The 487,659-nt window shown below is 39.4% G+C and overlaps 17 protein-coding genes, 2 long non-coding RNA genes, 2 other non-coding genes and 1 pseudogene across 25 annotated transcripts; 10 read left to right on the top strand and 12 right to left on the bottom strand.

The window, feature by feature from the left end:
• Positions 1-1,520: 1,520 nt before the first annotated feature.
• Positions 1,521-11,306, bottom strand: LOC148365631 (arrestin domain-containing protein 3-like). Its single transcript, XM_088334980.1, has 6 exons — positions 10,973-11,306; positions 10,824-10,884; positions 9,508-9,655; positions 9,319-9,415; positions 5,413-5,669; positions 1,521-1,754 (listed from the first exon to the last, which is right to left on the bottom strand). Exons 1-6 carry the CDS (start codon positions 11,214-11,216, stop codon positions 1,521-1,523), a joined length of 1,041 nt encoding a protein of 346 aa, XP_088191106.1. The 5' UTR covers positions 11,217-11,306.
• On the bottom strand, positions 6,221-6,302 carry trnas-uga (transfer RNA serine (anticodon UGA)). Its single transcript has one exon. It is a non-coding gene; the product is annotated as a tRNA-Ser (tRNA).
• A 9,644-nt stretch (positions 11,307-20,950) lies between the features above and the next one.
• LOC148365630 (galactose-specific lectin nattectin-like) lies at positions 20,951-29,994 on the top strand. Its single transcript, XM_088335065.1, has 7 exons — positions 20,951-21,059; positions 21,967-22,029; positions 22,105-22,129; positions 26,352-26,440; positions 26,514-26,651; positions 28,979-29,075; positions 29,196-29,994. Exons 2-7 carry the CDS (start codon positions 21,967-21,969, stop codon positions 29,291-29,293), a joined length of 510 nt encoding a protein of 169 aa, XP_088191191.1. The 5' UTR covers positions 20,951-21,059; the 3' UTR covers positions 29,294-29,994.
• A 2,979-nt stretch (positions 29,995-32,973) lies between these two features.
• LOC148365629 (arrestin domain-containing protein 3-like) lies at positions 32,974-42,699 on the bottom strand. The gene is made up of 6 exons (XM_088335064.1): positions 42,379-42,699; positions 41,478-41,553; positions 41,248-41,395; positions 41,078-41,174; positions 36,366-36,622; positions 32,974-33,480 (listed from the first exon to the last, which is right to left on the bottom strand). The coding sequence occupies exons 1-6, from the start codon at positions 42,620-42,622 to the stop codon at positions 33,265-33,267; spliced, it is 1,038 nt and encodes a 345-aa protein (XP_088191190.1). The 5' UTR covers positions 42,623-42,699; the 3' UTR covers positions 32,974-33,264.
• Positions 42,700-46,049: 3,350 nt separating this feature from the next.
• On the bottom strand, positions 46,050-58,789 carry LOC148365628 (arrestin domain-containing protein 3). Its single transcript, XM_088336020.1, has 7 exons — positions 58,429-58,789; positions 52,521-52,562; positions 52,381-52,441; positions 51,718-51,868; positions 48,745-48,841; positions 48,421-48,677; positions 46,050-47,416 (listed from the first exon to the last, which is right to left on the bottom strand). The coding sequence occupies exons 1-7, from the start codon at positions 58,688-58,690 to the stop codon at positions 47,168-47,170; spliced, it is 1,119 nt and encodes a 372-aa protein (XP_088192146.1). The 5' UTR covers positions 58,691-58,789; the 3' UTR covers positions 46,050-47,167.
• Positions 58,790-63,847: 5,058 nt separating this feature from the next.
• Positions 63,848-74,800, bottom strand: LOC148365626 (arrestin domain-containing protein 3-like). Its single transcript, XM_088336019.1, has 6 exons — positions 74,425-74,800; positions 74,204-74,270; positions 71,186-71,333; positions 68,530-68,632; positions 67,590-67,855; positions 63,848-67,510 (listed from the first exon to the last, which is right to left on the bottom strand). Exons 1-6 carry the CDS (start codon positions 74,678-74,680, stop codon positions 67,418-67,420), a joined length of 933 nt encoding a protein of 310 aa, XP_088192145.1. The 5' UTR covers positions 74,681-74,800; the 3' UTR covers positions 63,848-67,417.
• On the top strand, positions 73,493-74,719 carry LOC148365627 (uncharacterized). Its single transcript, XR_015850498.1, has 2 exons — positions 73,493-73,898; positions 74,500-74,719. It is a non-coding gene; the product is annotated as an uncharacterized LOC148365627 (long non-coding RNA).
• Positions 74,801-115,542: 40,742 nt separating the features above from the next.
• On the top strand, positions 115,543-224,845 carry LOC148365625 (single-stranded DNA-binding protein 2). Its single transcript, XM_088336018.1, has 17 exons — positions 115,543-115,686; positions 178,488-178,560; positions 182,831-182,892; positions 184,969-185,053; positions 214,788-214,877; positions 218,057-218,116; positions 218,221-218,287; positions 218,349-218,419; positions 219,264-219,331; positions 219,611-219,659; positions 219,787-219,822; positions 219,925-219,979; positions 220,045-220,115; positions 220,760-220,838; positions 220,919-220,947; positions 221,026-221,124; positions 222,706-224,845. Exons 1-17 carry the CDS (start codon positions 115,631-115,633, stop codon positions 222,733-222,735), a joined length of 1,080 nt encoding a protein of 359 aa, XP_088192144.1. The 5' UTR covers positions 115,543-115,630; the 3' UTR covers positions 222,736-224,845.
• Positions 224,846-228,550: 3,705 nt separating this feature from the next.
• Positions 228,551-234,525, bottom strand: LOC148365624 (uncharacterized). The gene is made up of 6 exons (XM_088336017.1): positions 234,318-234,525; positions 234,109-234,251; positions 233,974-234,038; positions 229,000-229,137; positions 228,829-228,927; positions 228,551-228,757 (listed from the first exon to the last, which is right to left on the bottom strand). The coding sequence occupies exons 1-6, from the start codon at positions 234,420-234,422 to the stop codon at positions 228,732-228,734; spliced, it is 576 nt and encodes a 191-aa protein (XP_088192143.1). The 5' UTR covers positions 234,423-234,525; the 3' UTR covers positions 228,551-228,731.
• Positions 234,526-240,343: 5,818 nt separating this feature from the next.
• Positions 240,344-248,255, top strand: LOC148365623 (uncharacterized). The gene is made up of 6 exons (XM_088336016.1): positions 240,344-240,530; positions 243,557-243,699; positions 243,771-243,838; positions 245,673-245,801; positions 247,564-247,659; positions 247,740-248,255. The coding sequence occupies exons 1-6, from the start codon at positions 240,420-240,422 to the stop codon at positions 247,805-247,807; spliced, it is 615 nt and encodes a 204-aa protein (XP_088192142.1). The 5' UTR covers positions 240,344-240,419; the 3' UTR covers positions 247,808-248,255.
• A 2,833-nt stretch (positions 248,256-251,088) lies between these two features.
• LOC148365622 (uncharacterized) lies at positions 251,089-257,006 on the top strand. Its single transcript, XM_088336015.1, has 6 exons — positions 251,089-251,339; positions 252,872-253,017; positions 253,092-253,153; positions 254,716-254,826; positions 254,909-255,010; positions 255,488-257,006. The coding sequence occupies exons 1-6, from the start codon at positions 251,229-251,231 to the stop codon at positions 255,508-255,510; spliced, it is 555 nt and encodes a 184-aa protein (XP_088192141.1). The 5' UTR covers positions 251,089-251,228; the 3' UTR covers positions 255,511-257,006.
• f2r (coagulation factor II (thrombin) receptor) lies at positions 255,529-259,690 on the bottom strand. The gene is made up of 2 exons (XM_088334979.1): positions 259,684-259,690; positions 255,529-258,605 (listed from the first exon to the last, which is right to left on the bottom strand). The coding sequence occupies exons 1-2, from the start codon at positions 259,688-259,690 to the stop codon at positions 257,476-257,478; spliced, it is 1,137 nt and encodes a 378-aa protein (XP_088191105.1). The 3' UTR covers positions 255,529-257,475.
• A 2,129-nt stretch (positions 259,691-261,819) lies between these two features.
• On the bottom strand, positions 261,820-298,489 carry iqgap2 (IQ motif containing GTPase activating protein 2). Of its 2 annotated transcripts, none has more exons than XM_088336009.1 (38): positions 298,177-298,489; positions 294,199-294,298; positions 286,100-286,256; positions 285,936-286,013; positions 285,355-285,431; positions 283,308-283,375; positions 283,073-283,186; positions 282,811-282,989; positions 281,966-282,053; positions 281,614-281,777; positions 280,347-280,434; positions 280,071-280,234; positions 279,808-279,968; positions 279,517-279,641; positions 279,266-279,429; positions 276,185-276,275; positions 275,208-275,375; positions 274,963-275,105; positions 274,708-274,878; positions 274,543-274,626; positions 274,389-274,460; positions 274,225-274,294; positions 273,914-274,122; positions 273,689-273,835; positions 273,454-273,617; positions 273,153-273,377; positions 271,406-271,546; positions 269,791-269,875; positions 269,441-269,673; positions 268,627-268,759; positions 268,413-268,515; positions 268,194-268,335; positions 265,290-265,377; positions 264,993-265,205; positions 264,742-264,902; positions 263,283-263,423; positions 262,408-262,516; positions 261,820-262,335 (listed from the first exon to the last, which is right to left on the bottom strand). In XM_088336009.1, the coding sequence occupies exons 1-38, from the start codon at positions 298,220-298,222 to the stop codon at positions 262,222-262,224; spliced, it is 4,980 nt and encodes a 1,659-aa protein (XP_088192135.1). In that variant the 5' UTR covers positions 298,223-298,489; the 3' UTR covers positions 261,820-262,221. The 2 variants fall into 2 exon arrangements, with proteins under 2 accessions (XP_088192135.1, XP_088192136.1); XM_088336010.1 differs by having other exon boundaries at positions 279,266-279,420.
• On the top strand, positions 277,091-280,935 carry f2rl2 (coagulation factor II (thrombin) receptor-like 2). 2 transcript variants are annotated; one of them, XM_088336013.1, is made up of 2 exons: positions 277,091-277,310; positions 277,594-280,935. In XM_088336013.1, exons 1-2 carry the CDS (start codon positions 277,308-277,310, stop codon positions 278,605-278,607), a joined length of 1,017 nt encoding a protein of 338 aa, XP_088192139.1. In that variant the 5' UTR covers positions 277,091-277,307; the 3' UTR covers positions 278,608-280,935. The 2 variants fall into 2 exon arrangements, with proteins under 2 accessions (XP_088192139.1, XP_088192137.1); XM_088336011.1 differs by having other exon boundaries at positions 277,535-280,935.
• Positions 298,490-302,145: 3,656 nt separating the features above from the next.
• sv2ca (synaptic vesicle glycoprotein 2Ca) lies at positions 302,146-362,263 on the bottom strand. The gene is made up of 13 exons (XM_088336008.1): positions 362,097-362,263; positions 341,734-342,412; positions 324,021-324,201; positions 322,416-322,567; positions 315,021-315,154; positions 313,174-313,263; positions 310,323-310,433; positions 310,137-310,225; positions 309,784-309,948; positions 309,568-309,701; positions 309,279-309,485; positions 307,330-307,489; positions 302,146-306,238 (listed from the first exon to the last, which is right to left on the bottom strand). The coding sequence occupies exons 2-13, from the start codon at positions 342,332-342,334 to the stop codon at positions 306,055-306,057; spliced, it is 2,208 nt and encodes a 735-aa protein (XP_088192134.1). The 5' UTR covers positions 342,335-342,412; positions 362,097-362,263; the 3' UTR covers positions 302,146-306,054.
• On the top strand, positions 347,142-347,223 carry trnal-aag (transfer RNA leucine (anticodon AAG)). Its single transcript has one exon. It is a non-coding gene; the product is annotated as a tRNA-Leu (tRNA).
• A 90-nt stretch (positions 362,264-362,353) lies between the features above and the next one.
• On the top strand, positions 362,354-364,438 carry LOC148365616 (uncharacterized). Its single transcript, XR_015850418.1, has 3 exons — positions 362,354-362,588; positions 362,824-362,959; positions 363,047-364,438. It is a non-coding gene; the product is annotated as an uncharacterized LOC148365616 (long non-coding RNA).
• Positions 364,439-381,132: 16,694 nt separating this feature from the next.
• On the bottom strand, positions 381,133-381,246 carry LOC148365615 (U2 spliceosomal RNA; annotated as a pseudogene).
• A 10,260-nt stretch (positions 381,247-391,506) lies between these two features.
• poc5 (POC5 centriolar protein homolog (Chlamydomonas)) lies at positions 391,507-412,289 on the top strand. Its single transcript, XM_088336007.1, has 14 exons — positions 391,507-391,586; positions 392,045-392,148; positions 392,210-392,665; positions 393,933-394,109; positions 394,219-394,323; positions 395,930-396,109; positions 399,366-399,552; positions 399,664-399,761; positions 400,983-401,168; positions 405,854-405,950; positions 407,590-407,693; positions 409,331-409,420; positions 410,715-410,885; positions 410,955-412,289. The coding sequence occupies exons 2-14, from the start codon at positions 392,065-392,067 to the stop codon at positions 411,063-411,065; spliced, it is 2,046 nt and encodes a 681-aa protein (XP_088192133.1). The 5' UTR covers positions 391,507-391,586; positions 392,045-392,064; the 3' UTR covers positions 411,066-412,289.
• Positions 412,290-412,707: 418 nt separating this feature from the next.
• On the bottom strand, positions 412,708-432,628 carry ankdd1b (ankyrin repeat and death domain containing 1B). Its single transcript, XM_088336014.1, has 15 exons — positions 432,451-432,628; positions 432,282-432,382; positions 429,032-429,130; positions 428,857-428,955; positions 428,687-428,791; positions 426,148-426,252; positions 425,947-426,045; positions 423,922-424,020; positions 423,691-423,789; positions 423,526-423,624; positions 422,029-422,127; positions 419,489-419,584; positions 417,986-418,187; positions 413,552-413,683; positions 412,708-413,482 (listed from the first exon to the last, which is right to left on the bottom strand). Exons 1-15 carry the CDS (start codon positions 432,623-432,625, stop codon positions 413,427-413,429), a joined length of 1,665 nt encoding a protein of 554 aa, XP_088192140.1. The 5' UTR covers positions 432,626-432,628; the 3' UTR covers positions 412,708-413,426.
• A 185-nt stretch (positions 432,629-432,813) lies between these two features.
• Positions 432,814-449,715, bottom strand: polk (polymerase (DNA directed) kappa). The gene is made up of 14 exons (XM_088336006.1): positions 449,176-449,715; positions 447,332-447,451; positions 447,109-447,261; positions 443,985-444,116; positions 443,748-443,898; positions 443,481-443,669; positions 442,761-442,885; positions 442,485-442,651; positions 442,369-442,401; positions 442,184-442,280; positions 440,336-440,507; positions 437,559-438,473; positions 436,318-436,366; positions 432,814-434,313 (listed from the first exon to the last, which is right to left on the bottom strand). Exons 1-14 carry the CDS (start codon positions 449,302-449,304, stop codon positions 434,232-434,234), a joined length of 2,514 nt encoding a protein of 837 aa, XP_088192132.1. The 5' UTR covers positions 449,305-449,715; the 3' UTR covers positions 432,814-434,231.
• Positions 449,716-452,111: 2,396 nt separating this feature from the next.
• Positions 452,112-485,240, top strand: LOC148365611 (ceramide transfer protein-like). 3 transcript variants are annotated; one of them, XM_088336004.1, is made up of 19 exons: positions 452,112-452,496; positions 452,560-452,765; positions 452,840-452,974; positions 457,830-457,946; positions 461,188-461,295; positions 461,374-461,512; positions 461,723-461,806; positions 461,890-462,047; positions 466,344-466,436; positions 466,555-466,641; positions 468,242-468,334; positions 468,518-468,595; positions 471,719-471,814; positions 476,020-476,152; positions 477,885-477,955; positions 478,030-478,158; positions 481,511-481,640; positions 481,725-481,855; positions 483,227-485,240. In XM_088336004.1, the coding sequence occupies exons 2-18, from the start codon at positions 452,676-452,678 to the stop codon at positions 481,850-481,852; spliced, it is 1,869 nt and encodes a 622-aa protein (XP_088192130.1). In that variant the 5' UTR covers positions 452,112-452,496; positions 452,560-452,675; the 3' UTR covers positions 481,853-481,855; positions 483,227-485,240. The 3 variants fall into 3 exon arrangements, with proteins under 3 accessions (XP_088192130.1, XP_088192129.1, XP_088192131.1); XM_088336003.1 differs by having other exon boundaries at positions 452,112-452,765; XM_088336005.1 differs by lacking the exon at positions 468,518-468,595 and having other exon boundaries at positions 452,112-452,765.
• Positions 485,241-487,659: the final 2,419 nt, after the last annotated feature.

The following is a 487,659-nucleotide window of genomic DNA, read 5'->3' as shown; positions in this document are numbered from 1 at the left end:
TCGTTATCCTCATTAGGGTCGGGGGGCTGCTGGCAGGGGACACCCTGAACTGGTTGCCATTTCAGAACCAGAGCAGACAGTAGACCTAAACCCGTAACGTTTCACACCAAGTTTTATTTCCCTCATTCTTTCTCTGTCAATGGCGCTTAAAGGACAATGATGTACAAACTAACGCAAGCTGCAGTTAATCGTGAGGGAAGAAGAAATGCAATGGCAAAGCAAGACACCAGAGAGCTGAGTCTTTGTCAATTTTTTAAGCAGACTTGTTCAAGCATTTACATGGACTTGACAATTAAAACACAGCGTTCTTTATTTTTTTGCTTGATTGTTTAGTTTCTTCTCTGCGTGCTTGCTATCCGTTCTTCTTTGTTTTTCTTTTTACCTTATTTTTGTGGATTATCACTGATTTTTTCCCCGATTTTTTCTTCATGTATAACTTATTTTCTGTATTTTATGATTTTATATGTCATGTTTTCAGTGCTTTTTATGCTTATAAAGATCTGTCGTATTGTATGTAAGTAACCCTTGTTAAAAAGCCAGTTAGAAATATATAAAAGACATCATAGACATCATGGTGAGGGCCCATGCAGCCAGCGTAGACGACCGAAGAATGTGCGATTATCATAACAATCGTTAGCAAGACATTGCTTCAAACCGGAAAATCAACTCTCTCTTTTTATTCATTTTGGGTCCACCCAGTGACAGTGGGAATCACATATGACGAAATGACAAAAAAACCTGGTCTAGACGACTTTTTATGAGTTTTGTATATTATCTTGTCCATTGTTCATTAACGGTTCATCAAATTGTTCAAATTAATTTTGACTCGGGTGTGTCCTCTAATAATTTTACCATTCATCAAACCTAGAACTAGTTCAGTAGCTTTTCTTCCCTCGGCCTGACGCCAGAGATGCTACATGTAGCCATAATGACTTGTTAAATCGGGACTCCATTCATTATTGAACCGGAAAATCCGTGTTTTGACGTCTCAGGGTGACGCACATCAGAAGGCATGGTTCGATTTTGTGCTCGTTGAACCTCATTTGCAAAATGGGCCCCTGGAGAGTGTGCTCTGGCAGGAATCTCAGACGTCAGGGAGAATGACTATTGGGAGTGTGACCTCTGGGTTTCTTTCACGTTTGTTATCCAGACAGACCTGTGAGAAGTGCACAATGTTAGAATAAAACTAGGTAGCCCCCTTAAGAACACCCGCATAGTTGAAACAACCGTTACGAATTACAACCTGATCATAACATAGTAATGACACAAATTGTTATTTTTAGAACTGTCTATCAAAATGGTAGTAACACGACATATGACTTAGCTTCAGAAAGGTTGGTGACACTGGGTGTTATTCACAGGGTATATTTTGAACAACTAACAAATAAACTAAGAATGCTTTATTGCCATCTAGTGGTCTCTTGCAATACATTGCCTTGGTGCTCTGTGCAGTAGAATGTTGTGCCTTGTTTAACATGTTTCCCGGTGTGACAATACTCACCTTTGGTCCTCCATTGAATTTAGCAGAAGGTCATTTTATGATCTAGTCCATTGCACGCTTCATACGGCGGAGGGAGGTCCGAATGTTGGCCCTGGTCGATGCTCCAACTCTGTTGGTTTGATTTTCCAAATTCCTCAAAGCGATGAGCTGCAAGACCTGGAGCTTGCTTTACGGTAGAACTCTCAAATGAGGGTAGGATTATTATTGGTAGTTTAATTTCTGGGTCTGTTGCATATTTTACATCCAGATAGATCTGTAAAAAAACGACATGGTTAGTTACAGGATCTATAGGGCTGGAGAAAATAAAATGATGTTTTGTTTTTTTTTGGTCTTGAATACTGAATGATTTTATACATTTGACCATAAAGGATTTTACGCATTTGACTATTAAGAATTTTATACGATTGACTCATAATGCAATGAAGATTTATTTTCCTTAACAATTTAACTAAGTATACTCCATTGAAAACGGTTGAATTTGTGACGTTGGAATCTCTGGGAAGCCTTTTTCTTAAGTCCTTTAGCTTTCTCCTATTGGCCATCTTTTCCCTGCATGAGGACGTGCCGACTCCTTCCTTGGGCTTCACCATCTTGTTGAAGAGCGTCCCGATGTCTGTGGTACTCAAAACAACGCCGAGCGGTTCTATAAACAACGCCTGGCGTCCTCCGTCAGAGTCCTGTTCAATCAACAGAACTAGACAAAATATTCTGCATAAGGAACAGCCTGACCTGCCATTGAACTAAAATCTTCATTGCATTATGAGTCAATCCTATAAAATCCTTTATGGTCAAATGTATAAAATCATTTATAGTCAAATGTATAAAATCCTTCAATACTATTTTCCAGCAATACATCAGGAAAATAGATAAGATGGGGTCAGAAACGGTCCAAGCCTTCATGGGGCCCTCAGCAAAATTAGACTTGGGGCCGCCTATTACTTGATCATTTGCATACCTACTAGAACTCATTCCATGGTCTACTCCAGGGGTGGGCAACTATTTGGAGTCAGGGGTCGCATGTGACATGTTAGATTTGTGTTTGAATAGATGAGTTTCATCAAATTGGTTTTGAAACAAACACAATTAGAGCAAAATAGTATATTGGGTCCCTGTTTTAAGCACTTCATTTGTTATTAAGCTTTGAAGTATTACTGTAGTTTTTTCATTTGTTTTTTCATCAATATTTCTGAATTCTAATTTTAATTGAAGTACTGTAGTTTTTTGTTGTTACTGTAATTTTATTGTTGTACTATTTTTGTAGTATTTCCGAACTAATTTTTGTAGGATTCCCATCGTAGTATATTTTTGGGTATTTCTGTAGTACTTTTTTTGCATTTCAAAAGTAGATTTTTTTGTGGTATATCTGTAGTATTTTTGTAGTATTTTTGTATTATTGCAGTACTTTTATGATCATAGTATTATGTTGCATATCCTTAGTGAGGTAATTTTGGTAGTATCGCTATAGGTGTAATTTTAAGTATTTCTGTTGTAAACGTATTGAAGTAGTATTGTTATAGGAATATTTCTCTTGTAGTTTTTTATATTATAGTGTTATCTATTGGCATTTTTTGTATTTCAAGTAGAAGTATAATTGATGTATTTCCAAAGCAGCATTTTAATAGTATTTTGGTAGAATTGTTGTAGTGTTTCCATAGCGGTATTTTTGGGGTAAATAATTCTGTAATATTTTGTAATATATTACTCTGTTGGTATTTTTGTAGTAATTCCACACTATTTATTTATTTTCAGAAAGAAAGCAAAATAACATATGAGGGCCCTGTTCAAGCATTATATTTGATATTTAGTTCTGTCGTTATTTCTGTAGCAGTATTTTTTGAGGGACACAAAAAGTGACATTGTTGGCGCCCAAAAAAGATAACAACTCTTGGGGGGCACCTAGTGGTTGCAGGGTCCGAAGCAGCCGCTCATCGCTTATGCCAGGGGTCGGGAACCTTTTTGACTCAGAGAGCCATAAAAGCAAAAAATATTAATTTTATTTTGGGAAAGAGCCACACCATATATTATGAGACAAATTTACTAAATTGCTAAACCCGCGCCCCAGACAAAAGCTTAGTCTTCAGCACATTTATTTTTGATGATTTGATAAAAATTATGAAAAGAGAATAATGCCAGAGCCCCTGTCCCAAAATCAACAAACATACCACTTTAAACTTGTCTCTTTCTTGCAATGACTCAAGATCGGTTAAACTCCTTTTGACCCTTTTTTATCATACATATTGGTTTCAAAACCAGATGCAAGCATTTATTTTGTAAAAACGTCACAACATTCTGAGAATAGTGAGCCTTATGTGCTTACCTTTGGCCAGAGATGGGAAGGAGTGCTTGTACTTTTTGCATAGCTCCACACATCCCTCCCACTCACCCAATCAAATGACTAAGTTTTCTTCCGGTGTTTTGGCGTATTTACAGTTCTGTGGATTCATCATAAGGTATCTGAACACTGAACACAGATTACATAGTGAACTTTTATATAAAGGATTCTTTAGCGTTGTACAGCTAAAGCGAGTTTTTTTTCCCCCATTTTTTTGTGTGACATCTTGACTGTAAATTGTAGTGAAAAACGTGCCATATATATACTGCGAAGTAATCATCTGTCAGTAAATTTCGGTTTAGCTTTACGTGTAACTTAATAGGATAGACGAAATAACTTTTGGACAAGATGGAGAAATTTTGCATGCAATCAAATCTGTCTCTGAGCCACAGATACTCGTAGAAAGAGCCATATATGGCTCGCGAGCCATAGGTTCCCGACCCCTGGCTTATGCCTTGGGCCGGCTCTGGGTAGGGAATCTAGTTTTTCTTGTTTGTATTTACCTTCACAAGTTGTGTTTCATTGTCTGTTTGTTTAAAAAGGTACCATCTCATCCAATTGGTTTTGAAATAACTCAAACTTTAACTCAGAGTACCATCAATGTCCTTGGGTAAGACACTGAACCCCTAATACCCCCAATAAGCAGGTTAGCGCCTTACATGGCTGCAAGGCCGCTATTGGGAAATGTGGAGCACATTGTAAAGCGCTTTGGGAAGTCATTGACTTGAAAAGCGCTATATAAATGCAGATCATTTCATTTCATTTCATTTTAAACACTACATTTGAATGTGATAGTGCTACTTCAGATGTATTTTATTGCATTTAATTGAATGTCTTGTTGAATGAAATAGATCTCAACAAAAAAGGATTTACAGAACAATGTAGTCGGCTTTTTGAATGTTGGCCATAAGCACAATGAAAGATATAGTTTTTTCAAAGGGACACAGGTGAATAATCCCAGGTAAGCGCAGTCTTATTGTCTTAAACCAGGGGTCCTCAACCTGGTGCCCCCTAATGACAGCTAAGCTGCCCATTGACCTGAAAATACAGTAGCTCACAAGTGCTGGGTCATTATGATTTTTGGTAAGAATATTTTTAGTGGTTGACTGAGTGGATTAAACGCTACTTTCAACAATATGCCTGGCATCACATAGTATCAACATAATAATAACAAGCTGTTATTTTAAAAATGCATATCAAACTGAGTGCCCTTTGTGCTAACTCGTTAACAAAATGTAGCTCTCAGCTTGAAAAAAGATTGCAAAACCCAACTGTAAACAAAGACTTCTATTTTGAATAAAATAACATCGGGGTGGGAAATGTTCTCTGTTTGATAAATGGCTTGTTTGGAGTGGCACGGGGCTTGGGTGAAATCCAGTGGCCATATAAGAAACTGCAGGTAATTGTTTACAAGCAGCTGTTAAATGTGTATCTTATGCTTCTCTCAGCATCCTGGGCCAGGTTAAATCAGTTGGCGGGTCTGAAATGGCCCACGTGACGTAGTTTGGCTACCACTGATTTTTTTTTTTTTTTTTTTCATTTCTTGGCAAAAAAAAGTATGATGAAAACAAACAAGTACCTTTAGCCTGTATTCCAGCTTGATGATGTTGGAGTTGAGAATAGAAGGAGCTAAATGTTTGGGAATTCTGATCACCTTCTCCATTATCTCTTTGCCATAAGCATGAACATTTTCCAGCTTGTCCTTAAGAATTTCCTGTGTGTGAAGCTTTCTTCGGCCTTGGGCAAAGAAACTCTGCTTTTCGTACAATTCGAATTTGGGCTTCAAGTCGCGGGATGATTGATTGTAAATTTCAACTTTGACGCGGAGATCTTCACCTGCAAGCAAAAACGACTTTATTTGTGGTGTTGCGCCACTTTATGCAAGGCAACCGTCAGCCGAGATCACATATGTCAAAGTGAAGGCCCACAGGCCACATCTGGCCCCTGAGTTCCTTGATTTATTATTGAACTACACTGAGAGTCGTGTATTTTTTTCGCTGAAAATCACTTCTCCTTAAAGGATCATATCATGAAGGACTCATCTCAACCTGTCCACCATCTATTTGACCTCTTGCTTTCTGCTACAGGTCTCTGAAAACAACTAGCAAGTTCAGGGACCGTTTATTTCCTAGGGCCATCACTACCCTAAACAAGCACGCAAGACTGTGAAAAATAAACAACTTGCCAGTTGTATTGGCAAGTGGGTTTGGAGTGCATTTATATAGCGCTTTTCAGGTCAATGAAGACCTCCCAAAGCGCTTTACAATATGCTTCACACTTTCCCTTTTACACAGACTAACTAACCAATAGCAGTGTCAGCCATGTAAGGCAACTATTTGCTAATCAGGGGCATTAGGAATTTAGTGTCTTAAACAAGAGAAAATCTTCGTTGTTGGCAGGATTCGAACCTGCGAGGGGAGACCCCAATGGATTTCAAGTCCATTGCTTTAACCACTCAGCCACAACAACACGTTGCACTATTATTACGATGCACTATTATTCCTTGCGCTATGATCACAAAGGGAAATTGAACTTACAACATCAGCCAGTCTCCAAGCACGACCTTGTAATATTTTTTGTCTATCTCCATTTTCTCCTTTTATCTAGTTCATTCTGTGGTGACGCGTCTAATCTCGTTGCAAACGATGTTCACTATTGTTTTCAATGAAAATGAAGACTCTTCCTGGGTGTCATGAGCTCAGGAGGTAGAGCGTTCTTCTTGGGATCAAGAGGTCGCAGATTCGATTCCATTGTGTTATATGTCAAAGTGTCCTTGGGCAAGACACTGAATCCCTAATGCCCCCAATAAGCAGCTCGCAACTTGCATGGCTGCATGGCTGCTATTGGTGTGTGAGTGTGTGTGTGAATGGGTAAGTGTGAAGCACATTGTAAAGCACTTTGGGAGGTCTTCATTGACTTGAAAAGCACTATATAAATGCAGACCATTTACCATTTCTATTCGATGCTAAAAGTCTTATTTTTGGTTATTATATACAGTGGGACCTTGCTACTTTGCGGTTCCACGTTCGCAGGTTCAGAGCTTCGCGGGTCTAAAGAATAATAATAATAAAATAAAATATGTATATATATATATATATATATATATATATATATATATATATATATATATAAATATATATATATATGTATATATGTATAGATATTTTTAAGCATTTTTGAAGGGGCGTCGCTACTTCGTGGCTCTACGTTCACGGGTTTCGCAGGTCTAAAAAATAATAATAAAATTAAAAAAAATAATAAAAGAATATATATATATATATATATATATATATATATATATATATATATATATATTATTATTATTATTATTTATTTTTTTTTAAGCATTTTTGAAGGGGCGTCGCTACTTCGCGGATTTTCACTTTTCGCGGGTGGTTTTGGTCCCCATTAATGATAATAATAATAATAATAATTTCCTTTGTATTGTCATTCTTTTTTTTTGTAAGAACGAAATGTCGATACACCTGACCCGTTGTAGCGAGCCGATGCAGCCGCAGCCAACAGAGGGCGCCGCCATTTTACCAATGTTATAAGTCTTAGGTATGACTCGGCCGAGGCGCGAACCAGCGACCTCCCAGTCTCAAAGCGGGCGCCCTACCATCTAGGCTACTGAGCTGGTACCGCGATAATTGAGGGATTACTGTATTTGCACTTTAATTTATTGTATGTAATCCATATTTTAGGACATATTTTGGTTGAATGAATGATAAAAATGTTTTTTTAAATTTGGCCCACTTTTTGAAAAAATTGAAACTAAAGGCTTCTTATGGTCCCTGAATAACAGTGGCTTTTAATTTAAATAAAATTTGTCTTTTGTGCTAATTTAAATTTCAAGACTACAGTATTGCCAGAGCCATAAGAAAATATTGTGTTATTTATATAATCAAATTGGAATATATTGGTTAGTTTTTCAGTAGGCTTAATTAAGTTCAATAGTGTGAGGCCCGCAGCATGGCGGCACAGTGGTTAGCGCTTGTGCGGCACAGTTCATGTCATGGGAACCTCCTGCGTGGGTTCAAATCCAGCTCCAGACTTCCTGTGCAGAGTTTGTATGTTCTCCCCGTGCTTGCGTGGGTTTCCTCCCGGCATTCCGGTTTCCTCCCACATTCCAAAAACATGCATTTCAGGTGAATTGGCCGGTCCAAATTGTCCCTAGGTGTGAATGAGCGTGTGAGTTGTTTGTCCCCGAGTGCCCTGCGATTGGCTGGCAACCAGTTCAGGGTGCCCACTGCCCGGAGATGGCTGGGATGGGCTCCAGCCCCCCCGCAACCCTACTGAGGATAAGCGGTACGGCTGATGAGATGAGATGAGTGTGAGGCCCCCAGTGTGCCAACCCCTGCCAGAAGACGCCAGAGGACTGATTACCTGATTAGGCACACTTGATGCTCATCAAAACTCCAGCATTTAAGGACCGCATGGAGAGATCTTCAGCGTCTGATCGTGGACATTCCTGCCTGACCGCACAACTCCCTATAAACTCTTCTGGCAGCCTTTTAAGGACCTTTTGTTACCTTCCTTGTCCCTATAAAACCTGTTAACCTGACATGTCTGTTGTTTGGATCCTTTCAGCCCATTATAATAACGACACTGTATGCGTCATTCTGAAAATTTTCAACATTTGATCAGTCCGGCTCTCGACTTGTCGTCCATTTTTTTTAATTAGGCCCTCAGTCTATTTGACTTTGATACTCCTGTGCTTGACTGATGTATTTGTGTTCTCTTGTGTGCCTACTGGCCACTCGGTTACAAGCAAGCTTTTGGCACGGCACACAGGTGAAAAGGGAAATCTCGACATCTTAGTCGACAACCTTTTCACAACCCTAAAGTGTTTAGCAAAAGTATATGCCCCCCATGAACTTTTTGACATATTGCCATATTTCAGGTTTCAAAATTATACATAAATACTGTATCCATGGCCTCTACAATATGATTTTTCAATGATAATTATAATATTATGGGTAATGGGTGATAGTACGACAACTTTTTCTGCAAACCTGTCAACACTGAGCCCAGAAAAAAATCAGATTTTCCTTGTGTAAAATGATTTTGTTTTACATTTTGGTACATTTATTAAATCCGTGTAACATTAAAGAACAAACACTAAAAGACCAAATTCAGATTCCTGATTTTCCAAATGTAGAAATAAACACCCAGTCATTTAAAGTGTACAAATTGTCTTTGCCGTTTAGCTGCTTGTTCTGCCTTCTTTTCTCTCACCGATTTCCATCGCAGAGTCTGAACCGGCACCAACATAAATCACAGAAAGTAACGAATGGGCAAATTCAATCTTGCTTTGGCTGAGCACTGAATCTCATGCCGTGGGAATTGTTAAAACAAGGTTGGTTTTGATTTGAATTCTAAAGACATATGAACACAAAAGCATTTTAATCTTTCAGCAAGAAAATGAAACTGGCATGATTTTGCGTGACACCGACGGAACATTTAACACAATATGAAGGACTACCTGGTTGATATCCCATTTTGGGGGTGAAAACATCCATAGCGATTGTCCCTGAAGCAAAGACTTTGAGTTCTTTATCTGTGCAACCATGTTGAGGATCCTGAAAAAAAAAACACCACATGCAGCTCTGAGATTTTTACGCACAATAACAACTGTTTTAAATTGTGATTCCAATTGTTAGAAATGTTTCACCGAAAGCCCATGAGCATCCATGTCTGCTTTGGAGACGAATATGAAAGGCGCTTTCACTGTTTTGGTCAACTTCATTGACTGTTTAAGCTCTGCTTTAACCCTATGAACAATTTGCCCTGTAGAGGCCTTGAACGTTGATGGCATACTCCTGCAAAGGATGACCACAGCTGACTTTGTTGCTCTGAAAGCAAATACAGTAATCCCTCGTTTTTCACGGGTGTTGCGAAGTAGAAACTTTTATTTAATTATTAGATATGGGTAACATATAATCAATTGGGCGACATGGCGGCTGGGTGGTTAGCGCGCAGCCCCATAGTGCAGAGGTTCAGTGTTCAAGTTCAGCTACCGCAGCCTCCTTGTGTGGAGTTTCTCCCCGTGCCTGCGTGGGCTTCCTGCGGGCACTCCGGTTTCCTACCTCATTTAGAAAACATGCACGTCAGGTTAATTGGCAGGTTCAAATTGTCCCTAGGTGCGAATGAGCGAGTGAGTGGTTGTCTCTGTGTGCCATGCGACCAGCTGGCAACCAGTTCTTTGTGTCCCCTGCCCACGGCCTGAAGATAGCTGGGATGAGCCCCAGCACCCCCTCGACCGTACTGAGGATAAGCGGCGCAGATAACGGAGTAAAGGAACACATGGAGCGGTGAGGATACAATTTTAATTGTATTCCGTTGCAATCACATAATTAAAGACGCAATTAAATTACAGTTCTATTTTGTAAAATAAGAATTACTGTGCAAAATTACAATTTTATTTGAAAGTATTTTTGTGTTTGAACACTACAGCGGATTATTTTGAATATTGCAACATTCGTTAAATGAGAAATGGATCTGGATTTGGTGAGAGGTACAGGCTTGGGAGGGGTGGCTTGTGAGAGTTGTTATGTAGCTGTAGCAGTAGGCAGGACCCGCGGCAGCGCTTTTGTCTCTGGATGCTGCCTCGGTCTCTTCCCGGACCTGATAAAAATCTAGGAAGCACTTGTTGGTGTTCGTTGGTGTTACGCTCTTCTGACTTAAAAAAATATTTTTAGTGTAACATGCTGCTAAAATACTAGCTGTTGCCGTGTCTCGCAGTTTGTTTTGGATGGACTGGTTCCCCCCCCTGGCCGTTTGACTGACCGCAGCCTATCAAGCCGCGTTCACAGAAAGTCATATCCACCCAACACACGCAAACACAACACTACCGACCTGCCCCCGTGATTGCATTCGCTGTGTGTTGTCTGCTGCGGAACACAATGCACGTTAAAAAGTAAACCGTGATACAGCGAGGGATTACTGTACTCTTAAACTTAACAACTATAGTAAATCAGAGTATTTCACCTGTTAGGGACACTGAAGGAAAAGGGGAATACATGTCTTCCTTTGGCAATAAATTCACTACCTATATTAGTAAAACAAATGTATTATTAGTGCTATAGTCCATCCAACTTGATTTCTCTGATTAAATAACGAGTGGAGCAATACCTTACCAGATTTCAAGATGTGTTGTTTTACCTCATAGTACTTCTCCTTTGACCAGAACAACCGAGTACGTCTTCTGTAACGTTGAACCCAGCGAACCCTTGCCGATCCTTTCCCAATAAAAGTTAATGAATTGATTGATGTCTCTTTGGAGACTTCTAAGATGATCCTCCCGTTGATTGTGTCTCCACTTGTGAAGATGTCTTGAGTATTCTTGGAGTCATACTCAATAGAGAAATTGGTGATAGTCATTTCTTGGAAAGAAACAAAATCAACAGAAAAAACCCATAGAAGTATGGATTAAAATAAAGCCTCTGATTATTCCATGCAGAAAAAGACAGTGGAGTTGTCCTGATAGAGTTGCACAGAGGAGGTGGCGGCAAAGGACAAAGATGTTAGAAAACCTGTTTTTCTTGCCTGCGGCAGAGACAAAAAGAAAAAAGCAAATTCACTCAAGAAAATTCAAAACCTAAAACTGCTGTTTAATTGTTTTAAAGCCTCAGTTGAGACATTTTCTGCTTTATAACTACATGTAAACACTGATATTTTATAGGGGTTGGCGGTAATAAGCAAGTATTTGTATTGGATCAATACTACAGGTCCTTCTCCAAGAAAGAGCATATAGTGATGAAATTCATTATGTTCCAAAGTGTAATGATAAAAATGAAACTTTCATATATTTTAGATTAATGACACACCAACTGAAATACGTCAGGTCTTTTCTTGTTTTGATATTAATGATTTTGGCAAACAGCTCATGAAAACCCCAAATTCATATTTAAAAAAATTGCATATCATGAAAAGCTGATCCAAACCAGCTACTGCCCTAATCATCTGAGTCGACGAGTTAGCTCTCCACAACTCCAAATGATTCCTGAGGCTGTTAAAAACTCTCAGCCTTGTACATTACTAAAAAACACAATCCTGGGTAAGACTGCTTACCTGAAGGCAACCATTGACACCCTCAAGCAAGAGTGTAAGGCACAAAAAGAGTTCTTTATATTAATGGGCTGTTCCCAGGGCGCTGTATCAAGGCATCTCAGTGGGAAGTCTGTGGGAAGAAAAAGCGTGTCAGAAAACGCTGCACAACCAGAAGAGGTGACCGGATCCTGAGGAAAATTGTGGAGAACGGCCAATTCCAGACTATAGGGGACCTAAGAAAGCAGTGGGCTGAGCCTTTAGTAGAAGCATCCAGAGCCACAGTGCACAAGCATGTGCAGGAAATGGGCTACAGTTGCCGTATTCCCCAGGTCAAGCCACTTTTGAACCAGAAATAGCGGCAGAAACGGCTGACCTGGGCGACAGAAAAGCAACACTAGACTGTTGCTTGGGTGAATGTACATTTTGCATGCACTCCAGAAATCAAAGTGCCAGAGTCTGGAGGAAGACTGGGGAGAAAGAAATGCCAAAATGCATGAAGTCTAGTGTCAAGTACCCACAGTCAGTGATTGTCTGGGGCACCATGTCAGCTTCTGGTGTTGGTGCACTGGGTTTTATCAAGGGCAGGGTCAATGCAGCTTGTTTTGAGAAGATTTTGGAGCAATTCATGCTTCCATCTGCTAAGAATCTTCATGGAGATGAATATTTTTTTTCAGCACGACCTGGAACCTTCTCAAAGTGCCAAAACCACTGGTAAATGGTTTACTGACCATGGTGTTACTGTGCTCAATTGTCCTGTGAACACTCCTGACCTGAACCCCATGGAGAATCTGTTGGACAATGTGAAGAGGAAGTTAAGAGACACCAGACCCAACACTGTGGATTCGCTTATGGCTTCTATAGAAGCACCCTGGGCCTCCGTAACACCTCAGTAGTGCCACAGGCTGACCATGCCACGCTGCAAAGAAGCAGTCATTTCTGCAAAATGATTCCTGATCAAGTATTAGGCGCAGAATCCATCCATCCATCCATTATCTGCACCGCTTATCCTCAGTAGGGTCATGGGGGTGCAGGAGCCCATCCCAGCTATCTTCGGGCAGTGTGCAGGGGACACCCTGAACTGGTTGCCAGTCAGTCTCAGGGCACACAGGGACAGACAATTCGCTCGTTCATTCACACCTAGGGACAATTCAGACCGGCCAATTAACCAATTAACTTTTTGGGATGTGCGAGGAAACCGGAGTGCTGTTTTTTTAATTTGTCTCTTTTGAAATGATAATCAAATGAAAATCCGTTATAGGCAGCGGAGCTGCAAAAACCTAACTGCAATGTAGCGATGGACCCCAATTTAACACCTTTTCCTCAGAACACGCTTCCCACGATAACAAAACAGCCCTTTGAGACTCTTTGTGATTAAGGGCTATACAAATAAAAATGACTTGACTTGACACTCTTAAAATATGTTATTCGTGGGAGTGGTTGCATTCTTTTTGAATGGTATTTTAAATGCCCTCGCTGATGTCAGCAACTTTGGCAGTGACTAGCTAGCTACTTTGAGGACAAATTAATTATATAAAGTGGATTAGGTTACTTCAGGCAGGACGGCGGCGCAGTGGTTAGCGCATGTGCGGCACAGTTCATATCTTGGGAACGTCCTGCATGGGTTCAAATCCAGCTCCCGACTTCCTGTGCGGAGTTTGTATGTTCTCCCCGTGCTTGCGTGGGTTTCCTCCGGGCACTCTGGTTTCCTCCCACATTCCAAAATCATGCATTTCAGGTGAATTGGCCGGTCCAAATTGTCCCTAGGTGTGAATGAGCAAGTGAGTCGTCTGTCCCCGTGTGCCCTGCGATTGGCTGGCAACCAGTTCAGGGTGTCCCCTGCCCACTGCCCGATGATTGCTGGGATGGGCTCCAGCACCCCCGCGACCCTACTGAGGATAAGCGGTGTAGCTAATGAGATGAGATGAGATGAGGTTACTTCCTTCAGTTCTAACTGTTTCGGGTGTTAGTGGGTCTTGTTTAGGCCAACTGCTAAGGGTGGGCCTGATGCACCCAATATCTATATCAATACTGGTCAAATAGTTAGGTCGGATCAATACCATTCTTTTAAGATTGATACTTTCTTCCTATTTTGACAATAGCTATAACAAGTCAAGGCAAGTCACGTCATGTTTATTTGTATGGCCCTTAATCACAAGAAGTATCAAAGGCCTGTACAGACTGCTGACTATTACAGACTATAGACTATTATCAAACCAGATTGAAGGCCATAAACAAGAAGAAAAAAAACAATAATAAAAAAGGGGCCAAAAAACTACAAAAGACTTAAAGAAATTGACCAAAAGTTGACTTATTAAAAGCTAAAATGACAAAAAACAATCAAAAAAGAACACTTACAAATCTCTGGCAAATTTGAAGTCTATGTGTGTGTGTTTTTTTCTGGAAATTACAGTATTTTATTTGTCTTGTTCAATCAATCAACCAATAAAAACACGATATTTGTCCCCAAGGGGCAATTAAAAGGCACACAGAGTAGCATACAACACCCACCCACATACATACAATAATTCAACCGTGAAGTGCTAAAGTGCTGAAGTCTATACAATAAATAAGACTGGATCAAATGTTCAAAAGTAAAAAAATGTATAAAAGTACCAATATAAATGAGTTAGTGCACTGTCATGAATGATGCAGGGGCAGAACCCTACCAAACACAAGGGGGCGGGGGGCAGCGAGTTCAGGTGCTGAGCAGCCATGGGGATGAAGCCAGTCTCCCTCCTTTGAGTCCTGCTGCCGGGGCAGCGAAGTCCAAGGACAGGATGTGTGTAGGGTCCTGAGGGATTCTGCGGGCTGATTTGGTTGTTTGTTGCTCACACAGGGTTAGTATTGCCCACCCCCACCAACAGCATTTTCACTTGTTCCCAACTTAACCTTATTTATTCATCACTTTAGGATAAAAATCCTTGCATGTAAAGTGCTGTTGACATTGTAATACAGTATTTGTATTTTGTTAGAGTGCTGTGCTTTTGTTTTGAAAAAGTTGTTGTTGTTCTAGTATTTCCATTTTTATACCATTAAAGGTTTTTACATCATCGAATTATACTGTTTGCACTCTGAATTAGTATTCGAAATATTGTGCCATGTAAGGTTGTTGTAGTTATATATTGTTATTTTTTTCTATTTAGTCGTGTTGCAACAAACATTACATCATAGAATGAATAAATAACCTGAAAAGAGCAGTGGTTAGCGCGTGTGCGGCACAATTCTAAAGTCTTGGGAACCTCCTGTGTGGGTTCAAATCCAGCTACTGGACTGTGTGGAGTTTGTATGTTTCCTCCGGGTACTCCGGTTTCCTCCCACATTCCAGAGACATGCATTTCAGTTGGATTGGCCAGTCCAAATTGTCCCTAGGTGTGAATGAGCGAGCGAGTTGTCTGTCCCTGTGTGCCCTGCGATTGGCTGGCAACCAGTTCAGGGTGTCCCCTGCCCACTGCCCAATGATTGCTGGGATGGGCTCCAGCACCCCTGCGACCCTACTGAGGATAAGCGGTGCAGCTAATGAGATGAGATATATATATATACAATACTATACAGTTTTTGAGAAATTATTCTTTTCACATCATCCATCCACACATCCTCAGTAGGGTCGCGGGGGTGCTGGAGCCCATCTCAGCTATCTTCGGGCAGTGGGCAGGGGACACCCTGAACTGGTTGCCAGCCACTTGCAGGGCACACACGGAGACTGGCAACTCACTCACTCATTCACACTTCGGGACTGGCCAATTTACCTGACACGCATGTTTATGGAATGTGGGATGAAACCGGAGTGCCCGGAGGAAACCCACGCAGGCACGGGGAGATCATGCGAACTCTGCACGGAGAGGCTGCAGCAGCGGGACATGAACCCGGAACCGCGCGCACTTTTGGCACGATCTATTGATGCTTTTCTGTAAAAGGAGCAGAGCAAAGACTTCATTAGTTAAGACAATACCATTTTTTTTTCTATGCTACAATTTATAAATGACTCTACAGGGAGTGCAGAATTATTAGGCAAATGAGTATTATGACCACATCATCCTCTTTATGCATGTTGTCTTACTCCAAGCTGTATAGGCTCGAAAGCCTACTACCAATTAAGCATATCAGGTGATGTGCATCTCTGTAATGAGAAGGGGTGTGGTCTAATGACATCAACACCCTATATCAGGTGTGCATAATTATTAGGCAACTTCCTTTCCTTTGGCAAAATGGGTCAGAAGAGGGACTTGACAGGCTCTGAAAAGTCAAAAATAGTGAGATATCTTGCAGAGGGATGCAGCACTCTTAAAATTGCCAAGCTTCTGAAGCGTGATCATCGAACAATCAAGCGTTACATTCAAAATAGTCAACAGGGTCGCAAGAAGCGTGTAGAAAAACCAAGGCGCAAAATAACTGCCCGTGAACTGAGAAAAGTCAAGCGTACAGCTGCCAAGATGCCACTTGCCACCAGTTTTGCCATATTTCAGAGCTGCAACATCACTGGAGTGCCCAAAAGCACAAGGTGTGCAATACTCAGAGACATGGCCAAGGTAAGAAAGGCTGAAAAACGACCACCACTGAACAAGACACACAAGCTGAAACGTCAAGACTGGGCCAAGAAAAATCTCAAGACGGATTTTTCTAAGGTTTTATGGACTGATGAAATGAGAGTGAGTCTTGATGGGCCAGATGGATGGGCCCCTGGCTAGATCGGTAAAGGGCAGAGAGCTCCAGTCCGCCTCAGACGCCAGCAAGGTGGAGGTGGGGTACTGGTATGGGCTGGTATCATCAAAGATGAGCTTGTGGGGCCTTTTCAGGTTGAGGATGGACTCAAGCTCAACTCCCAGTCCTACTGCCAGTTTCTGGAAGACACCTTCCTCAAGCAGTGGTACAGGAAGAAGTCCGCATCCTTCAAGAAAAACATGATTTTCATGCAGGACAACGCTCCATCACACGCATCCAAGTACTCCACAGCGTGGCTGGCAAGAAAGGGTCTAAAAGAAGAAAAACTAATGACATGGCCTCCTTGTTCACCTGATCTGAACCCCATAGAGAACCTGTGGTCCCTCATCAAATGTGAGATTTACAAGGAGGGAAAACAGTACACCTCTCTGAACAGTGTCTGGGAGGCTGTGGTTGCTGCTGCACGCAATGTTGATCGTGAACAGATCAAAGCACTGACAGAATCCATGGATGGCAGGCTTTTGAGTGTCCTTGCAAAGAAAGGTGGCTATATTGGTCACTGATTTGTTTTTGTTTTGTTTTTGAATGTCAGAAATGTATATTTGTGAATGTTGAGCTGTTATATTGGTTTCCCTGATGAAAATAAATAATTGAAATGGGTATACATTTGTTTTTTGTTAAGTTGCCTAATAACTATGCACAGTAATAGTCACCTGCACACACATATATCCTCCTAAAATAGCTAAAACTAAAAAAGCCCCACTCCAACTTCCAAAATATTCAGCTTTGATATTAATGAGACTTTTGGGTTCATTAAGAACATGGTTGTTGTTCAATAATAAAATTAATTCTCAAAAATACAACTTGCCTAAAAATTCTGCACTCCCTGTATTCTTCTGCAAATCCAATTACAAATAAGCTCTGGGTCCATTCATTTGAAAATCTGACTGTGCCTCACCAGATACACACCTTACCGCACGTCACTGAATCCCTGCCAGATACATAAAAATTCCCATCAATTATTGAGTCTTAGCTTAATTGCTCTAATTTTAAGTCACATGTCTCGGAAATATACAGCATACAAAACAAAGCGCTAATACGTAAGAGGGACTGATATACGGTTTTCAAAAGTGACTCTGTCACTGCTTTTGTCATATGCTAAAATCAGATGTTTGCAAATGTCTTTAGTTAATCAAGTAGCTTTGATGAAAGACAATATAATTTGAACAGCTTTGATTTTAAGAGGCTGACATCAGAGGATCCAAACTCGGGGTGAGATCTTAAATCCGAACCCTAACCCAACTCCAAATTTCGGGTCGGCCTGAATTGTCAATCATTAGTTTGGGTTTCAGGTCCGGCCAGGCTTCTTTTCCGCTACAGCTACGCCTTTATATATATTTATTTTTTTAAATCTACCCCTGAGATTCGATCTGCAACCTCAGTGAAACTGTTTAAATCTAGACTTAAAACACTCTTCTATTCTACAGCTTGTGAAAGACCTACATTTCATGTTGACAATATCTGTGTATTTTATTTTATATTACACTTCAATTATTTTACATTTTATTTTTAATTGTATTGTTTGCTAATGCAACATTTATTTGGATCTGGTCATCCTGTAATGGGATTACCTCATGTGCGGTCACTTCTTAAGGTTTCTTCATTTTCCTCATGCTGAGGTTTTTGAGTGTTTCGTTGCCCTCATGTAGGTTTCAGATTAGGGGATGGTATAATAATGATGAGTAGTTTGCAATAGCCTGTGCAGCCCTTTGAGACTCCTTGAGATTAAGGGAAACACAACTAAACATAACCTTACTTCTTGATACATTTTAACTATTGTCTGAGGCTTTAATTATGTCCTTTGTTTTACTGGAATAAAGACCAGGTAACGAGGCCCCAATTAGCAAACCATCAGCAAGGCCAAGCAGCAGAGTTCCTATTTACAGACGCTCCCCTACTTACGACCATTCGACTTAAGTAAAATGGTAGATACGGACATTTTTTTCGGGATGTCGAAAAATATCCAAACATTAAATTTTGTATTGTGTGCACTTTTTCGGAGTACAGGACAGTACTGTAATGCTATTTACAGTGGTGGCGCTGTGAGAGGTCACCAGCATCCACCTGGAAGTAAAAAAATCTGCGTCCTCTTTCGATTCCGTATGTAAACATACAGTGCTGAATCTCCAGCGCGCTAAGAACTTTGACATTTTTACTGTTTAATATCTCTTGTATCCATTCGATATTGGTGGTGTAAAGTGTGAAGAAGAGGCGAGCCGTTTCGTTTGAAATGAAAGTGGAATAAGAAAGCTTGATGCGGTTGAGAAATTGGCCGGATCGCTTTTTTTTTGGGCCACTTTCTACTACGGAGGAGAATGTCGCCTAACTGTTGAAGCTCATCTTCCAAAAGCAAGTTAAGCTTAATTTTATTTATCTTTATATAGCATATTATTTTCTGAAATGTTTATTTTTTAGTACAAAATAATACAGGTTACTTATACAAGCATTAAACATACTTATATAAATATATTACAAAATATAGCACTGAAGCAACAAATTCAATTTACGAACGATCGTCCGGAATCTGGTTCGTAAGAAGGGCAGCGTCTATATTTCGTTTCATTGTGTGTGTTTTATTGCAAATAGGTTATTCTTTATTTATTGTGTGGTTTGCAGTATTGGGCACTTTACTTAAAAAAGTAATTAGTTACTATATAGTTACTCACAACCTCTTTCGAAGAGTAACTGAGTTAGTAACAGAGTTACTCAATAGTAAAAGTCACTAGTCACCAGGAAAGTATCTATTTCCGTTACTTTAAAAATAAATTGTTTGTCAAATTATTTGAAATTTTCTGAGCAGTATTTGAGTGAATAGAGAAAAACAGACAGGTAGTTGTGTTAAAGAACCTTTGAATATTTATTGCACCTTGCCAGCAACACATTTGTCCTATACTTGAAGTGCCACAAAATAAAGAGTAAACAATAGAATAAAACAACTACAGCAGTAAACAATATAACGTGAGTTGAATAAATTAAATGCACCTGTAATAGTCAACCAAGTTAGTTAGTCGGGTTCGGGTCAGATCGAGTTTCAATACTTGCTGGCTGGGTCGATAGACCCGATATTACCTCTCATCCAAACATAAAAAGGGCTCCAAATTGATCTTATTTTTCAAAAAAGTGACTATTCATTTGATCATTTTTTTTATGGTAAACTATTTCATTTTGACACTTTTTTCCATGTTTTAAACTTAAATCAGTTTGCATTAAAATGATCATTAATCAATGATAAAACAAGGTGTGGGAACTAATGATAGGAGTGTATTTAAATTCATAATGGCCAAGTCATTAAAATACTAAGGAATGTGCCAACAGGTGTTTGTTTAGTCAAGGCCCAGCCCAACGAACTGGCACAGAAACCAGAAAAAGAAAGAAAGAAAGAAAGAAAGAAAGAGAGAAAGAAAGAAAGAAAGAAAGAAAGAAAGAAAGAAAGACAGACAGACAGAAAATTAGATACTGAGAAAAAGAAAGGAGGAATGAGAACAAGTAAAAAAAGAAAGAGACAGAAAAATAAATAGCGAGAGGAAGAAATAGTGAGAGAGAGAGACAGAAAGAAAGCAGGAGACGGAGAAAGAGGGAGAGAAAATGAGAGACAGAGGGAGAGAGAGAGAGAGAGAGAGGGGGGGGGGAGAGGGGGGAGAGAGAGAAAGAAAAAAATTCGAGAGATGGAGAAAGGGGGAAGACCAAAGGAGACAGAAAAAGAGAGAAAAAGAGAAATAAAGGGAAAAAGAAAGAAGGAGCAAAACAGAAAGAAATAAATTAAAAATGAGAAAGAGAATAGGTAAAAATATAAAAGAATCAAAAAGAAAGAAAGAAACGAACCAATGACGTAAGAACTAAACAGAGAAACAGAAACGAATGAAGGAAAGTTAGTGAAAGAGAGAGAGCGAGAGAAAGAGAGGGAGAAACAAAGATAGAGAAAGAGAGAGAGAGAGAGAGAGAGAGAAGGAAAGAAGGAAAGAGAAAAAAACCCAAGATAAATTGACAAAAAGAAAGACTATTTTAACTAACACAGATATTTTCCAAAAATGTTCACCATTACTCTTTAGTATTCAAGAACCCTTTGCATCATTGCTCATCCGTCACAATTTTGGCCATTGTCGAGCGTCACTACCTAAAATATCATAGCCTGTAAACACTCAATGTTGACAAATGAGTGCTTGAAAAAGAAAACAAAAATGTTACTTGCGTCTCAATGCCACAGAGCTCCAACAAAAAACAAAGAAGTTATTCAATGACGGCCAAGCCCATAACTCAATTATAGCGTTACGTCCAGCATGATAATGTGTTGGGTGTGTGAGGGAGTTGCTAAAAGAAAAACCTCAAAGTGTAAGATGGAATGAGAACAATTTTTGTAGCACCTCCTGACTTGGTTTAATTGTTTAATGTTTCCTTTTGACAATAAAAGGACTGCTTGCCCTTTGCGTGCCAGCATCGCGCACCAAGACTGCAAAGGTAACCACTGCACACGATTTTGACTTGCTTCTTGTACCCACGCAAGATTTATCAAGAATTAGGACTCATCAAGAATTTTCCTTCAATATGACTGAAATCTGAAAATGAATCTCCAGCTATTCGGTGTTTCCTGCTTGGCATTGCATCTTCAGCAAATGTCAACGTTTTTCTCTTTTAATCGTCTCCTGGTGGTGGAGCAGTGGCAGGGACCCTGCCACCCTCTGCAACTGATAGACGTTCCCCCTTTTGCGTCTGTTTTCTGGGTTTTGGTGATCTTCCCTCAGCTCCTGTCTTTCCTCCACAGCTAGAGCCAAAAGCTGCTCTTCTTGGTCTCCTCTGCCAGGTCTGGTTCTGTCACTCCTGTGTCCTTCAGGAGGAATGTGGCTGACAGCCCCATGTAGCCTCGGCAGTCGACCTCCACCCGGTAGTTTGTCGCTTTCCGACCAGCTTCCGGGTACTCAGCAGCCAGGTCTGAGTACTTTGCTTTTTTGCGCTCTGAGGCGGCCTCGGGTTCCCCTACTGATGGCACTGTGAATTCCATGAGGTGCACTGCTCTTGTTTTGGTGGACCGCACCACAATGACAAGCAGAGAGATGTTTTTGTGATCTCCATGAGGAACCGAGGCTGCCTTTTGAGATTGACTCTCATGTCCCACTCCTGGTCGGGGAAAAAGGGTCTTGGTTTTCTCCTCCCCCTTGACAAAGCTGGTGTGGCTCCCTGCTGGTAATTTCTTGATGCCCTGTGGGTGCTCTTCCAGCACCTCAGCTAGTTTCTCCAGGACCTGATCTTGTTGCCATGTTTAGCGGCCCTCTTGGGGAGTGCTGTCTTGAAAGATATCCATTCGTTTTTCCCAAACCACTGATGAGGACAATGCCAATTGACACAGGATCTTTCTTTCACCGCGCAGATGGCAATTGCATTTCGCACGTGTATCCTACTTTGCATGGTCGTCGCACTGGTGACAGCAAGTGTAAGTCAAAAGAAATCATATTTTGAATTTTTCTTTTAATGCTGTAAGATTGAGATTACATGTTCTTCTTTACAGAGCCCAAGAAGCGGTAAAGATAAAGGTCAGTAGCTATTTCTCATAGATACTTAAAGATGGGGTGCGGAATTTAAATGTGTTACTCTTTGACGCCATCTCCTGGCTTAAAGTCATGATTGCAGCCTGTTCATGGTGCGTGTGCAAGTACAGGGATTTATTCGATGCGCTTGAATAAACTCCTCTCTTGTCATCTGTTTGAGAGTTTGGATTAGGGTTTGGACATAACTATAAGCTGGCCTTCTCTTACTTTCAACATTATGGCTGCACGATTTTTTGAGGGGGAAAAAATAACCTATTTCGCCATTTTTCAGACAAATTTGCAGTTTCAATGCGATTTTTTATGTTAAAAGAAAAGTGCATTTTCTGTGCTAGTTTTGTTATTGTGAGTACGTAACCCTCCGGTTGTCCTTGGGTCAAAATGATTTGCCACTCTGTTGTAAAAAACCCATACAAATCCCTTTAAATTCTTTAAATTTTCTCTCCTTTAGATTGTCCCAACAGTAGACAAAATACATTTTGTTTTTGATAAATTTCTATCTAAAAAAGTACAAAAAATAGTCCTGAAAATGAAGACAACACAAGGGTAAATCATACATACGTGCTTTATTGGGAAAATGTAAATGTTTTGCATTTAAATAGCCCTTTTTAAGTCAATGAAGACCTCCCAAAGCGCTTTACAATGTGCTTCACACTTACCCTTTTTACACACACTAACTAATCGATAGCAGTGTCAGCCATGCAAGGCAACTATCTGCTCATCAAGGTTTTAAGGTTTTGTAGTGAGTGATGGAGTTTTGCCCAACCACAATTGTTAATGCTCAAAATCTAAAAGCACCGAACAATCAGAGGCAAGTTTTTATAATGGCACAAGCCAATAAAGGCAATTCAAAGTTTGCAAGCACCACACTATGCCACACCCACCGTGTGAGCTCATTGAGTGTCATGACAAACTCCGTAAACACAGTCCCAGAGTCAACAAACGAGAAGGAAACGAAGCTTGCACCGAACATCTCCCTTCTCTGGGGAGCCTTGTCAGGGTTGCTGTCTGCTGACACAAGGCTCAAACCGCAGTGTCTCGCGATTACACAATGTCGATTTCGGTTAATCGTGCAGCCCTATTCACTATTTTTAGGCTCCATTGACAAATGGAAATAAAAACAAGCATGCTCTCTTTCTCCGGCACTTACCAGATCCCCCATTCCGCTAACCCAATGTGTTCCGCTCTGAACAGCTCATATAAAAGTAGGATGGAAACTGATCGGCACAATGGAAAACAAAGCATACGGGCATCAGTTGGGTATGGTTAACACATAAGTAATCGACGAAATATTTAACTTTCAACTTTTTAAGGACACCTAAAACGACGCCTTTAAAAACAATAAAATCACTGCATTAAGAACTGGGAACTTTCGTATTGATCCGATACCAAGTAAACAAAGGCCGGTGTCTGCCGATATTTACACACTACCGATATTATCTGCTTGAAAAGCTCATGATCGATGAATAAATGAATAGCCCGTTGCATAGTTTAACAGTATGAAGAAATGTTTCTACTACGAACAAAAAAGTGTCTGGGGCTGCAACAACACGTCAAAAAATATCAATTAAACTTGCTTATTTCATCATAGATTTGTTGTGTTGCACAGTTTATGCGGCACTCGGGACCCTTATTCATTGAATTTCCTTTTGATCCTGGGACAAACGTGTAGTAGCATGTTGGTCCAGCAGAGGGCACTTCAAGACCTTGAGGTTATCTTGACCCAAATCCAAATGTATTTATATGGAACTTCTAAGACACCTACAGTAAATGAAACTTAAAGTGCTTTAAAAACCTTCAATGTACAATAAGGTGACATCCGAGAAAGTACTTACTCCAATGTTGCCTCTTTTTTTTTTTTTTTTTTTTGCACATTATGTAAAAAAAAAATCTTACATCTTTGCAAGTGTTTAACATACATTTGTGTGTATTTGTCTATTGTTAGGCTATTGAAAAATACTTTATTTATATAATGGAATATTCTGGAGTTCCGTGGAGTTATTTTCTATCTGTCCCAAACATTAATATTTGAATAGAGGTAATTAAAAATGTGTTTTAAAAAAACCTGATTATTCTACTCATCGAAAAAATAATCGACCGACTCATTGATGATTAAAATAATCTTTAGTTGCCGCCTTAAAAAGAGTCCTACCAAAAAGCAGCAATGGAACTAAAATTCCAACACAACAAGGTCAACATGACAATTATCGTACCTTCCATTGCATAATAAAGTCAGAAAGTCCAAGCAATACATTGTTCAAAACCTTTAAGGCTTTAAAAAATAAAAACCTTTTACCAAATTACGGATTTAGGACAGAAGTAAAGAGAATCAAACCAAAAATAGGCAGCAATGTAATGAAAATGCAAATTCTGTATAAGAATGTCAGAAAGGCACACAATAGTTTGAAATGGAGACAGTAATGCAAGTAAAGTGTAGAAACAAATTTGAAAGAAATATCTCAAACCATAATGAATTTGTATAGTACTTTTAAAGCAACAAATCTTGACTCCAAGTGCTGTATAAAAGTTTTTAATGTACAGTAACAAAATTAAAAATCTCTATGTATGTCTGTATGTGTGTATCATCTAATGGCCCACTAACACAGGCATGTCAAAAGTACGTGTCAGAACCAGAACAGGAGGAGGACCCAGATGCGTAAAGTTTTCACACAAGCTTTATTTTACGGGAATGGGGCAATCATGCGCGTGAACACAAACGCCAGTGATACGTCGATCGCTGGGCGGAAGAAGTAAGACAGAAGTCCGGTGTGGAAAAACAGGAAGCCAGAGGCCGACGAGATCGATACCAGATACTCAAGCAGATACCAAACAGATGGGGTCGATACCGGACAGGACGGGACAAACAGGATCGATACCAGATACACGAGCAGATACCGGACAGATGGGGTCGATACCGGACAGGATGGGACAGACAAGATCGATACCAGATACTGGAGCCAGGAGTCAGATATCAGACAGGATGAGACAGGCGGAATCGATACCGGATACCTGAGACTGTAACAAGATATCAAACAGGACGAGACAGACGGGATAGCTACCAGACACTGGAGACTGGAGAGATATTTAACAGGACGAGATAGACGGGATCGATACCCGATACTGGAGATTGGAGTCAGATATCAGACAGGACGAGACAGACGGAATGGATACCAAACACTGGAGACTGGAGTCAGATATCAAACAGGACAAGATAGACGGGATCGATACCTGACAGAGTCAAAACACACGTTTTGCGGGTACAGAGGTTCGTTGACGGACTGATAAGGGGTGAGTGAGAGCGCTTGGCTTAAATAGGAGCGAAGCCAATCAGGCAACGAGCGGCAGCTGGCGCCAAACGGGCGGGGCCAAGTGAGGGCAATGGGCAACCGTGACAGTACGGGCCGTGATCAATTTTTTACTAGTCTCACGGTCTCTGTCATAAAATTTATATGTGGCCTGCGAGTAATGTTGACTGCAGTATAAATCAATTTGCATAAAAAGAAATATAAAGCACAATTTGACCAGATGATGGCAGTAGCCCTTTTGGCCACCTTTCCCTTCGAGAATTTTAAACAACCCCATGTCTGACATGGCGTCTGTAAAAAAAAAAAAATAGAATGTTGATTGTTAGGACTGCCCATTCCAGGACAGGTGGAAATTGACGTATTTTTCACCGAAATCCAAAACAACTGTTTCCAAAAGGCTGTTGCCGTTTTCAAAGAATATAATATCTCGAGGCACTGCCAGATGAAACAGAGTGACGACAAAACGCTAACTGGAAACAAATGCTTTGTAAAGTTGAAGCAACTGGAAGCTGTTTTAACGGCACAGCAATGCTTTTTTACGAAACCTTGCGAGTCAAATGAAAGCGTTACAAAGGTGAGCTAAGAGGTCCCGAGGCTGATCGCCAACGCTGCAAATTTTTCAGGATGAATTTATTGAAGACTGTTCAAAGAATGAATAGTTGGCCCTTGAATTTTCACCTTAAACAATTGTTACACCCCTGAACTCACAACTTTGTAATAGTGATAGTTAAAACGAAAAGACAGTATAGATCCCGAGACAATATTATTGATCCAATACAAGTACTTGTTCCGTATAAAAAATAATGACATTTGGATCGATCCGCCCACCCTTTTATCATTGCTTTTTTATTTTGGCATTTTCTACCAGATTGAGTCAATCTATTTTTTTTCAACAACAATTGCAGACAACAAGTGCTGTCCTAAAGGCTGGACTCAATTAGGATGCAAATGTTTCATCTTCCAAAATAATCAAAGAGATTTTGCCGATGCGGAGGTAAGGAAGATCTCGATACGGTCGTTTTGCTATCCCAAAGCAGAATTGACTTTTTTCTCATGTCTATTTGTAGAGCGTCTGCAATGTTCTTGGTGGAAATCTGGCTTCGTTCAGTAGCGCCTTGGAATACGCAGTCATTCGCGAATTGATGCTAGAGGAAACTTCGGACCCTGGGGCAGATGTCTGGATTGGACTCCACGAGGCAATTGAGGTGCGCGCTTTGAATTTCTTCTAACAATTGTCTGTGTCAAATCGATCACAATACAGGATAAAATGCACTATGCAAATCCGGGTTTCTGGCGCACTGTGAGTAAAAATAGTGTGATAATGATATTTATATATATATATATATATATATATATATATATCTATGTGTGTGAGGATACAGCTATATAAAAAAAACCTTCCTAGCCTTGCTCACAAGTGCCACGTGGTGTATTTTTGGGTCACTGGTAAAATCTAAATAAAATAAACGAGGTCTCTGACAAAATAAATAAACGAGCCTTAGCAATGTCAGGGACAGGCTGACGCATACTTACGTGGAGGGGACTTAAGTAACGAGTTCAGTGTAGCCCTAATGTAGCAGAGTAGGAGTACAGTTTTTCTTAAAAAAATCTACTCAAGTAAATGTAAAAAGTACTGTATAGTGATATAAAAATACTATTGGAAGTACAAAAAGTCCCAAAACTGACTTGAGTAAATGTAACTCGTAACTATCCCCCTCTGTTCATCGCTGCTATAAGGGTTCCAATCCCAATGGATACAATGTTATGCAACTTTAGCAAGCAATGAGTATTATTTATCAATTGTTGCACGAATACGGTTTCTATGCTAAAACCTCATGTAGTAACGCACACCTATGATTACTGTGTGCATTCACAATTTTACCCAACTTATTCTGCGATATATACTTTCAAATTTCTGGTCAGTTTGGGGATTTCAGATGCGCCTTATAGTGCAAAAATTACGGTACTTGACTTTTCTCTATGCCAGGGGTGTCCAAATTTTTCCCCCAAAAATGTGTGAGGCTCGACTCTTAAGCCTGGCATTCATTGAACAGACTTTCATAAACTCACCCTCTGTGAAAGGTTCTCAGTGCTTGGCGATCAGTGTCACGACCTCGTAGCTCACCATTGTCAGATTAAGATTCAGATTCAGATTTACTTTATTGTCATTCGTGTACACGTGTATACAGAACGAAATGTCGATACATCTGACCCGCACAGGTTCTTTGAACGTCAGCCGGGATAGATAAGATTTAACCATGTCTTCGTCAGAATTTTAGCGCAGCAGTTCGTCATTTCGCGGTTCGATGCCACTTCCAGTTGTTAACTGGTCCAGTTTATTGTCCAGAGAGCAAACGTTGGAGAGCAAAATGGATGTTAGAGGGGTTAGCCTTTAGCCTAGCTGTTAGCCCGGCCCGCTTCCTCGTCACGCCGCTGTCTTGCCACTCTGCTTCGCTGCTTTGTAGGCCGCTGGGTCTTGTTGACATAGCAGTCCGTGGCTAATAAACACTCCCGAGTGGTCGTAGCACCGAGCGCTTGATGTCGAGTGGTCGTAGCACCGAGCGCTTGATGTCCTCGTTCGGCGGTCACGCCGCTGTCTTGCCACTCTGCTTCGCTGTTTTGTAGGCCGCTGGGTCTTGTTGACATAGCAGTCCGTGGCTAATAAACACCGAGCGCTTGATGTCTGGATGATCGCATATCCAGCAAAAAAAACTGCGATCGTATCTTAATCTGCAGTTCGAGCCGACTTTGTGCGCCATCAAAACTGAGTCGAAGACTGGATTTTATGGCCGACGTGTAAAAAAAACGTTGCAAGCCGATGCAGCCGCAGCCGAACAGGGCGCCGCCATGATTTCCATTTGACATGGAGGGTCTCATGAAAAAGCGTTGCCGTGCAGTTAAAACAGCTTCAAGTAGCTTCACCTTTTCAGAGCATTCTTTTCCAGTTAGCTTTTTGTAGCATGTTTTCTCTGGGAGTGCGTCTTGATATTATATTCAAATAAACATGACTTGACTTGAGCCAAATACAACCACAGTCTCATAGAAATTTAGGCAGATGCAGTTGTTTTGGATTTCAGGAAAAAATACTTCAGTTTTCACTTGTCTTGGATGCGGCGGCCCTCACAGTCAACTTTCCTTTTTTTATTTACAGTTTCTAGGTCAGAAATGGGGTAGGCTAACATTTTCACAGAAAGCCAAGAGCAAGGTGGCCAAACGGCTACTGACATCATCTGAGCAATGTTGATTTTTTTTTGTTGTTGTCCAAATTCATTTTCTAGGTCAACATTATTGGCTGGGCACCTATGATTAATTTTATGACAGAGGCCGCGGGCCAGTAAAAATGTGATCGCGGGCCGTAACTTGCCCCCACGCTGGACTTTGGACATGCCTTCTCTATGCCAATTCATTACAAGATGTATGGATTTCAGGCGTGTTTTTTTGGGGCAACTGAAATTCGCGACTGCCGTTATATGCAGGTACTTTTCAAAGATGGTGAGGACAATTCATAGAAACCAGTTTTGTTGTGTTTCAGCCTGAAAATTTCTTCTGGACGGATGGCTCCAAAGTCGGTTTCACTGCTTTCAATGCCAACGACAATCCTGGGAATTGCGTGGAAATCGAGGACGATGGTATTGCGTTCTATTCATCAATATATACATTTGATTTAACTATGATTCGGATTCTTAAAAGGACTGAATACTAGTTGAGGATTGATTTTGAATGTCACACCGTTTTGTGTTTACTTGTAGATCTACTCTGGGATACTGACCTTTGCGGCATAGCAAACAAATTTATTTGTTCCACCAACGCTGACAAATGCGACAAGAGCAAATGCGACAAGCACTGACCCGGCCTACAACCGTCAAATGATCTCCAAAGATGTATTTTGGGCTTTTTGTGAATTTTCACTTCTTCGACCCCAATGAGCTTATTCCTCTGTCGTAATTGCCACCCGTCAAATTCTTTCGGAAGAGTGGGATATTAAATCTTAAGTTTTTCAAGCATTTTGGTGTTCTATCGAAGGGAATATACTGCAGTTCAACGAGAGTGTTTTGCCCCAGCCTTTTGTTTGTTTGTATTACGATTGCAACAGAGTTAAAAGATCAGTGTGTATTATGTAGCACCTAATAGTGGTTAAAAATATTGTCAATTAAAACATCAATATTGTTTTAAGTATTAAACGAAAAACCTGAACCATCGACAGGGTTCGTACGGGTGCCTAAATTCCGTTAAAATGCATGAATTTTAATGTATTTTGAAGGATAGAAAGTGCTTGAATTTTAGGGGAAGTGCTAGTAAATGCTTGATTTTGTTGCCATAATCCTCAACAAGACCGCACTGACCCTGCCCTCTGGCGTCTTCACTTTGCCATTGCATTTCTTCTTCAGCCATGATTAACTGCAGCCTACATTAGTTTGTAGGGCATGGTCCTACGAAGCATCATCGCCCCTTACAGGTCTTGCCCAAGAGAACAGGTGTTTGCTACACCTAAACAGTGAAATGCGTATTAGTGCCTCAGCATGAGGAAAATAAACCTTCACAAGTGGTATTCCCCCTTTCAGGATGAGCAGGGTCCAATGGATTCAGCAGTGGGTAACAGTATACAGAACATAGTGAAACGTGAATTGTGGACTGAGCAATTCGGAAAAACGCTGGACTGTGTAATGTAAGATCAAACATTCGGTTGTGTCCGGCAACTCTGTTTGACCCTCATAAAAGTTATGCCACTAAGGGAGTGACATCTTCAAGAAAAACCTTTGTTAAAACTGGATTTTGTAGGTGGTATGATGAGATTAATGCAGACTTATCAAAACACCACTTAGAATCATTGCTGGTAAAGTACTGAATGAAAGGATACATCAAAACACCAAATGAATAAAGCGAGTAAATACTTCATTCAATTACAAGGATGAGCATAAAGTGCATTTACAACAACTAAATGAATACTGTGATTATCAAAGTAATAATGTGATGAATAATTAATAAATCTAATATTACTGAAAAACTCATGCAAGCATGACTACATATTCAGTGACACATTTTAATAATGTCAAGTTCATTGGGCTTGGGGTCGGTCAGATGTCTCTAGGCTTGATCTTAAACCTCAGTGTGTTTTTACAAATCTCATCCGATGAAGCATTTTTTGAAGCAGTTGGCCCTCACAAGTAAGATGCTAAAAATTGCAGAGAACCACTCAGACTACAAAAAAACAAATGCCTCACATTCCCAGACTGATCACTGAAATGGTAAGCAGTTTACATCTTTACACTGAATGCATTTCGGTATTTTGAAGAAAGGATATTACACACATTCTGTAGGTTTAGGGGAATGAAGACAATGCAACTTCTTTGTAACTGTTCAAACAAAATAACTGAAATAACAATTCAAGGTCTCAAACAAATGTTGTCTCGGTACCTTATGTATCTTGCCACTCTTATTGTCATGATGACTGATTATTTTCACCTCATTTGGCGCCAGCCGCTGCTGGCTTTCTGATTGGTTCCCCGTCCTACTTAAGCTCCGTCCTTTCACTCGCCTGTGGCCATTCCGTCAGCGATCATCTGTTTCTACAAGGCAAGCATTCTGACTCTGACTCCCGTCGGTCCCGCTTTGTTCACCCGTTTTCCACCCGTCCGTTCCTGATTTCCCCGTGGACAAGAAAAGCCGACATTTTCACATGAAACATGGTGTACTTCATCAAAATAGAGAAGAAGAATAGAATAGAATTTACTTTTATTGTCATTCTTGTGCCATGCACACAGAACGAAATGTCGATACATCTGACCCGCACAGTTAAACCGTAACGAGCTGATGTAGCCGCAGCCGAACAGGGCGCCGCCATTTTAGACCCAACTGCTATGTTGGGAGTCATTAGGTGACCAAACCCCCCAATTCCAACCCTTAATGCCGAGCACCAAGCAGGGAGGAAATGAGTACCAATGTTGTAAGTCTTAGGTATGACTCGACCGAGGCTTGAACCAGCGACCTCCCAGTCTCAGAGCGGGCGCCCTACCCACAAGGCCACCGAGCTGGTTTAAAAGGTTTAAAAAATTCGGTTTAAAATGCCTGAGTTAGTCGAATTAGTGTCGTCGGAGTTTCTGCCGAGCCTTTTTTGAAGTCCTCTCGCTTTCCTCTCATTGGCCACCCTCTCCCCGCACAACGGCGCGCCGACTCCTCCCATGGGCGTGCCAGTTAAGCCCCCCAGGCTCCACCACCTTGGAGAAGAGCGCTGCGAGGTCTGGAATTAACCAAAACAACATCGAGCGTTTCTACGTCATCAGGGCCTTGTTCTCAAAACATCGTCTGCCGTCCTCCATCAGAGTCCTGTTATCAACAGAACTAGACAAAATATTCTGCATTCTGAACGACACGACCTGTCATTGAACTATAGCCTACTCGGTGAAAATCTTCACTGCACTCAATAAATGTAACTTGTGTTCAACCGTATAAAATCCTTTATAGTCAAATGTATAAAATCCTTTACCACGAAGGATGTGAAATTGAAACGTTAAGTCCTTCTCCGGATAGTAAAAAATGCAAAAGTACAATACAATGCGTTGAGGCCTTATGCCAATAATTTTACGAAGGTAGAGTGCATAAACTTTACATCTTTCTGATCTATTACAAGGTATAGTTGTGTATATATCATATAAAAACTTATGGAATTGCCTTGTTAATCCTTCAACATCGATGAGGATGGATTGGACATGCAACAGTCCTATCAGTCATTGAAGTCTCTGTTTATGTTGAGCTGGTGGAACCGGAAGTGACGTAAAACCCGGGAGTAGTATTATGTCGCTACCCCTTTCATCTTAAAGCTCAAATAAACACAAACTAGTGATGTAGATCACTTCCTAATGAACTAAGACACGTTTTTGGCCTCGTATTGCACTTTACACAGTATCTTTTCTTTTTTAAAGAAAAACAGTTGCCGTAAGGACAACTCAACTCTTAACGCTACACTTTTAACACGTCTTTTGAAAAAAAGTTATCCAAGAAAATTTGTTTTTGCCCTTCAAAATTTTACAGAAATGCAAAAGACAACCGGCATTTAAAAAAAATCTGTCGAACGACTCGTTGCAATTTTTTCTTGATGTCTTTGCTTTTCAAAGAAAGCGGCAACTTCTTGCCCCTTAGCTAGCTTGTCTCTAATCTGCTTTGTGGTCGCCAACTCCTCTGGTTTGTCCTCTTTGCAACAGAAATATATCCCTCATTCGGAAATGATGGCAGCGCAGCGCTGTGAAAAATTCTCTGGCGGCTTTGTGATCAGCACTCGCTCCTTCCTGATTGTATTTGGCATAGTCAGTCACTCGAACAATGCACTTGAGTTTCTTTTATTACTGAAAAACTCATGCAAGCACGACTACATATTCAGAGAGACATTTTAATAATCTCATAATGTCAAGTTCATTGGGTTCATTATTTTATTGAGTTATTTCAATTTTAAGAATTCTCCTTTTTTTCTCAGACACCTTATGGTTTTTTGTACTGGAACTCATGGTCAAAGTCACAAAAAGTCACAAAAAGGAGATGCTATTAAATGTAATTAAAGAGATGCGATTAAATGGACTTTGCTGCAGAATACAGGTACTGTACAGGTAAAACCAACGGAATTAGGTGCCTGACGGCGGGAGGCACATGTGCAAACTGAACCAAACTGATGGCAACGAGCAGTCACGAGCGATGAGAGGTCTCTAGTGGTAGCAACTGGGACTGCTCGTGAACTGGATTTTCCTTCATAAAGCGAGGTTGATTTTTGTTAAAAAAAAAGTGCATAGGTGCTCGTACAAAGAGGTACCACTGCATGTCCCAACCCCACTAGGAAGGAAACAAGGTTTGATAGGAAGGAGGGGAGTCCAAAGGTTGGGAGCGTGTTGCGTTTTCTTGGGGTGTGATGCTCAAATTTGGGTTGCGGGTGCTCCCGGACACCCGCAAGTCAAACGCCGCCGGACTTGGCTGTGGTCGCACATCGGGAAGGACAACAATCGGGATCGTGATCCCTTTGTCCGCTGCGTATTTGATGTTCAGTTGGGCCTGTGGAAATTGTGCTTGTTTATATTCAGACAATAAACACGACCTTTTTACACAGGAAGTTAATTATATTAAATCAAGAACTTGGTAGTAAGATTGATCTACTTTGAGTATTGATAGTCATTAGGGCTGCCACTAACGCCCTTTTTTAATAGTCGACGAGTCACCAACTCTTAATACTTGATCAGAGCAAATAACGGGATAATTATGAGTTTTTTTCTCAAATTTAGCATTACTTTGTGGCAAAGGATAATACACAAGTGTTCAATACAATGAAGAATCCATCATTTATTGAATATACTGAGGCGCAGTGCTTTGCCAGGATATACCTAAACTCATGATAATCTCATCTCTCATCTCTCATCTCATTAGCCACACCGCTTATCCTCAGTAGGGTCGCGGGGGTGCTGGAGCCCATCCCAGCAATCATCGGGCAGTGGGCAGGGGACACCCTGAATTGGTTGCCAGCCAATCGCAGGGCACACGGGGACAGACAACTCGCTTGCTCATTCACACCTAGGGACAATTTGGACCGGCCAATTCACCTGAAATCCATGTTTTTGGAATGTGGGAGGAAACCGGAGTGCCCGGAGGAAACCCACGCAAGCACGGGGAGAACATACAAACTCCGCACAGGAAGTCTGGAGCTGGATTTGAACCCACGCAGGAGGTTCCCAAGACATGAACTGTGCCGCACATGCGCTAACCACTGCGCCGCCGTGCTGCCCCCCCCCCATGATAATACCTTTGTCCATTTTTAAGGGACAGGAACATAGATAATAAATTAAAATCAAGTAAATATATTTTTTTAACCCTGTAAACCAAGAACCAACCGTCTCACTAGCAGCAGGAGAACAGTAAATAAAACAAATGTTATGTGAATTTTTTTAATTTTGTCAACTGCAACGAATGTTTGTTGTTTTAAAAGTTTTAACAAGTGACATTTGTTTTTTGAACTATACGCATTTAATATAAAATATGTCCGCTAGGCACAGTTTGGAATAATGCTCAAGCTGTCTTTTAAAGTGAAATATACGTGCATAAAATGTATAATGCATGTAATCCAAACAATTGGCGAGAATATTATTTGAATCATAGTGAGGCGAGTCAGACTCCCTCTTGTTGAAATATCTGACGTGCTCTTGAAATGTGCGTGCGTAACCGAGCTACTGCCATGCCACTGCTACGCAAGTAGTCTTTTTATTGGACGTATCCAGGCTAAAATGCTTCCAAACTTTAGAAGTTTTGGTCCATGTGTACTTGATGTTGACGCCGCCATTTATATATGTTTATGTTACGGCTCGAGACAGAGATGCAATTGCACATGAACAAATCAAGTCATGTCATGTTATTTGTATAGCACTTAATCACAAGGGTTGCACAGAACACAGACTATTACAGACTACGGACTATTATTACACTATACCCTAAACTAAAACCTATTCTATTCTATATTCATGGAATCACTACTGTACTGCTTTACTTCCTTACTTGTACCTATTGTTTATCAATACTGAATCTAAAGAATCGTACGGCGCTGGTGCTGCAGCATCCAAACCTTAAACCCGATTAGGCTGTGAGCATAAAAGCACTCGTTTTCCCTCATGCAGTCATCATGCACTCCATGTCGACACAGGTCACTGTCATCAAAGATTATATTCATGTAGAGATGCCTCACTTGCCATGATTACTGATATAGATAGATAGATAGATAGAATATACCTTTATTGTCATTGTTACAAATGGGCTAACATATTGTGACAACGAAATTGGGCATGACACTCCAGTTTTACACATAGTGAGGGTATGAGCAAGAAGATAAAGGAACAGAGAAGATAATGTTATAAAACAAGGGGAATAAGGCTATAGTTATAATTTACATGGTATTTACACAACAATGTCAGCATGTGGGATGTTACATACAGGGTTGTCGTGATAACGTTGTATCGTAACGGTTGTGCAATATTGCATTTGGTGCAAAGTCATCATGGTGCAAAAATAGTCCGCATATACATTGGTGCAAGCATAGACATCATAGTGCAAAAAAAGGAAATGGTCAGACATTGTGCAATTTGAGCATTAAACGTAGTGCAGTCGACATGTGCAAGAACAAGACTTGAGTAACATTATTTTCGTATGAGGTAGTGTTGGCACGAGTTTTCAGTTTTTGTGCGGTGTCTGTTGAGCAGTGAACAAACATAGTGCAGACAGCATGTACGTGAGTACCATTTTACATGCTGTGCCCGCTGCTTGGGGGCAACTTCCTCGGACGCTGATTGTCTCTCTGTCCCAATTAAAACCCACTCCTATCTGTCCCCTTTTATCAGTCTGTCTGTAAACCTCAGTTAACACTAGGCAAGCCTTTTTTGACCATGACTCACACCTGTTTTTTGCTCCTGTCTGTTCCCCGGCTTTGACCTGTTTTTGATGCTGACCACGTCTACTCTCCCGTACCGGCTTTCGACCTCTTTTGTCCCCGACCATGTCTACTCTCCTCTCCTGGCTTACGACTTGTTTCAAACCCCGACCACGTTTTTGCTCTTCTGTCCCGGCTACTGACCCGTTTTCCCGTTCCCGACACCGCCATCGCTTGCCACGGAAGTCCCACTTCCGCGTTCAGAGCAACCTGCTTCCCGCGTCCAGCAACCACTGGATCGTGGACGCTACCCTTTCTCTTTCTTCCAATAAAGCTTGTGAGGAACGCAACGCAAGTGGGTCCTGTCTCCGTTCTGGTATTAACCTCACTCTGTTGGTAAAAAGCCACTGGTGACAATAGAATTCATTGTCGACTATTTGTTTTGTCTATTTTTGTTGACAACATCGACTAATCATTCCAGCCTGAATGGTCACATCGAAAAATATATATATGTGTGTGTGTGTGTTTCTACCTTCAACTCGTATTCCAGACGGAAAATGGAGCAGTTTAAGATGGAAGGCGTCAGTCCTTTTGGGATGGTGATGGCCTTCACCACCGTGCCTTTGCCACTTGACGCAACGGCATTGGTCTCCAGTTGGAAGATCTTTTTTACAAGAATACTTTGCAAACCATTTCCATGGGAATTCTGCTTCACGTAGAACTTTAAAATTGGCGTGACGGAACGAGATGAGTTGTTTACAATTTCAACTCGTACTCTGAGTGTTTCACCTGCAATGAAAAAGAGAAATTGTTCATAAGATATGAAAAGAAAAATATTACTTAACAGGGATGGACCCAGTTGATACCTGAACAACGGCTGGACTTCAAAATGGTATTACTGTATTTTCCGGAGTATGTGGCACATCTAGAAACCCCAACTTGGCCAGCAATTTAAAAAGTGCGGCAATATAATTTGGTATGTAAAATATAAAACTTGGGTGGATATAATTGGAAATGCATATTTACAATCACATGCTAGCTGTTCTGCCTTTGAAAAACAGAGTCGTCTTTAATTGCCCTTTTGTTGCTAACATGTTAGATTTTTCTTGCTAAAAGGAAACAATAGAGAAGTGCAGAACTTCAGATCAGGCTCTAACTTTCAAACGCTCATTGTGAATCCTCTTTCGTTGTTGCTTTAAACAAGAATTGTCTGAAAGTGTGAGACCTATTGACATTACTTGAGTGAAGATTTTCGTCTATGGTCACATTTTGTACAAAATTACATACTATTCTTTGAATCGTACTGAATATTGAATACAGTGACTGTTAAGTCTTTGGGAAACTAAGTGGTCTTTGAGTGCCCTCTTGTGGTAAACCTGTTAATTGTTTGTTGCTAAAGTTCATTGTCGGGGTGTTGTCAATTGTTCAATGATCATGACATTTCTGAGCAAAATGTCTATATATTAATTAATACTAGGGTGGCACGGCGGCTGGGTGGTTAGCGCGCAGCCCCACGGTGCAGGTGTTCAGGGTTCAAGGCAAGCTACCACTGCCTCCCCGTGTGGAGTTTGCATGTTTTCCCCCGGTTTCCTCCCACATTCTAAGAAAATGCATGTCAGGGTAATAGGCAGGTTCAAATTGTCCCTAGGTGTGAATGAGCGAGTGAACTGTCTGGCAACCAATTCAGGGTGTCCCCTTGCCCACTGACTGAAGACAGCCGAGATGGGCACCAGCACCCTGTGGCCCTACGGAGGAGAAGCGGTGCAGATAATGGATGGATAATTGATACTAGATACCAGCATTCCCATTATTCCCCATCTCTATTGAAGATGTCATTGTGTAAGCTTGGATTAATTGTGAAAAAAGTAAAGATTCTGAGCTCATTTAATTTTCAAGCATACGGTGTCTAGCAAAGACTATTGTAAAAGCAGACACTGGAGAATAGACAGCATTATGAAGACCAAAGAACATGCCAGGCAGGTCAGCGATAAAGTTATGGTAGGTTTAAGGCAGGAGTAGGATACAAGAAGATTTTGCAACATTTACACATCCTCTAGAGCACTCTGTGAGCAATAATATCAAAATAGAAATTTAAAAAAAAACACTGCAAACCAACCAAGACCTGGCTGTCCCGCTAAACATTTGGACCAATCAAGAAGAAAACAAAATAGAGAAGAAAGCAAGAAGTCCATGATAACATAGCCGTCATGGACTTTCTGGACTAGTTTACAGGCTGGGGGCGTCGTTGCTGTCATGCACTCTCCGGACAAATTTCAATAATGTTACCTAGTGTTCTCTTTTATTTATGTTTACTATGTTTGTGTACTGTAACTCAATGCTAAATATATTCCACCCTGGTCATCCTGGAAGGGGGATTACCACTTGTGAGGCCCCTTCTCAAGGTTTCGTTTTTCCTCACGCTGAGGTTTTGGGTTTTTCCTTGCCCACATGTTGGTTTAAGATCAGGTAATGGTGCAATTGTAATCCTGTGCAGTCCTTTGAGACATTTTTGTGATTAAGGGCTATATAATTAAATGTGACTTGACTTGACTTGATGACCTGCAGGCATATACAGCTGTGATGGGATAATCTCTGCATAAAACAACTATTAGTCATTCTCTGCATAAATATGTCTTTATGTTTGGCATAAGATTAACACTGCACATCACCCTGAAAACACCATCCCAACTGTCAAACATGGTGGTAGCAGGATTGTGCCCTGGGGTTACTTTTCTCCAGCAGTCGCTCATTAGAGTGGATGGGAAGATGGATGGAACCAAATACAGGACGATTTTGGCAAAATCTGTAGGAGTCTGCAAGAGAGCCCGGTCACACAGCCTTTTGCGTCTGTATCGTGGGGAAATTTTTGCGATTTTTTTTTTGCCCGTGATTGCCCGCGGTAGAAAATGCGCAAAATTGGCCAACTCGCTGTCCATCCGTGGTATGCCCGCAAAACAGACGCCGGCGACTGTTCCGCTTCCTCATCGCGTCAGATGACGTGTCATTTCCGCGTGTGGACCACGGGTATAAAACCTGCCGAGCCGGGCTGTAGAAATCATAACCGCTCAAGACACAGTCCCGTGAAGATCAAGCTATGGCACCGAAGAAGAAGCCAATATGTTATTATTGTAATAGTTTTTCATTTTGATTTTATTATCTTGTTATGAAATGAATAGAAATGTCAAGAAATAAAAATGGATTAAGACGAGGTCACTACGGTGACGGGGATCCATGTTCACCCCTTGACGTCTCGAGCACAACTGACGTGTGCTCAGCAAATCGCGCTGTATATACGCGGAGAAAGGCGTTTGACCGTCACACGCGTAACACGCTAATTTCACGTAATAACACCGCGATACAGGCGCAGAACAAACGTGCTATGACCGTGCTCCACCCACGATTACCCGCTAAAATTTCCCGTCCTACCCATGTGTAACCACGCCCTGGCCGCGGCCAGAGTACGTCGTTCTGCGTCATTTCCGCGTCATTACCTCGTGTGCCGCCCGCGGTTACCCGTGGTCTAAAGTTTTGAGCAGCGCAAAACTTTTTCGCACGGCCAACCACGTGTGAATTTCTTGCCGCGTGTAAAGCACGGCTGTATCTCCTCTGTATCGCGATCTCAAAGCGTCCAACAGCGTCTGCTTCACGGGCAGAAATTTTCTGGCCGTGATTCAGCCTCGATACGCCCGTGAAAGGCTGGATACACAGCCGTTTGCGTTTGCGGCTGAATCACGGCCAGACATTTCTGCCTGTGAGGCGGACGCTTTTGGACGCTTTGAGGTCGCCATACAAACTAGGTACAGCAGTGCTTAACACGCGGTCGGAAATTCACACGCGGTTGGGCGCGCGAAAAAGTTTTGAGCTGCTCAAAACTTTGAGCACGTGTTAACCGCGGGCGGCACACGAGGTAATGACGCGGAAATGACGCAGAACGACGTGCTCTGGCCGCGGCCAGGGCGTGGTTACACATGGGTAGGACGGGAAATTTCAGCGGGTAATCGTGGGTGGAGCATGGTAATAGCATGTTCTGCGCCTGTATCGCGGTGTTATTACGTCAAATTAGCGTGTTAGCGTGGGGGTGCGTAGGAGTCGGATTTGGGCACAACACCGGCTCGGGAGCTTTTATACCTGTGGTCCACACGAGAAAATGACGCGGAAATTACGCGATGAGGAAGCAGAACAGTCGCCGGCGTCTGTTTTGCGGGCATACCATCGATGAACAGCGGGTTGGCCAATTTTGCGCATTTTCCATCGCGGGCAACCACGGGAAAAAAAAAACGCAAAATTTTACCCGCGATACAGACGCAAACGGCTGTGTGACCGGGCCCTAAGATTGAGTCGAAGGTTTACATTCCACCAGGACAACGACTCTAAACATAAGATGAAAATCTGCTATAGAATGTTTTAAAACTAAAAATTTAAAGGTGGGGCAGCACGGCGGCGCAGTGGTCAGCGCGTGTGCGGCACAGTTCTAAGGTCTTGGGAACCTCCTGTGTGGGTTCAAATCCACCTACCGGACTTACTGTGCGGAGTTTGTATGTTCTCCCCGTGCTTGCGTGGGTTTCCTCCGGGCACTCCGGTTTCCTCCCACATTCCAAAGACATGCATTTCAGGTGGATTGGCCGGTCCAAATTGTCCCTAGGTGTGAATGAGCGAGTGAGTTGTCTGTCCCTGTGTGCCCTGCGATTGGCTGGCAACCAGTTCAGGGTGTCCCCTGCCCACTGCCCGATGATTGCTGGGATGGGCTCCAGCACCACCGCGACCCTACTGAGGATAAGTGAGGCAGCTAATGAGATGAGATGAGAATTTAAAGGTGCTAGAATGGCCAAGCCAAAGTCCGAAACGTCAATCCGTATAGAGCATTTGTGGTAAGATCTGAAAAATGCTGTGCACAAACAATAACCATCAATCCTTTAGGAACTTGAGATGCCTTCTAAGTAAATAGATGTGCAACTTATAAAGACATACTTAAAACACTTGTGGCTGCGATCACAGAAAAAGGAGGTTGTACAAAGTATTAACTTAAAGGGGGCCAATATTTTTGCATAGCTGGCTTTTCAATGTTTTTTTCAGCACAATATAAGATAAATACATTTATTTTATTTAACTTTGTCTCAAATGTTGTTACTTATTCGAAAATATCCTAAGTTTTGTATCTATAGGTTTGAAGCCCGAAATGTGGCGAAATGTCGAAAGGTTATTGCCCAATCCTTTTGCAGGATACTGGACATACAGCATGGTTACCTTGCTTGTACCCTGTTTTGTCCGTGTAAACATCCATTGTAACTGTTCCAGAACCAAAGAATTTAAGACTTGTTGTGTTGTAATCACGCCAAGGAACCTAAAAGAGGTAACTTCCTGTTAATTCATTTGTATATTTCATTTCATTACACAAACAAATAAGCATGTCTTACAATGAGCCTAGAAATGCCCGTGGTTGGTTTGGATACAAATTTGAAGTAGATTTCGGCTTTTTTCCGCAACTTCATCGGTTGTTTGAGCTCCGCCTTCAGTTTGTGAGCAATTCTACACAAAGCACATGTGAACGATGATGGCATTTCGCTAAAGTCAATAAAAAAAATACGCAGAAATTAGAGAAAAACAGTGAAGTCATGACAAAACAAAACAGGAAAAAATCAAATACCTGTCGGGAATTTTGAAAGAAAAAGGAAATACGTGTCTTCCTTGTGCAATAACTTTCAATTCTGCCAAAGGTTCACCTGTAAATCATCCAGTTGAATTCATTTATGAAGGTTAACATTTTCCGTATACTCTTGTGCCGTAAACACACCAGGAATATGTACTAAAAATATATATATATGTATGTATGTATATGTATGTGCATATATATATATATATATATATATATATATATATATATATATATATATATATATATATATATATATACAGTGAAGAAAATAAGTATTTGAACACCCTGCTATTTTGCTATTTCTCCTGCTTAGAAATCATGAAGGGGTCTGAAATTTTTATCATAGGTGCATGTTCACTGTGAGAGAGATAAACTAAAAAGAAAAATCCAGAAATCACTATGCATGATTTACATCTTTCAATATCTATATATATATATATATATATATATATATATATATATTTTTTTTTTTTTTTTTTTTTTTTTAAAATATATACACTACTACTGTAATACTGCAAAGATACGATTACATGAACCAGAAAAAAATATTACAGATCCTACAAAGATTGTACTGGGTAAAAACTACAATTATACTACAAAAATACTGCGGCATAAATACTACAAAATAAAACTATATTTATACTACAAAATACTACGGAAATACTACAAAAATACTGAAAAATATTGCTTCAGTCGAACCCATGTATTAGATTTAGTGCTTAAAACAAAATATAAATATATAACACGTAGATGTCCGCATAAAAACGAAAGCATTGATTAGGTCTCCAGGATCAGCCCTTTAGCCAAATATTTTAACACGATACAGCCCAAAAATTTAAAAGGTTGTTCACAGCTGCCTCAGCAGGAAAAAACAAAGATATTCCTACATTACCGTCTTGCCTTGCTTCTTCCAAAATGGTATCCCTGACAGAGTAATATTTCTGACAAACACTAAAAGTGTTGTCTTCCTCCGACGAATGAGCTTCTCCTTTCCCCTTGGCTATCAAGATCAGCCATTTGATACGGGTTTCCTTCGATGCCTCCACCGTGATTCTTCCTCTGATTGTATCTCCGTTTGTGAAGGTATTTTGTTGATTGATCGCATCATATTCAATAGTGAAATTGGTGATCGTCATTTTTGTTTTGGAAAAGGTTGAAAACAAGTTGGAGTCACAACTGATGTTCCCACTACACGACCTATTTATGTGTTCTGTGTTTTTCTTATCAGTTCATCTGTGTAATGCTGTGGTTCGTCAGGTTTTTTTCACCTTTTAAACGGAATGTATTGGGTTGGGTCAAAGTTTCGGTATTAATGCAAGGAAAGTACAAGTCAAGCCATGTTTATATGGATAGCCTTTAATAACAAGGAGTCTCAAAGGGCTGCACAGACCACACATTACAAAAACTAGAATGGCTGTGCGCATTGAGACCCAAAAACAGTTTTTCCTTTTTGGCAGGGTCATTCACCTCCAGAGGGACCTACTAAACTTTTTGTGGCTTGAGCGAGGAGGATGTCTTCCTGGAAATGCTGCTGAATCCGTAAAACCAAAAATGCAAAATCCGCTTTTTGGGGCAGTTTTCACTTCTGGGGTAACCTACCTTCTTGCCTGTAAAAGATGGTCTTGATATTCAATGTTGATCGGTGCTAGGACAGTGTAATGTCTTTCTGGGGAAAAAATGCTAAGCCAGCACAACCAACTGTGCCAAGTCAGCTTTTCGATAGGCATTTTTCACATCTAAGGTAACGTGCATGAAAACGATGGTGCTGATATTCAATGTCGTTCTGACTGGGAGAGTTGAATGTCTTTCTGGGAAAGCTGCTGAGTCAGCAAAAGCAAAGTGCTGAGTCCCTGCTTTTTGGAGCGTTTTCACCTTCAAAATGACATGGATGATTGATAAGGGGTCAGCAAGACCAAACATGCAGAATCAGCTTTTTGGGACAGTTTTCAGTCTTTCCTGTAAAAGATGGTGTTGATATTTAATTTCAATTGTTGCGAGAAGAGTGTAATGTCTTTCTGAGACTAAAATGCTAAACCACCACAACCAAACATGCTGATTCAGATTTTTGGTAGGCATTTTTCACACCAAGGGTAAGCTGTCTGACTGCCTGAAAACGACCGTGTGTATATACAATGTTGTTCTGGCCTTGGAGAGTTGTATGTCATTTTGGGAACGCTGCTGCATCAGCAAAAACAATAGTGCTAAGTCATTGTTCAGGGGGCATTTTCACCTTCAAAAAGACATGCATGATTGATGAAAGTCAACAAAACCAAAAACGCAGAATCAGCTTTTTGGGGCAGTTTTCACTTTTGATGTAACCTATCATCTTGCCTGTAAAAGGTGGTGTTGATATTCAATGTTGATCGGTGTTTTGAGAGTGGAATGTCTTTCTCGGAAAAAATGCTAAGCCAACACAACCAAACGTGCCAAGTCAGCTTTTTGATTAAATTTTTCACATCTAAGGTAACAAGCCTGAAACAATGGTGTTGATATTCAATGTCGTTCTCTCCCAGGAGTTGAATGTCTTTCTGGGAAAGCTGCTGAGTTGAAAGTGCTGAGTCCTTTTTATGGGGGCATCTTCACTTTTAAAATGACATACATGATTGATGAAAGTCAGCAAAACCAGAAATGCAGAATCAGCTCTTTGAGGCAGTTTTAAGTTTTGGGATAATCTACATTTTTGTTTCTAAAAGATGGTGTTGATATTCAATGTTGATAAATTCTAGGACAGTTGAATGTCTTTCTGGGGAAAATATGCTAAGCTAACACAACCAAATGTGTCAAGACAGCTTTATGATAGTCATTTTTCACATCTAAGGTAATGTGCCTGAAAACAATGGTGTTGAAATTCAATGTCGTTCTGGACTGGGAGCGTTGAATGTCTTTCTGGTAAATAATGCTGTGTCCATAAAACAAAAAGCTTTTTTTGGGTCCCAATTTAAAATCTGGGGTAACTTATGTGTCTGCCTTTGAAAGATGGTGGTCATATAAACTCCTTCCACTGCTTCTTGGGTGGACAGACACACTCACACAAACAAATACATATACTTAGATCCCATACAAAAACATTATCAATACCCTCGCTTTGCTCGCAGGTAATAAAAATAGTAGTAATAGTGTAGTTACTTTATACTTGGAGAAAGAAATACTTAAGAGTACAATTGTATTGCTGAAGAATTTTACTTAGGGCCAATATCAATTTACAAATAACACAAACATGAAAACCATCAAACTACTGTTATTCAGTAGGAGGCTTTAGAGCACATGTGTCAAACTCATGGCCCGAGGGCAAAATGTGGCCAAATGACCTGCAGTTTTAAATATGTTCACTGGATTTTGCCAAAAGCCAGGCACCACTTAAAAAACACACACTATAGCTGAATTTGCTGATGACCATTAATCAACCAGGGAACATTGAGGAAACCCATCTTTGTGTTATTTTATTAAAGGCAATACAAAAAATACAAAATTAAAAAGAACCGCTAGGTGTCAGCAGAGGTTTCAAGAAGCTTTAGCTCCTTTCTGAAATAGGTATGAAATCTATGAGCGAAGTTCCTATATTCAGGTAAACATTTTCATAAAGAAATGAAATGATCTGCATTTATATAGCGCTTTTCAAGTAAAGACTTCCCAAAGCGCTTAAAGAATAAAAAGGATTTTGAAATCATTATGTTGTTTTGCTTTTTTGACAAATACACAGTTGGTAAACACTACAAGAGATTACATCTTCATGAAAGCAAGAAATATTGAGGAGGAAAACCCTCAATAGTCGCTTTATAATCAAATCTTACATCATAATTTATTTGTGAGTCTCCGAAAAGACCCTCAGCCCTCCAGCTAAGGCTTTATACCATTAATGTACTAGACTGGTCCTTGTGGCTTTTCTCACATGTGGCCGCCAATCTAAAATGTGTTAATGTGCTTTAAAGGGAGAGTGTGTAGTACTTTAAGCTTCCTAGTGGTACACAAAAACGTATATTTAGTAAAAAAAAAAAAAATAAAAAAAAAAATTAAAAAAAAATAAAAAAAAAACTGAGCTATCATGATGAACTATCATCCCCCAAAAAATCATAAGTCGAGAAATTTGTATTTGTAGAATCCCTCCCTGTCTAGGATCGCGAAGCTTCACTGCGCTCTGTGGCAATGCTTTTATTTTGCATTAGACAACAGCGCTAACTTGTGGTCAAATATTATACACTGGGGTTCGAAGGGGAAATTGTGTATTATCTGACCACTAGATATGCAGTTTTACTAAAAGCAAAAGGAAGAGTCCAAACCACAGAAAATGACCAAAAAGTTCTTTTTTTCCTTTAATTCAAAATTAAAGCTCATGTAATGTGAAATGAAGAAAAATGTCTTGACCTGAGAGTATTTTTTTTAAATGCATATTTGCATGATACTTTGCGTATTTTTGCTTATTTACTAAATCAAGTTTTTTTTTTAAAGACTACGAAGCGCTCCAAAATACACAGTGTCCGTTTAAAGCTTGAACGTTTTTGAACTCAAGTTAAAGCAGGTGTGATATTTTTACTTTTGACAGCACAAATAATCAGAGAAAGTCAGTTTGATGACAAAACAAATTCATTAAATGACAATATAAGCTCTATAATAGCTTGTCCAGAGTACGATACATGTTAACATATTTACACTGAATACATTACAGTACTATGAAAGTACGAAATTACATGTACTCTGTAGTAACAGGGGAATAAAATAAATACAACTTCCAATTGCTCACCAAATAACTGGAATAAACTAGAACAATACATTGTTGCCCTACTGTCTAGAAAAAAATTGTTTTAAAATAGGATTGGAACTCATGCTAATCGTCATACATCAGTTATTGCAATGAAAACCAACACTCGCAGTATAACACACTGTCATACTGTAGCTGTTTTACTGTTAGTAATTATAGTACATCCACAGTCTCTTAAAAATGTATTATAGATCTATTTTTTGTCATGCAGTTTTAGGGAAAAGGCTACATTGGTGGACCCTTCACATGATCATGTCATTTTTTTACAAATGAAAAGGTCCTAGTGGTATCAGTACTTGCTATATGTGATAGAGACTACTCAACAGAAGAGTACTTGTACTGGTATCCGTGTGAAAAAAAAATGTTACCGCATATGCCTTATTTTATCCATCAGTGGAAAACTGAATAAAACAAACATGCTTGAATTAATATGCAAAATGATTTGGGTTAACAATAAAAACATGATATTTATAATCAGCTGTAATATTGTAGGTGTTTTACTAAAAGTAATTACAAGAGACCCAAACGTGCCACGCCTCCTTCCCCAATTATAGTCATGCATTTTAAGGGAAAACGCTACATAGGTGGACCTTTAAAACGATCAGTCATTGTTTTCTGAGGAAGCTTTCTAATAGAAAGGTACTAGTGGTATCAGTTTTTGTCATCTGTGATAGATGATACTCAAGAGATGAGTACTTTCACTTTTATCTGTCTGTAAAAAGGGTTATCACACATCCCTCATTTAGTCCATTACTGGTAACCTGACAAAAACATGTTTTAATTTATATCCATTATTTCAAAACTCTGACGGTTTAAAATGCACACACGTGAAATGTTAAACGAATACAGGAATAAAAAAATAAAAAAAACGATGAGCATAACTGAGGTTCAGTTTACACCCATGTTTTGAGATTTACATTCCCCATCATTGTTTACTACCATTATTCAAAGTAGGGTACATTCCATAAGATTCATAAGGAGGTGGAGCATTTGGAGGTTGTAGGGGTGGTGGTGTAAACGGGTTCCAGGCTAGCTGGTTTTGGTATCCAAATGATTCAAAGCCAAAAGAAGCAGAAGGCGCACTTGCTGTCATGGCAGGTGCATGAGCGGCTGCAAGGATAATGATGGGAAATTTGATCTCCGGGTCTGAAGCGTACTTCACGTCCAAATAAACCTGTAGAGAACAAAGCTGCGGTGAAAAGGGGCATAGGCAACAAGCTAGTCTTCAAAAGAGGGGGCATTTTAATTTGTGTTAGGATGTATAAGATCTTTTGTGTTTAAAAAAAAAAAAAAAAAAATCCAGCCGAACTTGACCTGGGCCTGCAGGTTTTAAAGCCAGACCCAAGCCAAATTCCCCCAAATTTAACTCGATTTGCAAAACCGAATTTCCTTATTTCATGTGTGACAACTTGAGAGAGGTGATTTATGATAACAAATGAAAGTCCTTCTTTTCAGAATCAGCTTTTTTTATCATTGTGGTGCCACAACAAAACTAGGGTTGCACTCGAGTTGACAAGGTATACAGTAAAAAAAAAAAAAGACATATATAAAGTATTCACGTTTAAAATAAAGATAATAAACAACCGGGATATTGCACTTTAAAACGGGATATTGAACCTAAAACTGGAATATTGCACTTAGAGCTGGAATATTACACAACTTTGTTCCAAAACTGTGGTTCAGTATGGTAATAGCTTTGGGGGAAGAGGGAGGGGTCGGACATGTAGAGAGTAAGGAGAAAAGGGACTCAATACACATGTAGAGGTAAAATCTTGGGCCAGGGCCTGAACCTAAAGCAAGCCTTCTCTATCAGCATTTCATGGCCTTGCAATTTTTAGTATCAATTTATCCCATAGCGTTTTTGGCAGAAACAACCCACAATATTTATTACGGTTAAAATAATCTGCATATTTTAGTAGCATGATGAATGCATTTGCACTACAAACAAACAGCCGGACAAATATTGCAAAAGAGAGATCTTAAGTCAGTGAGAGAGAAGTTTGACCCAAACCAAATGTAGTGATTGAGAGATTTTAGGCCCTAGCTGGGCTGAAATTTTGGTCGAGCTTAAGATCTTACCTCTGGTTGTTGATAGTTCTATCTCCACAATTGGCGCATAACTGGACAACATCAGAAAAAGAACAGTATCCGAGTTTAACTAACTGCTAAAAGGCTTACCCTGAGTCTGTACTCCACTTTAAGAATTTTGCAGTTGAGGATGGATGGTTCCATATCATTGGGGATTGTGATAACCCTTGTGACATTTTGGTTGGATGATGGAGGAATAGGCTCTCCCACTTCTTTAAGGAGGTCTTTCGTATCAAGTTTTCTCTTTCCCTCTGCAAAGAAGCTGTGTTTTCTATAGATGCAGTACTTGGGTTTGATTTCACGGTTGGAGTTGTTCTGGATGGAGGCTAGAACCTTTAAGCCCTCTCCTAAAACAGAGCAGGATGGATTTATCTGTTCCAGATGTTAGGTGAAAGTCACTGTAAGAGCTCCTACCTTGAAAGAAACCAGATTTCTCAATCTTAACATCCATAGCAACAGTTCCTGAGTTGAACACGTGCATTTTTTTATCCTTTGTTTCGTGTTGCGGTGTCTGAGGGGAAAAACGTACACTCAACTCAAGGATAATGGGTGAGATGATACTGGCATTAAATTGCTACAATACGCCTGGTGTCGTGTTGCCAATTTTAAAAGCAGCAGCTCTTTAAAATTGCTAGACTGATTTCATCTTGTGCAGTTTAATAGAATAATATTGCGAATATTATTGCATAATTGAGCTCCTATTGTGAGTATTAAATGCTGACATTTAGATATTCTTAAATACCTAATGTTGACAAAAATGTTGCACTTGGTCAAAAACGTTTTTATTTGGATGTATTTTGAGATCTTGCGCCGGCCTCACGTCTTAATAATACCCTATCAAAGATAGCAGCTGATTCGAAATAAATCCTACTGGTTGGCTTTGTTTGTTTTGTAAGAAGGCAATTAGTTCATCGAAACTTTGCTAATACCCCAGAATGCACAGAGTAATTAGTGTTTCCAAGGTTGGTTGGTTTTAGAACCAAAGAATGACAAGGTGTCACAATATTTTTTAAAATAGTACCTATTCTATTTCAACTGCACGTTGTATGGGTGGGATGAGGGTAAGTTACAGAACATTACACATGCAGCGTTCTTAAAAACGGTATAGCTTAGAGTAGGAAACATTCTCGAATTGGTTCTTCTAACACTTTAATCCAAAGGAACAAGGGAGATACTTCTTAGATACTTAAAGATTCCCACTTTTAAATCAATTCTTGCCCTGAAGTCTGATATCCCACTAAGCAAAGTAGACATATTCCAAGCCTGAAATGAAACGTATGGTATGTGAAAATGATGGAAACGCTATAGTCCCATGTTTGCAATGGGCTTGCAGTTTTGCGAGCTCTTCATGAAAATACCCAACTGAAAAACTATCATCCTCAAGAATTCCCATAGTGTAAAAATGTTAATTTTGCTGAATATAAAATATAAATGAAAATTTGCATGTGTTTGTAACTTTTCAGCATTTTTTGGGGTAAATTACGTAACGATATACTCCAACTACTTATTCTAATAATCATCATCAAAAGTAAGATATACATAATAAGAGTAAGAAAAAAGATAGAGGGACTTCATCTTAGGGCCCGGTCACACAGCAGTTTGCGGCTGAATCACGGCCAGAAATTCCTGCCTGTGAGGCGGACGCTATTGGACGCTTTGAGATCGCCATACAGACGAGATACAGCAGTGCTTAACACGCGGTCGGAAATTCGCGCGCGGGTGGCAGCGCGAAGAAGTTTTGCGCTGCTCATTTCTTTAGAGCGCGGGTGCACAGCCTTTCACGGGCGTATCGAGGCTGAATCACGGCCAGAAATTTTTGGCCGTGAAGCAGACGCTGTTGGGCGCTGTTGGACGCTTTGAGACCGCCATATAGACGAGATACAGCAGTGCTTTACTCGCGGTCAGAAATTCACACGCGGTTGGCCGCGCGAAAAAGTTTTGAGCTGCTCAAAACTTTGAGCACGTGTTAACCGCGGGCGGCACACGAGGTAATGACGCGGAAATGACGCGGAAATGACGCGGAACGACGTGCTCTGGCCGCGGCCAGGGCTTGTTACACATGGGTAGGACAGGAAATTTCAGCGGGTAATCGTGGGTGGAGCATGGTAATAGCATGTTCTGCGCCTGTATCGCGGTGTTATTACGTGAAATTAGCGTGTTACGCGTGTGACGGTCAAACACCTTTTTCCGCGTATATACAGCGCGATTTGCCGAGCACACGTCAGTTGTGCTCGAGACGTCAAGGGGGTGAAGATGGATCCCTGTCAGCGTAGTGACCTCGTCTTAATCCATTTTTATTTCTTGACATTTCTTTTCATTTCATAACAAGATAATAAAATCAAAATGAAAACTATTACAATAATAACATATTGGCTTCTTCGGTGCCATAGCTTGAAATCTTGATCTTCAAGGGACTGTGTCTTGAGCGGTTATGATTTCTACAGCCCGGTGTTATGCCGAGAAATACATCCCTGCAGAGATTTGCATCCCCTCGCTACTACAACCACTTTTACCTCGTTTTATCTCACTTTTATATCACTTTTAGGGAATGTAATGGCGAACATATAACCAAAACCACTTCGTCTTGCATTTGTTGGGAATGTAATACAACTTAAACCATTCCGTCTTTGTTTTTGTTGTGAACGTAATCGAACGGTAATGCACACCGTATATAAAATCTTCCCCCCCTCGCGTGAACGCGCATTCTGCTGCGCTTCCAACAAAAGCGATCGTATTCTATATAAAACGCTTATTAAAACAATAAAGCGAGCTAATTATAACAATTGGGAGATCCTAGTCTATATAACGCGTTTATTTAAACAATAAAGTGCGATCGTATTCTACAAAATGCGTTTGTTAACGCGGATGAAAAAGTCACCAACGTCAATGCAAGCTTCCAACAAAAGCTATCGCAGCAGAATGCGCGTTAACGCGAGGGGGGGGGGGGGGGGTGTTTGCGTAGGAGTCGGATTTGGGCACAACACCGGCTCGGGAGCTTTTATACCCGTGGTCCACACGAGAAAATGACGCAGAAATGACGCGATGAGGAAGCGGAACAGTCGCCGGCGTCTGTTTTGCGGGCATACCACCGATGAACAGCGGCTTGGCCAATTTTGCGCATTTTCCATCGCGGGCAACCACGGGCAAAAAAAAAAAAACGCAAAATTTTAGCCGTGATTCAGCCGCAAACGGCTGTGTGACCGGCCCCTTAGAGTTGGGAAACTGTATATTTGCAAGTTCTAGTAAATGTCAGCCACAGAGATGATGAAATGTATGAAATTGGCGACCACGAAGTAAGTGGCAACTCTCACGTTAATAGATGTGGGTGTGTATGTGAGTGTGAATTATCAGCGTTGGCGCGGATCTGTAATGCATCGACATGCTTACCATGATTTCTTGCAACATAGCGGGGATTGGTTGTGGCACAAAGGGGATCTTGATGGTATCTTTTGAGCGTAACCTCATTGATCTACTTAGCCTGGTTTCCAGAAGGTACACAACTTTGCCAACGGAACCCTTGAAGGAGGAAGGCATATCCCTGGTGCAGATAATCAGACCACAACAACTTTTATATAGATAATCTGTTGACTGATAAAGTATTTTATCAATATGTCAGCATACTTATTCATTTATTTAGTTTAGAGGGACGCAGTGTAATATTTGACCACTAGATGCCGCTGTATTGTGTTGTGCAACTGGAAATGGGTGCTACAAAGCACAGGGAAAAAAACCTACTGACTCATAGTGACCAAAACACCCCATTTTTGGACCCAGCTTTTTACAAATTGTTGTTTTTCTGGGGGTTCCCCTTTGCATCAAAATGGCGGACCAACATGCCAGCTCACACTAAGTTAGATGTTATGTCAAATGAAAAACAATTTTTTAAACTACAAGTATAAAATAAAATACACATTACATGACAGTTCATGTTTTTTGATTAGCGTTCAAATCAATAGTTTTTGTTTAAATGAATGCTTTTCTTTACCACAGGGAAGTGCTAAATAGTACACAATGTCCCTTAAATAGCAATAGAGTTGAAATTTGACCTACTGCATTGGAAACTGAAAGGTGAAGGGGAATACATGAGATCCTGGGGCAAGTAAATTACTGCCTGAAAAACAACAGATTCACTTATAATAAATGAAGCTGCTATTGATTTATATGAGTTGGAAAAAAGTGTTGATACGTACATTTCTCTCCATTGTTACTGGTCAGGAGTGTTTGATGGTCTTCTAAAAAAAAAGATGAACACAAAATGGAACTTTTTAACCGATAGAAATGCTTTCAGAATACAAGCTGTTTGGCCTAAAAACCAGATGCATTGCTGTAAATTGTATCTGTGAGGTGGGCAAGCCACGTCTAACAGACAAAAAGTTTTTTTGTGTCCGTGTGCATGAGTGTGTGTGCATGCACACACATCCTTCATTGTAAGGATCTGTGTAGTTGCTGTAATTGGCAAATGACTATAGTGTACATTTTGTGCATGAGACCTTCAGATTATAAACCGGTAATTGTATTGCATGCTATTGTGTGTTTTACATTGTAAATTGGGCCACTTTCCACATTCATAACCAGCATACAGTAAAATTGTGATTCATACACCAGCATCATCTCATCTCCCATTTCATTAGCTGCACCGCTTAACCTCAGTAGGGTCGCGGGGTGCTGGACCCCATCCCAGCAATCATCGGGCAGTGGGCAGGGGACACCCTCAACTGGTTGCCAGCCAATCGCAGGGCACACAGGGACAGACAACTCGCTCATTCACACCTAGGGACAATTTTGGACCGGCCAATCCACCTGAAATGCATGTCTTTGGAATGTGGGAGGAAACCGGAGTGCCCGGAGGAAACCCACACAAGCACGGGGAGAACATACAAACTCCGCACAGGAAGTCCGGTAGCCGGACTTGAACCCACACATGAGGTTCCCAAGACCTTAGAACTGTGCCGCACACTCGCTAAACACTGCGCCGCCGTGCTCACCAGCATCATAATTGTGCATTTTGCAAAAGTGACATTTCTCAAGAGCAATATGAAGTGAACGGATGAAATAAATATGTATTTTTTGCATGTCATTTCATAAATGGGTTTCCAATAATGTAATCAAAGCCATATGATTTCCTTGTTTTACATATTGTAAGAGAAAAGAATGAATAAGAAGCCTCTATAGTCATTAAACAAGTATAATGAAATTGGAGGGCTTCTCCTTACAGTGTATGTAAAACTAATCAAAAAGGTCAAAAGTTTGAGGTTGTAGTAACTGCTACACACTTGACAAACACAAACAAAGTCTTTTCTATATTTTACAGGTCATTGTAAAACAGATGTGAAATTGAGCTAAGGGAAACACTGAACGTGATGTTGTCGAGGATCAACCATGATGGATTTACTCCTGATCCAACAAAGCAACACTACAAAGATTGCTGTGATCATTTTGTAGCAGGTAGTGTGATTTGAATCATGTATTTTGTACGTCTAGTTGTAGGGCTGCTGCAGTGTGTTGGCTACATGAACCCATGTCTTCAATGGCCGCTAGCCCAGGGGTCAGCAACCCAACATTTTGAAAGAGCCACAACAGACCCTAAAACAAAAAAATATATATTTCTGGAGCCACATAGAAAATAAAAGCCTTCTAAATCAAAATTTTTAATTAAAAGAAAAAAAGATACATGCATAAAAGTAAAGCCATTCCACATTTTTACTTATTGTAAAGAAAACTATCACACACAAAAATACATTTCACTCCCCAATCTTCCTCCATTTTCAAATTCTGAAAAAAATGCAACGGGCCTCATGATACAGCAACCCAGGAACATCTGTGGGAAAGGGGAAAACAGATGCAACGCATGGTGGAGACAATCAGTAAGGCGTAGGTGGACTCCAGTCAAGAAGCACTCCACAGTACAGGAGACCTCTTAGCATCTGCCGCACCCTTTGACCATAGGGTCCTACTCACACTACCCCAATGGGCGCTGTAAAAGGAGGAAGGAGGTTAGCTGGGTACTAGGAGAAGATGGGCAGTGACTGGCCATGACTGCCGGCCCGCCTGTAAAACTGTATGATTGCTCACACATGCTTACAGCCACAGAAATAGACGCCACACAAGACTTAACTACACAGGAAGTTGTGTACATATGTACGTGTGTCATGCCAACTGACTGGACAGGGAAAAAAAGAACATCCACATCTTCATTCACATTCACACCTGTGTCTTCATCCAGACCTGCAAGGGTCAGAACAACAATAAATAAAAAAAGGTTCACAACTTCCCATCAGGTAATGGCAACTTCATGAAGACAGCCATATTGGCTTCAAACTAAAATGTTCACCAAAGACAAAGCAAAAAAAAAGTTTGTTTATAAAACCAAGCAAAGCTCAAAAAAATGCTGGGAATATAAAGACCCTCAGTTTGAGGGTCAAATGCAACTTGTAGTAGAATGACTGTACTAAAATAATTACCTTATTGATGAATGAGCAAAGGAAGAGCTTTTTATATCTGATGTGGAAGATGTGTGTTTAGTCAGCAATTGGTTACTCAGGTTAAATATTCCACTTACTTTCATTTGTAGTTTTGATGACATATTCAGTTTGAAGAGATAATACTGTTTTGACTAATGGCTCAGATTATTTGATATTTTCAGGGGTTCATTTTTTTTTACTTGAACCAATGTGTACTCTTTGTTTTTGCTTTTTTGTTTAAGGTTTTCAACCTGTTAACTACTATCCGTTATCTGTTACCCAACTGTATACGATCAATTACCACTACTACTGTCACAAGCAACCTTCATCACCACCTCGAATTTCTAAAGAAAACAAAAAGAAGAGAAACAGACCGAGTAGTTCCTTGAGTGACCAAAACTCTCGAAGGTTTGAGTGTAAACTGAGGACAAAAATCAAATCAAAACCAAACAACTGGTCAACGTGCAATGATTATACCGAGCGACCATAAATAAATAAATAAATAAATATGCAACTGTTTTGTTGAGTACGCATTCTATAGCGTTGCTCAACAGACCTCCCAAAATATCAATCTATAATAAAGTCTTATTTTAGCGTGTGTGAGAGGTATATTTTGGAGGCAACTGGGCCCAGGCACGGAGTAATGCGAGTGGCAGCCTAAGGGGGACTTGGGGAAGGGGGAAATTCAGGCTTAAGCATGGTATGTATAAAATTGCCCGAGTGTGAGTCCACACTCTCCAGTTTCACTCTCCGATCTAATAAAAGCTAAAATTCCCCACATATAAACGCTGCCGTACATCCTGAACTTTTTTTGCCTGACTGGATGATTCCAAGTACTTAAAGGACACTTATGACTGAATGAATGAATGAATTTTTCTCCTAGGTCGGAATTTCTGTAGAATTGTTTGTTGATTCATTATCTAAATTGTCCCTCAATGGTTTATTAAATGACTAAAATTAAATTTTGATTTTTGGCAATGACACCGGCAATATCATGACAAAGAATATATATACTACGTAGTATATATATATATATATATATATATATATACAGCTATTGTCTTCTGCTTATCCGGGGGTTGGGTCGCGGGGTCAGCAGCCTTAAAAGGGAAGCCCAGACGTACCTATCCCCAGTCACTTCCTACAGCTCATCCGACGGGATCGCGAGGCGTTCCCAGGCCAGCCTAGAGACATAGTCTCTCCAGCATGTCATGGGTCGCCCCCGAGGCCTTCTGCCGGTGGGACATGCCCGGAACACCTTCCGGGGGAGGCGTCCAGGAGGCATCCTTAACAGATGCCCGAGCAACCTCAACTGGCTCCCCTCAATGCGGAGGAGCAATGGCTCTACACGGAGTCTCTCCAGGATGACTGGGCTTCTCACCTTATCTCTAAGGGAGAACCCAAACACCCTGGGGAGGACATTAATTTCAGCCACTTGTATCCGGGATAGTGTTTTTTCGGTCATAACCATAGGTGAGGGTAGGAACGTCGATCGAGCGGTAGATCGAGAGCTTTGCCTTTCGGCTCAGCTCGCTCTTCACCATGACAGACCGATACAGGGTCCGAATGACGGCAGACGCTGCACCGACCAGTCTGTCGATCTCCCGTTTATCCTACCCTCACTTGTGAACAAGACCCCAAGATACTTTAACTCTTTCACTCGGGGCAAGATCTCATCCCCAAACCGGAGGGAGCAAGCCACCCTTTTCCGGCTGAGTATCATGGTCTCGGACTATATATATCCATCCATTATCTTGCGCTTATCCGGGGTCGGGTCACGGGGGCAGCAGCTTTAAAAGGGAAGCCCAGACATCCCTATCCCCAGCCACCTCCTCCAGCTCATCAGACGGGATCCCGAGGCGTTCCCAAGCCAGCCAAGAGACATAGTCTCTCTAGCGTGTCCTGGGTCGCCCCTGGGGCTTCCTGCTGGTGGGACATGCCCAAAATGACCTCCCGAAAGACTCGTCCAGGAAGCATCCTCATCAGATGCCTGAGCCACCTCAACTGGCTCCTCTCAATGCAGAGGAGCAGTGGCTCTACACAGACTTGTGTATATATATATATATATATATATATATATATATATATATATATATAATCATGACAGGCAGAACAGAGGTGCAGTGGCTAGCACGTGTGCGGCACAGTTCTGAGGTCATGAGATCTAACCTGCTGTGTGGAGTTTGCATGTTCTCCCCATGTTTGTGTGGGTTTCCTCTGGGCACTCGGTTTCCTCGTATATTTCAAAAACATGCATGTTGGGTTGATTGGCTGGTCCAAATTGTCCCGAGGTGTGACTGAGCGAGGAAATTGTCTGTCCCTGTGTGCCCTGCGATTGGCTGGCAACCAGTTCAAGGTTTCCCATGCCCACTGCCCGAAGACGGCTGGGATGGGCTCAAGCAACCCTATCTCCCGCGCACCCCCGACCCCCCGCGACCTTACTGAGGATAAGCAGTGCAGATAATAGATGGATGGATGATTATGACACTGCCTTTGCACTGAATAGTTTTCCTTCTGCACAAATAAGAGCTTGCTCTGTCCACTCCACGCATCGGCCCGGTATTGCAGTACCTCCGGGAACTGTACATTCGCACTGATCGCAGCAAGGCTTTGAGGCTAGGACCTTGACTCGGCCTTTTGGCTGAGAGTAAGTGTCCCGGCTCCTTGGCTTTGTAGCGTATTATGAACTGACCGATAACGGATAATGGATAATTAATAAAGAATATAGAACAATAACCCCCCCCCCATTCATAAGAAAATATGTATTATTTATTTCTGTATAGGGACTTCGTTTATATGTGTTGCCAGTCTTAAATTACTGCTAACTAAGCCGAATTACTCTGTACATAGAGTAATTAATAAAGAAATAAAGGAAGAAAGAGAGACTGTGACTACAACAAACCTTTACAAACAGATATAATCCCTACAGGCGACAATTATGTTCCCGTAAATGAATAGAACAATACTGACAAATGAATTGAAAACTTGGGCGTCAACGCTGAATGTTTTATGTAATCCATGAACACATGCGTAGAAAGCTGCAACAGTTACAGTTCTGACCAGGGTTGGGTAGGGTTACTTTAACTGGATTACTTTTGGATTACTCCAATACGAAATATGCAAATAAAAGACAAAATAAACTAAATATGAATACAATTACTGAATTTTGTGCAGGCTTGGGGAGTAACAGAATTCGTGGAACTGCAAAAATGATGTTGGCAAGCTGTTTGGATTTATTTTCATTTTGTTTCTGTCGCATTTTATGTTAGTTTTGCCAGAGATCAAAAGAGATCAAAGCCAGGAGAGAAAGCTTACCACGTGTTATGAGTCATAATTTTATTCATATTTAGTTTTTTTTGTCTTTTGTTAACATATTTGGTATTGGAGTAATCCAAAAGTAATTGAAAGTAATCCAGTTAAAGTAACCCTACCCAACCCTGGTTCTGACATCTTGTTTTGTTTCCTGATAACCAAAAATGGCTTAATAACGGTGACTCCGAGGAATTGCTCCAGGCAACCACGAAACTTTCCGTTAAGCGCAATTAGGCTACAAACTGTTCCTTTGTGCGTCTCAAGGAGAATACACGATTTGACTTGTACAATATTGCAACGTCGACGAAACAACAACAAAACTTACCATTTTTCTCTCCGTGCCCAATAAAGTAATGTCTGACGCTGAAATACTTGTCTTTGGAGTGGTAAGTATGAGTAGTTTGTCCATGTCTCTCGCTCCACGACACTTCAGCTTTGCCTTTAAATTTCACGTAAAGCGCCTCGGCTTTGCATTCGCTGGTAACCTCCAGAACAACTTGTCCGGTGACAATGTCGCCATTAGTAAACGTTATTTTTTCGCTGTCGTTGTTGTAAGTAACTTTTAGGCTCTTCACTGTGGACGGCATGATTTCGAAAAATACAATTTAAAAAGTCTATTTTTTCCCTAACCACAACGGAGGGAAAGAAAACTTCCGCAATGGGCGCGCCTCCCGGTTACCTTTCGCCTTTTCTCTCCCCACAACGCCCATACTCTTACTTACCCCCCTCCCCTTCGATCTGTGAACTCAATGTTCCTTCTAGGTTTAGCACAGGGGTCTCATATTCAGTTGTCATGGGGGCCACTGGAGCTAGGGTCCGGGTTTAAGCTCGGGCCGAGTCGGTTTTTCCACAAGAAACCTCTGATTAAAAAACAAACTCTTTGTTTTTACATATCTTTTTAAATGCCCCACACAATAAGATATAAAAAAAAAACATCAAGTATCAATACTATAATGAATCAATCAGGAACAACTGAATCCATAATTTGTGTGGGCTGAACTTACTGTACATTAAAGCAGTGTCTGAAACCCTTGACAAAAAGTTACCGGACACCAGGGCAGACAACTCTGAAAAGTCATAAAGTTGCCTGCCCCATTTTCCCAACTTGAAAACACAATTAAAAAAAAAAGTGGCTCTGGGGGGTAGAGCGCTCGTCTTGGGATCAAGAGATCGCAGTTCGAATCCCGGCTCCGAGACGCAGAGACGTTTTGTAAGTTGTAAACCCAACATAAAAGATCCACGCCCTGGCGTCCGGGCAGACGTTATTTCAGACACTGATTAAAACATAGGTGTCAAACTCACAGCCCGCAAGCACCACGTTGGAGACCCCTGGTGTATCGCTACAAGAAACAAGTGCTAAAAAGGTATAATACAAACATTTGAGATTCTAAGTGACCATAAGGCTTGTTTTTTATTCTATTTTTTGTGAGGTTTTTACCCGTAGCAGCAAGAAAGCGGATATTTATGTCAGCTCCAGGTGAGGCTAATGTCATGTAAAATGAATGCACATTTCTCAAACTGAAATCATTTCAAAACATGCAGTTTCATTTCATAATTCTTGTATTATTGTTTATTTTTTAAATCAATATTTCTTTTACCACCGAGACAAATCTTGCTGCTACCAGTGCGCAAAAAAATCCAACAAAAAACTGGCGAATGGCCGTTCAAGAAAATAAGAATAGAAGAAAAATGGTGTGGTATGGTCGTTTTGAGTGTCTGTAGTTTGTATCCTTTCTTGTAATCTTTGGCCCTCATTTTCAGTTGCACATCAGAATACAGTTGGTCAAACAATACACACTGTCCCTTTAAAGCTCACTCACAAACTGATTTCATAAGATGCATTGTTAGAATATAATGCCTTTAAAAATAAAACATTGTATGAGTGCACCTTATCTGTTATCATGGGACAAACAAGTTGAGTTTGATTTCAGGGTGTGGCAGAGTGTACAGAGTGCTTTATAAACACATGATTTTAAAGCATCATACATTTTCCACTCCTCCTGAATTCTTATTAATAGGCTGCTTGTGAGATAGTCACTAGCTGTTAGGTCCTTTTCTACATGAAAATAGGCTTAGGTCCTTTTCTACATGAAAATAGGCTTTAAGCTAATGGCTATGAACAGTCAAGCTTTTGTAATTAAAAATATTGACTCAGATGAAATATTCCGAATTATTTTGGAGCCTGACTGCCTCATGTGGGGGGAGGGGGGGGGGTTGGACCCAAATGCAGGGAAACCGGAACGGAGGCAGGTGTGCTCAACAAAGGATGGCATTTATTTAAAAAAACAACAGAACTAGAACAACAGACAGACAGAAGTCTCAAAACAACTACCGAAGCTTCTAAAGCAGAAGCAAAAAAAACAATATAAAGGGTCAGTAAAATCACAACCAGGTGTTGAGAGGATGGGCTGAGAGACGTGTCCAGTTCCATACAGTGATTCACAGCGTGTCATGTTTGCACGCATAGCACATTGTACAATTTCATTTCTTTGTGAAAAAAAGACCATTTTATGCTCAAATAGCCTACAATTGTGAAAAATACCTGTGTTCTCTTCCACTAATCATTAGTGTATATGTCATAGTCTTCAATGTCAGTAGGTGTCAGAATACTCTACACTCTTTTTAATAATAACAGATAGCGTATTTTTTTGTAATTATGATCTCTTCAGGAAGCAGTCTGGGCAAATCCTTTAAGAATACCTTGCTTTAAAAAAATCTGATCATTTAAGGTTTAATAAATCCATTCATCCATTATCTGCACCGCTTATCCTCAGCAGGGTCGCGGGAGTGCTGGAGCCCATCCCAGTCATCCTCGGGCAGTGGGCAGGGGACTCCCTGAACCGGTTGCCAGCCAGTCACACGGCACACAGAGACAGACAACTCACTCGCTCATTCACACCTCGGGACAATTTGGACCGGCCAATTAACCAAACTTGCATGTTTTTGGAACGTGGGAGGAAACCCGGAGAAAACCCACACAAGCACGGGGAGAACATGCAAACTCCACACTGGAAGATTTGATCCCATGACCACAGAACTGTGCCACACACACATGCTAACCACTGCGCTGCCGTGCTGCCCAGTTCAAAGAGTCCTTATGCTCTATCTATCTGCTTTTATCTTATTTTTAGAGCTGTTTGTGGCAGGTTTGAGGAATTAAGGCTAGGGGGAGTGCTGGAGAGTGACATGAGCTCATCCCCACATGTTTTTTTGTCAGTGGATCATGAAAATGGTGAAAGAGAGAAAAGGCCCTGTATAAGTACAGTCCAAATGCCAACACAAATCCCCCAAAAATGAAAAAATAAGAGTATTTGAGCTTGGCTAAGACAAGCTCGTTCTTGCCTGCGCATCATGAATGAGCTGACAGGCTGTGATCATGACTTCAAGCCAATGAATGTGGGCAGAGAGTAACAAAGTTCTAAATTCGTACAACTTCTCTAAATACATACTAAAATTCAAGATTGCTGTTCGTTTCCATTGAACTGCTTTTGTTTGCCTCGGGGGTGTACTTGATTTTTCTAAACAGGCCTTTAAAGGAAAAATACAAGATACTGCTAGATAAGAAACCTTAGTTGGGTAAAAATGACCACATTGCTCAGACTCATTGATATAAAATTACCAAATTTATACTTCTGTGCTTAATTTCATTCTGAATATGAATTAAGCTCATAGTTGGGGAATTTGAAAGGAGAATGCATTTGTGTGGTAACCCTCAGGGACAGTATTACCCTGTGGAATGTACCGTAAACAGAAAATCATACATTTTATTGTGCATGCCTACTGTGTTCTGACAAGTATGGTACTAGCTAGACCACAAATTCTTAAACTTGACCTCTTTTTTTGTTGTAGCCCCACTACTACATTATGGAACCTAGTGTTTATTAAAAAAAAATACATTTTCTTAATATTTCTTAAGTGTAATTTTATAAATGATGTTTCCTATTTCTACATTAAACTCTAATTTGTATTTTCAGATGCATGTCCAGGCTAAAATGTTCTTTATATCTTTTCCACTAGTCTCAATATGGCATTGTGTGGGGTACGAATTAGGTAGCTCAGGGGCAGCCATTTTGTCACTTCTTATAGTCATCAGTAGGCATACAGGCTGTGGTCAAGGTTCAGGTAATGATCAATGATGGGACTCTTGTTCTCTGGAATGAATATTACTATCAATAATAATAACTTTCTAAAATGTAGTTTTATCTCGTGACGAAGTGGCAACACATGTACTGTGAAAACAGAGGTGCCAAAATACATGGACGCATCTATTACTTGAGTTAATTTGACCTTATTTCCTGTTTTGTTTTTATTTTTGTTTTTTGATATGTACAGAACACATTTTTTTTAATTATTCATACACCACAAACTTAAATAGTTAGAATAAACAAATAAAAAATTTCACATTCCCTATATGTAACTTTTAAACTAACTCTGCCAGATTTGTTGTCAAGAGAGGCTTTGATGCATTTTCTTTTTGATTGAAATTGAAATTCTTTTTAGGTTTTGCCAGCTATTATTGGGGCTCTGTTTAGGGTTTTGCACAATTGGCTGGTCCATTGCACAAACTATAGTGGCTGAGATCACCAGTAAGAGGTTCAAGAAGGGTACTGCACGCAACTTTGCAGGATCCTGGATTTATATTTGCTACACTAAGGTACATTTTTAGGACCAGCCGCTGCTGCTGTTATGGCTCTGCCCATATCATTGGGCTTCTCTTGCCTTTGGCGTGTTTGCCCGAGTGGCTGGCGGCTGAACCGAAATGCACTTTTTTTAAAAGGAGTGCAGATTTAGTTTAAATTCATTTCTGTTCAAGTTGGTTTACATCTGTTGTGACTACTTTAGTGACAGGAGGCAGCATTAATGTGCCTTTAATCGTTTTCTTGTGTTAACATGTGCTGAGGGCTTTGGAGCAGCACTGGTTTACCTGGTTCTATTCTTTTCCGCTTGTGGTGTCACGAGGTTTGTAGTGGGGTCATATTTCACTTTTAAGTTCTTGTCCATATTTGAAACAAGAAAAAAGACTCGAGTCTGGTGTAATAGCAAGCTCTTTTGTTTCAAGTGCAATATATGAGGAGCAAGGTTTAGCTTGTTCTGATATGAAGTGTTGTTTGTATAATAATTAAGCCTTAATTTTACGAGCTTCAACCTACCTGATAGGTGCTAAATAACATGTCTTCACAATACAATAATTATTGCCCAATACATTTTTGCATGCCTGCAAGTTTTTGTTTTATTAGTTAAGTGAGACAATAAAATTATTAAAAAATACACTTCACGGTTCACGGATCCCTTAACTACCTGGATTGCAGGGACACTACTTCTGGTTTTGTGTCTTGGGCAAATACAGACTGGCGGTGCCCATCCCTCTCCAGGCAGTTTTTTGGTAAGGATTTGCTCCCCCACATGAAACATAGTGCTGGTCTCCATGTATACCTTTGGCGGAAGCCTCCCGATCTGACTCACATGCAGCCCTTTCATAATGCGGCCGCTGCTGTTTTCAGTGCAAAGCTTCATGCTATGAGCCGGGCCTCCGCATTGACGGGCAGCGACATGTGACAATACTTGTACTCGATCCTAAATCACTGGGGTAATAATTTTGAGTATGTTTTCTCCAAATATGTATAATGCTTTCAATTAATTTTGTTGGATTGGTGAATTGGATCATCATTAGAGAACTATACCTCTGTAGATTAGCGATTTGTATTAAAATGTCAATTTGGTAAAATAAACAGAAATGGAAAATATGAAGTTCACAAAATATGTTTAATATTGTAAGTTACTGAATTAGTATGCAGTTATAGGCATGAGCAGTACTTAAAGTAAAAACAGTAACCATCAATTTAAGTACAAAATAAATAGTTGCAATAATATAAAACAGGGAACAGGGTGATCAACCAATTTCAAATACATGTAAAAAAAACATTTGGGCTGAAAAAATAATTTATATCAAAGCTTTAAGCATTCGGCGCGTCTACAATATATCAAATGTTAGGCAAAAAAGAAAAATCAAACAGAACAATTGTATTACTCAGAAAGCCAAAGCTAAACAGTTTGATGCAATACATTTGAAAGTAATAAGAGTTTACCCCGGGGCAGCACGGCGGTGCAGTGGTTAACGCGTGTGCGGCACAGTTCTAAGCTCTTGGGAACCTCCTGTGTGGGTTCAAATCCAGCTACCGGACTTACTGTGCGGAGTTTGTATGTTCTCTACGTGCTTGCGTATGTTTCCTTCCACATTCCAAAGACATGCATTTCAGGTGGATTGGCCGGTCCAAATTGTCCCTAGGTGTGAATGAGCAAGCGAGTTGTCTGTCCCTGTGTGCCCTGCAATTGGCTGGCAACCAGTTCAGGGTGTCCCCTGCCCGATGATTGCTGGGATGGGCTCCAGCACCCCCGCAACCCTACTGAGGATAAGCGGTGCAGCTAATGAGATGAGATGAGAGTTTATCTCAGTTTCATCCACAACAACAAGATAAGGCATAGAAATGTTTCTCCTCTTAGTAAAAAAACAAAAACCAGTTTCCAGTTTGCAAACAATAATGGCATCACGAGAAAGGTACTCAATGATGAGGTAAGGCACCTGTGGACATGCTTAAACACTATTCCTAAAAAAACAGGATTCCACGTACGACTCCGCACTAAAAGTCTAGTTTAACAATGGAGATTCTAAAGCTTTTTACTGAACATGAATATCTGACCTCACAGCAAAGAGTGAGGAAGGCATTTTTCTCACCAGAAAAGAAAAAGGGGGGAAAGCTATCTCACCGGGTACAAGAGATGTGTAACAGTTTGTATGATTAAATAGACGGTTCAATTTTAATACAAGACATCGAACATTGTAAACACCAAAATGACGTAAAAAGTATTGGAACTGTCTAAAAAGAAGTGCATAATAAGAGCTGTTCCCAATACTGTATTTACGTTACCTTATTCGACATTTAATAAAACAGTAAAACATTGTAATGTCTCGTTACTTCATGGCCTCGGCGCAATACGGGTTGAGAAATTATCTGCAATCTATTATCCCTTGTCACATATTGCTGCGCGTTTTTGCCTGATCTGGCGGCTCCATTTTTTCTATGTCCCCCCAAAAAATTGAACCGCGCTCATGCTGCTGCATAACATTATTCCTGGTTGGCTATTGTTGCCAACAGAGACAGACAGAACTCAGGAGGTAGAGCGCTCGTCTTGGAATCGAGGGATCCCATTTCGAATCCCGGCTCGTCCGTGTTACATGTCGAAGTGTCCTTGGGTAAGACACTGAACCCCTTATACCCCCAATAAGCAGGTTAGCGCCTTACATGGCTGCAAGGCCGCTATTGGGAAATGTGGAGCACATTGTAAAGCGCTTTGGGAAGTCATTGACTTGAAAAGCGCTATATAAATGCAGATCATTTCATTTCAATGCACTTGTGTCCGTTCTGCCCACCTTTTGCAGTAACTGTAAAAATGAACTGCACTTGATCGCATATTGCTGCAAGCGGGGAGCGGTTAGAATGAACTTTAGTTGCTCTGTTTTTGCTGTCATCATTGAGTATGTCATTTGTGTATGAACTTCTGTGGTCAATATTTCTAAGTTATGTAACGGGTCACGAAATGATTGCGAAACCGTAGGGGTCACGGCGTCTCTATTGTCCATAAAAGGTGGAGCCCAGAGATCGGTATTTCCTGTTGATGATATATACGCCTTCTCTCCGTAATCCCAAAATAAACAGCTATCGTGTGGTCACAATCCATTATCTGGCAATTCATAGTGCTGTGAGCAGGTACCAGCAGAGCGCACTTTTGTTGGGCCTACCGTCTTTTTTCCCATGGTCGAATTTTGCAAGGGGTGGCAAAACACGGGTTAAAAAAATGGTAGGGGGGACTACTTTGCTGAGTTTCCAGTCCCCAATAACTGCAAAAAACAAGGGGTTCACAGTATTACAGAGAGAGTCTTTTGAGAACGTTTAATTCCAATTTTTTCTTTGAATCACCAATTTTTGTTTGTTGTCGAGGTTGCGAATTATGAACCAAGCAACAAAATCTGTCATCCATCTCGCGTGGTGATTTTTCCACATACTGTCAAATAAAAAATACATTAAAAGGAAGTCAAAAATAATTGCAATAGCAATAATAATATTTTGGAAAAAGTAAAGGACCAGTTACGTTACCTCATGTGCTACCCATTTTATAAGTTTCTTACAGACACAGTGTGTTATATTTAGTACCTCTTTAGTGGTACAAAATCAATAACACTCATTTGAATAATGGGCAAAAATGCATGAATGATAATACCAATGTTAAGTTTTATAAATATTCTTAGGTTGAGAAATATTTCTTTTACAAAGCAAAATCCATACCTAGTAGCCGCCGCCATGTTTTTCTGGCATTTTGCTGCTACACTGTGCTCATTTGGCACTAGTTTTTGTTCGGATTAAACAATAAAGTGCCATCAATTGGTCAAATATTACACAATGTACCTTTAAATTTCCTCATGCTGTTTTTTTTTTTGTTTTTCCTTGCCCTTGTGTATGTTTCAGGAAGGAGGGTGTTGTATTGTTGGACTGTGCAGTCCTTTGGGACTTTTTGTGACTGAGGGCTATACAAAAAAATGTCAGAAAGCAGTTGAAATGTTGACTAAACACGGCTCAACTGACAACAATTGGAAAGACACCTACCCACAGAGATGGAGAATTTTTTTCCCTGCTTTTAACTCTCTCAAGTGCAACATAATCCATTAATACTGTTTCTAGACCTTGTTCGGGGCTGCAAAAACATAAAATTGCAACAAAAAAATGAAGTTTTTTTTTGTTAAATATATATTAAGGCAGGGAGCGGCACAGCAGATGAGTGGTTAGCGCATTCGTGGCACAGTTCTGAGGTCATGGGATCAAATCCAGCTACCAACCTTCCTGTGCGGAGTTTGCATGTTCTCCCCGTGCTTGTGTGGGTTCCTCCCACATTCCCAAAACATGCATGCCAGGTTAATTGGCCGGTCCAAATTGTCCCTAGGTGTGAGTGAGCAAGTGAGTTTCTGCCTCTGTGCCCTACGACTGGCTGGCAACCAGCTCAGGGTGTTCCCTGCCCACTGCCCAAAGATAGCTGGGATGGGCTCCAGCACCACTGCCACCCTACTGAGGATAAGCGGTGCAGATAAGGAATGGGTGGATATTAAGGCAGTGCCAAAGTAGCATTTGCTCCAGGACAAACTCGATATTGTATGACATTAAATTGGACTATATTCTCATGAGGTAGAGAAGACGGCGAGAAGACGTCTTGCAAACTCAAAAACACTACATACAAGTCTCCTAAAAAAGTCCTTTCAATAACGGTTAGTCTAAATGATGTGCATGTAAAGGAATGTCACAAACAACAATAGGGAACAGCAGGGTGAGGTCGCCGGAAGCTCTCAGACAAAGGCTCAACTGCAAAAGACGCAGAACAGGAAATAATCAATAAATGTTTTCAACAGGACTTGACCTTGTGCATGTTTATATTTCTCACCTCAACCTCATATTGAAGCTGCAAAATGGCACAGTTGGAAATAGTGAGTGAGGTTTGAATGGGAATGGTGACAGACATTTCAGTTTGCACTTCTGAGGTGTGAGCGCTGATGGGCAGCCCGATCGCAGAGTCCAAGTTCTTGACAATGGTTCTCCTGTGGATCCCATTTGCCGTGCAATACAGCTGCTTCTGCTTCAGTTTGGCCTTAGGAATCACCGTACGGGAAGAATCGTTGCTGAATTCGCAGATCATCCGAACCGTTTCACCTGCATTATTTGTGGAAACAAACATTTTGGAAAAAATCTCAGACAAAAGGAAAATGGCAGGGAGGGTTTAGCAGGGTTCCTACATCTTAAGGCAAGTTTAATTAAAGACTTTTCTAAGACGTTTTAAATACCTTTTGAAACCCAATTTGACACCAAGTCGACAAAAAACCAACAACACACAATTAAAACAAACAAAACCAATAAAAAAACACAAATATTTCTTGCACACATTACATCGTGCTTTGTACACATTACCTGCCGCAGCTTTTGGCTACGATGAAAAATATTCGTCGGACAGCCATTTCTCTTTAAATTTACAGTTCCTCATGGTCCAAAACAAACGTCTCTGTTCAAAGTTACGATTTGTATTGTGGATAGTCCTAAAACATGCATCTGCCCTGAAAGGCCCGACTGAAACCACATCACCGTTTTAATAGTTACGCGATGTTGCCACGAAATCAGTGAATTATTGAAAGAAACAATTGATACATGTTACATTATCTTTTGAGTTTAAACAAATATAAATCTTATTAGTGTGTTCACATTTTTTAAAAATATCAAAAATGGGATTGAAGACATGTTAATTCCAATGAAGGTCCTTTTCTTCTAAATAATAAATTCAATTCCTTTTAAGACTTTTCAACGATCTGCAGAAACTGAGGTTCAAACATTACCACGTGCGAAGCCTTTTTTCTCCATGCTGGCTGTCATGGTGATTAAACTTGAGGCACAAGTGAGGGAGCACACGCTCATGCTGTTGGTGCCAGAGAGCGGCATCTGCACACAAACAACAAATAAGTAAAAGGCTCACACTTGAGTAAAAAGTGTACCGTTAAATCCCGAGAAACAAACTAATTTGGAAAATCAAATATAATTTAAGATGTACCTCAAAGTACCGTATTTTCCGCACTAAGGCGCACCTAAAAGCTTTTTTTTTTAAAAGCTGACCATGCGCCTTTTAATACTTTTAATAAATATATATATATACACATCAATATTGAGTCGCAAGGTCTGGCAACTAAGGCAAGCAGCCGCCTACTAGATTTTCCCCCGTAGGAGAAGTAGTCCGCGGTGTATGCTGGGATATATATATATATATACACCGGCCTTTCATTTCCTAACCAATGTGTCAATCATCATTTGAATCGGTCACTATTCGGAGGTAAAGGAGGCAGGTTCTTTTTAGCATTTACAGGCTCGTGCTAAAACGGCGTAAAACAAAGCCTGCAATTGGTCGAAAACAATGCGGATCTCAAGTTAGGTTGCTCTACGGTCTGGAGAAAACATTTTTTACTAGTCTGTATTTGTAAACAGGAATTATGGGGCTAAACAGACAGTTAGCAACAAGCAATGTCCATCGATGCAGAGATGCTTCTCGGCAGATTTTTTTCTTTTATTTGTCGGCATTATTGCGTGTTTTGGAGTGTGTACATATTTTACATGGTTGGATTTATTACACTCACGGATGTAAGAGGACCATGGTTGCGTATTATTATTGAATGTGATGGCTAAAAGACGACTTTGGTGAGCTAACCTGGCTTTATATTTTTCCACTATCTTGTTTCAGACTGATTTTGATGTTTCTGTGATGAGTCTATTCTTAAGTTCAGTTCAATTCAATTCAAGTGTTTGTTGTCATATGCAGAGTAAAGAACCACGTTTCCCAGCACAATAAAATTCTTACTCTGCTGTCCACACAGTTGCCAGCGAAAATGAAATAGAAGAAATGGTTGGCATTTCTTGAATCCCAAGAGTTTAACCTCCCCAATGGTATGTGGAATGATGCATTTGAGTGATTGGTAACATCGTACAGACTCTGTGTCCGTACGTGTCTGAGACACGTATTTGCCTCTTTGCTAGCCGACGGAATGTTAAGGTGTTAAAAAATTTGATTGAACTATCTGACTGTTTTGTTGACGTTCCCACTGTAGTGCCTTATAGTAAGATGCGCCTTATTTATGGGAAATACAGTGGAACCTCGATTTTCGAACGCCTCTCAGTTTGAACAAATCGGAGTCCGACCAAAAATTTCGAGAAATTCTTGCTTCGCTGTTCGGTCAAAAAAATCATAGTTCGAACGTCGGTAATGCGCGAGTGGGTACGCTAGGGTGCGATGCTGAGCGGCGTACGGGTGTAGATCGCTCTTTTCTTGACCAACTGTTATCGCGTGCGGATGTGCTTTGTTTTGCTTTCGCTTTCAATAAAGGTGTACGAAGTGTTTTAGCCCCTAATTATGCCTCTGAAGAAAGTCAGTGAAAGCAGCAAAGTTGCTACTGGTGAAAAAGGAAAAGTAGTGCGTACAACTATTGCATTGCGCCTTCTGCTGACCATCACAAAGGTAAGAAATCCTATTCATAATTATTTTCTTTATGAAATGAAATGAAATGATCTGCATTTCTATAGCGCTTTTCAAGTCAATGACTTCCCAAAGCGCTTTACAATGTGCTTCACATTTCCCAATAGCGGCCGTGCAGCCATGTAAGGCGCTAACCTGCTTATTGGGGGTCTTAGGGGTTCAGTGTCTTACCCAAGGACACTTCGGCATGTAACACGGACAAGCCGGGATTCGAACTGGGATCCCTTGATCCCAAGACGAGAGCTCTACCTCCTGAGCTACTGCCGCCCCTTTTTTTTTATTTTCACACGTTCATGTTAGCGTAATCTTTCGTACGGAAGATTACGATAATGCGAACGTACGATTAGCCTGGGTTAAAAACTGGGTTTTGGAACGGAGCCCAACATTCTGGGTGTTGGGACAGAGCCCCCTTTCCAATGAACCGCTCACCACTTGTTGTGGAGACCCGGGTGCTTAATGACTTGTAAACGACCTGATTTTTTTTTATTTTTACACGTTCATGTTAGCGTGCGATAACGCGGACGTACGGTTATCCTGGGTTAGCTTTATGTTTACGTTAAACATTCAAGGTAAACATTCAGGGTGTTGGAACGGATTAAAACGATTTACATTATTTTTAATGGGAAAAATGATTTCGGTGATCGAACAAATCGGTTTTCGAACAGGGTTCTGGAACGGATTATGGTCGAGAACCGAGGTTCCACTGTATATGAAAAAAAACTATTTTGGGGGGGTTTGCGCCTTATAGTGCAGAAAATACAGTAAAACAGATTCAGAAATTTGATCGATAGCTAGCCCTAGTAGAAGCCCCTAAATTGGAAAATTTTATTCCAAAACTATGTGATCAAAGATCGCGGCATACCCTAATGGATAATCAATGTTTTACAACATGGAAGCAAAACACTTAAATTCTCAAAGAATCCAAATTGGGAATATGCAAGCAACTAATAATGACCATTTAAATAATAACTTACCGTGAGCTGTGGCTGGTTGGAATCAACTGAGTGCAAAAAGTTTAATCGTGTCACAAAATCCTTGGACAAGTGCCATGGCCTGTGGATGCCAACAGTCAGCTGATAGACAATTTGTCCGTGAGGACCTTGGAAGCTGGATGGAAAGTCTCTGCAATGAAAAAAAATCATGTTACATTATAAAAGACATTATTCCCTTAAATACAACTTCAGGTCCTTTCGTTAGCCTTTCATAAGGCATGCTACACTAGCCATTAGCACCAACACTACTGGTTTGTGCGTTAGACCCCATAAAACTACCCCTTTAAAAAAATGAAAAAAAGCTAACCTTTTGTTTTTAAACAATAAAGAAAATCTTGACCCTAGACCAGGGGTGTCAAACAGGCGGCCCACGGGCCAGATCAGGCCCGCTAAGGGATTGAATCCGGCCCGCTAGACAATGCTTAGGGAAGCGCAAGAGAAAAACGAGCTTCAGGTTGGAATATGTCCATTTGATCTTGTCAAAGCCAGGTGCTTCTCACAAAGACGCTGTACTTGTATTTATCTCTCTCTCTCTCCTTCCCCTTTTCTCTCACTCTCTATCTTTCACTCTCTCCGTCTCTGTTTTCTTTGTTTCTTTTTTCTCTTTCTCTGTGTGTCTTTTTACCTCATTTTTCCTCTCTTCCTTTTTTTCCTCTTCCCTCTTTTCTCTTTCTCTCTTGTTTTCATCTTGTCTATTTCTCTCCTTCTCTTTTCTCTCCTATTTCTTTATAGATTTCTTTTTTTCTATCTCTTTCTTGCCCCCACTCTCACTAGTTCTCTTTTTTTTTCTGATGTTCTGCCTCTGTCTTTTTTTCTCACTCTCTTTCTCCCTTTCTCTCTTTCTTTGTCCCACACTCTATTTTTCCTCTCCCTCTCTTTTTCTTATTTCTTTCTCTCTTTTTTTCTTTATCCTCAATCGACTAGAACGGCCCCCGAGAGAATGTTTGTTCGATCGTGTGGCCGGCGAGTTAAAATGAGTTTGACACCCTTGCCCTAGACTATTTTTATAGTCCAAAGCTGCTTTATTTTTAAAGCGAGACTGCCTTTGTGCATGCATAATTTGCTCCAACAATCGCTTTAGATTCAAGTTTGAGCAAATTGACTGCTACTCTCGGTTATAAACAAGCACACAATGGTGTTGTTTTTTATGTTCTGGAGAAAAAATTGTGTCTTGCGTGATCAAATCAACCACTTTGAAATTTCGGCTGAATCTTCAACGTTTAAACAGGGGGGCCCATATTTGCAGGGCTCGTTTAGTCGAACATTTAGATTCATGTGACATAAGGATATGTTTTAGATGACTTTAACATGATGAATGTTAGTAAAGATTATATTTATTTGTTTTGGAGTGGGAACAAAAAATTCCTCCCGGCCAGATATAATATATACTTGTTTTCAATGATATATGTGTAGTACCCATTAAAAACATTTCCTAAATAGTATTTGTATATGCTTCTTTGAACAAAACGCATATACACTTCCATACAAAAATGTCGCTGCAAGTTGCGTTAACAATGGAACCAAATCGTACAAACAATCCAAATGACGATAAAATATAAATAAACAAACATTCAAGCGGGAAACAGACAGAAAAATACAAAATGTTTACAGTTGGTTTTATTTTTTTTACTAACAAGCGTAAAGCACAAAAAGCAAGGTGCGGAAGTGAAGCGCCGAAGTGTGTTAACCCAAGTAAAAGTACCGTTACTATTACTTGAGTAAAAGTAGGTGCAGTTATGAATAAAATTATGACTCACAACACGTGGTAAGCTTTCTCTCCTGGCTTTGATCTCCGGCAAAACTAACATAAAATGCGACAGAAACAAAATGAAAATAAATCCAAACAGCTTGCCAACATCATTTTTGCCGTTCCATGTATTCCAAACCTGCACAAAATTTAGTAATTTTATTCATATTTAGTTTCTTTTGTCTTTTATTAGCATATTTGGTATTGGAGTAATCCAAAAGTAATTGAAAGTAATCCAGTTAAAGTAACCCCACCCAACCCTGTCTAAAACACTCATCACACGTTTCAGGAATTCAAGGCGAGGAGCACGTCCCTAGAATCATCCTATGGTATGGAGGGGTCCTAAAGGGAATGTCATGAGATTTTTGCAAACCACATCCCGACTTTAAAGAATTTAGCGCATAGTTTTGATGTGGAACACCATGGATAAACAGTTTCAAATTACGATTACAGCGGTACCTCTGATGACAAATGTCTGTTCATACGAAAGTTTCAGGTTACAAATTACCTGAATGAGAAAATGTTGCCTCTTGTTACAAAGGCGTTTTAGGATACAAAGTCAAAAACACAGTACAATACTCGCTGATATTAGCTGAGTTTCCCAAACCTTAACAAACTGGCTATTGCTTAAAACCTGCCGGACAACCCAGTGTGCAAGCGTTCTTCCAGCATGTTCATCGTGTCACCGCCACAGATTAGAGACGAGGAGGTGGAGGGGTTCTGTCAAGATGGAGGGGAGTGGAACGCAGCTATCGATCAATGACCTAAAATTAAAGATATTTTGGCAAAATTCAGTGAGCTCTCTGAATTTTTGGAAAGGAATCTGGAAAAAGTGTAGACGGGTCGGGCAATCCGCAGCATCTGCGTCACGCACTTCCGACGTATCGTCAAAAGCCGGCCAAAGCAGACGTCATTGGATCCGTTTTTCAAGAGACGCGAGGCAAAAAGGTAAATACATATTTTTATTATTTCCTTTTTACATTGGGCCTATGTGCCTCTCTTTATATGTTTAGGTGTTTTTAAATCCAATTTTAAAGACATTTGTTTCAAGTTCTGATGATCTTATGGTTTATTAAAAAATATACTGTACTTTTGCAGGGCTTGAGGGATTAGCGTATTCACATTCAAAAAGTTTTCAGATTACGAAGCTACTCCCAGAACGAAATAAATTTGTAAGGAAAGGTACCACTGTAGAATGTTTTCACACGCCTTGTTCTGATCATTTCCGAGGATGCGAGTGTTAAAAGCCTTACCCGTGAGGGATCTGACATGTAAATGGATAAACATGCGTGCCAGGAGGAAGAGTGGCAGGGCCAACAGCTGCAAAAAGAAAGGGACTGTCATTCCACAATACTTACTCACCATTATTTTATGGCCACTGAAGACACTATCACTACATATTGACAATGCTTGGATTTTTAATGTCATTTGTTTTCAACTACTGTGATGCAAATGGGGAAAGGAGGGCGCCTACCCCCTTCTTGCAAAATCGCGCTTTTCATATTGAAGAAGTCAATCTTTGAACGATACGTTCTTTTGCGTTTCTTAGTTCCGGAACTCCAGTGGACGTCTGCTTTTCCTGCCAAGCACATTGTAATTGAGCTAATCTTCGTCTCCTTGGAGAGAACGAAGGAGATTTGTCCAGTCAGCACGTCTCCGCTGGAAACACTGTTGCTCTCGTTAAGAGCGTTAAAATGAATGTTAAAGTCCTTCACGGTTTTCTCAAACATTGTTCAAACAAAAGGTTTGAATAAAAGATACTGAAGCAATCAACTGTTTCTTTGTTGATGAAAAGAAAAACATTTACAAGAAAATAACAACAGAAAGATGCGTGACAAGCTCAAACCCCGCCCAAGATGTCGCCTCTACTGCGCAGACGCATAAAATAGTGGGCGGGCCTGAGTAAATCCTTGACTGCATTCCATAGGGTGACCACGCCCCCTCGGGCATCGCCCATTTTAAACAATCAACAACAAAAAAAGCACAAAACGTCTTTTTTTATTGAAAAGTGCATCAATCCAAACAAGATCGGCGTGAAACAGCCAAGCAACGATAAAAACCCAACAGGTCTCAAGGGAATAGAAAGTGCTGTGGAAATACAAAGAAGAAAATAAATAAAGTAAAAAAGAAGAACGATAATTATGACATGATTATTTCAAGGGGGAGATTGTTAAAGGAACAGTGTGTAATATTCAATGCCTCTTAGTGGTACCAAAAAAAAATATTTGGTACACAAACAACAACATTGATTTGAATATTAGGCAAATATACACTATCATATCCACCCATCCATTTTCTGCACCGTTTATCCTCAGTAGGGTTGCTGGGATGCTGGAGCCCATTTCAGTCATCTTTGGGCAGTGAAAAGGGGACACCATGAACCAGTCGCAAGGCACACAGAGACAGACCACTCACTTGCTCACTCATACCTAGGGACAATTTAAACAGGCCAATCAACCTGACGTCCATGTTTTTGGAACGTGGGAGGAAACCTGAGTGCCCGGAGGAAACCCACGCAAGCACGGGGAGAACATGCAAACTCTGCATGGGAAGGCTGGTAGCTGGAATGATCCAAAGACCTCAGAACTGTGCTGCGGACGCGTAAACCACTCAGCCGCCGTGCTGCCCAGTATCATATCGATGTTAAATTTATATTCATTTTACAAAATGGAATCCCTACCGAGAGATGACCGCCATGTTTGTCTGACAACTTGCATCTAGGCTGTGCTCTGTGACACTGGTTTCCATTTGCAATAGACCACAAGTGTCAAACAGGCAGCCCGCGGGCCAGAACAGGCCCGCTAAGGGATTGAATCCGGCCCGCGAGACAACACTCAGAGAAGTACAATAGAAAAACAAGCTGCAGGTTGAAATATGTCAACTTGATGTTGCCAAAGCCAGGTGCCTCTCACAAAGACACTGTACTTGTATTTATTTATTTCTCTCTGTCTCTCTGTCTCTCTCTCTCTTCCTCACTTTTTCTCCCATTCTCTGTCTCTGTCTCTTTCACTCTCTGTGTCTCTCTTTCTCTCTTCCTTTCTTTCTCTTTCTCTCTTTCTCTCTCTGTGTCTTTTTAACTTCTTTTGCTCTAACTTCATTTTTTCATTTTCTCTCTTTTCTCTTTCTCTCTTCCTACCCTTCACACTTTCTTTTCTCTTTTCTTTCCTTCTGTCTTTCTATTTCTCTTTGGATTTCTTTCTTCCTCTCCCTTACTTTCCCCCTCTCTCACAACTTATCTTTTTATCTCTTTTGTTTCTCACGCTCTCTCCCTCTCTCTCTTTCTTTGTCTCACCCTCTCTCTTATTTTCCCTCCCTCTTTCTCTTATTTCTTTATCTCTCTTTTTCTTTCTCTTTAATCCACTAGTCCGGCCCCAGACAGAATGTTTGTTCTATCGTGTGGCCCCCGAGTTAAAATGAGTTTGACACCCCTGCATTAGACAATACAGCACCATCTGGTGGTCAAGTATCACACACTGCGGTGCATCGTTTGATGTGTCTTAAAAAGTTGAAAGTTAAATATTTTCTTTTTTAGGTATGTGTTAAGAATGGCCAGTGGAGTTCAAAGAGCCCTTATCCTATATTTTCCATTGCACCTATCCACTTTATTGTGACTTTTATCAGGGCTGAATACTTTAGGTTCTAGGGAAAGGGGGAGAGTGACGTCATGCAAGTCCCTACAGGTTTTTATTTACATTTATTTATGTCAGTGGAGTATTGAAAATGGTGAAAGTAAGAAAAGCATGCAAGACTTAAGACCCAAATGAGCTGAAAAACGAAGAGATTTTTTGAAAGTGTCTCAGAATTGCATGTATTATTATTATGTATTATGAACAGGCTGCCTAAGGTTGCAATTGTGAGTTAAAGCCAAGAGACCGCAGCACAGTGTAACAAAATTCTTAAATCCCGCACCCTTACTTTCAAGTCAGGACCGTCCCAAGCCTTCATTGGGCCCTAAGCAAAATTAGATTTGGGCCCCCCTATTACTAGTTCATTTGAATACCTACTAGAACTCATTCTATGTTCTACTCCAGGGGTGGGCAACTATTTGGAGTCGGGGGCCACATGTGACATGTTATACTTCTTTTTAACTGTATAAGTTTCATCAGATTGGTTTTGAAACGACCACAAGGAGAGCAAAGCAGTATATTAGGTCCCTGTTTTAAGCACTTTATTTGTTATCTAGTTTTGAAGTATTACTGTAGTTTTTTTTAGTTTTTTTTAGTATTTCAAAAGTCAGATTTTTATTGAAGTTCTGTAGTTTTTTGTTGTGTTACTGTAGCTTTTTTGTACTATTTCTGAAGTATTTTTAAGCAATTTTTCAATAATAAAATTATTTTAATATTTCTATAGTACTTTTGTTGGATTTCAAAAGTAGGTTTTTGTTGTATATCTGTAGTGTCTTCATAGTATTTTTGTATTATCACAGTAGTTTTATGATTATATTATTTTTGTAGTATTATCTTTTTTAGTATTTTTGCACTATCTCTGTTGGAGTTTGTCATTTTTCCATATAAGAAATGTATGTTGTATATCTGTCGTATTTCTGTAGTATTTTTGTAGTACAGTGTTACTGTAGTTTTATTTTGTTGTATTTTTGTGATATTTTCATAGGAGAATTTTTGTAGTATTGCTATAGGTGTAATTTGCAGTGCTTCTGTTGTAAACTTCTTGTAGTAGTATTTTGGCAGTAATACTTATCTAGTAGTTTTTTATGTTATAGTATTATGTATTTATGTATTTTTTAGTATTTCAGTAGAACTACAATTGATGTATTTCCAAAGCAGTATTTTTGTAGAATTTTTGTCGTAGTATTTTTGTCATATTTCTTAAGTATTTTTGTAATTTTACTGTAGTTGTCTTTTTTGTAGTCTTTCTGGAGTAAATAATTTTGTAGTAGTATTTTGTAATATAGTATTATTGTAGTAGTACTTTTGTCGTAATACTATACTATTTTTTTTTTATTTTCAGAAATCTCAAACCTTGAGGTGTCTGTGACGAGCCCACTTAATCCTAAGCTATTGGATGTTAAGCTACTAGGCCCTAGTATAAGCGCAATTCTAGTAACTAGGGCATTGAATTTCATTTGTGATTAATTGTAATTACTGTAATAAGTCATGTATTTTTTTAAACTTGAATAAACGTGTACTCTTTGTTTAACACTGTGAGTTTCTGCTCTTGTGTACATTTTTTTTTTCAACCCGATTACTACTGTTAACTACTGATAACTACAATAGTATCTTTTATCTGTTAGCCAACTGTACACAATCCATCCGCACTACTTCTACTACTGTCACAAGGGGTTCATCACCACCTCAAAATTCAATAAATAAAAAGGAAGGAAACGGACTGAGTTGTGCCTTGCGTGACCAAAACTCTTGCAAGTTAGAATGAATGTTATGCACATAAAGTCATTTCCAGAACAGCAAATTTGTTGTGTCCAATTGATTGTGTCCAATCCACACTTGTGTTTCTTTCTTTATTTTTTTTTAACTTTTTAATTCTCACACACAATTTAACAGAGGGTTGGGTCACACAGCAACACAAACAAAAAATATATACAACTAACATTCCTATAAATAACAGAAGAAACAACAACAAAAATGATCATAAAATACATAAAATAAAAGGTGAGGTGTTCAGACATCAAGTAAAAATTGTGTGATAAGCTTCCATCTTTTCTCGAACTAATCTAGTTCCGGTTGAAGTCTTGCAGTGATTTTTTTTCCACAATGTAGATGTGCTTTAATTTGTCTCTCCATTGTTTTATGTCAGGAGGTTGGGGTTTCAGCCAGAAAACTGTGATCATTTTCTTTGCTACCAGAAGCATAACCCTTAGTTCTGTGATGATTGCGCATTACACTCACCTGTGCCCGCTCGTTTGGCGCCAGCTGTTGCTGGATTGGTTCCCCGTCTTACTTTAGCTCAGTCCTTTCACTCACCTGTTGTCAGTCCGTCAGTGAACCTCTGTTTTCACAAGGCAAGCATTTTTGACTGTGACTCCCATCTGTCCCGTTTTGTTACCCGTTTTCCGCTCGTCCGTTCCTGATTTCCCCGTTTGTCTCCTGCTACGACCCGTTTTTGATCCCAACCACATTTTGATCTCCTGTCCCGACTAACGACCTGTTTTTCCTCTAACTACGCTACGATCGCCCGCTCCGGAAGATCCACTTCCGCATTCGGAACACGTTCTGATCCTGTGAACAGCCTGCTTTTGCGTCCAGAGAAGATCGGATCGCTGGCGCTGCCTTTCCTCCATATTTCAATAAACCTGTGAGTAACGTTACGCATCTGGGTCCTACTTCTGTTCTCGTCGTGACAAGTACATATTTATGTTGACCAGTCAATTCTTCTGGCAAAATTCCTAATACATAGGTCACTGGGACCAAACACAACTCCCAACCAATTATGATTTTAATCTCTGTCTGAATACCCCTCCAGAAATTTAATATCACAGCGCAATTCCAGAAAATATGTGTGAAATCTCCGACCCTCCCACAGTTACGCCAACATAAATTGGATGTATTTTTATATTTTGAAGTGAAAGAGGGTGTATATAATTAATACATTTTTTCTTTCCATTTGAACTCCCTTCATGTCGGACTGCTGGTTATTTTGTGTCCCTCTTTCAAAGTTTTCTACCAGTCGTCGTCTTTTATCTCTAAATTAGCTTCTTGTTCCCATTTTTCCTTAACCGCCATCTCATCATTACTGAGATCCATTCACAGAGCTTCGTACAATTTTGAGATAACCCCCATATTAATTGTCCTTTGGAGTATGATATCAATAATTCCTCAACTTTAGTTGGCTCCTTACATATTTTCCCCCATTCATCATGTTTCTGGAGGTAATGCCTGAGTTGCAAATATTTGTAAAAATAATTTCTAGGTAGGTAAAACTCTTGTTGGAGTTGAAGATTTCAATACCTTGTCCTTCTAACACTTGGGTGATCAACATTAATCCTTTTTGGGCCCATTTTTCTAATCCTACATCCATAACCCCAGGTTTAAAATCGGGGGTTTTTTGCTATTTTTGTAGCCCTATTCACGGAATTTGATATTTTTATTTTTTTGTATTGTTGACCATGTCTTAATAGTTTCCTTAATTCATGAATTCTGGATTTTTAACTTCTTCCACATCACTTCTGATATGAATGGTAAGGATTCCACTGGCACATTCGGACAATACCGCTGCTCCATGTCTACTCATATTGTGTATTTGTCTCTAGTAATCCACAGAATAAGAGCTCTAATTTAAGATGCCCAATAATAAATTCTAATATTGGGTAGGTCCAGGCCCCCTTTTTCTTTGGAAGCTAAAAGGGTGTAATTAATTCTAGGTTTGTTATTTTGCCAAAGGAATTGAAATGAAATGAAATGATCTGCATTTTATATAGCGCTTTTCAAGTCAATGACTTCCTAAAGCGCTTTACAATGTGCTCCACATTTCCCAATAGCGGCCTTGCAGCCATGTAAGGCGCTCACCATCTTATTGGGGGTGTCAGGGGTTCAGTGTCTTACCCAAGGACACTTCGACATGTAACACGGACGAGTCGGGATTCGAGCTGGGATCCTTTTATCCCGAGACGAGTGCTCTACCTCCTGAGCTACTGCCGCCCATTAATTTTGATATCAATTAATTTAACACTTTAAATGTGGATTCCGGAATCAGAATAGGAAGATAATGAAAAAGAAATAATAATCTTGGTAATATGTTACACTTGTGTTTCTTTATTACGCTGTTGGTTTTCTATTTACCCACTCAATTCGAACAGATTTATTTTTCAATGCACGATTTTTGTCCCAAGATGGTGCTGTTTTCTTAAAAAAGAGAGTCCCATAAGTCATTTCGGTGCAAATGCCTCAGTGGTTTCCTGCACCACCAAAGAATACATTTGAAATAATTTAAATACTGAAGAAAAAAAAACATAAATTGTCCTACTGATTTCAAACTATATGGCAGTTTTATTAAGCACTTGCCGAAAGGTAGCATACGTGGAGGAGGTTGAGACTTTGGTGTTCGAAAAATGATCTCACGCCTAACACCATGGGCATAACAAGCCCGTTTTGGGGGCAGCTTCACCCTGTTTAGTCCTGGCTCTGAGCACCAGCAGCAGGTCCACTTCCTGAGAGTGCCCAGTAAAAAACACCTTAACCGAAAGTTGAAAGTGCTGTTCCACAGAGTCACATTGGAGAGCATTATGTCTCTAGGTTTAATATGCTGGGAGCTCAGCTGCAGCCAAAAACCCCAACAGAGAGTCATTAACACAGCCCAGTAAATCACTGGCTGCTCTCTTCCCAGTCTTGAGGATATTTCTGGCTCACAATACCGCAGCAGAGCCAACAAGAAGAAAAATGACTAATTTCACCTTGGCCACCACCTTTTTTACCTCTTTTTGGCGGGTTCAACAGATCTCTTAAAGCGAGGGCTAACATGCTCAAAGACAATATAAAAAACAAAAACCCCCAAAGCCATCAATACCCAAAACATGCACACAAGATTGTGGAAGAAAGGATCTTACCTATTCTTATTTTATTTCTTAACTTGTAAAATGTTGCTGCTGCTGCCGTTGCACTATTGTTCTGATGCGCTTACTTACCATATAGGCCAGTTTATAAGCACTATCGTGCATATATTGCCCATCCCAAGATTTGTTTTTATCTTATGTATTCATTGTTGTTGTTGTTACATGTTTAACCTTGGGTGTCAAGTCTAATCTCGTTGTTTAACCGTTCAATACACTGCAATTAATGGCAATCGAGGTAATTTAAATTATAGTAATGTATGTGTGGGACATGTGGAACCCTCTGCTCCATAGAATAATTTATTAGTATACAAGTTTATGTTTGAATGTGGTTTATTTACTTTGAACATCTGACGAGGCAGGCAACCTCCCTAAGCCATTGTTAGATCTTTGGTCACTAGATAGCGCTATCTACTTAATTATAAGCTTGTCTTTGACTTGGTCTGAATTCGACCTTATGGAATACAAATCAATGGGCAATTTCTACATTAATTTTGCATACTGCTTTTATAACAAAACCTTGAATAAATGGTGCTTTTTAATCCATCCCACGTCTGTCCGCATGTATGCATGTATGGATGTACAGTATGTATGTACAATATGTACAGTATGTACAGTATGTATGTATGTATGTATGTATGTATGTATGTATGTATGTATGTATGTATGTATGTATGTATGTATGTATGTATGTATGTATGTATGTATGTATGTATGTATGTATGTAGTGTGTGTGTGTGTGTGTGTGTATTTATTTACGTATTTATTCAATTTGAGCTTGGGTTTTATGACAATGGGTTTAAGTTTGCGAATGGTTCTTGTTCTTTGTTTCTATCTCATCAAGTAACAAGTTTGCGTCAGCTCCTGATTCAAAGACGTTTGTAAAAAGCAATGCAGTAATCATATCTGACCTTGAAAATTAGATAAATTGGATAAATTTAGGGAGCACAGTGAAGAGTTTTATTAGAGAGAAATGCAGTGCTATTTTTTTTCTATTGTTTGAAGAAGGCAATTCCGGAAAGGCAGACGTAAATCCAAAGTGAGGTAAAATAACCATGCGAATAAGCTCTTTTATTGATCTGTAGTTTCTACACACCGTCTCTCACCTCCAGTTAATCCACAGGGTCAGTTCTAATGACATTGAAAGGCGGCTGCGCCGCTTGACGTTGCTGCCATTTGCAATTTAGATTCCGGCATTGGGAGAGCATGTAGCCTATGAAGGAGAAAATGTGGAGGGAAAGCCAAGTAGGAGGAAATAAGAAACGTGGTTTGTGTTAAACAGATCCAAAGCCAGAGGTTGCAGTGATTTGATTGGAAGTTTGCTTAAATACCGTATTTTACGCACACAGGATTAAAAGGCGTACCCCCAAAATAGTCTTTTGAGATATCTTTTTCATCTATAAGGCGCACTGCACTATAAGGTGCATGGAATTAAAACCACAGTAAGGGCTAAGGTGGCACAAACAATAAGTATGGCATTTGTGCATTGAGTAGTGGTAATATATCACTGATCAAAGTTGCAAAACATTGGATAAAACAGGAAATAAACCCGGATCGCAGGGCACACACTAGGTTTAATCCACCAGACCACAAGGGATACAGAAGACACACAACAAGGTATTCGGTGTTATCTCATCATTACACTATTTTAAATCACGGTATCAAATTGCTGATGTTATTATTGGGCCTGGCCGTGTGACTATTGTTATTAATATATAGTGTGTCGTCTTTCTGAAGGGCACAAAATTCTGACTGAATTGGAGAGAAAGGCCCTGTGCAAAAGTAATTCTGTCATTCTTAACTAAATAAGTATAGAGGCATTGTGGGAAGTAATTTGGTCATCCTGAAAGACATAAATAAACGCATGGTTGCTGGTACACCTACAATGCTTAGTGTGAGCTGAGAAAAAGTGAAACGAAATTCGAAACTGAGTTTCAATCATTATGTGTTGTCTCATAGTCTAACATATCTGGCACTGTGATTATGAAATAAAGACCTGCTTCCTTTTCATGTGTTGTCTGTAGTGTTGTAGTGATAGAATTTGGTGCTCTCCCTGCTGCACTCAGAGTTGTATTCTTGTTCCAACCAATAATATGCAACTTTGAACATCCTTACATGTCTCTAGAGCAGCCTGGTGGTTAGGTGGCTCTCAGCTTTTCTATCCGTTTTGATCCCTGTTCCCACAATTGTAATGAATTTGTGGTTTGCGATAACATTTTTCCATTGATCAATAAGTGCCCAAATATGCTAAAATATTTTCAAATATAAGGCGCACTGGATTATAAGGCAAACATTTAATCCATTCTGGCCGATTTTGGGTATGCGCCTTGTATCCCGGAAACAATGATAATCTTCAAGCTTGGCAGACCTGAGAAGTACAAAACGGATTGGAAAGAGTAAATGTTTCCATTTGTGCTGTTTTGTTGATTTTTATTTGCACCCACCAAAAGAATTCCTTTGGCAAAACAGGAAGCCAAGAAGGGAGCAGTTGCCTGCCCTAATCTTGAGCAGATCTTCTGATAGCTCTCTCTGCCGCAAACAACGCGCGACAGCAAATGCTGCTGAAAGACATGGCGACTGGCCACAAATTTGTTCTCTGGTAAGTCAGGACTGATTAAGTCTTAGTTTGTGGTCATGGGATACAAGCAAAGAATAAAGTATGGCAATTTTTCTAACCTTAGGCAGTTACATGCTCAGATCTCTTGTGGGGAAAAAGAGGTGCTTTGGCATCTCAGTTTATAAGTTTATACAGTATGTCACAAAATTGAGTTGAACACTCACATCATAATATTTAATTGAACAACAATGAAGAAACATAGCTTTGACACAATAAAAGGCAGTCTGTGTCAAGCTTATGTAGCAATGTAAATTAATTTCCCCCCCTCAAAAAATTTAGACATTAGTAGATAAACCCCTGTTAACATAAGTGAGTACACCCTTAAGTAAAAGTTCCTGAAGTTAAACATTTTGGGTGGCCAATAAGATTTTGCAGAACCACTTTAATCCTCCTTGCCGTGGATTTCACCAGAGTCTCACAAACTGCCTTGGAATGCTCTTCCACTCTATTACAACATGACTGAGCTGGGGAGTATTCAAGATCTTGCACTTTTTCAACTTTTGCTCAGGGATACCCCAAATATGTTTTTTTGTACAGTGGGACCTCGGTACTTCGCGGTTCCACGTTCGCGGGTTCAGAGCTTCCCGGGACGAAAAAACAATAATAATAAAATAAAATAACAAAACAAAAATATTAAAGCATTTTTGGAGGGGCGTCGCTACTTCGTGGTTCCACGTTTGCAGGTTCCGAGCTTCACAGGTCAAAAAAATTAAATAAAATTTTAAAAAAGCATTTTTGAAGGGGGCGGCGCTACTTCGCGTATTTTCACTTTTCGCGGGTGGTTTTGGTCCCCATTAACCGCGATAACCGAGGGATTACTGTATTTACATCTGGAGACATGCTTGGCTGGTTCATCCCCTTTTACCCTTAGCCCCATTAGAAAAGACTTGGTCATCTTAGAGGTGTATTCAGGGTCATTGTCAGGTTGGAACATTTCCCTGTGACCCAGTCTCTGGATGGAGGGGATCCTTCTCTGCTCCAGTATTTCACAGTACAATTTTGAGTTTGTGAAATGCAACTCCCCAATTACAGCCCCAAACCATGACATTCCATACACCATACTTAACTTAAGGCACGACACAATCATATTTCTACTAATCACCTGGATGCCGCCACACATGCCATCACCATCCGAACAAAATGAATTATTGTTTGTCTCATCAGACCATGGAATATCTTTCCAGCCATTGCCTTCGTTTACACATGACCTTTCATTGTGTCAAAGCGATAGTTCTTCTGCGATTTTCTATATATTATACAGATGTTCCACTACTTACGACCATTCCATTTACGAAAAACGGTAGATACAAACATTTTTTTCGGGATGTGAAAAAATATCCGGACATTGCTGTAAGTAATATTTTGTATTGTGTGCACCTTTTTTCTGAGAAGAGGACAGTACTTTAGTGCTCCTTTCTGCCGCTACCAGCGCGTCGCGCTGTGAGAGCTCACCCAGCATCCACCCCGAAGAAGAAATCCGACTTCCTCTTCCTAATTCGTGTGTAAACATACTGTACTGTATATCCAGCGTGCTAATAACTTTGACATTTTTATTCTTTAATACCTCGCGGATCCATTCAATATGGTTGGTGTAAAGTGTAAAGAAGAGGCGAGCCGTTTCTTTTGAAATGAAAGTGGAATAAGAAAGCTTGATGCGGTTGAGAAAATGGTCAAAACGTTTTATTTCCGCCAATTTTTACCACGTAGGAGGACCTCTTTAAGCGCATCTCCCAAGAGTAAGTTAAACCTAACTTTTTCTTCATTGAGCATATTATTTTATGAAATGTTTATATTTTAGTACAAAATAATACAGGTTACTTATACAAGGATTTACATACAAAATATAGCTCTGAAGCACCTCAAGAACAAATTAAACATAAGAACGATCGTCCGGAACGTATCTCGTTCGTAAGTAGGGCAGCGTCTGTAATGGAATCTCTGCAGAAATGGGAGGAGTGTACTAGCTTTTGTGAAATACTGTATATGAAAATATAATAAAAAATGTATGTATTTGTTCAATAAGCAGACCTGTTAATAGATAGACTTTGATTGATTTAAATTGTCATTTTTTACAACTGATTGTCAGATACAAGGTTACAATAAATTCAAAATCAATAACTTTAATAAACAATTGACAAAACATAAGGAAAAAAGGGCTAACAGGAAAAAGTCGGAGCTTATCCTGGTCCCATCCCCTTGACAGTCCTTACACTTTTTACATTAATAAAATCACGCAATCTGATTTTTATCAAGGTATGTGTTATATGAATCATATCTCATCATCACACAAGAGAAATAATCATTAACACTTGATTTAAAAAGTGTGAAAATAAAGTTAGAATTACAATTCTTTTATCAAACTTTTTGTTTGAATGTATTCGCACACAAAATTAAATGAAAGCATTTAAATAAATGGATATACATGTGTTTTTATTGTTAGGTTTTTCTCTTTTTTTCAATGTCTTTTCATCAACCTTTTTCTCCCCCCTCGCCTTGCCACATCCTCCTCATTTTAATTGTCATTTGGGTTTTGATTTTTATTTTCTCCAAACAAGTATTTGAACACATCAGGTTTTCAATAGGTTTACGATAGTGAGAACAGAGGCGTGTTCAGGAGAGTGAGCGATTGCTATCGCTAGCTATCGCTAGCTTCTGAACGGCCAATGATTATTGAGCGCTCGCGTGCCCGAGTAATCACGGGAGAAAGACCGCTTACTTTGATTTCCAACATGGCGTCGACAGTGCTGAACATGGAGGATCTCACCCTGACGAGTGCTGTTGGCGATGTAATATATCGTCTTACATTGCCTGGTAATGTTTGTGAACAATGCAAGACAGGTATGACCCTTCCACTGCGTTTAGGATAACCTTAACTGTGTCAATATGCGAACTGTCGCTCATATCAGCCAACTCGCTCAAAGCAAGCTGTAGAACGAAATCCATTGTACTGTCGTCGGCCATTTTGGATCAGTAAGGCAATCACAGTGAGCGATTACAAAACGTTCAGCAGTGCGCGGCAAGCGATTAACAAGCGACTACATGTCTGATTACTCTCCTGAACACGCCTCAGGCTTCAAATTTTGTAGGTTCTCCATGTTGCGTCGTAAGAAACTTTGCACCCAGCTGCAATTGTTTAGAAAAGGACAGCATGTTGCCATTTTGAACATCAGCACTTTTTTAACAACCTTGGAAAATTTTAGATCCCTAGTGTTGTTTCCAGGGTTTTTGTTTCATGTCAACAACCGAAACATGTAGAAATTCTTCACAAGAGTTTTTTTCTATACCTGTCAACTCAGCCAATTGCTCCCCTTATCAATGATTGCAATCCCCCTAATTAAGCAATAATGAACCTTGCACCCACAACTCAGCACCTATTTCCAGCTAGACGGACTATGTAGAATGAAAATAGATAATTTGTGGAAACTACTTTATTTCCTTTACCAAATCTACAACACAAACGTTTTTTTTTCTCATTTAGTTTTTCACCCCCACTTAAAGTAAACTTTGTGTTGCTGATTATTGAAATATTAGCAATCTACGGTGACGTTGTCATCTGTTACCAGTGACAGAGACGACAAAGTGACAAAACTTGTTATACAGCATTCACAATTTAAATTGATCAAAAAATGTATGAAATACAAAGCAAACGCATAAGTTGACAGATATATTTCTGTCACAATCTTGCACTCAGGTTCCCATTTCTATGTAGGTTTCCTCTTTTTCAATCAAGCTCTCTCTCCATTCTCTCTTTCTTCTCTCCTATCTCTTTCAACCTTAACTTATTTGATCACTCGCTTTCAAGTTCAATTTACCACCTCGTAGCTACGGTCACTTGTCTTGATTTCGTTGCTACGATGACTCTCCCTTGTTATTATTTAAACGATCTGTCTCCTTGGCTCTGTGCTACTTCGCCATCTTCTATGTCTTGTCCCAAACACTCTTGCCTCTGCCTTTTGATATTCAAGTGTACCTAACCCTTGCCTGCCCTTATGGATCACAAGTACTGCCTGATGAACAATTGGACTGTTGTTTTTGATGTTTTGGTTTACTGGAACACTGCCCCCTTTGCCTGCGGTTTGGACCACGGTTGATGTCTTGCTAACTGACTTCCTGTCTACCAAACCCTGCCCTGATAAAAGACTATCGGTTCTAATCAATTTGTATGCACTTTATTTCTGCACCACCCTGATTAGGTTCTTGACAATTTCTCATAGTCTTGTTTTGTCCTTTTTATTTTGAATTTTTTATTATTTGTGTATATATATATATATATATATATTTGTGTGTGTGTGTGTGTGTGTGTGTGTGCGTGCGTGCGTGTGTATGTGCGTGTGTGCCCTCACAAGTGGTAATCCCCCTCCCAGGATGACCAGGGTGCAATAGATTTAGCAGTGGGTAAGAATATGACAGCATACAAAACATTGATTAAAATAATATAGCTCGAGCCTGTAAAATGGGCATTGTGCATTATTCTCCCAGTGGTTAAGAAAAAAATAAACCCCGAAAAAAAAACTCATTCAATTTAAAAAAAACAAAAAACATTATTGATTTAAAAAACAAGAACATACATAAACAATCATATACATGTGCACTTTTTTTAAACTTGCTGCAGCAAAGCTTTTAACTAAGACAAAACATTTTAATCACATTACCCCGATTTTAGCTAACCTGCATTGGCTCCCTGTTATCTTAGGATGTGATTTTAAGGTTCTGTTGGTAGTATACAAATTCATGCATGGACTTGCTCCCTCATAACTTTCAGATTTAAATTCCCCCTATGTTTTGGTCTGGTGCCTTCGCTCTGAAAATGCTGGTCTACTAATGATCCCAAGAGCCAAGAAGAGATCCGCAGGTTCGAGAGAGTTCTCCATTCGGGCCCTGGTTTTGTGGAATGCTCTGCCACCTGAGAATTGATCTGCAACCTCAGTGGAACTGTTTAAATCTAGGCTTAAAACACACTTCTATTCTGTAGCTTATGAATAACCTATATTTTATGTTGACAATATCTGTGTATTTTTTGTTGTTGCAACATCCGTTGTAGCCTGGTCATCCTGGAAGGGGAATTACCTCATGTGCCTTCCTTTTAGTCATCATCCTTCCGATCTCCTCTTTCTTCCACTCAGTCGCTTTACTTCCACATCCTCTCACATTTACCTTCTCAAGGTTTCTTCATTTCCGTCATGTTGACGTTTTGAGTTTTTCCTTGCTCTCATTTAGGTTTTAGAGCAGGGGGTGGTTGCAATCATCTGTGGTCTGTGCATTCCTTTGAGACTCCATGTGATTACGGGCTATATAAATAAACATGACTTGACTTGATTATAGTGTAAAAAATGTATCATTAATTTACATAACATGAGGCTCTTGCCAATGGAGCTGACATGGTTGTCCACCATCTTGGTGTTAAGGGTACCCCCAAAAAGCTAGGCCAAAAAATTGAAAAGCACAACCGTGTGGTTTGGTCACTCTGAGTCCCCCTAGTTTGTATTCTTCTTGTGCTTTTTACCACTGCTTTTCGTTGCACAACACAAATATTGAACCGTGTAGCTTAAAGCAACTATTTTTTTTTTTTTTTTTTTTTTTTACAGAGTTCATTGATTGCGACATGGCATCTAGTATAGCTGAGAACATTATTTGAGGAACATCTCCTCCATCACAAATCAGCTGTCTCTTTTCTTTGAGGTTCATAAAAACACATGAATACAGAACAGATGATACATTTACTTTGTCGGGTAATTTTTACGTCACGGTCCTCAAAGAATGAAACGGTGTCTCATTAAATCAGAAGAGTTGCTTTGTTCTAACGTCAGACTAAATCCTCCCTCAGCAATTATGTTTCACCTTCCAAAGACCTCAGCTAGGAGCACGGCAACTCGGCTTCTTTTAAAGCGAGCGCTGAAGCGTAAAAAACGCGGCCCCGCATAGCGCCAACAGAGAATCCGGAAAGAACAGTCATTCAGATGCTTCAAAGATTAGAGAATATAGTTGTGAGTTTCTACCCTGTTAGATAGTATGTAAACAGATAAATTTGGTTTTGCTGTGGCATCCAAAAGAATGTTTATGTCTCTGTTATACCTGGGTTGCTTTTGGGTTATTAAGCAGGAGGATTAGGGGTGCTGAGCCCCCAGAATGTCTGTCTGTTTATCTTAGTTTTATTTTGTATTTAATTTTACCTTTTTGAGAAGTATACAGGCAGCCTGGAATTTTTGGCCAGGAAAGAGTCAGAATTCATTTTATGAGTAATTACTTTTTTTCAACAACAACACAAACTTTTAATATCTGACATTATCTACCATAAGTATGTGTTAAGACAATGTAATAAGAGTTTTAAAAGACAATTTGGCTCAATCCGCCCTCCCTTACTATTAGGTACAAACCTCAAATTCTCTGAAGTGGGGACAGTGTACAAAAACCCCACAACAATTTCTAAGTAAATTAATGCACAAGGGAGACAAGATATATTGAAATTAAGAATGTTCAATACTATATTTTTTCCACACTGACACCATAACTACTGGTATTTCTTGACATGTCAAGGAGCTGATACCAAATACCGATACCATTAATACATACAACTCCCTTGCTTCGGTAAAAAAATGACTAATATTATGATAGCACTATATTTGAATCCCATCATTATGTTTTTTCTAGTAATGCATTTACTTAATGACAATTAACTAGTCCCCTTATTTCAAGTTTTTGATTATTAAATGACCATTTTAAAGCAGCCAACACTGGTGTCGGCTATCATTGTGATTAACAATAGCTTTAAAAAAGTCTGGTATCAACACATATACCGATATTGGGTATAGGTACTCAGCGGTATTTAATTAAAATACTCCTTTGACGTCTATGGCAGTCAACGGTAGTGATTGATTTACTTGCTGTATTAAAAACTGTAAAAAAGATTTAATATTCGCCTTATTTTAAGTCTTGATTTTGAAATGCTGCGATTGGCTGGCAACCAGTTCAGGGTGTCCCCTGCCCACTGCCCGATGATTGCTGGGATGGGCTCCAGCACCCCCCGCGACCCTACTGAGGATAAGCGGTGCAGCTAATGAGATGAGATGAGATGAGATTTTGAAATGACCACTAAAAACAGCCATACCAGTATCAGCTACCATTGGGAGAACAAACAGCTTAAAATGTTTGGTATCACCACCTATGCCGATACCAGGTACAGATACACTACTCACCAATTAAATATCTATGGTCTTCAACATTGGTGACTGATTTAATTTTCTGTGTCTGAGATGATAAAAAAAATGAGTCAGCCACTCAAATTATCATCAAGTCATATTATCCAAGACTTTGAATAGGACTTGTTTTTGTGCAAATTGGGTCAATTCTCTCATGTTTATTCAGAGCATAGTTTGTCTTGTATTTTTAAAAAAAATTGAATTATATTGTTTTGTACGTATAGTAAATGATCACCTTCTTAAAACAAAGCACATATTTTCTCATTGTTGAGGTTCATACACTCACCCTCATGCACAACTTAAACTTTGAGCAGCAAGGAATCCCTGCATAAATCCTGAGGTTATGTTAACAAAACATTTATTTGGCAAAAAAATGAAGCCTGAAATTACACCGCGGCTGCGGCTTTAAGATGTCTGTCAAAGTTAGGCCAACTCTCTGCTATGAGCTGTTTCGAAACAAATCTGCGGGTTCTTCAAAATCAAATCCACTTAGAGGTAAAAAAGGTACCCAATGGTAAAGTATAAAAGGGTAGAACAACCCTTTTATCAAATATTCTAAATGTCATTTTAGTTTTTTAAGTAAAGGCAGCATTTTTGTATTCGAAGGACAGTTCTATCTAGTAGTATATTTAATTGGTCTTATGTCTCTTTTGCGAACTAATTTACTGTTGCTTTATTAGCGACTAACCTTTTTTTTAACACTTGTGTGATATTTAAGAATTTTGGCATACAAGACCCACATATACTTTCACCCAAGGTAAAACATGCGCCCAGAAAGCCCCATAAAGGAAACTGCTTTAAGTTGACATTTTCTCCATTGTCTACCTCACTTTCCAGACTAAGACCTATCTGGAGAGACAAAAACGTTGCAGTGACAAAAAAAAATCTGACTCATGTAAGCGTTGGTTATTTCCATCTTCTATGCTGCGGAGTAATGGACTCTCGCAGGAAATATGAAGAGGAAAATCCAGGCCATGTAGATGCAATGCTACAGAAAACTGTTAGAAATCATCTACAAAGCCATGTGACAAATGAAACGCAACACCATCGAAGAACACATCGGACCCTACGAAGAACTGTTGACAACTGTTCGCAGACAAAAACTTCAGTGATGGAGTCACGACACAAGATCATCAGGACTGGCCAAAATCATTCTCCAGGGCACAGTCCAAGGGGGTAGAAAAAGAAGTTTGAAAAAGAAATGGGCCGCCAACATCAAGAAATGGACTGGAGCCAACTTTTCCATGACCCAGACTCAGGCGAGGAACCGTCATCAGTGGCGAGAGCTGTCCTGAGGTGCGTACTCAGCGATACCCCGACGACCCAGGTGGTTAAGGGATCTGTGAACTGTGATCCTCAATGTATCAGCAATTGAGGAAACTTGAGTATGTGGCTCCTCATTCCAAATAGGATAGTAGAGAGGCGGTCATAGCTGTCAACCCTGAGTGGGTAAAATGGCCAAAAGTCAAGGTTGAAGGTCAGATGTTTGAAATTCCATTTGCTAGAAAAACTGTGCACTACACAATAAATGTATACTTTGTCTCATGGGTCTGTTATAATTGATGTTCACTACTGTACTGAGCTGCAGCCCTTTTACCTAACTTCAGTTTACTGTGTTGGTTGCATCTTGCTGCAGCAGTCTTTGTTGATCTTGCACTTGAATCCAGAAGATATACTTGAACCCTCTTAGTGTCAGAGACCAGAAACGGACACAGGACCCAATAGCGCTCATTTTCTCAGTTTTGATTGAAAAAGAGGGAGAGTAGGGCTTGCTTCCACGATCTGATGGCTGACGGACAAAAGGAGCGAGCAGTGCAGAAGTGGCACTTCCGTGTCTGGCGAGGAGGATCGGAGACAGGCAGGAATAGCAAGTTGTTGGCCGGTCCTGGAGATCAAAGGCGATGTTGAGTTCGTAAGCAAGGTCAGTAGCAGGAGGCAGGCAGGTTACGGGGCAAAACAGGTCAGGTAACAGGCAGGCAGAACGGGGCATAATCAGGTCCGGAAAAAGGTTGGCAACAGAGATCAGGCAGGAAAAAGCAGGGCAAAAACGGAGTCAGACGAAAAGCCTAACTGTGCTGAAGGCAGCAGTTCGCATAACGATCTAACGGCTTCCTCTTCCTCTTGGGGGTTTAAAAAGAGAGTGACAGCCAATCAGCTGTCCGGGCTGTAGGCGCCAGTCAAGCCGCCGCAGCTGCGCTCAATCGGCAATCATGACACTTAGTCCATAATTTGTTTGGTGTGTTATATGGGTGTTTATCTTTGGTTTTGTATGTTTGTGTGTGTTGTTTTCTATGAGAAAACAAAAATACAAAAATGATAATACAAATTAAGCATAAATCTCAAAAAGAATACAAGATATTTTAAGTGGACGGTAGTAGCTCAGGAGGTAAAGCGCTCGACTTGGGATCAAGAGGTCACAGATACAATTCTCAGCCTTTCCGTGTTATTTGTCGAAGTGTCCTTGAGCAAGACACTGAATCCTTAATGCCCCCGATAAGCAGGTAGTTGCCTTCCATGGCTGCCATCGGTGTGTGAGTGTGTGTGTGAAAGGGTAAGGTCTTCATTCACTTGAAAAGCGCTATATAAATGCAGAACATTTACACTGCAGATGCAGAGATGGTAAGATGTATAGATATGAAATGGATTGATAATAATTTATTACCAAATAAGGGCTTTATCGAATATTGAATCAAGTGTTTCAATTTGTATTATATGGTCACTGACATTGTCCCTTATTCGGTAATGAAAAAAAACACAAATTTTACGAAACAAAGCTTTGAGTCACATCATTCTTCCTCGTTTAGGCTCAATCACACAGACAGGGTCGCTTGCTTCCAAAGCCCTATGAATGTTGTTTTCTGTTGTATTGACTATTAGGAGGAAACTAAATACTGAAATGAAAGTTATATATAGTCATTTTTTAACTTTACTTTAGATTTTATTGTCCCCGAAGAGATATTATTTCAATGAACACAGGATGTTTGAAAAAAAACAAAACACAAAAAAACTACATCAAACAAATACAATAGAATGGGTATACTAAGTGTGCCCTGCTATTTACATGCAATATGACAGAGGGGATCAGGCTTCCTCCCAAGTGGCCCTTTTTGCACCTGAGCGCCCTGTACCTTTGCATTAAAGGAAGGGGGTGAGGTGTTCATGAAGTGCATTTTTGGGGTCCAGCTCAATGGAAAGTAGTGCAATGTCCAATGGCTCTGATGAGTTCAGTGGAGAGTCCTACGGGTTTTCCTGCAGTGTTGGTTACCTTTATGAGTGTAGTCCAGTTTTTAGCATTCAAAAGATTTAAAAAACAAGATAAACGTGTAAATAGCAGTACAAATATGGCACTTTTCCACTACATGGTTCCAGCTTGCCTCACAGCGGGTACCAGGTACTTTTCAGAGTCTCCTTTTCCATTACAAAGTAGTACCCATGGTATTGTTGCTTGACGTCATCACAATGTACAGGCGACACACTCCCTGTTGTGGTCAAATTCGCGACCTGCACTACATCAAATTGGCTTGTTTTTCATACAAACACAAAAAATAATACATTCAAAAGTGGTGACCATAAATATCTTTGGGTCTTACATATATGGCTTACACAATTTGAAATGATAAAAAATCGTATGAAATATGGAGGGGACAGGGGGTTGTAGGTGTGTAATGTAAGTACTAATGTGTCTCTGGGGAAATTCAATCAAATTAAGTTGTTATGAATGCATATAATGTTTGTTAGGATGTTGTATTTCCTCAGTCTTGTCTAGGCAAGCGGAACTGGGCTCAGCAGCACCTGAAGATCTTGGTGCAGTCTTCTGATGGCCCTCAGTGCCACTAATAAATTATTGCCATTTCAATAAACATTTTGTTTTGTGACTTAAAGGACACATTTTCATTATGGTCTCATATATCAGTGGCTTTAGCATTTCAATTACCAGAACCGAAAAAAAACAGTTTGATAACAACGAAGGAAAGGAATTAAATGCAGAAAGATTTATTCATGTTATCTTCACGCAAAATTAGAATAATAAAATTATATTTGTGTACAGGAGATTCTTCGGCTGCCTGCTATATTGTCAAGGTTAATGAACACACATGCAAATGTTGGCTATCACAGAATCATCTTTATTATCATTGTATTGGTACAATGAAATTACAGTTGCACATACAATATAAAGACTAATAAAGACAAAATTTGAAGGTATTCACCTCTAATATAAAGTGTTCAGGTCTAAACTATACACAACCGCGGATATTGCGCTAAGAAGGATATTGAACAAAGAACTCTTACAGGGTACCATGACAACGAAATACCTTCCATTGCACAATATTATAGACATTAAGCAAAAGCGTAAATAAAATAGAACAGTACAATCCAAACACATTCAGCCTTACAAGAGTAAAATAAAATAAAATATACTTATTTTGCAACAACTGTTAAAACCAAAAGTCAAGAATATCTAAAAATAAAAAATAATTTCGCTATTCTGTACAATGCTGTTTGTAGCAATCCATAATTACATTCTGTCAATTTCGTGAGTAAAGAACCTGACGTTTCAGAGGAATATGTTCGGTAATGCCGGCTTGTGTTGATGTAGCCTATCTTTTATGTTGATCCGGGCGGTCTCATTATGTCGATTGAGATGTTGAATTTTGGGAGAAAATCTTCTGTGATCGGCAAAGTGAGCCGTAGTCCAATGTCGATTAGTATATGATGTGTTGGCATTGCGGTACACAAACGAAAGACAAACAAAAATCAACAATCAACGCCCGCCTAGAGAGCTGAGAGCCTCTGCACCCATGCACACTGCCATCCTTCCGCATTAGCGTACCCTATAGCTTACTATCCAGCTGTTCAAACCACTTCCACTTTGTTCTGTCAAGCTCCAGCTGGATTTGTTCATCGAGTGCACCACGCCAACTGACCACGAGGCAGAATTACGAGTACCCATAACTTGAAAAAAATCGTTGTTTTTTTCCTGTTGATCCGCGGACACAAAATGTCCGCTTTGTTTTAGCTGAAGCTCAACGCAGACCATCCTCTCCGACCAATCAGTGGTTCGTAGTGACTGACGTCACATTATAGTCCCGGCCGGTCTCTCTTGGAATCTCGACAGCGGTAGTCCCAAAAACGGTGGTGCTACGTTCCTAGAACCTGGAACCTTTTCATTATGGGAAACCAAAAAAGGAGAGTCGAGGCGAGCTTTAACCATGTAGTGGAAAATTGCCTATAGTGGACTGATAAGAGCAAAGGTGGAGAAACATGTAATACTTTCAATTTTCGAATCATTAATCGTAGTTTGCAGCTCGGCTTGAATGTCCTTGTTATGCCTTGCACGATTTCAGCCATTTGGTCATCGATGACAACAAGTTGGTGCGATTAAGTAGAGTTAATTATTGCTTTCTTTTGTTTCATGAAGATCAAGGTGCATATGGTTGTGTGGGCACCATCTGGTGAAGTGTGTGACAGTTTGGTTTTAGTCCAAGACCATGAAGTAGTTATTGTCTTTAAGTAGAGCAAGAATGGCGCTGTTTTTTTTCATTTTTTATTTTTTTTCCATCCTTTTCTGTGTCCTGACATTATTTACAGGATGATTTACTGTCATCAGGTGACAGGTTGAGTCAATTGTACACTGTGTTTTCTGTATTCAATATATTCCTCAACGTTAGATAATCCAGTCAGTGTGTTGTATGTACACTTGACATTGGCTTGGAGTGCGACTCTTTCCTTTTCATTTGCCACAAGCAAATAGTCAGTCTGTCGGAGTTCAGGTTTGGCTCCTTGGGGGCTGAGCAGACGCGAGAGTTTATCAGGGCAGTTGATATTGGCAGTCGACCTCTGTCCTGACCTCGATGCGGGATCATCTATCATTTAGGCTGATAGATGGCATCGGGGTGAAAGGTGTTTCCGAAGGAATGATGATTGAGCCAGCCTTGGGAACCCTTGTGTCCAAGTCAAGCATGAAAAGACAACAATGAGGCCAACAATAAATATCTTTTGTTTTTTTTGTCTTAATTTAAAATCTATAAGTCAACTGTAAGGAAACAGCTCAAAGACGCCCACTATGGTTATTTTTCTTGTATATCAGGCATGTCTAACTCTGTTTAGCTCAGGGGCCTGATTTAGACTTGTGGGCTGGTTTAGTAAAGAAATGTCAACGCCGAATAATTAGCTTTGTTTTTCAGCACCATGCATTTTTATCTAGCAAATGTGTAGCTTCCATTGAAAATTATTATCACGGGTGATAATGGATCTTTTCTAAACACAAAATAAAATGAGGCACAAAATAATTGTTTTCACGTTTGGCATTGAATGTATTAACGATTTGTTTAATTTACGGGTTGAGTAAATGCAGCTTTACATCTGAACCAACTCACCACAAACTCGAGTCGGAGCAATGAATACAAATATGCTAGCCTCAATTTGAATACTACTTTGAAATAAAAAAACAAACAAACAAAAAAACGCAAAAATAGTATTAGTACTGACCGTGCAATAACATCAGGTAAAACTACAAGGCTGGGTTCACTGAAGCAAAATACTGCACATTGTTATCTTCAACATGAAACCACTAGTCATCAGCTTTTTTACACCTTCACACACACACTCACACACCGATAGCATTTATTTAAAAAAATCATAACTTTTGATGGAAATTAGCTAGCTTCCTTTTTTTTTTTGGTTTGACATACTGAGAAATTTACAGATCGGGCTTCAGGCTGTATGTTTGACATGCCTGCTGTATGTCTATTGCTTCCTTTTTATACAGTCAAAGTCAAGTCAAAGTCTTTTTAATATAGTTTTAACATATTCTTCAAGTGTGTGGCACAGTTCTGAGGTCGTGAGATCAAACCTTCCTGTGTGGAGTTTGAATGCCCCCCCGTGCTTGCGTGGGTTTCTTCCGGGCACTCCGGTTTCCTCCCACATTCCAAAAAACATGAATGTCAGGTTAATTGTCTGGTCCAAATTGTCCCTAAGTGTGAATGAGCGAGTGACTTGTCTGTCCCTGTGTGCCCTGCGACTGGCTGGCAACCGGTTCAGGGTGTGCCCTGCCCGCTGCCGGAGGATGGGTGGGATGGGCTCCAGCACCTCCGCGACCTTACTGAGGATAGGCGGTGCAGGGTTTCCTCCAGGCACTCCAAAAACATTCCAAAAACATGGATGTTAGGTTAATTGTCCAGTCCAAATTGTCCCTAGGTGTGAATGAGCAAGTGAGTTGTCCATCTCTGCGTGTCCTGCGACTGGCTGGAAACAAATTCAGGGTGTCCCCTGCCCACTGCCCAAAGATGGCTGAGATGGGCTCCGCCACCCCCGCGACCCTACTGAGGATAAGCGATGCAGATAATGGATGGATGGGTATAAGAAAAAACAAGTGTGTGTGGGCTGGTACCAAACGTCCTACGACCTTGTACCGGTCTGAAGCTCGATAGTTGCCAACCACTGGTCTACACCGTGACATTGGGAATCCTCCCATGAGCTTTAAGTAAAATCACTTTTGATTTACATAGAAATCTGGATCATAAACATGATCTGTATATCACTTTAAAGATACAATAAAATGATCTCACCTTCGTGATTATCTGACATCTGTCGAGGACAAATGCAAGAGGCGCCTGCCATAGCAAATCACATTGCAACCGCCTAATTACTATGGAAATCAAACATCATCCTCTATTTATACAAACAAATGTTCTAAGATAATTCAAATGTACCGGAAGAGTTTTGTCTGAACCTTACAAAATGAATCTGTAAAACGTATTATTTATGGCACCACTGAAAAGAAACACAAGAAGATGAGTGCCCTCCTAAAGGTATACAATTAAATAATCATAATAAACATTTTACAATGTTGGGAAGGATATTAACTACTATTTATTACGGAATAAATTAAAATGAGCAATCGGATGTGCTTGTTCGTACTTCAGGGCTAGAGGGATGTATTATGTTGGGTGTTTTTTCTTTACCAAATGCAAAAATGCATTTGTGTGATATGCTGTAAGTTGTTCTTTTGTTTTTGATGAGCAGGACAAAAGTAGGTTTCAATGAGTTACTCCTACCGTGTGAGTTTTTTTTAGTAAATGGTAAATGGTCTGCATTTATGTAGCGCTTTTCAAGTCAATGAAGACCTCCCAAAGCGCTTTACAATGTGCTTCACACTTACCCATTCACACACACACTCACACACCAATAGGGAGTCAGCCATGCAAGGCGTCTACCTGCTTATTGGGGGCATTAGGGATTTAGTGTCTCGCCCTATTCAAAAGGCAGGATTCGGGTTGAGATCAGAATTTGAGTCTATCGATTTGGGATTTAGTACGCTGGATGGTTGGTTGGTCGGTTGATTAGTTGGTACAGTTGGTTGGTTAGTACAGTTGGTTGGTACAGTTGGTTGGTATGGTTAGTTAGTCGGTCGGTTGGTTGGTTGGCTTGTTGGTCAGTTGGTCGGTCTGTTGGTTTGTTAGTACAGTTGGTTGGTACATTTGGTCTGTACAGTTGGTTGGTACGGTTGATTAGTCAGTCGGTCGGTTGGTTGGCTTGTTAGTCAGTTGGTCAGTCAGTCAGTTGGTCAGTCGGTCAGTTGGTTGGTTAGTACAGTTGGTTGGTACATTTGGTCTGTACAGTTGGTTGGTACGGTTGGTAAGTCGGTTGGTCGGTTGGTTAAATTGTTGGTTGGTTGGATGGATGGTACAGATGGTTGGTACGGTTTGTTGGCTGGTTGGTTGGTCTGTTGGTGTGATTGTTATTGTAATTGTAAAAATAAATTAATTTGATTATGAGTGTTTTTTTTTATTGTTGTATTGGTATTGGCGTCGTCATCCGTCTCTGACAGAAGGATTTTATTTGTTATATCATCGGTATGAACAAACAGTACATCCCAAAATGCAATGCTGTCAGTGTTAAAACATTAAAGCTAGCTACATCGACTAAGTCAAAGCTATGAACCTTAACTGTTAATTAAAAGTACTCTCAAATTTGTCACTTAGTATTAAAGTTGTAAATATACTTTAATTCATGAGGTAACGCTGCTGAAACTCTAGAGCAGGGGTATCAAACTCATTTTAACTCGGGGGCCACATGATAGAACAAACATTCTCTCGGGGGCCGGACTAGTAGATTAGAAAGAAAGAAAACGAGAGAGAAATAAATAAGAGAAAGAGAGAAAGGGAGAAAAAGACAGAGAGAGAGAGAAAAAGAGAAAAAGACAGAGAGAGAGAGAGATAGATAGAGAGAGAGAGAGAGAGAGAGAGAGAGACGGATTCTTAGAAACAAAAGAGATACAAAGAGAAATAGTGAGAGAGGGGGAAAGAAAGAGAAAACAAAACAAATCCAAAGAGAAATAGAAAGAGAGCAGAGAAAAAAGAAAGACAAAATGGAAGAAATAAAGAAGGGGAAAGCAAGAGAGAGAGAGAGAGAGAAGAGAGAAAAGGAAAAAAGGAACAGGGAGCAAAAGAAGGTAAAAAGACACAGAGAGAGAAAGAGACAAAGAGGAACAAATAAAGAGAAAAAGAGAGACGGAGAGAGAGAGAGAGAAAGAGAGAGAGAGAGAGAGAGAGAGAAATACAAGTACAGTGTTTGTGAAAGGCATCTCGCTTTGACAATATCAAGTGGACATATTTGAACCTGCAGCTTGTTTTTCTCTTGCGCTTCCCTCAGCGTTGTCTCGCAGGCCGGATTCAACCTCTTGCGGGCCTGACCCCTGTTTGACACCCTTGCTCTGGAGTCAAAGCAGCTTTAATCCTTTAACTCACAGTTAAAACTTTGGTGCTTTAACTTATGACAGCACTATTATCTTATATACGTACGGCCTAAAAGCAAATGAGAGCTATTCACATACAGATTTCCATACAAATGGAATCAACGCAACCTTATTTACTTGGCGATAGATTGATGATGCACCGTCTCCCTGAAGCAAGTGGCCAGGATGCTTCCTCATTACTTCCAGATTTCTTTTATTTTGTTTTTTTGCCAGTCATCTTGCTAACTTTTTCCACCATTAAAAAAATCTATGGTTAGGACACGTTCTTCATCAGCAGAAAGCAAGGGAAAGGAAGTGCTTAATGGTGCAGGCAGTTTCAAGACGCCCCTGCCCCTGGACTGGAGGAGTCTCGTGTGTTTCACTTTGCTCTGGTATCGCCTTGCGTACGTGTTTGTTAGCTTCACGTACACACCGGCAAGAAGACGCAATCCTTGCTCGAGTGTTTTGCTCGCTATGCTTAGCCTTTTCTTGCTGAGGAGCATCTCCCATGACCTGATCCGTGAGATGTTCTAAAACAGAAAGAAGCCCTCGCAAATTAATCCCACTCTCCTGCTCACATTAAAAAATCAAAAAACCAACAAATGATCTGAAAATGAAAAACTTTTAACTGTTAAAATGCTATAACAGGGGTGTCAAACTCATTTTTACCATGAGCCACATCAGAGTAATGGCTCAAAAGACCTGATGTAACATAGAATTGTAAATTATGTGATTGGTGTGTAAAATAAATGTAACTACTCCATGTAAAGTAAATCTGAATCTATTAATTATTCAAGACATAAACATGACTTGCATTAAAAAAAGTTCACCACAAATACAAACGTTATAGATAAAATACAGTGATACCCCATGTTGGTTCCAGATAAGGGGATGGTGTAATGATAGTCTGAAAAAATAGTCTGTGTTATAACCTGTGAATCCCTTTGAGACTCTTTGTGATTAAGGGCTATACCAATAAAAATGACTTGACTTGACTTATGTTCAATCAAATCAAATGTATTTGTAAAGCATTTTGCAGGCAATACATTGCCACTCAAAGTGCTGTATAAAACATTCAGTGTACAATAAGACAATAAAATCTCCTCCATTATCCTCACCCAACAACCCGAAAATACCCGAATACTCAAACCCGCATCATTTCACAATTACTATTTGAATTTGTTTTTAGTGATCATAAAGATGTGTTTATGGCTATTTAGGGTTAACTAGGATACTTTTGAGAGGCCTGGAATGAATGAATTGGGTTATATTTATTTAGAATGGGGAACATTCACTCAAGATATGAGCAGTTCTAGATAGAAGCATGATCCAGGAAGAAATGAATCTCAAATGTGCAGATATCACTGATTAGGTTGATGCTTCAAATGGTAAGCCCTGCAAATTGAGACAATTCTGTGCAATGACTCCGGTAATCAATCGATGTGTCTTGACTCAGTCGAGGTGACAAGAAAACTGCTCAAAATAAAACTTGGATCTTTGTGACTTAGACGTGACCTTCATATTTTCTATGTGGACTTGACTTGACATCAGAGAATTGATTAGGTTTCAGTCCTTAATGACTGGGACTTAATTTGGACTCTAACCAGTGTAACTTCAATTTAACCTTGACTCTGATCTTTAGGACTCCGAAGTGAATGGGATGTTTGTTACTCAGACTTGAAAATGCTCCAACTTTTGTCACACATACTTTAGGACTCGAAACGTTACTCCTCAGCCTCGACTAGGACTCTGACCATTCCAACTCAAACTTACCTTGGACTATGACCTTTATGATTCGGACCTGAATCAGACTCTGACCTTTGGGACTCAGATCTGTGCCTCTCTAACTAGAATAAACTCTGACTTGGTGGCATATACTTAGGATACTTACTAGGGCACTGAATTTGTAACACATACTTTAGGACTCGAAACATTATTCCTGAGCCTCGACTTGGACTCTGACCATTCCAACTCAAACTTACCTTTGACTATGTCCTTTGTGATTTGAACTTGAATCAAACTCTGACCTTTGGGACTCTAACTGGACTAGAACTTGGACCTGTGCATCTCCAACGACAATAAACTCTGACTTGGTGGCATAAACTTTAGGATTCTGAATTTTGTAGTACAGACTTGACTAGGCCTCAAGTCCTTTGTTACTGAGACTTGACTTGGACTAGCACTTGGACCTGAGTGTCTCTGACTAGAATGAACATTTTGGTGACACATGCTTTAGGATTCTGAATTTTGTAACTCCAAATTACAGACGCTCTGCTTTTTACGAATATTCGAGTCACGGACAACGGTAAATACAAACATTTTTTCGGGATGTCAAGAAATATCCGGACATTGCTGTAAGTTTGATTTTGTATTGTGTACCTTTTTACGAGTACAGGACAGTACTGTAGTGCTTCTTTCTGAAGCTGCCGGCGTGTGGCGCTGTAAGAGCTCACCCAGCATTTACCCCGAAGAAAAAGTCTGGCTTCTACTTCCTAGTTTGTGTGTAAACATTGTATACTGTATCTCCAGCGCGCCAAGAACTTTGACATTTTTATGTTTTAATATCTCGTGCCTCCATTTAATATGGTAGGTGTAAAGTGTAAAGAAGAGGCGAGACATTGAATTCAAAATGAAAGTGGAATAAGAAAGCTTGATGCGGTTGAGAAAATGGTTGGATCGCTTTTTTTCAGCCACGGAGGAGGAAATAGCCTAACTTTTAAAGCCCATCTTCCAAAGTGGGTTAAAATTCACTTTGTTTATCTTTGTAGAGCATACTGTTTTATGAAATGTTATTATTTTAGTACAAAACAATACAGGTTACTTATACAAGCCTTAAACATACTTATATAAACCATAAACATACAAAATATAGCACTGGAGCAAATTACGATCAAATTCAACTTATGAACGATCGTCTGGAAAATAGGGGAGTGTCTGTATATGCTACCATTTTAACTCTAACCTAATTTGGACTCTCATCTACATGAATCTGACTTGATTAGGACTCTGTTCCTTCTTCCTCCGCCTCGACTTGGACTCTGACTATTGTAACTCAAACTTACTTTGGACTCTATCCTTTGTGACTTGGACTTGACTCAGGTTTGTCTGGGACTTAGACCTTTGTGACCTGAATTTGACCTGAACCTAGGACTTTCTAACTCAGCATTGACATGGACTCTGACATTGAGGGTTTGGATGTTTGCGAAAGCTTTATTATCTATCACTCATCATCACTCATTGAGAATCTGTGATCCAGTTAGAATGATTTAATTTTCTTTGTTGTGGTTATTACGGTTAATGATATTCGATTAGAGCATTTAATAACAGCGTTTGAGGATGTAGATTTGATTTTTGATTGAAATGTCAAACATTAATGTATTTTGAGTGTAATAAAATAATCTAATGAATATTCTAGCTTGAATCAATGAATTTGAATAGTTAAAACTGCATAATTGTTAGAAATGTAATGCATGAGATTCCTTTTCTCTAGTGCTAATTCAATACACATATGAATGATACTCTAGTTTACCTATGCATTGTATATACATTATATGTGAAGAGGGAAAGAGTTCATTTCCAAGCAAAGTAATCTAGCTAATTAACTCCTGAGTTCAAAGTTCACTGGGTTGTTAATAGAAGTAGGCTCTGTATTGATGAAGTCTCTGTTCTATTAAAAGTCTTTTTGTGTAGGGATATATATTGCCTGTGCTTGTTGGACTTTTTGTTCATTCATTTTCATTTTGCATCTAGGTCAGAAGTCGAGAACCCTTTTGAGCCACGAAAGAAATATATATTGATGTTTTTTTTACATTAAGAGCCACACCATTTATTTAGGAATAATTAAACAAAGCCGACAAGCCTGGACAAAAGCTAAATCTTCAGTGCATTTCACTGTGTGACTTTGATGATTCATGAATTATATGCCGTGTCTAGTATGGCCAATAAAATTTGTCTCCCTAACGCAGTTAGTTCAGATTCTTGAAGTTCATTTTGACCCTCATTTCACATCTATTTATTTAGTTATTTGTTTATTTAGATATGTATTTTGTCACGAGACGTGGTGGCGTGGAAGGTGACCGGACCAGAACGGAGGCAGGAGGCATGAAGGGAGAACTCAAATGGGTTGACGATCCATAGGTTTTATTTAATAAAATAAAAGTCGCCCAATACTCCGGGGCAAAACAGAACAATACAGAGTTCCTCCGGCACGAACTTAACGGGACATGGCATAACAGACTAAAACAGGACAAGGCATAACAGACTAAACAGGACAAGGCATAACAGACCGGGACTGTGAATAATGAGTAGTAATGAACCAGCACCCGCCAAACCCAAAATCCAGCCTTAAATAGCAGAACAGCAATCAGCTGATCTGCTTCAGCTTGAGTTCGGGGGCGTGGCATACTGGTCGTCATGGCGACCGTGACAGTATTTATTTATGCATGTTTAATGAAACAATTTGATCGATTATCTCTCTTTTGACTTATTGAATCTATGTATCTATGTAAGTTATTTCAAAACATTTATTTATTTTTGAAGGAACCAATTTAATTTTTTATCCATCGAGTTGTTAATTAATTTAAAGCCATACATAATTTGAAAATATGTCCAAAAATATACAAAGTGCAAAGTAATTTAAGAGACAAAGAGCCGTTTATATGTCAAAAAAAAAACAAAGGACGTAACGCCAACCCCACAAAGTTTTTTTTTTCAAAACAAATACAAAAGTCAGAAGTGATGCAATGCGTAATGTTCGATGTGATACTCATTATTTCAGAACAAAATAGTTTTTCCCCGATATTGGTATTAATACAAGCCACTGCCTGTCAATGCCTAGGTCCGGCTCATCTTTTAAGTGCCGGATGACGCTTTACACCCAAAAAAATAACGGCAACCAAATGATGAAGGTGCTGTATCTGAGTCAGATCAGGGGGGTATCCATGGAAACCAATACTATCGGTTTCAGGTTGAGGAGCACACCCTTAACCAAAAACAATGGCCTGGAGAGGGATGGGCCCTGCCAGGCTATACTTGCCATAGACACACCACAGGTAGTGGTGCACCTACAATCTAGGTGTTCAAGGGATCTGTGAACTGTGAACCGGAAATGATTTTATAACAGGTTCCAGCAGAGTTCTCTCACAAAATACTACAAATGAGAACAATATGGATGGATTCACTTTCAGCTATGTGACTTTATCCCAGTTCTAATCCTGGATATAGAGTGGTCATTCATCCATTTCCATTCTGTTTTATAGATGTGAATCTTTGACACTTTTGAAATCTACAGACATTGTCTTAAAAGTCCTCAAGCGCATCACTGATCACTTGTGATTTTTTTCGTAATTTGCGCAAACTATCCATCCATCCGTTATCTGTACCACTTATCCTCAGTAAGGTTGTGGGGGTCCAGCTATCTTTGGGCAGTGGGCAGGAGACACCGTGAACTGGTTGCCGGCCAGTCGCAGGGCACACATGGACAGACAACTCACACGCTCATTCACCCCTAGGGACAATCTGGACCGGACAGATAACCTGACATGCATTTTTTTGGAATGTGGGAGGAAACCGGAGTGCCCTGAGGAACCCCACTTAGGCACGGGGAGAACATGCAAACTCCACACAGGAAGGCCACGCTTTTAAAAATATCCAAGAAATGGTCCAACGTGGACGTCACACTCGCGGGTGTATTCTGATGCATCTCATTGGGTCAATAACCAGAAAAAATCCTAATGACATTTCTTCTTACCAGCCATCAAGGTAGAAAATTGCTACAGCTTTCCTGCCTATAGTGGTAGAAACATGGTGTTGTTCTCCTGGCCAAAATGCGTGAAAAGAGTGAATTTTATCTCCGCTCCAGATGTACTCATAAAAAGAGCAACACCTGGCCCGTGAGCTATACACTCCTAACATCTGATTTAGGTTGTTTTGGGGAAACCAGTAAGAATTTGATCGTTCATTTGGACACGCTTGAAAAATAATGTTTCATTATCTCATGTAACACTCTCCCCCCTGTCACATTTTCACCTCTCTTTGCCCATGTTATCCTTTTCTTGTCCCCCCCTTCCTCCTTTGTCTTCTTCCCATTCCCCTTGAACACGAGGCTGTTGCATGTGAGTGGTTGTCATGGTGATGAACCCAGAGGGACTCATCCCAAAACCAAAAGTTCTGATTGTCAGAAATAGAACTGTCTCCGGGGGATAAGGGTTAATTTGGCACCGGGAGGCGGTGTGACGGTTTGGTGGTGATAGAGATGAGGGAAAATGTAGGAGGGGTGGCGCTGGTGGTTGGGGGTTTATGAGATAACAGAAGAGAACAAGGCTGCATCCACTCCAAGTGGGTCACATCGCTGGAGCATTGCATAAGCGTAAACACTGCTGTCCCTGTGCTGCATCCTTACGCACACACCTGCACATGCACGCACGCGTGCATGTAAACAGGCACGCATGCGAATAGCTTTCCTTTAGGTGAATCAGCCCTTTTCAAACAGCCCTTTTCGTGTTTGTTTCGCACATTGAATGGTGCCACGCTGCCGTCCACCTTGTTCCTTTCGTGTCCCATTCTCTCTGCGGACTTGTTATTTTGTGACAACCTGTGGAGTGCATCCTCTCTATGCCGATGACTGCGTAGATGGATGGCAGCATGACATCAAGTGGCTCACAGTCTCTGCTGCAAACCTCAAAAAGACATAACAGCCCCTCAGGGATAGGCAGAGACCCCTTGCTAGTTCCCGCTTCAATTACGCTGGTTCACTCCTTCGCGGGTTTTTAATTGAATTGAATGGTCTTTTTTGTTATTTGTATCAATGTGTCGCATATTGTGTTTGAAATCCACAGCAAGAACAGATTAGGGAGGGCATTCTGTGTTGGGTGGGTGCGACTGTCAATGGGCACGACTGTGATAGGCTGATGTATGCTGTCAGTCAAACAGTAGGAGGGCGCTACCTCCCAAAACACACTGGGAAACAATCGCTAGCTGTTATATTGAAAAGAAATTCGTCAATTAAATCGGGCTTTGCGGAAAGTCGGAATTGCAAAAATAAAGGGTGATCAACACAGGGTGCTCTGTGGATTGTTATCGGGTTCGACTGAGATGGCTTAGGAGGAGAAGCCGCTCCCTGCTACGGTTATGCTACCTAGCAACCCCCACAACTTATCCTTGCGGAGTCAGCGACGCCAGATCCATTACTTATGAAGTGGATGACCGGGAGCTACAACTGATGGGAAACCACTACATTCAGGACCCTTGCATTTTAATCATCGCTGAGACTCAGCTCAATTCAACCACACGCGATGCGAGCGCGCAACTAGCTGCTTGGTGCCGTAACCACACAGGAGGAGAAGCTTCATCTAAGAATTTCACATACTTGTCCGCCCAACATAAAGGGGCTGCAATGATGATTTCAGCCAGAGGAGGGCGTTAGCAAGTAGAATATTTTGAAGTTACATACACCACCTTTTAAAGTAAGCTTAATAACGATAAAAAATGTACTCTGTAAATATTGTGAGGTTGTATCATATTGTCATTAAAGGCCAATAATGTTGCTGTTCTTTGATTACCACACCCTTTAGGGTGGATCTGCTTTTTGTCACTGAGGAAATCTAGTAAAGGGACAGGGATCAGGGAGGGATTTTAAAACAGTTTGGAATTTCTTATTGAAGGTTTAGGTCCTCTCCTATGCTGTTTGCAATTTTAAAGTCATTTAATGTCTTCCGTCCTTATTTTGAATGACGACTAAACAATAGACTTATCCCCAAAAAATTCCACAGTTTTTGGATCTCTTCAGTGCAAAATGTCCGCGGGTCTTTACAGTCCTCACTAAGATGCAATAAATGAAATTTTTGGGAGAAAAAAATGTAAATCCCTGTGATCTGATTATATCTTATATTACTGTTTGTATGTGTAGTTCTGCAATAATCTGTGGTCTGTGAAGCCCTTTGCTATACAAATAAACATGAATTGACATCAGCCTTTCGTTTTCAAATATATTGATGACTTCATCTGTACTAAAAACAATATATTGCAGTTATTTGGTTGAAAAACCATCAAGATGTAAAATATAGAAAAGTATTACGAATAAATATTTATGACTTTGGGACTTAAATACAGTATTTAATTGAATATTTAACATTATTGAAACTAAATCATGGAAGTGGTCAAACAATGGCTCTGATCTTACAAAGAAATCAATATAGGGTCAACTTACAATCAGTATTAGGAGTATTTTCGTGTTTTTTTTCGTTCTCCTTCTACTTTGGATCACCAATACTTTTTGTGTGACGCTCAGGCCTTCTTGCAAAACACTAGATCTGTGAAAATGCATAGTTGGATTACAATTGTTCACCTTCAAAATTAGCTCAGGAAGTAGAGTGTTTGTCTTGGGACCAAAAGGTTGCAGGTTTGATTTCCGGCTCCTATGTCCAAGTGTCCTTAGGCAAGACACTAAATCCCTGATGCCCCCGATAGCAGGTGGTTGCCTTGCATGGCTGACGCTGCTATAGGTTGGTGAGTGTGTAAAAGGTAAAAGTGTGAAGCACATTGTAAAGTGCTATGGGAGGTCTTCATTGACTTGATAAGCCCTAAATAAGTGCAGACCATTTACATTTAAAGGCTATTGAAACATAACTGGACTATAATAATTTTTTGTTTTCCTTTATCAAATCATGTTTAGTCTTTGAGACGGCAGATTTGTCCATACTCAAACGGACATAAGCTTATACATTTGTGAAAAAATAAAACAAATCCAGAGCCAATTCATGAGGTGGGCCCATCCCTGAACAGTTATCTATTTATTTATGTATAAGTTCGTGCACATCAGACTAAAACCAGTTGGTTAAAGGGTCAGTGTGTATTGTTTGACCACTAAATGTTATTGTGTAGTGAAACTGGAACCAAGTGCTTTAAAGCTCAAGGAAGAATACAAACTACTGAGTCCTAAGGGACCAAACCCCACAATTTTAGACATATTTTTAGCCCAGCCTTTGGAGAAATTCTGTAGCAGCAAGATGGTGAAAAATTATTTCAGGTGAGGCTTATGCTATATATAAAAAAAAGCAAATTTCTTGACCTACAGGTATATTTAAAAAAAATAATGCACATTTATATGATAGTTCATGTATTATTGCTTATTATTTGAATATATATTGTTTTTTTTAAATAAATAAAGTGTTTTAACACAAAATCATACACACTGTCCATTTAAGGCAAGCACAACAGAAGGCGCCTTTAATCATGATGCATGGCTTTTTGGTTGGCTATTTTCAATACCATATTAATTTAGACCGATCCTGACACACAAATCTTCAATAGTCATAGATACTAATACCACATACACGTTCAAGTAGTGTGTACAAGTCCCTTATATTAAAACAAATACCTTTAAATCCTAAAACTGTATATTTCCTTAATATTTCTTACAGTTTATGGTAATTTACTAGTCCTCTAAATCCAGGTTCCCGATTGTTAAATCCCAATTTAAAGGCACATACTGGTATCAGCACCATTGTGACTAGATTGGCACTAATACCAATACTGGGTGTAGGTACTTTCACATCCTTACTTTTTGACTCACTTTGTCGAGTGATGTTGTGGTTTTGTAATTCAATATATTATAGATTCTGAAACCTCAGAGTAAACAACAGCTTTTCTTATTTATCTTAGAATAAATGTGGTTTTTGCTTACTTTCTGTTCTCATACACTTTTTAGTTGCACTGCTTGACAGTAGTTCAGACGCTACCCTACTGACGAACATCCGGGTTACGAACAACAGTATATACGAACACTTTTTCGGGACGTCGAAAAATATCCGGACATCGTTAAAAATTTGATTTTGCATTGTGCACCTTTTTCCAAGTACAGGACAGTACTGTAGTGCTTCTTCCCGCTGCTACCCGCGTGAAGTGGCGCTGTGAGAGGTCACCCAAGATCCACCCAGAAGAAGAAATCCTGCTTCTACTTCCTAGTTCATGTGTACGCATACTGTGCTGTATGTCCAGCACGCTAAGAGTTTTGACGTTTTTATTGTTTAATATCGCGTGCATCCATTCAATATGGTTGGTGTAAGGTGTAAAGAAGAGGAATAAAAAAGGTTGATGCGGTGGAGAAAATGGTTGGATCGCTTTTTTTCGGACACTTTTTACCACGGAGGAGGAAGTCGCCTAACCTTCAAAGCTCATCTTCCAAAAGTAAGTTAAACTTAACTTTATAATTCTTCATAAGGCATATTATTTTATGAAATGTTTATTTTTTAGTACAAAATGAGTCAGGTTACTTATACAAGCCTTAAAGATACTTATATAAACCTTGAACATACAAAATATAGCACTGAAGCAACTTACGAACAAACTCAACTTACGAACGATTGTCCGGAACTCGTTCGTAAGTAGGGCAGCGTCTGTAATCCTGTCAGGACCAGAACGGAGATAGGACCCACTTGCGTGCGTTTCTCTTAGTTTTATTGGGAAGAAGGGAAAGGATAGTACACACGAAGCCAGGATGGGGGAGCAAAAATCTTGGTCGAGGTCAGAAAAGGGGTCGGAGCCGGGAAACAGACGGGAATCAGAACATGAGAGAGTCAGGGTCGAGAAGCTTGCCTAGCGTAAGCTGAGGTTCGCAGACGGACTGACAACCGGTGAGAGGAAGACGGGGGTATAAAAAGTGACAGGTACCCAATTAGCGTCTGGGGCAGTTGGCGCCAAAGGAGCAGGCTCAGGTGCCTCGCATCAGTAATCATGACAAATCCTCAAAGCTGGGGTGTCAAAGTCAAACGATGGAAAGGCCATATAAAAGTTAAACTACCAGCAGAGGGCCAGACTCATCGAACATTGAAACTTTTTAAAATGATGCAGTAACACTGGTGAATATAAATGAACTTACAGAAAACTAACAAATATATCCCAATATGACTAGGAAAATAAAGTAATATTATCTTCAGGCTATGTCAGTATTCTTGAATAATCCACTGACACAAAAGACACATTTCACGATATAAAAATCCTCATTGAGCAAACATTAAATGAAAGAAGTCGGTATTATTCAGGAACCATTAGTAGCCTATATTTTATGTTCTAGCAAAAGTTGGGTAAAATCACAGATAAAGCAAATTTCTATCATTCACTTAACCAAAAGAAGAAGTAGCACACAGTCAAAACAAACGCACCACGATTCCTAGTGTATGATACCGTAATGAATCAAGATCATCTCAGGGGCCAAAAAATGATGTATGCTTTCTTCAAGTCAAGTCTCAGAGGATGCACAGGTTACAATTACACCATCCCCTGATCTGAATCCAACATGCAGGCAAGGAAAAACTCAAAAATCTCAGCACGAGGAACATAAGAAACCTTGAGAAGGGGCCTCCCAAGTGGTAGTCCCCCCTCTGGGGTGACGAAGAAGCAAAAGATTTTGCGTTGGGTAACAATACACAAAACATAGTCAACATCAATAAAAGAAAACAATAGGTAATTAATGAAATTTGTCCAGAAAGTCCATGACAGCAACAACACAGCTTCCCATCTCTGCCGACTCTTATTGAATTGTTTAAACTGGCTCATAATAATGGTTCAGGCCATTTCTTTTACGTTCCTGGTTTGGTTTTTGTTTCTGGTTTGGATATTGTCAGGGTTTTTTGTTTTTGTTTGGACAAGGTTTTGTGATATTTTCTTACTTTGCTGCTGGTTTGTTATTGAATACCATCATCTTTTGAGCACCATCGCCTCTGTTTCTGCCTCCCTGCACTTGGGTCCACCCTCAAACCGGCCCTGAACTAGCATGTACTTTATTGAAAAGCAATGACACAAAGGTTCTAATATTTCAATTATTAGAAAATCATTAAGATCCCTGTAACAAGAAAACGTGGTTAATGAGGGGAAACGAGCTGAATACGGGCAAAAACAAGCAATTAAACAAGAAGAGGACGGAAAATTATTTAGAGACATTTCAAAATAAGAGGTCTTACTCAAAAAATTATTTTCATTTTCGAGATAAAAAATAGCAAATCTAAGGATGCTCAATTTCATTTATGGGGGAAAGTCAAAGGTTAAAAAGACTAACTATTGCAAAAGATAATAAAAGACATCACCTGGTGGAGGTTGTGTTGGAAGCACACAGAAAGCAATGCCAACGTTTGAGTAGTTCACAGAACTCTTCTTCACTGCCTGGATATGTAATTGTAATTTTCTGGGAAGTGGCATCAACAGGTGGTTGTTTTGCTCATTTTGTTTACAAAACTCCCAACAGAGAAACACTTTGTGCATAGTATAACTTACCAATGATATAAGTTTCCAAAGGCATTACCTCTCACGCGTGTTAGTATTAACACGTATGTGCATAAGCACATGTATGTGCAGAAGTTTCCTACGCTCACCTTTGCGCGTGTATGGATGCGCGCGCATGTATAAGCGCAGAGTGTGATTGTAAAAAAGGAGCAGCCAAAGCCAGTTGGTGGACGGTTTCAAATCCCCCTTTGCACTGACAGAGATGGGAGGATGTGTGTGCGCGCGCTTGCGTGCGCGCTTGCGTACGTGCGCGAGCGTGTTTGTGTGTGCGTTAGGAGAGCCTTTCGAGCCTTTCCAATCAGGGAAGAAATGACAGACACACACAGACCTCAGAAATGGAAAGGAGAGAGACAGTAGTGATGTGTTGTTCAAAAACGAATTGGCTTTATAAGCCGACTCTTGGATGTGATAGCGATATTAATTAGGAGCCGCTTCTCTTTCTCTTATCCCCCCACCTACCTCCATCTCACACTCTTTCTTTCTTTCTTTCTTTCTTTTTCTCTCTTATTCTCCCATCTCCCCCCTCTCCCTCTCTCTTTCTTTCACTCAATTTCCCTCTTATGCTCCTCTCTCTTTCTTTTTCTCTCTCCCTCCCTTCCCCTCTCTCCTTCTCAATCTCTCTCTCCCTCTCTCTTTCTCTCATGTTCTCTTTCCTTCTCTCTGTAAGTATCTCGTTCTCTCTCTCACTCTTTCTCTCACAAGCTCTCTCTCTCTCCTCTCAATCTCTTTCTCTCTCTCGCTCTTGCTTTCTTTCTCTCACAACCTTTCTTATTCTCTCTGTAATCCTCTTTTGTTCTCACTTTCTATTTCTCTCTTTCTTTCTCTTTTTCTCTCACGTGTTCTCTCTCATTCTCTTTCACATTCCCTCTCATTCTCGCTTTCTAATCCTCTTCTTCCCTTTCTCATTCTCTCTCACATTCTCTCTCGTTCTTTTTCTCATTCTCTCTCGTTCTCTCCCACATGCTCACTCACTCTCCCACTCTCACTTTTTCACTGTTCCTTACTCTTGTTCTTTGTCCTTCTTTATCTTTAGCCTTCTTTTTCTTTCTCTCTCTTCCACCCTCTCTCTCTGTCTCTTTCTCTCTCTTTTTTTCGCTCTACATCATTTCCCTTCCTCTTTCTAGGACAGTACACGTCCTTAAAGTGACTATAACGAAAATTATCTGTACTAATATAAATACGTTATATTATTTACTGATAAAGTATTGAATGTTTAATCTTTGGTCTGTGCTGCCCTTTGAGACTCCTTGTGATTAAGGGCGTCACAAATAGACATAACTTGACTTTCTCTCTCTCTTTTTATCACTGTGTTCCTCTTTCTCTCCCCTCTCCCTCTCTCCCTGAATATATTTTTTGTCTTGTTCTGTCCTCGATATCTTCCTTCCACTCTCTTTCTCCTTTTCTCCCTCTTTCTCTATTGTTTCTTACTCACCCTCTCTCCTTATCCCTTTCTTTATCCCTCACAGTCCCTCTTTCCCTTATTCTCTATTTTCTCTCCCTCTGTCTTTTTCCTTTACTTTCTTAATCTATTTTTTTCTCTCTCATTTTCTCTCTTTATCACTTTTTCCCTTCCCCCCTCTCTTTTTTATCTGTATATGTTTTATTTTCCCCTCTCTCTCTCTCTTTCTCCCTGCCTTCCTGCCTCTCTTACTCTTTGTGTATCGCTCTTCTCTCTCTGTATTTAATTCTCTCTCTCTCTTTTTCTCTCACTTTCTTTATTTCCTTTTCTCTCTCTTTATCACTCTTTCCCTTCTTCTTGATCTCTTGTTCTCCCTCCCTCTGTTTTCTCTTGCGTTCTGTCTCTTTCTTATTGCCTTCCTCTCTCTTATTCTTTGTCTTTCTCTCCCCTTCCTTCTCCCCTCACTCTGTATCTCTTTCAATCCCCTTCTGTTTATCTATTTCTCTCCCTTCCTTGATCCTCCCTCACTTTCTCTCTCTCACAAAAACCGAGAGTTTAAATGAAGTAAAAGTTGACTGTATATTGGGACAATACAGGCGATTATATTAACTAATGAATCTGAAGAACCGCTTGGAAGCCGAAACAACCGTTTCATTATCGTGAGCCGAGCCAAAAAAGCCGCTTCCCTCAAAAGAGATGGAATCCCCATCACCCAGAGACAGACAGAACAGGAAGAGCAGAGTGGGCGGGGCTGGCTTGGCAGGGCGTGGCTTTCACGCTGTCACTCACCCGCTGTTGGCCTAGCGAGGGGCGGTCCCTTAAGAAGCGTCGTCCAATAGGAACGGACGCTGCTCTTGTCGCCATAGCGACGGGGCTGTGCCCAAGAAGGTTGTGATGGCTTGACAGGTGCGTGACAATCGAAGCTCTCTGCAAGCATGTACGCCAAAGGCAAGAGTAGCAACGTGCCGTCCGACAGCCAAGCCAGAGAAAAGTAAGTTTTATTCATGGAGGGGGAGGCAAAAGAAGAAGGGCAGGAGGCGGGGACGATCCTGCATGAGCAACTGCGCGCACGGAGCGTTGAGCGTGCACACGGAAAGCAGCCGCGACGCGCAGTTTCCTTCTCGATTTGCAAAGTTGACCGCTTCGCTTTTTATTGCAATAATAATGCACACGTTTAGGGAACCCTAGAGAAGAATTTGGTGTGTTAGTTTGGTATATACTGTGCGTAATTGTAAACTTGTGCATGCGAATATTTCGAATGGCAGCGAATTGCAAGCCGCATGCGAGATAAAGTACCGGTCGACTACATGGATGCAAAGCGCGCGTTCTTCCGCGGTTGCATGCATGCATGGGAGGGATTTCCTTTTCTAAAAAGTCTTGGAACTTAAATATATATTCTTGGCTAAATATGAGTGCTTTCACCAAGTTTTTTAATGTATTTTTGTTTGCTGGTTTGTTCGTGGCTTTTAATAGGTTTAGCACAAAAAACACCAATCATGAATTAACTAAAGGAAACAATCAACTATTTGCACCAAAAACAGCCCCAAAATACAATAAAACACTATTTAAACATGTGCTCAAGGGCTGAAGCTTTTAAGTCAGGGGTCTCCGGCTTGGTGGCCCCTTAGTTTTGGTCCCCGCGGTTCTGTTCTGAAAATAACTCACCAGTGCTCGGTCTTAAGGATTTTCTAGTAAAAAAAAATTTTAATCGGTTGATTGAGGTTATTCAATTGATTGAGGGTATTAACACAGTAACAACATAGTAAAAACATTAAAAAGTTGTTATTTTAGAAATTCAAATAAATTCCAGTCCATGGGCTTCACGGACAAAGGAAATCTACTCAAGGATTGATAATAGTTTTTAAGCAATTAAAAGAATAAAATGAGACTCTATTCATGTATTAAACAAATGTATATATTCCCTTTTTATCGATTTATTTTACAGGAAATACATCAAACTAAATTCCAATGTATAGCTTTTATATAGGGAATAAACAAAACCTGTGCATTTTTTTTAATCTGGCTACCTTTCTACCTTTGTAACCCACTATAATCCTACCTCTTTAACTATTTAGCTAGCTAGCTATCTAGCAAACTAAATTTGGCATATTTTGCCTGCTATCTAGCTAACATTTGATCTTTTTCGCTCGTTGTCAAGACAAATTTTGTCCTCCTTTCTAGCTATCTATCTAATTTTTAGCTTTCTATCTGGCTATTTAATTGACTATTCACTCCTTTAGTTAGCTATCTAGCTCCCTTTTATTTTTTTTACTGGTTTACCTATCTTGCTAACTATATTTTAAGCTATATAGCAAGCAATCTAGCTGAGTTGCTATTTTAGAAAATCATCTCAAACTGGGTGCCCATTGCGCTGATTAGCAACACAATGTAGCTCAAAGCTTGAAATAGGTTGGAAACTTCTGTTTTAAGTGCGTATGCTACCCAGGGACAATAATATTCAAAACAACAAGAAAACAACGTTACCCCACAAAGGAAAACTAGAAAACAAAGTACTTTTCAAACTGATAATAGTATTGCCATTGCCACTGACTCATATTACATGAAATACATCTTGACCTATTCATTTTCTTTAATATATTTATCTAAAATACGTATAGTATATGATTTTTTAAGGTCATGTAAATAAGGGACATTTTTAAGGTCGTCATTTAAATCATTCGAGTGCAATGGCTTTTCAAAGTGCGAGAATATTGGATCTTGAACTTATGGATTGAATTGAATGCCTTTATTGTCATTATACAAGTACAATGAAATTTGAGCTCCAACACAAGTACACGTTGTAATAGGAATATAGAAAATATAATAGAAAATGTGTGCAATAAAACCAGTATTGAGCTACTTTCGGCTATAGATAAAGTGTCTGGAGAGGTGCAAATATACTGTCATATGGCAGTGCAAAGTGATGATTAATTCCGGTTCAGATGGTGATAGCTCTTGGGAAGAAGCTGTCTTTGAGTCTATTCGTTTTGGCTGGTATGGCCCTGTAGCGCTTACCAGAGGGCAGCAGGTTGAACAAATGGAAGCTGAGATGTGTGTAGTTTCTGATGTGTTTGCCCTTCCCAGGTACCGGGAGTTATAGATGGTAGACAGGATTGGTAGGAGGCGTCCGATGATCCTCTGTGCTGTGTTGGTCACCCTCTGCAGTCTCTTTCTGTCCGCTTCTGTAGAGCTTGAGTGCTACACAGACACAGCGTAAGTCAGCAGGCTCTCAATAGCTGACCGATACAAAGTCACGAGTGGGTTGATGTTGAGTTGCTCCTTCCTGAGCACTCTCAGGAAGTGCAGCCTCTGTTGAGAAAATACTGTTGAATATTTGTTGTGGGTCTTACTTGCTTTTTATACTAAATAGGGGATTTATATTTCACTATATCTTCAAATTTTAATGTGTTTGATTTTTATAAACAGTTTGTTTGTATCACCTTTATAGCCTGTGTTATGCAAAATCCTTATAGCTTTTTTACTAGTTTATGTTATCAAGAAATATTAAGAAGAGCTTGATTGTAGTCCAGTTACACTTTTGGTATGGAAAGCAAACTGTGCAACTAAGTGGGTACTGCTGTCCACATTTATTTTCATGTTAATACTTCCTTATTACCCCACCTTCAAATTTGAACACCGCCATTCAGCCAACACCAGCATGGCGGCTTTGTTTACATACCTGATTTGTTTGCTGCCTTGCAACTAAAACCGGCTTCTCCTCAACCTCCAGCCCCAATTCATTCAACTAAGTACTAGGTTCACTGTTATGTCAGTGTCAGGTATTGATGTTTGCCGGGTTTGCACTTGCTTCTTCTTCATGGTGTGCAAAATTTTCAGTTATAGGGTAAATCAATAGTCAGATACAACTAACAATGCAGGAGTTTTACCATATGTCAAACATTGTGTATGCAGTTCGTCTTCTGTGTGTTTTCTTTTTTTATGTGCCAAGTCTTTTTTTCCTTCATCGAGATTGCATTCTCATCTACAGTCATTGTGCTGCTGTCATTAGTCAAGTCAAGTCATGTTTATTTGTATAGCCCTTAATCACAAGGAGCCTCAAAGCGCTGCACACACTATTGCAAACTACAGACTATTATTACACCATCCCCTGATCTAAAACCGACAAGAGGGCAAGGAAAAACTCAAAAACCCCAACATTAGGAAAATAAGGAAACCTTGAGAAGAGACTGCACACAAGGAAATCCCCCTTCCAGGATGACCAGGCTGCAATGGATGCTGCATTAATAAACACTAAAATAAAAAAAATAAAAAAAGAATGTATATAAAATAATGAAAATTAAATCAAAAGGATGACCAGGTTGCAATAGATGTAGCGTTCACAAACAATTCATAGTTATTGTCAACATTAGTGGTTACATTTGTATAGAAAATCAGTTAACACTAATGTCGATATCTTACATTATTATGCTGTCTTCAACTTTATACTTTTAATCCAATTGTTATTAAAAACTGACTTAAAAGCTTTAATAGGGCAACCAATTTCTCAATTGTAAGAAGTCAGGGTGGATATTAAAGTAAAAATTACTAAAGCATATTCAGCTTTAAAGCTGAATCAACCCAAGGAATTTCACAAACAGAATGTTTCATGTGCCCCCATAACTCTAAACACAACATTTTGAATAGTAGCATGCTGTGAATTTTATACACGGGCCTTTACTCCAGTCTGAGTTAGTTGTTCACGAACCACACATTTTTTTCCCCAGGTTAAAATTGTTCTGTATTTTTTTTTTCTTTAAATATTTTCATGTTTGTGTCCTGTGTTTTCATTCGATATGTTTTACACAACAAATGTAAAGTTTGTTCATGTATTGCAGAGTTTATTTGTTGTTGCACCGAATAGCCAATATTTCAAATCAACATTCTGTTGTGTTTTTTAGAGATTCTGACTTACTTTTTCCCTACAGTTGTTTAGTATAAGAATACAAAAGTCTATATGAGTTACTCAACACAGCGACACTTTGTGGTAGAGTGAACAAAATAAATGCTACTGTATTGTAGGAGAATAATAGATTTTTTCTTGATTATTAATTCGTTTTGTGCATAATGTTACTCGATTATTTGTAATATACTAATTAAGGGCAGCACGGCAGCGCAGTGGTTAGCCTGTCTGTGGCACAGTTCTGAGGTCATCAGATCAAACCTCCTGTGTGGAGTTTGCATGTTATCCCAGTGCTTGCATGGGTTTCCTCCGGGCACTCCGGTTTCCTCCGACATCCCAAAAACATGCTTGTCAGGTTAATTGGCCGGTCCAAATTGTCCCTGGGTGTGAATGATAAAGTCAGTTGACTGTCTCTGTGTGCCTTGCGACTGGCTGGCAACCAGTTCAAGGTGTCCCCTGCCCACTGCTGGGATGGGCTCCAGCACCCCAGTGACCCTACTGAGGATAAGCGGTGCAGATAATGGATGGATGGATGGATGGATATACTGATTTAAGGGATCCCCCAAATTATCCTTCTTCTTTTTTGTCTTTTTTCCCATTTTGTATTTTTCTTCTTTTGTTTATTTTTTCCTTTGTTTCCCCCTTTTTTAAGGCCTTTCTTGAACAATTTACGCAACAATTGGTAATGTATGGAACAAAGCAGCAAACACCACGCGAAGAGTCGGTTGGGAGACAAAAGAGCCAGCTCTTTTTAGTGAGCCGAGACGAAAGAACCGGAATTCCCATTAATAGTCGGAATCAATCCAACCCTCAATATTCACACAATTTACTACATTTCCTTGTAGTGGGCTCATTGCGGGCAGTTGGCAATATCAGTTTGGTGAATTACCTCCCCCTAGTTTGTTGAAGCGGTAATGTTTCTCCAGGCCTCTCAGCAAACAGTAGCCGTTATGCCACTTTGTGACATCACAGTCAAGACCCAAGTGATGAACCATCACAGCTCACTTGTTTACTGTACAGTAGCCATGGTTGTTTGTTTTTAAACCCTTAAAGGTTTAATGGAAAGGAGAACATTTTTATTCAAGTTCCATGAATGAAATATCAATCAAAACAGCAAGAGTATAGACATCACAATAATAAAATTTTAAAAAATGTCGCGTTGACTTCTCTTAAGGGATATGTTGATGTTTTTTAATAGTGCAACCGAAAACTATTGCTAAAATGCACATGGAAGAATACAAACCATTGAGACTAGAAGTGACCAAATTGCACCATTTTTGTCCTTATCTTTTTGCCCAGTTTTTTTTTTTTCTTATATAGTTTTGGGTAAGCGTAGCAGCAAGATTGTGGACAATCATGTCAGCTCCCTTTGGGTGCGAATACAAAGTTCTCAACTGACTAGTACTACAAAAATGCATGTTACTGTATATGGTAGTTAGTGTATTTTTTCTCATTATTTAAATCATCTTTGTCTTGGTTTGTTTAATGAATGACAGTTTTTCTTTACCGCCGGGAGGTGCTAAACATTACACAATGTCCCTTTGACACAAAAATTGAGAATAGCTCAGAAGGTAAAGCGCTCGTCTTGAAATCAAGAGGTTGCAGGTTCGATTCCCAGCTCCTCCGAGTTACATATCGAAATGTCCTTGGGCAAGACACTGAATCCCTAATGCCCCCTTGCATGGCTGATGCTGCTAGTGGTTAGTTGGTGTATAAAAAGCAAAGTGTGAAGCACATTGTAAAGCGCTTTGGGAGGTCTTCAGGCAAAGTGTGAAGCACATTGTAAAGCGCTTTGGGAGATCTTCATTGACTTGAAAAGCGCTATAGTAATGCAGACCGTAAACCAAAGCTGCAATTTAAAGTTAAAGGGAATATCATAAAGTCATATAAGTCACATGTGTCTGTGTTGAATAAGAGTGAAAGACAATATTGACCTGTTTTTATCCATTTCTGGGAGCAGACATACTACAACTAGAACAACAAAGAGAAGATAAGTGTTGTCCTCATGTAAAACCAGGTTGAGACCAGATGAGTTTTTATCACTAAATGAGGCTTCTCCCCCTGTTTATGTGAGCTCTCATGTAGCACGCTGTTTGAAGAAGGGTGGTGGTGTTGCGCTTACTCCTGAAAATATACTCAAATTTACTCCCCGTGCCACTAATAATTATAAGGCGTTTGAGGCTATTGTCTTGTGGTCCACCTTAATGTCGATTTTTGTAGTAACTATTTATCGCGCCCCAGGACCATAATAGGTTTTCTTAGCTAAATTTTTGGAATTGTTTTCTGACCTAGTAACCTATGCAGACACCAATAATTATGGGAAACTTAAACATTCACATGAATTCCCCACCTAGTTTGCTGATTGTTGAGTTTCAGTCTCTAATTGATATATTTTGTTTGATCAATTATTTGACATGGTGACTCAAGATCAAAACACACTGGACTAATTTCTGAATTGAGGAGTTTTAACCTCAAGTGTGACGGTGTTACCGTGTACTACTGTTATTTCTGATCAATATTTAGTTACATTTCAGGTACTGGCAAAAGGTTGTATTAAAGAAACTTTAGCGGTCGCAATATTCTGCCCTCTTGGATCTTTTACCGGGGGTAATTGCATCATTTAAACCTTTATTTAAAGGTTCTGTTGACTCATTTATGAATGATTTTAATGCTGCTCTGGTTAGTGTCCTGGAATCTGTGGCGTCATTATGGCATTAAGAGACGCACGCCTTGGTTTAATGAAAAAATCAGAACACTGACACCATTTTCCTTGCCCTCATGTAGCTTTTAGATCATGGGAAGGTGTAATAATAGTCTGTAGTCTGTAATAGTCTTTAATCTGTACAGCCCTTTGAGACTTCTTGTGATTAAGGGCTATACACAAATAAACACGACTTGACTCATTTTATCTCCAAGCCAGATGTACTCATAAAAAGAGCCGTACCTGGCTCATGAGCCATACGTTCCTGACCCCTCTAGTAAAAGATGGGCGTCATTCTTTAAAGCACATTTCTTGGATTCCCAAATAGTTTTGTATTCTGTCCCGCACTTGCAAACTCCCCCTGTTAATTTTACATCCTACAGTTAATACACAATTTGCAGTTATCTTTGCACAAAAGGGAAGGTTTATCTTGTGCGCCAGTGCCCTGGCAGTGACAAAATACGGGACCGTGTGACGAGATGGAAAAGCGGGAAAAGGCAGGCATGGGCGAGATTAATTTCGTTCTTAACAAGCTTCCTTGTTTATCAGCGGCGTGTATCGCAGAGGCAGAGTGGGGCCGACTGCCGTTGTTTCTCATTTCTGCAGCACAGCGGGCCATCAGTGAGTGAGGCAGGGCGACAACAGATTAGAGAGAGAGGTAGCGAAAAGGGGGGAGAAACGAGCAGGGGGTGATGGAATTTGCTGGATCATTAGTTCATTGGTTGTAGCGTTGACCTCAGGATGGACCTGCGCTGGCTCACATACTTGCATTCGGAATCTAAATGCATTTGACCTCCGAGCGGCTGCTCATCTGATGTGTCCTGCGTGTCCTTGCTTCACATACACATAAAATGCGCCTTTTAAAGAACTTGCAGTCTGCACAACGGCCATGCTATTTGGAAAGGAGACCCGACTGCCTTTTCCCTTTCCCTGCAAATGTACCCACAACGGACTCCAAGGCGCACCCAAAATTTGAACGTGCGCCTTATAAACTAATGTGCCTTATATGTGGACAAAATAGGAAATGCATGACTAGTATTATTAATCAGCCCATACATTTTATAACTGACAACAATTGTATAACAACGTTGGCAACAATTGAACTGGAAAGCCATAGTAAGAGCACCGAATCCTAACCACCAGGCCGCGTAAGACATGGATGGTTGTTCATATTGCATAACACTGAACGCAATGGGAATCAAACCCGAATCGCAACAGTGAGAGTGACGGACCACTAAACCACTAGAGGAACAGACAACACATGAAAAGGCATACAGTCTTATATCATTATATCATTATTACTCAATTTGAGTCATGGTACCAGATAGGCCTGCACAATTTTGCAAAAAAACCTGATTGCGATTTTTCAGACCTTAATTACAATTGCGATGCTTATTTTTGATTTTACAAGAAAAGTGCATATCTGTGTTTGTTATGTTCTTGGGGAGAACTGACATGAAAACTTACCTTGAGATGATGTCTTCAGAGACTGAGAGTATACGACTGTAACAACATGATTATAGATCTACATATAAAAAACAGAATTGCAGTTGAATAAGTACTCTTTATTGTCATTATACAAAAGAACAACAAAATTGGAAGGCTATTGCTTTCAGTGTAAGAGAACGATTTAGAGAGAGGCTGGCTAGCTACACGCTAGGGTCGGGTAACCGTGACTTCTGCAAGGTCTTATGATTAAAGTACAAGAGACACAAATCTAGCGGTTTTCCAGGAGTAGTATTTCCAAGTCGCCCGTTTCATGGGTAATAGACCTGGCATTCGTGACTAGCCATGTTCGGCAGTGGTGGCTTAAGACTTCTTAGGCTAGCTCTTAGCTTTCCCTTCCGATGCAGCCTAAGTCAATTCCCGGACGTGATAAACATCCAGGCAGCAGCCGCTGTGGATCGGCTTTTCTTTGCACTTTTCTGACTTTCCTTAGAGTCAGATTTAATTAATATATATTTTTTCAATGTAACGACCCGCTGAAACAACAAGCTATGGTGTTTGTTTTGATAGCCATTTGTGCAAGAGCTGTTTGACTAGCAGCTAACACCAGCCTTTCAAAGTTGTGCAAACACGTCTCGCAAACTTGCCCCGCCACTATTGGTTAGTGCCATTAAAAGCTACTTCTGGTTGACCGGGGCTGTTAAATCACAAAATGTGACAGTTCGTGTTGGCCAAACAATCCATCACTCAAATGAAAAACTGGAACTGGAAGAATCCTTGGAAAAAAAATGCAGATATTGATCAGATTTCGGTTAATCGTGGAGCCCGAGTACCAGATATGTCCATTTTGTTTAGAACAACAGAATTACTTACCACAATGCCTTTCTCTTCGGTTCAGAATCTGGACTTTGCAAGTCTACGAAATAATACTGTATTTCAGTGGTCCCCAAACTTTGTTGTACCACCGACCAGTTTAATGTCTCTTGCAGCCCGGCCCAACAATAACATCAACAATTTGGTACGTGACTAAAAATCTTGTGATGATGAGATAAACATAATACCTGGTCATGTGTTGTCTGTGGTATAGTAGTGGTATAGTGGATGGAGTCTGGCACACTTTATGCTGCGATCTGGGCATTGATCATTAGTGATATGATTCGAATGATCCATCAATGCATACATATGGTACTTCTTTATTTCTCGTTTGATTCAAACATTATTGTAGTTTTAAATCCATGCGCCTTATAGTCTGGTGCGCCTTGTATATGAAGAAATATCACAAAAGACTATTTTTTTTTAGGTGCGCCTTATAGTGCGGAAAATACGGTACTCCACATTTGCCTTTTCAATAGCGACAAACAGTTTTGAATGTCAGCAAGGGATTTTGTTCTGGAGAAAAAAAACAAAGACTTCACAGTGGGAAAATATTATCCGACGCTACTATGAAGACAATAGGTCGTAATTGCCCCAGAATGACCTTTATTGGAGTGATGTGTGCTCGTTAGTCAAGCAAATGATTCCAGCCACAACAAAGGCGGTAACAGGGTGACACGCGCTTCACTCTGATCAGCTCTGCTATTAAAATTGGCCATAAATCCTCCGTTTATGAGGATCATAATGTTCAGGTTTTATTGGAGAGAGCTGTTGATTTATGATAGTGCTCTTTTAGGAGGTTGCAATTTGCAGCAAAAGTCGACACGCCGCACGGCGATACTGAAAGGTGTAACTAATATTTGTAAGCCCAATAAATTAGTGATCAGAATTAAGCCATGCATCAAACCGTTTCATACTATTTCGCTCAATAGTTTTGGCCTGATTGACAGCTGTCAAGTCCTCATTGGCTGCCATTCCAACCATCGGCTATGAATTCAGCTTCTCTAATGATCCTTTTCTCAAACAAATTACAAACTCAATTTACCACAAAGATATCTTACGCAAAATAATAAGATCCGAAAACAAGACCAAAGAATTAAAGAGAAAATGTATCTGTAATGAATAAAGAAAATAGTATAACAATTGATAAAGATGTCAGAACCAGAATAGACGGAGGACACAGACGCGTAAAGTTTTCACACAAACTTTATTTTACGGGAATGGGGCAGTCATGTGCGTGAACACAAACGCCAGTGATTCAGCGATCGCTGGGCGGCAGAAGTGAGACAGAAGTCCGGCGCAGAAAAACAGGAAGCCAGAAGCAGACCAGATTGAGACCAGATACCAGACAGGACGAGACAGACGGGGTCGATACCGGATACTGGCGCAAGATATCGGCAAGATGAGACAGGCGGGATCGATACCGGATACTGGGGACTGGAGCAAGATTTTAGACAGGCTGAGATAGATGGGATCAATACCAGATACTGGAGACTGGAGTCAGATATCAGACAGGACGAGACGGACGGATTGATACCGGATGCTGGCGCAAGATATCGGACATGACGAGATAGACGGGATCAATACCAGATACTGGAGACTGGAGTCAGATATAAGACAGGACAAGACAGACGGGATCCATACCAGATACACAAGCCGATGCTGGACAGACGGGATCGATATCGGACAGGACGGGACAGACAGGATCGATACCGGACAGTCAAAATACACTTCTTGCGGGTGCAGAGGTTCGTTGACGGACTGACAAGATGTGAATGAGAGCACTGAGTTTAAATAGGAGGGAAACCAATAGAGCAACGAGCCGCAGCTGACGCCAAACGGGCGGGGCCAAGTGAGGGCAATGGCAACCGTGACAAAAGACTTAAAAGTGGGGTGTGTCTTTTGAGGTGTCTTTAAAAAGTTTTAAGTTGAATGAGGGCAAACAGCCTTTATATATATTTTTTCCACTACGTGTCAAGTCATGTTTATTTGTATAGCCCTAAATCACAGAAGTCTCAAAGGTCTGCACTGACTTCAGACTATTAAGTCAACACAGTAGGTTTGATCAGCAATGGTGTTTGTGCCACAAGTAAAGTCATGTCAAGTCATGTTTATCGATCTGTGCATACTCAAAGGTCTGCACAGATCGAAGACTATTGCAAACTACAGACTATTATGACACCATCCCCTTATATTGTCAACATAAAATATAGGTTAATCATATGCTATAGAATAGAAGTGTGTTTTAAGCTTGGATTTAAACAGACTTGTAACGTGACAAATTATCTACTCAAGTGCTGGATCCTTTATTTACTAGAAAAATTGCCACGCTTTAGCGGGCTTTCTGACACCATATTCCACAAAACGCCTTTTACATAATTTGTGTATTACAAGAGGATAGACCAATGAGGAAAACCTTCTAGTGTTTCGGTGACTCAGACACAACATTTAACTGATTTGCCCCAAATTACGAATATGTTTGGGTGTCTGAAACATAATAACTAAAATATGATCTAAAATTTAATGGAATAATTGGTTCCCACCATCCTAAAAGGTGGTAAACGCTGCACTTTATTCCATCAATTTTGACAATGTCCTCACATTGCCCTCCAAAGAGTCTGTTCTGGGCACGCTTCTGATCGTGAGAAATGTGCAAATGTCCATCTGTTGACCACATTTAAAACACCAAGTGTGGAATGGTTTTGCTGAAAGAAGTCAATTTCACATCCTCAGAGCTTGAGGAGTCATCTATATTCTTTTATTTTACTTATAGCACCGCAACACAATAGGAAGCAGGAGTGGAGGGGAGTGATTTCATGCTTGTTCTCCGTTTGTAGTTTTTGTTAGTGTAGCCTGAAAATGGTAAAAGTAAGACAAGGCCTGTTTCAAATAGAGTCCAAAAGCCAACATTACCCCCCAAAAAGATGAAAAAAGTAGAGTTTATTTGTACTTAAGGAATGAGTGACTGAGGTTGGGATAATGACTTTAAGCCAGAAGATGGCGGCTGAGGTTAGCACATTTTAAAGTTGAGAAAAGTTAAGAAACTAGTTATGTCAGTGGAAAAAAACATATTAACAAATGTGACTGAAATGCAAAAAGTTACCCACACTTATTGTCAGGACCAGAACGGAAACAGGACCCACTTGCGTGACGTTTACCACAAGTTTTCTTGAGAGAGGAAGGGCTGCGCCCACGATGTGGTGTTCGCTGGGCGCGGAAAACAAGTCAGTCTCGTACTCGGACTGTGATCCGAACACAGAAGTGGATCTTCCGTAGGGAGCGATGGGGCGGAAAACTGGTCGGTAGCCGGGACTGAGAGAGCAAGACGCGGTCACGGTTGGAAACGAGTCGTAAGCCAGAACATTCCCTTAAATTACCCCATGTGCGGTCCCTTCTCAAGTTTCTTCATTTTCCTCATGTTAAGGTTTTGGAGTTTTTCCTTGCCCTCATGTAGGTTTTAGATTAGGGGATGGTGTAATAATAGTCTGTGGTTTTGCAATAATTGGTGGTCTGTGCAGCCCTTTGAGACTCTTTGTGATTAAGGGCTACACAAATAAACATGACTTGACTTGACACATGGAAAAAAAAGCATCAAAGTAAAAGTTCTGGTTGAAATGCATCCTTTCACAAAAAGCCATTTTTCTCTGAAGTTTTCTTAGAAACAAATATTTTTAAAAAACTTACTGTTCAACTGTTGTAAAATACTCTTTTTTTCTAATGAAAGATGAGGTTTCAAGACTTCTTTCGATTTGTCCTACGCCTATGTAGCTACAAAACTAGATTTTCTGTTGTCCCTCAAAAATGAGTCAAAATGGCCAACATTGGCCAGCACTGGCTCTTCCAATTTGAGGGATAAGTCTGGCATTGAATGAGTTAAATAGGCGTATGTCCTTCCTTTTGAAACACCCTCCAAATATTCGTCTTAATCCCCCCCAAATATTTTTGATATAACCTCATATTTGCTTCATTGTTTAAGAATTCGTATTTTTGGCAATTAAAGTCTGATGCTTAATTTTATAAGGTACATTGCAGATTGTACCTTGTGGGATTTTAATAACCGACTCCTATGTAAGTCCATGTCACACAAAATGAAATGTGTGTTTACATCATGTGTGGATGTTTGCTATTCAGAACAAACGTTCAGCAAGTGGAGCAATATGTGTGAACATTTCCTTTTATTGCTCTGGGCAGGCAATACAAGCGAGTCCGTCAGTTGGGTTGTACCTGTGTCGAGGCCTACCCTCGACTGTGATTAGAAGTGACAGTAGATGGCCGCATGTCATGCACTGCAGTCGTTTAACATGAGTAACAACATGTGTCACTGACAAACTTTGACTGACAAAGTCTTTAGTCTTGTCGGTTTGGCTTGCTTTACACCAGGAGTGGGAAAACCTTTTGAGTCACGGGTCGCATAGGGTTGAACAGTTTGGCAGAGGGGCTGGGCCAGGAGGAAAAAAAACGATTGATTTGGTATTTTGTATCGTTCTATACGGTCTTATTTTTCATACTTCAGCAATGAATTGGGGGGGTTATCAAAATCGATCCTCTTTCTCTCATTTGCAATTATGAATAGATATACATGAATATATCTATGCAATCTACATATACATATTTTGTTTCATGTTTTATTTGTTTAGAAATAGATTCCATCCATCCATTATCTGCATGGCTTATCCTCAGTAGGGTAGCGGGGGTGCTAGAGCCCATCCCAGCTATCTTTGGGCAGTGGGCAGGGGACACCCTGACCTGGTTGCCAGCCAGTTTTAGGGTACACAGAGAACAACAATTCACTCGTTCATTTACACCTAGGGACAATTTGGACCGGCCAATTAACCTGACATGCATGTTTTTAGAATGTGGGAGGAAACCGGGTGCCCGGGGCAAACCCACGCAGGCACGGGGAGAACATGCAAACTCCTCACTGGAAGGTTTGATCTCATGACCTCAGAACTGTGCCGCGGACGCACTAACCACTCAGACGCCCCATAGAAATAGATTCATTTTGTGAAATTGTTTTTTAACACTCGGAATTAAAGCAAAATCTAATCTAATGTGAACTACTTTATGAATCCTGGTGTGTGTGTGCGTGTGTGTATAGCCTTAGAAACATCTGAACAGATTTTCATAAAAATGTTATACTCTAAGCCTCCTATATTTTAACTATATCAAGGTCAGTCTATTTTTTTTCCATTTTGAGTATTTTCTAAAGGCCTACAGAAAAAAGGTTTTGTAGTTACAGTATATAGGACACATCAAAAAGAAAGCTTCAACACTCGTCTTCTAGCTTTTACCATTGTTTAGTAAACACGGCAAAGTTTCTTGTTCTAAGAAAAACGACTTTTTGGGTAAACATGCATTTCAAGCAGAACTTTCACTTCTGTGATTTTTTCTCTTTTTGTATTTGTGATACTGACAATATCCAAACAATCCTCCCTACAAACAAAAGGTCATTTTGTTGGAAAAATAACATTTTATTGGAAGAACACTGAACTTATGCATGACCTTTGCAACTTTTCAGCGTATAATCTTTCCTGTGACATGATCACACGATTTCGGTCATCATGGCCATTGCAATTCTTAAAACGTGCACAAAATGTCATCCCTCTCTGCCCCGATGATAACAAAGCGACTTTGTCATCTCTTTTTGGAAAAATCGAATTGTTTTTGAAGCGTTAACTGTCTGTACTTATCCATATCTTCGCTACTCCCACCGCACTGCTTTTCTACGCCTACTGCCCTCGTTGGACACAGGAAGCCCCACTTCCATTTGTGGACAAATATCTGATCAAAGCTTCTCCTGTCATCTATTGGTAATTTTTCATACTGAAATCATTCCCAGAGGCTTGATCCCTACTGATGAGCTGCACCAAACTCTTTACGATATTTCTAAAGACGAAACAGACAAAAAACATATTTTTACCTGTCACTTCTGAACAGTTTTAAATTTCACTGCAGCATAAGGCGGGCTCAGGCGTTCACATTCGAGGAGTCTCTGTCCTATAGAAAAATATTATGGCCGAGAGTCAGGCTAGGTAAACGATTCAAGAGCATCAAGTCAAGAACTAATAGATTGAAAAACGGCTTCCAACCAAAGGCATTAACGCTGAAAAATAAAACACTGGTTAATCACTCTTTAGATGGGGATCGTGCAATAATGACAAGGGATGATTCAATTCTTTATTCAACATAACTTATTTTTATACGATTACCCTTAACTTATTGTTTTAAACTGCGGTATTTTATCTGGGTGTAAATTCTTTTGCATCATCAGGATGTCACTTTTTAATTTGTTTTGCTTTTCACATGTTACAATGACAGTAAATTATATTCTAGAATAGGGGTGGGCAATATAGGAATTTTTAGTATCAATCTGATCCCAGTAAATACAGGGATGTATCTATTAAAACCAATCCAACACCAATACGTTTGCTCAAAAATCTCATGATAATTCAATACATTCCCCTCGTGTTGGTTTATAATTAGGATAAAAATCCCTACAAAGTCTATTTTTATTAAATAACTACAATTCAAACATTAACAGTACAACAGAATACAGTACATACAATATTTCCTTTACAACTGTTGCGAACCAAAAAAGCTGCAATTTAATTAAAATACAAATATAACAAAGTCAACATGACAAATACAAATACCTTCCATTGCACAATATTTTGAAAATGGAGTTAAAGTAAAAATGAAACTACTTAAACTACTCCAACTGTTTCAGAAGACAGAGTCAAACTAAAAAAGCAGCAATGTGATTAAAATACAAATACTGTATAACAATGTCAGAGGACTACTAAAATACCCTAAAAAAGTATCGTTCTGGTTTAAGAACTCACTCAGAATCGATAATATTGATATTTGGATTGATTCAAGCTCCCTTATTCTTGTACAGGGGTCTCAAATTCAATTCAGTTAGGGGCCACTGAAGCTAGGATTCAGGTGAGGTCAGGGCAAATGGGTTTTTACACAAAAACAGCGCTGATAAAACATTCTGCTTTTTTTTAAAGGCACAGTGTTTTATATTTGTCCACAAAATGTTGCAGTAATGTGTAGTGCAACCAAAAATGAGTCCAGGGAAAACTACAAACTACGGAGACTGAGAGTGAGCAAAAAGAACCCTTTTTAAAAAAAAAAATACCCAGCCTTTCTAAAAGTAAAACAAAAGGAAAAATATTTTTTTAAAAAGGAATAAAAAATAGAGAAGAAGAAATAAGAAAAAGGGGCAAAAAAGGGGAAGACGGGAATAGATAGGTAGGGGAAAAGAAAGAGAGAAGGAAAATGAAGAAAAAGAAAGGAAAAAGGAAGAAAGAAAAGATGGAAATTAAAGAGAAAAAAAATAAAAATGAAAACAATACCTAATCATTTTGTCAGGACCAGAACGGAGACAGGACCCACTTGCGTTGCGTTTTTCTCAGTTTTATTGGAAGAAAGGGAAAGGGATGCACCCACGATCCGGTGATCGCTGGGTGCAGGAAGAAGGTCGCTCTGAACGCGGAAGTGGGACTTCCGTGACGAGCGATGGCGGTCTCGGGAACGGAAAAACGGGTCAGTAGCCGGAACAGGAGAGCAAAAACATGGTCGGGGTCGGAAATGAGTCGTAAGCCAGGAGAGGAGATAGGACGTGGTTAGGATCAAAAACGGGTCGAAGCCGGGGGACAGACGGGAGCAAAAAACAGGTGGGAGTCAGGGTCGAAAAAGGCTAACCTAGTGTTAACTGAGGTTCGCAGATGGACTGACAAAATGAAACAGATATGAGTGGGTTTAAATAGGGACAGAGAGCCAATCAGAGTCCGAGGCAGTTGGCTCCAAAGGAGCGGGCACAGGTGATGCATATCGGTAATCATGACACGTTTTATTTTTCAAGAAATTATTTAAAAACAGAGTATAAAATAAGTATTTTATACTTATTTAAAACAAGATACATCATCTCCAAACGAAACGTTTTTACCCTGGAGGGTAATTATTGTGCCTATCTTACTACACTTTCAAAACTAGAGTTCTTGCTGTGTGGTTGTCTTGGTAACAAAAGTGAATATTTACCTTCAAATATTAGTTAAAACATCTTTTACAGACATGTTGGGCCCTATTTACAAAGATGAGCCATGTGATTGGCTTAAAAACTGGTGCGCCTATATTTCTCCACTAGTCCACTCGGTCATTTTATGGGAATTTGGTAGATTGCATAACGCTTGCCTCCCTTTACTAATACACACTGCCAGCACACATTAGAATTTAGTGGGGTTGGTGGTTGAACCGGTGGAACCAGGTCTAAATGGTGGTGCAACAGACTTTGGGCTTTGCTGATCTGTTATTTGTCCTTTCATACATACGAATGAAATGAAATCACAATAGTTAAATGGTAGTTTTAATTCAATATCATGATTGTAAACAAGTTGTCGGCAACCTTTTCTGTACCCTGCACCGGTTGCATGTCATATTCTCACTGCCCAGCCAATAATGAAATTAGAAATAATGAAAGTAACAACAACAACAATAATATTAATAATAATCATCATCATTATCATCCCAAATCTATTGTGTAAACTCTAAACCACTGGGGAACTAGATCAAATAGGAAAAGGCATTAGATTTTATCTCATGAAAATCTACTTTTACTCACGGTACCACGTTGTCCAACATTGTTTTGGTGGAACTTTTTCCCATAATTTTCTGTTACAACATTATACAACATTGCACCATAATTTTCAAATAGTGTGATGATTAAATAACATCTAATGCCTTTTCCTTTGTCATCTACAATCCAAATGGCCGAGTGGTTGAGATACGGCTACCCATTGCCGCGTTTCGGGTTCAATACCCCTTGCATCCAACGTTGTACAATTATGGTCAGCGACATTTGTTGACTGATCAATCATTGCTCAAAATAGGTCGTGTATTACCATAGAATCTTGGTGTAACGCGTACCCAAACATTGTGGGGCTAAAAAAGATAAATAGTGTGCTCAAAAAAAAAGGACTACGCAAAAAAATAAGGCAATTATTTTCTTTCTGTGTGGATGACTACCAAACGACCCACAACCAGGTTAAGGTCTGCAGTATAGGTGGTTTCCAACTACTTTTATGAACACGTGGACCTGTCATTGTCTTATGTGTGTGGGGATAAACCAATAAACAATTTGAGCTGGAGTGGAGGAGATATCATCACAACCGCATGAAAATCCTGCACTTCATTTAAAGTGAAATTTTAATTTAAAAGTTTGTCAGTTTTCATTTAAAAAGGGACATTGTGTATTATTTAGCGCACCTAGAGGTAAAAAAAAAAGCCCAAAACACTCATTTAAAAAACACTATTGATCGAATAATAGGCAAACTTACATAACTATCATATAAAAGTGATTTTTTTTTAAAATGACATGTAGCCCAATGCAGTTTCACATATTGTACATAAAATGAGATGCCCCTTTGAGGGAGTTGCCACGGTTGTCCGCCATCTTGCTGCTTACGGGGTACCCCAAAAAAGCAAAAATCGTTGTGAAAGGCTGGACAAAAATTACAAAGAAATTGGTGCGGTTAGGGCACTTTGAGTATCCATGGTTTGGAATCTTCCTTGTGCTTTGTAGCACTTGTTTTTGGTTACATTTTACAGTGTGGTAAAAATATAACACAATGTTCCTTTAAGTCAGGTGTCTGTAACTCTGTTTTGCTTTGGGGCTGTATCCAGAATTTCTGTTCTGGGGGGGGGGATCATTAAAAGAATGTCCACTCCAAATGTATGTCTTCGTTTCACAGTACTATGCTTTCTCATTCACTTTACGTAACCTAACCTACATATTATCATCAGGGACGACAAGAGATCTTTTAGAACACATTTTTTCACAAACATAGGGAGTTTTTATGTTTATTCTCACCATCGAATGGGTTAACTGGTTTATTTTAGGAGTTGAGCGAACGCAGTTTTACACCTGAACCAACTCAAGTCAAGTCAAGTCACATTTATTTAGCCCTTAATCACAAAAATGTCTCAAAGGACTGCACAGGATTACAATTACAGAATTACCTGATCTTAAACCAACATGCGGACACCATGCTTAAGCATTAAACCACCGTGTTATGCAAACTCAACACTGCCCTCTAGCGGCCGGAGAGAGCATTTTGTTTGCATTTAATTTAAAAATTCATCATAACTTTTGATAGAAATGACCTAGAAACTTGCTTCTCAAAAATGTATGCCAGCCAGATTATCGAACAAGCTAGATCTGATCCGCAGGCCGTATGTTTGACATGGCCGCTTTAATGACTGGTGACGAGAGCAGATGAAAGTGTCTGTCGGCAGTGTGAGTGACACTTGTGACGACGATGAAGGCAGAGACTGCGCAGTTTTCTTCACCCGTCTGCCTAAAAAGCAGCAGGCCTCGTGATGTGTGCGTTAGATAACAGCAGTGAGCACACAGTGTTTGCAACTCCATAAGCCTGCTCAGCTGTCTGCTTACAGCACTTTCCGCATATGTCGTATCCCTCATCATCAATCTCCATCTGTCCCCGTCCTCCCTCGATGAATGGGAATGACAATCGTCCGTCATTATTACTCGGCTCTATCCACTGACAGTCCCCAATAATAACAATGACAACAAGTCATCTCTGTAATGGTTCAAAGCGTCACTTCAAATGTTGGCTACTGAGTATTTGTGTATTCAATGACTAATGGAGGTAGAGGTACAAGCTACATCAACGTCCAACATTATGTATAAAATTCAGCATCATTTGGCTTACTTTGGTCAGTTAAGCATTCACTTGTCATTTGATTGTGGCTATAGCTCAGGGGTCGGGAACCTTTTTGACTCAAAGAGCCATAGAAGCAAAATATTTTCATTTGATTTTGGGAAAGAGCCACACTATATATTTTGAGACAAAATTCAACAAAACCACTAAACCCGCTCTTCAGACAAAAGCTTATTGTTTAGCACATTTTATTTCACTGTGTGACAGTTGATGATTTGATAACATTTATAAAATAAGAAGAATGTCAGAGCCTCTGTGCCAAATATCAACAAATACCACATTAAACTTGTCTCCCCCCACATTACCTAATATCCTTGAGGCTCATTTTGACCTTCATTGTTTTCATAAAGAATAGTTTTAAAAGAAGATACAAGCTGTTATTTTGTAAAAACGACACCAATTCTGCAATTGAGGACCCCGACGTATTTACTTTCGGCGCAGACGTCGCAGGGCAAGAGACAGGACGCAAGGCCTCTTTGCATAGCCCCATCCCTCACTACCGCTCATCCAATCAAATAGCTCTGGATGCTCTTCTGGTGTTTTGGCGTATTTACAGTTTGTTATGTGGGTTTTCATTACTAGGTGTCTCAACAGTGAACACAGATTCTTTAATGAGCTTCCGCATAATGGATTCCTCAGTGATGTACAGTGGAACCTCGGTTCTCGACCATAGTCCGTTCCAGAACCCTGTTCGAAAACCGATTTGTTCAATCACCAAAATCGTTTTTTCCCATTAAAAGTAATGTAAATCATTTTTAATCCGTTCCAACACCCTGAATGTTTACCATGAACGTAAACATGAAGCTAACCCAGGCTAATCGTACGTTCGCGTAAGCGTAATCTTCCGTACGAAAGATTACGCTAACATGAACGTGTAAAAATTAAAAAATCTGGTCGTTTACACGTCATTTAGCATCCGGGTCTCCACAACAAGTGGCTGGCGCTTCATTGGAAATGGGGCTCCGTTACAACACCCTGAATGTTTTACGTAACCAAAGCTAACCCAGGCTAATCGTACAAAGGATAAAGAAAAGAATTATGAATAGGATTTCTTACCTTGGAGTGCTCAGCAGAAGCCATCCTGTATGTATAGCAAGATCGAAAACACGCACACGTTCTTCATATTATGCTATTATTTCTTTCTTTAATGCAATAGTTGTACGCACTACTCTTCTTTTTTCACCTGTAGCAACTTTGCTGCTTGCACCGACCTTCTTCGGAGGCATAATTAGGGGCTAAAACACTTGGTACACCTATATTAAAAGCGAAAGCAAAACGAAACACGTCCGCACGTGATAACAGTTCTTCACGAGGGGAGGGGGCAATCTACACGATCTACACTCGTACGCCGCTAAGCATCGCACCTTAGCGTACCGGCGTTCTAACTCCGATTATTTGACCGAACAGCGAAGCAAGAATTTCTCAGAATTTTTGGTCGAGAACCGATTTGTTCGAACTGAGAGGCGTTCGAAAACCGAGGTTCCACTGTACTTCAAAAACGTTTTTTTTTGTGTTACTCTAAACAGAAGTATAATGCGCCTTATATATACTGTACAGTACTGTACTGATATTCAACGTTGATTTGGATTCGCGTGCACTATATTAAGCTTTCGCTCACGCCATGGACAATATTTCCATGAAAACAATTTTGCTCCGACCCATACGTACTCATGAAAAGAGCCCTGTATGATTCGCGAGCCATAGGTTCCTGACCCCTGTTGTAGCTGGTAATCTGATATACTGCACTCCACACTCATTTTTCCAAGAGGGCTGTTTCTTTCCACGGCACTGAAAACTACAAGCAGCATTATTAAGAAATATACTATATTCCTTTTAGTGATGTTTTGTAAATTAAACCTTAAAATCGATAACTTTAAATGTAGATGTCAGAACCCGAACAGACGGTGGACCCAGACGCGTAACGCTTTCACACAATTTTACGAAATGGAGCAGTCATGCGCGTGAACACAAACGCCAGTGATTTGGCGATCGCTGGGCGGAAGAAGTGAGACAGAGAAGTCAGACCCTGGAAAACAGGAAGCCAGAAGCAGACGAGATCAAAACCAGACAGGACAGACGGGATCGATACCAGATACAGGATACACGAGCAGATACCGGACTGGACGGAACAGACGGCATCGATACCTGATACTGCATACACGAGCAAGATACTGGACGGGACGGGACAGACGGGATCAATACCAGATACTGGGTACTGGAACAAGCTATCGGACAGGACGGGACTGACGGGATCGATACATGATACTGGTTACACGAGCAAGATACCGGACAGGACGGGACAGATGGGATCAATATCGGATACTGGATACACGAGCAGGATACCGGACAGGACAGACGGGATCGATATCGATTACCGTATATACGAGCAAGATACCGGACGGAGTCAAATTACACGTCTTGGAAGTGCAGAGGTTCGTTGACGGACTGACAAGGAGTGAATGAGAGCACTGAGTTTATATAGGAGGATATAAGTGCCATGCCTATCAGTGTGGTTAAGCCTCCTTCAGGTCCCTTTCCTTACACGGCTAGCCTGTGCCTTGCCATCATCATATTTTATCTCTATCTCAATTCATTTTGTTCTTGTTGTATTTTAACCATTGTGTGTGCATGTGTATGTGTTTGTTTTGGTTGTTGGGGGGTTTAATGGGGATTTTACTGTCTTGTTATATGCTAAATGTTTTATACAGCACTTTGAGTGGCAAGTTTTTGCCTGAAAAGTGCTTTATAAATAAATTGGATTTGATTGAACTATTACATGGGCAGCACGGCGACAGAGTAGTCATGAGATCCAACCTCCTCTGTGGAGTTTGCATGTTCTCCCAGTGCTGCGTAGGTTTTCTCCGGGCACTCCGCTTTCCTCCCACATTCCAAAAACATGCATGTCAGGTTAATTGGCCGGTCCAAATTGTCCCTAGGTGTGAATGAGCAAGTGAATTGTCTGTCCCTGTGTGCCCTGCGACTGGCTGGGAACCAGTTCAGGGTGCCCCCTGCCCACTGCCCGAAGATAGCTGGGATGGGCTCTAGCACACCCGCGACCCTACTGAGGATAAGCGGTGCAGATGAGGGATGGATGAACTTTTACATACTGTTACATCTGTCTCAATGTAAAGAATGTTTAGATTGGTTCATTTTGAATTTGCAGATATATGTTGGTCTTCCCAAAAAAAACAAATAAAAAAATTCAATATTAGATAATAAATAAATTTCTTAAAGATCTTGTAAAGAAAAATATCATGTTTGGAATGCAATTGTTAGTACAGTATAGAAAACAAGGATTTAAAATAGTGAAGAACCAAGTTTTTATCTCCGGTCTTAAATACTTTGGGCGTGTCAATAACGGTGTTGAAGCCACATCTTGCTTATCTGATAGCTGCCAAATACAACTATTGCAAAGTAGTGCATACATGAACTCCAAAAATGAGGCTACCTTATTTGACCTTTAGCGTTGAACGTTACTCTAGGCTAGAGTTCAAGCAAAACCAATTTTTAAAATTGTCTCTCTTAAGTCAAAAGTCAACCAGTTGTTTTTTTATTTGAATTCAACTACCCCCCAGATTATTGCCACCAAAAAGAAGTAACACTAAAGGTAACTATCTAGTTAAAAATTACCATACTATATATACTGTATTCACCCCTACACTGCTTTAAAATAGCCACAGGGAAAACCTGTGGAAGCTGTGAACCCTTCACATTTTTTGGCTTGTGCCTATTTTAGCTTACAAACAAACACTTAGCAGAGAAATTCCATATCCATTTTGTCTCTGGGCTGCCAACCACTCGAAGATTTTCTTTTTTATTTCTGGGTACAGAATCTCCCCTACTTTTGACCATTCGACTTTCGATAAACAATAGATACGAACATTTTTTTCGGGATGTCGAAAAATATCCGGACATTGCTGTAAGTTAGATTTTGTATTGTGTGCACCTTTTTCTGAGTACAGGACATTACTGCAGTGCCTATTTCCGCCGCTACCGGCGTGTGGCGCTGTGAGAGGTCACCCAGCATCCACCCGGAAGTAAAAAATACGCTTCCTCCTTCTAGTTCGTAAATAAACATTCTATACTGTCTATGTCTATACTCCAGCACGTTAAGAACTTTGACAAATTTATTGTTTAATATCTAGTGCATCCATTCAATATGGTTGGTGTAAAGTGTTAAGAAGAGGCGAGCTGTTTCTTTCGAAACGAAAGTAGAATAAGAAGGCTTGATGCGGTTGAGAAAATGGTTGGATTGCTTTTTTTGGCCACTCTACCACGGAGGAGGGCCTCTTGAAGCTTATCTTCCAAAAGTAAGTTACACTTAACTTTATTAATCTTTATAGAGCATATTATTTTATTATTTTTTTAGTACAATACAGGTTACTTATTCAAGCCTTAAACATACTTCTATAAACCTTAAACCTACATTCCATACAAAATGTAGCACTGAAGCAACTTACGAACAAATTCAACTACGAACGATCGTCCGGAATTATGGAAGCTTTTGTACTGTCCGCATTTTCTTTTTTTCTAACGCCATGGTGGGTTGCAAAAATAATTAGAAAAATAGAAATACCAAAATTCAGAACAATTTGACAGTAAAAATCTGTGCTCACTCTCACATTGGCCCCATTGACTTTGTTGCTCCTGTATAAGCTACACACTCTACACATGCACTGCCCACCATTAGCTACTGGTGCCATAAAACCAAATATGCACAAATAAACTCTTATTTTAGTATTTTATTTTATAGTTATACACACAGCTTCTATGCACATATATACAGTAGGGAGAATATCTCTGTAATGAAAAATTTGTGTCGTCATATTCTGTGCTTGAGACGGTGGAACTGTAAGTGTATTTAGTTGTAGTACCCTTACTCTTCTTAACCCATGCTGTTGGGGTTAATAGCCTCAGTTACATCGAGAATGAAGAAATTACAAGTAGTGATCAGTGATATTTGAAACTATTTGCTTCAAATAACATGGGAGTAACCCACTGAGTTGTAACAACAGTTGAGATACAAAACTGTTTTCATAACTAGGGCGGCAACGATTAATCAAAGTTATTTTTTTTCAAATGGTATATTAAATCCCAAGAGTTTAGGCTTTCCAATGATATGTGGCATGACATATTTCTGATGACATCGTACGACCACGTATTTCTTCATCAAAAGCCTGGTGACCCGCCATGGGACCGTTAAGGCGTTAATAACCCTTTACAGCGCTCGTTACAGAAAAAAGTAGTTGCGTTCCAGGAATGCGTTCCCATTCTAATGCGTCAATCCCAACTCTAGTCACGTTTGACGTAAAAATGTCAGATTTTTAATATTGTCGCAGAAGCCTCATTTGAACCCGCTAATCTTTTTGACGCCGCATGTTAAGAGTTGCCTTTTATCCGACGACATCCCCAGAGTGGAAAAGTAACACAAAGCTATCAAAGGCAGTCGCAACATCCCGCTAAGGGTGACTGTTGTGTTGGTGTGTTCGTTTGATGAACACAAGCAGGATGAGGGAGACGTGTCAATCAACAGATGGGGCCCTGAAGACGGGTACTGTAAGCCTCGGGGTCCTTGGGAACGGATAAAGGCGACAAAAGACTTCGGCATCAGCTAGCTCGTGAGGGGGCAGTGACGGGGAGCGCTCGGTATCCTCTGAGTCTTTTGTCACACCTTTGAAAAGAAGGCTGAGTGAATTTATCAATGTCTGTGACACGAGAGCTTGTGGGTGTGTGCTTGCTCTCAAGTGTTTGCGTTTTAATTAGAAACCCACTATTATACTTCTTGCAACCCTCTACTTTACTACTTTCTGTATACAAACGCTGCCCTACTTACGAACAAGATAGGTTCCGAACGATTGTTCGTAAGTTGAATTTGTTCGTAAGTTGCTCCAGTGCTTTATTTTGTATGGAATGTATGTTTAAAGTTTAGAGTATGTAAGTATGTTTAAGGCTTGGAAAAGTAACCTGTATTGTTTTGAAACTGACAAATAAATGTTTAGTAAAATGATATGCTCTATAACGTTACAAAGCAGGCTAAATGTTAAGCATAGCACTGAAAAACAAAGCTACACATTAGGCGTTGACATTCTGTAGTCTGTGAAGCCCTTTGAGACTCTTCGTGATTAAGAGCTATACAAGTAAGCTTGGCTTAACTTGACTATAAAGATACAGATAAATAAAGTTAAGTTTAACATACTTTTGGAAGACTTGGGTGACTTCCTCTTCCGTAGTAAAAAGTGGACGGGAAAAAAAAGCGATCCTCATCAAGATTTCTTATTCTACTTTCATTTCAAAAGAAACTGCTTGCCTCTTCTTTACACTTTACACCAACCATATTGAATGGATGTACAAGATATTACACAATAAAAAAGTTCTTAGCGTGCTAGAGATACAGTGCAGTGTGTATACACACAAACCAGGAAGTAGAAGCCGGATTTCTTCTTCTGGGTGGATGCTGGGTGACCTCTCACAGTGCCACGTGGCGGAAAGAAGCACTACAGCACTGTCCTCTACTCGAATAAAGGTGCACACAATACAAAATCTAACTTACAGTTATGTCCGGATATTTTTCTACATCCCGTTTTTTTTTTTTTTCTGTATGTACCGTTGTTCGTAATTCGAACGTTCGTAAGTAGGGGAGCGTCTGTACAGCAATGTTTCGTTTTTCACTAAGGTTGCGTTCCGATAGTTAAGACCTGCAAAGTACTATTACGTTTATAAATTATACATTGAAACTCAACACTATTTACAGACACAAGCATTTGGTTAACAAGTAAAAGTACTGTACAATAATCTCCTGCTGTATCGTGGTTTCGCTATATTGCGGATTTTCATTGTGGATTGTGTTCTGAATTCTCATCGGCTAAACTTGGGGTCAGCAACATGCGGCTCATCTATCTATCTATCTATCTATCTATCTATCTATCTATCTATCTATCTATCTATCTATCTATCTATCTATCTATCTATCTATCTATCTATCTATCTATCTATCTATCTATCTATCTATCTATCTATCTATCTATCTATCTATCTATCTATCTATCTATCTATCTATCTATCTATCTACCCGGGTCATATCCCTCAAGAGGGGTCACTCGGGTCAGGGTGACACAACACACTCTTCTGTTCAACAGCAGGGCCCGACACCTTCTTACTGGTTTACCCCTGCCATATTATACAGGTGCCCTGCCTATACCTTAAGAAGGAATGATTTATCAAATGACAAAAAGAGTAAGATGGAAAGAACTTTCCAGGGAAAGCTTGCTACAGTATCCAGTTGGAAGTGAGAGAAAAAAACTCACTTCTGGAGAAATTAGATGAGCGCAAAAATAGATTTAAAGCCACAGTGTGTAATATTTGACCACTAGATGGTGCTGTTTTGCCAGGTGGGAGCGAGGGGCCAGTGCCACAATGCCACAGTGCCACAGTGTGGTGACTTGGGGGAGGACAAACATGTCGGAGACTTAAATGGGGATTCCATTCTGAAAAAGAAATCTAAATTTCTCGAGGAAAATGAACATTAGTATGACAGTTCATTTATTTTTGCCTAGTATTCAAATCAATGTTTTTTTGTCGAGTGAAAGTTTTTGAGACCACGAGGAGGCACTAAATATTGCACAACATCCCTTTAAAGAAGTGGATCTCCAAACTACAGTACACTACTGCTGCTTGTTTTTCGCTTCCTACCTTATATAGCTTATATAGGTCTTTAAATTTTTTGTGACTGCTAGATATTTTTGGGTTCTTTTTTTGGGGTCCAAAATTGCTCTTTCAACATTTTGCATTGGCGACTGAAAAGTAAATGCTGCTTTTTATAATGTCCACATGATGATGACAACGTTTCATGTGAAGTAAAGTGGATTGTGTCTTTAATAAAGTTGTGCAATCAAATGACAAGATTATTTTTAAAATTATAATTTGCAACCAGTTCAGGGTGTCCCCTGCCCAGTGCCCGATGATTGCTGGGATGGGCTCCAGCACCCCCGCGACCCTACTGAGGATAAGCGGTGCAGCTAATGAGATAAGATGAGATGAGAATACAGTTAATTGTAAAAAAAAAACATTTATAAGGTACAGTACGTTGGGAAGCAAATTTTTGAGCCTGTAACTTGGGTTTCTTCTTTGCTTTTAATGTATTCAATAAAACAATTTATAAAAAGTTTCTATTTGGCGGATTTTGATTATTGCCAAACCTTTTTAGAACGCAACCCCAGCGAAAAACGAAAGATTACTGTCCTTTGTAAACAATGTTTTTTTTTTTACAAATAACTTATGTACTATCACATTATAATCTTAAAAATATTCTTGTTGCTATATTTCACTACTGTATTAATTCATAAAATGATCCACTTTACCTCAGATGATGTTGGGTCGCCATCATGTGGATACCAACAAATAAAAGTATTGTACTCTGTACATATTTTGTTTTTAGTAATAACTTCTGGCAGCACGGCGGCGCAATGGTTAGCGCCTGTGCGGCACAGTTCTGAGGTCATGAGATCGAACCTTCCTGCGTGGAGTTTGCATGTTCTCCCCGTGCTTGTGTGGGTTTCCTCCGGGCACTCCGGTTTGCTCCCACATTCCAAAAAACATGCATGTCAGGTTAATTGACCTGTCCAAATGTTCCCTAGGTGTGAATAAGTGAGTGATTTGTCTTTCCCCTCGTGCCCTGCCACTGGCTGCCAACCAGTTCAGGGTGTCCCCTGCCAGCTGCCCGTGCATAGCTGGAATTGGCTCCATAACCCAGAAATTTGGTCCAAAATGGAGCAACAGGAGGTTTTTGTGGAAAATAACACCCCTAAAAATGTATTCATTTTATAGAAAACACAACCCAGGCTCATTATGTTGAGAAAAACACAACAAAATGACCAACACTTGCGTCAGACGTCAGAGAAACCCAATACTTGGGTCAATTTGACACATTTTTCTGGGTTATTTTACACAAAATTACCAAATTACCGAAAAGAAAAAAGGGTTGCTTTATGGAAACATTGTCTGGAAAATCCAAACCTGTGTGGATGGGTTTTCTGTATATGAGAAAAACCCAATTTTTGGGACGTTTTGTAAAACAACCCAGAAAAACGAGTCAATTTGACCCCATGTATTGGCTTGCTACCACTTGTGACCAACGTGTTGATCATTTTGTTAAGAACGCTCGAAAAACACTTGAATTAAAAAATAACCCAAACTGGGGTCAAACTGATATTAAAATTTTTTAAAATATTAATATAACAAAGGGGCAGCACAGCGGCTGAGTGGTTAGCGTGTCCGCAGCACAGTTCGGAGGTCATGGGATCAAATTCAGCTACCAGCCTTCCTGTGCGAAGTTTGCATGTTCTCCCGGTGCTTGCGTAGGTTACCTGCGGTCACTCCGGTTTCCTCCAACATAACAAAAACATGCATGTCAGGTTAATTGGCCGGTCCGTATTGTCCCTAGGTGTGAATGAGTAAGTGAGTTGTCAGTCTCTGTGTGCCCCGCGATGATACCCATGAAGATAAAGCAGCTTTCTATTGGAACCTGATTTTTGCAAAAATCTCGATTTAGCCCAAAATAGTGAATTATGCAATCATCTTATCAATGTGACTCTGTATTAGCATTAGATTTTTGGCAGTTTTGTTTGACCAGCCGTATTTAAAATAACTTAACGATTAATTATAAATGTTTCAAAACTACCCACTTTACTTCAGATGATATTTTCTCGCCATCATGCAGACGTTCTTGGGAAAACAGGAAAGTAAAAATGCTCTTTCTTTCCTTTAGAATGTGGAGAACTCCCAACTTTGTGGGGGATAGAAAGTATCTTCCTTTGCCTTTTGGTGCTTTGGTGTATCTAGAGCGATTTATTAACATGATGGCTAGAGAAAATTCTTAATGTAGGTTGGCCAAGCTTTTTTACGAATGTATATAATACAATGGGGAAAACTGTTTAGCCAATCAGAATTTGGAAAACAACGCACATTGAAGATCTGGAAGGTGTCAAAACCCACATAAGTATAAGGTGCGATACAGCCAGGGATGAATGTATATTTAATGGTCATTTGGCTCCAAGAACGTCTGCACTCTTCTTCTGAGGAAAGAAGTGTTATGGACCTTTCCGTCACTGCCAATGTTTTTGGCATTCTCTGGAAGTTTTGTGTTGCATTTTGGAGATGCCCCATGTGCACGTCTGTGCTGTTAACCACAGCGACACGTCGAGGATACGCACACTTCCTGTAACTTGAACTACCGTTGCTAAAAGAACACTCACAAACAGTGAGGGCGTATACAGCCAAGAACAACATTTGGTTGGATCAAAACAGGAATTTGCTCCAGGATTTTGGCTTTGATCGCAGATTACGGTCATGGATTGTCACAAATTTTCTACACTAGTTGATAGCTGTCCATTTCTTAGAAGTGTGGCTGTAATGTTAAGGTTTGCTAAAGAAAATCATTTTGCAATAGTGCTGCTAATTTGGTGTTTATGGAGTATATTGCCCACAGAGCACTGCAACAAAACATGGTTTTCCCTTTAAAAGTGTACTGTAAATTCGTATTATTTTAAGTATTGTTTTTAATGATTTTATGATCAAAATAAAATAAGCAATCCTGTTTTCGATGACATGTGGCAGATCATTTTGGATATTTTAAGTATAGTTTTTGATATTTTATAAAAATAAAAAGATTACCGGTATTATTCGTATATTTATATTTTCTATTTCTAGTGAAATAAGAAAATTAGTAAATAAATAAGTAGCTTAAAGCATACCATTTTTCTAATTTAAAGTATTTTATTTTATTAAGAGCAGGTGACAGCTCCATTTGCAGATATTAAGGATTTTTAAAATTTTATAAAATTACATCTTAAAATGAAAATCATTCAGTTGTATTTCAGCTTATTTTTCCGGTAAAACAAAAAAATACTTAAAATAAGGAGACTGTCTGAACCGGCAGCTAATTTAGTTTTTCTTTTTCTTTTTTTTTTTAAATTTCTTTTAGATAAAATGTAGAGATGTAGGAAATCGTCTTTAGACTGTCGCATTATATTGTTATTTATGAACAAAAGAAAAAACTTCAAAGTTTAGAAAATAAGAAAATTTAATTATAATAGTATCTCTCAACTGAGATTTTTTATTTTATTTTTTGCAGCGCAAGCGTTCTTTCTTGTGGTTTTTGAAACCTAAAATTTACCAATTTTTTTCTATGTAAGCTAGAGATTTAAAAATATTATTTGTTTAAGTTATATCAGGGGTCACCAATGAGGTGCCTGCGCACACCAAGTAGCCCCCCAAGGACATCCGAGTAGCCCACAGACAGGTTCTGAAAATAGCTCACCAATGATGGGTCATTGGTATCTTCCAGGAAATATGATTTTTGACTGGGATGATTTTTTTAGTGGTTGACTGAGTTTATTTTAACCCAACTTGGAAAATATACAACCGAGTCATAACATAGTAATAACATATGTATTCACATTTTGCCAATCAGTGACAAAAAGGAGCTCTCAGCTGAGCCCTAGCTTATATGAAGCTGACTAATCACTATTACAGACAAATGTTTAACTTTTTTGCTGAGGAGATTGAAATCTCAATTTTGATGTCTGTTTTGTGTTCCCAGAGGGTTTTAAAGCTGCAGAAGGACATGAAGTGGGTTTCAGTGGCCCTCAAAAAGGCCAGTTTACGTAAATTCTTAGAATGTAGGACATGAGGTTAAAGTTTGGTTGAAATAACCCCTCCACATTAATGAATGAGACGAATGAGATGAATGCAGTACTACACATCCCCAGTAGAAGATGAATTCCCTTGCAATTGTTTTCTCAAAGCCATCCCATGATGACACATCATGAGCTGCTTCAAAGTTTTTCTCAGACAATCTTGCCATTTTGACTCATTTTGGAAGGCTTACAGAAAATGTATTTCTGCAGCTATATAATGCATAGGAAAATTCCAATGAAAGCTTGAACCCTTATCTTTCATAAAAAGGTAGCTTTTACCATTCTTTAGTAAACAGCAGTTTCTTGAAATACTCACTTCTGAGAAAAGGTATTTTTGTGAAAGGAGGCATTTCATGCAAAGATTTTACTTCTGCGATTATCTTTTTTTTTGCATTCTGATACCTCCAATATCGGAAAAATGCTTTCCATAAACACAAGGGCGCTTCTCTTGCAAAATAACATTTTATTGCAAAAACTTAGACATGAACGATGCATACATTTTGCAAGAATTTTGGAGTGCACAAGTTTTCCAGTGACGTGATCACACAATTCAGGTCACCATGTTGTTTGCGTTCTGCGGACGTGCACGAAACGTCATCCCTTTCTGCCCTCTGTCTGTACTTACACATATATTAGCTACTCTGACCACACTGCTTCACTACGCCTATACTCACTGTACAGGACTGCCTACACACTTCAATTAGACTAGGAAGTAAGATCTGCCCAAAGTCACTGAAATCATACTAAAATATTTCCCAGAGGCTTGATACTTACTGATGACCTGCATCAAACCCTTTTATAATAGTTTTTAAAACAAGTAAACAAACAAAAAAAAACATTTTCATTTTTGGAATCAGGGAGAATCCTTCTGAAACCGTATTTACAAGTTATGGCACTGAATTAGTTAGTGCTGCTATGAATACGGTTAAACTAAACATGCTTGGAATTTGTGTGGGTGGAGATAAACTCAAATGTCCAAACCCATGCTCAGGGCTGACTCGCAGTTTTGACCATTGATAAATGAAAAAAAGTTCGATCAGCTCAATTTAGAACATTGGTATTACAAATAATTTGATTGATTTTAATGGATCCATTATAACTGATAAAACTCATCGTGGGTAGGAAATCCAACAAAAGTACTGTACTGCACTGTACTAGCCCCAGTGTAGGTTTTCCGACACAAATACCGTTCTTTCAGTAACGAGCGGTGCTGATATTCCACCGTCATTGATATGCAAGCAGCATAGCACCAACACTAGTGCAAGGTTACGCATGCATGACGGCCAGGTTAAGGAACCGCTTAAGACGTAAACACTCTTTTCTTTTTCCCGCATATCACCCCATTTGTATTTCTACACCCCTCTTCTCCTTTTGTGTTTGGTTGAGCGGCTGAGTTCTCCAGCTTTACCATCCTCACTTGACTGCACAGAAATGTCTGTCCTTCGGTACCGAATAAATCCTTGATGACGTTCGGGAAGAAAGCAAAACACATCACCCTGCTTTAGAATTTTCAAGGTCCAGTTCATCTTTTATTCCTCAGGTATGTTAAAATAGTGGTAAAACATTATTAGGAAATTTCATTTTTACAAAAGAATATATGTTGAAGCACACAAAAAGAAGATATGTATAGGGTGCATACGTAAATCGCCGTCAATGTAAAATTATGGAGTTGATATTCTTTTAAACAGTCAATTTACAAACCCTTCACACCGGCTGGTGTACACCAGCGGTCATGGATGCTGTCAAACTGAAATAGGAGTTTTGATCGAGCTTTCCTGCCCTGTGGGAATCCGGGAGTAGCTGGCAGGGGTCGGCTTAGGTTGGCGCTCAGCAACATGCGACTCTGGACCCGCATGCTGCTCTTGGGCGCTTCCTAGTGGTTCCCTGGCGCTATAAAAAGTTTGATCATGGAAAATTATAGTGTTTCTGTAGGAGGACAAATATGACACCAACATTCTTAGCATTTTACAATGAACATAGATAAATATAGTATATAATACAGGATCTGTGCGGACCCTGTATGCACGGTGCCAGAGTCTGGTCCTCATTGCCGGTAGGAGTTGGACTGTGCCAGGGCTGCCCTTTGTCACCGATTATGTTCATAACTTTTATGGACAGAACTTCTAGGCGCAGCCTTGGTGGGGAAGAGTCCGGTTTGGGGGGCTCAGCATTGCATCACTGCTTTTTGCAAATGATTAGGTGCTATTCGCTTCCTCAGGCAGTGATCTTCAGCTCTCACTGGAGCGATTCGCAGCCGAGTGTAAAGCGGCCGGGATGGTGATCAGCACCTCTAAGTCCGAGACCAAGGTACTCAGCCGGAAAAGAGTGGCATGCTCCCTCCGGGTTGGGGATGAGATCTTGGCCCAAGTGGAGGAGATCAAGTAACTTGGGGTCTTGTTTACGAGTGACGGTAGGATGGAACGAGAGATCGACAGACGGGTCGGTTCAGCGACTGCCGTCATTTGGACCCTGTACCGGTCCGTCTTGGTGAAAAGGGAGCTGAGCCGAAAGGCAAAGCTCTTGATCTACCGGTCGATCTACGTTCCTACCCTCACCTATGGTCATGAACTGTGGTTTATGACAGAAAGAACACAATCCCTGATACAAGTGGTCGAAATGAGTTTCCTCCGCAGGGTAGCTGGGCTCTCCCTTAGAGATAAAGTAACAAGCTCAGTAATCCGGAAGGGACTCTGAATAGAGCCACTGAGGTGGCTCCGGCATCCAATAAGGATTCCTCCTGAACGCCTCCCTCAGGAGGTGTTCCGGGCGTGTCCCACCGGCAGGAGGCCCCAGGGGCAACCCAGGACACGCTGGAGAGATTATGTCTCTAGGCTGGCCCCGAAACACTTCAGGATCCCATCGGATAAACTGGAGAAAGTGGCTGGGGCTGGAGACGTCTGGGCTTTCCTGTTAAGGTTGCTGCCCCCGTGAACCGACCCCGGATAAGCGGAATGGCTAAATGGATGGATGGATATAATACTATATAATATATAATTAAGGTTTATATAAAGCTTGTAGTATTTTGCGGCTTCAAACATATGGTTTATTATTCTTTTCGATCCAATGAGTTGCCAAACCCTGGCTTAGTGGTCACAGAAGCAAAAACTCATGCGAGGAGTCTGGTGAAAAATAACATGACGGAAATATTTTTTTCTACCTTTCATTGTTTTATGTTTGACTGTGTTTTGTTTAAATCAGCTATTAATATTTATATCCGTAAATGTGCTAAACTGAGGGCTATGATGCCATCCTCTAGAAGTTTTATATTATCTTTGACTGATTTTCAACAACAGACACATCTGCTGTATCAATTACAGTATTTCAGTGTACTTCGATTACTGTAAACACTAAAAGTGTACATGTATTATTCCTGTTGTGGATGTGTTTTTCTAAGATTGCTAAATCATTTAAGCTTGCCATTGTGTTCAAAAAAATAGTGTTAGGATTGGTTCTACATTTTACATCTTTTACTTGACAAATGTTCGCTTTTAAAGTTTGATTAGAACTCGGATTGTAAAAATGTTAAAATGTGACTCAAAATATGCCTCATTTTAAGATATTGATGACAAAATAGGGCATACAGTGTAAAGCTGGAGTCAACACCCTTTTTGAAGATGAGGGCTACTTTTTGGCACAATTGGCTAGTTATTCCCAGGTTGTAATTATTTGAAGTAGGGTTAAAATAGGCTAGGCCAACCATTAAAAGTTCATGGCAGTACCTGTCCGCAGGTTACTCGGGTGTTTTCAGGGGCCTAAGTTGTAAAATGTGAGTTTTCCCAGAGCCTACAGTTTCTACTCCCACTATGAAAAATTAATTAGCACTCCTTTGTGAAATTCGTGCCGCAGACTGAACAAAGGGTAAATCTTTGAATAGGTCAAATATTCCATTGACTTGATCCCTTCAGCTATCTCCAACCTTCCCCTTTAGTTGGATTTAAGATTTACTGGCGATATAGTTGAACAAGGAAATCACTCCCAAAATTCATCTGTGTTCTTCCATGTGTGAAATTAAACAAATTTCCAGAGAGAGGTGGCTCAATCTAAACAAATCAAACCCAATGAAATATAACTAAAGTCAAGGACAGGATGCATTTGCTTCCGCTAGTATACAGTAGGGGTAGGTGTTTTGATCCGAATATTGATATTATGGATACTAAGCAAGTAACTGGATCAGATTGATACTATTGTCCCAGAATTAATACTTTAACCCGGCACCAATTTCCTCAAAAGGCAGTGTTTCTATGTAGAAACCACAGTCCTTCTCGCTCTCTCACCCAGCACCCTCGGCCACTCTGAGTGTGACTGTTAGCGTTGTGTGGAGTTTTTCTGGAATAGGACAATGCCCGGTGTCATTTCTGTGTTAGAGTGACCCTGTGTTACTGTTCCTGAACAAAAACCAGTACATCCGTTGTCACTAAACTACATTTGGTTTGACTTCCTTGACTTTTGCTCTGTAACAGTTGTTGTTGTAGAAGTATTCTACTTTTTAAACTTTACACGATTTGCCCTTTTTGACTTTATTTTCAAAATAATTTGTAAGCTATACAGTAATTGGCATATTGACATTGTTATTTTTGTATTTTCGTTACATTGCTACTTTTATATTTGACTGTTTTGGCTTTTGTTCTGAAACAGATGTAACAAAAATATGTCTATTCATTATTTATACCGTTAAAGTTTCAATTGTAGTAATTTGATATATATAATGAAACATTGTCGGTGCCTAAAATATTTTTACTCAAGGGTGTCTTTAATCATTTAATGATCATAACATTTCCAGGCAAAAAGTATCTGTATCTGATCAATGTATTTATTTGGATTGGATCGACATCGCCGACCCGTGGTATACAACTCGAACCTTTTTATTCCCCTCCCTGTTGTTCTTTTTTGTTTCTTTTTGTACGTCATAAAGCCCTGCTTTGTTTTAAATATCATTTCGTTAGTGTGTCGGTTGCTCACCAAGTGCGTGCGGGATAAGCTGGCATTTCCTGTTATCTTGCCAGTTCGCATTGTTGTCTGCGCTGCCAGACAGTCGGGTCTCGCCGCCGCTGACAGAACAACAACTATTTGACTGAGTTTCATTGTGCTCTGGCGATTGCTCGGAGGTGTCTGTCCTCATTGTGTTGTCTGCTCAAGTCCTAATTCCTGCCAAACTGATTTTCCGCATCCGGCTACTACTGCGCTAAAGCCCGGCAGCCTATCAAGCGGCAGTCTTTCAGCAGTCACAGATATACTGGTGCAGTTTCGGCCTCCGTTGAAGATAAATGGGAGTCTTTACCGAGAGTACTTGTTGCGATTGATCTTGTCATTCACGGTGTTTTGTACCGTAGCTAGCAAGTGGTGTGGCTATTTACAGATTGGCAACAAGTACGGCTGATTTACATTGTGCTTTTTTACCGGAGACAGCAAATCATTGATTCCTCTGTCAAAATGTTGGCTTTATTTACCATTTGTGTGCAGAATACAGTTATCCCTCCATTATCGCAGTAATTGGAGACCATAGCCTCCCCCCCCCCCCCCCCCCCCTCCCTGCGCTCTTCTTCTGATTTAATTGACAAATGTTTTTTTTTAAATAACGAGCCACTAAAGCTACTAGCTAGTGCAGTGCTTGGCACTTTGTTTTGGGTGTTGGACACATTGACTTATGTGCCTGCCCCGCCGTTTGACCTACAAAATAGACCAGCCTATTACAGTTATGCACATAGACAGTCATGCCCACCCAACACACAAAGCCCTCCCTAACCTGCCCTCTTTATAGCATTGGCAGTGTGCTTTAGAACAAAATGCACGGTACGTTAATATAAATTCCATTAAATTAAAAATCCGCTAAGCGGTGCACCAGCAATAACAAAAGTGCAAAGTAGTTTTGGTGACGGAATCTTATAAGTACAAAGTTCAAATTATTGACACCGAAGCGTTATTGATAGGACGTGAGTTAAACAATCAAGGAAGGACCGAAACCACAGGGGACATGTTATTGAGGCTTTAATTTTCTTCTCCGGATGGTGAAAACTGCAACTATACAATGCAATGCATTGAGAGCATGCCAAAATGGTAACGAAAAAAATTAGCATAAACTTTACATCCGTCGAATACAATACAAAATATAGTTGCTTTAACATCGGCTAAACCCTTTTAGCAGCTTATGGCAATGACTTGTTAATCTTTCAACGTGGCTGGAGACTGTGGTCTGTGCAGCCATTTGAGACTCCTCATGATTAAGGGCTATACAAATAAACATGACTTGACTTGACTTGACTTGATTGGATATCGTGTCAACCATAGCTTTTGACGATACAATACAGTTGTAGTATTTTGTGATAAAAGTTGCTGTAAACCACAGGTGTCAAACATGCGGCCCGCGGGCCAGATCAGGCCCGCTAAGGGATTGTATCCGGCCCGCGAGACAACACACCGAGAAGCGCAAGAGGAAAACAAGCTGCAGGTTGAAATATGTCAACTTGATGTTGCCAAAGCCAGGTGCCTCGAACAAAGACACTGTACTTGTATTTATTTCTCTCTCTCTCTTTTCTTTCTTTCTTTCTATTTCTTTCTCTTTCGTTCTTACTTTCTTTCTTAATTTCTTTCTTTTTTGTTTCTGTCTTTCTGTCTTTCTTTGTTTCTGTCTTTCTTTCTTTTTTCTCTTTTCCACCCCTTTTCTCCCACTCTGTCTCTGTCTCTTTCTGTGTCTTTTAACCTCTTTTGCTCTTACTTCCTTTTTTCCTTTTCTCTCTTTTCTCTTTCTCTCTTCCTACCCTTTGCGCTTTCTTTTCTCTTTTCTCTCCTTCTGTTTTTCTATTTCTCTTTGGATTTCTTTCTTCCTCTCCCTTTCTTTTCCCCCTCTCTCATGATTTTTTATCTTTTGTTTCTCACGCTCTCTCCCTCTCTCTTTTTCTTTCTTTGTCCCGCCCTCTCTCCTTTTCCCTCCCTCTTTCTCTTATTTTTTTTATCCCTTTTTCTTTCTCTTTAATCTACTCGTCCGGCCCCCGAGAGAATGTTTGTTCTATCGTGCGGCCCCCGAGTTCAAATGAGTTTGACACCCCTGCTGTAAACCGTTTTTATGAGCTGACAACTGTTTTTATCCTTGAACCATATTTTAAACACATTACATTATCTTTTAAAGATAAACAATTGCCATACGGGCAACACAGATACATAGATACAGTATATATCTATTTCTAAAAATAGTATTGCATCTATAGTCTATTTCTAAAGAAATCAATATAATTAGTTCCCCCATGCTCGCTTTTACATATTTCATAAAGACATATTTCACAAAGATGGCTGCGCGCACAGCTTCATCTACCGGGTCTCCAGTTAGTTTTTCATTTCATACGGTTTTCTTATCTGTCTTACTTTCTCTGGTGGATATACTGTATGCGTGGCAAATAGTGCCAGTTTTCGCTATCCTGGAGTGCCACGTCTGATCTCGTAAATAATGTTAACTACGTTGCTATCAATAACAATAAAGGCTACCATATTTATTTGTGTATCCAGTGCACCCCTCATTTTGTATTAATAATGGGTGTAAAATATTGGTTCACTTTGTCTTACCTTAAACTAAGCATGTACCGTAAATTCCGTACTATAGAGCGCACCTGATTATAAGCCGCACCCACCTGTATATAAGCTGCATGCGCCCACATTAAAAAAAATGTAACACAAAATTAACCCAGTACCGCAATTGTAACAGAATATCGTTCATTAAAGTTCTCTACCAACATGTGCCAGATCCATCACAACTCTTACAGTTGCCGTGGGAATTGTCTAGTATTATTACTATTGTTGTTATTATCATTGGTGTATTTAATAGGGAAGATGAAGGGGTAGGGAAAATAAGCATCTGCTTCTTACTACCCCTTTTCGAACATGTTATGTAACATTATTTGGTTGTTGAGATAGTTTTTGTTCTGTTTTTATTTTAATGTTCGAAATAAAGTTTTCATTCATTCATTCAAAAAAAAAAAGTACACAATCCAAAAATCACAGCCGGCAAAATGAACGGAAAATGATACCAATACTTTAGGTTTGATGCAGACCGCCAGAATCCGGGTCGCGTTGAAAGAAATCCAACGAAAAAAGGATATATTTCCAAAGGTACGGGTGGGAAAAATATATATCCACTATTGTCCGCTGTGTCCACAAACACTCAAAATTTACCCGTCCCCACTTCCCGTCAGCCCGCGTTTGTTACGCCCCCTCTTTTTAATTTGCCCGTCCAAAACATATCAGAATAAGTGTCCAATATAAATACAAATAAATACATTACAAAAATATACAGTTGCAAATACATATTATACATGGTTACACATATTTACAAAGAAAGACGGTACACCAGGAGAGTTTTCAAAGCTTTAATAATAATAATATAACTTTTATCCGGGCAGTTAATGGTAGCAACACGCTAGCAACACGCTCGCAACACAGTAAACGGGTCTGTTAAAAAAACATACCGTTCTTGTAAAAATTACGGTAAACCGTCCTCATCTTCCTCCTTAGAACTGAAGCCATCAAAGTCATCTTCCTCAGTGTCGGAAAGAAACAGTGTCATATAAACGTTGTCCCACGCTCCCATCCACTCCTGATTCTGTGCCCTCCTCTCAGTCACGCAGCAGGAACCCGTTGGTGATGGTGAATTTTTTGTTGCTGCCCCACGCTGTCAGGATCCACTCGCAGACTTGCAAAAAAGTTGCCTTTTGCATGCAGCCAGTTTTAGTGAAAGATTTCTCGCCGCTAGTCAAGCCAAGAAGTTGCAGTCTTCCTCGGCGCACATATTCCACCGGTCTAAATCTTACCTTTTGTACTCGAGCGCCGCTGGCGGCCGTTAGAAAAATTACATAAATTGGCCGCATCACTGAATAAGCCGCAGGGTTGAAAGTTTGGGGGAAAAGTAGCGGCTTATAGTCTGGAATTTTCTGTATGTGATAAACATGTTGAATACATGCGGCTATGATCAAAAAATATTTCCCTTAAAATTTGAACTATAAGGCGCACCTGATTATAAGCCGTACCAGTACATTTTTAGAGTAAAATATTTTGTACTTACATAAGTCCCCACATTGAAGCATGATATATCTACAAAGAAGGAAATCCACAGAAAGAGTTTTAATAATATACAGTGCCTTAACCCCTTAACGTTCCGACAGCCGCCCAGTACTTAATACATGAGGGTTTGTTTTAAGCTTGTTTTATTCATGCACAAAGCGCAAAGTTACATTAAACTTGCGCCCTCCTCGACACATATATTCCACCTGTCTCACTCTTATATTTACTGCTTGGGTGCCCCTGGCGGCCATTAAAAAAATGCATGAATTAGCCGCATCATTGCAAAAGCCGCAGGGTTGAAAGAATTTGACAAAAGTCGTGGCTTATAGTCTGAAATTTACCATATTGACAACATAAACTATGAACACAATACCCAAATAAAATTTACAATATTTGTTTGATTTCCTTCAAAGTCTGATGCATCGCCAGATACACCAAAGAGTTGTTTCCTTCGTCATGCTTTTTGGTTTAGTTTATCTTTGAGAATGACTTTCTGTTCTCTTCAATCCCTAACATCATTATCTGGCACGGTTACTTTTTGGCTAGCTGCTCGATTTCTGTGAATTTTAGCGTCATCAGTTACTTTGAGCTTAAAACAACACTTCCTCTTCACAGCCTGAGTTGTTATCTCACAATAACTTTAGACAGGGGTCATTTAAGGATCAGAGATTTGGGGGTGATGAGCACCTAGAGCAGGGGTGGCGAACAAGTTTGACACAAAGAGCCGAAATTTTTAACTGTGACAGTAAAAGAGCCACACCATGCATTGACCTGCCATGACAGACAGACACACACAAACACACACAATTCAAAAATTATTTCCCATAACACACTCCTCTCCTTACAATGCAACAAGTATTGTTCTTGTGTTGATTTCAAGGAAAGTGTCCATCATCAATACACACAAAAAAACTAAACATGAAACGAGGCAGAGACCACAGTATATAGAAAATATGATGAGGCAAAGAGCCGCATTCTTATTGGCCACGTGTTCGCCACCCCTGACCTCGAGTGTCTGGCTGGTTAAAAAATTGTTTTCATTTTACTTTGTGACTTACGCTCATTCAACAATGTTCAGGAGTGTCACTTCCCATTTGTAAACATTACATTACACTTTTTGGTTAACAGAAATTGTATTACTACGATTTATTGGAGCTGAAATGAGAACTAATATATGTTGATGATAACAAAATCATAGTATTGGATATTAAAATATTTGTTCAACATAACCACTGTATAAAATAATCTCACTGTAATAAACTGCAGCCTTAACAGAACACTAGCCGAGCGAAGAAGGAGCGGGGCAAGAGTGGTGCTAGGGATCAAATGGACTGAACCATTTCAAGGCAGTGGAGTGTTTCGGACGATGCGTTGTTCACATTTTTGTTTTACCTCCCTTTTAATCTAGTGTTTTTCATCATATTAAGGAAAAGAGTGATATAAAAATCCTATAATTTTGGGGGGCCCTTGGAAGAATTTGGGGTGATTGAGCACCCCCAAAAATGGGAATGTTGCGCCCATAACTGTAGATATTGGTAATTGCTCAAAACAGCTATCCTTAAAATATGCTCCAGTGTGACCAATGTCCACATGAGCGTTCGAGAATTGCTATGTTTATCATAAAATCGTACACGTAAGTGATTTGGATATTGTTACTAAACCGTAAGTGTGTTGTTGATCTTGGGATGTGGTTGTGTTGAATGTTTTGCGATTGTAGTCAGTGATATTTTTGACTGATCCATCCCTGTACAAATATAATATACTACTCAGATACTACTCATGTACAGTATAGCACACACCAAAACGTTGAATTCTCTTTAAAAAAAAAAAAAAAAAAAGAGGGAAGGCAGGTTTATTTGCTAGTTGTGTTGATGTTGTGTCTGGGATTGATGACTCCTTAAGAGTTGAGCATTGGCATCTCCCTGTATTTGTCCTTTTTGACAAAACTCAAATACCTGGCCTTGTGTTGTTGACATTTCTGGCCAATTGATTATAAGGTTCATGTTTTTTTATTTTTTTCTCTACTCTTATACAGTAGCTCGGGAGGTAGAGCGCTCGTCTTGGGATCAAGGGATCCCAGTTCGAATCCCGGCTCGTCCGTGTTACATGTCGAAGTGTCCTTGGGTAAGACACTGAACCTTAATACCCCCAATAAGCAGGTTAGCGCCTTACATGGCTGCAAGGCCGCTATTGGGAAATGTGGAGCACATTGTAAAGCGCTTTGGGAAGTCATTGACTTGAAAAGCGCTATATAAATGCAGATCATTTCATCATTTCATTTCATTTCATTATTTATATGAAGGTTTCTATTATCAAGGATAAAGCTGTGTTTATATTGTTGTTGTTTTTTCATAGATTTATCTCACTGTCATCTTTATTTTATGTATCTAAATTACTAGTGGTGTCTGTGCTGGTGATTACTCAAGGCTGGTATTGGTCAGAGAGAAATGATAGCTCTTCTTTACTCTAGCTTGGGTTCATTGTTTTAATCACATACTAATTCATAATATTATGACTAAATACTGTTTTCAATTTAAGGGAATAATAACTTTAATTTTCCTCAGCAGCAATTTTCAGCGCATCTTTAATAAGGCCAATTAGACAGTATTTTGCATACCCTTTTTTTCATCTTCAAAGTAATACACCAGCCAGGCTTTGAAATTGAATAGAAAATAATTTACATCTTCTAAAGAAAGAAAAAAGGGGTATTTGCCATAGCGTATTTGATACGTTGGCCTGTCCCAAAGGTTAGTGCTTGGGGCAAATTCAGGGATACTAAGTTAATGAAACATAAACAAAAGGTGAGCCAAACAATACAAGACTTCATGACTGTCCCTCCACATCCGGATATGAAATTCATTCCTTGGATTTAGGCTCTCTGGTCTGACCTCTGCACTTGAAATTTCTTCAATTTCCAGGGGGTAACAGGAAAACTTTCAAGTCGAGCTGCTGCTGATTATAATCATGTTCTCTTTAACATCCTTAGGCAGCAGTGTTGGGCGCATTACTGAAAAAAGTAAATAGTTACGGTTGCTAGTTGATTCATTTAAAAGGTAATTGTATTACCTCATAGATTACTGACACCGAAAAGTGGCACGTTACTCTAAAAGTAACTATCTAGTTGTAAATTTCCGTACATACTCACAACTGCTTGAAAATAGCAACATAGTAAAATAAATAAAAGAAAACATGCACACCAACCTGTGGGAGCGGTGAAGCCTTCATATTTCTCATCTTTTGGAATCTTGATATTGTGCAAACCAAGGCTAGGATCTCACTGGAGAGCTTAATCCTAAATTACGATTTTTTTGTGGAATACAAATTTTTTTGTGAGAGCGTTCACATTTCCATCTTACATTATATGCGATCTCCTGTGATTTTTCTGTATCTTCTGTGTGAATGCCACAAGTCTCGCTTGCGTACATGACGTCACACGCAATACGCCCAGTGTTTACGGAAGTACACATGGATGCTAATGGGGGGTATCCAGCAATTTTAAAGTTATTGTGCTACAGAAGGCTTAAAAGAGTTGTCCATCCCAAATATTAATTAAATACGAACCTCATTTTTCCTCGATTGAATACTTTATGTGCTTTCATTCGCCATGGTTGTTGAATTCTACCCTACCTTCCGCCTCTTGATCATGTGCAGGTTTGCATGAATGCGCCTTTACCGTTCGCACAGAAGTTTCATTCCAAAAGATCAGATATGTATTAGAGTTAGGACCTCATATGAAAGTGGCCGGGACACACCCAATCCATTTTGTCTTACTTCCAATGGAATATTTCCGTATCCATTTCTCGGTATCGTCCAAGACGTGGAGTATTGCAAAAATACATTTACAAATAAAAAGACAAGTCAAAGAACAGAAGACATAGTAATAAAATATCTGCCTTTAAAAGTAGTGGAGTAACGCACCAGTTAAGTTACAAAATGTTATTAATAACGCATTCCAGTACTTAATACAGAGAACAGTAATCGCTTTCCAGGAACGCATTACAATATAATCCATTACTTCCAACATTGTCCGTCAGTGACTAGCAGGTAATGGAATACATGTAACAAACGGTGTTATGTAAAAAGGAAAAAAAAAAAAGAATTGTATTCCGTCACAGTTACCGAAAAAAGACTAAATCAAATCACAGGTATATTAAATTAAAATAAGTATTACTTTGCAAAGTTCAGATTTTATTTAAAAGTCTAATAACATATACATAATGCGCCAATAGACTATTCAAATCAATGAGACTAGAAAGACAAAGAGAAATGTGTCTTACACGTTATGTACAAGCACACCGTAGTAACGTCCAGATCTTTTGATTGTGCGGATTGCATGTTTGGAAGCACTTTACTATTTGTATTTCATTTATCGTTCGATGTAGCACTCATAGTGTTGAATTGACATGAGCTTACAGTTTTGTGAGGTTGCTAACATGTGTGCATATTGGGCAGCGGGGTTGCACGCTAGTGAAGCGTTGAGGGACATTTAGTATATTTGATTGCTTGTCTCCTTTTTATATTTTGCAGTTAATTCTTGTTCAAAATTATTTATAAGGTCACTGTATTATTGTGATCTTAATGTGAACAATAAACGCATAGCTAGTCTACCACGTGAAAGAGAAAGTTTTATTTTTGCTTAATAAATGTGGTTAAAATTTGAGCACTTTTTTCTTTTTCAATTCTTTTTAAGGTTCCATTGTTTATTTATCTTATACAAATATTTGTAATTGTATGTATACTATGTTTATTTTGTCGTTTTTTGGCATATTTGGTATTGGAGTTACCCAAAAGTAAACCAGTTACACTACTGAGAAATAATGGTACTTGGATTACGTTACTGATTACATTTTTCAAGAGGTAATGAGCAACTGTATTACAGTTTTAAAGTAACCCTCCCAAGCCTGGCGACCGCTAACTGGAACTTGAGCAATAACCCTCCTGCCAAATCACCACAAAAGACTGCAAAGAGCTCGACGATGTGCCGTGGAATTGAGAATCAGGGTGGAAGATGGGGGGTTGGGGGATTATGTCTACGACAAACATTTGCTCAGCAAAGCTGCGTCTTAAAACAATTTCAGCGCAGACAAAACATGGAAGAGCAGCAGATGAAACGGAGTTTATTTGAGTACAAATGTCTTCCCCTCAGACGCTTTCCACGCGGGATTATGACGTGTCTCGCTAATCTTCAAAGCCAGAGTGAACTTTTCGCCGCTCCTGCCGACATTCGGCTCCATCCCAGGCCCGTTGCAAACATCTTTGCAGGAATGTCAGAGAGAAAACACTTTATAGGGAGAGGGTTGCATTTAGCGGAAGCCATTAGCGAGACCTCGAGGGGATTCCTTGGAAGCATAATGGAGAATAGAGATTCAATTTATGATCATCAGCAAAAATGCCAATTAGAGATGCATCCGCCAAAAGCAAGCGACACAGCGCAAAACCGCTCAGATATTAATCAAAAGCGTCAATTTGGTGAAGATTGGAGCGGATTGAATGAAGGCAATATGCTCTACGTTTTATTTTTTTCAATCATAGGTGTGGGTGTATTAAATACATTGTGTTTTTTATTTTAAAGTTTAGTAAAGAAAGCATCTAAGGCACAAATTTAAAGGACAAGGTCCAATGGCCACATTTGGCCCTTGAAATTATTTTGAGTCACTATTGTATCATACACCAGGAATTGTTGTCTGTTTTCACTGTCCATTATTTCTTCTTGCACTTTATTTTGTTGTAGTTCATTGAATATTGTATAAAGAACAGGCTACTGATGGTGCCTCAATAATATACAAAAAAAACATTTAATGATAAGGAAGTAGAGATTCAAGTCAAGTCATGTTTATTTGTATTGCCCTTAATCACAAGGAGTCTCAGAGGGCTGCAAAGACCACAGATTATTACAAACCACAGACCATTATGACACCATCCCCTGATCTTAAACCTACATGAGGGCATGGAAAAACTCAAAACCTCAACATGAGGAAAATGAAGAAACCTTGAGAAGCGACCGCACATGAGGTAATCCTCCTTCCAGGATGACCAGGCTGCAATGGATGTTGCAATAACACATAATACACAGATATTGTCAACAAGAAATATAGGACATTCATAAGCTAGAGAATATCAAGAAAATTTGTCTTTTGTGCCTTTTGTGTGATTACATACAGAGCAATAAAAACATATTTCTTTATCCATCTTATCACATCGGAATATATTTTTTAGCTTTTCCGACTATAGATTAATTTTTTCAGAAGATTTTCAGCATACGGTCAGTGCGCTGTTCTGAAATTCTTTCCTACCCATGGAAACGTCCCACCAGTGCCCAGTGTTCACGATCAAGCGCTGATAGTGATTTCTTGGGAAATGTGCACATTTTTGTCCTTCCTATTATTTGTGTTTTAGAAAGCGATGATACATTCTGTTGAAAGCCTAGAGTACTTACAATTTTGTTTTTGTTTTTTTTTTTTAGTCTTATGTGACTCTCTCACTTTTGACATAGCATGGTGTTTGCTGACTACAGTAATCACGCAGTGCGTGTATGCATGCCAATCCTGGTGTTTTACATCAGTAACAGTTCTGTTTAAGTTTCAGTCTTGCTGGTTTTACTTAAACATAAATAAAACAAAATTGTTATCAGATCAGCCTACTGTAGGATGTCTCGACACAGTATGATGTTTCGGCAATACACCGGCCATCGGATTTTAGCCAAATTTTTTATTTGCCCCTCGGTGCATTTGATTTTGACACTCCTGATTTAAGCTAGTTTTAGTTTAGTTTTTTGGTATGTGTGTTTATTTACCTTTCATAGTACACGTCTGTCTAATTTAATGCAACATTTTAAGTGTCTTTATACAAAAAGTAATTATTTTGATTAAAAATCGTATTTAAAACAGAATTTTCAGCTGAGACATTGTAATCCTCTCATGATAAAATGTATTTACGGTATATATTTGTTTGCTTGTTTGTTGTTTATTTATTGCTTTGAATTTGTTAATTCTTTATCCGTTACAAAAATGCTGAAACCCCTGGAAACGGATTAAAGGTTTTATATCATGCCATCTTTTATATCCCAACTGGTTAAAAAGAAAACAGTACAATAAAGTAAAACGAGTGCCTTTTGTTCGTGTATCGTGATCAAAAATCACAGATGCCCTTTTGGCCATACCATTTTGATAAGAAAACATACTTCAGCTGCTTTTCTTTTCTCTTTGCCCAAGACCTGAACAAATGATCATTCCTCCTACTAGACCTGTTGCCCTAAGCTCTCCACAGAGTTTTGCGTAATGGCCATTACAGGGTTTCTCTTTGTACTCATTGATTTGCTTTCGTATAGGTGCAGGTGTATCATTTCTACAGATATTTTTGCAAATAAAACAGAAACATGTAATACCCTGTAAAAAATCTTATCCAAACCTAATTAGTGTGATCATACAGTACATATACTTCAAAAAGTATGCGTAACATTAAAGTTAGTATTCATTAATGTACTACACTTGCTAAAAAACACTTTTCATTGAGGTAGTTACCTGCTAATGAAAGCAATTGGAATGTTTTATGAATTTATGTAATTTGTACACATCTGCTGTCAAAACATGCATGATTAAAATTAAATGGCACTATCGAGTGCTCAGACTAAACAAATGGAAAAGATCCAGATTTTTTTTTTCTTTTTACAATTTTCTAGTTTTCTAACCGATAAGGATTACAGTACATTTTGAACGTATGTAATGTAGGTTTATTAAGTTGGCTAACGAATGTATACAACTTAGACAACATAGTTGCACAGGCATCATGGCAGAAAAGGAGACGGACGACTAGCCAATCCGAATACAGAACACAATGCATTATTAAAATCCACAAAGTAGCGAAAACTAAACCGTGATACAGCGAGGGATGACTGTATAATGTTGCTTTTTTTTTTTTTTTGATATTGTGAATTTGTCGTTTTCGTTTCATGTAGTTTTTATTATGTTTACAAAAAATAATCTTATAGTGTTGAATGTCAAATTTGAAAAAAACAAAGATGGGTCAAATGGGTGAATTACATTTAAAATTGGTACACATGTACAGACGCTGCCCTACTTTCGAACGTGATACGGTTTATATAAGTATGTTTAAGGCTTGTTTAAGTAACCTGTATTGTTTTGTACTAAAAAATAAACATTTCATAAATTAACGTGCTCTATAAAGATAAATAAAGTTAAGTTTAACTTACTTTTGGAAATTGAGCTTCAAAAGTTAGGCGACTTCGTCCTCAATGGTAAAAAGTGGCCAAAAATAAGCGATCCAACCATTTTCTCAACAGCATCAAGCTTTCTTATTCCACTTTCATTTCAAATGAAACTGCTTCTTTAAATTTTACGCCAACCATATTAAATGGATGTATGAGATATTAAACAATAAAAATGTCATAGTTCTTAGCGCGCTGAAGATACAGTATAGAATGTTTACACACAAACTAGGAAGAGGAAGCAGATTTCTTCTACGGTTGGATGCTGGGTGACCTCTCACAGCGCCACACGCCATTAGTGGCTGAAAGAAGCACTACAGTAATAATTAAGTTTCATTCCCACATCTTTTTGCATAAAAAAGTAAACTGCGCTTGCCACTTTTAAATTTTTATGCTAGAAATGTAGTTTTCACCCCAATTTGTTTTTTCTCATTCATTACAGCAAAGTGGGATATTCTTGAAATATTGCTACCTGAAGAGTTTTAAGTAAATTGCGATTAGACCCGAATGAGTCATTACAGCCTTGTTTCTTGATATCTTAAAGGGCCTTCTTCCGGATACACTATTACATTAATTCACCTGAAACTACCATATTGTCGTTCAAAGTATTAGCTTGTTTACGATACTGCAGTTTTGAGTTTTCAGCCCAGATAGAAGCATCGCTCCTCTCGTGACACTCTTTGACCTCTTCGTGCTAAGCTCCATTAATCATTTACTCTCCCCTTCTCTTTCTTTCCTTTTTTATATTTAGGTTTTGTCTCACTTGCTCACATTGCCGCTCCAAGAGATTTAGCTCTCATAGCAGTTTTCTAGGAATCTGCGATGTTGTGATTTTGTCCCACTCGTCAGAAATGAGCCGGACCGTAGCATTGACGGACAGCGGCCCAACAAGTTGGTCTGCTGTGTCCTCATAAGATTTATGGCATGCTTGTGACGGTACTGATGTCAGACAAAAAGCTTGATTTTGTTCCAAAATTTTAAGTAGGCTTGTTTTGTTCTAAATTGCAAACAAAATCTAATCAGGATCTGGCATACCACCTTCCCTTTGAGGGCGCCAACCAGGTGTGGAACTCTCCCCACACCCGTTCCTAATGATCCCAAGACTTTATATTGACTGCTCAGACAGTACACTGCGTCGGGGTATTGCCATTGTTATACTGGTTGTCATTGCCAAGCCACTACCATCCGTCAGGTTTGTTTTTGGTTTATGGTTTGCACGTTTTGCTAATTGTTTTAGGACCCGGTTTGTTTTTGTTTGTTTCTGTTTTTTGTTTGGAAAAAAAACGTCCTTTCTTGATCACACCTTCCTGGATTCTGGCTTCGTTGTAATTGGGTCCACCTGTGCAAACGTGACCCACTTTGGTTGGTGCAAAAGCAGGGGTCATTTATTTGAGCGGTGTTCAGTACACAGGCATTCAAGTAACCAGGTGATAATCGTGGTAGAGAATACAGACTAGGGGTCAGTGTTCCAGTGAGTCCAAATAGCGAGAGCAACAGTCCAGGAGTTTGTTAGGCAGTACTCATGATCCAGAATGGCAGGTAAGGGTTTCCACTGGAATGCTCGGGAAGTGTTATCAAGGCAACTAACTAGCATCCAGCAAACGATACAGAGTGTTCAAATAGTGAGAAGGGAGAGGTGTGATTGGAGAGTAATCAGGACATGTGACCTCAGGTATAGGGTGGAAATTAGAGCTAGGAAGTGAGTGATCAAAGGGAAGGGCAAGAGAGAGGGGAGGGGGAGAGAAAACCAAACCTGAGTGCAGGATTGTGACAAACATAAACCCCAACTATAATTCGATCATTCTCAAATATCTTTTGCACAGGCGCTTACTATCATAGCAATCTCAAAGGCCCGTGAAATCATCGGGGACTGCTTTACAAGGGGGCCCCAGACTCGTTTTAATTCCCATCAGACTCTGTAAAGGTTGTGTGTGTGATTGCTTCAGACAACAAAGCCAGCAGCGACTTTAAATGCTTGCGCTTAGTCGTCCCTTGCACAGATTCAATTATACTTTAGTGGAACGATAATGCCAGAAGGATTAATCAGCTGATTTCCCTCATCAAGTGTACATGTGTAGAATTCCTCGACTGTTTGTCCACAAATACTTTGCAGATACTGTTCACGCCAAAAGAAAAATATGGTTGTACTGTTTTATTCTCCCCACTTCCTCCGATGTTTTCTCACAGAACTGCATTTCAAATGAATTATTCAGCATCGTAATGGTTCTATATTTGTTGTTGCTCATCTTGCTTCAGTGCCTCCCGTTCTTGCCCCGACGCCCTCTCATGTCCGTCCGCCATCCTGCAGAGCGGCGCCGACCCGCGGAGGATGCTCCGCTCTAATGAATGAAGTGGAGTCATTTAGCGCCGCTCTTAATGGTGCATAAAGCCGTGCCACGAGCCTTGATTAATCAGGGAAAGTGTTTGGCCTTCACTGGCAGGGTTATCCTCAGCGGGGGCAGCTTCTTGATCACCGTTCACACTTTTTGCCCAAGTCCTGTTTTGTTTGGTCTAAATTTGTTCAGCACGCGGGTGCACAGCAGCCAGGTCTCACCTTATCCACAAGTGGCTTGTCTTTGACACCAAAGCTGGGGCACACATGTGGGGAAGTCAACTACTTTTGAGGTTATTCTTGGTTTAATTCGATATTCTATAATACATGACATACAAAATACTTTCCGATGAATTACACCATGGATTTTTCGTTGGGTTCTTCATTTTAAAAAAAATATTTCCATGCTGATTAAAACTAAAATGTTATACTTTAAAAAGATGTTCTGTTTGCCGTTAAATTTACTTATTCATAAAATTAATCTGGCAGTGCAACAGTAATTATTTTTTTCATGTTTATTTGAAACTTGATTGAGAGTAACTTGTGCAAGGAATATAAACCTGCATCCGTTTTTTAGTCACGTTACTCATGTCAGGAACTCTCTCAGGATGTTGTGGAAGCACAATGCAGAAGTGCAGATTAATACAATCAAATGGTTGTCCTTTATCAGGGCAGGTAGGCAGTGAGATGACAGTGCCCAGATCATCAGAGTCAAAAAGGCGTTCCAAATAGACAGACGAACGGTTTGGAGATCAGTAGGTCCAAACAGAGAAGTTGGCAGTCCAAACTTATCAGTTGGTATTTGTAGTCTGGGAGGTAAGGCAGGGGTTAAACAAGAGGGCTGTGGCAGGGGTGCTTGAAACTTGTCAAGAAAGGCAATGAACTAGCAAGGAACCATGAAGGCAGAGTACTGACAAAGGGAAGTGGACAGGTTGTGAGAGGAAAAATATCAGGTGAGTCATGATAAGTGATAAGAGCTGTGAGAGGTAAAATGGAACCCTGAAGTATAGGTAAGATCTGGCCTAAGCTCAACCCAGCCAGAGTCCAAAGAAAACCCCTAAATTTTATTTGTGAGGACTAGGGAGAAGGGGAGGGTGATTTATGACAACAAATGAAAGGCTGTCTTTTCTAATGAAATCTAAGTTAAACAAGAATGTCTAACATCTATATATGTTATATTTCTGTGTCTGCAGAGGTTACCCTTACAGCCAATTTTCCGATTTTTACAATTTTTTTAATAGTTGACGAGAACATTTTAAGGCCCCTAAAATTTTACCTCTACCCGGACATGAGTGACCAGATAAGGTAAGGTCGAGAGAGAGAGAGAGAGAGAGAGAGAGAGAGATAGGGAGAGAGAGAGGGTAAAGCCTTTGATTGCTTCCTCCTCTACTTTTCTTGCAATGAAGTCATCTGCCTTTGTTGCCTACCGCGGCGTCAACAGCACAAGTATTGGATCCAAATGTGATTTTGATTGGATGTGAGTCAGAGGGTATGCAAACACTTCAATATGGAGGAGAAAAAAGGTCAGGCATGAAGCTTAAGGCTGGTTTACCTCCTTCGCTCACATTGTCACCTCACACTTGTGAAGACAAGGGAAATCCTTGACCATTGCCAATGTTCCCATTAATAATAAGTGGTCAGACACAAATCACCAAATTAGACAATTGTGCAATACAAAAGTATTATTTATGACCAATCAGAAGATTCTCTTTGTATTGCACCACCCTCCTTACAGTAATTACTGTAGTTTCCGGACTTGAAGAAACACCTAAAAACCCCAAACTCAAAATTTGAAAGTGCGCCTTATAAACCTTATATATCGCAAAATGTGGTGCATAAGATTAGAAATGCATACATTATTTATACGTGTGCATTACCACATTAGGTTTTACGTAATACTGTACTTCTGTATTTGTAATGATTGATCAAGCGAAAAACATTTCTGAACAAAATTTCAAAACATTGTACGGGCCGTTTATGGCTCTTTTCATGAGTACAGTATACATGGCTCGGAGATAAAATTACACTCTTGCAAATCTCATCTATAGCATTTTAAATTCTGCTAAGTGGGATTCGAGTCTGGTGAGTGCATAACTGACCTATTGCTAATAACAAGAATAGTTCGATCCACTGTGTAAAGTGCATACTTCCCAATACAGTTTACAGTCAAGGTGTCACTCCTGTTCGTCACAAAGGAATCATTAGTATGGAAGCTCATTAAGCAATATAGGTTCACTGTTGAGCCATTTTATGAAGAAAATCCACAAAAAAACTGTACTGAGCCAGTTACGCCAACCAAGAACACAGAGCAATTTTATTGGTTGCGCAATAGGGGTGGACCGAGCTATGCGCTTTTCTCTGCCCATCGCCTTTTGCTCCGAAGGTAAAAACATCTTGCCCGAGATCCTCGTTTGCAGTATTATGTGAAAGAACTTTGCTCAAACTTTCTTTTGAAACCATTATTCAGGTCAAAAACTACGGACAAAATGAGCCTCAACACTAAGTACCTGAAGTAAAGAGAAACATTTTAAATGGTATATTTACATTGATATTTGACACATGCTCTGGCATCATTATTATTTCATAAATTTTATCAAATCATCTAACAACAGACAGTGAAAAATAAATGTGCTGAAAAATTCATTTGGAGAGTGGGTTTGGCTGTTTTGCTGAAATTTGACTTAAAATTATGGTATGCTCTGCCAAAGAAAATAATATTTTGCAGACCCCTGATCTACACTATTAGTGATACAAATGACATACAAAAAGGCATTATATTTGATTTCATTATCATACTATTTTCATTATATTTATTGCCAGAAGTTTAGAAGAGATAAATAAATGCAAAATCTGATTCATCATCTGATAAAATATATGTATATATGTTCATATATACTGCACCTATCGTAAGTGCATTATGCGCAATGGTTATATATAATAGTTTTACACAATAGTTATACACAAATACGTTCTGTATTTATACTGAATTAATACGGTAGCTCTTACTGTAGTCAAAATACATGTGCCTTATAGTACAGCCTTATATAGTAATCCCCTGTTTTTGGCAGGGGTTGCATTCCAAAGAATTCTACAATAGTCTAAACTCGCGGCGTGGAAACATATAATTATTAGATATCAGTAATATATAATATATGTAACAAAATAAAAACATTTAAATCTACAGAGATAAAAACAACACAGAATTGCAGTTGAATGAATGAATGAATGAATTATCTTTTTTGTCATTGTACAATAGTACAACAATATTAAAGGGATTTTCCTTTCAATGTAAGAAAGCAATGAAGTGAGCAGCCGGCTATCCGCACGCTAGCATTGTGGACCCTTGAGTCGAGCCAGGTATCCATGATTATTAAAAAACAAAAGTCACAAAAATTGCGGTTTCCCATGAATTTTAGCTCCAGATCTTTTTTATGAGTAATAGATCTGATGTTGGTAAGATACAGGATTGGAAGGTGTGGCTTGTGAGAGTTGTTGCGTAGCTTGGCGGTAGGCCGGATCTGCAGCACTGTAATTGCTTTCTCGTTCGACACCGCCTCAGTCTCTTCCCGGACAAGATAACAATATAGAGATCACCCGCTTATGATTAGCATTTTTTTGCACTCTTCTGATTTTCTCAGAGTCTGACTTAAATTAATTTATTTTCAACGTAACCAGCCGCTAAAATAGTAGCTATCACCGTATTTCGCAATTTGTTTTTTTGTTGGTGGACTCATTGACTTGTTTGGCAGCATACACCAGCTTATCACAGTCGAGCACACAGACTGTATCGCCCACACACACAGCCATCCGCCTCCTTGATAGCATTTGCTGTGTGTTGTCTGCTGCAGAACACAAAGCACGATGAAAATTATCGAAAACGTGAAAAGTAAACCACTATACAGTGAGGGATTACTGTATATGAAAAAATAGATCACAAAAGACTATTTTGGGGGGTGCCCTATAATCTGGTCTGCGTAAAATGTGCAAAATAGGGTACTCAAGTCTTTATTATCCATTCAGACATTTTGTTCATAAGCGACAAAGACATCATTTTCTCACTTGATTATGTCAACCATGGAGGATTCTTAACCTTGAAGATTCTCCCCCTCCTCAAATCCTTCAAGTTTATCTGCCTCCCTATTTTGACTGCCTGTCAGTCCACTTGCACATAGCTGAGGGCTTTTTATCAAGTCAACAAGTATAAAATTAACAACCAGGGAGCACCGTAAGAGAAGCAAGTGTTTTCAGGGACTTTTTCATGTCTTTTAGGAAAATGCGCATTAAATTCTAACAAAGTGCCTTAGTGTCTTGCTTTGCTTCCGCTTATCAGTCCTGCTCCAGCTTTGCCCAACGTTGCTTTGTGTTTAATAAAGAAGAGATAGGAGTCAGACAGAGTGAGGGGAGGTTGATGCTTGATTTATGTCTGTGGAGTTACCATGCATTTAAATCAGGTTTGGAGACAGCGACGGGATTGAATTCTTTTTGGTTATTTGGGAAATGTTCTCTTTCCCTCTGAGTGTTTGTTTCTTCTCTTACCTTTCTTCTATGAAGTATGGCACCTTACTACAGTGGTACCTCTACTCACAAATTGCCTTGGTATTGGGAGTAGCTTTGTAACCTGAAACATTTGTATGTTTGGTAATTAGAAGCAAATATTTTCCCGTTCAGGTACTTCGTGACCTGAAACTTCCCACATTATTTATGAAAGGGACATTTTGTGTTATTTAGTGCCACTTATGTCACGATTGCCCATTGCCCTCACCTGTGCCCGCTCGTTTGGCGCCAGCTGCTGCTTGTTGCCTGATTGGCTCCCCTGCTATTTAAACTCAGTACTCCATTCACTCCTTGTCAGTCCACCAACGAATCTTTGCACTAGCAAGGCATGCATTTTGACTCAGTCCGGTATCTAGCTTGTGTATCCAGTATCCAGTATCGATCCCGTCTGTCCCGCCCTGTTCGGTATCTTGCTCGTGTATCCGGTACCAATCCCATCTGTCCTGTCCTGTCCGGTATCCTGCTTGTGTATCCAGTATCCGATATCGCCCCTTATCTGTCCCGTCCTGTCCGGTATCTTGCTCGTGTATCCTGTATCCGGTATCGATCCTGTCACTCCCGTCCTGTTCGGTATCCTGCTCGTGTATCCAGTATCAGGTTTTGATCCCGTCTGTCCCGTCCTGTCCGGTATTTTGCTCGTGCATCCTGTAAACGGTATTGATCCTGTGTGTCCCGTCCTGTCCGGTATCTTGCTCGTGCATCCTGTATCCGGTATCAATCCTGTCTGTCCCGTCCTGTCCAGTATCTTACTCGTGCATCCAGTTTCAGGTATTGATCCTATCTGTCCCGTCCTCTCCGTTATCTGCTCTTGTATCCTGTATCTGGTATCGATCCGGTCCGTCCTGTCCGGTTTCAATCTCGTCTGCCTCTGGCTTCCTGTTTTCCCGTGCCTGACTTCTCTGTCTCAATTCTTCTGCCCAGCGATCGCCGAATTGCTGCCGTTTGTGTTCCTGCGCATGACTGCCCCGTTTCCGTAAAATAAAGCTTGGTGTGAAAACGTTACGCGTTTGGGTCCACCGTCTGTTCGGGCTCTAATATCTTAAATGTCTTTTAAAATTTTGTTCATTAAGAAAAATAACATAAATACTTGAATAAATAAAGAAAAAAAATATCATATAAACGGGCATTTTTTTCAAGTATTCATAGGTAGAGAATTTTGTATTACATAACATTAGGCTCTCTAGGAAAGTGGACATAGCTGTCTCTGATCTTGCTGCTACAGATAGCCCCGAAAAACCAAAACCTTGTAAAGGAATGGCCAAAAAAAAAAAGATCAAGAAAAATGATACAGTTTGGTCACTTTTTATTTTGTATTCTTCCTTGTGCTGTGTAGCATTCATTTTTGGTTGCACTAAACAATATAGTAATATTTACTGCTCAAGTAGTATACAGTGTCCCTTCAAATTGAATATTCAAATTCCATAAAATCAGTGAAAATTCTAGTCATTTAAACTCTTTTGTAAGTTTCTCGTTTAAATTTACTATAGGTTTTGTTAAATTATTTATGTTTTTAATAACATGTTGCTGTTCTTTGATAAACACACTTTTTAGGTCTGATCTGTTTTTCATTACCATGAAAATTTAATAAAAAGATGGGGCCCAGAAAGGGCTTTAGGATAGGAAGGTATTCTCTTATCTGAAAGAGCCTTTTCTGGTTGTCCAAGCAAGTTCAAAAATCCATGATGTCTTCTCGCATTATTTTGAGTGTCTACTAAAGTTAAAACTTGACATGTTTTGCTGGAAAATTACAGATTATATTATAAAGAATTTTATAAGTATTGCACACATGTATTATATATTAAATTTGAGAAGGAGGATATTTATCATTAAGAAAAATATCTGCAAGAAGTAGGACATTTCTTTTAATTTGAGAGACATTCTATGCATTTAAAAAGTATTCTTAGAATATTTTTAACTGCATTTTTTTCATATAACAGCAAAATGAACGTTGTACTGTATTTTTCAATGAATTATTTTATACATTAGGATTAAGTATATGCTGGTTGTTAGCTTGTAAGTAATGCTTCTTATCTGTCCAAGCACTACTTAATGTGTCAACGTAAGACTTTATTGTACTAGTATTTTGTAGCTCAAGGGTAGACGTATGGTACCTTAAAACAGAAGTGTCTGAATGTAACTATTATGTATTGGATATAGTTTTATTATATTCTGTTGAAAAATATATATGTCACTGCCTGTATTATTTCCATCCATCCATCAATTATATGCACCGCTTATTCTCAGTAGGGCAGCGGGGGTCCTGGAGCCCAACCCAGCCGTCTTTGGGCAGTGGGCAGGAGACACCCTAAACCCGTTGCTAGCCAGCAGGGCGCACAGAGACATACTAGTTACATGCATGTTTTTGGAATGTGGGAGGAAACCGGAGTGCCCGGAAAACATGCAAACTCCACATGGGGAGGTTGCGATAGTTGGACTTGAACCCTGAACCTCCGCACCGCGGCGCTGTGCGCTAACCACCCAACTGCCGTGCCGCCCCATATTATTTCCTTACTGTTGAATTGATTTGGTTATAACTTCTTCATTCATTTAGTCGTTGTTATGTAACTTCTATTGATCTTCATTTTATTTCATTTACTGGCCTTAAGTGTCATTGTTAGGTTAACAAGTTACATTTTTTGTGTGGAATGGTGGGTGCGTGGGTATACCACTAAACCACTAGGGTTGTAGGGGCGCCATTTCCTGTAGTGTGTCTTGGGCAAGTACAGCCCAATGGGTCTCCAGGCCAACACATGTTTCTACCCGGTCTCAAACCGGAGACCTTTCGCATAATCGGAGAATGTGGTAACCACTGAATACACAATGAAAAACAGAAAACATATTTTTTCAGCTAATAAGGAGAAGTGTAAATAAGCACATACCTGAGTGGCATCCCTGTTAAACAAAGTTCCCTCAGGTGAATTTTGAGCGGATTGAGCAAGATTTCCCCATGGATGACATTGCTATCGTTGGTAGATCAGTGCTCTATTTAATCAAGACAATTTAATGATTAAGGTTTAAGTCAAGTCAAGTCATGTCAAGTCAGGTTTATTTGAGACGCCCTTAATCACATAGAGTATCAAAGGGCTGCACAGACCACAGATTATTGCAAACCACACACTATTATGACACCATTCCCTGATCTAAAACCTACATAAGGGCAAATAAGACACAGATATTGTCAACATAAAATATAGGTTATTCATATGCTATAGGATAGAGGTGTGTTTTAAGCTTAGATTTGAATATTTTCTACTGAGGTTGCAGATCGCATCTCAGGGGGAAGAGCATTCCACAGCACCGGGGCCCGAATCGAGAATGCTCTCCAACCTGCGGATCTCTTCTTGGCTCTTGGGATCACTAGTAGACCAGCGTTTTCAGAGCGAAGGCTCCGGACCGGAACATAGGGCGAAATTAAATCCAAAAGATATGAGGGAGCAAGTCCATGCATGATTTTGTATACTCCCAACAGAACCTTAAAATCCCATCTTAAGCTAACAGTGAGCCAATGCAGGTTAGCTAAACTCGGGGTAATGTGATCAAACTTTCTTGTCTGAGTTAAAAGCCTCGCTGCAGCATTTTGTACCAGCTGAAGGCTCTTAATTTTGGACTTCGGGAGACCGGAGAGTGGTGCATTACAGTTATCGAGACAGAAGGTAACAAACGCATAAATTATAATCTCCGCATCCGACTGAGACAGCATAGGGCGAATTTTAGCAATGTTGCGAAGATGGAAAAAACCTGTTGTAGTAATATTCTTAAAGTGTGTTTGAAAGGACAGATCGCGGTCAAATATGACACCTAAATTTTTGACTGAGTCACTCTGGGTGATATTATATTTGTCAATGTTATGGAGTGTCCGTTTAGTAAAGAAATAATGGTTAACCACATCAGCCTTTGCATTTAAAGTGGTATGGTCATTTATTTTATTTTATTCATGTTCTATTTTAGGGGTGGCGAACACGTGGCTCTAGAGCCGCATGCGGATCTTGGCCAATTAGAATGTGGGTCTTTGCCTCATCATATTTTCTATACACTGTGGCTCTTTGCCTTGTTTCATGTTAGGTTTTAGGGTTTTTTGTGTATTGAGGGTGGACAATTTCCTTGAAATCAACACACGAACAATACTTGTTGTATTGTAAGGAGATGAGTGTGTTATGGGAAATAACATGTTTTTAATTGTGTGTGTTTGTGTGTGACTGTCATGGAAGGTCCGTGCGTGGTGTGGCTCATTGTGTCAAACTTGTACGCCACTCTTGTTCTATTGGAAAAGCATTGGACGTTTTGTCGAGCTTTTTTCACCTTTGTTCCATTTACATATTCCCCATCCACATTTTTGTCTTTTTGCCGAAACATCTGTAAAATCACGAGAAACAACAGAAAGTCAAAGACAACATAACACCACAAAATGGAGTGCAGGGTGAAAGTTGGAATCTGAAAACAAATTGACAACAGAGTTGGATGGAATTGCAGGAGAGGGACATAGGAGGAGAGACACTTGTGTGCATAGCTCAAAGTGGCATAGTCCATCATCAAGACAGGGAGACTGCCAGGGGAATTTATTTTTACCTCCATTTAAGAGCCAATTGAAACTACATTTAGCACTTCTCTACCACCTATTAAAGAAGTCCATGTATAGATAAAGGAAATACACAGTCATGAAGTAACTTTTAGTGTGAAAACATTTATATTTAAAATCTGTGTACAGACGCTCCCCAACCTACGAACAAGTTAGGTTCGGACAATCGTTCGTAAGTTGAACTTGTAAGTTGCTTCGGTGCTATATTTTGAATGTTTATGGTTTATATAAGTATGTTTAAGGCTTGTATAAGTAACCTTTTTATACTCAAAAATAAACATTTAATAAAATAATATGCTCTATATAGATAAGTAAAGTGAGGTTTTACTTACTTTTGTAAGATGCGCTTCAAGAGGTCCTCCCCCGTGGTAAAAAGTGGCAGAAAAAAAGCGTTTGGACCATATTCTCAACCGCATCAAGTTTTCTTATTCCACTTTAGTTTCAAAAGAAACAGCTCGCCTCTTCCTTACACTTTACACCAACCATATTGAATCGATGCACGAGATATTAAACAATAAAAACATCAAAGTTCTTGGCGTGCTACCGATACAGTACACGTTTTTATGATTACACACGAACCAGGAAGTAGAAGCCGGATTTCTTCTTCGGTGTGGATGTTGGGTGACCTCTCACAGCGCCACACGGTTGAAAGAAGTACTACAGTACTGTCCTCTACTCGGAAAAGGTGCACACAATACAAAATCTAACTTAAAGTAATGTCTGTATATTTTTTGACATCCTGGAAAAGAAACATCACATCTGCCAGAATCCGTCAGTCGAATGTTCATAAATCGGGGAGCATCTGTATTAGAAATTATGTGTATAACCTTAAGGGATTGTACAGGTAAAGCACATGTTTATTGTCACTGCCATACTGTACTTTTAATTTTTTCATTATCTCAATCAGAAATCTCATCTCATCTCATCAGCTGCACCGCTTATCCTCAGTAGGGTCGCGGGGGGACTGGAGCCCATCCCAGCTATCATCGGGCAGTGGGCAGGGGACACCCTGAACTGGTTGCCAGCCAATCGCAGGGCACACAGGGACAGACAACTCATTCGCTCATTCACACCTAGGGACAATTCGGACCAGCCAATCCACCTGAAATGCATGTTTTTGGAACGTGGGAGGAAACCGGAGTGCCCGGAGGAAACCCACGCAAGCACGGGGAGAACATACAAACTCCGCACAGGAAGTCCGGAGCTGGATTTGAACCCACGACAGGTTCCCATGACATGAACTGTGCCGCACAAGCTCTAACCACTGCGCCGCCGTGCTGCCCTCAATCAGAAATATCAAACTCAAATTTCTTTGGAGATAAGGTTTACCAATTTAAACTGCTGAACTGAAGGTGACTAGCTTTGTGGTGTTGGCATATAAACATCTAAAGTTCGGCTAGTAGTTACCAAAGCAAAGGGACGGATGTTTGAGAATATGTTGTTGGTAAAAGCTTGGCATCTCCTTTCTTCTTGTGTGCGAAATGAAGAATAAGGAGCCACGTTGTGCGCAAATTCTCCCCCGAGTGAAAGCCAGCTTTGCACAGCTCACCTCACTTTTGACGTGACCTCATCATAAAACCGCTCTTTTGTACTTTTCGGTTATTTTGGGCCAAAACATGTTCTGTGCTGAAAATTTGGTGTATTCTCAAAAAATGGAAAGCCAAAGTTGTTGTTTTTCCAAGATTATTCAGGCGCTGTAGATGGGTTAGTCTGCTTTATAAAAAGTCTACAACAATATGATTTTGTGCACACAGGAAAAAAATAATTCTAACAGTGAAACAAACCCACGCATTTGTGGAACATTGTCACATACCTAATTTTAGAAGTGAATCCCAGTATAATGTTTACATTCCAGTATGCATAGAGCCTTGTACATCACTTATAATCCCATTCAATGTGGAATGGGACTGAGTAAAGTGCCAAATTCCAAAATTTTACCTAAATACGGTAGCCATTTTGTTGCTTGGTACCAACTGAAATTACATCACAGCTGTTTTGATTGGTTGTTACACATCTATCGTGTAATTTTCTGTGGACATCAAAATTCTGCAACAGATAATATAGGGTTGCTTTTGTCAGTTAATATCAAGAACCGGAACAGGATCAGGACCCAAATGCGTGACATTTCTCACACAAGCCTTTTAATTTACGGGAAATGGGGAGTCATGCACATTAAGCAGCAGTCTGGCGTGCAATGATAGGAAGCAAAAGGCCGACGAGATCGATACCAATTGCCTGAGCAGATATCGAACCGATGGGGTGGATACCGGACAGGACGGGACAGACAGGATTGATATAAAAACAGGATAGCGAAATTAAACAGGACAAACTAGACGGGAACGAAACTGGAAACCGATATTAAACAGGACATAATAAATGGGAACAATACCGGACGGGAAATAACAACAGGACACAGGACCAAGTCAAAACCCATGTCTTGCAGGGCAGAGGTTCATTGACGGACTGACAAAGGAAGAGTGAGAGCACTGATCTTAAATAGACGGAAAGCCAATCTGTCAACGAGCCGCAGCTGGCGCCACACAGGCGGGGTGAATTGGGCGCCATAGCAACCGTAACACTTAACATATCCTCACACACAATGTTAACAAGACATGTCGAAGCATTTCCAAATATTGCAATGAATAAATAGATTTAAGTATCCTTCTAATTTACTCACGTGGTCGCGCTTGTGTTTTTGTGCAGGTTAGCGTTGTATGTGTACGAATACCTGCTACATGTAGGAGCCCAGAAGTCAGCACAGACTTTCCTGTCAGAGGTAAGTCATTAAGATTGCATACCTGTCAATGTATATTTGTTTCCCTGTGAGTTTGTCAATTGTGTCAAATTGTGTATCAACATTTTTGTACAGGAATAAGAATTATAAATATATAAATACATAGACCAATCTCGTCTTGCTCATTTCAGTCACTGATACAACATCTTTCTAGATTGCTAATATTTTCATAGTATTAATCAAGAGTTTTTAGGCCACATATATTCAAAGTAAAAGGGTATTTGGGGATAGGATTGAGTTCCATTGATGAAAGAGATCTACACAGTTCTGCTCTGCGTTCCTCGCTCTGAAAGTGAGAGTTTTGAGATATGTCAGGGAAGTACATACAGTATAGGAAGACGATAGGATCTTTGTTGCAAATTAAACTAAATTGTGACAGTTTCCATTAGAGTAAAACGATCTGTTGAAAAGCTAAAGTCTGTGTAATCCGACTCTGCTTTGTATGATAAGCGACACTAAAATGACTGCAAGTGGAGAAAGAAGTAAGAAAGATGCTGAAATAATAGTTTGCGGTATTTTCTAAATGAAACAAATTATCCTTTTTTTCTATTATACATAGTCTATCTGCTGTGAGTAAATGGGTGCTGTGTTGTGATTCTTTATTTGCTGAATTGGAGCAAGGCAGAAAAAAAACTATTTCGGAACTGCCTTTTTTCCCATGGCATGATATCCATATCTATAAAACTCATTCCCTCCTTTTATACTTGCGTCCTTATCACAACCTCTATTACTCTTCCCCGGATGCAAGCGCGTCCTTGCTGTAATGCAGCTGAGGTAAATAGGTGATGAGGTGAAAAGGAGGTCAGTAGATTTCGGTAGCTCAGGCTAAATAATGGTATTTTTTCATCTAGGACAGGTGTGTCAAACTCGTTTTAGCTGGGGGCCACAAATGCTATAAAAAAAATCTCACGGGGGCCGGACTAGTAAGTTTAAGAGAAAGATAGAGGGAGAAAAAGACAGAGAAAGAGAGGGAGGGAAAGAGAGAGCGATAAACAGATAGGGAGGACAAGGGAGACAGAGTAACAGTGAGAGAAAAAGAGAGAGCAGAATAGAGATATGAATGGAGAAGAAGGGGGAAATGAATATAGAGAGAAAAAGAAAGTGAAAAAAGAGAAAGACAAAAAGAGTAAGAGAAAGAAAAAGAGTCAGCAGGAGAAAAAGAGACAAAGTGAGATGAGAGAGAGAGAGAGAAAGATAGGTCGAAAAAGGGAAAGAAAGAGGGTGAGAAAGAGAGAATTAAAGAGTAAATTAGAGAGAGAAAATAGAAAGAGATCAAGACAGATAAAAAGAAAGAGTTAGAGAGTGAGAGAGAAATATAGAAAAGAGAAAAAGAGAGAGTGAACACGAGAAAGAAAAAGGGAGAAATAAATAAAAAAGAAGTGAGTCAGAGAGAAATGGAGAAATACTACCACAATTGTTTTGCAAGTGTAAACTGGCTTTGGTGACATCCGGTGGAAATATTTAAAACTACAGCTCATTTTTCTCTTGCGCTTCTCTCAATGTTGTCTTGCGGGCCGTATTTAAACCATTGGTGGGCCTGATTTGGCCCGCAGGCCGCCTGTTTAGCACCTGTGATCTAGGAGGACAGTGGAAAGAGGCTCCTGCTTAAGGAACAAAGAAAAAAACGGCGGGAAAAAAAGTTACATCTTCCACCGGCACTAATTCACGTTGTTTGAACCTTATTCGCACACCATTGAAGTGCTCTACGCCCATCGCGGATGAAAAGATAACGTGGCGTCAGTTGTGAGATTGCATGAGCTAAGAGTGTAAACACAGACACAACCAGGGAATCCATCATTTCTTTCCACGCACATTCGTACACCTGACTAAGAGAAGATCAAACCGAAATTACGGTTACAGCAAAATTACAGATGTGTGTCTTAATGCCGTCTCTGCCGGAGCTGTCGGAACATGCCCAGCGAGAGAGAGGCTTCCTTCCTCGCCGTTGAGTTTCAAAAGCATTCCTTCAAAAGTTTCAGTCTGACACGTGAGGGAGGTCAAGACAGTCCGACTCAAAGTGCAGCGTTTGGCTCTTTCCTGTTATCTGTCTCGCTTCTGTTAAAACAGATGACTCAATCGTTCTTTTAGTCATATCAAAGCATCAAGGCAATTCCGCTTTTTAGAGACGGAGCACTATTGTGACGACGACAGTGGTGATGATGATTCAGACTTCGATTGTGTGCGTGTGTCTATAAACGCACCGCGTGCAAACATAAATCAGCATTAAGCTTGACGTCATGTTAGTCAATGACCTTCACTGAGCCAATGACCTTCACTGAGCCTGTGCACGGAGGACTTTGTGTTTCCAAGTGATTTGTGCACCTGAAATCCCTTCGCACATTACCGACGTGCCCAATGACTTTCAAACGGGGTCTAATAAATCTTCACTAATTTGTCAGTTACCTTTTATACACATATAATAATATACAAATTTGTCTTTTAAAAAAATGTTTTTATTTTAATTGGACAACAACAAACAGCAATAACTAGTTATAACTGGGAACAGTATGTGAAATGTTAGCCCTGGGAGTTAATTTACGTTTAGAGCTTGAACCGCACACATAGCTGTTGTGTATGTAGTAGGGTTGTAGTCGGATTCAGAGACAGGCACGGACGGTACATTCATAGAGTGTTTACTTAACTTCTTCTTCGGTAGTTCTCAAGCACAAGTACAAGGCTGCGCATTAGTATACAGCGACACCGCAGGAAGGGGAGTGTATTACACGACACCACAATAGCTACCTCAAAAGTTAAAGCTTCAACCTTGAGAGCTCTATGAATAGCTCATAAGGAATTTTATCTACGTTATATTGGGTATTTTTGTATTCTATATCGTTATTTTATTATTTTATTTTTCAACACAAGGATACTGCTGAAAGTGTGAATTTCCCTGCGGGGATGAATAAAATTTCTATCTATCTATCTATCTATCTATCTATCTATCTATGTCGTGACTCCCTATTGAGTGCTGTGTCCGTTCTGTTCTGTGACAATCTGTCTGTCTGTCTGTCTGTCTATCTGTCTGTCTTATCTACTGATCTTTTTACTATCGATGACTACGTAAAAGTGCAGTTTGAATTATTTTGTGCCTCCCAGAGGTAAAAAAGTGTCATTAATTAAAAAAAAAATATTGCTTTGAATAATAAGCCAAAATACATGAACTCTCATACAAACAAGCATTTTTTTCAAATACTTGTTGGTTGAGAAATTTGCATTTATTTGACCCAACATGAGCAAAAACTGAAAAAATGGGCAGTTTTCTGCGACACGGTTGACAAAGTCTCACAGCACACTAGTACACACTAGAAAAAACAGTGTCTTAATTCTTATTTTCTTTGCTTCAGGATTGTGAACCAGATCAGAAAGTTCAGAGATACAGTATCGAGATTTGTGCAGACTTGATGCGGTGACATAAATGTGTTGATACGCAAAACCAATTTTTGGTGGTAATTCTAATTTTGGCAGGTTGGAAAACCAAATGAGTAAGACTCAGTCCATACTAGAATGTCTTTCTGGGAAAGCTGCTGACACAACAAAACCAAAACAGACAAAAAAATGTTGGGGTAGTTTTCACATCAGGGCTAACCTACTTTACTGCCTGTGTATCATAATGTTGTATAATGTCTTTCTGGTCTGGGAGAGTGTAGAAAATGCTGTGTCAACAAAACTAAAAGTGCAGTCAGCCTTTTGGACATTTTTCACATCTAGAGTAACCTTCCTGACTGCCTGTGAAACATTTTGGTAAACTCCTTCTCCTTTTCTTTGGTCGACGGACACACAAACCGACAATCAAACAGATAAATACCGGTATACTTATTCAGATCCAGTACAAAAACATTATCATCACCCTCGCTCTGCGCGTGGGCGGTAACAATTTTAAATTAGTAAGAAATGAGTCGAGTGATTAGGGACAAACGTGAAAGTGCATGCCTGATGTTTACTTTTGTTTCTTGGTGATGGTTATAAAAACACTAATTTCTTTTGAAACTATCACGATTAAGTAGTTGGATGAAAAAAAAATGATGTGAATAATGAAATATGTGGTTGAGTGTTTAAATGCGCTTCTCAGACCTATTACCCCATCTCACCCCAACACAAACTGTTGTTGTGAATATAACGAAATGGCAGACAAAGACTTGACCTATCAACTTAAGATCTTTGGCTGTCTCTCTCAAACAATGTGTCCGCTTGCTTGTTTTGTTTTCAATTGTTCAGCTAAAGCAACTCGTTTTATCACCTATTTTTTTTATAGATTCGATGGGAAAAGAACATCACGTTAGGAGAACCGCCGGGGTTTCTCCACTCTTGGTGGTGGTGAGTTAATGTCTTGAGCATATCACCTCAGGTCGTGTTTCAGTACATGAATGGATAAATGAATCAATGAATGAAATCAATAAATGAAACTTGATTTGGAACATGAGAAAAACAAAAACAAAACAACAAGTCAAAAAAACATAACAATGTTAACGTAACTTATCTGAAAAGGAATAGGAAGAAACACTTGCTTATTTAATCCTACCCTTTCAACTTCTTTAATAATTTTGTCTCACAGCTAGAATTCCTGTGTAATTACTTATGACAAACGCCTCCCAAATATGCATATATACATAAGTTCATATTATAAAACATCATCTGCTTCTGACTACCCCTTTTCGAACATGTTATGTGACATTATTTTGTTGTTGACTCATTGTTTTTGTCCTGTTTTTATTTTAATGTTCGAAATAAAAGTCTTCATTCATTCATTCATCCATTTATTCAAGACAATAGAGAAATAATAATAATAATGATTATGATGATAATGATGATGATAATAATGATAATAATAATGATTACAATAATAAACAACCATATTTTTTCTATTACTTTTCGAGCAATACCCAAAGTAGAACAAGAAGAAGGTAGGAAAAGATAGAATGAAAGGGCAAGTGAGTAGAAGACATGTATACTAGGTCCTACCCCCTATTCAGTCCTTTCTCATCTATAGATGCACAGTCACTTCATAATCATAATCATCATCATCATTGCTGTCTCCATACATTTTCAGCACACTATATATTAACATTATAATATCAATAATTATCATTGCTTGCATTTCTCATAGTGACAACTGAGTATTTCATGGTGTCACTTGTCCATCACACAAAGCATCTTTGAACTTGCTACTTGGGAGGGGCCGCCCCCAGCCAGCAAGACCACCCATTGCTAAGTGTCCTGATCTGTACATTTAAAAGACAAAACGTGGGAGCTTGAACCAGATGCCTCCAGAATCAAAGCTCCCACTTGTCTGCCCTAACGATTAGATGGGCAGTACATGTCTGTTTTGTGTTATTATCAAGTTATCTCTAAGTGATTGTATCTCCATTTATTTAATTTTTGTTTAGTTTTACCATCATCACCAACATATTTATTCACCTCATTGTTTTGTTTATGAATTTAGATCTATACATGAAAGATATGCTGTATTTTCCACACTATAAGGTCCACCGGATTATAAGGTACACCCCCAAAAATAGTGTTTTTTATATATAAGGCACACTGGAATATAAGACGCACGTAATTAAAACTGATGTAAAAGATAACGTATGTATTTTGTTATCATTGTTCCGCATTTTATACACTTTTGGTATGTATAAGTGCAATGATTAATCTTTCGAAAAATATCGCTGAGCAAAATTGCATTGAATGCAATGGGAATCGAATCAGGGCCATGGTTGGGAGAATGCCAAACCCTAACCACTAACCCACCAGTGACACAGATAACATACGATAAGGCATTAGATCGTCTCACTATTGGATTATTTTTCTCACAGTGCCAGAAAAACTGATTTGCACAGTGCATTCTGATATTTTAGAAAATGGAGAAAACAGAAAGTCGTCCTGAAAGATATAAATAAAGCAAAAAACGACAACGAGAGAATCAACTCTTTGGTGTATCTGACTTTGAGTTTTCTCCATTCTGTAACAATCATTTCTGGCACTGTGTAAAAATAGTGTGATAATGACAAAATCATGTGTCTTTTCTTATGTCTTCACTATTGCTGGTGGTTAAGTGTTGACGCGCTCAACGCCGCGACCCCGATTCCATCCCTTTTGCATAGAATACTTTGCAACTATGGTCAGTGATGTTTTTCAGTGGTCAATCATTGCACAAATACTGTAGTATAGCGCAAAACCTCGTGTAGTAACGCACACTTATAGATACTGTACGCATTTACAATCTTAGCCACTGATTTTGCGCACCCACCGAGTTATGAGGCGTGTTTTTATATTTCTTGCCAATTTTGGCTTATGAGGTGCACCTTATAGTCACAAAATCACTAAAGAAGTACAACGCTGTATCAATCTAACTGAAAATGAAGCAGCAGTGTAATGTTTTACTTGTTGCAGTGTTTTCTGGGACCTGTACTGTGCAGCCCCGGAGAGAAGAGACACATGTGAGCACTCCAGTGAGGCCAAGGCCTTCCATGACTACGTGAGTTCACAAACGCACAATATTTTTATTTTGCTTGGTTGTCAGAGAAATACCATCATTTCTGGATGTACTTGGTCTGCCTCCAATGTGTATGTACTCTAATAAGTGGTGCATGCACGCCATTTTGCTTAAAGGGACATTGTGTATAATTTAGCACCTCCTAGTGTTAAAAGAGTGTGGGGTTTTTTGTTTTTAAAAGCTGATTTAAAAAATGAAGATAAAAATGAATGAACTAACTTATCGACATGCATTTTTTTAAATACTCGGACATTGACAAATATTTACATACCTTGAGGCTCACCTAAAGGGAGCTGACATAATTGTTTGACATCTTGCTGCTAAGTGTACCTCCAAAATTTGGTCATTTTGAGTATCATTGGTTGTTATTCTTCCCTGTACTGTGAGGAACATGTTTTTGGTTGCACTATACAATACAAAGACATCTAGAGGTCAAAAAATACAAACTGTCCCCTTAATGCTTAAATATCTGCATAATGGATAAAATACAAAATGCTTGACATTAGTAGCTTTGTCTTCAAAATAATAGAATCCATACTTGAGAAATGTCCGTTGTGACTGCGTTTGGACGTACTCGATAAGTGTACACAAACTTTTTTGTGGTGTTAAATAGCGGGTGTCAACTCGTATTTGCAAGGCAATATCGCCATCTACTGTTAAGAAGTGTAATTGCTAAGGCGAAGGCCCGAAACCACTGAAAACGACCTACCAGTTGAGTTTCACTCATCTAGACGAATGACCCGTACAAAAAGTTATTGTTAGGAACGCCTTTGTAGAACTTCAAGAACTTGCGTCCAAGGCACATGTCTTTTTTTTTTACTGATCACACAATAAAAAAACAGCTATAGATAAACAATTTTCTGCTGGTATTAGAATAAGGACATTAAATGCATCACAGGGAAGCAAGAATTTTTATTCTCACTCTTACGGTTTGGGAGACAAATGCGTTCTAATCGGATTGCATCTGAGCTTTTTGAGCTCATGTTCGAGGCATTTCTGACAGTTTTCTCTTTGAGGTTACACTATGCAAAACTGCACAAAATGTAAAAGTTTTATTCCAACGCATTTCTGCTGGAAGTATCTTTAGGCAAATAAATGTAACATAGGACAGCAATAATTTTGATTCCAGTCTTTATGGTTTGGAGAAAAATACATTGTTTCACTATTGCGTTTTAGCTTTTTCAGTTCATTGTGAGGGCATCTTTGATAGTTTTGGCGTCTGGGTCAATTGATTCAAAATAGCTCAAAACTAAAAGCAATATAAAACCTTTTCGAACAAATGCCTGCTGGAAATAGCTCCAGCACATTGAACGCATGGCGGGACAGCAATTATTTTTGTTCTAGCCCATATGGATTAGGAGAGAAATGCATTCTTACATGGTTGCGTTTAAGCTTTTTAAGCTCATGGTGAGGGCGTTTTTGACACTTTTAGCATACAGGTTACAATACGCAAAACAGCTCAAAACTAAAAGAATAGCACCTTTTACAACAAATTTCTGCTGGAACTAGTTACGGTTTATCAAATGAAACTCAGGTCAGCAAGAATTTTGGTTGTAGTCCGTTAGTTCTTAAAGCGGAATTGTGTTATGGTCCTCTGTGTCCTGTTCTTTCCGAGTATCCTCTAATCTGAGTCATCACATTTTTTTCGGATTGGGCTTTATTGAGATGTATCGCAGCAAGTGCACAGGTCAGGCCTTTCTGCCTACCCCAGCATGTTCTTCCAACTCTCCACTTCCCGTTATCCTTCCTTCCTTCTTCTTCTCGCCATCCTGCGGAGGCGTTGCAGGGTCTGGACTGGTGCAATTACGTACATGCGGGCAGGTGATGCTGGTGATGATTAGGGTGATGAATAGTCACTCCAAGGACTAGGCTGCTGCGCAATGATGTCATTCCGCCGCCGCAGGGACGAAAGCCGGAGGGCAACGTGACCTCCGTTTTCAGATACTGAGGCGCTTCAAGGATGGATAGAATGAGAGAAAGAGAGAAAACCTTTTGAAAAGAATGTAGATTGCTGTTGAGTACCATAATTTCATCACTATAGAGTTCACCAAATCATAAGGCTCACCCCAAAAAATAATATTTTGTCACATAAAAGGTAGTCTGGACTATAATGCACATGGAATTAAAACTATAGTAAGAGGTACAGGTGTATACCCATTACATATTTTATACACTTGTGGTATATATTAGTGCAATAATTCATCAAAGGAAAATGTAGCTGACCAAAGTAGAACAGCATCGTATTAAATGGGAATCATTTAGCAGCAGTGCGAGCGCCGAGACCTAACCACTAGACAGAAAGTTGTCCTGTTAACGAAAAACATGATGAACGAAACAACTCATTGGTCTAGGTTTTAGATCAGGGGATGGTGTAGTCTGTAGTTTGCAATAGTATGTGGTATGTGCAGCCTTTTGAGACTCCCTGTGATAAAGGGCTGTACAAAAAGACATCACTTGACTATCTGATGATGAATTGGATTTTGCGTTTATTTTTTTCAGGACGACGTTCTGTTTCTGTTTCCTCCTATCACTAACATTTGTTTCTGGCGCTTTGCGAAAAATTAATGTAATAATGAGATAAAATCGAATGTTTTTTCATAGGTCCTCTGTATAACTGGTGGTTAAGTGTCAGCTCTCCCACTGCCTCCACTCGGGTACGATTGTATACAATGTTTTGTGAATTTGGTCAGCGATGTTATTCTATCGATCGTTACACACATTAGGTAGTTTACCGTAAAACCTCGTGTAGTAATGCACATGTATAAATGCTCTATGGCTTTGCAATTGTATTCACCAAATTTTGCAGTATATGACGCTGGGTTATGAAGAACACTTTTGAATTTATGGCCATTTTTGGCTTTTTAATTGCGCCTAATAGTCAGGAAAACACGGTTATTCCAAATCCCTGCTGTCAGAATCATCTCTGTTTTAGATTTTACATTTGCCTGCAGGGATGTCATCAGAAAGGAACAATTAGACCAATTGTAATTAAACTGGGGTCACTTTCAATCAACACCTTCACTTCCAACTGCTCGGAGATCCAATCACAGGTACTACTGCGATGCTCTATCTGTTGCTCAATTACAAGTGCGAGGAAGATTGGGGTAAAGGTTTCAAGAAAACTATCAAAGTTATCATTTAATTTATTTTCTGATCACTGCTCTTCTGTAGTTCTTTACGTTGACAACGATGGTGATTTTAATCACTTCTTGTGAACGTCATTACCTGTGGGTACTAATTAGAGAGAATTCCTAATTGATATTGCCAGAATGTTTAGCGCATATCCCTCTGATCTGTTCTTTTTTAGCATTTTGAATAAGTCTTTCAGTTTAAATTTCAATTGTATCATGGCTGCCTTTGGGAATTTACTGTACTAATGACGCCCTTCCTCCGGTTGAAAGAGCAACCAGTGAAACCCTGTGAAGCAAGATGCAACGTTATTGATTTCAAACTTCAGAAAAGGTTTCTCAGGCGTCAGATTTGTCGTTTGCTGTTCTGCTAAGTGCTTTGTAAATTGTGTTCTCAATTGTAAATGAGTGGATTCCATTTCCAGTTGGATTGGATGTCATCAAAACAAGTTATTTTCAAACACTATCTTCAGATGGGGACTTAGAGATAATTATAGTTGCAAATAGTTTGACTCATATTAAAAATTCGAGTACGTTAGAATGGAATAGAATAGAATACAATAGAATCAAATAGAATTGCGTGAATTGAATAGAATTGAATAGAATTGAAAAGAATTGAATAGAATTGAATAGAATTGAATAGAATTGAATAGAATTGAATAGAATGGAACTCCGTTTATTGTCATTAATTACAACGTGAACGTTGTTTGTAACAAGATTAGACATGGCAGTCCTGTATAAACACATAATATAGATAGATAGATAGATAGATAGATAGATAGATAGATAGATAGATAGATAGATAGATAGATAGATAGATAGATAGATAGATAGATAGATAGATAGATAGATAGATAGATAGATAGATAGATACCTTATTCATCCCCGTAGGGAAATTCACACTTCCAGCAGTATCCCTGTGTTTAAAATAAAACAATAATAAAGTAAAAGGAATATAATACATAAATACCCAATGTAACGTGTTGATATAGAGTATTTAGATAGTGCTACATAAAATACACACAGTAATAAAAATACGGTAATATGCAATGTGGAGGTGTGATTTAATGTGGGCTTTTACTCCCTCGGGTGGAGTTAAAGAGCCTCATGGCATGAGGAAGAAATTATCTCCTCAGTCTGTCCGTGGAACAAGATTGTGACAGCAGTCTGTCGCTGATGCAAATATATACTTGAAGGAGAAAATTAAGATGGAAAATGTCAGGGTAAATAGGCAAACATATTTCAAGGTAGTGCTTGGACTTGGAGACTGGCCCAAGTTGTTGGTGTAATTATCTTTCGTTTTTTCAGTGCAATGAAAAGTAGTGCAATAGCATTTAGCAGCAACAAAATTACCAAATAAGTCGATAAATAAGCTTTGAATACCCATATTTGTACACTCAGGCAAGATGTATGTTTTTAAAATCCTGTGTGCTTGTCTGCAGTGGTGATGGCCCGGAGGGAAAAAACGTCTCTGAGCCTGTTAGTCCTTGTTTTAAAGGACCTATATGTCAAAGATGGCCGGGGTGAGAGGTATTGCAAGCCAGCAAAGTACTGTAGACACCAAACACGCAGAAATAGTCCGACTGGGTTCAGTATTTGGATCTTCGGAACAGTCTGAATAAATTGTTGACATGAGCAATGACAGATGAACAACCCCATATACATAGAGTTTGCGAGTAATCCAATGTGGGTGAAGCCAGACAGATGTCATTACACAATTAGATGTAAGTTCCGCATTTAACTTTTGACATTAAATAATAGAAGACTGATTTAGGTCCCTCATGACAATCCACAAAATACCACAATTGTTTCTTCCTTGCTGCCTTGCATTTTTACAAGTTTCACTCTTACTTTGCTCACAAGAAGCATGTATTTACACTGTCTGTATATGGATGCAACTGGCATTTTCATCGTGGTGACAGAAAATAAATTGGAAAGGTCCTTGACAAATTAACCAATACACATGAGGCTTGTTTCACTATGAAGCTTGAGGAGCTTGGGCGTATTGTTCCTCTCTGTACTACAAGTCCACAGTTCTCTGTGCCACGGACAAAGAAAAAAAAATCCTGGATGGAGAGCCGTGCGTGCACACTGATGCTCTCGAGGAGTCACACCACTCGAATGGGTATACATGCGCAATTAATCCTGAAATGAAAGCACTAACCCAACTGTTTTCATCGGACTATTCCCAGTCAGACTTAGACCTTAATCAGGCCTCCGTGTGCATTCAGATGGCTTTGCATAACCCAAATATTAACAATAATCCAATTTCAATGCATCTAAACATACTGTGTGCTGCTGAGATTCAGCAATTTCATCAGGATTTATTTTTTATTTTGCGAAAATCAACCACAAAAATATGACTGAGTGACAAAAAACTTTGAACATAGCAACCCTAAAATTGTTTTGAGAGTTTAGCCCCTCTGAAGCATTTTAAACCATCTGGTGAAATTACACGCATGACGCATTCTTGTAATTTGCCTCCATTGCAATGCAAATTGCACGTTACTGTAGGTGATACAGATCTTTTAATTGTCCCCTTATGATGTGAACCGAAATTCAGTTCAAATAGGCTCTGTCAACCCCTCGTAAGAGTAAGACGAATAGAAAATGGGTAGCTGGATAGCTGAGGTGGTAAATAGGCCGCTGTGTTCTTGTAAGGATCCTGCCTGCTATCGTTACACAACATCAGTGTGGGAGATGCGCACATACGGCAGTTGGTTACCTACAGGAGAGCGCACGAGGCAGAGAGCAGCCCAATTTGATGAAAATGCAATGCCTCATGCTGCCAAGCTTGATACCCGCTACAAGCAGCATGTGTGTTAGAATAACAAAAAAATTAAAAACACAAACTCATAAGGTGAATACACAATTGACTTTAATCTCATTGCATTTGAATTCAAATCGTTTTTTGATTCTTTTTCAGCAAAGGTTTTGATTAAAAAGTACTAGTGGTCAATGGTGGGATTTACAGACTGGTAAGAATTGCCACAGTCAGGACGACTTTCTGTTTTCTTTATTCTCTAACATTCGTGGTTGCTACAATGAAGTTTTGGCTTGTCGCTCGATTTTGGTGAATTTGACAATGATTGGCCACATTGAAAGAGGCGGTATATGCAGAATGTTTCCTCTTCTTAGCCAAGTTGTCATCTAATGGTCTGGTTTTAAACTGGTCTAATGACAAGTTGTGACCCAAATCAGGAAAACATTTTCACAATGAAAGAATTTTGCAATTTAAAGCAGATATAGTATAATATATTCACCTTTCCTCTCTCTTCTCTCTCTTCTGCATTTATATAGAGCTTTTCAAGTCAATGACTTCCCAAAGCGCTTTACAATGTGCTCCACATTTCCCAATAGCGGCCTTGTATTGCAGCCGTGTAAGTAGCTAACCTGCTTATTGGGGGTATTAGGGGTTCAGTGTCTTACCCAAGGACACTTCGACATGTAACGCAGACGAGCCGGGATTCGAACTGGGATCCCTTGATCCCAAGACGAGCGCTCTACCTCCTGAGCTACTGCCGCCCCACTAGCGTATTATACACTAGCATTTTGAGACCTATTATTGAAGGCAGAAAACAGAAATTAAACCAACAAAATCACAATTAAATGAGATGTGGACCTAATGAAAACGGGTGCGCGACCCACCAGTTGGGGAACACTCATCAAACGGTTATCAATATATCATTAAAAATTCAGAGGACTGAATTGAAACTTTGTAAATCTAGATATTGGTAACCGCGCAAAACATCAATACTTAAGTTAAGTTTCAGTGGGGGCGAAGAAACATATGAAGAGGCTCCTCGTCGCTGCGCACAAAATGATTTGAATATTGTTTGTGAAATAGACTGCAGGTATCTTATTGGTTGAGAGACGTGATTGCACTCAAGGATTTGCGACTGTAGTCAGTGTAGAAATAATATCGGGCCTAAAAAAATCCAGCTTGACCCGACTAAAGCCTAATCAAGCCCAAGCCTGATTATTTAACATGATTTGAGGGACTGAGGCCGAAGAAAACATGGGTTTCCATGGTTTTTTTTTGTAAAGACCTGGCAGAGCTTCTCTCTTGCTGACTTTTTTCTTTTCAAAATTATCCACCCTTCATTGTTATTTTTTTCTTTTTTTGTGTGTCGCTCTGTTGAGCATCTGGTAATCAGTCCTCCCCTAGTGCAGCACCGAGCACTGGCTGGGAAAAAAAACAAAAAAACAATGATTAGTGGATAATTAAAAAAAAGAAAAAGTTTGGGCCCGCCTGAACCCGGACATAATGATTAACATTTTTAGCCCGACCCAAATTCAGCCTACAGTCTTACCTCTGAGTCAGTGATCCTTACAACTGATTATTGATTACGCAAATACGGTAAAATAATAATATTAATCAAAATGTTATTTTTTTTTAAGAAAATAAAAAGTTCATTATACACGAATAAATACGATAGATCAATATGGTTTTTGTAATTAAGTTTTTTTTTAACGAGGAAGCACTAAAAATACACAATGTCCCTTTAAAATAAGGGAGGTTTCAGGACCAATACCAATGGTTAAAATGGTTGGTGGCAGGGAACATTGAAAACAGCCCTTGAACTTTGAGGCTGCGTTTTTTTTTTTTTTGCCGCGCTGTTCCAACGACAGAGCTCGTTTTCTCAAAGCATTGTGGCTGCTGGAAGGATGGGGGGGAGGTTGGAGACCCCCAGTCTGTTTCCAAGGAAACAGAGCTATATTGCCTTCTCTCTCTCCATCCTCCACTGTTCCCTGGTACGGTTGAGAAAGAAGAGAGGAGGGGGTGGAAGATGTGGAGGTGACTCACTGTAGCATCATCGCCATAGCAATGAGGAGTACAGGGTCTGTGGAATTGGGGGGGAGTGCGTGTATTTGGGGGAATTCAAACAACACAGAAAAGTCCTTTACAGTAATCCCCCGCCATATTGCAGTTTACATACGAATAAACATGGTAGCTCCACTTTCGTCTCAATCCAATGTGCTTTATAGTCCAGTGTGCCTCATGTATAAAAAATATATGACAATAGACTATTGTTTGGGGTTGCACTTTATAAACCAGTGTGCCTTATAGTCCGGAGAATACAGTATTTTTCAATGTTGAGTTTCTCGAAATCAATCTTGTCAACAAAATACTCTGTACCTACAAAAGACAGAGGAAGATGCTTGTTATTGCCAACAAAGTTAGACTTCTCCACAATTTAAAGGAAGGTAAAAGCATTTTTGGCCACATTTTGGTTTTCCCAATAATGCCCACACGATGGTGACAAAATACCATCTGAAGTAAATGGAAAGGTTTCGAAAAGTTTAGTATCGATCTCAAATTAATTTTAATACGGCCTGACAAGAAAAAATAAGTGATAACGTTTCATCACACTAATGACATACGTGCATAGTTGACTTTGATATTTTTGCTTAAATCAATAGTGTAATAAAGTAGCAAGTGTATTTTTACAGTTATATTTCTACACTACAGAAGTTATCTTATAAACAATGTTTAGAAAGTACAGTACTTTTATCTCTGGTTTGGAATGCTTTTTTTCATGCCACACTTTTATTTTCCTTGATGCCGACAAAACATGAAGTAAAGTTAATGGTGTCCTGAATCAATGAAGTAGTGCAATATAGGTGCGAAATTAATTTTAAAGTTATAATTTGAAAAAAAAGGATTTCAATTTAAAAGTATTTAATACTGGTTTTGAGTACCATAAGGGATTACTGTAGGAGACTTTCCTTCAACGGTGCCTAATTGGGTCATTCCCACACTGCTTTTTTACCGCCCGTAGGTCGCTTTCTAGTCTTCGAATGACACAATTTTACACTGACTCATACAAGATGCGTGTTTGGACATGTAGAATGTTGCATTTGCTTGCGTTATTTCCTTATCAACGTCCGTCTTTGCTCAAAGTGACACGAGGGCACGCCTCACAGTGGAGGGGAAAGGTTAAGTGAGGGCGAAGGCAGTCAAGAAGCTCAAAGAATGACAACACGCTTGCTCGGCCACCAGAGTTGTCAAGTCTAGAACTACTGTCTTCTGTTTCTCACGTTCTAAAAATGTGCAGAAAAGATTTCACCCTGTAATTGGCTAGTGACATTTCTTCTGTGTACATGCCATATGTTATTGTCCATATAGATGAGCGTTCCTCTTATTCTGGTAACTACACTTGCGGTTGTATAATCGGAAAAACATCTTCAAATACTTAATGCAATAATGCAAGAAAATTATTGATGCAGCTCTCATGATTGTGCACGTCTACTTAGTACATATGAAGCTGTCGAAGATACATTAAAATAGTAAAAGTATACAGCGGTAGCTCTACTTAGCTTCTTAACCTGAAAATTTCATAACTTGAGATGCATTTTGAATGCAAATGCGCTAATCCGCTCCAAGCCCCAAGTACAGTATGATATTTTTAATGATATATTTTTAACAAATCATAGAAGAGCATCAGGTCATGCAACAAATACATGTTAAAATAAGATAGCTACAAAATAAACACAAAACAAGAGGCACATAATGTTAAAAAAGACGAAAAATAATGGAAATTATAACGAAATTCATTTACCTTTTTCCCAGGCGTTTCTTGAAAAACTGATCCAATGATGTCTATCGTAAATGCGCGAGGCAGACGTCATCATAATGAGTATTAGCCTTATTTGTCAACACTTTGTCTGGGTGATTCCTTTCTACAAATTCCGAGACTTTGTGGAATTTTGTTTTTAATTTGTTCTGATCGAATGACGGCTGCGCCCTCCTCCCCGCCATCTTGCCCTAACCCTTCCTCCTCCTCGTGTCAAGACTCTGAACTTTAACGGTGACACGAAGAGCGTGCTGGGATACTGCATGCGCACGGGCTTGCAAGGCAGATTCTAAGCGATAGCCAGTTTGTTTACGTTCGGGAATCTCTGGGAGCAGCGACTATCAACGCACGCATACTGAACTATATTTTTGATATTGTTACTAGGTGCAATATTTCCCTTATAGTTACTTCGTAACCTGAAACGTTCCTACTTAAAGACATTTGTAAGTAGAGGCACCACTGTACCTCAGCTCACTAATATAAAACTTTTCACTTTCGGGGTATGAAAAGTGAGAAAGCCAAGTGTTAGCATTGTGTGTATGCCAAAACATATTCAAGTTGTAATGAAAACATTTTATGGTCAACAAGTTTCTGTCCTACCAGATCTGAAAGGGACATTGTGTATTATTTGACCCCAAGATTTTGCTGTATTGTGTTTTGCAATTGAAAAGCAATGCTACAAAGCACAAGGAACCATGGCAACTCACCAAAGTGCACAATTTTTATTCTTATTTTTTGCCCATTCTTTTCGGTTCATGGCGGACAATCAGGACACCAACCGCTCGGCGAGCTTTATGTGATGTAAAATAAATACCTACAAATATAAATATGCGTCCCTATGTTACATGCATTAATGCTACGTTTTCGAATCAATATGGTTTGATTTTTGAAAAGTATGCAGTTTTTTTTTAAACACTAGAATGTCCCTTAGGCTACGTTTTGATTCTATGTCTAAAAATCTTGGGAAATGTAATCCAATTAAACTCATTACAGTGGTTCTTAGATGGGGATACATCAAGGCACTTAAAAGATACTTGAGATTTTAAATTGCAGTGGGACCTTTACATAAAATCCTTATTCATCCAAGGACCATGCTCTTAGCTGGAATTGCTTGTGTAACAAATACATTTTCCCGATACAAAATAATCAAAAACTAAATAGCCCATTCCGGACTTCCCAAAAGGATCAAGGTGAAACCTAAGTAGCCTTAAAACACATCTTCGTGATCACTAAAAAAACATTTAAATAGTAATTAAACATTTGAAAAATATACAGTAAAAAGATAAATCAGATAATATTAACAAAATAATTCCCATGTTCATCATGCATTGTAGAAGACTTGCATATGGTCCATGAAAGCTTTTGCCATTTTGCCCTAGAAATATGGTAGGTGGTCATGTCACTCTATTGAAAGCAGTGAGATTGCATTTCATTTGTGTAGCTTGGCACACTGCTGAATAGTTTAATTTTTATGAGGACTATTTTGTCCAAATAAGGTTCAAAAGACCAGACATACCAACAAACACTTAAAAGAACTCTTATATTGAACAAATCAGAGTACATGACTATATCAAATATAAAAAAATATAAGAATTTAAAATATGTCCTGTTAATTTCTCTGTTACCGCTATTACTGTAGATACAGTTCTTTTTGTTTTCAATATTGTGAATCTTTGTGCAGATTTGTGAATGTTTCTTTTCAAAGATAACATCCCCACAATAGTGTTTTAATTATTGAATCATGAAGTTCATTCGTATCAATTATGTATTTATATAATTACATCACTTATAATGCGGGTAAAATTTCATAAGATACAGTAATTTGAATTAAAGTCAGCTGCTCCGTGTGAGGCATTAAACTCCAAAGCAGCCAATTAATCTGTGACCCTGATAAGATGTTTTAAAAAGCTTAAATATAACAAAGTCACGTTCAACAGACTGCTATGTGAAATGAGGAAAACATATTTTTGCTTTAATATATAAATTCTGGCAGCACAGAATTCATTCCAAATTATTCAAATATATTATGATTTTCTAGGACTGGGGGGAAACGAACAACAGAAAAAGTGAGATTTCAATTGATTTGACTCAACAGAATAAATCTTGCAACTGTATCTTTTAGAAGTCTTTTCCGGTTTTCCGTTCCCCTTGAGGGGAAAACCATCCCTTTGTGCTGCCATTACTGTTGATTATCAGCTGTAACAGCAGCAAAAAAGCTAATCTACCTGACTTCATGAGGCGATTACAGGTAGGATGCTATCAGTGACTCAGTTGGAGGGGTGTCGATGTAGGGAACTCTTGTTTATCCCTGACGTCAATGTTGAGCCTCGGAAACATCTCTGGCAAGTGACGGCCCGTTGTGAGATGCGAGGTCTTGCCACAGACTGTATGATCCATGCCATGGGCAGAAAATGATAGCTGGCTGGTGCTGGAAAGTCCCACTTCAGCACAAGTCCCTATCTCACTTGGCTTCTCCACGCCGTGGTGGGAGATAAAGGGGAGACAGAGAGCTGAGATTACAGACACACATTGGGAGGAAGAGGATAATGTTGTGTCGTGCTGAGTTTTTTTCCCTACATACTGACATTAATGAACATAACAGGCATAAGAGCTGAATACTATGTAGACACGGCAGGTCCAGGATGCTGATCCAACAACCATGCGCTATGAATACCAAACTGGAGTTGAAATGATTAATCTCACAATAGATCATTCATACATCACTAAATGGGAGTTAAACCCATGATGTTCACACAAAGAACACGCTACGTAACAGTTACCAGCAGTGTTGAACATGTTATTGGAAAAAAGGTGATTAGTTACCGTTGCTACTTACTTACTAAAAATAATCTAGTTAGTTAATTATGGAAAGTTGATGAAAGAAATAAAGAAGGATTTGGAAAGTTGGGAAAATTTGCCCTTAAGCCTTATCGGAAGGGTAGTAACAATTAGAATGAAAATATTACCAAGACTATTATTTCTGTTTCAGTCTCTTCCTATTCTGATCCCGGCATCCACATTTAAAGTGTTGAATAAATGGATATTGAAATTCCTTTGGCAAAATAAGAAACCTAGAATAAAATACAAAACCCTTTTTGCTTCTAAAGATAAAGGGGGCCTAGACCTAACCAATATTAGATATTATTATTGGGCAGCTCAAATTAAAGCTCTTATTTTGTGGATTACTAGAGACAAAGATACAATATGGGTGGACATGGAGCAGCGGTCTTGTCCAAATGTGGCTGTGGAATCCTTACCGTTCATATCAGTAGTGATATGAAAGCAGTTAAAAATCCATAATGAATGGATTAATGGAATTATTAAAACATGGTCAACAATACCCCCCAAAATTAAAAATATCAAGATCTGAGAATAGGGCTGCAAAAATTGCGAAAAACCCAGACTTTAAACCTGGGGTTATGGAGGTAGAATTTGAAAAATGGGCACAAAAAGGATTGATGTTGATTACCCAAATGTTCGAAGGAAAGGCATTGAAATCGTTCGAACAACTCCAACAAGAATTTGACCTACCTAAAAAAGATTTTTACAAATATTTGCAACTAAGGCATTACCTCGAGAAACATGAGGAATGGGGGAAAATATGTAAGGAGCCAACTAAAGTTGAGGAATTATTAAGATCATACTCAAAAGGACAATTGATAAAGGGGGTTATATCAAAATTGTATAAAGCTCTATGAATGGATCTCAATAATGATAATAATAATAATTTCCTTTGTATTGTCATTCTTTGTAACAATGTACACAGAACGAAATGTCGATACACCTGACCCGTTGTAGCGAGTCGATGCAGCCGCAGCCAACAGAGGGCGCCGCCATTATACCAATTAGGTATGTCTCGGCCGAGGCGCGAACCAGCGACCTCCCATGAGACGGGGGTTAAGGAAAAATGGGAACAAGAAGCTAATGTAATGATAAAAGACGACAAATGGGAAAAGACTTTGAAAGAGGGACACAAAATAACCAGCAGTCCGACATGGAGGGAGTTTGAATGTAAAGTAAAAATGTGATTCTTCTATACACCCTCTATCACTTCAAAATATAAAATTACCTCCAATCTATGTTGGCGTAACTGTGGGAGGGTCGGAGATTTCACACATATTTTCTGGAATTGCCCTGTAATATTAAATTTCTGGAGAAGTATTCAGACGGAAATAAAACAAATTATTGGTTGGGAGTTGCGGTTGGACCCAGTGACCTATGTATTAGGAATTTTAGCCAGAAGAATTATTGACTGGTCAACATAAATATGTAATAAGGGTTATGCTTCTGGTAGCAAAGAAAATGATCACAGCTTCCTGGCTGAAACCACAACCTCCTGACATAAAACAATGGAGAGAAAAATTAAAGCAAATGTACATTATGGAAAAAATCACTGCAAGACTTCAACTGAAACTAGATCAATTCGAGAAAAGATGGCAGCTTATCATACATTTTGTACTTGATGTCTAAACACCTTGCCTTTTATTTTATTCCTTTTATTAACATTTTTTGTTGTTGTTTCTTTTGTTATTAATGGGTATGTCAATTGTATACATTTTTTGTTTCTGTTGTTATATGATGGATGAATCAACCTTCTGTCAAAGTGTGTATGAGAAATAAAAAGTTATAAAAAATAAAAAAATCTAGTTACCCCCCAAATTATTGACACCAAAGAGTAGCACGTTACTCCTAATGTAACTATCTTCTTACAAATCACCGCATATACGGTACTCCTGTATTAGCCAACCCCCTAAAAATGATTTAAAATAGCCAAATAAGAAAATAAATAGAAAAAGATGTTCTGTATACCAACTTGTGGAAGCAGCGATCCCTTTATATTTCTTGGCTTGTGCAATCTTGAGAATTTGCAAATGAACATTTAGCTGAGACACTTGTCCCTAAACTTCAAACCACTCGAAATTCTCCGTTTCTGGGTACTGTCCAAGACGTTTTTTTTTTTTCTCTATGGTGTATTGCAAGAATAATTGTACAAATAAAAATACCAAAATTTAGTGTAATTGTACCAGATTTATTTGCAGTTTGTTTTTTTGTTCTTGTATAAGTGATGCCCTTCTCGCCACGCGCTGCTTACCATTCGCTGTTGGTGACATACAACCAAATGTGCGCATACAAGTTGACCCCCTGATTTCAATATTTTAAACAGTTATGGCGGCACTGATCAAGCACTGAGTACAAGCACGCTGAGTTTCTCTGATGTAGATATTTTCACTACTGTTTATTTTTAATTATAATATATGTTTAAATGTTTTCTGTCTAATTTTTCTCCCAAATAATCATAGAAAACTAAAATAAGAGATAATAATTAAAATGAGATTAAAATATATCATTAAATTGACTATAATGCAAAATCTTAGAATTTGCTTCCCTTCCACCAACAGATCCCTGCCCATTACCCATTAGCAAAATTATTATTTTTTTTTTTTGCACTGCCTGTAGAAAGAAAAGAAGTGCTGACATTTTTTAATAACATATTGTATTCAATTTAGTGGTTAGAAACAGGACCCTAACATGTTATTTTGCTTTAATTCTGAAAAGAAAACTTTATATTACTGAAATCTTACAAAAACTATATTACAGTAATAATGATACATATATGCTACTCCAGAAATACCATTTCTGTAATATTACAACAAATCTACTACAGGAATACTACTACTAAAATTCAGCAGAAATACTAAAAAAATAAGCATCAAATAAAATCCTGAAAAAAGGGACCTAATTATTTTGCTTTAATTTTTAGGGTTTCAAAACAAATTTGAATAAACAAGTTTATTTTACAAATATAAATAGATTGATATATGATGTAGATATCTGCATATATTCTTATTCCTAAATGCAATTGTAAAGTGTTGTCTACTTGTACACTGAAAATGGACCCATGCAGCAAAAACTATTCTCTGATTTTATATTTGTGTTCGTCATGCTGCATTGCGCCTTAAGCACGCTGAAAATTATTATAGTCTTCTACGGCAAAAACTAGAATCACCTTCTTTTCTGCCAAACCCTAGTGCCCTCTCGAAACCAAGCACCTAATATCCCCAGCATCATCCTCTGCGTGTTGTGCATTCTTTTGGTATTCGGAACCAAAGTTGTCGTCTTCTACAACAAATACTTTGCGCAAAGAAAAAATGTGTTGTCCTCGTCCGAGATTTAAGCTAACACCGTTGTTTTGCTCTCCCTGGTGTGTGGTACACAATTTTAGCAGCGTAACTCTTTAGGGAAAAAGTAGTGAGTCAAGATAAGCGTCCAAGCTCCACTTTATTCCAAAACAGAGTAAAACTGAAACATACAATAAAAACACAGAGAGACTTACACTACACCACAATTGCCAAAGATCACAAAGCATTTAGCAATTTCAGTGACATACAGTAAATCAAAAAAATATATCTACCAACGAATAGCTTTGGAAACTTACAAACGACAGGTTTGCGGGCACAACATCGAAAGCAGAGGGCTCATGGTGGTGTCCTGTGTCAATGAGGACTTTGAAATACCGAACAATATGGCTCCAAATTTGATGTCACTTCCTGTCTCCTTCAAAGTAAATATGGAAAATATTCGGATCTGGCAGCCCACCTTCCTCCAGAGGGCTCAACAGAGTGTAGAGCAAGACGTAACTTTGTCCAATCTCTCCATACCTGGTTGTGATCACCCCAATCCTTAGTAGGGACTGGTTTGGAACCAGCCTGGTACTGGTCATTATCATTATCTCCATGTTTTAAAGTTTTATGCTGGTGTCCACTACTACTTGAAGTTTTTATTTATTTATTATTTATTCAAACAGTCTTATTGTTTTTTTTTTTACCATTTGTTTGTTACTTAGTGGCTGTGTTTTGTTAATAAACGTCATCCTTTTTTCGAGCACCCCAGGCTTTGCTCATGCTTTCCTGCATTTTGGTCCACCCAACCTCATAACAGAAAACTAAGTAAACGTCAAATTAATCTTCCCTGGGGACCGAAAAATTGTCGTCTGTTACTCGAAAGCTCACATTGTCTTGTACACCTTAATAGCTGCATCGTTACATAATTAGCATTGATCGTGAAAAGTTTAAATTCGTGGTCCATAAGTTACAGTTCTTGAATTTCCTCTTTATGCTTTTAAGTAGTGTCATTATTTCTGTTGGGAAAGTTTGTAACCTGAATTGATACAAGCTATGCACCAGCTAAGTAAAACTAAAATAGTGTTTCCTTGTTTTGGTTATTGTTGGGATTGCCTGCAGCGCCCTGTTCGTTTTTCCGGTGAAAATGAAGTTTCAGAGCTTGACGGCAGTTTCATTCTTCTAAAAGAGGAGTTTGCTGAGGATTTTGAAGCCCCTTGAAATATTTTACATTGTCACAGGAGACAGGGGAAAGTATACAGTTATTCTGTCATGCATTCATCATCTCTCTCTTTTGAATGTTTGCGTTTGTGTGTGTGAAACTTGTAGCATCTCCTGTTTCCATGTTACTCCCTCTCATCCTCAGGAAGTGGACTAATGGCATTTGAGAGGATGGTGGGAAGGCTAACGAGGGAGAAGGGACGGAGTTCCTTCCTGTGTGCGCTGTTCTTTGGGAATCTCATCTCTTGCAGCTTTCATGCTGAACATTCGAGACATGATTGTTATTTTTTTGTTTGTTTTTACGTTTTATTTCAGCTAACAGTCACGAGTTAAGTAATACGTTTTGATGGGATCAAGTAGTGCAGGGGTCGGGAACCTTTTTGACTCAAAGAGCCATAAAGGCAAAATATATTAATTTTATTTTGGGAAAGAGCCACACCATATATTATGAGACAAATTTACTAAATTGCTAAACCCGTGCCCCAAACAAAAGCTTAGTCTTCAGCACATTTATTTTTGATGATTTGATAAAAATTATGAAAAGAGAATAATGCCAGAGCCCGTGTCCCAAAATCAACAAACATACCACTTTAAACTTGTCTCTTTCTTGCAATTACTCAAATTTATCGTCAAGTCAAGTCAAGTCATTTTTATTTGTATAGCCCTAAATCACGAAGAGTCTCAAAGGGCTTCACAGATTATTACACTATATTACACAGACTATTTTTCAGCCGACGAGAAGAGTAGGTTATTCATATGCTATGGAGTAGAAGTGAGTTTTAAGTTTAGATTTAAACATTTCCATTGAGGTTGCAGATCGGATCTCAGGGGGAAGAGCATTCCACAGCCCCGGTGCCCGGATGGAGAACGCTCTCGAACCAGCAGAACACTTCTTTGCTCTTGGGATCACCAGAAGACCGGCACTCTCAGATCGTAGGCTTCGGACCGGGACGTAGGGGCAAATCAGATCTGAAAGATAAGAGGGAGCAAGTCCATGTATGATTTTGTACAATACTAAGAGAACCTTGAAGTCACATCTATGGCTAACTGGGAGCCAATGCAGGTTAGCCAAAATCAGTGTTATGTGATCGTACTTTTTTGTCCTAGTTAAGAGCCTCGCTGCTGCATTTTGTACCAGCTGAAGTGACTTGATTCTAGACTTCGGGAGACCAGAGAGTAGTGCATTACAGTAATCGAGAAGGGAGGTAACAAACGCATGAATTATAATTTCCGCATCCAACTGAGACAGTATTGAACGGATTTTAGCAATGTTACGAAGATGGAAGAAAGCGGTTCTAGTAATTTTCTTTACATGCATTTCAAAGGATAGATCAGGGTCAAATATGACACCTAAATTTTTAACTGAGTCACTCTGTGTGATGTGACATTTGTCAATGTTCACAGCAGTTTTTGAGAATAAGTCACGGCATTTAGATGGACCAATGACTAGCATTTCGGTCTTTTCAGAGTTAAGACGCAAGAAATTGAGTGACATCCACTCTTATCTCAATGAGGCAGGCCTCCAAATTTCCACAGTTTAGTGTGGGAGATTCCTCCAACGGAAGATATAGTTGAGTGTCGTCTGCGTAGCAGTGGAAGCTGATATTGTACTTGCGAATAATATCACCTAATGGAAGCATGTAAATGCTGAAAAGAAGGGGGCCAAGCACTGAACCCTGCGGAACACCGCAGGTAACATTACAGGGCTCAGATGTCATTTCACCATATTTAACACAGTGCGTCCTATCTGAGAGGTAGGATCTGAACCACGAGAGGACGGTTCCTGAGAGACCAATCCATTTTTCCAACCGTTCTAGTAGGAAATTGTGGTGCACTGTGTCAAAAGCAGCACTAAGATCCAGCAGCAGCAAAAGTGATGAAGCGCCAGAATCCATTGCCAGTAGGAGATCATTTGTTACCTTGATCAGAGCTGTCTCAGTAGAGTGGTTAGCCCTGAATCCTGATTGCATGGATTCAAAAAGGTTATTCTCGGATATGAAAACGTGTTGAAGGCCGGTAGTTTTCTTCTCTGGTCCTTTGTGTGTTGAATTTCGGGCGATGAGAATATTGGAAGAATCAGAGGCTGGAGATGAACCAGTTCTCGAGAAGTTTTTTATCGTTATAATATATTCTGGACACCATCGTGATGTATGGTGATACATTTTTGCAATAGTGTATCCGTGACGTCTGAAGCAAGCTACAAGTTACAAAACTGCTGATAAGGTTTTGGCTTGTTTTTCATAGTTTGATCAATATCCTGCTATCAGCCATTTCGACAGCTCATAAATATGCGGCGTTGTCTTGTTGACTTTGGACTTGTTGACAGGAGGTGCTTTGTAGGGTTGGCATAACAATATGAAAGTATGGCTAATGTTAGTATGTTTTTTTTTTATATTGTATGGTATTCATTCACAAATCGTATTGTTATACATTGTTTTAAATACATTTTACTTGAAAATCACAATGACCCAGCAATGGTGAGCGGGCACCTCAGCTGTTCTTAAGGGGCACAAATGTGCCCGCGGACACCACGTTGGAGACCCCGGATGCAAACCCTTGCATAAAAGAATACCTTTTCGGGATGCACAAATGCTTTTCAATTCGGACTTAAAATGATGGACTAGGATGACGAGAGTCTTCTCTGGTATTTTGTTGTGAGTGGATACTTACCTAATACTTATAATAGAGATTTAAATTAAACAATATCTTTAGGTTTCAAAATGTTTGATTTTAAAAAAAAAAAGTTCTTTGTACCCAGCATTTTTGCACAATCCTTATATACAGTAGCTTTCTTCTGTAATTGAATAGGCGTTTGTATATTGCTTCTATATGTATTTCCCCAAATCCCTATAACTTAAACAAGGCAAAATTGATCAACTCTACAATAAATGATGGTTGTTTTGGTCAAATATATGTTTGCATCTAGTAATCATCCAGTGTTCTTGCTGATACAGATTGGATACTATTTATACAGAGTATCCGACGAAGGAAGCTAGAGCTCTAGTTGGTGATAGGAATGAGTGGAGAGGTGTTGTAAAAGGATAGTGGGATGTTTAGACGCGTTGTAAGAGATGCGCAGGGCACCTGTATGATGCGGCAGGGGTAAACCAGTGAAAGCTGTCGGGCCCTGCTGTTGAACAGAAGAGTGTGTTGTGTCACCCTGACCCAAGTGACATGGCCGCTTTCTGGTGTCCCATTTCATCTGGAGGGACGAAAGCATGACCAGCTTGGGTGCTGAGGTGCTTAACTTGTTTGGTTGTTTGGGCATTTGGATTGGCCATGGTCCCAAAAATTTTGTGTGCATTTTTTCCCCTTTTTTAATTATCTTTGTTTTTGTGTATGTGTTTGTCTTGGTGTCGGTCACCCCTCTTGAGGGATATGACCAAGGTTGATAGATAGATAGATAGATAGATAGATAGATCCGACTAATATAATGACTAAGAATTACTCAAAGAAACCTATACTCTATTTTTTTCTCTAGTTTTTCAATTGGTCAAAAAAACAACAACAAAACTGTCCAAACTACTTCTACCTAACAAACTAGTGGCATCTAGTTTTTCAATTGGTCAAAAAAACAACAACAAAACTGTCCAAACTACTTCTACTTAACAAACTAGTGGCAAACAGGAAGAAACTGGAAAAGAGCACCACCTATGTCAGGGGTGTCCAAATTTTTCACATAACCAGTTACACGTGACATCTTGTGCAAAAAACAAAAACAATTCCTCTTGAATGCGATGCTTTCTATAAGGGGACTTAGTACCTGCAAGAGAACAAAGTGCAGGCAAGGAGAAAAAAAATAAAAGCAAAACGTAGTCAGAGCAAGCGAGACGAGGGGAGAATGTTTGACATTCCACTCACGCAGTGTCTCTCATAGTGTGGCTCAGTCTCTAAAGCAGAATGGAAATGATTCCGCATTTTTCTCTTCTTGCGCACGTGCCTGTCGTGTCGTACATACGAATTACAGATGGAATGCTGGTAAACATAATGCAGAGCGTGCGTTATCTCATTAGCCATTACTGAGACACAACACCAGTGTGTTACTCTATGGTACAATTGCATTACCCCTCGATCCCCCCTTCCTTCCACCCTCAAAAAAAAATCTCTTTTTTTCCACGCAAGGAGTTGATGCGCATCTTGTTAGTTGTAGTTCGCCTTTATAAGCTGATTGCAAAGTTTCCCTCGGGATGTTCGGAATGAGGAACAATCAAGACTTGATTATGTTACACTAAAAAGTTACTTAAGTTCCACTTGTTTTTATGGCTGTGTGACAAAAGTTTTACCTTTTAATGGCACATTAAAAAGGATAATGTGATCACTTGAAATAAAGCCTCAGTAAAAGAGCATTAATGGAGAACTTATACCAAAACTGATTGAGATCTTTGTGACAAATTTAAGTTTGTAGATTGATCATCAGTGTCACCACACCATCTAATACAATATTCCCGATTTGGACAATTTAATGTAATTGAAGTTCCTCATTACCAGTGTGAATGAAATGAATATAGATTTTATTATAATGGGATAATAGCAACAACAACATATACAATTTGCATGCACAAGTATTCTGAGGAAATGTGCCCTTTTTTCTGGTGCTCTGTTGACTTCCAATTACTGATTTCAATTATAATAGAGCATATTATTTTATGAAATGCTTATTTTTTAGTACAAAACAATAGTTTACTTATACAAGGCTTAAACATACTTATATAAACCTTAAACATACAAAATATAGCACTGAAGCAACTTACGAACAAATTCAACTTAGCTGCGTCTGTAATATTATACTCGATGTCGCTGTATTGTGTGGTGCAACCAAAAATGATTTCTAAAAGGTCCAAGTAGGAATACAAACGTCAGAGATTCAAAATGAGACAGAAAGTGGGGGAGAGAAAGAGATAAAAGAGAGACAGAACGAGAGAAGAATGAGGGAGAGAGAGACAGAGTGAAAGAAAGAGAGTGAAAGAAAGAAAGAGGGTAAGAGAGTTAGAAGAGAGAGAAAAGAGAGAGCAAAGGAGAGAGAAAGAGAGAGAGAGGGAAAAAGAGAGAGAGAGAGAAACAGAAACAGAGGGAAAGAGGCGAGAGAAAGAGCTAGGGGGTGAGAAAAAAAAAAAAAAAATATATATATATATATATATATATATATATATATATATATATAGAGAGAGAGAGAGAGAGAGAGAGAGAGAGAGAGAGAGAGAGAGAGAGAGAGAAAGAGAGCTAGGGGGTGAGATAGGGGGTGGTATATATATATATATATATATATATATATATATATATACTGCGATTGGCTGGCAACCAGTTCAGGGTGTCCCCTGCCCACTGCCCGGAGATGGCTGGGATGGGCTCCAGCCCCCCCGCGACCCTAATGAGGATAAGCGGTACGGCTGATGAGATGAGATGAGATGAGATATATATATATATATATATATATATATATATATATATATATATATATATATATATATATTTGTACTGTTATCTAGAGGTTTTCACAGATAATTTAGCACCCAAAAATATTGTTCATTTAGCAGATACGTTTGGATTTTAATTATATTTCTTATTTCATGAAAATTAAAAAGAATATATGAAAGATTTCGTCTTCAAAAGCTGTGATTGAAAAAAAAGGGCGAATAAACTTTTTTCCAACAGAAGACTAAAATTGATTTGAGTATTAGGAAAAAATACATAAACTATCCTACCAATGTAATTTATATAAAAAAATATCATAGGTTGAGAAATTTGTATTTCTTTGTTCACCGTGGAATTTGTTTCTTAGATCGGCGGCATGTTCTTCTGGCATCCTGCCGCCACACTCTGCCATGTATCGCTGGACCTCACTCGTACCCGACAAAATAGTGCCATCTAGTGGTCCCATATTACACATCGGTGCTTTCAAAAAAAGGCTGGGAATAAATTAGAAGTAAAATGTTTTGTTCTTGTCACTCGTAGTCTCCATAGTTTTTTATTCTTCCTTTTGCTTTTTAGCCCTTGTATTTGGTTGCAGTACACCATACAGCCATTTAGTGGTTGAAAATTTTAAAGCACATGTGTCAAACTCATAGACCAAATATGGCCCGCCTCATCATTTTTTGTGGCCCATCTCGATGTCATTTTACTTAAAATAAAAGTCATGGCTGAGCAGTTTAGGGCAATACATTTTTTTAAAAAGTGTGTTTTTGCATAAGTTAAAATAATATATAGCTACTTTCTATAATATATATGAAATCTAACGACAAAGTTCCTTTTTTAGGTAAACATTTTAATAGAAAAATGAAAGTAAAGAGACTTTTAAATCATTAAATCAATCATTTAAAATGCTGTTTTTATGTTATTTTTTGTAACTTTCAAGTTTCCATAAGTAAATAAACTGTAGTGGAAATATATTAAATTGTTATAATGCTTTTTTTTTCAAATCAACATTTGAATGATACTACAAGAGATTAAATCTAAGGGGCCGGTCACACAGCCGTTTGCGGCTGAATCACGTCTAAAATTTTGCGGGTTTTTTTTGCCCGTGGATGCCCGCGATGGAAAATGCGCAAAATTGGCCAACCCGCTGTTCATCGGTGGTATGCCCGCAAAACAGACGCCGGCGACTGTTCCGCTTCCTCATCGCGTCATTTCCGCGTCATTTTCTTGTGTGGACCACGGGTATAAAAGCTCCCGAGCCGGTGTTGTGCCCAAATCTGACTCCTTATATAGACAATTATCTCCCAATTGTTATAATTAGCTCGCTTTATTGTTTTAATAAGCGTTTTATATAGAATACGATCGCTTTTGTTGGAAGCGCAGCAGAATGCGCGTTCACGCGAGGGGGGGAGGGTTTTATATACGGTGTGCATTACCGTTCGATTACGTTCACAACAAAAACAAAGACGGAACGGTTTAAGTTGTATTACATTCCCAACAAATGCAAGACGAAGTGGTTTTGGTTATATGTTCGCCATTACATTCCCTAAAAGTGATATAAAAGTGAGATAAAACGAGGTAAAAGTGGTTGTAGTAGCGAGGGGATGCAAATCTCTGCAGGTATGTATTTCTCGGCATAACACCGGGCTGTAGAAATCATAACCGCTCAAGACACAGTCCTGTGAAGATCAAGATTTCAAGCTATGGCACCGAAGAAGCCAATATGTTATTATTGTAATAGTTTTTCATTTTGATTTTATTATCTTTTTATGAAATGAAAAGAAATGTCAAGAAATAAAAATGGATTTAGACGAGGTCACTACGGTGACGGGGATCCATGTCCACCCTTTGACGTCTCGAGCACAACTGACGTGTGCTCGGCAAATCGCGCTGTATATACTCGGAGAAAGGCGTTTGACCGTCACACGCGTAACACGCTAATTTCACGTAATAACACCGCGATACAGGCGCAGAACATGCTATTACCGTGCTCCACCCACGATTACCCGCTGAAATTTCCCGTCCTACCCATGTGTAACCACGCCCTGGCCGCGGCCAGAGCACGTCGTTCCGCGTCATTTCCGCGTCATTACCTCGTGTGCCGCCCGCGGTTAACACGTGCTCAAAAGCAGCTCAAAACTCACAACGTGTGAATTTCCGACCACGAGTAAAGCACTGCTGTATCTCGTCTATATGGCGGTCTCAAAGCGTCCAACAGCGCCCAACAGTGTCTGCTTCACGGCCAGAAATATCTGGCCGTGGTTCAGCCTCGATGCGCCCGTGAAAGGCTGTGTACTCGCGCTCTGAAGAATTGAGCAGCACAAAGCTATTTTGCGCTGCCACCCGCGCGCGAATTTCCGACCGCGTGTTAAGCACTGCTGTATCTCGTCTGTATGGCGATCTCAAAGCGTCCAATAGTGTCCGCCTCACAGGCAGAAATTTCTGGCCGTGATTCAGCCGCAAACGGCTGTGTGACCGGCCCCTTAGGTAAACATTTTAATAGAGAAATGAAAGTAAAGAGACTTTTAAATCATTAAAACAATCATTTAAAATGCTGTTTTTATGTTATTTTTTGTAACTTTCAAGTTTCCATAAGTAAATAAACTGTAGTGGAAATATATTAAATTGTTATAATGCTTTTTTTTTTCAAATCCACATTTGAATGATACTACAAGAGATTAAATCTTAGTGAAGGAAAAAATACTGGGGAAAATACCTCAATACTATTTTTATTATCAAATCTTTCATCATTGAATCATAATTTAATTATGAGCCTCCGAAAAGGCCCCCATCCCTCCAGCTATGGCACATTTTTTCGCCATTAATTTACTAGTCGGGCCCTGTTGGAATGTTTTTTCTACTATGTGGCCCCCGAGCTCAAATCAGGTTGACGCCCGTATAGTATACCATACACCGAGACCTGGCGGTTAAATACTACACACTGTTCATTTAAAGCAGGGGTGTCAAACTCATTTTAACTCGGGGGCCACACAATAGAACAAACATTCTGTCGTGGGCCAGACTAGTACATTAAAGAGAAAGAAAAAGAGAGATAAAGAAATAAGAGAAAGAGGGAGGGAAAAGGAGAGAGGGCGGGACAAAGAATGAAAAAGAGCGAGGGGGAGAGCGTGAGAAACAAAAGATAAAAAGTCGTGACAGAGGGGGAAAAGAAATCCAAAGAGAAATAGAAAGACAGAAGAAGAGAAAAGAGAAAAGAAAGTGCAAAGGGTATGAAGAGAGAAAGAGAAAAGAGAGAAAAGGAAAAAAGAAAGTTAGAGCAGAAGAGGTTAAAAGACACAGAGAGAGAAAGAGACAAAGAGCAACAAAGGAAGAGAAAAAGAGAGACACAGAAAGTGAAAGAGACAGAGACAGAGTGGGAGAAAAGGGGTGGAAAAGAAAGAGAGAGAGGGAGAGAGAGGAGATAAATACAAGTACAGTGTCTTTGTGAGAGGCACCTGGCTTTGGCAACATCAAGTTGACATATTTCAACCCGCCGCTTGTTTTTCTCTTGCGCTTCTCTGAGTGTTGTCCTTACGGGCCTGATCTGGCCCGCGGGCTGCCTGTTTGACACCTGTGATTTAAAGTATTACTCTTGAAAAGCTGGAAAATGATTACTTGGTGTTAATCCAGATAACATTTTACCCATTTTAGCTCAATAGCAATTATGCGACCTTCTTTTCAAAATGAAGTTTGATTGAACTGTAAACACTGAGACTTTTGAAGTGTCGCCATGTTAGATCAAGTCTCGTTTGAAGATGAAGGGGAAGGTTGCCGGCGGTCTCTGTAGGCAGGGCGGACATCTTGGCTTGTGTTTCTTGTTTTTCTTTTCTCTCTGTTCGTCCACTTGAAGAGTTAAAGAAAATGCTTGCTTTGTCAGCAGGTCAGGTAGACATTCTCCTCGTTATGCCCCTTCAGAACAAATACACAACCTAACAAACAAAGAAGCACACACACTCACACACACACACACACACACAAATACACTCACATATAATCTCTGCTTTGTCCTCATTTTCCTCTCTCTCACTCTCTCGCTCTCTGATCATGAAGGCAGACTCAGCAAACCTCCAGGCTGCCAGAGTGCAGATTGCATTCTGGGTAATCCAAGGTGCAAGAAAAAGGAGAGTAAAATAAGTGTATATGTGCAAAGGTTTGTCGTTGTCTATAGCCTTTTTCCAACTAGAGACAGATTACATCATCACATAAAGAAATGAATCAACTCATTCAGTGCCATGACGTATAAATATGTTTTCAGAAGCATTGTCCCTGAGTGCTAAAGTGTGGCCCCTTCTCAAGTTTTCTTATTTTACTTGTGTGGAGGTTTTTGAGTTTTTCCTTGCCCGCATGCCGGTTTCAGATCAGGGGATGGTGTCATTGTTGGCTGTGCAAAAAATTGTGACTTGACTTAAAACGTAAAAATACTTTTGTTGTTGTTGTTTTTTTTTCAACTAGTATAAAGGGTATGGCGCTGCTCTTTGTAAATATTAAGCCTCTGGAAATGATTTCAGTTTGACAGATCACAATAAAATGGCGGGAGTGGCTTTGATCAGATCTTTGTCCACTCATCAAGGGGGCCCCCACTTCCTAGTGTTGCTTTCTGTATACAGCGATTGAGAGTGTATAAGTGGGCCTATGAGGGCAATAAGCGCAGTGAAGCAGTGTGGTGGGAGTAGCAAAGATAAGTACAGATACAAAAAAGTACAGTACAGGTACAAAAAAAGTGTCATCATCTGGTCAGAGGTTTGCGTTTCTTGTGCGTCCGCAAGTTCCCAATCCCAAAAATGTGTGAAATGGTGTGGTCACATCACCTGAAACAATGGGTGTTTAAAACCTCTTGCAAAGTTCATGCACAGTTTGTGCATAAGTTTAGTGTTCATGTAATAAAATGTTGAATGAATGAATGAAAACTTTTATTTTGAACATAAAAATAAAAACAGGACAAAAACAATGAGTCAACAACAGAATAATTGTAACATATGTTACTTTGCAAGCAAAGTGTCTTTTCTAATGAAAGATGAGTTTAATGTTCAAAATTTCGTTTGATATGTCCTATGCCTGCATAGTTACAGATCTACATTAACTGTTGGCCTCAATGTGTCAAAAAGGCAGAGATTTAAGAAAAACATCTGGCTTTGAATGAGTTTAAAAAGAGCATTGAGGCAAAAAACTACCAAAATAAAACATTAATAAATGAATACACAGATAAAACTGACTGGGTGACTGTTTAGTCAATCAGAATGCAGAAGACAATGCACGTTGAAACTCCACCAAGTAGCGAAACAGCGAAAAGTAAACTGCGATGCCGTGAGGGATGACTGTAAGGGTTTTTACATTTATTTATTCATTTATTTTTTTACTTTGGCAGTTTCGGTCCTAAATAAGTGAAGCGATAGGAAGCAAAAGGAGAAATGCGCGGGTGTTTGGCAAAGCGGAGGAGAATCCAATTGTCGTCACTTGGCTTTTATCTCAACCCTGATTAAACTTAGGTCTTCTGTCAGTGCGGGAAAACTTGAGAGAATTAGGCCAAATTTAACTAACGTCCCTTATTGTCTTCAGTGAGAAAGTTGAAGTGAGATGTGGTGGAGAAATCTGAGCTAGACAATTTCAACTCTCCCACCATTAATTACGAACTACAAGCTGCTACTCTACTACATTTTAAACACTGCAGCTTTCAACACGATATGGCTCTTTTTTTTTTTCATTTTTGCAAGCAAGATGGTCTCAAGGGTGTCGGTGACGACTTCAAACGCGCACTGGGCCCTTCCCGCCGATGTCTTAAGGCTTAGAACTGGTGCAGACAAGGGAATCTGACTCTTTAATTCAAACATAGCATTGCAACAACTGCAGACCGGTCTGGATGTGATTTGATTTCTGCCAAGTGCTCTGAATGTCAAAGTGGAAAAAAAAAATAAAGTACGGGTAAACATCAGGATTAAGTATGACTACCTTCAGTGGGCAAATGCCTCATTATTATTTATTTGGTGATACACATGAATGAATGTACGAGAAACGGAGCGAAAGGAACGGGCTTGGCAAAATCAGCAGGGAAATGTCTAGTGCAGAAAATAACACACTGTGCCGCAATTAATGAATGTGGTTTTTCACTGCGTCCGCAACTAAAATATAAAAGCCTATATTACTTAAATTGGCATATATACAGGAGTGCAACAAAAACATTCACAAAACAAAATTCACTGTACTGTATTCACTCAAGTTCAGAAGTCAGTGCAATCACAACAGTCTGTACACTTGCTGGTCCATGAGACTGATCTTAAGCTCTCCCATCCCTTGCGCACCTGACAAAGTGATAGGGAGGGGACCAAGTATTGCTGCTACTACTTAAAAAAAGAATTACACATAAATGATTGGAATGGAATGTTGGCTATTTTAGTGTGGCGGTACTTGACTAAATAGTGGATATATTTTTCCTATCGGGGCGAAAACTGTGACGTCATTAGGTGGTTACGATCCCGATAACTGTCAATTATCGTCCTTAGTTAGTAACTACTGTCGTGTTTTCATAAATCCCCTTTATAGTTTAGTATCAAACGTGTACGTCCGGCGGAGAAATACCACTACTTTTAATATTCTTCTCTTCCTCTTTTTTGTTTAGCCTTAGCAGAAATTATACAGGATTTAATCCTTGTTGGATAACGAGTGAAGAGACTTGAACGGGGGTATGCCTTTTTAGTAAAGAATGACATCTTACATTCTGTAAAAAGGTTTTGATCTTCCAAGTGTTCCATGTTGAAACCAAGCTTGGAGTCTGCTGCTGTGTCATTGTTTGACTGCCATGTGTTTTGATATTGTTTCCTGATATGTGAGACACGTGCCCTAAGGTGCCTAAGGCATGACAGGAGGGTCAAAAATAGAGGACTGAATATGAGCAAACCGAGTTTCCAACACTAGTGGTTTAAATGACATTGTAGAGGCAGAACAGTCATGGTTTGTTACTTACCTGGTGAAACGGAAGGTTCCAGCCGCTGTGGCGGGTATCGGGATTATGTGTTCCGATACAAACGTACGCTGTATTTTAGAGTAGCCGTATGTAAGGAATGGATGTAAATGAGTTTATTGTTACGGCTTTTAAAGCCTGCGGCTAAAATCCGGTGCTTCTTGAACAAAAATAGAGTTGAGTTTCTTCCTAAAATTTGTGTATATTGCTCTTAATCACCCCACAATTCTTGTGAGGATAAGCAGATCAGAAAATGGATGAAAAACAGAAGGGTTTAATCAAGAAACATGTTTTGACTTTCAGAGCGCAGCGGCAGCCCCCAGCCCCGTTCTCGGGAATCTACCCCCAGGAGACGGCATGCCCGTGGGTCCGGTCCCGCCGGGATTTTTCCAGGTGAGCGGGATCGAGCGTTTGGTAGTCGCTGCCAAGTATGCATTGATTATGCCTCTTGATCAGCAAATCTCAGGCCCATTTGACGTGCGGATCGATAGCTGTTATGGGCCTTTGAAAAGTCGCAGCTTGCAAAAAAAATGGATGTTAAATTTAATATCTCCTTAAAGAGATTATCCGTAACAGAGGTAAAATATCCAGCCGGCCCGCAGCTGTTAAAGCCCGACCAAGCCTGAGCCCAAGCAAATAATTTGATTTATAGGACCGAGCCTTAAGCAAACACAAGATTTAGAAATGATTTCAGTATGACAGATCAAAATTAGATAGCAGGAGTGGCTTTGATCGGATCTTTGTCCATGCATTGAGGGAGCCCCCACTTCCTCATGTTGCTCAAAATTATATTTTATTTGTGAGTTCCCGGGAAGAGATGTAATATTTGAAAACAAATAAAAGGCTGTCTTTTGTACTAAATTCTATGTTAAACAAGACTGTTTATACATTTGCTTTTTTTTTTCTGTGTCCGCAGACAGTACATTAACCGACAATGTTTTAAGAGTTGACGGGAACATTTTAAATTCCTCATTTTGATGGGTTGTAAATTAGGCCATAAACCACAGCAACAGTACATCCTTAAGAATCTGGCACAGCACTCTAAGAGAGAGAGAGAAGCAGAGAGACAAAGAAAAACAATGACAGGTGGATAATAGACAGAGACAGGAAGGAGTTCTTTGAATTGACATTGCAAGACTAGTAAACTTGGTGAGGAGTTGTGATGAGTTTTGAAGTTTTTGTGTGTTTTTTTTGTAGTAGTTCTGTAGTTTTTGTACTATTTTTTGTATTTGTGAAGTAATTCTTATGTAGTATTTCAATAGTAGTATTTTTTAGTATTTCTGTAGTACATTTTTGTTGTATATCTGTAGTATTTTTGTATTATTACACTAGTTTTATGATTATAGTATTTTTGTAGTATTACTGTAGTATTTTTTTTATTTTAGTCTTGTACTATATTGTATTTTTTAGTATCTCCATATAAGAATGTTTGTTGTATATCTGTAGTATTTTTTAGTACAGTGTTAATGTAGTTTTATTTTTGTGATATTTCCATAGGAGAATTTTTGTAGTATGTTTTCAGAATGAAAGCAAAATAATATATGAGGTCCCTGTTTTAAGCACTATATTTGATATTTTGTTTTGTGGTTATTGTGTAGTATTTTTATTGTATTTCTGTAGAAGTATATTTGAGTGGACACACCAAGTGACAATGGGGACAGTGTTGGCGGCAAAAAGGTAACTACCCTTGGGGGCCCCCTAGTGGTTGCGGGGCCCTAGTCAACCGCTTAGCTCGCTTATGCCTTGGGCCGACTCTGCTACCAAGCGAAGTGAATCCACACTCCGGGCATGAAAGTCCACCAAATGTAGCGCTGCACTCTCAGTGATAAACCATAAAGCACAAAAAGACCTCTATCGCCATCTATTGGTGTATTATGAAATTACCTCCATGGCATTTCTGCATTGCTTTATTTTGCAAGTTGTGTTTATGTTAGTGGTTGCCAGGTTGAGAGCTTTGTATATAATAGTAAACATAGTACTACCAATACATGTTTTTTGTGTGTATCAGTTTTGTCCTCATTGTTCCATTGTGTGTCTGCAACAAAAATGCTACAAAAATATTCCAAATTTTCTGCAAAACTAAATATCAAATTTAGTGCTTAAAAATATTATTTGGTCTCGATTCTGTTTTCAAAGAACACGGTAGAAATACTCCAAAAATACAACTTCAGTAATCTTTAGAAATTGATTAGGAAGATATGAGTATGGAACTACTTCAAAATACTTTTACGGAAATACTCCAAAAATATCACTACAGTAACACTTTAATATAAAGATAGTGCTACATAAATGCAATGGCAAAAATACTACAGAAATTAAAGTAGAGTAATACTACAGCAATACTTTAACATTATGACTCCAGAAATATAACCAAAAAAACTACAAAAATACAACTACAGTGATACTGCAGATATACTACAAAGGTTCTACTATAGAAAATACTACAAAAATACAACTACAGTAACACTATAATGCAAATATACTGTTACATAAATATAATGACAGAAATTCGACAAAAATAAAAGTTCAGTAATACTACAGCGATGCTTCAACATTATTACTACAGAAATACAACCAAAATACCTACAGTAATATTTAAAAAGTGCTTCAAAATGGAAATGCTTCCAAATACTTCTACAGAAATACTACAAAAATACTGTTACATAAATATAATGACAGAAATACAACAAAAATAAAAGTACAGTAATACTTCTGTAATACGTCAACATTATGACTACAGAAATACAACCAAAATACAACCAAAATACAATAACAGTAATACTGCAGATATACTACAAAAGTTCTTCTATAGAAAATACTACAAAAATACCACTACAGTAACACTATAATACAAAGATACTGCAACAAAAATATAATGACAGAAATACTACAAAAATAAAAATTCCAGTAATATTACAGCAATATGTCCACATTATGACGACAGAAACACAACCAAAATACTACAAAAATACAACTACAGTAATATTTAAACAGTGCTTCAAAATAGAAATACTTCAAAATATTTCTACAAAAATACTACAAAAATACTACACAAATACCACGACAGTAACACTATAATACAAAGATACTGCTACATAAGTACAATGACAAATACTACAAAAATAAAAGTACATTAATACTACAGCGATGCTTCAACATTATTACTACAGAAATACCACCAAAATGCTACAAAAATACAACTACAGTAACACTATAATGCAAATATACTGTTACATAAATATAATGACAGAAATACGACAAAAATAAAAGTTCAGTAATACTACAGCGATGCTTCAACATTATTACTACAGTAATAATGTAACTGTCTTTTATTGAGGAAAATAGAGTTTTAAAAATGATATATTTTGGGCGGATGATTGGGTTGAATTTGGGGGTGCTCAGGCACCCCAAAAATTGGGCTGGTTACGCCCATGGTGGTTGCCTTAATAAAAAAAAGCAATGATCGAAAAATAGTATTTTTTTGTGAAGTGTTTAAGTGAATAAGATGCATGACGTTCTAATGGTGTCTTTGCTCCTTGTTTTTAACCTTCATTCGAATCTCCTCGCCACAGCCTTTTATGTCCCCCCGATACCCGGGAGGACCCAGACCCCCCCTCAGATTACCCAATCAGGTAAGCTCCTTACTGACCCATGCGGAACGGCTGCAAGCACAACAATGGCGAGAAGAAAAGGTCATCGGCGTCGGCGCAAATGACAGATCGTCTCTTGTCCGCAGGGTCTTGGAGGTGTGCCAGGAAGTCAGACCATGCTGCCCAGCGGAATGGACCCCAGCAGGCAGCAAGGTGGGCTCGGCTCAATAAAGGCATCAATGGATGGCCGGTAACCATGCTTTATGTGCTGTAGGACACCCGAGTATGGGCGGGCCCATGCAGAGGATGACGCCGCCCAGGGGAATGGTGCCGCTCGGGCCCCAGGTTTGTATTTGGGTCTTCTGTTAGGGTTCTCAAACTCAATGGAGTTTTTCTCTCTCATTCCCTTCTCTCTTTTGTTCTTATATTTCTTTCTTTAACTCTCTCTCTTTCTATCTTTCTCTCTCTTTCTTTTCTCTCTGTCACTCCATCTCTCCCTCTCTCTATCTCTTTATCTCTCTTCATCTCTCTTTTTGTCTCTCTCCTTTTCTCTCTTTTCTTTTTGTCTCTCTCTATCCATCTCTTTCTCTTTTTCTGTCTTTCTTCCTTTTGCTGTCTTTTATCTCTCTTGCTCCGTCAATCTCTTTCTCTTTCTTTCTTTTTATTTTTTTGTTCTTTCTTTCTACCTTTCTACCTCTCCACCTTTCTATCTCTATACTTTTCTTTCTCTCTCTATTTATTCCTTTATCTTTTGCTTTCCTCCCCTCTATCTCCGTTTGTCCCTTTCTATCTTTGTTTTTTTTTCATAAATCTACTAGTCCGCCATCCTACAGTTTTTTTTCTACTGTGTGGCCCCCGGGCTCAAATGAGTTTGACACCCATGAGCTGAATGAGGTTGGACTGAATCAAGGTTTCCACAAAAAAGCTCTGATAAAAACATTCTATTTTCAAATACGTTTTTTTTTTCAAATATTTTCCAACAGAATCTGGAAAAACACATGAAAAATTGATATTAAAATAAGACAAATAATAATAAATGACTTCTTAATTTGCGTGGGATGTGCTTATATTTAACTTTCGTATCAAGGGTCTCAAAGTATCATCCAGGGGCCACAAATGGCCCAGGATGACGAGTTCGGGGCCCATGTGTTAGAGTCTGTCTTTTAGTCTAAAAGTTTTTATTTTGTAGAGCTACGGAGGAGGGATGAGGCCGCCACTCAACGCGCTAGTTGGACCTGGGATGCCAGGAATCAACATGTAAGTGGGACATTTTACTCAACTTATACTTGTATTATTACAAACATCCCCCCCAAAAAAACAATTATTCAAAGAAATTAGTTAAAAAAAATCATCTCAGATTTCTGTTCTAATTTTCTTCCACCAAATGTATAAATTGTTTTTTTTAAAAAAGGACTATTTTCACAGTATGTGTGTGTGCTCACTGGCAATCAACCCAAGTGTTTTTGCCAACTGCCTGTATCTGGGACAATGCCCAAGACTAAAGTGTGTGTCTTTGTACATGTTTGTGTGTTTCAGGGGGCCAGGAGGTGGGAGACCCTGGCCAAATCCTCCTAATTCAAACTCTGTGAGCGTTTTATAAATTGCACATTCTATTTTCCTGTACTCGTCATTTAATTTGACCTTCTAGAGGCGTTTTGTGTTATTGTGGTTGTTTTTCATGAGACTTATTATATTTGTTGCTTGTCTTTCAGACTCCTTATTCTTCTGGATCTCCAGGTAGTTATGTGGTATGTAGAATGTTTTTTTAAATATATTTTAGAACTCAGACAGTTCTCTTTCCTAATCCATTTCTTGAATATGTAACAAAGAGCTGCTTCTTTCCCTTATAGGGACCTCCTGGAGGAGGAGGACCACCCGGTACCCCCATCATGCCAAGCCCAGCAGGTAAAATACGCAAGTACTTGTTTGGACACGTCATTTTATCATGGCTCGGTGATTTCGCCCGATAGATTCAACCAACTCTGGAGACAACATGTACACCATGATCAGCACGGGCCCCCCAGGCGGCAGTCGACCCAATGTGAGTTTTTGGATTTGTATTCACAAACTCTTACTGTGGACGGCATAGTGGCAGACTGGTTAGCAAGTTTTGATCGCAGGTTCAAGTGCAGCTACCAGCTCCCTGTGTGGAGTTTGCATGTTCTCCTCGTGCCTGTTTAGGTTTCCTTAGGACACTCCGATTTTCCCCCACATACCAAACATGCATGGCAGGTTTGTGTAAGCGCAAAACAATCTGTGTGTGTCCTGCTACTGCCTTGCAACCAGTTCAGGGTGTCCCCTTCCCACTGCCCGAGGACGCCTAGGATGGGCTTTAGCATACCCCTGACCCTAGTGAGACTAAGTGGCACAGAAAATGGATGAATGGATGCATGGATAGACAAATGGATGGACAGACAGCAAGACGGGTGGACAGAGAGAAGGAGGGAGTTCCAGATGGAGGGATGGAGTAAAGGACAAACGGAGCAAAGGACAAACAGAGGAAGGGACGGACTGAGGAAGGGACAGACCGAGAAAGGGACGAAGGGAGATGGGGACGTTAGGAGGCATGGACAGTAGGGACAAGGGGACAGAAGGAGGGATGGACAGATGGATGCACAGAATCTGTTTTTGTCACTTTGTCGTCTTTTGTGACCCACACGTGGCTTTCTGTTTTTGTGTTCTCAGTTCCCAATGGGTGCAGGGGGTGACGGCCCATTAGGGGGAATGGCTGGAATGGAGCCGCATCACATGAATGGATCTTTAGGTACGACGACAAAGACATATCGATTGCTAAATAATTGGTCAACACATATGTTGATGATGTATATGATGCGGTTTATTCAGGGTCTGGCGATATGGACAGTCTCCCAAAGGTAAGAGAAGTTGCTCCATACTTCAAAATTGATGGGCGCAACTGCTTTATATCATCTGCTTTCATCGTGTTCCTTTAGAACTCGCCTGGTAATTTGAGTATGAGTAACCAGCCTGGAACCCCCAGAGAAGACGGAGAGATGACTGGAAATTTTCTCAACCCTTTCCAGAGTGAAAGTGTGAGTTTGCCAACTGTAGAATCCAGTGATTTAAATACATGCAATTAATGGGAATAATAGTAAATGAAAACCAGGTGTTCAAGTGCAATGGTCCCTCTAAAGTACGCACTGCCCAAACATTCCTAGTGCACAGAAAATCTATTCGAAGCATAAAAATCAGAGCTCGAAAATGCAAAAATAATTCCCTAGCAAATTTGGCCAGAATTACAATGCGTGCGGATAAAAACAAGACAGGTTCCCTCTGTGGTATTTTCAAGTCAATATCAACACAAGATTGAGCAAACGAAAGTAAGTGCACATGTGGGCTGGAGCTGGAGGGAGGAGGGTGAGAGTGGGATAACTGGAGAGGTAGAGGTAATGGAGGAGATCGGTGGATGTACCTGGTATGTAACTTTCAGTAAGTTTCTGTCTTTGCGCTGTGTGTTAAACATGTTTTTTTTCAGCTTGACCATGGTTATAAAACATCACGGGACTCTGACTGGCCACATTTGCATGAAAAAATATTATCTTAGTTTGCTGAAAGAGCTGGTGTGACAATAAAATCATTTACAAATATATCAAGTCAATCTTTTTGCATACATTATTGACACAAATAGTGTGATAAATAAAGTTTTGTATTGTGCAACCAACTAAATAAATCTACATAATAATAGTATTATGTAACTAATAATAAGTTTTTAGTGTAAAAGTTAATTTTAAAATCAACTGACGTTTGTATGCCCTGCAATCTTTCCAGTTGTACTTTTGGCAATTCATTAATATGTGAAAGTAGTTTAAGATTGCAGAGAGTTCAAGTGTTAATCATCATTTACAAAGTTTTACCGGGGCTTGAGTACCTAAAAAATATAATCTGTTTTACTCCAGTTTCAATTTAGTCAACCTAATACATTTTTTAGGATCGAGTTTAAGCTAAGCAAATGAGCTGTACCAAAGTTGTAACTTTTTTCTCGCTACCAACATCTTTTGGCTTGTGTTTTCATTGCAGCCTCAATCATCTCATTCATGATGCACGTGCAAGTACGTGCATTTCTTTGACACACTCGAATAAACTCTTCTTTTTCATCTTTCTTGGAGTTCGAGTTGGCGTTTGGAGTTTGCAGCACTCCTCCTACCTGCATTCCTCCTAAAAATGTGTTCTGCCATGAACAGCTTTGCTAAAAGTAAGGTGCAAGCATATAAGTGCAGGAGAAAATAAAACATAAGGGCTCTTTGAACTCTGTTGGGCATCGTTAACACATACTTAATGGAGGAAATATTGAATTCTTAAATTTTGAAGGAAACCTCATACTTTTAAAGTCAAGCATTTTTATTTTTATTTTAGTAAAAGGAAATATTTTTTTACCCAAAAAATTACAAGTTTTGGTTTTGATGAGAAGTTGTATAATACATTTTGCATCAATAAGTGTCTGCTCATTAGGTTCTATGAACCAACAAAGAACATCTCAATAAAAATTTGCCTTTATTAACGTTATTTATTTATTTTTTTCAAAATTAAATTAATCCCTTCGAGAATAGAAAATCACAATTAACAGAAACATCAGTTCATGTTTTTTGACGGGATGTCTGATTTTTTTTGCACAGTATTCTCCGAACATGACCATGAGCGTGTGAAGACGAGATCATCTGATGTCTGGTGGACCTGCGACTCCTTCTCCTCACCCTTGAAACCTAGACCCAAGATCAGGACAACGACCAGGCCTTTGTCCTAAAACCGAAACCCCGATGTTTTTCCCCATCAAACTCGCCCCGTTCCAAATACCCACTTGGCCACATTTCGACTGCTCTCCTGCGACTCTACCAAGGAACAATTCAAACCCGTTGAGGGAAACCCGAGTACTTTTGAGCGTGGACCTTCATGCGCCAACAGAAGAGATGGCCAGCATTCTATTTATTGGAAAATTTAAAGGCAATCCAAATGATTTACTCTTCTGTACAGGGTTGCCAACACGGACTTTTTATTTTTCCTAACAAATATGTCTCACGGGAGATTTCAGTACTCATAACCTTAATCCGATTTCAGTACTCATTACCTTAATCCACGTTTGTCTTTGTCCTCCACTCACACTGTGTACGCAGCTTTCTAAGTGTGCTTTTCCATTCTGAAATCAAAAAAGAAACCGACGTTTTAGATCGGGGATGTCAAACTCAGTTTGCCTCTGGGGCCGGATCCAGACTTTCTGTTCTGAGGGTGACCGGATCAGTCAAAGAATGTCAGGTTTTTAAAAATTGTTTCCAGTATTATGGTTTGTCATTAAGCCTACATTAGTACCGCCCCCTAAATATTAAAATAACGGATGACAAAGGATCTTTTCTTTACACGTTTATTCATTAACGATCTGGAAAATAGATCTTCATGTTTGGCATTGAATGTGATAACTGCTTCATCTTAACAGTTTAGTGAATGCAGTTTTACACCTGAACCAATTTGTCACGCTATAGAAACACAACACTGCCCTCTCGTGGCTGGAAAGAACATTTGGTTTACATTACTTACTTATATTATAATTACAAGTGACAATAAAAAAATATTAAAATCACGAAAGACAAAGTATCTTTTTGAAACACAACACATTTATTCATAAACAATGGGGAAAAATATTTTCATGTTTGGCATTGAATGTGATAACGGCTTTATCTTAACAGTTGAGTGAATGCGGTTTTACACCTGAACCAATTCACAATGCTTTAAAAACGCAACACTGCCCTCTAGTGGCCGGAAAAAACCATTTGGTTTGCATTACTTACCCTTTATGTTATAATCACAGATGACAAATATTTTTTTTCTAAACACAACTCATTTATTTACAAACAAAAGGGAAAAAAAGGATTTTCATGTGTGGCATTGAATGTGTTAAATAGTTAATCTCAACAGTAGAGTGGATGCAGTTTTACACCTGAACCAACTCACCACTTTTGATAGAGATGCCTACTCTTTTTGACATACTACATTTATGGCGGCTTGGATCCGGCCCGCGAGACATACGTTTGACATGCCTTTTTATTTTTTTATTCTTTTTTTATAGCTCGGATCAAATATTGACTTTGGTTCAATAAGTAAATATTTTGTTAAGAATGTCCCCTGTTGTGTGTTTCCCTGAACTTTGATGCCAAATAATCCTCAACATTCACTGCAAGTTGCTTCATCATGTCTGAAATTGAAAACGTGCTTTTTGTGTTTTGACGATTCTAAGAAAAGGCATTTCCCTCCGGTCAAACTGTGACGTCAGCGTGGACTAAACGATTGGTTGGTACAAAGACCGGGATTGGTTTTGGAATCCATGTTTTTGGATGCTTTATTTACGGTGTACAAAAGGTCCACGTGCCTGTGAAAATCCCCCCTGCCGCGTTCTGAAACTGCAAAGTGTACAGCCCACAAATGTAGCTCTCTGTCTTGTACGTGTATTCGACATCTTGATGCATATTATTTCATGTCAATTCTGATTGCTATCGGGAGACACGGGCCGGCGATAGCCACGACGATGCAATGTGACAAATTGATCAAATTTTGACCTTTTTTTGTGGTTCTTTTGTAAGTATGAAGCCGAAGGTGCGGGTAAAAGATAACACATTTGTAAATCGGACCGTGTTTCGGTGGCAGTACGTGGAACTCCATTTGTGATGTGCTCGCTTCTTTTTTTAATATTGTATTCAGTTTTTGTAAATATGCAGAGAAGTATTTCATGGTTTTGAATATGCTGTTATAAAGCTTCTCTCCCCTCGACAGATTGTCTTTTCGTTTGTGACTAGAGCGGGGCAAAGGAACCTGATGCCAGATTATCCCTCCACGCTGGTGGGTGGGTGGATCCCTTAACCACTAGGGCGGTAGGGGCACCATTTCCTGTGGTGGGTATTGGGCAAGTACAGCCCGGTGGTGCCCATCCCTCTCCAGGCCAACAAATGTTTCCACCCGGTCTCAAAGCAAGTAAACGTAATCACTAATATGGCCATTTCTTTAACAAGGAAACTGTTTTTCTTACTGGTAAGTGCCTCTTAGGTCATGGGATCCAGTCTTCCTGTGCAGAGTTTGCATGTTCTCTCCGTGCTTGCGTGGGTATCTCCAGGCACTCTGTTTTTTCCCACATTAAAAAACATGCACGTCAGGTTAATTGGTTGCTTAAATCTTTCCCTGTTGTGAAAAAGGGAGTTAGTGATTTGTGCCTGTGTGCCCTACGACTGGCTGGCAACCAGTTGAGGGTGTCCCCTGCCCACTGCCTGAAAATAGCTGGGATGGGCTCCAGCACCCCCGCAACCCTACCGAGGATAAGCGGTGGATAATGGATGGATGGATAAGTGCCTCTTTGTCAGGAGAGGATATGAATTGGGAAGCATTATCTAAAATTCTGCTAAGAAGTAGTTGAGGATGAACAACTCCTTTGAACGTACAATAAATTATTAATTGGTTCTTCATTATTTTCTCTTTTTCATATTTGACTCACTATTCAGTCTTTAATGTAGCCAAAGTTTATTTTTCTTCAAGTGTTGTCTTAGTTAAATCTAAATATTTTGAGTTACTGTTAATTCGACTTTTATTTAAGTCTTGGGAACTGGAGTTAAAAAAGGTTTTAAGCTTCAGAGTTAACCTTTTGAACATATCCAGGTACACAGCACATGTTTGACCGAAAGAAACAGACCACAGAAGAAAAAAAAACATACAAATACAATACACAAGGTACACCCAGCACCTCCTGCTGGTCATAGATGAAATGTCTTTATCCGAAATGGGCCCTTTCCTACGTGCTGTCAAAGTTAAATAGTTTAAAGCTTCTCTTACTCTGGGGTTAAACAGCATTAACTCAGTGATAAAGCTGTTTTAACGCTCAAGGTAAACTGTATAGTATAAGTAACGCAGTTTTAAAGCCCCGGTGTGTAATATTTGACCACTAGATGGCACTATGTTGTCTGGAAGGAGCAAGGACCAGTGATAGCATGGCACCATGACAACAAACATGGCGCCTCCTTAAGCAGGAATTTCACAATGTAAAAGAAATACAAACTTCTCGACCTATGATTTTGCTATAATAGTTCATGTATTTTTGCCTCTAGATGTTGCTTTATTGTGTGCTGCAACCGCAAAAGAGTGCTAAAAATATCAGAGAATTATACAAACTACAGCGACTCACTGTGACCAAAACGCACCATTTTACTTCTCATTTTTTTGGCCCAACCGTTTGAGGTTTTTGGGTACCTGTACAGCAAGATGTCGGACAAATATGTCAGTTACTTTTAGGTGAAGCACATTTTTTCAACCTTCTTATTTATTTTAAAATGCACATTAATATGATTGTTCATGTGTTTTTGCTTGTATATAAAATCAATGTAGTTTTTTTAATGAGTGAAACTTATTTTTACTCCTGTTATGTGCTAAATAATACTTACTTAGTTTCAACTCTAATCTTTTACTGTTAAATCAGGGGGAAATGGTACATTGAGTCAAATAAGTCACGTGTGTGAGTAAATTATTGTCTACCAGAAAACTTCCGGACAGGTTTTGATTGCTTTGGCAAGGTTTGTATTATTTTGTACCATTTTGAATCAGGTTGGAAGTAACAAGTCACATTTGCTCCGTTACATTTACTTGAGTAAGTTTCGAGAAATGTTGCATTTCTAGGAGTACTTTTAAATCACTCTACTTTTTGCTTTTAACTGAGTAGATTTGCGAAGAAGAAACTGTACTCTTACTCCGCTACATTAGGCGTCATTGAACCCGTTACTTCTCAACGCAACTGTCTCAGTAGCGGACCATGCATTAGTGATGTGTCGTGCGCGAAAGAACCGGCCTAATTAGCACAGTATATTATTTGTTGTTGCACTGAATGGTCAGTATTTTTTACATAACATTTCTAATAACATCTTGTGTGTTTTTCAGAGATTCTGAGATGCTTGAAGCTGACATTAAAGTTGCTTCGTAGAAACGAAAGTTCAAAGTTTAAATGAGTTGCACGACACAGCGACATCTTGTGGTAGAGTGAAAAATATTCGTGCTGCTGTAATTTAGTTGTTATAGTAATAGAAGTTTTTTAAATGATTCACTCATTTTGTGCATAATGTTAACATAGTATTATTGGTAATATACAGTTTAAGGAGACCCCCCAAAACTTATTTATTTATATTTTTCTCCTATCTTTTTCTTCATTCTTCACTTTTTTCCTCACAGTCACAGACACAAATATTCTATATAAGTTCATGAGCTAGCTTGTTGTTCTGCCTGCAGAGCCTGTTCAAAAAGTACTGGGGCTACTTGTGCTTGATTTATTTATACTGTTCTTCTTTTATTGTTTCATAAAGTACTTGAATTTACCTTGATTATCTTAATCTATTTTTAAATTAAATTTATTGTCAATAGGATGGACTTTGATGATTCGATGATCTGATTTAATGGTTGTTTAAAATAAACGGCATTAGTGGCATTAACTCAGGAGGTAGAGCGCTCGTCTTAGGATCAAGAGGTCACAGGTTTGATTCCTTGGCTCCTCTGTGTTATATATCGAGGTGTCCTTGGGCAAGACACTGAATCCCTAATGCCCTATTTGACTACTCTTTCCACCTCTGATTTGACTACATTGAACACTTGGCAAGATGAATCCTAAATGATGGGCTTTGTGTCACAGTTGTCCATTGCCCTCACTTGGCCCCGCCCGTTTGGCGCCAGCTGCGGCTCGTTGCCTTAAACTCAGTGCTCTCATTCACTCCTTGTCAGTCCGTCAACGAACCTCTGCACTTGCATGACTTTTGTTTTGACTTTGTTTGTCCGGTATACTGCTCGTGTATCCAGTATCCGGTATCGATCCCGCCTGTCTCGTCCTGCCCAGTATCTTGTTCCAGTGTCCAGCATCGACCTCGTCTGTCTCGTCCTGTCTTGCTCCCATCTCCAGTATCCGATATCAATCCCGTCTGTCTCCTCCTGTCCGGTATCTTGCTCCAGTATCGAATATCGATCTTGTCTGTCTCCTTCTGCCCGGTATCTCGCTCCAGTCTCCAGTATCCGGTATCGACCCCGATTGTCTCATCGTGTCCCGTTTCTTGCTCCAGTCTCCGATATCGATCCCGCCTTTCTCGTCCTCTCCGGTATCTTGCTCCAGTCTCCGGTATCCAGTATCAATCCCGTCGGTCTCGTCCTGTCCGGTATCTTGCTCCAGTCTTTGGTATCCGGTATCGACCTTGTTTGTCTCATCCTGTCCGGTATCTTGCTCCAGTATCCGGTATCTACCCGTGTGCCTTGTATCGATCCCATCTGTTCTGTCCGGCCTGGATCTCGTCTGCCTCTGACTTCTCTGTCTCACTTCTTCCGCCCAGCGATCGCCGCATCCCTGGCGTTTGTGTTCACGCGTATGACTGCCCTTTTCCCCTAAAATAAAGCTTGTGTGAAAATGTTACACGCCTGGGTCCCTGTGCGGGTATTGACTCTTTGAACAAAACAGGAATGTGATTTGCATTTTTTTCAAGCCTTTAATCAATTGACGTAATCACATTTGAGACAGGAGCATGTAAGGAAAGACTCACCCATGTTTTTCAACATAAAATTCTCATAACAAAATTGGAGTTATTTGAAATAATTCATCAAACTTGGGAAATGTATAAAGGGAGTAGGATTTATTTCCTCCGTCACTTTACCAGTCGTCTTCTGGACACAAATCTGAAAAAGAAAGATGAAGCCTTTAAAATAGTGTCACTATTAGAATGGAAGAACGGGAGCATATTTCATACCCGTGCTGTTTCCAAAGTGCAAGCCTTGGGTGAACTGAAGGCAAGCAGCCTGTTTCTTGAAAACCTCCAATTTGGCATCATCTAAAGTTCCTGATTTAGCTATTGAGGACGCAGACATCGTTTCAATTTTGGATCAACTTACAGGACTGAAAAAGGCGCATGCGGACTCACTTAGGAGTGCAAAGAAGCGGCCGCTTAGAGGTTCTGAATCAGGGATGTTCAAAGTCATGGTGTCAACCAAGAGGAGGCAGTCCGAACATGTCTTCAGGTATACCTCGTTGTGTATTTCCTCAGGCGTCATGTAGTGAGCTAGAATGAGGAAAGATGTGTGGTTAGGTATTAGTGGCGTGCAGGCTGGGGAGGCAAGGTGAGGCTCTGCCTCACCTGTCATCATGTAAGTATAAAATCTAAAATACCATATTTTACATCTATAGTGTACACCCTAAATTGGCCAGAAATCTGAAAGTGCGCCTTTCATAACGCAGAATACGGTGGAGAGCAGCAAATTAAGCGATCGCAACCACTAGGGGGCCCCCAAGAGTGTTTACCCTTTTTGCCACCAACACAAGTCAAGTCAAGTCACATTTATTTACATAGGCTTTAATCGCCAAAATGTGACTGCTCAGGATTACAATTACACCATTGCCTGATCTTAAACCAACAACACTGTCCACATTGTCACTTTGTGAGTCCACTCAAAAATACTTCTACAGAAATACAATAAAAATACTGCACAATAACTACAACACTAAATATCAAATATAGTACTTAAAAACAGGGAACTCATATATTATTTTACTTTCATTCTGAAAATAAAAACATAGTATAGGATGACTACAAAAATACTACTACAGTATTACTATGCGGAAATACTACAAAAAATAGGAAAATACTACTGCTTTGGAAATACATCAATTATATTTTTAATGAAATGCTAAAAGAATACCAATACATAATACTATGATATAAAAACTACTAGAGAAACATAACTAAGAAAATACTACTACAATAGGATTACAATAGGAATACTGCAAATTACACCTATAGCGATGCTACCAAAAAAATCTCCTATGGAAATATCATAAAAATAAAACTGCAATAACACTGTTCTACAAAAAACTACAGTAATACTACAGATATACAATAAACATTATAAAATGGAAATACTACAAAATACAACAGAGATACTACAAAAATACTATAATTATAAAACAACGGTAATAATGCTACCAATTTACTACTGATATGCAACAACAAAAATCAACTTTCAAAAATACAACAGAAGTACTACAGATATACAAAAAAAATACTAGTATAGAAATACTAAATCAAAATTACTTTTGAAATGCTACAAAATTAGTGCAAATATATAACTACAGTAACACTACAAAAAACTGCAGAACTACAATAAAAATCCGACTTCAGAAATACTAAAAAAGAAACTACAACAATACTTCAAAACTAAATAACAAATGAAGTGCTTAAAACAAGGACCCAATATACTATTTTGCTCTAATTGTGGCCGTTTCAAAACCAATTTGATGAAACTTATCTATTTAAAAGAAGTATAACATGTCACATGCGGCCCCTGACTCCGAATAGTTGCACATCCCTGGACTAGAACAGGGAATAAGTTCTAGTAGGTATGCAAATGATCAGGTAATAAAGGGCCCATGAAGGCTGGGGCCAGTCCTGGATAAGAGCAATGATTGCCTGCATGTTGGGTTCGGACCAGGGGGATGGTGTGATGGTGGCCTAAGACATTTCATGATCAAGGGCTGTACAAATAAATGTGACCTGAATTGTCTATGTAGATTCCGGGGCATGCTTTGCAAATGTTTAATTCTGTTTATTTATATATTTTTATATGCTTACTTTTTTTAACATGGTTTTATTTGTTTTTGTGTCTTATTTATTGCATGTTTGCACGCAGGGTGACAGGAAGTAATTTCGTCTGTGCATTATATTTAGGGTATACAGTAGCATATATATGTCGTGATTGCCAATTTGGAGCACCTGCGGCGGCTTGATTTGCGCCAACAGCCCTGACAGCTAATGGGTGGACACTCCCTTTTTAACACCCGGCTTACTCTTGGTGGCTGTCAGATTGTTGCGAACTGTTGCCTTCTGCTCAGTTAGCCTTCTCGTCCGACTCCGTTTTTCTTGCCCGATCTTTGTTACCGACCCGTTTCCGGACCTGACTTTGCCCGTTCTGCCTGCCTGTTACCTGACCTGTTTTGCCCCTTTACCTGCCTACCTCCTGCTAACGACCTCGCTTACAAACTCGACACTGCCTTTAATCTCCGGCCCCGGCCAACGACTTGCCATTCCCGCCTGTCTCCGTTCCTCCTCGTCCGACACGGAAGTGTCACTCCCGCCTCGCTCGCTCCTGTTGTCCGTCAGCCCTCGGATCAAGCAAGCAAGTTTAACTCTCTCCCTCTTCCAAATAAAAACTGAGAAAACGAGCGCTATTGAGTCCTGTGTCTGTTTCTGGTCTGTGACAATATAGATTGCAGCCGGGTCATGCTGGAAGAGGGATTACCTCATGTGCCGTCCCTTCTCAAGGTTTCTTCATTTTCCTCTTGCAGAGGTTTTTGAGTTTTTCCTTGCCCTCATGTAAGTTTTAGATCAGTGTAATAGTAGTCTGTAGTTTGCAATAGTTGCCACGGTTGCCATGGCACCCAATTGGCCCCGCCTGTGTGGCGCCAGCTGCGGCTTATTGACAGATTGGCTTTCCGTCTTTTTAAGCTCAGTGTGTCATGATTACCCAAGTGGAGTCACCTGGGGTAATCATGTGGCGCGCTGGAATGTGCTTCCTGATTGGTCAATGCTCCCCTTTTAAACGCGTTACGCGGAGAACTCCTTGTCGGAGGATTCACATCTGTACCCCGTATGACGCTCCCGATTACCTGTGCCTTGTTTACCTGATTCTGCCTGCCTGCCTGCCTGCCTCCGATCCGACCTGCTTCCGTCCCAAGCTACGATCTTCTCTTCAGTCCCGGTAAACTCAACCTGCTTCCGTCCACGCTACGATTGGCTACGTCGTCCGAAGTTGTCTTCACGACGTTGCTGCTGAGTTCGACGGTCATCGTGTTTCCCGCTAACCCTTACTCTTTCCCCAAATAAAAGACTTGTAACGAACGCTCTGGGGTCCCCTGCTCTGTTCTGGTAATCCCCGTGACAGAATCCTCCGACCAGAATGGACCCCGCGTTCGTACATTTGCCCCCTGACCACTATCAAAGCCTGAATCAGCAGCGCAATTCACCTTCAGAATGCGCAGTTCGGCAAGTCCTTTCCGACATGTCGAAATTGGCTGAGGCACCTCCGGCTGTATGACTGCGCAATGACTCCCATGCCTGCCTGTTCGACTCCCATGCCTGCCTGTTCGACTCCCATGCCTGCCTGTTCGACTCCCATGCCTGCCTGTACGACTCCCATGCCTGCCTGTTTGACTCCCAAGCCTGCCTGTTTGACTCCCAAGCCTGCCTGTTCGACTCCCAAGCCTGCCTGTTCGACTCCCATGCCTGCCTGTTCGACTCCCATGCCTGCCTGTTCGACTCCCATGCCTGCCTGTTCGACTCCCATGCCTGCCTGTTCGACTCCCATGCCTGCCCTGAGTCTGCCTGTACTGATTTTGTCCCGTCTTTCCTCTCCTGTCTTGTCTGTTCCCTTTCCGCTCCCCGGAGTCCGACTCTTCTGAATCCGACCCCCCTGAGTCTGGACTCTTTTGAATCCGACCCCCCTGAGTCTGGACTCTTCTGAATCCGACCCCCCTGAGTCTGGACTCTTCTGAATCCGACCCCCCTGAGTCTGGACTCTTCTGATTCTGCCTGTCCTGTCTGATTCTGCCTGTGTTTCCCTGTGACGTGTCTTGGGTTAAATTTATTTTTATTTTTTTTCCTGGGGAACTTCTGGAGCCGTTCCTTGAGGGGGGGGTTCTGTCATGATTACCCAAGTGGAGTCACCTGGGGTAATCATGTGGCGCGCTGGAATGTGCTTCCTGATTGGTCAATGCTCCCCTTTTAAACGCGTTACGCGGAGAACTCCTTGTCGGAGGATTCACATCTGTACCCCGTATGACGCTCCCGATTACCTGTGCCTTGTTTACCTGATTCTGCCTGCCTGCCTGCCTGCCTCCGATCCGACCTGCTTCCGTCCCAAGCTACGATCTTCTCTTCAGTCCCGGTAAACTCAACCTGCTTCCGTCCACGCTACGATTGGCTACGTCGTCCGAAGTTGTCTTCACGACGTTGCTGCTGAGTTCGACGGTCATCGTGTTTCCCGCTAACCCTTACTCTTTCCCCAAATAAAAGACTTGTAACGAACGCTCTGGGGTCCCCTGCTCTGTTCTGGTAATCCCCGTGACACAGTGCTCTCGTTCTTCCTTTCTCAGTCCGTCAACGAACCTCTGCCCCACAAGACGTGGGTTTTGGCCCGGTCCTGTTTCCTGTTGGTATTCCCTGTCCGGTATTGTTCCCGTTCATTTTTGTCCTGTTTAATATCAGTTTCCAGTTACGTTCCCGTCTATTTTTGTCTTGTTTATTATTCCCTCCAGTTTCGCTCCCTTCTAGTTAGTCCTGTTTATTTCGATATCGTGTTTCAGTATCAATCCAGTCTGTCCGTCCTGTCCGGTATCGACCTCATCCGTCCGATATCAACTCGGGCAATTGGTATCGATCTCTTCGGCCTCTGGCTTTCTATCATTTCACGACAGACTGCTGCCTAACGTGCATGACTCCCCATTTCCCTTAAAATAAAAGGCTTGTGTGAGAACATCACGCGTTTGGGCCCTGATCGTGTTCTGGTTCATGACAATAGTCTGTGTTCTGTGCATCTCTTTGAGACTCCTTGTGATTAAGAGATATACAAATAAACAGGACTTGACTTGACTAGCATATTCGACAGTAAATTTAACGATGACAAGCCAGGAGATGGCAACGGCGAGTCAAAAAGATCCAAATCCCACACATCTTCTTTAAGGTAAGACAATCATTTTTTTATGCTTCAGCTTATATATTGCTCGGCCAATCAAATGATAAATGAGATGGAGGTTTCATCACCAGACACTAACCTAAGAGCACGTCACTGCATAATACACCCGCACATGCTGTACTGCAACTGTTGCTAAATCAGATTGTACTCACATTTTACTGTTGAAGAGATGTTTGTGAAAGAGGAGGTAACATTATCAGAAGAGCAATTTCCATTTCTAGAAAAAACATACGGTTAATAGTGTTATTCTCATTCAATCTGACCTTATGCTTGTCAAAAGAACTTACATTTTGTCCCTCCAGGTCATTATAAAGTTGTCGCTGTCGGGTACAGGTAAAAGTTCAATCCAGGAACTGCTAACTGTTTGAAGCTCTTCCAAGAAATCCATATTGTCCGACGTTGCGACATTAAATATCCATTTTCCGGAAATCTACGGAGACAGATTTGACTTTTGTTGGTTAACATGACCTCAAAGGTGATATTGCGTACAACGTACCAAGCTGCGATTGTCCAGAGGTATTACAAGCTCATCGCAATTTAAATCGGACGAGAAGGTCAGGCAGGAAAAGGACAGCAGACCCAAAATATAGCAAAGAAACATGGCGATGACGACCGGACGCGAAGCTGGGGACAGAAAAACTGTCAATGGGTTTGAATGTGACGGAGGAGAGAGAGCTTTGAGTGAACAAACATGATTGGATGTCACCATGACTCTTGTTAAATCTTGATACGGGCCTTTTTGAAATCTAGCGCAAAGGGCAGTTTGATTACAGTGCAGAACAGGACGTTTTCTGTGGGTGTTTTCCTAGATTAATGATTAGAATTTGCATCATTGTGGTAAGGAACACACTTGATACAGAGCCGATTACAATGGCTCCCTATTCATTTGGGGCAACTTTTCCCAGCATGACACTAGGTTGGAAATGGAAACATTGGTTAGCTCAACAAATAGGTAATGGGAATTCCTGCTCTTTTTAGTGAACCTGCTCTTCTGGCTCGGCTCCCTAAAGAGAGAGACGTTCATTTTGGCTCCCAAATATGTTAATTGATATACTGCAGATAATAATGCAGGGGTGGGGAACAAGTTTGACACAAAGAGCCGACATTTTTAACTGTGAGAGTCAAAGAGCCGCACCACGCACTGACCTGCCATGACAGACAGACACACACAATTAAAAACATATTATTTCCCATAACACACTCCTCTCCTTTTAATCCAACAAGTATTGTTCTTGTGCTGATTTCAAGGAAAGTGTCCACCCTCAATACACACAAATAAAACTAAACATAAAAAGCACAAAAAGCTTTCGATGGGGTGAAATGGAGCTTCTTACATCAATCACTTATAGCTTTTGGCTTCCCTCAAATATTTGTTGAATGGGTGAAAATAATCTATAAAAATCCTAAATCTCGTCTTAGAGTAAATGGTCACTGTTCAGATTTCTTTGATATCAAAAGAGGAGTCTGGCAAGGGGATTGTTTAAGCCCACTCTTGTTTGCAATAAGCATAGAACCACTCGCAGAATCAATTAGACAAAATGAGCAAATAAGGGGGATATTTGATGAAGGAGGAACAGAACATAAAATATCATTATTTGTAGACGACCTGTTGGTAATGCTGAAGGAACCTTCGTTATCAATACCACCACTGTTGGAGAGCCTTAAAATATATGGAGAAGTAGCTGGGTATTCAAATAATGAGAGCAAATCAATAGCAATGATGATATCAGGAAAATGTCCAACAGAGGTGATTGAAAGATTTGATTTTAAATGGACAAATAAAGGGTTTAAATATTTGGGGGTGACCATTACACCACATTCCACACAGCTGTTTGATGCAAATTATGGAATGTTGATAAAAGAAATAAGGAAAGATTTGGAAAAATGGGAAATTTTGCCCTTAAGTCTTATCGGAAGGATAGAAACAATTAGAATGAACATATTACCAAGACTATTATTTCTGTTTCAATCCCTTCCAATTCTGATTCCGGCATCCACATTTAAAATGTTAAATAAATTGATAACAAAATTCCTTTGGCAAAACAAGAAACCTAGAATAAAATACAAAACCCTGTTAGCTCCTAAAGAAAAAGGGGGCCTAGACCTACCCAATATTAAATATTACTATTGGGCGGCTCAAATTAAAGCACTCATCTTGTGGATTACTACAGACAAAGATACGATATGGGTGGACATGGAGCAGCGATCTTGTCCAAATATGCCTGTGGAATCGTTACCATACATATCAGTCACGAGGTGGAAGAAACTAAAAACCCAGAATGAATGGATTAAAGGAACTATTAAAACTTGGTCAACAATACAAAAAAAATTAAAAATATCAAGATCTGTGAATAGGGCTACCAAAATAGCGAAAAACCCAGACTTTAAACCTGGGGTTATGGAGGTAGGGTTTCAAAAATGGGCCCAAAAAGGACTGATGTTGATTACCCAAGTATTGGAAGCACAGGCAATGAAATCATTCGAACAACTCCAACAAGAATTTGACCTACCCAGAAATGATTTTTACAAATATTTGCAACTAAGGCATTACCTCCAGAAACACGAGGAATGGGGGAAAATATGTAAGGAGCCAACTAAGGTAGAGGAATTATTAATATCATATACAAAAGGACAATCATTAAAGGGGGCTATATCAAAACTATATAAAGCCCTGAGAATGGATCTCAGTAATGAGGACATGGCAGTTAAGGAAAAATGGGAACAAGAAACTAATGTAGCGATAAAAGACAACGAATGGGAAAAAACATTGAAAGAGGGACACAAAATAACCAACAGCCCGACATGGAGGGAGTTTGAATGGAAAGTAAAAATGCGATTCTTCTATACACCCTCTATCACTTCAAAATATAAAAATACCTCAAATCTATGTTGGCGTAACTGTGGGGGGGTCGGAGACTTTACGCATATTTTCTGGAATTGCCCTGTAATATTACATTTTTGGAGAAGTATCCAGAGAGAAATAAAATTAATTACTGGCTGGGAGTTGCGGTTGGACCCAAAGGCTTACATAATAGGAATTTTGCCAGAAGAATTACTATCTGGTCAACAGAAATATATACTAAGGGTAATGCTTCTGGTAGCAAAGAAAATGATCACAGTGTCCTGGCTGAAACCACAACCTCCTGACATAAAACAATGGAGAGACAAATTAAAGCAAATGTACATTATGGAAAAAATCACTGCAAGACTTCAACTGAAACTTGACCAATTCGAGAAAAGATGGAAGCCTATCACACAAATTTTACTTGATGTCTAATCACCTCCCCCTATTTATTTATTTATTTATTATGTTTTTGTTTTTTTTTTGGGGTGTATATTTTAATTTATTATTTTTTTATATATTTCTTTTTGTATGGATGTATTGTATGAACATTTATTCTTCTTTTCTATTAATAGTATTTTTTCTTCTTTATTGTTCCTTCTGTTATTTATGAGTGTGTCAAGTGTATATATTTTGTGTTGATGTAAGATGGTGGAATCAAACCTCTGTCAAAATTGGTGTGAGAAATAAAAAGTTAAAAAAAAAAAAAAAAAACTAAACATAAAACAAGGCAAAGAGCCACGGTATATAGAAAATATGATGAGGCAAAGAGCCGCATTCTTATTGGCCAAGAGCCACATGCGGCTCTAGAGCCACGTGTTCGCCATCCCTGTAATAATGTAACGTGGACCTATTCATTACATTTTAAAAATTTATTACACTACTATATTACAATAGCCTTTATCTTTTTCATTCAACTGTGAATTTTTCCCTCTTTTATACCAAGCAGATTTAAAGTAAAGCAACACAGAATCCTTAAAAAACACAGGCGACAACCAATTGTACATTACAAGCTGTCACGGTTGCCATAGCCCTCACTTGGGCCCACCTGTTCGTTGCCTGATTGTCTTCCCTCCTATTTAAACTCAGTGCTCTCATTCTCTCCTTGTAGGTCCGTCAACAAACCTCTGATCTTGCAAGACTTGTATTTTGACTTGACCGTCCGACCCGTCCTGTCCGGCATCTTGCTCCAGTATTTGGTATTGATTCTGTCTGTCCTGCCCTGTCCGTTATCTTGCTCGTGTATCCGGTATTCGTCTCGTCTGTCTTGTCCTGTCCGGTATCTGCTCGTGTATCCTGTGTCCTGTTTCTGGTATCGAGCACATCTGTCCTGTCCCATCCAGTATCCTGCTCGTGTAAACAGTATCCGGTATCGATCCCGTCTGTCCCGCCCTGTCCGGTATCTGCTCGTTTAGCCTGTATCTGGTATCGATCCCGTCTGTCCTTGTCCCGTTTCGATCTCTTCTGCCACACCATCGCCGAATCGCTGGCGTTTGTATTCCGGCTCATGACTGACCCTGTATCGCAAAATAAAGCCTGTGTGAAAACGTTATGCGTCTGGGTCGACACATCTGCATTAACTTTTCAGTGCGACAACAAAAAAACTATGAAATACTCATCTCACCTCTTTTCATCTCATTAGCTGTACCGCTTATTCTTATTAGGGTCGCGGGGGGGCTGGAGCCCATCCCAGCCATCTCTGGGCAGTGGGCAGGGGACACCCTTGACTGGTTGCCAGCCAAACGCAGGGCACACAGGAACAGACAACTCACTCGCTCAGTCACACCTAGTGACAATTTGGACCGGCCAATCCACCTGAAATGCATGTCTTTGGAATGTGGGAGGAAACCGGAGTGCCCGGAGGAAACCCACGCAAGCACGGGGAGAACATACAAACTCCGCACAGTAAGGCCGGTAGCTGGATTTGAACCCACGCAGGAGGTTCCCAAAACCTCAGAACTGCGCACTAAAAAATAACTTTGGCACAGTCAAATTGTGATTTGGAAAATAATTTGGTTGCATGTATTGCAGAGGCTGATAGGAAATGACGATATGATTTCAGGACACTACGTTTTTACTTCAGATAATATTTGATTGAAAAACATGCGGACATAATGAAAAACTGCCTTTACCTTTCTTCAGGCTGGGGTCGGTAACCTAAAACATTAAAAGAGCCACATTTGACCATTTTTGTTTATTGCTATTTGTCAAAACTTGTTTTTTATTGTTTTCTATCATAATATATTCTGTTGGAAGTTAAAAATATGCTTTTCAAAAATCTAATTTATCGATTAATTGAAAGAATAATCGAGCAGTCTATTGATTATTGAAATAATTGTAAGTTGCAGCCCTACAAAAATTATGTCTGTTGCTGCAAAATTCGAACGCCATACATAAGCCTTATAAGGAAGGAAACACATACTTCCTCTATCTATAACAGTATATTCATTGGAAAATGTCAAGAATGTGTGTGTGTCCCGTTGTCCTCCCACAGAAATTATAGATTTTTTTTTCCGTTACCAAACATTTTTTTAAAGCAGCATGGAGCCATTAGGGAGCACCTAAGATTATGGCTTTAGAGAATCTTAAAACTCAAAAATATTTGCGCGTACGTAATGTTTGTTTCTCATGCTGTTTTCTGTATGTGTACAACTCAAAATGCAATGCCATTGACACAAAAAAGTGGCGGGGAAACTGTATAGCCAATCAGTATACACGTGTACTAGAATGACAATAAAGTAGATCTGAATCTGAATCTGAATCTGAATCTGAATATACAGAAGACAATGCACGATTAAATTAGGCAAAGTAGCAAAACAGCGATAAAAAAACCACGATAGAGCAAGATTTTAGTGTATTCATCAATCAGATGACACTGCAATTCGGGATCTGCATTTAATAAGTAGCGGAATAACACGGTAACACACCGTTTAGGAACAATAGTAGAGTTACAAAATCTTACCTATAACGTGTTACAGTAGTCATGCGTTGCACGAACTAGTTAGTCAAATATTGACCAATCACAAGAGAAAAAAGGCGTGTTTTGCTGTTGATTGGTAGGGAGCCGAAGCCCTTTATTCACTTGGTTTCGATGTGTGAACGACACATGTCGGGGTGCTCAAATTTTTCACGAATCAGCCCTCAAATCGCCTTTTCTTTCGGCGCCCTAGTACATTTTTTGCTATTTGACTATATGGTAGTCGCTATTTTGAATATTGACATGATCTGAAAAGATGTGAAGTAAACAACTCGGAGGAGAGTGGAAAACCGTGCCGCTGAAAACAGCCTCAGATGTGCAGAAGCATGACAGCGTTGGCCATCTGCAGCCGAAACGCACCACTATCGACTATCAGAAACGGTAATGGCGTCGTAACGGCATTGTAAATAAGTAGAGTGCCCTGTTTCTGAAATAATAACGACGTTGCGTAATGCTGTTAGTTCTAGCAGTGGTCCCAACACCCACTGACAATTGATGTGTAGGGGGCTCTAGAAAGGCCCAAAGTTTCCCAAGACGAATTGGTGTGCTCAGAGCAGCTCTCTTTTCATATGCTGTCAGTTGGACGTTGCATAACAGGATGAATAGGACATTGGATGCCCGGTTTGGATGACTGGGCAACAAATCCATCAGTGTGTGTTTGTTTGAGAGTGTGTGTGTCTTGCAGCCCAAAGTTACACAACACATGGCCAGGGCACAAGTTGCAAACGTTTTCCCTAACATCTTCGCACTTTGTCGTGAGTGGTCTTGTGTGGGAAGCCATGTCTGCCCGCTTGCTGGCCGTTCTGTTCGCTTTCATCTCCTTTTGCGCCGCTTCCCAACCTGACTGCAAGGAGCTGGTTAAACCTCTGCAGCTGGACAACCACAGCCCGGTGAGTATAGTTTTTTTCCCCTCAAAACTGGAAAAAGCTTTTCTATAGTTATTTTGTTTAACTGTATTTTGCCCTCCCGTGCCAGTGGTGACAAAAAACGTGCATGTTCTTTTTGTGTGGAGGGAAATCAAGTTTTGTATAATTGCAAGTTTGATAGATGTACTTCGACTTTACAAGATTACAGTGAGAACTATAGACTACATCTTAGACCAAGGGTTGGCAAACAACAGCCAGCAGGACGGATCAAGAAGCTGCCGACGGATTTAATCTAGGTGGAGAAAAAAAGCAGAGCGAAGCACAATATAAAAATAAGAGGCATAACGTAAAACGATGACCTGCAGTTTTAAATAAGTTCACTAGATGACACCAAAGCTAAGCGCCATTCCCATAGAAACCCACCCACTGTGGCTGTATTTGCAGATGTATTTATTTTTATCACCCAGAGAATATTTAAGGAAATAAACCTTCCCTATGTGTTTTGACTTCATATAGAAATCACAGATGTGCTGTTTAAAGGAGCTGTATGAAAAAATATCTTTTTTTTTTAATTTGGACCGCCATCTACTGGTCTGTGTCATCATTGCAGCCCCTGTCAGCTCATTCATCGTGTGTGTTTATTAGATATGCTCAAATAACCAAATAAAGCAATTCGATGAATGGGCTTTTAATAAACAAAGTCAGAAAGTATGCATATGTAGACATTTGCATATATATTGATTGATATTTTGTGTTACAAATTGGATATTATTTTCCTAATGCATTACATTGTAGGTGTCGGATCAAGAAAATAAATTCTGTGTTTTTTTTTAACCGAATGCGGCCAGGCACTCAAAACTACGCCAACCACTGATCTAGGCTAAAAAAGTCTATTAACACTTCAAAACAAACTTTTCTTTTTAGTGAGATTTAATTTTACTGTTCTGCAATTGTACATAATTAACGATGATATTATATGTACTAATTTGCGGACGGTAGCTTTACTGTTTTTAGCTTTGATTTTAGTTCCGCTTTGCATTAGAGGTTAGACCTTAAGCATAATTGCGGGACGGGCCTAAAATGTCAATCAGTTCATCCGGGTCAGGCTTGTAGTGGGCATTCATCACTCTATATTTAAAGTAAATGGGAAAAGTCAGGTCAAATCAGGTCATGTTTATTTGTATAGTCCTTAATCACAAAGAGTCCCAAAGGGCTGCACAGACCACAGATTGTTGCAAACCACAGACTATTATTACAACATCCCCTGATCTACAACCTACACGAGAGCAAGGAAAAACTCAAAGATCTAACATAAGGAAAATGAAGAAACCTAGAGAAGGGACTGCACATGAAATAATCCCCCTTCCAGGATGACCAGGCCAAAATGGATGAACGAAAAATACAATAAAAAAGGAGAATGATTAAAATATAACAGAAGACAAGTGGTGGAATATCTCTAAAACACAGTTCACATCCACTAGCTCCCGGATTCTGAGGAATACTGTAAGAACCTGTTCTGATTTTTTTTTAATGCCCAAAATTTTGCCAAAAAGTTTTCTGGAGGTTCTACAACCACGCTGGAGAACATTTGGAGAGAAAGACCTTGACCACATGGACATATTTTGAATGTGTCCAAATATACAAGATTACTGGGACAAATTGTGTTTGGTTTTAAAGACTATTGTGGTAAAAGCAAAAAGTTCAAGGTGCTTTTATTTAGGGAATATGACGGAATAATATTACAGCAAAAATATCAATATCTGGTAAAAAAAAAATCATTCCAACAGCTGGCAGAAAGAAATAACAAGATTATGATATAAACAAAATCCCCACGGTGGAGCAGTAGTGGAAAGGACCACATTTTGAATAGGAATACAGGAGACCCAATTTATGGACAAATGGTAAAAATGGATGGACTACAGGAAAGATAAGGACACCACTAATGAGCTGGATTTTGGGCATGGAAGATACAACCTAACACTGCAATCTTTTCATATTTATTTACTTTTCTCTCCCCTTTGTTTTGTTTTTTTGTTTGCTGCATGTTTTAAAAAAATGAGAAAAAGCACAATAGAAATTAAGTGACTTAAAAAAAGTGCCATGCTAGATTCTTAAGGATGTACTGCTGCTGTGGTCTATGGCCTTAATTTTTAACGCGTCAGAATGACGGACGACCTTAAAATGTTCCTATAAACTCTTAAAAAAATTCATCAATGATGAAAAATTGTAGGTTAACTTAACTTCTGCAGTCGAAGAAATATAAAATATGTAAATATTTATACGGTATTGTTTAACTTGGTTGTCTCCTGACCCCCACCCCGAGATAGCTGCGATGGGCTCCAGCATCCCCGTGACCCTATGGAGGATAAGCGGTGCGGATAATGGAGGGATAGGTGTTTACTTTGGATTTTTACAAGGCAAAGGCTTTAGTTTGTTTTCAATTTCAGCTAACGTATCCTCTCTGTGCATAGTTTGCATGTTCTCCCCATACCTTCCTGGTTTTCCTCCAGGCATTCTGGTTTTCTCCCACAATCCAAAAACATGCATGTCAGGTTAATTGGCTGTTCCAAATTGTCCCTAGGTGTGTATGAATGAGTGAGTTGTCTTTCTCTGAGTGCCCTGCGACTAGCCGGCAACCAGTTTAGGGTGTCCCCTGCCCACTGCCTGAAGATAGCTGGGATGGGCTATAGCACCCCGTGTCCCTAGTGAGGATAAACGGCACACATAATGGATAAATGAATGGGTTTAGTTAGTTATGATCACCACCTCTTCTCCTCCTGAGTCCTCACAAATAGAATAGGAAATTTCAGGCCCGGCCTTACAAATGTAATCATTTGGGCGGGCCCAGGCAGGGTTTGGCTTTAATACCCATGGGTCTGAATAAGGTCTTCCTGGATTTTTGAGGCCTGATCCTTCTTCTACCTCGCATGACTTATCTTTCTCATATGAAATTCGGACGTGTTTTAACTATTTCTCAGTGTATTTTACATCCATAAAGGTGTTAAAAAAGAGCCTCTGACTTAGCATGTGGTTTTGCTGTTGTGCGTCAGATCTTCGGGAAATGGATTCTGCACGTGGGCTCGTGGGACGAACCAGGCCTGAAGAGCGACCTGGTAGCAGCTAACAGCTCGTGGATCGAACTTTCGCCTTCGTCCCAAAGCGGGAGTATCTCCCTCTACTGGGCAGATCGTCTGTAAGGAAATCACAATTCCTGACATTCTTGCTACTCTGTCATTAACCCACTTTTTTTCAAAATAAAACCAGGAATGACAATAAATGTCTTCAGGGGTCTGCGGATGTTACCGTCACCGGAATGACAAGTCACACTACCTGTACGTATCACCTCGCTTCCTCTTCCTTCATTACTCCTTTTTGAATATTTCATTAGCTTTTTGTGATGTTTCAAACAATCTCAATGATCGGAGGAAATATTCACCTGATCTGTTGGACACAAAATCCTGCCAAATATAGAAATAAATTTACTTGTTAAGTAAAATTAGTCTGGCAGCAAAGTAAAACTTTCATTCTTATGGTATGCTGCAAAACTGTATCCTTAATTTCCCCCTATGTTCCGGTCCGGAGCCTTCGCTCTGAAAACGCTGGTCTAGTAGTGATCCCAAGAACTAAGAAGAGAACCGCAGGTTCGAGGGCGTTCTCCATTTGGGCCCGGGTGCTGTGGAATGCTCTTCCCCCTGAGATTCGAGCTGCCACCTCAGTAGAAATGTTTAAATATAAGCTTAAAACACACTTCTATTCTCTAGTTTATGAGTGACCTATATTTCCTGTTGTTAATATCTGTGTATCCATTGCAGCCTGGTCGTCCTGGGAGGGGGATTACCTCATGTGAGGTCCCTTCTCAAGGTTTCTTCATTTACCTCATGTTGGGGTTTTTGAGTTTTTCCTTGCCCTCATGTGGGTTTTAGATCAGGGAATAGTGTAATAATAGTCTGTAGTTTGCAATAATCTGTAGTCTGTGCAGCCCTTTGAGACTCCTTGTGATTAAGGGCGCCACAAATACACATGTCTTGACTTTACTTATGGGGTTAGGGTTGCACCAGGGTTGTGATGCAACTTTTTTGACAAAAAAATAAACTGTCATTATTGAATTTTGTATGTATTATCCAAAAACAATATCAGACAATTTCCAAAAGGGCACAGTTTAATGAGAAGCTGGAGAAGCAGGTGCTTTAGCACCCACCAGGTGTCTATAGTGAATGCCACTGTAGATTTCCACTTCATCCATTTTATTTTCATTACAAAAAGTGTTACGGGTGTTTTAATCAACTTATTTTCAATTACTTTTTGATTTATTGTTGTAGCACAAACTCAAAAGTTTTGAAGGTCGGAAGTGTGTATATTTTACTCATTTTTAACCTTGACCCAATGTCGTTAAATAACGACAGTTTATTTTCTCCCAAAAAGTGGTAGGAATGTTTTTTGTTGCTGACTCTCTTCATTGTGTGCTATTGTTCAGATACACAATCATTCTGGGTGAGAAATTTGCACTTAAGTCTGGCCCCGAGATGCAGACCATTTACAATCCACAAACCTTGGACTAGAAACTGGATTTATCATTTACAAGTAGTATTATAACGTTCTCATTAAGCTTAAGAAAATTAAACAAATCTCCAAAAGCTACCAATTGTGTTTAATTACATCCTATACTTTACATTATATACACCATATATACATGATTTTTTTAGACTGTATTCAAACTAAAATATATATCGATCCTAATATTTTTGTTTCATGCAAGTCCTTCCCACCCAATTAAGACCGGTAAGCGAGCAAGCGCAGAAAGTAAAGAGGAGTGAAATCTTAAGTAGAGCCACAAAAGTCGTGTGCTTGGTGTGGAATAAAAAGCAAAAGTCTTGTCAGATCGCTGTGTAAAAAGGAAAGTGTGACTGTTCCATAAGTTGCAGGTATAATGAATTGACTGGGGAAAAAAAGAATGTATGTTTTTTATATCTGGGTCTTACAGGGTTGTTATTACAAAAATCTGGAAAACAAACAGTGTGTCCTGTAGAGGATTAATATGCTATATTTATCATTACTGTATTTTTACTCCCGAGGACCTCACTGGATTGTTTCATTGAAGTGGCGTATGAAAGAAATATTTGTCATTATTATGTAAGCCGATGTTTTATTTTTTCCATGTCAACGCAGTCAACATCAACAACCACACTTCCTATCATGAGGGGAAATATTACGCCACGTGCTCCGACTGCCTCCTGTCTGAAGACACAACACTCTTGCCGGATGGCAAATCCAAGGGCCGATACCTTTTCCTCTTTAGTAGGTGTTTTATTAAGCTTCATTACTGCAGAAAAAAGGCAGAATAAGTAACCTACTTTGCAGACTTTGCATGTTCTATATCATAAACAGACAGTGTGAATTATTTAGAGCCTCCAAGTTATGAAACAAAACCCCATCTTCCATTTAAAAAACACTACTGACTTCAAATACAAGCAAAAATACATTGACTATTACTGGTATATCATCACACATTTTTCAAAATACTCGCAGGTTCAACGTGGTTATTTTTTACATAACACTTGGCACACGGAGAGGGAGTTCACAGTGCAAAAAAAATGAAAAGAAAAAAGGGCAGTTTAAAGTTTAGTAGACACTCAAGCAAGGAGAGAAGACATCAATTGATTTTGAACAGGGAGAGAAACCAACTCTGAGTTAAAAGATTCCAACCTGTTCTAAAAGCCCTCCCCTGAGCTGTTTCTTTTTATAAAATCGCCTAAGTTATCAAAGCAGATCCGCCATAAAGAACAGCAAAATGATTGGCCGATAGTGACAATGATGTAAACAGTTCATTACAGTCGATATAACAAACTGGAATCCTACGCAATCTTCTTTACAGGTTTCCAATATTAGACAAAGAGTAAACTTATCATTCAGTTTGAGTCTCTGTACTTGGTATGCTTCTTCTTGCTTTTTAGCACTTGTTTTCGGTTGCGCGACAACTAGTGGTCAAATATTACACACAGCCCCTTTAAATGACCTGGTGGTAAAAATCATCCATTCATTAAGAGAAGCTATGTACCGTATATTGATTTAAATAACAAGCTAAAAATACACGAATATCACATTAACTTGACTTCTTTATTTTTTTACTGCTTGTGGGTTAAAAGATTTGCTTTTATTAACACAGCATGAGCCTCACTTGGAGGGAGCTATCATTGTCCACCATCTTGCTGCTGCGGGAACCCGAAAACCTTGTGAGAGAAAACAAAAAGAAAAATGGTGCGGTTTGGTCACTTTGAGTCTCCGTCGTTTGTGTTCCTCCTCGTTTTCGGGTGCACTACACAATACAGCAACATCTAGAGGTCAAATAATACTCGCTGTCCCTTTAAGATCTTTTAAGTGGCTTACAATAAGCAGTGCAGACATGTTAGAAAATAAATCTGTGACTCTATTTTAATTAAAATAATGTGTAGTCAATAATCAGTCCTTCAGCTATTTAACATAATCTGAAAAACATCAACTAACTTCAGTTCACTTCATTATCTGCACGGCTTATCCTCAGTAGGGTTGTGGGGGTCCTGGAGCCCATCTCAACTGTCCTTGGGCAGTAGGCTTGCATGGGTTCCCTCCAGGCACTTCGGTTTCCTCCCACATTAAAAAAACAGGCATGTCAGATTAATTGGCCGGTCCAAATTGTCCCTAGGTGTGAATGAGTGAGTGAATTGTCTGTCTCTGTGTGCCCTGCAACTGGCTGGCAACCAGTTCAGAGTGTCCCATGCCCACTGCCTGAAAATAGCTGGGATGTGCGCCACCCTACTGAGGATAAGCGGTGTAGATAATGGATGGAAGGATGGGTATGTTTTTGGAATATGGGAGGAAACCCACACAGGCACGGGGAGATCATGCAAACTCCACACGGGGAGGCTGTGGTAGCTGGACTTGAACGCTGAACCTCTGCACTGTGAGGCTGTGCGCTAACCACCCATACGCCGTGCCGCCCCAGTTCTCGATATATTTATTGATATTTTTATATTTTTTTCATGTTCTAATCCCGACATTCCTCTCTTGTTGCCCTTCAAAGCCCGAACAGGTAAGCTGGAGTCTTCCGAGTTGGAGACCTTCAAGAACCAGGCCGCTTGTCTTAATTTCCCTGCAGAGTTCTACTTCCTTGACTCAGGTGCACTCATCGTTTTATGTTTGTTCCATATCTCGTGAGATTCGAAGGATTCCTCCAGCATCGCTCGATTTTCGTTTCAGATCTGTGTCCAGATGACAGGAAGGCTGAAACCGACGGAGGAGAAGAGCCGACTGGTTCTGCCAAGTAAAACGTAGTGCTGATACGATACGAGACATGATAAATATTCTTGTGTGACTTTGTGCAATAGTGTAACCTTATTTACATGTAAATGGGAGTTTTGTGCGTAAATTTCCTCAGCTCGGAATCCTCCTTTAAGTAATGAAATGAATTGAAATGATCTGCATTTCTATAGCGCTTTTCAAGTTGATGACTTCCCAAAGCGCTTTACAGTGTGCTTCACATTTCCCAATAGCGGCCTTGTATTGCAGCCATGTAAGACGCTAACCTGCTTATTGGGGGTATTAGGGGTTCAGTGTCTTACCCAAGGACACTTCCCAAGACGAGCGCTCTACCTCCTGAGCTACTGCTTACACTGCTTAGTCGTAGTTTAATAAAACAACGCAACTCTCTTCTGTGTGCAATAGTTCTATTCTAGCCACCTTCATAGAAAAGGCAATAAAAAATTGATCAATCAATCACTCTTGCTTTGTGGTTTTGTACATTTGGGACCTTGTTGTCACTGGAACCGTGTTTCTCAACTGGTGGGTCGGGATCCAAAAGTGGGTGGCGGACCCGTTATCAGTGGGTCGCAGGCCTAAAGAATAAAAATGGATGGTCAATTGCACAGGAGATGGCCATTACGCCCTGCTCGATCTTGTCTTCGTATTTAGTCAATCCCCAACGCCCCAATTGTGTTTGAGTGGGACCACATCTCATTTTATTGTGATTTTGTTTATTTTCTTTCCCTTCTCTGTCCCAAAAATGTGAGTGATAAGGGGAAGGAAACATGGACAATAGCGACAACAACGATTGAGTCAAAGAAAGAAAAGATTTCGAAATACGAAAGTATTGCGCGAGTGTCTGCCGTTAAAGCATTGCTGAAAAGTAAGTGGTTTAAAAATGTTATACAGTATTTTTTTTTCTTTACCAGTATATATTGACCTTTACTGTCTACATAATTAAGACATTATTGTTGTTAGGGTACACACTTTTTTTATATTTTGGGGACACATTTATTTTAGTATGTGGGTATTTTCAAACAGTTTTAATAATTTCTGGTACTCTTTTATGAAAAAAAAAAGTGAATGTATTATATTACATCAGCAGTACTTTAAACTTCAAAATCCTTTTACTCAATAAAGTGGAGAAGTTAATTTTTTTGGTGATTTGGTATGCAGCTTGTCTTTAGTGTGAAATGGTGGGTCCTCAATTCAGACCAGTTGAGAACCACTGCACTAGAGCACAAATCCTTTGGGGCAAGGGTCTCAAACATCTGTCCCTAGAGCTTACGACCCTCAGGATGACAGTTTTAGGCCCTCACCCCTAAAATGAAAGTTCAAGTCAATTAAATTCAATGCCTACTTTGTAGGACAGGACTCTTCAGTACTCACAGATACAAATACAAACATGCCAAGAGGTAATGTCCTTAGGACTTTTGATACACAATTTTCACCCAAACGAAGCTCTCCCTTACAGGTAATAAAAGAACTGGATCGGTAAAGGATTGGTCACTCCATTCCTGTTGATAAGACAAAATAAATATAGTAGATACTTTTGTTTATTTTAAAGGGATATTGTCTATTATTTGACCCCTAGATGTTCTATTCTATTGTGCAACAAGAAACAATTGCTAAAAGCCACAAATAATAATAATGCAAACTACTGAGACTCAAAGTGACCGTATAGGGCTATTTTTTTCTTTTTTTGCCTAGCCTTTCACCAGGTTTTTAGTTTTTTTGGGTAACTATAGCAGCAAGATGGCAGACTATAATGTCATCTCAAAGTGTGGCTCATGTTATGTAAAATGTTCTCAACCTACGAGCACTCAAGATTTTTGAAATATGTATCTTGCAACTTATTTAGGAATGTTTTTTGTTTGCTGCTAAGTTTTATTGCACTTCGTTTCGTTGCACTTTTGTTACAATGCAATATCCTTTAAAAGAAAAAAAATAATCATTACACTATTGTTATAACTTAAGACGGTCTTCAAGCACTACCTGTCACGTCTGGCGCTGTTGCCATGGTGCCCAGCTGGTTACAGCCGGGTGGCACCGGATTCTGGCGCGGTTGCCTCGGCGGCCCAGTTGACCATGAACACCGGCTGAGATGCATTTGACTGATTGCTTCTCGGAGTACTTAAACGTGTTCCTTTAAACTGTGCTTGGCTAGAGTGTTTGTTATACTTGGTGAGACTTCTGTGAGATTTCTGCAAGTTCTGTTTAATTCTGAGAAATGCCTAGTCTGTAAATCTGCCTGCCTATGATCCTGTTCTGTTTTTTGTCTGATCCGTTTGTTTTTTGGACATTCTTTTCTTTTCTAATCCACTCCTGCGACCATCAATTCCCGTATCGATTGTGCGCCCTCCTCCTCTTTCCCCAATAAATTGTGAGTACGTCTACGCGAATGGGTCCTTTTTTCCTGTTTTCCGCTCCGCTTCGTGACACTACCTGGTAAATCCATCGATTATCTGTACCGCTTATCCTCAGTAGGGTCACGGGGGTGCTTGAGCCCATCCCAGCTTTCTCGGGCAGTGGGCAGCAGACACCCTGAACTGGTTGCCGGCCAGGGACAGACAATTCGCTCGCTCAATCACACTCAGGGACAATTTGGACCGGCCAATTAACCTGACATGCATGTTTTTGGAATGTGGGAGAACATGCAAACTCCAAACAGGTAGGTTCGATTTCATGAATTCAGAACTGTGCCGCACACGTGCTGCCGTGCTGCCCTACCTGGTAAATATTTTTCACAATTTATCCTGAGAGTCTTTTATTTGATTTTTCTCTTTAAAGTCTTTATTAAATGTTTACCTTGGGGTGCCGTGTCTAATCTCATTGTACATAATAAAGACACTTAAATTCAATTAAAATAATGCAAATGATTTAGATCGTTTTTCTTTTTTTTTCTGAATTACATGTTTTTACCAATAAGAGGCACTGAAGAATACACACTGTCTCTTTAAGTGCATCCCTTGCAGACAAGGGATTAATTTAGTTTTATATTCATCCTTAATATTTATTTATTTTTAGGTTGTATTTTGTGAAGATATTTTTAAATAATGATATTTGAAAACCGTGAAAAGTTTTTTTTAATCAGAATTCTTTGTGGGAAAACCTGATTTTGCGCAACCTCACCCAGACCCTAGTTCTGGCAGCCCCCAATTAAATAGTGTTTGAGACCCCTGCTTTGCGGGAACACCAACAAAGAAAAACGTTATTTCTCCCTAATTCAAAGAGGAGACGTGGCACCCGGCCCAGAGTCCATTCAAGGCCAACAGAAGACATTTGAAAGGGTCATTTAGCACTCGGTCAAAGCCCAACGTGATGATTCGCAGAGCATTCTGAGAGTGCAGGACACAGTAGACATTTACTCACCGTTTTAAGTCAATCAGAGCCGAGAGCGAGATCACGATCAGACGGAAACACAGCTAAAGCACACACAGTGAGACCATGACTTGGCATGTTGTTTATTTTCTATTTGCTCTCCCTGCACTTTGCGGGGCGTCTGCACCAGACTGCAAGGACCTGGTCCAACCTTTTATGCCAGAGGACGCTCAGCAAGTAAGTTATTATTTTTTTTCTTTCATACTCACTTGAAATATAATAGATGTTCATCAACTGTCTCAATTAAAGGGATCAGGTAGGTTGGGATAAAATGGCATTTCTCAATAGTTGGGTGCGTTGTTTGAGGTGTCCTTAAAAATTCGGATACAAATATTTTCTCTATTCAGTATGTGCTAATAATGCCGAACTCAATTTAAAGAGCCAAAATAAGTTTTTTTCCACCCCGCCTATTTATTTTTATATTAATTTTAGTATAGCTGTTTGGGACGAAGCACACAAGGTAGGAGGGATCGGTGAGACAAGGGTGGGGTGGAGAGTAACTTCATGCTCAACCCTGCATTTGTTTTATTTTCTATCTCATTTATTATTGTGGGATGAAAATGGTGAAAGTAAGAAAAGCTCTGTTTCAAGTACCGTGTAAAAGCCACACCAAATCCCAATACAGATGATAAAAGAAGAGCCCATCTAAGAAATGTGCGTACTTGCACATGCAACATTAGGAGCTTCACAGAGGCTGCAAACCAGGAGATGGCAGTAGCAAGTAGAGTTCCAATTCCTTACAGCTCATTTATTATTAAAAAGCTTTGCATATTTTTTTTAAATAGGTTTATAAGTCGGAGTTAATAAGTGTCTTTATTGTATTCTCTTTTTTTTAACTTTTGAAATACGATTAGGTAGATAGATAGGTAGATAGATACTTTATTCATCCCCGTAGGGAAATTCACAGTTCCAGCAGTATCCTTGTGTTGAAAAAGAAAATAATAAAATTAAGATATAGAATACAAAAATACCCAATATAACGTTTTGCTATATAGTATTTAAATAGTGCTACGGAAATACACACTGTTATAAAATTAGGGTAATATGCAAATGTGGGGGTGGGGTTTAATGTGAGCTTTCACTCCCCGGGTGGAGTTAAAGAGCCTCATGGCATGAGGAATAAATGATCTCCTCAGTCTGTCTGAGGAACAAGACTGTGACAGCAGTCTGTCGCTGAAGCTGCTCTTCTGTTTGGAGATGATGCTGTGTGGTGGATGTAATGAATTGATTACATAACTAAAGCCAAACATAAGAACTCTCTACTGAAGTTGCATTTTCTTCCTCCGCGTGTTTGTTTTGATCCAGGTTATAACACGGTAGGTCCGTAAAATAAAGCTTCCTTCAAATTTTTTACTACAGAATATTCTGAGCACAAACACAGAATGATGGGTGAAGAGAATTGTGATCATTATTGAGGTGAGTAATTGGCTGAGTTTAAAAGGTTTACACCCTAAGCAATCTACTTTTCAGTTGTTCAATAGTAGATCAAAACCACATTCTTTTTTAGAAGCAAGCAGAATAAAACAAATGTCAGAATAAATGATTCACTGGTAAGTATCGTAATCGGAAAACATTCACAACTTGTGCTGATTCAAAAAAAGCTGCACTTGCGTCATCCTGTATTTCTGAATGTGGCCGTTCATAACCCAAAACGCGTCTTGAAAGTGAACACTACTACAATATTAGTCTTTTACTGGTGTATTCGGCAGGTGTTTGGCAAATGGGTGTACGTGATGGGAGCAGGCGACCCGCTGCCATACCACCAGGCGTTAGCGTCTTTGAAAAGCTCCTGGATAGTCTTGACCCCAACATCGGAAAGTCACGTCGTGAGAATGAAATGGGGCGATCACAGCTTGTAAGTCGATTGATGCCGTTGCAAGACTTTGTGTTTTAAAATATGGAAGCTTGAACTCCGTCCCTGTCCCGCAGCAATCGTTGCATTTTTGGGGAAGCCAACGCAACAGTTGATCAACTCACCGCCATGTTTCGCAGTAAGTAATGGGTGAAAGTGGTGAGTTAAGAATCCTTGAGAAAAACATGATAAAAATAAGCCAATAAGTACCAGCTCGGTGACCTTGGAGTAGAGTGCCTGTCCTTAGACTTAGAGGTCGCTGGTTTGAGCCTAACCTAGTCATAACTAAGACTTACAATGTTGGCTTTTGTTGCCACTCTCTGCATTGAGGGTAGGAATTGGGGGGTTTAACAACTCCCTAAGACGGGTGTTGCGGCACACCGGTAGGGTAGAACACTATATACAGTCTATGGGTGCCGACCTCTGGTAAGATGGGATCGGGTGAGAAAAGAGAAGACGATTGTGCGTAGGTAATCATGGATCTTCACCAACATTCAATCAATCAAGCACGTTGTGTTCTGTATACAAATTGTGTTTTCGATTCTCTTTTACTTTACACTTTCACAGAGCTTGCAAAGTTGGAATCCCGATTCACGCATTCCGCCCATAAAAATGGGCTACATACTGTAGTTGGGAACTTTTGTCCATTAAGACATATCTACTGGTATATATCTATTGGTTTATTATTTATTTGGGTATTTTATTGCAATCATTGTGTGTGTCTGTGAATTCCGTATTCCGGGTTGTTAGTGTGCGGTAAAATTACCAGTGTTCATTTAACACTTGAAGATAAGGACCATGTGTTACTGAGGTAATGTTAAAAGTTTTTTTTATTCAATTGTACTCAGTAATAGGGTTACATTAACACTTTTAACACTCAGTGAACATATCGTCTTTATCTACAAGTTTAATTATCACTAATCATTTTACTGGTGGGTTGGCACAGCACAGCTCTGAAGCCATGGGTTCGAACCGAGCTACCGGCCTTCCTGTGCAGATTTTGCATGTTCTCCCCTGCCCACTGCCCAAAGATAGCTGGGATGGGCTCCAGCAACCCCGCAACCCTACTGAGGATAAGTGGTGCAGATAATGAACGAATTAATTCAACTGGGGTAAAAGGAGAGGATTTAATTTTCTTTGTTGTACAGTAAACGTTTTATACAGCACTTTGAGTTGCGATACATTGCCTGAAAAGTAATATACGAATACACTTTGATTGATTGATTAATATTCGACCGTTACTTAATTGCAATTATTTAAAAAGAGTTATTAATGCATTGATTTGGTTTTATTGGGGTTTTTTTTTAGCTTGTGCATGCAAATTAGTTTAATCATTTTTAATATGTTTTCTTATCTTAACGGACGAGAAGTCCAGGCAAGTAAAAATCCTTATTCAATTTGTCTTTAGCCCAACTTTGTTTCTAACCGAGGGTGTTTCCTCAACAAGACCTCTTTTACAAAGAATTAAATTCCTATTTTTGTTTTTACACAAATACAATGAAAGTAACAGGGTAGTACATTGAAATTTAAAATATATTCTAATTGCGTTTTAAAGCTGAAATCTTCAATTGCGTCACATTAGATTAAACATTTGATAGCAACCCAAAAATATCTTTCCACATAATTCACTGCAAAATAAATCACTGTCTACACTGAATGTAAATAATTTTACCTAATAACCAGAGTGAATGTTTTCCAAAGAAAACCTATCCGAGCACAAAGGACAAATCCTTAGGACGTGCACCGACTGCCTCCTGTGGACCGATACCTTCCGAAACCTTGATGTGACGGGTAGATTCATCCTGCAGTTTAGTAAGTATGCAACTATGTCCTTCTCCTCCATACATAGCAAGGTCATTAGGCTTTTTGAAATAATTGACAATTATTCTTTCAGCCCGTAGCGGAGCAATTGATCCTACGGATGTCGAAGTGTTCAAAAAGCAACTTGTCTGCCTGAATTTCCCAGAGAACTTCCATAAATATGATGGAATTTCAGGTGAGTGTTTTGCTACCGTAGGCCTGAACATTCAGTGACCTTCCGTCATGTTGGAAGTGATGGAATGTCTTTCCCAGTGATGTGCAGTGAGGTTAGTGTCTAGTGGGGCACAGTCAAATTTACTAATAAATGAACATACAGTACATATTCCACCCATCTTTGTGCCTCACTCTGAATTTGCACATGCTTAGCAGGATATTTCATACTATTTGTATTAAAGATATTCATTAAAAAATGCGAACATTTTGCGATTTTAAACTGGAAAAAAATAAAATTGTGAAGTTAAATGAGAAAGATCTTTAACACTGAATAAATATAACCATTTAAAACATTTATAATTGTATATTTCTATGCTTTCTCTTACTGCACGTCGCTGGTCATTCTAAAGAATAACAGTATTGCACTTACACCAAATGCCTTAATCAACTTTATTTTTTCTTGCTTTAGTTTTTTTTTGATCCATCTTCTCTTTTCCAGAGCTGTGTCCTGATGACCAGTAGATAACAGAATGAAGGAACTTCAAGAAAAGAAGCTTTGAAGGGATATATGACGTTAGCAATTTGTTTAATTTTGTCTCACATATATTTTTTTTCTGCATTTCAAATCACAAATGGTACACACGAAACCTACACTTCTTTCCCAGTATCTCATGATGGATTCATAAGTATTCAGAAATTGCAGTATTCATTAAAGCAGAACATGACACTTAACAATTTAACAGAAATACACAAAACCAAGTTTGTCAAACTAAGATTATTACAAATACTTTTGAGCAACCTCCAAATAAATCTCAGTTAGCGTACAATATGATTAGTCCATGCGCTGTATGAGTGAAGCAAAAATATTCACCTCTCACGTTGCCTGAGTTTGAAAAGCCTTTAGTTTTTTTCCCACTGCACCTATCTGCTTTTATCTTTTACCAATGCTGTTCTGGGACTCGCATCACATTAAGTAGGAGACAAAGGGAGGAGAAAGGGGAAGGTTGGAGAGTAACTTTATGCTTGCCATCGCAGTTTTTTGTTCGTGTACCATGAAAATGGTGAAATTAAGAAAATCCCTATTTCAAATAGAGTCCAAACGCTGACTGAAACCCCAAGAAAGATGGAAAAAAAGAAGTGTTTAATTTCATAAAAACCTAAGAAATGCATGTACTTGCACGTGCAACATAAGGGACCTGACAAAGGCTGCAATGATGACACAAGCCAAGCAATGGCGACAGCGAGTTAAGAAATTCCAAATTCTTACAGCTCCTTTAACTAGCTGCATCTAGAATGTAATCGGAAAATTTTGCCTTCAAGATAATACAATCCATATCTCATATACTGTATTCTCCATTATACCTGCTTTTAGCCATGCTCAACATCCGACACTTCAGCGGTCTTTCTCTGTGGAGTGGTGTGAAGTGGCAAGTGTCAACTTGCATCTGCAGGGAATTAACGCCGTCTACTGTTAAAGAGTGTAATCGACCCTCAGTATGACTTGCAACCCACTGAAAACGGGTCAGGGATCCATTTTTGGGTCCTGACCAGTGTTGGGTGCATTACTAAAAAAAAGTCCTTAGTTACAGTTACTGGTTACTTCATTTAAAAAGTAATTTCCTCGTCCCCCAGATTACTGACAGCCAAAAGTAGCACGTTACTTTGAAAGTAGCTTTCTAGTTACAAATTACTGTATAGAGTATACTCACATTGAAAGTGACCCCCAAAAACTGTGCAGAAATAGCCACGCGATAAAAGAAATGGAAGAAAACGTGTACACATCCTGTAGAAACGTTAAACCTTTCATATTTCTGGTCTTGTACAATCTTGAGAGCTTGCAAATGAACATAGTTGAGACTCTCCATGTCTAATTGTCTTTTTTTGTTTTCAAACCCCTTAAAGATTTCCTTCTCTATTCCAGGGTAATGTCCAAAAAGTTTCTTTTTTTTTTCAGGCATGGTGCATTGCAAAAATAATTTTACCATTAAAAATAAATGTAGCACACTTTTCACCATAAATTCAAGGGTGGCCCATTGCTTCCGTTGTTCTTGTATAACCCACGCCCTTTTCCCCACACGCTGTCTACCATTTGCTACTAGTGACACACAAACGAATATGCGCATATAAGTACTCGATTTCAGGATTTACAGTTTTGAATTAGACTCGAATATGAGTGCTGTATATAAGGTAGGGAGAATACAGGAGTTGCTTTTTCGTACTCTGTGCTTGAGACGGCACAAAAATTATTGTATTCAATTCTATTTTGTAGGTTCGTATAGACAAGCATAACCGTTTCGGTCTGATGTTCTGTGGGTGGTGGCATTGTATGTTAAAGAAACGTCGTCAAAAACAGCTTCTTTGAAAATGTAATTAATAATGCATTACAATACTCATTACCTGTAAAAATTAATTGCGTTCAAGGATTGTTCCTTTGTAACACATTACTCCCAACACTGGTCCCTGCCCACCAGTTGAGAAAACACTGATTCAGACAACCTCCAAATTGTACAACTTGCTGCCGCCCCTTCTCCCGCTGGTTCCGGTGCTCTGCGTGTGCGACTTGCTCCGAGTCTGATTCGGGCGCCGGCATCCAAACAACGCCGCCACCCGTTTCCTGCACTGGGATGAGCCGAAGTAGTAGAGGAGGGGGTCCAGGCAGCAGCTGATGCTTCCAGCACAAATAGCAAGAAGGTAAGCGCGATAGGTCGTATCACTTGACTGGCGATTGGTCTCCAAATAATGGATCATGAGGGTGACGTTAGCAGGGGTAAAACAGACCACAAATAGGACCAGCACGAGCGCTGCCATCACCACCGCCCGGGTTTTTTTAGAACGATTCTCCACGTTGGAGGCCGCTAAGGCCCGTATGATGCGCGCGTAGCAAGTCACAGTCAAAATGAGCGGAATGAAGAAGAATACGGCACAGTAGACTGAGAAGAAATAGCGATAGTAAGATCGGAGTTTCTCTGAATCTTGCACGTCATGGCAGGTAGTGATCCCCAGGTGGGCTATATACGCAGTTTGTCCCGAGGCCAGAAGTGGTGCTACCCCAGCCAAAGCCAAGAGCCACATGGCGGCACACACAGTCCATGCTGTCTGTCGGCTGCGCCAGGTCAGTGAGTTCATGGGGTAAACCACAGCCAAGAAGCGGTCAATGCCGATGCACGTCATGAGCAGCACTGAACAATACATGTTGCAGTAGAAGGCCGCAGTCACCACCCTGCACATCAACGAGCCGTAGGTCCAATCGCTGCCATGGTAACGGTAAGCTGCTTTAAAAGGGAGGAGCAGGCCGAAGAGCAGGTCAGCGCAAGCCAGGTTGAGCATGTAGATGATTGCAGGTTTGGTTGGACGGACAGGGTGCACAAACATGGCCGCAGCCACAAGGTTGAGAGGCACGCTGACGATGAAGACCAAGGTGTAAACCATCGGGACGAAAGCGGTGGCCAGGGAGCTACGCAGGAACCACTTGACATCTTCTGAAACAGAGTAGTGCTTGTTGTGTCTTCTCACAGGTTTGGCCTGGGAACCATAATCAGCGTCCAGGACATCAAGCAGGGATAGGTCTGTGGAACATTCTGCGTTGCCAGAGAAGGTCCGTGGGAATACCCCGGAGTCTTCAATAATGGGAAAATACAGAAAACAAATTGATTTTGGTAAAATATTAAGCTCAACCCCGAAAAACTTGACCCAAATTTCAGGCTGGGTACAGCTTAAAATGTCAATCATTATGTTAGGGTTGGGCTGGCATTTCCCTTGCTGCCTTTTTAAAACTATTGTGCACCGACACTGTTCTTCCTTGCCTCTCTGCCTTTCCCTCCTCTTAAGGTACCGAGGTAGACTAATAAAAACATACGCCCCAATATTCAACCTGTCAAAAAATGTTCCCGTCATTTTAAAAAAATATATTCAGTCAGGGCAGCACGGCGGCGCAGTGGTTAGCACGTGTGAGGCACAGTTCTAAGGTCTTGGGAACCTCCTGTGTGGGTTCAAATCCAGCTACCGGACTTACTGTGCGGAGTTTGTATGTTCTCCCCATGCTTGCGTGGGTTTCCTCCGGGCACTCCGGTTTCCTCCCACATTCCAGGCATGCATTTCAGGTGGATTGGCCAGTCCAAATTGTCCCTTGGTGTGAATGAGCGAGGTGTCTGTCTGCCCTGCGATTGGCTGGCAACCAGTTCAGGGTATCCCCTGCCCACTGCCCGATGATTGCTGGGATGGGCTCCAGCACACCCGCAACCCTACTTAGGATAAGCGGTGCAGCTAATGATGATATTCAGTCAGTGATTGAAAATTGTCAGTTGATGTAAACTCTGCACTGCAGAAAGTAATTTTTTGTAGTCTTGTTTAACTTACATTTTGTGACAAAACACAGGCTTTTATTTTTATGATTAATCACCTATCCTTCCTATTGCGGATATGGGAGTGAATTGGTCTCAAACATTAACATAGCTAAGATGTTAGGCAATAAAAATGTTTTTATTTAAGAACTGCAAAGAAAACTTCAACAGTATAAAAAAAGCTAACAGAAATATAGTGGTACCATTTTATACGAGTACAGTACCTATAAACACAAGAATTTCAGTTCAGTATACAAGATTTTTTGAAACAGAGATCTTGCTCGTCATACAAAAGAAAATCCAGTTCCTGTTCATTCCCAGAGGCTACCACTAGAGACCGCTCAAAACCGCTCACCCCTCATGACTCTCCACCTGCACACAGACTTTTTAGAATACCGCAACAATATAGGCCAGGGGTGGCTAACCTGGTTCTGGAGAGCCGCACGTCCTGCATGTTTTGGGAGGTTTCTCTGCTCCAATACAGGTAACACCAATTTTCAGCTTGTTCGCAGGCTTTGTGAGAGCTTAAAAACAATCCAGGTGATTGGAAAAGAGAAACCTCAAACATGCAGGACGTGCGGCTCTCCAGGACCGGGTTAGCCACCCCGATATAGGCAATCAACAATGACATTGATGCCTGCTACCAGTGACCAAGACAATCTGGATTAGAGCCGAAATGGGCAAGACTTGATCTGGAGTCCAAAAAAAATGGTTATAGCCTATGCCCCACACAATTACAAATGATTAACATGTGACATACGGGGAAGATGTATAAGTATGATTCCTGTCATGTTTAGTTATAATGTATGCATGGCGGCATTAGCTCAGGAGGTGAAGCTCTCGTCTTGGGATCAAGAGGTCTCATGTTCAATTCTCCTCCATGTTATATGTCGAAGTGTCTTTGGGCAAGACACTGAATCACTAATGCCCCCCAATAGCAGGTAGTTGCCCTGACGCTGCCATCGGTCAGTTAGTGTTTAAAGGGAAAAGTGTAAAGCGCTTTGGGAGGTCTTCACTGACTTGAAAAGTGCTATATAAATGCAGACCATTTGCATAGCTTCACGACCAGAAGTAGGTAGAGTAGCCGAAATTGTATTCTTCAGAATAATATGACTCAAGTAGAAGTAAAAAGTAGTCAAATTATTTACTTGAGTTGAAGTAAATAGGTACTTGCTGATAACACTACTCAAGTACAGAGTAACCGTCGCAACACACACATCTCATCAGCTACACCGCTTATCCTCAGTTGGGTCGCGGGGGTGCTGGAGTCCACCCCAGTAATCATCGGGCAGTGGGCAGGGGACACCCTGATCTGGTTGCCAGCCAATCGCAGGGCACACGGGGACAGACAACTTACTCGCTCATTTACACCTAGGGACAATTTGGACCGGCCAATTCACCTGAAATGCATGTTTTTGGGATGTGGGAGGAAACCGGAGTGCCCGGAGGAAACCCACGCAAGCACGGGGAGAACATACAAAACTCCGCACAGTAGTCTGGAGCTTGATTTGAACCCACGCAGGAGGTTCCCAAGACATGAACTGTGCCGCACATGCACTAACCACGGCGCTGCCGTGCTGCGCAACACACACATATATATTTTTATTTTAAACAACCATTCAATAAGATCGAAGTACATCCAATCCACAATAAATTACAAGTCAGTGTACTTGTCTGTTTACAGAGCTTACACTACACATGTCGTAAAAAATAAAAATAAAAAATTCCTTACTCTACTCAAGTGCCACCTGGTGGTGGTTTGAGTCACTGGTCAAATCTCAATAAGAGGAACGAAGTCTCCAACAAAATGAATGGACCTTAGAGACAGATATGCGAGAAGGGGATTTAAATAACGGGTGCAATGTAGCAGAGTAAGAGTAGTTTCTTCTTCAGTAAATCTATTCGGGTAAAAAATATGGTAGTGATCTAAAAATACTCCTAGAAGTACAAAATGTCCAAAACGCACTCCATTAAATATTAGTTCTTTACTACCCGCTTGGTTTTCGCAGATCTTAAGTGCAATAGTTTAGACTTAATTGATAGGTGTATCTAACAGAGCTAGAGCGGTGATGATTTAATAATAAACTTAATAAAGATGAAATTGACATTTTTCTCTAAATTCTAAATGTACAAACTTACCATTGTGGGTGCCAAGTGCTGAGTTGTAAAGTAAAAACGCCATCAAAAGCCCAACAGTGGCTCTTTTGCTCTGAAGCATTTTTAAAGTTACTCTTACTGTTACAGCTCGTCAGGAGTTTTATCAGTCAGACATGTCAGTTTTATCATGGCCAAGCCAGGCTGCAGACAGGCTCGTTTCCCTATGACTCCTCCCAACAATTCCTCGTAATAATAAATGGATCACAATCCAAGTTCACAAGCGATTTTACATGAAATTCTACTCTATTGTTTAGCCGGATTTGCTGAGTGTAATTTAAAACTTAAAGTATCTTTGGCAAGATACAGAGGTAGAAATGTGAAGGCACACTCAAAGTAAAGTTTCATGTTTTAATATACAGAGATTGTCGAAAATCATTGAAAACCAACAACACGTTAAAAATACATTAGTGCAAGCATTTAAAAGTTTTATTAATTAAAAATATGATTTGGATTCTTTAATTAAAAAGGCACTGGTGAACTACAGCATTTCAGCAAGGTGATGGGGAAGCCCCCGAGGCAAAGATTTCTTAATCAACAAATGACAAAAACAATAGCATTTCTCCGACAGAAAACAAGATCTTTCACATTAAAATACAATGAATTTTACTTTCCAAGAATACATTAAACAACTTCATTAAATTATTTGAAAAATAGCATGATACCTGCATTTTCTGACAACCTCGATTCTGTTCAAAAAATATCACTAGGCACAATTTCTTGTGGTTTCTAGATGTATTCATTTTCCATAGAATTTCTTGTTTAAAAGGAAGATGAGCAGGTTGACGTTGACTTTAGCTTTGTCGAACATCTTCATAACGGCCACGCCTTCATATTGAAGTTGCAAGAGATCCTGGGACACGACACGACAATAAACAAACTGCGTGCAAGTGCTTGCGGGAAATTTGGCAAAAAGGAAGTTTACCTGAAAATGAAGCTGAACTTTTTCCATCTCAACACCCATAAACTTGGCTTTCACCTCAAAATCACCAACTTCCTCACTTGGCGAGATTTCAAACATGACATTTTTGAACCTAGCACACAAAAGACAAGAGTACAAAAGTGTTAACGGAACACTACCGACAAATGTATCTAAAGTAGGAGTTGACCGATTCAGGTATATATTACAAAAGCTGATAACCATTTTTAAAATGTATTTTTGTATCTTTTTTTGCAAACCCCACCCCCATACCATGCATAAACCTCCGTTACACAGACTTCTTAGATGGTAAATGATCAAATTTCACTTCTTATTGTTTTATTCATCTTCTTACTGCATTTTTGATGTTTAAATGTTATTGAAATATGTTTTTAGTGAAAGATAGACTTTTAAGAACTAATTAAGTTTGTATGAAGAGGTACCACTATGAAGTACTGTCAAACCTTTTGGATTACATGAACACGATTGGTACAAACACAGAAAATAAATGCAGATCATTTCATTTCAGACTAATTGGTCCTCTAAAAGGGCCTCATATTTTCAGACGCCGCCAAAGCTGTTTTGCATTTAAAGCTTATGCATTGTGGAAAAGAGCACCTTGCAGTTTTCCTCGGTGCTACACACCCAAAAAGAATATGGCGAGCAAGCGCCAAAATTATGAAACATGTTTGGTACTCGACGCCATTGATGCTGTGCCGTTTTCATCCGATTTTCCACACCCAACGCCAAAAGCGAAATGCCGATCACCAGTGTTGTGCGCAGGGATAAATCAGCCATCTAGATGTCTCACTATACATGGTTGACATAGATAGCAACATGTGTCCAAAAGTTATTAGCATCAGAGCAAAAACTTCTCTCACTGGTTGGTCTGAAGCCCTTCGATCTCCAGAATGACTCCTTTCTCGTGTAGTCTCGCGCCGGTGTACTTGAGAGATTGCTGCTTCCGTTTGTTGCCCTTTTCTTCTCCTTTGCTGACCACTTTGATGGATCTTCGGGAATGCCTAGCCACACAAAACTCAGTTAACCGCACACAGCAGTGGTCAGCGACCGGTACCGGACCGTGGGTTTTCGGTATTGGGCCACACAGAATAATAACATTGATGTTTTGCGCTAGTATATTACCGTAATTGAGCAATGGCTGGGCAGTGGTCTCTTATCCCTGACTTAATTTGCTTAGCATTTCATAAGGAGAGAATCAAACCCGAATCACGGCGATGAGAGCGCATAACTTTAGCCACTAGCCCACTAGGGTTGTAGAAGTCAAAGCAAAGGCGCAAGGTTTTATCTCATCACACTATTTTTACTATTTTTACTCAGGGTGCCACATTGAACAATATTGTCTTAGTTGAACTCTTTTCCCATAATGCATTACAATGTAATGGAGCATTATAGGAGAGATTCTTCCAAGACAAAGTTGTACGACTACGGCACTCCCACCCTCAACGGGCGCATGTCCAGCATGATTTTGAATGTTTCTTTTCTTTAACTCAGGCGATACAAATTATCAGCTCATTGACATACTAGCAGAAGATTGTTAACAAACCTTGTGATTTGAATAATGTGTATTGGAGCAAAGAAACCTAAAAAATCTGGCAGAATATGCGGCCCTTGAGGGCCGCAGTGCCCAGGACTGACGTTGTACAACGGTTGACCAATCACGTGCACCTTCAAGATCAAGAAGGCTAAGCAACGTGAGTAAAATAGTGCGACAATTAGATAAAATCGAGTGCCTTTTCTCATGTCATCTAGATTTCTAATGATCTAGTAATAATCGAGTGGCTCTTGTTCTTTTATTGTTGTTGTCATTATTATAGCCCTAGTTATAATGACATGCGTTACTATTGGGCCGGGCCGCGAGAATAGTCACGTATTTAACCGGTCTATTTTAGAGAAAAGTTTGTCGACCACTGAAGTAGATGACATAGGAAAAGGCATTAGGTATTGCCTCATCACCACACTATTTTTTCAAATAGAAAATGTATTTTGGTATGGTATTCACAGTTTTCATTACAAATACATTATTTTAGTCATGGCCCCACGTATTCAACAATGTGGTCTTGTAAGTAAAAATAATATGATAGTGGGATAGAATCGAATGCCTTTCCGTATGTCATCCACATCCCTATCTGTCTAGTAATCGATTATACAGTGTATTTAGGCTTATCATTATTATTATTATTATTACTAATATTATTGGGCAGGGCCACGAGAATATTTTCAGACATTAAACCAGTCCGTGGCACAGAAAAGTCCGGGTACCACTAGTGTACAGTGCCCTTGTTACTGAACCGTATGATCATTTTGGGCCACTAAGCTCACTTGCGGTTTAGGTTGTCCAGGCAAGTCTTGATGTAAGTGTCATAATAGTTCATCTGCTCCTGGTAAAAAGCCGTTTTTGAATTGAGCGCTGAAAGTGTCTGCTGGAGCTTCACAAGCTCGGCCTTCCTCCTTTGTCTGTAGCGTCTTTGGTAACGAATATCCTGACAATCACAATTAGGACTGTTATTTAAAAGTGGAAACGTGCCTGAGTGTCTTCATCGCATGCCTGTGAATGAGCCAAAAAAACACACCTTGGCAATGTCATTGATGAGGTCTTGGTATCGGTTTGTGGCAGAGACGAGGTTGCCCTGCTCCAAGTTACGAAGGTTCCTTAAAATCTTCCGCTTCTTCTGCTCCAGGGGAAGCTGACTGTCCTCCAGCACTGCAGGGCTGCTCTTCAGTCCATCTGGACTCTGAGCGTCCTGAACCGCCCGCCGCACTGCTATCTCATTATGTTCCGACTCCTGTGGGATACATCACGTTCATGACTCGAGTCAACCAGATCAAATAATGGGCATACAAGAGAGCGAAAGCAATAAAAATGTCACCTGAGAAGCTGTGGCCGGGGTCTCTAAAACTTCAGACAAAGACTCTCCAGGTTGAATTCGGATGACATCTACTAGAAGTTTCTTTGTCCTACACAGAAAAGAAGCAGATGCTTATAATGCAGAAAAGCACCACATACTTGTCCATGCACATGGCCTCTCTAAGCAGGTCCCAAAAAAGTTTTATGTTTGTTTTGTCTATTGCAAGTTATAAATATTAATGTATTTCAAAAAGCAAACGTTTAAAAAAAAATGGAAATGAGAACAGAAAATTATCATTTTGTGTATAGGCACTTTTTTCTGGGTGCGCTCGCTGTCCACAATCGCTGCAACAGGAATCGAACCTGGGTCGTGGCAGTGAGCACGCCAGATCATTATAACTGGCCCACCAATGATATGACAGATGTAATTGGCAGTAGCTTTTATCACACTATTTTATAAAATTGTCCCTAAAATACTCTTAAAATACTAGTGTAGAATCATAGTATTGTCATTGTGGGCAGCACGGCGGAGCAGCTGTTAGTGCGTGTGCGGCACAGTTCTGAGGTTATGAGATCGAACCTCCTGTGTGGAGTTTGCATGTTCTCCTCGTGCTTGCGTGGGTTCGCTCCGGGCACTCCGGTTTCCTCCCACATTCCAAAAACATGCATGTCAGGTTAATTGGCCGGTCCAAATTGTCCCTAGTTGTGAATGAGCGAGCGAAATGTCTGTCCCTGTGTGCCCTGCGACTGGCTGGCAACCAGTTCAAGGTGTCCCCTACCCACAGCCCTAAAATAGCTGGGATGGGATCCGGCACTTCCGCGACCCTACTAAGGATAAGCGGTGCAGATAATGGATGGATGGATTGTCATTGTAACATGTGAAACACACATTCAAAAAACTCTTCTGTAATGCTATGACTAAATATTGTGTGATAATGGAAAGCAAATCTGCCTTTTAATATGTCATCTATATCACCGATAGGACAGTGGCTAGAATAAATTTCTTACACAGCTGTGACCCAAGTTTAATTCCTGATGCATTAAGTTTGAACTGAGAAAAAACAAAAATGTTACACAGATTTTTAGTCAAAAACTAGGGGTGCGCATTATACACGAGTGTGTTGTACATGAAGAAATACGGTAAACATTTTCACGCTATACACATTTTTCTATTTATATTTTATATTTGTTTTTTACGTTATCAACCTCTTAAAATTAATTATTTACGTTTTTAAATATGTATTTGACTGACATTGCATGTCAACAGACTTTTTTTGGGGATGAAATTGTTAGTAACCGGTTTATATTCGGCAAAATTGTTAGTTTCATTGTGTTTTCTGACAAACTTTCTATGATTTTAAATGTGTCGATACAAAAAGGACTAGTGGTATTAATACTTGGTGTAAGTGACTCCTCAAGAGTTGATCACGAAAATTAGTTGATAAGTTAATATGGTTATCAACCTGGGGGAGAAAAAGAGTGGTCAACAACATTGCTCTTAGATTTTACAAATAACTCTAAATAGAACAGCTTCACAAAAAACACAAAGGCCACTACATAAGGATTTCATATAGAATGAAGTCATGAACGTCGAAGTCGAAGTTAGGATGAAATCATCTTTCTAATGCAGAATGTACCATACAAAAGGATACAGGTTTAAAAGGAAGATAACAGCCACTGGCAAGCTTCTTCCTGTTTGGACAGGAAAAGATTCAACGGCAGGAAAGACGAAGTTGGGTCATAGAGCGATATGTTGGAGGCGGGGGGGAAAAAAGTCTATGTGCCAAATACAGTTGGAATAGAGAATACCGATATCTTTGCTTCATTCTGTCCATGGAATCATAAAAGGCCACAGTTTAATTGAAGCGTTTTTGCCTTCTTTTGGTTCCAACATTTGTAATTCATCTTGGAATGCTTTCTACAGATGTTGGTGTGCATATGTGGCCTAGAAGGGCTTGTGTGTTGACATCATGCCTTCTGGATCTTCTTGCTTTTTGCACTGGGAAATGATTATGCGTCAACAGTAATGCTTTCCTCGCAAGCTTAGTGCACAAAACATAACATGGTTAAAGGGACAGTGTGTAATATTGGACCCTTATGTCACTGTATTGTGCAACTGAAAACGAGTGATAAAAAGTACAAGGAGACAAACAATGGAGACTCAAAGTGACCAAAACACACCATTTCTCTTATAATTGTTATATCAGCCTTTCACGAAGAAAAAAATGAAAGGAAGAAAAGATGAAGGAAATTTAGAAAAAAGCTAGAAAGAAAGAAATAACACTAAAAAGTAAAAAGAATAAGAGTAGAACAAAGCAAAAAACAATATGAGAAAGAAAAAAGAATTAAAGGAAAAAGCGAAATACAGAAACAATTTAAAAGGGTAAAAGTTAAAAAAGAAGGAATCAAGAATAGAACCAAGAAAAAAAAAAGAAAAAAAAAAACAGAAAAGAAAAAGAAAAAAAAAAGGAAAAAAGGGGGTGTACCCGTAGCAGCAGGATGGCCGACAATGATGTCATGTTATGTAAAATAAATGCTACCATCTTGACGTACGCATGTTTTAGAAAAATGCACTTTTTTATGTCGTTTCATTTAGCTTTGGTTAACAATGTTTTTGTTTTTTATGAAGTTTTTTTTACCACCAGGAGGTGCTAAAAATACACTCTCCTTTTAAAACAACTAAAATTAATAGGCTTTGAAAATGTTAGAATGCTGACATCTATTTCCATTAATTGGATGTTACATGAAAAGTTCTACATGCTTTTGCCATCTTCTACAGCTGAAATCAACCTCCTTTTGTTGCACGTGCAAGTACGGTGACATTCTTAAATGCGCTTGAATAAAGTCATTTTTTTTTATCTTTTTCAACTTAAACAACGCACCCCACCTTTAATAATTATGCACTTTTTGGAAACTCTAAACTCACTTTGTCATAAGCGTCTTTACATCCTTGTCATCTCCTTCAAGGAGCTCAAACTTGCTGGTCAGAGTGAGTGAGATCTCGGTCTTGGCCAACTGGTTGAGGACAGCATCCCTGTTTGTATCATTGCTATGAACGGCTCCTTCACCTTAATAAACAAGAACGTAAAAGATACTTAGAATTTTGGTCTTTTAAAGCGACACTAAGCATCCAAATTTGCACTACCAAGTAACATCTCAACATCTGGTACATCTCCCAAGTCTTGCAGGAGCTCGTGCAACAAGTCATTGAGGTCCGGTGAGATCGCCTCCAAATGTTCCAAAAGGAGCTGGATTGATACAGATGAGAACCTCAGTTTGGGACGCATGTCCACTGAAGTTTGTGCTTTAACATTATTCAGACCACAAACATGACATTCACAAACACTTGGCATGCTTACAGTGTGTGTATTGATGATTTCCTCTATAGAGATGTAGATGACGGGCTTGCTCAAGGTAACCATGTCCGAGTATTCATCAATGTTAAACTTCTCTTCGGGTTCAGAGACGTCACAGGCAGATTGGAAAAAAACCCTAAACAGAATTTAAAATTTTATTTTGCTGAAATTTCCAGACTTTAGAGCATATCTGAATTAAAGCCGCACCCAGTAAAAGCAATTTTGTACAGTCATAAGACAGACCTGACATTAAGCCACTGGTGACCACATTAAATAATAAGATATTTACAAAGACAGACAGTACACATGAAGTATTTAAGGTTTTAATGATCTACCTTAACTTCCCATCCGAACGGTGCCTTAATTGTGGCAGTAACATATCTAACGGAAACTAAATCCTGTTGTTAAAAAGGCCAACTTGAAGGTTGTATAGTTAGAGCACCCTGTGTTTGGTGTGTTCTTTTTTTTTTTTTTTTAAACTGGCATGTTTCCTGCCACCAATTTATGTTTCCCAAGGCCCAAGTCAACACCCTTCTTGATTTATTCAAATTGGCTGCAGCAATGTATAAGCTGTAATGTTCAAAATGAAAAAGTAGAGGGTGATAGTCCAGGAAAATAGGGTGGTTCCTTTTCTGTGTGAAAGAATGACATCTTAAAAACGTGGATTCAGCAAGTACGTATTGCTTCTCCTCCATTAAGTTACCTGCCATTTCCCTGTACTCAATGGACAAACACTAATGTTTTTTATTGTCTTTTCAAACATTTTGATTGTTGCAATTTTTTGCGTCATGTTTAATAATCAACTGGTCATTCTCACCGGAATTTCTCGTATGTCTGCGAGATGAAGTCGTTCATGGGCGTCATGTGTACGTTTTCGCCCTCAAAAAGCTTGTTGGCCGCAGCGTGCTGGAGCATTTTGGCCACGGATCCCAGATTGCGTCTCTGGTCTACATGTAGCTGCCCACCCGCCGACAGATCAATGATGTCAAATCCATCTGGAGCTACGATTGCAGGATTCATATAGCGGTAGTAAAGCAAGTTTCCGACCACCTGGTACGGAATGAAAATACATCGTCAATGTTTGCATTTCCTTGACCCCCTAATAAAAAACATTCTCAAATTGACTGGGGCATTATGGCAATTATAAAATTACACAATTTTAGTCACCTTTAGCAGCTCATCTTCTGATGCATCCGGAAACTTTTCGTGCAGACAGTTCTTCAGAACCTTTGCCACATACCTCATGCCATATCTGAATATAATACCAAGCAAAAAAGTAGTGTGTCAAACTTAATTCTTATTATGATAAAAATAAAAATATTTTTCACAATATAATAGTCATTAAATGCTTGGACAATTAGTGATGTTCTCAAAAAATGTAGCAACGTTCAACCATTCAACCAAGGAGTTGTGTAGGTCCGCCAGATTTTCCATTAAGACCTGAGCTCCATCTTGTGGCATACTTGGATCTGGGCACTGTTAGAATAAGGCCAGGGTCAGCAACCGAAAATGTTGAAAAAGCCAGACTTAAAAAAATGGTTTGGCGCAGCAAAAAATATTCATTCATTATCTGCACCGCTTATCCTCAGTAGGGTCGCATAGGTGCTGGAGCCCATCTCATCAGTCTTCGGGCAATGGGCAGGGGACACCCTGAACTGGTTCCTAGCCAGTCGCAGGGCACACAGAGACACACCACTCGCTCGCCCAGTCACACTTAGGGGACTATTTGGACCGACCAGCTAACTTGAAATGCATGTTTTTGGAATGTGGGGGGGAAACCCACGCAAGCACGTGGAGAACATGCAAACTCCACACATGAAGGTTCGATCTCATGACCTCAGAACTGTGCCACACACGCGCTAACCACTGCGCCGCCGTGCTGCAAAAAATAGTTTTTTTTAAAAATAGGGATTATTAGACAAAAGTTACGAAAAGCCTTGAAAAAAAATGCAAGAATGATTATTTTGTGTTTGTCCTTATTTTCCGTTTCAAAACTATTTCGAAAAAGTTCCAGGGAGCCACTACGGCGGCACTGAAGAGCCACAGGTTACAGACCCACGGTCTAAAGTATGAACATATAGAAAAACTCAAAATTAAGTTAAAAAGAGAAATTACTATATTTTTTTTACACACTGTAAAACCCCGGTTGAAAGCATGACAGACAACAGATGTAATTTAAAAAGGGAAAAAAAAAAAAAAGGAAAATGGACTGTATTTCTATAACGCTTTTAATCAGTCACTGAAGAACTCCAAAGTGCGTTACAATACAATATAATACACTTTACACCTACCCATTCAGACAAGCCATGCAAGGCTTATTGGAGGGCATGAGGGGTTCAGTCTCTTGCCCAAAGACACTTCGACATTTACTTAGAGCTTGAGACCTCTTGGTCCCAAGGCGTGCAACAAAGTTTTCAAATTGCTAACCACTTCTAATTTTGGCAAGAGGAAATATGATATTCTCCTTTTAAAGTGATTTGTTATCAGTAACTGTGGTCTGTGAAGCCCTTTGAGACATGGGATATACAAGTAAACCTGACTTGACAGTCAGTGATTACTCAAAAGTTGAGCGTATTGCTATTGGTCTGAATAAAATTGGCAACAAACGATTAAGACAATTGACATTTACTTTAACAAGAAATGGTGAAACTAAAATAAAGAAAAATGAAAGAATGAATAATGATTCCATAACTACAAAAATAAAACTGAAAACATTTTGGCAGGACAAAATGATCAGAGGACACAGATAGTGCATGGACTGTTTTCTGGTGCCAAAACTTACGGGATATTTTCCAAGGAGGACACAATGGAGTTCAGCACTTTATCAGTAGCAGAGCGTAATGCCAGACTGGAAGCTTCCAGTCTATTGCGCACTTCCTCGTGTGACATGGCCTGCTCGGGAGTCACTTCGTAAGGCAGTTTGCTGAAGGACAACAAGGAGCAAATTACATTTAGTACAATATAAAGTTCTAAATCAGTCGACTGACTGTGTTCTCTAACAAGTGCTTGGTCAGAAACCCAGTTTGGTTTTAGTGTTCCAAAAGTTTTGAGCACATTAACTATTAATGGTAGTAAGATAAAAGTTGTGCCATTCTAAAGGGACAGTGTGTTATATTTAGTCCCTACTCGTGGTACAAAAAAACTTCCAGTTAAAAAAAAAACGTTGATTTGAATACCAGGCAAAAATACATGAACTATCATACCAATGTTAACCTTTCTTTTGAAAAAAAAAAAATCAAAGGTTGAGAAATGTGTATTCCTTTTACACAGTTGAATGCAAGCCCACACCATACAACACAGCATTATTTCATGGTCAAATTTTACACATTTTTACGCTTTAAGGATAATTACATTGAGTTTTTTTTAAAGGCGATTGTTTTGGTTTTTTTGACCCATTAAAGGTGTTCATTCAACCAGAAAAGGCGTTTTGTGTGCTTTAATTTCATAAAACTCAATTACGGGCTGTTGGTCAACGTGATTTTTGCAAAAGATTCTGAAAGGAGCCACTAGAGGGGAAGTCCAGGGTGAGATGGCAAGGTAAATTCATAAAAGATTGGGTGTTTATGCTCAGCTAAAAGAACAATTTCAGAAGATGTGAACAAATCAACTGCTCTCAGCAACTGTTCGCAGTGTCTTAAGAAGACAAATTCACATGATGCCTTACAAGCTACAGTCAGTTCAACAGTTGCAGGACACTGATAAACCAGCTCATTGGGACTTTTGCATTGCAATAAAATAGAAGATGACGAATTTGAGGACTGGCTTGTTTTCAGTGATGAGGGGACTTTCCACATAAATAGCAATGTTAACCAGAATACCACTTGGATATGGGGGACTGAGACTTTACAGGAAACTTCTTGAGCAACAGCGAAATTCCCCAAAGGTGACCATGTTTTGTGTTTTGTCGAAAAAAACCTGTCTGCGGACCTTTTTTTAAGAAGCTAAGTCAATAGTAAGACGTACCTCGACATGCTGGAAAACTGGTAATGGATGAACTAAGCGAGAGTCTGTGGTAACGTACTTTTCCAAAAGGATCGGGCGCCACTAAATTATAGCCTCAAGATTAGACATCCAGACAGAAGGACTGGATGGTCTGGACAGATCAATCACAATCTCATGTCCTGGCTACCCAGATCCCACACCACTAGACTTCTTTTATGGGGATTAAAAAAAGATTGGTCTATCTGCCCCCTATATTAAGAAATGTGGATAAGCACGAATAACAGAAGCTGTTGCAACCATTGATAATGCAATGCTGGGAGGCATTTGGCAAGAATTTGATTATCAGCTTGGTGTGAGTCCTGTGACTGATGCTGCTCACTTTGAACGTTCCATGTCAAAAGTGACATTACAAGCTTTCTGAATTTACATCCTTAATAGTTTCCGAGATAGTTAATGTCAACATCTGCCAAAGTCATTTTGGAACACACTGTATAGTAATATAATTTAACGTTTGTTATTTGAAATTAATAAACGGCACCTGACCCCATGCTTGTTATGAAATCATTCTGTGACTATCTGTTATCTACCTGACTTCACCGGTGGCAGTCTCCAGCTGGTTGACCCAGGCTTTGTAGACATCCACAGGGTTAGTGTTGATACCAAGATTTTTGTCATCAATAATGTCTTTGATAACCGGAGACAAAAGTTGCCTGAGAGTGTTGTGGCCTCGTGCCCCACGGTTGAAGCTCACCACCATCTTGATGACTGTCGGATTTCCCGTCACAATGTCCTGAATTTGGTCAACCTTGGACCTGAGACACAGAAAGACTACTTCAAATCATCAAGACCAATTTGGCCGAACTATTGCACGAATGACACAGGCCCTACCTGATCTCTTCTTCTAGAGCAGTTTTAAAGAGTTTGAGCAGCAAGTATTCCTCTCGCTGATTGGATGCATAATTGTACAAGGTGAAGATGACCGTGTCCATAAACTTAGTTGACTTGTTTTGGGGCATTTGGAAGATAAGCTTCGCTAAGTAGGACGGGTTGGTCTGTTGAAGGGAAAGCGCATCGGACATGGTGTCTGGAATGTTAAGACAACGAACATAGAGATCACCATTACCTGGAGGAGGTAAAACAGATGTTGATAGGCCTCCAACTTCTTCCGTTTGCCTTTACTTAACCCCTTTATTCCAAGTTTATCTGCTGCCAGGTCAATATTACTTTGACTTTTAAGGTTCTTCATTGTCTTATTATGAGACACAACATCCTTTCAGGAAAAGAACATTGTGACAGAGTTGAGGATTAATATTTATTTTCAATAACCTGCACATATGTGTTTTGCCACCTGCAGCGTAATCCTGTTCTTAACCAGCAATCCAATCTTTATATCCATCAGGTTTAAATCATTCTCCATCTGCTGATTGGAACGGATTTTGGTGACCACTTCTTCCTTGAGACGTGTCACCTCCTGCTCCTCTTGCAGATCCAAAGGGCTTTGCTCCAGCAAGTGAACAAACTTGCGCACCACTGAGAGGGGCGGGTCCTTGGCCCCAGCTAAATGATTACACATAAGAGGTAAAGAAGAGCAAATTAATGGTATTACATTATTATCGGACAAATGTTTAGATGTATTTCAATGCAAGAATGTCGACTTACTGAGAGTTCTATAATCATCTCTTGCTTTATTGGCCTTCAGAAAAGCCTGGATGGTCACAATTTCCTTTTCCTATGTGGAAAAATGTGCAACATTGAATATTCAAAGCAAAACTTAGTCCACGGTAGGAACAGAATAAACGAAATTAACATTGAGTGTTACTCACATGATCTTTAAAGTAACGCAGACGTTCGTTATATTCACGTTTGGCTTTCCACATTTTAACCAGGGACTGAATCTATATAAATATATGTAAAAATAAAACCATAAAAATATTTTTTAAGTGCATTACAAAGTCCATTCTTATTAATAGACATTACCTTGACAATAGAAGTAATATTTTTACTAAGCAGTTTCAGTCTGTCAATGTATATTTTTCTCTGTTTGTAACCTCTCCAGCATGCCTAAAAAAAGAAGCGAAGTCATTAAAATTTGATGAAATAATTTGGGATCTCTAAAAAAACAGCACTCCTAATAACTAAAACCTGCAGTCTGACGACATGGGCTTCTTGTTGACGCAGGTACTCCATTCTCTTTGCGTGCCTTTTCCTAACAAGAAAACCTCGTATCCTCGCCTGCAGTTGCGTCACGAAGGACTCATTGGCCAACCACAGTTTTTCCCGGTTATATCCTGCGGTCACGGTATTGATAGCCATCTGAATGGGACAGATAACCATCAATTATAAATCAATGACAATATACGCTTAACACATTAACATTACTGAAGCGTAGTCAGGAACCTGAATGTCCCCTTTATTTAGGTGGCCACTGTTCTCTTCAAAGTTGTCTGGCTCCTCCCAGGAGCCATGTCCAGTCTCCAGATTATAGAAGTAGTCATATCTGTCATTTATGCAGTGTTTTACCCAAACACCACCCATGTTACCTGAAACAATAATTTTAAAAATAGTGGTTAAGGGATCAAACTAACCAACCAAAGTCCCTCCTAAATGTGTCAAACAACAAAAAATGTGAAAAATTCAACCACCTTCAGATGACATTTTTCTTTGCTCTTGTGCCAGTTCGGACTGGTACATGTCAGCACATTCGGCAAGTACAAGTCTCAGTCCTGCATTTGGTGATTGCAGCGCTTGCAATGTGTTCTGTGAGTTACCCTCTGCCACCATGATGTTAATGCCAGCTACAGCTTCAGCCACTGTCAAAACGTAGAAAGAATAAGTCACAAAACCTAAATCAACCAAACAAAGGGTGTTATACAGCTCAAAATGGAGAGTTGACAAATTCTACTGTCTTTAGAGACAAGAATGAAAGGTCAAAAATTCATGACAGACCATCACAAAGTTTTGGCCAATAACAAATAAATCAGGGGTGTAAAACTCATTTGAGCTCGGGTATCACATGGTTGAAAAAAAACTCATGGGGGCCGGACTAGCAGACGGAGAAAGAGAGAAAGATAAAAGAGAAATAAAGAGGCACGGAGAGACAAATACAGAAAGAGATTGGCTAAGTAAGTAAGAAATAGAAAGAAAAAAGTCTTGAGAATGCAAGGGAAGAGAAAAAGAGAAATAATGAGAAAAGAAAGGAGAAAGACAAAAGAGACAGTAGGAGGACAAGAGTAAAAAGGCCGAACAATGTGAGAGACCGATACAAAGAAATAAGAGAAAGTGAGAGACAGAGATAGATGTGAGAAATAGAAAGGAAAAAAGGAGAGGGAGAAATAGAAATGAGTGTGTAATAGAGAAAAAAAAAAGCTCCAGTTGCCTTGTCAGGGGTGCTTAGCTTTGGCAACATACTGTGTACATATTTAAAAAATGCAGCTCTATTATCTCTTGCACTTTATCAACATTGTCTCGCGGGTTCAAACCCTTGGCGGGCCGGATCTGGCCTGCCGGCTGCATATTTGACATCACTGGACTCGTTTTTTGTTTTTTGTTTTTTTTAAATTAGTTACGTTCATGCGGAATCTGAAACTTATAAGTGAAACGTATTAGGCACTCAACTCACTTGAACGCGCCGCCTCTGCATCCTGGTTGGCTGCATATATGGCTTCTTGAATTTGGTCCAGCCATAGTACAGCAGATTCATCTCCTGAGGTCTGCCATCCAAGAAAATTAAATGGCACATTTCCAGCAAAGTATGGTCAAAGTAAAAGCAATTTGTTGATACTAAATCAATATACAGCACCAATTAATCCCTCAAGTCTTGAAAAAAACTCTTCGTATAAGGGTATTTATCATCCACTGTTAACATACAGATCAATTTTAGGATGGCAATACCGTAAATACAACTGCTTCTAGAAGGAACACATTTTCCCTTGTGAAAGAAACAGAGAAAAAAAATTGAATGTGACTGCCCCACTTATTTAACTTCATATAAACAAAGAATGTTTATACTTTTCAGTCTTACTCAAGGCTAACTTTAGCAAAACTCCAGAGAGGCAATCCCGGGCGACTAACAGGAAGGAAATCCCTATTAGCCTGGTTCTAAAAAAAACCCTCACTGCAGTGGCTGAAAATTCCCACTGACTGTTGTTAGTGCAGTACATTATTACATTTTAGTTTTTCAAGAGACAGCGAAAAACCAACAAAGATAATTTGTATTACATAAGAATATGTATTGAATTCCACACAAAAATAAAAAAGGCAAATCAATGATGAGGTATTTTTATTTAAAAGATGGATGGACACTCTACTTGCAACACATTTTTTTTTTAATTGCATTGTTAAGTAATTCTACAAAATATATCAGTAAAATAATTCAATTGATTTGAGATATTTCAAACAAAAAAAAAGCATGATTTTGTGGCCTCCCACACTAGTGAGTCAATGGGCAGTTACTGACGCAGCTGGGAATTTGTTTAAGGCTAGACAGGAAACGTGCGATCAGAAGCGAACTAACGGACAAGCTTTCCTTGCATTCTGAGCTAACCAAGCTCGGGTACGCATCTCTGGCAGTTGAAGCGCTGCAGAGATGCCCCCAACCAAAATTTGGGGGCAGATAACTTACTTTTATGAAAACCTCTGAGTAAAACCCACACAATTAACTTTTTTTTTCCATTTTTTAGACATGGCCGACATTTTTAATGGACTTATCATTTTTCTAATGACTGTGCATACAACTCAAGCTGATGGTAAGTGCCTTAATGACTATTTTTCTTCTGTTTTGTTTTGAAGGGAGGCTAGTAAGCGTATACTTGAGAATGTTAGGTTTAAAAAAAGCTGCTGTAGTTTACATATTATTTTCATATGCCAAGCATGAACTATAATCGTAAACCATAGGCTCAGGACTACAGGTTTTGGTACGTCACATTCTTTCGGTTTCCAAAAACTCTGCATTGCCTTTGTCGCCATCTAGGAAATAAAACCAGGACCACAAACGGCACCGAAGCTGAACTGTCTCCTAAATCTTTTAAGGGCAAGATCTATCCACACAATCTCACCAAGCATCTGTCAGCGGGTCTCAGTCCTAGCGGAGAGCCGTGGCTGGACGTGGACCCAGACGACGCAGCCACAGCCTACACCACAGGGATCCTAAGTACCTGGATACTTCCCTTAGCTTATATCTTGGCAATGACTGTGGGCATCCCTTCCAATGCCTACATTCTGGCCTTCCTCCGCTTGAAGCTCCGAGCAAAGTCGTTGTCTACAGTGGTGCTTTATCTGAACCTGGCCTTGTCAGATTTGCTACTCCTCCTTTCCCTAGCGTTACGTGTGCATTACCATTTCAGCGGAAACAACTGGGTATTTGGAGAAATCTCTTGCAGGCTGATGACGGCCTTGTTTTACGGCAACGTGTACTGCTCGGCACAGACTATAGCGTGTATCAGTCTCAAGCGTTACCTGGCGGTGGTTAAGCCCTTCTTGTACAGAAGGTTGGCTAAAACCGCGTTAGCAGTCTGGGCATGCTTGATTGTTTGGTTCCTATTTGGTGCGGCGATTGTACCAGAACTGCTGGTCAGGCAAAGCTTTTGGCTTTCTCAGCTGGGAGTCACAACCTGCCACGATGTGCTTCCCCTTGAAGAAAAACCCCACTCACTACTTGTGCCCTACAGACTGATGCTCGTTTTTCTTGGTTTTGTTGTCCCCTTTATAATTTCCATATATGCACATGTGTCAGTAGTACACCATCTTGGACAATCGGGTTGTAACTGGAGACCTTTCATCAAAATCAGCACTCTGGTTTTAATCATTTTTGTGGTGTGTTTTTTGCCCAGTGGAATCCTGCACATCGCACACTACGCCCATCTGTTTTCTACCGGGAATGACAAACTGTACGGATACTACAGATGTGCAGTTTGTCTCTGCTGCTTCCACAGTTGTTTGGATCCCTTCCTGTGTTTGCTCATTTCTAAATCGGCTGCCTCGGAGGTACAGTTCGTCTCCATCCGCAGGATCCCAGAGAGGCTAGCTGTTAAAATATGTGACTGAGAGTGTGCACAAGAAAGGCCTTGTCTTTGAGGACCATTGTTGGAAAACAGCAGGGAATGCCAATTTCGGAAACATCTGACACTGGCAAATAAACAGGGTATTACACCAGATTTCCGAAAACAAACTGTATACAGTATGTACACCACTGGAACAAAGATGTTCCAAATACTGTTGTAAGTCCTGTTTGAAATGCAATTTGTAATTATGTCTGGTTACAGTGCAGAAATGTAAAATATTACCAATCAAAAAATATACCTTGAATAGAATTTTCTATTACAGTATCACCGATTTCAAGTCCTTGAAAAATTAAACTATTGAAATAAAGGAAGTTTGATTTTAGAATGTCATTTAGGATGATGGTAAAATAAATTCTTGTAGGTGATCATAATTCTCCTTAAGTACATATCCTTTGTCAAATATAAGTACTAACATTATATCATATTAGTAGCAAGACTAATAATTAAAAATAATTTTAAAATAAAAACTGACTAACTTTTTTTTCTTTAAATTTTCTTCTTGATTTTTAAAAATTTTATAATCGAAGATATTTCATTCATCCACTATTTGAGAACTTCTTTACACAGTTAAAACGTTTTCACCAGCAGGGGAAGCAATACATAAAATTAAAGAAAATAGAAGCAACTCCAAAAATGAGTACCTGGCAGAGGCATCGTTTGGTATAGTGTAGGACATCGTGGTAGTGTTTTGCTGTGACTGGGTTGACCCCGGTCAACTTGGCAGTAGGGAGAAGAAGAGCCGCAAGTGTCTGCTGATGATCGCCAGAGTTTAATGCTTCATTTATCTCTGCTATTGCTATGATTCCTCAAGGAATGGAAATGAACAAAAGACGATTTCATGCTGCAGCAAAGTAATTACTTCAGCAATTGGACATAAGTCTGAAATTCTCACTTTCATGTTCTTCAACAACTTGGATGTTGACTTCATCAATGCACTTTTGAACATCATTCCAGGAGAGGAACTCTTGCCCTTTACTTAGAGACGCCGCCCGCTGCTCAATTAATGCGTCAGCATACCTGATGAAAAAGAATAACAGTACACAATTAAGTTTAACAAAATAAGCCATCCACAAAAAGTGTTGAGAACCAACCAGCTTTACGAAAATCATATCAAAAAGTAAATGATGAATGTTAAAATGATCTGTTATGTTGTCTTTATTGCAACTTCCAAAACTCAACATACCGATTGAGGTTGTCTTGGTCTATGTTGGTAAAACCGAGAGGTGAGTCTGTCAATTGCTCGATCACAGCCTGCGGATCTTTGGTGTCCAGAACCTCATTAAGCACAGCTACAGCAGACAACATTTCCACAGCCACGTTCAACTCCTCATGGCTCAGGCCGGACTGGATGCAACAAATTTTGTCATGAACATATATACATATACAGCAAAGGAAAATGTATATGTAGAACTAAAGATATGCAAGAATGCCACTGGCGTTTCATACCCTTCCTCCTTGCAGTTGTAAGCTAAAAAGTTCATTCTGGTAGAGATTGGCCGCTGTCGAATAGACGATTGGCAGTTGAGCCTCAGGGTTCATGAGCTCCTCTACCGTCTCCGCTGCATCGCCAAAACGGATAGCAGCATTGATGGCTGAAACGGCGTCAAGTTCTGCAAATGCAAACAGTGAGTTTAAATCATACAAGTGAGCACATAAGAACAAAGCACAATTGTGAGCATACGTAGATTGTGAGTTGTTATTAATGAATATGCAAGTTCTTACTTCGTCTTTCTGCCTCCGCATAGTCATTGCAAGAAGTAACAACTCTCTGAATCTCATCTTTATCAACTAGAACAGCTTTATCTTCATCCTGCAATTTAATAGGAAAACCTTTTTTTACCAGGTATATTTTCTTGGTGTGACAGCCAAGTTTGCAATACTGGACCTTAGTATAACTAACGTTATATAGAACAGTGCTTTATACCCAAATGTTTTTCTTTGTATAGGTGGAGTTGTGTATAAAGCCAATTCTGTATATAATATGGCAATAATTAATGTTAAAAGTCTCATACGTATGAAATGATAAATGCATTCCTTTCTGATAAGGTTTTCAAAACTTAAATATAAACAGCTTTTTCTAAATAGTAATTTTGGCTAATGAGATAATTGGTGTTAGTTGACTGTCGTTTGTAATTTCAATGCAATATTTTATACAGCTTTAAAAAACATTTTTTGTTGTTCCTCTTTAACTTTGTACTTAATGTTAGCGTTAGTGTGAAAATGTTTTTATTCAAAAATTCAAAAGGCATTGTTCAAGATTTTTCTTTTAGAAAGTATTTATATGACTCGGGCCAAAACCACATATGTTAGAGTTTAGTTAATTTCACTTTTTACTCACATGCTATACTTTATTCTAGTGTCTCATCAAGTCTGGGGTTTGCTTTCTTATTTGGTATTAAGTTTTGAATGCCATTGTTCGGTTGAAAAGGCATTTGTTTTGAAAAATTAAAACAATTTTTACTCTTTGAAAAAATAGATTTATATATTTGGTCCAAAGATTTTGTGATTCATTTGGGTTTTTATTTTCGACAGCAATAAGGGGCGGCATTCGCTCAGGAGGTAGAGCACTCGTCTTGGGATCAAGAGATCGCAGTTCGAATCCCGGCTCCTCCGTGTTACATGTCGAAGTGTCCTTGGGTAAGACACTGAACCCCTAATGCCCCCAATAAGCAGGTTAGTGCCTTACATGGCTGCACGGCCGCTATTGAGAAATGTGAAGCACACTGTAAAGCGCTTTGGGAAGTTTTGACTTGAAAAGCGTTATATAAATGCAGATCATTTCATTTCATAAAATATTGGAATTTTGTAATTTCCAGAATAAATATAACCATGATTCTGACCTAATTTTAAGTAATGCTCCGAATCTCTTTTTAGCAAAGATTGTTGATGCTTATCATTTGCTTACAATCATAGACTAAACATAATGTACTAATTGAAGTAAGGCTGAAAACTGGTTGTCATAGGTCACATAAACAAAAATACCAGGTACCTTTGATTTGTGGAGACAATATGTGGTAAAATGCTCCAGGTAACAGCTATGGTTCATGTCTTGCACACCAAACAGAGCCAGCGGACGAAGCCGCAGTGCAGCCAAAAGAGCATCTTGATCTTGGGTACACACTGCATGATTTACCTGCCTTATTGCTGCTTGGGCTGAAGATAGAAAATCAGTGTTTATAACTTACGAATGATTTACCAACAACAGAAAAAGTTGATATGCGTATTATATATATATATATATATATATATATATATATATATATATATATATATATATATATATATATATATGGCACTGAACGCTTACAAATGGCTAACCAATGTGGATGGTTTGTTCTTACTGTTGATAAAGTCAATGCAGTTTTGGATCTCCTGCTGTGTCAGCAACTCCTCATATACATCTCTTTCCTCGGTATTAGCTGTGGAGTTCTATGGACAAGTACAAAAAAGGCTTTTTTTCTTAAAGTATAGGCTGTCATGTTGGTTAAAAACGTTTTGAGTCAATATGTTGAGGTGAATTGGGACTGGACAAGGGACATGAAGCGAAAGTGTTAATATTTAGTGAGGTAATGCTGACAATGCAGCAGCTGGAATGTGCTGGCAAGGCTCATGGAGCGAGTCATTGCGGGTAACGCGTTTTCTGGGCTACTATAGTAGAATCTGTTCAACATCACGATTGGAAACATCTGCTGAGAACTCTTGAAAGTAGAGATACTCTCGAGTATGGCCCGAGGCAAGAAAAACGTTTTATAGAATATTTTAATGGATAATAGGAAGGGGAAAACACTAAAAAGGCACTCCACCCAAAAAAAAAAAAGATAAAAAACACTTTTTTTTTTGCAAATTATGGATTATTAGGCGCACTCACAAAATTCTGGCCAACTTGGGTGTTTTGGGTGCACTTGATAGTCTGAAAAGAATAGTACTTCCAAGAACTATTAAGGACACTCAGTTTTGATAGCGGTCAATCAGCAAAAACAAACTATAAGTGAAGAGGTTCCCAATTAACGAGAATGAAGTTTGCAACATGAGGAAGCTGATTTTTTGCTTTAACATTTAAAAAAAAAACATTTGTTTTGGTGGACAGATGTAAACCAAATAGTGCCTTAGCCTTCTGGCAGTAAAATTAGGAAGAAAATATTGAATGAATTGATACAATTTCACCATCACAATTAATAACTCCTACCCTGCCAGAAGACTGTTGAAGTTTGCGCAACTTGGCCTGGCTCAATGTATCCTGATAGTCTTGCATCAAAACTTCCTGTGCGTTTCTCAGCATGGCATTTGGATTTGCAAGGGCTGACATGGTCACTGATGCCTGCCCCCTGTCTATTGCCTCATTGATGGCAAACACAGCAGCATGCACTAAAAACGAAAGCAACACACAATATTTAATTTAGATAAAAATGCACCTGAAATCTAAGAAATCTAAGAGGTAAATGACTTACATGCTGCTTCATCCACAGAGAGTTCATTAGCAAGGATTCCGCCGATCTTACTAAAAGCTGGCATTTGAATGCCGTACTTGTCCAGTTCACTCCTCATGTTACTAATCTCTTCGTCTGGGAGGCAAAAGTCGTTGTTTAACATTAAAGTAAAAAGTACACCAATACTAGCACAGGGGCGAGGCCAAGACTTGGGGTAGAAAAATAAAAACATAAAATAAAACTACTTATGTGGTACCTGTAAAGTTCACTTTCCCCAGTAAGTCCTGGATCTGTGGTGCAATGCCTAGTTTATACAAGTACAAGCTGAAACAAAACAACAACCAGTGTAAGATTAGTTAAAAAAAAAAACTTCAGTAATCACTCAAAGCTTATGACAATCTTAAGCTACAAACAATAATGACTCCAACTACAAGATTTGTATGCGTTTCCTCGATTAACAAAGATTATGTCTGGCTATTTAGTTTAAACTGCCTACCAATAACACAATACGCCACAGGGAGGGAGTGTTGGCTCAGGATTTAACAAGCAGTGTGACAAAAGCTTGCTCTGTCGTCTATTGGTCAGTTACTTCAACAGGTAGGTGCCAGAAAAGCGCATCAAACTTTCATGGCCCTGCAGGTACTAGATACACGAAGTCTTAATTAATTATAGATGATTAAGGTAGGCTTGGCAGAGCAAGGTTTCTCTGCACTTTGGTCACTGACTGTTTGCAAACGTAATATGGCCTCTATCCTTGACACATGGTCAGGCAGAGCTTACTTCATTTTGATAAACAGAAAAACAGCTGACCAGCTAAAATAACAGCAGTTTGAAGGATTTCAACACACTCAGGTGATCAATTGATCAACTGTTTAGAGAAACATGCCCCCAAATGATCTCAACATCTATGTGTTCCCTTCACATTGTAAGACCTGCTTTATTGTATATAAAGTAAGTTTCATATTATTGCTGAGTGATATTCTCCCATATTTTTATGCACAGAACAAGATCTGCTCCGGTAAAGCTGCGTGCGCACTTTAACCAGGAAAAGAAGCAGCCTTGTGGAGCTCTTTTTATGTAGCAGGAAGAAATAATTTTTGCGTGCAATAATTGAGAAAGAAACCAACTTTCAAAAAGGATTTGACAGAAACATTACAACACAGAGCAATTGCTCAAAATATCTGTCCTGTTCAGCTAATGGACAGGGAGATACAATTGACTTTTGGTGCATTCGTATCTACTGTAAAAGAAATAGCAGCTCCATGGTACCCCTAAAACTTCTAATGAAAACCTCAGAACCATTGTGTCTACATTACGACAACAAATCTGTACAAAGCACAATTATGAATTGTTCTATATTTTCTCTAGCGTGCAATCCCACATATGACGGGTGAAATAATCCTATTCATTTATCTGCCTATATCTGAAAACCTGTCGACGAGTTACGTTTTAATCCATTCCAACATTCCCTTAATGACAAATACCACTATGTTGGCGGTCAAAGCAACATTTCTCAATCAAACAGCAACAATGGACAATCAAACACAGAATATACAGGTATGTGATCACATAAGCCTTCAACACCAGTTTACAAAGATTTTCTCCCCATGACTCAACGGATAGACTAAACGATCAGAAAAAAAAGCTATCCCTTAACCCAGTGGTCCCCAAAAACTAGGCCAGAGACCGGTACAAAAGAGAAAAGGTCAACTGCAGTCCACAACATCATGTTATAAAGATAGTAAACAGACTAGATTATTGCAGTTCAGGGATCCATGGATTCCCTACGTCGAGAACACGACAAGACCACAAAACAGACTTATCGCGAGGGTCTGTTTATTTATCAAGTTTGTATTTTGGTTTATTTGGCACGCAACTCGACGTGACATTTTGCGTTAAATGTTATTATAGCAGCCAAAATATTGAAACATATCAACACAGTGGATTTCAGCTTAGTATGATTGTTGTTATTTATGAAAAATTACAAATATATGTGAGAGGAAATGTACCTTTTTTCCTGCTTCTTACATTCTACTTTATTTAAAAAACAAAACAAGCCATATAGCTTGTAAATGGACCATACTAACTAGAATTACAAACGTGACCTAAAGCATATTCACTGAAGTAGCGCTCTGGAAAGTTTGTTTTCCCATGAGTGAAAACCACTTCATGGAAGGCGTGGCAGTTTGAACAGCTTTTCTTGTCTTTGCATAAAGGATCATAGTGTTCTGTAAACTGTATTTTCATTGCCTTATTAGTTTCTCAAAGTAAACTGCCATATTGGTCGCACATGAAATTCTTACCTTAGTGCGTGAATACAATATACCACCTTGGGCATGTTTTTGCGATCATACACATCTGTCGTTTCTGGATAAAATATCTGGGGGAAAAGATAACAGTTATCAATACGTTATTTAAAATTAAAAAGCAGGATGGAGGGTTTCAGAGACAGACATTATTCCATTGTGTGGTAACCAGTTTTAAGTAATCAGCTAATGCCAACAGCTCAAACAACTAAAGGGCAAACATACAACTTAAAATTCATACATTAATTGTATTTGTTATTGTTACACATTGTGTTTACGGTAGCTGGCTGAAAAACTGTCATGCCATTTGTCAAAATAAAATCCAAGAACTATAACAAGACAAATTATGTTTTGCATCAACATTTGTCACGGACGTACCAAATCTCATGCATTTGTGTTGTAGCGGCGATGGGAATTTGACAAAATGTTGCCATTCTTTTCTTTATCTGACATTCCTTTGGACTTGGAATGACATGAGATGATCTAACAAACATGTCTTTCCCCAAAGGTGTGGTGGCTTAATCTACGTGCCAGTATTTGAAAGTCTAGAGAATTGTTTGTCAGTATCCTCCCTTTACCTTTGGTAGACCAACTGACTCCATGGCCCTTAGCCACTGAACTGTGTTGTCTGTGTGTCGGAAATGCAGTCCTTTACTCTGAAAGGGGGGAAGAAATGGGGAAAATATGGAACTACAGAAATGAAACACTCAAATTCTAAAACACTACCATACTTTTACCATACATTGTATCGAGCCTGATCTCTGTCGTAAATCCTTTTTACAGTGACCATCTTGGGGGCAAAGAAGTTGGCAAGTTTGCCAAGGTAGACACCATTTCTGAGTCCCTCCTCTAGTTCTGTTGTAGGGGGTAGGTCCTCATCCAGGCAAGCTTCCATCCACCTAACAACACATCAAGTGATTTTAAATAAACCACAGAGATGTTCACCTTTTGTCTGAACTTATTACATAATATTTGTTTTATTGACAGTTTTACTGCTGCTAATGAGCCTGTTTAATTTGTTATTATATTAGTAATTTATTATTTGCCTCTCCATAAAAATGGGTAGACGTTTATTTGCGAATTTGCATCTACAGTGGATAATTGGTTTTAGATTTATTTTTCAACTTTTGTATTAAACTAGAGTATGTTGAATAAAAAGTGTATATTTCATTTTACCCATTCTTAGTGTATTAATTATTTGCCACATAATTAAATCAACGCCATGCTGAATTTAAGAAAAAAATCTAAAATTATTAGATTATTCGACTACCATAATTGCTTTAAAGGTGTGACTCGTAGACTATCAAAATCGTCGTCAGTTCTAGCCCTGGTTCAGTAGTATTTACATATCAATTTGAAATCAAGAAGACATAGCATTATGGCCTACTGGCACCAATTTCTCCCCAATGTAGACTAAACCTTATGCTGAACTGAAAGAGTTCCATCATTTTTTTTTGAGTGGATCCCAAGTTTCCCACTGTGGTTAGCACTCAATATTTGTGAACCGTGTTTAATCTGAGTCGTGAAAAGCGACTATTCCCTAGCACAGGGACCATTTTCTTCAGAAGGTTTTAGTAAATGATTTGTTAAGATTATGAATTTTGCTGGTTTGAAAATCTGTAACACATTATCAGGCTGCCTTGAAGTGACTCCATATTTTAAATTGTAACTCCACCTCTGACCTAATGTATCTCTGCTGCTGGAAATGTCTATTTGTGTGCTTTTACTCAGCTCAAACAAAACATGATTTACCAAAAATTGCAATATGCACAGAGCCTATGTGTCCTGTCCAAGCACTTTTTCTGTGATTTTCCCACACAAATGTATTATGAAAAATTGTGTCAAATATCACATGACCAGACTGGTTAGTCAGTTTCCTGTGTATAACGCAATCGCTAGAAAGACAACCATTTTATAATGACTGCCAAAGGTTAAAACATGAAAAGCTGACATAATTGTAATAAGAATAATGCAGAAAATGATCAGCTAAGTAGCCAGGGAATATTGTATTTTGGTCCCTTCTCTCAGTTAGAATTGACATCAATGGAACTTTGTTCTTGGGCTGTGAATGTCACAGCTCACTCGTTTTCTGGATTCAGTCAAATAACACAAGAGGCCAAAAGGTATTTAGATATTAATTTATACTGACAGCAAAGAAATGGTTGTTTTAAAATGAATTACCCTTATATCCAAAAATGAAGTTTCCCTAAAATAAGCTGTACGAAATTTGGAACTTTGTTACTCTCTGTTGCCATCTGCTGGCTTGAGTCATCACTGCAGCCTTGGTCCGCTCTTTCATGATGCACGTGCAAGTACGTGTATTTTGAAGACTCACTGAGATAAACTCTCCCTTAGGATTTGGGTTAGTGTTTGGACTCATCTATATTCAGGCCTTTTTTTTTTACTTTATCTATTTTTCTGCTACACTGACAAACAAATAACCTGCGGGGCATGATGTCACTCTCCAGCATTCCCCCCAGACCCCATTCCTACAACCTAATGTGTTCTGCCCCAAACAGCTCTCTTAAAAAAAAAGCAGATAGTCGCAGTAGAAAAATAAAGCACCTAACTACGAGAAAACATTTCACTTCAACTTTCTAGGGACACCCCAAACCCCATCTTTTAAAGGTACATTGAATTGTGTTTTTTTTCCCCAAATTCAGGTTCTTTACCAGCAACCATCAAAATAATAATAATAATAATAATTTCCTTTGTATTGTCATTCTTTGTAACAATGTACACAGAACGAAATGTCGATACATCTGACCCGTTGTAGCGAGTCGATGCAGCCGCAGCCAGAGGGCGCCGCCATTATACCAATTAGGTATGTCTCGGTCGAGGCGCGAACCAGCGACCTCCCAGTCTCAAAGCGGGCACACTACCATCTAGGCTACTGAGCTGGTAAAAGTACCATTACCTTAAAAAAGGTGTATACCGTCAGATACCAATACCTGGTCCTCGCAGCACTCGACTTTAATACTAAACCAGAACACCGTTGTTACTTCAGACTGGGGGTGGCACATAAATTTACTCACACTTTAAGTGTACTCAGAATATTTCTAAATCGAAGGGTGGAAACCAAATCATAGACACAGATGACCATAAGAAAACCTTATTACAGTGGAACCTCGGCTTTCGAACGCCTCTCAGTTCGAACAAATCGGTTCTCGACCAAAAATTTTGAGAAAGTCTTGCTTCGCTTTTCGTTCAAAAAAATCGGAGTTTGAACGCCGGTACGCTAGGGGCGATGCTGAGCGGCGTACGAGTGTAGATTGCCCCCACCCCTCGTGAAGAACTGTTGTCACTGCAACGCGCACTCCTTCTCTGCTTTCGTTTTTCAAAAGCGGTGAAGGGAGTGTTTTAACTCCTAATTATGCCTCAGAAGAAGTTTGGTGCAAGCAGCAAAGTTGCTACAGGTGAAAAAAGAGGAGTAGTGCGTACAACTATTGCATTTAAGAAAGAAATAATAGCAAAATATGAAGAAGGTGTGCGAGTTTCCCTTCTTTCAGGAATACAGCATGGCTTCTGCAGACAACCGTCAAGGTAAGAAGTCCTACTCATTATTCTTTTCTTTATCCTTTAACCGCTCACCACTTGTTGTGAAGAACCGGGTGCTAAATGACGTGTAAACGACCTGATTTTTTTATTTTTACACGTTCATGTTAGCGTTATCTTTCGTACGGAAGATTACGCTAACGTGAACGTACGATTAGCCTGGGTTAGCTTCATGTTTACTTTCGTGGTAAACATTTAGGGTGTTGGAACGGATTAAAACAATTTTACATTACTTTTAATGGGAAAAAACGACTTTGGTGATCGTACAAATCGGTTTTCGTACAAAGAAATGGAACGGATTATGGTCGAGAACCGAGGTTCCATTGTATTTGTTTTGACTTCTAAGTATTCCTTTGACCTTTTACAGTATTGATCCATTTAATCGTGGGATGGGTGGGTGTGCTGGATCCCTTAACCAGGGTCAAGTAGCCTGGTAGCACCCATCCCTCTCCAGGCAATTGTAAAAATCCCATTTTAAGAAGCTATATCTTAGTAGCTATATAAAAAAGCAGTGACAGAGGTTGATACAAAATTTTAAAATATAAAAAATGAAAACAATTATCGCATTTTTTGTGTATTACGTGCACTCGTGTATAATACACTCCCCTAATTTTCGATTCAAAATCGGTCTAAAATCATGCTTCATTTTTTCTTAGGTTAAAATAAGCATTGTAAGTGACAAACGTTAGATAATGAGGCCATGATTAAAATAATTTAGTTGTATCATAAACTATGATTACAGTACCAAAATAAACATTTACAATGTATTAATTTAAAGTCCTTAATTTAAAGTCATATTCATCATCAAATACACAAAATATTTTTTCCTCGACTTATTTATATCTTCCAGGAAAACTTTCCATTTTCATTCTCTAACATTCGTCTCTGGTACAGTGAATAAAAATAGTGCGATAGTGATAATTACGATGCTTTTCATATGTTATCTTTATCCCTGTTGGTATAGTGGATAGGAATTGGCGCTCTTACCACCGCGGCCCAGTTTCAATTCTCGTTGCATCCAATGTTATGAGATTTATGTCAGCGCTGTTTTTTAACTGATCAATCATTGAGCAAATACGGTTATATACTACTATAAAACCTGTTGTATACCATGCCCTTAAACTGAGTTCTTTTTTTTTAGGTTAAAAAAAAAAATGTGCGCAATACACGAATAAGTACGGTGTACACTGAAATTTTCTTTGGCGGGAAAAGAATCGAAAGGGGACATCCTTTTGGTGACCATCACTTCCTGCATTTAGAACAATGTAAAGGAAACCTTCTCCCGGAGCACGTCGGCCAAGTTTTATGTTTACAGCTTTTGGAAGAGAGTTTCCTGTCATTGTCCTACTTGTGGCCAACCAGGAGAAACTCAGCAAATGCTCATGTGCCACAAACCTTTTCTTCTCAGTTTCACAACCACAACTAATGGCACTGCACTGAAAACATGCTTGTCACATTGTGTCACCAGTGAGTTATATTGTTTGACATGTACTTGACGAAGAAGGTTGCAGGCAATAATCCAATACAAGGCATTGACGAATAACTCACTTTTTTGTGATGGTGCACGTTATTGTATACATGGGTGACTACTAGCTTTTTAATTTCATAGTGTCAAAAAAAAGCAGCATCAACATTTAAGTTTACACTAAGCAGCATACCGATTTCAGTTTAACAGTTGATAAACTGGCAAATTGTATAAGGGTGACAGAGGCAAATATTTGTATTTGTGAAAAAAAAAAACTCACAGCAAAAAACCTTGTCACAAAAATACCATATATACTACTGTATATAATTGAAAAACAGGCTAATTTACCGATAAATGTACAAACTAGCACAAAATCTGGGTTTGGTTAGTTAAACATAAAACTATTATAGTTTCCATTTTGAGTGATAGGCAACAATTTGAAGTGCAGTATATCGTAGTTTCTGCTCCTTAGTAGAAAAGCTTGTGTAACTGGCACAAAAGTTTTATATTATATATACATACATACATATACACATATGTATTTTATATAGCAAGCTTTATTTCTTCCTTAGTGAAACACAAATTAATAATCGTAATGATAATAAAATCATTATTATTAAGTTAATAGGAGAGCTCGCCTATGTCACTTGCATACATAAGGGTCGATATCTTTGGGGACCTAGTTATTGGTCCATCTAAATGCCGTGACTTATTCTCAAAAACTGCTGTGAACATTGACAAATGTCACATCACACAGAGTGACTCAGTGAAAAATTTAGGTGTCATATTTGACCCCGATCTGTCCTTTCAAAAACATGAAGAAAATTACTAGAACCGCTTTCTTCCATCTTCGCAACATTGCTAAAATTTGTCCTATACTGTCTCAGTCGGATGCGGAAATCATAATTCACGCGTTTGTTACCTCCCGTCTCGATTACTGTAATGCACTACTCTCCGGTCTCCCGAAGGAAGAGTGAATTCACACGCTTTGTTGCAGTTCTTTTATTCCAGGATAAAAATAAAGGAAAAAAAAGGACCGTTTCAAATGCCAACCTAACCCCCCCAAAAATGATAAAAATGAAGAGTTTATTTGAGCTCATCTAAGATAGACACGTACTGTAGGTGCACGTGCCATACAAAGGCTTCAATAATGATTTCAGCTAGAAGATGCAGTCAGCAAGGACAATATTTTTAAGTTACAAAAACACAGTTATTAAAGGTAGTGTCTGTAACGAGGCAAAAATAAGGTTTTAATTGATTTACTTAACAGCTTATGCAACATCATAAAATAGCACACAAATACCAACTTAAATCCAAATGAATACTTCAGCAAGTGCAGTGTTCTCGTTTGCCCGCGTCCCTGCGTCCTAGACGCATCATTTTTGCTGGGGACGCATCGTGTCAAATTAACGTGCGTCCCCGGGACGCAACTTTTTCGACACAAAATTGTCATTATTACCCGATTACTTTTATTTTTAACAAAGATTTACCGCACTCCAAACTTTGTCAGGCAGATCAGCCATTGTTGTTTTGGTCTCGTGGTTCGAGTTTTCGTCTGCACGCCGATCTCGGCAAACGAGATCTCGTTGCTTCGAAATTACGTCATTGTTGTGGTGGTTGTCGTCGAGGGAAGGTGAAAATCAACACAAAATTGGTCATTTCTTTAGTGTCAGTAAGTCAAAACATAATACCGAAAGTGATAACGGCAATAATTCCGGCACGAAAAAACGGCGGAGAAATTCTTCGGAAGATCGCTAGGAAAACACGAGAGGCTAGGAAAACACGTGTGTTGAAGCAAATGACTTGACGAAAGAAAATAAACAAAATAATACTCCTAAGCAAGATAAGGACTTTTCTGCCAAAATCGACTTAATTTTATTCCTGGTTACGCTATAAGAAGGATGATAATAGATTGGACCTTGAGAAGGCATTACAACTGTGGCGTGACAGCAAACCACAAAAAATATATGAACTGAAAAAAATCTGTAGTGATAACTGCTTTCTTTTACCAATTAACTGTGATAATTAAAACTGCATGAATATATTGACTTAATATTTCAGCAATATTATTTTGTATAATTTACAATATTGTGAACTGAAAAATCTGAAGTGATAACTGCTTTGTATTACCAATAAACTGTGATGATTAAAACTGAACGAATATATAGAATTATATATTTGTCGCCGATTTACAATTTCAACCTCGATAACACTAAATTTTGGGGACCCATAGATTTTTGAGCATGCGAGGCCCCGGGACCCACCACTTTTCAGAGATAAAATGAACACTGCAAGTGTCGTGTTACTTTTTTATTTTTAGATGGTGAATTTACGTTTCGGATGTAGCGTTTTTCATAGAATGAAGCTGGGGTCATGATTGTGAATTCTGATATTTTATCATAAAAATGTTTGGGTGCAAATAGTCATTTTTGTGCTTTGCCCAAAAAAAAAAAAAAAGGGGGAAAACAACCACAACAACAAGCGGGTATGCCTGCCTTAACAGAAACTTGTTTGTTTGTTACGTCTTACTTATAACAGTCCATTTTAACGTCATTTTAAATAATTTATAAATCGAAATGAGGATTTATTCAGACTTATTCGTGTCAGAATTGCCACGCCTCAGAGAAATGAACATTTCCCCAGCCCCACTTATAGATATACAGCAAGAACATGGTTTTATGAGCAGTAAACGCGTGTTCACATTTATTTGTAAAAAGCATGACTTTGCTCTTTCGCCAAATGAGTATTGTAAGATTTGACTGCATCGAATTGTGGATTAGTCATTACTATTTTCATACAGTAGTTAGGAGACAATTCACGACACTGGACAGGAGTGGATTCAAAACCTATCAACAGCGACTGCTGAACCTGAACCATAAAGCCTAATCCGTTGCTCTCCCTACTTCATTTAAAAATCCTAAACCAATTTTATACTTTGGCCAGAAAAGAGGAAAATATTTTCTTTTTGAGTGGGTTGCCCAGGTAGTTAGAGAATGAAACTGGTGACCTGGGAGGAAGCAGCTGTTTTCTGATAAGGCCTCTCGGGACCGCAAAGCAAGACTTTAACGAATTTTACTAGGAAGCCCCCCCATAAAACAAAAAATAAATAAAAAGATATACAGATATACAATCAATTAAAAAACAAAGAATAAAGACATGGCCCAAGTGAAAATAAAATGGGTAGTTTCTACACATGGCACAACATATTTTTATTGTTGTGCAAATAGATTAGGTACTTAAAACATTACTACAATCTATATGCTGCACACTAGTGGCTGTTGGATTTGGTGTATGATTTGACTCTCATGATTAGTCAGGGTGTCAAGAACCATTTCCAAAAAGTCAGCAGTGTCTGCTGTAGTGTGTAATCGTCTTATGTGCATATTAATTCGATCTTTACCTGTTCCAACAGCTTCATGCAAGCATCATCATTTAGAACACCTGCAGCTTGCAAGAAACCTTGATCAGATTTTAGTGTTCTAGTTCCTCTTCTGTCTACTTATACCAGCTCAGTAGCCTAGATGGTAAGGCGCCCGCTTTGAGACTGGGAGGTTCGGGTTCGCGCCCCGGCCGAGTCATTCCTAAGACTTAAAAAGTGGTCGGCGGCGCCCTCTCTTGGCTGCGGCTGCATCGGGTCAGATGCAATCGACATTTCGTTCTGTGTACATTGTTACACAGAATGACAATACAAGGAAATTATTATTATATTATTATTATTATTCATATTCATAACCATTTCATATACATTTCTAAGATACAATATTTCAAAATGACATCCCTTTCCATCCACTGGTTGAGATGCCTTGCTTTAGTAATCTTACCGTTTAGCCTCCTCTAAGTGACAGAGGTACTCATAAGCGATGTTCTGCCGCCTCCTCTCGTCCATCTCCTCCGCTGATAGCCTTTCATCATCTTGAATGGCTGGGAGGGGGGAAAAAAAATTGTTGTTCCTAGGGCTGCAACGATGAGTTGTTGTTGCTTTCGCCAAGAATCAATAATAAAAACAGTCAACAATGAATTCCATTGTAAACTATTGTCCCAAAGACTATTTTTTCCAGCAGCGTGAGGCATCTTACAGGATTAGGATCTACCGAGTTGCTCATGCGCCATTGAGTCTGTCTCGAGCAAAAACATACAGTATGTCACGTGTCACAGTAGGATTCAGTTAACATTCGAGCGAATATGGTTTTGATGACATGGATTGTATATTTTATACAAATATATTTCACAATAAAAGAAAGCTTGAGCATTATGTAAGACTGTGTCCAACAAACGTATTTGAAATTAAATGCATGCAATCCAAAGAACAAACAGTCAGTTGTTAAAATGTTAAAAACAACATACGTCACTTAACTACCTAAAGTTTCTGTAAAATGTGTCTAAAATCTCAATCCAAGATGTACCCAAAGTAAATTAAATGCTGTTCTGGAAGATATGCGTATTTCAGTGACTGGTGACAAAGTGAAGACAAAGTGAAGACACAGTCCGACGAACCGCCGGATCGTTAAGGGGTTAGAACCGTTTGTTATCGAACTGTTCGTTATGTTATCTTTTTACAGATTTTGCAGTTGACCATTGAATGTAGTTCACAAAATGCACATATTTCTTTAATTTACTGTTCTACTGCTGCTAATGAGCCCGTTCTTTGTTTATTCGAATCAAGTCAAGTCGTGTTTATTTGTATAGCCCTTGATCACAAGGAATCTCAAAGGGCTGCTTTGGCTGTCACTACAAAATGGATAGAGGTTTATTAATGGATTTATGTCCCTCCTGAAGGGGCAACTTGCCAAATTGGTTAAGATAGGACAATTTTATTTATTTTTTGCAAAAATCTGCATTGTGTAATGTGTATTTTTCATCGTACCAATTTTTCTTGTGTTCACTATCATTTGCCACCTAATCAAAACAACTTCATTCTAAATGTAAGAAAATAACAATTATCCGATTATTCAACTAAATGTTTCTTTAGTCTGGGACTAGTCGACTATTAAAATGGTCATTGGTTGCAGCTAAAGATTTTTTTATGTCCACTGTGAGTGACTTCATTTTTTAATATGAGCCAAGTCTCTAGATGACACAAACAGTATGCCTAAAAAAATAGACCACAAAAAACAGACAATGATTTCTTAAAAAGCCAGTTTCCCATGACTATACCTATTTTTCAGAACAAACCTGTGGGCTTGTCATGTTTCTTTTTCCACTTTGGGATAACTAATATCCCCTGGAATCATTTTTTATGGACAGTGCATAAAGTATCAGTGCAGAATTGCATCAGTGTTTGCAACAGTACACTATTTTTTTCCTTGCTCATCATGAAGGGAAACAAGTTAATACTGCTCCCTGCTCACGACCAAGTTTTTTTCTTAGTAATTATAAAGTATCAAAACACATATCCAGAAAAAATACAAAAGTAGCAAATAAAATATTACAAAGAAATAGAAGACTGCCAAGGTCATTTGTTTTAAAGTGTTCCCACTGCTTTGTAATGATCATGAGAATTCAACTTCATGCCGCGCTCTGGTGAACGGATGAGCAGAAGACACAAAATAGACGTACCCAAATGGCCTTATTGACAAGTGACTTCTGCTGAGACGTGGCCTTTACCTGCAGCTTAATGACTTCACCCCTTCAACATGTCTTGCAGTGGCCTAATCCAATCATGTCGTTATTTCCGGATGAGTGAAGGCCTATTTGTATGCGTTGACCAATCCCCCCAACTGTTGGAGCTTCTTAAATGATAAGTAATTTTACATTGAGGTTAAAAATGCAGATTTAATCACCATGATTTGATCTCATGGATGTTTTGATTGTTCTGTGCAAACACTTAATTTTGCCATGTGATGCATAAGCGTATATTGGTTGTGTACTCACTACTACAGGTCAAACTAATTGTCTGTTTTACCTGAAATAATTGTAATCACATTACACTTAGAGCTAGACACAGTAGCTGTTTATAATGCAATGAATGAGGGAATGAATGAGTGTATTAATGAGTGTATGAATCAATAAATTCCTTTTGAATGTGCAGTAGTGTAATAGATTTTGGAAAAAGAACATTGAATTTACATTTGTTAAATGTTGGAATTATCCCTAACTGCTGCTTTCCCCTCCAAGTCTGTTTAAATTGGTACTTTAAAAAACAATGCAATATAGTAATAATCTATTTTAATGTAATAAATCCTTAAATGTACTTAATCCACAAAACGTTAACCGAAACATAGCAAAGGATGACCGGTAGTCAAATCTAAGCAATACGTCATCCCACTGGAAAGGATGTGGGCATTGTGGCGCGGCAGGCTGTCAGGGCAAAGCTAAAAAGGCCTCCTGCTGCAACTTCCACCACGTTTGGCCAACTTGAAATGGGGAAAGTCCGCGTTTGGGTTTGAAATCTCAAATATTATGCCAGTCTTGGCTAGTGGGTATGAACCAAGGGCCTAGTTTTGGCATGCATGAGGTGTCTCAACAAATAGAGCAATTAATGTTTTGTCCCCACCAAAATTATGTGATCACTTAAAAAAGTGTGCTATGTCCCCACCAATGCCTAGATCAAACCTTGGAATGAAGTGCATAAAATACTTTATGAGGGGGAGAATGCAAAAAGACCTAAAAGACTCTTTCCTGTAATATTATATAGCAGAACCCTCTATTAAAAGTCAAGGTATATTAGTGACAAGTATGTTCCCCTAGTACAGTGGTTAGCACATTCGCCCAACACGTGAGCGGTATCAGGTCCGAGACCGGGTGGAAACATATGTCGGCCAGGAGAGGGATGGGCGCCACCAGACTGTACTTGCCAAAGACACACCACAGGTAATGATGCCCTTACAACCCTAGTGGTTAAGGGGAACCAACCAACCAACAGGCAACCCTTTCCCACCAGCATCAAGTGTGAAACCAAAACCTTTAGAACATCATGGAACATAGCTGGTTTCACAAAGTCCAGAGAAGGTTCAAGTAAAGCTACATCACTCAAACCATCCTGACTAATGTGCACACTTCCTGTACTTTTGTACTAAGCGATATATTTAACCCACAGGATGAGGTCTGCCTGCTTTTGTGTACAAATCATCACGGGACTTAAATTATTGGCTCTAAGGTGTTGACTCGTGTCGTTTTTCAGCTATGGTGTCTCAACTAAGTGGGTGTGTATCAGTTAAGCAAAAATTATTTATAATTTTAAGATACATGAGCCAATAATTATTAACTGTTGGTCTGTATTGCACGGTTGGCTTAACTCCCAGCGGATCATGCAAACTTTCACAGGGAACTTTTGGATAGCTCAAGGCTTCGCTTGTGTTGGTTAAACTAACATTTGTGCAGTTTCCCTGCAGGCTCGCCTCCCCTAGCTAGCTTGTATGCAAACCAGCACCGACCTGATGACACAATTGATTGGTCTTATCGCCTCAAACGTGCACTTTGCCCTTATGTTTACCCATTCGGACAAGACAACTAAAGTAAGACTCGACTAGGAAGCCTTGCGATGTGTTGATTTGATTTTAACACATTGACAGTGCAACAGTTAATGTTTAAACGAGTGAGAACGAACCTTATGTTGTGGACTGCAGAACAGTTGATATGGTGAATAAAGATTATGGAGAAGTAGTTTATTTAGTCCATTTGCTTTTTTTGTGTTTTAACTCACCATATTTGATAGTTTGGGATTATTATTGGATGCAGGCACACCTCCGGGTGCAGGAGGAGGCAGGCGCTCAACCACCTGCCGCTCATCAAGCTGACGCAGACACCTCACCAAAATTAAGTTTGATAAATCGTAATTCCAAATGAAAAATCCCACTTACTTCCATAACGTGGTTTATGAAGAGCAGATGTTTCTTCATGGTTCATCCTGCCTCGTTTCCTCCGCCAAACAGTCTACGTGTCTTAGCCCACAACTTCTTTTCAAGCTAGCGTCCAAACGCACACTAAGGTGTGCCAGTCAATGAACTCAAAGCCAGCTAAACGAGAGCTATCTATTTATACATTAAAAAAAGAAAACAAAATAAAGTCCAGGCAAAGAAAAAAAGTCGTTAGAATGTTCCCTTGTGACTAGCAGTCCCCATAGTGTGCTCCTCTTTTGTGACTGCTCCACGAAGTGACTATGATGTTGAAAGTAACGTTAAAGGTTCAGACACATGGAAGCGCGCAAACTTTGGCGATAGCGTCTTTGCGCCATCTGCTGGCTAAATTGGAATATTGTGTAACGTTCAAAGCCTTGGCATAAATAAAGGGAACAGTGGAACTCATTCCAGATGATGATTACGACGAAAAGTAGATCTTTGTTGAATTCAATCAAGTAAAAACTAATTTAAGTGTATTGAATTTAAATTTCCTCAGATGTTGTTAGTATATTTTTTAAGATGAAGATGAAGTTACACCTACATTGGAACCCAACTGTGTGTAAAAATGTTCTAAGATTTATACATGATCGAAAACCTAATACGCAACAAAACGACCGAAACGCACTCACACACAAAACTACATCTTTTCACCTGTCCTTTCTTCATTTTTAACATTTTAATAGTTTGAGGCCCCCCACCTTAATATGAAATGGAAAGGGACGGTGTGAGTTTTTTTTTACCATTAGATTTTGCTGTTTTGTGTTGCGTGACTGAAAACGAGTGCTACAAAGCACGAGGAAGAATAAGAACTACAGAGACTCAAAGTGACCAGACTGCATCTCATTTTATGTTGAAAAGAAGAGAAATTAGAGATGACAAGAAAAAAGAAGCATGAGGTGGGTGAAAAAATAAGAAATGATTAGTAAAAAGCGAAATGAGAAAGAAAAAAAGAAAAGACAACAATTAAAAAAGAGGAAAAAATGTAAATTGAAAGACAAAAAGAAATAAAAGAAAAAGGAAGATAAAGGGGGAAGGGAAATAAATAAGTAGAAAAAATAGCATAAAGCATTTTTGTTTATGTATTGTTTATCTATTTTTGTTTTTCTTGTTTTCCCCCACATCTCCTTTTCTTGCATATTTTTTCTTTCCTTTTTTGCTTTCTTATTCCCTCATTTTCTTTTTCTCTTTTTTTTAAATTATATTTTCTTTTCCTTCTCCTTCTGTTTTTTTTCTTACTTTTAAAGTCTGCATACAAAATAAGAAGAAAAGGGGCGCAGTTTGGTCACTTTTGAGTCTCCATAGTTTGTATTCTTCCTTGTACCTTGTAAGGTTTATTTTTGGTTGCATTGACTACACAATACAGCGACATCTAGTGGGCAAATATCACACTCTGTCCCTGTAAGGACCGTGGAATGTTGTTATCAGAGCTTTTTTCTTGCAAAACCCCCTAATGCCCAACATCACCCAAATATTAGTTTCAGTGACCACTAACTCAGTTTGAGACCCCTGTTTTAACTGATGAGGCTTGCAACTATCCAAAGTAGCCACTAGACGGCAGTGTTTGTTAATAGGAATCAGAATGGTGTTTCGTGTATTTTTGGGTCCCAAATTATGTCGTTCGGTGAGGTTGTAGTCTGGTGGGGCAAAATCAGATTTGCAAATAAAATAACTTACATCTTATTCATCATTTGGTTAGCAAATCAATAAATAAATACATATACATTAGCATAGGAAAAATCAAATATTGTTATGCCTTTACCTATAAAACACCATTTTTGCGATGCATTATTTTTTCATTGCATTACTGTTACGATAAACTTACCACGTAGGTCAGTCTCCAAGCAGTACCTTGTTATTATTTGAGTATTGATCCGAACATTCTTTTTTTAATCTTATTTTTTTCTTAAAGGGACAGTATTTCATATGTAGTGCCTCCTAATGGTAGAAAAAAAGTTAATTCAGTTAAAAAAAGCTGATTTCAATGCTAGGAAAATGTATGTTAACTATACCAATGGCAGAACGGCAGCGCAGTGGTTAGTGCGTGTGGAGTTTGCATGTTCTCCCCGTGCTTGTGTAGGTTTCCTGCAGGCACTCCGGTTTCCTCCCACATTCCAAAAACATGCATGTCAGGTTCATTGGCCGGTCCGACTTGTCCCTAGGTGTGAATAAGGGAGTGAGTTGTCCATCTCTGTGTGCCCCGCGACTGGCTGGCACTCAGTTTAGAGTGCCCCCTGCCCACTGCCGAAGATAGCTGGGATGGGCCCTCGAGACCCTACTGACGATAAGCTGCGCAGAGAATGGATGGATGGATGGATGGATCATACCAATGTTAATTTTTATCCCAAAAACATCTTAAGTTGAGACATTTGTATATATTTTTCATGCCATGCCATGTTTTTCTGGAATCTTGCTGCTACGCTGTGCTCTGTGGCACTGCTTTTCTTTCGTGTTAGAACACAGGTCGATTTAGTGGTCAAATATTACACACCGGGGCTTTCAGTCTTTTATTACATCTTTATCTTGGTCTGCCACGTTAAACGTCGTTGTAACAATGCTTACAACTATGTTATCAATGGCAATAAAGACAATTCTATCCAAATATAACAAACCCTGTTTAGTGTCAGTTTAAAAGATCGATAGGTACAGATAGATTTACAAATAAATGAACCCGAATTGTAATTATAATTTAATTGGAAGAGCAAGAAAGCAATATATAAACCCTAGGTTAGAAAAAAAAGTTTCAATGTCTTAACTTAAGTGCTGCTCCTTTTGAATAAATGTATCAATGAATAACAGTGGTGGGCCATCTCTGCTGGCTTAACATAACCAGATATCATTATCATAATTTTAACAGAAGTCAATGTCACCTTTAATGAATTTTTTCAAAGTTCAAAATCTCGTTTGCCTCGAAAAAGACTTTGCAAATCAGGTGATACAATACTGTAATTTTTATACTGTATGTTGGCCTGGAGAGGGATGGGCTCCACTAGGCTGTACTTGCCCAACACACACCACAGGATATGGTTCTCCTACGACTCCAGTGGTTAAGGGATCCAACCAACCAACCAACCAACCAACCAACCAACCAACCAACCAACCAACCAACCAACCAACCAACCAACCAACCAACCAACCAACCAACCAACCAACCAACCAACCAACCAACCAGTTCATAACTATCCTTAGTATTTGTAATTTTCATTGTATACTTTATCCATTTGATTAAACTCCTCCCAGTAGTTTTAGGTCAGAGTTTTTATCAGATTTCAGCTAGCCTGTGTTGTCAGTTGGTATTAAAGCTGCCGAAGGCCTTCCGAATCAACAGTATTGGCGTCTGGGCACTGTAAGTGAATGGCATATGTAACTGACGGATAGTTGTAACAGCCAATCCGATCCAGAGATGGCGACAGTAAGGCCAGTTAATAGGCTTCATGTTTAACATAACAGGAAGCAAAATGATGGTATCAAACACTGTTGAACTTAATTAAGAAGGAGTGGCATGTACCTATTTAGTATTGCTTACGTGAGTTAAGCAAAGGCAGCGCTATGCAGATGCACTTAGCCACGCCACAGTTTTTTTTTCTAAATGTTATGAATGTGTCATGTTGAAAATTTTAACCCAATATGGCTGAATGAGATGACAACAAAGATTTGGTCACACAAAGCCATTTTAATGCAGACCTTTCAAGAGAAGCAATAATAGTCTGTAGTTTGCAATAGTCTGTGGTCTGTGCAGCCCTTTGAGACTCTTTGTGATTAAGGGCTATACTAATAAACATGACTTCACCCGACTATAATAAAATACAGGATTCCAGCATTTGAAAAAGGTCCCTGGCCTTATGTTGCTATAATCTTTAATATCATATCTGTGGATGTTGAAGGGATGGGGGGTAATAAGAGGGAGGGATTGGCTCAAGATAGAAAGTGTCATTTCCAAGAGAACACATTTTTATTGTATACATTTTCAAAAAAACCACGGACTGCATTTCCACCCTTTTCACTTCTTAACACAATTTCAGACTTCAAAACGGTAACTTGCAGCAATGACACAGCTTTATTTTCCACACACGTTTGATTGCCTCCATGACATGAATGGATTAGATTGACAAGATTGATACATTCACATTTTTCTTCAACATAGATCTCAATATTGCCATTGTTTTTGTCAAGAGATAAAACAATATATATTTTAAAAGATTTCTTTTTAACATGCAAGTACACGCGCACACACAAATGGCATGGGAGTGGGCAAAATTGGCAGTCGTATTAAGTTTTGAAGCCTAGGACTCACAATGAAGAACATTTAGGCACACAGCGCAATCACATTTGTTCATACACAATAATCCCACGCCCACACTAGTATCAGCATTATGTACATTATTTACACTCTGGAAACCACAAAGCTACATACTGTTAATGATAAGCACACGCATGCATGTTTACACACTCCATCACGCTCGCACACGTAAACGGAACAATTGACACGATAAATACCCAGATACAAGGGGGGGCTTATTACTTAAAATAATTTATTTCCAACCAGGTGACTGCCATTAAAATATCCATTACATTAAATATTTTGTTCTGTTATGTTGGAGCCATGATGGAGCAGCAGCACATTTATGTAGATTAGGTATCCTTATATGTGAAATAATACTTAAAATGTAATCTTATAATGCAGGGCGCATTTTAAAAGCCAGGTATCGGCAACCTTTTTTAACCTGAGAGCTATTTTTTCACTGATTAGCGCGAAGAGCCACCAGTTTTAAATGCATTTGTTTAAATAGATACTTATGTTATTACTATGTGGTAACAATGTTATTGATATCCTATGACTGGGTTGTAATTATTAGAAGTAGAGTTAACTACAGTGGACCACTAAAACTGTGTTTTTGAAGACACTGATCATGTCAATTATTTCTCATGCCGGTTAGAAATTAAATTTCCTAGGAAATTACTATGACCCACCATTGGTGAGCTATTTTCAGAACGTGTTCACGGGCTACTGAGTGGCTTAGATGAGGCTTCCGGGTGCCTGCGAACAGCACATTGGAGACCCCTGTTAAAAGCGATTTTTCAAAGTGTGAAAAGTTGGTATTGGCTAACATAGTTTAGTCATGTGTGGTGTCCAAAAATAAAACAAAATGCCTTTTGTTATCTTAAATTATTTAGTATGGGATTTTTTTCTGAAAAAAAGGACATCACACTTGAGTATTTAGCAGTACAGAGACCCCAAAATGGGAAGGTTGGTAAGTTTGATTGAGACTGTTAAAACAAAGACAATTTAAATAGCTTTTTCTTTTACATTTAATCAAATTAAAGTTTATTTTTTTATATAATTTTGAGTTTTTGTTCGTAAAACCCTTGTAGAAGGGTGTTCCTTTATCAAGACTGACCCGTTTGTTATAAAATTATGCAAATAGAAATGTATTAAGCTATATTACTGTTTTTGTTCAGGATAAGTTATTGTACATTTGTCACATTGTTGTTTGTTATTATTTTTTTGCGTTAAACGTCTCGAATCCGGCCTGTTGGATAATTTCATCTGGCTCGCCTAAAATTTCTGAGTATGTCAAATAAAAAAGCTAGCCTCAAGGTCATTTCTATCAAAAGTGATGATTATTTTTTAACGAAATTCAAACCATGGTCAGTGTTAAGTTTGCATAATGTGGTGAGTTGGTTCAGGTGTAAAACTGCATTCACTCAACTGTTAAAATAAACCAGTAAAAACATTAAATCCTAAACATGAAAATGTTTTCCCCCAATGTTTTGGACTAAATGTTGTGTTTAGAAAATATCCCTTGTCACCTGTCATTATAATATGTAGGATAGGTTACTAATAAAGGCTGAATGATAAAACGTAATACTGAAAAAAGCTTAGCATTTGAGGTTGGGATTGTTTTATTGATCCGGCTTGCCTCAGAACAGAAAGTCTGGATCCAGTCTAAGAGACAAATTGAGTTTGAAATCCCTGGCCTGCGTTATATTGTAAAATGTCAATTTTTCAAAAGGTGTTTTTTTTCTCAACAAAAATAGAAATATGGCTCTTATCTATATTTATATCTAAAGAACTACCATGTATGGGGTTAACCAAATTAAAATTGACTCTACATAAACTATTTAGCATGGTTTTGAACTACAGGAAATTGTTAACTATAGGTAAACTGCTCCGGTTTAGGAGAGGCACATTTAAAAAGGCATTCATCAGTTCAATATTTGATTTTGGATTACAATTGTATTTTTCTACTGCAAGCGTAACTAGCAAAACCAGAGGAAGAGCTGAGAGAAAACTTTTAGTTTCAATGTATGGCTCGAGCATTCCGATGGCACAGACTTGAAATTCTATTTTCTGTTTAAAACTGCAATGTTGTAGGGACAAGATAGACAATATTGTTTGAACCACGAAATTCATAGGAAATGCAAAGGGCCTCCGTGGTACATCCTACAGGTACTTTGGAGAAGTCTCAGGCCAAGTACGTAAGCAAATGTTGGGTCCAGTCTAAGGTAAAAACCCGTCTTCGTGTATTTTTACGTCGCACCTGTCTGCATTTGTCTGACCATCTGCAAGACGTTGGCTGTTTGCAGGAAAAGCAGCTGCTGGCATCTGCGTAGTGTGTCCGCTCTGTCTGATGATCTATTCCCTGCGTTATCACACAGCAGCTTGGAAGAGCTCATTACAGCTTGTTTTGCACTTTTCTCCCCATCTGGCTCTCCTTAATAAGACTATTAATATTGAAAGCCTTGAGTTTAGGCGATGCCAAAGATGCTGGCTGGAACTGGGCTTCCTCCATTGACAATATGAAACCCAAGATTTCAGTAGGAAGCTTGTCAATAAACTCAGCCTTGTTTGGCAACATTTTCACATAAAACATTCTGTAAATTACAAATTACCGTAATTTCCGGACTATAAACCGCAACTTTTGTCAATTGTTTCAACCTTGCGGCGTATGCAGAGATGCGCCTAATCTTTGTATTTTTTCTGCTATCAAGGAAGATGCAAGTAACAACCAACTATAAACACCATAGAAGAAGACGAGTTAATTTTGTTGCTGCTGTGTTTTTTGCTGTGTTAATTGTGTTGCCTGCGACTGGCTGGCCACCAGTTCTGGGTGTCCCCTGGCCACTGCCCGAAGGTGGCTGGGATTGGCTGCATCACCCTCTGTGACCCTAGTGTAGATAAGCAGTGCAGAAAATGGATGGATGGACTGTGTTTCGGGCAGCACCGCAGCTGAGTGGTGAGTGTGTCCGCGGCACAGTTCTGAGGTTATGGATTCAAATCCAGCTGCCAGCCTTCCTGTGCAGACTTTGCATGTTCATCACGTGCTTGCGTGGATTTACTCCGGGCACTTTGGTTTCCTCCCATATCCCCAAAACATGCATGTCAGGTTAATTGGCCGGTCCGTAGGTGTGAATGAGCGATTTAGTTGCCTGTCTCTAGTTGTCTGTTTGCCCTACAACTGGCTGGCAACCAGTTCAGGGTGTCCCCCCATCCCCAGGCTGAGATGGCCTCCAGCACCACCGCAACCCTACTGAGGATATGCGGTGCAGATAATAGATGGACAGATGGATGGATTGTGTTGCTGTATCTCAGTGCCTTTTCCCCAAGTGTATTTGTAATTAAAACTTTGAAAACTCTTTCTGTGTACCGTGTTTCGTTATAAATATCTCATGTTTCAACGTCGGCATATGTGGCTTATAGTTAACTGCAGGTTATGTATATATAAAATGTTTTTTTTCTTTTAAAAATTGGGTGCGGCTTATAGTCAGGTGCGAGTTTTAGTCCGGAAATTACGGTTACTGCTGGGCATGCTGAAATTCAAAGGTTGTATCACAGTGACATCACATTAGGACATTCGCCCGAGTATCAGGCAACCGGAGGGCGACCAGTCCTCCGCCTACTAAAACCGAAGACGCCATCAAGATGGGGATGGCCTTTGTGATCCCGACCAGAGAACCAAAAATCAGGTTCCCCAGTACTGCAGCCATCTTACACAGCGCATTGCAGAATCCAAAGCCTGTTCCTCTGCAGACAAGATTAGGGAGAAGAGAAATAAAATATTGAAAAAGAATCAGTAAGTTAACTTCCATTGGTGGATTTTGTGTGATCATCGTGATTACTGACCATAAGCGATTGTGATTTTAGTTATATTATGAGTTAGATAAGGGGTACTAAACATTTTTTTGTGACATTCACCCTGTGAAATTTCTTTTTCGGTGTTTCAGCCTAATGTTTCACATTTTCGGGTTTTCAGTTTAGGCCCCAAATTTTAATTTCGGTGCATCCCTTATCAATAGTAATTACCTTGGGTGCACATTCCCTATTGAGAAACACAGTGTTTGACATAAAGGCAATCACTTGGAAAAGCACATACCTTTGCAGTGGATGTACTAAATTAACAATAAGCAATTTCATTTTTCATTGTTTATTTTTGTGTGCATTTTAAATATTCAGGGTCACTTTTTACACCGGCAATGAAGCATAAAAATACTTATATAGAAATATTAACTACATATGCTTCCAAAATAACCTAGTTGTCTTGGTGACATTATAAATCGAATGCTTGCTTTGTCTATTGTAAAACAATGAAAAATTCTTCCTTTGGGTACATTGCAAGGACTCATTTCAACAGGTTAAAATTTTCTGTGTCAAGTCAAAGTAAATTCCATTGGTTACATTATGTTCCTTACGTTTAATCAGTATGTTTTAGGGCTGGGCGATAAATTACGTTACCGGTAATTTGATGATTTAAACTTTTAAAAGTGCAAAATATTGAAATTTGCCAAATCGTATAATCAAGGCAAGCAACTTAATTGTCACATTTTATCCACTCCAAGCCTGTTATGATAATCAAAAGCGTTTGTTCATTTATTATTTTCACAGGATGTTTTTTGTGTTAGTTTCTTTAAATGAATTTGGTTCGGTTTACTGATTTGTCTAAAATAGATTAAAATTATAACCGATAAAATTGAGATTATAGTTTAAGTCATATAACCCAGACCTAGTGAGATTGTTATGTAAGATTCCATAAATGACTCTTCACCCCTAATATTGCTGGCATTTAAGGGTAGTCATTAACCTATACCCCGTCAAAACTAACACTGTACGTCCCTTACCTTCTGGCAGTCGGAAAGGATTCTGTTGTGACCACGTCCAGAGAGTTCCAAGCAGAGATACTCAGGCCGTTGTAAAGGCACAGCATGAAAATCATCATGGACTCACTGGTGCCAAACCATAAAAAGAAGCAGCTGATTCCAGACAACACCATGGAACCACCTGATGCACAAAGACACAACACCTTATAGTTGATCCTTTCAACGGGACATGCCAGTTGTTTTTAAAGGTAATTACTAATTCTTAAACATGAAAAATGTGACAAAATAGTATGTTTTTGCATATGATATACATTCCATCTTTATTTTTCAATTATTTAGCGAGATGATGCATTTTGAAGACAGCATGTCTTGTCTTTGTCATCCTGAGCTTTGACGTAATCACTGGAAAACAATATTGTTTTACGTGTTATTTAGTCAAAGAGGTTACCAGTATTTTAAGTGAAGCTTTGGTAGTTTTTGTGGAGTGTTCCCAGGAGTTGTGTCGCAGGTGGATGGTGTGATGGTAAAACAAAGGGAGAGGAGCCAAAAAGGGACTAACTGGCAAAAAACACATACACAGGGAACAGCCAAAGGAAGGCTAACCATGAACGTTCAACGGAAAAGCAGACGTGCCTGGGCGGAAAAAAGCAATGCTGGCTAACCAAAGAAACAAACTGTGAGCAGCCTGGCTAAACAGGAACAGACAACAAAAAGTATCTAAGCTGGCCGGGAATAAACCAAGAGACAGTGAAAAACTGGCGCTAACGCAGGGCTAGCTGACCAAACAACACATGTTGGGCAACCAACGAGCGCCAACCTGAAGGAGCTGGACAAAATTATACCAACCACAACACACACAGCAAAAAACACAAACAAAAAGACACTATTGCCTACCTAAAAGGAGGCAAAGACATGGTAAGTAAACTTCCAATATTTTCAAACAGCAATGAGCGGTATGTAATCGCTGTTCTGTACAATGTGGTGTTAATGGGTTTTGCTAATTTGAAAGTGTCGTGTTTCTTCAATGATGTCACAGCTTTAAAGCAAACAAGCCAGATGGGTAAACTTTAAGACTAAATTTCTCAAGTCCTCCGGTGTTTGTAATATTTTGCTTCATATTTGCTTTATTATGGGAAGGTACACTATATGTTCTGTGCCTGATTGAAAAAAGAAAAAAACTATCTGTTTTGGAATACCTTTAACCATTGGCGATTTTAGGTTCAGAACTTTGGGGGTGCTGAACACCCTGAATGTCTGGCTGGTTTTAAAAAAAACTCATTTAAAGTAATTTAGGATCATGCAACACTGTTCAGGAGTGTCACTTGCAATTCGTGAACACAACATTGCACTTTGTGGTTAAACACTATTACTATTATTATTTCATGCTCAGTTTTTTAATAGTGCACACACATACATTTTGCTAGTGCTGGGAGGATGACCACACACATAGCTCACACATACAAAACTATTCATCTAGGCTGATCATTCTTGCGTTTGATTCAATGCAGCTAAAATGAGTACCGATTTCTGTTGATGTTAACAAAGTCATGACATAGGGTGTTAAAATAGTTGTTCAACATAACCAATGTTTAACATACCTTCACTGTAATACGGCGGAGCCTCTACAGACTCCACCGCTATGCTGCAAGTGACACTAGCTGAGTGAAAGAGGAGCGGGGATGGGGGCGAGAACGTTGCTAGGAATCAAATGTACTGAACCATTTCAAGGTAGTGGAGTATTTCTGATGCTGTGTTGTTCACATTTTTGCTTTGTTTTACTTTATTTTGTTGTTTTTAGTTTTATTTAACTATTTTCATTATATTTAGGGCCTATTTTGTTCTGTCCTAAAATAGTTTTAAATAATAATTTTGGGGGGTATTTGGGTTGAATTTTTGAGGGGCGCTTGAGCACCCCCAAAACTGGGCTGTTACGCCCATGCAACTACCATAAACAAAACTATTCGCCCTACCTAGCATAGACAAACGGCCTGTTTTATCCATGAGAAGAGCGGACACAATGTTTCCAGGTAGAACGGCCAAAGTTCCCAAGAAGTTGATGAAGTAAACCCAGTAGGCACTGTAATCATCGTCAAATGTCATCTGGCATCCGGTCTTGTTGTGGGTGAAGGTGCTGTTGACCACCTCGGTCCCATCGATCATCTTAGAGTCGTCGATATCTGCAGAGCAGACAAATCTAATTGGATCCATTTACAATTTTCTTCATAAAAAATAAATAAAGAATGGCCAGAAGAGTCTTACCTGTGTTAAAGAAGAATGTCGAGATGAAAGTGCAGTTGTGGAAATAGGAGCCCACCGATGTGACGTCGTCAAAGTAGCAGTTACGAAAGGTAGAGTCAACAAAGGTGACGGATTTCAGTTTCATGTTGATAAACCTGACAGTAAAAATCGGAAACCCACAAAAAATGAATAATCAAATGCGATAGCTTTTAATACTCACTACACTCAATGTCTTACCGATCATTGATGAAAAGTCCATTTTTGTGTATTTGGTTTTCAAGGGTAAAGTTAAAGGTAAAGTCTTCAATGCGTTCGTTTTTGTGAATTTGGACTTTGGAGGCGTATTCGTCTGCCTGGAGGTGTTTGATGACGTCAGGAAACCAGACAGACAGACCATAGTACCTGAAATCAGAATCCCGTTTACTGTATCAACACGCTGACAATTTTCTGGGTGTTCTTACTTTTGTGTAGCCCTCACTATAACCAAGGAGGGTAAGACTTATTGATTTGGTCAACATGCATTTCCGGGTAAAAAAGAAAGGCAATTGCCATCTTTTGACAAAAGCAAACTAACACCTTGAAAATCTTACCCAAAAGAGAGCGTGAACCACACCATGGCAAGTCGCATCATATTTTCTCGCATTGGGTAGTTGAAACACTTCATAAGGTTCAAGTAAATCTGAAGAGGAATTCAAAGTGAATACTCGAATGAGCCTAAAAACAAATCTGATACGGAAAAAGAAATCTATAGAAAATTAAGAACTGAAAGAACTTACTCCATGGATCTCCGCCTTCATCCGGAAAATAGCCTTTGAAATTGGATTCCTGGATTCAGACTCCATTTCAACAAATTCATCAAAATGCTTTGGGATCTTGATCCTGTTCACCTAAGAAGAAAAATAAATGAGGATAAGCATTGATTTTGATTGAGAGTACCAATGATTGTCACACATACTATGACTATGGAGGACTTGAAATGTCAAAATTAAAAATCTGAAAAAAAAAAAACAATAAGTGAATAAAAATCCCTAAATCATACAGAAATACATAACTCAATAATGAACTTTTTGTTTTAATTGTGAAAGGGTCAACAGCATAAAGTAAATAACTGAGTGCAAAAACTTCTTTATGATCGAGATTTAATCTAGAGACGCATTCATTTATTGATTAAATTCATTTATTTATTGCGGCACGGCAGCTAAATCTTTAGCGTTTCCGCGGCAAAGTTCTGAGGTCATGGGTTCAAATCCAGCTACCAGCCCTTCTGTATGGAGTTTGCATGTTCTCCCCGTGCTTGCGTGGGTTTCCCCAGGGCACCCCAGTTTCCTCTCACATTCCAAAAAAACATGCATGTCAGGTTAATTGCCTGGTCCAAATTGTCCCGAGGTGTGAATGTGCGAGTGAGTTGTCTGTCTGTGTGCCCTGCGATTGCCTGGCAATCAGTTCAGGGTGTCCCCTGCACGAAAATAGCTAGGATGGGCTCCAGCATCCCAGTGACTCTACTAAGGATAAGCGATGCAGATAACGGATGGACAAATGGATGGATGATTGATTTATTCTCACGTTTATTTTCGAACTATCCATCTATTCATTATCCGCTTATCCTCACTATGGAGCGGGGGCGCTGGAGCCATCTCAGCCACTGTCAGGCAGTTGGCAGGGGACACTCTGAAATGGTTGCCAGCCAGGGCCAGGGAATTTAGTTTTATTATATTTTCTTTTTTTTTTACATTTATTCATACGTACATTTACATATTGCTATGTCTATTTCCATTTGTATTAGTTTGTAGTTCATTTGTGGATTATATTTTTTGTATGTTTTATATTAACTTGTTTTTATTCGTTTATTTGATTTGTTCTATTAAATGTATGTATTTACTTATTTATTTTACTTATTATTTATTCATTCATTCAAACATTTCTTTTTAGATTTTGCATATTTGTTCCACCACATGTGACTTCAGAGGAGTGTAGTTTAAAAGGTATACCAGAAAACAAACAACAGAGGGAGAAAGGTTAGAAAAATCTGTTGGTACTTGCTTTACAGGTCCTCAAGATCATAAACGAGAAAAGACGACGATAGGAGGTGTAGGAAATAAAATATAAGCTCGGGCTATGTTCCTTACAGAGAATCGTTGTGTGAGCATTTAAGAAAAGTGCAGCACATAAAGTCTTACTAAAAAGACAATTAAAGTAGATATCAAGATAGAAATAGGATGGGGGACAAGATGAAACCGCAACAAAGAAATCCGAGGTGGCGCACCGGAGGAGCATCTCAGAGGGGGATGTGTGGATTAAATGAAAGCACTGAGAAGAGACTTGTGGCTGTGTCATTGCTAACATGTGTGCATGTCAGAGTGTCCTGATCTGACATGCCAAGTTTATTGTCTCAATCTCATGGAAATAGCCTCTCATCTCAATTCAGACCAAAGAAAAATTGAGATATCTGAAAAATCTCAATACCATATATAATGTATTCTGCCAACATTACCGCTTTATGGATTGGACCAGTGGTCGGACACCATCGGGCCGCGGACCAGTACCGGGCCGTGGATTGTTTGGTACCCGGCCACAGTAAGGTAAAAACGCCTTAGTTTTTGCTTGTACCAAAAACGGATTCAGGTATAAATTATTTTTCCGGCCAAGAATGATATCAAAGCCAAAAATAAAATCCAGTTTGGATGCGCGTTACACTGAGGCAGTATATCACCATATTTGAAAAATTAGTCGTCTATCAGTCGTCCAATATGCTATCAACTTAGCAATGGATCTATTACAGTGTAACGGAGCATTATGGGTAAGAGTTCAGTCAAAACAATCTTGTATAATGATTGACCAATCAAGTGCGCATTCAAGATTAAAAAATGTTTTTTCTCATGTAAACTAGATCCCAAGTGGTCTAGTTATAACACAGTGGATTTAGGCGTATTATCATCATTTTTGATATCATTGTAATTGTTGTCATTAGCGGGAATATTGTTAGATATTCAACCAGTCTGTGGTGCAGAAAAGGTTGTTAGACATGTGCTTTTTTCCCCATTTCAAACGCATAACGCTTTGGAAAAAATATATATTGTCTCAGATTTACATTTACACAACAACAAAAATTTTTGACTCAAGAATAGTATTTTAATCTACAGCTACTTTATTTTGCGGACAAATAAATCTCTCCAACAATCGGAATTGATTACCATTTTCTGCTTTTACAAAGAACATCATTAGATTAGGACTGTCAGGTATTAGATAGAATACTTGAGCTAGGTTGCTGTGACCTTGCTGTGTCTCCCTATCTAAAAGCACTCTAGCACACATTATCCAGTTGGGACCAATGAGTCTCGCATAGCCCTTTCGGTGAGCTAAATCACACTGATGGTCTGGTTTATTTGTACCTGATATCACTAATAGTCAAAAAAGTGCTGCAAAGGCTGTTAGCATCAACTCATTGACATAAAAAGCAGTTCAGGTTCCAAATGAACCTGAATGACATGAACCAGCTTTGAAAAATGTCACCATGCAGATGTGATCCCTCTAAAAGCCAGTGAGTCTTAAAACCTGTCCCAGCTGTGGCAGAAAATAAGCCTCTTTGCTTCCTTTCAAGCATCAAGCCACTAAAGAACTGAAACTCACGCTGAAGACTTTCTCCGGCTGCCCACGAGCTCTCATGTTGGTGTCGTGGATTTGTTTGAGGATCATCCAGGCTTCATCGTGCTTCCCTACCTGTCAACAGGCAAAGCGTCAGAGAGAAAATCACTTTGGTGGTCTCAGCAGCAGCTTACTGTAAATTCCGGACTACAGAGCGCATCTGATTAAAAGCTGCAAGCGCAGATTTAAGAGCGACTCCTAATTTAGTCTTTGTAGGAGCTTCACCGCACTTAAAGCCGCAGGCTCAACGACCATAAAAATATACTCAATAACGTCCATTTCTTACATTGTAAAAAAAGAAATCTGAAAAGTAACAAATTGTGTCAGGGATTAAGGCACTCCTTTATCGGGCCCAAAACGGTGACGTCATGTAGGGAAAACCTGATTATACCTGATAATTAGTCACCCACTGCCACACTTAAATATTCAATCAGCCGACACTACTTGTTAGGATGATTCCAGGGATTTATGTATAAGGATTTTTTCACACTCCTGCTTATATTTTAATTCAAATTTAAATGATACTGACCAATGCGCTAGTTCATTCAGATTGAATGAGTTGTAGACGGAGTGTGCAAAGGAGTATCTTAATTGGGGCACAATGTGTTACTTTTCTTAGACCGCAATCTAACTCCATAGGGAAAGTCTTGTTCAACTATTCATGCGTGTCATTAATTAAATCAGAGGTACTCATTGTAGATCAGGATCTACTTGTGGATCGCAAAGTTAGTACTGGTAGATCACGGGAATGGGTATTTATTGTATTGTATTTATTGGGATACACTGTCATCTAGTGTTTAAATGCTCATGTGCGTGTGAATGTCAACATTCCTAATGCTGCAGTAACAAATTGGGGAACTCAAATTCTTTTTCGAGTAATGTGTGAATTTATTACAATTATAAGTGGTTTTAAACAGTATAGATTTTTTTACTCATGTTTTGATAAGAGTTAAAGTTAAATGCAATATTACATTTACATATATGTGACAATGGGGTTGATCAGATGTTTTACAAAAATAATAATAATTCAATAATGAAAAATATTGTTTATTTATTTACTATGTAAGTAGATATTGGAATTTCGATTATTAATCACAAATAAAAGTATTGTATTTGCCTACATTGATTACAGGGTATTTCATCTTTTTCGATTTATCAATCTGCACTACAGCAGTACAGTGTTACTTATTTATTCCAAGATTATCATTGGACAAAAACATGGGCAGACTTGAATTGAGTCATGGATTTCACACATTTTACAATTCAATTATTGTATTACACTTTTTTTTAAAAATGTTGACTAGATATATTTGATTTATTTAGAAATATTGTGAACATTCAATTCCACTATGTGGGGCGCTTTTTTAAAAGCTAGACGTCTCTTGAATCCACATTTTCAAGGTTGGTAGATCATTTTGACCTGGTCATTTTGTAAGTACCGGTAGTTCGCAGGTTGAAAAAGTGTCAATTCCCCTGAATTATATGATGAGGCATTTTACTTTCAGAGGGAGGAAGTTACTTGCACCATTTATCTGAGCTTCATTGAATTTATTCCCCTTGACATTCAGAGCCCTTGACAGAATGGCTTTGTTTTAAATAAACAGTTCTAAGTGGGCTGCTCGGCATTGGCCGAGGCAAACTGCCGGATCCACACGGGACCTGACGAGCACCGCAACTGGGGAGATTCGCAAGAAGTGGCCAGCATGTGTCTGCAGTTGCAGCTGACTTAGAATTGGAGTGGACCAGGGAATCTGACTATTTATTCAAAACAACAAGCCAGCATAAAGCTTTAACATTTGCTACCAAATTTGGGTAAATAAACATCTTTGTACCTCAAGGTAAAATCGGGGGCTTTCTGGCATGAATGTAAGTGCAACCACAGCACACACGCAAGGTAAAGCACAGACGACTACAAACACTCGCCAACTGTGGAACTGGTATGCTGAACCCATGCTGAAACTCCATCCTGCAAACACAGAACATGACAACTTTAAATGAGAAGGAATCTGAGGGATCTATAAACAGGCAAAAAATATGTTTGATGCTTTTTTTCTGGTTTTAATGTCATGATAAAATAGCAATCCTTCAATTTTGTAACATCATGGGACATGACCTTACCAAAGTTTTTGAAACCCTTTATTTATGTTTGTTTTAGGATTATTATGCATTAGAAATCTACAAAGTTGACAAAAAGGCATGCTGGGAAAAAGTACATGTTACATCTATACACCTTTTTGCCAAAATATTTATTTCTGGGATTCAAAAACGAATACGAGTTCATTAAATATCATTTTCCATAGCCTTTGTGTACAAAAACTGGTAAATCATTTTGCATGCGTAAGAATACAGTTTCCTTTCCGTGATTATTTCTGGGGCTACATTTTGACATTGCGGTTTAATTGAGCGAGTAGAAAACATGGCGGATCAGCAGAATAAATACAAGCACAGTAGTAGATTTATTCTTGCAAAACATGAAAGTATCTTGCGAGGTAGAACGTTTCGAGCGCCTTGCATTCCGAGTAAGATCATTTGACGTAAATATCCATTCATCCATTATCTGCACCGCTTATCCTCAGTAGGGTCACGGGGGTGCTGAAGCCCATTCCAGTACTTTTCGGGCAGTGGGCAGGGGATACCCTGAACTGGTTGCCAGCCAGTCGCAGGGCACACAGGGACAGACAACTCACATGTCAGGACAATGTACAAACATACAATGTGGGACAATGTATGTTTTTGGGAATGTGGGAGGGACCCGGATTGACCGGTGGAAGCTTACGCAGGCACAGCGAGCACATGTAAACTCCACAGGGGAGTCTGCGGTAGCTGGACTTGAACCCTGAACCTCCGCACCGTGGGGCTGCGCGCTAACCACATAGCAAATAATGAACCAAAATACAATAAGGATACAGTACTTGACATACCCGCAATGGGACATGTGAAGGAGTTTTCAACACCCTCAGTTCTACTGTTCTACAGTAAGTCTTTTTTTACACTTGTAAAAGAAATACTATAATTTGGGAGGAAAATCTCCATATTCAAGTCAATCAGGTTCGACAGGTTGATTTGAATGAATTGATAATGGGCTGTCATTGTCATTACAGAATAGAGTGAAAAAACTGGAGGGCTTCTTCTTACATTGCAAGTAAAACAAATGAAAAAGATTATTATGTGTAAAAGGATGAAAAGGTTAAAACACATATTTTAGGGATATTTAATAAATATGTGCATATTCACAGTGGCAGTTGTACCATTAGTATCTCTCAATCACAGATACAGTGCCTGAAAGTGATAGATTTTTCCTTTAATAGGGCCCTGTACGGTATGACACACGTATGCAATGTATTATGAATGGGTTTTCACTGCACAAGGGCTATGATAGAAAGACACAATTTGAGATTTTGAACCCCAGAAGCTTACATTATTACAAGGGCTATGCTAGAAAGACTAAAACATCTAAGGATAAAATATGAGGTACAAGGCTGTAGCTGTCTAGTATTACAAACGAATGTCTTTGCCCAGGGAAATTCACCGTGATCACTTAATGAAATGCTTTGAAAAGGAATTGAGTATTTTTAACTGAGTGAGATTTTACTGCAGTGGATTTTCACCCCCAAGCATTTATTTTCCCTAATGAATTGTAATGAACGAATTAAAGAGCACGAGCATGTACACAAATGCAATGAAATACACCACACACATACACAAACACACAAGCAAACTTAAATTGAATTGACGATTGTTTTCTTCAAGCCAAGGCTCACTTTTTTCATCCAAAAACATCTAGGCACACAGTCCATCTAAAAGATGTAAAAATAATTTCCTGGCACTAGTTTTATGTTGTTGTTTTTTAAAAAAAAAAAGCCTAAATTATCATGTTGCTTAAACTGACGGTATATTGTATTGTCTCATCTCATTAGCTGCACCGTTTATCCTCAGTAAGGTCGCGGGGGTGCTGGAACCCATCTTAGCAATCATCGGGCAGTGGGCAGGGGACACCCTGAACTGTTTGCCAGCCAATCGCAGGGCTCACAGGGACAGACAACTTGCTTGCTCATTCACACCTAGGGACAATTTCCACCGGCCAATCCACCTGAAATGCATGTCTTTGGAATGTGGGAGGAAACTGGAGTGCCCGGAGGAAACCCACGCAAGCACGGGGAGAACATTCAAACTCAGCACAGGAAGTCCGGTAGCTGGATTTTAACCCACACAGGAGGTTCCCAAGACCTTAGAACGGTGCCGCACATGCGCTAACCACTGCGCCGCCATGCTGCTATATTGTATTGTGATATATATATATATATATATATATATATATATATATATATATATATGTCATGGTCGCCTTGGCGACCGGTCTGCCCCGCCCCCTGGGCACCAGCTGAAGCAGTTCAACTAATCGCGTGTCTGCTATTTAAGGCTGGATTGTGGGCTTTGCGGGTGCTGGCTCATTATATATACACATTGTCCGTTCTGTTATGCCTTGTCCTGTTTTGTTGAGTTGGAAGAAGCCTGTGTTTGCACGTTTTGTCAAAACCTGTTTGTTCTGTCTTGTCCCTGAGTTATGGACAACTTTTATGTCAAGACTGGAAATGAATTGCATGTCTTTATTGTCAGGGATATCAACGTTGGAAAATGATATGCAACGAGATTAGACATTGAACGCCAGGGTAAACAATTGATAAAGACTTTAAAGAGAAAAAGAAGATAAAAGACTGTCAGGATAAATAAGCAGAACATATTCATAAATACTAGACTTAGTTATAATAATAGTGCAAGGCTAATGAATGTAAGAGTTTAGTGCATTGTAACAATAGTGCAAGGAAAAGACATGCAATAACATTTTGCAACAGCAATTTGCATCAAATGTGTCACTGTTTTTTCTTTTATTTTTTTGGATGGAACGAGAACAAAATACGCGGCAGTGCAAACCATAACCTCCCACGACTCGACAAATCATGCCTCATAGAGAAGCTTCACTGCAGGGAGTATTGCCATTATCCATTACCAGGCGTAGGAGGGAGTCAAAGTGGGCTGGTTAATGTTAGTGTTAATGCCAAAAAGTGTTTTGGAGGATTAATAATCTCCTTTAATAGAAATGAACCCACTGATAGTTTTTTCAACCAGAGACGTTAAGGCAGGGACAGGGGGGAGATTCTTTACTTTTCACCGGCATCCACTAATTCTGGAAGGAATATGTGTATGCAAGTACAATACCTGTATGTTAGTTTCCAAACAGCGACTGCTAATTGATGTATAGGCTCCACAAAATGAACAGACCGCTGTCAGATTTTTTATTTCTAGAGTGGCGTCTCATAGAGAAGGTGTGTGCACAGAATAAGTGGTAGGATGAACTGAGAATAAAAGGTGTTGTTTAGCAGTGATTGCCTTTCTTACAGAAATGGATCTTTGCTTCTTTCCCCTCCGGGCTTGTGTTTCACTCACGCTATTGGAAATCTCATTACAGGGATTACGTACATAATTGACTACGCCTAGTGGACCAACTCAGCACTCCGTCACACCTACTACTCCTACTACTTGAAGAACATATAGATAGTGAGAGTGGCAGAGTGGCATGGATTGTGAGAAGTCCTCTCCATAACCAGGGGTCCTGAGTTTAAACCCAGGTCGCAGTATCATTGAGTGAAATATTGTGCTGATCTCTGATTGCACTATGTGTATAACAAAAAACTGTAGATATAGCATGTCTCTCTGCAGAAATGTTTCCAATGTGTGTGGTATTCAAATGGAATGTGCTGTATATGTGCTGTTATGTTAGTGTAATCTATCCAATATTTTAAATAATATTAGATAGTATTAGTAATGGGTCCTTTCCTCCTGTCGGGACGTTTTTTTCGTTCCATTTTCTTTTGTTCGGGGATTTTGTGTTGTTGAACAAAGGTTAAAATTGTTTCTTTCTCACAATTTATTTTTGTATTTTTATTTCCTTTGTCTTTTTAGAAATCTAGTGTTTTACAATTAGTTTTTTTTATGTAACAATATTCTTTTATTCCAAAGTGTATTTATTTTTGCACTGAAAAAAATGTTTTTATTTGGCTGTATTGTGTGTTTCCCAGGGATTCTGTGTTGTTTGTCTAAATGTTGTTCAGTATAAAAAGTTCAAAGTTGTAATGTATAATTAAATGATAAATAATAATAAATAATAAATGCTATTATATTTAATCAGTATAACACATTTTTTTAATTTGATTGAAGATATATTGTGCATATTGTTACATAGTAATTATAAATAAACGCAAACAAATGTCTAAAGAACCGTTTGGAAGCCAAAAGAGTCGTCTTTTTTTGTGAGCCAAGCCAAAAGAGCCTGTTCTCTTAAAAGACCCGGAATTTTGCATCAGTAAAAAGTTCAAACTACACGTTTCTTTTAACTAATAAGATGTAAAATTTGCTAAGGATGAAATTCAGAGGTGCATTGGGTGAATTACGTTCTTACTGAAGGACCAGATCGCAAATGCATGACGCATCACTATTCACACACTGACGTCAGAACTAGCCATAAATCACCTCGAGCACAAGCTTTGTCCTGGTCAAACAAGGAGAAAAACCTAATTATACTTGATCAAGAAGAACACTTTGTCAGGATGGGCAGCAGAGAGAGAGGGGGCTGGGGCATATAGCAAGAGAAGAACGAGTGGTAATAAAAGGAAGGACAGCATACACAGCAAACAAGAGCAGGGACTGGTTTGAACTTGTAAGGTTAAAAATAGATCATATATGGAGAAAATGAATTAGAAAGCTCTTTTCATTACCCTCTAAGTGTGAGAAATGAGTTGTCCCTGTCTGAGCGTCTACTCCAAAGCATGCTTTCATAATGGTATTCCTTTTAACCTCTGTACTTGTGAGCAAATCAATGCTATTAGGTGATTGTTTCTGCAGAGATTACTGTGCTGTGTTACATATCAAGCATCAAGTGATAAGCGGAAAAATCAACCCTATCTTTTCTTCCATGCGCTCAGCTTGAAAAACGAAGTGAGCCTTAATAGGTCCTTACCTTTTGGTCCTCGCCAATGAAAGAGTCTGTCAGACGACATTAGGTCTGCAGGCTCAAGAAACTTTCTAGTATGGCTTTGAATTGATCATCTTTATTCAGTTTAATTATCTTTACATCAAACCTTTCACTGTATTACATTTTACTTTCTATTCACTCTTTATGTTTTCAGTTCTTAAGTCTTCTTTTACATTCCTGTCACGGTTGTCCATTGCCCTCACTTGGCCCCGCCCGTTTGGCGCCAGCTGCGGCTCGTTGCCTGATTGGCTTTCCTCATATTTAAGCTCTGTGTTCTCACTCACCCCTTGTCAGTCTGTCAACGAACCTCTTCACCCGCAAGACGTCTGTTTTAAATCTGTCCGGTATCCTTCTTGTGAATCCTGTCCGGTATCGATCCCGTCTATCTCGTCCTGTTTGATATCTGACTCCAGTCCCCAGTGTCTGGTATCGATCCCGTCTGTCTTGTCCTGTCTGATATCTGACTCCAGTTTCCAGTATCGGGTATCGATCCAGTCTATCTCGTCCTGTTTGATATCTGTCTCCTCTCTCCAGTGTCTGGTATTGATCTCGTCAGTATCGTCCTGTCTGATATCTTGCTACAGTCTTCAGTATCCAGTATTGATTCCGTCTGCCTCATCCTGTCCGATATCCTGCGCCAGTCTCCAGTATCGATCCAGTCCGTCTCTTCCTGTCTGATATCTGACTCCAGTTTCAAGTATCCGGTATCGATCCCGTCTTTCTCGTCCTGTCCGGTATCTGCTCGTGTATCTGATATCAATCTCGTCGGCCTCTGGCTCCCTGTTTTTCCACGCCAGACTTCTGTCTTACTTCTTCCGCCCAGCGAGTCGCCGAGTCACTGGCGTTTGTGTTCACGCGCATGACTGCCCCATTCCCGTAAAATACTGTTCTGGTTCTGACAATTCCAGCATTTCTTCAAGGGTATTTCCAAATTCTAAAACATGCAACATGTGAAATAGTTTATATTCCAATTGTTTTACCAAACAACCCTGTGTGCAGTTAACGAGGACTAACCGGGACCGATCAAACACGCAGTGAGCAGACAGGCTGACTGGGAAACAACATCAAAAAATGGCTACTGCCATTAACGCGAACCCGGCCGGAAGTTTGTCTATTGGACATGGCAGGCTAGCCGGGCAAACAAAACTGTGTGCTGCTAACGGGGACTAACAGGGAGCAAACCAAACAGGAAGTCTTCGGCAGCCCCAATGCTAACAGGGAGCTAGCTAGACAATATTATACCAACCTCGACTCACACGGCGAAAAACATAAATGAAGAGCCGCAATTGCCTACCTTAAAGGATGGGTAGGCAAAGAAGGAGCGAAGGCTGTAACGGTGGCAGGTAAACTTATGTCACACAGCTTTTGGAGGTCAAAGCAGGCAAATCAGACAGTTGCAAGGCTTACACTGACAGGTTAAGCAAAGTTCCAATTTCTCCGAGCAGAAATATCAAAAGTGATGAGTTCTTTCAATGACGCCACAGCTCTAGAGGAAACGAGCTAGATGGGTCAACTTCATTTCTTGAGTCTCCCGACACAAGAAATATTTTGCAACATATCTGCATAACACAGCATATTCGTCTTTGTGAATACCTTTACATTCTTTTAAATGACAGTGTTTTGGTAGAGTATGTTTAGCTGGTTTAGATGACCAAGGATTTATACGCTTTTCCTTCTGCTGCTATCAATGTAGATGAGCTTCCTTCCCTTTGGTCCCTTTCCTAACATGTTTCGTTTGTGCCTTGAAATCATGTTTTTCCACCCCAATATTGGCATTACAGGCTGTTGGTTGGGGGAAAATGAGGGATTCTTTTTCAATTTTACATGGATTGTTTTTTACACCTCTTTGAGTGGCATTTTGTTGTCTGACACATACATTTTGAGCAACTGTTTTTTAGTCAACTCCAAGAGGCAAAATGGCTGCCCCCAGATATAAATGTTATGAATCCTAATACAGTGTTCAGAATAGTGGTGCAGCTTAGAATATTATATGATAAAATTAGATTTTAAAGTAAATTGAGATGATGAAAACATTTGTATTTTCGAAACCTAATCAGTCAAATCCCTCGTATCAGAAGTCAATGCATTAAATCTGATTATTTTAGTGGATTATTCGGGGTATACAATTAGCCTCAGTGTAAATCTTCAGTTTTACCTCCCGGTACTCAATCGAGTGTGATACAGCTGGCAAACTCACCGTAATGTGGGATTATGGCCCACGCCATAGCGGATGCGTAGATCTCACCAATCATCCAAAACATACACAACCAGCTCAGGTGCTCTCCTCTTTTCTCCCTCGATAAAACCTCTGCAAAGAAAGAGAAAACAATGGGCACTGCACCTCCTATCCTGCAACACAGCAGAGAAATGGAAATGGGAATTAGATATCGTCGATATAACACAATTTGCATGAAACCGTTACAGCGTTTTTCAAGCGTAATCTTCTGATACGATTACTTTGTGTTTCTTGATGAAAGAACTGGCTTTACAAGGTTTTTGGATCACAACATGACATGAATTATGGAACAACATGACACACGCCCGATAACCTGTCTCAATTTGAAGGATGCATTGACAACTTTTAATTACATTAAGCTCCAGATGTAATTACTGAAGTCGTTCCCAAAGGAACAGTTACAACATCACAGCACATTCAATTTGTAATTAATAGTGGGCTGAGGTTCTCAAGCTATTTATGTTATGTAAACAAGCATACAATTATTATTGTTTGTATTATTACTATTATTCTCATATATTTACGATACTGATATTTGACTTTTGAGTAGTCATCAATACTGATACCAGTTACTGAAACCACTATTATATATAATATTAGATTATACTATGAATACCATGGGTCAACTACGTGGTGCCCGCAAGCACCGAGTAGCCCAAGACAGGTTCTGAAAACAGCTTAGGTGATGGGTCATCGTGATTTTTTTTTTTAGGAAATTTGTTTTCTTAATTTGCATGAGAAATTATTGTCATGATCAGCATTTTGAAATACATGATCAATTGTTTTAAAATTATTTTTCTAAATTAGCCTATAATTTATATATGGAAATGACTCAGAGTCCTTATGCAAGTGATTACCTGAGCTTATTTTAAATTTACTTCAAATGAATACAACCTTGTAATAATATGATAGTCACATTTTTTGGCCTGAAGAGGGATGGGTACCACCAGGCTGTTCTTTCCCTTAACACACCACAGGAAATGGTGCCCCTATGACCCTAGTGGTAAAGGGAAACTCAACACCCAGCAACATAGTAACAACTAGTTATTTTAAAAAAGAATCGTATAAAAAATGGTTGACTTTTTCAAGGAACACGTGTTTTTTGCTTATTATTACATTTTAATAGATTTTTTAACCCTATAAAATCAAGTTTTTGATTGTTTAACGTCCACTAGAGACTGGCATAAGCCACTGTTACAAATAGCCATAAAAAGGCTGGTATCAACATGGTAGCAGCATTTTCCCATTACTATTACTTTGGCTTCAACTGTCTGTTGTGAAGTGTTGTTCTTTGCAATGTGATTGAAAAAATATAAATACAAATGAAAAATACAAAGATTAAAAATACAAATGCAGACATTTCAATAAAGATTCAAACTCATCAGTTTTGAATCCACATTACACTATACAAAACAGCTTAAAACAAAAAAAATGACAACTTTTTTCCAACAAAATCCAGCTGTAACTAGCTTCAGGACAGTTGGGACGCTAAGTCAACACAAAATGCCTCCCAAATCTTTATAAATAAACTTGCCCTGGCTTGACCTCCAATATCAGTAGTCTTACCCGAACCCTGCGGCAATGCGACAAACCAGGAAGACGCCATATCCTTGCACGAACGACGACAGGAAGGCGAAGAAGCCGTTCGTGGACATGCAAATGAGGAGGCACTGTCTGCGCCCCAATTTGTCGGACATCCCCCCCCAAAAGAACGCTCCCAGCATCATCCCCAGGTAAACAATACTCCCTGCAAAAGATAGAGAAAAACATGCATTAAGGTATGTGTCTCTCTTCAACAAATACTCTTGCCTTTAGTAAGGACATTCACAAAACGGAAGGTTTAATGCCTTTTTGTTGGTTTATTGAGGGAAACTTGACTAACTCCCAAAGGGAAGTATGAACTTGATTATACAGTACAGTAATCCCTAATTTTTTTGCCGGGATTGCATTCCAAAAAAAGGTTTCTCTATAGTCAACACCCACAAAGTAGAAAACTTGATTTATTTATTTATTTATGTATCTATTTAGTATTCTATTAATCTATTATACATCATAACCAAAGAACAAACACAATTTACATGCTTAAGTACTGTAATTATGTTTTTTTTTTTTACAATTTTTTTTACAAATAACTTCATTTACTTTCCGGTCCGCACCACAAAATGTTGAAAAAGCCATTATTTTTCCATTATCAAACATTTTGAAAAACCGCCAGGTTGCCACTAAGTAGCAAGTGGCTCCAGAGCAAGTTTAGCAGGTCGAGAAGTTCAACTTTGTTGGTGATACACAGCATCTTCTTCTGCCTTTTTGTACTTAAGTTGGTCTTGGGTGTTTTGTTCAAAATCAACGGAAGAGTACTACTATGAAAATATCCCCAAAATACTGCAGAAATACCACAGAAGTCTTAAATATGTGGTGGAAATACTACAAGAATTCTAATTTTGAAATACTACAAAAATACCACTACAGTATTACTATAATACAAAAATACTAATACAGAAATATTACAACAGAAGTACTACTAAATACATATTATGACAGAAAGAATGCAAAAATATCGTAAAATAACAAAATACTGCAGATTCAGACTGAACTGGCTCCAAATATTTTGTAGTGGTGCAAAAAAATCATCAATCAGACCATTTGCTCGTTGACCATTTTAATTGCACTCTGAAAAGTCCGCTTGGCTCTTTTGCAACTCGTTTTTTTTTTTTTTTAAGAATACCAGTATAATTTGAATTATCCATTCATCCATTAGCTGCATTGCTCATCCTCATTAGGGTCGTGGGGTGCTGGAGCCCATCCTAGCTATCTTCGAGCAGTGGGCAGGGGACACCCTAAACTGGTTGGCAGCCAGTCGCAGGGCACACAGAGACAGACAACTCACTCGCTCATTCACACTTAGGGACAATTTGGACTGGCCAAGTAACCTGAAATGCAATTTTTGGAATGTGGGAGGAAACCGGAGTGCCCGGAGGAAACCCATGCAGGCACGGGGGGAACATGGAAACTCAGCAAAACTTTATTTCAAACATGAGAAAGCAAAATAAAACAAAACAAGTCAAAAAACAATGTTTATTAACATGTCCAAAAAGGAATAGAAATAAGTATAAGCTAAGAAAACCTGAATTGGAAGTTGGTATCTGTTCCAGTTTATCAAAGGCTTATTGGCATAGAGAGACTGAGAACCAAATACAACGTGAAAGCCTCTGCAATCCTTCTTACGTTTTAAAAGCAGTCGACAAATGAGTAAAACCCCACACAGGACAGCCAATTATGCAACAAATTTATCGATGTTCTGTCGAGCTTCCTGCACGCTATCTCGGCGTATGATGTCAGCAATGATGGCCCCAATAAAGAGCAGGGCAGTACACTCTAGTGTCACATGCACTGTAACTCAAAATAGGTCTGTTTCTAAATGCTAAACAGCCAAAAGAAAGGTTATGAGTCATTTTAGGCAACATTATACTAGTTTCTGGGGCAATAATGTATTTGTTGTTGGTCTTGCACTTTTTTGTCACCATCTTCTAAAAGATTGGGTGCAACATTGAGGTGCCCTTAAAAAGTTGAAAGTAAAATATCTTCCCTATTAAGAATGTGTTAACCATGCCCAACTGAGTTCAAAGAGCCTTCATATTTTTGTCCCACAATGTCTATCTACTTTAATCTTACTTTTAACAATGCTGTTTTGGGAATGCAACACATTAAGAAGAAACAAAGGAGGTAGGGGGAGGGGGCAGTAGAGTGATTTTATGCTCGTCCTGTCACGGTCGCCTTGGTGACCAGTCTGCCCCGCCCTCTGGGCAACAGCTGAAAGCAGTTCCACTAATGGTGGGTCTGATTTAAGGCTGCATGGTGGGCTCTGCGGTGGCGGGTTCATCATTACTACTCATTATTCACAATCCCGGTCTGTTATGCCTTGTCCTGTTTTAGTCTGTTATGCCTTGTCCTGTTGAGTTCGTGCCGGAGGAACTCTGTATTGTTCTGTTTTGCCTCGGAGTATTGGGCGACTTTTATTTTATTAAGTAAAACCTATGGATCGTCAACGCATTTGAGTTCTCCCTTCATGCCTCCTGCCTCCGTTCTGGTCCGGTCACCTTCCACGCCACCTCGCCCTCGTGACAGAATGAACCCGCCAACAAATAGAACTCAGCGAACGATCCCAGCGCGACTTGGGGAGCTGGAGAGCGCAGTTCGGCAGGCGCCTACTGAGTTGGCCTTCCCTGCCCGTTCGAACCACGGCCCCGCCCGTCGTGGCCCTTGCTGTGGCTCGAATGGGGTCCCAGGAAGAATTGACGCCTGCCTGCCCGACTCCCGTGCCGATTGCCTGCTATTCCCTCTCCCCTGCGTGCAAGTCCGACTCCGACTCCCAAGCCTGCCTGTTCGACTCCCAAGCCTGCCTGTTCGACTCCCAAGCCTGCCTGGTCGACTCCCAAGCCTGCCTGTTCGACTCCCATGCCTGCCTTGAGTCTCCCTGTACTGATTTTGTTCAGTCTTTCCTGTCCTGTCTTGTCTGTTCTGAATCTGTTCCCCCCTGAGTCTGACTCTTCTGAATCTGTTCCCCCCTGAGTCTGACTCTTCTGAATCTGTTCCCCCCTGAGTCTGACTCTTCTGAATCTGATCCCCCCTGAGTGCGACTCTTCTGAATCTGTTCCCCCCTGAGTCTGACTCTTCTGAATCTGATCCCTCCTGAGTCTGACTCTTCTGAATCTGATCCCCCCTGAGTCTGACTCTTCTGAATCTGATCCCCCCTGAGTCGGACTCTTCTGAACCTGAACCCCCTGAGTCCGACTCTTCTGAACCTGAACCCCCTGAGTCCGACTCTTCTGAACCTGAACCCCCTGAGTCCGACTCTTCTGAACCTGAACCCCGAGTCCGACTCTTCTGCACCTGAACCCCCTGAGTCCGACTCTTCTGCACCTGAACCCCCTGAGTGCGACTCTTCTGCACCTGAACCCCCTGAGTGCGACTCTTCTGCACCTGAACCCCCTGAGTGCGACTCTTCTGCACCTGAACCCCCTGAGTGCGACTCTTCTGCACCTGAACCCCCTGAGTGCGACTCTTCTGCATCTGAACCCCCTGAGTGCGACTCTTCTGCATCTGAACCCCCTGAGTGCGACTCTTCTGTAGAGGCCTGACCTGAGCGCGACTCTTCTGTAGAGGCCTGTCCTGTTTACCTGTTCTGATTTTGCCTGTCCTGTTTACCTGTTCTGATTCTGCTCTGATTTTGCCTGTCTGTTATCCCCTGTCCAGCTTGCCCGCCGGACCCCCCCCTGCCGAGCGCCGATTCCGATCCGCCCGACGCAGATGGCGCCTGTCTCTCCCCGTTCCTGCGTGTTCGGAGGAGGGAGCGGGGTTGCCCCAATCGTGAGCGTCGAACCATTCCGGGGCGCGAGGTTGTAATTTTTTCTTTTTTGGGACCTCGGGAGCTGTCCCTTAAGAGGGGGGCTCTGTCACGGTCGCCTTGGTGACCAGTCTGCCCCGCCCTCTGGGCAACAGCTGAAAGCAGTTCCACTAATGGTGGGTCTGATTTAAGGCTGCATGGTGGGCTCTGCGGTGGCGGGTTCATCATTACTACTCATTATTCACAATCCCGGTCTGTTATGCCTTGTCCTGTTTTAGTCTGTTATGCCTTGTCCTGTTGAGTTCGTGCCGGAGGAACTCTGTATTGTTCTGTTTTGCCTCGGAGTATTGGGCGACTTTTATTTTATTAAGTAAAACCTATGGATCGTCAACGCATTTGAGTTCTCCCTTCATGCCTCCTGCCTCCGTTCTGGTCCGGTCACCTTCCACGCCACCTCGCCCTCGTGACACGTCCCTGTTTGTTTTTTGTTAGTGTAGCATGAAAATAGAAAAATTAAGAAAAGGCCTGTTGTAAATACAGTCCAAACACAAACCTAAATCCCCAAGATACAAAAGTACTTGAGGTATGAGCTAACTGAGGCTGCAATCAAAACTTTAAGCACTTTTAAAGATGACGTTTAACAAAAAGTGGGACAACTACAGTCCATATATGGCCCGCCAAGCTTTTTAATCCGTCCCACCGAACGAAGGTTGTAAAATTGTAATGATAATATAATCATAATATAATGATGATATAATGCCGTAAAAAAAGTACTACGATTTTTTTGGTGGCTGTATTGTCCTAGTGTCCCTTTGACACCCTCTATAAAAACGACATCTTTATGAATGTGTACTCCGCTTAAGGCTACCCTTCAAATAGCTGTCTAGGTTTTTCTGTACTGGCTATTTTTTAAAATTGTGTATTCATTTTATTGATCAAAATATTTATCAATTTTTCTGAAAAAAACAACTAAGTTACCTATTTTGCCTTTTGAGTTTTTCACTGTACATTATAATGTCACGGTCGCCGTGGCGACCAGTCTGCCGCGCCCCCGAACTCAAGCTGTTGCAGATCAGCTGATTGCTGGTCTGCTACTTAAGGCTGGGTTGTGGGTTTGGCGGGCGCTGGCTCATTACACATTCCCCGGTCTGTTATGCCTTGTCCTGTTTTAGTTTTAAACATTGTCCGTTCTGTTATGCCTTGTCCTGTTTAGTTGAGTTGGAAGAAACAACTGTTTGTTTTGTCATGTCCCAGAGTTTTGGACAACTTTTATTTTGGTGAATAAAAGTTTTGGATCGTTACGCAATTGAGTTCTCCCTTCCTGCCTCCGTTCTGGTCCGGTCACCCCGCCTTCCACTCCACCTTGTGACATATAAAGTGTTGTGGTTTAAAACGGGCATATAATATATTACTTTTCTTTCCTTCTGAGTGTTTCAAAATTAAATGCATTAAATTAATCAGTTTATAAACAAATATGGAAAAGTTTGTAGCGTTTGCATGTTTTCACCATCCCTGTGTGGGTTTCCTCTTGGCACTCTGGTTTCCTACCTTATTCTAGGTGTGATTGAGCAAGTGATTGATCTGTCTGTGTGCCCTACAACTGGCTGGCAAACAATTCATGGTGTTGTTATGTTTTTATTTCCCTTTGCTGGCGACAGAAAAAATTGAAAGGTTTAATTTATTTACAATAAATTCCCCTAAATAATATGCAATAATTAAAGACATGTAACTGAGACGTTAATATGCAACAAAAGCAAAGGACTAATGTCATCACCATAAAATTTATTTTTCAACAAAATATGAAAGTTACAAGAGATATAGAATGCGGATTGTACGGTGTGATACTCAAAATCTCATTAAAAAATGTTTTTTTCGCAGTTATTTAAAATCTAGTAGCAGTATTGTCACACGCCGCTGTCCAGCTCAACTCTGAAGACCCAAAAACAACAGCGACCAGATGTTGAAGGTGCTGTATCTGAGCCAGACCAGGAGGCTTCTCCTGCTACTGGTAACTACCAAAACCAGTACTATCTGTTTTTTCTTTTTTGAGGAACAAACCCTTTCCCCCTAAAAAACATCAGAGAGGGATGGGCACCGCCATGCTGTACTTGCCCAAGACCACCACAGGAAGTGGTGCCCCTAAGACATTGCTGATTAAGGGATCCGTAGGCCTTGAGGCGTGGTAGGCAGATTAAAAAATATATTAATAATCTATTTAATCTATTACGTTTTGAATCCGAATGTGGCTTGCGATTTAAAAAGTTTGCCAACCCCTTGTCAGGACCAGAAAGGAGACAGGACCCACTCGCGTAACGTTTCTCACAGTTTTATTGGGAAGAAAGGAAAGGATTGCATACACAATCCGGAGATCGCTGGTCGCGGGGGGCAGGTTGCTCAGACGCAGAAGTGGGGCTTCCTTGGCGAGCGATGGCGGTGTCGGGAACGGAAAAACGGGATAGAAGAGCCAAATCGGGATCGGAAACAAGTCGAAGGCCAGGAGAGAAGTGTAGACGTGGTCGAGATTAAAAACGGATCGTTATTCGGGGCAGGAGAACAGACGTTGTCGAGATCAAAACAGAACGTAACGGGAGACTAACAGGAGCAAAAAAACAGGTAATGCCGTGTAAAAACAGAGATTCGCAGATGGACCGACAAAAGGGGACTGACAGGACAGAGTTTAAATACTGGCAGGGAGCCAATCTGTCAACAAGCTGCAGATGGCGCCACACGTGACGGGTAAATTGGGCACCATGGCAACCATGACACCCCTGCCCTAAACATATTACAGATATACAGTAGTGAGCTGTTCAATAACATGATATGGGAAACACCAACAGCTCTCAGCCACTGTAAACTATAACCACAATGTTTAATGCTGTGGCCGTGTCAATGACCACGAAGAAAGGAAATCAGTACTTCAATATAATAACATTATTGCCACAATATTCTGAATAATTGCAAAAATTCGGTTGTTTCATTGTAGCTCTGAAACTCAACCCTACTTTTTTTATAAAAAAAAAACACAGGAAACTAATATTGTGGCAACTGTGTGTACACACACACTGAGGGAGCTTAAAAGCAGCCTAGCATCCCATTGACATTCACTCTATAGTCAGCTAATCAATAAAGAACATATTTGAAATGATGGAGCCAGACATCCAGGGATTTTAATTAATGAAACTTCAGCACTTTCTACCGTTACACTGCAGTTGCACCACCATCGATTTAGATGAAAAAATGTGTCTGCGGACAAAGAATAGGAGCAAAATCGATACACGTCAGTTCAGTTGAGCGTAGCCTAAGACAAATTGCAGCAGACTGTGAAACTGTAGAGAATAAGAGAAGCTGCACTTCTGATCTATTACACAGAAAGCTGAGTGAATGGAAGCCAACTTGTAAAGGGGCAGCATTGACGTAATTAAAATAAGGCTGATTTTTTTCTTACGTGACCCACGGGCAAGGGGTGCAACATCACAAAATGACAGTTTGTCACAAGACTTGGCAGACTGGGCCAAAAGGTTTTAACCAGTGATACTGTGTTGGCAGATGAAAACACATCAATCATGTTATGAGACCAAGTTTAGGACAAATACGAGAAACCTTGTGAATAATGCTTTGTTAAACTTGTAAAACAAACATATTTTTTTACCTGTAATTTTTCGTGTGTTTTAATAGAAATATTACACTCTGATAGTGTTAAATGGAGAGGAAACACTTTAATAAAGAATAATAATTTCTCTTTAAACCTAATAGTCTAAACCCGAGGTGTCAAACTCATTTGAGCTCAGGGACCTCATGGTAAAAAAAAACACTTTCATATAGGCTGGACTTGTAAATTAATGGCATAAAAAGTGCCTTAGCTGTAGGGCTGGAGATCTTTTGGAGGCTCACAATTATTGTGAGGGGCGTAATACTAAATTCTAAAACAATTATTGAGGGAGGGTTTTCTTCAATATTTTTCCTGCTTTAAAACCTAATGTTTTGTAGTTTTTATTGACTAAAAACAAAACAAATAGCAATTGTATTCAATTATTTACCCTACAGTTTAATTAACTCAAGGAAACTCATGCAAACTGGAAAGTAACAAACAAGAAAACAAACACTATTTTAAGTGCAAATGAAAGGAGCTAAAGCTTCTTTAAACTTCCGAAAAGACACCCAGGTGCAATTTTTTATTTTTTATTTTTTGATCCAATTACTAACTGATTATATCCAATCATTGGGGATAAAACTAATTTTTAGTAACAAATATTACAGTTTTAGAGAGACATCCACACATGACTGGAATTAATTTGCTTAAACTGAGTGCTTTTATGGCTTCTATTTTAAAGTTTGGGTGCGGGAGTTATTTCATTCTCATGCTTGCGGTTTTATGTTAGTGTATTGTGAAAATGGTTAAAGTACAATACAGCTACAGCAAGTTGTTTGCTCTGAGAGCGGTGCCTGGCTTTGGCAACATCAACACAATATTTAAAACTGCGGTTCATTGTTTGACGCAATACGGCTCATTATTCTCATTTGATATTCTCAGCATTGTCTCACAGGGCCAGATCAAATCTGTTGATTGGCCTGATCTTTCCGGTGGGCCGTAGTTTCAACACCAATGGTCTAAACACTGCGTACTCGTTAATATGGGAGTTTTCTAAAAAAAAGAATTAAGCAGCAAAATCCACCTGCTTTTGTCCATCTCTGGGGATGACATTTTACCACTTAATGCTGACTGAAAATGACATCATTTTTTGGGGTCATGACCAATCTCGGCTTGGCTGTTTTTTCAGGCTAAGCCGTGAATAGTCATGACCTGAGCCCTGACAACATCCGATGTCATTGTCATTATCAAAATATAAATAAAAACTCAATCTTCTGACCAAAGTGCTCAGCCATATTTGACGTATTATAAAAAATAAAGTAACAATATTTTTTTCACTTTTTTTTTCCTGCTTCTTCTGTCGATCTGTTTGGCTCACTTTTACTTTAAATGCAAGCCTTAATATGGTCTGTTTTTATTTTTCTGTTGTAAACATAAACAATGAATGTTAGCAAATCCACCAAATGAGGCCATTAAAGCACAACATGTAAAATTAATTCTTAGTCAGATGCAACAACAAGTAAAAAAAGAAAGTGAGGATTTTGAATCTACTAATGAGAAGCCAAACTATTTATGTTTACCAAGGGGAATAATGAGTCCTAAAATTCGGTGTCCTACTTCGACCTGAGAACCTCCCCAAGCTCTAGGACTGTGGTGAAAAAGCCTAGCTGTATTCAAGACCTCTTTTCTGATTTCATGCTTTGATGCTCGAGCGCCATGCAAAACAGCCTCCTTGCTTTATTCTGACTCCGAAGGCACCATCTAATGCAAGGAGAGATCCTGCCTTCCTTTCTCCCTGAAATCGTTGCCTTTCAGAATTCTCTCCTGCCTCAAGAATACGGAGCTTGGCTACGTCACACGTGTTTTCAAACACAGAAAGGATTCTACTGGGAATCATTAAATATGGTTAATTAGCATCTCACCTGCTGTTCAAGACCCTGCGGCCCCGCTAACCCGCCACCCCAATTCTTATGCGTCCCCGCATGTAAAGTATTGCCTCCCAAGAACATTTTTTTGTGTTGCCATATCTCAGGCTGCAAACGTAAAGCTAAAAAACCTGATGATATTTCCTAAGAATGAACAACACGTGGGACACAATCATTTAGTGGAACCAAATTTTTCAGCATTTTATATTCTAATAATCACAAAAAAAACTGAAAGTATGTGAAAATATTGCCCCTCTGTTCTCTCAGCTGAGCCAACTGACTCCAGAAGTTCCCTGATGATTTCTGAACGCTCCAGCGTCGACCTAAATGACTAAAAATGAAAAACAGAGGGTACCTGTGTGTCATTAATTCCCAGTTTTAAGGCTTAAAGATCAGTGAAAGGAGACACTAGCATTATGAAGACCAAAGAACTCACCAGAGATGTCTGGGATGAAGTTGCAGAAAAGTTTGAAGTGTTAAGGGGATTTACACAACTCCTGGAGCACTGTACGAGCAATAATATCAAAATGGAGAGAGCATAACACCACTGCAAACTCACCACGACCGGGCCATCCCTATAAACCTTCAGCCCAAACAAGGAGAAAACTAATCAGAGAGGCAACTACGAGGCACATGATCACTTTGGATTGGAACTTGAGCTGTTTTGTTAGGAAAAAGCGGCAAATACTTCTGTGTCAAGACATACAAAACGTATGGTTGGTTGGTTGGTTGGATCCCTTAACCACCAGGGTTAAAAGGGCACCATTTCCTAGGGTGTGTTTTGGGCAAGTACAACCTGGTGGCGCGCATACCTCTCCAGGCAAATATATGTTTCCACCCGGTCTCGACTCATACTCATACTTGTGTCTGTGAGGACAGCAATAGGAGGTTGTACAAAGTATTAACTCAGAGGGGGGCAATATTTTTGCATGGCTAAAACATTTTTATTTTTTGGCACAATACTGAATTTTTAATAAATTTGGATTTTTGTCAGGATTGTGTCACACATGTTAATTCATGGAAAATATTTTGATTTTTTTTTTTATCTACAAGTTTGATGCCTGAAATATTGCAATATGTCAAAATGATCTTTGGAGGCCAGTACTTTTGCACGTCCCCAACCTTGCGTGGTGCTGCACTGCACAAACTGCTGGTAATCTCTGCAGTGATGCTGTCATCTTACCGCAGTTTAGCTATGCTCAGCTGCTCTCGGATCCCGGAGCCCCGAGCAGAGGGGCTGGAAACAAGGAGCAGAAAATTGAGAGTGTAAGGAAACTGCAGATGGAGATGGAGGTGGAGGTTGATCATACAATATAAAGAAGGGTGTTAAAGGCAATAAATGGTTACAAAAATAAGATGAGGACAATATCCTGGAAGCTGGAAAGAATAGATGAGGGGGCTTTCAAGTGACAATCAAGCTAAGGAAGAAATAAGGGGGTACATCAAAACACCAAAGATATAGAGCATGATACGTAATGATACGTTAGGGTAGTGCAATTGTTTTGTCTTTTGTCCATTAGATGATGGCAAAGCCTCTCGCTGGCATGCTAAGAAGCATCGTGTGTGCCAGCCTCACGCTTGAATCCTCCCACTCTCCTCTTCGTGTAACTCTTTCCAACTTGGTATTCGGTCATTTATTTTGCTGCCGTAGAACTGTCCTTCCTGTTTACAGCATACTGCATTTTACATTTCTCTCCTTGCACTTTATTTTAAAGTGTGTACTCCCTTCACGACACAGTACTTGCATGTGTTCAGAGACACGTAAATGGTTGATTTGTTGGTTGGATCGCTTAACCACTAGGGTCATAGGAGCACCATTTCCTGTGGTGTATCTTGGGCAAGCACAGCCTAATAGCGCTCATCACTCTCCAAGCTAACATATGTTTCCATCCGGTCTTGAACCGGGGACCTTTCGCATGTTAGGCGCATGTGCACTACGGAAACACACTCAAAAAATACAAACACGTAAATATTCCTTCTCTTCTGTTACATTATATATACATATATTATACATATATGTGTTTTCCACATATTTTAAATAACAGTTTCAACCCAGTTTTTGATATCTATAAAAGAATATTTGTACTGGTTTTACTTTAAAATCTGCGATCCTTTAGTTTGTATGGTTATTTATTATGTAATACTGCTTAATTGTTTACAGTGACAGCAACAGTCTAGAGGAGGGGTCGCAAACTCATTTCAATTTGGTGAATTTCAGATGAATTGCTTATTAATTGTCGATTCCTTGCTGAATAATTCCACCTGAATTCAAAAGTCTGAAGTTTTCTGTTTTTACACCAACGCATACTAAACATAATTATAATCACTGTTAAATCTAAAGTATTAAAATGTCTTTAAAGTTAAATGTCTGTTTTTCTAGAATACTTAGGATGTGTACTGATTTGTTCAACTCCTTGGCGGATCGTGCAGTTTACACCTATGCATTCACTCTAGTCTTAATATTACATTTAAAAAGGTGAGTTTTTCCTTGCCCTCATGTAGGTTTTAGATCAGGAGATGGTGTAATAGTAATCTGTAGTTTGTTCATCCCATTGAGTCATCTTGTGATTAAGGGCTATACAAATAAACATGACGTGACATGAACCACTGATGTGTCGTTCACAAACGAACCAGCTCAATTAGCGCGCTCTTTCGTAAATAACACATTTTTTCTGCGTTGACTTTAAATTTGTTAAGTATATAAATGTTAAAATGGTTTTGTATTGTATTTTTTGTACATCTGTGAATATTTTGATTTATGTTTCTGTATTTGTCATTAGTTTTTTCTTGTATTGCATAGTTTATTTGTCGTTACGCTAAATAGTCAATATATCAAATTAACATTTTCTTGTGAGTTTTTCAGCCATTCTGAATTGCTTGAATTTGACATTAAAGTTACGTAGTATAAAAAAGTTAAAAAGACACAGCGACATCTTGTGGTGGAAAAATAAATGTGACTACAATTTAGTAGAATAATTGTTTTTTTTTTTTCCAAATTACTTATTTATCACTTTATTAATGGTAATACACTGATTAAGGGGACCCCCAAAACCTTTTTTTTTTTTTCTCTTTTTTAACTTTTTTCCTTTTTTTTTGTTTTGATGGTTTTCTTCTTTTGTTTATTTTTTTTGCTTCAGTTCCCCCTTTGTTCTACATATGACTAGTCAGCCCTCGATGGCTATAAAAACTTCAGAGCAGCTACAGCTGTAAAACATAAAAAGCATTAATATTAACAACGGGCAGTTGGCGCAATTGTGTTTGTAAATTGCCATCCCCCTATGTTTGTGAAAGCAGGAACGTTTTTCTACGCCTTCCAGAATCAAAATTTTAACCAATTCGAAATTTGATTGGCTGAACCCACAGCGATATCACAGCGATATCACAGCACTATCACAGCAATATCACAGCAATATCACAGCAAAGTTGCGCTGCTGGGCTGCCTTCACAAAGAATATTGAAAGCCTGTGGGCAGATTCCTGAGCCTAGCAACAAGTAATCCTTAAATGCGATTGGTTAAATGCTTAGATAAGAAACTACATGATTGGAAGAAGCATGTGCAGGTGGGAATCGATTGAAGGAAGCTGAAAGAATTGATTGTCTTCTATGATCACTATCATTTGTGGCTTTATTTAGGCAAAGCACTAAGAAACAACATCAGTCATTAATTAACAAGTATTGATGGGGAAAATATGATTAACATCACATGATTCGTATACTGCGATTGGCTGGCCACCAGTTGAGGGTGTCCCCTGCCAGCTGCCCGAAGATAGCTGGGATGGGCTCCAGGACCCCCGCGACCCTACTGAGGATAAGCGGTGCAGATAATGGATGGATGGATGCAAGGATAGCCTCACTCAAGGAAGCTGAATTAATTGTCTGACATCTTGCTGCCACAGGTACTCAAATACCTCGGAAGCTCTAGGCATAAAAATGTGGTTACTTGGAGCCTCCGTAGGTCATATTATTCCCTGCGCTTTTTAGCATTCTTTTTTAGTTGCACTACACCATAGAGCTACATCTAGTGGTTAAATTATACATACTGTCGCTTCAAATACATTTTTCGCACTGCCCGAAAATAGCTTGGATGGGCTCCAGCACCCCCGCGACCCTGCTGAAGATAAGCGATGCAGATGATAGATGGCTGGATGGATGATTCGGATATTTTTTTAGGCCAGCAGAGAAGTCTTTGCAGGCCCTAACTGCCCACCACTGTATTGATCAGATGTATTTTTTATATTATATAACTTATTGCGTTTATGTTTATGGGGCAGTTTATGGTTTGTGTTGCATCCAGTATCCTAGCAGGCATATGTTATTTCAGCCTTTTTTCTTGCTCACCTTTGATACGTTTTCTGCAGCCTGTAATTACATGTAATTGCACCTAAAACTCTTAACGGATGCAAACACAATCTTAGTAATCACAAATTCCCTGCCACCCGTGCTATTAACATGTACTCAAACACGTACACACCAATCACATTCAACAAGGAGAAACCTCCAGGCAATCAGCAGGGGGGAACAATGGGAGGAGAATGGGGGAGGACCACCAAGTAAAAGAGAAGCTTTGAGAAAGGAGAAAGGCGAGCGGGAGGGAGTCACGAACAAGGATAAGATGACTGTATCGAGCATGGAAGCTTACGAGACTGTGCTTGAATAGAGAGGAAGAAAAGTGCACGCTTGGACAATTACAAAGGGACACAAAAATCAAGTTGTAACATCCTTACCAAATGACAAGAAAGAAAGCCACAAAGTCAGGATATCATGGACAACTATTTCGATGTGATTGATGATTAGGATCTTAACACATTGTGTGAAATTGAACCGGACTGGCTTATTGACCCTTTGCACACATGTGACCTAACCACGCGACGACACCATGACGGACGGCAGTAAACCGTAGTAAACAGTGGGTATGGCCAGTAAACAGTAGACAACAACAACACCAAGAAAAACGATTCAACACCATTGACAATGAATAGTCAAACAAATATTGTTCATCCTATATATATAAAAAGCACAAGAAAGAGTACTAACTACGGTGACCCAAAGTGACCAAAAAGCAATATTTTTCTTCTCATTATTTGCAGTATTTTTATAAGGTAAAAAACAGGGCGGGGAAGAAAGAGAAAGAGAAAAGAAAGGAGATAGGAAATGAAAAAGAAGGACAAAATAAAGAAAGAGGATAGAAACAAGTAAAACGGAAAAATGAAGAAAAAATGACGAAAAAAGGAAAGGAAACCCTGAAGAAAAAATGCCAGAAATTGCATTAGCATATATGGATAGGAGACTTATGTGGATGTTTACATGTTAAAAGGACAGAGTGTAATGTTCACTGTCTCCTACTTGTACAAAAAATATTTTATTTAGTAATAAAAAAACTGATTTAAATACTAGGAAAAATACATTAACTATGATACATGTTACTTTCTATTAAAAAAATCAACTCAAGTTATGTTTATTATTAATCACAAGACGGCTCAAAGGCCTGCACACGACACAAACTGTTAAAGAATACAGACTATTATGACACCATCCCCTGATCTAAAACCTGCACGAGGGCAAGGAAAAACTCAAAAACCTCAGCATGAAGAAAATTAAGAAACCTTGAGAAGGGACCGCACATGAGGTAATCCAACTTCCAGGATGACCAGGCTGCAATGGATGTTGAAGCATCAATACACTGACACTGTCAACATGAAACACAGGTCATTGATAAGCTATAGTTCGAGAAATTTGTGTTTCTTTTACCAGGGAATCCCCACTTAGGTCTCTGCCGTGTTTGTCCAGAGGGATTTCGCCATGGTATGCTCTGAGGGGCTTTAACTAAACATCAACATATCCTCGATGTACAAATATCTAAAGCTCGTTTGGTTTGCCACTCCAGTAAAATGACACAGTGAGTCATTCTCTGTACACAACATTGTGATGATGGATTACACCTACAGGCAACAGGACTTCTATGGCTCTTGTGCAGCCTCCTAATCCTGATCCATTTTCATGTTACACAAATGGAGGCTGAAGCATAACATGCTTGCAAACCAAATTTACAGGTGGTACCTTCTATTTCTTGACACACGGGCTCACAGATCGAAGTGAAGATTCCGATGCAGTAATCCCTCGCTCTGTTACTTTTCACGATGTTTCCTCTTTGGAGATATTCATTATGCATTGGATTCTGCATTCTGTTTGGCAAAACAGATACTCTGCCCCTTTTCTCCCTGTGTCTGCCTGTGTGTCAATAGCATTGCGTGCTAAGTGTCTATGCAAACAGCCTGAAGAACCTATATTTTTGAAGTTTCTCTTAAAGCCATCATGTCAAACTAAACATTTTGGACTAACAAAAGCACCAAAAGGCTTTTTATCACCAACAAAAATGGACCTCTCTATATGCTCTCATGATGGTGACGAAACAAAAGGATAGGGTCCTGAGATAAAAACGTCAATGCAATACAATACAGGAGAAAGGTTTTTTTTTTATTATAATTTGACATAACTTACGTTATCTGAAGCCATCTCATTGGTTCCCTGTCCCTTTTTATAGCCCAGTCCTGTCACTCTCCGGTTGTCAGTCCCTCTACCACTGTTATTACGAGGCAAGCTTTTTTGACTCTGACTCCCGCCTGTCCCGTTTTTGCACCTGTTTTTGCACCTGTCTGTTCCTGATCTGCGACCCGTTTTTTGATCCCGACAACGTCTGCTCTCCCGTCCCGGCCTACGACCCGTTTTTGATCCCGACCATGATTTTTGCTCTCCTGTCCTGGCTATTAACCTGTTCCTGACACCGCCATCTCTTGCTACGGAAGATCCACTTCCGTATTCGGATCACGATCCGATTGCGAGAGCAACTTGCTTCCCGCGTCCAGCGAGCACCGGATCGCGGGCGCTGCCCTTCCGCTTTCAATTCAATAAACTTGTGGTTAACGCTATGCATTTGGGTCCTTATTCTGTTCTGGTCATAATAGTTTGTTATTTGGTTTTAATGGATGGTAGAGTATTTGCTAAATAAATGTGTCCACTTTGCGACTTTTGACTATTGCAGGTCCTTTTCGGAACACAACCCATGCAAAAAACGAGGGATTACCATACTCTAGACCAGGGGTGTCAAACTCATTTTAACTCGGGGGCCACACGATAGAACAAACATTCTGTCGAGGTCCAGACTAGTAGATTAAAGAGAAAGAAAAAGAGGTAAGGAAATAAGAGAAAGTGGGAGGGAAAAGGACAGAGGGTGGGACAAAGAAAGAAAAAGAGAGAGAGGGAGAGAGCGTAAGAAACAAAAGAAAGGAGGGGGAAAGAAAAGCGAGAGGAAGAAAGAAATCCAAAGAGAAATAGAAAGACAGAAGGAGAGAAAAAAGAAAAGAAAGCGCAAAGGGTATGAAGAGAGAAAGAAAAAAGAGAGATAAGGAAAAAAGGAAGCTAGAGCAAAAGAAGTTAAAAGACACAGAGAGAGAACGAGACAAAGAGCAACAAAGGAAGAGAAAAAGAGAGACACAGAGAGAGAAAGAGACAGAGACAGAGTGGGAGAAAAGGGGTGGAAAAGAAGGAGAGAGAGAGAGAGAGAGAGAGAGAGAGAGAGAGAGAGAGAGAGAGAGAGAGAGAGAGAGAGAGAGAGAGAGAGAGAGAGAGAGAAATAAATACAAGTACAGTGTCTTTGTTCGAGGCACCTGGCTTTGGCAACATCAAGTTGACATATTTCAACCTGCAGCTTGTTTTTCTCTTGCGCTTCTCTGTGTGTTGTCTCGCGGGCCGGATTCAATCTCTTAGCGGGCCTGATCTGGCCCGCGGGCCGCCTGTTTGACACCTGTGCTCTAGACCAAATTGAAAGACAGGACTGGTTGCCAAGGAGGTTTTGATCTGAAAACTGTTCACAGGCATGTATTCATCCTATACATTATTGACGTCCATCCATCCACATTATCTTCCCTTATTTTGGGTTGGATCACAGCCTCACAGCCACAGACCCCCCTATCCCCAGCCACTTCATTCAGCTCATCTGACAGGATCCTGAGGCGTTCCCAGGCCAGCCTAGAGACATAGTTTCTCCAGCTTGTCCATGGCCGTCCCCTTGGCCTCCTGCTGGTGGGGCATCCCCAGAACACCTCCCGCGGGAGGCATTCGGGAGGCATCTAAGCTGGCACCTCTCAATGCAGAGGAGCAAAGGCCCCTCCCGAATGACCAAGCCTCTTACCTTATCTCTAAGGGAGAGCCCAGCCACCCTAAGGAGGAAACTCTTTTCAGCCGCTTGTATGCTGAGTGTTCTTTCAGTCTTGTCCCACAGTTCATGACCATACTAAATGTCAGAAATTGTACTAAACTAATGTCTCCTTTAATTATGCAATACGGGCCAACTGCAATTTATAATCTGGAGCGATTTGAAAGAACTAGTTTTGCACAGGTAAAACACATAACAACTTGACTCACCTAACCATCCTGAGCTGGAGTCAGGTGCACACATGTCCGTCTCGGCGCTCGGAAGCACGAAGCCCACCACGAATACCTCGACCCCATCTGACATGAGGGCCAGTCCTAGAACAAGGAACAGTTGCCACTGGAACCTCCCGTGGCCGCACTCTTGCATGATGAGCTCGTACTGCTGCGCCAGCTCCTCCTCATCTGCCTGTCGCTCCTGTTCCAGCTCCTTCCTGTCCCTCGTGGCGTCTGACACCGGTTGCCCGAGGGCCAGTTGGCCCTCCTTGTGCTTCCCGTTTCCGGCAGAGGGAACCCCTTGGTACTCGCCTTCGTAGATCTCGTCCTCGTCGTCGTGGCCCTCGGTAGCATCGCTGGAGCCCTCGTCGTTTTCACGGTAAGTTTCTCCGTCTCTCCTCGGCGGGTTCCTGTAGAAATCATCGTCGTCTTCGCCTGCGTCGTCTTCGAATCGCGAGTAGTTGTGGTGGGATGAATATTCGTCTGCGGCCCGGTCCACTACCTTTGTGACCTTCTTTGCTGCCTGCCGTTTTGCTTCTTTGACTATATCCTTGGCCCCTTTAACCAGGGAAGTCCTGTTATTGTAGGTGTCCTCCATTCTGGCTTAACCAGTTGGCGTTCAGGGAAAATGAAAATGACAGGTGGGTTTACACTGGAAGTGGTAAATGTACTTGATCTGAAAAAAAAGCAGAAACAAAACCCATTAGTGTGTGGGCAAGTACAAGACAAAATTGTACAAAAATTACGCTATGGGGTGCACTGGATTATAAGGGGTTATGTATTTTTCATATGTAAGGTGCACTGGACTGTAAGGCACATGAAATTGAGACTTCAGTAGGGGTTACCGTGTGTATACAGTTAGAAAAAAAGTATTTGAACACCCTGCTATTTTGCTATTTCTCCCACTTGGAAATCATGGGGGGGACTGAAATTTTCATCGTAGAGGCATGTCCACTGCGAGAGAGATAAATTAAAAAGAAAAATCCAGAAACCACAATGCATGATTTTTTAACTATTTATTTTTGTGATAGAGCTGCAAATAAGTAGTTGAACACCTGTGTATCATCTGGAATTCTGACCCTGAAAGACGATGTCAGTCTGCCCATTAGATGTCCACCTGCACTCCATATGTCATCCTGAAATCGATGCACCTAGTCAATGACCTGAAAAGAGCTGGGACCACCGTTTCCAAGGTTACTGTGGGTAATACACTAAGACGTCATGATTTGAAATCATGCATGGCATGAAAGGTTCCCCTGCTTAAACGAGCACATGTTAAGGCTCGTCTTAAGTTTGCATACGACCATTTGGATGATACAGAGGAGTCTTGGGGGAAATATTTGTGGTCAGATGAGACCAAAATAGAACTTTTTGGTCATAATTCCCTTAAGCATGTTTGGAGGAAGAAGAATGAAGAGTACAATCCTAAGAACACCAACCCTACTGTGAAGCATGGGGGTGGTAGCATCATGCTTCGGGGGTATTTTTCTGCACGTGGGACGGGGCGAGTGCAGTGCATTAAAGAGAGGATGATTGGGGATTTTGGGGAACAACCTCCTTCCCTCAGTCAGGGCATTGAAGATGGGTCTTGGCTGGGTCTTCCAACATGACAATGACCCAAAGCACACCGCCAGGAAAACCAAGGAGTGGCTCTGTAAGAAGCATATCATGGTTCTAGCATGGGCAAGCCAGTCTCCAGACCTGAACCCCAATCGAAAATCTTTGGAGGGAGCACATTCACTTTGTTTTTCAGCGACAGCCCAGAAACCTGACCGATCTAGAGAAGATCTGTGTGGAGGAGTGGGCCAATATCCCTCCTGCAATGTGTGAAAAACTACCGGGAACGTTTGACCTCTGTAATAGCAAACAAAGTCTACTGTACCAAATATTAACATTCATTTTCTCAGGTATTTAAATACTTATTTTCAGCTATAGCCCACAAATACATTGTTAAAAAAATCATGCATTTTGATTTCTGATTTTTTTTTTTTTTTTATCACTCTCACAGTGGACATGCACCTACGATGAAAATCTAAGACCCCTCCGTGATTTCTAAGTAGGAGGAATAGCAAAATAGAGTGTTCAAATACTTATTTTCTTCACTGTATGTGTATAACCGTTGTTCTCTTTATCCACTTTTGATCCGTATTAATGCAATGATTGATCAGTTGTCGCTGAAATATAACGCAAAACAGTGTATCCAAAGGGAATCAGACTTAAGTAGTGGTGGTGAGAGCGCCAACACTTTGCTCCTAGACCATCAGTGGTTTAAATGACATCTGAAAAGGCATGAGACATAATCTCGTTATCACACTATTTGTGCCAAACACACTGCAAAGAGCATTCTCATAGGGTACATAACCTTTTTCTAAGGTGAGAGCTACTTTCTGTTAGCAGATAGGGTAGCCAGTTTTGTATGCGTTTCTGAAATAACAACGTATTTTTTTACAATGTTGTTCTCATGTTATTTACAGGTTAACGATTGGAATTAGGATTAAAAAGACTCAGTCACCACTTTAACAATCATTTAACTAGAAAATCCAAATTTTTTCAGAACAGGTCCACGTGCACCTATGCTGTCCTTAGGGTCTCTCCACTTCACCTGTGCGTCAATAATGTTGCGGTTTAATATGTATGTGTACGTACGTAAAATAACTTGTACAGTATTTTGTCGAATAACTTTCCGTTTCCGCCATTTTCTAACATTTGTTGTGGAAGAAGTGGAAAGACTGTTTAACAAATCAGAGTGCACTATGCAAATCAGTGTTTGTGGCACCGTGTGTAAAATAGTGTGATACTAGGATAAGCCCTAATGCCTTTTCATGTGTCAGCATCTGTACCACTGGTGGTCTAGTGGAAAACTATCGGTGCCCTCACGTTACATCTAATGTTTGCGGTTGAGGTCGGCGATGTTTATAGTTTTGATCAATCATTGCAGACCATGAAACCTTGCATGGTAATGGATACCGATAGTTACTGTTTCCATTTCCGAACGTATCCACGGTATATACGTAAGGCGCACTCCCAATTTTCGGGGCAATTTTAGATTTTTAGTTGCGCCTTATAGTCTGGAAAATATCGTAATAACGAATGTTAGCAGATCCACGATTTCTGCTCCATATTTCACATAGATACACATCTGTGACAAACCCCATACCAAACCAGTGGTATCACCATCCCCAAGGACTTCAAATCATTTGAAGACAATGTTTTGTATTGATTTTCCTAAAGTATCCAGGATTGTTCATTATTTCATTTCTGAAATCTGAGTCAGCAGGGCCTGTGGCATTCAAGTAAATGAATTAAAATCAATACACCAACAACAAAGAAACTACTATATATGGAGTGACATTGAGATACAGGCAATGGGTTGTTGGGTGGGTTGCCACATCATGTCACCAAATCATAAAACAACAAAATAAAACTTATATAAACCTTAGTTCTCGTACCACCCAACTATGACTATAATATCTTTTGTCTGCTTAACACAATAAATTTTGCCGTTGTTCAATTCTCTACATTAAGGGTCTCAAACCCACAGCCCAGGGACCAATCGTGGCCTGCGGGATGACATTTAGAGGCCCCGACCAATTATAAAAGTTTAAAAGGACAGTGCATGTTGTTAAGAGCCGCCTGATGGTAAAAATAAATAAAGTAATAGATATTGATGTAAAAATGGGCAAAAATGTATGAACTATGACATAAATGTCCGTGTTTTTAAAGGTTAGGTTGAGAAATATGCATTTATTTGACATAGTATGAGCAAATTGTCTGTCATCTTGCTACTGAAGACACCCCAAAAAAAAAACCAAAAACATTTTTTGTTTATTTTTCCCCCCTTTCTTCACTTTTTCTGTCATGATTACTGATGCGAGGCACCTAAGCCTGCTCCTTTGGCGCCAACTGCCTCAGACGCTGATTGGCTACCTGTCACTTTTCATACCCCCCGTTTTCCTGTCACCCGTTGTCAGTCTGTCTGCGCACCTCAGCTTACGCTAGGCAAGCTTTTCGACCCTGACTCTCTCCTGTTCTGATTCCCGTCTGTTTCCCAGCTCCGACCCCTTTTCTAATCTCGACTACGATTTTGCTCCCCCGTCCTGGCTACTGATCTGTTTGGTCCGCTCTCTACACCGCCATCGCTCGCCACGGAAATACCACTTCCGCGTCTGAACAACCTGCTCCCCTCAACCAGCAATCTAAGGATCGTGTATACTATTGTTTCCCTTCTTTCCAATAAAACTAAGAGAAACACACACAAGTGGGTCCTGTCTCCGTTCTGGTCTTGACATTTTCCTTTTCTCTTGCTTTTTTGTTTTTCTTCTTCGTTTTCTTATTTTTCTATTGCTTATTGTTTTTCTTTCCCTTTTGTCTTTTTTTTCTTCTTTTTTTGTGAAAGGCTGAGCAAAATAACGAGAAGGGAAATGTTGATGTTTGGCGTTTTGAGTCTCTGTAGTTTATTTTCCACCTTGTCTTTAGCACTCGCTTTCGGTTGCACGACACAATACAGCGACACTTAGTGGTCAAAAAATACACACTTCCCCTTTAATGTCAGTGCAGCCCACGCAAGTAATGGAATCATATATTACTGATCAATTGATTTTCATATTATTTCCTGTTGTTTTTTATTTTTAGATCTTATTTTGTGTAGGATTTTCTTAATATGAATCAAAAAAACAGTGGGGCATTTTTATTGGAGTTTTTCTGTGTGGAAAATATGATTCGGCTCAACCTCATCCAGATCCTAGGTCTGGTGCCGCCCCCGCCCCCTGCCCTGGTCGTTTGAGTTTGAGAGCACAGCTCTTCATATAAAGATGACCTGACCAGCATTTGTTTTGATAAATGCATCAAAGTAACTGAAAGTCTTAACTTTTACACATGTAAAGTCAAGACATGTTTATTTGTGACGCCCTTAATCACAAGGAGTCTCAAAGGGCTGCACAGACCATAGATTATTTCAAACCACAGACTATTATTACACCATCCCCTGATCTAAATCCTACATGAGGGCAAGGAAAAACTCAAAACTTTAACGTGAGGTAAATGAAGATACATTTGATGCTCTTTAGTTTTTAGAATCTTTACGCTATTTTCAAAGCTCTATGAAGTTAATTATACAATGCTCCTTTTCAAAGGTAATCCCAAATAGAAAATAGTCAAGTCAAGTCATGTTTATTTTTATAGCCGTTATTCACAAGGAGTCTCAAAGGTCTGCACAGACCACATAATATTTGTAGTGTTGAGTATGTGTCTGGCATCTCATTGCCTTGCACTCTCAATCGTAACCGTGAGAAATGAATTGAAGTTTAATTCTGCCTGATAAAAAATTAGGTATTCACAAAGAGAGCAAGTTTGAAAATATTGGATACACGGCCGATTCTGAATAAATACTGTTGCTACATAAGAGTGGTAGTGTGGCCGAGCGGTCTAAGGCGCTGGATTAAGGCTCCAGTCTCTTTGGAGGCGTGGGTTCAAATCCCACCGCTGCCAAATATATTTATGATGAATATGGCAGAAATGTTTCTCAATTGAAATATAGTATAGTAGTTTTTGAGTAAAGAATTATGAAATTCTGTAACCATACACGCCGTCTTATTGTTGAGTGAGGGGTATATAGGAAACATATTTCAAAATGGCAAATCCCATTAACACAACATGTGAGGCAGTTCCAAAACAGACGGCGATTGTAGTGAACAGCGATTACATACAACTCATATTGATTTTGTTTACTCTGTCGCTGGGGGCCTTGTGACTGTTTTGTCAGAGTTGCGTCCCGCGACCTACAAAAGCTGTGTGGGATAAGTTTACCTGCCGCTGTTAAAGCGTGCTTTCCTTCTTTGCCTTCACTACTGTTTAGATGAGCCATTGCGGCTTTTGGTTTGTGTTTTTGTGCCATGTTTGTTGCGGTTTTGGCTTGCTCGCTCCCCGTTAGTGTGGGGCCTGCCGAGGGCTTTCCTGTTTTGTTTGCTCCTGGTTGGCACTCACTGGTTGCTTACCGTGTGTTGTTTGGCCAGCTAGCCTGGTGTTATCCCCATCTTAACCATGTCCCCGGATTTACGTTTATCGCCATAACCGATGCTGCTCTTTGTTTTTGGTCCTTGGTTAGACTGACTGTTCACTGCGTATTTTTTGGTCAGCCAGCCTCGCCTTCTTTTTGTTGGCGTTGTGTTGTTTGCTCCCGGTTTGCCCCCGCCTGCGGCTCTTCGTAATTTTTTCGGCCAGCCCACCCATTTTGGTCTGCTTGCCCTTTGTTGTACCATTATTGCATTCACCTACAATACAACACCTAGGCATTTTCGACAAAAACTACCACAACTTTGCTTAAAACACACTTAAACTCTTCGACCAATTAACCTTTTTACCAGTATTGTAACTAGGTTGCCTGGGAGCTACCGTAGTAGTTTTCCGATTACGCTAAGGATGACAAAGACAAAACATGCTGTCTTCACTATTTTCTAAAAAAAATAATTGCAGTATAGCGATGAAATAGATATATATTTTATACAAAAAACACAAGCACTGTATACTCACATTTTCCATGTGTAAGAATTTGGGAATACCCTTAAGAGAAGAGCTTTTTTTTGTATATTTACGGTGAATTGACATAAAATTTGAATTATCTCTGGACTGACTTAAGAGTAGGGCAGGGAGACGAGAGCTGTCCAGAGCGTCTCAGGGCTGTTGGCCACAACCTCTAATGAACACTGAAGCCTTGTCAGGAGAGCACAAATCACAGGGCCAGCTCCAGCTCCCATAATGCAATTTTACTGGACAAAATGACACTGCTGATTCAAGGTGACTCCACTAATATCTTTGGCTCATTGGATGACTTCTGTGGTTATGAGCAGGGACCAAAAATGTCTTATAACGCAGCCACTGGCATCGGGCCTGGTTTGAATTTTGCATTTAATCAAATGCTTTGGCAAACGATTTGGTGCTATTTACCCATTAAAGAATTTGTGTGGTAACTTAAAAGGACACTGTTTAATATTGGACCAAAACAAGTCCAAGAAAGCACAAGGAAGAATACTAACTATGGAGACTCAGAGTGGCCAAACTTTACCATTTTTCTTAATTTTTCTTTGCCCTGCATTTTGCTTTTTGCTAATTAAAATTGAAAAAAAAGAAACAAGACAAAAAAGCAGAAAAATATAAAGAGGGAAGGAGGAAAAAAAATAATTAAAAAAAGGGAAAAAGAAACAAAAAAGAGAAGAAAAAGGAAAGGTAAAACAGGAATAAAGGAAAAAAGAAAAAGCCAATGAAAAGAAAAAAAACAACAAAATAACAGAAAGAAAAGACAATAAAAAGAAAAAAGGAAAAACAAAAGGAAAAAGGAAAATGGAAGAATAAAGACAGGCTTGTGTTTTTTCTGATTTAAAATAAATAAATAATGATGATGATAATTATCATTATTGTTATTTATGATTATTATTGTTGTTGTTATTATTAGTATTTATTTTTATTTTTTAAATTATCATCATCATTATTATTATTATCATTATTATTATTATTATTACAAAAAGCTTTTTATAAAGTGAAAGAAGATTTGTTTTAAATGATTCATTTTAAGAAAAAAAGTCATTGTAAAATACTATTCAGAGATTTAAACAGTGTATAAAAGACATAATTTTGGAAGCATATAATATTTTAGTTTTATTTGTAGCAGAGAGCGGAAAATTGGTTATCCCCGTTGCCCAATATCTGTATTATTATGTTGCAAAGTCACCTGTAACAAATTTTGTTGGAAGATGATGTCTGAGCCTACTCTGCAAAACAAATGAACAAAAAACAAATAAATTAATTGATAATAAGAAAAATGAAACATAAAGAATATAGAATATAGGTCGGAAGAAAGAAAAAAGAAACACCTATCATGGCCAAATAGAATCAATCATTCTTTCATTCATTGCTCGAGTCCTACTCAAAAGATGAAATCCAGTGTGACTCATGTATTTTGCAAATCCACAGATATACCTGCAAAGTTACATAAGCGTTTTAATCTTGCATTTATCAAGACATGATTTTTTTTTTATCTTGAGTGAACCGTCAATATATTTGTTTATTTTAAAGCCACTGTGTGTAATATTTGACCACTAGATGCCACTGTTGTCTATTGCGAAAACCAATGCCACAGCAAGCAGCAAGACGGCACACAAACATGGCTACTTCTAGGTAGGGATTCCACCATTTAAGAGAAATACAAATTCCTCAACGTGCGATTTATTTTACAAAAAATAAGATTGGTATGATAGTTCATGTATTTTTGCCGAGTACTCAAATCAATGTTGTAGTTTTTTTTATGGAATGAAAGTTTTGTACTATTTGTACTAGGAGTCACTAAATATTACACACTGTCCCTTTAACAATAGTTCTGTTTTTGGGACAAATTTCTCCCAATGGGTAGAAATATATAAAAAAAGTAGCTCACAAGTTCTTCAGATTACGATTTACCACCTTATTTTTTTACATGGCTCATAAAAGAGTTCATAAATGATCCGTAATCATTACACTAATATGCATTTCATTTCAGTGCCCTGTTTAGGTGCAGCATGCACCTGTCCTCTTGGGAAAGCCCGCGGGGGTTGTTAATGCTTAATGGGACAATGCCATACAAACTATAATCAGCTGCCGTTAACTATAAGGGAAGAAGAAATGCAATGGCGAAGCCAAGCCGGCAGAGGGCAGCTGTGTTGAGAAACATGGCAAAATGTCAAGCATTCACAAGCACTTCACCCAAAATACAGGCACATTTCAAACCTTGAAAACAAAACATTACAATTCAAGCAATTTTTTATGCACCCGTACAAACCGTGAAAAAAGAAAGAAGACAAAAAGAAAAAAGGAAAAAAAAGAAAACAAATGAGAAAACAAAAGGGGGAAAAGCCTCAGCTTCCATCTGAAAAGCAAATGAATCATCTTTAAAAATCTAATCTGTGAAGTCTACTCTTCACTCTAACATCCATGAACCATGACTGCCATCTTGCATACATTGATCCAAGATGAAGCCATGTTGCTTAAACAAACTGCTCTTTTTTTCCCTTTTGAGTCTATGCACATTGACAAGCGGTCCCAAAGCGCTCCTGGTGGTGTCTGCCTGTCAAGAAATCAATGGAGTGCATGGTGAGGTGTGCTGTCATGCATGATGAAGCTCAGAAGACACCAGAGCTTGCAGGAGACCACCTGATTGCCGATGTAGAAGACGCCGACTGAGAAACAGCAACACCAGCAATCACAATCAAACTTACACTTCCAAACAAGACAACACAAGTGCAGATTTGCCATCTTTCAAGTGGTCGCCTTGTATTCCAACAACAAAGGGACACCGGTCCACCGTTTTTATTCATTTACTGTACAGTACACCGGTGTTGGGACTAACACGTTACAAAGGAAACCTTATAACTCTTCTGTTGTTATTTTATGGTGTTTTAGTGTGTGGTTCTACAACTTGCTAAGCTATCCCCAAACTTTTTTTCAATTTGGCTCAGAACCTGTAGTCCTCCTCCGCACAATTATGCAAATATGTTGCAAATTATTCCCTGCGCCTGGAAATTGAGAAATTTAGACTTAAAGTTGACCCATCTGGCTTTTTTTTTCCTGTAGTGCTGTGACAGCACTGAAGGAACACAACACAAAATGGCAAATTCCATTAACACAACATGTGAAGCCAGCTTCGAAACAGACAGCTATTGTACTGCTCATTTCTGCTTGAAGGTAGACAATTGTTCTGTTCTGTCTCCATGTGTCGCTGTTGGTGTAATTTTCTCCAGGCTAGCCTTCCGTTAGCGTCACGGATGCCGATGGCTTTCCTGTCTTGTTTGCTCCTGGTTGCAGCTTGTTGGCTGTCCACCGTGTGTTGTGTGGCCGGCTACCTTGGTGTTAGTGCCGTTTTAGCCACGTCCCTTGGTTTATTCCCAGCCAGGGAATAAGCCGGCTTTGCGTTTATCAGAATAGCTGTTGCCGCTCTTTGTTGTCGGTTACCAGTTAACCTAGCTGCTCACTATGTCAGACGGAAGGAAGACTGAGATCACTTGCACTCGTTTCTTGGTTTTTATTGGAAGGAAGGAATGACAAGGCGTGATTCTTCGATCCAGTGTTTGACGGACTGACAAAGCTTTACAGGAGGGTGAAGGCTTGGCGGGAATGGTCGTGGACAGGCGTAATCGTCGTGTTGTTGGTCGGGGCTGGAGAAGAAGGGCGTCGTCGTGTTCGGAAGAGTGATCAGGAGTCAGACGGGCAGGGCAGATCGCAGGCAAATTCGGAAACGGGTCGACAACGGAGATCAAGTAGAGGAAAACAGGAGGCAGGCAAAGAGTCGGAGGTACGGGCTTTCTGAGCAGATGGCAACAGGTAGCATAGTACAATCAGACAGCTTTTTTCCAGAAGCTGAGGATTTAAATGGACAGGGTGCGCCAATCAGCTGTCCTGGCTGTTGGCGCCAAATCCTGAGCACAGGTGTTCCCAATCCGGGTGAGTTTTTCCACAGGTTGGCTTACACGTTTTCTTATATTTTTTTGATTATGTGGCTATTTCAAAGTGGTTATTGGTGGTTGTTTTTAATTTTCTTTCTGTATGAGTTTGGTACTGGTTGTTTTCATCTCCTCACCTAATAAGATTGCATAAGTTCCAGTAAACATTGACAAACATATTATTTTCCATTTTCTCTAAAAGCCATCATGTCAACAACACTCCACAAGAGCAGCAAAAGGCAGAAAAAGATGCTTTCTGTCGCCAACAAAATTAGAGTTCTCAACCTGCTTAACTTTCTCTGGAGCCACATGCAGGTCTTTGGTGTTCCCTAGTTTTTAAAAATGTTTGATAATGGAAAATGATATGGCATCTGTAGGACAGAACCGGAAGTCAATACTTTTTTACATAATGTCCACATTGTGGCCACAAAGTATCATGTAAAGTAAAGTGGATTGTGACCCTAAACTATAGTGTTGTGCAATAAACCGGCAAGATTACTCTTAAAATTATAATTTGACAGTACAAGTTGTTTGCAAAAAAATATGTTTTAAAGTACAGTACTTTTATTTGTTAAACCAATACTTAAACCTGTAAATTGGGTTTGTTCTTGAGTAATAAATAAATAAATAAATACACAACCAAGGTTTTTACTTTGCAAGCTTTGACTATTGCAGTATGTTTTTGGAATGCAATCTTTGCGAAAATAGGTCAGAAAAATGAGTATTTATTTTACACCACAGGTGCCTCACTAAAGGAAGCTGACTTAAATGTCTGCCATCTTGCTGCTACGGGTACCCAAAAACCTCAGGCGCTCTAGTCATAAACATGTGAAGTAAAGTGGTGTGTTTTGGTCACTTGGAGTCTCCGTAGTTTATATTCTTCCTTGTGCTTTCTAGCACTCGTTCTTGGTTGCACTACACCATACAGCAACATCTAGTGGATAAATCATACAAACTGTCCCTTAAATTTAATTTTTGCGATGTTAGTTTCCAAAGCTAGCAATGCAAAAACAATTTCAATTGATACTCACATCGCATCCATTTTGAGTTGCATTTTTAAATTGCGTCTACCCTCAAATACTGTACATATACGTACGATTTATTCTCATTTTACATTCATCCATAACAATCTGGAATTCTCTTTTTTGTCATTTTTAAAGGGTCTGCCCTTTTGAAAGACATTCCCCAGCACAAACACCTGAAAGCGGGGCTGCTCTAATAATATCATCCAATTTGTAAATGGGCCGTGCTGCAAGTAATCCCATCAAAATGGAGAAGTCGCGCCCTCATCTGGAGGAGACGCTTCCACAAGGCGACGTCTTCCATTAGGAGATTTCCTCAAACAGTGACGACATTTCTCGAAACGTGTGTTTGTGTGTTGCTTTGAGTGTTGCTGGTTGAAAAGCACAAAGTGAAACATGTTGATCTAAACAGTGACATGAAACTGCGTGTCTGATTGAAAATTATCCCTGGAATGAATTATTGAACAAAAGCATTAATTATCTATCTATCTATCTATCTATCTATCTATCTATCTATCTATCTATCTATCTATCTATCTATCTATCTATCTATCTATCTATCTATCTATCTATCTATCTATCTATCTATCTATCTATCTATCTATCTATCTATCTATCTATCTATCTATCTATCTATCTATCATTTGAACAATCCGTTCAGCACACACATTGCCTTACACCCTTCACCCTCCCTCTTCTTTACATACCCCTCCTAATCTAATCTAATCTAATCTAATTTCATATAATCTAATCTAATCTCATCTAATATCATCTAATCTCATCTAATGTATTTTAATATACTATACTATACTATACTATACTATACTATACTATACTATGCTATGCTATGCTATGCTATACTATTCTATACTATACTATACTATGCTATGCTATGCTATGCTATACTATACTATACTATACTATACTATACTATACTATACTATACTATACTATACTATACTATATACGTTTGTTATGTACCAAAAAAGACCTGCAACGGTCAAAGTCTGTGAAGCAGAAACATTTATCTTTCAGATATCTGTAACATATATACAACTGTAACAAAATACCTACTATAGATCTACGAATACAAAGATAACAGAATTGCAGTTAAATGAATCAATGAATGAATGTTATTATACAAAACTCAATTCCAATGAAGTTGGGAAAGTGTGTTAATTGCAAATAAAAATTGATCCAAGTAAATTGCAAATTCTTTTCAACCCATATTTAAATGAATGCACAGCAAAGACAACATATTTATTGTCTTCACTCATAAACTTTATTGTTTTGGGAGAAAATCATCAACTCTGTAATTTGATGACAGCAACACGTGCCAAAATAGTTGGGACAGGTGTCAATAACTACTCAGAAAGTGGATGAATGGAAATCAACCAACTATTTGCAGGTGAACAGATGAATTAGCAACAGGTGAGAGTTGTTACTGGGTATAAAAAAGGGAGACCCGAACAAGCTAAGTCATTCACATGCAAGGATGGGGCGAGGTTCACCTCTTTGTGAACAACTGCGTGAGCAAATTGTTGAACAGTTTAAAAACAACATTCCTCAAAGTACAATTGCAAGGAATTTAGGGATATCATCATCTACAGTCCATAATATTGTGAAAAGGTTCAGGGAATCTGGAGAAATCACTGTGCGTAAACGGCATGGCCGTAAACCATTATTGAATGCCCGTGACCTCCGAGCCCTCAAGCGGTACTGCATTAAGAACCGACATCAATGTGTAAAGGACATCACCACATGGGCTCAGGAACACTTTGGAAAACCACTGTCAGTCAATACAGTTCGACGCTATATCCGTAAGTGTGGGTTAAAACTTTATGTTGCAAAGCGTAAGCCATTCATCAACAACATCCAGAAACGCCGCAGGGTTCTCTGGGCCCGAGCCCATCTAAAATGGACTGATACAAAGTGGAAAAGTGTTCTGTGGTCTGATGAGTCAGTTTTCCAAATTGTGTTTGGAAATTGTGGACGTCGTGTCCTCCGGTCCAAAGAAGAACAGAACCACCCAGACTGTTATGCACGCAAAGTGCAAAAGCCAGCATCTGTGATGGTATGGGGGTGCATGAGTGGCCAAGGAAAGGGTAACCTGCACATCTGTGAAGGCACCATTAATGCAGAAAAGTACATTCAGGTTTTGGAACAAAGTATGTTGCCATCCAAACAGAATCTTTACCATGGGCGCCCTTGCTTCTTCCAGCAGGATAATGCCAAGCCACACACTGCACGTCTCACGACAGCGTGGCTTCGTAGTAAGAGGGTGCGGGTGCTTGACTGGCCTGCCTGCAGTCCTGACCTGTCTCCCATTGAAAATGTGTGGCGCATTATAAAGCGCAGAATAAGACAAAGGAGACCCCGGACTGTTGAACAGCTGAAGCTGTACATAAAGCAAGAATGGGAAAGGATTCCACTATCAACGATTCAACAACTAGTCTCCTCACTTCCTAAACGTTTATTGAGTGTTATTAAAAGGAAAGGTGATGTAACACAATGGTGAAGAAGCCCCTTTCCCAACTACTTTGGCACTTGTTGCAATTATAAAATTCTAAGTTTATCATTATTTGCTCATGGAAATAAAGTTTATGAGTTTGAACATGGATAATCTTGTCTTTGTGGTGTATTCATTTAAATATGGGTTAGAAAAGGTTTGCAAGTCATTCTATTCTAATTTTACTGACATTTTAAACTTTTTCCCAACTTCAATGGAATTGACTTTTGTACAATAGTACACCGAATTCAGAGGGCATATCCTTTTAGAGTAGAAAAGAGATGTACAGAGTGGCCGTCTAGCTGTACGCTAGCTTTGGGGATCCTCAAATTGCGCAAGGTCTTGCCGACTATTAAAATACAGAAGTCCCGAATGTAGCAGTTTTCGAGAGTTGTACCTCCAGGACATCTGTTTCATGGGTAATGGATCTGGCATTGGTGAGATACAGGCTTGGCAGGGGTGGCTTGTGAGGGTTGCTACATAGCTTAGCAATAGGCCGGACCTGCTTTTGCTTCATCTCCCAATGCCGCCTGAGTCTCTTCTTTGACCTGATAATAATTCACAGAGCACTACTGGTGATCAGGATTCCTTAGAGCTTTTCTGACTTTCCAAGTCCAATTTAACTGATTATTTTGATTTCGATGTAACAAACCGCAAAAATACTAAGTGTCGCCGTGCTTCGTAGTATGTCTTGGGTGGACACAATGACTTGTGAGTTCACTCTGCTGTTTGACTGACAGCACACGCCAGCCTATCACAGTCGCGCACACAGACAATTACGCCCACCCAACACACCCTCCGCAACACGCCCGCGTGATAGTATTTGCCATGTGTAGAACACAATGCACAATGAAAATAGTATCTCAACTGCAAAAGTAAACCTTGATGCAGCAAGGAATTACTGCAATAAAACAGATTATAATGTAAAATACCGTAAAAGCCACATGCCACAAATTTAAGAATGACACTCCGATTTTTCACACATATGCATTATTATATACATTGGATCCACATATGTCATATGTAAACGCAAAAAAAAAATCAAGCCATTTGGAGAAAACAGTTATCCATGGTCAAAACCAAATAATGCTGTATCTCATAATTGTTGTCACGATACCGGAGGAAAAAGACATAATTTGTGAAGACTTTGTTTTGTTTTTTTATCACTATGAATGTACAGCAGAGATTTTTCCTTCTTTTTTTAATAATAATTTAAAACAGTGGTCACTAATGTGAAGCCTGTGTGCACTAGTTGGTCCTCAAAATAAACCTGGGTAATTTCTGGACCTGTCACTGAAAAATAACCTGTGTTAACTAACACTTTTAGATAAGGACCATTTGTTTATTAAGGTTATATTAAAAGTACCATTTAAAGGGGGACAATGTGTATTATTTAGCACTTCCTGGAGAATCACTTATTAAATAAAACCATATTGATTTGGATTATGAGAAAAAAGGGAGGGAGCTTTCATGAATGTCTGCCATCTTGTTGCTACGGGTAGCCCAAAAGACCAAAACCATTGTAAAAAGCTGTGGGAAAATAATGAGAAAACATTGCATGGATTAGTGACTTTGAGTCTGAGTAGTTTTAATTCTTCCCTCTTCTTTGTAGCACTTGTTTTTGGTTGCACTTCACAATACAGTGACATCTAGTGGTTCAATATTATGCATTGTCTCTTTACGTGTTAATTTAACACTGGTTATTTTAAGTTTGCTCAGTAATCATGTTAATTTAGCACATAAAGACTGAAATCTAAACAGAAATATGGTAATTTTATACGAATATTAAATCAACACTGGTAATTTTTCTGTGAAAATACCCCACCCGTGATGGGTCATCGGGATTTTCTAGTAAAATGTTTACGATGGAAAAGGTCTAAGGAGAGTGTTTTAAAAATGGTAGTCTCCACTTTATATCTGGAATAAGAAATTATTAACATGGCTAGTCTCTTTAGATAAATGATAACAACCATTTTTTCAAAGTTAGCCTCTTACTTATGATTATAATGAGCCAATTTTAGCACCACTCCTCATACTAAAAACCTAGTAATAACATGAAGATAACATGATAACAACATAATAACAACTGCGGCAGTAGCTCAGGAGGTAGAGCGCTCGTCTTGGGATCAAGAGATCGCAGTTCGAATTCCCGGCTCCTTCGTGTTACATGTCGACGTGTCCTTGGGTAAGCCACTGAACCCCTAATGCCCCCAATTCAGATTCAGATCTACTTTATTGTCATTCTAGTACACGTGTATACAGAACGAAATGTCGATACATCTGACCCCCACAGTTTCCTTGAATGTACAGATATAAATAAAATGTTGTATTGAGTTGGAGCATTTAGTACTAATAATATACTAAATAATTATGGCTATGTATAGTATTTTACAGTAGTGCAAATAGTGCAAGAGGAGCAGCTAACCAGATGTGCAAAATGGGCAGTCAGGTAAACAAGTCAGGTAAACAGTAACAATAACACTGTAACAATAACACTGTAAGTACAATAGTGCAGAGAAACAGATGTGCAAGGAGTGGCTAGCTATAAAGAACTGCCAGTAGTGCAATAAGGAGGTTAGCGCCTTACATGGCTGCACGGCCGCTATTGGGAAATGTGAAGCACACTGTAAAGCGCTTTGGGAAGTCTTGACTTGAAAAGCGCTATATAAATGCAGATCAGTTCATTTCATTTCATTGCAATAACACAAGTAATAGAGTAACAGTAGTCAAGTCTAGTCATCTCATCTCATCTCATTAGCTGCACCGCTTATCCTCAGTAGGGTCGCGGGGATGCTGGAGCCCATCCCAGCTATCTTCGGGCAGTGGGCAGGGGACACCCTGAGCTGGTTGCCAGCCAATCGCAGGGCACACAGGGACAGACAACTCGCTCGCTCATTCACACCTAGGGACAATTTGGACCAGCCAATCCACCTGAAATGCATGTCTTTGGACTGTGGGAGGAAACCAGAGTGCCCGGAGGAAACCCACGCAAGCACGGGGAGAACAAACTCCGCACAGGTAGCTGGATTTGAACACACACAGGAGGTTCCCAAGACTTTAGAACTGTGCCGCACACGCGCTAACCACTGCGCCGCCGTGCTGCCCAAGTCTAGTCAAGTCATGGTTATTTGTATAGCCCTTAATCACAAAGAGGGTCAAAGGGCTGCACAGACCACAGATTATTGCAAACCACAGACTATTATTACACCATCACCCAATCTAAAACCTACATGAGGGCAAGGAAAAACTCAAAGACCTCAACATGAGGAAAATGAAGAAACCTTGAGAAGGGACCGCGCATGTAGTTATTTAGAAATGTATTTAAAACCCTTTGCACTGGTAAGTAAAAGTAAAGTAGCTCTCAGCTTCAAAAGTGTTGGTGATCCTTGATTCAAGCAAACGTCTTGGTGCTTATATAATATAATAAGGCTATACCACCTCAGATTTTGGATGAAGGACATGTTGATGCAGGGAATATAAACAATCAATTTATTTTATTGAAGTTTAAAAATTGTGAAGCATCTTTGGTAGGCAACGTTCTGATTGATAGAAATGATGTACAACATTTGCAAAAGGCGAGATATTAGGGTATGAAGTTTGAGGATGGATATTCGGTTCCAAAAAGTTGTTTTTAGAACAGAACTTTATTTCTTCTTTTGGAAAATTCTTAAACGGCATAACCAATAGATGTTTTAGTTTTTTTTGCATTATTTTAGTATCTAACAAGGGTGGCTGAGTGGTGAGCGTGTCTGCAGCAGAGTTCCAGGGTTATGGGTTCAAATACAGCTACCAGTCTTCTGGTGCGGAGTTTGCATGTTCTCCGCGTGCCTGATTGGGTTTCCTCCCACATTCCAAAAACATACATAGTGACTCCAAATTGTTCCTTCGTGTGAACGAATGAGTGAGTTGTCTGTCTCTGTGTGCTCTGCGACTGGCTGGCAACCAGTTCAGGGTGTTCCCTGCCCACTGCTTGAAGATGCTGTGATGGGCTCCTGCACCCCCACAGCCCTACTAAGGATAAGCGGTGCACATAATTGGTAGATGAATGGATGATATCCAACAAATACTAACACTATTCTTTAATACATAAATAAGGCATCATTGTGTAGTATGCTGGGTGCACGGCAGAGAACGGGAAAACATACAGAGAGTAAACTCACAGTCCAAAAGATCATTGGATGCTCTCTGTCCAGTTTAGAGTACTCTGTGATACCATAGCACAGCCATTAACATTATAAAAGACACTTCCCACCCCGACCACCACTTCTTTGACCTGATGCCGTCTGGTAGGCCCTACAGATCTCTCCAAAAAATTGACAAATGGCTCAGGGACAGCGTATATCCCAGGGCCATCACCACCCTAAACAAGCACGCATATGTGTCAACAATTTCACTTTTTGGGTTTCTTTCTTTTTTTTTGCTGCTAAATGTTATTGAACCATTTTTCATTGCACTATTGTCACAATGAACTATTCTATTTAATTCACAAATATTGCACTACTATTAAAACTTAGGCCAGTATCTAAGCACTATGTTGTTATTTTTTTCTGCCTTTTGTCCTGATGGTCTTTTTTCTCTTTATCGTCATCATTACATGTTTACCCTGGAGTGCCAAGTCCAATCTCCTTGCCTACAATGTTACACGACGTTGATATCAATGACGTAAATAAATACAATTCGATTCAATTCACTTCAAATAATTATGTAGAACTACAGCACAAAAGCTTCACTTTGCAGCATAAGACATTTAATCACCAACCTTTTTAAAGTTGAGTATCAGAGCAACGGTACAACTCTGAAATTCCCAAAAGTATAACCAATAAATGTTTTTGCATCATTTTGGTATTAAACCAAAAGCAACACCATTTTTTAAAATAAATTATTCTGTATAACTGTGAATTCAAAACCTCTCTTTGCAGCATAATCTTTATATTACTTGAGAAAGACTCTGCCACAGGTTTCCAGTTCAGCGCTTGCGAGCCTGTCAATCGTTTATTGCCTCACGCGGTGCCATTCAGTGAGTCAGTACCCCGCTCTCACATCCTTTCCTCTTTTTGCCAGAGTGCTCCGAATGCCCCGGGGTAAGTGGCTACATTTCTCTACAGCCTGTAAATGCACCGTCTACAAACCCAAAACCTACTTTCTTGCATTCTCCTTCGATGTTGCCCATTATTTTTTGCACTTTATAAGATATGCACCTTCATATTTGCAGGTCTATACCATGCATTTGGATGTATTTTTGTTTATTGTTTGTTGATTTTATTGCTAATTTGATTTTATTGTTTTATATTGCAGAATATTCTGTTGTTTTCTGCACTATTTTTCTGTTTGACCAAAACTTCAATAAATGAAGAAATTAAAAATGTGTGTTTATTTCTTTAAAAATCTGATTAACCAATTAATCGCAAAAAATAATTGACGTATTTATGGATTATTTAAAAAAAAAAAAATCATAAATCGCAGCCCTAATTCATATAACTTTGCCCTTTGAATGACTTCCTCAAGCTGTTCTTCTTGTTTTGTTTAAAAAAAAAACAATTCCCTGCAAAAACATAATGGCTGCAAGATGCACTAAAAAAAATTTCAACAAAAAGGGCATATTTTCTTTTTGGACTATAAACACACGACCAGAGATTAAATGTAGGGGAAAATGGCCCTTGCATTCCAACCAGAGGAACACCCTCGGGTGAGTGATTTCATGCAGAGAATTTATTACATTTGTCAGTTGTGGTGGTGTTAAAAATCCTCTCAATTTGTTTGTGGATAGATAATCCTATATGTCAGGGGTTTCAAATGGATGAAAGGGCCAAATAAAAAAATAAGCCACAAACTGACTTTATTTGTCAGAGTGCATTGGGACAGGCGGCTATACTTCTCTACAGCCTGTAAATACGCCGTCATCAAACCCAAAATCTACTTTTATCAGTATGTCGGTCTCCTGGATATCTCAACAGATGAACAGAAACACAATAAAAACTCATTGGAAAATGCTTCCATTCACAGTCTGTCTCATTTCAAGCACATCCCAGAATCAGGGTCACCCTATATAATGAAGTAAGTTTTTAACAAAGGTGAAAAAAACCCACAGTAAAGGAACTAATCGTGTCAATAATTTAATTGAATTTGAAACTGTAGCCCACTAAGAAAATTAGCGACAGTTGCATCACCAATAGTTATCAAGCAACTTTGAAATATCAATAAAATATCTTTTGTGTTAATCCATCACCAAAAGTAATATATTTTCTGTACAAAAATAACAATAAAATATTTTACTCTACTCTCTCAGATGTAAACAATCTAACACTACGACAACACTAATGGATTTTACAACTTGAGGATGTTAAAAGAAAAAAAAAACGGACTCACCGGCATTTACGGCAACAGAAGTAGATAGATCTTCTTAACACCTATTGTTGGATATCCGTTGAATAAATCTCGTGCGTATTTCTTTAACAAAGAAGTGCATCCGACATAAATGAAGTGCACAACGTGATTTCCCCCCCTCCCTGATGCAGTGCTCTCTCGCTGCAGTACTTCAGGAGAGGAGACGGCGGCAGAGCGTTGGAGGCTGGCGGGAGGGAGGGATGCGGGGATGGATGCAGGGAGGAGAACAGTCTAATCAATAATTGCATTTCATTGAGTGATGCGGGTAATTCCGTCTGATGGAACAATCTAGTTAGGTGGCTGAATGACGTGGGCAGACGCATGGCACACTAAAATAGGTCTGGGCTTGGAACTGGCACGCGTTTTATGTCAAGACTTCGGTTTTGTTTTGTTTTTTGAAGACAGTTTGTATCTCCGATTTATTTTGGCTAGAGTTTTTCATGTGTTCTTTGAGGGAATTCTTGTTATATTCAGGTATGGTACCAACAGCGACAATTATATGTGTTTAGGCGCACTTTCTGTTTTGTATTGCTAGCTAAAGTTGAGCTGAATTAGAATATCGCGACAGTAGGATCTTGAAAGAGGATTTTAATCACAGATTGTCTTGCCAGTATGCATCTAGGAAGGCAACAATGAATCAATAAAATCGATAAAAAATTGATTAGTAAAAGCGTTGGCCAAGAATTTGATCAACGATTTGTTATACCAGGCAACACGGCAGCTGCGTGGTTAGCGAGCAGACCCATGGTGCAGAGGTTCAGGGTTCACCTTCAGCTACCGCAGCCCCCCCATGTGGAGTTTGCAGGTTCTCCCCGTGCCTGCGTGGGTTTCTCCTGGACACACAGGTTTCTTCACACAATCCAAAAAGCATGCCTGTCAGGTTAATTGTCCCTAGGTGTGAGCGAGTGTGTGGTCTGTCTCTGTGTTCCCAGCGACCGGTTCAGGGTGTGCCCTGCCCACTGCCCAAAGAGAGCTGTGATGGCTCCAGCACCCCTGCGGCCCTAGTGAGGATAAGTGGCACGGAAAATGGATGGATGGATTTGTTTTGTCATGTGATTTATGCGCCACTCTTCACATTAATTTAATGCAAATAAGAATTGATTTCAATTGTTTTTATTGTCATCAATAGCAACGTATTAGTGTACACTTTGTATTCAACATGATTAGAAATGGCACTCCAGGATAAACATGTAATAAAATAAAATAAAGATGAAAGAGTATCAAGACAAAAAGCGGAAAAAATATTTATAACATAGTGCTTACAGACTGGCCTAAGTTATAGTGAAGTTATAGTGATATAAATAATTGAACTTAACAACAGTGCAATGAAAAGAAGTACAGAAACATTTAGCAGCAACAAAAAAGGAAAGACCCCTAAAAGAGTCTCAAGATATGTTTTCACAGTCTTTTGTGCTGGTTTAGGGTGGTGATGGCCCTAGGGAAGAAGCTGCCCCTGAGCTTTTTTGTCCTTATTTTATAGAACTTTTAGAACCTACCAGAGGGCAACAGGCCAAAAAGATTGTGGCCAGGGTGGCAAGAGTCTTTTATAATGTCTATAGCTCTCCTATGGACTGGGCAGAGAACGGCTGATGATCTTCTGGGCTGAGTTGAATACTGTCCGTATAATTTTCCTGTCCGCTGCTGTGCTCATATACCACTTTGATCCAGCAGATGGTGACTCAAGACCACATTTTGTTGTGCATATCAAATTGGTCAGGCGACGGACTTGTAGAAGTTCTTTAGTCCGGCAGAGGGCGCCTCGAGGCCATATTTTGATGAATGAATGAAAAAACGAATGAATGACCTTTATTGTCTTTGTAAAGGTCCAACACAATTGGAGGGCTACTAATTTCACTGCAAGTAAAATAAATTAAAAAGGTAAACATGTGCGAAAGGATAAAAACATTAAAAAATCACGAGGTCCTCTTTTTCGACAAGGTACTTGCATTCTGTTGTGACTTTTTTTTTGCACTTTATAAAAAGGTATCTCAGATATTAGTAGATGTATTTTTTTTATTGTTAAACAATTTTACAAACTACTAGGATTTTATTGTTTTTTTTTATCCTATTTTGTGCACTATTTCTCAATCTGTCCAAAACTTCAATATTTGAATAAAGTGAAGGAAATTAAAAGTCTTATTTTCAAAGTCCGATTCATAGATTAATCGAAAAAATACTCAACATCTTTATCAAGTATTAAAATAATCGCCCTATAGGCATCATTAAGTGCCCTCTCCCTTACCTGATGGACATCTACTCCATTAGATGACTTAACAGAGCTCAATGCATGATGAAAGACAAGGTTACATCCAGCAGCCCAGCTCTTTGACCCCCTGAAAGACACTAGAATTTCAAAAGTTAGCTTACCTGTCAGTGGATTTTGGAGCAATTAAACTGTAAATGTTGTGTCTTACTTCTGTGTGTTGCACACTATGTGGCAAGACAATCTCTGAATGAAAATTGAATCATCCTCCGAGCTGTTCATGTTACAGCAATTCGGTTGCAAGCCTCTTCACACAAGAAATTGCGTAACAATGCTGACAGAGTTGTCCAATAGGTGTGAATGAAAGTAAAGTTTTTCCTTTTCTCACCCCAAAAAAATCTCAAGTGTGCTAATTATGTATCTTCCTAACTGTAAAGATGTCTTATGGAGTTTTTTTTTTTACATTTTTGGCAAGTCCTAAAAATTGGAAATCTGATCCAAGTAAAGTCCCCATCTCTGCTTAAATCCATTTAAAAATGCTTGAACAATTTACCCTGGAAAAAACAGGTCATTATTTTTCAATGAAGAAAAGGGTTCTTGGCTTTTTTAAATATAACCTTTGTGTTTGATGTAATGGTGGCTATTTACTAATACTAGACTTCTAAGAAATGTGTACTCGCCAAAAAGGCAAACGCCTGATTCTGTTGCCTTCTAAAGTCCATTTTAAAATTGAAACCTAAAATTAAGGTAAAGCAAGGTAAATATCCATTAAGGTCTTAATATGTAATATCTGACCACTAGATGACACTTTCGAATGAGAACGAAATCCATTGCCACAGCAAGCAGAAAGACGGCGAACAAACATGGCGGATTACTAGGTATTGATTCCACTTACGTATGTGAAAGAAATACACATTTCTGGACATATGATTTTTTTTTATTTTTTATAAAATTGGTATGATAATTAATGCATTTTTGCCCAATATTCAAATCAATTATTTATTGTGTACTAAAATAAAGTTTTTGTACCACAAGGAGGCACTAAATATTACACACTGTCCCTTTGAATAAAAGTAATATTATTAGATCAGAGGGTGTTTTGGGGCAGCAGGGTGGATGAGTGGTCAAATCCAGCTACCAACCTTCCTGTATGGAGTTTGCATGTTCTCCCCGTGCTTACGTGGGTTTCCCCCGGGCACTCCGGTTTCCTCCCACATTCCAAAAACATGCATGTCAGGTTAATTGGCCGGTCCAAATTGTCCCTGGGTGTGAATGAGCTAGTGAGTTGTCTTTCTCTGTGTGCCCTGCGACTGGCTCGTGACCAGCTCGGAGTGTCCCCTGCCCCCTGCCCCCTGAACCCCCGCGACCCTACTGAGGATAAGGTGTGCAGATTATGAATAGATGGATGGATAGAAGGTTTAATTGGCATAAATTTGCATGTAGCCAGCCAGGGAAATACTATCTTATGGCCTGAGTACATAACAGCATTGAGGAGTTTATGAACAGTGTAACAGAGATTCATATCTACATATCAATAAAAGAAAACAAGAAACTTAAGAGCCCTTTTAACAATCATATATAATAATAAGGGGCTTTAATTAAAAAATTCCTTCACATCATTATGTTTAATGTTCAAACCAAACCAAATAAATCTTCTCTCCCAAACAGATGTGATCTGCCTAAAGAACAGATCCCTGAAACCCAAGGGAATTTTCAAAAATTGAACCAGTTTCCATACAACTTTAGCTGTGACAGCATATAATGTACAACATAAAATATAATTGATCACATCCTGTCTTGAATTCTGATGACTCGCTACTTTCTGTTGATGTATAGAATAATGTTATGATTAGCCCTCTGGTATAGCATGTTCTCATATTGTGGACACATGTTAACCAGGGAAAATAAATCTTCTGCAACATCACTAGAATCCTTTCACAAGCCACACAACTCATCAGCTGATGGCACACGGGCAGCCATTCTGTCTATTTCAATTACTTTAGTTCATTTACTCAATACATGTACTTTTTTCAGATGGTGTCATTTTTTATTATATATCACACAACCTATTTATTTGCAGTAACTGATAAAATCAATAGTTCGAGAAAAAACATCAATATCAGTAATTTAGAGTAGGTATAGCCTAGACTTGGAATATTTTAATGCTACTCAGCTCTGACTTATTCGACATGTCCCATATAGGATTAGAAGCATCACATGGAATAAATAAAAAAGATGCATGGCACATGGTACAAAAACGCAAAAAAGATCCTTTTTCCTCCTTTGAACATAATGATTCACAGACGCAGTGACCCGGGATTTGGACACCGTACTGCCACATCCCCCGAGCCATAAGACTCCATTTAGTAGTGCTGGAGAGGGAAGAAGCACTTAACTTAATGTACAGCCCAGTAGAATGACCCGCACGCACACACATACGTCGGCACACACGTGCAGATTCAGCTCATTTGTATGCAGGCAATTTCCCCGCTTTTAAATTCTTCAATCTATATCAATATTAAGTACACAAACATAAAGAGATGATGATGTTTCTTCTAATTTCAGAAAACGCACAATATTTCTCATTTTGAAACATGTATTTTCCAAGTCAAGTCAAGTCATTTTTATTTGTATAGCCCTAAATCACAAAGAGTCTCAAAGGGCTTGACAGATTATTACACTATATTACACAGACTATTTTTCAGCCGACGAGAAGAGTAGGTTATTCATATGCTATGGAGTAGAGGTGAGTTTTAAGCTTAGATTTAAACATTTCCACTGAGGTTGCAGATCGGATCTCAGGGGGAAGAGTATTCCACAGCACCGGTGCCCGGATGGAGAACGCTCTCGAAACAGCAGAACACTTCTTTGCTCTTGGGATCACCAGAAGACCGGCACTCTCAGATCGTAGGCTTCGGACCGGGACATAGGGGGAAATCGGATCTGAAAGATAAGAGGGAGCAAGTCCATGTATGATTTTGTATAATACTAAGAGAACCTTGAAATCACATCTAAGGCTAACTGGGAGCCAATGCAGGTTAGCCAAAATCGGTGTTATGTGATCGTACTTTTTTGTCCTAGTTAAAAGCCTCGCTGCGGCATTTTGTACCAGCTGAAGAGACTTGATTCTAGACTTCGGGAGACCAGAGAGTAGTGCATTACAGTAATCGAGACGGGAGGTAACAAACGCATGAATTATAATTTCCGCATCCGACTGAGACAGTATTGAACGGATTTTAGCAATGTTACGAAGATGGAAGAAAGCGGTTCTAGTAATTTTCTTTACATGCGTTTCAAAGGATAGATTGTTGTAGAAATTGGAGGTCCGATAATCGAGAGAAAGTCTTCTCATATGTGGATAAAAGAAATAGACAGGAGCCAGTCTCGTTACGGAGGGAGATTGTCACTTTATTGATGCGTCAATAAAGATCTCACAGAGCTAGGAACATGACAATGTATTTAAAGCTGGTAGTGACGATTAGGCTTCGATTTAGTACACCCCAAAAGGCGGTCCTGTATCACGTATGAGTACGTGACCAGTCCCGTGTACGCCGTATGAGTACGTGACCGTTCCTTGCACGCCGTCTGGCAACGGTATCTTCAAGGTAAACTCTAATCGTCTGGTAACGGTATCTTCAACCGAGGTCACCCCGACCTTTTCCCACAAGCAAGTAATGTATTGTAAGTTAATGTAGACATGTATGCAAATCTATTTCTATATATGCAAGTGCAAATGCTTTTGAGGATTTGCCACAACATAATCCCCCCTTTTTTTTTTTTTTTTTTTTTTCCTTTGAATGGAAATTAAAATTGAAAAGGAATACAGAGTAGTGGCAAATTATTACCAATCATAGATATCAATACAGGACAGAGTTTACGCGAATCGAAAATAAAATAAAATTCTGGCGGTCAGCCTGCTGTGATTACTCTAACTTTCATTGTTCATGTTTCATTAAATAAAAAAGAAAAAACCCCTAACACTCCAAACATCTGACCCATGCACTAACCCCCCCCTTCATTTATCTTTATCCGTACATACTGTATTATACACGTGGACCGTCGACGGTTGATCGGTACGTGATAAAGGTAAATGAATAATTAAACTGATCAGCGATAACAAATTTTGGTAACAGCCGTCGATACATTTCAAGATGAGTGGATAGTGATACAGCATATACATCGGCCTTTGGCCTGACCCCTGTGCATAATTTGAAGACCATGCACTGTCGTATTCGTCAACGGGTGGCGTGAAGTCAGATGTTGGAGTGAGTGTTATCCCAGCAGGCATCACGCTCAGTTTCCATGCAGCCAAAAACCCGGAAGCGACGATGACCATCCCAGGTAGCAGCTTGTTCCCCGGCAGTGTGACATACCAACAAAAGAATCACAAGTAGAAACCAATATATTTGTTGCTGTTATTCCTAGTGCTACTTGATATTGTTATTAGTGTAGATTATCATTTGTGTCTCTTTCCGCAGATGCTCCATTATTTAATGTAATGTAGACTGACTATTAACGTTGCCAAATAAAATTCAAGGTTTTGAATTTAGTTGAGTCATCTTTCCTCCCTCAGGAATAGGCTTCGATATTTAATTACTAACTGTGCTCATTGAGCTTCTTGCCACCCTAGTATTAGCCACTACTGTCATCTGTTCTCCAAAAGTCTTAAGAATTCCTCTTTTAAGAATAGGTATGGCACAGAAACACAACAAATACATAATTATTACGATAGTTAGTACGAAAATTTCCCCCCTTCGCTAACATACTACCCCAGTACCCAAATGTATACGAGAACCAATCAAAAGAGATACTGTTCTTTTCAGTATTTACTGTCACTTCATTGCTCAACTCACGAATCTTTGACAGTGCTTCTGTGAAGCTTCCTGCTTCGGATGTATTTAAAGGTATATACATACAGCCTTCCTCCTTTATCATATGACACACCTATACTGGCTAAAAGAAAATCGAAGGCCTGATGATTCCGCCAGGCCATCCTAGACGTCTCATGTAATCGCTCTCCTACTGCACTAAAGGCCTCGTTAATGTAATTAATAAACGTTGTTGGTTGTAATAAATGTAGTTAATCCATTTTGCGTTCTTATTCTGAGTTATCCAGATAAACACCGATTCTAATCCAGACTTAATTTCATTGCTAGCTATAAATTACTCTGGAATTACCCTCGGTTGTCCGATGTTATTTAGCCATACCCGTCCACATACATATGCTTTCTCTACTCCGGCCAATTGTCAACAAAAATATTTCATTTAATTACTTTTTCCCCTTTTCATTTCTTCCTTTTTTTCACTTGTATATCCCTCTCTTCTCTTTTCCTCAACGCCTACTTTCTTTTCGCCTTTTTATTTCTTCCTTTGCTAACTCTTATCTTTCTGTATTTGTAACTTCCTTACTTGCTCTGCCAACAATCCATTTTCCACATAACTCTCCCTTCTTCTACGCCCTCTAACACGTGCTTTTTAGCCCACTTGTTTAATGGGAAATTGACATATAACCATCTCACTTAATCTTCCAATTTATTTATTTATTTTTCCCAAACCAATTAAATCTACTATTCTAGCTCCACCTACTTCATTTGAAAACGACGTGCATTGATCTACAACGATTCATCTTACTCATTTGTATTCCATTCAATGAATATTTCCTCCATATTCAATGAAAAAAAAGTATTAACTCACGCTCTTCCACTATTCTCGTACAACAATGCTTTACATTCTCAAATTACTCCATTTAATTCACTCAATTGGATTTTTCCTCATCTTCACATTCCTTTATTTTCCAATTTTTAACTGAAAACGAAACATTTTTATTCATTTTCTGTCACTATTCCATCTTTCTATGGTGTGGTTCTGGCATTACCTCTATGAATCTGAAATAACTCAACATAATTTTTCCAAACTTACCACTCCTAAATTTATCGTTTTCCAATTGAAAAAACAGAAAAAATTTGGACCGTAAAAAATATTTATTGGAACCCCTTAGGCCCCTATGCGTTATGTTGTACACCCTTAGCGTCAAACACTGATTACCCAAAAAACGAACATTTTCGATTCCTGACGCGATGTGCTCTCGGTTCCACCCAAAAACAACATTTTTAAACGGTCCTACTGTTGATAACAAAACGTTTCTGTCGTTGCATTGTGCACTTAAATTCGCTTCCTTTTTCTCCTTTGTTAAAAAACGCACGCGCTCTCGTCCGCGGCATTTTTCCTTCGTATTTTTCTACTTTTTTCTTTTCAGTTACGTGGGCCGCTTAAACGCTAGTACAAACAAACATAAGACAAGAAAAAAGAGAATATAGGAAAGTATACAAACGTTTACAACATTGAACAAACATAAAACATATGACAAGACAAATGGCCCACAAAAATTTAATTTGCTTAGTCAAATTAAGTCAGTGCACATTGAGACCATGCGCCTACACAACTACCGAGTTAGGGTTACGGTTTTCCTCTTCTACACAATTTCCCGAATTTTACGTACTGGCCGTGCACTCATTTTTGGCTGTCGGCGTTGTAACCTCACTCTTTAGTGCTGTCGCCGTGGGTGTAGGTTTCTCTGGACTTTGGTGTGTCGGAACCTTTCTTGCCTGTATCGTCACATTAAGGTTTAGCCTATCATTATTATTTAGTATTATTATTTAGTATATTATTAACTTTAGTCTGTACTGTCGTTAACATATTTGGTTTCTGGTAGTCCGTCGGCACTCCGACTGGTTGCACGTTTATCTTTCGTCTGACTTATCCCATGATACTCGGAATTTCAGTAATTCAAACTTGTCTTCTATCGCGAATTGCACTATTCATACACGCCCTTCTACTCAATCAAGGAAGCAAGGTTTAGAGCGCTTTGAGGAGAGGGATGACTGAGAATGGGCGCCAAGAGTGGACTGAGAGTGTGATCGTGGCTACTGTGTTGTGCGGTGCAGAGACGATTCAGTTTTATTAAGACGACAGCAGTGTGTGTGTGTGTGTGTGTGTCGTCGTATCGATACTAATAACTACAAGGAGTGGAATGGAACTATGACGACTATAACATGAAACCAAACGAGACGTCACGCTCTATAGAGAATTTACCAACCTATTTCATCATCGCCTACAATCAGCTTAAAATTTTTCCAACATTCTGCTTCTTAAAAGAACCTAAAAAAAAAATCAGTCATTAAAAGCGCAATTAACCACCAGTCTATCGTCCCAAAACAATAGTTTTAAGTCAATGGTGGGCAAACTTTTGTCGTCACGGCCTAGGACACATCCAGTTGTTCTCATTTACAATTATCATGTTATATTTCATTATATTTAATTCCTGTTTATGTATTTTGTGTAAGCTTTGCACATCAAACTGAAATATTAGCCCTTTGTTCCTTGTTATTTTTTCCATTGTTCCTTACAAAACCGCTCCCCAGTTCCCAAACGTACGACGGTGATCGCTTGGATACACCATTTTTCAGATCTTTCCCTTTTCTTTAATTGTCAGTTACAATGTGTGCACCCGTTTTGTAACTATGTCCGTAAAGTTATATTCCTTCTTATCATAAATGATGCGTATATATGTAGTGCTTCCAATACCCTGAGGAACTCCAAAAACACTACCTAATGTGTTGTTTTTCATACTTTTGTCGCAAGTTTTTCATACCCAATTTTCAGCAAATTATCCTTATTTAAATAATTTATGTTGTATGTTTGTCTTAGTGTTTCTTTTTCTTTTCTTTCAGAATTAAAGCAAAACAATATACTAGGTTAACTTTCTGTGGAATTCAGGGGCACTTAGAGTCTCGTTAAGTTTTATCGTGCTTACGTACTGAGATGTTTTAGTGCACAGGTGTCAAACAACCGGCCCGCTAAGGGATTGAATCCGCGACCTTGGCGTTATCAGCACCAGGGGGGGTTGAATCCGGCCTGCGACAACATTTAGTGAAGCGCAAGAGAAAAACAAGCTGTAGGCTGACATTCTTTCTCTCTCTTCCTCCCTTTTTCTCTCAACCATTATCTCTCTTCCACTCCCCTCGTCTCTCTTTTTCTCTCAGTCTTTTTACTTTATTCTCTTTTACTCTTTCTATTTTTCCATGGATTTCTGTCTTTCTCTTTCTCCTTCTCTCTCTCTTTTGCACTTTCTCATTTTCTTTCTCTCTAATGTACTAGTCCGGCCTCCGTGAGAATGTTTGTTCTTTAGTGTGGCCCCTGAGTTAAAATGAGTTTGACACCCCTGTTTTAGTGAATTAGCCAGGTTATTCAATTTCTAAACTTTTCCCAAAATTTAAGTACTAGTAGACATTGTCTTAGTTTAATTATTTTCCATTCATTTTCTATGCAGTTATATTTTAAATCACCACGATATGTCTCGAAATCCATTCTGTCGTTATTTTTAATTCCTTTAATCCTTTCCAGGATTGATCAATCTTTTTCTCATTGTTTTCTTAAAAAAAATGCTCTTTTCCATAGACAATGTTTCATTTTAACTTATTCAACCATAAGTCAGCTATTGTTTCACATTCATTTATCATTTGTCGAACGTAACACTCATTCTAAAAAACTCAGTGTGGAATCAATTGTCCTAAAAAACCTGCCAACTCGAACTCAATGTCAAAAATTTCTAATTGTCTTTTCATCCCTCTGTAATCATAATCTCTTATTGTTGATTCGATATAAAGCAATACCTACTTGTCACCTATGAATTATCTTGTTGAATCGTATCTATTTTACATTACTATCTTAATCTTTTATTCCGTGCAACAATCTTCGTTTTTTACCCAATTGTCTTAGTTCCCTTTGTTTTTCTTTTCCTTTTCTTTCAGAAGAAATATTTCATTCAGTGACTGGAATAACTTAAGTTACGTTATTAATGATTTCTAGTTTCCAATTTTCTTCCCTGTGATACTATATCATCATCTTCAAACTTCTTTTCAATTTTTGATAATTCGAAATCATTCATACCACTAGTAATCTATCTACAACCTTTTTATGTATTACGCCCCTTTTGAATATGTCCGTTTATAACCAACGAAAAGATGGACACTAAAATTATGGACGGTTTCCAGTCTTCTTCTTTGTTTTACTTGCCTCTGCTCTAGCAAAACTACACGTCTTAAAAGTTCTTACCCTTTTTACATTCGCATATTCAACGAGAGATGATTAGTTTTGTTACTTAAACATTCTTTCTTTTTAAACTATTCTGTATAATTACCTAGTATACACTCAGTGTTCACAGTTCACCCTGTTCCTGTGTCCCAGACGCATCATCTATGTTGGGGACGCAACCTTTTCCTGTAAATTTTCATTATCATTTAATTCCTCTTTAACAAAGATTCTTGGTTTTGCTGTATGAGATTTTATTTTTCTGCACGCCGATCTTAGCTAACGAGATCTCGTCGCTCCGAGATTACGTCATTGTTGTTGGTAATTGGTTAAGTCCGTCTTTTTCATTGGACAAAACGGCTTTTTCCTCAATTTATTGAAGAGAGCCCTCTCATAAATGCTTTTCTTGCACTTAACTTGGTATTTAGTTCTGTAGTTACTTATTTTTAATTGATGTAGTGTACTATGTCTTGATAGTGAACCTAAATCGTTTAATTAGCTTTCTTATAAAGTATTTAGCAATTTATATCCAAAACAGGGATTGCTGTAATGACTACGCGATTGTAAACTGGAGTTACTGGAGTTTTCCATAACATAACATGAGCATCACCTAGAGGCAGTGAAAAATAGTGCTTATGTGGGTGCTGTGACCCCCCTTTATTATCCTGTTAAGCACTTTTATTTTGGTTGCACTCCACAGTGCAAAGACTTCTTGCGGTCAATTTATACACACTGTCCCTTTAAAAAATTTCGAGTGCATGTCTCTTATGAAACCATATTCTAAAAATTATATTTTACACATTTTCGTCACATCTCACATTTTTCTTTTTTCCTGTAATGTTTTTGATTTTGGTACTTTAGAGCTTATCTACCTCAGGGCCAGTGAGCCCTTCATGAGGTAAAGTGTACTTGTACTTTCCAAATCACCAACCGTTTTGGCATGTTATACAGTAGTGTCACACTTAACCGGGTCGCTGTCTCTAGGATGCGTCATGGTCGTCAGCGTCGCTTTTCGGATCTCCGGCTGCACTTTCGGAACCGCAATTTCCATTCGCCGCTGCGATTTCTCGAGCTCTGCTCCTAGTAACAATCATATCAGACAATTTATTATCACACACAGCTTCGTTATCCACATCTTGTTTTCCTAATTTGAACGTTACTGCCCTGTTGATCTTGCTTGGTCTCGTTGACGGTGGCAGCAGGGGTCAGCAATAAATGATTGGTGAAAAATTAATGCCATTAATTGCGAAAAATTAATGGAATGGTTTCTTAAATTCATTAAACCAATTTTTGCAAAATTTAAATAATTAGCAACTATTGCGAGTTTGCGACCCATTAATTGCGAAATTATCCGGGTTTTTTGTTAGTCGATTGCGTCAACAAACGTGCAAATTTTTTCGCCGCGCGAGCATTTCGTATGCGGTCAAGGGCACATACACGCACAATCGGGACAGTGCATGTATACGCGTAAGCTACCGTGTTTCCCCCATTATAAGGCCCAGCTTTTTATGAGAAATGAAATTCAACCTTGTCAACAAATTGCCTAGAAGCCCAACTTTTTTGTTTTATAACAACCGCTTCTGGGACAGCGAATTTGTTTCCCACATCGTTTCATCTAATGAAAATCTCTAACATTTTCACTATATCCGATGTTTCTATGTTGTACACATTTTGTTCAAAAATGAATGTGTAATAAATAGCAACATCTCTTATTACAAAGGTGTCTTACTGCGCATGATAATGTTGGCGTGAATGTTCTATCATTCACTGTTCATCTAACCTCAGTTAGTGTTCCGACAATTCGCATATTAATTTAGGAGGAATCAACAAATTATAATTATAAAACAAGCCCCAACATGACGGTAGCTGATGTGATCACCAATAACTCAGAAGATATTTCTTGTACTAAAAGTAAAGATTAAAGGACCAGTTTGTTCGACCATATTGACACGGCTAGCATACCATTAAATTACCAATTAATGGCTAGAAATCCAATAAATACCCATCAATTGGCCCTGCCGCAAAAAAAATTAATTTTAATTTCTTCGCACTTAAACATTACTTTTCCTCCAAAAATCAATTAATGATGACCCCTGGGTGGCAGCGTGAGCCCTCGACCTGGACTGCGGCCAGCGTTGCCCTCACGACGGTGTACGGTCCCTCACGCCTCGGATGGTTCCTCTTTCGTCGACCTTGATGTACACGAGATCCCCTGGGACGTCTTTTCAAATGGTTGTTCGACCTTGGACTCCTGTCTCTTAACCAGCTAGTAGATGACAGCCGTCAATTGTCACATTCAGTCTCTCAGTTCAGTTTGTAGTGTTTTGTAGTTGCTCAAGTGGCCCAGATGCGGTGCCGGTCTGCCTGTTACAGGGATATGATTCGACCAAAGTGAAATTACCTGAAAATTAGGTGGGGGACTGGGGGCGCGGGCCCCCAACTGGGTCCAGGGCAGTGCCCCGGTGGGGGGACTAGTGGGGCGAAGTCCCCCCCGAAGCTCATGGGTTTTCCGTGTTTTTAAAGTACTTTCAATGCATTCAGATGACAAAGAAATAGACAAAACAACAGCATCAATTTTCAATGTATCTTCCCATATAAAATTACAGTTTAAGTCAACTCAAAATCAGTCACATTAAAAAACATTGGACTACCTTTGCTTTTAAAAACTATCACTGAGAATACCATCATATCTAACTCATGTGATTACTAAGTTAACACATAAATCATGTTGAAGAGTTCAAATTTCATGAACAAATAATTGTATCATGACCAAATGAAAAGTAACTCATTAGAACATACCTCTAATGTCTTTGTTATGGCAGAAGAGTTTATCTATAAATGAAAGTACTGTAGTGGGTTGTACCTAATTCACCCATGGAACCATTGTTTAATGTGTAGTTTTTGTAAGATGCCCCTCACGACCTTTTGAACAAACAAATTTATCTGATATAAAGTCAAAGGTATTCCCTGTTACCTATTCTCCTTGCCTCTGGAGACACAATCACCGATTTCCTGGAAAGCAGATTCAAAATACAATTTTAGCAGTATTTCTGTGTTAAAAATAAAATAATTCACAATCCAAACGTATCAATATTCCTCAGATTTGTAAACACTACGTCAATCAACAAGATTCTAGCGTGATTCAAAGCAGACTTGTGTTGTTATCACCGTCGACGGCCTTGGCCGTCTGGCTCAGTCCATTGTGACGTTCACTCGCAGTCTGCCGCCGGAATGTTTTCGTGAGCTTATCAGTACCAAACTGACCTTGGTGCTCAGCTGTCTACCTTTTTCCTCGTAACTGGCTGCAATCAGCACTGTTTGAGGACAGCCTGGACGTGCTCCAGTGTCCCCACGACCCTTCTGTAGACAAGCGGCCAGACAATGGATTAGTGAACGTCTTTGTTTGTTCTTTGCTCGTTTTTCTGTCTATCTTCGGCCCTTTTCAACGATCGTCTGACTTCTGAATCCTGTTAAATCGGTCATGTTTACAAACTCGGATGTTTAGTCTAGGTTAAATGACTGAATGAATGAATGAAGACATCACCTTAGCAAGTAATCTGCTCTTCATTGTATTTTGAAAAAGCCTGCCAAATTGTCCTCAATTTACCCAAACTATGCTTATTACGTTTATCGGAACAAGATCTCACAAATCAAAAGGCCACACGCAAACGGAGCACTTGACTTGACGAATTAAGTAATCCCTCCATTTTTTTATTTTTATAACACCACTTAACATAACGTTACATAAAGTAAAGGGAAAACAATACACACGGTCGAGCTCAACTTACACACGGAGAAAGACAGAGTGGTGGGGGTAAGGGGGGGTAAAAAACAAAAAACAAAAAACAAAAAAGACAAAAAGAACCAACGGTTTGCGCTAATAACCCACAAAAACCAAGAAGCAGTCACTCCATCATTCATCCATGCCTCCATAACTCCACACCCAACGCCAAACAAAACAAAAACAAAAAAGACAAAAACACAAAGGTTCTCCTCCGCACAGCGCCGTCCTCGCCCTTAAACAGTTAACTATAAATCACCCGCGTACAAAATAGATATTTTATTTCCTTTTTTACAAAAATACAGAATATAATTTGCATAAACAGTCAAATAAATATTACATTTCAAAAGGGTCTTTAACAAACGTTTAGGACACTTTTACTTGTATTTATTTTTATTATATAATTACCTCTTTTTAATATTAAATATAAAAGCAGTAACGTTCGCTCATTGGTAACATTTTTTTAATGACTGTTATTATTTAAATAAAGAGAAATCACATTCAAGCAAGCGATGTTATCTGCCATTGAAATAAAAATCACTCAGCGAAGCCCACGACCCTGAGATTAAGAATCTCATGCTCTACCGACTGAGCTAGCCGGGCGGGGGAGAACACACATCCACAGACAGAAACACACACGCACAGTTCTCGCTAGCTGGCACACACCAACATTCCCGAATGAGACATCTCCCACACCAAAACATGTCATCAATTCCCACACATTCTTTGTATCGCCTGTTCTATGCGAAAGTATTTTAATAATAAAACATCGATTACTGCTCATTTTTTAACGTCGGTCTAATAAAATCAGATTTTAGAAAATGGCGATCTTTCATGCACCACACTTTTCATTAAGTCAAGGTTACATGTCGGACTCCCAAATCATAAATCCACTAGGGAAACAAATAAATATTTCCCGTATCAACCATAAATAGATCGTCTATTGTTGAACTGTCATTAGCAAATGACGACGTCTTATCACAGCTTTACACAGATCTCAAGACAATCATAAATAAACAAATACCGACGCCGCTGCACCATTTTATCCAGGTTTTCAGGCAGCCCATGTCCCAAAACAGACAGGATTCTTTGAGCTCAGAACTCCCGTCGGACATAAAAATCTCAACTCAGTCTATATATCTCATCCGTCCTAACTTGGGGGCCAGACTTTAAGACGGAAATCCCACGTGCACGAATTTTCATAATTTAGCTCCGACGCCACAGGCTCCTGTCCACCCACGAATCTCCACAAGCAAACCGAAGTAAGGAGAGAAAAAAATCTTCCTTACCTCAACCGCTCATTCGAGACCGTTCCACTGAGAAGTCTTTTCCCTTTTCTTTTTTACTTAATTAGTGCCAATCCACGTTGCGGCGCCAAATGTTGTAGAAATTGGAGGTCCGATAATCGAGAGAAAGTCTTCTCATATGTGGATAAAAGAAATAGACAGGAGCCAGTCTCGTTACGGAGGGAGATTGTCACTTTATTGATGCGTCAATAAAGATCTCACAGAGCTAGGAACATGACAATGTATTTAAAGCTGGTAGTGACGATTAGGCTTCGATTTAGTACACCCCAAAAGGCGGTCCTGTATCACGTATGAGTACGTGACCAGTCCCGTGTACGCCGTATGAGTACGTGACCGTTCCTTGCACGCCGTCTGGCAACGGTATCTTCAAGGTAAACTCTAATCGTCTGGTAACGGTATCTTCAACCGAGGTCACCCCGACCTTTTCCCACAAGCAAGTAATGTATTGTAAGTTAATGTAGACATGTATGCAAATCTATTTCTATATATGCAAGTGCAAATGCTTTTGAGGATTTGCCACAACAAGATCAGGGTCAAATATGACACCTAAATTTTTAACTGAGTCACTCTGTGTGATGTGACAATTGTCAATGTTCACAGCAGTTTTTGAGAATAAGTCACGGCATTTAGATGGACCAATGACTAACATTTCGGTCTTTTCAGAGTTAAGACGCAAGAAATTGAGTGACATCCACTCTTTTATCTCAATGAGGCAGGCCTCCAAATTTCCACAGTTTAGTGTGAGAGATTCCTCCAACGGAAGATATAGTTGAGTGTCGTCTGCGTAGCAGTGGAAGCTAATATTGTACTTGCGAATAATATCACCTAATGGAAGCATGTAAATGCTGAAAAGAAGGGGGCCAAGCACTTAACCCTGCGGAACAACACAGGTAACATTAAAGGGCTCAGATGTCATTTCGCCATATTTAACACAGTGCGTCCTATCTGAGAGGTAGGATCTGATTTATGAGTGAGTCTATCGAACCATTGTATGAAGGAAAGGACGCAACTGCTCCAGGAAGGAGTTCAAAGAGCTCAGAAACTGTGCCAGTGCTTATATTGCGTCTGCTAAATCCTTCAGCTTTTTTAGCACTACATTTAGCTAGCACCTCAAATGTAACTAAATAATGATCCGAGATAACGGTAGTACACGGTAACACCATAATGTTTGAGGTTAAAATTCCTCGAGTCAGAACCAAGTCTAGCGTGTTTCGATCTTTATGGGTTGGCAAATCAACCAGTTGATTAAAACCAAATGCATCAATTAGAGACCGAAACGCAATAGTAAGTGAACCGAGTGGGGAGTTCGTATGAATGTTAAAGTCCCCCATAATTATAATTTTGTCTGCATAGGTTACTAGTTCAGACAAAAGTTCAGCAAATTCGTCTTAGAAAGTTGTGTATGGCCCAGGTGCGCGATAGATAGTTATTACATAAATTGACAATAGAGAGGACCGCATCACAAGAGCCTCAAACGCCTTGTAATTATTAGAGGTACGAGGATTAAATTTGAGCGTTTTTTCAGAAATGAGCGCGACACCGCCACCCTTTTTCAACGTGCGTGCTACATGGCTACTCGCGTAGTCTGGGGGTGAAGCATAATTTAGCGCTAAGTACTCATCCGGGCGTAACCAAGTTTCACAAAGACCGATACAGTTAAGTTTATAATCACGAATAACGTTATCAACAAGTAATGCTTTAGGAGCAAGCGATCTAATATTTAAAAGACCAAATTTTAGCTTTGCTGAATCATTTGACTTAGATGAAGTCTTTGTAGTCTTTGTAGAGATCGTCACAAGATGTCGCCGTTAGGGCCGTTCGTGAGTGTTGAGTTTAAAGCGTCGGTTGTCCGACGAGGAATGAATGGTGGAATTAGTCACATCCTCGCGTCCTTCTTGCTCCTTCGACTTCGCACGCTTCACACATTTACCCGCACGGCAACCACGCTTCTGTTTTCTGTCTTTACGGCGCCGTTGTCGTCGTTTATTAGGAGGAATAGTTGTCCACAAGGATGCCAAATCTCTTTGAAGTTCGTTCGGTATATCATAGGCGGTGTAAAAAGTGCCCGAAAAGTTGAAATTTAGACGCCCACCCAACCGAATAAGTTCGTCCCTACTGTAAGTATTTTTGGCCACGCATGTGTCCAAAAAAGAAAGCAAAAAAGACAAGAGAACGGTAATAAATAGAAAATTAGCTGGAGAGCAACTAGCCGCAGCATCCATGCGCGCCGCCATGTTGAATCCAGAATAAAAAGCGAAACTAAAAACTCCAGATTTGCCAAAAATGTGACAGTGCGATTTATAACAAGGTATATGGTGGATAAAATTAGAAATGAATAGAGTAATTATAAGTATTTATTACTACCCTGGTGTGTATGTGAGCAATTATTGATCGATCAGAAATCATCACTGGCCCACATCATGACGCGATGCAATATATTGTATGCGACAGGATTCAAACCCGGTTCCTTATGGGGTTTTGGGGGTTTTAAGGGTTATTGTTCTATCTTCGTTATTCATTATCCATTATCCGTTATCGGTCAGTTCATAATACGCTACAAAGCCTAGGAGCCGGGACACTTACTCTCAGCCAAAAGGCCAAGCTGAGGTCCTAGCCCTAAAGCCTTGCAGCGATCATTGCGAATGCACCGTTCCCGGAGGTACTGCAATACCAGGCCGATGCATAGCGTGGACAGAGCAAGCTCTTATTCCATCTCCGGATTGAAAAAATCAAAGATATCTTAGCTGTAATTTCCTCAATTAATTCAGAACCTGTCCCTGGCATTTAGTCCATGCTCCCACATGCCGTAACTTCTAGATTTACTTTATCTGGTTCCTTATGCTACGGGCACTGGCACCACTAGACCTTAAGTGGTACAGATGGTATACAAAAAGGCATTGGAGCTTATCTTATTAACAGACTATTTTTACTCATGGTGCCAGAAACACTAATTTGCATAGTACATTCGCTTCTTCACCTGTGTGTTCATTGGGTTGCAAAAGACAGAAACAGAAAATAGGAAGCCTTTAACAAAATACCATACAAACTCTTTTACATCTGTATACATATTAGAGGGTATTAATGCATTGATTTGATTGATTTATGGTGAGATCAGCTTTTCTACCTATCCAGGGTCTTGAGACGGGGGCAGCAGCCTTTGTAAGGGAGTCCAGACTCTATATCCCCAGCCACCTCAACTACCTAGTTCAACAGGATCCCGAGGTGTCCAAGTGACACCACCATGTACTGTTCCCAGGGCCTCCTTCCAGTGAGACATGTGCAGAACACCTTTCTAGGGAGGCGTCAATGCCCCACCTGTACGAGATGCCCGTGTTATCTTAGGGTCTCAATGGATCAACTTTGATTACCTTCAGGCTAACCAAGGTTCCCACCCTATGGCCAAAGGGGAACCCAGACAGCCCATGGATGGAACTCAATCTGAAAAAACTATAAGCAATGACAATGCTTCTCAAATATATATGCATTAAAAAACGTTGATTATCTATATTAGCCATTCTCTTCATGGAGAAATGAATGAATGAATGGTCTTAATTGTCATTATACAATAGTAAACACCTCGGCACTTTCGTCCCGGAGGGCCACATGTGCTGCATGCTTTTTGAGGATTTATGCTCCAATACCTTTAATTCCAATCATCGAGATCAACAACAATCTCCTGCCAGCTTGCAAACTAGCTGATAATTTGTATAACCTGAGTTGAAGAAGATAAACCTTCCAAATCAGTGCCCTCATCCTCAATATTACAACAAAATTGGTCAGCTTCTCCTTTTAGTCTAAGAAAGCAATGTAAAGATAGTCCGGCTAGCTGCATGGTAGCATCGGGGATCCTCAAATGAGCCAGGTCTCCGCGATGATTAAAATACACCAATCACAAAGGTTACGAATTCCCACAAGTTGTTGCTCCATGTCATCCAATTCATGGGTAACGGATCTGCCGTTGGTAAGATACAGGCTCAGCACAGTGGCTTGTAGTGGCTGTACGTACAGTAGCTGCAGCAGTAGGCTAGACATAGCCCCACTTTTGCTTTCTTTCCCGAGGCTGCCTCTGTCTCTTCCCGGACCCAATAACAATCCACGGAGCACCCTCTGGTCTCACCAATTCGTCTGTGATCTTGTCTTGATGATGAGAGCCTCTAAATACTTCCAGTTTGTTTCCGTCCACAAACTCCTGTTATAGGTAGTGGTGTAACGCCAAAATAGGCATAAAACGTTTTCCCTTTAGAATATTTTCAGTTGAACTCCTTTCGGCTTTCAAATTGCAAGATTTTGCAGTAGTCACCTGAACTGTAAGAAAAGCTTTGATTTGTTTTACCATCAACAACCGCAAAATATGTCATATCAAAAGGCAGAGTGGCCAGTAACTCTGGGAAAACACTGACCACAGAGGCGGTTTAGCTAATTACTTCAAGCTTTCTTTTAACCTACACAGTCTGCATCTGCACACTGTTCCAATATGTACTTTAGGAAAGGATGTGGCTCCAAAAATAGAGGTTGAGGGAAGCATAAATCAAATAGCAGTGCTACCTGCATTGCTTGTTTTCCTTTGGGAAATGAGTGAGGAGAAAGTTGACTGGAAAGACTTCATTCACTTTAGAACAAATGGATGTGGACAGTGATGCTGATTGATTGTGTCTCATGGAGAAGCTGAGTCTCACCACTTGAGTCTCTTCGTCCTTTTTGCTGCTTCCACTTATCAGCTTTTGTTAAACTGTAAAAAAAGGATGAAAACGGCTGATCAATACAAGCAGCCATTATATGTCTAAATTAAAGTAGGTTGTGAGACATAATTTCTGAAGACAAGACTGTACAGATATACAGCATTATCTAATAGAATAGAGTGATGATAGAGTAGTATCAAAAGTAGTATTAAAATCCACACGTAAGATTATTATCCTTATTTGGTTTCTTTTGCATCTATCATTGCATGATTCAGAATCGTTTTTCGTACCTAAAATAAATACCGGGGGGAAGAAAGCAAAATGGGTTGTGATTATTGTCCTGGAACAGATTGAACAGGCTACAAGAGAAGAATTTGAACAGAATTGCTTTTCTGCCTACAGGTCTAAGTGTGTTTCTTTTGCTGTAAAATGAGCAAACTGATTTAAAAGTGGACTGCTTTGCAATTCACTTATTTATTTATGTATTCATTTATTTGTTTGTTTGTTTATTTATCTCATCTCATCTCATCTCATTAGATGCACCGCTTATCCTCAGTAGGGTCGCGGGGGTGCCGGAGCCTATCCCAGCAATCATCGGGCAGTGGGCAGGGGACACCCTGAACTGGTTGCCAGCCAATCGCAGGGCAAACAGGGACAGACAACTCGCTCACCCATTCACACCTAGGGACAATTTGGACCGGCCAGTCCACCTGAAATGCATGTCTTTGGAATGTGGGAGGAAACCGTAGTGCCCGGAGGAAACCCACGCAAGCACGGGAAGAACATACAAACTCCGCACAGGAAGTCCAGTAGCTGGATTTGAACCCACACAGGAGGTTCCCAAGACCTTAGAACGGTGCCACACACGCGTTAACCACTGCGCCGCCGTGCTGCCCTGTTTGTTTATTTATTTATTTATTTATTTATTTATTTATTTATTTATTTATTTATTTATTTATTTATTTATTTATTTATTTATTTATTTATTTACTTATTTATTTATTTATTTATTTATGTATTTATTTATTTATTTATGTTTATGTTTATTTGTTCGTTTATTTATTTAATCAGATTTTTTTTTCATCGGTATTTTCCCGTTTTACAATGTTTTTCCTTCTGCCTAAATACATTTTTACAAATTAACAAGCTTCAAAAAATAAAAAAAGTGTCCAAAAAGGTACATTATGATATGAACTTGCAGCCATAGATTTCAGTGTGATTCAAACAAAAGGCCTATAATTCAATACTATCGATGTCGAAGCCCACGCAGTCTTTAAAGAAATCTTGGTGGTCGTAAAAAATCGTATTTCCGGTTTGTTTGTTTATATTTTTGTAGTCCAATGTGGAAGCACAATACGGTTAATATATTGTACTCCCGGCCCAGGAAATATCTGAATCGTGTTATGTTAATTAAAAGTGACGATAACGTTGTTGGTTTAGCCAATCAGATTTTGAGTTGGCGAAACCAAAGCATTCTAGAAGGCGTAATGAAACGCCAGAGGTTTCGTTACCTGTGATTGGCTAGGGAGCAGGAAGAGAATTTCCACTATGAAAATATGTAGAAAAAAATCCCCAGGGTCCACTGCTTCTGTCGAACTTACTTTTTCAGCCCTGAATCAAATAAAAACGTATGCAAGAAATACTGCAGGACAGGCTCATCATTCAGCATTAGCTTCAATGTCAATAGAAAAGAAGTTGTTGAAGAAACCCGCAGAAAATATGTACGACAGAATAATTGAAACTTTCGTTAGGAAAGAGAGCAGTATGGATTTTGCGCGCAAATAAAAAGGATTTTTGTTGAGTTAAATGTGGCAATATTCCAAAATAATAGTGCAAATGTATGAGGTTGTCATTGATGCTCTTATATGCGTCACACCTGTATCTGCAGTAAACGAGAGACGAGCACTGAAAAAGCTGAGGTCAATCATGGACAATCCATCGCATCCACTACACAGCATTATCTCCAGACAGAAGAGCAGTTTCAGCGACAGACTGCTGTCACTGTCTTGTACTACGGACAGACTGAAGAGATCTTTTCTTCCTCATGCCATGAGGCTCTTTAACTCCACCCGGCAGAGTTAAGGCCCACATTAAACCACACCACCTACATTGGATATTACCGAATCTTACTGCAATATGTATTCTGTGTAGCACTATTTAGTTACTCTATATAACACGCTACGGTGGGCATTTGCACGTCACACTGGGTATTTGTATATTGTATTCTTTTGGCTTATTATTGTACTGTTCTCAGCTCAGGGATGCTGCTGGAAATGTGAATTTCCCTTCGGGGATGAATAAAGTATCTATCTATCTATCTATCTATCTATCTATCTATCTATCTATCTATCTATCTATCTATCTATCTATCTATCTATCTATCTATCTATCTATCTATCTATCTATCTATCTATCTATCTATCTATCTATCTAAATGTTTTATAGCAATAAAATAATTATTGAAAAAAGACTGAGGGATAGCTTCTTTCCCAAAGCTATCAACACACTTAGCTGCAGTCGTGAAACACAGTTTTAACGTGCAATGTTCCAGTTTAAATTTCAATGTTCCAGTTCAAAGTGCAATACCCCAGTTTTAAGTGCAACAGTACGGTTCTAAGTGCAATATCCCGCATGTTTATAGTTTTTTTTTAGATGTGAATGTTTACAAGAGAGATAAATGCTTTTGTAGCATTTTCCATACAGTACACTCTGACAACTGGAGTGCAACCCTAATTTTGCTGTCACAGCACATTGATCGTAAAGGTGATAATAAAGATTTTTGGCACTTCTTAATCGAGAACAACACTATTGTTTCAGTTGACAGATGCTACACCGTTTTACAAGCTACTTATTAGCTAATTTTCTTTGTAAATGTTTCCAGATTGCAGACTGGACAATTAATTCGTATGTTTCCAAGTCGCAACATAAAAACAGTAAAGCTAATTTACAACTGCAGGGCAGTATAGTAGACTTTTTCGAACTTGCCGCCAATTTCCCAAGCTTTTCTCTATGAAAAACATGAAAATCGCCCTTCCAAACTCTGACCTCCATCCTCTGACAAAAGTGAGTTTACTTTAGAAGATGAAGAAAAAAATCGGTCTCACTTCCCTATGCATACGACATCACGTTGTCAGTTTGTGCCCCCATCCGTTACCCCATTGGTACCCTTATGGTAAAGCAGAACCCTCAGGCTCCCCCACACCATCTGGAGCTCTCGTTTGAGTTTTAGTGCTTCAACTGTCATGGAGCAGTGCACAGGGATGTAAAAACGGCGCCAGGCTGATTGGTAATGATCTCCCTGGCTCGTTTCCCGTATTGCTTTTTAGAGTACGGCCTTTCTCTCGCCACCGCCTACCCCCGCAGGATTTAATTAAGATATTGACATGAATGTATTCTCGGATGAGGAACCTCCCTTGTCTGATTCAGCATTCTGGTTATCTTATTTTTGAACGATCATGCAACATCGCTGCAGAAACCATAGCTTTCTAATTGTCTGGTTTTTTTTTTGCATATGTTGCCAACTTGCCAGAGATATTTAGAAATTGGATTAACATTACACCGTAAATACTTAGGTATGTTCAACCTGGCAGCTTTAGTCCATGGCAGTGTTCCACACGTGTGGTTTGATTAGTTGGGTCACTTTTGCATCTAAAACGGATAGAAAGCAAACTTTTTTAGGAAGGTGTACTCATTTTCATGATCTCATAGACAGGTTATTGAACGCCCCTGAGTCGGGGGCGGGCAAACTACGGCCTGCAGGCCACCCACGGCCCACCAGGCTTTTTAGTACAGGCTTACGGAACACAAAGTTTTATAAAGTAGTACAAATGAGTAAATTTTGTTGTTTTGGTGCCAGTATTGACAGTTTTTGAGCGCCCTCCTCCACAAAAATACAGTAATCTCTTCTGTATCACGGTTTACTTATCGCAGTTTCGCTACTTTGTGGATATTTATTGTGAATTGTGTTCTGAATTATGATTGGTTAATCAGAGGAAGATGCTTTTTTCGCCAGCAAGTTGGATTTCCCTACTTACTCAACTTGCCCTGGAGCCACATGCTGGTTTTTGGTGCTCCCTGGTGGCTTCCTGGCACTTTTCCAAAATTGTTTACTGATGGAAAAATATATGGTTTCTGTAGGACAGAACTAGGATGTAAATGCATCAGATGCACGTGATGTTGGCAAAGTATCATTTAAAGGAAAATGGACGAAGTCCTCAATTCATGTAGTTGTGCAATAAAATAGCAAGACTACTTTTAAAATGATAATTTGAGAGGGCAAAAGTATTTGTTAAAAAAACATAGTGTACTTTTATTTACTAAACAAATACTAAAGTCTGTTAATTGAGTTTGTACTTAAGTAATAAATAAATAAACAAATACATAAACAAACAAACAAACAAACAAACAAATAAATAAATAAATAAATAAATAAACAAAGTTTTTGACTTTTTGGGTTTTGACAATCATGGCGCGTTTTTGGAAAACGAAACCCGTAAAAAATGAGGGATCACTGTGTATATTTCACGTTACAACATTGCATAAAAATGTTTCAAAAGTATATTGTTATATTTAATGCTTGAACATATTATAAATAATAAAAAAAATAAAATCCAAGTTAAATTAAAATATAAGAAAACATACAAGAAAAAAAGGAAAAATAAATACATTAGTATATTACTTTGCATAAGTTGGAGTTAGCATGTTCTCCCCATGCTTGCGTGGGTTTCCTCCGGGCACTCTGGTTTCCTCCCACATTCTAAAATCATGCATGTTAGGTTAATTGGCCGGTCCAAATTGTCCCTGGGTGTGAATGAGCGACTGAATTGTCTGTCTCCGTGTGCCCTGCAATTGGCTGGCCACCAGTTAAGGGTGTCCCCTGCCCACTGCCCAAAGATAGCTGGGATGGGCTCCAGCATCCCCGCGACACTACTGAGGATAAGCGGTGCAGATAATGGATAGATGGATTGATGGAAAATATGTAAACATAAAGTATATTTGACCATGAATTGAAGTTCATTCCAACACTTCTCTTTTGAGCAGACATTTAGACTTGTATCTACTGGAAATCAAGTTGTACTGCTAATGTACCGTGTCCTATAAAATCAATGAGTTTTTATACGTATCATCAAGAAATAACGTATTAAATCATTCAATGTACCCCCTACAATGCACTTTATTGGCCTTTGGAAGGGGAAAAGCCAACAATGATTTATGAATCACAATGAAAGAAATTCCTTGCGTTGAATTTAGAATTGTATATCGGTGTAACGTTGTACTTCCTAGCTAATGGAGGATGCAGAAACACAGTAGGTGCTAATGTGATTCTGGGCGTTTGATGGTTCCAAGATACCAGATTGACAAACACGGTGGGGGGAAATGCCGCCCCTGTCCAAATCATCCACACAAAATAATTTGTTATTACATCACAGTTTAATGAACTGTATGGAGAAAATGTCAGCAATTATGATGTAAAATTTAATTATGGTGACACAGTCGAGTGTAAAAATATTGAAAAATTGCAAGGGAAGTTTAATTACATTTGATGCACTTGTGTTAAGTACACTGCCCATCGAAAGTATTTACCGTACTACTGGCGGATAATGGAATACTTAATTACTGATTGATTTGTTTTCATATTCATTCTTAATGGTTTTGGCAAGACCAGAACGGAGACAAGACCCACTCGGGTTGCATTTCTAACAAGTTTGATTGGAAGATAGAGGAAGGGAGGATAAGTGGTGCAGATAATGGATGGATGGATAGAGGAAGGGTTGTGCCCATGATCCGGAGATTGCTGGACGCTGGAAGCAGGTCGCTCTAAACGCGGAAGTGGATCTTCCGAGGCGAGCGATGGCGGTGTCGGGAACAGAAAAATAGCTCAGTAGCCGGGACAGGAGAGCAAAAACGTGGTCGGGGTCGTAAGCCAGAAAAGGAGAGTAGACGTGGTCGGGGACAAAAAGAGGTCAAAAGCCGGGACGGGAGATTAGACGTCGTCAGGATCAAAAACGGGTCGAAGCCGGGGGACAGACGGGAGCAAAATACAGGTGGGTTTCAGGGTCAAAAAAGGCTTGCCTAGTGTTAACTGAGGTGCGCAGACGGACTGAGAAAAGGGGACAAATAGGAACAGGGAGCCAATCAGAGTCCGAGGCAGTTGGTGCCAAAGGAGCGGGCACAAGTGACTCACAGCGGTAATCATGACAGGTTTTTATCTTAAGATCGAATTTTGTGTGGGGATTTTTTTAAATTTGAGAACAGTAGAATGTTTTCATCAGACCTTTGTTGCGGAAATCCCAATTTGGTCCCACTTCACTCAAACCCTGGCTCTGACGGCAGTTTGACCCCTATTTTAACGTATTCTAATTTTACGCTTTATTTGTTTTATCCTGAAGAGCTCACCAGGGTACCTCACCAGCCCTGAATAAATACATTGAGATTAAAATAATTTATTTCATATGACATAAACTCCCATGACATCTTTAGTTGCTGTTTATTCGGACAATGGGCTCCAACATTAGCCTTATAAGGTCGCCGTCAAACAAAAACTTGCTAGCTTGCAAACAGTACAGATACATTCCAAGCAACACTCAGACATGAGAACAAAAATTTAAAAAATATTCATTCAGGTTTTCACAATATTTACGGACAGTTATTTTTCAAAGCAACAAAAAAAAAAAAAAAAAAGAAAATTTACAACGAGCGTTCCAAGGCATTTGTTTCCTTTTAGAAACAAATAATTGACATGTTAACCACCGGAGGGCAGACAAAAACCACTCTATATGTTTCTAAAAGGCAGAAAAGTTACAGTAGTAAGTACAATTTAATTGTAACTGTTCATTATCAATTTTGCCCACCGTATTTTCTGGTATATAATTCGCACATTCAAATTTCTGGCCAATGTAGGGTTTTTAGGTGTTCCTTATAATCCAGGAAGTACAGTAATATTTTTACGTTTTTTTTTTTTTTTTTAAGTTAGATTATCAAGTTGCCTAAATTCCCTGCAACTGACCAGCAACCGGTTCAGGGTGTCCCCTGCCCACTGCCTGAAGACAGCTGGGATGGGCTCCAGCACCTCCGCGACCCTACTGAGAATAAGTGGCGCGCATAATGGATGGATGGAAGTTACCTAAACTGACAGTGTAACGCTTTTGGGGTCACCGTGGCTCATGAAACAATACATTATTCATTTTGGTTAAAAATTTTACTGTGATTTGGTATTTTACTACATTTTTAACACTTATTGAAAGTTTCATTGTATTGTTGTTTTATTTTGTTATTAGAAAATAACAATTAAACATTTAAAATGAACCAATTTTATCTGCCAGTGGAACATTTTTGGGATGATATAAGAAAATCCAAAACAGCTAAATGATGTTCAATATTTTAACTTTTTTCCAAAAGAGCTTTGTCTAATAGATTAAGCTATTTTATATAGTTCCCGATACTATTTTACAAACAGATGATTAGTATATAAAATGAAAAATAATTGTATTCTTCTGCTACTTACTGACATGTTATGACTGTTACAGTCACTCGGCTGATCAATTGAAAAAGACAATGATACTAAACAACGGCATGCTTTTTTGCAAAGACAAAATGAATGGTCGAAAAACCCTGCGCCAGATGGAACAAAATATTACAAAACCTACCTTCATTATTCTAATGTCAGGAACTAACACAGAGAGAGAGAGAGAGAGAGAGAGAGAGAGAGAGAAAGCGAGAGAGAGAGAGAGAGAGAGAGAGAGGGGGAGGGAGAGAGAGAGAGAGAGAGAGAGAGAGAGAGAGAGAGAGAGAGAGAGAGAGAGAGAGAGAGAGAGAGAGAGAGAGAGAGAGAGAGAGAGAGAGAGAGAGATAGGTTTGTATGTAGGTAGGTAGGTTGGTTGGTTGGTCGATTGATTGATTGATTGATTGATTGATTGATTGATTGATTGATTGATTGATTGATTGAATGATCATCTATATGCAGCCAATTTAATGTCCTCTTTAGAAGCAACATGGTTGTAGCCGAGTAGCATGTCATGTCTTCAATAGAAAAATCAATCTTTGAAACATATTTGAATTTTCCCCGTGGATGACATTTCTTTAGACTGTGCAGTTTAGTTTAGCCTTGATGTGATGTAATGTAACGCAAGACTGTAGGTCAAATCAATTTGGAATATAAAACATTGCCTCGTTGTATTGCAGCGCTGTTTACTGTTACAACTGTGCTGACAGGAAACAGGAGGATTTACAAGACTTCAGATTTGAGCTTTACGGCGTGGTTCCGCTTATTGTTACCAGGAAACAAGACAGCCAACCAGAGTGTCCCGTATTTCAACTTGTACGAAAATTACCCAATCACTGTATTTGTTGTAGGGGTGTTGCGGGATTCAAACGATTTAGCAAGCTTGTATCAACCGACGGATTCACACCGAGGTAAGGTTTACAAATGTGTTATTTTGAGTATAGATTTGTTTTTTTTTATGTTAAAAGTACAATCAAATTACTCTGTCTATCTATTATCCGGTTGCATATGTTGTGTGATCAAAATCTAGCATTGGCTTTGACAGACTTCAATCACGGATTTGTGACATTTGCAACTAAAGTAAATGAGTCCTACTCATATTAAGTTGTGTTTCTCTTTGTTCTAATTTATTTTATTGCTTTTGTTTTTCATCATTATTTTTTTTACATTATTGCCTTTTTAAAGATCTTAACTTGTAAGGTTTTCTTCCTGCTGATATTTTGAATTATGTACATGCACCACGTGCTCTACAATATGGCACCAGAAGTGGTTATTAAACTTTGAATGTAAAATCACATTGTGAGTATTTGGATACAGACTGTATTGTGATACAATCTCAAGAGAATATGACTCAGTGGTTCTCTTTTAGGACCTCGTATTCTGGTTTAGATGTCTTCAGATGAAGATGCCAGTGTCCCAGTGTTACCTACAGAATCAACATATCACAGCGATTCCGTCTCCCCTGAGCTTCAGGTGAATAAACCGCATACTCAACATGATAGTGTACATTAAACATTCTTATTTGGTCTGACAGGATGAATATGAAGAGCTCCTCCAAAGCGCTGTTGCCTTACAAAGGTTCGAGGTTGCCTCCACATCTCGCCAGGCTACTAGAGGCACCACAAACGTATCTACAGAGGGTCACTTTTCACAGAGAAATACACAAGTAGCAGGTATTGCAAATGGAGTTATCCGTCCTCAAACACACATTTGGGTTACCTTAAGTCTGGTACTTCCATCAAGTGTGTTATCATTTCAAGGAAATTCTTATTTTGATTGTGATCTGTTTTGTTTGCTTGGGGTGCTAGAGAGGACCGGGCACACTCCTAACAGAGGTCTGGGAAACACCGACCGGTTACAAGATGCATCTGAAAGTGGTCAACCAAACACCCAACACGTCAACGATTACACTGAAGTGGAGCTTTTTGTGTCGGAGGAGAAAATTAACATGGTGGAGAATATCCTAGACACATGGGCCCAGAATTTAAAGGTCAGTTTTGTGTAGTTGTGTACTCCTTTTTTCTAATTTCGCTACACAATTTTAGAAATTGGGGGCTCGGAAATTGTATTTGAATAATTTGTGTCACTGCATTGTGGCAAAATGTGAGCTAACTTCATAGGTAAGCAATTCATACCCTACAGTGACGCCTTCAAAGTCAAACACAAGCCGTTATGTTTCAAAGCTTTTTTTTTCCTCAAACAAAGTAAAATTGGTCCTGGCTTACAAGATAAATGCCATCATAAAGCCTGTGAAAACTGTGACGGCAATCTTGCTACATATGAATTCAGGGTTTCCATCAGTGCTTTATAGGCCTGGCATGCCACAAGTGAACTGTGTTTCATGTAGCGCCTAAAAAACGTAATTTATTTAAACAATGAACAAAAATACATGACTAATTAAATACTTGTGCATGCTTTTAAACACGTGTACATAAAAAATATATTTTACCGTCAGTCTCACTGAAAGGGGAGCTGACATAAATGTCCATCCAATTGATTCTCCTGGGACCCAAAACCCTCAAAAAGGCTGAGCAAAAAAATGAAATGAAAGAGAAGTAAACTGGTGTGTTTTAGTCGCTTTAAATCTCTGTAGCTTGTATTTTTCATTGTTTTTTTTTAGAACTTGACTTCGGTTGCACTACAAACTTTTGGGAGTTGCGGTCCGCTTTGGGTTGAACAATTTGGCGAAGGGCCTGGAGATATATCGAATTTTTCTCATTTGCATCTATGAATCAGTATACATCCAGATACCTACGCAATATATTTAATTTTACATTTGTTTCAAAGGCTAAACGCCTCTCCCATCCATTCTCCAACGTTCGCTCTCTGGACAATAAACTGGACCATTTAACAACTGGAAGTGGCATCGAACCGCGAGATGACGAACTGCTGCGCTAAAATTCTGACGAAGACATGGTCATGGTCTTATCTATCCCGGCTGACATTCAAAGTAACTGTGCGGGTCAGATGTATCGACATTTCGTTCTGTATACACGTGTATACGAATGACAATAAAGTAAATCTGAATCTGAATCTGAATTAGATTCAGTTAATTGGTTTCAAAATGCTCAGAATTAAAGCAAAAATAATTGGTGAGGTCCCTGTTTTTAAGATATACATTCAACATTTCGCTTTGTTGTATTTCTGTAATATTCCTGTAGTAGTATTTTGGTAGTATTCTTATGGTATAATTTTTTTTAGTATTTTTGTTATATTTTGTATTATTTCTGTAGTAATATTTTGTAATATTCCCTCAGTCCAATGTGCTGAGGGAGCTGAGAAAGTGGAGGGTGGCCTTCGTAGAGCAACACAGGCGAGAAGTGCAAAGGGTGAAAGACGTCTACGCAGGGGAGATCGAGGTCTTGAACGCGGAGTTGGCCAACCTAAAGGAACTGCTGCAAACCTTTGAGACTTCCAATAAGAGAAAGGAGGAGGTGACTGCACTGAACTTTGAGTTTGATCTTTAGAGCGCGGTTACAATTAGCAATTGTAACAAAGGTGAAGTACTAAAAGTTGACTGTTGGGTTTTGTCTCCTCTCTTAGATGATTCGAAATCTGAGTTTGGTGTTAAACAAGCAAAAGCAGAAGCTTGAGAAGATGAGAGCCTTCACCCAATGGAGAATTCAACACCTTGAGGCCAAAGAGGAGGTGGAAGAATTTTCTATTTTAGGGGTGTCAGAATTTTTTAAAAATGAAGTCCGCAACCTTTTTTTGTACCACTGATCAGTTCAATGTCTTACAATATTCTTACGGCCCGGCCCAATAATAACATTAGTATTAATAAAAATAATGATGAGCCTAAATCTACTGTGAAATCACTAGACCACTTGGAAGCTACATGACATATAAGAAGACATTAGATTTTATCTCATCATCACACTATTTTTACTCACTGAAGCACGTTGTAAAATGTTCTAATGGAGCATTATGAGAAATAGTTCAGCCAAAACAACATGGTACCTTGAGTAAAAAGGCTGTGATGATGAAATAAAATCTCATTTCTTTTCCTATGTGATTTACATTACTAGTGGTTAGGATTCGGCGCTCTCACCGCCGCAATATGGTTTGGATTCCCTTTGCATCCAATGCTGAGCAAATGTGGTCAGTGGTATTTGTCAACCCGGTACCGGTCATTGGCCTTATTGTTGCCAAACACTGCAGGAATCAACTATCAACAGGATAATTTCTCGGGTAAAAATGTAATGGAATAGTCTTGCAAAGTATAGAAAATAGATTAGACACTGCACTCCGGGATAACCAAGATATAAACACGTTCTAAGGACCTAAAAGAGTAAATAAATCAATGTCAGGATAATTAGGCCAAATGATATACTAGATAGTGCTTGGAGAATGGCATAAGTTTTGCAATTTTCTTTTGTAACAGTGCAATAAAAAGTAGTGCAAGCAGCAACAAGATTCCCAAATAAGTCAAAAATACGGTATGAATGTCCATTTTACTATACAGTACCATTTTTATAAATCAACTGGCAAGATAGGGTGGTGTTGGCTTTGGGGAAAAATCTGTCACTGAGCCTGTTAGTCCTTGTTTTAAGCGATGTATAGCAAGTTCCAAAGGGAAACGGGTGAAAGGTGGTGGGCGGGGTGTGAATAGTCCATTTCAATGTAGTTGGCTTAGTTGTGATATCGCAGGCCAGCAATGTCCTCCAGAGTAGCCAGAGAGCAGCCAGTGATTTTAAGGATTGTGTTGATCACCCTCTGTATGGGCAGCACGGCGGCGCAGTGGTTCGCGCATGTGTGGCACAGTTCATGTCTTGGGAACCTCCTGCGTGGGTTCAAATCCAGCTCCAGACTTCCTGTGCGGAGTTTGTATGTTCTCCCCGTGCTTGCGTGGGTTTCCTCTGGGCACTGCGGTTTCCTCCCACATTCCAAAAACATGGATTTCAGGTGAATTGGCCGGTCCAAATTGTCCCTGGGCGTGAATGAGCGAGCGAGTCCCTGTGTGCCCTGCGATTGGCTGGCAACCAGTTCAGGGTATTCCCTGCCCACTGCCCGATGATTGCTGGGATGGGCTCCAGCACCCCCGCGACCCTACTAAGGATAAGCGGTGTAGCTAATGAGATGAGACCCTCTGTATGGTTTTTCTGTCCGCTGCCATGCGTCCAGCATACCATGCCGTACGTCACAATGCTCTCTATTGTGGCTTTGTAGTAGGGCGCCACAATCCATTTATGGTTTAGGAATATTCCCAATAATATTCATTTATTTATATGTGCTTATGGGATTACTTTGTCAGGCCCATGCTTCCCAAGCAGCACGCTACCACTACAATTTCCGGCTGAAGAGAAAAGTGTGGATGGCTTGGCATTCTTTGTCCCAGAAAGACTGGAAAACCCGGATGGAGCAGGCCTGCCGCGCAAGAGCCGAGGAGGTCTGCACTCGCCTGTCGCAAACTTACGAGACACAGATTCAGACGGTAAGTGTTGTCCCCACTCTGCTTTCTTTAAAACAAGTGGATAAAATCTTCCTATTTAAAAGTTGGGTTTAGTACATATACAACGATTATTATTGATTAATGTCCAAGAGTTAATAGCAATACACCTCAGTCTAGTTTGACCAAGGGAAAATCATGATTACTGAAATTCTACATGATGTTCAGTATTCTAAAGCGGTGATTTTCAGTCAGTGTGCCCAAAAGATCTAGTTTAGTGTGCCGCAGGAAAATGTCAACAAATAAAGAATTATTTTAAATATATATTCATATATAATCTCTGCGTTGGAGGTAGCTAATGTTGCTTGGAGTGTACACTGTCCTTCAAAAATCTTGTTCATCTTGTTTAAAGTCTTTTTATTATTTTAGGAAGAAAATATACCTACTATTGCTCAATTTAAGTATACTTTGTTATATTTTAGTAAGAAGCAAGTACAAAATGTGATTTGATCAGGAAAAACGCAAAATAAAATTTAATCATTAGAAGTTAACAGTATTTATTGAACATACTTTGGTAAGAACAGTAATTGCGTTACCCCCCCCAGATTTCTGACGCAAAAAGGAGTGTGTTACTCTGAAAGTAACTGTCTAGGTACAATACTCGCTTATAGGCCAACCCCCCCTAAAACTGCTTTAAAATGGCCACATAAGAAAATTAATGGAAGAAAATGTGTACACCAACTTGTGGTAGTGGTGAAGCCTTCATTTTTCTTGGCCTTGCAAAGAGCTTGAAAAATGAACACTTTGCCGAGACACTCCATCGCTATTTTGCCTCTGGCCTTCAAAGCACTCAAAGATGTCATTATCCATTTCTGAGTACTGTCCATGTTTATACGCCCCGTTTGCACATTCGGCCTAAGGTGCAATTTCCAGTGATGTATCCGTTTTTTAACATCTGACATTGTTTTCATCTAAACCAAAGTTTCTTGGTGATTGCTTGTTTCTTCAACTGCCTTTTTCACTTTTGGCTTAAAGTCAGCGGTATAGGACAAATATTTAATTTTTTCTTCCAGCAAGGTGTATTGCAAAAATTATTTCACAAATTAGAAAAACAGAATGCTACACACTTGTAACCATAAATTCTATGCTCATGTTTCCCTTGATGGGTTTTCAGTTGGTTAGTTGTTACTATGTAAGTTGCCTCCTCTACTTTCATGCTGCCTACCATTTTCAATGCCGAGTGGCTAATCGGCAAGAGCGGTAGATTTCTCGCAGGGTCGGCTCATGTCGAGGTCAATGTTGAGCTGGCTAAGTGAGAAAAATAATGTGAACATGTATCTCTCACTTGCACTTTACTTGTGCTATCATTCTCTAGTCAGCTATTTGGCCACATTCCGCACAACAGATGAGGTAAGATACCATCTGGGGAAATTCCCCTTCCCAATTGAAGTAGGTTTGGCCCACTGCCATTCTTTAATTCTCTAGCGGTAAAATGAACACAAAACAGCGCGAATGATATGAGTCAGGTGAGATGGAGGGCAGAAAGGTGCTAGTTGCCCCTGAAAAAGCCAGGAAAAGAAAAGGCTGAGAGCTTTGGGGGTGCTGAGCACCCAGAGTGTCTCGCTGGTTAAAAAAATGTTTTTCATTTCACTTAAGGTGATACAACATGTAAAATGTAATCATGATTGCATTTTAATAAGCATATTTTGCTAAAAGCTTTTTAATCTAAAAGGCCGTTTTTATTATTGAATGTTTTTAAGGCCGTTTTTGTTAACTGAATGTTCCTCTTTTTAAGTTGAATTATGGCACTCTCGGGCTTCCATAATAAAATACTGTCAAGTTAATACACCGGAGCCTCTACAGACTCCTCCGCTATGCCGCAAATGACACTACCCAAACAAAAGTGGTTCAGTCCATTTGATTCCTAGCAACGCCAACGCTCCTTTCTGAGGCAGTGGAGTACTGCATTTCCGACACTTCAATATTGACATTTTTGCCTCGTTTTCCTCTTTTTTTATATTTTAGCTAGCATTTTTCATTGTATTTAAGCGTATCCTGTCCTTTTCTAAGGAAAAGCGTTTTAAAAATGCTATCACTTTTGGGGGTGCTCAAGCCCATGTACATAATTGAATGTTTTCATCTATATCAGAATCTTTAAATAATTTTCGTTTTTAATTAAAATGGTAAAGTGTTTTCTGTAAAATTATCTACATATACCTGAGTTTCTTCCCAATAAAAATGCATCCTGAGTGCTTGCTGCTGTTCCATCCTCCTCTATGGTTAAGAGGGCTGGCTTTGGGTAGTAAACTCCCGGGTTAAAAAAGGGACCAACAAGCGATTATGGGCATATAAGCTGACCCCTGATTGCAGTATTTTAGAGTTAGAAATTGGGTTTACAGTAGATGAGAGCAAAGTAGAGAAACTTGGCATCCTCGTACTCTGTGCTTGATAAGTTGCTGCCATCACTATAATTTGTTGAACTGTCTTATCTGGGCTTCTATTCTATAGCTTATGAATGGCCTACATTTTATGTTGACAATATCTGTGTATTATTTGTTATTGCAACATCCATTGCAGCCTGGTCATCCTGGAAGGGAGATTACCCCATGAGCGGTCCCTTGTCAAGGTTTCTTCATTTTCCTCTTGCTGAGGTTTTTGAGTTTTTCCTTGCCCTCATCTAGGTTTTAGATCAGGGGATGGTGTAATAATGGTCTGTGGCTTGCATTCATCTGTGGTCTGTGCAGCCATTTGAAACTCCTTGTGATTAAAATAAATGTGATCTAAGATTGTGGTTGAATATAAACATGCCCACTCCACAGTATGCATGGCTAATGGATTGAGGGCTTTATGTGACAATGTGGGTGATGCGGGTGTATCCAGCAAAACGGGGTCACAGTAATTCAGGATCTGCATCAAATAAGTATCTCAAATAATACATTATGCAATAATGACGTTAAGCGTTACAAAATGTTACCAATAACAGGTTAGTGTACTTATTATTATTATTATTATTATTATTATTGTTACCGAGTTAAGTAATTGCATTCCAGGAATGTTGTATTTTTTTGTAACCTGTAAATTTCAGCACTGATTGTCAATATATGCTACATTCCAACTTGCCTTGACAGTTAGAAACATGAGACTGAAATAGATCTTTAATTTTTGACTTGTTTTTATTTCATTTTATTTTTTTACATTTTTTTCCAGCAGAGTACTTATTGTTTTTTTTCTGTGAACAGAGTGTGCCTTGGCTGGTAAAACGTTAAGAAACACTGTGCTAAGGGCCATTGTGTTGCTTCAGATGACCTCGGACTACAACGAGGCTCTAGCAAAGGCCCATGGCGAGATTGAGAGATTGCAACTTGAGCGGGAGCGACGGGAGGTCTCTATGAAGAAAGCCCTTATGAGGGGCGTGTGCGCTCTCAACATGGAGACTCTCCACTTGTTTACAACTGCAGAAGGCGGACCAAAACCCCCCGAAGACGATGGTATGTTACTATGTTACGATAAACAACTTTTGGGATTTCAAGTTTCAGTTAGGTGACACATGGCATATAATAAGTGGTTATTGTGCTTTGTATGAATTCTTTGCCTGCTAGACCCCGATTCATCTGATGATGATCCAAATCCTTCTAACCGTGGTCCGGGCCTGTATAACCGCCCAAGGTCTCCTAGCCAACGGGATGGCAGCGGCAGGGTAAAGCTTCCACATTATTTTAGGCAAAAAATTAGGACTGCAAGACAGTTATTAAATTATTACATTAGCCTGATGATTATATGGTCAATGAATCAGATCAAATAACATTTTTCATTTCAAACTTTGTATTGAAGAAATAAGCATTATTTTAAATGAACGTAAAAACTTCATTTGATTAAAGTTTGTCACGTGTCTAAATAAAAAATTCCCCAAATTAAAAATGTTAATGAACATAAATTCCTAAGCAAATTTCGGCGTTGAGAGAAACCAATCTCCAAAAATGTATTCAAAAAGTTATCTGCACCCCATATCCTCGGTAGGGTCGCGGGGCTGGTGGAGCCGATCCCAGCCACCTTCGGGCAGTGGATAGGGGACACCCTGAACTGGTTGCCAGCCAATCGCAGGGCACACGGGGAGAGACATTCCGCTCGCTCATTCACACCTATGGACAATTTGGACCGGCCAATTAACTTGACATGCATGTTTTTGGAATGTGGGAAGAAATGGGAGTGCATGGAGGAAACCCAAGCAAACACAGGGAGAACATGCAAACTCCGCACCGGAAGGTTTGGTCTCACGACCCCAGAAAATGTGCCGCACACGAGCCGCCGTGCTGCCTGGGGGAAGAAGAAATATTACTAAATTGTGACCAATGAAGTGTGGTTCAAATGTAAACAAAATGTTTTATTTTGAGCACGCAAGTTAATTGAATGCGAAGGTGGCAAATACATACTGTTGAGAAGTTGCAATTGTAAGGATTTAGAGAATTTGTAATTCAAAAGGTTTCCAAAAAAAAAATAGAGCAATACAAATATATATATTAAATTTGTATTCTATAATTTAGTTTCGGTTATTTGTTTCATCTTAGAAGAAATGTATTTGTTTGAATAATGAGCGACAAAATTTGTCAACGTCAGCAAACCATATCTAATTATGACTATGCTTTTGCATCCGTTTTAGTTTTATAAATGGTCTTAAATTAGGTTCTCAAAACATTTATTAGGATTATTGTCAGTGACATTTTTTTTCTCTGTAAATAAATTATATTTATTTTTGAAATTGTACATTTATAAATAGAATGGTAAATTAGCACCCAGTTGGTTCTTTTGAAATCAAACCATTTTATTATGTTATACCCTTGCTCTTTGCTATGATTATCATTGATAGCAGTGCCACAAAAGGCCTCCGGTAGCTGAATCTACCTGCATTTGTTGTCCTCAGACGGGTTTTGGTGGACCGAGGCCTCACCCAGATTTTCCTGGCAGTTCAACTTCACACACAAGTGGGCATTCTCAAGGCAGGAACTCTGGAACCAGGCAGGTTCCGGGTGGAAACTCAGCTGCCGGGCACACTGCATCTCCTCTCGGCATATTCCCACATGGGGCAGGTCCTGGCTTCCACAAACAGGTGAGTATCAAATATTAATGTCAGTAAAAGGTTGAAACTCATTTTGACATATATTTGATGTATGATATTTATTAAAAATAGTATTAAATTTTGTTTTTCATATTTTCTCAGCTCAAATTAAGCATTGTGAGTGGTGAACATAGAATATGTGCGGCCATTTAAATCATTGATTAGTCAATCATTTATCACTGACCACAAATGCATAACAATGGTGGAGATGGGGATCGAACCAGATAGCAATGGTATGGGCCAAACAACCACTGCTCTTGCACCAACTTAGTGTTTCTAGTATCGTGTTATCAATGATTGATCAGTCGAAAAATCGCTAAAGCAATCACAAAACCTCAGAGGCAACCGTAATTGAACCCGGGTAGCGACGGTAAGCGCACAGAATCCTAAACGCTATACCGTCAGTGATATAGATGACATGCAAAAGCATTATATTTTATTTCATTATAACACTATTTTTACTTACAGTTCAGTAAATGTTCAAGAATGGAGAAAACAAAGTCTTCTTAAATATATGAATCAAATAAAAAAAACACACGGGAAAAACTCTTTAGTGTATCTAATAATGAATCGGACTTCTATTTAAACTGGAAAATCAAAACACACCGAAAAACATTGTTAACTTGTTACATTGACAAAATTGTGTTACTTATGTTAAAGGTGGGGTGTAGCATTTGAAAAATTTAAGGCTGCAACCATGACTTTAAGGCAGTTAATAACGGCAGAGTTACACATTATGTGTGTGCATTTCTTTGATGCAATCGAAATAAACTCTTCTATTTTCATCTTTTTGGGGGTTTATTCCACAACGAACAGGCCTGATAAAAATAATACAAAAGGCGTAATAATAGTAATGATAATAGGCACAAATAAAGCATAAGGGCTCTTTGAACTCAGTTAGGCATGGTTGACACATACTTCATAGAGAAAATATTTCACTTTTAAGTTTTTAAGGACTGCTCAAACTACGCACCCCACCTTTAAGTAATCTTTAGTCAAGTCATGTTTAATTGTGACGCCCTTAATCACAAAGAGTCTCAAAGGGCTGCACAGACCACAGATTATTGCAAACCAAAAACTATTATGACACCATCCCCTGATCTAAAACCTACATGAGGGCAAGGAAAACCTCAAAAATCTCAACATGAGGAAAATGAAGAAACCTGGAGAAGAGACCGCACATGAGGTAATCACCCTTCCAGGATGACCAGCCTGCAATGGATGTTGCAATAATAAATAATACACGTCAACATAAAATATAGGTCATTCATATGCTATAGAATAGAATAGATTAGATTAGATTTAAACATTTCTCCTTATTGTAACATATATTTATGAAAACTAAATTTAGACTTAAATAGCATATGAAGTATTTTTAAAAAGTAAATTTTTTGGGTCAAATAAAACTGATTTCTTTGATGATTGTTTTACCTATTTTTGAAAAAAAAGTTACATTTTTAGCAAAATGAGAAAAATACACGAATAAACAGCAGCACGGCGTCGCATTGGTTAGCGCGTGTGCGGCACAGTTCTAAGGTCTTGGGAACCTCCTGTGTGGGTTCAAATCCAGCTACCGGACTTCCTGTGCCGAGTTTGAATGTTCTCCCCATGCTTGCGTGGGTTTCCTCCGGGCGCTCCGGTTTCCTCCCACATTCCAAAGACATGCATTTCAGGTGGATTGGCAGGTCCAAATTGTCCCTAGGTGGGAATGGGCGAGCGAGTTGTCTGTCCCTGTGTGCCCTGCGATTGGCTGGCAATCAGTTCAGGGTGTCCACTGCCTGATGATTGCTGGGATGGGCTCCAGCACCCCCGCAACCCTACTGAGGATAAGCGGTGCAGCTGATGAGATGAGACACGAATAAACATTTTCTTCGAATAGACAAAAGTTAAAATTCATCAGAGTAATAGAATAGCCTCGAAAAGCAAGTGAAAGGTTGATACTAATAAAATTTGTCAAATGTAGTAAAACAACTTGTTAAAATATATTAAAATAAAATAACTTGTATTTACGGAAAAAGTTTAAAATAAATTATAATCCAAAAATACACTACACTACTTTTTCAGAATTTTCTTTCTGCCAATGAGACACTATTTATCATTTGTTGCTGTGTACACTATAAAATTTCTTTAGTAACATAGCTTGGGCACCAACAATGGAAGCGTTCATTCAATATCCAAAATTGAATGATGTGTTAACCGTTTCGACAGGGCACTAGGCAGCAAAAACGTCCCAAAATTCAAACCGCTCGCAGCAAGAGTATGCGTTGCGATCGAGAAATAAGTGTAGACCCACCAATGAGCACAGCCATAGACCACCATCATCCAACGACGCAGGTACGTTTAGCATGTGAATTGCAGGATGCCTTTCAGAAATAAATTACCGTATTTATTCGTGTATAACACTTACTTATGTACAATGCGCAACGCTAATTTTGATAAAAAAAATCTGTTTTAAATTTTGTCGACATTTTTCTTAGCTACAATTTTGCGGGTGGGTGCAATGAGAATCGAAGCCAAGTTGCGTCGGTTAGCATGCTCCTACCCATTGGACCACCATGTAAATCAGTGGTTGGCAACCTGTTCTGTATCACTGAATGGTTTAATATTCTCGCAGCCCGGGCCTCTCATAACATTCGCCATGATAACAATAATGATAATAACAGTAAAAATAAGCCTAAAATTCACTATGTCATTACTAGACCACTAGGGATCTGAATGACATGGGAATAGGCATTACATTTTATCTCATCATCACATTGTTTTCACTCACAGTACCACATTATCTCCACTCATGATTGGTCAATTAACGTACGTTGTACTATGCCACGTTGTACAATGATTTAATGGGGCGTTATGGGAAAGAGTTGGCCAAAACAATGTTGCACAATGATTGATCTATCACGTGCGCCTTTGAGATGAAAAAAAGCGGGACAAATAATAATAATAATAATAATTTCCTTGTATTGTCATTCTGTGTAACAATGTACACAGAACGAAATGTCGATTGCACCTGACCCGTTGTAGCGAGCCGATGCAGCCGCAGCCAACAGAGGGCGCCGCCGACCACTTTTTAAGTCTTAGGAATGACTCGGCCGGGGCGCGAACCACCGACCTCCCAGTCTCAAAGCGGGCGCCTTACCATCTAGGCTACTGAGCTGGTATAAGTGGTACCCTGAGTAAATATAGTGTGTTATGAGACAGAATAAATGTTTTTCTCATGTCATCAATGGCGCTCTCACAGAAAACCACTGATATATATTCTACATGAAAAGGCATCAGATTTCATCACACAGTTTACTCACAGTACCAGAGACAAAAGGCACCGTGAATAAAAATAATGTGCTGATGATGTAAAGTCTAGTCGGGTCGCATTTATTTGTAGAGCCCTTAATCACAAGATGTCTCAATGGACTGCACAGGTTACAATTACCCCTTCCCCTGATCTTAAACCAACATGCGGGCAAGGAAAAACTCAAAACCTCAAGCACGAGGAAAGTAAGAAACCTTGAGAAGGGGCCTCGCAAGCAGTAATCCCCCTTCCAAGATGACCAGGGTCTAATACAGGGGTCGGGAACCTATGGCTTACGAGCCATATATGGCTCTTTCTATGAATATCTATGGCTCAGAGACAAATTTGATTGCATGCAAAATTTCTCCATCTTGTTCGAAACTTGAGTTGTTCATCCTATTAAGGTACACGCAAATCCAATCCAAAGCTAAGTATCCAATGTTACTTCGCAGTATATATAGGGCACGTTTTTCACTACAATTTACAGTCAAGGTGTCACACAAAAAAGGGCGGAAAAAACGTTTTGGCTATACAACGCTAAATAATCCTTTATATGAAAGTTCACTATATAATCTGTGTTCAGTGTTCAGATACCTTATGATGAATCCACAGAACACACTGTAAATACGCCAAAACACCGGAAGAGAACTTAGTCTTTTGATTGGGTGAGTGGGAGGGATGGGTGGAGCCATGCAAAAAGCGCAAGCACTCCCTCCCATCTCTCGCCCTACGCCATCTGCGCCAAAAGTGAGCTCATCAGGCTCCCTATTTGCAGAATGTTGTGACGTTTTTACACAATAACTGCTTGCATCTGGTTTTGAAACCAATATGTATGAAAAAAAAGGGTCAAAAGGAGTTTAACCGATCTTGAGTAATTGCAAGAAAGAGACAAGTTTAAAGTGGTATGTTTGTTGATTTTGGGACAGGGGCTCTGGCATTATTCTCTTTTCATATTTTTTATCAAATCATCAAAAATAAATGTGCTGAAGACTAAGCTTTTGTCTGGGGTGCGGGTTTAGCAATTTTGTAAATTTGTCTCATAATATATGGTGTGGCTCTTTCCCAAAATGAAATTAATATTTTTTGCTTTTATGGCTCTTTGAGTCAAAAAGGTTCCCGACCCCTGGTCTAATACCTTCTCATATGTCATATGTATTACTGGTGTTCTAGTGGTTTGTTTACCATCAAAACCCATGCTTTGCAATATTTCTCGACTGATTACTCATTGGACAAATACATGAAAATTTTCTGTATAAGAAGCAACTCAAACTTTGAGTTCCTTTTTGCCTAAAAAAAGTGCTTTATACATAAATAAATCCAGTATTTCTTAAGGTCTCAACGGGTGTATGTGTTTAAAAATCCTAATCTTTTTCTTTCTATCTCCAAGAAAACTCCTGGTCAGGCAACTTCCTCCAAATACCTTCGCTCCTCTCAACAGGTTCCGGGCACCGCTGGAGGCTGGTCTTCATCCCGAATGCAATCCTGTAATGTTGACTCATTTCTCACTGACCCTTCGCGTATAATGTGAACTCACCCCTAAGATTACCCTTTCCCACTGGATCTTGATTAACGTACGTGAATGTGTGAAATGGTCAATCTGGAGTAACCATTTTGGACTGTCAATACATTCAAACACACAAAATGTTGTATTTGAAGTATAAAAAAAGGGACTCATGACTTGCAATGTATGTTCTAATGGACAGTTGAACCCTCGTTTATCACGGGAGTTAGTTTCCAAATAATCAGAGATAAGGGAAATAACATGTTTGCAGATAGTATACCTTATACGCTCACGCGTTTGTTCAACAAAAAAAAGTATTGTATACACCGGGGTGGGGAATGATTTGGAGTCGCGGGCTGCAATGGTTTAAAAGAAATCGGCCAAGAGGACGAGCCAGGGAGAAAAATGTTTTTATCTATTCAGAGTCTAAAAATTCGATAACTCATCGGGAGATGAGGAAAAAAACTGTAGTAATGTATTTTTTTACTTTCTAATTTAAAATCCCACATTCTATGGCAATTTGGGAAACTAAATAATAATTTCTAGCATTTAAGGATTAATATTAGAAAACAACCCTAACCCAACTTATCAATTTCAAATTAAATACAATAAAATGGGATATATATATATCAATAGATATACATATATTCTCAAACATTTGGGACAGTTGTATTATTTAGCGCCTCCTAGTGGTAAAAAATACATTCATTGAAAAACGATATTGGTTAAAAGAATGAGCAAATATATGTGAATTATCATAAACATGCGTTTTGAAAATACTCTATGGTCTAAACATTAGGATATCTTTTACACAATGGGAGCTGACATATTTGTCTGCCATCCTTTTGCCATAAAAACTTAAAAAGGCTGGGCAAAAAATGACGCATAAAATGCTGTGTTTCGGTCACATTGAGTCTCCGTAGTTTGTATATTCCTTGTGCGTTTTAGCACTTGTTTTTGGTTGCATAACACCATACAGCTAGCAGTCAAATAATACACATTGTCCCTTTGATGCTATCTTCTTAACATCACTACTTTTCTGTACTTTTTAGGACATTTTTTTTATTTTTCACTACTTTTTAGATCTTGAGTACTTTTTCGTACATTTCAGTAAATGTTTTATTACTGTCCAGTGTTTTTTTGGGAGGGGAAAAACCTTTTTAGTGTAAAAGTAAACTGGTGCGTTTTGGTCACTGATTCTTCGTAGTTTGTATTATCTTGTTGCTTTTTAGCACTTGTTTTGGGTTTGACTACACCGTGTGGCGACATATTATGGTTACTTAATAAGCACCTTTCCTTTAAACATTAGTAAATATGTCCATTCATCCATCAATTATCTGCACCGCTTATCCTCAGTAGGGTCGCGGGGGTGCTGGAGCCCATCCCAGTCAAAATTGTTTTTCGGAAAGTTAATAATGTAGAATGTGCTTACTGGGAATTGAGATAGTTATAATTTTGGTGGACAACGTGTCTTGCTTTTCCTCAATGAAAAATAATAGTAAAAATATTTCAAAATCGGAAAAGGAAATCGAGTCATCAAATATGCACACATGATTCCCATATAATCGTGAAGAATGATGTCATTGATTAGTCATGTTGAGTGATTCTTCTGTTTTGTGCAGACGCTCCACCACTTTGGGAAGAGCCGAGCTCGACACCGGTGTCAAACCCGGCTCATTATGAGCACTCGGGATCTCCGTGCCCGCATGAAGACGACGACAGCACCGTATGGCTGAATTTTGTTCTTTTTGGAATTCTTCTGTAATATCATAGGATTACTGTTCATCATTGTTGGGCGTGTTACTGAAAACAAGTTATTCATACTTGTTAATTTGTTTAACAAAAGGACTGCGTCATCCCCTACATTACTGACACCCAAAAGTTGGACGAACCGAAAATCAAGTCTGATAGCCTATCATTGTCGATCATAAGTTTGGGTTCAGTCGGGCTTTTCTCTCGCTGACTTTGAACAAAATACTAGAAAGTGGGGGCTTCCTCAATGTGTGGACAAACATCTGTTTGAAGCCACACCGGCCATCTAATGGTGATTTATCTTACTGAAATCAGTTCCAGAGGCTTAATACTTACTGATGACGTATTTACAGGGATCAGAATTTTCCGCGGATCCGCGGATTTCCGCTGTTTTTGAACCCCAAAGGTCATTCCCGTAAATCGTCTAAATTCGATGAGAAAATATTTTGGGGGGGGTGAGGTATGATACGTGACTGTTTCATCACCCCAAGTTCGAGAAAAAATCGGCAAAAAGAAGCGCAGCGCATTAGATCTATAACACACAACGTGGTTTAGCTAACAAATAGATCGACTCCTACCATTGGTCGATAGGTTCGCTGATAACAAATCAGCTGAGCTTTTGTTCAGAGCATTGGCTTTCTCAAACCTTCCGGTCTTTTCAAACGGTGAAATGAGTGTTTGAAAAAGTAAATATGAAAATACTAAGAAAAGAAGACGAGGCTTTTGTCTCCGAGATTGATAAAGGAATCAAGAATAAATTTAAGTGGTCATGGCTGGAGAAGACTGTCACAGTAAACGTTAAAATCGGCGCAAAGATCGAGGAAGTTACAGAAACTTTGAGCCAGTTCATCGCAAAGTGTGATGTTCCAGGGAAAGCAAAGTGTCTATACTGTGTCGATCTGATCAATTATGGTACGCGAGGTTGTGTGGCATTGATCGATCATGCTAAAATGAACAAGCACAAAGCAAAAATAGCTTGCCGGCGATCAAATTATGCACTCGGATCCGCATTTAAAATCGGCAGTGAAACTAACAGTAACACCACCGGTTCAACATTATTGGCCGTTCCAAATCCTTCCACTTCAAATACTAGAAGCAGTCAACCACTGGTTCCCCTGTGTGACAGAAAATCCCAATCTGAGGTATTTATAAATCTATTTATTTATGAAATGATTTTATCTTTTGTGTTTATACAATATTTAGAACAGGATAAACAAAATTTAAAATTTGTTATAAACATGATTAAAATAAATTATTTTGTATCATCATGATCATGTTCAATATTACAAATGCTTTTAATGTCAATATATTATTATTTTTTTAATTTATATATATATATATATATATATATATTATATATATAAAATACATGGTTTCTGTTTTGTTGGATTTAATTCATTCTAGTGCAATTTTCACATAGCAAATAAGATAAATGCTGTTGGCTTGAAAATGAAAATCTCCATTCTGATCCCTGTATTTATACATCACAGCATTAAATGAGTTAACGCTTTACAGTACTTGTTACCAAGAAAAGTAATTGTGTTCTTTTGTAACGTGTTACTCCCAACACTTTCATCCATAGATCTAAAACTCCTTATCTTCCTATTTCAGGTGGGTGTATGGTACACAAGTGAAGTCATCCCTGCCACTTCATCTCACAGTTCGTTTCCACAAGGGGGCGCCAGTACTTTCCACAAACAGGTTGGCCGCGTTATTTTTAGTTTTCCTTTCATAAACAAGTTTACAATCATCACAAATTGTATCCAATAATCTTGTCAGTTAAGATTGTTTTAGGACATGGGTTAGCAAACTTTCTGGGAGACAAAAGAGCCAGGCCAAAGAAAATAATGGTTTTATTTTTAGTATCTACAGATACGATATCTCTGCAATACATGAGAAATAAAAAGAAAATCTCGGCCTATCCAATTCCTCATATCGTCGCTGCTATTTCAAACAGACAGATCTATTTTTAAACTTTTTTGTAAACATTTCTAAGGATTTTTCTAGCTTTAAATTTGAAAACCTTTAGGATTGAAACAAATTATTCTTTACTGCAATCAGTGAACAAATTTGCCTGTAGGTGTTGCTTGTACCCCAACCTATTTTTTTTTATGAAGGATTTTAGAATTTCCCATACTGATAAAAATTAAATTGTTATTACTTGGGTTCTATTGAGTTCTGATAATAATAATAATAATTTCCTTTGTATTGTCATTCTTTGTAACAATGTACACAGAACGAAATGTCGATACACCTGACCCGTTGTAGCGAGTCGATGCAGCCGCAGCCAGAGGGCGCCGCCATTATACCAATTAGGTATGTCTCGGTCGAGGCGCGAACCAGCGACCTCCCAGTCTCAAAGCGGGCACACTACCATCTAGGCTACTGAGCTGGTGTGCAAAGGACTACAAACGTTAAAATACAATATAATAATGACATGAAATAAGATAAGCATACTGTTAAAAATCCAAACATTTAACATTTTAAACCCATTTACTCTACCTTCCAGCATCACTTCAATTGCAGACAATTGTTTCCTTTTTTTTTTACTCAATCATTGTGTTCAGTTTTCCACTTTTCGTTCCCCTATATCTGACTGTCTTGGGACCCATTATAGGCAGGAAAAGGAAATAAAACTAACAAAATCACAGAAAATTAGATGTGGTCTTTTTCAAAAACGACAATTGACTGGACCGGAATAAAAAGATCGAGCAGGGCATTATCACAATCCACTGTTAAGGAGTCTAATTGTTCCGCAACCCACTGAAGACGGGTAAGCGACCAACTTTTGGGTCCCAACCCACAAGTTGAGAAACACTGAATTAGAGGGTAGTCGTCAAAGCTAATTGCTCTCATTCTGTAATACGCATAGCACTTGCTTTTGTGGAAATGCACTGCAGATAATGGAGCACTCTTGAGTTTTCAAAGATCACAATCCCGTTAAAAATCCTGGACTATCTAATGCTATCGAATCCCAACCTCCTTATTTCCACAGACCTCTGGACGTGTAGTCACAGCCGGCCAACAAAAGTCTGCCAAAACCATAACCGCTCGCACCACAGCGCAACCATTTGTTGCTAAAAGCGTACGCAGCAACCTTCAGGTCATGGGTATGACTCCGCCTATGTCCTCCATTGTCGTCGAACGCCATCAACCTCTTGCGCAGGTATTGAAAGAAAAGAAGAAAAAAAAATCGTGCCCGATAAATGTAAGCTGCCCTCTTCTTCTTTCCTAGCACCCAATCTGCCCTTCCCAACAGGGCCCCCGCACACCCAACATTGTCAAGACGTCCTCCAGAACAAACAATGACACTCCTAATGTACAATCCATCAAAGTAGTGGATTAATAACCACATTTTCCACACTATAAGGCGTACCGTATTATAAAGAGCACCCCCAAAAGAATAGTTTTTTGTGATATTTTTTCTTACATAAGGCGCACCGTACTATAAGGACAGTGTTTGTGCATTGGTTGATGAGTCAGAAAATGTGCACTGATCACAATAGCAAAACATTGGATGCATCAGGAATTGATTGCAGACGACACGTGAACAGATACTATGCGTTTTCTTATCACCACACTATTCTTAATCACAGTACCAAATTGTTGATGTTAACATTGGACCGGGCCGCAAGAATATTGTCACACAGTAAACTGGTCCGTGAAAAATGTTTGGGACCAATGTCATGCAGTATTGTATTCCCGAATCGCAAAGTTTTTACGAAGAGCACGACATTCTGAATTGGATAAAGAGAAAAGCATAGTGGGAAAAATTCAGTCGTCCTGAAAGATATAATGGCACAGCTGCACAAATTAAAATGGTTGTCACTTACAATGCTGAGTTTGAGCTGAGAAAAAATCACTTTGTTTTCTCATTTCTCCACTATATCTGGTACTGTGACTAAAAGTAGTGTGATAATGAGACCTACTGTCTTTTCAGGTGTCATTTGTAGTCCTAGTTGGTGGTTTAGTGGATAGGATCTGGTGCTCTCCCCGTAACAATCCAAGTTCGATTCCCGTGCATCTGCAAGTGTGAACCGCTATCCATGTCCCAAATGGATTTGTGGTTGAGATTCAGTTCCCTCTCCATTGCTACTTGTTTTAAGCCCCATTGCCACGGTTGTTATCCAATTGTGTGTATCGACTGATCAATAATTGCACAAATACTGTAACACATTTTCAATCATGTCCTCCTATATGGCGCACCGGATTATAAGGTGCGCGTCCAAAATTGTGTCCAATTTTGGTTTTTGTGTGCGCATAATAGTCTGGAAAATGCGGTAAATACACTTTCCCCTAACTCAAACCAGCATTGTGTAGAAGGATGATTTTACTTGCTATGGAACAGCATTGTGAAATGTAGCTTTATAGATTTTTTTAAGGTAAATTGAGAAATTTAACCTGTAAATATTTTAATGGTACTGTTTTGAAATTGTATATTTATTTAACTTTATCGTACATGTGCACGTATACAAACAATGAAGTTTTAGTGTGTCAAGGAACATCAAACCAAAGTCATTTTCTCTATGATCTGATGCTTTTTACAAAATAAATTATTTTAGCAAGTTTTTTTTAAGTGCAGTACTGAATATGGAACTTTTCTACGCACTGATTCCATCTTCTGGCTTGTGTCATTGCAGTCTGTTTCAAACTCCTTTTGTTCTACGTGCATGTACGTGCATTGATTAGACTTCTTTTATTTCATCTTTTTAGAGTTTGGGTTGTCGTCTGGACTGTATTTGAAACAGGCCTTTTTACCATCACCATTTTCATGCTACACTACCAAAAAACTGCGAGAACAAGCATTAAGTCACTCACACCTCCCACTTTCTCCTACCTAATGTGTAGGGTGTTCGAAAACAGCTTTGCTAAAAAAATTAGATAAAACCAGATGTGGGGGGGTTAATATAAAGGCTCTTTGAACTCACTTCGGTATTGTTGATCAAATTTATTTGTAAAGGACTTTTCAGGAGAAAAAAGCCACTCAAAGTGCTTTATAAAAACATTTAGCATACAACAAGACGGTAAAATCCCCACCTTTATCAAAAATGAAACACTGAAATATAAAAATAGAAATGAAAAATAAAAACAACTGCAGAACAAAACAAATGTATAGAATAAACATCTTATTGTACAGAAAACTATTAGAAGTTACAGATGAAAAATAAAAATGATCAATTAAAAGCCATATTAAAAAAAGTGGGTCTTGAGCCTCCTCTTAAAAATATCAAGGTACCCTGCAGACCTGATGTCCTACGGAAAACTGATCCATAGATAGTTGCCGAATGCTGCTTCACCAGAGGTTTTGGTACTCGCCCTGGGAGCAGTCAACAAGCCGCTGCCAGACGACCTACGGGATCGTGAAGGCTGATATAATAAAAGCATATCAGACAGATAGGACGGCCCAAGACCATTAGGACATTTGAAAATTGATCCTGAACCGCACATGGAGCCAATGCAGTAATTTTGAAAATGGTGTAATGTGATCCCTCCCCCTGGTCCCCATCGGCACCGGTGTTGCGGAGTTTTTCAATCAAACGCAAACGAAAAGCCACAATTGCCTACCTCCAAGCAGTAATGAATAGTAACGTAAACGCATAGTTAAATCAGACAATATTCTACGTTCAACTTTTTAAGAACACACATCACCTTTAATAAGTCTGTTTAATTTTCACCTTCAAAACAATGTGGCATGTCACTGAATCCATCATGAAAGCCTGCAACTCCGACCGCTTCCGTTTTCCGATTCCATTCGAATCTTTTCTGTAACAACGGGAAGATCATGTTTGTATTTGTATGTTTCTCTGTAAATGCGTTGTCAACGTTTAATACCTGCAACTCGCTCAAGTCCTACTTCCACGAGGGCTTGATGGAGTCCTATCAAAGGACTCCTCCCTGCCAGTTCCTCTCCATGGAGCCAGATGAGCAGCATCCTGTTACCGTGTTCTTTGTAACTGTGTTGTCCTGCCAACAAATAGGCGTCAGGTTCAAATTTGGCCTTTTTTGTTTCAAATACAATTGATCAATAAAATCAGTACTGCCACCTGTTGTTAAGAATAAAACTGCGCATTTGCGTTGATGGTCTATTAAAGGTATTCCCAAACGGAATGTTTTTCCAACTGGTATTCCTTTATGGAATTATGCAAGAATATGTGTGAAAATGTTTCATGCGCCAGGAGACTCGAGAAATTTAGTCTGAAACTTGACCCATCTGGCTCGTTTCCTGTGTTCTGACGTCATTGTAAGTACACCACTTTCAAAATGGTGAACCCAATTAACATGTTAGGCCAACTCCAAAACAGATTGTAGTGAACAGCGATTGCATACTTGTGGCTTTCAGTTTGTTCTTCTCATCGTGTGTGTTACGCTTAGTATACCGTAAATTCCAGACTATAAGCCGCTACTTTTCCCCCAAACTTTCAACCCTGCGGCTTATTCAGTGATGCGGCCAATTTGTGTAATTTTTCTAACGGCCGCCAGAGGCGCTCGAGTACAAAAGGTAAGATTTAGACCGGTGGAATATATGCGCCGAGGAAGACTGCAACTTCTTGGCTTGACTAGCGGCGAGAAATCTTTCACTAAAACTGGCTGCATGTGAAAGGCAACTTTTTCGCAAGTCTGCCAGTGGATCCTGACAGCGTGGGGCAGCATAAAAAAATCCACCATCACCAACGGGTTCCGAAAAGACGGTCTGCTGCGTGACTGAGAGGAGGGCACAGAATCAGGAGTGGGTGGAAGCGTGGGACGACGTCTATATGACAAAGTTTCTTTGCGACACTGAGGAAGACGACTTTCATGGCTTCAGTTCTAAGGAGAAAGATGAGGACGGTTTACCATGTTTTTCACAAGTACGGTATGTTTTTTTAACAGACCCGTTTACTGTGTTGCGAGTGTGTCGCTACCATTAACTGCCCGGATGAAAGTTATATTAATATTATTAAAGCTTTGAAAACTCTCGATGTACCGTCTTTCTCTGTAAATATGTGTAACCATGTATAATATGTATTTGCAACTGTATATTTTTGTAATGTATTTATCTGGGTTAATTTTGTGTTACATTTTTTAATGTGGGCGCATGCGGCTTATATACAGGTGCGGCTTGTGTAAGTACAAAATCGGTTTTCCTCCTAAAATGTGGGGGCAGCACGGCGGCACAGTGGTTAGCGCTTCTGCGGCACAGTTCATGTCATGGGAACCTGTCGTGGGTTCAAATCCAGCTCCAGACTTTCTGTGCGGAGTTTGTATGTTCTCCCCGTGCTTGCGTGGGTTTCCTCCGGGCACTCCGGTTTCCTCCCACATTCCAAAAACATGCATTTCAGGTGAATTGGCCGGTCCAAATTGTCCCTAGGTGTGAATGAGCGAATGAGTTGTCTGTCCCCGTGTGCCCTGCGATTGGCTGGCAACCAGTTCAGGGTGTCCCCTGCCCACTGCCCGAAGATGGCTGGGATGGGCTCCAGCCCCCCCGCGACCCTAATGAGGATAAGCGGTACGGCTAATGAGATGAGATGTGGTGGGTGCGGCTTATAATCAGGTGCACTCTATAGTCCCCGTTCAAGTCTGTGCTGCCGAGGGCTTTCCTGTTTTGTTTGCTCCCGGTCGGCACTCGTTGGCTGCTCACTGCTTGTTTTTTGGCCGGCTATACTGGCGTTAGCGCAGGTTTTTACATGTTCCTTCGTTGGATCATTTGCAGCCGGCTTTGCTTTTTTTTGGCCGTTGCCGCGTATCGTTCTTAGTTTCCGGTTATCCTGACGAGCCTTGCAATGTTCTGCGAGGCTGCATCCGCCTTCCATTGATCGGTCCTAATTGGTGGCTTTGTGTGTGTTTTTCCGCCAGTTAAACCCTTTTTCACCCTTTGTTGTACCATTCCTGCATCCACCTTCAACAAAACACCTAGGCATTTGCCACAAAAAATACCAAAACTTGTCGTGAAACAATCGAAACCTTGTTGACTCATTAACACATAAAACAATATGGCGACTGCCTTGCTAGGGTGCTGGTGTTTCTCTAATGTTACAGCTCAGGATGACAAAGACAAGACATGCTATCTTCAAAATGCATTACCCCAGAAACAAAATTGGAATATACTGATGAAATATACAGTATATAGATTTTATCCAGACTATGCAGTATTTCTTCCCATTAGAATTTGGAATTACCTTTAAGGTTATGGCATCACTTACCCAAACAAGATGAGATATTCAAACTCAAATTCATTCTCAAAAACAATAGCTGAAGTTCGCCAAAGGTATCTTTAACATTTTAGGTTTTATTCCGTCAATCACATTGCAAAAAGTAAATTTACAAAACTAAGGAAAATGTATGGCGATCAGGTAAAATGTTTTTGTTCATCTAGTCGAGCAGATCATTTTGCTCATTTTAAAATATTTTTCTTATTTTAGAAGAAAACTGTGTAGTATTCGACCAATAGATGGCGCTGTATTGTGTAGTGCAACAAAAAAAATGAGTCCTCAAAAGCACAAGGAAGAATAGAAACTTCGGAAACTCTGTCAACTGCACCATTTGTGTTCTCATTTTTTTACCCAGCCTTTTACAAGTTTTTTTGGTTTTGGAAGGGTCACCCGTAGCAGCAAGATGGGGGGCAATTATGTCAGCTCCTATTAGGTGAGGCTCTTGTCAGATATGTGTAAATTTCTTGACCTAGGAGTATTAAAAAAATGCACGATTATATAAATTGGGCATTTATTTTTGCCTATTGTTGGGGGGGTTTTAAAAAGTATTTCGACCACCATGTGGTGCCAAATATTACACAATGTCCTTTTAGGAATTATTTTCAGTAAAATAAAACATTTACAAAATATCTAATACAGCACATCATTTTAGTATTATTTTAACGAAAATAAAAACAAATTAAGCAAAATGAGTTAGGCAAACTAAATGAAACCTGCTCCACAGTAAATTTACTTTAAACACACGCTACCGGGGGAACACAGCTCACGTAGATTTTCAGGAGCTACTTAATATTTCAGAAAAACTAAATATTTAGACTATTTGGTTGGGTGATGGGCGGCACGGCGGATGAGTGGCTAGTGCGGCCTCGGAACAGTTCTAAGGTCATGGGATCGAATCCTCCTGTGCGGAGTTTGCATGTTCTCCCCGTGCGCGGGTTTCCTCCGACGTTCCAAAAACATGTATGTCAAGTAATTTGGCCTTTCCAAATTGTCTCTAGGTGTGAATGAGCGAGTTGGTTGTCTGTCTGTGTCCCCTGACCACAGCCTGAAGACAGACATGGGGACTTGAGACTTAGTGACTTGGACTCGAGTCGACTCGAGTCGCTGTTTTTATGACTTGTGACTTGACTTGGACTTGGCAATCTAAGACTCGGGACTTGACTTGTGACTTGACTTGCCCAAGAAAAAAATACTTGGGACTTACTTGGGACTTGAAGGTGAAGACTTGAGACTTACTTGAGACTTGCACATGTGTGACTTGGTCCCATGTCTGCCTGAAGATGGGCTCCACCACCCCCGCGAGCCTAATGAGGATTAACAGTGCAGATAATAGATGATTGCTTGGTTGGATCCCTTGCTAATTTGGGTTGAATGCTATTTATTTGGGGTCTCCTGCTAATATCGTGGTTAAATATTACTCTGAGGGACTTATACTGTACTGTTTAACATTACCTAACCATAAGGGTAGTAGGGGCACCATTTCCTGTCGTGTGTCTTGGGCATGTACAGCCTGGTGGCGCCCATCCCTCTCCAGGCCAACATATGTTTCCACCTGGTCTCAAACCAGGAACCGAAATTCATCCTTAAATAATGGGACATTTTGTTGAAGACCAGAACTAACAATGTTCATTAGCCTATCTATTCCTTTTTCATTGTTGGTCAATAAGCCCGCTTTGAGACTGGGAGGTCGGTGGTTCGCGCCCCGGCCGAGTCATTCCTAAGACTTAAAAAGTGGTCGGCGGCGCCCTCTGTTGGCTGCGGCTGCATCGGCTCGCGACAACGGGTCAGGTGCAATCGACATTTCGTTCAGTGTACATTGTTACACAGAATGACAATACAAGGAAATTATTATTATTATTATTATTATAAACCATATTGCAAAACCAACAGCATTTCTGTCTTATTAACTTGAACTGGGCAATTGTCCTCTTTGTTAGGTTAGTGACTAAAGAAGTGAAGTCCTAAAAATGTCTTGGGCAATTATGTTATTAGCTTTTATTGCTTTCAAATATTAAGAATGTATACAATTTTATATCTATTTGCTGAATAAAACTGGTCCTAAGAATCGTATAAATACCGGTCCACTGCGCTTCGATGGCCGACACCTGCTCCTGTGTGAAGGACCAACGTTCTGCCAGGCGTTTCCAGTCTTTGGACTTGAGAAATTCGTAGGCCAGTCGCCAGGTCATAGATCGGAGCTGCTTGGTCTCGTTGCGGTGGTCCAGTTTAAACGTTAGCGGATACTCGCTGTGAACGCTCTCAGTAGACTCTGGGTGGGTCTGAAGGGGGTATCATCACAAATCCTGTCAGTGACTAGATAAATGCCACCCGCTTGTGGAAAACATGCCCGTCAATCATGTTCAAATTTTCAGTGTCTGGTTAAAACGTGTTTTCATCACACTTAAAGCTCCGATGTCTGTATTATTTGACCACTAGGGGACACTGTTGTCTCATGCGAACGAAAACCAGTGCAAAAGGATCGCTGCATAGCAGCTAGATGCCTGACAAACATGGCGGCGACTACTTGGTGTGGATTCCACGACGTAAAAAAAATACAAATTCCTCCACCTATGATTTTTAATCAAAATTAATATTGGTGTACTGGAATGGGTCATGTATTTTTGCCTAGTATTCAATTTAATGTTTTTTTTTTGTTTTCGCTGAAATATTTGTACCAGTAGGAGGCCATAAATATTATCCCTTTAGAGTGATTAAGGATCACTCAACACTGTTCGGGAGTTTTACTTTCCATTTGTGAACATCACATTACACTTTGCGGTTAGCAGAATCACCATTACTACATTATGCGCAGTTTTTACTCATTTTCTCTTAGATTAAAATGAGAAGTAATATCTGTTGATGATAACAAAGTCATGGTATTGTGTGGTAAAGTTGTTCACCATGTAACCTCTCACCTTAATACACCGGAGCCTCCACAGACTCTGCCGCTATGGTGCAAGTGACACTAGCTGAGCAAAAGAGGAGCGGGGAGGGGGGCGAGAGCGGTGCTACGAATCAAATAGACTGAACCATTTGAAGGCGGAGTTTTTAAGACGCTGCGTTGTTCACATTTCTGTTATGCTTTTATTTTTATCTGGAGGTTTTTATCATATTTAAGCTTATCCTTATTAGGGAAGACTGTTTTAAAAAATAATAGAAGTTTTTTGATCAATTTGAATTGTGTACGCAGTATTACATTTTTAACGTGAGGAAAATTACATTTCTTTTCATTTTTTGAATTAAAACAATCGTCTTACCCACTTTGGCTCTAATCTAGATCGTCTCGGTCAGTGGTGGTAGCGGACGACGTCGTCATCGAATATTGCTAATACGATACCAAATCTTATCCACGATTGGTAAATAACAACTTGGTACATAAACTATCTTTGTTTTTTTTTTACATAGTATGTCTTGCTGTGAGTAAATAGGTGCGACGTCGTGTTTGTAAGGTATACAATCGGTTAATAAGGGAAATTGCAATCATTAATAAGGAGAGCAATCACCTGAGGGTATGGGGAACGCTTTTAGCCTCTCAACATTTGCATTACGAGCATCACAAAAATCAATAAAGACATCTTACGTTCTTCCATGCGTTGTATCTTTCTGCCTTGATGATCATGTCCACGATGATAACTTCATCTGCTCTGGACGCCACACCCAGCGCCGTGTTTCCCTGCTACTTCCAATTTACAAGCACAATCATATGCAATCAAATATAAAAAAAATGAAAATCAAAATAAATTGAGATGCTTGGGGGTCAGGGGTGGGCAGAATTTTGAGTTGGGTTGAAATAGATTAGAATTAGAATTGTCTTTTTTTGTCATTGATATCAAGGAAACATTGTATGCAACGAGATTAGACATGGTACTCCAGGGTAAAACGGGTAATATAGACACTCTAAGGAGAAAATAATTAAAAGGCTATCAGGATGAATTAGGTTAAAAAAATTAAAGATTACAACATAGTGTTTAGAAAAACTGGTCCAAGGTGTAATAATAATAAAGCAATGAAGAAAAATAGTGCATTGTAACAATAGTGCAATGAAAATATGTACAATAACATTTTGCAGCGGCAACTAAAATAACAGTATAATATAATGTTATACAATGTAATATAACGATAGTAATATTACAATATAACAACTATTGTACGAGGGAAAAAATGTATTAATTTTAGTAGTTTTTGTTAGACCAATCTCTTCTTGCCCGTTTTGGATCCTGGCAAATATTATTGTCAGCAAATACTGCAAGTGGGTAAAGAAAGATGCTGAATGCAACCTGGTCGCCTTTATTTTTATTTTTTATTTTATATTACACTTTTATTATTTTATATTTCATTTGTAATTTATTTTTTGTTAATGCAAAATCTATTGCAACCTGGTCATTCTGGTCATTACATCATATGCGGTCCCTTCTCAAAGTTTCTTCATTTACCTCATGTTGAGGTTTTGAGTTTTTCCTTGCCCTCATGTAGGCTTTAGATCAGGGGATGGTATAATAATAGTCTGTCGTTTGCAATAACCTGTGCAGCCCTTTGAGACTCCTTGTGATTAAGGGCGTCACAAATAAACATGACTTGACTTAAATAAATATCGGTAGATTAAGTCAATCAAATTGGTTTAGAAATGCTCCAAATTCAAAAAATGTAACATAGTTTGTCCCTTTTTCAAGCAATATATCGAATTAAATGCTTTGAAAAACTCAAAATAAATTGGGATGCGCCTGGGTTTTGTTTTAAAATTCAATTAATAGTTAAATGAGTAATACAAATACTTGATTAAAAAAAAATAGTGAGGATGGAAAAACGGTTCATAATTTGTTTTATAGAGTGGGGACCATGTGGCACCAAAACAATCTATTTTTTTCGCCCATACCATACAATAATAACATAATCGCTTTGAGGTGCATTATTCGAGGTGCCCTTAAAAAATAGAAAGTAGAATTTCTCTATTTTTTTCTCTATTAACTATTTATTAACAATGACCTACTGAGTTAAAGGAGTCCTTGTGTTTTATTTTGCAACTATCTGCTTTTATTTTACTTTTAGCAGAGCAGTTCAGTTCTTGCAACACATTAGGAAGCATGAAAAGGGGTAAGGGGGTAGAGTGAGATTTCATGCTCGTGCTTGCAGTTTTTTATTAGTGTAGCATAAAACCGGTGAAACTAAGAAACGACTGTTTCAAATACAGTCCAAACGCCAACCCAAACCCCCTCCAAAAAAGAAAATAGTTCATCCAAGCGCCTCTAAGAAATGCTCGTGCTTGCACGTGCCACACAAGCGGCTTGACCGAGGCTGCAATGATTATTTAGGCCGAAGATGGCATCAGACAGCACCTTTAATGGCATTTTTAGGGCTTTAGTGAGGTAAAAAAATGCCCATCCCAAGAGAAAATTTGTCAAAGTCAAGTTCAGGAGAAATGCTGTTTGTTTTCGTTACCTCTAATATGATTGGTTGACCAACACGGGCACTTAGATAGATAGATAGATAGATAGATAGATAGATAGATAGATAGATAGATAGATAGATACTTTATTCATCCCCGAAGGGAAATTCACTTTTCCAGCAGCATCCCTGAGCTGAGAACAATCGAAAATAACACGGGAGCTGCTGGAGTGGCTGCCATTCGTGACGGCGCCGGAGAAACGATTCAATTTGAATCATGTACAAACAACAAACAATTGAATCATGTACAAGAAACGATTCAATTTGAATCATGTACAAACAAACAAACAATTGAATCATGTACAAACAAACGAACAAAATATTTATGTTTCAATAAGTGGAGTGTTAATAAAATGGGGGGAAAATAATTTCTGATACTGATATAACCAGGTAAAACTAATTTTATGCAGATAGTGAAGCTTTGTATTAGTAGCTGATTAAGGAAAACATCTCCATTCGGCCCAAGAAAGTGTGTTATGCACTTATGTATTATATTCGATTTTTTTTACCATGTTGGCTTGGCGACCGGATTAAAAGGGATGACGGGCCATATGTGGCCCGCGGACCATAGTTTGCCCACCCCTGTAAAGGTGCTTCTGTTTGGGTCACTAATCCAGTCCACCATTAGTCCCAAATTTAAATGTTGTTTATCTGCACAGCATTTGTTTGAAAACTTACCCGATCCTCGTGGGTCAGGTCAACTTGGGCTTTGAGAAGCATTTCCACCACATCTACTCTTGCCAGCTCAGCAGCAAGATGCATGACAGTCTGAGCCCTCTAACACAAAGCAGCTTGTTTTTGTGGTGCCTTTTCAAAAGTATTGGTTGTTGTAAACAGGAACAACGTGCACAGTTAGACGCTAGGTGGTGCTAGGGCTCTTGCCTCACTGTCCTCTCCTAAAAGTTTCTGTTTTTGATATTGGACACATCAAAAGAAATTGCATAGGAGGCCAAGGTTGTTTTTGATTTTGACTATTGTTCCACACAGTTTGTGATTTTAACGGTTATGCATTGTTTCCATCATTGTCCCTATTGGCCAATAATGTTGCGGTTCCCTGATTTTTTACACCCTTTAGGGGACATCTGCTTTTTTTAATCTGGACTATCTAATAACAAGGAAGGGCTCAGAAGAGGGCCTCGAAAACAGGTTTGACTTTCATATATGATAAAAAAGCAACATCGTATCGTAAGCCCCAGTGTTTAAAATGTACCCTAAAAATTAGCGGCTTGTCGTTTTGAATTTACGGTAAATTTTGTCGCTCATTTTAAAAACGCACTTGTGAAGCCACTACACTTCACTCAGCTTGTCTTGCAAGCCAAATGTGGAGTCAAACACATGGAGGAAGAAAGAGTCTGTCCTCCTTCACAGAGTAACCATTTTTGGATTCTGCCACCTTTAAATATGTGGGTAGGAAACCTATGGCTCTTTTTATGGGTACGTCTGGCTCGGAGATAAATTAGAACATGCGTGAATATTTAGTGGATTAACTGATGCAGAGCCAATAGGGGCATCTGTGAAGCCAAGACTAGCCTTAGGGTTTAGTCTATCTAGTGTATATATAGGACACTATAGTTTACACTCAAGACTGTTAACTGACCCCGTTTTGGCTGTAAATTGCTAAAGGGTTCTTTATATGGAAGCTCATTAAACAATCTATTTCCATTGTTGAGACACTTTATGATGGAAAGCCACAGAACAATCTGTAAACACCCAAAAGCTCTAGCAAAGCACCAAGAGCAATTTGATTGGGTGAGCAGTAGGAATGGGCAGAGCTATTCACATTGCGCGTGCATACCTTCTCATTGCCCAGTGCTGTTTGCCTTAAGTACTTTGGTACTTTGTTTGCAGTATTTTGTGACATTTTTACAAAATAATTTTACTCGCACCTTGTCTTAAAATATAAGGTGTGGCTCTCCCCCCCTATTTTTTTAATTTTTGCTTTTATGGTTCTTTGGGTCAAACAGGTTCACGACCTCTGCTGTACCCGTATCTTTAAAAACAAAACTCTAACTCAATACTGCAAACAAATGATACATGATATAACAACTTTTCTCAACAGCAATGATTTATATAATTGACACTTTTATAAATAAATCTGCTTTCTTTCCCCCCACTCTCAGGACTTATCCGCCAAAGGTTCTGTGCTCACCACTGTTTGAAAATAAATCATTTTACCTTATTGGCTAAATTAAAGTTGCATCCGGCCTCCAACAGAAAATGGATAACAGGGAGGTGGCTGTTCTTTACTGCCAGGTGAAGAGGAGCCTCCAAGTCCTTCAGCATGGTTTAAATATAAGCCATCACTTGCCATGAAACAGAGTTTACCGATTTTTGACATACCACATTCTGAAAATCCGCGTTGGCCTCATATTCTAGGAGAAGTCGGACAAGAGACGTGTCTCCTCGCTCTGAAACTGGGTGAAGGGCGCTGCATTTGTTCTACAAGAAAGGACTTTTATTTTCTTTCGAGTTGGCACGAATGAGAGATGAAACGGCAAAGGGTTAACCACTCTCGCTTTATGGTGCCATTAGGAAGATGCCACCGGGGCGATGATTTAAGTGCGCTCATACCGCAGTGAGGATGTCGGGGTTGCAGCCGTCTTTCAGCAAAGCCAGGACGCACTGTTCCTGAACGTTCTCGGCAGCCTGGTACAGAGCCGTCTCCCCGTCCTGTCGCACAAAAAGCTGATCAGGGGCAAAAAACGGGACATTGTGGATCATGCTTGGCATTAAATGCGATTAAATACTGGAAATGATACTGCGAAAAAAAGTAATTCTGATGATTTTGCCATTTTAAAGTGTAATACATAAACATATCAACATGCCCTGCAAAATCTAGATACAAAGGTTTACCTAAGTAATATGGTCAAGTACATTTTGTTATACTGGCAGGTAATTTGGGTTATTTCGTATTATTTGAATTATTACCATTTATTTGAATATTTTTTTCTAATTAAAAATACTTTGTCAGGACCAGAACGGAAACAGGACCCAATTGCGATACGTATCTCACAAGTTTTATTAAAGGAAAGAGGAAGGACGGAAAAACAGGTCGATAGCTGCGACAGGAGAGCAAAACGTGGTCGGGGTCAGAAACGGGTCGTAAGCCAGGACGGGAGAGCAGACGTGGTCGGGATAAAAAACGCGTCGTAAGTCGGGACAGGAGAGCAGACGTGGTCAAGATCAAAACGGTTGTAGCCGGGGACAGACGGGAGCACAAACTGGACAGGTGGGAGTCAGGGTCGAAAAAGGCTTGCCTAGTATACACTGAGGTTTGCAGACAGACTGACAACAGGGGATTGATAGGACTGAGTTTAAATAGTGACAGGGAGCCAATCACAACCCGTGGCGGGTGGCGCCAAATGAGCGGGCACAGCTGAGTCATATCAGTAATCATGACATACTTGGCCAAAGGCCAAAGAATATGATATCCGCTGTATTTATAGATATTTCTGCATTTTTTAAATTTTAACAAAATAAATAATAAAAATCATAATTAAGTTAATTGCATTTTGTCACATATTTAGTTATTTAATTATGTGTGCATTTAGTTATATAACATATATTTGTAAGTGTTTATCTATGTAATCTAAATTTGATCGAATCGATATCTAAAGTATTTTATAAATTCCCATTTGTGTACGTGTGTGTGTTTATATGCAGGGATCAGAATGGAGATTTTCATTTTCAGCTGAAATAGCCAGGGTCCAGGAATAAAGCAGGGCGGAGCCCCCCACACGCCCCCCCCCCACCCCCCGCCCCCCCAAGCTCCTGGGTTTTAGGCAATTTACTTGTCCAAAACCATGCTTATATTTATCATTTAAGTAACATTTTTAGAAGATTAAAATAATTTGCCCACATAACTGATTTTTTTGTAAATACTGCAAGATAAGTTCAAATGCAGTTCAGTCCCTGCAGCTTGAGCAACAATGCGGCCAATTTTTCTAACGGCCGCCAGGGTGCGCCAGAGCAATAAAGGAAAGAGTGAGACAGTCGGATTTTGAATTTGTTTGCTACGCAAGAGAAAAAGTGAAAAAGTCGGAATGCCTTTGGGGTTCAAAAACAGCGGAAATCCGCGGATCCGCGGAAAATTCTGATCCCTGTATATGTGACTTCTAGGCTCCGAAACTGCAGAACCAATTTTCGTAAGAACTAACAAAGTTGTACTTTAGGCTTCTGCAAATGGTTTTAGGTAGGTTTTGTGTCAAGGCACCCCCACTAAATACCAACAAAACCCATACACATTTGGTTTTGTGTAGTCCACTGTTGTGGGGTATCTAATGCCCTCTGGCGGTCAAATTGGGTACTGCAACTTCTGACCACCGACCATTCCAAGCAGTCAAATACAATCTCCTCTCTGAGATAGATGCCTGTTTTTTATAGATTTGTTTATAAATATGGCGGGATCGGTCCTCTAGACGATGGCCAACATTGTCGTGATTAACTATGCAATCGAAATTCAGACCACAGCGCAGAGGATTCATTCAGTGGACTTTATTTAAACAGCCCATCCAGCTCTAGTGGATTATCCACTGAGCCCACAATATTGAAAATGGCACACTAGGGATATGGAAAGTGTTTGTGATGATTTTGTACCATATTAACTTCATCCCGAGTATCAAAGCTGAGCAGCAGCAGTTGGACGGCGTCCAAGTGGCCATTCCTGGCAGCTAAGTGCAGGGGCGTGTCCCCGTTCTGGCGGGATGCAGAGAGAGTCGATCGCATCAAAGTGGCATTGACTTTGAGCTTTGATGCGTCAATGACACAATCGCGGACACGTGCGTGCACAACACTAACCTTGTTGGGGTTCATGGTAGCCATGTTGTAACGAGGCTCCATCAACATCTCTAACATTTGCACGCAGCCGTGCTCTGCTGCCATAGCGAACGCACAGTGGCCCGACTGCAAAAGAAACAATTGAGAAAGCAGGAATGAGGACAAAAAGAAACAAAATAAATCAATAGGAAAACATATACAGTGGTATGCGAAACTATTTGGCCCCCTTGAACTTTGTGACCTTTTCCCACATTTCAGACTTCTAACATGAAGACATAAAACTGTAATTTCTTGTGAAGCATCAACAATAAGTGGGACACAATCATGAAGTGAAACACATTTTATTGCATATTTTAAACCATTATGACAAATAAAAAAACTAAAGCTGGTGTGCAAAATTATTCAGCCCCTTTACTTTCAGTGCAGCAACTTCTGTCCAGATGTTCAGTGAGGATTCCTGAATGATTCAATGTTGATCTAAATGACTAACAATGAGAAATGGAATCCAACTCTGTTTAATCAAGTCTCTGTATAAATGCACCTGCACTGTGATAGTCTCAGAAGTCTGTTTAAAGCGCAGAGTGCATCATGAAGAACGAGGAACACACCGGGCAGGTCCGAGATATTGTCGTGGAGAAGTTTAAAGCTGGATTTGGATACAAAAAGATTCTGCAAGCTTTAAATATCCCAAGGAGCACTATGCAAGCAATAATATTTAAATGGAAGGAGTATCAGACCACTGCAAATCGACCAAGATCGGGCCGTCCCCCTAAACTTTCTGCTCATACAAGGAGAAAACTGATCAGAGATGCAGCTAAGAGGCCCACGATCACTCTGGATGAACTGCAGAGGTCTACAGCGACAGCAGGAATGAGGACAAAAAGAAACAAAATAAATCAATAGGAAAACATATACAGTGGTATGCGAAACTATTTGGCCCCCTTGAACTTTGTGACCTTGGAATCGGTCCATAGGGCAACAATCAGTCGTATACAGCACAAATTTGGCCTTTATGGAAGAATGGCAAGAAGGAAGCCATTTCTTAAAGATATCCTTAAAAAGTGTTGTTTAAAGTTTGCCACAAGTCACCTGGGAGACACACCAAACATGTGAAAGAAGGTGCTCTCGTCAGATGAGACAAAAAACGAACTTTTTGGCAACAATGCAAGACTTTATGTTTGGCGTAAAAGCAGCACAGCTCATCACCCTCAACACACCATCCCCACAGTCAAACATGGTGGTGGCAGCATCATGGTTTGGGCCTGCTTTTCTTCTGCAGGGACAGGGAAGATGGTCAAAATTGATGGGAAGATGGACGGAGCCAAATACAGGACAATTCTGGAAGAAAACCTGATGAAGTCCGCAAAAGACCTGAGACTGAGACGGAGATTTGTCTTCCAACAAGACAATTTTCCAAAACATAAAGCAAAAGCTACAATGGAATGGTTCACCAAAAAGATATCAAGGTGTTAGAATGGCCAGGTCAAAGTCCAGACCTCAATCCAATTGAGAATATGTGGAAAGAACTGAAAACCGCTGTTCACAAACGCTTTCCGTCCAACCTCACTGAGCTCGAGCTGTTTTGCAAGGAGGAATGGGCAAAAATATCAGCTTCTGTAATTGCAGCAAAAGCTAGCGCTACAAAGTATTAACTCAATGGGGCTGAATAATTTTGCACACCCACTTTTTTGTTTTTTATTTGTTAAAAAAGTTTAAAATATCCAATAATGTGTGTTCCACTTCATGATTGTGTCCCACTTATTGTTAAGTCTTCACAAGAAATTACAGTGTTATATCTTTGAAGTCCAAATAGTTCCTAGGTGTGAATGAGCGAGCGAGTTGTCTGTCCCTGTGTGCCACCAGTTCAGGGTGTCCCCTGCCCACTGCCCGATGATTGCTGGGATGGGCTCCAGCACCCCTGCGACCCTACTGAGGATAAGCGGTGCAGCTAATGAGATGAGATGAGATCTTTGAAGTCTGAAATGTGGCAAAAGGTCACAAAGTTCAAGGGGGCCAAATAGTTTCGCAAGCAACTGTGGGGTTGGAATCAAACCTTAAAGTTTAAACATATTGAAGCATTTGTTGTTTTAAATTCCCTGATGTTTAAAGCACATGTATCATAAAATTTAAAATCAGTGGTCACCAACACTTTTGACACAGACATCTACTTGTTTTATGAAGCATTTTTCAAAATATGGATTAAATAATGCGCAAAAGTCTATTTAGCAAAAACAACATATCCTTCAAGGGGAATTGACGTGCAGTAAAAAAAAAAAAAAAAAAAAAAAAAAAAAAAAGAATTCATGGTGTATATTACAATAGTTAATCAAGATCCTCTCTGGGGTTGTAGAAAACCTTCCTGCGGACCGAATTTGGCCCGCGGGCCTGTGTTGTATAGCATCAATAAGTCAATTTCTGGAAAATAGTGTCACAGGGAGAAACTGTTGTTATTAACACTACTGCGATTATATTTCTGATCAATAAAAGTCAGAGGATTTCGGTGCATCCCTATTTAATACTATATTCTGAATGATGCTTTCATAAAAACATGACATAATACCCGGTCCTCTTTGTCGAGTTCTTTCATGTGCAGGTCATTGACAATATACTCCACAATTTCAGTGTGATTGTTGATAGCAGCACAGTGAATGATGGTCAATCCTTCCTGTAACAGCAAATTCAAGATTTATCTAAAAAGTGGACATTTGTAACGCGAGACCTTGAGATGACCTCGTTCTCAATCTTCTGTTCGGCCCCGGCCCGTACTAATAGTTTCAGGATCTCCAAGCTGCCGAACCAGGCAGCTAAATGAATGGGTGCCACACCAAACTGCCGGGATTAGGAGAGAGAAGCGTTTGTGAGTTGAGCAATATTCTGTTACAGGGACTCGATCGCCCCTCCTGACCTTGTCTCTTTGATCCACTTGCACCCTTCGCCATAGAAGCAGCTCCACTGCTTCCTGGTTTTTGCCGGCGACTGCATAGTGGAGAGCGGTCCTATTGTGCTAGACGGAATGGGAACCAAATTAGGGTTGAGTCTGAGTAGCTACAACAGGGGTGTCAAACTCGCTTCAGCTCGGGGACCACATGTTAAGAAAAGCACTCTCAGAGGGGACGGACTAAGAGAATAATTGCATGAAAAGTATGCCCTTGCCTTAGCCGTGGAGGCTTACAATTAAACTAGCATTATGATTCTTGGGTGTAAAATTGAAACATAAAACGAATATTGAGGTTTTTTTTCCCCTGAGTATTTTCCTTCTCTAAAATTTAACCTGTAGTAGTGTTTCTCAAACGTGTGTTTGTGTTTAAAAAAAAAAAAGTAGAATTAATTTCCACTACTGTTTAATTCAGAGACATTTGGGCAAATAGGAAAGTGACAAAAATAGCTCACAAACATTAACTTGGTTCAAAATGATTTAAATGTCTGATTTAATCATCTCATCTCTCATTAGCTGCACCGCTTATCCTCAGTAGGGTCGCGGGGGTGCTGGAGCCCATCCCAGCAATCATCGGGCAGTGGGCAGGGGACACCCTCAACTGGTTGCCAGCCAATCGCAGGGCACACAGGGACAGACAACTCGCTCGCTCATTCACACCTAGGGACAATTTCCACCGGCCAATCCACCTGAAATGCATGTCTTTGGAATGTGGGAGGAAACCGGAGTCCCCGGAGGAAACCCACGCAAGCACGGGGAGAAGATACAAACTCTGCACAGTAAGTCCGGTAGCTGGATTTGAACCCACACAGGAGGTTCCAAAGACCTTAGAACTGTGCCGCACACGCGCTAACCACTGCGCCGCCGTGCTGCCCTTGATTTAATCATATTAACGTCTTTTTCTGCGTTTTATATATTTTTTTATTTTTATTTTTTTTAACTGTTTATCTGAACTTACTGAACTTGGCTGTGAGATTTCATATTTTTTATGGAAAGGAGCTTAAGCTTCTTTAAACTTCTACAAACTCACCTAGGTGCTATTTACTTATTTTGTAGTCTATAATCCAGGTAATAACTGATAAAACACTTGGGGTAAAAAGTGCTGTTTAGAAGTAAATGTTGCAGTTAAGAGAAACATCCACGCACCAGACGTGCAGGAGATTGTACTGCCTTAAACAGGGCGGCGTTGACTTTTATATTAAATGAAATGATCTCAGGATGGTTTTCTTTAGGCACTCTGGTTTCTTCTCATATTCCAAAACCATGCGTGTCAGGCCAATTATCTGGTCCACATTGTCACTGGGTGTGAATGAGCGAGTGAGTTGTCTGTCTCTGTGTCAGGGTGTCCCCTGTTTACTCCCGAAGGTGGCTGGGATGGGCCCCAGCGCCCCCACGGCCCTAATGAGGATAAGCGTTGCAGATAATGGATGGACCTCAGGATGGGTGTTTCCTCAAATGTTCTTTGGTTAATAAAAGGTGGTCGACAAATACAGCTGAGGTGGTTTGCTTTGGGAGTGGCACCTGGCTTTGTTGACATTCAATGGACATAATGATAGGATTATTGTAAATGTTGTTATACATTAGCAAGAAACATTGAACATTTCAGGGACCTTACAGTTGAGTAAAGGATTTTCCTTGCTTCAGAAAGTCTTATCATTAACATTAACCATTTGTTTAAGGAGACACACTGCATTGTGATGTTGGTGTGATGCCAGGGTGTATGAGATGTTCCCCTTTTTATGATTGCGTCCCCTTGAAGTGTTTGTTATATCTTACCCAACTCTGTGACTGAACTGTTAGTAATAAAGAAGAGGAACTATTGACGCAGTAGTCAGGGGTATGGTGGGCCTCTGCCACAAAAGTGGTCAGACAAATATGTTCGATTTAACTTTGTGAAAATTCCCCTTCTTGACTCTGTTAGTGAAATGTAATGAAATGATCTGCATTTATATAGCGCTTTTCAAGTCAATGACTTCCCAAAGCGCTTTACAATGTGCTCCACATTTCCCAATAGCGGCCTTGTATTGCAGCCATGTAAGACGCTAACCTGCTTGTTGGGTGTATTAAAGGTTCAGTGTCTTACCCAAGGACACTTCGACATGTAACACGGACAAGCCGGGATTCGAACTGGGATCCTTTGATCCCGAGACGAGCGCTCTACCTCCTGAGGTACTGCCGCCCCAAGTTCAAAGATGTGTCTGGAATTGGTGAGATTTTTGTACACATGCAATTCTCACGCACTTCAATAAGTATGCTAAATTATTTGAAATGATACTTGGCTGCACGAGCCTCATGTCCAGCATGGGTGAGACAGCCATTCACATTTGATGATGAGTCAGCAGAAGTCTAATTTTGCCAAGCGGAAATGAGCGGTGTGCAATCGGTGTGCACTACAATCGCTACCTGTTTCGGGACTGCCTCATATGTTGTGTTACTGGGATTCGCCATTTTAAAGGTCTTATGATCATCCGATGATGTCACAGCTCTAAGAAGTAATTTATGAATACCATGACGAGATCATTCCAATCCACCAGGACCAGGCTCAGAAGCAACTATTTAGAACAACAACGTTTTAGACGTTTTGGTGTCAACAAATGGAAAAATATCCAGTTATTCCCAAGAAAGCCCTAGTTTTTTACAAATTCTTACAATCCTTTTCGAGGATGTCGCACGTAAAAACAATAAAAAGGAACAACATTTTGCAGGGTAAAGCCATGCATACCTTTTAACTGTTCTCTCAATGGCAACAGCAGAAGTCACACTGATTTGCAGTCCTGTCATTTGTTTGTTCTGAACGGTTCATTTTGGGCACCGGGGGAAAAAAAAAATGTCTTTAATTTAAAAAAAAAAAAAAAGTAATATCATACTTGAGTGCACCTGTGAAACTAGTGGGATTCGATAGCACCAACAAGATTAGACACCACTTCATTAAGGTTTTGGTCGGTTGGGGATCAGGACTAAAGCTGGTCACATTTCCTTATGAGCTGTAATTGTCACTTGTTTTTTGTGTGTTTTAAGATGTAAGATGATAGACCCATCATGTATTTTGAACTCCAGGTCATTGACGTGATGTGGAGCATTTTATGTCTTGTGCTTCTCTCAATATTTTCTCTCAGGCCAGTTTAAATCCTTTTGTGGGCCCAAAAGCTGTATGTTTGACACCCCTGATCTACAATTTTTTAATAACTATCGCGGATTGTCTTCAGACTCAGAGACTCACCACGTTCTTTGCGTTGGCATTCAACCCCTTTCCAAGCGCCTTCATTGCATCTACATCGTTGCTTTTGGCCGCTTCGATAAATAACTTCTCTGTTTGCAATACTGCGTAGCACACAACAATGACTTCCACCATGGAAACGACTCCAAATAATGAATTTTCGTGTACTCACGCATCTCTTTGTTGTCAAAGCTGTTATCCCACTTGTCTTCCGTTTGCCTGTTGAGAGCAAATTCTGAAAAGGCCTTCACTCTTTCTTGTTTCATCCACTTCCGAGGGCTCAGATGTTCTCTCTTGGGAGTGTGCTTCTTTATCATTTCCTTGAAAACAACAGCTTTCTTTTCCATTGGTATGTTGTTCAAAGTTGCAGATAGTAAATTTAGCAAAAAAGGGTTCTACTTTTGTGGTTTTAGCTTAGTAACTTCAACAAAATACCTGAAGAACCGGGTCAGACCTGATATGAACATTAACCAGAGATGAGTTGGTCAATACTGGAGGGTGGATCTGTTTACATAGCAAGTGCTTCTCACACGCCTTCGTGAATCAACTTATAAGTTTATTTTACATGTGCAACAATATTTGACTTATTATGCACAGCTTGACAAATGTATTAATGTATAGCTAAAGTCAGTTTACTATTATTCGTGTTGTTAGCAAACTATGAACATTGTAATTTTCATGTCAAGTTATATTTCTTTGTGATGGCCTTTATCACATAAAGTCTCAAAGGGCTGTACAGAGCACAACAACAAAATAACGAGTAAAATAACATGAGCTATATGAAATATTTGTGTAGGAACGGAAATACTTTTAGAAATATATGGAACAAGTAAATATATAACTTTGTTTACATGGACTCCAAATGCCAAATATGATTACATCAATGATAATAAAATTGTAAAGTTCATATACAGGTAAAAAATTAAAAGGGAGCAATAGAGCTGGCGAAAAGAGTAAAAGCCATAAAAAATCCAGACCCAAAATAAATGACTAGCATGCAAAATATGTAAAAAGCATGGTAGATAGTTAGCTAAATAGCTAAAAATGTAGGACGACAGCTAGCCCCAAAACCTGCACATTCGCTTTATAAAACCCAATTACTGGATTATTTTGGGTTATTTTTTTTGGGTTATAGGACTGAACACTGACAAAAAATGTTGCAATTATCCGTGCAAACAAAACATATAAATCCCAACATGGGAAGAACATAAACATTTGAAAACTTGAAGGCTGATCCCAGATTCTAACAGAGGACCTCATAACTATCATATGGGAACGATCGAGTTGGGAATTTAAAGGAAACATAAAATGAGTGAAATACTACCATCATCTGTTAAATAAAATTGCTTGGTATATGATTATGAAAAAATATTTGGCATTGATTGTGTAAACTGGTTTGATTCAAAGCAGTTCTACACCTGAATCAACTCGACACGCTATACGAACCCAACACTGTCATCTAGCGGCCGTAGAGAGCATTTAAAATATCATAACTTATGATATAAATGACCTTGAGACAAGCTTCTTTTTTGACGAACTCAAAAATGTATAGCGGGCCGGATTAAATAATCTAACAAGCTTGATGAAGCTCGCGACCCGTATCTTTGACATGGTTGTTACAAAACCTAGGCATGAAATTAGTGTGAAGAATGATTCTTTGCAACAGTTATATAGTAAGCGTATCCATTTATTGATAAATAATACATTGAGCATTTGTAAAACAAACAAAAATAAATATTACTTGATTAAGAATGTTAAAATGCTTTGAGTGACTCATAAAAAACATTAACAATACCAAATATGGCCATCGATAATTCCCATTCTTGACATATAAACATTTTTTTCTTAATTTATTTGTGTTTTAGCAATAACAAAAAACAAACATCAATCATTTAAATTTAATATGGATTTAAGTGCAATCTCTTTTTTCCATTTCCTGTGCCTGATGCGCCGTCACCTGAAGAACTTGTCAATGGTGTTGTGAGGGCTCAGACCTTTGGCCTTTTTAGAGGGCAGGTAAGAAGGTGAGTCTCGCCTGAAAACAAGAACAGCAAGCAATGAAAACCACAATAGAAGTCACCAGTTTCCTACACCTTTTTCATGGCCAAATTCAAGCACTTTTAAGGATTTTCAAAGCCACTTTTTCAATTCCTCCAGGACTGTCAAGAAATCAGGTGTGTATCATCTATACCAGGGGTGTCAAAAGGAGGCCTGCGGGCCGGATCAGGCCCGCTAAGGGATTGAACCCGGCCCGCGAGACAACGCTGAGGGAAGCGCAAGAGAAAAACAAGCTGCAGGTTGAAATACAGTGGGACTTCGCTACTTCGCGCTTCGACGTTCGCAGATTCAGAGCTTCGCGGGCCTAAAAAATAATAATAATAGAACAAAATAGTTTTTTTTTTTTAAAAAGGTGCGCCGCTACTTCGCAGATTTTCACGGGTGGTTTTGGTCCCCATTAACCGCGATAACCGAGGTCCCACTGTATGTCCACTTGATTTTACCAAAGCCGGGTGCCTCTCACAAACACTTTACTTGTATTTATTTCTCTCACTCTCTCTCCATCTTCCTCCCATTTTCTCTTGCTCTCAATTCATCTATTTCACTCTATGTCGCTCTTTCCTCTTTCTTTGTTCCTCTTTGTCTCTTTTTCTCTCTCTGTCCTTTTTACCTTCTTTTGCTCTCTTCCTTTTTCCCTTTTAGCTCTCTTTTCTCTATCTCTCTCACTTTCCCCTTCTTTTTTTCTCTCTTTTCATCTTATTTCTCTCTTTACCCATCTCTCACTATTTCTCTTATTATCTCTTTTGTTTCTAACATTTTTTTTCTCTCTCTCTCTCTTTCTCCCTTTGTCCCACCCTTGCTCTTTTCTCTCCCTCTCTTTCTCTTATTTCTTTCTTTCTTTTTCCTTCTCTCTAATCTACTAGTCCGGCCCCAGAGAGAATGTTTTTTTTCTATCGTGTGGCCTCCCAAGTTAAAATGAGTTTGACACCCCTGATCTATACTGTCTTGCAGATCCACAATTAAGAGCATAATTCACATATGCAGGGATCAGAATGGAGATTTTCATTTTCAGCTGAAATAGCCAGCGTCCAGGAATAAACCAGGGCGGAGCCCCCCCACCGACAAGATAAGTTCAAATGCAGTTCAGTCCCTGCAGCTTGTGAGACAATGCGGCCAATTTTTCTAACGGCCGCCAGGGTGCGCCAGAGCAATAAAGGAAAGAGTGAGACAGTCGGATTTTGAATTTGTTTGCTACGCAAGAGAAAAAGTGAAAAAGTCGGAATGCCTTTGGGGTTCAAAAACAGCGGAAATCCGCGGATCCGCGGAAAATTCTGATCCCTGCATATGGGATTTTTCATAGATCTTAAGTAAATTGCGAATGCATTTGTGCATCTAAGCAATACGTGGGTAAATAGTTTGAAACAAATCTCACCCCATATAGGTGCAGAGTAAAATATGAGTAATATGTTGCTTACGTTTTCAGTTGCAGGCAGTTCTTCCCATTTCAGTTTACCACTGGAAAACGCTACCTCATTTTTTTGCATGGCCCATAATAAATATCTATATCTTTTACGTAATCCTTGCAATATTACGTATTTCATAGTGCTCTGTTGAGGTGTGGCATGCACCTGTCCTCTTAGGCATGACCCGTAGGGTGCGAGGACGCTTCATAGAACAATGGTTTTAGACGGGGAGAAATGCGACGGCAAAGCGAAGCCACCAGAGAGCAGTGTCAGCATCATTTTTAGGCGGACTTGTTGTAAAAACATGGCAACAATTTCAAGCATTTACAAGCACTTCACCCCAAAATTCATTCCCTAACACAATATTGAAAATCAAGCATGTAACAGGATTCCAAGAAACCGTAGGAAACCTTAAAACACCTTTAAGTAACTAATAAATATTACAGGAATTATAAAGGGTCAACAGGTTTTCCAGTGGCACAAGATAACTAAATAATATAAACAAAACAAATTGCAATGGTTTTGTGCCGCTGTGTTTTTTTTTTGTTCGACACCAATTTCAAAAAATTATTTCTTACCTTTTGCTTTTGACTCGGACTGTTTGCCTCGGAGGGGGTATGCTTCTATCTGTGAATGCAGACACAACCATAATGTCTTTTAGGGGACATTTTTTGGACAATAACATGATGACCACCTGACTTGACAGAGTCCAATTTGTGAGATTTGTTTGTTATGAGGAAAACAGAATTTGTTAATTATTTATAACACTAAAACAGAATAGTAAAAAAGGATTTAGGAAATTCCGATGCAGGGGTAAAGTGGTGAAAATAGATGTTTTTTTTTCCTTTGTGGAAATCAACTTGCACCGCACAATGTGGCTTGCTGTATATTAGAAGATGTGTGGACGGGGTACTTCAAAGGGATATGGGTTAGTTTGGTTACACATTTTATCCGACAACACGAGAAAATAAATGCAGTGGTACGTTTGTGGCACAACAGATTTCAATTTTTAAACCTTTGAGTGAAGACAAAGTGGTCTTAAAAATAAACTCAAGCAATGGTAGAAAATATTTTTCATTCTTTAAAGGTATCTTGTTTATTTACTTTGATAATACATCCTTCATAAAATAATAAAAATGAAAGATTGTTATGTAGCATAGGGGTCTCCGACCTTTTACAAGAGCTACTTTTTGGAACTTTTTAGTGCAAAGAGCACCCAGCAACTAAGGTTGTTACTATGTTGTAACTGTGTTATTACCAAGTGAATCATTGGTAGTAGTGTTAAAAAGACTCAACCACAACCTTAGCAGAAAAATTCAAATCAATACTGTGTTTTTAATGAATGGGATTTTTTATTTTTACAAACTATGGAGACTCAAAATGACCATAAAGCACATTTTTCTTCGTTGCCAAACCTTTCAAAAGGTTTTTACATACACGTAACATTAATATGGTCGACAAGTACGTCTGCCCACTCGAAGTGAGGCTCAAGTTATGTAAAATGAATACAAATCTCTCGACCTATTAGTATTTTTAAAAAAATGCAAGTTTATACGATAGTTCATGTATTTTTGCTTATCATTTAAATAAAATTGTATTTATTTCACCAATAGGTGGCTCCAATTCATACACAATGTCCATTTAAATAGCCAAAGTGGTATTATTTAGATTTGAGCATGGTATTCTAATTTTGGTAGAAAATATTTCTTAATATGAGCAATCAGTCAAAACAAACTCATATAAACCATTCCTACACAATTTAGGATGTGACGCAATAATTTGACTTCTTTGTTTGATTTTGAAGATTGATTAAACTCACCCATTCCATTGCTCTTTGCGAGTTCCACTGAGGGAGATGCCGCCATCTTGTGCAGAACTTCCTGGTTGAGGCAGATGTCAACGTGGCAATTGAAGACAGCGAGGTCGTTTGTGTCCTGGTTGAGTTGACACACTGGACACGTGAGGACCGGACCTTCACCGTGACGTGACCGAAGCTCCTGTGAGGTTAGTGCTCCCCTGTCGCCATTGATAAAAGCAGTGTTGTGAACATAACCATCCGTCATTTGTTGTTTCTCCTTATTCTTGGGCTTTTCTTGTTTATCATTTTGTAATTCAGATGAACGTGTCTCACTCCCTGCACCATTGATTTCTTGAATGTCTGTCATTGAGTTTGACATATGGAACTCTCCTCTACTGAGACACTGGTCTATATGGCTATTGAAGACATTCAAATCATCTGTGCCAACATGGGTGAAACACACGGGGCAGGTGAAGCAGTTCAAAACCGTGCTTGAGGTCGAAGCTTGAGCCTCATCATTTTCCAGAAGATCTAAGCCGGAAGTATTTAGTACCGTGCCCTTTTTTGGTGACTCTGCCCTTTTATTTGCGTCATCATCTTCACCCAGAGAGCGGCCCTCCTCATTTTCCCGCTCTTGCGCTCCAACTTGAAGCTGCAATCGTTTGGCATGGGCTCTTTGAAAGAAAGATATTTGAGGTCTATCGGCAGGCCGCTCGTCCGGTAAGCTCCTTGTCTTCGTCTGCCAAGTAACCTCCTGTTTGTTTTGACATGTCTGTGCTGTGAGGGGACACGAGTAGAGACGATCCTCTTCAAGCTGTTGATGCACTTCCTGGGGGGAGCCTGCGCTGTCTGCCTTTCCTGATTGGAGGAACCCGACAATGCTCTTCTGCAGGGGCTTTTTATCATCCGGGTTGATAAAGGCAGAGATACGAACGCCTACAAAAGAAGAATTTTTGCGTGAATGGCCTTTATCATTTCTATATCTAGAAATGTGATATTTTTGTAGGGGGAAGTAGATTACGTATAATCCATTCATATACAGTAATCCCTCGTTTATTGCGGGGTTGTGTTCCAAAAAAAACCGCAATATATGCAAAGTAGAAACCTTAGAAATGTATTGTATTACAATTATTATAAAATTAAATACAAAATGAGGATAAGCGGTGCAGATAATGGATGGATGGATAAATACAATATAATTATATATATCCTTCAACATGTTTAAACTTGAAAATACAGTGAAACTAAAATCCCTATTAATAGTATACAAAGCAAGTAGGCCCCATCTCCCAACAACTATTCAACACTTCTCTAAAGAGGAACCCATCATCATTTAAGGCAATGTTTCTCAACTGACTGGTCTACACCCAAAAGCGGGTCGCAGACCGGTTTTCAGTGGGTTACAGGCCTTTTTTGCCGTAGCAAAATAACTCCAAGAAAAAAAAAACTGAGGGTCAATTACACTCCTTAACAGTAGATGGCAATAGTGCCCTGTTTGATCTCTTCTTCAAGATCAGTCAATTAGCGCGTTTGAGAGGGACCACATCACAGTTTATTGTGATTTTGTTAGTTTTATTTCCCTTTTTATGCCCATAATAATGGGTCCCGAGAAAGTTAGTGACAAGGGGAAGGAAAAGTGTAAAATAAAGATGACAATGATCAATTTGAAGAAGGAAACAATTGCGAAATACGTGCTGCTGGAAGGTTCATTCTATTGCATTGTAAATGGTTTGAAAATGTTCTATCTCTAGCTTTTTACCAGTATAATTTTACTTAATAAATAAGCAAATAATTTTGAGTTTTTAGCCTTTATTAATATTTTGAATCTCTTTCAATATGTGGTTATTTAATGGCAGTTTAAAGGGGTCTCTTATATGCGAGTATATACCGCACTTCAAGTCGTTTTGGTTTTGCTGGTCATTTTGTTTTCTGGGGGATATAAAGAGGGAGGGGCGGGTATATTCTACTATCACTAGTTTAAACTGCACAATCCTCTAATTTGAGAAGTGGAAATGTTTTCTTGATTAGGGTCGCAGCTTGTCATTAGGGTGGAATGGTGGGTCCTGAAGTCAGACCACTTGAGAACCAGAGATCTAAGTACAGTCCATAAGTTCAAAGAGTCACTAGTAGTACAACCTGGCACCGTAAAGGAGCATAATGGTAATGAGTTCAACCAAAAAGACGATTGACCAATCACGTGCCCTTTCAAGATAAAAAAAGGCAAGACAACATGGTACCGTGAGTAGAAATAGTGTGATGAGATCAAATCGAATGACTTTTCCCACATCATCGACAGCGTTCTCATTTCCCCGATATGAGCTTCATTCCCAATTATGCGCGCCCTCGAAACGAATTAAGGCAACGTGCTCCCGCGAGTAGAAATATTGTGATAAGGAGATAAAAGGTATCTTTTGCCATGTCATATCCCTGGCGATTTTGTGATAACACAGTGGTTTTGGACTTATTATTACTATTAGAGGTAGTAGTATTATTAGTGTTATTATTGATAATGTTATGGGTGGGGTGGACCTGGCAGGGAGAATAATATCCGACATTGAGCCGGTCCGTGGCATAGGATAATTTGCCGACCATTGTTCTATAGGAAAAGGCATCGAAGGTGACATATGTTTGCAAAAATGGCTTTAGTTAGTGACGAGGCTTAAAATCCGAGAACATGTTGTCCTTACTAATTCTCTTATATCCAAGTGAAATTCTAACAACTCCCCCTCTATTTAGCTTTTATAATTTCAGTTGAGCGATTATTTACATTTTTAAACATAGCAGAGAGCTTTAATTACCCATAAGCCTCAGTCTGAGCGGCTGTGGACTTTCATTCTCTGTCTCTGTCTTAAGAAGATCTCGGGCTGCAGCAAAGATTTCATCGGCGGTGGAGATGGCGCATGGTAGTGTCATTGCCCGGGTTTTCACCTCAAAGTTCACATTCTTCAGCTTCAGAGTGATGTTTTTACCCTAGGGAGTTTTAGGAGAACACGGTTGACAGGGATACTGTTATAGACACATTTTCACAACAACATACTGTATTGCTCCCTGGGGAACATTTTCAAGCACTGAGTGAGCCCCCCTGTCGTCTCCTTAATGACCTTCCCTTTCCCGTGGCTATCAAAAACACATCAGCGCCCAGGCAGGGGGGTGATGACCGTGCCAAACATCCCACTACTTTTTTTAATCAATTTAAAAGGCAAAAAGTACTAAACACACACACACACAAATATACGCATTTGAATGATCCCAAATCAAAAACAAAACAATCAGTAATGCAGCAATTTTTAAATCATGTGCGCAAATATGAGAGATGCGCAATTAACCGGATGAAGTACTCTCATCGGATATTCAGCAGTGTTAGGACTAATGCGTTACAAAGGAACTTCTCGGTCATGAATACTCGAACGCGTTAATTACAAAATTATGTCGCTTTTGTGCATTAATCCACTGCTTTTTAAGAGCAAATCATGAATTACAATGTCCTCTTAATATTAATTGTTCCTTCTCTGGTCACGACATAGCATAATTCTCACGCCGCTGTCAACATATGAAGAAGGGTAGTAGTGTTTATAGTTGCGGCAGCAGCATCTCAAGCACAGAGTACAGAGACGCTGACTTTTTACTCATGGGGATGTTTTCCCTACTGTATACGATCCCATCCATCCATCCATTATCTGTACCGCTTATCCTCAGTAGGGTCGCGGGGGGTGCTGGAGCCCATCCCAGCCATCTACGGGCAGTGGGCAAGGGACACCCTGAATTGGTTGCCAGCCAGTCGCAGGGCACACAGGGACAGACAACTCGCTCGCTCATTCACACCTAGGGACAATTTGGACTGGCCAATTAACCTGACATGCATGTTTTTGGAATGTGGGAGGAAACCGGAGTGCCCGGAGGAAACCCACGCAAGCACGGGGAGAACATGCAAACTCTGCACAGGAAGGTTGGTAGCTGGATTTGAACCCATGACCTCAGAACTGTGCCACACACGCGCTAACCACTGCGCCGCCATGCTGACTGTATACGATCCCATCCAAGAAAAAATTACAACCATATAATTAAAATACTGAAATCAGGGGGTCCGTTTATGTGAGCATATTTGGTTGTGTGTCGTCAGTAGCGAATGGTAGGTAGCGCGTGGAGAAGGGCTTATCTAGGAGCAACAAACGTGAGCACTGAATTTATGGTGAAGGTGTGTTAATTTCGGTCTTTTCATTTGTAAAATTATTTTTGCAATATACCATGCATGGAGAAAAAAACAAAATGTCTTGCACAGTACCCAGAAATGGAGATCTTGGTTAAAAGCCCAGAGACAAAATGGCTATGGAGTGTCTCAGCTAAGGGCTAATTTGCAAGCTCTCAAGATTACAAAAGCCAATAAATACGAACAGTTCACTGCTTCCACATGTTGGTGTATAAGTTTTCTTCTATTTTTTTAATTATAAAGCGGTTATATAAGATCAGCTTCTATGCGAGTATATAAGGTAATTTGTAACTAGATAGGTACTTTTGGAGTCCCATGCTACCTTTTGGTGTTAGTAATCCGGGGAGTAACTCAGTTACTTTAAAAAAAGCAAAATAAGTAACTAGTAACTGTAACTAGTTAATTTTTCACAAACGCTTGCAACACCGATATTGAGTACCTTGAGATTTTCTTTCTTCAGATCTTGTGCTAAGTCTTCGCAAAGTTCTCTGCATAAGGAAACTTGATCATCTTGACTGTTCAGTTCTCTAAAAGTTCTGTAAAAAAAAAAAAAAAAAAAAACAGGGACAAGTGACATTAGGAAGAAAAATGAATTACATCGCTCATTCATTGAGAAAAAGGTACCTCTCTGTGCTCATGCTTTTTCGTTCTTCTGTCCTACAATAAACCAAAGCTGTTAAACTCCTCTCCAAATCACTAATGTTGAAGTTTAGTACATGAAAATCGTACTGGAGGTTTACCTCACAATGTATGTGGAGCCCAGACCCAATGAAACCTGCATGAAGCATTGCCAGGACGTTTCGGAAAACAACAATGACAACATTGCCATCTGTTGGCGAAGATGAGCACAAGTACTGACGCCAAGAGCATTCAGCATCTTTTCGCTCACTTTCCCTATGCCTGAAACCTGTACACGCAAAACCAAGAAATAAAAAAAAGCAATGCACCACAAATATGTATATCTTTCTACAGCAAAAATGAAAAGGCTCTGCTTCATCTGAAAAAAGGTAATGTACTTTGCGAACTGGCAGGTTCTGGATGAATTCCACGACATCCTCTCTGGTGGATGGCAGTCTGTACTGTCCGTTCGGCTTGTTTTTGTCACTGCATACCTTGGCCAGCATCATATTTGGAGCAATGCCTGGAAAACATGTATATGAATACCATATTAGTAAACATAACACTAGTAACTAAAGTGCCGCCAGCGATGTTTCATCAAAAGTACTTAAAAATCCTGAAAACTTCTGAAAAATACAAAAAGTAACAAAACATAATAAAAAAATCCTTATAAGTAGTAGAATACGCTGAATAGTAAACAAGGGCACGACAAAAACTGAAATTTGATAAATATACATGAATTACTTAAAAGAACTAAAAAGTAATAAAGTATTTCAAAGTACTGAAAAAATTGATAAGCACTCAAATGTACTTAAAAGTAGTGAAAAGTGAAAAATGGTACTAAATAGCACTGAAAAGTAATTGAAAGAACAAAAAATACTTAAAACTATTGAAACCTCCTGAAACATAGAAAAAGTACCAGAAACCCATCATCAAATATTATTAAAATGTGAATCCTACAGGTGGGTACATATACATACGGCAAATTTAAAAAGTACACTCACAACGACATAACAACATGAACTAAGAATGTTTGTTTTTCCTGTTTCCTTTGTAATTCAAATTCGAAATCCAAATCTAAGCAGGTCTAAAGGGTTCACTGTTTGAATTCTTCTCACCTGCGCTGGCAGTCAGCATGGTCTTCTGTTGAATGCGAAAGCGCATCTCCTTTACGGCCTCCTCGACGGAGGTACCAAAAACCTCGGCGGCTCCGCCCGTTTCATCAGCCGCTTCAAAGCTCGGGCTGTCTTCAAACAACTCAGGGGAGAGGTTTTTCACCTCCGATTCCTGTTGGTGCTCATGCTTTTCTATACCATCAGAAAAAAAGATTCAGTTGTTTTGACATCAAATCGGTTTATACATTTCTAAAAGAAAACAAGACTCACTTATGCCTGTGATGCTTGCGCTATAGTGATGTGTTCGTGAGGCTTTTGGCCAGCTCTTTCTCATTTCCAGGTGCTCTGTAAAATCCAGATAGGCTTCATCCAGGCTCATTGGCTGGAATTGGGGATCGTAGTCTGCAAATATTTCCCTGATCTAACAGAAAAAAAGAGAAAATATCCTCTCGAGCCCGTGGTTTAGGCAAGCCTGTGTTAACAAATGCTGTGTGTGGGCGCACTCACCTCATTGCTCACCGATTTGTATTTATCAAAGTTGCATGGAACAATAATTAAGTGAGGGCAAAGTTTTTTGGCGATGAATCCTGGCATAGCTGCCCGAACACCATATTTCCTGGCATGGTAGTTGGATGTGGACTAAAAAAAGAACATAGTAGTTGTAGATAAATAAAAACAAAGACATCATAAAACAGTATCCCCTCGTATTTTGCGGGGGTTGCGTTCCAAAAAATATCCCAAGATGGTCAAAACCCAAGGAGTACAAACCTTCAATTGTTTTAATTATTTCTTACATAAGAACAAACCCAATTGACAGGATCAGATATGTATTTAACAGATCAAACTATTGTACTATACAAAAGTTTATCTATTTATTTTTTTACAAAAAACTCCCGTACGGACATATTAGCCTAGATGGTAAGGCGCCCGCTTTGAGACTGGGAGGTCGGTGGTTCGCGCCCCGGCCGAGTCATTCCTAAGACTTAAAAAGTGGTCGGCGGCGCCCTCTGTTGGCTGCGGCTGCATCGGCTCGCTACAACGGGTCAGGTGCAATCGACATTTCGTTCTGTGTACATTGTTACACAGAATGACAATACAAGGAAATTATTATTATTATTATTATTATTATTATAATTTTGTCATTTTATTGCACTACTGTAAGGATTAAGGACAAAATCTACTATACAGTACATGATACTTTGCCTCCATCATGTGGATAATGTGGAAAACTACATTCTGTTCCGTTGAAACCATTTTTTAAAGCGCCAGGGAGCCACTAGAGCACAGGTGTCAACAGGCAGGGCGCGGACCGGATCAGGCCCGCTAAGGCAATCAGAGAAGCGCAAGAGAAAAACAAGCTGCAGGTTGAAATATGTCAACTTGATGTTGCCAAAGCCAGGTGCCTCTCACAAAGACACAGAACTTGTATTTCTCTGTCTGTCTGTCTCTCTCTCTTCCACCCCTTTCCTCACACTCTCTGTCTGTCTCTTTCACTCTCTGTGTCTCTTTTCTCTTCTTTTGTTGCTCTTTGACTATTTCTCTCTGTGTGTCTTTTAACCTCTTTTGCTCTTACTTCCTTTTTTCTTTTTCTCTCTTTTCTCTTTCTCTCTTCATACCCTTCGCGCTTTCTTTTCTCTTTTTGCTCCTTCTGTCTTTCTATTTCTCTTTGGATTTCTTTCTTCCTATCCCTTTCTTTTCCCCCTCTCTCACGACTTTTTATCTTTTGTTTCTCACGCTCTCACGCTCTCTCCCTCTCTCTCTTTTTATTTCTTTGCCCCCCCCCCTTTTCTCTTATTTCTTTATCTCTTTTTCTATTTATTTAATCTACTAGTCCGGCCCCCAACAGAATGTTTGTTCTATCGTGTGGCCCCCGAGTTAAAATGAGTTTGACACCCCTGCACTAGAGAGTGCCAAAGACCCGCATATGGCTCCAGAGCAAGTTTACTGGGTCGAGAAGTTCATCTTTGATGGAGATAGAAAGCATCTTCATCCACCCTTTGTTGCTTTGTGGCGTTTTGACAACATGATAGCTTTGAGAGAAACTTGAAAAGAAAAAAGATTTGCACGTACATAATGTAATTTTCTCGCTGTGCACTGTTCTATATATGCGTACGACTCAGACCGCAACATCACGGAAGCTCAGGCTAGAACCAGAAAAGGGGCATGGCAAGTGTTTAGCCAATCAGAATGCAGAACACAATGCACGATGAAAATTTGCGAAGTAGCGAACCCGTGATTACTGTAATTTGCAAATTAATACTTTTATCAATTCAGCAATGCAACTAGAATGAGGACATTTTTTTCCTGCAACACAGTGAACCCTCAGTTATCCCAGTGGTTATGTTACCAAAAACACGTGAAAGACAAAATCCGTAACGTAGAAACAGTGTAGTCAGTGAAATAGTAATGTAGCTGATACATTCAGAACGACTGGTGTACCAGAAAAAAACATTAAACTAACAAAACAGTATATAGTAAGTGCAATCCATTTAAGATATGTGTTTATTATTATATAACATTTTAAATAAATATACATGTAAAAGAACAGCCATTCAACTTAGCGAGGGTTGAAATTTGTGTGCCTTCTTTGTATTTTCTAATAATAGCAAGTTATGCTTCTCCCTTCAGTATCGTCGAAAGCCTAGGAACCAATAGCAACTAAATACATTACAGAAAATACAGTAATGATTCACGGAGGCAGCGAAGCACACTAGATTCTGTACTCAATGAAGAAAAAGAAAGGCATTGTGGGAGGTAGTTCAGCCAATAGCATATGGGTACCTTCATGATTCTGTGACGCAAACCAATTTCAGACTAGTATTTTATATGACACAGCCCAACAGCAGACAGGATTCTTTGAGTCATAACTCTACATAGGAACGAGCTCTGCAGAATTTGAGTTTTATACGTTTTTGGTCATGGTAAATCATTTGTTTTTGAAGACCTAGAGAAGGGAAAATGACATAAAGAGGTGCTGAAAAAAACATCCAACTGCACGAAGTAAAGTGAAAACGTAAAATGCGGGGGTCACCAAATCATGGGGGACTTCTTTAGCCAATCAGAATGCAGAACACAATTCATAGAGAAAATCTGCGAAGCAGCAAGACTGTGAAAGGTGAACCGCGGTATAGAGTGGGATTACAAAACTGTACATAGAAATTTGGAAAAATAACTATTACCCCATCAATTAAGACGCCTTTGAAATATTGCCTCTGGAAATATTTGTCAACTATTGGTGAAAGATGGATTTGGATCTTAATGTCTAGACCAGGGGTCTCCAACATAGTTCCACGGGCACTAGGGTGCCTCCTGATAGCAGCTAAGGTACACACAGACCTGTTTTGAAAAAAAAAAAGTGGACCAGTGCCTGGTCATTGTGATCCTCTAGTCAAATCATTTTAGTGGTTGATTGAGTCTATTTAACCCTACTTCCAAAGGTTAACCTGGTAATAACATATTAACAACATAGTAATAAAATGCTAAGTTGTTATTATGAAAATACATATCAAACTTGGTGCACTTTGCACTAATTAGTAACAAAAAGTATCTCTCAGATTGAAAAAGGTTTAAGACAAAGCAAATAAAGTGGCCAAAGTTTGGAAATGAAAACAGTATTATTTATTGAACCGACCAGCATGCTCATGGATCCAACAGCCATGGGCTTGTCTTTGAGGTCAGGGCAGTCTCTCATCTCCACCGCGGCGTAGAAAGCGTCCATGTCCACGTGCACAATCATACGGCTTAGATCGCGACTTTTCTCTAGTTGGGAAGCCAACCTTTCCACCTATCGAGAGAGAATCCATGAAATGTACCTCGAATGATTTCACATTTCCACAGTGTTGGTGTTGTATTACCTGAGCTTGGGCCTTTTTTAGCTGCTGTTCTGTGATATGTGCTTTTTGCAGCATCATTTTCTCAATTCGCTGGTTAACTTGATGCTCTCTCTTCAGCTCATTCTCATAATACTTCGAACCCTTGAAATGAGGAACGGGGAGCGTGTTATTATCGTCCTTTGAATTATCATCATGATAAATGCTACATATAAAAAATATAACTAAACTTTTGTTTTATCATCTGAAGAATATAACCATAGTCTCAGGCAAACACAGATATGCTGATTCATGCTTTTATATAATATTGTTTAGATTATTGTAACGCCCTGCTCTCTGGTCTTCCTAAAGCCAGCTTGCAGCCACAACAAAATTCATTAGCATGGATGTTTAGAGGGGCTGAAGGGAAAATCATATGACACCAGTTTTAAAAAGGCTACATTGGCTTCCAGTGCATTTCAGAGTCAATTTTAGGGTGCTTAGACTAGTTTTTAAATGTCCTAACGGTTTTGGGCCATCTTATCTATCTTATTTACTGGCATTATATCAGTCATCACCGTTTCTGAGGTTCTGAGGTTGTTAACTGTTCCAAAGGTGAGGACCAAAACCTTTGACAAAGCAGCATTCAGCCACTTTTGTACTCGGTCTGCTGGAGGACATCAGGTCTACGGGGACCCTAAGTAGATTTAGTTAGAAAGAGGCTCAAGACCCACTTTTGAAATATGGCTTTATTGATCATTTGTATTGAGTTTGATTTGTGTAACTTATAACATTTTAATGTAACATATATTACTTTTTATTTTACCATTTTATGTTTCTGTTCTGCAGTTGTTGTTTATATTTTTTTATTTGGAGTACTTCAGTGTTTCTTCATGCTGGTGGCACACTGGTAGCTTGTGGTTAAATGGCTGTCAATCCTTTCCTGAGACCATCTGCTGCCATCCCTATCAGTGCAGATGAGTCTCCCTCTGGTCCCTTGCCATAAATCTATTTTATTTACATTATTATTTATTTGGTTTTAGCCGTAGTGTGTCTGTTTTTTAGATATTACGAGTTATTGGATGGGAAGATGATGGATTATTACGGACGTATTTTAAATTGAATTATTTTATACTGCACTTTGAGTGTCAATTAATTGGCTGATAAGTGCTTAGCAAATAAATTTGATTTGAAATACTACATAATTTGTTCCAGGGCTGTTTATCACTTTAAGAATTTTACCCTGATTTAAGCTAACCCGCATTGGCTCCCTGTTAGCTTAAGATGTGATTTTAAGGTTCTGTTGGTAGTATTCAAAATCATGCACGACTAGCTCCCTCATATCTTTCAGATTTAATATCACCCTATGTTCCGGTCCGGAGCCTTTCTTCTGAAAATGCTGGTTTACTAGTGATCACAAGAGCCAAGAAGAAATCTGCAGGTTCGAGAGCGTTCTCCCCGGTGCTGTGGAATGCTCCTCCTCCTGAGATTCGATAGGCAACCTCAGTGGAAATGTTTAAATCCAAGCTTAAAACACGCTACTATTCTATAGCATATGAATAATCTATATTCTATGTTGACAATATCTGTGTATTATTTGCCCTCATGTAGGTTTTAGATCAGGGGATGGTGTCATAATAGTCTGTGGTCTGTGCAGCCCTTTGAGACTCTGAAGGGCTATACAAATAAACATGACTTTAGTTGACTACTCAAGGATGGACATTGTTTTAGCAGAACTGTAATTTCCAAACTGGTCCAAAGCACCATTATAAAAAGCATTTGCAATAAACTACGCACGATTCTCCTATTGACAATTTTGACTAAGAATATTACTGTATAGGGCTAATAACAGTTTAACGATAAACTGAAATAACTTCTATTATTAGTACCTTCGACGACTCCATGATGATCTTGTTGATTTTGTCTCTGTCAAGACCTTCCATACCGGCTTTGTTGTCATTGAGGGCCATTCTGGAAAGGAATTCATTTCCTTTATTGGATGATGTTCCATTTTCCATCCCGATTTCAGATCCGTGGAGTGGAAATTAACTTTTCTTTGCTCCGTGATTTACAAGAACTTTCAGTATGTTTGATACCCTTGCAAACTATTATAAATTGCAGTATATACGCGTGTATGCGTTATACAAAATGTGTGTGCCATTTTGAGACTTGGGGATGCAATCAAGCGAAATTAAAAAATAAGGCTGTTAAAACGTCCAGGATTTGAAAATAAGAGGCAAAATTTGGCATTGGAGGCACTTCCGTGTTCGCTCGCCATCAACGGAAGCAGGAAATATTATTTTCCGGTTAAAATTTCAGTTTTGTAATGACATGTCTCAGAAATATATTTACGTGGATTATGTTCGTTTTCAAAAGTTGACTTACACTATTTTAAGTGTTTGTTAGATAAAAATATATTGGTACAATGTATTTTTGGAAAGCTTTGCTGAGCACTTCTAATGATGACACTTAACGTCACATTCAGGTGGGCTTTTAAGAGGTCGTTTGACGTAAGTTGTGAGTTATACTCAGGGTTGGGTAGGGGTACTTTAACTGGATTACTTTCAATTACTTTTGGATTACTCCAATACCAAATATGCTAATAAAAGACAAAAGAAACTAAATATGAATCAAATTACTAAATTGTGTGCAGGCTTGGGGAGTAACAGAATTCGTGGAACGGCAAAAATGATGTTGGCAAGCTGTTTGGATTTATTTTCATTTTGTTTCTGTCGCATTTTATGTTAGTTTTGCCGGAGATCAAAGAGATCAAAGCCAGGAGAGAAAGCTTACCACGTGTTGTGAGTCATAATTTTATTCATATTTAGTTTCTTTTGTCTTTTGTTAGCAGATTTGGTATTGGAGTAATCCAAAAGTAATTGAAAGTAATCCAGTTAAAGTAACCCTACCCAACCCTGGTTATACTGTATGGTGTTTTTAACTGGGTGAAGACGAAAAAAAAAAACGAATGAATTTCAAAACGTATTAGGTCGTATATGTATTAAATATAAATTACAAAAACATCACATACAATAAAAATATTTTTTCATGCGACATATGCGGTAGGACACTTTGAATAAATTAGATTTTACCAATAAAACTTTACGCTTAACGCTTTAGACCAGTGTTTCTATGTTAATGGTCCTAAGACCCAAAAGTGGGTCGCAGACCAGTTTCAGTAGGTTGTGCGCCTTCAACTTAGCAATATAATGCTAAGAAGAAACGGAGGGTCAATTACACTCCTTACAGATAGCTGGTGATCATACCCTGCTCAAGCTCTTCTACCTACTGATTCAATCAGTGTTTGATAGGGACCGCATCTCGTTTTATTGTGATTTTGTTGGTTTTATTTCCTTTTTCTGCCCATGGTAATTTGTCCGGGCAGCACGGCAGCGCAGTATTTAGCGCATGTGCGGCACAGTTCTGAGGTCATGAGATCGAACCTTCCTGTGCGGAGTTTGCATGTTCTCCGTGTGCTTGCGTGGGTTTCCTCTGAGCACTCCGGTTTCCTCCCACATTCCAAAAGCATGCATGTCAGGTTAATTGGCCAGTCCAAATGGTCTCTAGGTGTGAATGGGCGAGTGAGTTGTCTGTCCCTGTGTGCCCTGCGACTGGCTGGCAACCAGTTCTGGGTGCCCTCTGCCCAAAGACAGCTGGGATGGGTTCCAGCACCCCTGCGTCCCTACTGAGAATTAGCGGTACAGATAATGGATGGATAGATTTGTCCCAAGAAAATTTGTTATCCGGGTAAGAAAAAGTGGAAACCTGTGACAAAAATAATTGAGTCGAAGAACAAAACTGAAAACAGTTTTTGAGTGTCTGCCATTGAAGCGCTACTGAAATGTACAGTAAATGGTTTAATTGTGTTATACTTTAGCCTTTTTTGTAGCAGTTTTAGCACATATGCCCTACACGCGAACGGTCCCAGGTTCGAGACTGAGTGGAAACCAATGTTGGCCTGGAGAGGGATGGGCACCACCAGGCTATACTTGCCCAAGACACCCAACATTAAAGGATGCCCCTACTACCCTGTTGGTTAAGGGATCCAACCAACAGTATTGATCTTTATTAATAGCACGATTAAATAACATTTGGTCTTTAGGTACACTCTTTGTTAATAATTTTTATTTCTTTCGGTATTTGGCTATTTTAAAGCAGTTAATGGGGCCGCTTATTGGCAATGTAGGCTTAAATGTATATTGTACAGTATACGGTAATTGCATGCGTTTTGCTTTTGCTGGTCATTTTGTTTTTTCGAAGAAGAAAAAGGTAAATATATTCTCTGCTCTAAACTTCACAATCATTTCATTGGATAGAGTTGTGAGGTGGTCATTATTTGGGTCGCAGTTTGGCATTCTATTGGTATGGTAGGTGGGTACTGAAGTATTTAGGTTACCAATTTTCTTCACTTGAAACACCCTATGATTCTTTTAAAAGTCTACTGTTTTTTCCTAATTCAAACGATAAAAATCCCATCTTGACTCGACATTAGTATTTTCGTCGGCTGCTTTATTTTGAAGCGAGACTGACACTCTTTGTCCGTGAATAATCCGCTCAAAGGATCGCATTGGATTTCCGCTTTGTTAAAGTTCGCCGGATCCGGTTTTAAACTATCTTATTTTTTAATATTCTGGAGACGTTCTGTGTTTCACGCACAACATTAAAGTGTGCGATAAAATCTACCACTTTTTAAATATCAAATGGTTACATATAGTACTAAAGCACGAAAATATTATAACATTGTTTTGAAAAACTCTTTTGACAAACTCGTGCTACTTATCCACGCTAACTTGGCGCTTGCCTTTATCAGGTATACAGTAAAGCGTGGCTGCGGCTCCTCCCCCTCGACCCAAATGACAAGCTAGTGAAGTCGTCCGCTGTTGCTAACAAAACCGCGGAAATAAAGCAGCAATGCGGCTTCTTTCATCGTCATTTCAATTGTAGCTTCTTAAATCTCAGTTAGCGTTAACGGCGGTAGCGCGGAGGCCGTCAGCGACTATTAAATTGGGAACAAGTCGTTTGCCGGGGGTTGCGCATCGGGACGGTCACAAGTTACGAGACAAGTTAATATTTGCTAGTTTTTGACAGCTAACTGTTTACGCTAACTAGCTTGTCTGGGGGCTAGTCTGCGCCAGTTTCTAAACCGATCCCTGCAAAAGAGAGTCTTTGCGGTTGGAGCGTCAGCATTCTCCACAAGTGCTCTTTTGCAGGTTAACGGGCACATAACTCAAAACTGCTGACGAGGAGGCTAACTTGATGTTTACTTCTTCCAGTGGGCAGGTTCTGTTTTGCTTTCACTGCGTTGAGGACATTTATCAAGTGGAGCTGGACTACTCTGGTGATTTTATTCTTTAACAGCCGTTTAAATTCTTCCGCATCTTGAATTTAAATGTCCGAAAAGAGCTCAGCGTCCGGTTCAGACGAAGATGTGGAACCAGAATCCGCACAACCTGTGGAGTTCGGAGGCGTGTTAAGCAAGGTAGTGATTTTGTTTTCTCCCCCTCTAACTTTTCATTGCATTTTACACGGACGTTGTAACTTGTGTGTTTATAGTGGACAAACTACATCCACGGATGGCAGGACCGATGGGTGGTTTTGAAGAACAATACCTTGAGCTATTATAAGTCAGAAGATGAGCGCGAATACGGCTGCAGGGGCTCTTTGTGCCTCAGTAAGGCTGTCATCACAGTAAGTATGCCAAAAAAAGGAACTCTAGTGTGTCTGTGGTAAAGCAAAATAAGTAAGGTTCACATTTGAAATGTCATTGCTCGCGGCCCGTGTTTTGATCCAGTCATCGGCATGTGGTTATTCCTTAAGCCATTTCTGAAGATAAAAGGCTAAAGATTAACTTGTCCAGATTTGATTCTGATAACCCGCAGCTTTGTACAGCACCATGAATCACATGCCCATTCTGTCCTTGTTATGCATTGCATATTCTAAGGTAAACTTTGACTGCAAAGCATAGCCTTTGAATTATTCGGCCATCCAGATAGATAGATAGATAGCTAGATAGATGTACTTTATTTGTCATTTATGTACACACGAACACAGAACACAATGTTAATACACCTGACCCGCAGTTTCCGTAAATATACAAATATAAATATATCGTAAGTAGTATTTCGAAAAAGAATACTTTACAATAGTGCAAAAGACTTGGAAAGCGAAACACGCCAGTAGGAGGATCATTTAATGTACTAAACATGTGAATGTGCAGTAGTGAGTAAATAATTCGTGCACTCTTCATACCTCAAAATGAGTTGCCAGATAAGCAATGGTTGAATGTTTACATTTTCCGCCTTAACGTATCCATATCTTACACAGAAGCCAAACAATTGGTTCTACCATAATTTGTGCAATTGGATTAAACGGCTCACCGAAAATGTATTAGTTTAGTAGCCCTGATTACTCAATTGTAATCGGCTTGCTATGGAATGGTGTCCCAATGGAAGTTATGAGTTGTTCCTGCAAGCTTTATCACGTTATATGCCGAGTGAGCATGCACTATGACCCGCTCATCCGTTACATACTAAACAGCCTTCTTAACAACAACTGTAAGTAGTGTCTTGAGAACTTTTAGAAATATCACCAAAACCGCATAAACAAGTTTGTGCTCAAAACGGACAATTTGCCAATTTTGACCAGAATGCGTCTTAAAGCCTTACATATCATAACAAATGTAAGTCTTATTTCTGCCTCAACTCACTCATCATTTGTTTGAATCCTCTCACATTAGAGCAGCTTTTTCTCTTCCCTTTGTTTTTTTTACTCAACAACATAATGCAAAAGCTACTTAGCCTATCGAAATTAAACTTGTGTTGATCTCGGACTTTGCTCTGAGTTTTCCAGCGAATGTCTCAGGGGACTCGTCCATGCTAATCCAGCCCTTTAAAAGGCTCAAATTACTCTGATAATGAAAAATCAGCATTCAAATGCAAACTGTTAGCTAAACGATGCTCTTAAAGTTAATGCAATCACAGTGTGTATGATATATGACATTAAATTTCAGCTAATTTAATAATTAAATCTACTTTTTGTTGGTTTGTTGGGCTAGGATAAAAAACATCTAGATATGTTTATTGCAGGGTATCAATTTACAAAGTGACAACTCATTCATGAGAGGTCAATGTATGGTTTTTAAGTTGTATTGTATAGTACATTGTTTTGATACAGGGCCAGTATGACTGTAATACTTAGTTTTGCTGAAAACATGGCATTTGTAGTTGTAGGTTTTTAAATAGTACAATTTGTCTTTGAAAGATCTTTCTATTTAGTTTTTTTAATCTTTCATTAATGCTGATGACTATATTATTTTTGCAAATAGGTCATATGAAAACAATAAAACGCTCAAGTCAACATATTGGCTTCAATTTTATTTAAATAGAGAAAGAAAACATGGTTATAATTAGTTAAATGGTAAATTTATAGCAATGGCACAACTGACCTCTTTGCTTTCACGTTTTTGCCTTTTTGTACATTAGGTTAAATTAGAATAATATTGACAGTGATGTATATTGATGGAGTGATAAGTCATAAATCCTATATTGTGTATATTATAATCAGGACAATATTTCGACTCATCTCCTTCCACTTTGCAGAAAATGAAACCGTTCATAACAGTAAATATATCCATAGTTTTTATTCCTATTTATGCGTGCACTTGTGGTTAAGCTCAATTTTCTTGATACTTGTATCATAACAATAAAGATATTCATTCATTCATTCAATCATTCATTCATTCAAATGCACTGTTGCAATTTGTGTCCAGCCTCTTTTTGAAACGGGTTAAAAAAAGCTTAGGTACATAAAAATGTTATATAGTCTTAGAATATTACTGTAATGGCAACAATGCATACAAAGTTTAAGGTCTTGCTAGCTACTTTGCTTGTCCCAAATGTGTATACAATATTCCTGCATTTTTGGCGGCTCATCATAAGTATATTTCTGCAAAGTTGAATTCATATTTATTTATATATATATGTATATATATATATATATATATATATATATATATATAATTTATATATAATATATATATATATAATATATATATATATATATATATATATATATATATATATATTATATTTAAATATAAATATAAATGTACAATAGCAATTCAATAAAATACACTAAAGCGTAACACAAGGAATCTGTTTACTTGTGGGCTTTACTGTCCTTGCGCACCTTTCCTCATTCGGGATATTTTGAGTCCCCAAAGATTTATGGGAGTTGTAGTACAGAGACAAATGATTCACGTAATTACTGCTAACTCACCAAAAAGCCTTATGTGTTATTGATTGATTTCTTAGGCACATTTATGTTTGTCTTTTTTTTTTTTTTGCTCCTTTGCGAAAAAAAAAACAGCGTCCGTATATACTGTATGCAACAGTTTTTTCCATTCATATGTCATGTAAATCCTGGAAAGCCACATACATCACACCTTGTTACAGATGTAACACAGCAATGGAACCCACTTTTGGAGCGATAGTAAACAAGCACAGTACTTTGTTGATTTTGAAGAGTTACATATAGAATTATATTTTAATTAACGTTGAAAGTTAAATGCGGAAACTTGATGTATTTTAGTTATGGCGTCCCTCCTTTTCTTTGTATTCAATAAAACAGATGTAGATCCATGCTTCATTTTTGTTCAAATAAGAATTACCTTGGCTTATTTTTTTATTACATTTTAATCTTTATTCTCTGAGAGAATGCTGTGCAGTGTACACAAGACAAGTGCTGTGCAGTGGGGCTTCTAAAAGGGGAATGAGAATGCCGGTGCAGATTAAACGATGAATAAAGTGGACTCTAAAAGCAAGGTTTATAGGCTGTGTCGAATAAAACTGTTAGACTCTTCCAACCTGAAATGGCCTCATGGTTGGATACACAAGACTAGAGGTTAGTGCTGTGCCCCTTCAGCAGACACTTCATATATTTTGACATGCTGCTAATGGAAATTAATGTGTTCCTGTATTAGCAGCATTAGATTAAGAAATATTCAGGTTAAGGTGTTCCACTCAGTGTACAGCTGTATGTTTGTGATGTCAGCCAGCAAAAACGGCACGAGTGCGCTATGAGCAAATCCAGTTAAACATGGACAACGGAAGGTCACATCAGCTGACAGCCGAGGAGAATGCGGTCAACTGCACACAATTACATGATAGGAGCCTTCGTGGCGCTTTTCTTGTTTGCCGGGCGCAACGGTCAAATTCCAATCTTAGAGGAAACGGTGGAATTCTGCTCACATGTTAAGTTGGGTGCCTTATGCGTTTGGCATCCAGAGGTGGGTGGGGTATCTTGCAAGAAAGGGGAGTGAAATAGTTGAAGGATTTAGGCTGTACATAGGAGGGGAGGTTGGGATGACCCTGTGGTCAAGCAAAAGCAAGCTCCAAGATTGTCTTTAGTTGTTATTTGAAGTAGTGCTCACTAAATACAACAGCAGGTTCTCATTAACATTCCTGTTTATTTTGTGGTAAAGTCCCAAACAATTGAATCCACATGTCACTGCTAAGCAGCGAATGTCATAACAGACAACTTTGTGGGTTTTTGTGTGTTCATTGCAGCATTTGCTGAAATGTGTCGTATGCATTATAATCCGATTCCCCTTATGTATAGGAAAAATTGGAAATGCTTACCTGTGTATTATCATATTTGTGCAGTTACTGATCAGTCAATAATTGTTGCTGACCACAATTGCATGACTTTGAGGAAACAGGGATTGAACCCAGATAGCGTTTCTAAGAGTGCTGAATCCTAACCACCAGGCCTCTAGGGACTTGTATATCACTAGATAAAGTTTGATAGGTTTGGTCTCATTATCGCATTATTTTACCAGATATAAATAATTTGAGAAATGAGAAAAGATAATGTTATTCGAATTCAATATAACATTTTGTTTGAATTTTTCTTAGCTTAAACTAAGCAGTGTTAATGACAAACCTTGTTGAATACCTGCAGCCATGCATTTATATCTGTCATGATGATCGAATTACTTCCCACAACGCCTTTCCCTTCATTCAGTTCAAAAGACTTTACTTCCGACTTTATTGTTCTTACTAGTTGGCAATACAGTATTACATTGGTCCCAACTTTTTCTCTACCACAGACAGGTGTAATGTCTGACAATATTCTCTTAATTTCATTATTTTTATTTCCTTTGTATTGTCATTCTTTGTAACAATGTACACAGATCGAAATGTCGATACACCTGACCCGTTGTAGCGAGCCGATGCAGCCGCAGCCAACAGAGGGCGCCGCCATTTTACCAATGTTATAAGTCTTAGGTATGACTCGGCCGAGGCGCGAACCAGCGACCTCCCAGTCTCAAAGCGGGCGCCCTACCATCTAGGCTACTGAGCTGGTATATCCGCCTTATAATCCGATGTGCCTTATATATGAAAACAATATCACACTAGACTCATTTCTGGGGGTGCGCCTTACAATCAGTGTGCCTTTATAGTGCGTAAAATACCGTAACTTATGTTTTTGCCGTTTGAGGTATCTGACATCGCTCCCATAATTTTTGCATGTTCCCTTCCAGCCTCATGAATTTGACGAGTGTCGGTTTGACATCAGCGTCAACGACAGCGTGTGGTACCTCCGAGCTGAAGACCCTGAGCACCGACTCCAGTGGATCGAGTCCATTGAGTTGCACAAGGTTAGTGGAAGGAGGCAAACTGTTGCTTAGCATGTCCATTTTAGCGGGGACAACAGGAGGATCAATCGCCCAGGCAAAGAGCATCACATATCTTGAATACATGTTATGTTTCCACCGCTGCAATAGTGATATTTTATATTACTTCTAATGATTTTGGTGTTCAGTACTCTGAAATAGTTGTGATAGGACCGGGACAAGACGCCATCTTGCACAAACACTCCCTCATTCTGTCTTTGAATGTGTGCAAGATGGGGGTTAGGCCAGTCATTGGAGTCTCAGCAGCTGCTCACTCCCTAAACGTTTTCCAAAATGTATGTATGCTATTGTGTATCAGTATGTTGGTCATGTTCCGGGCTTCCTTTAAAAGGCACATGTTGACATCACATCAGTGACGGCTTGATAAACATAGTGTTAAATATTTTGAGTATAGTCATAAAATAAAGTCACACACAAGAAATATGAATCTGTACTCTTCCTGTTGGTGATTAGAGTTGCATTATGCATCTTGCACAAATTACTTAAGATGCCTGTCATATTTGTTTGCACAAAGCCTATTTTTATCTCTGCTGCTTTTATAACCATAGCATGTTGTGTTGACAACATTTATGGTACAGTTTCATTCCTATCTTTATTTTAGTGGCTGCATCATGTTGTTTCTGCAATATGTAAGTGATGGCAAAATGTAAAATAAGCATCGTTCTTTACACTTAAATCATTATATTTGTTTCTCTTTTCATATATCCCACAGATCATGAACATGTAGTTCTACTTTTGTACATGTAGAGGGAACACATAAGTTATCATTTTTGTGGGAATTCTCATAAGATTTGTTTTATTGGTTCTTTTGAAATAACTTAACAGTGTGGCTGCTGACTCTGGGCATGTCAACTGAGTGCGAGTGACCGCAGGTCTCACGTCCATTAGTGCATGAGTGCGATTATTCCAGGGTCATGTTGGATCGGTGCCTTCTAATAACCCCAGGACACTCGATAAACTGCAGGTGGTGATTGTTGAGCATGTCTTTACTACCGCTCGCTGGGGGAAAAAGGATTTGCTTCATCTTTCAATTTGGTCCCAGTCTTCAATATTTTTCATATTTATCATCAGTAAAATGTAACTATTTCATTGTTTTTTTATTGCCGGGTGATTTGCATACGGATTTTTTTCTTTCAAATAATATTTCTTATTAAAATATGTCTAGCATTCTGTCTTTAGAGGTGGTGTATGTAACTTTGAAATATTCTACTTGCTGATGCCATCTTCTGGTTGAAATCATTGCAGCTCTTGTTCTCATGGATACCCAAATCAAGAGAGACACCTGAACTGTCTTCACAACTGCTCCATTTTGTTGTAAAGTATTCCAAGGAGCGAGTAAACATGTTATGTTTTCCTTTTTCGACACTTTTTTTGTGCGACCCCCTCTCCTTCAGGTTGCTTTTTAAATTAGATTTGAGTATATCAGAAAAATTGAGTTTGAAAAGTAAAATGATTGAAGCAAAATATGTTGTCCCTCCTTTCCGCCGAAGGCGCTCTGTCCCTGACGTTTGGCTTGACTTGCATAGGCTGCAACAATCGCCCACCCATGATATGTTTTACGATCCAAACAGTGCCAGACGGCTCTCATCTTCCTCTGCTGCTAATGCTTGCAAATGGAGTTCGTGACCGGCACGTGCTCGTGCACTCGCACGCTCACCGGTTCAGTGGCTGATGCTGCACAAAGAGCTGGGCAGGATAAAAAGGTTTCCCACATCAGGGTGTGTGGTCTCGTGTGATGCTTTTATGCAGACTGCAAGCATTTGTGTGTGGCTGCATTTGAACAGACTGAAATTTGGGCTACTTCTTTCTTCTGAGGAATTCATAATTTCTTCCATCTCTGTGCTGCTGCCTCAAAGCGATTCTCCCGCTTCCTGCTGTGTTGATGCTGTCTCCGTTGGAAAAGCTCAGATGATTTTTTTTTTTTCTGCCGGCGCTGCTTGTTTCCTTATTGAGGTGTGTCCAGAGGAACTGGAGCACTTGACCGAAGCATTGGAACTGTCACAAAAAACTGGGGTGTGTTTCTGAAGAGAAAGTCTGTAACATGTTTGGGCTGGCAAGCCGTCAGGACTGCAGCAGTGTCTTGTCCTGCTTTGGCTGCTGGAGTGGTGGAAGGGTGGGCTTATTTCATGCTGGCATGCTGCCCCTTAACTCTTACCGAAGTCTTGATGTTTTTGGTTATTCTACATTCCTTTTTCATTTAAAATATGGACAATTATCTTTAGAACTACTCGTATGTTATTGTTATTCAGTGTTATTTAAAAACAATCTCTATATTTTTCTTTCATATCAATCAAGTTCTAGAGAAAGGTTATCGCCTCATTTATATAGTTACTGTTTTCCTGCTTGTTCTTCACTAAAAAAGGCAGCATTTTAAGATCAGTTTTGGGGATTTGAATAGCAGTATTGAACTATGGAATTAGCACATTGGCTTAAGTAGGTTATCACAGATTCGCACAATGGAATTAATGGCAACATTTTGACCTTTTTTGTTGTATCATAATTAGAATTCTTACATCTCAGTGACTTCGACAGTGAATTCTACAATACACGAGGTACAAGAATAACTTGACATGCTTTTTGTCCTCCTGAAATTAGTTATTTATGGGACAGCGCTATCTTTTGCAAGTCTTGGCTGCCATATTTACCATTGGACCAACACTTAGCCCATCACTTACCATTCATTTAAGTTGCTGATTTGTTGTCATCAATAGAGAAATTATGTGTTTGCCCTGGGGGATTACCTAAATACTGAAACCACAGAAGAGTAAAATTATAGACACGCTTGTTTAATTTGCAGTTGATAGCTCAACGTCATGTCCTATTTTAATGCTTGTCTGCTGTGTGAGTAACAGACTGAATCTATCTGTTAATTTGAGATAAATGTAAGATTAGATGCCATCTTTTGGACAGAAAAGGCTTTCTTTTCCACATGGTAAGGCTGCTGCTTCTGGGATTGTGCATATTTGTCATTCCCATTGTTTCTCTAGAGTTTGTCTGTGTAGGTGGAGGTCCTGCTCTTGTCCAGCTCAGCATTGCTCAGTGTTGCTGATGGCTGAAACTGTTCTCTTCTCTTTGTCTCATTTGTGTGAGTTGCAGACGAGGAAGCCCATCACCAATTCTTTCTGTCCCTTTTTTTTCCGCTCCCTTCTATTTTGTAATTCTCTTTAATAATATGCTCCTGTGTTCTTGTTGCTGTCTTCCACAGGCGGAGTCTGGGTATGGGTCTGAATCTAGTCTGAGGCGTCATGGTTCCATGTTGTCCCTCACTTCAGCGGCCAGTGCCTTGTCTGCCACATCTACGTCCTCTTTCAAGGTAAGCACATTCTTCTTTAAGCAACTAAAGATCATTTTTTAATTATTCTGAATCTTGAAAGAGCATCTTTCCTTTCAGAAGGGACACCGGCTTTGTGAGAAATTAGCAGAAATGGAGACCTTTCGGGACATTCTTTGCAGACAAGTGGACACGTTGCAGAAATATTTCGACTCCTGTGCTGATGCTGTCTCGAAGGATGAGTTTCACAGGGACAAAGGTATACATGTTAAAATTGGCCCTCTAAACATGTGGGAAATAATTAAATTTAAACCAGTACAAAGAACAAAAGAGGTGCTGGAAAGAAACAGAAAATTAACCTCAATACCCCCAGAGCACATTGTTGCATCAAATTTAAATCATGTGAAGCCTTGTTCATATTCTATAAAGTAAATACTGATATTTTACTAAATTAACTTGTTTTCTTTAGTGGAGGAGGATGAAGATGACTTTCCCACCACATCAAGGCCAGATGCTGAATGTTATTACAACAATAACGGCAGCAAAGAGAAATGTGAGTGTCCAGAAGATACTGCGGTCATACTCCAATCATTTAATGTCCTCTCTAAATATTAGTATTGTGCTTGTCTTTGCCAGTGTTTTCCCCTGCTAGTCCCAAAGGCATCAATGGCATTGACTTCAAAGGAGAGGCCATCACTTTCAAAGCCACAACTGCGGGGATCCTGTCCACTTTGTCACATTGCATTGAGCTAATGGTCAAACGGGAGGACAGCTGGCAGAAAAGGCTTGAGAAGGTAATAACGATTATTTTATTTTCAGTAATGTCTCGGGATATCCTTTTTCTTCAGGGTACCTGAGAGCCACAACTAAACTGTGCTCAGTTTTTAATGTCCCAACGGAAGTGATTTTTGACCTGACAAATGTCGTCAAGAAGCATAAGATCCCTCTTTTTATTCAAATGACATCTCCTGTAGGTGTAACTAATAGGTGTCTCAATATTTTTATCTTCGTGTGGTAGATTCTGCTTTGACATAGTGTTTTCTGAATGTCCCTTTGAGCAGGCATTGCCGATTAAAGGTATTTCTTTGTCTTTGTTCGGGTGATAGAACTCTTTCGTCACACTTGGGCCTTGACATTATTTGCAAGAGGGACTCCAATCCCTATCTGACCGTTTCAAGAGACTCCCACTTTTACACACTCGTGCACGCGTTACCTTCAATAAACATCAAACCAGCAGCATGGCTGGCTGATAAGACTCACATTCATTGGTTTTGGCCTGAACTTTAGAGACCTGTTAGTGCGCATGTGTCTGCTAAGGAATGCCCTTTGCTCTTGATCGACTCATGTTGTCAAACCTGTTTCTGTGCAATGGCCTACTGCCCAACCCTTAATACTACAAAACCTAGGAAGAGACTGGAGTGTCTTTGACTGCGCAAGCGAATATTATTTTTACCTAAATGTTGAGATTTTTAGCTGGAATCAGGGAGTAAGGAAGGAGAGTGAGTTCGCTAAGTATAGAAGAAAGTGCTTCTGAGAATGACTGCTCGGACGTCTTGGTTCAGTTTGTTGAAGCAACAACAGCGGCGGTCGGAGGTTCTCAAGTACCAGACGCAACACTGGATACCTTTACAGACTTGTAGCCACTTTTTCAAAGTAAGTCTCTTAAACGGCTGAAGTTGACAGCTGCTTTCATGTTTGTTTTTGTGCTTCGTTGTGCCTCTTTACTAAGAACAAAGTCTTTGAACTACTCTTTTATTGATTTCACTGAGTCATCTGGGGTAACAATAAATGTACGTGCATCATTAGTTGGTTTCATTCTCAGTGAAAAGGCTGTAAAAATGTGACTGGTTTGTCAGGTTTCCATATTTGAAAGCGCCAACTCCGATAGTATTGTAAGGTCTTAGTTGCCTATTTTTAGAGTGAATATTTTTTCACACATTTGCTTATAACGTTTGTTTGCTTCGATGTCATTGTTTCTTCATGCTTTCTGAGAAGTCGCTTGAATTTTTGTTACGTTTGCTGCTTGTTGGTATTTAAGAATAGTGTTTTGGGGAACTATACACTTATAAAAAAAATTGTTTTTAAATGTTTTTCAAATAACCAAGGGCGTAAGTTTGATCTTGGCTTTGGTTGGGGCCAAGTGCATTTTTAAAATGATCACATAATATTGGTGGGGACACAACAGTGATTTCTCAATATAGGTGGGGAAACCTCCCCTCTATCCATTCCAAAACTATGTCCTAGCCAGTAACACATGCGGTGATATTAGGGCTAGGCAATTGAAATGATTCAATAATTTGTCGTTTTAGAAACAATTCGAAAATTCAGTAAATTGTGCAATCCAGGGTAGGAATTGAACACTTTGAATCGGGTGCTGATTATTAAACAATATTAACTAACTAGTTAATTGTTGAATAAAGGAAAATCAGTCACTATGGATGTTTTTTTTGCACCAGCTTCCAGTGAAACATCCATTAAAATGAGTTTAAAATCCGTATTATTGTTTAAACGTTTTTAATGGGATATTCTCGCAACTGTCCAGTCTAACTTAACCTCCTAAAATCCGAGCTTCTTGTTTTAATGTGCATTTATGTCCACACATGTAACAGCAGGTCATATCACCCTGCCCTAGGTCAGATTAATCGGAGAAAAGTCCTATGTGGTTACAACTTGAAAATCAAGAATGGTCATGCACATGGATAGATATTGTCCATTTCTGGCTGTTTGAAATACATTCAGAAGTCAATAATTTATATTAATGCATGTGACTTGTTGACACTGTAATTTTTAACTAAGGGACTCTTCTATTCATTTTCAGCACTGCTCACTGACAAGGCAATTAGGATGCGTGATCATTTTTGTTTCGCTTGTTAAAGATAATTGTAATCTAGTAGTGTGTGAAGTTCTCTCTTCAAAAACAATAATGAGGCTAGGTGTGCTTTGTATAATTCTTGTGACTTTTTTTTTTTTTTTTTTTAAGTTTCGGACCCAGCAGTATGTGGCTGCTTTCTGTAAAATTTGGACTATAAGACGCACCTGATAATAGGCCGCACCCAGTACATTTCTAAAGGAAAACCCACTTTTTTCATTCATGAGTCTCACCTGACTATACGCTGCATGTGCCACAAGATAGTTACAAAGAAAGACGGTACACAGAAATATTATGAATATACAGTACCTTAACCCTTTAATGTTCACACGACCCGCCCGTGGGCCACCGGACTTTTAATAAACAAATACAGGTCCATACAATGTCACCAGTCACTGAAATACATCACGTCACATTACATTGGAAAATGCTAACTCTTTGGGTCCAATATATGGTGATCAATTCAAAAAATACTCATCTCGATCAGTCTGAAACAAGATACCTGAAAACTATAAAGCCGAGGTAACTCACCTATACGTCTATTGGCTGTCTTCAACTCCTTTGAATGTCTGCGAAGATGGCTTTGTTACAATCCATAGAATCCAACCGTGTAAAATATTTACTTCAAAACAAACGATAATGCCGACAGATGAATAGGATTCCGCCTTAAATATTTCCGCTCCGTTGGACGTTGCTTCTTGTAATTTGTTTGTTTCGCCACATTATTTCTGTTTACAAATAAACAGACTCGTAAAATTATTCCCAATATGGTAGTTAGGGTTCCCCTTTCGATTGCCACCTTTTCCATGATGAGGGTTTTTTCATGCTAGTTTTATTCATTAAGTTACATTGAACTTTTGCCTTCCTCGACACATATAGTCCGCATGTCTCATTAAACTGCTCGGACGCCCTTGGCGGCCGTCAGATAAAATGCAGAAATTGGCCGCATAGTTGCATAAGCCGCAAGGTTGAAAGCTTGGGGAAAAAAGTTGTGGCTTACAGTCCGAATTTTACAATACTTACTTACCGTACCTCTCTTAATCTGTCTTTTTGACACTCCACATATAATATAAAAAAGGGACTGCCGTATTTTCCGCACTATAAGGCGCACCCAAAAGTCTTGATTTTTTTCAAAAGCTGACCATGCGCCTTATAATGCAGTGCGCCTTATATATGGCTCAACATTAAATCGCAAGGTCTCGCAACTTACGCAACAGCCGCCGACTCAATTTTCCCCCGAACGTGGAGTAGTCCGCGGTGTATGCTGGGATTTATATACCGGCGTTTCATTGGCTAACCAATGTGTCAATCATCATTTGAATCTATCACTATTGGCTAAAGTTATTCGGAGCCTCGGATTGGCTAGAGCGCCAAAACAAACCCTGCAATTGGCCGAAAAAGATGTGTCAATCATCTGTTAAATCGATCGCTATTGGCTGAAGTTATTCGGAGCCTCGGATTGGCTAGCGGGCCAAAACAAACCCTACAATTGGCCGAAAAAGATATGTCAATCATCCGTTAAATCGATCGCTATTGGCTGAAGTTATTCGGAGCCTCGGATTGGCTAGATGCCCAAAACAAACCCTGCAATTGGCCGAGTTTAGCAATGGCGTAGCAAGCTTAGCAAGCTTGCTAAAGTACGCCATAAAGAAACATGTTTCATTAGTCTGTATTGGTAAATATTTTACTCTCCTGGATTTACTTCACTCACGGTTGTAAGAAGACCATGATTGCGTATCATTATTGAACGTGAGAACTTAGGTGAGCTATGCGGCTTTATATTTTCCCGGTATCTTGTTTTAGAACGATCTTGATGTTGCTGTGATGAGTTAAGTGAATTAAACTCAATTCCAAGTGTTTATTGTCATATGCACAGTAAAGTTGCGAGCGAAAAAGAAAATAGAAACTAAGAAATGTTTGGCATTTTTTGAATCCCAAGACTTTAACCTTCCGAATGATATTTGAAATGATGCATTTGAGTGAGATCGTACGGACACCGCATCCGCACGTGTCTACAACACGTATTTGCTTCTGTGCAAGCTTTGGGAATGTAAAGGGGGTAATCAGTTTGACTGAATCATCTGACTGTTTTGTCGACGTTCTCATTGTAGCGCCTTATAATCCGGTGCGCCTTATCTATGGAAGATATAGGACCAAAAACTATTTTTTGGGGGTGCGCCCTATAGTGCGGAAAATACAGTACTTTTGTTCTTGTTCTCAGGAATTAGAAAAGAGGAGGAGAGTCGAAGATGCCTATAAATCCGCTGTGCATGAACTGAAGAAGAAGTCACACTATGGAGGCCCGGACTATGAGGCGAGTTGGAATCCCATTTATGAAAAAGCATTTTGTGGTCTCTCCCTCAATGTTTATTTGTTTGTTTATTTATTTATTTAAATGTCCACATAACATATCACTGTTCTGCCTTTGCCAGGAGGGGCCTAACAGTCTGATAAATGAAGACGAGTTCTTTGATGCAGTGGAAGCCGCCCTCGACAGACAGGATAAGATCGAAGAGCAGGTGTGTTGCTGGTTCACGCCACCCTTTTAGATGACACATTGACAACACCCACTCTTAAGCCTGTTACACTTCATTTTGTGCTGTTCTGTGACCATTTTGTACACACTTAAGCAAGTTAACCACTGTAAAGCAGCATGAACAAGGAAAATAGCCATTGTATCCCCAGCACACTCATTTAATTTGTATCCCACTGGGGAAACCAAGAAATAATAAGTTTGACTCATAAATATCGGTCTGAGGTAGTTATACCTGAAACTTAAGTCGAACTGCTCCGATTTAGATCAAATGAGCGGCACTGCAACTTAGTGAATACCGCAGCGGCCTATATGTTGCAGAGCAAAAGCTAAATCTGGAAAGATGAGCGGGTTCTTTATCATTTTGAGTTTCTTTGACGTGACGTGTACCCAATTAACATAAAATTGCTCTAAAATAAATCAAACGTACTTTTTAAAAAAATGTTTGCTGCAAATCCTGGAAAATTTCAGGCTGCCAGTGTTGCACCTCGGCACAACACAAATCCCTTAGGCAGGGTTCCCGCTGGTCCTTGATAAAATGCATTGAATTTATCATTCTAAAAAGAAGGCCTTAATTGGCATTGAAATGCCCTAAATCAGATTTAGAAAGTCTTAAAAATGTGAACACGACGATTTATTAATATTTAAGCTAAAGCCTATCCAGGCAATTCCACAGAAATGGTGCAACTTAAGTCTTTAGTCATTTTCATGAACATTTATCTTTATAATGTAACTTAGCTGCTCATTAATGTGTAGCATGTTCAGTTTACACTATTTTGTATTCACCCTATTCATCTAAAACCACAAAACGTATTCAATACATAAACCAAATTGTAAAAAAACAATTCAGGAGTTTGGCAAAATTAATATTTAGCAGTTCAATGTGAATAATCAAATGCAGTGCTTACAAAATAGTATATATTGTAATAAACAACTTTGAACGAATTTCTGCTGTTTCAAAACATTTGATGAAATCGTCCCTTGATATATGAATATAAATCAACATACTTTATATCTTGGACACAAACTTGCACATTTGTATATTAATTTGAGATCATTTGGAAAGATATCAGTTTTTTTAAATCAGATACAGACTCGCCATTGACTGACACTTGAAATCAAGGTGTTGGACTAAAATACCAAAACAAAATGTGATCGGGACATCCCCAATTTGAAAAAATAATTAAAGAAAAATAATGAACTTTATCCACTACATATTATACTGTATTTTTTTCTTTTGTTTTCGAATTTTAAGGGAATTAATATTTACATAATCACCGATTTCCAAAGGTAATTATTATAGTTAATTGCTTGTATGTGAGTTTTTGGCAGAAAACATTTTGGTACATTTGGAGTATAAATCGTTTCGAGCATGCACAGGTCCATTTCACAAAAGTCAGTGTCTTCCATTTATTTACCTATTTCGGTCCACAGATGAATTTCAAAGAAAATCTCTAAATTGAAAATGAATACAAAATAAATATTGTGGTTGTTGATATTTTTGCTATGCTGTTTTCACATCTCTGTTGTTTTTTTAATCATATACCTTGTTTTACAAACATAGCTTGTTGTCTTGTGTTCCTCAGAGCCAGTCGGAAAAGGTCAGGAACCCCCGGCTGACTCCCGTTCCTCCTGGTGACGTCTTTTCCAGCATCAGCACGCACAGATTTGCTTCCAAGGTTTTACACCCGTTCTTCCTCATGTTCTTTCACGCCTTTATTACTTTCTATGCTCTCTTCTGATGTGGCCACAATTTAACTCAAATAATGTACATCAGCAGATGATGATTGTTTTCTTTGGCTTTGCTTTCGGTGCTTGGCTTTTCTCATCTTTTCTCTTGTTAACATCTCTTTGCTGCACAGGCGCGTAGTCATTGCTCTTCCCTGTCCTCTGTCGAGCTAATCAGTGCTTCAGATGACATTCACAGATTCAGCGCTCAGGTAATGTGAGGGCCCATTATACATGTTATGGAACATTTATTCTCTTCATGACTATGGAGGACCAATCCTGACATATATATATATATAAACAAATGTATAAATAAATCATGTAGTATCTGTCCTAAATCTATGACATTTATTTATGCATTTTGTTTATAGATTAATGTATTTTTTCGCGTGTGTTTTGTCGTTTATTTTTTTGTGTATTTTGTCACATCAAAATGTTATTCAAATGAGGGACAGGTCAAACTGGCTGAGCTTTCGTTCATCACTGATCAACCAATAGGTGAAAAGCTCAGGCAATGAGCCTTCTTATTTGAATCAAAATTTATAGTGGAAAAAATAAACGACAAAATACACGACAAAATAGTTGCCGAAATTAATAACTGAAGAAATAAATGACAAAAGGCATACATAAATGAATAAATAAACAATAAATTTAGGTATAACGTTATTCATTTGGGTCTTTATTTACCTTATTGTGTGTAAGGCTCGTTTTTTCACCTAAAAAAATAACTCTGAAGTTTAGGTGAGCGGTTTACTCGATGTTTTACCGTATTTGTGCAATGATTGATCAGTCGAATAATATCGTTGACCACAATTGCAAAACATTAGATGCAGCGGGAACCAAACCTGGGTTGCAGCAGTGAGAACACTAAATCCTAACCACTGGCCCACCAGTGATGTAGAAGACATTCAGAAAGGTATTCGATTTTATATCATGATCACACTACTTTTACTAATGGTACCAGAGACAAGTGTTAAAGAATGGAGAAAACTGAAAGTTGTCCTGGAAGATCTGAACGCAAAAAAGCAAAATGAGGGAAACCACGCTTTTGTTTATCTGATGATGGATCGGACTTTGTAGGACATTAATTAAATACATAGGGAATTTAATGCTGGTTTTATGTTCATAGTTGGCAATAAATTTAATCTTGGTTGATCGCAAAAGTTGGAATGGAATAGAAGAATAGAATATAAATTATTGTAATTGTAACATGTGAAATGCACAAAAAAATTAACATTCGTCTCTGGCACCATGAATAAAAAAAAAGTGTGACGATGATGAGATAAATTCGAATAACTTTGCATATTCTTTTATATTACTCGCTCTCCAGTGGTTATGATTCAGTGCTCTCACTAATGCGACCTGCGTTTGATTCCAGTTGCATCCAACCGCAAAGGTTGAGCTAAGAAAAAGTGATGCAAAATTATATACCGATATTTAATCCAATATGAGGGTTACGCTTTTTACAGGAGTACGCGTTGACATTGATAAATACGGTATTTATGTGGTATATACTTGTGGGTGTCCATTTACTGTATTCATACATTTATTTCCACATATGGCAGGATTGGTCCTCCATAGAGTACAAGGGGAACACTTTCCACTTTGCCTCTATTTTTCATGCAATCTGTTTGCATCATGACATCATTCTAATCAAAGGAAAAAATCTTGGCTGAGTGTTGGACCTTGTAAAATGAAGTTCCTTTCCATCCACGTCCTGCTTAATTTTATGTTGGACTGTATTGGCAAATATTCCTCACTGTGAACTTGATGAACTGTTAAACCTTCAACAAGTTCAAGGGTTGAGTCTTTATTTTAATAACAGGTCGTGCACAATATCGTGTGTAATTTGGTTTCTGCTTACTTGCTCTGTTTGCTCGACAAATTCCCAACACCTCTGTGATAACACTCTAGCTACCAGGTACAAGCTGCACTCTTTATTCATTGCTGCAATATTAAAATGTTCTCTTCTGTTGAACTTTAAAGCAGGTTTAGGGAACCTATGGCTCTTTTCAGAGTACATAAGGCTCAGGGATAAAACTTGAAAACCGCACATTTCTCTGGTGTTCCAAAGTCGGGTGGTTAGATTATGATTTCAGTCGACCGAAGCCACAATAAGAAGTCCTTGGCACTTCTCAAATAGTCAAGCCAAGTCATGTTTATTTGTATAGCCCTTAATCACAAAGAGTCTCAAAGGGCTGCACAGATCAAAGATTATTGCAAACTATTATTATAGACTATTATGACACCATCCCCTCATCTAAAACCTACATGAGAGCAAATAATACACGTATTATCAACATAAAATATAGATTATTCATATGCTATAGAGTAGAAGTGCGTTTTAAGCTTAGATTTAAACATTTCCACTGAGGTTGCAGATCAAATCTCAGGGGGAAGAGCATTCCATAGCACCGTGGCCCGGATGGAGAACGCTCTTGAACCTGCGGCTTCTTCTTGGCTCTTCGGATCACTAGTAGATCAGCCTTTTCAGAGCGAAGGGGGAAATTAATTCTGAAAGATATAGGGGAGCAAGTCCATGCATGATTTTGTATAATACCAACAGAACCTTAAAATACACAGTCAGGGTGTCACACTAACTTAACCCATTTTGGCAGTAGGTCATTAAGAAATCATTTAAATGGAAGCTCATGAACTATGTTTGTTCATTGTTGAGATACTTTATGATGAAATGCACAGATAGAACTGTAAACACCATACCAACCACTCAGAGCAGTTTAATTTGGTAAACAATAGAGGTGGGCAGATCTCTTTCTTACTTCAGTCCGCGCTGAAGGTAAAAATGACAATATCCTTTCTTGTTTGCAGTATTTTTTGGACATTTTCACAAAAGAACTTTGCTTTCACCTTGTTTTGAAACCATTATTTAGGACAAAAATGACGGTCAAAATGAGCCTTAACACTCAAGTTATTGAGAGAGGCACTCGTACATTATTGATATGAGACACAGGCTCTGGCATTATTATTATTTATTATCAAATCATCAAACTTTACAAGGTGAAAAAAAATTGAGCTGAAGAGTTACCTTTTGCCTTAAGAGTGGGTTTGGCAAATTTGTTGGATTTTGTCTTAAAATATATGGTGTGGCTTTCTTCAAAAATATTTTTGCTTCTATAGCTCTTTGGGTCAAAAGGTTCCCAAGCCCTGTTCTTTGTAGCTCTATCATGACATGACGTGAAATGTATTAAATGTATGCAAAAGAAGCCTACATTTAATCCAAAAACGAAAATCGGCAGCAATATTGTATTGTCCATCATCCCACAAATTGAACACAAAATATAAATGTTCTTAAGAAATGTTTTTTTTTCTCACAGGTGGAGGAGATGGTGCAGAATCACATGACTTACTCTCTCCAGGATGTGGGCGGGGATGCCAACTGGCAGCTGGTCATCGAGGAGGGAGAGATGAAGGTGAGCGGCTGCGTAGGCGACATCTCTTTTGTTGATCTCACAAACGGCCACCTGTTTCAGAAAAATCGGCAACAATGTCTCAACCTGCACAATATCAAAATAGAGCTTTCAAAGAAATTGTTCTGGTTGTCACTAAAAATACTCAGTGTACCAAAGAAGGGTCAGGTAATGAACACAAAACAAACCTGACACACCCTAAATAACCCCTCATCCCCCACCCGCACTCCTATTTTTTTGACTAAACCTTGAGTATTTGCAGAAGCGCTTACCTGTCTCAAATATTTGCTCACTTTCATTATAGCTCTAAGAGGCATCAAAGTGGGTTCAAAGCTTGAGCTAATTAATAGGTCATTATAAAGTATGTTGATACATCTCAACCAAGAAATTAGGATCTTTGTAAAAATGGGCAAGTATCAATTCTAATAACAATTGTAAGTATCCTAGTATTCCTGGATTTCATTAATCGTTTTTTATCTCGTTTTTAGTTTTCATGCTTATTGGCTGTCTTTATGGTTTTGTTTTTTTGTTTTCAGCTGTCTCTTGGCCTGGCCACCCATGTGAAAGGTGTCTTGATCTTAAAGTTTTTTTTTTTTAAACTAATCATCAAAAACAAAAGATTTGTATTAGGTGGTCGCATTCGATGTAAGTTATCGGTGCTATAAAGATGCAAATAACGGTAGTAGTCCCCTGTAGCTTTCTCTCCTAAAAAAATTGAATTCAGAGTATTATTATATTGAAATGCTTAGTAGATACGCAAAATAAGGAGGTGATAACCTCTATGGATTTTAAATTTGCAAGGATAACAGGAGAGTGTTTCAGAGAATACATTCCAATTTGTTCTAAAGGCCTTTGCCTGAGCTTTTTTTTTTAATTTATTTGAATTTCCTAGGCTACAAAAGCAGATCTGCCCTAAAGGGTGTGGAAATCAACATGATTACCTGAAGCGGTGCATTATAGTCAAAATAATTAACAACAGTGAGGTATAATGGTCAAAATAACGAACTGGCATCCTACATAATCTCCTTTGCAGGGGTTCAATACTAAGAACAGAATTAACTTATTTTAATATAATAGTCTTTAATTTCACGCTACCTTTCCAGAATGTTTTTCTACGTTACTCTATAACAGGGGGCAGCAACCTATGACACGTGTGCCAGCAGTGGCACGCGAGGGGTTAACCAGTGACACGCGAGCGCACGGCAAAATAATAAAGTTTTTTTTTTTTTTTTTTTTTAAGTGCATTTACCTGAAATTTAGACATTTTCATTTGCGCGCTGTGTTGTTAAGAGACTTTACGGTCACGCCCCTCCTCTGCTCCGTTTGTGAGCGTGTTTCTGCGCGGCGCCGAGGAGAGATCCTTGTTTTAACCGAGCCAACGAAACACAGGCGCGCGATAAACAAATGAATCATGCAGCTCTTCCAACGAAAAAATGTCGTTCTTTTCAGCCAGCGAGGGCAAATGACTGGGACTTTGTGCAAAAAAATGACCGTGCTCCTTTGTGCATTATGCCTCGAGAACGTTGTACCTCGCACATCAAGGGTTAAACGTCAATACATAACGAATAATAAACATGAATTCAAGGACGAGTCTGACAAGGCGGAGACATTAAAACGCGCTGTGTCCAGGTACAGCAAACAAACACAGACCCTCAAAACTATTGTCACTGCTAAAAACGCCATTGCTTACTGCATAGCAAAGCACGGAAAATCTTTTACTTAATGCGAATATATTTAAAGAAACGTTCTTTTCGAGCTCTGAGGTTTTGTTTGTCTATTTGTTAGGCAAGCCACCAATCATAAACAAGAATAAAACACATCCCCATGTCAGCCAGAAGTGTTAAACGTCAAGAGGAGGGGCTGGCAGAAAGCGTGTGTGTGCGTGTGTGTTTCAATTTGATATTTTCTGTTATAAGATTTCATTGGGGAATCGTATGGTAGCTGTCCATATCACTTGTTTTTTGATTATAGTTCATTGTTGATGAAGAATGGTTGATTCTTGTGGTCAAACGTTGAAGTCTTGGATGTCTACAGGCATTTCCACACGTTGCTCACATTCATTTTTTAGTTTATTGATGAACAAGAATAGTGCTAGATAAATAGGTCAGTTATACGATTTCAATGTCTATCCATGTTGTATATTTGGACTAGTGTAAAATGACAGCTCAGTTGGATATAAAAAAAAATGTTGTGCGAGTCATTAATCTTGGTGTGGCACACTGATTTATAAGAAAATTTGAAAGTGGCATTCCTCACCTAAAAGGTTGCTGACCCCTGCTCTATAAAATGAACAAATAGCATTTCTGTCAGTTATCATTGACGAATCAAGTTCAATATCAATCTAAATAAATTGGATTAAAGATCTTTTTTAAGTCTGAGAAAGATAATTTAGTCTAGGTCATGAGCAACTCTACAAAACTTTTACATTTCCTTTACAGTAGAATATTATGATCAAGGCAATTTCAACTTAAACATATTTTATTTCAGTACTTTGTGTCAGCTTTTTTATCTTTGTGAATACTTTGAAATTTACTTAAAGTGGATTTTGGGGGTCGGAGTCATCAATGGCACTGAATTTATTTAAAGCTATCAATGTTTTAAAGAGGTTATTTGAAATAATATGGATGTGTTTTGGTATTGTAATTCATATTAAATGTACCGTAGATCCCAGACTAAAGCCACTACTCGCCTGGTACATTTTAAACACTACGCTTTAAGTACAGAGTTTTTTTCTTCTTCCTTTTTTTTGTGGCGGCAGCAATAAAAAAACGGTCAGGTCCTCTTTTCCAAAATGCATCCACTCCATATACAAACCACCACAGTGACGTCTGGAAACATTCATGATCCCCTTTTAGAGGAGAAATTACTTTTTCACAATATTATTCATATAATATGTAGCAGAAGCAAAAAGGGAGGTTTCAAAAGATTTAGTTAAATATTTTCATCATACTCACAATATTTCAACTTTTTCAAGCCCAAATCACGTTCTCAATTCATATAACCGAATAGAATAGCAGTGAAAGTTACCTACCAAAAACGCTACACTTTTCCTATCATCTGCGTCATTGTCGGATTTTGGAAGTTTCCTTTAATCCTCGTTTGACAGTATGGTACTTTATTCAATATTTACAACAAACTCATGATGTATCAACTTTTTAAGCACAAATCTAATCATCAATTCATACTTCTGAATAGAAAATTAGTATAAGTTATCAAAAAAAAAAAAACTTTCCATATCATCGGCGTTAATGTCAGTCCGCTGAATTTTCCTTAAATCCTCAGGGGGAAATGAGTCGAATACAATTTAGACCATTGCCGCGGAAACCACCATTGACGACGACACATAAAGACACGTTTGTGTTGCAATCTGGCACTATTCTCCACTGTATGGTTGCCCTTGCGCTGTTGTTTAGAAATCTCGGGCTTGCATGGCTTACATGGTACACAACACAGCTCTTTTTTTGTTTTCTTTCAGCACAGTAGTAACTCGTGTTCTATGTAATCACCATCTTGATGCAAAAGCGCATGACGTAAACAACTCTGAGCAGTTCTGCAGTCAAAGGTGTCGACACCAAATTACCCGTGCTGTTGGCGCCAGATGTGCTTATAAGAAACAAACGTGAATTAGATCATTTTTATGGCTATTTAAAATTGTGGCTTAAAATCTGCTACTGCTTGTATACAAAGTCTATTTTAAGTTTTGTTCTTAAATTTGTGCGTGCGGCTTTTGATAAGGTGCGCTCTGCAGTCCAGAATTTTCAGTAATTATCAGTGAGACTGATGGAGCCATAATTGTTGTTCGCAATAGTCAATGATAGTTAAACGTTGATCGATAGTTCCTTGTTCCGTCCTCTATCTTTAAATGGCGTGTTGCAAGTAAGGTTCTCGCACTGGCCTCCACTCACGAGGTAACAGTACTTAAAAATAACTGGTTAAGTCAGGAAAAACTATGCCTAACTCCTCGTTGGTGACTCCTGCCTTACACATTCCGCTTTCATTTGACCAAAATTAGTGTAGACCTGTGAAAACATCAAACCGCCTGTGGTGGACCCATCCAATATGGCCAACTGTTGACATTTGGGAATGCGCTTGACATCACGTGAAAACTATCAATTGACTACATGGACCTTTTTGTACTCAATGACTTCACACTGGCGTTGCTATTGCCTTAACTTGCGTGTTGACTCTGTCTTTGCTGTATATTGCAGGTATACAGAAGAGAAGTTGAAGAGAACGGTATTGTTCTGGACCCTTTGAAGGCAACGCATGCTGTCAAAGGGGTGACGGGCCACGAGGTTTGCCACTACTTCTGGGACACCGCAGTGCGCATGGACTGGGAGAGTAAGTTCAGGTCGACACCTTTTAGGGCCCGGTCACACAGCCGTTTGCGTCTCTATCGCGGGTAAAATTTTGCGGGTTTTTTTTGCCCGTGGTTGCCCGCAATGGAAAATGCGCAAAATTGGCCAACCCGCTGTTCATCGGTGGTATGCCCGCAAAACAGACGCCGGCGACTGTTCCGCTTCCTCATAGCGTCATTTCCGCGTCATTTTCTTGTGTGGACCACGGGTATAAAAGCTGCCGAGCCGGCGTTATGCCGAGAAATGCATCCTTGCCGAGATTTGCATCCCCTCGCTACTACAACCACTTTTACCTCGTTTTATCTCACTTTTATATCACTTTTAGGGAATTTAATGGCGAACATATAACCAAAACCACTTCGTCTTGCATTTGTTGGGAATGTAATACAACTTAAACCATTCCGTCTTTGTATTTGTTGTGAATGTAATCGAACGGTAATGCACGCCGTATACAAATCACTTTTGAGCAGGTAACATGTTTATTTTGCCTTTTTCTATTCAAATCGCTCGTATTGAAACTGTTATGCACTCTACCATAAAGCTTATTTCTGCATAATGAGCTTTACGGTAGAGTGCATAACAGTTCTCAAAAGTGATTTATATACGGTGTGCATTACCGGTCGATTACGTTCACAACAAAAACAAAGACGGAATGGTTTAAGTTGTATTACATTCCCAACAAATGCAAGACGAAGTGGATTTGGTTATTTGTTCGCCATTACATTCCCTAAAAGTGATATAAAAGTGAGATAAAACGAGGTAAAAGTGGTTGTAGTAGCGAGGGGATGCAAATCTCGGCAGGGATGCATTTCTCGGCATAACACCGGGCTGTAGAAATCATAACCGCTCAAGACACAGTCCCGTGAAGATCAAGATTTCAAGCTATGGCACCGAAGAAGTCAATATGTTATTATTGTAATAGTTTTTCATTTTTATTTTATGATCTTGTTATGAAATGAAATTAAAAGAAATGTCAAGAAATAAAAATGGATTAAGACGAGGTCACTACGGTGACGGGGATCCATGTCCACCCCTTGACGTCTCGAGCACAATTGACGTGTGCTCGGCAAATTGCGCTGTATATACGCGGAGAAAGGCGTTTGACCCTCACACGCGTAACACGCTAATTTCACGTAATAACACCGTGATACAGGCGCAGAACATGCTATGACCGTGCTCCACCCACGATTACCCGCGGAAATTTCCCGTCCTACCCATGTGTAACCACGCCCTGGCCGCGGCCAGAGCACGTCGTTCCGCGTCATTACCTCGTGTGCCGCCCGCGGTTAACACGTGGTCTCGAGTTTTGAGCAGCGCAAAACTTTTTCGCGCGGCCAACCGCGTGTGAATTTCCAACCGCGAGTAAAAAGCACTGCTATATCTCGTCTATATGGCGGTCTCAAAGCGTCCAACATCGTCTGCTTCACGGGCAGAAATTTCTGGCCGTGAATCAGCCTCGATACGCCCGTGAAAGGCTTGGTGACCGGGCCCTAAAGTTTTGAGCAGCGCAAAACTTCTTCGCGCTGCCAACCGCGTTTGTATTTCCGACCGCGTGTAAAGCACTGCTGTATCTCGTCTGTATGGCGATCTCAAAGCGTCCAACAGCGTCTGCTTCACAGGCAGAAATTTCTGGCCGTGATTCAGACGCAATCGGCTGTGTGACCGGGCCTTTAGATATGTTCATGTCTTCATTCACTCGCACTTGTCTTCTTCAGCCACTATTGAAAACTTCAACGTGGTGGAAACTCTATCCGACAACGCCATCATTGTTTATCAGACGCACAAGGTAAACCTGAGCTCCTTTGCGCCAACTCCTTTTTTTATTCCCTGTCACCATTCACTGTTGTTCTGGTGCCATAGAGGGTGTGGCCGGCTTCCCAGAGAGACGTGCTCTATCTCTCCGCCATCAGGAAGATTCTCGCTACCAACGAAAACGATCCCGACACTTGGTTGGTGTGCAACTTCTCGGTGGACCACGAAAACGCAGCCGTAAGTCCTGCTGCCATCACCAAGTGCCAAATTTAATAATAATAATTATTATACATTGTATTTCAAAGCACCTTTCAGGACATTAAAGGTCGCTGTACATATGAATAGGACACAACAATAAACGAGGAGTAGAACAATAGTAAAACAAGCAAGTCATAAATAGCCAATTAAACACATTATAGTTAAAAGGGGCGAAGTGTGTGATGCATATGGTCTAGACTAGGCAAGTCTGAAGAGGTGAGTTTTGAGTCCGGATTTGAAGGTGGACAGAGTCGCAGAATTTCAGAGGTCAGGCAGCTATGAGTTCCAGAGCTGGGGGGCAGATCGGCTAAAAGCTCTGCTCCCCACGGAGCTGAAAATAGGCTATTAAATAAACAGAGTTACAACATAGTAATAACATAAGTTATTGTTTCAGAAGTCTATATTAAACTGGTAACCCTGTGGCAAAAGCTAGCTCTCAGCTTTGAAAAGTTTTGTGACATCAGGTGGAGATGTTGCCGCACAACGGCTACATTTTAAAAAACAAAAAAAGAAATATTTACCATTGTTTTATATTTTGTTATTGATATGTTCTAGTAACGTGAATAAAGTATGCACAGTACAATATACTGTAGTACTACAGGTAGCGTTACAAGACACTACTACTATAGACTACAGAGATGACTAGTTACTTATTTCAGCTATATAAATGCATTTCTGAAACGATTGTTGATTTATTTATTTTTTTAATATTTTATTTACTTAAAACTTTTCATTTTGAAAAAATAGTAGTAGTTCATCAAAGGCTTGTATAATTTGCCAGTAATCATAATATAATGGATTTCAGATGAAACTCGTTTTTCAGAAATATATTTAGCATTTCTTGTAGTATTTAGCATGTCATTTGCGATAGATTCAAAACTTTTGATGGAAAAAGGAATTCAGATGTAATTTTAGATCTCCTTCACATATACATTTAACAACCATTTTAATGTTATGTATTTGATTGTTTACATTTTTAGCCCTATATTTAATCCATCAAATTATTTCTCCTCACAACGAAGTGAGGATGAGCCTCCCTCCGGTCCCTTTCCTCACATTTTTAGTCTGTGCCTTGCCAAAATTGTGTTTATTTTATTATTTTTATTTATTCATTTTAGCCATTATGTGGCTTTATTTATTTGGTGTTTCAGGTCGTTGGCTGGGGGAAAATGAATCTTTCCCCCTAATGTACACTGAATTTTTTTAAGTTACAATTTGTTGCCTAAAAAGTACTTTTCAAATACATTTAGGAAAGATTGATTGATTAAAAGGATGTCAACTTGTGATTAATAATATCACTACATTTTTTATCTTCTTTTAAATAAATCATCCTGATACTTATACTAATTGAATCTGTGAAGATTGTAAAATTAGAGGGAAGAAGTTAAGCATAACATATGCACCTAAATTTAAAAAAAAAACAAAAAAAAACACATAATTGTCTATATATATATATATATATATAATCACTGCATACTTTCCTTTGTTTTGTCACCTGAAACAACTGTTAATGGATCTCAAGCAAATATTCACAACCTAACGCAGGGGTGGTGGGCAACTATTTGGAGTCAGGGACCGTATTGGGTCAAAAAACTAATGGGAAAGGGGCAAAGAGCGACATGTTATATTTCTTTATATTTGTTTTTAAATAGATTAGTTTCATCAGATTGGTTTTAAAACACTCAAGGTTAAAGCAAAATAAAATATTTGGTCCCTGTTTAAGGATTACTTTTGGTATTGAGTTTTGCAGCTTAACTACTGATGTATTTTTTGGGGGTATTTTTGTTGTATTTCTCAAGTCGGGTTTTTGTTGTGCCTTTGTAGTATTTTGTAGTTTTTCCATTTTAGAATTTTTGTATTATAGCTGAAGTAGTTTTATATTTTATTTTCATGTATTTTCCTAGTATGTCTGTCTTAGTATTTCAGTTGTAATCATTTTTTTGTGGTAATATTTTTGGATTGTTGTATTACGATATTAGTATTTCTGCTTTTTCTGGAGTATGTCTGTTGTAATAATTATGTGTTAATATTTTTATATAATGGTACTACTGCAAAAGTGTTTCTGTAGTATTTCTTTAGTATTTTCCTTTCAGAATGAAAGCATATTAATATTTTGGGTCCCTCTTTTTAAGCCCTAAATTTGATATTTAGAGTTGTCATATTTTTTTGTATTTTTGTGGTATAAAATTGAGACGAAGATGGCACCATAAAACATTTATTTGTAGCACTTTATATACTTTATATATATATATATATATATATATATATATATATATATATATATATATATAATATATATTCTGACCATTTTTGTCTGGCAGGCTGTAGTTTACAGACCCTGGCCACAACATGTACAGTTTCTTAGTAAAAGGCATTAAATAAATGAATTCCTGGGCGACCTGTCAACCAAATTGTTGTTCACTTCATAGTCCAGTCACCCTCAGCCCATTGATCCCCTTACTAAGCGCCAATAAACCTTACAAACACAGCGCGGCACCCATTTACTCACAGCAACACAGACTTTGTTGCAGTGGTCTCCAAAGTGGCGCCCGCGGGCACCAGCGTGCCACCTTTGGACAGTTGAGGGGATCACGGACCTGTCCTGAAAATAGCTTTTTAGTGTTCAGTCATTGTGATTTTTTTTTTTTTTGGTAATATTATGTCTTTATTGGTTGACAGTCTATTTAACCCTATTTGTTAATTCCAAATTTTGGATTTTACTAAGCAAATTAGCAAAAATGTGCAGTTTTTTTATTTTTCTAGGAAGCTTTCAGGCTACCTTTTTGTTTTGTAGCTGGCTACTTTCCTGCATTTTATCTATTTAGCAACCTATCTAGTAAGCGTTTTACATTTTTTTTCCCATGCTATCTTGCTAACATATGATCTTTTTTGCTAGTTATCAGGCTAAATTTTGGCCTCCTTTCTACCTAGCTTTTTAGCATTTTTTTAAAGTGTTTTATCTTGCTATTTTGTTGGGCTTTTTATAACCATCTATCTAAGTTGATATTTTAGTTATTCATATCAAACCGGGTGCTCTTTGCACTAATTAGTAACAAAAAGTAGCTTGACGCTTGAAAAAGGTTGGAGACCTTTGCCATGTAGAATACTGCGACAACATTAGCGATCTACGTCGACATTAGCATTTGTTTCCACTGACTCAGACTGTCTGGATTAGAGCTAAAATGGGCAAGACAAGATTGTTTTGATAAAAATCTATTCTTCTGTACAAAGTTATTATACGGTGTACACAATTTGAAATGATCAAAAATCTATAAAATACAGGAAAAACGTATAAGGTGACAGGTATGACCGTCTTATTTGCCCTCCTCAGCCCTCAAATCGGTGCGTCCGAGCCAAAATCAACGTTGCCATGATCTGCCAGACGCTGGTCAGTCCACCAGAGGGCGACAGAGAAATTAGCAGGGACAACATCCTGTGCAAAATCACCTACGTGGCCAACGGTGAGCGACTCTTCCTTTTTCCTTTTCATTTTCGCGCCTGTTTTGCCGTCTGCTGACGTCGGCATTTTTTTCGGGTGTTGACAGTGAACCCTGGCGGTTGGGCGCCCGCCTCAGTGCTCAGAGCTGTCGCCAAGAGAGAATATCCCAAGTTCCTGAAACGTTTCACCTCCTACGTCCAGGAGAAAACTTCTGGGAAGGCCATCTTGTTTTGAGAGGTAGGTTTTGATCACTACCATCGTTCATATTTCCAGGGTGCATTAGATACGGTGTGAGGGAATCCAGTAATCATGATAAAATCCAGTGTTTTTATACGAAGGTTCAAACAGGTAATATATAAAGAAAAACATTTTAAAAGTGTGAGAAAATGAAACCGACACGCCTGTTCTTCATTATGGCGTTGTCCTGTAAAGCGACACCGTCCCCTACGGGTCCCAACCAAGAGGACAGCTCTATTTAGAAAACCGGGTCACCGAGAAGAGGCTCTTTTGGCTCCTGAACGGCTCCTCAGATTTCTTTTTTTTTTTTTGTGATATATTATCAATAATATCAAAACATTATGCACCATTTTTTAGCAATTAGTAATTTTATATGTTTTGTACGGGGTGCCTGAAAAACACATGAAATGTAAATTAAAATATTATTACCTACAGAAAAATTGTAAAATACAAAAAAAAATGTTTTAGCTTTTTAACTCACTGAACAGATTGAATGGACAGATAGGGTGAACACAAAATCCCTCAAAACGGAAAACAATTAAATAAAAATTAAAAATATTAGTTCTTCTGTGCAATAAATACGATAACATGCAAAAAAGTACTATTTACAATTCTATTTGAACTAATTTAGACACCCATCTTCTGAAAAACATTTAAAAAATACATGTAAGTAAAACAAAAAGCAAAAGATCAGCAGTGTTTAAGATTGAAAGATGCACTCTGCTTAAGAGGAAGCAATATTATTAAAATGAGTTCAAATTTGGCTCATTTCTGTGCTTTTTATACATATATTACTTTCTTTTTTTTTTGTCTTCTGTATTGCACTGAATCGGAGCGTCTGAGGGTGACTTTATGCCTGTCATCACAGTTTTTTGTTAGCTTAGCATGAATGTGGTAAAAGTAAGGAAAGGCCTGTTCTAAATCCATCTTAAATGCCAACCCAAATCCCCCAAAAGATGAAAAAAGAAGTTTGTCCGCGTGTCTCACAAATGCACGTACTTGAGTAATGGTCAGACTAAGAGACTGGGATCATGACTTTAACCTCTGGCGGTACAGAATAACACATTTTCAAAATCTGGACAGCACCTTTAATGCAATTTAATCCAGATGGACTGCTGCGGACAAAGTCCACAAACGAGTGTCTTAACTGCGGCACTATGTGTTACTTTTCTGTACTAGACATTTCCCCGTGGATGGTTTTAAAATGTAAGAAATGGATGTGACTTCGTTCATTTTCACGGCTTGTAAGTCCGGTGTGGCTTGTACAAAAACTAAGTTGAGTTTCTTTTCATAAATGTGGACATGCGACATTTTAATCAGATGGGCTCTATAGCCCGGATATTTACGTAATTTTTTTTTTTTTTTTTTCAGGAAGTGAGGGCTGACATCCCCCAGAAAAAAAAACCCAAGAACCCTCCCAGGACAAGCAAGGACCTTCAGTTCCACGTGAACACAAACGTTCAGTATTCGTCTTTCCATCACAAGACGTGTCGGTCCTTTGCGACAAGAACTTTCCCCCTCAAGTGTTTTTCAAACGATTGCTATTCGCTTTTGTGTTTATTTTGTAGATTGCTTTGTACATTTCTTACGATGATGTACTTGTGTCTTTTGGGGCTAACCGATAGCATTAATGCTACTTGTTTGCTGCTGCTAAAACGAGTGTTTATTTTCTTCCACCTTCCCCTCTGGTGACGACCCCGCTCGAGGTCTGATGGAGGGTAGGTTCCCGAAGGTTTCTGTTTCTTTCCGGACCCGCTTCTCTCGGAAATCTTTATATTTGTAGGACTCGTTCTGAGAGCAGAGGCGGGACATATTGTACAGACAAAAAACATACTTAGTTTACCAAAGTGAGAAAATGTGAATTGACTGTTAAAAATGCTTGAAAGAGACGTTTCGTCGCTCGTGGTGTAAAGATTTCTCTCGTTAATTGAGAGTTCGTTAAATATTTGAAGCAGCCCCAGTCAGCCTAAGAAATGTCTTGATTTTGTTCCACGTGCACATTGAGGATATTTATGAGAGGTGAATCATACTTGCTCTCACGTATAGGAGCATACGCTCATACAGATACAGTCATACCCATGCAAAAACACTACTCTCGCACATACTATTATACTCTTATACTCACGTGTACTATGCTTTCAAATGCATTCGATATTCTCACTGACATGTTAGTATACACACACTACTATACTTTCACATACATTATTTTACGTTAGTCTCTCACACACATTATTATACTCACACACTACTATTCTTTCTCACACAGCATTAAAATTGCTTTTACTATAAGGTTTTTTTCACACCTAGTATGATAGCCTCACCTCACAGTGTTGTTTTACTTTGGTCACTTTTGGTAACCGAGATTTTACACACTGATCTGTTTGTATATGTTGTAGAGTTGGATGTCAAACTGGTGTGGCTCCCAGTATAGTAGTATATGTGAGAGTATAGTAGTGCGTGTACAATAGTAATATGCACGAGAGTATGGTAATATGAGTGAGAATATAGTTGTGTGTGTGTGTGTGTGTGTGTGTGTGTGTGTGTGTGTGTGTGTGTGTGTGTGTGTGTGGTTGTGTGTGTGGTGAATGTAAAGTGGTGTGAGTGTAAGAGAGTATAGTACTGTGTGAGTATATAGAAGGGCGTGAAAGAGTATAGTAGTGTTTGGGTGACGGCATAGTAATATGTATGAGAGTATAGGATTATGAGTGAATATAGTAGCGTGTGCAAGTATGCATTGAGATAGTTTAGACGTGTTTCTGCATGGGTACGACTGCGTATGACAGTATGGTTGCGCATGTGTGAGAGTATGTCGTTATATGTGAGGGCAAATAAAATTGACTTAAAGGGCCTCTCCTAGATATCCCTTTTGCCCTAAATGTTGCATTCCAGCGCTACTTTTACATTTCGCGTGGCGCACAACAGTGCCCAGTGACTGATGATGATTCACTACGGCCGGGATGCCTTAGACGCCAGCGATAGTCTGGTTATCACGTATACAACCACCACATGTGCATTTATCAGCGGCGACGGGAAGTTTTGAGCGCTCGGGACTCGGAGGGCTCTCTCGGAGGTTCCGCATTTCACATCACGATCATACCTCAACGTTCAAAACGACTGCGTTGGTTTTGTTAGCGGTGTCATCGAATCGTTTTTTTGTTTTAATGAACGCAATCATCCACTGGCTGGCAGAGTTTAAAAGGAGGATGATTATAGGAGCTACGCACCCGTGTCCACTGAAGAAATGTTTTTAATGTTGATATTGCGTCGCTAATCCACACACTTTGTACGTGTGAAAGTTGTACATCAGAAGTGTTATTATTTGCACTAAATGTAACGCAAGTTGACAATGTCATGTAAATTAAAATTGCTACACAAAAGAAACAAATCGTAGAATGTAGTTGTTTCGTATGATTATGCCAATTGACCATGGGGCTTCATTATACTCACCAACTGCCGTTTTATGCATCATACCAGTGGTCCGCAACCTTTTCTGTACAACGGACTGGTTTAATGCCCGACTGTTTTTGCGTCCTGGCCCCATAATAACAGCAAAGAATGATAACAATATGAATGATTATGATAATAAGCTTAAATCTACTGTGTAATCATTAGAGCATTTGGGATCTAAATGACAACATACTATTTTTACTCACAGTCGAACTCTCCCATAATGCTTCATTACAAGTCAAAATAACTGGGCACGTCACAATAGAATAGAATTGAATAGAATATAATATACCTTTAGTGTCATTGTTACAAAATGGGTTGAACATACTGTGACAACAAAATGAGATGTGGCACTCCAGTTTCACATTCAACAGTGAGGATAATGATGCTAGCCATAGCCCCCTCCCCACTAATAGCTTGTGCTCCCTCACTGAAAGCCTGACATGTTTTTGGGGAGTAGTAAAAATTGTTTCTACACATGCTTTGGATGTGCCTCCCTTGAGACTGATTTCTGGCAGTGGGGCTGATATGTTGTACTATTTTGCACCGTGAGTAAAAATATTGTGATGATGAGATACAGTTGTATGCAAAAGTTTGGGCACCCCTGATCATGTTCAAGATTTTCCTTTATAAATCATTGGTTGTTCGGATCAGCAATTTCAGTTAAATATATCGAGTAGCAGACAAACAATGATATCTGAGAAGTGAAATGAAGTTTATAGGATTTACAGAAAGTGTGCAATAATTGCTTCACCAAAAGTAGGCAGGTGCATTAACTTGTTTTATTGATTTGAATACGTAAAGCACTAATTTTTGGAAGACAAAATTTGTTTGGTAAGCTCATTGACCCTTGACCTACATACACAGGCGAAGCCAATCATGAGAAAGGGTATTTAAGGCGGCCAGTTGCAAGTTGTTCTCCTCTTTGCATCTTCTCTGAAGAGTGGCAACATGGGAACCTCAGAACAACTGACCTGACGACAAAGATTGTTCATCGTCATGGTTTAGGCGAAGGATACAAAAAGCTAGCTCAGAGATTTCAGCTGTCAGTTTCCACAGTGAGTAACATGGTGAGGAAATGGAAGGTCACAGGCACAGTTCTAGTTGAGGCCCGGAGTGGCAGGCCAAGAAAAATTCAGAACACTCAAACTCGACTCACAGACCAGCTCCAAAGACTTACAACGTGATCTTGCTGCAGATGGTGTCACTGCGCATCATTCAACTATCCAGCGCAATTTGCACAAGATTATGTATGGGAGTGTAATGCGGCAAAAGTCTTTTCTGCGCACATGCCACAAATATATGCGCTTGAGGGACGGAAGAAGAACACAGCATTCCAAGGCAAACACTTGCTACCCACAGTAAAATTTGGTGATTGTTCCATAATGCTGTGGGGCTGTGTGGCCAGTGCAGGTACTGGCAATCTTGTTAAAGTTGAAGTCTTAGCAGATTCTTACGAACAATGTTTTAGAATCAGTGACAAAGCTGAAGTTGCGCCTGGGCTAAATACTTCAAGCCAACGACCCCAAACACTGCTCAAATTCTACTAAGGCATTCATGCAGAGGAACAAGTACAATGTTCTGGAATGGCTACCTCAGTCCCCAGACCTAAATATTATTGAAAGTCTGTGGTGTAATTTAAAGCGGCCTGTCCATGCTCGGAAACCATCAAACCTGACTGACGTGGAGATGTTTTGTAAAGAAGAATGGTCAAAAATAACTTCAATTAGAATCCAGACCCTCATTGGAAGCTATAGGAAACGTTTAGAGGCTGTTATTTCCGCAAAAGGAGGATCTACTAAATGTTGATGTAATTTTTCTGTTGGGGTACCCAAATTTATGTACCTGCCTACTTTTGCTTAAGCAATTATTGCACGTTTTCTGTAAATCCTATAAACGTGATTTCACTTCTCAGATATCACTGTCTGCTATATGATATATTTAACTGAAATTCGAAAAACCAATGATTTATAAAGGAAAAGCGTGAAAATGATCAGGGGTGCCCAAACTTTTGCATACAACCATTTCGTAACACATTTCACTTCGTACAGGGGCTGCCCGACTTATGAACGAGACGTTCCGGACGATCATTCATAAGTTGAATTTGTTCGTAAGTTGCTTCAGTGCTATATTTTGAATGTTTATATAAGTATGTTTAAGGCTTGTTTAAGTAACCTGTATTGTTTTGTACTAAAAAAATAAACATTTCGTAAAGTAATATTCTCTATAAACATATAGTTAACTTACTTTTGGAGGATGTGCTTCAAGAGGTCCTCTTCCGTGTTAGAGAATGGCCGAAAAAAAAGCGATCCGACCATATTTTCAACCGCATCAAGCTTTCTAATTCCACTTTCATT

This window comes from Urocampus carinirostris, chromosome 5 (assembly GCF_059441175.1).
Source record: "Urocampus carinirostris isolate Australia breed hairy pipefish chromosome 5, RoL_Ucar_1.0, whole genome shotgun sequence".
Classification (NCBI taxonomy): domain Eukaryota; kingdom Metazoa; phylum Chordata; class Actinopteri; order Syngnathiformes; family Syngnathidae; genus Urocampus; species Urocampus carinirostris.
Note: the sequence above shows the minus strand (reverse complement) of the source record. Positions and strands in the feature narration are given on the sequence as shown.

Bases quoted from the DNA above. Each gene is read 5' to 3' on its own strand.
- LOC148365631 (XM_088334980.1), bottom strand. From the start codon at position 11,216: ATGACTATCACCAATTTCTCTATTGAGTATGACTCCAAGAATACTCAA. The intron at 9,416-9,507 runs GTGAAACATTTC...TTTTTTTTTCAG, and splicing joins TGGATGCTCATGGGCTTTCG to GATCCTCAACATGGTTGCAC. The intron at 5,670-9,318 runs GTAGTCCTTCAT...TTTTGCTTGCAG, and splicing joins CAAAATGGGATATCAACCAG to GTGAAGATCTCCGCGTCAAA.
- LOC148365630 (XM_088335065.1), top strand. From the start codon at position 21,967: ATGGCAATTGCATTTCGCACGTGTATCCTACTTTGCATGGTCGTCGCA. The intron at 22,130-26,351 runs GTCAGTAGCTAT...CAACAATTGCAG, and splicing joins AAGAAGCGGTAAAGATAAAG to ACAACAAGTGCTGTCCTAAA. The intron at 26,652-28,978 runs GTGCGCGCTTTG...GTTGTGTTTCAG, and splicing joins GACTCCACGAGGCAATTGAG to CCTGAAAATTTCTTCTGGAC.
- LOC148365629 (XM_088335064.1), bottom strand. From the start codon at position 42,622: ATGACGATCACCAATTTCACTATTGAATATGATGCGATCAATCAACAA. The intron at 41,554-42,378 runs GTAATGTAGGAA...GATGATTTACAG, and splicing joins GGAAGAAGCAAGGCAAGACG to GTGAACCTTTGGCAGAATTG. The intron at 36,623-41,077 runs GTAACCATGCTG...TTTTCATTGCAG, and splicing joins CAAAACAGGGTACAAGCAAG to GTGAAACACTCAGAGTACGA.
- LOC148365628 (XM_088336020.1), bottom strand. From the start codon at position 58,690: ATGCCGTCCACAGTGAAGAGCCTAAAAGTTACTTACAACAACGACAGC. The intron at 48,678-48,744 runs GTAGGAGCTCTT...GCTCTGTTTTAG, and splicing joins GAAATCTGGTTTCTTTCAAG to GAGAGGGCTTAAAGGTTCTA. The intron at 47,417-48,420 runs GTAAGCCTTTTA...TGTTCTCTACAG, and splicing joins AAGTGGAGTACAGACTCAGG to GTTTATTTGGACGTGAAGTA.
- LOC148365626 (XM_088336019.1), bottom strand. From the start codon at position 74,680: ATGTTTGAGAAAACCGTGAAGGACTTTAACATTCATTTTAACGCTCTT. The intron at 67,856-68,529 runs GTAATGTTTGAA...CAAATAATGCAG, and splicing joins GAAAAAAGGCTTCGCACGTG to GTGAAACGGTTCGGATGATC. The intron at 67,511-67,589 runs GTGAGAAATATA...CGTCTTTTGCAG, and splicing joins AGCTTCAATATGAGGTTGAG to TTGAGCCTTTGTCTGAGAGC.
- LOC148365625 (XM_088336018.1), top strand. From the start codon at position 115,631: ATGTACGCCAAAGGCAAGAGTAGCAACGTGCCGTCCGACAGCCAAGCC. The intron at 219,660-219,786 runs GTGAGCGTTTTA...CTTGTCTTTCAG, and splicing joins ATCCTCCTAATTCAAACTCT to ACTCCTTATTCTTCTGGATC. The intron at 220,116-220,759 runs GTGAGTTTTTGG...TTGTGTTCTCAG, and splicing joins CAGGCGGCAGTCGACCCAAT to TTCCCAATGGGTGCAGGGGG.
- LOC148365624 (XM_088336017.1), bottom strand. From the start codon at position 234,422: ATGTTTCTTTGCTATATTTTGGGTCTGCTGTCCTTTTCCTGCCTGACC. The intron at 229,138-233,973 runs GTGAGTACAATC...TCCTCATTCTAG, and splicing joins CATCTCTTCAACAGTAAAAT to CTCACTACATGACGCCTGAG. The intron at 228,928-228,999 runs GTGAGTCCGCAT...CGTCCTCAATAG, and splicing joins CCGCTTCTTTGCACTCCTAA to CTAAATCAGGAACTTTAGAT.
- LOC148365623 (XM_088336016.1), top strand. From the start codon at position 240,420: ATGTCTGCCCGCTTGCTGGCCGTTCTGTTCGCTTTCATCTCCTTTTGC. The intron at 245,802-247,563 runs GTAGGTGTTTTA...TGCCCTTCAAAG, and splicing joins CCGATACCTTTTCCTCTTTA to CCCGAACAGGTAAGCTGGAG. The intron at 247,660-247,739 runs GTGCACTCATCG...TTTTCGTTTCAG, and splicing joins GTTCTACTTCCTTGACTCAG to ATCTGTGTCCAGATGACAGG.
- LOC148365622 (XM_088336015.1), top strand. From the start codon at position 251,229: ATGACTTGGCATGTTGTTTATTTTCTATTTGCTCTCCCTGCACTTTGC. The intron at 251,340-252,871 runs GTAAGTTATTAT...TGTATTCGGCAG, and splicing joins TGCCAGAGGACGCTCAGCAA to GTGTTTGGCAAATGGGTGTA. The intron at 253,154-254,715 runs GTAAGTAATGGG...TGTTTTCCAAAG, and splicing joins ACTCACCGCCATGTTTCGCA to AAAACCTATCCGAGCACAAA.
- f2rl2 (XM_088336011.1), top strand. From the start codon at position 277,247: ATGGCCGACATTTTTAATGGACTTATCATTTTTCTAATGACTGTGCAT. The intron at 277,311-277,534 runs GTAAGTGCCTTA...GTCGCCATCTAG, and splicing joins GCATACAACTCAAGCTGATG to GAAATAAAACCAGGACCACA.
- iqgap2 (XM_088336009.1), bottom strand. From the start codon at position 298,222: ATGAACCATGAAGAAACATCTGCTCTTCATAAACCACGTTATGGAA. The intron at 274,627-274,707 runs GTTTTAGTTATT...TTCTTTTTTTAG, and splicing joins CCCATGTCGTCAGACTGCAG to GCATGCTGGAGAGGTTACAA. The intron at 264,903-264,992 runs GTGTGTTTTTTT...TGTGATTGTCAG, and splicing joins TCATCAATGACATTGCCAAG to GATATTCGTTACCAAAGACG.
- sv2ca (XM_088336008.1), bottom strand. From the start codon at position 342,334: ATGGAGGACACCTACAATAACAGGACTTCCCTGGTTAAAGGGGCCAAG. The intron at 324,202-341,733 runs GTGAGTCAAGTT...TATCTTTTGCAG, and splicing joins CTCCAGCTCAGGATGGTTAG to GGAGTATTGTTTACCTGGGG. The intron at 322,568-324,020 runs GTAAGACTACTG...GCTGTGTTGCAG, and splicing joins CGCATTGCCGCAGGGTTCGG to GATAGGAGGTGCAGTGCCCA.
- poc5 (XM_088336007.1), top strand. From the start codon at position 392,065: ATGTCTTCAGATGAAGATGCCAGTGTCCCAGTGTTACCTACAGAATCA. The intron at 405,951-407,589 runs GTAATGTTGACT...TGTTTTGTGCAG, and splicing joins TTCATCCCGAATGCAATCCT to ACGCTCCACCACTTTGGGAA. The intron at 407,694-409,330 runs GTATGGCTGAAT...TTCCTATTTCAG, and splicing joins ATGAAGACGACGACAGCACC to GTGGGTGTATGGTACACAAG.
- ankdd1b (XM_088336014.1), bottom strand. From the start codon at position 432,625: ATGGAAAAGAAAGCTGTTGTTTTCAAGGAAATGATAAAGAAGCACACT. The intron at 432,383-432,450 runs GTGAGTACACGA...TGTGCTACGCAG, and splicing joins CTTTGACAACAAAGAGATGC to TATTGCAAACAGAGAAGTTA. The intron at 426,046-426,147 runs GTTAGTGTTGTG...GCATCCCGCCAG, and splicing joins CTACCATGAACCCCAACAAG to AACGGGGACACGCCCCTGCA.
- polk (XM_088336006.1), bottom strand. From the start codon at position 449,304: ATGGAAAATGGAACATCATCCAATAAAGGAAATGAATTCCTTTCCAGA. The intron at 442,886-443,480 runs GTGAGAAGAATT...CATGTTTTCCAG, and splicing joins CATGCTGACTGCCAGCGCAG to GCATTGCTCCAAATATGATG. The intron at 440,508-442,183 runs GTACTCAATATC...AAAACTCCCTAG, and splicing joins TGAAGAAAGAAAATCTCAAG to GGTAAAAACATCACTCTGAA.
- LOC148365611 (XM_088336004.1), top strand. From the start codon at position 452,676: ATGTCCGAAAAGAGCTCAGCGTCCGGTTCAGACGAAGATGTGGAACCA. The intron at 457,947-461,187 runs GTTAGTGGAAGG...TGTCTTCCACAG, and splicing joins AGTCCATTGAGTTGCACAAG to GCGGAGTCTGGGTATGGGTC. The intron at 476,153-477,884 runs GTAAGTTCAGGT...TGTCTTCTTCAG, and splicing joins AGTGCGCATGGACTGGGAGA to CCACTATTGAAAACTTCAAC.